Source organism: Neopsephotus bourkii, unplaced genomic scaffold, assembly GCF_033783945.1.
Source record: "Neopsephotus bourkii isolate Nb327-2 ecotype Australia unplaced genomic scaffold, CSIRO-AGI_Nbou_v1 NB_1780, whole genome shotgun sequence".
Classification (NCBI taxonomy): Eukaryota; Metazoa; Chordata; class Aves; order Psittaciformes; family Psittacidae; genus Neopsephotus; species Neopsephotus bourkii.
This window is the reverse complement of record NW_026902254.1, coordinates 5,052,410-5,539,996: the sequence shown is the minus strand read 5'-3', so window position 1 is coordinate 5,539,996 and position 487,587 is coordinate 5,052,410. Positions and strand designations below refer to the sequence as shown.

At 36.7% G+C, this 487,587-nt stretch overlaps 1 protein-coding gene across 7 annotated transcripts; it reads right to left on the bottom strand.

Annotated features, from left to right (window-relative positions):
* Positions 1-14,996: 14,996 nt before the first annotated feature.
* On the bottom strand, positions 14,997-281,921 carry SLIT2 (slit guidance ligand 2). Of its 7 annotated transcripts, none has more exons than XM_061379842.1 (39): positions 280,348-281,921; positions 278,569-278,640; positions 277,293-277,364; positions 259,518-259,589; positions 125,386-125,457; positions 114,064-114,135; positions 110,150-110,221; positions 107,294-107,457; positions 104,812-104,950; positions 88,664-88,735; positions 87,595-87,666; positions 86,983-87,054; positions 84,957-85,100; positions 84,668-84,831; positions 83,891-83,914; positions 80,283-80,433; positions 74,853-74,927; positions 70,564-70,707; positions 69,039-69,182; positions 67,723-67,889; positions 66,754-66,886; positions 63,725-63,793; positions 60,964-61,035; positions 60,578-60,649; positions 58,786-58,857; positions 55,632-55,795; positions 49,384-49,508; positions 49,156-49,253; positions 47,599-47,738; positions 43,593-43,619; positions 35,432-35,525; positions 33,706-33,843; positions 33,369-33,609; positions 32,638-32,768; positions 26,828-26,982; positions 21,815-22,103; positions 17,907-18,057; positions 17,478-17,566; positions 16,595-16,839 (listed from the first exon to the last, which is right to left on the bottom strand). In XM_061379842.1, exons 1-39 carry the CDS (start codon positions 280,521-280,523, stop codon positions 16,740-16,742), a joined length of 4,500 nt encoding a protein of 1,499 aa, XP_061235826.1. In that variant the 5' UTR covers positions 280,524-281,921; the 3' UTR covers positions 16,595-16,739. The 7 variants fall into 7 exon arrangements, with proteins under 7 accessions (XP_061235821.1, XP_061235823.1, XP_061235822.1 ...); XM_061379841.1 differs by having other exon boundaries at positions 16,615-16,839; positions 17,907-18,118; XM_061379837.1 differs by lacking the exon at positions 17,478-17,566 and having other exon boundaries at positions 14,997-16,839; positions 17,907-18,118.
* Between the last annotated feature and the right edge of the window lie 205,666 nt (positions 281,922-487,587).

Sequence of the window (487,587 nt, the reverse complement as noted above, 5' to 3'; positions counted from 1 at the left end):
CCATGAGGCAAGTGGCCAGGGTATCATTTATAAGCTTTGAGTTTTGAAAGGTAATTAAGTTCACAAGAGACCTATGTATTAAAAAAACCCCTACTATGAGCTTGCCACCTCACCAAAAAATCATTTTAAAAGTATTGCGTGTTCTGTCTAACTGAAAGAATTTCATTGAACACTGGGTCAGATCAAAGATTAAGAGATCAGTGTCCTGTAGTTAAGTGTCCCATCTGAGACAGCCAAAGAGGGTGCCTACAGAAGCCTATGTGAACCATAGCAACTGTACATTACATTTCCCTTGAGTACTCTCCTAGCTTTCAGCCATTTGCCATTCAGGAACATCCAGAGCCAAGGATGACTGCTGCATATTCAGTAGTCTTCAATGGGTTTCTCTCATCTGGATTTCTCCTGTTGAACCTCAGGAGACTATTAGTATTCACAGTAGCCAGCGACGAGGTGTCTCATGGCTCACATTCACCGTTTCATGTTGGTTGTGAATTTGATACCTGCTAGCTTTAAGTCATATCAAACAGTGCTTCTGCTCAGGTTTTTTCAAGGTTAAAGCAAGGATAGGAAAAGTTTATGTCATTCCACAGGTTGTTTTTTGGCTAGTTAATGAAAAATATGTGTCACTTCCCAGATTCTCAGTACCCTGTCTTTGTTCCTAAAGTCCCAAACTTCTTTAGGATTTAACTTTTCTAGGCTGCAAAATTACAGTTTGTTTAATTATAACAGTTTTTCTATTCAGTAATGTGAAGGAGTTCAGTCTGTAGTGGGCCAGAGTGTGCTTTGTAACTGTCAGATGGCTCACACTGTATATAGAAATATTTACAACACACAGAAAACCTCAAGGTGTTATCTCCTGTTATACTCATTCTTTTGCTATTTATTTTGCTTATTTGCTTCTTTTGCTCATCTGGAAATAGATAGAATTTTTGGACAGGCCGCTCCAGTCTGTTCCCTGTTCCAGCCCAACTCTCACATGCTTTTATCAGTCACTGTAGGTGTAAGTTTCTATCCCTAAAACTGAAAACGGAACCATTTTCATTACCAGCCCAATCTAGGAAGTGCAGTGTTCCACTGAAAATATTGGTAAAATATATTCTTGAGAGCAATGCAGTATTATTCCATCCTGTTTGTCCATTCACTTTATTTAGCATACTAAGAATGCACTTCTAAAATGATTCTGTAAGTTATAGTATGGTATTCAGTCTTGCAAACTGTTAACAGTTCTAAAGATGACTCAGTAAATAATAGTTGTATTATTCATGTGGAAAGTGAAGCAATCAGTGAGGGATGAACAGTGGTAAATACACAGGTGTCCTCGCACAGTCACAAAAGGACTGTATCTGTTAGGGCAGATATTGTGTGCATTCCACAAAGTAGTGAAGAAAGGCAGTGTGTGTGGGAGGTTAGGTCACCGGTTGGAGGTTTTTTGGTTGGTTGATAGGTTTTGTTTATTCTGACTAGCTACATTCTTGTTTGTGTAAGTATTTTAATGCTTTGTGATTTTTGCTGAGTATTAGTTACCTATCAAGGGCAAGAAGTGCCACACTGTGGGGCGTGAAGGCAATAAGATTTGCATGAAAAAGAGTTCAGAAATGAGCTCTGAGGCCTTAGTGCTTGACAAGCCCTGGGGGAACCTTGAAGGACAGTGAAGGTAAACAAGCAAGCCTTGGGAGGATGGGCTGGGATGTAGTTGTGGCAGGAACCTCAGTTGAAGGCCAGAGGATGTGGGGATTGTGAGAGGGTCTGCAATTGTGATAGGGTCTGGACTGAACTATTTACCTGGAGAGTTTCACAGTGGCCAATGAGATTGAACATTGTATGTATGTGCAGGTTGGGAAAGTACCGAACAAGGGGATAAAAAGGGCTTGGTGGTAATGAAACGAGGATTTGAGTCCCTGCATCAACTTGAGTCTGTGTCGTGAAATGCCACACCACATGAGTGGTTTTTCAGCATGTGTATTATTTCTTTGACTCAAATAATAGTAATATTATTTACACTGTCCTTCTCCACCAAAGTGCAAATTTGCACTTGGTTTTATGATATAGCTTTGAATAGTGACAGTGGTAGTTAGGAATTTATTCAATGATTTATTCTTAAATTGAAGAGGCGATATTTAAACCTGCTCTTTGATTTCCATTGTTGACCTTATCTATTACTTCCAACAACATTTTGCATCCTAGCCATGAATATTGTGTTTCATAGGGTCCATGTATGAGTAGTGTAGTTTATTAGTAGTCTAGTAGTGTATTTCACTATTGGACACTGGACCATGTCAAAAGGAAAAACAAAGATTAATCCACTGCTTTGACAAGCTCCAGGTATTTTATTCTTTAGCTGAATCTCATAGTTAGATACAAACTTATCTAGGTATTCTAGTTTGATGGGTGTGTTTTTAAAATCTGCTTATATAACTTCCTTCAGTTTTACAGGTTCAAATACAATTTTCCAAATGCTGTTCTCTCACCACTAATCAGAGCAAATCCTGAGAGCTGGGTCTTGAGCATCAGCTGTGCCAGGGATCTTGTGCAACTAGGCATAGAGCAAGTACAAATGCAGTACTGCTTCCAGAGCTAGCATGGGCTCAGAAGCAGTGTGTGCCTATGCCATGCAGAGCAGGGGCTGTGGTGTTAATAAGACCTGTGGACTCGTGCCAGCAGCTACCCAACACTGAACCCCTGGACCTGAAAGGATAGCAAGAAAACTGCATGGCACCTTACAGTCAGCAAGAAGCCGTAAGAGTTCATTAGCTCTCATCAAGGTCTGACTGGGCTTATTAACTGCAGCTCAGCACTGCATTTCTCCAGTTCCTGGTGTGGTGGCTGTAGGTACCAGAAGTCTTCTTTGCAATCTGAAAGATCCATAGTTATTTTAATAAGAGAGAATTCTTACATTCACAAGACCCTGAGATATTTCAGACTTAAAATTACACTGTGTAGTGATCAGGGTTTCCCAAATTAGTTCCAGCTGAGCTGGTATGTCTACACAGCAAAACCTGGCTCCTTTCAGAGCTTTCTGCTAATCCCTACAGCAGTGTATATGCATTTCTCTGACCCTGCCCCAGCACAATTCACCCCTCCTCTCAGTTGTGCTCAGTTTATGAAATTTGTGAAATTCTGCACAATGCGCTATTTCCCCAGCTGCTTGGTTGCTGTATTAAGAACAAAAATAAGTGATAGGAAGATAATATTATTGCTAACTAAACTGTGAGCAGTTCACCAAGCTGCAGTCCAAGGTTCAACTGCACGTGCATTTTAACGGTATAGGTGGCCACATGAAAAATAGAAGCACCAAAAAGATTTGTCACTGACAAATCCTCAGTGACAATCTGTTGATAACAATACATTGGAAACACATTAGGTCCATGAAAGATTTATAAAATCAAAATAGGAAGCAGCAGTTCCAGTGGGTCTCTTTGAAGTGCTGTTAAGCACTGCAGCAGAACCATTTGGAGAATGGAATGAAGCTTAGAAAAGGATTGCGAAAAGTGCTTGAACTGGAAGCACGGCTATAAAATTTTACATGGGGACAAAAGTGTTCATTGCTAGAGCAAAACAAAAAGAGAACTTTAGTTTATAAAAGAAAAGGTTCAAGATAGCATTAACCTCAAACTTTGGATATACCTTGCAAGTACAAAGTAATTTACAAACATAAGACTGAACTTGGTCAGGCTGAAAAATGGCATGTGACCATTTGTACTAAAGTGATTGTTTCTGCACAATAGGATACAATAAAACTGTTTCTGCCAGGCCCAGTTCAGTGCTGTTATGTGCCCTCAAGACACCACTTATACTCAGTAGAGTGAATTTGTGCATTGGAAGTTATTATATTCTTAACTCACAACAATTCCTTGCCTTTTGTCCTTGCAAAACTATAAAATGACTAATTCAAGACTCCTCCTCAGAAAGTATAACAGTATTGTTCCTCCTCATCCCAAAGATGTGCTGCTGGGTTGGAATTGTTTTTTCCAGACCTTTGTGAAGTAAAAATCTTTGAGGTAATGAAAGATCTTTTATCAAAACAAAAGAGGAGTCTTTAGTGAGTTACTCTTTAGCTCCATTGTAAATGTAGTGGTCCATTCCAGCTCAGTCAACTTCTCCATCAGTTTACAAAGAAATTTCCAATAGGGCAAATTTCAGATTCTGCCAAAACTCCGTTTGTTTGTTTATTTTTCTTAATTTGATTTGCCAGGGGTTTGTGTTTGACTTGTTGCCATGAATAAAACAATTCCTCTTTTGACAATGGGCTCTCCGGGAATGGTGTGGGAAAGCTAATCCCATTACACAGCTCAGAAATTCCCACTCAGTGGTGACCCAGGAAAGGCAGTTTATCAGGCCCTCAGCAGAGCTGTCAGCTGGTCAGCTCAAGTCGGCTATTCTTTGTGAAGTGAGGCAGGCCAGCAGGAGCAGTAGTAGGGTTTTGTTTGTTTGTTTTAAGTAAATAGAACAACAGGGAACTTTTACATTCTTGACCTGAAAGTCATGTTCGGGTAAACAGAAGATATTAACGGTGAAGCACACTACGGTGTCAGATGTGTTAATTAATTTATGATCCACAGAGGAGTCTTCCTAAAATGCTGTGTCCTGTGACATTTTCTATGACTGTCTATCTCTGCAATAGCTCAGACTATTCAAGTCATTTGCTAGATGCCTCTAGTAGAATAGCTTTCCTTCAAGGAAAATTGTTTTCAGACTCAAAAGATCCCTTCATATTTTTGCTGTAAGTGATGGGAATCTTGTGATAGCTTTTGTTACATGTTTAAGGTCTCCTGATGATACTGAAGGCAGATAAATACCTAAGGAAAGATTTCTCTTTGCTAAGGTGGAAACCATGGCAGGACTGTCTGAGGAAGGGGCCTTAATTCACAGTAATAAGGTGAGAATTTGCTGGTGAGGGGCAAGAGTATCTAGAGAAGCATTAGAAAATACATGGAAAAACATGTTACAGTACCTTGGTTTTGATGAGAACAGGATTAATGCAAAACAGGATAAATGTTTTGTGGGGTTTTTTTTTGTTTGGTTGGTTTTCGTGGGTTTTTTTGTTGTTGTTGGTTTTTGGTTTTGTTTCTGTTTCTGATTTTTTCTTTTAATATAACTCTGTGTTTGACTTGTGAAGCCATTGATGTGTGAAGGGACACTGTGTCTGACTTGTAAGCACCTGCAGTACTGTTTTCCAGAAGCCCAAGTGCTGGAGACTGAGTTGTTGGTAGAATTGAGAGCCAGACTGAGTCTTAACTCCAGTATTAGTAGTGTTGTGCCTTACCTGACTGTCGTTGTTAAGTAAAGCAAAATATTACCCGGTCATGGCTGCAAAATACCACACTGGATCAGGACTCAGAAAAATTTGGGTTCAGGTCATATGCAACTTGCGGAAATCCTGCTGTGGGCAGTTCTTGCCTTCATTTGCCTAATAATCCCAGTATTTCTCTTTTACCTCTGTGTAAGTATAATGCTGATATTCAGAAGATGTAAACCAAAATGTGCTAATGAGAGTCTTGAATAGCTTAGAGATGATGGCCTAATCAGAAAGTATTAGTGTTTTAAAGTGCCATTTAGAGAATGGCCTTATTAAATTCTTCTTTAAGAGCCAATGCATTAATAATTCTTTTATTTCCTTTATTGCAAGCAGTTATATTACTTTACAGCAGCTTCCATTTCCTAATACATTTCTCAAAATGAGCCAAGCTTGTACGCTACGAGGTATTGTCAGTTCCCAGTGCCAGCAAAGAGGGCTGAGGAAGCACAGTGATTCCACAGGCCAAGGACTCTATAAGGAATATCCTTCAGCTATAGTTTGGCATTTGTTTGCTTTCACAGTTTTTTAACCAAGAACATTGCATCCTGTGATTCTGAGTTTGTGAGCTTGGTTTTTTCTCTTCAGGGCAAGTATAGGCAACAGTCAATTTTGTGTGCTCAATATTTAGACAGTATAGCATAAAAAGCTAACAAAAAAAAAAAATAGAGCACCAGGGTGTGCCACCTATTACTTGCTAAAGGAAGTAAGGATGCTGAACTAGATAAATATGATCTGTGTTTTAGTTTTGCAATTTTTTTTTAATTGCCTGTTACTTCATTGCCCAAGGTCAGTCTTGTCAGACAAGTGGACCAACAGTTCTCTAGAGTAACATAAAACCATTAAGTTGCTCTTTGATCTTGCACCTTCTTTAGAACCTTTTAATCAATTAACCATGAACCTACTCAGCTCGTCTTATTTCCTGTGCATAAAACTACTTTGGTTGAGCTGACACGTTACTACATTATAGATCAAAGATTGAAGGAAACTTCACATCCAACCAGGATAATTATGTGGATTTTTTCTGAATACGCTATATACATTTTCATGCCTCAGATGGAGGAAAACAGCATTTTGATCTAGATTGAATTAAAGGATTCATGTGTATTTTAAAGGGTGGCTAAATAGGTTTGTGCATGACTGACCTTACACAAGGTGTGGATAGATTTCCTGCTAGGCTGCTAAGCCTTAAACTGTCCATCTGTCCTTTGAGAGTACCCACTGCTGACAATAATAGGAAACATGACATGTTGCAACATAAACACTGATCTCTTGTTTAGGATGCCTTTAAATAAGATAATTTAAATATTGAACATATTGTGATGTGCTACAGATTGAAATCCTTTTAACCCAGGAATTAAATCTTAGTAGTGAGAAGATTTGTGGTTTCAGGCTTGTAGGGGTGCACTTCTGCAATCTTACTTGTATGCATGAAAGGCTTTTTTCCAAGAATCAGAGCTACCTTCAGTGTTGTGTTCTTAAAGACCTGTGATTGTTGATACTATTATTTTCCACTTAGATGGGAATTAAGATGTCTCAATATATATATACCCCATTCCTTCTGTCCAAATACTAGAATACACAAACAGCTTCAATAGCTATATATTTGAGCTTCTCCCTTAAGTGGGACAGAGTATCACCCACAGCAGTCCAATGCAGCAAAGCATATGCTCACTCGGATGTTGCTCAAGGCATATTTTGCACAGCTGGTTCTTGTGGGATTGGTTTGTTCTCATTCTCCTTGCTGATGCCAAAAGCAGACATGGCCTGGCCCAGATAAGTGTCATCTGGTGCCTGTGCATAGGTTGCAGGTAGAAATACCATGAACTAGCATGATTTCTGAAGAAAACCTGCCTCTATTGATTTCTTTAAACAAGTAAAGAAGCATTTTTTTAAAGAATCCACTTTGTCAAATTAATCATGTAGGATATTCGTCACAGATACCCCTTATTCTTTTAAGACATGTATCTAGATTCACTATACTTAAAAGTAGATAGGAAATGGGAACCCTTAGAGCTGCTATAACTCACATTATTTTAACACTAAATTTAAGGCACTACCTCTTTGCAAATCTGTATTGATTTTTCAGAATGTTACACTTCCTTTAGCTGAACAGCTTCCTGCTGTGGTTTGTCATCTTCCTTTTAAGCTGAATTAAAATAGAATGAACAAGTATGTGGATGGCATGAATAAAGTGCTCTTTGATAGATATACTTCTTGTCTTCTGAACCAATAAGAGTACATTCAGCTTTTGATATTAAGGAAGAAATATTTTCCCTAATCTCCCTGTGCACAAATTCCTCATCTAAGTCTAACTAGAAATTTCCAAGAAAAGGCGAGGGTATTTGTGAAACATTTACCACTGCAATGTCTTTTTTCAGGCTGGATTTAGTATTCAGTAGAGCACCTTCCTTGGGATTTGAAAAGACACAAAAATCTGAAAGAAGTCAGTAGGAGATTACAATTGATTTTGAGTCTAAAGGAGGCCAAACTTTAGATTGCTGTTTGTTTTCTTTCTACCTCAAGCTGTAAATCATCTCAGGTTCATCAAACTGTTTGTAAATCTAATCCAAGCTGGACCAAGTTACAGACTGGACCAAAATGTGGGTTTATAGTAATGCCTGAAAACAGGAAAGACTTTAGATCAGAAAGGAAAAACTATCCAGTTTCATTACATGTGGCTTCAAGTTTCATTACAAAAGGTTTTACATGGCTTTGATCCCTTAATTTAGCTAAAAAAAAAAAGAAAGAAAAAGAAGTGACCTCCATGTGCACACAGCTATTTTAGTGTGTGCATATGACCAAAATAGATATGCTGTACCCCAACGAAATACAGTGTGTTTCACACAGACATGCTGCATTTAAATGCATAGAGTGCAAAGTCAAGGTAGATCAGGTCAGACTTCCTTACTACCTCGAATTCTTAAGCATACCTGCTGTTGTTCAGAGCTGCTCAGGGAAACCAAGAAGCATAAATAAGATAAATAAGATTACATCTTGAAAAATGAAAAAAAAAAAAAAAGTATGTCGTTTCTACCCCTATATATGTATGTATATACAAACACACTAAAGAAAAGATTTTACAAGAAGAATCTGTTTTCCATAATGATTTCTTATGGAGCCACAATTAAGTGAGTCTTTAAAAGTGAGTATTAAAGAAATTACTTCACTAGAAACAGTTTTACTACAACAGTACTCACTTCATTTTATTTTTTTGGTTAAAGACCTCCTGTCTTTCATTTTTGATTGCTGTTACTGAAGAGGAGTTGCCAATTTTCTTTGCTGCTCTGAAGTTTGGAGAGCAGCACTGAAAAGCGAGCTACTTTCCCACAAGTCCTCAGCACCTCTTTCATGGGGAAGAGAGGCAGAGCCAAGTGAAAGGGGCACAAAGGCTTTTCTAAAGTAATACAAACAATGGCTACTTTAGCCAACATGCTGGAGGATGGACCACAGTTCAAACCCCAAGTTTGGTGTACTGGAACCACTAACCCCTTTTTGTAACAGATAGATGTTGTAGTGGCTCCAGGCCAGCTAAACTGGGTTTGCAGCTGCTTTGCCCCACTGAAGCAACATGAAGCATCTTAAGCCTACACTGAATCTGGCCCTAGATGTCTTAAATCTAATATTTTCTTCTCTTTGGTCCAATATAGTTGTTTTCCTGCATTTTACAAGCCTTTTCATTACCATTTGAAATTCAAATGGATTGCGGTCACTTTTTGCTAAAAGGTGTTACTCCCAAATGCTTCTTTCATGTCAGCATGAAGTAACAGTAGGATGACTTGTGTGGATGGTCACTACTTTCTGGGCTGTGTCCTTTCTACAACACTTTGAAAACATATGGCTGTATTTGTTACCCACAAGCAATTGCAGCAGTTAATTCCCTTGTGTGTTCACTGCCCAGCATTTTGATATAGCCAGAGTTGGTTCCTTTCTTGCATTCTAATTTCCCAGGCACTCATACATTACCTGTACATTTACTCGTACATTACTCGTACATTAAGTACAATCAAGTATTTGATTGATTATTCTTTGTTCACATAGTAAAAAAAAAAACCCAAAACAACAAAAAAAAAAACAACAAGACCAAACTGGGGCATAGTATTCGTTTGTAGCTTTTGAATGTGATTGCTGAGCAGATTTTCAGTTAGCACTAAGACTCTTTATCCTTTCTTTCAATTAATGTGAAGTTATGCACGCTTTTCAGAATTAAAATGAAGAGCCCCCATTCTCCATGTCAGAATGGGAGTTTTATTACTTCAGCATTTTGTCTGCTACAATTTCTGGTGATTGGTACAAGCACTTTGCTGTAACAGTTTAATAAATAATAGCAGATTTCTAAATGCTCAAATATGAATTATCTGGAGAGCATTCTTTCCATCACCAGCATGATGTTTTGCTTCCACTAGCTGCCTCTGGTTATCTTAGTGACTGCACATACAGGAAGGTGATTGCTGTGACTTGCTGCAAAGGGAAGGAAGAAGTGTCTCGTCTGGGAGAGCAGTGAGAATGACAGGCACAGTGCAGTCCAGAGCTGGGTGGGTGGGAAGTGGCGGAAGTGAGTGGTGTCTGGAGTGCCTGGAGCTGGAAGGAAGGGCTGGATGCCAAAGACTGGTCTGTGATTTGTGATAATGAATGATGAACACTGTTCTGATCAAGTGGGACTTAACAAACCTTTTGCTTCTAATTTTTAAGCTGCTTTGCAAAGTTTCTCTTAGATTTTATTTTGATTTTTATAATTTAAGGTAATAGTAAACCTTTTTCTCCAGTGCCACAGAGTCTATGCAGTGCCACATGGTCTCACTGTGGATATTTAGACAAAGAAACATGCCCAAACCTCCCTCTCCACAAAAGTTGGACTAGAATTAGGTAATTTTTCTTCCTTCTCTAGTCCTGGACACTCTGCATTAATTACTTGTAAGGGTGCACTTGGAGGCCGCTTAAGAGCTTTGTTCAATAATTGTATAGCAGTTTGTTCAGCAAAAAAGGAAGGTAAAAACTAATGAACAATAATTTTTGATTTCTCTGAGAATTTAGAAATAACTTTTTTAAACCATGGCATAGATCTGTGTGTCTTCTGTTGTCAGTTTAATTTTTTGTTGACATTGACTCACGTGCTTACCTTTCCTCTATGGAATCATCATAAAACTGCATAAAAATGAGTGAACCGATAAGGAATGACATCCAATAAGAAAAAAAAAAGGGGGGGGGGAAAGAAAAGAAAAAAGTAAAAACAAAGGAGAGACAACAGGCAAACTCCAAGGTCTTTAAACTTGCCATTTCAAAGCAGCAAGCAACTTCTAAAGCACAGGTCAGCTTGTTCCCTCTTATTGCTGTTACCATAGCAGAAACACAGAAATGTGATTAAATAAATAAAGCTAATCAGAAACAAAAAAACAAATTTGCAGTAAAACCAGCTCAAGTTAACCTATTCTCAGAGGACTTTGAAAGAAAACGTACTTCTAAAGATGTGCTGTGATAGATTTTAGGCACAGCTGCAGGGAAAAAAAAAGGTATCCTTTCCCTCTCTTCAGAAGGATTAAATCTGGCCTAGAAATACAACAAAGTGGACAAAGTTTCTAACAGTAACAACAGATTGAAGCCCAGAATGTTAAAAGCTATGAGAAAGAAGAAAAATATTCTGGAAAAAGGCTACTGGATCTTTTTAAGGAACTTTTATGACAGAGTAAGCAATCCAGGCACATTAATTCTACCTTTACTTGTCTCTTGTGATATGGAAAATATCCTAACAGGAATTAAAAAAAAAAATAAATCTAGCAGACAAGACCAGATAACAATTCCCCTTGTTTGAGTCTATAAGTCCATAAAATATGTAAGTTTATATCAGTCTAGGTTTATATCTATCTGTGGATGTCAGATTGTTCCACAGGAGGTAACGTAACATTTTCCAAATTACAAGGGACATGGAAATGTCTGATCTGTGTAGCTGGATGTGTAACCCATCTCTTCTTCTTTAAAGCAGGTCTTCTGCTTCCTCTACAAACGTTAATGAATACCTAAAAAAGGAACAAATAACAAGTCTTAGTTTCCTGTATGTAGTATAGGGCATGGATTAAGATTACTAAGGCTCAATGTTTAGAACTAAAACTGGAATGAAATAAAAGGATAGAGTTGTAAAGACCAGAAAGCATTACTAAGATCAACATTTTGAAATGAAAACATGGATCTGGGAGGCAGTTTTAAAGTCTGTTCCCATGGCTAAGTAAAATTCCTACAGCATGGGTGTCATGCTGTAGAGCTGGAGCATATTTGCTGGGACTTTGGATAGCCAGAAGTCTTGCTGTTCAGTGAGATTACTGTTTTTTATCAGCTTGACAAATGACATGCAGCACTGACAGAATACTTCTCCTTTGCTGGCCATCACCCCTACGGGCACTGGCCAGAACAGCAGCAGCAGGAACTTACCCTCCAACCCTGATTTAATCACATGGAGCCCAGGAGACTAGTGAATAGAGCTGTTAACTCTCTGTTCGGTTTGCTTTTTCCATCTGTGTTTTATTAAACCGAGAACAAGATTTATTCACTTTTTTAACATCAGGAGCTGTTGGTGTCCAAGTTGATGGCTGATGTTAAGGTATACATACACATTTTAACCTGGCTGAGGGCCAGAGAGGCCTACAATTTCCAGCTTAGAGAATTTATTTGCAAAAGAACACAAAATCCCTCTACTCTACCTCTACTCTCTCATCTGAAAGGATGAGCGCAATTCCCGGTTCTCCCAGGAACACAGTACATAAAGAACACCGTAAAACAGTAGGCTGTCCAGGATGAGCCAGGGTCTGCAGGCACACAGGCAAACACATCAGTTTTACTTTTATCTCAACATCCCCTCCATAGTCACAACTACCAACAATTTTCTGATTTACACTCCAGGAATCTTAAATAGATTGGAGATACCACCTCAGTGTATAGGTACTTTTTCTAAAAGCCAAGAATCCTGAATGGCTCAGCTGGGGAATTGTGCTTTATGGAAATTATGTGGCAGGCTCTCCGGTGCAAGGTGGGAGAGCTGAATCTCAGATACTTGCATACCTAACAAGCTACCACAAGAATAAAGCTCGCTTCTAAAAGAAAAGTATAATTAAAAGATAGGATTTTGAATTGCATTGAAAAGATAAACTTTTCTTCAAACAGTACGGTTGACTCGAGATAGAGAGATCAAGTGTACAATTTTTGCACTTTTTAATTTTTTTGTTTCTTACAAATACATAAGTTTCAAGCAATAACAGATAAGGCTTCTGAAATAGAGCTTCAATGCAAACAGCCTCCAACACTCTTGATGCTCTTCCAAAACTTCTGGGCATTTTCTTCTTAACAGCAAGCTCCTTTCCAAAACATACCGTTCTCCCCCTCATCTCTTAATCATCACTCATCTCATCAAAATTAACATAGCGACATCCACTTTATTGCCATGCTACTGTCCCTGCAAGTGCACGATGGATTATTAGGTTTGCCAGATTTGTTGTCATCTACAAAACCTCTACATTCTGTTTTTTCCAGGCAAATGCCTTCATAACGTCATCTGAGTATCGTATTGACTGTGGCACCTACACAGAGCATCATCATATTGCAATGATTCTTGTAATACCAAGACTTTCATGGTATCCCCATATGGCAATAAAAAGTATTTGGAACACAAGACAAAACTGTTATTACAGTAAAGCTTAGGAAAAAAAAAGTCTTTCTCAAAGCTTATTCAAAGTCAAGCTCACCATTGTTTTGCTTAAAACACTGTTTCTATCACTCACATATCCATTTCCTCCAGAAACTTTAATAAAGGCTACAGAATCTCGTTTCATGTCTGATAGTTCCTGTTCTTAATTAACTTTCAATGTTAACAAAGCAGCAATGACTTTTGTTACTGTTACCATTCAAGAATGATCTTTTTTCCATGGTCTGTCACATTTTTATCATCTATGAGATGACAGTAGCAGCTGTTCATAAGCCAGTACAAATTAAGCAATATTCATGTGCTTTCCCTTTTATAGCTTTTAAGAATACTGGCAGAAAATGATGAAATCTGCAAGTTTTGGTTTTCTTGGTTTCTATTGAAAAAAGGATTTGAATTGTATGCAGTATTAACTTGAAGAGAGGAACTTGTTCACTGTACTGAATCATGTAATAGAATCATAGGATGGTTTGGGTTGGAAGGGACCTTAAAGATCATCTGGTTCCAATCCCCCTGCCAGGAGCAGGGACATCTTCCACTAGACCAGATTAATGAAAGCCCTATCCAGCCTGGCCTTGAACACTTCCAGGAATGGGAATTTCACTTCAGACTCAATGCTGTTTATGCATTTTATTCAATACATTAAAAGCGGGCTGCATGACAGATTCCTATAGCAGATAGGAGACCCTAGGCGAGAAACCTAATCCCTGAGGACTGTGTTAAAAGCTGCATAATTTATGTTTTTGAACAAAAACCCATGAGTCTGGAGTGTTCTGCACTGAACTAAATTCTCCACTGTGTTAGCTATGCCTAAAGATGCAGTTCCCCATTTCCCTGTTGGGGAATACAGGTACAAGGCCGCCGATTATAGCAGTATTACAAGAAACTTGATTTAGTCATAAAGAAGGTGTCAGGATGACCCATCAGACTGAGAAAGTTATCTCTAGTCATGCACAGCGGCATATCTTGCTGATGCTTAAGGATTTCAGTGATGAGAATACACGGCTGTTCAGGTTTCTAAGGTGAGCTGAATCACTGTTTGATGTGGGTGCCTTATCCAGAGGTGCCCCTCCACAGGGGTTCTTCCAAAGTTTTTTGGTTGGTTGGGGTTTTTTTATTATGTTTTGTGTCCCCCCCACACCCCTTTTTTAAAAAAATAGTTGTTTTTATTCTGTTAAATTCCTAATTTTTTTCCTTTGGTTCTGCTTAAAGACCACAAAAAGCCCCTGGCTTGATAGCCTCAGGGTCACCAGTAGCTGCCAGCTTTGCTTGAACATCAGTGCAAAGTTCCTCTTTCTCTGTCAGTATAAGGACAGAAAGCAGTTCAACTCCAGATACTTGGTACAGGTATTTTGATCATACACAGAAAAATAATACTGTTTCTCCAAGAATGTTATGTAAGTACTGTTAAACAAAAATGTTTTTTCCTCAATGTTACTCCTATTTACAGAATATTATTTAGAAATCATAGAAACTGCAAAGAAGGCCTCAAACCAAAGGCTGTTTCATTGTGTATTTAGACAAATTCTAATGTGGACTAAGTAAAATAAATAGAGACTTACATATAAAAATTATATTACAAAAGAGAAAACTGATTAAGTATCATCCCATCCAGTTGCTTAAATTTCAAATACTTAGTCCAAGATTAGTGAAAATGAATCCCTCTGAAGAATCAAATTACTTGCTAAGACAACTGTCGTGCTGCCATTTGTATAACCATTAAAGTATTAGGATAGACTCAATTTGCCTTTTCATGCAGTGTACTTTATTTATGTCTTTCGTTAATTTTTGTATGAGTTCAGCTGTGTTCATAATGAACCAACATTTTCAGATGTCGGTGCCTGTAGGTGTGATAATCCCAAGTTAATTCCTTTTCAGATTTTAAGCAAAGAATACACTGGATCTGGTTGTGTTTTATTCTGTTTTTTACCAATTGTTCTTTGCAACTACAGATGTTTACTTAAAGACTGTTAGACAATTTAAACTTCTCAGAAGAATACAAATAAAAGCTGTTAGTGAAGTAAATATCTGTTTAATTTACAAACATCAGTAGCATTACTGATATCAGTCCAAATAAGACAAAGCACACTGCATTACACATGTACATCTAAATTTTTTGTAAAAAAAATAATAAAATAAAATTGAAAAACATCTGCATTTTTACAGGGTACCCTGGGTTTTACTGAAAGAAGAACACAACCCACTACTGATTACCAACTCTACATTGTAATTTAGCAGCAACATGTTAACATGGGGAACATTAGGGCAGTAAAGTAGTTTTATTATTTGGGGAAAGTCACAGTTCTTGATAGCACAGCCTTGTTTTCTTTTTTATAAAAAAGGTAAAGAGCTCCATGGGAATATTAATTTTAAAAGATCTACCCTCTTATGTAATTTTCTACACACCATCTTATTTTCTGTAAGTACTGTATATCGGGAAAGTTAACTTCTCTACAATTGCCACCTAGTGTAAAGGTATTTTCTGTCATACATTACAGGTTCTTGGAAGGTGTCCTGAATATCTGATGTATGTGAAAACTGCAGATTGTCATCACTTTCAGTTTCAGTGACACCAAATGGTCAGATTCTAAGGGAAAGAAAAAGGAAAGGAGAGGAAAAAAACAGACTGAAAACATTTACCCCAAGACGACATGCTACGTTAGTTCTATTGCAAAAAATCCTGATTTTTAAGTCCTTTTTTAAAAAAAACCTTACAAAAATACTGGGACAAATATAAATTAATATATATTAAAGCATTGAAAAACAGTAAAAGGGATGGCCTAAAACGGTTAAGTACAATGTACTTTGATACAATAAATATTTCTCAATGAAACCGAATACTGTATAGAGTTTTTTAGAACTCATAGAAACAGAAATCCATATTATTACTAATTTATCCATCAATAATCTATTTTTATCATCCTCCAAACACTTATATTACAAAATATTAATACTGGAAAAGGGCAGATAAACACTTTCTTTGTTTCTTTTGCTAACATGCTGACATAAAAGTATACATCATCAGGAGATTTCAGGATTATAGTATATTCTCACATCTCCTGTTTCCCATTCATTAAATGGGACCCCACCTTCTCAAAATGCTTAAGAATTCCGAAAGATAAAATGTATTTCATACAATTGTTATTTCTGTATAATCTGATTCTTTTCACTCATAACGCTTCCTCATCCATTCATAAGTGATTATGGTCTGTCAAGACAATAAAATATACCGATATGAAAGTGAAAAGACAAGCCTCACGTTCTGGTCAGTATTTCATCTCTGAGCTGTTAAGCTGAAAGTCACATGTGTATAGTGTCAGTGTATCTTCAGCATGTTATAAAGAAGAATCCATATTAAAAGCAGCTAAAGTTTCCCATCTCTGCTGCAATGTTAACAGGTTTTTTTTTTTTCTTCAAAGCTCCTCTTGGTTATGAGAAGTCTCAGTTCAAGCACTTCAATCTTTTCAAATGAAGAAAAAGTCTTTATTCTCATAATAAAAATAAGTCTGTTCTGTATTTTACAATATATTTCAAATATTTCCACTATGAAGCATTAATTAGTCCAACACGGTCAATAAGTATACAACATTTTCAAAAGACAAGTGTGACAGCGACACTTAGGAGGGACAATTTGTACAGCCACACTTCACCACTTTTTCAACCTCATCCACAAATGATGACCCGTCAGTGCATTCAAAAGAGTATTTCCGTCTCTTGCTCCTTAGTGGTCCACAGCACTGCCCGGTTGAACATCCTCCTTTACATTCTAGTCTCGATACCTTCTTGGTCGTCTGGCACGCAGCATACCCTTGCTGCTTTTGGTAGTAATCTCGGATTCGTTCCCCTCGACAAGAGATTTCTGTAGAAACAACATTTAAAATAAGAGATATACTTTTGAGACACAGATCAAAGAATGGTTAATATTGCTAAGGAAGATGCTGTTTCTAATTGCAGTTGGGATTGATATTTTAAAGTTTGACTCAGCCTGTATATTGGAAACTGGAAACATAATTCTATTAATGCTGAGTTGTATTCCCTATACCTCCTATTTTTAGTAAAGCTTATGTGTATGTAAACCGTAAATACAAAGCTATTACAATGGCAAGAAAATTAGAAGCTTAAATATTTTCCTTTCTTATAGAAATAAACATCTTCTGTTCCTACACGGCTTGCAGCTGGTTCTGTTTACCATAGAGAAATGTTTCAGAGAGCATGCAATTTAATTTATTAGACCTGGAGTTTAATATTATTCAAACTCTTATTTAATACAAGTTACATTCCACTAACTTCATAAATTACTGAGGTATAAAACCAGCTAAAAATGAGACATCTGTTAGAAGTTCTACAACCATATTCTTCTGTTCTACTCACATCTATGTACACTACAAAATAAATGCCATCTGGGGTAAGGGAAAGAGAGGGAGAGGGAGAGCTTTGATAGACAAAGGAAAAAGAAAAAGGTAGGGGAAAAAGTCATCCTGTTTTCATCCATCTCACCTGCATAATTCGCTGTGATAAATCAGTTGAAGCTGAGAGGTCAAAAGTAGAGTTTGTGATAAAACTAGGAGCAGAATCATTGGATTTGGCTTCTCAGTTGCAGAAGGCAGAGAAACAATAAATACAGAAAGATACAGCAGGTAAAAGGTAATACTTAAATATAGTAAAAATGTGTTTCTGAATAAAGGCAAAAAAGAGAAATGTTTTCACAGCAAAACATTTGATGAAAAAAATCCTCAAAATGTAAACAAATTCATGGGAAAAGTTTAATTTTTCTCTGAGACAAATTCTTATGGTAAAAAAAAAAGCAACAAATGTGTATATTGTGGGAAAAAAAAGTTGGTAATGTTTTTGGCTGCTCATGTTTTAATAAAAAAAAATGTCTAAGGTCAAAACAACAGTGTTGTTATATGTTTGGGTTTTTTTTACCTTTATCACAGCTGTCCCCCGTGTATCCGCTGCTGCATTCGCAATATGGTTTCCCAAGTCCTGAAAGCCTGCATTTGCCATGTTTACACCTGATGGATTGGCAGGGGTTAAACAGCATTTCTTCTTCATCACAGAGGACTCCCCCATGTCCCTGCAGGCATTTACAACTGTATGAAAATGCATTGATCGGCAAGCAGGTACCATGCACACATCTACAGGGGAAACAAGCCCAAGAGAATAAAAATAAATTATTCATCAAAGTTCAGGCTAAGCAACATTAACTACAAATAGTTTGGACTGTACTCAGAAGAAATTGCTTTTGTTTCTAATGGACTTTTTCAGTGAGATGCAGTGAAGTGGTTTATAATTTTTATGCAGGTTTACATAAAAGAAGCTGCAGAACAATCTCACCAGAAAACATCCACTGTAGATGTGTTATGGAAGGCTTTTACAGGCCTGTTATTAAACCCAATACATCCTCTCTATGTAAATTTTTAGCATGCTTTTGAGTAGAACACAGCAAAATCAAGCCCAAATATAATCCAGAATTAAGTAGAGAAACAGGATACTCACCTGAAATTCTGATTCTTGTATAATTAGAAAAAAAACACCTATATTGTCACTCATGAAGAATTGGGCTCCCAGCACAAATTCAGATCAGGGACTTCCTACCTGAAACTCTTCCGACCCAAGCAATGGCATTTTCAAACCTGAAGATGTGCTCCCCTTTCAAATACCAGCCTGCTCTGCCAACTGCCATTACGGTGGTCATATAATGTATGTTCTTGCTTCCTTTGAGAGAGGGGTGGTGTTTTTCAAAAGGAGGATGTTTAATTACCTGTTCCTAGGTGTAAGATGAAGATGAGGAATTCATGTTCTGAAATCACCACCAATTACTTCATTCATTTGGTGGCACAGGGTCAATAGCTTTCTTCCTAAATTAGTATTTTCTTTAACTGTTGTCTAGATACACAAATTGTCTATCTACATACTGTTTCCTAGGGACACCACAAGGAAGATTCCTCTGTAGGAAGGAATGCAATCCTAACATTCAGTGTTAAAAGTTACCCTCTCTAATGTTTCTCCTCTCTAATATTTCTCCTCTCTAACGTTTTTCCTCTCTGTACTGTAAGATTTATGAGCCCACAACCTCCTTAATAGGTTTTGACAACCACCTAAATAAATATTTAAATAAATGAAAAGCTTTAGATAAAAAAAACTCCCATTCCATCTAAAATAAAATAATTTGAACTTGAAGATGGAAAAAAAATCATAAAATAATGCATTTTGTACTAACACTTCTGTTATGAACAATATCTCATTTTGACATTTTTTAGATAACATAGTTCTAGAAACACTTTGCTTTATACTCTACCTCAGTAGAGTAGGAAATTTGTTAAAATTGAAATTAGCAACAGTTTTTAACTCACAAAATTGAATCAACTGTTTAAAGTGGTTTCATTTAACAAACAGCTACAAATTCCACTCATCAATTAATTCTACATTACAATTCTCCACCTGCAAGCATAATTCTGTGTAAGTACTTTAGAAATGGTGTGACTCGGAGGAAAAAGAGCATAGGAAGTCAGTCTGATCACAGAATATTTGAAAGGCACAACACCTAGCCTCCACTCACATACCCAGTTTTGCATTACAAACTGCAAATACGGAATTTAACTAATACCTTAGAGCACCTCCAACTTCTCTCTTACGCAAAAGTCTCTACTTTTGAAGTAACTATGTTCCCTAAAAATTTCCAAATTGTTCTTGTGGTTGAAGTCTGATATTCCAAAACTGTTAGATTAAGCAACTCAAAATTGGAGGCTCAGACAGTATCACAGGGCAGACAGCTTTTGTTTAGCTTTCATTATGTTCAGCATTTGATCTGTTTACCATTTAAAAAACAACTACTCTGAGGACATCTGATCTATGAAGTTACTCAGTGACATTGATACCATGCCATATTCTATATAGACTAGTTTAGGTATCAAAGCAATCTGTGTCAGGATCTTTGGTACAGTTTTGCTTGACTTAGAAGATGATTAAATCTTAGCTAATGCCAACTCTCATACTTTTGCTTCCACCTGTTCTTTGAAGCCCTAAACTTCATCTTCAGACTGCACTGAAAGGAATGTCAAGCTAAGTGCAAAGTCATAGGCACAGTTTCATCTTACCTGATTTTAGGTACCAATGTCAGGCACTCAAGTGAAATGTATAATTGCCATGAGCTCCCCATAGAGTCATGGAGAGAAACGAGCTTATCCAGAGTGTGATTAGACCACTTGAGGTCTAATTTACTCTTTAGAAATGTGTTTATTCCTTTACTGACTAGAGAGCAAACTGTGGTCACTATGTTCCTAAGTCAAGCACCTAGATTTAGGTAAAATAAATCTAAGCCTTAAACCTTTTCATGGTTTGCAGGGATCTCTAAAAGATCCCCTACATTTTCAAAACAGAGATCACAGTGACAATTCTGTTTCTCGAATAAAGTATAAATATTATACTGTATTAGACAGAAAAAATGCATCTATTCAACAGACAGGATTTAGAGATGAATCAAGAAATACAGAATCAAAATCTCCCTTTGTGTTTTTAAACCTGCTGTGATTTCCTTTCTTTATCTCGTAAGTTACTGTGAAAAAAGACAGGGCAAAAAAAAGACCCATAAACAGTAAAATGCTATCAATGATATACCTCAAAAATTCACTGCTGTAGCTTTGCAAAGGTTCAAAATTTAGTAGTGATGAGAGTCCCCAACCAATATAAATGTTGTCAACTGCATTGTAAAGCATGCTAACTCGTGTATATAGCTTTAAAGAGTCAGAATCTCCACACACCTTGTTTGAAAAGATCACTTAAATATAATTTCATATGGAAATTGAAAATAATCTTATTGGAATTTCTTAGCAAGCTCAGGACACTGGTCCTGAAAAGTTATATAGGCTAGAAGTCATATAGGCCAGAGCACTGAAAAAGCAGCAGCCAAAAAATCCAAGTGGGCTTACTTTACAAAGAAACAAAAAAATACCCAACCCCAAAACGAAACAATTGGTCGCCAAACTGCAGTCAGAGCAGTGGAAACTGCAAGCAGAATGACATCTTGTGGCCCATGACCAATAAATCTTGGAGAACTTTGAACTTCTGAAGTTTCTGATCATCTTGTGCTGGGAGACCATGAGCCAGAAAATTGAATCTGTCTCTATATAGTGAATTTAAAAGATGAATATGTATAGATATCAATACTCTCATACACACATAAATACATATAGCTCTCTCTCACTCTACACATATATATACATGACCCTCTCTATAAACATACATAAAATGTCCAACCTAAAATGTTTTAGTCAAATTAGCAAAAGAATTAGCACACACAGACTTAAACAGAAATTAACCATAAAGATGAAAATCTGTCTTCCTGCTAAAACCTGGGGTACGATGAAAACATAAAAATATTATATATATATTGCATCAAGTTTTTAAGCAGATTAGATAGTAATAATTACAATAATAATAATAATAATAATTTTTCCCTCACTATATACAATTACAAATAAGCAAATATGTATTTTTTTCATTTGCAACTTCTAAATTATTTTTGTAACAAGTGTACCAACACTTACATCAGTGTAACTCGTTACAGAGGAAGCACATACAGAAGTATGTAACAGCACTTCCCAAGCTTTAGCCAGAACTTCATGAGATGTATGTATCTGCTCCCCTAAATGGGGGACTTCTCATTAAGTTTATGGAAAAAATAGACTATAACCTGACACTGTTTTCAATTTTACATGCCCACGATATTTTTTTTGTTGCTGAAGTAAGTGTGAATATCTGTGAATAAAATACATACAACAGGAGACACGTATGCATATTATACTATTATTCTGTCTTGAGGAAGGACATACTTATTTCCAAGACATGGGTCATTAGTTTGTTGATCACAGAGGGGTCCAGTCCATCCTCCTTCGCACTCACAGGAAAAGCCTGACTGGCTGGTAGCATGGCATGTTCCATGCACACAGACTTTCTTGTGACAAGGCTCACAGCCTGGCAGAATTCCCAGTTGCAGTGGCACATTTCTGAAGTCCTGGAGTTCACTATTGATATACAGATTACGGATGCAACCATGGAAGCTGGTGCCATTTTGTCCTGGAGACTGGCGTAAAGCTGCTATGTTATTTTTCACAGGCATGCCTAGGAAATTAATAATCACAAATAATCAGTATAAACTTTGATGCAATTTTCTGAACCATTTTCGCTATTTTAAAAACATTCTTAAAGAAGCATTTTTTCCTAATTAATTATTCCTAAGATATTCAGCCTGCAATCATGAGCAATGTTCTAGTATTTGGAAATTTTCCTGATTGTCAAGCATGAATGTAAACCAACTCCAAATACGTGAGTCTCTAGGTCCAACTGAAGAGATGTAGATAGGACTTCATACAGGAAGTTCACAAATGTGTGAAGGTTCAGATAGATGTCATTTTTGACCTAGTGCAATTAAGTCCAAGATAGTACATAGTTTCTGAATCTCGGAAAAACAAAAGTTGTTGAAATTTAGCACCTGATACATGATTTTTTGTAAGCTGCTAAAATACTTAAATCCAGAAGAATTTAGTTGGACCAGCTCATCAATTTGGAGCTGGCATACACATTCAAATGTGAAATTTTGCTAGTGAAAATTCTTGCAAAGGAAAGCTCAACAGGATGAGGTTCTATTTTAAAAATATTTTTATTTAGTTTGTCTCAAAACACAGATTAATAAAAAAGCCACTCACAGTCTGCCATTAAAGTTTAAAAGAAAGGTAATCAATAATAGCAATAACCTGACATCAAAAGACTTATGTGCAGATATTTCTAGATAGTGCAGATGGCCCTGATGTTGAGCATTTTCAGAATAATTCCTCTGGTTTAGTCCCTAATTGTTAGAGGTGTAAATAGAGCAGTAGGCATATGTGATACAGTTATCTTATTATGAACAGTTAACCATTTAAGACTAATTCAGAACTAACATTACTATTAAACATTGTTTCCTCGCAAAAATTGTTTCTTCTAGTCCTTGCTTTTTTTTTAAACTTTTTGCCAACATATTGGCCTGTTTTAGTTAGTCCTTAAGATATTAGATTCAAATGAATACACAAATGCCTAAATGCCTTCTGAGATTAGTAAGTAAACAAAATAAAAGTGTACTGAGAATTAGAAAAGGATCTGTTTACCTGAAAATATATATGCCTATTAGCTGCACTGGTTTATTCCTATGCAAAATTAACAATCTTTATTCTGGTACTTAGGTAACCACAGAAAGAGTCAATGTTCTGCTAGTTGCTCCTGAACTGTGTAAACTGATACTTCTAATGGTCTTATGCAGTTACTTTGAACAGTTAAGAGTCATGCAGAAGTGCTATGTAACCTAATGAAGTAGACCTGCCTTTCATTCAGAGGTTATTGCAATTTCATTTGTTCTAAGCTTCAGTGATTATGGAAATGAACAATGTTGCATCCATGCTGCTGAAGAGCCTAATCTTCTTTGATCTTACCAGTTAAGTAAAACAGGCTTGGGACTGCTGTATTAAAAAACTCAGACTGCAAACAACCCACTAGTTATCATTTCCTCAAAACTATTCACCATATTCTCATAATCCAGGGACAAGACACTAAAAATGAAAGCCATGTAAAACAAAGTAATGCAGTGTTAAACTAGATGTTATTCTTGTGTCAGGAAACTTGGATATGATTTCTGGGAACCATATAAACACATATGACACCAGATAATATGAGGCATATAAGATGTGACTAAGAGAGTTTTTTTGCCAATCTCCAATATGGAAAACATTTGGAAACACAATGCAAGCATATATACTTTTTGCTTCTTCTAGCAAGTTACCGAGTGTTAGAAGGCCAAAGTGTGTGCAAAAGCTGTTCATATTCTTTAGCAATATTTCTTAGATAATTTTTATATAAAGGGTGTTTATTAGTTACGAAAGAATAGCCATAGTGCAGATAAATATTTCAACTTTAGTTTTGGAAAGGTAAGAAAGTAGTATGTGCCCCATTTAAGCTTTTGGTCACTGAATCTGACTACAAGCAAATTACCAGATCACTGCACAGAGGCATATGGTAAGACCTCTGTTAAAGAACAGTAATACAATAAAACTGTCAAAATGAGTATCTTATTCTAGAATTTCCACTAACAGAGCAGGCACAAATGAAAAGCAGCCGATGCTCTACCTTTATCAGAAATAGGGACTTCCATGAAACAAGGTGTCACTCTCAATGGGTAAAATATGCTCTAATTTCTTATGGAAGAACGTGAATTATCAGTGAAGTCTAACCTCTTTGAAGAGTTTTTGAGAAGAAACAGACTTTTTACAAAGAGCCCCAGGCTTTCAATATGATTTACTGAAATCTGTTATACAAAGACTGAAAAATATCTAGCACGTGCATTCTGGAGACACAAGACAGCCATAAAGTTGGAAACAGGTTAAAAAAAAAAAAAAAAAAAAATTGAAAAAGATTAAAAAAGGTGAAAAAATTGATTAGCTCATTTTCTGTAAATATAAATTCCAAACTGACTCAAATACTGTGAACCAAGCAAGATTTTGTTAAAAAAAAAAAAAAAAAAAAAAAAAAGGAGGGAGTGCATGGGGAGAGAGAAAATGAAAGAAAATGAAAGAATAAGAATGAAAGAGCATGAGAGAGAGTACACCAAACAAGGGCTTGCTGTCAAGTCTGAATTTCATCCTGCCAGCTGAGGTGATGCTCACCAGAAATGCAATTTAGCAGGAAGGTGATAAGAGTAAGTGTAAGCCACATGATGATAGAGGTGTCAAACTAAGATTTTGGCAAAGACAAAATTACTGCATAAAATCATAGTGAGAATTTGAGTTCTTCACTGATGGAAATGTGTGATCAAATTATCTAAAAATTCTAGATACACTTGGATAAAAATTGAATGAAGCTCAAAAAGATAGGTAATAAAATATACAGGAGTGTAAATTAAATGTCTCAAGAATTTTAAAGATAAATAGATAAACATAGGTAAAGAACATGAAAGTTTCAGAGCTCAGCACCAACCTACTGTGTTTCTTGCTTTATTTTATATTAATTTGCTCCTAATAACAGATTTCATTCTGTTTTGCACCAACATTTTCTGACAGGAGAAACAATTGGCTGCTTGGATCCTGAATGTGAACAATAGGAACACAGGACCTCTCTAATGAATATGTACTAGATTGAAAAAGATTCCTGCTCTTAGGAATCAAATCACTGAAGGAAAACATTTCCAAAAGTTATTTATTATGATACTTCATTAAGATAATGCAGATTAGTATGATTCTCCTAATGGAGACAGAGATATGCAAGGTGAAGCAGCAGAGGAGTACCATGTCACAGATCAAGTAACTTTTAGTACTGTACAGAATAAATGTTTATAGTTGGGAGTCTTAGCCTTATTTCATCAAAAGGTGCCCATAACAGACAGATCATTCTGCATTAAGTTCAATTTTCAAGAAGTAGTATAATTTGCCTTAGCTGTCATCAAATAACAAACTGATGTTGACAATACAAATAAGCAAGCATACAGTGTTTTATTAGAAACTAGGACAATCTCTCCTTCCAAAGATGTGGCATATGTATAGAACAGAAGGATACACATGAAAAAATGCAGATGTGCTTCCACAAGGCAATCGTCCTTTAAAGATTCATGATATGAAGCAATTTTAAAGGCAGCTCAAACATTTCATAGTTTTAATTCTTTACTGCTATAGGGATTGATGAATAATCTCTCTCTTGTACTTGTTCTCATGTTAGATGGAAGGAAGCAATGACAAAATCTGAAAAGATTTTATAAAAAAGCTGGTGTTTCAACAGAAGAATGGGGATGTTCAGTGATAAAAGAAAAAAGAAATTTACTGCTCATCACTTGTAACTGTTGGATTTATTATACTAGTTTTACAGGAGAAACAGACTATTCTTTATTAGTATCAAAGCAACTTCCTGTTTTTCTTTTCCATTAGAGATAAATCTTAGCAACTATCCAGAGCTTTTGTGTATATTTAGAAAGGATAAATAGCACTTTTTCTAAAGAAAATAGGCATCTCATGTATGTACTACTGGTAGCGTATTTTTTTGCAAGGAGGCATGATGCAAGTCTAAAAACTTGTTCTCAGACACAAAACAGTTCTTAAAATTTAAACAAGAGGAAAAAGAAAGTAGGTATTCTTTTTCCACAGAAAGAACAGTTCAGAAGGGGACTCCTTACATGCCTCTTTAAGAGTGTAAAGTTAAACTAAATAGAAGATGAAAACTGGCAGATCAGCAGTATTTAGAAACCATGCTGAATCTCTCATCACAAAGAACTTCATCTTGCTTTCAAGGTCAGTAAGAAGGCAGAAAGTGGTGGCTGGATTCTTTTACCTAGGTTATATCTCCACAATCACTGAAACAGACAATTCTTTCTTCTCAAAACCAAAAAAACCCAACAACATATGCTGCCACATACTGTAAGGCAACTGTTCAGGTGGTTCCTTTCTTACCATAATTCCTATCAGTCCTAAGCAATAAGATCTCCTGACATAAATTATAATTCATGGCTTTATACCTTGCTATCATTTCCTGCAGATAGCTGTACAGTGAAATAGAAATGTAAAATATAACCAAAACTACCATTCTGCACTTTCTGAATAGGCATTACTGAACCTTCAGGTAACTAAACAACATTACACATACTTCTTCAGTATAGTAAAAAGCTACATAACAGTAGCAGCTTGAGGACATACTAATTGTTAAAACTACTGAGATTAACTGCTGAAATTTCATCTTAAAGTGTTATCTCAATGAATGAGTCTCTTACCATGTGTTTATTAATGCATGTTACCAGAGTGAATTAGTGCTAGTAAGGAGCAGTAAGAGCCTCTTACCTCCTACATACAGCGGAGAATCAAAATTCAGAGTGGATTGCTTGGACAAATTGGTAATTATCTTGGGGCTTCCTCCATCAATAGATAAAGACAGAATCTGATCCATAGCTAGCAGCTCCACAATGTGGAAATTGCCATCATTAATTGTTTCCACACTGCAAAATAAACATTAATTTTTAACAGTTGATGGTCTGGTCAGAAGAGTTTTTGATCTTCTTCCCCTTTGAGTTAATACAGCTTCAGAACAGAACTTCTCCAGGAGTGCAGTCTTCTGAAAACCAGATTTTAAGTAAGGACATGCATGTATGCTTAAGAGCTAATACAAGTAGCCCTTCAATAACACTCTATTAATATGTCTTGTAAATTAATAGCTCTTTTTCATTCAAAGTTATTCCTGATCTCATCAAATAATGAACCTTCCAACCCAAACAATTCTATGATTCAAATGCTATTTCAAGATCTTATTTGCATACATACGTATGTGTTTATGTATACTACATGTTGCATAGTATTGGGTTTGCATATTTTGCAGTTAGGAAGGCCTGAGTTCACACCAGTGTTATAGAAACCTACTATTTTAGGGAATATGAAACTGTATCTAACCTTAGTTACAAACAAAATCCCATCATTAGTCCAGACAGCTCCACTGATGCTAGAAACAAAGTAGTTTATTAGGTGTGATTATTTCTGTATGTTCAGCTTCTGGCTAGTACAGTGAATAGCATATGCTATTTCCTTTTGTTTACTAACAAGATATGAAACCACTAGTTAGAGAATGTCTGAAGGGTGTCACACAGAAAAGGGTTGTTTCAAGCCTGGTGCTGATGTGTAAGGACAAGGCTACACACATTACTAAGGACAAGGAATCGCTGCCAACGTTTACCAGTTTAAATATCTACGTAGCAAATGTTTTAAGTGTAGGGTAACTACTTTGCATTTGAATACAGTTTAAGTACATCAGAGAAGGAAGAATATTATTATTCAAGTTTGCGACTGAATATATCTTTGTTCTTCCTTTGCTTCTAGCCCATACTCTCTCCCCAAACACTGGAGAATTAAGAGCTGAATGTATGACTGCATGGAATTCATGACAATAAGCTGTACTCCAGAGACCAGACATTATAACCATTCCCATGAGAGCCTTTATTTGCTTCAGGGCACCACCAAGTTAGTGAGCTTAAGCCTTTGAAAAAAGTTATTTAAATGAACCAATTGTATGATAGCCTGAGATGGACTGAACAGTCAGTCATACAGTCAGTTAGCTCTTCTCATTAGGAAAGCAGTATAGCTCAAAGGGATTAGCTTCATAAATCTCAAGGCAAAAATCAAGCAAATTACCTTATAACATCCTTAGCAACGTTTTAATTAACCTAACTGCTTTTGTCCTGGAACAGATCAGAAGCACTCACAAGGTTGTTTACAACAGTGACACATTAAATAGCTTCTTAGCTATTTATTAACAACTTTATGCGGACAGGCTCAGCTCAATATGGATAAAAGACTTGGATGGCAGTATGCATGCTTTACATAAACTTGGCTTTCTGTGAAAGTGCAAACACACCACAGAGCAGACACTGGCAGAATAAACACTTTCTGGGGGTGGGCATGAGGGGGACTGCCAGGTTCCATGGGGAGAAGGAAAAGGTCAGGGTTCATTATTCCTAAAAATTAAGGTCTACTCCAGATATTAAAGAGTTGGCTTTTTTCTTTCTGTGATAAAGCAACAAGAAAAGCGACAGGATTAATTTCTTTTACACATTTGAATGAAACAGGAAAAAAGTTGTGCTAAGAAACCAAAATGTGTATGACTTCTTGACTGAAGCAAGCAAGAAACCCTAATATAATGCTCTTATTCCAAGGAAATTTATGTTATTTAACAACTTACTAGCCTCTCACAGAATAATATTTAAAGGGATGAGAGCAATACAGAACATGCATTTTCACAGCAAGAGGTCATTTCTGGGATGTGTAAAACATAATGTGTGAAGGGAATGTGTCTTTAAGAGTGATTATTAAAAGCTTCTAGTTTAAACCCTTTTACTGGTAAAAATTTACTGTGGAAAGAGGAGCCCTCCTAAGTAAGGGTGGTTTGTATTACAGGGGAAATAAGCACAAAGCATATCTGTGTAATATTTCCTGCCAATGCTCTTATATTACTTCTAGCCCATTTCCCATTGGAGAAATGACAGCTGAATGAATAGATCCTAATGAAAAGCTGTAAGAAGAACTGATTTAAAGCTGGAACTCTTTAGAAGAATAATGATTTTGGAAGAAATATCCCCATATTTCCAATAAATATATGATGAAAACTGGTTTACAGAATGAAAAGGTGGGTTTTGTTTTTTTGGTGGGTTTTTTTTTCCCTGCTTTTTTTTTTTTTTTTGTGTGTGTGTGTAACGAACATTTAACATTTCAAAATGCATGTCCAGACAGAACAAAACCCAAGTGGATCAACTTTTTCCAAATAACCATATCCAATGAGTTAATTTTCTTTACTGGTCTTGGCAATGCCACCATCTCATCTTATTAGATTGACTGATGAGTGCTTCTAGGATGATGGCTCTTTCTATAGTCAATTCCCATTAGTAAAGCAGTTCTCATTCTTTACACAGCTAGACTACTATGATTGTTGATTGCCCATATTTACCATGATTAAATCAACTGTTTGCAGCTTTGTTTTGTTGCTACTGCTAGCACCTCCCTAGGCTTTACAGCTCCCATTTGACTCCCTTTCAACATACCATTTATTGATGGTCATTTATATTCTAAAACTTTTATTTGAAACTCTGTATTGGCTCTTTTATTTTGTTTTGACCTCTGTTCCAGGCATCTCATAATCGTTCAGTAGAGTAGAACTTGTCTTACTCTTTTTCTATACTATCCATGAATCTTCACATCCTTAATGAAACCTGTCAACCCCTTGTTAAACTTACCAGTTGTTTAATATCCTTTCTGTCCTTCTCACTGTAAGCAACTTCCCATCTTAGTTTGCAAACTATCTACCCTGCTATCAGATCAATCTTAGTTAAAATGTTTTTTTGTCTTCTTCATGTCTCTCTGATAAAAAATATACTAACTTGCTTGCTTTTATAATTCATAATTTATTTGTACTGGATATGGCTGGGATCTTCATAATAGCTGGTATGGTGCTATGTTTTAGATTTGTGACCAAAACATCGCTGATAATGCACTAACATTTTAGCTGTTGTTGAATAATGATTGCACAGTGTCAAAGCCTTCTCTGTTTTTCACTCTGCGCGCCCTCCCCCAGTGAATAGATTAGGGGTGCACATGAGGTTAGAAGGGGACACAACCAGGCAGATGACCTGAACGTTCAGAAGAAGTAAAAGTTAGGCCTACAGAGAAAAAAGAGAAAGATGTAGGACAGGGCAAGAAATAGTTAAAACAAAGCAAGAATCAGGGTAAAAGTAGCAGATTGTAAGGAAAATGGGACTGGAAACTGAGTCAAGGTGGAGACTGAGAAGGATGAAATAGAGAAAAGTGAACTGGTAGGTTCATATAGATTATGTCTGTCAGCAGTTTTTGAGCAAAGATGATCAGATCTACCTGCCTTAAAAAAAAACAAAACACAAAAATGAAGGGAGGGAAGGGAGGAAAGAAAACATGGTGTTAGACTGAAAGAAGAACAGGAAACATGACAGGAGAGAGCTTTAATAGGTATCAAAGGTACAGAGAGACAGCATGTAACGAGTGGATGAAAAGAAAGTAAAGAGCTTGAAAAGGGCAGGAAATGACACGAAGATCCTAGGAAGGTAAAACTGTAAAAACTGGAAACAGGAATGGCTGGAAACAAGTTTGAAAAAATAGAAATAGGTTGGAGAGGGTGAAGGAATTAAGAGTATGTGTAAAAGATCATGTGTTATAACATACTCTTTTCTGGAACCTGAAATAGAAATAAAATAAAATCTAATTTGTAGAGTGATCATTAGATGCACAAGCATACATACAAATGTGGAAATATATACATGGCTTCCAACAGATGTATTTCTCTTAAGGCGAAAAGACTTCATTACAGTTATGTCAGTAACATTACATGCCAATTATCAAATATCTCAAAACTCAATAAATGCTTACTTGAAAAAAAAAGTGAGGTTAATAATACTAAGACTAGTAATATTACAAGCGTGTATCTGCTTCACTAAACAACTGTGTCACCCTGTAACACTTCACTACACTTCACATCACATTTCTTCACAGAATGACAATGCATTCTCTACTTGTCATATAATTCAAAGGAGCTGATCAGCTATGTAGGGGAGATGGTTTTAGTTGATCCATAACAGTAACCTAATCAAGACTGTTTGCTAATTGATTATGTGGTTATTAATCCCTTTTACATTTATGGTTTTTAATTTTACCTGTGTTAAGCACTGTTTCCCAATCTTCTTCTAGAAAACTAAAATGGACAAGTATGAGTTACCAGTTTTTATTATATTCCTGTAATACTGGAGAAAGCATTAAACTGATGAGAAGGAAATATGTTTTGAATGGGAATAAGTATTCTTGATAGATAAAACAAATGGGAGTTAAAAAACCTTGAAATTACATATGATCCTGATTGCCGTTCCTTCTTATTCTCAAACACCTGTATCTATCAAAATAAAGATCAACAAAAATAATTAAACCCCTTACAAAACATTTCCACATGTTAAACCATTCCACAGAACTGTAAAAAATGTTGTGAAATACATGTTGCATCAGAAAATAAATGCAAGCTTAAGATGCTTATTGTAAAAATCTATGATTTCACTAAACATCTTTATACTATATTTTATAGGCATGATTTTTCTTCTGTGGAATGCTTTTAATAATCTACTAAAACCACAGTTCCCTTGGTGCTATTACCTAGCAAAGTTTAGCATTGTTTCCCTGTTTAAGCTTTTGATTTTATACTGCCATTTCAGTACAATCATTTCTAAAAATCATATATTTTCAATCGAATATCCCTAATAGAATGCAGAACAATGTTAACTGCTACAACCTCCAGCAAGTAAACATACACTAGACATAATTTTACAACACAAATGGTGCAAATACAGCAAAAAGATTCCAGAAAAACTCATTTAACACTTCCCGTTTACTTCTGAGTGTATTTGTAACAACAATGAGCAATCAAGGCCAAGAAGTGATGCCTGTTGTCTTTTTGCTCACTCCTGCAACGTCTGTCTGCAAATTCTTGAGAAATTACATAAAACCTCCCCAGAAATTCAGGTGGCAATTTTTCAGAGAACTAGAGAAATTTGACTTAAACTTGGAAAATTAGCTCCAGAAGCGGATGTGGATTCTGTCTCAATGATTTTGGAAGCAAAAACCATTTCTTTTTCAAGGATAGTGCTTTTTTTCAGAATTGAGTTTTTAGCTTTCCCTTCACTTGCCAAGGAAAAGTCCAACATTATATGATTGTCTAAAACAGAGAAAAAGAGAAACTTCCAGTTAATTTCTACTTGTGAAGTAAAGTTCTGAACTTTACCCTGCACATTAGGAAATTATTTGACACTAACATCCTCAAAAAAACTTCACTTTCACACGTGAGCTTTACATAAATGTACAAATATTCTGCTGAAAGCTAACTTTTACTCTGTGCTGATGAATCAAATAATGTATTATCTTCTGACATATCTGCCTTATTTTCCAAGCCAAATCATGTATTTTGGCAGCAGGTTTTAAATGTCTGACAATACATCCATTTGCATATATTTCTTTTAACCATATATTCAAAAATATGACTTCGATATAAGGAATTAATGCATGTTTGGTTTCAGTTAGAAATTTGTTTCATCTGGGTTCACCTGTAAATAGCAGAGACTGGGTAAGATCCTGTGTCATAACTGACCCTCACTCTACCCCGGTACAGCTCTACTGCTATATGATCCTTATCGCCTTTGTAGAGCAGGATCCCACTGTCTTCATCTGTGGCGATCTAGTAAAAAGAAAGAATCACTGAGAAAGAAGGAAAAATAAACAGCAAATAAAACTGCTGTATTGAGTGAATCAGAATTTACTGCCATAGTCTATTACTCCACAATAAAATTCTTCCTGGAAAGTCAACCTGACAAAATTTGTTTTCTTCTATCACTAAGCATATCTACTTCAATATGAATAGTTATTTCAGTGATTTTTATCTCAAACTGTTAAAAGCTCTTCAAATGAATGAATAACAATTTTGACTAATCTTCCACACCATTTAAAGTAATTTACATTCTTTTCCAGACAGTGATAGGACAAGGGGTAATGAGTTTAGACTTAAACAGGGAAAGCTCAGGTTAGATATAAGGAAGAAGTTCTCTACTGTGAGGGTGGTGAGGCACTGGAATGGGTTGCCCAAAGAAGTGATAAATGCTCCATCTTTGGCAGTGTTCAAGGCCAGGTTGGACAGAGCCTTGGGTGACGTGGTCTAGTGTGAGGGGTCCCTGCCCATGGCAGGGGGATTGGAAGTAGATGATCTTAAGATCCTTTCTAACCCTAAGCATTCTGTGATTCTTTGATTCTAGATTACAGTCTACATCACAAGCAATATTACCTGTAGAGTGATATTCGTTTGGGGACGTATCTTTGCTGACGGGATTTGCAAATAGGATTCTTTGTTGATGAAGTTTATACTGATCAGCTTTTCACACTTCTCACCCTGGTAGCCTGATAAACACTGACAGATTGGTTCACTCTCTTTTATGATACACTGGGCTCCATTTTGACATTCATAATTATCACAAGGGCTGGTGCGAGGTAGAACCATTGGTGGTGAAAACTCACAAAACAAGCCACTAAATGGAAACAAAAAATTAGTATTGCCAAAAAAAAAAAAAAAAAAGCAACTGACAGAAGGCATACATGTTTGTACTGCCTTAAGACTGTCTCACCTGTATCCTTCTGGGCAAATACATGTATATCCATTAACTGCATCAGTGCACTGTGCTCCATTTTTACATTTGTTGTCCTGGCAATCATCAAAGTCAATATCACAATGCTCACCTACATATCCAGGTGTGCAATCACATCTGTGAAACAGGAAAGCAAGTGGGATAGCACAGTGCTTATGGCAAAGTCAAAGAACTACTGAACTGTTTAAAACTCAAGAAAAAAAAAGCATTATTGTGACTTTGTGTGTAAAGACTATGTAGCTTAATCATTACTGTATCAGGAATCCACACATGTGTTTGCTAGTTACAGATGCTTACTCATCTACAATTATAGTTAAGATATATGTGTTTCAAATCTAGAGAGTCCTCATTACTAATTTGGCAGTTGTTCTTGGAATTTATGAGTAATTCAGAATGTTACAGGATGCTGTAAGTGGCTTTGAACACTAAAAATAATCGATATGCTTAGTTGTTGAAGCAGAGACAAATAATCCTAAACTCGTATTATACTGATAGATATTTTCTTTGTCAACTGAACAGCTACACATTGCCCAATGCTCCATTATACAGTCTAGAGTTTATGCATAATTCGTTTCCCCTGAAGTTCCATTTTTTTTTAAATTAAGATGTACGTAATTGATTTAATTAGATCCTGTGATTCCTCCTTGGTGGTGCTTCTTTTGGTATCTAAAATTTTCTTAAAGTGGAAAAATTAATTGTAAATAGCTGTGTAACTTTATTTAAAATAGTTCAATCAAATATGCTTTAATTTTTATTCAACAATATATACAACTAAGAAGAGTGAAAAAGAATATAAAGCATGCTATTAAAAAGCCAAGTGAGCTACATTCTTTAAGTTACTACAGGTACTGTTTCTGATTTAAAATCTCAGAAAGTAACATGGAGGATTAATGAGCTAGACAGTAAAGTATAAGATGCCATACCAGGTTTACAGAAGTGGTATGCAGAAAATAAACACACAACAATTGAAATCCCATAAGTTTTCTATTTTCTAATTGAAAATGATCAACTTTATTTCATATTTATTTGCATATTTAATGTATGTGATTTTTTTTGCTGTATTTTATATAAAATGTCATTTCATAAATAGCAGGAATGATACTAAATAATCTGATTTTAGCACAAAAGCATACTGTGCACAAACCAGGTACTTTTGACAATTGAAAGCTGCAGGTTTCCTGTATTTATTAACCTAAAGCCTATTAAAAACACTTTAAATTGTGCATGTTAATTAATTATGATAAGGATATGGTCTAATTAAAGATTAGTTTTCCTGGGGATGAACTTCTATAATTTTTACCTTCCAGCTTGCCTTCCTAATGTTTTTCACAATTACTTCTCAGAAAGCAGTATAATTATTCCACTTCAATTAAATGCAATTATTTTCCTACTGTCCAAGCACTAAAAGGGTTTTGTACAGGCTGTCATACAGACTAACAGCTCTATTCTGCATTCCTATTTAAAATCTGACTGGAATTAGTGGAGTTGGGACTGTTAAGGATAACAAAATTCTGTGAAACAGATTTAAGATAATAATGTAGTCCTGCATGAAAGTAATGCTCTATTCTGCTGTAATGCTTAGTAATAACTGAAATCAGTATTTTGAGACTAAAACTTACTTCCACTAAAAGAAAACGAGAAGTTAAGCAGGATAAAAAAGCAGCAATTTAGATTCAGCTGGACTGTGACAATATTTTAGACTTACTTGTATCCTTTGGGTGTCAAAATACACTTTGAGTCATGCTGGCAAGGATTGAGGTTTTGAGCACAGAAATCTAATTTCTCCTCACAGAGTTCACCTGGAATATAATGTATGCTTTCAATTCAGGGAAAGTATCAGTTGTTCTGATATTTTAAAAATAACTGCTAAAAGTTTTTTTTTGTTAACACTGAAATAGCATACTTCATGATATAGTAATAAACAATACCTTTATAATAAATATTAATAAATATTAATACATAATAACAATAAATACTACTCTTTCTCATAACTCCTTTATAAAAATAAAATAGTTCAGTATCAATCAGCAATATGCCAAGCCATCGGTGTGATTTTCTCTTACTTATTGATATGTACATTACACAGAGAAATATCCAGGTTTAAACTATAAGTAATTTATTACCCCCAAAACCCTGTTAATATCACTGCACGTCAATACAATTCCTATTATCTCCAAATGAAAACTTGATTTCTACTTTTTCTTAAATATGATTCTGGGTTTGTTTTGCATTTGTTAATGTCCTACAATTAAAATCTGTTGTGTCAGAAGGAAAAAAAAAAGAATCTATGTCAAATGTCTACCCTTCCCTGCGGGGGACTCTGATTTCCAATACTGGTGTATAATCTAGGAAATATTTTATTTTATGATTAAAATATGATTTTATTGGCAACTTTGTGACAAGGAAATACAGGTGTATGAACAGGTCAACAATGTCTTGTTCCTTGACTAACTAATCACAAGATTCCATGAATCACTGGTTGTATCACAAAATGCATCACTGGTTTACAAGATACTTATTCCAACATGCATATGAAGAATGTATATATAATCAACAGGTATAAAACCTATGTCTGCTGAATTCAGGGACTCACAGGTCTATCAGGCTCTAAAACTATAGACAGAGAAGGTTTGCCCCTTGTCATGCGTCAAGTAATAAAACATGAGCTAGTCAGCAAAGAGAAGTAGAACTGTAAACCAAAATGAGGAAGAAAAAAGCAGAAGATAGCAGCATATGAGCAGACACTTTCACGGCTCAGGTTAAACTTCCCTTTAAAGCCGCACAATATTTGGCATCCTTCAGTTTTACTTATCTGAGTGTGGTATTGTCCTGCAGTATAGTTAGTTCAAGAATCAGTATCTGCTGGAGGGCAGCCTGAGCTTAAAATAGCATATGATGGCTTTACCACTTTTCTTCTTAACACAGTACTGAGGGTGAGGGCAGCACCACCATGAATATGGTATGAGGAAAGGACAGCCCATTTAGGGACACGATTTGGGTAGAATCAGGAACGGGTAGAATCAGGAACAGGTAGAATGGGAAAAGGAAGAAAGTTATAGGATAATAGTATTGGAATAGAGATTTTGGAGAGAGTATATACCTTCCAGAATACATACACATGTGAGTGTATGTGTATCAGTTCATCAGTTACTAATGTCATTAAGCAATAAGGTTTCTAACATTTTACACTTCTCTTTGCCAAGTACCTAGCACCACATAGAAGCTTCTTGCTTACACAGGCTTCTCTGGAATTATGGAAGCACACATCATAACAAACTGAAAGCAACAGATTTAACAGATCCTCCAGAGACGTTTGTCCTTTCCATGGCACGTTTGCCTGCACTGTAGTGTTTAAAACTGCATATCATGATTATGAATACTGACTACCCAAGTCTTAAGACATTATTTCCAGAACTTATCTCTTAGGGTATGTAGACTTTATTTCAAATGATGGACAACTAAGCAAAAACTTAAAAAAGCTGAAGAACATTAAAGCAAAGACAGAGAAAAAGCAAAACTGAACCAGAACAAAGATGGTTATGCTGGATAAACTGCATCTGAAACATGCATGCTAAATGTGGTAAGACAGGGGACCTCTACATGGGATAGCACATTCCTAATTTGCAAGTAGTGCATTTTCCCTACAAAAACAAATAAAACTTTAACACAAGAAAATGGCCTTCAAGCACAGGTTACTTAACAATCCTCTGGAAAGCTGTCAATAACGTAATTTAGTCAATACATGTAGGAAACTGAATCAAGATCAAATGCAGGCCACTGATGATGACTAATACAAAGGATTTTAATTCTATCCTCAAAGCTTCTTCAAACTCCCAATGGACTTATTAGTCTGGAAATGTGCAATTGTTATGACTAGGTCACTGCACAAAGAATCCTGAAATACCGGGGATTCTTTGCATCCCACTACATGTCAAATAAGAACCAAATAAGAACCTTCTCTTTTCAAAGGGTTTTGTTCAAACAAATACAAATATAAGAGGTAGTAATTCTTCACATAGCATTTAGTCAATTTGCAGAACTTGTTGTAATAGCTGAAATCCATTTAAAGGCCAGCAGTGTTAAAGAGTGAGACATAAATATGAGAACAGAAAGTTCAGATTTTCAGAAACATGGAGTGGAATAATAAAAACATCACTTTCAAGCCTAGTTTGTGCACATTCCTATGGCTTAGAAATATATGCGTATGTCTGCATGCATGTGTATATATGCACACATATACACATCTCCATACAAATATCTTACGGCATATATTCTGTACTAAATTACATGCAGAACTACAAAATTTATGACACTCCAATTACAAATAATAAAAATGTCTGTTCAGTACTTCTGAGACTTAGGCAAAAACACCTCTAAATATTCCCCAAATTGCTGATTCAAACAGTATATCAGAGACTTTCTGAAAGTGACCTACTGAATTTGCCTTACAAGCTGTGCTGGAGGTTTGCTGTATCTAGATAGATTCACAGTAGAAGTTCAGTGGAATCCCCCAAAATATGTAGAAAAAGGCAAATTAGGACTGGCTTAACAGGAGCAAGCAATTTTATTGATGCTGCCAATTTTACTGAACTGGCATTGATTTTGTTTCTGGATAGTAATCATGCCATGACTGACATTAATATTGGCTCAGACCTCTGAAATCTCTTGTGTGGCAAACAGTTTTACTGAGTAGTGTCTAAGCCTGTCCATTTTATTATTATTTTTTTTTTTTATTTATTGCCCTCCTCTCATCCAGGTACTTCTGAAATACATGATTTCTTAAAGTCATAGGTAGGTGGCCCTAATAAACTGAAAGCTGAATCACCTCATGGAAAGCTATGGGGTGCTTGAAAGTCTGAATTCCCAAGTCATACCTGTGAATCCTGCACAGAGACTGAGAGCTAAATTGGAAATTTAAGTTGGAAACAGGTTTATACGTTTGAAAAAATGAAGAAAAGCTTCCCCTTGCATTTGCAAATTGTATGAATCATACAGAATCATATCACTGGAGGGAGCTTTTCATTAAACAGGGTGTTAGCAACTATCCTAGTGAATCAAGGAAAGAACATAGTAAACATGGCAGTCCATACAATAAAATAATTCTGTAAATTCCCCTATGAACAAGAAAGTTAGTTTTAGGTTAAGTACAGACTTTCATTATAAAAAGTAGTATTCATGACAGACTTGAACACAAGATTGGCAAAAAAATGCCAAGGAAAATTCAAGATGGAATTTAAAATATGTACATAAGATACTGAATTTCTGAATGAAAATATAAATACTAGAAGAACAAACCAAAATAACTCAAATAGAAGGTCTCCATTTACACTATTAAAATATTTATATTCTGAATAAAGTGTTTCCATAACCCAAATATAACTGCTTGTGAAAAAGTAATAGAAAACCTAAGTAAAAATTTGTGACATGGTGTCTGAACAACCGAAGAATAGCTTCTTGGTAAAGCAACATCTCTTAGCATCCTGAATAACCAATGTGTTATTCAGAATTTAACTGAGACAGGGTGAAGGGGAGAAAGTAATTTTGTTGAAATGAAAAGACAGTGATCAAAGTGAAACACTCCTTGAAAGAAATATCAAATTTATGACTTAGGCTTGTTGGTTTTACTGGAAGGAAATCTTAGAAAGTCCCCTGATTTGGGAAGCGTAATACAATGTTTTAAAAACATACTTCAAAATAATGAAAACAGATTGTGAAACAAATGGCTCAATTCAAGGAAGCTTGACACCAATGTGTGTGTACATTCTTTTATTCATCTAATAATACTGTAACTGAGGCTTCTATAAGAGTTGGGCTAAGAAACTATGGTTTTGAAAGATGGAAACATTTCTGTAGTTAGGCAAATAAGCAACAGATTAGTTTGTTTAAAAATAAGCAGTGGATAAAGTGTCAAAAAACCTATGAAAAGCTTCCAAAGTTTAACTAGAAACAGGAATAACTTTTTTCATAAGGTATCTTGCTTAATTAATCTGAGGAGGCTGTATTATGGATTCTGGTAAAGAGTAGCACTGCAACCAGTGGAACTCTGCATGGTGGGCACAGCGCAAGGTCAAGACTGGAATATTTTCTGAGATTTTGCAGCTATATATAGAGGATGATGCAGACTCAAACAGCCAGACACTATTAAATACTGATGATGAGTTGTGCATATTCCTTGGCAGAGTAACCCAAGTTTTAAGTATTCTAGATTCACAGGTCAGTCTGCATTTCCTCTTATGTTAATTCTCTCTGTAAATAATATAATAACATAAATGTAATTCTAATGCTATAAATACTGGAACATGGTGGTAATATGTCCCCTTCTTTTCTCAAGGCTGAACAGATCTTGAACTCTGGATTTTACAATATATAAAGACATGGAGTACAACAAATAATGAGGAACAACGCAATGAGATAAAAAAAAAAAGATTTACATTGCTGTTATTTTGAATAATTGGGCAATAAATTCAAAATACAGTCAAATAAAGCAATGCCAGCCACTGTATTTCTGAATCAAGAGGAGAGCTCTAACACAAATGGTTGCGGGCATCTGAATATAAAAACACACTGCTAATTACAGGGAAGCTTACTGAAGAAACAAGCTTAAAATCACTAGTGCATTCACAAAGCTGGGTGTGATATTAGAATAAAAACTAGAAACAAAATGTGAAAGAAAGAATGGTCAATTTTAATTATCAAAATCATGTCTTAGCTAGAAGATCTACGAGCTGTTCCAAAACTAAAATAACAAATATATATTACAGATTTACTGGTAATTGCTACAATAACAGGATTTTAGATGTATATATATATATCTACATACATACATTCATTCATTCATTCCAGCTTCTGATCTTGATTGCAAAATACTGTGAGGCAGCTTCTGCAGTATTTATGTTCCATCAGTTAGGTATTATTATCTGCATCTTTGACTGGAAGTCTCTGCTTAATTACTTTTGATTCAAAGAGCCAGTAAGAGTGTAGGAGTGGTTGGAAAATGTCAGTGACATTTAACAAACTATATACAGAAAAGTGCTGAACTTTTATGAAGTCTTGAGTTTGATGAACATTAGACAACATTAACAATTGAAAGTCTTAAGTTCATTCAGAAAAGACAAAAAAATCCAGAATGCAGTTTATAACCAGAATTTGAACATTTTGTTGGAATTTTAAAGTAAAATTCTAGATTTGATTCATTGCTGGACTGTTCCTTTCACTATTGCTTATGTCTGTTCATCCATTCCCCATGCTTGTGGATCTCAGTGTAAGGCCAAGTTTATTTAGTTTAATATTTCTAGTTTGGCAGCAACAAAGAAATAGCAACATTAAGACAAGTAAGCTTTTAGACAATTATGGAAAACGAACAATGGATCGTAGACCAGAATCAGAAATGGCAATGATCAATGAGTCGCAGGTATTCAGCTTTCAAGGATATAATGTATAACTCTCCCTTTATGAAAATGCAGTGAAATTACCTTAATACTCAAAACTTTTAATATAAAATAGTCATTTGAAATATATTAAGCTAGGTGTTTTACAATGAGTGATGAAAAGCAAGAGTAGCAAAGGTATCTTTGTAATCTAAGAAGCTGTCACACTTCAGTGCAGTTCTTGTAAGAATGAGGATTATGTTCCTAATTTAATAAAATAATTAAACTTTTAATCAAGTTTATAATGACATGATTTGCATTTGATTACTTGCATGCTTAAATTTTAGGCAGGTAGTTATTTGATTGCCAAGTGAATTGAAAGTAGTAACTCATTTTAGGAGCAAGAAGACCATATAATTAAGTTTTGAACATGGAAAAATATCTCTCTCTCTGTATCTATCATCTATCTATCTATCTATCTATCTATCTATCTATCTATCTATCTATCTATCATCTATCTATCATCTAATATCTATCTATCTATGTATCACCTATCTATCTACCTACCTACCTGCCTACTTACCTACCTACCAACCTATCTACCTATCTACCTACCTACCTACCTATCAATGTCTAAGGCTTGCCTAAACTCAGTAATTACTTAAAATTATCTCCTCGCCTTTTATTTTCCTACTACTGTCACAATTCAAAAGATGTCTGGCATGATAAAACTGACTGATCCTCAAAGCAACTTACAGATCATCAATAGCTTTTATGTTCAGCTGCCAAGATATTACAAGTATGTGTCACATACACATCTGCTTAATTTTGTTGCTGAACTTATTTCACATTCCCTGGATGTCTGACATTTTTCTTTGTGAGGATTCTGTTCCTGATATAATCAGTAATTTTAATATGTTATAATTCACACATGTAATACATTTACAGTTACTATAATTCTTTTTAGAATCATTACCTTTCTACCTTTACTCACATTTAAAGACATTTAAACATCAGCAAGACTAATTATATACAGGTAACAGTTGCTTCAACTTGAAATGGAGACTTGAGTCTCTTCATAACAGCATCTTCCCTTTACATTCCATTTGAAAAGCTGTTTTTCATGAGCACAGAATTTTTTTCTTTTGATTTCCTAAGCTTTTGTAATTTGCGCTACTGAAGATCAGTGACAAGAAAAAAAAATTATCCATGAATTACAGACGTTGAACTAGTTATTTTAATCTGCTTTTTTTGTTTGTTTTGTTTTTATTAAAAACTAGAATAACTAGGAACTCAACTTTTCTATTTATTTGTACTGAGCTTGCAGTTTTCCTAATTTTTCTAGGGAAAAGTACTCTTTTATAAAATCAACCAGTTTCATACTAGGATAGTAACAGAACAATGTAGAAAAAATAACTTAGGAAGTGACAAGGCAAAAGAAAACAAGAGGCCGTCTATAAGTAATAATAAAATGCAAATATGCTAGCATGCCTAAATGGAATACGGCTTAAGCATGGAACACCTGTGGTTGGAATAATTTTCTGGAAATGTCTTGTTTTCTCCATCATTTACAGAAATAATGTAGGCTCCCAGTTTAAGTTGGAAGAATTATTCATCAGATGTCTAAATTAATCAACATAGATGGTATAATTGCTGCCTTGCACAACCTGTTATTTCATGGATAAGGAATATATTTTTATTACTAGTGAAATATTGCTTTATAGACTGCACAATATATTTATGAATTTAAATTAAAGGCAAATACACGACAGGATGATTCATTTGCTTTTAAAACTACGTATGTAATTTCATAAACATATCATCGCTATGTTAGCTCTCAGAGTGTATAGATGATCAGATTGTATGGAAGATGGTTTATCTCTTTTAGTGAGATAGGTGTTAGGCAGAAACCTAGATCAGCAACACCCAAAATTAGTGTCATATATCTCTTCACTACTACTTTTCTTGTACCACAGCCTCAGCTTAATGTAGTCATTTCAGTTTCTTCAGCTTTATACAGCAAAAAAAGGCCACAGAAATGATGAGCAAGGAGATTGCCATTTTATACTCCAACATATTTTCTAGTACCATAAACTAAGATATTAAAGCAAAACAGTGCTATAAAATAGAAAATACATTCAAATGGAACCAATTTATCTCTTTAAGGTAATGAGAATAAAGATTTTAAAAGATCACCAGGAGAACTTTTTTGATAGTCCTATCAGTGACTGCACACACTTTTAGTACATCTGAAAAAAAAAGACAACAAAAGTAGTATTACAGTTCTCCTGCACAGCAATCTGTATCTTCAATGACCTTCTTTTGACATGTATTCACAGTAAGAGCCAAGTGCCTAATTTGAGGATTTGCAGTGAGCTTTCTAAATTACATCTATATATGATTTATTTGATCATTTGTAAGAACTGAAATCCATGCACCTTTAAGGAAAGGAAAGTGAGAAACCAAAGTAAGTGAAAATAGGCTTAAAAGACAACTGACCTTTTTCCACTTCATTCAGATTAGCAGCTTGCAGTGACAAAGACAGAAGAGACAAGAGACTTTTTACATTGTAATACAACAGCATAGCACATTAAGCTAATGCACAACTATAGCAGCAGAGAGGTTGATATAGCAAAATGAAGCAAGCTTCAGAGTCTCACCTACAGCAGAGCAAAACAAACAGAAAAGGTAAGAAGTACATGCCACTGGTGGCATAAGAGAGGTTTTACTTCTGGATCAGTTAGATATATGATCTAATGACTGATGGAAATGGACAAGAGAAATGATAATCTGAATCTATAGAATGTACATAAAATGACCTTAAGTTTACTAGACTGAGATTAAAATAAAGGAGATGACAACGTTAAGAGAATAGCAAAGTTAAAGAGTGCAGGACATAGTGAGTTATTTTTATTTCTCAAGGTTTCATCAGACACCCTGAGTGTCTGCTGATTCCATTTGCTTACTGTTGTTTCACAGTTGCAGTCTGCGATCTTAAGAAAGCTCACAATATATAGTGCAAATATAATTTCTTTGTCTTTCCACCTGTAACTGTGGAGAGAATTCTAAAATTTAAATGAGGCAGAGAAACATGGATTAATTCTCAATTATTAAGCACCATCATAATAAGCTTTTTAAATCGCTTGCTTTTAAACTAACACTGCATACCTGAGAAGTGTCAATTTTCAAGGGATTGTTAGAGAAGTAAAAAAGCGATTGTTTTTACACTGTAGCATTCTTTATAGCATTTTTCATAGGTTTTTGTATGTATTTTCAGAGCTAATTTGAGATTCTAACAAGCTCTCCACCTGAAAAATAAAGTTTTCAAGGAGAATGATACCAGCAGGTTTCAGCTGACTTCTTCCTTATACTGTGCTATGAAATGTAAAACATATTTGCAGATAACCGTCCACCCAGAAAAATATTCTGGGCTAGTGCACTTCCACATTCAGTACATATAAGCTGTGACATCTCAAACACAGACAATACAAAGTATTTCCAACAGAATTAAGAGATAATAGGATGAGCCTGCGGTGGTATTTTCATGGTATGTACATTGTCCCAGTATGCAGCATCTTACAGCTCATTGACTTTCTGAGCTAGAGATAAGTATCTCTGAATTTAAAAAATCTTTTTACCTGCTGAATATAGCTTGCTTTCCTGATTGTTAACCAACTTTTGCCCAGCTAGTACATGAATTCTTTTAGTGAAAAAAACCTTTCGTAAAAAAAAACTCATTAGCAATATGCATATCTGATTTTAACCTGTTAGAACAAACACCAAAATCCAGACATTTACAATGTTCCTGATGAAATTCACTGTATCCATACTGAACAGGGATTCTGTTATTTATCTTTCAAATCAGGCTATAAGCCAGAGGAAGAAAACTAAAAAAATCCTATAAAAAATTTGGTACCTCATGCACAGTTGAGGCAACTGTAAGGTTAATTTATATTCTGAACACTACCATTTCTAGGTACCAATGTGTTCAAACTACTGTCAATCAAATTCTTAACACTGAAAGTTATTTAATTATTATGTAAGATCAAGGATGATGGACATGAAGACCCCTTGACTAGCTTAATGATTTATATTTTCTGCTTATAATAAATCTCAAAAATTACTCAGGATATCACATGTTGTGTCATATGCTTTGTCAGACAGTATACTGTAGAACTCTGTATTGTATCCTGTGGAATGAAAAAAATGAACTTTTGCTACAATTTTTGCCCAACTTGTCTGCAAAATGAATTGGGCCTCTTGGTGTTGTATGTTTAAAAAAACACCTGTCTTTGTTTTGGCAAGGTGCTGAAAAAGGTTTGATAAGGTGATGTAAATTCTCAACATTTTTAAAAAAGCAGCACAGCTAAACTTCCTGATTACAAGTAGATTGATTTATTTTATAGCTGGTGAGAAGATTCTTACCTACTCACATGACCTACTGACTTCTGTAGTAAGTATGAGTAGGCATTGCACTTGTAAAAGCAAATCTTTCTTTCCAAAAGAACTACAGTTAACCCACTTGTCATGTAAACTCACAGTATTTTCCTTTTAGAATTATGCACAATTATTAATCAAGTTAAAAAAATACATATCCTTGTGTTTTGACTAAAGAAGTACAACTGCAATACAAATGTCAAAAATGTTACTAGTGCTTATTCTCCTTTTTGCTCCAACCATGGGGATGTATGGAGAAATGCTAAAATTGCTGTTCCAATTGTGATTATAAAACTTACATTTCGATTACAATATTACAGAAATGCAACAGGCACACTTAATCAAAGTTTTAGGCTAGCACATGTAAAAAAGCCTTTATATCCACTCCATGGATATTTAATACAAAACAGTCTTTCCCACGGCATACTGTGAATATAGCAAGCCATCGACTTCACTGCATTGACATGCACTCACAACAATGTCAAAAATGAAGAAATGAACACAGGTAAAAATACCTGCAAAGCTGCAGAGGAAGAATGCTCCTGAAAATCAATTGTTTGCTACCTAACAGATATATGAAACCTTTTAGCATGAAGCCACTGAACAAGAATACCAGACTGAGGTGACTTTGATTTGCATTCTTCCACCCTACCTAGTGAATAACTCATCCCATTTTTAAAGGAGATGGTGATTGATCCCAGGGGAGGTGAAGCTTGACTCACATGTACCTGAAATAGCTGTTGTCAGAGAAATAGCAAACACCCGTCTCATTGATGATGTTACCTGTCATTTTCTAAAGCTTGAATTGTCAATTGCTCTTAGGTATTAAGGTATCAAGCAAACCAGTATTTTGTGTGAGTAGATTATGTCTGTTCTTCCAGATGTGGATCATCCAGTTATTATTATTACATACCTTATTCTGGTTACTTATACTTTTAACCTCTATTGCTATACATATTATAGCTCATTCTGTATGGAGAAATTTCTACCAAATGTTTACCTATCGTATGTGCTGGATGAATACATGTTAGATTATGAAGTTGTATTTCTTATACTTGTGTTCTATCATTTTCACTCTCTATGGGTTTCCAAGATTTAAATATTGACTTTACGTCTGAATGCCCTAAAACATTTGAGCAATCCAATAGGTTGTAGAAATAATGATGGAAAAACCTTGGATTAAACAGGAGTTAGCTGTGTTTTCAATAAATGAAATTAATTAAGAAGTTTACCTCTCCTCACAGCCTTCCAGAGCTCAGATCTGATTGACTGATCAAAATATATAGGATGGCTGAGCAGAATTAATTTCCAAGTGCTGACATATTTTACATTTCCTTTTTCATGCATTTCAAGTCATGGTTTTATGAATTTAAGCTCTGTGTTCTCCTAGTGGTCAACTAGCTGTCAGAAAATAGATCTGTCTAGTTAGAAAAACTATAAAACAGATCAATGTAAACAATAGATCCTACTTATTCTCCAGTGTTAATGCCCTAACTATCCTCCATTCCCACAAAGGTGATGACGGCAAGCAAGAGACCCTCTGCCTCAAAAATAGGAAAATGCTTTGGCTTGTCTGTCAACTGACAGAAACAAATAATTAGACATTCAGTAATGAGTTGTTTTTTTGTGTTAGGCTTCTCTCTGTGATAGAAGAGAAAGATTCACACTCTGCATTAATGTTTCTAACGGAGGACAGGACAACACCCAGGGGTGTCAAATTCAGTTCCCTACTGTTACAGACACATCCTTTTCTGTATACAAGGTAAAAGTAGAATATTTTTCACATTTCTACACCTACAGAGGTTCTTTACTGGGATGTCTGGGTTAGGTAAACAGTAGGGAGGGACACACATAGAATCAAAATTCTATAATTTCAAAAGTAACAAAGGAATTAGTGAGTGGCCATTCAATCTACTTTTGACTATAACCCATATAGGAGAAAAATATGAATGTAAACCTGGCTTTTAGTCAAGTATAGAGTAACTACTAATTCATCTACAAACTGAAAAAAATATTATTGTTCTGCTAGGAATTCTTGAATCACTTGTACTTTCTCTTATACTCCTACCTGTATATTCCGGTGGACAAAGGCAAGTATAGTTATTAATTCCATCCACACAAGTAGAATTATTTTCACAGTCATTGTCTTCACAGTCATCAACATTTATTTCACAGTTTTCACCTTCGAATCCATCTGCACAAGTGCACCTGTAATACAAAAACAAAACTAACCACATTGACATTTTAGCTGGGAAGACCAGGCAAGAAGTTTTGTAATTAATAGGTACAGTAATTCATAACCATTATGCCATAAAGGAACACAGCCGATATAATATAAAAAAACCCACATAGTAAATACTACCAAAATAAATTTCATATTTTAAATTACAGAAAATAGGCTTCCAAATTTATGCCTTGATCTTTAGCTTAAGGAGATTCTTAAACCACTGAACAGTCCTTTTGAAAAGCATGCTACCTTTATATTATAAGGTTAGATTTTATTTCTTACAGAAAGTGATCCTTTTGCTTTTTTTGAACACATGGAAAAGATTATGGAATCAGGGATTAGTATGTAATAGTAGTATTCCAACATCATTCGGTTAAATGCACCAATCTAAAAGTTGGTTTAATGTCCTTTGCACAATATGTGAATGAATATATATTAAAAAAAGCCTGTATGAAACTTCAAAGCATTATTTTTTGTTTTTAAATATGTCTATACAAAAAATACTTCAAAATAGACAGCAGATGTAAAAGATCTTTGAAACATAACTATACATATATTTTCACATAAAATGCAATATCTATAATTTCTGCATCTTTCATTATAAGATTGCTTTGATATTCAAAATAAAGTGTTTAAACAAACAAATGGAAAAGGTCAAATTCTGAGACATGACTACGTCAATTTAAATTCTATAGGCATAGTATTAAGATGTATACACTTAAGTTTTAACAGAAAACTATTTAATCTTTGGGCAGAATTTGGATTAAAAATAAGATTAATGACATAATGAATTGCAGGATAATGAATTGCATCTTTTTGAAGTGTCATTTCTAACAAGCTTGAGGTGTAGATTATTAAATGACTAATAATTTCACATCAGAATGCAAAAGAACTTTATTTCATAATTCATAAAGTACATCTGGAGTAATTGTACTGTGTGATTAAATAACTCAAGATTAAAAATGCTCACAGCATGTTTATGTGCTGGCATAGTGAGTTTCAGATGAATCATTAATTTTCTGTTTCACTGGGATTTACATTTTATCATTTACATGCTGTCTGTTGAAGTAGTACACACAACAACAGATGAATTGTGAGTTTTTTTTCAGCAGGGATCTAGCTAGCTATTAATTAGCATAATGGAGTCAATACTGTGTTGTCTTGACCTGATATGCCTCCACTAATTGCAATCATTTGTTATTGGTTTTAACAGTTTCAGAGCTTTAGAAGCTTTCCAAGGACAGCAACATGTTCTGAAAACTTCAGAAACACTAAAAATCTGCCTTTGTGGTACACACACTCGCAAACACAGAGAACCCAAATATTAATACAAAAATTATTTCAGCACATAAAACTCCATAGTTTTACATCCCTTTATTACAATTAAAAGCAACCTACCAGAAACCATCTTTTTCTCCTTCTTTCAAATGACAAGTTCCACCGTGGTGGCATGGGTTACTAATGCAAGCATGAATGGGAGTATCACAGTCTTGACCCTATGAAGGGAACAACGGTTATAATTTAAGAACATACAGACACTCCTGGAAGGGAGCCAAATAAACCTCAAGGGTTGTTAAGAAGCAGCTTACATTTCAGGAAGCTTTTTCCTCTTCATTCAGTACCTACCTTGAAACCATATGGGCAAGTACATCTATAGAAGTCAACTGGATCATTGTTGCAGGTTCCATCATTTTTACATGGATTTGATAAACAGGGGTTACACTTAGCAAGAATATTAACATCCACAGGCCCTTAAAAATACAAATTCAATAGTCAGAAACAACGATTTATATTTGATAGGATATACTTGCCATTTTGCTTTAAATTTAAAATGAAATTTATGTTTTAGACTTTGTGGTGTTTCCATACGGATAAAATGCTGGACTGTCCTTAATACTTTTGAGATGACCAACTAAATTTGAAGGGGATTCTTAGTTTAATTATCACTTTAATTATCACTTCAAGAAAAAAATAAAGCTTATCCAATCCACTGAAATCTGTACAGTACTCTTCCATGATGACTACCTTTCCTTTATATTAAGAAAATGATGAATACAATTGCAGCTTTAACCTCTTTAGGGGGTAAAAGTTAAAAATTGCCTGTGAGAAAAAGAACTATCACAGTTTGTAGTCCTTCCCTAACGGTGTTACTGAAAAGACTATTTTAAATGTACTTTAAATTTACATTTTATTTGCAGGGTCAGAAATAGCAAAATGAACTGGTAAAATTACTTGTAAATTGGTTGAAGATCTGTGAACTGTAAATTGCATTGTTCAAGCTATGTCACCATAAATAGCTCTGTATTGTGCCTTGCCCCCTTATAGAGTCAGGCACAGTCCTGTCCATTAGTTCATTAGCTGAGCCCACAAAAAATGCAGACTATACCATGAACCTATGTGCAAAGGAAGGCTGCAATCCATGCTTGCAGTGTTTTTATACTAGTTGCAGTGTTTTTATACTAGTTTTTTATACTAGTTGCTTGCAATGTTTTTATACTAGTGATTATAATGACAGAGCTCAGAAATTAACATTGAAAAAATCTTAGGAAGCCAGACTTAGAGCTTTGGCCTACATAAATCTTATCCTCATATATAAGTATTTTTTTAGATACTTAATTATCTTTCTGTTGTTTTGTAATTTTAATGCAGCTGTTTTATGGTGAATTTTCAAGTTAAGCACTATCAAATTTTATTTTTTTTGTCAATCAACCAAAGAAATCACTGCTTATTTGTTAAAAATTAGAAATCACCTGAGTATAAATAATGTTTCTTTTTCATATACTTTGCGATAGATAAAAGTTTGATAACTCTAAGAGAAAGTAGATGACTTGGCCAAAAGCCTATTAAGAGAATGATCATACATTCTCTGTTATCTCCAGGTCTATTGCCTGATGACATTGCTGCCTCCAGCTTGATTTCAGATCTCACCTATGAAAAAAACTTCAGCTATCCACAAGTGATTTGTACATTTCAAGGAATAATCAGTGATTTCTTCTAACTAGACACAGAGTCAAAGCTCCTGAGACCTACTGGTAGAATTGCACGATTGCTCCATAACAGGCTTTACTCAAAATGAGACAGACTGCAAAGTTTTTTGAGCTAACTTGCACTTTTATTGAGATATAGGTCTTTGGGGGGGGTTTAAATTTGGATATATTTACTTTCTTTTCTTATTTTTCTTTGCAAAAATAATCACAGATAAATCATTGTAAAGGAATGGGCATGGAAGGAAAACATGATTATATGAATTCAGCAAGGGTTGTTAAACAAGGGAGGTTGACATTTTATTTATTTGGCTATTTATTTATTTATTTTTGAATCTGCAGTTGCTGGTACCCTTCTGTGTCACAGCTTGCAGCAAATCCAGAGGGTTGAACATGGTAATCTGTGATAAGATGCTTACTGCCAAAGCCACAATCTGTAGGGATCATTGACTATTCTTGTCTCCTTTACCTTATTTTGTAAGAGAAATCTATACCTGATTAAAATTTCTGATAGACCAGCAAACAGCAGACGTAAAAGAGTTGAAACATACACCATAGAATTAAAATCTAGAAAGTCCTCCCTATGTAGTCTACAGTACTGCTCATTATTTCTAGAATACATTAAGAGGCTCTATGAAAAAAATAAAGTGCAAGAGGCACATATTTAAAAAACAAAAAATGGAAGCACTGCTCTGTAGCATGAAGTCTATGCTTCCTTGCCTCAACTATTCTGAGCATCCTATCCTCTTTTCTACTTCTCATACAATAAAAAGCTAAATATTTGGCATGAATTAAAAATCATTCAGCAACTAATGTTATTTTCTGAAACAGATTAGCAATCTTAATTTCACTTCCAAAACAGAGCCAGAAAATGGGTACCTAAGTCTCAATAAGATCATATATACCATTGTATCTGAATTTGTGCTGTGTTTATTTCAAACTATTATTTATGTATTATCCAATAAAATATTTATTTTGGTTTATTATTCTTCTGTTGCAAGATCAAAAAATTGAAATCCTTCAGGTATTTTTACTGAAGGCTAATGGACAGCCAGTTCTGGTACTTATTTTCATTTGCACTATACAGTTCCTTTTCTCTTTAAAAGTGTTAAAGTCTTGTATATGAAAAGGATTTGGTTCATAACCTATTATTTAGTTTTTCATATTGTAGACATTGTTGAATAAGCCCTGGCTGGAAAAAAAATCCTTAAAAAAAAAAAAAAAGCAGCATTCTTTAGCAAACACTGAAAAGCTAACTGTATTTTTTTGACACAGATACACGCATGTATCTAACATTTTCGAAGAAAAACATGACACAAACTTTTTTTCTACAGAAAACTTGCAAGAAAATCTTTCAGCTCTGACATTTTATTTCTCCTATTCTCTCCTGTATTTGGCCTCAAAATCAGTATCTACACTGATTCACTTACACTAAAACTGCTAATGAAGTCACAAATTTTATTACAATACAGTAGAAACAATCATTTCAGTCAGACAATTTTCAGAACTTGAACCCAGGCTTTTAAAATAAGAATACTGTTCACACGATATGTTAAATGATATATCATGAAGACTCAGCTGTAAATTCATCAAAGGGGAAAACACATAGTAAACATGCTTGTCTTAGGAACGAGGATTGCTTGAGGTACACAAAAGGAAGGTCAGAAGGTCTGCTCTTAATCAGATCACCCATTCCAGGTCTACTTATAACCTTACCTGGTATGAGAAAACCACAAGGCCCTGGAATCTCTATAGGCAGGGCATGGATGATAAAGAGGTAAAAGATTGAGAATCTGTTAGAGGCCACATAAAAGAGGAAAAAAACCCCACCCATAAATGTAGAAAAACAACCGAAAGAGGAAAATATTAATGGATGATTCCTGAAGTAAAAAGAACTCATAAAATTAGTAAGGTACATTGATTTTATGGAGCTTTAGGACTGAGAAGAGACTTTATTTTAAAATGCTTATTTTCACTGGGAACTATTAATTATGTAAATAAAATTCAAGCACCCATTTCAATTCCAACTGAATCAAGAGATACTGATTAAGAGGGAATGACTCACTACTCTCTTCATGTAAATATATACACAATAGTTGACCATCAACAGATATTCTAAAGAGTTGTCTCCCACCTAGCCTAAAATTTTGGTCCTAATAGGAATATAGCACCTTCCTAATTTCTATTCAACAGTTCATTTTTAAGCAAAAGATAAAATTACTTCTCTTTGAGAAATAGACACATAATATCTTACAGGACCATCATGTCCTTGAAAAGCTACTGATTTGTAATCTGTAATTATGAGCATCTTCACAGGACAGTAGCAGGAAAATTACTTTCTCTCAAAGGTATCCATTATCACAGTATCACAGTATCACAGTATGTCAGAGATTGGAAGGGACCTCAAAAGATCATCTAGTCCAATCCCCCTGCCGGAGCAGGAACACCTAGATAAGGTTACACAGGAACGTGTCCAGGCGGGTTTTGAATGTCTCCAGAGAAGGAGATTCCACAACCTCCCTGGGCAGCCTGTTCCAGTGTTCCGTCACCCTCACTGAGAAGAAGTTTCTTCTCAAGTTTAAGTGGAACCTCTTGTGTTCCAGTTTGTAACCATTTCCCCTTGTCCTATCATTGTTTGCCACTGAGAAGAGCCTGGCTCCATCCTCGTGACACTCCCCCTTTATATATTTATATACACTAATAAGGTCACCCCTCAATCTCCTCTTCTCCAAACTATAGAGACCCAGCTCCCTCAGTCTTTCCTCATAAGGGAGATGCTCCACTCCCTTAATCATCTTAGTTGCCCTGCGCTGGACTCTCTCCAGCAGGTCCCTGTCCTTCTTAAACTGAGGGGCCCAGAACTGGACACAGTATTCCAGATGAGGTCTCACCAGGGCTGAGTAGAGGGGAAGGAGGACCTCTCTCGACCTACTAACCACCCCCCTTCTAATACACCCCAGGATGCCATTGGCCTTCTTGGCCACAAGGGCACAGTGTCGGCTCATGGTCACCCTGTCGTCCACCAGGACCCCCAGGTCCCTCTCCCCTACACTGCTCTCTAACAGGTCGTTCCCTGATATCCGTTATACCAGATATCCATGCCTGGAAGTCAAACAAATACAGTTCTGACCCTGCAAAATAATATAAATGATATTTTCTGATGGGCAAGAGGGAGTAAGATATACTTTCTAGCAAGTAAACACCACATGTTCATGCAAACATTCTTTCACTGATATCCCAACAACAGTGTGCAATTAGAGTGTATCTGCAGTAACCTTCAGTGGATGCTTGCAGCCAAAAAGAACAGATTGTCCAGCAAATGTCCTGTCTAAAACCAGACTAAGAGACTTTGCAACAGATATAAGGGGGAAATTCTTTCCTGTTAGGGTGGTGAGGCACTGGAATAGGTTGCCCAGGGAAGTTGTGAATGCTCCAGCCCTGGCAGTGCTCAAGACCAGGTTGGACAAAGCCTTGGGTGATATGGTTTAGTGTGAGATGTCCCTGCCCATGGCAGGAGGGTTGGAACTTGGTGATCTTAAGGTCCTTTCCAACCCTAACTATTCTATGATTCTATAAAAGAGATGAGTGTCATATGCAATGAACACTAGCATGACCTCAGAGATATACTTTTGAAAAACTGCAAAAAGGACTTGGAGGGAGACACAATTCATTGGCATCACAAGCAGTGAAATGGTTTCCAGTGGTTTTTGTTTAGAAAAATGCTTTTTAACAGAAAGCCAAAGGAGAGAAATAGGATGAACATGCAGTAAAGAACAACTTCAGATGAGACAAACTCCAACAAAGTCCCAATGGCTTTTTAAAGAAAGAAGTTACTAAGGGATTAAGCTCACCTTTGAAGATACATTAACAGATGTATAAGTTAAAATAGCTTGAAGAGTACTAAGACTGTGAGAATAAATTACTTCTACAAGACTTAAGATCATATTCAGCTGATGCCTCAGAAATCACTATGAGCTTAGTAATGACAACTATTAGCACACAATAAATTCTGTTTATTTAGTATTTGCTCACTTAGTTTTTGTTTTGTTAGTTTTTTTTTTCAATTGGGAATTTCAGTGTTTCTAAATCAGGACCATGAAAAATGAAACTACAGCAGAAATTTTCTGTGTTTTCAAAATATTTAAGAAGGGAGAAATGGATGCAATAGAAGATTAAACAATAAAACAAAACAAGTTCTTTCTCCATGTGAGCAAAAAAGGTACTTTTCTAAGTAAGGTTCAGAAAGAGAAAGTAGGAATTCACAGACAATACTGTAAGTTGTGATATAAATGCCAGCATCATTGGTACAGACATGGAGATAAATAGTCTTTGTCCAAATCCTGAGAAACTTCTCAAACATTTTAGACTGAGACCTCTATAGTGGTATCATGTCCTTTTACCTAAAGGTTTTTTTTGGGTGTCTTTTACACTTTTTTCTGAAATACCAGAGGAAGCACTACGGACATATTGGTACAATTAATTGCAGACTGAAAGGATTATGGAGGTATTTACAGTTTTTACTGTGAACAGACTGAAGGAAAAGGACTTTCTTTGGCTAAGGGAAGTATAGATGTTTAAACTGTAGTTCATGACTGAGACAGTACCAAGTACCTGTGTACATTTGTGTACTGAGAAATACTGTACTGCCAATCCAAAGACTCTTTTACTCCACTTATTTAAAAAGAAATAGGCATTGAAGTCTTCAAAATAAGTAGAGTTCCTGAATGGAACCAATGGCTACATCCCTAAATATGAGGAAGAATTATGACAACGGTGAGTGAAAACGCTATAATAAGCGCATTTACAGCACACAGGACTCTTTTATTTTACAGCTCAACTATTTGTAAAAATTAAAAATATACACTTCAAAGAGAAACAGTACAACAGTACCTTGGCAAGTGAATTTTTTAGAAGGAGTTGTGAGAAGAAGTTTATCTGCCATATCTGCGGGACCAGCGCAACGTGCAATACCAGGCTCTTTGTATTCTGATTTTACCCAGTCAGATAGCCACTGCATGTTACAGTCACAATAAAGAGGATTTGCTCCAATGGCCCTGTGGAAAACAGACAAATAAAAAGGTAATAAAGTTTTAAATGGTTGCTTTTAAAAAGAGAAGCCAGAAAACTGGTTGCAAAAAATCCTTTCAAACCACAAGTCTGCCCTCCATCCATGAAATGGATCATAAGAGCATGAAGTGTCCAGATTTGCGTTCTAAATCAAGAAGTGATAGTTTTAGCAGTAAACGTGGTCCACAAACCTAGCTATTCTTAGCTGCATTATGTGTGAAATTTGGATAGCTAACACTAACTAGCTCTGTTTCACTTGGTATTTACTGGCCAAGATCTGCATAAGCAGAATGAAACTGATACTGGGAAATTAAGTTAGCAAGAATAAAGTATTTCTTCCAAAGCAGCCAAGGCAACCCCACAGAGTTCCATCCTGATATTTTTCCTTTTGAGTTTATGGCTCCCAGGCTGGTGCAAACCATCTGTTTCTAGGCTTCCAAATTTGATTTAATTATTTCCTCTTTGGAGCTCTCCCACTGAAATCACAGCTATGTGCAGAATTCTGTAAGAGGTTTCTGCTGCGTAAGTAAATAAAACTCCATTATCTTAGCTTTGTGGTAGTTACATAAGAATTGCTTCATTATGAATGCAAATCAATTTATTTAAATAAATACATTTTTTTTAATTAAAAATAATTTAGCTAGAGATTTTGAGCATTGTGTAAAGGCTTTTTAAATGCTTATTTTCTCTGCTGGAAACTATAATCTTAAAACTGACTATGACGTGTAAATTTGGAGGATAAAAGCATTGTGCTGTTTATAAAGTTGTATTCATATTGCTTTTAAGAAATACAGTAATAATGTAACATTCAACAGATAATCTTGACAAATGCACAAATTGTCAAATGGCAGTATTGGAACATTCTCCTTCTCCAGATGTTTCAGTACTTTTATTTAGATTTTTCCATGACTTTGGATCAATCGGTCTTCCAGTGATAGAAGAAAATCCTTGGCAGACAAAGGCACTAGAAACTACCACTACTGAAACACTGTCTTTTGCCACCTCTCTCAATTAGTGCTACCTACTTCCACCTGAACTCAAAAAGACCATATATACTTGTTCAGTAAGACTTAAGTCAGAGCAGTAACAAAAATCAGAGCTAGTGACAGGGAACTTCCCATGCAAGGAGAAACACCACGAGTTTGCCAACTCTATATATGCAAGAGTGAATGTCAGCCTGAACAGATAACACAATTGGTCTGCTAAAATCAAAATGTTAGCAAGGATAACTGGTAGACTTTCTGGGGGAAAAAGCCCAGCAACAATAACAAAATCTATCCAATTTCTACTGATATTTGATGCAGATAAGCTAGTTTAACAATGACATTTGAATAAATTATCAATGCCTTAAAGTTTAATCAGTATCATTAAGTTTCTGAGAAATGGTAAATTAAATGTAAATGTCCAATACTGAACTAGAAACAGATAATTAAGTTTTTAACAACTGCAGCTGTTCAGAAACATAAACCCCAGCTATATATAAAGGCGGTAGTCAACTACTCAGTTGCAAGCAAGGATTTAATAACTATTCATAAACACGAGGTCTACAGATAGGTAACATTTACTAATCTAAGTTTCCCATTGAAAATTAAAATCAGGACAAGCATTGCCTAAAATTGCGTTCTGAAAGCAGGTGTCCATGTATTTATTGTCAATTTAACAGACACCAACACAGAACCATAGAATAATTTAGGGCACTCTGGAGGTCATCTAATCTCACCCTCTGTGCAAAGCAGGGCTCACTTCAAAGTTGCCCAGGGCTCTGTCTAGCTGAGCTCTGAAAATCACCAGGCACAGAGATTCTTCCTCTCCTTTGGGCAACATGTTCCAAAGCTGAACCACCTTCACAGTGAATAATTTTTCTTTATGTTCAGTCAAATTTCCCTTTTTGCTGCTTGTGACTGCTGACTCCTATTCTTCCCTGTGTACATATGAGAAAAATCTGTCTCCATCATTGCTGTAATCCACCTAGTGCCTTAAAGACTATTAGGTCTGTCCTAGGTTTAGCAGTAGCAGCCATTTTTCTTCTTGGTAGCTGGTGCAGTGCTGTGTTTTGACTTTCGGCCTGGGATCAGAGCTGATAACCCCGATGTTTTGGTTTGGCCAAGGACTTTGTGAGCCTCATGCTCTGCCAGGGAGGAGGGGAAGCCGGGAGGAAGCAGAGACAGGATACCTGACCCAAACTGACCAAAGAGGTATTCCATACCACAGCACGTCATGCCCAGGATGTAACTGGGGGAGTTACCCAGAAAGGTTAAGTGGACTGCAGGGTTGGAGGAGGTATCGGTCGGTGCTTGGTCGGGCTGGGGGGGTGAGTTATTGGTCTCCTGATGATGGGGTGTTGTATTCTCTTCCCTTGTTATTTCCTTTATCATTACTATTATTGGTGGTAGCAGTAGTGATTTGTGTTATACCTTAGTTACTAAACTGTTCTTATCTCAACCCGTGGGAGTTGCATTCTTTCTGATTCTCCTCTCCATCTCTCCAGAAGTAGGGGGAGGGCAAGAAGTGGGGGGGAGTGAACAAGCTGTCTGGTTGAGGTTAAACCACGACAAGGTCCCTCCTTGGCATCTCGCCACAGATCATCTCATCCTGCCACCTTCCACCCTTGGTTGCCCCTGACCTGGATTTGCTGATTCATACACATTTGGTTTGTACTTGAAAAACTGAACACATATTCCAGACGTGGCTGTAGGAGAGCCAAGCAGAAGGGAGTGACCGCTATGTTCAACCACCTGGCTTTCTTTCTAATTCAGCCCGAAGAGTCTTTAGCTTTCACTGCCATAAGGGCCCATAGCAGACATGTTCAGTTTGCTGCCCACCAGGAGGCCCAGGATTTTCCTGCTGAGCTGCTACCTTTCTGGCAAGTCCCAAGGCTGTACTAATGCATTAGCTTGTTCCAGGGCAGTGCTTTGCATTTTGTCTTTGTTCAAGTACATGAAATTTGCTAAAAATAACAAAAAATACGAATACTCACAGGTGTGATAATGCTGAAAGATCATTAAAAGCTCCTTCAGGAACAACAGAAATATCATTGCCATGTAAAGACCTTAAAAAGAAAATAAACAGAATAATATATATGCATAAAAACCCAGTCAGTTAAGATTTGAAATTTTCATCTGTGAACAGTTTTCAACTTTTTACTTTTTTTTCTTCCAATTCCTTAGTGTTTCCATCTGGTTCTGCATGGCTGTTTTTTTTTTTTTTTTAAGTTCTGACAGCCTACACATCATTTAATTTCTTCATCATGTATTTTAACAAGAAATGTTAATAATATGATTATTTTAAAATGGAAAGAATAAAGGTGAGTAAAAGTAGGTACACTTCTGCAAAGTACAGACTGGATTTAGGGATAGCAGACAAGTTATATTTCTGACTTTTTCTGCATTTCCTGAAATCCCATTAATCATGTTCATACTTTTTAAAAATCTTTGATGGATTCATGGGAAATACAGGCATTGACTGTTCATTAATGAAAATATTAAGGTTATTGCCCTAATTTGATAGTAAAATTAAAGAACTAAAGACCTTATTAAGCATCAATACTGGGAATAGTGTTCTCCCTCCTGTAGCAAACCTGCAAAGAATATCTTTCCTTTTCTATAAATTCATTCACTCGTGAGACCTCACTTGGAGTATTGTGTACAGTTCTGGTGTCCTCAACATAAAAAGGACATAGAACTGCTGGAACAAGTCCAGAGGATGGCAACGAGAATGATCAGGGGGCTGGAGCACCTCCCATGTAAAGATAGGTTGAGAAAGTTGGGGCTGTTTAGCCTGGAGAAGAGAAGGCTGCGTGGAGACACCATAGCAGCCTTCCAGTATCTGAAGGGGGCCTATGAGGATGCTGGGGAGGGACACTTCATTAGGGACTGTAGTGACTGGACAAGTGGTAACGGGTTAAAACTTAAACAGGGAAGTTTAGATTGGATATAAGGAAGAAATTCTTTACTGTGAGGGTGGTGAGGCACAGGAATGGGTTGCCCAAGGAAGCTGTGAATGCTCCATCCCTGGTGGTGTTCAAGGCCAGGTTGGACAGAGGATTGGGTGGCATGGTTTAGTGTGAGGAGTCCCAGCCCATGGCAGGGCAGTTGGAGCTAGATGAACTTAAGGTCCTTTCCAACCCTAACTATTCTGTGATTCTATGTATATCTTAACACATGTAGAATTATGGTTTTTGAAATTATTCATATTTATATAAAATAATTGAAGTTATGTGAGCACACTTAAATATTGTCATGCTTAAGACATTTAATCCACATAGGCTATTAAATGGTTATAAACTACTCAAATAGAGGCAAAAATTACATGTTCTGCTGGGGGCTTTTGACAAAGAATTTTTGCAGTTTTTTTTTCTTAATGACAAATTGAAGCTGTAAACTAGAGTGATTGTTCTGTATTTTCTTTTGTCCCTATCTGTGCCCTTACAACCCTGTTTTTCTTAGAGGTAAACCAAAAAGTTTTCTTGGAACCAAAACTTAATACTATTGATTTTTGATAATTCATCATGATGTAATGATTTTGGAAATACTTCCATATTAAATGGAACAAGAAAGAAAGAAATTTGCTGTTGGAATAAAATGAATCAAAATTCAACTGCAAACCCCCCTCATATATTGTGAATGTATGCATACGGCATTTCTGTTAGACTTTAATGCTTATAACAATGGAGAACAGAACACAAAAAAGAAATACAGGCAAGATTTAAAAGCAGAAAAGTACAAAGTGTAAGTCTGGAAAAATAGCAGTGGTTAAAAAATAATACTTACAACAATCTAAGTGATTTCAATCCATCAAAAGTCCGTGCAGGGATACACCTCAGGCGGTTGTAACTAAGAATTCTGGAAATATATAAAATACAGTCAGCAAGTATATATCAGACATTCAGTAAACAATGCAGAGAGTGATGAAAACCAGCTTTTGCACGCTAGTTAGGAAGCAAGTTATTTTACAGGCTCCAAAACAAGCAGGTTTTAATACCAACTAAATGCCCTTTCTTTCCAAGACAAAAATAACCCAACAAAACAACCCAAAACAAAAAAAACAAACCAACCAACCAAAAAACAAACAATCAAAATAAACAAACAAACAAAACCAACAAAACCCAATACACTGTAATGGTTCCAAAGAGTCACTGTTACATGTTTAAACTTACAGGGTGAGCAGCTGAGTCATGTTGCTGAAGCTCTGATTAGAAAGAGTGCTGATTCTGTTGTTACTTAAATCTCTATAATAATAAATGCAGAAATTCAGACCTTAAAATGACTACCTCAGTCCTGAAAAACTGTATGTTAAACTGACAGACACATTATTGTTATTAGTAGAAGCAGTATCATTGCTATCAATATTTAAAGCAGCACATATTTTTATTTTACATGCCTAGTGAGTGTTTAGCTTGATCAATGAAAAGCTTTTTCATTTCAACACAGATGAAAAAGTAGCACAGTGCATTCTTGTACAACAGCAATGTCCATCATGCTACTTAGTTAATAATGCAATCCTACATCAACCCAAGTATAGAAATGAAAGTGATGTCTTAAAGTAGAAATCATTCTAGTTGTGTCCCTAATGACACCTAAGTAAATATCACTTAATGTTGTACTCAACACTGATATGATGAAGACATCAAAGCCCAGAGCTATTATTATAAAGAGAACTATCTAAGATTTATAGAAAAAGCCTTAACATCTTTCTTGGTTTTCAATATTCTAATGAATAAAATCTTAAGCATAAGTATGATGGAAGCTGGAGTGGTATGTTGGTAGCTTAAAAGAAGCTTTGAAGAAGCTGTATTAAATGTGGATACTGCTTGTTCTTTATTCTCACATTGTGCTTTAATTTTCTTTTTATGTCTACCATTTCACTATTGTTTACTGTATTCTATGGTGCAATATAGCATTAGTTTCTGAGGAGACTGATATTTTAACTTCAGAGTACTGTTAAATAGTTATGCAAGATACATACTTCTCTTAAAATTTTACGAAAGAGTGTAAGACAACTGACTTATAATAATAAACATACTGGGCAAGTATAACAAAGCAATCTATTCAAATGAGAAAGAAAAAGTTAGAAATAAACAAATTCCTTTGTTAATCTGAAACTCTGGAGATTTTCATGTAATCTCTTGTTTGGCCACAGAAGAACTAAGCATATGCATAGTATTGTGGTTGGAAAACCAGCTGAGGAATATTCCCAACTTTGTTAACAGCAGTTTGAGGATATATTCAGAAGAGACTACAATAATGTGCCCCACAGGTCTGATAAATTGAGCCTGTTAATGCTGGGTCTTATTTGGGGGTTTTACTGTTCTTTTTTTTTTTTTTTTAATTTACTATTTACCTATAATATATTGTATTACATTTGTCTGCTAATTTTTTTTGTATATTTTCTGATTAGGAGATAAAGTCAGCTGATTTCTGGCTGTCACAAATACACCATGAGTACCTAATTTCTGTGATGGAAGCCTTGTCACTATGCTTCATCTTTAGACATATATCTAGTTTCCACTGATACTGATACTGCACACAATCCACTCAACACATTTGCTTCTTTTACTGAGGTTCCAAAGTTCGTATTTTCTATGTGCTGCAAGTTATAACTTCCCAAAACAATCCATCAAGACTTCTTCAAGATTCTACACTATACATTTGAGAATATTGCAAAGTTTTTTCCCCAATGTTATTTGCAAAACATAAAAGTTTTGGAAACTTGTTTTTTCTAAATTTGTGACCGTGACTTTTGTCTAGCATTAGGTAAATAAAGGAAATCAAGATCTTGGTTTTGAATGCCAAACCATTTTCAATTTTTGCAGCAAAGCTCTAAACCGAGTCAAAAAGAAATTTAAGGGATTCTGTTACTCCCGTCCACTTTCTATTCTGATTATAATGAAACCACAAACTGCTTCCAGAATGTTACACAGTTCAACCTCAGGTGGTATAAATTTTTATAGTCCTAACAAAACCCATGGAATTACAGCCGCTTACATCTACATTCTTCCTGTTTCTCTTGCTGTACTCTTACAAGGTACATAAATAAATAAATTTTAGAGTAGCTAGTGATTTGCCTCAAATCACAGAGTGAGTCGGCAACAGAGTTGGGAATAAGGCATTCTAGACAAGCTTTCTTCTTCAGTCATTAAGCCATGTAGTGTGGGAGAAACAGAAGGCGTTACGTTTAAGTGTTAGAAGAGCTGTCTGTGCTATTCCTATGTGAAGCACACCACTGAGCAAAGCATATCACAGAGTATTTCTTTTGTAAAAGAAATTATTCTAGTGCCTTTATGGAGCTGGGTACAAAATGTTGTATTACCCTTACACCTTACCCTAATTACCCTAACTCACTAAGGTAAAAGATCTTACCTATCTTTTCAGGTTAACTATAATTTCTGGTTATTTACTTTGTGATGTAATCACTGTAATGAAATACTCCTATTTATAAATCTGGAGAGGGACTTTTCATCAGGGACTGCAGCAATAGGACAAGGGGTAATGGGTTCAAACCTAAACAGTTCAGGTTAGATAGAACGAAGTTCTTTACTGTGAGGGTGGTGAGGCATTGGAACAGCTTACCCAAAGAAGTGGTGAATGCCCCATCACTGGCAGTGCTCAAGGCCACACTGGACAGAGCCTTGGGCAACACTGTCTGGGGTGAGGTGTCCTTGCCCATGGCAGAGGGGCTGGAACTAGATGATCTCAAGGTCCTTTCTAACCCTAACTATTCTATGGTTCTATGACCAAGTGCATTTTAAATAAGATGTGGTAAGTAGAATAAAATAGTCTCCGTTATAAATTGTGGTTAGGTACAATATTTGCTGGAATACTTTTTTTTTTTTTTCATTATAACTAAAACCAGGTATAATGAAGTAGGATATTTTGTTTTTTCATTTCACTAGAGACCATTACTCTAAAACTACTTACATGAGTGTTAAGTGCTTATAGTAAGAAAGCTCTTTTGGAACAAGGGTAAACTGATTTCCATCCAAATAACTAAAATAGAAAAATAAAACAGAAACCATAAGTTTTTCATTAAAGCAGAAGCATCTTCATGCACTAATCTTATAATCCAACAGCAAAATCAATAACAAATAAATGCATACTATTTCTGTTTTATAATAAACCTTTCTTAAAAATGTTGGGGTTTAGACACAAGTGAGGACCTGTAGCCTTAACTCCAAATGCTGTTGTATCAGATATTATTAATATTATGAAGTAGCAGTAATACCAGCCAACTCTTACACAGTACTTTCTATTATTTCATAAAGACTGCAAAATGAGGCTGTTTCACACCTCCTCTACAGGTGAAAAGTAAATCTGATTTCTACAAGTGTGGATTTTGAGCTACTGCAAATAGGAACAGACCCTGACATTGTAGAGGTAGTCCTTTAGAGTAGAAACAGCAAGGACTGGTCCCAGCTCTAACACCAAATTAATTTGTCATGCCTGCAGTTCAGGTCACCTTCCCTAATTTCTCCCTGTCTGTTTCATGATATGTCAGGCATAACATACTAAAAACCTGGTCCTATGGAGTATGTTAGGGACTAAAGACAGTAATCAATTACCCTTTATTAGAAATGTTAGATACTTTTTTTTTTTTTCCTCTTAGGTTTACAGCTCCTGTATTCCATTGCTTGCTGTTCTTCCATGATCATAATTCTCAGTAACAGGCTTGTTCATCCTTAGAGACACCAAACTGTATTGACACCCGAGTTACAGGGAAAGGAAGTCATCAAGCCTTGCCTGAAAAGCTTTCAGTGTGCAGCTAGCTATTGCAAAGTGCAAGTGGAGGGGCTCTTCCTGTAACCAGGGCAAGTAGATTAGAGATGATAAGTAGTGAATTCACCTGATTCTCTGAAACAGACTGCATCTGAAGCAGAAAGTGGCAGGAGGATTAAAAGTCCCTAGTTTCAAAACTGGGGCAAATGATTTGATGGCAGTATTGTGGTGGCATTACTTGTGTCTCCTGGAAACCACATAAAAACTACACCCTTATTATTCCTATGCAAAGAAGGTATTATAGCCATCCAAATACTTGGAGCACATGAGTTAAGAACAGCCTTTTTCAGAGACATTCTTACATTAGTTATGATTTTAATGTCTCTAAGTATGCTGCAGCATCTTTAGAAACTTTTGTCCTTATATCTACATGTAATAAAAAAGCTTTTTCTTTTTTTTTTTTTTTTCTTCCTTGGATCTTGCCTTCTGTAGGACTGTTTGTTAAAACCAGACGTGTCTCAACAAGTTTTATGCTTACACTATGTTAATGGCATTACATAATTGGTGGTGAAGAGAGCATGGGCTCGTATACTTCATTGCTAAAAAAGAAACAAACAACATTTTAACTTCTTGAAAATGAGTTTATATTCTGAAAAAATTCTTCCATTGACAGATAAATTAGGATATATTGCTTTAGCATCATTAGAATTAAAGTACTACAAGCATCCACTTGTCTGATAAAAATTCCTCCTTGTTCAAATGAAGCAACTATTAAGATATTTTATAAAACACATGAAGAGTACATCTTGGAGGGGTTATGCATCCTAATGAACAAGAAGAATCAATCAGTATGCAACTGCTAACAGGAACCACCTCCATTATCCTTTTGAAAAATATGCTAAATTGCATGCTTAGACACTAATCAAAGCATACAAAACTGTACACAAGTGAGTTTTCAGTCACAGTCAGGGTTCCACTTGCAATTCCAAAAGTATCTCTCCTTAGATATTTAATTTTATATTGCACTGATGCCCTTAAACTTCTTAGACCAGACCATATTTAATTAAGTCATCTTCTATTAAAAAAAACACAAACAACCCCCCCCAAAAAAAACACCCAAAACCACCACCAAAACTTAAGGAAGTAAGTTATAGGTTTATATATAGCTGTGTGCTAATTTGAGTTCTTAATCATTTCTCTTCATTAATGACTGAAGCTTTTTGGATATTATTAAGCACCAAATGAATGGTGGAAGTTTCAGAATCTTCTATACGATCCCAAAGAGTGAAAGAATAAAACAGTTTTAGTGACTTAAGATACACAGCTATGTCTTCTGAAAAAGCACAACATTAATCAGTCCTTACAAAGCACCAGGAATTTAATATTGAATATTTGCCATATGTAAAACAAACTCAACTTTTTTTGTCAATAATTTCTATTTTTTTTCAATCTCATGACCTATCTGATCAAGATTAAAAACAGATTCATAACCCAACTTTTAGGTTTATTTTCCCCTTCATAATGCATAAAAATCAACTAATCTAGTCTTATTCAGTTATTGTCCTCAAACAATACATGAGGTAGCAAGCTCTTTTTTGTATCAATGTTGCTGTCTGTCTGCATATTCATATAATTAATCTCTTCATAAAATTTAATCCTAACCATTTTTCTTATATAAAAATGTATAAAGAGATTAATAAAATATCCCAGATTGTATAAGACTGCCTATATGAAAAAACTTTCTATTAAAACCAGTCTTTTTGAAATATCACAAAAGTGTGTTATTAAAATATGCAAACACATAAATAGATTGTTTTCTTCTTTCTTTTTCATGTAATTGAACTTTTTTTGTTTCTTCCTAAATAACGACCATAGGTCAGTCAGATTCACTGTACCCATGACAACATGATGTCCATGTTCAAATATATGGCAGTTCAGTGCTGGGGATATAACTTCTGAGAGTGATTACAATTTTACACACATATATTTTTAAAGCTTTTCAGTAACAGATATTTACTAGAGTGTTTTAGGACTTACAGAGCATTGCTAATTCAAACTTATTCTCAAATTTCTCAAAATACTGTGCAAATCTTTATGTGTATAAAGTGGTATATAAATAAATATCAACTGATCCACTGAATCCAGTTCTTCATTTTTTTTCTCCCCTCATCTTGAGCCTGATAATAAAAATCCAATATTGATTTTCATAAAAGGGAAAAAAGCATGCCACTTACAGTTCAGTTACATCTTTGGGGATGCCTTTAGGCAAAGCTTTTAAGCCTTTGTTGCTGCAGCGAACTACTGTGTCTAGACAAGTACATTCTGCAGGACAGCGGGACAGTGGGGAGCAGCTATTGTCATCATTTCCTGGTTAATAAAAACAAACAGATATTAAGCTTGCTATAAAAATGGTGCTTCAGTATTAGCAATAATATCCCCCCCCCGGAATTCATATAAGCAGACATGATATTTCCACACTGTGATAGCTCTAGGTAGGGAAAACATTAAATTATCTCTGTAATCCATTGCTCCAAGAATTTACATTTCAAGTGATGCTTATTTAGGATAATGCTGTTTTACTAGGTAAAATGCTATTATAGGGAAAAAAATCATTAAATGAAGAACAAAACACAAAAAGAAAGATAAAGCAAAGTATTTGTTAATTTTCAAAATTAACAAATTATTAAAAATAGGCACTATCTTTAAAGAAAAGTTACAGCCTTGAAAAGTGACAAACTAATAAAGAATTAAATGGAAGCATGCATGAGAAAGATGCATGGTAGTAGCCTTTTTTCATTTTTATTTTTAATTAAGCATTGAGGATGTCACAAACTAAGCTAAATGGCATGTTATTTGATCAAGTAACCTGAAAGAGCATTTGACTGGAGCATCAGCATTTACAAATATTCTCATCTGAACTATATATGTGATCCATGTATTTAATTTTTATATTATCCCTAAATTATGATTTACAGTACTGAAGATAAGCAAGAAACACTTTTGAAAGCATATATACAATAGCCGTGTTTTTGCTGATTATCTAAAAAAACAGGTGGAGGATTTTTAAACTGATGTAGAATGAAGTGCAGATGAAGTAATTTAAAGCATAATTAATGCTTTAAATAACTATGGATCTGTGGGAATCATGCAGCTATACATATGAAAGATGAAATAACAAAAAGCTCAAATACTAATTTTCTTACCGTCATCACATGTAAAATCCTGAATTGCTACATCCTGGATGGGAATCTCTTTAAGGAAGTAGGGTTTTTGGCAGCGAGGGTTCCCTGTCACAATGCGTTTCTTCCTTAGCCAGTCTCCAAGCCATGCAAGATGGCAGTTGCAGTTGAAGGGATTCGCCAAGAGGTTTCTAAGAACCACAGGAAAGTTTACTTTAGATGACACCATTTTTTTTCATCCTCAGTATTTAATTTCTATTTTCAAAAACCTAAGCTTAAATACTGTTCTTCAAACAATACTGTGTATAAGCCATAGGTGAAAGCTGTAATTTAGGCTCTGTGTGGTGAATCTTGATATAACTCGTTTAGAAATAATTTAAAACTGTCAAAGACCTGACTTGTTGTAAAGCTACTCTGTACTGATAATGCAATAATTTCATATAGAGATGAAAGCTGATTACTTTACATTATTAGTTTCAACCTGACAACAGCTATTCCATTAATTTGTCACCTCAAGATTTCCATCTTTTATTTGCTCTAGAGAATAAGTTTCCTATCTGAAGTGACAGCTAAGTTGATTACATGCCAGTTATAAAAATGCATTTACTTCTAGAATTCTCAGTACTTTTGGCATCTCCCTATTTCAGCACAAACCTATTGACAATTCTGTTATTTATAAACATGTCATCCTTAATATGCACAAAGTAGTCACTTGGTGCCAAGTGTCACTTTTTATGTAAAAAAAGGATTAAGTACTTTCCTGAATGTTGCTACCTACAAAAAGCATTTCTTCAGTAAACTGAGTGGCAGCTTTGCTCACCGTTTTCCTTTCCTGTAAATTACATCATATTTAAGTAAAAAAAGGATGCTTCTTTCTATAGAAAATTAGACTGAAGCTTCATTATAAAACATGTATGAATTGAAATCTTCTGTAGGCCAAGGAAGCTTAAGATAATAATTTGATGTCACACGGCAGAAAGACAGACACATGGTGGTTCAACCAGCTCTGATTGTGCAATGCTTAAACAAAAGGTGGCTTTCTCCCCTGGTTCAGATCAGTGGGCTTCTGTTGAAGGAGGAGTTGAGCAGTACACTTTTCCTGCCTTCTCAGGCACTTCTGAAAATAAGCCTAGTGCTGCATTCAGGGGTACCATGAAAACATGCTCTTAAGTGTCCAAGATAGTTCAGGAAATAAACTTTCTCAAAAATACTTCTTTGAACTCTTTCTTCCCTTAACTTTACCTCATGCTGTGAAAGTATATAGCAAACGTTAACTTAAATGTTCTCAGAGAGTCAGAGGCTTAAGTTCAGGTAAGGTAAAACTCAAACATGTGACTCACAATGTAGAGAGAGAATGTAGTGTATCGAAGGAGCCAGGTGCCACGGTGGTGATCTGGTTGTCATAAAGCGAGAGCAGGCGGACTGAGCTCAGGCCCGTGAAGCTGTCATTTCCCACACAGCTCACACGGTTGCTCCTCAGCATTCTGATAAAGGAAAGATCAACATTTCTCATCTTAGCCTGAGCAAGAGCTGCAACTGAAGTGGTGGCCCAAGCAAGGGCCAAGAGGAATGACTCCGAAGGGATTACTGCTGGTGGAGAAGCCACAAGTGCAGTGACTCCTGTGCTGCCTGTCACCTCACTTGAGGGGACTGAATGCAGTGTGCTTGAAGGAGCCAGAAAAACAGAAAGAAAGGTGGGTAGGCTTCACAGAAACAAGGGGTGCTTCCCCTAAGCATCTGTGTTTTTTTCTTTCAATCAGTAATAGTTTATTAATTGAAAAAAAATTGAAATTCCCCAAATTGGAGTTACACAGCAACCCCCTCTTTATGCTTCCAAGCCTATTGGAACCAGCTGGACTCCTCCTAAGATGCTTTCAACCTGATTTTTCTTAGGATGAATTCTACAAGCCACTTCTACTACATTCTCAAGTGTTTCAATTAAATGAAATCAGGGTACCCTGACTCTTCTTCCTCATGACTCTAGGATCTACTAAAAAATTAAGAATACTGAATAAGAAACCGCTATCCTAAAATCTTTCATATTTTTGTAAAACTTGTAAGCTTGGAAGTTTGCTGTTCTCCTATCTGACCATCAATAAATGAATATTTTCCACCATGTCTTTGTCTCAGAAGAAGTGCTTCTAACAATTTTACAGCTTTAAATGCAAAGTTAGAAATGATAGACCTGATTTATTAAAAATACAGCTGAAGCCTCCAAGACCATTTAATCTCATCTTGGGTCTGCTGATCAGGATAGGCTCTCTGAGTAAGGCCAAGAAGTTGTAGATTGTATAAACATATCTTTTTGAGTGGAAAGAGCTAAACTGCTTTCATGGAAAGAATAAAATGAGCTCAAGCTATAGTGCTTTTACTCCTCTCTCCACAGTTGAAATGAAATTAAAATTACTTAGGAAAGAATAATTTCCTCTATTTCAATATCCACCAGAGTAATTTTTTCCTCTAGCAAAATCCCCAGGAATGGTTAGACTGAACTGAATCAGACTCTACTACATAAAATGTGCAATTCCTGTGCAAATTTCTGTTACTTTGAAGCAGATGATTATTTTCAATTTCTGCATTTGGATGTTTACCCATTCTCAACCACTTCATCATTTTAAAGGACTTCACTTCTGTAGTCAAGCAACCACAACAAAAGATTTCAGCTATTTTATATCCATAATTAATAACTAAAGAATTAATATAATGTAAGACAACCTCTTGTTAAATAGCAACAAAAAACTAAGATATTAATTAATAATCTATAAGTATTCCTCAAAATTATTTTTTTTAGGAAAGATAAAATATTACTTTTGAAAAATACCTGGCAGAAAGGAAGAATAAAACCACCCAAATTGTTACACTCACAGCGTTTTGAGACTTTCCAGTCCTTTGAACATTTTGTGTCGAACACCTTCCAAGCGGTTACTAGTGAGCAATAGTTCATTAACACCAGAGGCTCCGTCAAATGCTCCTTCTTCGATATCTGTAATCTTGTTATTGCTAAGGTTTCTATTACACATTAACAGAAACAGAGAAAAATATGTTTTCTTTTTTGAGTATTCTAAATTAACTGTTAAATGCTGCAGACTGCATAGATTTTAAGATACCAAGTTATTATGTAAAAGCAACAAATTCATTGTTCAAATTCAAACTGACAACAAATGCAAAATTCAATGCCCTGCTACTAAAGTAGTAAAGATTTTTAAAGCAATCTTTGGAAGATGTTTTTAAATAATGGCAATTACCCAGTCCATGCTACCACCACACAAGAACACCTTTTCATAGATTTGAATCTTGTCAGTGACTATATTATTTTTGTGTCTCCAGTCCTTGTAGCATTATTTGACAAATTAACAACAAAATGATACTATATGAACACCAGCACAACTATGTTTTGGTAGACACAAATATAAGAAAACAGTATAAACAGCAACATATGTAAATGAAATGTGTGAATGTAAACAGTACATGAAATGTTAATAATTTATGACATTAGTTAAAAATGAGGGTTTATGTGCAACTTAGGCCATTTATCTGCAATCCACATGCAAAGCAGATCGAAATGTGGGAAAATGACCTAAAATACTGCCAAAATATTTAGTGCTTATGGTTTTTAGTTGAAATATGGAAATTACATCCCAAATGGGTGGTATCTGTGCTATACATACAAAAGCATACATAGTCAACAACACGCATTTACTTAAAGATTTTTCATCTTATTCTTGCCTCCTTTTGGCTTAGTTGTTTCATGTAACTATACATGTTATAGAAGTACAAATATACAAGCTAAACAGTCATTCTTTAGAAGCTCTTAAAAATTCTCTGAGCCAATGTAAAATGAAGTGAAGCTAAAAACCTTTTATTTCATGGAGATAATGGCATTGGGAAGAACGAATATTTGATGCAATTTCTAGAACAGCATCTTTATTGTTCAAATCAAGAGAGCTACTATTTCTTAGAACAAAAATTTATATACTTGCCAGAATCAGCTGGTGCCATTATCTAAGACACAGAAAATAACATTTTGTGGCTTAATCTTGTGTGCTGACTACTCATCTCTAGCCTAGCTATAATTTGATGTACACCTTGCCTGTGATGATGGACACAATCACAGAGAATCATAGAATTATTTAGGTTGGAAAGGACCTTTGAGATCATCAGGTTCAACATAACCTAGCACTGCCAAGTCTACCAGTAAGCCATGTCCCTAAGTGCTGCATGTTCATGTCTTTTAACCACCTATAGGGATGGTGACTCCACCACTTTTTTGGGCAGCCTGTTCCAGTGCTTGACAACCCTTTTGGTGAAGAAAATCTTCCTAATATCCAATTTAAACTTCCCTGAAGTGACTTGAGGCCATTTCTTCTTGTCCTATCACTTGGTACTTTGGGAGACGAGACTGATCCCCACCTCACTGCAACCTCCTTTCAGGTAATTGTAGAGAGGGATATGGTTTCCTCTATGGGGCTAAACAACCCCAGTTCACTCAGTCACTCCTCATAAGGCTTGTGCTCTAGGCCCTTGACCATCTTCTTGTCCTTCTCTGGGCATGCTCTGGTACCTCAGTGTCTGTCTTGTAGTGAGGAGCCCAGAACTGAACGCAGGATTTGAGGTGCAGCCTCACCAGTGCTGAGTACAGGGGGATGATCACCACCACGGTCCTGCTGGCTACACTATTGCTGACACAGGCTACAATGTCATTGGTCTTCTTGGATGCCTGGGCACAAGCTGCCTCATGGTCATTCAGCGCCATCAATCAGCACCCCAAGGTCATTTTCCATGAGCAGCTTTCTAGCCACTCTTCCCCAAGCCTGGAGCCTTGCATGGGGTTGTTGTGGCCCAAGTGCAGGAGCCAGCACTTTTCCTTGTGGAACCTCATACAGTGGTCCTCGGCCCATTGATCCAGCCTGTCCAGATCCCACTGTAGAACCTTCCAACCCTCAAGCAGATCAACATTCCTGCCCAACTTGGTGTCATCAGCAAACTTACTGACTGTGCACTTGATCGTCTCATCCAGATCCCTGATAAAAATTTAAACAGACGCGTCTCCAATACCTAGTCCTGGGGAACACCCCTTGTGACTAGCTGGCAACTGGGTTTAACTCCATTCACTACCACTTTTTTGGGCCTGGCCATCTGTCCAGTTTTTTACCCAGCAAAGAGTATGCCTGTCCAAGCCAAAAGCAGCCAGTTTCTCCAGGAGAATGCTGTGGGAAACAGTGTCATTTAGTTTCACTGTGAAGATGTTCAGTCTCCTCTAAGGTGCTGCACAAGACTGGAAGCAAGAAACTCAATTATTTCTCATGTCAGCTGGTTTATCCGTGTCAAGCCCTTAGTCTCCTAAAATCTTATTTGTTCCTGGTGTAACATGAATACTACTTCACCCACTTCACAGGGATATTTTAAGGATTAATGTTGCATAACTAATCAATGATGCAGTCCATACATGTGCTTTATTACTGATGAACCATCAAATCAATTAAACATTTAGGCCCCAATTTTTCAGTGACATCTGTGCAGAAAGACCTTTGCACCTATTTGAACCTCCAGAAGAAATATGAGCTCCACAGAAATACAGAATTTACTCATATTGGTTTCCCTGTAACATCAGTACCTCAGTGCTTTCCAGTCACACTTAACCAGTCACTGTATTATTTTCTGAATTGAATAATGTTGCAATGAATGATAACTATATGAAGTTACAAAGCAGTATTATTCAAAATGTTAATTTTTCATTAACATTTTATCAAATCTTTCCTTCTCAATTATGCAGATTTCAAAGCTCTTGGAGTTCTGGCAGACAGCTACACTGAGACTTTACAATTTTCTTCCTTTTCTTTCTCTTGACATGAACACCTCCTCAGCCAAAAAGCAACTAGCTTTAGATGACATTAAATGTTTACTAAGCTACCTTTACAGCCTGAAAATATGTAATTACTGATAGTATACTCTCTTTTCCTCATTTTTCTTATAAACGAAGATCTGCTATATCTGTGTGCATGTGTAAAATGGCACATCATGTATTTTATTTATTTCAAAGGTATTCTGCAGCTGTAAAAAGTGCTAATATGAGATCATTGAGGAATAAAGAAAGTAGATACTACTGTATAGCACCAGAACACTCCTGTGCCAGACATTCCTACTTTCTTAAGTACTTAAACCCAATCGTAAGTGCCAAGATGAACTCAGGTAGACAGGACAAAAGCAAAGTTGATTTTTTTTATTATTATTTGTCGGTTTTGTTTAGTTTTTTTTTTTTTTTTATATATTTGTCTACAAACTAAAAAAATCAGTAACAGATAACTGTGATCATGACAGCTGCCAGCAAGGATGCAAGAAAGGCTAACAATATTTTAAGTAATACTATTGCTCCTCTTGAGATTTTGGTCACTAGTGTCATAGACTGATTTTTTTACAAATAGTAGCAACTTGGTGTCTACAAAACACTGCATCATTCATTAATCTGAACTATTTTTACTTGCATTTATCTTCACTTACTATTTATGCTTGGATTTAATCCTTCGAAGATTGAGCACAGAGTCACTAAGTCTAAATAATCTACCTTCAAATATGTCTTTTACATAAGCAAAAGAAAAGCTTTTCATAGATTTATTTTTAGTAACAGCTACAAGTGGTGAGATTATAAACTCCTCTTACAACGTGAACTGTGAACATGGACTTACATGGATGAGCTATCAAACCATTTTTTTCTCAGTCATTTAATTTTGATATTCCCCTCATCTAATGACAGTTTAATGAAGCACAGAATCAAAGGCATGTCTTGAATGTGCTGAAACAGGCAAAATTGTCTGGTAAGGGAGTTGTACAAGAAGCTACAAAAGATTACTGGACCCTTCTTTGAGCAGCTTATACTGTAAGCTCCCTGCTGTGGCTGCATAACAGACCGGCTGTCCAGACACTGCAGTGAAGGTGCCAAAGCTATACACCACAAGAAGTTTTTGCTAGCAATGCCTAGTGCCATAGAGAAGAGCTGCCAACTCTGAGCTACCTCAGTGATTAATTTAAACACATTCTTGATTTTTTTAATTAGAATATACTGAAACTTTTTTAGATAAGAACTAGGGAAGGTGGAGAAACACAGCAAGGAGCTAACATGTTTTGTGACTAGACAAAGTCACTGCAATTACACTTACATTTTACGCAGCTGAGGAAGTTTCTTAAAGATTCCAGTAGCTTCCAGGACTGAAAATTCATTGTTATTTAGCCTCCTATAAGAAATGACATCAATTTCAGAAAAAAATATTTAGGCATTGGTACAGAATGTTAGACTCTAAGTGAACTTTTCAGACTGGTTTAAATGTATAGCCGGTGTTTAACTGGTAGCTGAAGAACAATTCTGTACCTAATGTTATTTCTAATTCTGATAATTCTTGTAAATGAAGATTCTCCTGAGTTAAACTTAGGCATACATAAGACATAAAGAATAAAAGCCAGATCACAAAATAACATACAACTAAAACTGCAGAGAAATATAAGGAGATGTTTTTAATTTTTCTTTTAAGGGAAGAAAAACAAAAATGTAACTAAGGAAGGTTTCAATTCCATGGCAACTTACAAATAAAAATCTTTAAGAAGTACATATAAACCACTGAAGATTAGTTTACTGTTCTTTAAAGGATATCAGGTGGGGTCTGCCAGACATCTGGATGTGCTCACAGAACACTATTTACAAGAATAAATAATTACCTTATGCTCAACAGTTCTTTTGAGTAGGGTCTGAAACACCAAAAATTTTAAAACGCTTATCTGACCACGGTTTATCTTCAGACAACTACACCTAACCCACATATATTGTGTAAGGAGCCATTAAATGCTGATTTGTAGCAGTAAAAGAAGGTATGCAATGAGCAACAAATACTAGCTGGATACTGATCTTTCCTGCCGACGTATCAAAGCTTTTCCAGCATAGGATACATTTAGCAGCTGCTAGGTTAGGGGACCATCTGTATTTCACAAAATATCTGCACTGACCCAGTATTCCTTGCTTCCTCTCTTGAATGAAAAATGGAAATTGAGTCTTAGATTCTTTATATGTTTTAATGGACCCATCTTATTAAGGAAGAGAGTCTGTCCAGCTTTTACTTCAAAATCTTAAATAGGAAGGAAAAGACATGCCTGAGAACATTACTATGAAATTCAGCATAATTCTAAACCCAGAATACTTTTCAGAATTGCCTTATTGCAAGACAATATTAAAAAAAAAGCCATAGAAAATTAAAGAAAGCTAATCATTCATCCTTCCTTCCTGCTCATTCTCAATGATAGCCAGAAGGGAAATTAAGGTTGTAAATCTGAAGGTATGTCTGTACAATAATTTAAGCACAGAACGAAGCAGAGAAGACAGGAAGAGTTTTTTGGCTCTACGTGGAACATTTGTATACCAGATATATAAGTGCAAGGGACATGAATTTCAAAAGATACTACCAACTCTAAAAATCCACTGAATGACTTAATGTGATTTTTAGTGGGACAATACTGGATGAATTTTTACAGTCAATTAAAAAGTTATTTCATCATTACAAACAGTCTTTTTTTTCCCCTGTCCATCAACAACAGAAGTACCACACATTCTGTAAATGCTGACATTTCCAAATACTTTCCAACTCCAGTATCATCTGAGAGAATTTGTTTGTGAAAACATTAATTGATTCTAATAATACTCCCTTGCTGTGCTCTATTGCAATCCATTCCAACCCCACTGAAAAAAAAGAAAGCAATTTGATCCTTTCCTCTTTGCAATAACCTTTTACATATTAAAAATAATTAACTTTGTCTCTCCCTCAAGTTTCTTTCACACAAAGGCATTTAATCTTTTCAGTTTTTCCTCGGAAGTCTTCTTTTCTAGATGATTCTTGCTCTTGAATTGTTTATCAAATGATTCATTCATTGTTGGGCAACCTGACCTAGATCAAGATGTCCCTGCTTATTGCAGGGGGGGTGGACTAGATGACCTTCAAAGGTCCCTTACAACCCAATCTATTCTATGATTCTTTGCTTCTAGGAGATTGCTGGCTTTAGATCTGAAACCGTTAAATACTTCTTAAAGATTCCAGTAGCTTCCAGGACTGAAAATTCATTGTTATTTTGTCTCCTATAAGAAACGACATCAATTTCAGAAAAAAATATTTAGGCATTGGTACAGAATGTTAAACTCTAAGTGAACTTTTCAGACTGGTTTAAATGTATAGCCGGTGTTTAACTGGTAGCTGAAGAACAATTCTGTACCTAGAATCTTAAACTGTTAAATACTTTTGCAAGAAGTTTTTGTTCTATTATCATGGTAAGTGATACTACACACAGTGGCATCAAAATTACTACAGATGACTGGAAAATTAATAGATGTGGTGGTATCTTCCTTCTGGATCTTAATATTATTGCTTGAGCCCAGTGCTCTTTACAGTAATGACAGTTGTTACCTGTCAACCACTTGACCAGGAAAATGATATTTAAGTACTTGTAACTGGTTTATTCAAAGAAAAATACTGAAATGTCATTCTGTTATGAAACAGATGATTTGATGATGATGTTTAGCTGTTCTGTTTCTGTTTTCTTTGATGCTTTTCCCTGTTTTATTAACACAACAGGCAAGATATTTGCATGTTTTGGTACAATAGCTAAACCTTCTTGGATAGCTATGTACTGCATTTATATTCATGCTTTCGAAAAGTGTCACCTTAGGATATGATATATCAGCTGCTGTAAAATAATTACAAAAACTGAACATTGATGACTGAAACTGTTTTTATTTAGTGTTCTTTCTAGGGACCCTGGTTTGAGTGGTTTATCAAATGACTTTTCCTATATATTAGATTGCTACCTATATATTAGAAAATGATTTTATTTTCTGGGGTGCATTTACAGGCTTGTTCTTTATCTCAAGTACTTTAATGGCAGATGAGACAGATCTTTTCCTAGTTTTCTGGAAGACTGTGAGCAAGTAACAAAATATAAACAGAACAGCACTTTGCACATTTATATATTGTTTTCCTTTTACAATTAAGTTTCTATCTTGAACTGTATTATTCTTTTCAGATTTTTTTTTTTAATAACTACTCTGCACAATCAACACTCTTTTTCCTCAATTTTGATCCTCATTTCCAAGCTGTCTCAGCTCCAAAACCACCCTACAGAAAATAATCTAGCCACCTTCATCACTGTTATGGAAGTGTCAATGTCATTTGACTCTAACAAGGATCTTCATCTCAAATTTGGTGGGTAAAAGAAAAGAAAGGCTACCTAGCTGCTCTTCTCCTATGTGCATGCAGATGTTACGAACTGGAAATCACAGAGCGGCCCTACAACTAGAATGGGAAGTCCCAAGAAGAGCATCAAAGACCAGAAATAACAGAAAGAAAGAAGAGAAAGACTTGCATCATTGAGGCAAATACTAAAAGAGTGTATTTAGCTAGAGCAATCGGATTTTTACAGGAAGTAAAAAAAAAGGCAGAAATAATTCCTTTACCCCCTCTAGAATACTTGTGAGGCTGTTGAATTTTTTATTACATTAAAAGACTCAAAGAACGATCTGTACAGCTTATTAAGAAGTTGGTTGAATAGTGAATATATTACAGTATAAGACCATCTTACTTGATAAAGTGCTGGACAGAAAAGAGTTCTTTGAGGGCAAAAAATATGAAAGAAGCAATGATGGAAACTGAAGAGTGGCAGATTCCATATGGAAGTAGAAGTCCCCATTTTAAAAGGTTTTAATAGAAGTGAAAGGAGATGATTAAATTCTATAACACTTTTAGGGAAATGAGGTTTTAATCCATTGACACCTTCAAACATGAGTGCATGTTTTCTGAATGAAGTGCTGTAACCAAATATGAATTTTGCTTTAGTCAAACACAATTTGTTGAATGAAATTTGACATTTTAGATACACAGCAGATGAGTTTTGATCATTTGTTTTTTTCTGAATTTAATATGTATGATTCATAATGATAGAAAGAAAACACTTGACAATTTATCTTCCACATGTAAATATGAAAATCAATTAAAATATTAAATTAAGATTATTATTTCTTAGTGCAGAGAGAATTAAACATGAATCGTGTTAAAATTCAAGACAATGCATGCTTGTCACTTCGACAACTCCATTTCTCATCTCTTGGAGCAGTAACTATATTTTTATAATCATTACTTTATGATCTCCTACACTTTAACTTGTAACTTGTTTCATCTTCAACTTGTTTTAAGTCTTCAATTTAAGTAATTTTATCTCAAAATATTATAGCATAAAGTAAAATGTATTTATCCACTGAAATCTATCTCCTTTTACACAAAACTGTGTATCATTTTTTTCTTCTCTGGCACTACTTTATGAACAATAAATCAACAGCATGAACAGCATGGCCAAAAGCTGAGTTTTGTTTTTCCCACATATGCCACATTTTCAATTGAAATTGCCAGGCTTGTAAAGGTGCTTCCAGATGTAATTAGAATTAACCATTCAGATCTGTAATTAGAACACCACTAAATTAAACTCATTTTCCTGGCTCAGAGACAGGCAAAAATCTCCATTTCTCTTTACCCATATTTCAGTTTCAAATTTCTTTTCCTGTCCAAATATTCAAAATCCTTAGCTACAGTCTCATTATTTCATACCTGCAATGCTGTACTGTTGCTTTGATGCCAGCTGCAGACTGATTCCTTCCAAGAGATACTGTTGCTCATTTCACCCTGTGTGTCACAACTTGATCACAGTACTCCTGTCTTCACGTATCTGTCCCTGCTTTACTATGTCAAATCAAAGTCCTTCTCTTTTGTCCCTAAACACTCTGCCTTGTTCTTTAAAATGAACCTTCTAGGAAAAACAGCTATTTCCTCCTGCCTTTGTTCTGTCAATGATGGACACTTTCATCTGCCTTTCTGACGATCCTTCAAGTGTCTCTGTATTCCCTTTCATACTATGCTTTGCATGTGGGAAAACCTTGTAAAGCTGTCTTAATTTTACCTTTCAATCCCTCCTTGAAGACCCCATCAGTTGTAATGCCTACAAATCATTCCCATATGGCACTTATTAAGCAAGTAATAATCTGTGACTTCTTTTCTGCTCATATCTGCTCATTACATTACTATCTCATCTTCTTAACCCAACTCTGTCTTGTTTGTCTGCTTTATCTTCCTCTGGTCTCCTGCCTGACATACATAATGTGTCCCCTGCATAAGAAGAACCATTTTTGTTTTATTAAACACCTAGGTAGTACTTTTTAAGACAGACCTCTGGTTACTGGCTGTCCTACTTGCTCTTGTAGTTAAAATATAAAGCAAAATAAACCCCATTACCTTTGAAAAAAAATCCAAGTGGGTAGCTCATGTACTGAAGAACTAGAAATATAGAACAGTTGCCTTATTTTTTCATCACAAGTTTTTAAGGCTATGTGGAATTCAAATGATGTAGAAATAATTTTTATTAATATCTGGTCCTCTCAAGTGCCTTACAGAGGGGCATATACACATACATTTTGTTTTGCTCAAAAAAGTAAAGCTGTGATTTTGTATTTGAATATTTTAGTTAGTTTTTCCATAAACAAATAGTGATTTAATAAGGGTTCAACTTACAACTCTGCAGTGTACTGGGGGATATGATCAGGAATTTTGTTCAGTTTCTGATTGGAGCAGTCCACTGTGGTCCCTTCACAGCGACATTTCTCAGGGCAAGCCAAATCTGCAAAGCAGTCTCCGCTTAATTTGGATCTGTAATCTTCAGTGCCTGTGGAAGAGTCAAGTCAAAATAAAGATACTGGGTCAATAAAATAGAAGATTTGCTTCTTGTGAGAAGGCTGAAAAGATGCCTGCAGTGCAGATAACAGGTGGGCAACTTGGGAAATGTATGATAAACTTTGTGATACTGAACAGACAAAAGGGCTTCAAGAGAGGGTTAAATATAGGGGCTCAAGATATGCTGGAAAAAGAAACTGTGACCAACTTCACATAACAGGATAACATTAACTTGAGCTTTTCACAGCTGTACTTTCTGCTGATTACGTTGTCAGCCAATCTAGCCTTGTTTATAACTAATCACACAAATGCCACTGATTCTTTTAGAATTTATTTTCGTTCTCTGTATGAAGAATAAATAGATCCTGAATGCCACCTTTTCTCTTTCTCTTGTTAAAAATTTGTATTGTTGACTGGACTTTTTTTTTTTTTTTTTTCATAGTCCTGATACTCCACATCATCTCAAACACATAAGATTGAAAACCCTATTTTCAGCTTTAATTTAAAAAATGTGTGATCCTGACTTAAGCCTCAGCAGCTTGCCATGCTGTAGAAAGCTGCGTGACGTTCCATGGTGCTTGACAGAACCATGTTTTACTCATACCTCACAACCACATGGTTAGATCAAGCACAACAGAAAATCTCGCTACATTATCAAAACTGCATCCATTAGGCCAAGGGTAAGAGCAAGGGAAAAGAGGAAGGAGCAGGTAGGTATAAGTTACAGAAGCATTTGAAGTTTAATACTTGCTTACATGACATGGCATTCTTATTACTGAATGTCCAGTGCCACGGTAACAGTATTACTGTCACAGATTAAAACAAAAGTACAAAAAAAAAAAATTAAGGAAAGAACCACATTTAAAGTTTCCTCTACCATTTCCCAGAGTCAGTCAAAGAAAACATCCTAAACATATTGGAAGATTCAGGAGAAAACATCCATTAAGGAACTGAGGGTGGGTGACAAAGAAAACAGAAGCTGAAAGGACCTGTGGGTTCTTCTTGGACAAAGATGAAAAGACTGAGACTAGTAGAAGGTGCATCAGGGCTGGGAGGTACACTGTGATTTATCTCAGACACTGAATTTTACTTACAGCCAAAATGGTGAACTCCTGAAAAAGTAAAGATAGCCAAGAAGGAAAGAAAGACAGAGTAATCCCAATTAAGACAAAAACATGAACTAAGCTCTCATGTTCTCTACTCAACTTCACTTTGATTAGAAGATGTTGCTAGGGAGTACCATCTTCAGCAGAGAGGGAGAATAATTCATTTTAAGTGGCATAAAAAAATGAAGAAAAGATTGGGGTTAATTACAGGTTTCATATAGGATGACAATGCCTCCTATGCATTATTCTTCACTATTTTAAATTAATTCTTTGAAAGCTGCTCCCTTGAACACATACACAAGCTATGCCACTTAAAACCTGAATAAACCAAAGAAATGTAGGCGAAACAGATTTCTCAGGGGAAGAAAAAACCCCAACAACAGTCATCACATGTTATGTTATCTAGCATTTAAATGTCTAAGCACATATAACAATGTGGAATATTTCTAACAGCTAGCAGACAGATTATTATTTCAAATTAATGATTTAAGGCTTGTATAATCTTCTAAATGACTATAATAAAATTCTACCAAGACTTGCTAGTGTCTGCAGAGCAAGATCTCCCAATGACATATTTAAAACAAATAGTAAAGAAATTGAATTTTTAGAGAAATGCCAACATTTTAACAGTATTTAATGAAGTGTAAAGAAGTAATTTTTAGCACTTTTAAATACCCCAAAAGCAAGCCTATGAATATATTTTATTTTCTTCCTGTGTCCAGAAAAAAATCACTTTTAGAAGCTAAACAACTAAAATATTAGGGGACAAGGTCTTCAACAACTAGAATAATTTTATGCAGCATCTTCCTGAAACCCAATAGAGAGAGAAAGCACAGCAATTGTAGTTCAAGAAGCAAGTCTGTAGCACTTTTTTTTTTCACCCAGGAATAGCATTTTTGAAAGGGTACGTAAACAAACCCAAACTGCATGTGTGGTCACATTATAAACAGGCTGTGAAGACATTTGCTGGCAAGAAAACTCTTCTAACTCAAGAGACAAAAGTTGTGCTGGCAAGGTTGAGTAGTAGTCACTCTGTGGCAGGAATACAGCTGTTTTACTCATTAAGGGATTGAGTGGTGCTACAGGTTTGAGAAATTGAATCCCCCTCTGGTTTATGCTGCTTTAAAACACATTTTTGCGGCTGCCAATGCTGGCAAATTGCTGCCTTATTTTGTATTTCATTTTGTCTTTTCTTCATATTCAAACCAGCTTTATTAGTAAAAGGGCATGAAAGAATTCCAGCATTGCTTCAAATTTAAGTGATACATCACACATCATTAGGAGAAGAGCTGTTAAAACATACTGGCTTAAAAGACAAGAAAGACTGCAGAATGACAGTATACCTGTAGTAGTTGAAAGAACAAGTGCACTGGTGTCATAATCAGTTATTGCAGATATCTTTCTAGATATTAAACAATGGTAGAAAACCCTGCTTGCAAATTACATAGTGCAATTCGTCAATAGATTCATTAGTCACTTTTTTATTTTGCCAAGTAATCATTATAATCATTATGTTAGCAACATAATGCAAGTGCATCATTGTTTTTTGTTTTTTTTTTTTAATTAAGAAATCAGTGCACACACCTGACAAGCAAGGTAAAGCAAAGAAACAAACATATTTCAAAGAGCTAGGGCCAACATCTGTAAACTTTTTGTGAAAGTATCATAGACTCACTGTAGCTTAAAGCAGTGTGTAAACTGCTGTTTCACCCCAACTCTAAAGTCATATTTTCTTTAATGACAAGCATTTCTGATTCATTGTGTGCGTGTGACCACAGAATGCCTGTAATGAAGAATATCAGCTTTCTTTTCCAAGCATGCCTCTGTGATTTTGTAAACGTAAGGAGGGTGAGCAAGCAGTAGTTGCAGCCAGTGTACAGCATGAAAGCAAGGCAAGAAAATGTTAATATGTAAAACATTGATTTTTTTAAAGTTGTACTAGCTCTTTGATGGTAGTATTTTTTCCTGCATTTAAAAGCAGCTCAGGAGCTACATTTTAAAAACAGGAGTGGTAGAGAGGCAAGGTACAAGGTAAGTAAAGGTGTCAACTGAAATATGAACTAGCAGGTGCAACCTTTTAAATAGTTTAAGTATAGGCATAATTTTGGCAGGTTGTACGAAATTTGTGAGACAAAAAAAGGTAAACAGAACTGCATGCTAAACTCATATTCAGAAAACAGAACTATTAGTAATCTACAAAGGAAAAACTAAGTCTAGCTACAGGTATTGAGTAAAGTTAATAAACATGCATCAGTTTCTTAAAAGCTATAACAAACTTTGCTTTTTTGAGGAAAGGGAGAGAATATCTGCAGTTAGTCAATCTTACTGCAGAGTCAAACCTACCTGGAATGAAATACTGTTCTTTAGCTAAATAAAGAGAAAAAAAAAAAAAATAGAAGATGCACCTGAATGTCAGCAAGCAAAGAATGAGTTTTATTAGATTAAGTATGGGCTACAGTTAACTACAGATAATTAAGTGAAAAAATGTGTATTCACAATGAGAGCTGATAAACAACAAAGTATGAATAGTCATAAATATATCCGGAACATGGGTAACAAACAGTTCTCAGCTGGTGTTTGCACTCAAGACAGAATAAATTGCAGAATGTGAAATGCACCTGGAACAGCTGGATACCATATGACAAAAGTTAGGATTTAAAGAAATGTAAGTAGGAAATGGAATAAGATTAGAAAAAGAAAACAGTAAATTTCAGTATGAGGTAAGCTCCCTGTATCAAATGAATATGTCATGTTTCCATATTTAGCTAGAAATTTTTAGATCTTTCACATACTCCAGAGCCTTGTGGAAATTCTTCCAAAATGATTTATGTTGGTGATACTTGTAGTGAATAACTTTAGCATTTCATTCTGAAGTATATACTGTGTTTCTTTTGTTAGATTTAATGCTACTCAGAAATAATGCCAAATGTATTAACTATAGTAATGTTCCATGATCCAGTAGTCTATGACTTCCATGATTTCCCCCCTTCAGTCAAAGAACTAAAAAAGATTCTGCAATGTTTAATAATTCCGTAGAGAGCCAGCTGCCTTCATTAGAACTTCTATAACCACTGTTTTTTGCCAATCAAAGAAAAACAGCAGCCGAACTAAGAAAATTACCTGAGCAGCGGAATTTCTTGCTTTTGATCTGGCCGATCCTTTTGTTTGCCAGACGGCGGGGGCTGGTGCAACGGGCACCACTGGTCTCAATGGGGTTTGTATGAAGATAATCCGCCAGCCACTTCAGATGGCAGTCACAGATAAATGGGTTCTGAGCCAAATGCCTTTCATGAAGAAAAAAAATTATAATTTCACAAATTACTTCCCTTTGGACTCAGCATTCCCAATAGTTTTAGTACATTGTAGATGAAGTCATACTAAAAACAAACATAAACAAGAGCATACATACAAGGTCTGAATTGCACGTAGGGGTGAGAAGGTGCCTTTTGCAATCGTCTGAAGCTTGTTATCATACAGAGAAAGAAGATTCAGGTTGTGAAGATCTTGAAAAGCATCAACTCGAAGGCAGTTGATCTTGTTGGCATTCAATAATCTGTTTAATGGAAGACAATTTTAAAATTGAAAGAATTCACTCAGAGTCGCTGCAGCTTCAGCATTTGTCAGGTATTTTTTTTGCTCACTTGTAACCAGAACAAGAGGTATAATACCAAATATTAATTGACAGTGACATAAGGCATTTCAATTAAATGAAATATCTTATTTAGGTGATCTAAAATGATTCCTAAATATTTCCACCTTGGAATTGAAAAGTGTGGGGCTAGTCAGCTAAAATCAGATCACTTGTGAGTGCTAGTAGAATGTGTGTGTGGTATTTGCCTGTGAAAAAAAAAAGGAAGAGAAAAAGAAAAAAAAAAGGAAAAAAAAAGAAACTAGCTTAAAAAAATCAAGTATCTGCAAGGAAAACTACTTCCTTTTGCCAAATAAATAAACAAACAAACAAACAAACAAACAAAAAGAACTGAACACTGGGTTCATTAGCTGGAAGAGATATGCAATGGCACTTTTAATTATATGTTTCTAATCAGCATGCTGCCGCATTAACAGAGTTGTAGTAAATGGCATGGCATATATCCAAATCTGTCTTGGATCCTTTTTCTTCTCCATCTTCAAAGGGAACCTTTTCTTCCCTGTACCTCCCAGACTTCTAAAGCTAAAAAAAATAAGGCAATTTAAACCAACTCCTTCATGTTTTTGAAGAGAAAAAAAATTAAAATATCATTCAACTAGATGCATTTTTATAACCATTTTTTTTATCCAATTTCCATCCAGAAATGGAATAGAATGGTGGATTTGAAGACCAATGCTTTGATAAAAAGTTTCAGCACACAAACAGAAATTAACTTTATTGTCTATGCAAAGTATATCAAGCTATGGACATTCTTTAAATACAGAAGTTCAGAGATGGATCTTCTTTTTTTTACAACGTCTGAAGTATGGTTTTATAGCTAAAATCTAAAAGGAAAACAGGAATGTGTACACCCCACCTCTACACTAGTTTTTTGCCTACAATAAATAAATATAAACCTCTAGGTGGTGCTAGAACTTGCATTTACTCTGCATTACTGATCCATCATCTTCATTGAGTTGTTAGTAATGGACATTTTGATGATCATTACACAATAAAGTCTGAACATTAAATACTTTTAATCAAGTGAGTAGAAGTTTTAAATTCTTTAAGAAGCTTTAAACCAACAAGTCAATTATTCTGAAACAATTTAATCCAAAACCACCACCTTTATGGCCTATTTCACAAATTTCTTTTATGCAGCACATTTAGAGTACAGCCTCTTCTGATGAACACTGACAATATTTGATAAATGTATCACTATGTGATTTTTCTTTATTACCAGTATTAAATCTAAATAGAAATTGTTTGTAAGATTACACATGGAAATTTCCAAAGTGTTAAATTAAACAGCAGCTGGAGTTTGAATTGTACAGAGATGAGTGTCAGAAAACATTAAAAGTCATCAATGAAACTATGCTGCAACTCTGTACTTCCATGGGTACAACCAGAAGTACAATTAGATAACATTTCTACTATGTCTTTTCTCTGTATATAACACAAATATTCCTTCTGTGGTTCTCACAACACTTAATAAATACAAATTTTTGTAAACAAGGCAAGACAATATAATATCTTATGTATTTTAGCCTCATAAATCCCACACAATAATAGTTTCATTTTGTCATTTTACACAGAGACATGAATGGAGATATGATCAAATTTGTGGATGAATCGCAAGCTGGCCTACAACAGTCTTGACTCCTTTGGCTTTAACATAATTTGTTTTTATTACACTCTGATCTTACAGATGGGATTTCCTGCCAGTTCTTCTCCAGGCATAACTCTCTCATCATGTTTACCCTTCTGAATTATCCTAAAATAGAATAAATATTTTAAAAATACTCACAGCAGTTGCAGAGAAAAGAGTCCTTCAAAGAGGCCCTTTGGAAGTTCTGTAATTTTATTCCCATAGAGGACACTGTAAAAGGAAATAATCACACATACAAAGCCACTATTATGAAAGGTATATACTGTATGATTTTGACTTTTAAAATAAAGAAAATTCTATGTTACTGAAGGGAATTTAATATCAATAATTTAATACTTGTAAGATCCTTGTGGTCCTGTGAAGCAGCAGGATTACGCATTTTCCCAAAAGGTGTGTTGCCCAAAGAGCTCTTACCAGAATCAGCACCTCACTGTTTACAGCTTTAACAAAGGACCTTGGTAAGTGGATTTGGTGTTAGCAAGAATGGCTAACTGGGGAATAAAAGAAGTGTTTGACTTTATTCAATTTTTTACCACAATCACATTTGTAAAAAAAAAAACCATACATTTTTAGTGTCCAGCTGTGATACTGCATTCAATTATCACTCCATCATTCTGAAATTATTTTTGCAGTTTTCAGAATTAATCAAATTTATATCTAAATTCTGCAAGGATATGAAAATTCAAGACAATTGCACTATAAGAATATGAGAAATTTGCTTTTGTTTTTATAGGTCAAACATATACGTACAGTGAATTGAGTGAACGTAAGCCCTGGAAAGCATCTGGAGCTGCTTCAGAGATCTGGTTATTGCTCAGGTCACTGAAATAAAGGAAATTTGATCCAATTAATCCAAGCTATTCTCAACATAGCAAATGTTCAAATAACATGTAATTAGAATTGGACACGGAAGGGAGAGAGAAATTAAAATATTTACATGAGACACTGACAAAGAATTTTAATATAAAACCACTAAAATTGCCGGTACACTGAAACAAATTGCATGGTAAATAATAGACCTTTCAAACGCTTGGGGGGAAAAAAAAAATTAAAAAATTGCTTAAGTACACTTTAGAAAGAATAGTTTGTTACCACAACAGAGCTCTAAAAACTCAAAGATATTCTGAAATAATACTGGCTTATCCCCATTAATTTGTTTGTTTATAGAATGTTATGCAGAATCATATATCAAATAAATTCAATACTTGGTAAAAAAAATATTCACTTGACAAATATGCTATACAGTCTTATGGTCACAGTCAAACTTTCTTAAATGTTCACACATTGACTGCAGTTCCTCTGTATGACCTCAACTTGTCTTTTATTTTTATATGCAGATATATATATCCTGTACGAAGATAGGCTCAGAAAGTTGGGGCTGTTGAGCCTGGAGAAGAGAAGGCTGTGTGGAGACCTCATCACAGCCTTACAGTATCTGAAGGGGAGCTATAAGGATGCTGGGGAGGGACTCTTCATTAGGGACTGTAGTGACAGGACAAGGGATAACGGGTTAAAACTTAAACAGAAGTTTAGATTAGATATTAGGAAGAAGTTCTTTCCTGTTAGGGTGGTGAGGCACTGGAATGGGTTGCCCAAGGAAGCTGTGAATGTTCCATCCCATGCCAGGTTGGACAGAGCCTTGGGTGATATGGTTTAGTGTGAGGTGTCCCTGGCCATGGCAGGGGGGTTGGAACTAGATGATCTTAAGTTCCTTTCCAACCCTAAATATTCTATGATTCTATATATATATATGTGTATGTGTGTGTATGTATATATATATGAAAAGTAAAAAAAAAAATCTAAATTATTTGGTACGTACATTCTTCGAAGCTTTTTGTACGGTGAGAAAGCTCCAGGAGGTATGACCTTGATTGAATTTTGTTCTAATCGTCTGAAAAGAATAGCAACAACATAAAAAATACAAAATGCAAGCCAAACAGTAATATAAAGACATAACAAACTAGAAGGGACAGACTTTAACAAAAGTGATTGCTTTTGCTTTCTTTTTCAGTATAATTTTACCTTGAGAAACAAGGTAATTTCATTTTAGTTTTCATAACAAAAAAAGAATGTTTTGTCTGTAAAATCAAACTTTGTACTCTTTAGAGTGTAATGCTGTAAATTAAAACCCAATCTTTGTATCTAAAGAAAACTTATTTCGAAATCATTAAAAGTTTTTGTAAAATTTAAGCTAGATCTGTCATTTAAAAATTCAAACTTGAGTTGGTGTTAATTGACTCCCAATGTATTATTCACATAAAGCAAGTTTTATTTAGAAAAGTCTAAAGACTTCTGTGAGTTAATCATTGAAATATGAAAACCATAGAAAAGGGGAGAGGAACGTTCCTAAAGAACAAATAACATATGTTGCTACCTGCAGTAAGGCAAAAGCCATATTTTTCAACATGCACACATGATTTCTTTAGATATGGTATGTAACACATTTTCTTTAAGACATAATACTAAGATTGAACAGGCACACTTCTAACTTATTTAAACAAGTATTTTAATTTTAAATTGTAGTTTATGTTACTGGCCATATTTGCTTTGTATGTATAGTAACTGTGACTGAAACTTGCCATACATCAAAGTGTGAATTTCCTGATGAAAACAGTTTTCTAAGAATTTTTTGAACTTCCACAGTTTTGCATATGGGAGATCTATGCTGACACAGACCTATGGCCCACTGCCAACAAGTCAAGACAGATTCAGCAATGAGCACGTTTAAAATAGAAGCTACTTCTTCACACACCATAGTATTTCATGGCTATGGCAGTGTAAAAATTCTATTATGTAGACATAAGGAATGAAAATGTACTAAAAAAGACAGTATTATTCAAACTACTTAACATGCATCTACAAAGGTTTCTCTTTCCGTCTTTCATGGACAGGCACCAACCCTATGATCTGCATACATAAAGACAACACCAAAAATCTATTTCATATCAGGAATCCACGTTCTGTAGACTTTAGTGCACTGTTTCAAATTACATCAACATTGACCCCAAGTTAAAAGTTAAAAAAGCTTTTTAAATTTAAATGTGGGAATATTAGCCTGTATGTTCCCTTTCAGCCTTGTCTTATTAACTCTCTTCTGCTTCACTTCTGCTCTGATAAAGAGACATATAAGTCTCTGGGTATGCAGTGTAACTAATAAGCTCCTATACTCACTTTGAGTAAGCCTTTCCAAGAAGGTATTCTTAAGACAATTGTTTATAAAGCTTCTCCAGATATCATGGTCTGATCTGAAGAAAGAATTTTTGCTGCCTTTGTGAAGTTTTGTTCAGATGGAGATACTTACACATTTAATACTCAAAATCTCTTAAGCCTAGCCATGCTTCACCTTAGCAGAATTTATTCATGGATGGCTTATAAAAAAGCCAAGAAAAAATCCAAAAGCCTCAAAATATCTTTCTGACACACAGAAAATCTCACTTCATCAGAGCTGTTTTAGACAAGGTTCATGTTTTAAAAATGTCCTTAACCAGGAAAATGTTGCCACCTTGCTACATTTTTCAGGTACGTTATAACACTGCAGGAAATCCCATGGCGCAAGACTGTTAACTTTTTCCATAAACACAATATTGTTTCATATGCTTTCTTCACCTTGGCTGAGCCTTTTGGACCCATGAAACACATTTTTCATCAGACCAGAAGTACCGACTAGGCTACAAAGGAACAAGGTAAATCTTCTCCAGTACTCTTGAGGAGATGCTGAAGGTGAACATCTGAATAAGTAAAATCTTACTTAAGTTAAATGTCAACATCAACTTAGACCAAACTGAAGTATTCTGTTCTTACACTACATTCTTAGCTTAGTTTCCCCACAAAATAAAAATTATGCATGCTTATCATCTAGGTAGTTTTCTACTTGGCTGAGTAGGTCAAAGAGAGGTAAAACCTTCAACTAAAATGTTTCTAAAAATTCCCTTATTTTATCAATGGGAAGGAGTTGAGAAACCAAATTAACCCAGCCATGAAGGGAATCCATCCATTCCTATTACACACTCTATTTGGCAGGTACCAACTGCCTAACCGCGAGGGACAGCCTGACCAGACATTTATCAGATGTGTAGCTTTGAAAACCAGCCAAAGAATGTCTTGCACAGGGAAACACATAGGGCATATGCAGGGGACTGGCAATGGGAGGAGGTTTAAAAAGAACAGGGAAGGATTAGGCCATATTGAAGGACATGAATTGCTGGAGAGAGAGAGAGACACTGAGGAAACATGACTCTGGGTATTATGGAAAAGACAGATATTGCAAAGAGATGTTGCAGTGGCAACACTCCCTTGTGAAGCTGACACAAGACTCATTTATAAATGCTGCTTATTAGCCTATGATGTAGAGATATGTAACCTAGTGCTAGAGGCTCACCTATGTTTAAACACATAATGTTCTTAACTAGACATGTAACTTTAGAAAGACAAGGCCTAGAGTTAAATAAAGACACAAAAGTATTTTCCAGTTTATTCTTTTAATATAAGATGTATAAGTTCTATAAACTGAACTACCTTACAGGATACATGTATGCTATTTTTTATTAAAAGATGGAACAGCTGATTTCAGTTACTGCTGTCCAATTTGCCTACAAATTACATGGGTCCAAAACCTGAAGAAGTCCTACTAAACTGTATTTCTGAAAGCTAATTTTCTAGTAGTTCCAATGGAGCAAGCTAAAATTCATTGGTGGATATGTAAAATGAACTCCCTGTCAACTTTACCTAACATTTCCTTTCAGTGAGAAATTTATAGTCTAATAGACAGACTGTGCAGTGGTGGGATAAAATTATAAGCTCTTCTGGATAAAGGATTTGTTATAGTAGGATCATCTAAGTATGTATTTTCTTAAGTTAGGCCAAGATGTTAGCAATAAAACATATCACATTTTACAAAATTAGATTAGCATAAGAAAAGAAAAATAAGATTATATAAATGCAGAAGAATAATCTTTTATACCCCACTTTGTCTGTAAAGAAAGCAAAACAAATTCAAATTTTTAAGCATTGTTACCCTCTAATCTTTGGCTTTATCTTTCTAAAATCAGCTGAATTTCAGAGTGCAAATTTGTATCCACCATTCCAGAGAAAATCTAATTAGATATATTCCAGGGTAACAGAGCACAGACAGACTAATATCCAAAGGAAATTTTCATTGTCATGATAAACCCCATAGTAATTAAAAATCCTTTATATTAATCCTCATATTAAATGAAGCATTTTTAATTCTGTAATAGGACGGGTTGTATCTGGTACAGAAAACATCAGCTATTAAGTTCTCAAAAATGACATGGCCAGAAGTACCACTATATCACAGAAGAACAAAAAGCTAGTATCAGTATCCTTCCATGGAACTTGTATTAAATTTTATGCACAACATCTCTTTTCAAAGTTATCCCAGAAGCCACTCTTTCTTATAAATGATCATCTATGTATCATAAACAGTGCCTTAGTGGTTTCTTTTTCAAAAGCCACAGTCAATTTCAGTAGCATATTTGATAAGATAATGGGGGAAGATAGTTCAGTACACATTTCATCAAAGCTTGCACTGCCTCATGTATAAGAAGTACTGTGCCCATCACCACACAAACACTAATTAATGCTCTTAGTATTAAGTCTCCTGCTTCACTTCAAAGAAGTCCTGCATCAATACATAAGTGTTTCACCATCTTTTAACACTGCCAAACTCTTTAAAACCTTTTTTGAGGACTATTATCTAATCTCTCCTATCTAGGAAATGTACTGTGAACATTTCTTTTTCTAACTCTTCTCCCCCTGCTTATCACTGCAGACACCATAATGTACAACCACTTACTATTCTGAGAAACAAAGGTGCTTCTGCAGTTGTGACTTCCAACCTAGTCAAAATAAATCAAAGTAGCTCCCCAGCCAGTAGACAGATTCTTCCCACCCGGTCCCCTGAGAGGCCTGTGACATGTAAATCACTTGACACTTTGCAAGAGGATGCTGTTCTCTACTATAAGCCTGGAGCACGCCATTACCGATTACTACTTCCGCACTTACAGAGACAGACAACATGTTTATTTATACTGACACTTTGAAACTAGCTTATTTTTCTACTATAAAAAGTCATTTCTGTGAAAGACTTCTGCACCAGGAAAGAGACAGACTGGGAATGAAGAACACCCTGTTCTCTACAGAATCCTTTTATTTTAAATCATGCAGATGGAGTACAATATACTAAGCCTGCTCAGCAGAGAAAGGTAAAAATACTGTACAGAGATGTGCTGCACATAGGTGTTAGCTAAGAGGTTAGTTATATAGCTAAAGAAAAAAAAGCATTTAGTAATAATAAATTAAAATCCCATCCTTAAGAAAACACTAATTTTAAATCAGACATATACTTTATAATGGAACAATCAGAACATAACATCTTAATTAAGTAAATTTGGTCACTATGATAGTGGCTTTAGAACTTAATTAATTATTTAATTCCAGCACCTACTCACTTACAAAAAGTCTGCAAGAAGCTTGTCAAGAAATCCCACAAGAATTTTTACTACAGAGAAGAAAGTGTAAGCTATGCAATGAGTCTGATGTATTGCACAGATGCTGATTATACATGGTAATAAAATTGACAGCTCTTTGCATTTTCCCCATCTGCTTTTAAAGTAAATGGCAAAAACAGCTGTCAGAAAACAGAAAATAGATTTCAGTGATGGGATTCAGTGCAGCTCCTGAATCTGAAGAACTGCAATACACAGCCAACCCATCTCTCATCATATGCAACATCTGCCAGGTTTAACGGGTTTTAAAATAAGGAAAAAGTAATGATCTCCCTTTGCTACAGGAATCCTTGAGGCTATTAAACAAAGTACCTTGTTTTTTTTCTTTTCCAACAACTGCATCTCCAGAGTCCTTATATCCACTAAATGTCATTTCTAACTTTAGCAGCAAAAGAATTTTGTTGAAATCTGTGCTATCATCTATGTCTAACAAAACAAAAGATATATCTTGAATGACTATATTGCTTGAACTTTAGAATTTCAGTCTCTGATTCTGTGTATTAATAAATCTGGTTGACAGTTATCTAAATATTTGCATATAAAGAATCACTGACAATGTTGCCTTAAAGCTTGCCAAACTGTTAACACCCATTCTAATTGTTCTATCAAATTTTTTCTCAGGGGATTGATTATAAATGACAGACGACTCCTTAGTCTGCATTACATCAAAAAAGTAACAAGAATTGTCAGTCTAAAGCTATTAAGCAATTCATTGCATTTATTCAAAAGCAAGTCCCAAACCTGCATTTATTTCATTTTACATCTCAGATGAAAAGACAAAGGGCCATCTCATACTCTGAACCCTACAGCACCATTAATGATGATAGGCTTTATATTCCTTAATTATGACAGATTCAGACTGTAGGCAAAATGCACCACTTCTTAAAGAATTATTTGCTCAGTACTTTGGCATCTGGCAGAGCGTGGCTCCAGTGCAATTAGCCTGAGTCACCTGAAGTCAAGTTAAAACCTCTCTAATTAGCCTATTTTTTTATGAGAGTTGCTATACTATAAAATACTTGAGCTGTTTAAAGTAACTGCATAAAGTTCACAGAAAAGGGATGTAATCCTAGTACACTCTTGGCTCATCACAAGCAGTGACTTGTCAACCTGTTCTCATTGAGCAGAAACATCAGCCTGAGAATCCCACCATTGTGCAAGACCAGCATTGTGGCAGGAGACCTTACTACCTTTTAAATAGTACATGGACTTACACCATAAATTTGCTACAAAAATCTAAATGAAGCTTTTTAGCTGAGAATACTTTTCACAAATGGTTGCTGGTTACTGGACCATGTATTTAACAACATGAAAACAATGAAGAAATCATTCTATTGAGGGTGAAACACAAAATAGTGAAAAGTCAGTATCCCTAATTTCTTTTACAGTAACTTCACTGTTATTGCTGAGGAAAAGTTATCAGTAGTGAACAGTCAGTTGTGAAAATAAAATCTGAGAGTAACAACACCTTTGGAGTGTGGCACAGCTGCCAGAGATCTATGAAGGTTTTTCTGGAAGAACTAGATGGGCCTTCTCAAGCTTCATTTCACGCTGTATAAAACATTCATTTACTTCATGCTTGCAATATTTTCTCTCCCTTGGCAGACTCAGAGAGATCCTCCAAAGTGCCTCCTCTTCAATATCCACCAAAAGTTCCACAACCCCACCTTGAGGTGGAATGGTGTTCATTCTGGCTAGTAACTACCAGTGTCTCTGGAAACCAGCACAGGTTTCACAAGTTCTTTGTCCAGTTGTTGTGTTCTGTGTCTCTACATACTCTTGATTGTTGAAATTATTCTCTTTCCTCTGAATTTAATTAATTTTTAAGATAGGACACAAGGGTAGGAAGAAAGCCAAAGATGCGTGTGAACAATGGCAATATAGAGCACATGCCAGGAAAGAACACGTTAAATGTTCTACTTACAAAAATGTCTGGCAACTAAAATGTGTTAAAAAAAAACAACAAAAAACAAACAAGCAAGCATAAATGCACATGATTTACCTGAAGATATTTGAGTAAGAGCATGACATAACATTTCTCTCCTGTGTGTTAAGCAGAAAGGATTACCTATCAAATTAGCAAAACCATGTACTTTTGAGGCAGTAATGTGGAACATATTTTAAGTTTTGCCTTAGAAATATTAAAGTAGGAATCCCAAAGATAAGTTAAATGTAATTCAGTGAAATCTGCATTGGCAAAATTGAATATATTAAGGCAAAAAGGCAATACCCCAGTAGATTCCCTTGTTTCATATTTATACATTGCCTCATGGATAATGAATTTTTCATTATTCACATGTAATTATTGTGTGAAATTCTATGCATATATCATATGAAAATGTTAAGATTTTAGCAATTTTTTACATTTTTTATAAAGCAAACAAGCTATTTTGTTTTATATTGCTATGGACACAAATACTGTTTTTTTAAGGATATAATGACCTTCCACCAATCAAAGTATATAGAGAAAACTGCATTCACATCACTGATGCCACAGATGAACTACCTAAACTGAGTGTGCCTTGTGGCAGGGAGTGGCAAGTCATAATACCTTTCTCGCAAAACAATGAATAGATTTGTTTTCATGCAAAGATTTTCAAAGTTAATGTCCCTATTTGTATTAACAGACTAAACATGGATGGCCTTTAAAATTAGGTACTATACAATGTGGAAAAGTTCAGTCACAGAGTATATTGACAGTAAAATTTTAGTTTCACGTCAGCTATTTTGTACCAGATATTTCCATTGCATTAGGAACATTTTTTGGTACTCCTCCAAATGTGAAGCTATAATCCTTCTGAATAAACTTCTAGGAAAAAGACAAGTGTATAAAATACTACATTATAACTAATAACAATGCATCTAAAAATCGTGTACTCTTATTTAATACAAGCTTCTGGACATAAAGATGCAGCAACTTTTGAGCAAAACAGAAGCAAAAGCTCTATATTTCACTGAAAAATCAACTGCCTCTCTAGTCCACTGGTAAGAAGTTTGAATATCGAGTCCAATGCATAAGGCAGGATTGGTCTTTAAAACCTTTGGGAAAAAAAGAGGATAAAAGAAGATTTGAAAAAAAGTACACATGAAGTACAGTTGAAGCATATATGAGAAAAGTTAATTTAAAAAACATGGCAGCTAATGAAGTTACTCAGAAGTTCATTAGAAGTTACTTCGAAAGTTAGATTAAGAGCTGAGAAAACATTAGGTAGAACATGTGAATTTGTCCACGGGGCATTTAGCAAATAGCAATATCTCCACAAAGTTCTTATCTTTTAATGTACTCTATTTCAATCCAGTAATTTCCGAAAATTCAAAAATCTGGCACATTTTTCTGTCTTCCTACTGACCAAAGTATGCATCAGTATTCATGAACAACCAAATATGAGATTAATTATTTTTCTTATCCAGAAGTATTTCTACTTGACACCTGCATACACTGGCAGTACTGCATGCATTTGTTATGTCAGGAATTAAGAAAAAAAATTGATAAATCAGAAAAGTTTCAAAAAGAGCCATAAGAATAATTAAATGGCTGTGAAAAATTTTATTGTGAAACCAAACAAGCTCTCTGTTTAAGGTATCATCAGAAGGTTAACATATGTTTTCTGGAAAAAGACAGATATGGTTATAAAGGATTCTTGCAGACTACTGAGGACAATACAGAGTGATACAAGGCTAATGGCTATGTGTATATGTATGTATGTATGTATATATATATATATATAAACCAGACTGGCAAAACCTTTCCAGAACTTCACTACTTCACTGGATATGCAAGATTTTGATCTGACAGCTTAACTATTTAAGAAGTAAATTATATTTATGTACTGACATTATGTGCAAATCATGAAAAGACCAATGTTTTAGTTTAAACTAGAGAGCAGAAACAAATGCAGACACTGGAAAACAATCATTAATTTAATGTCTTGCAACTTGCTGCAACCTCCTCTCAGCGTTCAGACCCACTCCTTTCAACCTGCAAAGATGCAGGGTTTGCTCTCATTTCTGTCAGGCTACTGTAGATAGCCAAATCACACTTTGAACTGCTAAATATAGAGAAAGCTGCCTTATCTCTGATGTTTCAGAGTTTTCATTATATGTGAGTCTTTGAACTGCCTTCAATAAATTATCGTGGTTTAAGCCCAGCCAGTAACTCAGAAACACACAGCCACTCACTCATTCCCCTTCTTTCCCCCTGTCTCCAGGAGGGATGGGAAGAACTGAAAGAATGCAAACCCTGTAAGTTGAGATAAGAACAGTCCAATAAGTAAAATATAATATAAAACTACTACTAATAATAATGACAAGGGAAATAACAAGGGGAGAGAACATAAAACTAAAAGGGGAAAAGGAAAAGAAAACAATAAACACAAGTGATGCACAATACAACCGCTCACTATACAACTGATGGTGTCGGGGTGACTCCACCCAGTTTATATACTGGGCATTATGTGCTGTGGTATGGAATACCCCTTTGACTAGTTTGGGTCAGGTGTCCTGTCTCTGCTTCCTCTTGGCTTCTTCTGTCCCTCCTCACTGGCAGAGCACGAGAGACTGTAAAATTCTTGATCAAATTAAGTGCTACTTAGCAACAGCTAAAACATTGGTGTGTTATCAGCATTGTTCTCAGGCTAAAGCCTAAACACATAAATGTGCTTAAACCCTTCCCAAGTGACTTCTCTGTAACGGGTCATCCTTAGGGTCATCTTTGCATCTCAATGTAAGAGTCTCTTTGTCTAATAGCTAATTATTTAAGGCTATACTTCACACTTTTAGCTAACGGTGAATTTAAAAAAAAAACGGAAATAGTGAAACTGTACACATGCCAAACTTAGCTTGGGAAAGATAAATACATGGAGCTTCCAGTTCTCAAATAAAAATCCTCAATAACGCAAAGCACTTCCCCAGCATCTGCAGTGTGATCAGGTCACTTGTCACTCTATCTTGGTGAAGTCCATCTGTCAAGTTCAGTTCTGTCACATCTCATTTCCTTTACACTCTTTTGCTTCTTCTTTTTCCCCTTCCTCTCCTTATCCTTTCTCACCCATCTTCTCCCCACCGCTTCTCCTTTAATATAATTTGACTGTTACTGTGTGAAGCAATCTCAGGAGTGTTTAATCCTGCTTAATATCACAAGGCTAACAAAGATGTAGTTGAGTGCTTGACATAATATGGAATCATTAATCAAAAGACTTATGAAAACAAGTATAAGGGGGAATAAGATGGAGGAATATGAAAATATGAAGAAAACCAGTAAAAATCAGGAAGGTAAGATGAGACAAGACTGATGGGACAACTTAAGAAGCTCATGTGAAATGTAAATAAAGTTACCATGTAACAACTGTACAGCTTCAGTTTTAGCATTCAAATATTAGAAAGCTCCATTCACAAGAAAGAACAACTTTATCTTCAAGGAAACAGTAATTAGAAAGTCAGTTGCTTACTTAACAATGGCTACCTTCCAGTCACCTTCCCTTCCAGCAAACCTTCCTCTTCCCCAAAATACCATTGTAGTGACTACTACCTTTCTAAAAAAGAAACAAATTTAATTAAGTGCTTCCTTTGATTAATTAAATTGTTTTAATATAAACAAAATTAAGGAAAAAGATCAATTTAATTCTATGCTTTTCTGCTTAAAAATAATCATTTATACAAAGCTGTGGCCATCAGAGCAGGTAATTCTTCCCTTCACTACAAACAATTATCGCAATTGTATTTACTTTCTTTTATTCATAATACTACAGTAAGGAAAAAGGCTTTAGAACCACTTAGACTTGTAGTCCAAGCCACAGAAGAGAAAATCGGAAGAATATAGGAGCAGCATTTTTATAAGGTAGTCTTGCTCATTAATGGCTTTTTAGCCTCTTCTTTCAAAAGAAGAACCTGTCACTTACACCATTCTGAGAAGGTACCAGTACAATTAATAGAACTGTTGCTGGATCACTATTTGATGGTTTCTGATTCTCTGATAGAACATGTACCAAAAAGACCCCATTTGAAGGGAACCAGAGTTATTTCTGCTGATTATTCAAAGAATTTTCAAGCAGAGGGTCAATTTTAAAATGCAACCAAGTGAAAAGAGATTAATGGTGCTGCAAAACTAAAATGTGGAAGGAATGACAGCATAGAGGCTGATAAATGCTATTGCCACTGAAAAGGCTATATTTTCTAAAATCAATTAAAATAATAGTTTTGAACCTTAAGAATTACCTTTAATGCCTTTAATATATGAGCTGTATGACAAAGGTGGAAAGGCCTAGGTGCATTAGACCGCTGGAGTTAGATAAGCTCAATAGACCGAACATGCCCATGAAAGAGCATCCCATAAACATTTCTGGAAAATGGGACAGGTTAAGCAACAAATATAAATCAACTTAAATGTTGTTGTTTCTAATGAATGAATAATGAACCATGCCTGGCTTAAGTCAAGACAAAAATGCAAAAGTAAAGCACAGTAAGTAATAAAACTATGAAGACTATCAATAAACAATATTTATGGGCAATGTATTTTGCCTCACAATATTTGCAACACAGACATTAAAATAATAGGTTTAATTTTAGGGAATTTTTTAAAGTTTAAAATTACACAAATGCTTCCTGCCTGTCACTTATGGCATGAAATGTTCCCATTTGACCCAGTGGCAAAGGTGCACCTGTGCACCTTTTTAATTCTGTGCTTTCTGCAGAATGAGTAGGTGCAGTAAAATTGGGTAGGCTTCGTGCTCCACCAATTATTTTGTTTTTTTCAAATATATACGGAATATTAAGTACTTTTTTCTCAAATAGTATTACATTGATTGAGCAGACCCTGGAAAGAAAAGTTTAGGTATTCTTACTTAGCTGTGTGCAAGTTTATTTACATAATAAAGAGAAGAATTAATTTTGCTGAAAGTGTGTAACTGGTACAGATAGAATTGTATTAAGTCAATAAAGATTAAGAATTGCATTTACTGAGATGCTGAATACTTAATTTTGCTCTGAGCTGTATGACACCAGAAGGAGAAAAAAGAAGACACCACAGGAGTTGTTCTCCTTCCATTTTCACTGGCAGCTACTTGGAGATAAGCAGTTCTGTTACTGAAGGCGTCTTCTCAAGAGGCACTTGGCAGACAATGCATTACCTGCTAATTGACTTCATGTAACGGGAATCTCAAGTTTTAGCCAACTGACTTTTCCACCAATCACCAATTGAGAAGTCAGCAGCATGACAAAACTGTCCCAGCAACAGTCTAACAGTCACTTGTACATCCAATGCAATGGAACAAAACAGCATTTTGGCAACTTGTTCTGCCTCCTCCAGCTCCTATTACATCACTTCAACTTCCAGTGTAAAATCGTGTTTCTCAATGGTTAGGGGCTACCACACCAAATTCAGAAACAAGGGGGGCTGCAGTTCAGTGCAAGCATATGGTTTCCTTGCCAGCTTTGCTACAGAAGCAGTAGCCATCAGCAGAGAAGACAGCTTCTACTGTCTTAAAATGTCATCCCAAAACAGCTGTGCAGCAGAACTATCACAGCAAGGCAAAGTCACAGCAACAGTATTAGACTCTAAACAGAAAGATTTTTCTGTTCTCCAAAGCTCTAACTCAGAGCTTTAACATGCAAAATTTTACTCAATTGAAACTGTCAGTGTTTAATACTTCAGAAATTCAAAATTACATTAAAAGGTTTTTTTATCACATTATTTAGATGCAAATTAATTTATCAGCCCCTGGGGGTAAAGAAAAGCGTAAAATTGTCAACATACACTTTAAACCTACTTATATACACCAGAAGGACAGAGAACAACATGATTAATACCACTTAGATTTTATGCATCATTGTCCCAGATGGACTGACAATGTAATGAATACAAAGTATTTTCATGTAGAAACAGATCAGACAACATTTTATTTAAAGGAAGTTTGTGTTGAGCAAAAATAAATCAATGCTTCGTAGGGTACCAAGGAGTTGACCAAGTAGGTTAGGCTTTCCTTTGAGAGAAGTATGGAAGAAATTGATGGAGAACATGGCAAAACATCACAAAACCATGAGCATGCATTGAAGGTAAACTTCAGAAGAACCTCAAGAAAAAAAAAGTATTATGCACCTTCAAAAACTAAATATGGATTATATTCTTATTAGGAGTAACCTGCTCTTGCTAAGAGTAACCTGTGAAATAAGAGGCTGAAATGGATGAAAGAATGAAATGTAACAAAATAAGTTATCAAATTTTAATCAACTCCATAATGGAGGGCTGACAATAAAGTTTCATGTCAGCCTCATGGGAAAAGGTTATTCACATGAGATACAACAGAGAAAAGACAAAAGGCAGAAAAGGCACCAGAGGTGTTTGTGGATCATGAAGTTTTTTGAAGCTTAACATGACATGCTGGTAGTACTCAGCACTGGATTCTACAAATGCAGGTTATAAACAGGTGACAATATCATAGGGCAAAGAAACTAGTCCAGAGAAAGGGGATTTGAAAGTATGAATTTATCAAATGTTCCTGTCATTAAGTATAATGATAATGTTCAGTTTTTTCATTACACTGGCATTCACTTATACGTATCTGTTCATTATAAACCAAAAAATGTTTAGCTTTCTATTGCTCTATCCACTATTACACCAGCTGTTGAATAAATGTAAGTTCACATGTCTTACGGCATCAATGATGCTATTTAACTGCAAAATACTATTTAGCCTGAACTTCCAAACTAGATACAATACACAGTGAGATAACAGATAGTTTACACTATACAACTATATATACATTAAAGCACAGTGTTCATACTCATTTATATCAGCAAATACATACATATTTATCTATATTAATGATTATGCATCTCAGAATGCAAAATGGCCTCACTGTGGGATTTGAAGGCTAGCAGGAAGCATTGAGCCTCACTTTGCAATCTGTTAAATTTCTTAGCCAAATGCTGGAGGCCTTGTTATGTTTTTACTATATTTTTCTCTCCAGGCCAGTAAAATGCTGAAGGTCATACCAGTCCACGCTTAAAACTCAGCAGCATTTATTACATAGAAAGTATAGCAAACAAATTAGCAGAAAGCACATTCCTATTCTCTAAATTCCCATTTGCTTTTTATTTTAAGCACATTTCTTTTGACAGTGGATTTAGACTTGCAACTTCCACATTGTATTGTTTCTTTGGGAGTGATGACCCTTAAAATACAGACTCAGGAGCACCCTTGCAATCCCTACTACCAAATTTCTTAAGGAAGTACAGATGTTAACATCACGTACCCACCTTAAATTATATAGGTCTAAAAGTCATGCAGAATTCAGTCTTCTAGTGTCTGTAATCACCATTCAGTGGTTAGCAGTAGAAATATAGTGGGAAATGTTGGAAACATACTCTCTACTTCTTTCCTGCAATATTTTTCTTTCCTTTTTATGCACACATGTACGTGCAAGTAAAAAAGCCAGTATACAACTCAATGAAAATAGTCTGTGCAGCCTTCTAAGACACTGTGCAGGGATTTCCTGAAGTAGTCATTTTATTTGCAAGCAGAAGGATTTTTCTGAGGGGGGTGAAAGGTAGAAGTGTTTGTATTATATAGCAGAATGACTGAATTGGGTCAGATAAGGGCAGCCACCTCAGCCTTAACAGCAGTAATAATGAAGATGAGAGATGTGATTATTATTCACATAAAACCATAGTAGTTCCAATTCTGTGAAGTTCAAAACACAGGTAAAAAATCAACAAACCATATGATTGTCTACAAATTCTTAAACTGTACTTTATTTCTTAAAATCTTATTGTGGACACTTATTCTTGAACCTTCAAGAAGATCTTACTTACAAAAGGATGTATATTCTGGAAATCCCTTTCACTTCAAGTATCTGTTTCCCTCACTTCCCCTATCTGAAGTTCTTAGTATCATCTTAGATCATCAAGGTGTTCACAAGCTTTTTATTCTGAATACTCTCTCCAACTCATTTACTTCTAGACAAATCTTCCTTACCAGGTTGTTAGCATAGCTACTTTCTACTATTTCCCTAAAGAGAACTGCTTCCCTTCCAAAACACAGCTTCCACCAACCCCAGTGTAAAAAAATGCTCATGCTGATGAGCCCCTACCCACCTCTTCAGCAAGCTCACCTTCTACTTGCATTTCTCCCCTTCAAAGAAGACAATGCAAAAGTAACTTTCCTTCTGTGTCCTCAGAACCTCTCATCCACATTGCTCTTGAAGCCTGCAGGCCTATAGCACCTTTGCTATAACCTATGCTAAGGACACTGCTGTACTTTTTGTAAACTTTTTTGCTTTATATGACAACTCACACAACCTTATTAGCATGCATGCTCTTCTATACACAAGTATATGGTATCAACATGATGACTATACTACAGATCTCATTCAACCACCTTAGTTTTGCCTTCCCAGATTACCCTCTGTGGATACTGTTTTAGCAGAATACTAATGATTATAGGTTGTTCATCTTTCATGCAAAAATATGCTTCTCTAATAGCGAGTCTGACAAATAATGTGACTGAAAGAAAGTGTCAAAGTGTCATTGTTTAACCCCAGCCAGCAACTCAACTCCATGCAGCTGCTCACTCACAACCCCAACAATGGGATGGAGGATGGAATCAGAAAGATAAAGTGAGAAAATTCATGGGTTGAGATAGACAATTTAACAGGTAAAGCAAAAGCTGTGCACACAAGCAAAGCAACACAAGGAACTTGTTCACCACTTCTCATAGGCAGGCAGGTTTTCATCCATCTCCACGAAAGCAGGGCTCTGTCACACATAATGATTACTTGGGAACAAACATGACATCACTCCCAACATCCCCTCCTTCCTTCTTCTTCCCCCAGCTTTAAATGCTGAGCATGACATCATATGGTATAGGATTTCACTTGAGTTAGCTGGGGTCAGCTGTCCTACCTGTGTCACCTCACAACTCCTTGTGCACCCCAAGCCTACTTGCTGGTGGGATGGTGTTAGGAGCAGAAAAGGCATTGACACGGTGTAAGCACTGCTCAGCAGGAACTATAACATCCCTGTATTATCAACACTGTTTTCAGCACAAATCCCAAGCATAGGCCCATACCAGCTACTGCGAAAAAACTTAACTCTAACCCAGCCAAAACCAGCACAGTGAGCAACCCTGAAGGCAAGGAGATTTATAGCCTGCAGTGAAAAATACGCTCACTTGCGGAAAAGCAAGCATTCCCTAACCCTTTTTAAACCAAATCAGAATGCAGTTTTGACTGTGGATTATGAGTAGTACATACAAAACTAACTCATAAGAGAACATAAAGGTCTTAAATATTTTCATATACCTGCATATTCCTTTGATATCTGAATTTGGATGTGTATTGCAAAATTTTTACCTTACAGAATGCATTAATTTATATAGATAACAAAAAGGGATACATAGAAAAACCTGATTTCTGCAAGTTCATCCAAAAAAAGTCAGATTACGCACATTTCAGTAATGGTTTCTGGAAGGTTTGTGGGAATCTCAGTAAGGCCTTTCCCACGACAGTCCACAATGTTGTTACTACAGGTGCATGCAGCAGGGCAATGCAAGACACTGCAGGATGGAGCCATGAAGGACTGGTGACCTGCAAAGCAAAAGAATTTCTCTTAAAATTGCATAATACTGTCAGTATTTCAGTTTACCTCAATAGTAAAACATCACATTTTATACTTCTTCGAAAAAATTAAGTCAGAACTTCTAGAACAAACATTGTAGCATATCAATATTTTTGAATTGCATTAATTTAAATACCCATTTGATAGCAACATGCTGATACAATACTGAGAGATAAAACACAAAGACTCAACTACCGGGCTTTCATCACATCATTACTTCTTTTACAACTTCCATTCAAAATCATCTTGTTAAAGGCTAACTATGATCCATTTGTCATGTATTTTTTATTTATTCTGTGTTTTTAAAACTAATTAATGATTTATTTAGTTTTTAAAATTTCATGTACTATTAAAAATGCATGCCAACAGAAATGAATGAACTTTGCTACAAAAAAAACGTTTAAAAAATGTTAGTTATGTTTTATTTAGCAAATACTTATTTGAGTATAGTTCTTGAGTTACATATCACTCACAATTTTGGAGTTAAGACATTTTCATTCATTGACACAAAATTAAACAAAAGCTTTGACTTCCCAGTTCATACTGTGTGTTGGCTCAGCAGATTTCTTCCTCCCACAATTTACCATTCTTACTAACTCAGGTGGCTAAATCCACACAACTTCCCCCCCCCCCCCCCCAAGTTCTTGTGCTATATGTCAAACTCAGCATTTATAATAGCATTCAAATATAATAATTTCATACTTGTGAAGGTTTTAGAAAGTAAACAAATTACTATCTCTTCTTGAAAGTAAATAGATTCCACATTTTATAATATATTAATGCACCCATTCTTGTATTGATTTAATGATACAGAGTCCTTATTTTGAAATGATACAGAAAGGCACAAAGGGACGAAAAAGGCATGAAACCCTCTTTTTCTTTTTTTATTAAGGTAAAACAGCTAGAGATTGTTTTGAAATTCTGAGGGGAAAAAAACCCTTTGTGACTATGTAACCACAACTGAATCTAAGATCTTTCTCATTGTATTTAATGTCACATATAAATATAGCAAGGGTACATTGATAATGTAAGTTGCAGCCACTGCTGTTCCTACTTACAACTTCAAATAGCAACTTCTCAAGTTTTAAATTACTGAAAAGTTTAGTCTTTTAAGGCCAGGCTAGATGGGGCTTTGAGCAACCTGGTCTAGTGGAAAGTGTCCCTGCCTATGGCAGGGGGGTTGGAACTAGATGATCTTTAAGGTCCCTTCCAACTCAAACTGATTCTATGAGATTGTAGGTTACAGTATAATAATTTGATTTCACATTTATGTATGTGCTACAAAATACAAACAGCTGCCAAAATTAATGACACATACTACTTTTTTTATACTAACAGGCAGGAAACATTTCACCTGCCTTTATTAAACAAAAATCCACAGAGAAAACATGGTTACCCCCTTCCTAAAAATCAGCATTATAGTGAACAAGTTATAAAACTGTTCTTGACACTTAGGCTCCGCACTTACAAGTAAAAGACATGAAGTGATCCTGTTAGGAGCCCTTTTAAGTGTACATAAAGGCAGAATTAACGGTAAGAATAGTGTTAGCATTTGTCATGTGATGATGGCAGTGCCTTACACTGTCAGGGGTTGTTTAAAGACAAAACATTGTGCTCTCTGTAAAACTATTTTAAAAACATAGATCTGTGCAAATTTTTGAATATTTGGCAATAGGCTTCTGGGAGTCTGCAGAAAATCAACTAGAAGAAACAACCTGTTGAATCACTGACAAGCCATATTCCAGCTATTTTCTAATATTTTTGAGAAAACTTGAAACAGTAGACAGAGTTTACAGAAAATTTTTCAATCTGAATCTAAAAATATTTGTATAAGAAAGAAAAACTTGCCTTCTTCCTCATCTAGAAGATATGAACAAAGGAAAAAAATTGAATAGAGAAAATGTGATTAGTAATGAACTGTTAGTCATTTCATTATCTCATCTCAGAAAATAACCTGATGCACTAAAGCATACCAATAACATTCAGAAAGTAACTTGGGGATTCAGAATATCATTCAAACTGCAGAAAATAGCAAGAAGAAGATGCAACAACTTGTAAAGTTGAAAAAGAATAATTCCTTATTACTAAAGGCCTTATGTTCTCAGCCAGTGAACCTTTTATTTCATATTCTTCGTCTCTCCCCCATGATTATACTTCTAGGAAGCTATGTAATCTGTTTGAATGCAGCATTTACACTAAATTTCTAAGGCCAGAAGTACACCTACACAAGATACAAATGGTGATAAAACTGGTTAGCTTATTTTTCAATAAACATTAATGCTTGGATTACTATGCACATCTGTTTCCCTTACCACTGCAGACAAACTCCCGTTTTTGGACCTCAGCTACATTGTGTCCCCGGAGGTGGGACGGTCCCATGCACTGGGTGTAGAGGCCAACCCGTGGCCTCTGCCGCAGCCAGTCGGACAGCCAGGCGAGGTGGCAATCACAGTAGAGGTTGTTGGAATGAAGACGACTGCACGGAAGAAAACATGGAAATACATTTAAATTAGAGAGAACAAACAGAAAAACAACCAACTTGCCCAGCCCCACCCTTCAGCAAGCAACTATACCAAAGTATTGATAAAAGTTGCCATGATGAAGCAATTTTTCATGTCTCTCATTGAGCATTAAATGATAATAAATAAAACTAACAAATAAAACAAAATTACTTTTTATTTGTGGTCTAATTAATTGCAAGAAAAAAGAAGGCTACCTAATAAAGACATCTATCTGCAGTTTCTTTTCTCTTGTCTAAAAGAAAGAAGTAAATACACAAGAGCTTGAAAAGTGCTGTGGGACTGTAGTCCAAATAATGAATAACACAAAAATGTCTCAAGTAAATTGCCCTATAGTGATAATATACTGTCAGAAAAAATAGTTAATAAAAGATTTGGTTTCCAATTAGATAGATCTGTAAGTCTGGCCATTATAGTTCTCTATAGAAACAGCCTACAAAATCCCTTTAACAGGTCATTTTCTGCTGAACAAGACAGAGTAATAACTCAATATAAACTACCTTCTTTCACATCCCTTTCTGATTTCCTCTCTTTTTGTTTAATTACAGAAAAGGGGATTAGCTGCTTTTGGCTCCTAGCGACCTATGTTCTAAGCAATGCCTGAAATTAAAAGACCAAATGGCAGCAAGCAATGAAATTAAGTAAGTCGCCTCTCTGTTGGCAGGGTCCAATGCAAGACCATGGCTCCTTGCCAAGTTGCAAAAAGCACTTTGCCATTGATAAAATATCAGAGAAATGTATTCACTGAATTAGGCAAATTACTTTTCCCTGGCTCTTACATTTTCTCAAACTACAGAAAAGTATGTCCACAGCTATAAATCAAATCCTTACTCAGAATCATCTGTAACTGAGTAATGACATTTTGGTCCTCTTTAGCTGATGTACTCAATCCTAACTATATAACTGGAAAGCAAGTGCCAGAAAACCAGAATTTAGACAAGGGGGTGTGATTAATCCATTAAAAAATTAAACCTCTAAAGCAACATGAAATGTGTAACCAACGTAAAAAGATTATTTTAATAACTCACCCCCCCCAAACTAGAAAATTAAAGAAATTGAAGGCAATGTATTTTCCTGTACCAACTCTTGGGTGGGTGCTTTGTAAATATAGCTCACAATATAGCACACTCATTCAGTACAATCTGTGGCCAGCTGTAGGCAAGAACACCATTGCAAATTAGAACTAATGCTGCTGAAATCAATACCATTATACAAGTATATTCTGACTGCAAATAGGATGCTGCAGCTATAATCTAGGACTCTGTAAGTCCATTTTCTTTTGTTTCCAAAATAAATTTTCAAAATATGAACTATCCCACCAAAAAAGGGTAAATGTTGCTAATTTGATTCACTGTGCTTTGTAGTTCAGAATAGAAACTATTTGAACGTTTGAAAGAGGTACAGACATTCATGTTTTCAACTCCCAAACCTGAAAGAATAGAATTAAATTCTATTATCAAACTATAACTGAGGCCAGCAAAAGCCCACGGTGAGCAGTATTTAAGTACTCTTGTATTTATCCAAGCAAGAATAGTTACAATTCTGTTACAAAATCAACAGAAATGTTCACCTGCATGAAGTTTCTTCAGTTACAAAAGGTATGTTATCTTGAACGAATAGCCCTACTGATTTCAAAACAGTTTTGCAGCCCAACATGTGTGAAAGGAAAGGGACAAGCTCTTTGTAAAAGGAGTTCTTTAATAGCAAGAGCTTCTCTTGAACTCTGCTAGAAACATCCCATTCGTTTTTGATTCCAGCTTCAGTGGAAAATCTGTTTGAAAGAGAGTCTCAGGACTAAACCTTGGTATATTCTGGTTTTGACACTCAAGATAATATACATTTTTTTTTAGTTCAGTATAAACATACAAAAGAAATAACTGCAAACTGTCACTTGCATATCCACTCTTTTCAGTGTGATTTGTTTTAGAGTCCTGAAGTCTTCAGTGAAAGTCATAACCTCTAAAAATGGGGACCTTATTGTAAATGCTGACACAACTTTAATTATAATAGCACTACCGGTTGATGCTATAATTTTATGTTACAAAGACTGCTTAGTTTAATTAGGTCTGCTAGCAGTACAGTAATAAAAGCATAAAGATTTCCCATTTATCACATCTGACAGACAATCAAAGATTCTTCCATGTTCCTAAATGAAATGTGACCCATTCAATAGCTCAAAGTAAAACAAATCTTTGACTTTCAAAAAACATCAATTTCTTTCTCTATACAGCTGTAGCATATAAAAGCAAATCCCACTGCCCTCATGTTTGTTCTTAGAAGGTGAGCTTTTCTGTGACTGAATATAGCACTAAGGAAAACCCAGCTGGGAAAAGGCCATGAAACCATTTTCATAGATTTACTCATCCTACAACCTAAAAAAAAGGAGATGGAAAAGGATAAAACTACTTCTTTATCTGCTGAGCCTCGAGTATCAGCCTTGCAGTCAGTTGTTAGCTTTACCTTTCAGAATTAGCTGCCATATATGCACACACAGACTTCATGCTCACCATCTTTATGATTCTCTGATATTTTTTTGAGATTATACTTTCTATGCCTGTATATGTATTTATAGACCACTGACAAAACTTGATAAGAGGTAAAAACAATAGAGTGATAAAAATACCAGCCAGTTTCAGTGGGGCTACTTACAATGTTCTGAGTTTGGGCATATGGTTGAAACTTGCCACGGATAGTCGAGTAATGTTGTTATTGTTGAGAGTTCTGAAAGTCAAGAAGAAGCACGTTACAGTTATGTCACGTTTACTACACTTTTAAAAAAGACATAGCAAATGAAGATCATGGTGAACTGTTCTTAGGGATGAATATCAGGAAAAAACTCATGTTTTCAGATATACTTTTCCTCCCTGTTCAATCTCTAGTAAAACACTACGGTTTGATCATTCCATTAATAATATTAAGTAATTTGAGCTCCCAGTAACCTATGATTCACTCAAACAGAGCTTCCACCAGTGTTGAGAGCATTTATGACATTTAAACAAAGCTTGTCATCATAATGTAAAAAATAGAGTTCTTGGAGAAACTGCCTTGATTCTAGGACTCTGGCTTCTCTTTCTATTTTTTCAAAACCTGTATTTCTTTGACAGAAGACAAAGTGAAAGCCTGCATTTTCAAGAATTTTAGGAAAAAGATTAACTCTGGGCTGCAATTAGGTTTTACATGGAACAGAGTTGCTATAGATAATCCAGTGTTGGATCAAAGAGGGGTTTCTGCTATACAGTGAAAGGAATTGGGGATTTCAATACTTTAGCAAACTAATAATTTGAATTTTAGGCAAGGTGCCTGAACTGGAGACAAAAACTAGGAACAAATCTTAGCCAATCGCTAGCTAGCACAGACCGATCACACTTGGTAAGTATAAAATGTAAAGATAATGAAACTTTAGGAATGATACTGTAGTTAAATACTCTATTTATGCTGCAAATAAAATGCACACACGCTTGACTCCGGAACAAGGAAACAAACAATTTACTGTTTTGACTTAGAGGTTACTCATTTGAACAGAATGGAGAATGTGCTCTGGGATTTCAAACACATAACTATGGCACTAATAATTCCCACTGACCATACCTTTTTTCCCCTTTTGAAACAAGAACTGTTTTACTTTTTTCTTTTTTTTTATTTATTTCTTAAAAAAAATACCCCAAAACCTACAAAGTGTAATTTCTGTTCAATTTGAGTAAATTTTTAAGTACACAGAAAGGTAAATTCACAGCACCCCGAACAGGATCAGGCTATACACCTCCACATTAATCAAGCAATTAATTACTGGTGCAATGTGCTGTGTTTTACCTTTGTGTCCTACTCATTCTCCCTTATGTGCTCTCAGGGCTTTATAAACAAAGAGGAGAATAACTAAAAAAGGAAAAAAAAAAAAAAGGTGAATTATACCCTTTTTCAAAACATAATAAAAGTGAAACAAAAACCAGCCAAGTGGGTATACCCACAAAGTGTGTCTTAATGAACAAACAACTATGAGAAAATCTTGGCAGGATTTTCTTACAGTTTCTTGATAATTTTCTTACAATGTCCAAATGGTAAGTGACAGCTCCCATAGTTCTTCCTGCATAACTTCTGCAAATGTTTTAAAATTGTATCCTTTCAATGAAGGGAATGGAAATCAGTATGCATTTCCAAAGCAGTTAGCTGTTCAAAGAAGGTATATCTACAAATGTTTTAATTTTCAATTTCAGATGTTTGTTGTTTGCCTTGCTACACTGCATACACAAACTATGAATATATATTTGCAAGTGTACAGAAAACTATTAGAAGTAGACAAAAGGAATACATAAGGAATTAAATAATTTTCATAACCATATCTAATGATGAAAACACTTGATTTCATTACAGAGATGCAATTTTTAAAAGTTGGCTCAATATTTCTACTACACGTTACACATGTAGGTAATAGAGTGGGGTGCCGGAAAGAAATTTTATTTCTTAGATACATAATTGCTTTTTGATATTGACAGTACTACATATTTTCCCATAGTCTGTTTCCCCACAAAGCTGATTTTCTCTTAACAACTAAAAGAAAGAGGAAAAGGAAAAATGATCGCAGAAACTCACAGGAAGGGTTATACCTGTAATTGCTTTCTTCTTTCAGAACTGTCCAGATTTCAGGTTGATTTTGTATCTTTAACACTAACAGAACTAAGATTCTGCAATTATTTAACCGATATATAAGACCTTTTTACTTTGCTAAACAACTCAAACTGTCACTACACAGGTTTACAACCTACATAAAAGCTTTATCCTGTGCTTGTATTTTGAAATAATATACATATTCTGTGCTTAGATAGAATAATTAAATGAAAACAAAAGATGTGATCGCATTTCCTACTCAGTGCATATACAGTATGGTCTGATTTACATACCTTTTATACTTTAAACCAAATGGGAAACAAAACTGAATTAGACACAAAATCTTCAATACTGTTCAAAATATCTATGTATTTTTTAAATAATATTTATTGCATAATTCAATATGGTGTACATTTAGTTGTATAGCTGAACAATGCTGATGTTCTATGCATATTTATTCATACAATTCTAACTACCTACTTTTTCAGTACCCTATTATTTTAACAGGTTTTTCCCTTTTTTGCATCCAATGAAACAGATGTGAAAATTTTACCACTGACTTCAACTGGCTAGGATGACCATTTTAGAACACTAAAAACCATTAAAATATGGTGTTTTTTAAATATATATTTAACACTTTCATTTGTAAAGACTTTTATTAAAATTCATAATAACCAGATTAAACCATCACTGGAAAAGTTATTCTGTCACATACATGAGTTCCAAAGATAAAATCTCACAGAACATCAGGTTTACTGACAGAAAACCAACACTTCACCAACTTCACTATTTGATGTAATATTAAATCATCACTAAATTTTACATGGCTTCATACCAGAAAGCTAAGAACAGCCTTGTTATTCTATGATATAAAAAAAAAAAAAGAGAAAAAAAAACCAAAGACATCAAATTTAGCTGCCAGATGCATTCACTCATAAGTAAGACCAACTATTGCTTAATAATAAAAACTTTTAGCACCAGCAGCTCACATATTCAATAATTTCATGGACATACAGACACTATCTACTGCCAGAGAACCTCCTTTAACTCAGAATCTTAAAAAAAACCAAACCAAACCACAAAAACATATACAAGAACCCTTCCCCCCTTCAAGTTGTGATTTACCAACTGTGATTCAAACATGAAGTAACCCAGTGATACACAAGGTCTTTCACTTCTCTTAATGTAGAAAGCCCAGAAAAAATGTGACTGACACTGCAAGTATTTCAGGAATGTGGCCGGTGCCTCAGTTCTCAAAGAATCTGCTCATTACAATAACTATTTTCAGGTCTGGGGTCACTGATGATAATTTTGCTACCTTTAACCTCACTGATGGCTACTTTGAGACGGTGAGGAAAAGTATGCAAAAGAGTATTGTAGTACTAACCTTCAGTGACATAAACATTGTATTTTTCTATACATCTAAACATTTATACACATTTAAAGCATTAAAAAAGCAGTTAATGTGGACACGCAAAACAACACATAACACTGTTTGACAGAAAACTATCTATTTGAAAACATCCAGATTGTCAAATATGAAGCATATTGTTCCTTCAACAGAGTCTGAAAGATCAAATAGGTGTCATAGTATACAACAAAGGCAATCGTGAAAAAGCTCATCAATTCAACAGTGTTGGATAATTTACAAATTTAATTGGATTCATTAATACTGCCGCCCATTTTAAAAGGAAATATATTATTTTCTCACAGTATCTGCCATCTGCTTTTTAATTTTGTTTGGTTTTAACTGTGTTTAATGGTGGTCTTACAGAGTAAAGAAGCATCTCTACCTCTTCACATTTTTTTACTATTTTATAGAACATTGCAGTGGATTATTTTAAGACATCTTTTCACTAGACCATCCTGACATCAGGCTGCAGCTCATAGATAAGCTTTTACATTAGTAATCCCCAGATACTGAGCTCTTGCTACAAGTAAGATATACAACGAATACTTACAGCACTTCCAGGTCACGCAGAGCCCTGAATGCCCCATCTTCAATACAGCTGATCTGGTTGTAATCCAGTTGCCTGTTAAATAGATTAGGAAGGTATTTGTAAGGGAGATGAGCGTTGGCAGTATTCAGTGCACAGAAAGCCTCCTGAAGTGCCAGCAGAGCTAGGCCACACTCGCTGAAACGCACTCGCAAATACGATCGTACGCTTGAGACTGTCACACAGCATGCTGGCCTGGATGCTGCCACAGAAATCCCTTTTTGTTCTGAACTGTCTGCGCAAAACAGCCGTGCTGGGAAAGCTCCAGTAAATAATAATTGCACCTTATATTAAATGCCAAAGGAATGCAATTTCATTACATCAAGAAAAGCTATCCATTAGAAGCTCTCAGCGTCATCTTGCTGAAACAATTTCATTAAGGTAAAGGATGGTAAATCACTTAATGTCACACACATCCCCTTGGTGACCTAACAGAATCCATTTATCAGAGCAGCCCAGCTGCATGTTAATTCAGCCTGCCGCGGCAGGGACCTGCGAGAGACATCAGTTTTAGGGTTCTGCGTGTGTGTGTGTGCGCCAGGACCAGGTGGGAGGTGCAGGGGGGTTTGGATGGGAATTTAGGAGAATTACCTTCTAGAATATTTTCTATATTGAGAAATAACAGTGTCCAAGGTGTCATCATAATTGATTACTTATATCCTACAATTCCGCCCCAAATGAAACTAGTGTTTCTGCCATAAACTTCTGTATGTGTTTTTCTACATACTTTTTGTTCTCTGTCATTATACGCAGGTAGGATGTTGTAATGAAGCACTTGAATTCTGGATATAAAACTCAGCAATCCATCCCATACATTATTAATCTTTAAGTATCAAGTTATGAAAAATTTACATTAATTTCTCTGAAGAATATTATTACCTTTTCAATTCAAAACATTAATACAGTACATATTATCCAATTTAAAAAGTCTGCTGTAATTAACTACTATGCAAATATAAAATCCAAGTTTCTCTGCTGCTAAAAGCTTTTTGCTTTTACTGTCACACATCTTACACATTTCAGGGCATGACTTGGAAAGCAAAGATGATACAACCTCACTTTAAACAAGCAGAAGATCTTCTCCAAGTCTGTAACTTGTCTGTCAGAAAAATATACGAGTAAATGTATATGAACAATATTAAGAAAATGAACAAAATACAAATGAACTCTTTCCTTCGGTCTTCAATTATATATTAGCTAGCAGTGCTAATGAGGCTTTTACTAAGGCAGTTTATGCGAGTCTTCTGAATCTATGATAACATTTTACTTTAGTAATAAATCATCACACCCACTGTCAAATGCAATATACCACCTTCTATAAAGTTGTAGTTTCACCCATATTTCTCATCTGAATTAATACTACACAGGAATAAAATATTGTCCTAATTGTAACAGTGTCTGTGTTTCTGTGTACTGAAAGCTAAATGCAAACTATCATTTCCTGGATATGATCTTTAATCATTTTGGTGCAATGTTATGGCACAAGTGTTTCAGTGTTGGAATATAATATAATAATATAAGCCTACAGTCTCAGGCTCCTTCAATTTTTACTAATGAATTTCATTTAACAATTAAGTTAATAGCTTTTTTATTTTAAAGAGGTAAAATATATAGATAGTACAATTCTCTAACCTCTTGAACAATTTATCAAACTTATTTAAATTAGTACAATGGCATGAAATGCTAGCTTTGACACAATACAAAGAGAAATTGTTTCCAGACAAATTGGAGATATCTTCTAATGCCATCAAATTTGCCTAATGCAGTCTGCAGGTTAATCTGTAAAAGGGTGAGCTGTATGTTTGCCCATATCTTATTATCCTTAGCTGTCAATGTATAAATCAGTGCTGACACAGCTTCCTCTAAATCATCTATATTATATACACAAAGGAAAATCTTTTAACAGTAGAGAAAGCACTTGAGCAAATTTTGTCCTACACAAACTGAAAGGCAGATCTTTTCCACTAGACTGGCAGCAGTTGTAGTGCACTTAAAAACTTTTGGACTTCTTCCTTCAGTGACCTTCCAGGACCGCTACCTTAGTGAAGGGTGAGTTGCTTTCATTTAAATCTTCTTACCAGAGAAATTACTTTATTTGCACTGAACTAATTAATTTGTTTCATTTTGGGAGAAGGGAAATTTGCAGGTGGAACAGGATAAGTATTTCCTAATTTTATAAATTGTTATCTTTGAAAGATACCACTGTCTTTATGTTTTAGATGATCTTCCATCGATTATGACCATAATATAAAACCATTACACGCATGCCATGAAGAACAACTGGCATGTTCTTCATTTTGAAGCTATGAAAGGTACACAACTTTGAAGACCATATGCATGGCTGAATAGCAATTTATGGTATTTATGTAAAGATATCCACTGCATATATAAAAAAGTTAGACAATATTTCAAAAAGAGTGTATCATTAGCTTATGATCACCCTCTAATGCTGAAGCAGACTGAAATTTTTGGAGCAGATAGCAAGTTCCTGACAGCAAGTTGTGTGAGTGCTATGACTTACGGCATAAGCAAGAATACTAGACAAAAAAAAAGCATATACTACTATAACTTTATTTTTTATAATTTGTGTTTTGCATAAATTCATGACTTTCAAAACCACATATAAAATTTTACAATAATATAATGAAACTTTTCCCACCACTAAATCATTGAGCATATCAATAATCCTAACTCAATTTTAGAAAGCTTTTTTTCCCCCTAAGAATTCTTTTCTTCTTTTCAAAGTACTAAAACACCCTGAGAACAGAAGCTGACCAGCAATGGACTAGCAACTCTGGCGCATGCTCGTCATTCCCCTCTCCAGGTCTCTCTTCATCACCTTCCCTCCTGCCCCATCTCTGTCTTGGGTCTTTTCTGTGTGGGGTCCCTCCATCTTTTGGAAAAGTCACTGTTCTTTCCTGGCCCTCCCTTTCACAAAGCGGCTGATTACCTTCAGCAGTGACATTCCCATGAATCTCATAAAATACCAAGCAACAGCTGCAACATTCAGAATCTTTCCATTGCTTCAGAGAATTAGTTAGGTTTTGCACCCGTATCTGCAACATTACCTGGGTATTTCATATACTGACTAATCTACAGCTATTTCAAATATTAACATTTCTGTGAGTTCAGCCATAAGAACTAGTAAGAACTAAATAAAAAGCATTAAACTAACAGAAAAGTCTGCTTTAAAATGTTTATGTATTTATTGGTGATACACTGTAGAAACATGTTGCTAACTTCTATTTTCTTCCCTTTTAGCATATGTTGTCTACCAGATAATGATAAATAAATATTTAAAAATAAACCTTGTTATCCCACAAGAAGAGTATTTAGTGGCTAACAAAAGATGTTGCGTACATTTGAAAACTACTACCTCATACAGAAAAAAACCTGCTATCTGACTCTGACAAAGAAACTTTTACTCATTCCTACAGGCTGTGTTAAAAGTTGGGACTATTTCAGTCAATCTGTCTGTTTCACTCTCCTGCTCTTCATGGCTTGAGGACACTTTGTGGTCCCATGCAAGAGAGTTACCGTGCAGCTTTACACCTTCTCCATTGTTCAGATATTCTTGTGTAGCAACTTAATGCTAAACATTGTTTAAGAAGACATCAGAAAGAGTCAGAAGCCTTTCTAGATCCCTATGGTAACTTCCTCCCCAGTAAAACATTTAGAAAATATTTCTAGTTTTACACTGTATACTCTTTCTAGTTTTACACTGTACACTGGATTTCATATCATTACAATTTTTTCCATTGGAAAAGAAAAAAGGTTCACAATATTTATCACTACATTACAATTTTTGGAAACTCGCTTTTATCTTGTATTTTTCACAACAGAACTGAGTTATGTTTCCTATTTCTCAGTTTCAAGAGGAATCAGTAATTTCAGAAGCATTAGAAGAGAAAGGTGTATCAAAATCACATAATTTACTTTAAGTTTCTATTGAACTTCAGAGAACTGCTTGGTTTCCATGACTATTACTATTTAGTGCGATTAGGCTTTCATTTGGAACTCAAGTGCTTTTTCTATACTTGCTGTTTATTTTGCCAGTATAGCTCATCCTGTTCTTCACTAAATTTTCCTTGCAAAAGATTTTGAATAATATTTTTTTTTCTAATATATATAGTACAGCAAATTATTAACCTCCTTTTATCCCAAAATTAAAAAACAAGACTTGCAAATCTTCTAAGTAAGGCGCACTTGCTAATTAAACCACAAGAAAAAAGAGAACATATGTATGGTGCAATTGCTTCACATTCTCAAAATCATCTAGCACACTACTTGGCTAAACCCACAAGGGTCTTCCAGTGGCAGAATACAAAAACAAAAAAAAAAAAAAAAGGTCAAAATAAAGCAGAGGAATGCCATGAAAAGGAGGATGAACACAGAAAGAACAATCTGTAAGTTATAAAATGCAAAGATACTATCACATCAGTATGACTTCCCAGAAATAATGCAATTTAGCAATGAGATGCCAAACAGTATCAAGTCCAAGAAGCAAATACATTCCTGTTTCAGTATGGAAGCCATATTAAGCCCAAAAATCACAGAATCATAGAATAGTTAGGGTTGGAAAGGACCTTAAGATCATCAAGTTCCAACCTCCCTGTATTGGACAGGATACCTCACACTAAACCATGGCACCCAAGCCTCTCTCCAACCTGGCCTTGAACACTGCCAGGGATGGAACATTCACAGCTTCCCTGGGAAACCCATTCCAGTGCCTCACCACCTTTACAGTAAAGAACTTCCTCCTTACATCCAATCTAAACTTCCCCTGTTTAAGTTTTAACCCATTACCCCTTGTCCTATCACTACAGTCCCTAATGAAGAGTCCCTGCCCAGCATCCTTATAGGCCCCCTTCATGTACTGAAAGGCTGTGATGAGATCTCCAAGCAGCCTTTTCTTCTCCAGGCTGAACAGCCCCAACTTTCTCACCCTGTCTTCATATGTTGTGTTAGAGTAGTTTATTTAAATATTAATTAGAAAATCTTTTTCTGTAGAACCATTTCTACCTTGTTACTCTGCATACCAACCAACCTCTCTGCAAATTGCTATGATATCATTATGTCTCCCTGTTTAGTGAAACAAAGGCAGTCTCGCTTTCCAAAATAATGTAGATACAAAAGGGCCTGAAGGCTCCTGAGAATCCAACTAGCTCTTCTATGAAACTTCAACAGTGAAGAGAAAGATAAAAAATTTTTCTTCTTTTCTTTAAAATTCAAATCCTCAAAAGTTCTTTGCATTATTCTCAGTACTTGACATCTTAGTTCAAAAAAATACTGTATCTCAATTTGCTTTGTAATAATACAGGAAGAATCTACAGGGAAGTGCACAAACCACAGTGATATTTGGTACTCTTCTTAGTAAAAGCATAGGACATATTTGTCATGAGGTTTAATTCACATACCATGTAAAATTTTGCATGAGAGTTGGCACTTGACTTAGCAGATGGAACCACATCAAATTCAGCTGCCTACGACTTATTCACCTGAAATTTATTGTCATTCAAATAAACACCTATTTCAGATTTTTTAGACCTAATCTACTTTAGACTTCTCCTCACTGGTTTAAATGCCAAAAAAAAAGACTTGCAAGGAAGCTCTCAATTCATATTCAGATTTCTGATTTGAAACTCATCTTCAAAGCCAAATACTCTTCTTAATTTAAAAACATAAATTACTTTAACATTTCAAGCAATTTGGTTCATAAAAAGCAAAGTGTTTTCAGCAGGCCAAATTTTAGGAAAGTAACCTTCAATTAATATAACAGCTTTAAAAATAGTATTGAAATGCTATTTATCTAAATAGTTAAAAATAACTTTTTTTCCCCCAAAGGCAACAAGGTCACTGACATATTTGTCAACAAATTTTGTGCATGATCTGAGAAGAAATCAGCAGCTAGAACATCTTCGGCAGATCTCTTTTTTGACTGCTAATAAAATCGAACTTACAAAAAAAAAAAAAAAAAGGCCAATCATTACCAACAAAGATTAATACAAAATACCCTTTAGTGAGATCTCCAGTTATGAATCTTTCTCAATCAACCTAAAAGAAGCATCAGGGTAACAAAAAGTAATATTAACCAAGGTGTTGAACAAGGGTTAGTGTAATGGAAACTCAGATTGGGTGCTGGTGTCTGTCTCTCTTTGCTAATTCTCCATTTTCCTAGCCAATTTAATCCATGAAGCTACTACACTGCCTTGTAGCCTTTATCCTTGGGGTGATAGCTACAGTGTCCAGTGTCCTGACATGAACACAAAGGCATCAAAGAGGAGAGTAAATGAAACTAAGGCTAGACTATTGACAAAAGAAACAGGGAAAAACATGCTTGTGGGAGATATGATTAAAATGTTCTTTAGTATTTTTGGTATCATTTGACAGTTGTATATATTTAGTATCACAATTCGGCCATGTTGGTGTATTCCTTTCCATCCTCTTCCAAATATGGATTACACAGTGGAAGAGGAAGTTGTAATCTTAGAAAACTTTGTGTACTTCAAGTGGAAATGTAATATAATTTTATCAAAATCATCAGACCACGGAACAAAATCTACCTATCAAAACCTGAGCACAGCACTCTTATATTTTCAGTGGTGCTTCATATTTGTTTGCTATTTAAACCCAGTTATTTTTCCTCCTAGTAACCAGATTAAAAAAAAAAAAAAACACAACAGGTTCAAATTTATAATCTGGGCACCTAAAGCATATTCTTACTTTCTTAAATACAAATAAAATTCCTTATGTTGCAAAGATTTAAAACACCTTTCACATCCAGTGAGCACTTCTTTCACCAGGGAGGGCTACAAAATCATCATTAACATGTATATTAAAAACCCTGTGTTTAATTTCCAATTCATATGATAATTCCCATTTATTTTAAAAAAAAAAAGTGGGTGCCACTCTGTCCTCTGAAGAACCTAACTTCCTGGTGCATATTTTTCTCCCTGAAAAAGTAGCAAATTAAGAGCAACTTTCAGCATTTTTTTTCCAGAATTTGTACCCTAATTTCTGTCAAGTCCCATATCAGCTGCTACACTAAAAGTGGATTATTCTTCAAGTCACTGTCCTTGAAAAGGAAAATCAAAACTCCGAGACAGAGCCACTAGTTTTTTTTTTTTCTTACATTTAAACTGCCAAAATATCAGATACTGGGCATCCCGTTTAGGTTAGGGTTAGTTGTTCTGCCTACAACTGATTAAAGGGAGTGCATCTACTAAGCCAGACTCTTCTCAGCTAAAAGATGAAAAGCAAGAAATTAACTGGAAAATAGGAAATTCCAATTATATATGAAGTAGGTTTGTGAGGCTGGATTTTTTTTTCTTTTTTTTTTTTTTTGCCTTTTTTTATATTCTTTTTACTATAAGGGTGTGGCAGGTTGCCCAGGGGGTCAATTTTCATAATGCCTTGTCCATTTTGCTTTTATCTTCTACAGAACGTATACTGTGGATGTTATTAGGAAGATGTTCAGAAAGAAAATATCATGGCCACATTTTCTGAAAACTAAACAGATTCTTCTGAGAAATGTCAAGAGGACACTAGAACTAACATATCAGCAGGAAATCAAAAGTTCATAGTGGTATCATTAGCCTTAAAGGAAACAATTTTCTTCACATAATGCAAGTTACCATCTAATTCCCATTGCTCTGCAAAGACTAGAAGAACGTACAATAAAATATTTTCTAAAATATTCCAACTCCTGATTCAAATGGAGAAATATTTAGGGGGAGTGAGAGAGAGAATGGTGAATCTCCATTCAGTAACATAAAATATGTAAGCAGGTGAAGGTCTGTGAGATTTAATTTCTTTTGAATTACCTTACTAGAGCTACTCTATGGTATGGTTATCAGTCATTGCATTTAAAAAAAGAGTTTCCGCAATTTACATTGAAATTGATGTAATTAATGTTGTTACAAAAAGCAAACCTTGCATTTACAGCATGTTCTAAAATAGGCTTCTTTAGACTTTGTACATACACCCATCTCTTCTGTAACTTTGGTTAACATCTTTAACATTATGCTCAATACTGGGCAGTTATAGAAAAAATGCCAAAATTAGGTCATAGAATCATAGAATAGTTTGCCGATGGCACCAAACTGGTTTGCCAATGACACCAAGCTGTGCGGTTCGGTTGATACGCTGGAGGGAAGAAATGCCACCCAGAGGGACCTAGACATGCTTGTGAGGTGGGCTGATGCCAACCTTATGAAATTTAACCATGACAAGTGCAAGGTCCTACACCTGGGTCGGAGCAATCCCAGGCACAGCTACAGGTTGGGCAAAGAAGAGATTCAGAGCAGCTCTGCGGAGAAGGACTTGGGGGTGCTGGTTGATGAGAAAATGAACATGAGCCAGCTTCAGTGTGCGCTCGCATCCCAGAAAGCCAACCGTATCCTGGGCCGCATCAAAAGGAGAGTGACCAGCAGGTCAAAGGAGGTAATCCTGCCCCTCTACTCTGCTCTCATGAGACCTCACTTGGAGTATTGTGTGCAGTTCTGGTGTCCTCAACATAAAAAGGACATGGAACTGTTGGAACAAGTCCAGAGAAGGACCACGAGGATGATCAGGCGAGTGAAGCACCTCCCCTGTGAAGATAGGCTGAGAAAGTTGGTGATCTTCAGCCTGGAGAAGAGAAGGCTGCATGGAGACCTCATAGCAGCCTTCCAGTGTCTGAAGGGGGCCTACAGGGATGCTGGGGAGGGACTCTTTATTAGGGACTGTAGAGACAGGGCAAGGGGTAACGGGTTAAAACTTAAACTGGGGAAGTTTAGATTGGACATAAGGAGGAAATTCTTTACTGTTAGGGTGGTGAGGCACTGGAATGGGTTGCCCAGGAAAGTTATGAATGCTCCATCCCTGGCAGCGTTCAAGGCCAGGTTGGACGAAGCCTTGGGTGATATGGTTTAGTGTGAGGTGTCCCTGCCCATGGCAGGGGGGTTGGAACTTGATGATCTTAAGGTCCTTTCCAACCCTAAGTATTCCATGATTTTATGATTCTATAATGGTTTGGACTGGAATGGACCTTGATGATCATCTAGTTCCAGCCCCCCTGCCATGTGCAGAGACACCCTCTACTAGGCCAGCTTGCTCAAAGCCCCATCCAACATGGCCTTGAACACTGCCAGGGTTCAGGCATCCACAGTTTCTCTGCAGAATATGGACCAGTGCCTCGCCACCCACTAATAGTGAAGAATTTTTTCCTAAGATCTAATCTAAATCTCACCTTTTTCAGCTTAAAGTTCTGTTTATGGGTATTCTCTGAAAGTATATACAAATATTTCGTTCCTGGACCTTAGCTTTATTATCCAATAGATGCTAAATTCCTTTATCAAATCATTAAGGTGGGAAAAGACCTTTAAAACCATTACATTTACAACCATAAACCTAGCACTGCCGAGTCCGTCACTAAACCATGTTCTGAAGTGCCTGCCACATCTACACCCCTTTTAAATACTTCCAGGGATAGTAACTCAACCACTTCCCTGGGCAGCCTGTTCCAGTACTTGACAACCCCATTTGGTAAAGAATTTTTTCCTGAAATCCAGTCTAAATCTCCTCTGGCACAACTTGAAGCTGTTTCCTCTCATCCTATTATTTGTTACTTAGGAAAGAGAATGATACTTGTTATAACCTCCTTTCAGGTGGTTCACTTCATATTTTCCTTTGCAAAGCAATGCTTTCTATACCTATCACTTATCGACTGCCTCCTTAATTTTCTTGAACAATGAAATAAAAATAGTAAAATTCTTGACATCATCCTTCTCTAAGTAATGTCCAAGGCTAAATGGAAGGCTAGGGTTCAGATCACCTTCTTGCCAAAGCTGGAAAGTCACAACAGCCTGATCTAGTAACATAAATGCTGTACTAGAATCCACTCAACTCACCGCGCGAATCAGTGTGATACTGACATCTATACCTCACAATAATATAAGATGCTCTTCCTTATTAGAACATAGGTAGCATTTACAGGACAGGGAAATGTATTTCTTACATTCTCAATTGTCGTGGGATTGTAACGATTTGAGATCAGGGGGTTTCCAAGTTTTTTCCCCGTTTTTATCTCTGGGACAACCAAGAAGGAGATACATGTAGTACTTCTATCACAATAAACTATATGCTACATATATGATTCGGACTTGTAGCAATGCTATTGCCTTTATAATTATGTTTTTTAATTATATCCTCAAAGTCTTTAAAGGGTGGATCTACTGTTTAATGCAAGTTTCAGACATAATTCAGGATCCTTACCTTGAAAAAACAAGAGATACATATTACCTTAGCTAAAGATTAGCATCCTAATTCAGTTTTTGAATGGAACTATCTCAAAATATATTAGTACACTTATTACATTCTAAGCCACTGCCCTCCCACTAGAATATTCTCAATGACACTGCTATTTTTAGTACAAAGTTCCTTTCTGTAGCTGTATCAATTTTTAAATGCAGAAGATCATGGAAAAAGTTTTAGGTTCTCCTTGTAGCCAAGCTTCTTTTAGGCCATGAATAATGATGGAACCAGTTCTGAATAGAAACTCGTAAAACATCAATTAAACAAAGCAACAAAGCTACTTTGAGAAGCACTTGCATGTTTTTGAACTTAATTTTTCCACTGAGCTGTGATAGGATTTCACTTGGAGGAAGAACCCAATCACAGGTACTGTTGAACAAAACCCCCAGATTTCTAAATATCTTATCATGTAAGCCAAAATCTTGGGAATTCATCTTTGAAAACTTTTCTCCTAACTGATTTGTGTTGAATTCAAACCTGCCCGTGAACTTAAGGGTCACTATCTCCAGGAAAGTATCTGTCTTTTAGGAAAGACTTATTTACCACAGAAGAGAACTGTGTAAGAAAAGTAGCCAACAAGTACAAAAATAAATGCTAAAAAACTAGATAATAACATAATTTTTCTTCCTTTCCTTTATACAAGCAAACATAAGGGAAACTTAGAACCAAAGCAAAATTATTTTTTCCACATGAAACCAAATATTTAAAATAACCTGATCAAATATTAAACTCAGGTTACCATAAACAAATAGTTATAATGCCTGGCTGTATTCAACTCCAATTCAGTGTTTTAGATTTCATGTAGGAAATGTTAGGATGCTTAAGATACATTAAAGTATTTTGCCAAAAGAAATGGTCAGTATTGGTTTTATGCAGGGATTCCTTAAACAGCTGTAAAAGTGCTACGGAAAAAGGTATCTGATACTATAAAACAATACTGTATTGACAAAGCATTATCATCAGAATATACACAAGAAGGAGGAAAATACTTACAGATTTTTTATGTCTACAGCTCCTCGGAATGCCTTCCTTGGTATTGCTTGAATCTGATTTTCACTGAGATCACTAAGGAAAAAAAGTATTAAAATAAACTAAAAATCTGCCATATATATTAATTTTCTTGTAAAACAAAAAGAACATATAAGAAAATAATATCTGCAATTACAGTTTAGCAAATGCTTCCAATGAAGCTTATTTTATTACCTCAACTGATTTGCAATTGATGAAAAACAGCAGCAATAATAGTCCAATTATTTTATAAAACAACAAATAGATATGGCAAACTAAAAGCAGAAGCATTACATAATTTAACAGTGAAGGTCAAACTGATTTAAATTCTGACTGATTTCATTTTTCAACCCATTTGAAACCCATGACATCAAAAGTTTGATTGTATGCTCAGTTTCATGCAAGGAAGACTGAAAACCAGCAAAAAGAACAAGTAGGAAGCTGTTGAGAAAAAGCTATCAAGCTGTGCAATGTCTGAGACCAATATATTTCTGAATCTTTTTTCAGAGTGGGAAGCACCATATATTTTAAAAGAAGGTATTAAAAACCATCCTGCAGCAAATATCTAATGCTCCTCCCCAAAATCCCTGCATGAACAGCTGTACCACAGTATCTGAAACTAACATCTTTTCCAAAAGAGGAATGTTGTTAAACTTCTTATTCAGTAATATTTTTTGCTATCAGCGTAAGAAAACAGGAGATGTGGTTTCGAGGTTTCACTTCTGACAATTTCTTACCCTGGACAAACATATCTACCACACAAACGGTTCCCATTGCCTGAAGGCCTTCAAAGGGGCCTATCTACCTTTCTGTCTTAAAGTTATGGAATGAGACCTTCTTTTGGAACCCTCTAGAGATGCATCTATGTATGGACAATAAGGGGAACAAAAGACATTATATGAAGAGGCTCACTTGAGCATCTGAATAAAATTTAGAAAAAATCAGATGCCTACAGGCTGTCTCTATACTAGGATTTTCAGCCTGTTTGTTAAGCAGTTTTGCCATGGGTAACTGGATTTCATCTTTCTAAAACCAAATCAGGAGCTTCACTCTGAAAGCACATCAAATACAATCTAACATTCTAACAGCAGAAGTAAAGTTTTGCAATGCCTTGCTTTTTAGAGACATCTTTAGAAGACCTTTTTGGAGACAGCTTTTATGAGAAACATTGCAAAATAGTGCATAGAAATAAGAGACATAGCTCATATGAAGTGAATAAGCAAGAATAATTTAGTTGTTTAGACATGAACAGTCATGCTTTTGACATATTCTTTCCCTAAAGAGCATGAGCTCATATTTCCAGTTATTAGCAATCACTCCTGAAAATCTTTCAGATTTATGAACTTAAAAAAAGCGAGGACTTCCTAAAACCACAGGCTGCCCAACTTTAACAGAATTTATATCCGTATAATTATTTTGAAAATAATTCTACATACATTGACAGCAACTTTATTTTATCCAATTAGTTGTTAATTTATGGAAAATCACATTCTATTTCGTAAATTTTTCATAGTTCATGTATATAACTGCACTGCATTATCTTGCAAAATATATTTAAAAGTGAACCCAATTTTACCATTATTAACCGTGTGTGAAAAAAGAGAATCTGTGAACTATGATTTAATTTTCAAGTCACCTAAGTAATCCTGAAATGGGGTATGACTGCACAGCCCTGACAATAAATTCAGTGGCAAAGAATGAAAAAGCGGCCTTCAGCATTTGTTACGGTAGCATGATTTAACAGCCTACTTCCTTTAAAAGAAATTCCATTGTAAGTATAAACAGGAAATATCTATATTTATACTTCTGTTTAACTGATTAATATATTTTAACTATAAAAAATTGTGCATAAAGCGGTTAGGTTAGCAGTAGTGATTTGTATCATGATCAATGAATAGTTTATAATACAGATATATGTATATAACTATATAAAACACTTCCATACTAATACATACATACTGCAAGAGGTAATGGGTAATGGTGCATTATGTTTTTTATGACAGTTACTGGAGTATCATCATTCACCATTTTTTTATAATTAAAAAAGTGGAAGATGAACAAGAGTGAGATACTGTAAATTGTTTTTATAACTCTAATTAAAAATATCAGTGGTCAGAATCTCTCTTTCCTTGACTAAATGCAAATCTTAGCACAAATGCAAGGACTTACAAATAACAGCTATTGAGCAAGGTTCCACTGAGGTTGTATGTGTGTGGATGTATGTCTGTGTGTATGCACATATAAAAGACAGTAGACTGACTAATTGCATGCTACATTTACTGCTGGGTCTACAGTCAGCACCACTTCCATGCAGCACAAGCTCATATACTCTGAAGTAGTGTTCACTGCTAATTTTAGCACATTTGAAATGTAAACTACTTGACTGTAAAAGTTCCTAAAGTTGCTGTGCAAGGCACTGTTTAATACATCCCTCTAAACGCTGAACCTCTAAAGGCAGAGCCCTAAGCTAGGTTAGCAAATGTCATTCCCCAAGAGAAAGTTTTGCATCTGCTGGTTTGCAAAACTTACTCGGATCTGTTTATGTAACAAAAATGTAAGTTATTAACTCATTTCTTCACTGCAAAATTCTACCTCTCTCAAAAATATGATTTTCAACACACAATTTATGCCTACTTATAATATCAGGAAAAGGTTTCAGCAATTATTTATTGATTCCTTCAAGTTTTCATCTGCCCAGTAAAAAAAGGTTTCCTTATAAAAACCTGTGGGGCTTAAATAAATATTCACATTTTTCTTGCACAAATTACACCTACATTTCACACTGCAGATCTAGGACTCAGTGAGAATTGCTGTGTGGTCTTTTTTTATGACGTTTTAACTCATTCTACTGCAATTCTTAGATTGTTCACAAAAAAGAAAGTCACAAGCAGCACCGGGTGCACTGTGACCTTCTGGGGAAATGGGGCACAAATCTGTTTCTTAGACAAACCCAGGCAATTTTACAAGCCATTATGTTACATTGATTTGACTTTGGAGCTTATATTCTGCAGTGAAGAAATCTCCTTTTCAGCCTGCTGGTAGTTGTTTTCCTGCGCTGATAACTATGGGAACTTCATCTTCCATTTCAAAAAGAGATAGCATTTGAATACTTTACGATGGTACTTGGTACAACTAAAATGAAAGAGGCATTATAAGTATTTCAATAAAATTTAAGCCCTAAACCCCAGAACATCCTACTTTTACATGAACTAACATATATTTTTGAAAAAAAAGTCATGAACCTGCTTCACATATGAAGCCAGCAATCTGACCAAGATACTTTCATTGGAACAAACTATTCTCTATTATTACATCCCAATATGCTGCATCACAGTCCAGCACACCTCTGGAACAGCAAAATTGATTAAAAAATGTTTTGTATGCAATTAAAGTGAAAAAGCCAAGGCTATCCTATAGATTTTGTAGTTGGTTGGCTGGGGTTTGGTTGGTTGGTTTTTGGGTTTTGGTGTTTTTTTGGTTTTGTTTGTCTGTTTGTATTAATAAAGCACAGTGGTTTAGTAAAAAGTTTTGATGAATTGATCTTTATGAAAATTCTAGTTGTCCTATAGGCCTCTTTCAACTAAATTGTTCTTGACTCTACTATATCATTCATTCCTAGAAAGGTATATTTCAAATTCTTCGTTCTGAAATACCTTAGACATGACTGTTCAAAAAATTTCCTTTGCCAACTTTGTGGGCTTCATTTTGTTCACTGGCCAGCAGAGCACCTTCAACCACACGGTCTCCAATGCATCTCCCCATTCATACATTACCAAACCAGCGCTCTGGACCTGAACTACCACATGTAACTTCACCATCTGTTAGTGTGAAATGTCCTCAAACAGAGCTCTAGGGCTCATCTAATCAAGGCAAAAGGTGGCATAGTAATATTTGGGTTAAATAGTGGATTTGCACACAAAAAGCCATCTAGGCAACTTAGGCTAGCAGCAGCTGTAAAAGGCTCTTTTCAGAGAAGGAAGGGAAGAGCACCTGTGCTGCTGTAGATGTGACTGTACCATCCGGTTTACAGTGGTTCGTTTCAGATTTATTTAAGCCATATGTATGTCAAGCAATCTTCTGAGTTGTAATACTCTGGCTGCAACCCCATTTTCTCAAAAGCAAAAGAAGAAAACCAAATCCATATGTCAAACAAAGCTGAATCCCACTTTAAATGAAGATACAGTAAGAAAAATGTACAAAGACTTCTTATTTTTTGCTCAACTATAGTGTTTCTTTTAAAAGCCTTCATACTAGCTTTTCTCTCCACAGAAGATGAGGTATTTCTAGCTCAGAGACTATGTTGTACCTAAATAACTTTTTTTTAATTAACACAGTCCATCAAGTATTCAAACTCAGCAATAAAACCAGAGGGATACTATAACCTCTCTAAGATCTGTGATCAAGTAAATCCTGAAATCATTGTGATAACATAGCATAGAATTTCTTTTTAAACAAACTGCGTCAAAGCGATTTACATGCAACGTATCTTGATAATTACATATGCTTCAGCTTTTAAAACAATTTCCAAAGTTTAATAACTTAATTCCAATGACAGTAGACAGTAGGATTTGTCTAATTTGAAATTATTCCTGAAATAATGTAATTTCTGTGTTTCATAAACCAATGAAAGAGGGGAAAAAAAAAAGCAACAACCCCCCCCAAATAAATCTAACCTTTCCCACCACCCTCCACCCTCTACCACTTTACATCAGCTTCATTTTATGTATATTCAATTATTCTTTTTTATTCTTAATTACATTAGTAACTATAATGCATTATGCTTTATGGAAGTAGGGGAAAGGCCTCGTCAAAGCCTTGCTTGAATCCTTCGTAAGAACAGGATGTAAACAGTACATTTCTATTTATCTTATTTACTAGTTAGCAGATAGAAGTATATCAGGAAAAAACCCTCTAACCTAGAATCCTGCTAATATCTGAAATTCATACCAATAGGATAGAATAACCTATTCCCACAGAAAACCTCAAAAACCTAGATATGCTGTTGCTTTTTTATCTGAGGATAAAGCCCTCAGATAACCTGATATTAATAAGCCTGATAAAGTGTTTCAGCTCTTAAAAAATGCAGACAGTACTGCATTGCAGCTATTTTATTACTCACCGTATATAGTTCCCAGTTGAATATCCCATTTACCCTAAAAGGAGTGCTAAATTTTTAATTATATAAATTGAAACACCACACATAATATCCATATCATAAGCTGTTAAGGCTGTATCACAGTTTTGTGTGGCTAAACCCATTGTTCATTCTGAAACAATAAATCTTTTGAAGATGGCAAACCTGCTTGTAAATTTAATTACTTGTAATTTTATTTTCCTCTATGGTTTAACCTCCCCCTGTGTCTGACCAGTTGTATCATAAATCTATACTGCCATTCTCTACTTTGCAAAATACTGAGTACTGGGAATGAGTAATGTGTCCTGATTTTTAAAGGAAAAGGCAGAAATACTGAGTCAAACTCACTATTGAGTACTTATCAGTTTATTTACACCAGTTCATAAAAATAGCTCAGAAGGTGCCTATTCCACGATCAGCATCTTTAATAACCATTTAAATATATCTGACATGAATAAAGTAAGCCTTTCTTAGTATGTCTCTCTTACTGCAAAACAACAGTTTTAACACTACCTAACTATATATATTCTGCATGAAATCCCTGATGCCCATACAAGGTGTCAAGGTACCACAGATAATGAGACTACAGGGCATTCAAAAAAATAAACAGAGACTCTTCTCAAATTATTTGACTGAAAAAAAAAAAAACACATTCACTTGGACATGAGGATTTTCACTTGGAACTCAAAGGTGCTGAAAAACCCATACACATATTTTAGAATAGGATAAGATAGTTCAGTTGGAAAGAACCTACAATGATTATCCAATCAAATCAGTGACCTTGGTGGAACAAGTAACAGCTTATTTTTATGAACATACATATCGATTAGATATTTATCCCTAAATGATGCAACTAAATAAACAATTCATTTATGAATATTAAACGGTCCTCTCCTTTTTAGATGTTTTCACTATGATTTGCTTGTTCATCACTACTATTCAGGGTTCCTACAACATATCTGCACACCTTAAAAAGTACAGAAATTTAGATGGCAGTGAGAATCACAGAAGCACTGAATGATTCATAGAAACCATAGAAGACAGACACTACTTGCTCACGAGGGAGCTGTGAGAGTCTATGAAAAGTGCTCCAGCACAGACTACTCACTGGATTCTAGACTTCATTAAGATGTCTATGAGGTCTTGCATGGCCTGAGACACCTGTCCAGCCACAGTCACCTTAATGAGGCATGCCATCTAAAACTTCAAGCCTATTCCAGAACAAGACCCAGGTTTGCAAAAGCTATTATTTATTCCCCTGGCTTTGATGTTACAGAACAGTATGGAATAACAGGATGATGTTACAGAAAATTAAGTACTCTGCCTCACTGGTAGGCGCTGAAAACACCAGCCTTAAAACCTGAGCTCCTGGAAGGTGAAAACATGCTCCAACATGACAGCGTAAGAGAAGTGAGCCAAAGCCTCAGGTTTCAACTGTGTCTTGATATGTCTTAAGATGGAAAGAGATTATTTCATGCTATCATTAATGCTGGCAGCTGCTTCTGTTTGAAAAAGCCATAGTAGCAATGGGCTTTCCAATACAAAGAAGACAGGCTGAAATGTCAGAAAGGTTTGGGCTTTTTTCTGTTTTGCTGAATCTCTGATTTGGATTTCACTCCTAAAATGATGTTTTTCCACTTTCTAAGTTTGAATAATAAATACATATTTCTACTTTGTATTAGATGGTTTGCACTACCATGGAAAATTTTTGATCTGATTTTTTTTTACTGCTCATGAACATTTATCATCACCCAACCATTCTCTGAAATTGCTAAGTTTCAGTATGATGAGGAATTTAATCTAAGACCTTTTCTGAATGTTACATTGGCACACTTTGGCAACCGCTATTTTTATTGTATTAGAACAAGGTATGTAAGCATGAAAACTGTTTTCAGAAGTACGTACCAAGAAACAAAACAAAGTACAAAGCCTTCAAGAATACAGATGCTACTGAACAATTACATTACGGTGTAAATCCAGGGACAGTATGCTGGAGAGACAGTTCCACTAAAATTAATAGCTCAGGTGAATGGACACTATTGAAGCATTTTGAATTCCATCATTACAGAAATATATTATAGCATGAGCTTACTAAACAAACATAAATGTTTTAATATATGTAACACAACAGGCGTTTATTCCATGTTCAGCAAATATATTAATATATAGAAATGAGTAAGTACTTTTACCATCAGTCAAATGAGGCTTATCCAGCTAATTGTTACAATACTGACATATGTTTCGGTTTACAGGATTACCATATAACAAGGTACAGTACTGTATTACTTATTTATGAAGATAATCTTATACCCAAATGGCTTCTCAGGTCCTTTTAGCACAGCACAGCATTTTGGCAGGTCTGTGGATCAACTATGATGGAATAAGAAAATGTTTAAAATAATAAATAAATTAACAATTCGATTTAAACTCTGAAAAGTTTCAGTTCTGATAAACAAAAATACCCCCCCCCCAAAAAAATTTAAACAAAACCAACCCTGACAACCCAAGCTGAAGACTTCTCCTGTACCATTATTCTCTATTAAATAAATTAGATTCTTATTAATTTCAGGATTAGTTTTTGTTGTGGTGGGTTTTATTTTTTTCCTGTTCTTCAGTAAAACATCCAATGCATCTATTCCTCTTGATAATACAGATACAAAAGGAGTCAAATACTACCAGCAGTAGTCAATGTCTCTGAGCATACATTTATCTTCTTCTGAAGATCAAAAATATGACTTATAAATTCTAGCATTAGTTCTGTAAATCAATATTGCCAGTTATATCCTGATTCTACCAGCTACCCATAAAAGGAATAAAAATTTATGTCTGAGAAAGGCACTATTAACCTACTTTTACAGATGGAGAAACCAAAGTAGTATGCACCAGTACCATGCTGAGGAACACAAGCAGATGACAGAAATTTAGATCACAGAACTGCAGGTTCTCCCTGCACCACTAATTTTCACTTCCTCTGTTGACTCTCGCGAGATTAAAGTACTGTACACAGTAGACACATAACCTATTCTCATGCTAAAGCAAGGTCACTCCCTATGCCAAGGTGTGCTACATAGCCCAAGGGAATATTTAGTCATTCACAACATAGGGCAATCACTAGAATATGTACAGAATTGTGTGAGTCACAACAATTCCTATGGTAAGAAATGAACCTTCCTCTTCTCTAAGAATATTCAGACTGAATTTCCGTGCTCACTTTCATCCCTCAGTTTTTAAATTATACCACTTTTAATGAAACCACTGAAGATATTTTCATTCTTAATGCTTCATGTTTGTAAAATGCTATCCATTTACAAATCTGTATTTGAAACAAAATTTGCTTATTATACCTTTTGGTATATTACTATTTGTATTATTTCAGCAGCACATATTTTTATCCGTTTTATCAATTCATTTATTAAAGCAGAGGTGGAGATCATTCCTACATACAGCATAAAACATAAACAGCAAAAGAGAAAAAACTACCACACTACATAACAGAAGTACTGGTAGCCTGGCAATCTTCAGAGTATCTTCAACTTTAACATTTCATATGTGACATCAAAAATTTAAATGGTGACAATTAATCTCTTTTTGCTACAGAAACAGCCTGACTCCTCACATCCGTTATAATATGATGTTGACTTGTTTATAATTTTGGGTATCAGTAATTGGTAACTTCTGCAGAATGGCAATAGCATACACTGCAAGCTCTAGGCCTTCTTACTTTTTAAAATTATTACATTTTGGGTTTGGAATAAGTCAAAATATCCAGTCTCAGTCTTGGCATAAAAGTTAATCTATGGGCTGCAAAATCAATTCTACTCTACAATGTCTCCAAAAGTGCACTTAAATCAATTTGCGTACTCTGGTACCTTTTGGAAATAATTGCTTAAGATGACTCACCACTTATTCTTTATTGTGCTAGAGTGTCATAGTGTAGCAAATGCTAATTCTGAAATAAAATAGGAGTATTAGGACCACACATGTATTTTAGTGGAGTCTCAGAAATCATTTTTGAAAGGAAAGCACCCTTTGTTAGTCTGTTCCACTAAATTAATATATAATTCTCTTTTGCTTAGGACTACCCAAAAAAAAAAAAGAAAAGAAATAGTTATACATTGTAGCTCCTAAAGAGGAAAGGACCACCCACAATTTCAAAGAGAGAGAATTGCAATACTACTTCAAATTTGGCTTCAATGTAATCCTCTTGTTAGAAGAAGATCCTTGAAAGAAAAACTTGAAGCTCTTAAGATCACCCCACTCTCCCCACAAAGAAAAACTCACTAAGTCCTTATCCCTAACGTGTCTCAAACTGGTCAAGATGAAGAAGGTATTGAAGGACATTTACTGACTGCTGCTTGTTATTCATTTCTAATAGCAGTACTGTTCCCCTAACAATGCCTGAAGATGTCAGCACAGCTGTGAAGTGCATGGGTGTCATTGACCTACAACCCAACTTGGAGTTTGCAGAGTGGGAGATGACTTTTGACCATACGTATATCTTGCATTTAATGTTTAAAAAATCATAATGTAGTCCAGCCAATAACTTGTAAAACATATACTGGTTGTGTTCATGCATTCTGCCTTCCTTTTTATTTAACCATGTTGGTCTTGAAGGCAAAATAGAAAATAGCTTTAACCTTTATGTGTTATTATTTCATACAAGGCCACAAAAGAACATTTTTTTGTAAGAGTGAAAATTCTGCTATTTTAATTCCATCAGTTTCTGGATAGGCTATGTGGTGATTAATTTTTAATCAATTATTACACTTGACAGACTTGAAAATGCACTACAACTTAAGAACTTAGGAAGGATAAAGCAAGATGCTGCCAGGTAACTTTCACTTCTTCTGGTACGTTACACACTCAACATATGCATGGCTGAAACATCCATTTGGCTTGGTTGGGGGATCCGCTCACATTAAGAATAGATGAGATGACATACTTACTTAATTTTCCAAAAGACCCCTTCAACACTACCTGAAAAATCTATCAATACTTTTCTCTCTAACAAAACTTCACTTTTAGCAGGAGTTTGAACTATCAACATAAGTTTAATATTTAATATTGTTTCACCTGCTTTGGCATTGAAACCATAAGCACTTTTAGCAACTGACTGAAAGGTTGTCTGGTATGTTGTCTAGTTTTACTGCACAGTCTATAACCCTGTATATTTTCTTCTGAAATATCACTGATCAAACCGTGGCAATTTCTCTCTTTGTTCGAAACAGAGTACAGCGAGTTCCTGATCCAGCCCCATTATGCATACCTGCTGTTCCAATGCAGGAAAGTAATAATTACACCCCTGGTAGCAGACATTTATCATCAAGTACAGCTCAAAACTGTTAGTCCAATAATAAGCCAAGTACTCCAAGTGTTTCCTAACAGTAAAAATAAGCTTGAACAGTTTGTCAAGGGACAGGCAAAATTTGGAGAGTAAACTAGAAATGATCTTGCAGATCATTAAAGCTGAATGGCACTGTGCTCAGTTGTCCTTCACTTGAGTCGAATGATGCGATTTGGGGATCGTCTCTTGAGACAGGCTGATTGCTTAACAAGGCAGATTTATTGTACAGTCTTAGCTTTATACAATATGTGCTCAGTATGTATGTGAAGCACTGATGCTTCAGGCTTTGAGGTTCTTGCCTCTCAGTGCCAAAAAGTACGCTAAGAATGGCAAAAGAAACCAAAGTAGATTATAAAAGGATTACCATGGATGGTTAAAAAAAATGACAACAGCTAAGCTACCATCATAATTACTGCTTATCAATATGACCAATATTATATCATTGTTTTCCTTGGCTTCACCCATCTGCTTATACCCATCTGTCATTTCTTGTGCAGCAATATTTTTCACAGAATCACTTTGTTTTGTTTTATGGGGTACTGGTTGGTTGGGTGTTTTTTACTCTGTTTGCAGAGTGCCTCATACCATTGTCTTTCTGGCCCAAAGAACTATGACTTTAAGCTGTTGCATGAGTAAACTAATAATGGAAAGGATGATAAAAACATGTATTCATATTGTACTCCACTGATAATAAGGTACAAAACAGTAAAACCAGGCTGAATTATTTAAATAATTGGATAGTTTCTCAGACCAGATTTTTTGTTTATTCTATTTATTGGGTGTTGTTTATGTGCTGGTTAATGAAAATCAATCTAAAGCTCTTAGGAGAAGAAGGAAAAGAAACTTCAGGGCAAATACTGATATGAATATTCAAGTCTTCTAGAAGTAGAACTTTCCACTGACAATAATTAAATGACTTTAATAGTCTAGCTGAGCATCACAGAAATCCCGGGTCTCGAGATTCTGTTTGAGGGCTCCAAGCTTCCTTTTCTTCTTCAGCCTGACTTCCCTTTATGTGGCTGTTCCAGCTACTTCCCCCAAATTGCTTTCATCACAACCTCTCTCTTCTCCGTGCCATGAAAACAACCAGAATTCCAAGAAGCAGTTTCCTATTCGAAAGGAGCTGAGAATACAGAAGAGGCAATACAATTGGTCTGTACAAGAAGAACAGTGTACCCTAGCTGAGCACAGGGGCTATTTAGAACAGGAAACCCTTGCAAAAATTGTAAAAAGGCACATAAGCAACTAAAGGGAAACTGGTTAATTACAAAATGAGCTGATCACAATTAATTTCTTCACCAAAAGCAAAATAAAAAGAACAACCTAGGATAAAGAACTGGGTCAAAGTGCTCCAAGTGTAAGACTGTGCAAAACTCCATTGCACATTACAACTTTGGCTGGATGCTATTGCCACAATAGCAGTACATATATTACATTTAAATGCTCTAGGAAAATTCATCTATAAAATAACCCATGCAAAGCTGAATTTAGTATTATTTAAAGAAAAGCTTAAATTGTATTTCTACTTTTACACATCTATCCTTTTTTTCCTCTCAAAGTTACAAAAAAAGTTCAGCTGCTTGCACTGGTGATAATTTTCATTCAGACACGTTTTTGAGGTCCAAGTCCACAAAGCTCAGATTTTCTGTTCCAGGACTGTACTTTTCCACTGACACCATCAAAAAGTGGCTGCTCTTAACTGCACTTTAAAAACTCATCTCCACTCCTCCCTTCAGACTTTTTCCTCTATCTGTAGTTTTTCAAGTCTTTTCTCCAGATTGCTTCCATGCAAAATTCTTTCCCTTCAACCATTTTCCAGACTCTTCTAAGTAGCTGGTGGAGCTTTTGTACAAGTAAATGTCCACAAAACCCTACTGAGAAGCCCTAGTAATTAGGAAAAAAGTGATTATGTGTGGTGGAGGGGGGTGAGGGGTCTTTTTGTTGGATGAGACTTTTTTTTTTAATTTGGAGTGCAGGTATGTGCTTTGTTTTGCAATTTGGGGCCACAAAGACAGTGGGATGGGGTGGATATCAGTTAAGTAATTTCAATCAAATGAGAGCAGCATACCTAGGGTGAGTAAGGGTGACACTGATGTCTCCATTCACAAGCTATTTTACACTTGTGATGAGTAAACAGAGGACAAAGAGGTCAAGGTAACCTCTTGAGTTACTGAGACTGAGGACAGTTATGGTAATGAGAAGAAAGAGCTATCAAATTTATTAAAAGAAACAAACAAACAAACAACAAGCTTTCCTATTGCTTGAGGACTAATTCTGAAATGTACCACAAACATTTAATGATGATTGCATTTTGGTTAAAGAGTAAATGGAAAAAACCAACAAACAAAACATTGGTATTTAAGAAATAAGCCTAAATATCACTTGACATTGCACTCACATGAAAAAATAGTCATTAAAGGGAACAACAACATCTCAGCATTACAGAGCTAGGCTTTCTGCTAAAGCAGTCTGTGTAAGTCCATTCATACTTGTAAGGATTTCTGTAAGAGTTTCACCAGCACAAAAATCCTAGGACAATGTATCTTGGAAGGGAAAGCTCATGAATCTGTACTCACTCTTTTAGCTGAGTAAGAACAGATCACCTCTGAGAACAGGACCAGCTCAGAGCTCTGAGGTGATTGAATTTAAACAATATTTACACAGAGAGCTGAGAAGGTGTGAGGATTTGCTTCTCCACAGGCTCTATTGCACTTGCTATCTGTTGCCATATGGCTAATTCTTTCTCATGCTTATTCTTCTGTTGCAGTTCATATTACAGTATACTGTTTTACAGACCTTCAGCTTCCAACATCTGTAGCAAAGGTCCCAGAAATTGATTTAAAGGCTGAAATACAAGCATATCCAATCCTGCTTCTACACAAGGCTATATATCTTTGTTGGAAGACTGACACAAGGTCCCCATATGCATTGGTGATAACACAAGTTTGCCAGACACAGACGTACTTATAGCTGCAGAGAGATGCAATCTAATAATGGATAAGAATAACCCAATCACACAAACATTTGTATTTGTAAACCCTACAGACAACACAGGCAAAGACTGCATTTCATTGCCACATTTCTTCAAGGATATAAAGATATTCCTAAAGTATGACAAGCATATGATGAAACTTAATGGTATATGAGATGGAGACTACTTTCTGAAGCACAACCTGAGAGTTGGAAGTTTTAAAACTTAATTGCTCTTCTGGCAAACTCAAAGAAAATGAAATTCAATTAGGTACTGGAACTTTTTCATTAGAAGGCTCTGGCAAAATAAAGTTAATAGATGGAAAGCTTTCTGCAATTAAAAGTGACAGGTGCATTGCTTTCTCTAAGCTTTTAAATCACATCCGTCAAAAAGTCTACTAAAATGAATTTTTAAGCTCAATCTACTCCACTTTTATGAATCAAAATATTGTAGAAGTATTGAAGATACATCACTTAAGAAAGTCACTGCTTTATGGCAGTAAAAAAATGAAATTTCTATAGAGTCTATAGAGTCTAACATCTAACATATTTAGGGCAATGTGTTAAATCACAGAGTAAATCTGTATCCCATTCCCATTCACTTCATGTATCATCATAATTTCCTGCTTTAATTTTAAACAGTGCATGAGAAATACACAACGTGATTCCTCTAATTTAAAAACCAAGATGTCTACAGTAAATTCAGGTCAGTTACAACTTTGAATTATCTATTCTACATGTGCTTGGTGACTTGGAGGAGAGATGGACATGGCTATGTAGTTTCTCTATACACCTACTATTTATTAGTATTTAGGCCTCCTTTGAAGAAACTTTTTCAAGACAGAAATCCAAAACTCCTTAATAATAATTTCTAGAATTTTTTTGGTTTAGTTTTAACAGTATTTTGTTGGGTTTTTTTTCAGGTAATCAATAACCCTAATTTTAATAGATTGGGAATGAAATATATTTAAGGGAATGCTCCTCATCCCCACCAATTTTGAAAACAAAAGCAGTACTCATCAAAGCTCTTAAGTATCAGCTAACTGAAAATCTATTATGCTCTTGTAAAATGGATTGTGACAATATGAAGTGTGTAAAAGTGATGATACAGAACGTTCAGAGATGAAGGAAGGGAAATTACACTAACTCAGCTCAACATAGCTCTTATTAAACCACAAACATACAAATAACCTTATCGCAATTCAGGACGATACTGAAGCATGTGCAAATTAAAGCATGAGTGGTGGCCCTCAGGGGTTGATGTTTGGACCAGCTCTGTTCAACAACTTTCTTGGCAACATGGACAGTGGGATTGAGTGCACCATCAGCAAGTTTGCTGATGACACCAAGCTGTGTGGTGTGGTTGACATGCTGGAGGGAAGGAATGCCATCCAGAGAGACCTTGACAGGCCAAATTCATGGTCCTGCACCTTTGGCAATCCCAAGCACAAACACAGGCTGGGTAAAAACTGGATTGAGAGCAGCCCTAAGGAGAAGAACTTGGGGGTATTCAGAGCTGGGCTTATTCATTCTGGAGATGGCTCCAGGGAAATTTTAGAGCAGCTTCCAGTACCTAAATGAGGCCTACAGGAAAGCTGGAAAGGGACTTCTTACAAGGGTATGTAGTGACAGGACAAGGGGAAATGGCTTTCAGTTGAAAGAAGGTAGATTTACATTAGACATATGTAAGGAAGTTCTTCACTATGAGGGTTGTGAGACACTGACACAGGTTGTCCAGAGAAGTTGTGGATGCCCCGTCCCTGAAAATGCTCAAGGCCAAGTAGGATGCGGCTTTGAGCAACTTGGTTTAGTGGAAGGTGTCCCTGCCCTTGGCAGGAGGTTGGAAATAGGTTACTTTTTAACATCCCCTCCAAACCAAACCATTCTATTGTTCTATGATTCCATGATTTTGTGTCAGGTCTGCATTCCTGCAGAATAACATATGCACTGTATTACCAAGGACAGCATGGTAGGTGGTAGGTCTTCTGGGAAGAATCAGAAATAGTTAAAATATACTCTGGAAGAGCTACAGTAAATGTAGATAAGGATTTATCTCTGACTTTCCACCGAGCATGTTGGAAGTTGGACTGCAGTGGTACTAAATGCTTCAGATATGCAAACTAAAAATATACTAAATACACTAAAGGAACCAAGGAGTCATATGACTCCTACAGATGTTTGCTCCAAACAGGGATAAAAAAAATTCAAATATTTTCCCTCAGTGTCAATTTTAAATAGACCTTGGGTGAGAATGAAATGTCTGCAACCTGTGAAAATGAAAAGATCAAATTCAGCATTCAGAAGGGATAGAGAAAATCTAATTAAGCCCCGGATCTGCAGAATAATATTTTTTTTCCCGTTTCTTCTTCCACATCTCCTTTGCCCCCTGTTAACCATCTTCCCCAAGTAAGCCAAATTTTCCTCACTGATATCACATATTACACAAGTATATGATGGGAAAATATGTCCGCAAATATTCTGATGAATGCTATTAATTAAGCAGTTTAACCAAACATAAGCAATCATATAAAAAGATAGATTTGAATAGAGATATCAGATAGCCCTATTCGAAATAGAACCTAAAATCCTGGTACCCCACGGAAAAGGACTTACCAGGTTCAAAGCCAGCATTCAAAACAACATTGACATACAAAATAAACCCTAATTTTGTGTGTCAGTCATATTGATTTTATTCAGGTGTTCAGTCTATGCTTAAAAATAAATGCTCTGATGAACTTTAAGGTATGCATTTTAGTCTCCTGAATTTCTGTTTCAAATTTTGTTTTTGTTTAACCTAGCTGAAATGTCATTATAGATACATATTATTTATAATATTGATTAACAACTCTTTTCACATGGAACAGGAAGAGTTTTATAGACTTCTGTGTGCCTGTAGAGGTTTTGTTTTGTTGTTTAATTAGGGCCACACTTCACTTCCAGTGGGAAATTACCTTCCACATAGTTAAACATATGCATGGTGCAATGCTTGACCTGAAGAACCAGCAAATATTTTGTAGTGTCTGTTTTCCACAGTACTTTCAATATTTATGATTCCCTTTCCCATACATAGAATAATAAGCAGAGATTCCCAGCTGAGGCAGAGTATACATCCTAGCTTGCAGCTGAACAGGGAGTTGAAGAAAAAAACATTTCAATAACAAAGGGAAACTGTCAGATATTTTTTTTTAATAAAATCAGGATAAAACTATGGGGTAAATGTGCTTAATGATGAAAATCACAACAGCTGCAATTACAGTATAAGGATTTCAGGTAGGTACATGTCTAATAGCGAACAGCTTTTTCTTGTTTACATTTATGAGCAGATAAAGATTATCATCATAAACCCCTATGCTGAAATAAAAGTCAGCCTAATCTTAAAATTAGGAATCTAATCTCCATCAGAAATAAGATACAGGTATTTAAAATGAATGGGAGGTCAATTTGCTACAGGCAACATGATGTTCTGTACTGTACGTAACACATACTCCTGCACTGCAGCTCAAGTATTTAAAACTTACAAGCTAGCACATAAAGCAACAGATTGCAAGAAGAGTTTCATGAAAAGAAACAGAAAATGTCAGCAACCATCTTTGATTTCAAGTTGAATTTTGGTCATAACAAGTCCTTGGTATTTTGGCTTTGCTTTCCTAACTAGTTCCCATATGGATTAACCTCTTCTCACCTCTGGTTGTATATACACTGCAAGATGGAGCTGCCGGACAGTTCATTAGAGCAGATCCTGCTGCTTCTTCTGCAAAGAGGAGGCACCTCTAAGTTACCGTACACAGGCAGGCCCAGTTCGACATGTCTCCTAACAACTTCTGGCAGCTTTGATCAGGCTGGTGGTTCATGCAAGTTTCACAGGCCAAAAAAATAAAAGAAAGGGGGGGAGGGGGGAGCAGTAACTTTGAAGTATTTCCTGCTGCTGCTTTGGAAACCAAGTACCATCACTTAGTAATTCAAGCACCATATGGTATCACTGAAGGGGGACAGTGGGATATGGGTTTAGGGGCTTTTTCTGTGTGGCACATTTTAAAACGGAAAAGATATATTTAAATGGAATATTTCAACCCACTGCTAGAAAGTTTATGCTTTAAATAACTCTGCTAGATAGAAGTTAAAACATAATATTAAAGTAGATGATCGTAAGATCCTTTCCAACCTTAACTATTCTATGATTCTATGCTTCCTGATTCAATACTTCAGTTGCCCGTCTCTTTCTGACCATCTGATCCAGCCCAAGCTTTACGAGAAGCTTTGCAGCCTCAGGTTTGTTAAGTGCTTGAGGCTGCGTGCTTCAATTTTCCAGCACTGCTCTATGTGGAATGGTGGCAAAGAATGTGAAACTGCATTTAAGCACTTGAAATGGACCCCTTGGTGTCCAGCACTTCCCACTGTTCGGCTCAGTCTCATTTCTTGACACCTTTGGTGGTCAAGCCAGAAAAGTCAACAGTCTGCAGTAATGAATGAATACTCCAGGACCCTTTCATAATGGTACACTGATTGAGGTCCTGTTTGAGAGGCCTTACCTCATTTCCCACACATTTTCTGACCCATTTTGTCTGCCTTTTCTCAGAGTGGTTTTGCCTGTTACACTGTGGGCTAAGCAGTAAACTAATTATCTTGTTCAAATCCCTTTGCAACACCTCTAATCCTATTAGTTATAAGAATGTGTGAATACTGATTGCACAACTTTAAAAAGGGAGAAATAGAAAAAAAGAGGCAGAGACAGAGGGAAAAAGCCAAAAGGCAGGATCTAGATGGATCTGCTAGCCACTTCAGAAGGATCTGCTAGCCACTTCAGCCTTTTGAGACTTGTCAGCACACTCAAGACTCCCATCTATCACAAGATGGGACACTAAACACAACAATTTGTAAGATCCTTATTTCCATTTTTTTGTCTGCCTCATCTGCCCTAGAGCTGCCACTATTATCCAAGGCAGTTCTGAGCCCTTGCTCACAGCAGAGCTTGCTGACCCTTGACTCCAGTTAATAGTTAATATTTTCTCTCTTTCCTTTTTCATAATGAACATTTTAATGAAGGGGATGACAATATTACAATGTGTCAAAGAAGCCATATGAAGTACAGGAAATGAATGAATGTTAGTGTAGGCATCTATAGGCCCTACGAGTCCTATTTCTTTCCTTCAAAGAAGCTTCACAAGTCTTATTAAAGAGCCCTCTCGCCCTCTCCCTCAGCTGAAGATACTGGAGCAGTTGCCTCCTGCTGTCCACTACCGAGTGAACTTTAATCACTTTTCCTATTTTGTTCACACTGGGGAAGGAGCCAGGCTTCAGTGAAAAGCCTGCAGTCACAGTCAATGTTAAAGAGCATGAAATTTATCTGACTTCCATAAAAGATGAGCTCTGCCCTTCCATTCCTGCTTTTGCTAAGCTGGCTGCTCCGGGGACAGCCATTCTCTCGGCCAAAAACAAATATTTGCTTTTAGTGTGGACGGATGCTGCTGCCTAGGAGCGCCTTTCCCCTTGCTTTTTAAAATGTAAACTTGGTTGTTTCCACCCACAAAGAAGACTTGTGGTCTTGGGAAAGAAATTTAACTTTATCATTTAGACATGCTGTTTTGCAAATGAAGGTTTTAAAAAATGCAAACAGTTCCTGTTTTACATGAGTAATAAGCTCTGGCTAATTGGTTACCATAGAAGCAAATTCACCAGAATTCTCAGAGAGCAAGAGAAAGGTTTACCTTTTTTCCTCCCTCCTTCCCTGCAGAAATGTCTTTTTCAGTGAAAACCTCTTAGGATAAAATACAAAGTTTATTTTCTCACATACTGTACTTAGTGGTTTGAGACACCATTTACCTGATTAAGATTAAAATAAACTTTATTATTGCATGCATTCCATTATTAGTTTTAAAAATATTAACATTTGGGATTGGCTCTAGACTCTCTGGAAATCTTGTTTCCATTATTTGTACAAAGCTTGCTTACCTTACAATGGTAAATCAATGACACATTTCTGTAGAAGCTGGAAGGATAAGTCTTACAATGTGTATCTTTTTTAAGAGTCAATGCATTATAAATAAGCATTTTCAAACCAACTGACTGTGTAACTTTAGAAATGTGTGGTTTAGAAGTGATGCCACTTCCGTGTCATTTCATTATTTACATATTTCAAATACAGTAGAGAAGTGAAATCCAAAGCATCCAAAACCAACTCCGGAAGCAATTTATCCCCCAAATACTTGTGTATCAAAAAACTGAAAAGCAATAACAAAATGGGCTTGATAATAAGAAGATTGTGTTAAAAATGAATGAAAAGTGGTCCTGATCCACTGCCCATCCGCTCTGCATGCTGTAACCCCATCTAATCCCCAATTGATACTGACAACTGCAATGACAAGGGCTAAATTGGAGCCCTAAGTGGGAGTAATGATAGACTGCCACTTCAGTATGTCAGCAATTTCCAGATTAAAATTAATACCTCACAAATGCTTTTCTGTAAAGCAGAGACTTATCAGAGGAAGATAACTGATTCTTTAATAGTAATGCCTCCCAAAAATGTGCCACAGAAGCAGGGATCAGCACCCAGTGCCCAGCAGAGTTTAGCTGTCCATCAGCAAGAGCAAGATGAGCAGGGGAAAACTGTTCCTGCTGTACTTTTAGTTGTGACCACCTAGGGGCACTCAGCGTCCTAGAAATGTATCACAGATCTCAGATTTTGATCAAGCACCAAATTCTGGTGTAAAGCACAAAACATATTCTCTGTCAAGCACCCTGCCTTATATTCTACTTGAACTACAATGATGAGTATTGTTTATTGATACTTTATTACTGGCAGATAACCAACCAGCCAGCATTGTTCCTTCTAAATGTTTCTAAAGATCTTTTTTCTGATAAAGGCGTTAATATGCCACAAAGGTTTTCAACCAATAGACAAAAATATACAGAACATATCTTTTGAGAAAGTGATTTCACATTTAATTCTGGACCTCTTCCAAACTGCAAAGCAACTACAAACTGCATGGAAACCTATCTGGAGGGAATTCTCTTAATTATCATTCACTACAGCTTTGAAAAGAACACAGCAAAATATGGAAATGAATATAAAACTGAGAAAGCAGCACAAGGTCAAGAGAATTGCGTTTTTATTTCTTCACATACATTTTTCCCTTTCTACTTCATGTTTTATATACACAAAATATAAACACAAACAGATCTTTATTCCTATGTTTTGGGATTCTCTGAATTCTTTTTTAAAAAATTACTTGTTATAATTAGCCTTCCAAATTTTCCTCAAAAAAAAAACTTTAAATATGTTCATTGAAAAAAACAGCAAAACCAAGTTTTAGATTAAAGCAAATGGTTCATTTAGGCTAAACTGCAGCAGCCTACTGGCCAATCCTATCTGATAGTTTTATAGCATGAAAATTCTGACTTTCTGCCACATTTTTTTCTGTTCAAACAGGGTTCACTTAACAAGCAGAATGCAGACCTGCTGCTTTCCCTTGTGGCCAACTTCACTTGTTCAAAGTCTTTGAGAATCTTGGAGTACAGCAATAGCTCTTAAAGGAACTTTGGCCTGCAGCTGTTATTAACTAGCTTTGGACGTATGGATCTCCGTTGACAAGCACCTCATGTAGAGAGGTTAAAAAATTGCTACCATATGCTTTCAGCTTTTTTAACCTACAATGTAAAGGCTAAAAAAAAAAAAAGTGAACCCCCCCCTTTCACTTCTTTAAAACTACAAATCAATTTACACATAAACCAACACTTCTATCTTAGACTGCCTTACAGATATGAAACATGTATTTCATTTTTACAGTGGTGCTGTAGTGTTCCAAAGGCAGGAGTTGATTTCAATGAAAGGAACAACATAGGTATAAATATCTCAACAGGCTTTATTACTGGACACAAATTAAAAACCACTATACTCTTAAAACCAGCATTAAATTACAATAAAAATCTTGTACCATGCAAATGTTTCTGTTGCACAGAAAAGCATTCTCTCCTTAATGAAAGCTAAAGCTAGCACTGCTAATTACACCTTTCCTTTGGCCTTTTGTGCATATACATTATGTTAGTTTTCAATTATGTGTTCTAGTTCAGACCTGAAGGAAGACTTGCATGCCTCTTCCTGAGCCTTTTTTCCAGATAAATCAGCTGGTTTACTTACAGGTATTCTCTCTCTGCATAAGTACAGCCTTATCGTGCAAGTAGTACTTCCCAGAGAACCTTACTCAATCAGCAAGTACTTGTACCAGTTCCTGTACTGTGCATGTCAGTAAAATTAGTTAAAAATTAAAATTTTTAACCTTTTTGAAGTGAGGAAAAAAAAAAAGAAACAACCAAAAAACCCCCAAACAAAATCAAAACAACACCAACCAGCCAAACCAAAAAAAAAACAAAACCCTAGAAAAACCAAACAAACAAAACAAGCCAACAAACTCCACCTAAACCCAACAGTTATTTGCTGAACTCTTTTATTTCTCTGTTCTATAGATTCCCATGCCACTCTCTAAAAATACCTTAACAGTGTACAGTGAAGAGTTCAGCAAGCCTCAGTTCAGCATACATCAGAGCTGAGTTCAGAGATTTCAGATTCTACAGCTACCTTACAGATTTCTTTCACTATTGGAGAATAAACACTGAATATCAATAGAATTTTGGTTTTTAAGTTGAAGTTATCAGTGGGTTAAAATGCCTATCTGGACTGGTAGATGAAAAAAATATTACCATGTAATCTATCACTTTATGCAAGACAGTTTCCCCATTCACTTTGTAGCCAAATACTCTAAGCTGTAATCAACAATAAACCAGAAATATGTTTACAGATCCAAGCTACTATTCTAGAGGATGACAAGAAATGCCCAGGAGACAATTTCTCTACTCATAATGAGCTTTACCCTTTCTGTACTTAAATCCAGGCCACTTTTCCAAAAATCCAGGGATATTCCACATGTCAGATATGTTATTCCTTAGAGAACTTGATTTGCATTAGGAATCCTGTTAGAATTAGAATACTACTAGAGTTGCCAAGAGTTATATACAAAAAAATGAGCACAAATATGGCATGTTTGTCCAACCCAAGCAAACTGCAGCTCTAGAAGAAATGCAGCCACTAAAGGCCACTGAAGTTTATTTTGAGTACTTACAGAATCCCATTATTAAGTTGCCTGAGTACTATATCTATTTAAGTTTTATGAAAAAATAACTATTAACATCCATCCTGCAAAGTACATGAATACAGTATAATAATTTTATTTTAAGATGGTGAAAAAAGGGATCAGTGCCAAGGGACTAGTAGTGGGAGTCATGTCATGTGTCTTTACCAAGCTGAAAACCAGAAAGCTAGGCTTAAACTAGATGTCTACAGAAAAGTGAAGGCCCCTTTAGTAGAAAGGTAGCTTTGTCTCTATGTCTGTATTTGAAAATACAAGAAGTTTTGAAAGTGATAGTAGACTCAGCACTTCAATTTCAAGAAGGTCAAGGTAGAAATCCACACAGACTGACCCTAGCCCACAGCCTAGCCAAGGTCAAGAAAAAGGCCCTTGCTGGTCATGTGATGAACTGATGTCTCCCAAATGCCAGGATAGTTCCCTAAGTATTTGGACATTAGGATACGGCACACTCTAACGATGCTGGTTTATCCATTTCTTAGTGGAAACAAACCAGCAATCTGCACTCCTCTAACCAAACTACAGATGTCTCCTGAACTCTACGAACTGCTCTAAAATATGACAGGACAGCCTGTATTAGAAACCCCTGAGCCCTCAAAGCTAGATGCCTTGTCAACTACTACACAGTCTTACTCCCTTCCTCTAAGACATTTAATTGAGAAATTTTAAATTACAACCAACTCGATGTATCTTTACGTTAAATACAAACAACATGACATACCCATTTCCCAAAAGGTGGACAGGATTATTCTGTAGCATCTGATAACGTTTTACCACTCAGACCTGCTCTTTAGTCACCAATACAGCGAAATTTTTCATTTAAATAGCTGGATCAACGGTTACTGCTTGAACTTCCAAATCTGCTTATCACTTTGGGCTCATTAACATTCTTTTTCTAAAAGTGAATTCTAACCATACAATAATATAATAAGAAAGACTTAGAAAATACAATGCTATTGAGTATCCATATCAACATTTACCTGAAATTGGCCAAAAAGGACTTTTCGATAAAGAGAACCTGTTATAGAATCATAGAATCATAGAATAGTTAGGATTGGAAAGGACCTTAAGATCATCAAGTTCCAACCCCCCTGCCATGGGCAGCATTTGTCAAATCATGGAAACATTTCCATTTGATGAAAAATTGCACTAAGATATGGAGGTGAAGTGGTGTATTTGGTTACTTTTGTATGCTTGTTTAGTTGTGAGGCTTTTACCACACAGACACCCCTGAAGGGAAGGATCCCCATTTTCCACTAACTGCTCAAAGACAGAATGCAGGGGGTTCATGGAAGTGTTCCATCCCTATGAACCCAACATTCCCTTACAGCCTCAGCCAAGGGAGCTCTGGGATGCCTCACTTGAGCCCTCCCTGCCTGTAGCTACCCCAACCACTCTGGCATAGCACAGGAAAGATATGAGGAGTGCAGCAGCTGCAAATTTTTTAGTTTAGAAAAATGTTCACGATTTTCAAGAGTAACTTAAAAACCTTTACCTTATGTTTTCTGTTTGAGGAAAAAACCCAACAAATTCTTTCAAAAGTACAAGATACAAGAAGATTCATGAGGGTAAATGTAGGAAAGTGAACTTTCACTTGCTGGTACTTTCACAATATCCGCTACATAATACTCTCTAACAACCTCTTCCTCTTATTTTGATTCTAGATATCATCAGGAGATTTAAAAATTAAAAACATATAATCAAGAAAGAAAAAAATAATTTTAAATTAAAATACTAAAAGTATCTCAAATGTGTAGGCTACTAACATTAAATAAAGAGGTACTTTTCATATATTTCAATAAATCTCATGTCATTTTCCAGGAGCAGTAACAATCAACTACAGCAACCAATTGATTCGTCTACCCTCCTATACTGATGAATGCAGGCTACATTATCAGTAAAACCAGGATGGATATTCTGATTGGCATTTCTCCCCATGTACTATGAAGATTTAGCCAGTAGTACATGGTGTAAGTTATTTCTCTTTACTTTCCTTAAAACACTTAATTGGCACTGGAAGTTTACTGCTTTTGGAATAGGGGCCTTTGTTTTAACAAAAGTAAAAAATAAAAAAAATATTTTTATACTGTCTATGATTCTCTACATGACACTAATGAGTGAGTCACAATTATTCCAGTCTAAAAAGTTGTCATTATTACAGTAAGTCCTTCGCAATTTCTTCATTAGAAGCAACCAAAGGCTTTTAATTAAGCTTGGTAAAAGTAGGCCACGACTCTTTACCTAAAATACAAATCATTTTGTCCCTGGTAATAAGAGTGGGAGAGCCACAGAAAGGCAAAACAACATCTTGACTATTTTCATATTTTTATATTTCACTAAACATAGGTTTTAACTCTATAACGGAAGTTTCAATGACAAAAGTATTCTACTTCTTAAACATACTTGCAGGCATGAAACAGCATTTAATAATTTCACTGTATACCAAATATAAGATGTAATAAGCAAATAGTTGGCTTCTTTGGAAGGACAGACCTTTCTATTGTAATTTGAAATACGACACATTTCATATATATGATGATAAAATGTATATCTGATTAGTAATAGAGCTTAATATAGGAAAAACTTGTGATTTAGGAAAAACACCTGTTTTATCTGAACTTAATAAAGACACCATGGGCTAGATAGAGCTCTGTTTTCATCAGTTAAAGCCACAATAAGTTGAAATTCAGCTACTATAATTTTAATAAATTTAATTGCCCCATTCCATTACTTTAAAACATGGTATTATTTATGAAAGCAAACATGTTATATATATGAAGTTATTTTGGCTGTATTACCCTCAATCTGTTTCAGGGGCCCAATTCACTAACTCCTGGAAAGCATCAGAGACTTCATGAATAAAGAGTTAATGAACAAAATCTTCTCAGACCAAAAGTACTGTCGATATTATAACAATTTGTTTAAACTTCTAGATTTCCATTCATGCTTTGAAGTGCTAGTACCATTTCTAAGGAACATATGGAAAAGTACTTTAATTCTTTAATACATGCATGATTTAACACCAGTATAAATTTGCTACCATAAACAGTTCTTGAAAATATGAGAAAATTCAGTTCTTTAAAGAGCCGTCATTCTTTAATGGATTATTCTCTGTTGTTTCCCGGATGCAGATTTAAATCGGGCCAAATCTTACAGCAGGATACCTCCATCACTGGAGGATCCTAATTCCATCTCATGCAGCTAACCACCATGCAGGCTTAGCCTATTTATCCAAATGTCAATAGCATTGGACAGTGCCACACAACTAAGCAAAGACTGAAAAACCTGCTATTCAACAATCATGTCTTCATGGTCACTTGCACAAGTATTATGTTACATGTCACAGATATTATAACAATCTTGCAAATACACTTTATGGGTAACCACCAGCTTTTTAGAGTAAATGCAGCCTAATTTCCTGTTTCAACAAGCAATAGGAAGTTATTTCACAGAGAGGCGATGAGAAAAGATCATCAAGAAAATTTACAAAGGTTTTTTTCCAGTAATTATTGTTTTCCTATGTATAATTCTTTTGTTGTTTATTACATATTAGCAATCAACTTTTCAGGGATCCTGGCATGAAAGTCCTTTGGAGATTTCAGCAGTAATGCAAGGTGTAATTATGTCTTACAATGTATCTGCACAATGTTAAACTAATTGCCCTCACATTTGAAATTTGGTATCAGAGGCCACGTGATGGCTAAAACTGAGCTGTGCCCTGTGACCAGAGCTCTATCCCAAGAGGTTGGTAACAGTGTGCAAACATCTTATTCATTGAGACTTGCTTTCATAGCTCCATACTGAAGCATGCTGACTATGAGAGAGAAGGAAAAAGCAAGCAACAACCATTCATGTTAATACCTTCAACAACTATCAGGGATATTCTGCTTCAAAATAAAAGAAGTTTAATTTTTATATGTATATCCACAGAGTTATTTCTAGAGAAAAAGAACAGAATTTTTAGACAATTCATCATTCCAAAGTCATCACAGAAATACAAATGACAAGCATGCACAAAGAGAAAAAATGAAATTCCAAATTCTGACTATCCTTTAACATGTTCCTTCGACAGCCATAAGTTTTGATGGGATACCAACAGCAAAACACTAAAAATAATTTCTGCTGGATTCTGATAAGTGGTCTGTCGTGCATCTGAAAAGCAAAGCAATCATGAGCTTTGAAATGAGAGCAAAGTTGTGTCATACACGCCATGAGGGCACGTGTAACTTCTACAAATACAGCAAAACAAGAAAGGAAAATACACCAAGGAGAATTTCAGACCACTTCTTAACAATTTTTGCCTGTGGCAGATTTGATATATTGCATTACTGAATCACAAGATGCTTCTCACTTAAATCACGTGTTTTACTTTCCACAATAGAAAAAAGATTTTATCTATTTATAATTTTGACTTTGGAAATCTGTGGAAAAAATTACACAACTTGAAACAAATGGAAAGCTAAATCATAAACTGTAAATTAGTATTTCTTATTTCTGTATTTAGCATATCTCTTTCCAGCAAAGATAATAAAAAGTCACAAACATTCCTTTAGATTAACTTAATTGTAATGTTTTCACATGAAGGGACTTAGAAACAAGCTACAATCATTACCGAAGTTTCTGATACACCTTTATCTGTCTCCTCCCTTACAATCCTGTAAGTTTCCCACATACATCAACTGACAAGTATTTCTGCTAAAACCTTTTCAACTTAAAATTTAGTCCAGACCAGAACAGCAGCAGCCAGCCTAGTAAGCACTGACCTAAAGAATTCAATCTGTAGTAAGTTCAGTTTAAAATGTTAAACATTAGGGGAAAAAAAAACACCTTCAAAGTTAGGTTTGATGTTTGATAGATTCCAGCAACAGCATGTAAGCATTTATAGAGAAGAAAATTTTTTGAAATTTTAAATTAAAGTACTTTCCAAACTTTAATATCAAACTCTTTAAACATTTGCAATCTAGCAATTTATAGAATGCTTCAGCAACTGATCTCTCAGCTGAATCCTTATTTATTTAAAGTTAGTTTAATTAATATTGCAATGATGTATGATTAAAAAACTCCATGAAAATATATTCTAGATAATTGTGATATGTTTCTCTACATCACAGATTTAGGAAATATTAAAATACACTCTGTAACTCTAATTTATTTTAAAGATCACTGTAACACCAAGAAACATTGGAGGTTTTGAAGTTGTAGTTCAGGGTAGAAGAAATTCCATTCAAGAATTTAATTCTTGAGCCTCTGAAATATAACATGGTAAGAGTCTCAAGAGAATTTTTTATCATATAATTTTCTCCTTGATTTCTAGACATGAGGTACTATTTTACTGAACAATAACTTAAAACACAAACAACCAACCCAAACCTCTACTGCCTGTAAAGCCTCGTTACTTATGTAGGATGCTTATTTGGTTGAATTAGTATCATGTCTTGTGGCAGTATATAGATATGCTTAATATTGACTGAACTCTTTTCCTTATTTCATAAAAACTGGCTCACATAGAGAAAATACAAATCTAGACTGCAGATACTTATTTCAAAGCAACATGAGATAGTCCACCAGCTCTAACAATTAAGACAACACAGAAGAAATCAGAAGTGAACATTTTTTTTTCAAAGTTTTCAGCGTTTTGGTAACTTGTGTAAAGTCTCAAACATGGGAGATCCCCTCCCTCTCAAACACCAGCTATAAAAAGGGCTGGGGAAAAAATCCTGGAAGTAAAATCAGACAAATCAAGTGAACTCTCTTTTTGGCATGTGTTGTTAATGAAATCCTGTGTCTACAATGCAAAATTTAGCAGCACATCTGTCCCCCAACCTTCAGATTTAGTAGTTCTACTGGTTAAAGTGTCTTCTACCTGGGAAATGACCTTGAACAGAAAAACATCTGCACTGCCAGCCACCACATAACTCCTGAAAGCACTGTGTATCTAAATCGGAATCATATGGGCTCTCAGTGTTGAACTGCAACCAAGCCATGCCTGAATCTGGCACCCTTAAATGGTAAAGAGATTAGACAATTATTGACCTGCATGGAAAGTCTGAGAAAAACATTGAACAATGCATAATTACATGTCAACACACAACCATAGTTAAACTGCCTACACATGCAGTCAGCAGTGACCTTACACGTCTTATTTGTATCAACTATAGAGACCTGTCCAAACCTGAGCTCTTACAAGATGCTGATATATTACTAGTAACCTGCAGAAGTTACTCAAAGCACCAAGACATGAGATGACTGCCATTGTCCCAATAAACCTTTGGGAAACAATCCAAGCCCAGTATTTTTATGAGGACGCAATCAAAGCAATTCATCAAAATGCCATTTCAGCGGGCCTTTAGGACTCTATTGACATTTTCTCCAGGAGCCCAAACATTACTAGTATAGTAATTAGTAGTATATTACCAAGTATACCTCATTTCAATGTTTTCCTATTGAAGCCTAGATTACATCTCCTGGAAGAGCCTGACTGAAAGTAAATTCAAATTTCCTGTATTTGTTTAAAGGAGCCTAAAAGGGAAGCATTGGGGAAAAAAAAAACCCTCACAAACAAAACATGTCTAAGGGAGAAAGGCATAGACTTATCCTGGAAGGGCTGCTGAGAGTCTGCTGTGGACCACAAAACGCAGAGAGGAAGGAGTCTTTGAGCAGGGCTGTGTTTTTTAAGCTCCCAGGGAACTTCTCAGTCAAGAGATGAAAAATGCCAGGAATATGGACACTAGGTCCTCAGAAGTAACAGCTCTTTGGAGGTTGCTTACAAGCCCTCAGCACTCTCTTCAAAAGCTTGAAGATCTTAAAAGTGAAGAAAGTCTCACAAAATTCACGTTGTTTCCTAAAACAAGCCACAATTTCAAATTTCACCATGCTGTTGAGGTTTCCCTCCTCCCTTTCCCACGGGTGAATGAGGAGGAAAGGAAAATGGGGAAAAGCATATAAGTCCCCTTGCAAAACTTTCCATGGAAATCATTTCAGTGTAGTTGTCAGAATGGCTCTCCGAGCTGTCAGAATGCCTCCTCATATATCAAAGTGGGAATGAAAGGAGGTAGCAAGGAAATCTGTAACAAATTCCTACTGAGTCAAACTATAAATTTCCATACTAAATGACACATTTTTAGTATTATTTTCCCTATTACAAAGAATTGTCCCTATCCCTAAAAATAACTTAAAGACTTTTAAAGTCTTTTCCTGGCCATTATTAACAGCCTTCACAGTTATTCTCCAAAAATAATAACACACATGGATTTATTTTACTATGTAAAAGCAAAGTTTTTAATTCAGGAAGAGAATATTCATCAGATCCTACTTGAACTTAAATAAAATTAAGAACTTTCATGCCAGTGCAGAATGGAAATGAGTGTTAATTTCCCTATGGAAAATACTTAACATACATAAAATAGTTAATGGAAACAGAACTGCGCTAATGTATTTTACATTATGAATACACATACATATGTTGTTACCTCACATTTACATTGTGCCCCTTATCTGATAATCCTCAAATGTGTTTAAAACATTAATGATTGTATCCTCACAGAAGTTCTACTGTGTTGGAAGTGTTTTCCTGTTGGTTTTATTTCCCTCATGTGAACTCTCTGTGAACACATTGCTGTGTTGTATCTGTCTGGACAGTGCATATCAACACCACAGAGAAACAAACCATCATTGGCAAATTCACAATAAATAATATGTTACCCTGGAACACTGAAATTGTGCACTGAGTATGCATCCAGAAATTATTTATATGCCACAGTAATTATAAAACCATACCATATTCTTTTTTGTATCTATTTCTAACAATTTATAACACTAAACCAAAGTTGTTTCAGCCATGTTACACAATGCACAAAAACCGCCATATAAAATAATATGGCTACTATTTCAGAGAATTTACTGGTGAATTTAAAGCAAAGAGTGGGAAAGAAAAGGAAGAGAAAATATAATGTGATTATGAAGCTGCAGATTAGCAGTATCTATAATTAAAACTGTTAAGTCACTGGCAAGTTCTCTTCTGCCCCTCTTACAAAGATCAGTTATGTGTGAAAGCCATTTAACCTGTCCCGAATGGCTGACTAACAAAGGGGACCTTGAAGAGGGTAATACAGACCACTCTTTTTGACAAAAAACTACATGCTTTGGGATTCCATAAATTGTTTAAGTATATAAAGCCTATTTAGCATTATATAGACTGAAGAAGGGTTTTAAATATTAAAAGCATGAGAGTTTCCCTGCATATAAATAAGGCTTTTTTATAAATTATTATTACATTTAAAATTTACATTATTCCTCATAGGATAGCTATATAGGTAGAAGACACTAGAAAAGTTTAAATTGATGAACACAAAATAATACTTCTAGAAGCCTTCATCCTTCACTTCCGAAGTCAGAGTGTTCATCATCTGAATCCAGATGCCCAAAACTAGAAGGCTGAGATTCTTTGGATTATAATAGGTTTGTACTACCACAGTTACCGTGAGTACTGCTTCAAAGCAATAGTGCCTTCCAAGAACGGGAAATAGTATTATGCCAAGTATTCAAAGTGAGCATTTCCTTGCCAATCCCTAGAAGCTACAGTGGAATTATTTCTCTGGTTCAGCAAACTTACATGGGTTATGCACATATGTGAATTAACTGGAGTAGTGCTCATGATGTTAGTTTTGCAAATGGGCACATGAGCATTTATGAGAAATAAGGAATAACTATCTCATTAGTTAACAATTATATAAACAAATTCTAAAGAGAAAATTCTTAGTACTTTCTAATGCCTGGGTTATCTATCGTCTTTCTGCTTCCATATCAATTACTGCAATGAATGAAAGAAACCTGCACTTTTGGTTTTAAACCTCACTGTATCAATTCCACTAGTACGTATTTTGACAGATTTTAGCCAGCTTATGTTCTTTTCACTATAAGCTTCCTCAGTTTCTAAGACACAGACTGAGGCATTTCGCTTCTCAAACCATCATCATTCCACAAGATTCCAAAGAGCCTTCCTTGCTGAGGCACTGAAGGCATAATAAGTGGGAGCTAATGTAGGGAACAGCATTGCTGTAAGCTCAACAGGAGGAAACACTTGGCTTAAATTGACCAAGTGGTCACTTGTTGACCACAGAAGTAGATCAACTACATCACTTAATCATATACATTACTTAATAATAATGCAGATGCATTAGTAGGTTTATATTCAGCATGCCACAGCAAACGTATACACTTGATATAGTTTTAAGATATCGTGCTCCAAAACCCCATGAGAACACACTTGAAAATTAACAATATTTTTTTGCTTTTTATTTCAAGTCTGCTCAAATTGTGATTAAAAATTATTAAATTAAATTAATATTTCCTTGATAATTCAGTATTCAGCACTAAGTACATTTGTTCCAATTTACTTCAAACCTTGCTCTTGGATTCAGGTATTACATAATAAACAATACATGTAATCAATAAATCTGCTTACCTATAAACACAGTTGCATAGAGGGGGATTAGTAAAGCCTCTGCAACTGCGCACAAATTGAATTTCATAGGAATAAAGGAAAACTGTCTATAAAATATTTTGTGGAAGAAGGGTTAAAGAATACTCCCAAAGAGTTAAAACACAGGCTCTAAAGTCAGGGTTTTGTTGTTTTTTTTTTTTTTTTTTTGTATACAGAGAATACTTTGACAACATTTGTAAGTTATTTAATTCACAAAACTTTGTACTTTAAGCAACTAAGTTGCTTTAGTATTTGAAGCTTCAGTAGTGTGGTGAAAAGTGGGCAAGCAATACATACATAATGCTTTCTTCATTATACAGCTTGTCAATGTTGAAGATTTACAAACCAAAGTTATAACTTTGAATCTGCATATTCTGATGATACTGAAAAATACTGCTTTAAAAAGGAACAACACAGACAAGGATGTGACTGTATGGGTTTCTGGCAATCATCTACAGAAAGAGAAGTGTTTTGGAAATACTAATGGCCTAAGTGCCTTGGAAGACGCACACAGAAAATAGTTCTGACATAACATGAATGTATTTCACCCTAGAATTTGTTAATTTAGATTAGTTTGAGCAAGGAGAAGTCCTCACTTGGTACTGAAATGTTAGATGAATTAACATGCACTCTCCACTGCTGTTTATTATTTTAGCTTATAAAACACGGAGTAATTTGGACAGGAAAAGCTGTTCAGGTGTCTCTGGCCCAACTCACTGCTCTAATCAGATCAGGTAGATCAGGACCACACCAGCTGGGTTTTGAAGACTTCCAAGGAAAGTGATCCTACAGTCAGTCTACAGACCTGGTCCATCCTTCATCGTGAATTTTAATCCACTAACATAGAATGAAAATTGCATATATTGAACATCTCTATTACCTCTTGTTCTATTGCTGTGCACCTCTGAGAGGAGCATGGCTCCACCTCCTCTGCATCATCTGATCAGTCTGCATTGTCTGTTGATGCAGACAGCAATAAGATCTGCCTTCACCTGCTCCTGTCTAGGCTAAGTAGACCCACTTCCCTCTGCATCATGTGCTCCAGCTCCCAGCCACTGCAGTGTGATCTTTTTGTAGACAGGAGCCCAAAACTGTACACATTTTTTTTATTATTTGAGAATACACATTTGAAAAGAATGCTGACTGAATTACAGCTTTAAAACATACCCTACAAAGAAGACAGCATTAGTAAACTACAAAATTACTGTGTCATTTTTCAGACTGCATTATAATTCAGTATTTCAAAGATTCAAAATTAATCTAAAAGTACTGATTAGAATTTCTGAATAAATTCTTATAGATGTACATAAAGTATCATCATCATGGCTTGACTTCGCGAACGAAGATTTGGGAAGGGCTTTTACCCATGCTTACTACAAGCGCGCTGATGACTAAGAAGGCCAATGTGGGATAGGCAAATCCGGCTACAAAAAGCACAGCAGAAGGTCTCCTTGGGTGGAACAGGTGGGACGCGATTCTTCCTGCTTTGTCTTTTCTCCTCGAGACTAGTTCTTCGTGAGCACTCAAAGGAGTCAATGGCATTATGTATGGTGTGCCTCCAAGTCTCCCAATTGGAGGCCAAGGTGGACCACTGATGGTAGTCAATATGGCCAAGGCTAAGGTATTGTTTGAGGGAGTCCTTATATCTCTTCTTTGGGGCACCTCTCTTGCGGCTACCGGTGGCAAGTTCACCATAAAACACGATCTTGGGGAGGCGGTGATCCTTCATTCTAGAGACGTGCCCTGCCCAGCGCAGCTGCAATTTCAGCAATATGGCCTCGATGCTGGTGACCCCTGCCTGTTCGAGGACAGTGACATTAGACACATAGTCAGTCCAATGGATGTTTAGAATTGTACGGAGGCAGCGCTGATGAAAGCGTTCCAGGAGTCACAGGTGATGACGGTAGATGACCCATGATTCAGACCCATATAAAAGAGTAGACAATACAATGGCTCTGTAGACACTGACCTTTGTACTTTTCTTTAGGTGTTTATTACACCAGACTCTTTTATGGAGTTTTCCAAAGGCTCTATATGCCTTTGCTATTCTGTTGTCTATCTCTTTGTCGATCGTGGCATCCGAGGAAATGATGCTTCCCAGATAGCTGAACTGCTGAACTGTCTTAAGGTCTGACTCGCCGATGGTAATATGGGGATGGTGATGATCTTCTTGGGGTGCAGGTTGGTAGAGGACTACTGTCTTATTCAAGCTGACTTCCAGCCCAAAAACCTCAGCCGCCTCCACAAAGCAATATGTTAAACGCTGCAGAGCTGCTTCTGTGTGGGCAACAAGGGCGGCGTCATCAGCAAAGAGCAGGTCACGGACAAGATGGTTTAGTGTCTTAGTGTGGGCCTTCAGTCGCCTTAGATTGAATAGGCTACCATCGGTACGATATTGAATATAAATGCCGTCTTGTTTGTTGAGGTCTGCTGTAGCCCTTTGGAGCATCATGCTGAAGAAGATTGTGAATAAGGTCGGTGTGAGAACGCAACCTTGTTTCACACCATTGGTTACTGGGAAAGGCTCAGAGAGTGCATCGCCATACCTGACTTGGCCTTGCTGATCCTCATGTAACAGAATAATCATTTTGAGGAACTTGGGGGGACAACCTAATCGTTCTAAGATCAGCCATAAGCCTTTCCTGCTCACAGTGTCAAAAGCTTTGGTGAGGTCAACGAAAGTTACGTATAACCCCTTATTCTGTTCTCTACACTTTTCTTGCAATTGTCTGAGAACAAATACCATGTCTGTGGTACTTCTATTAGCCCTGAAACAGTTCCAAACAATGCCATGGATGGTAACATGCCAACAAAATTTCACAAAAAAAAACAAATCCTAATTATGCCTCTTTTATGCACCAGATAAGTAAGACATTAAGACTACCATTCCACAAGATATTATGAATGCCATACAGAATCTCTATGGAGATCACTTCAAAGGCCGGTTTCCTGCACCATAAAATCAAGTTTAAATTATATTCTGCATTGGCCTTTTCTATTGGTACTGTTACCTGGAACAACCAAATTCCATTACAGATCTATGAGCAATTGTCTTCCATTATTTATGAAAGCGAAAAAAACATGCTGTTTAAACAGATTTTCATTTTTCTTTTGATTTTACAATATTAACGCTGATAGACGTTAAATGTTAGCTGAAAAGGACTGATAGAGCATTTCTATGCACTTTTATCTCACCTGGCAACTGACATTGGACATGATCTTTAAACCTGATACATATAAAACTGCATTTGATGCAACTTGTTATTTTGTCTATGAACAAAAATTGCAGAATCAGGTCTATTTTTAATGTATCTGTTTGTTTCTTTTTTTTTTTTTTCAATTCTTTCTATAAACAGTTACATGACTGTGATGAATTGACTTTTAAGTGAGTACTGAAAACAACACAGCTCAGCTGTCTCTTCCTTGAAAGTCAGCTTACATATTACCAGAAAATAAATTACAACTTGTTTAATTACAAATTACTATAATCTCATTAAAAGAAGAACAAAGTAATGTCCAAGCCTCATTATTTGTATATTTAGGGATTTATCTTTAGACTGTTTCCTGCAACTATTTCTCATCACTGCTCAATTTAAATGGAAGCAAATTTTCAGAACCCCATATGGTCATGAAACAAGATGAAAAACCTGAAAGAACCGGTGGTAATAGCAAGGCCTTTCAGTACATTTCCACTTTTGTTTAGGGTTCCCCTGAAGAAAATCAAGATTGATCTCTCATAACATTACAGAAATCTATGCCGGGAATTACTGAGATTTTTTCGATGCAACCATTATCATTGTTTGTTGCTGGCGAAAGGAACAAGAACACTCGTCTTGGGCTCCTGAACCCTGAACCAGTCACCCCAAGGCCTAGAAGTCCTTCTTGAGTTCCCTTAGGTTTCCTGAAGACATTTGCTCATCGCTCACCTGGAAGGCGGATAAAGGATAGTAGTCACAGGGACGTACCAGATGGATAAGTTTTTTGGTGATGCCCTTTACCCTGGTGCCAAGGAGGCAGAAGACCTCCCTGTGGGTCAGGTCAGGCCAACATATGGGACCCTCTGTTCCCCTTAGGGAGGAACTGAGTTTTAGTTTCAGTCACAGAAATAAATTGTTTTCAGCAATACTTGCATGACTGGATTTGCGTAGGTATAACAGGGCATGACTTGCCAAACTTCTATTACAAGGAAGGACAAGAAAAGAAGACTTACATGTCTTTTGAAACCTAATTCAAATTTTCTAATCCCTATGTTTTTGGAAACTGATCTAAAAAATAAAAACACAAGTACAAAATACTTCTCCTTTCACTCCCTCATTTTCCTTTAAAACCTTTAAAACTAACAGTGGAGATTGCTTTTCCAGTCACTAAGCAGTTTGGATCAAATCATGTTGACTACTTCTTCCTTTTTTTTTCCCCCAGAATAAAGTTACTATTTTGTAGAACAATATTTGCTAGTGCACTCAGCTTAGTAAATCCTAATATATAAATATTTCTTTTACAAAGATGTTTTTTTTCAGTCTTTCCAGTGACTGCTTTCAGTGCATATTTTAAGATTTGCAAAAAAATTATTTTTTGAAATCTAATAAGCTTCTGATGTTTGTATTCCCCTAGCCCATTCCTTGAAATGCCAATTTCCAGCTACTAGATCCACATTTCCCTATTCTCACACTCTCAGGTTTAGTAGTATGCAGATCTAAAAAGTGATTTTAAGTTGCTGTAGATCATCTAACAAATTTTATGTTCAAATCAATCTGTCAGTGGGCAACACTGATTTGATTTGTGGAATACAGCCTCTAAGTATTCTCTCAATTATAAAGCAATTAATTTTTACACCGGTGGGCTAATGTTCAGCCAGCATTTGTGGTAATCTCATTTGGTGTCATTTTAAGGACTTCCCACTCAAGATGTAACTGCCTCCTTAATATATTCTTCTATGTTCTCTCAAATGTTTGTAGCTCTCATTCTATCCAGTGTCATTCTCAGGGTTAATTTTTTCAGTCTACTAATACAATTGTCTGTGACATCTTACTGATACTTCCCTTTACCCTCTACTATGAACTGCTACTGTACTCACACGTTCCAAAACCCACATGAACTTTCCAGAATCTTCCTCCCAATCAGTTCCCCATCTCCAGTTGCAGGTTAAATTAATATCTTCACTGCTAATGTATGTTTCAGGAAAGAAGTAAGCAGTAAGCAATCCTTTGAAAATCTGCACGAATAACGGGAATGGTATTTTCATCCATTTTTGTACATCATATTTGAAAAATCATGGCAGTCAGGTGAAGTTCCCAATGACTGGAAAAAGGGAAATATAACCCCATTTTCAGGAAGGGGAAAATGGATGACCCAGGGAATTATAGACCAGTCAGACTCACCTCTGTGCCTGGTAAAATCTTGCAGCAGATTCTCCTGGAAGGCAAGCTAAAGGCACATGAAAAACAACAAGGTGCTTGGTGACAGCCAGCTTGGCTTCACTAAGGGGAAATCCTGCCTGACCAATTTGATGGCCTTCTATGATGGGGTTACAGAACTGATGGACAGGTGAAGAGCAGTAGACGTCATCTACCTGGATGCGTGCAAAGCATTTGACACTGTCCCACATCCTTGTCTCTGAATTGGAGAGACATCAATGTGATGGATGGACCACTTGGTGGATAAAGAACTGGCTGGATGGTCGCATGCAAAGAGTTGTGGTCAATGGCTCAATGTCCAGCTGGAGACCAGCAACAAGTGGTGCCCCTCAGGGACCGGTGTTGGGACCATTGTTGTTCAACATCTTCGTCGCTGACATGGACTGTGGGATTGAGTGCGCCCTCAGCAAGTTTGCCGATGACACCAAGCTGTGTGGTTCGGTTGATATGCTGGAGGGAAGGAATGCCATTCAGAGGGACCTTGACACGCTTGTGAGGTGGGCTGATGCCAACCTCATGAAGTTTAACCATGACAAGTGCAAGGTCCTACACCTGGGTAGGAGCAATCCCAGGCACAGCTACAGGCTGGGTAGAGAAAAGATTCAGAGCAGCCCTGCAGAGAAGGACTTGGGGGTGCTGGTCGATGAGAAAATGAACATGAGCCAGCTTCAGTGTGCACTCACGTCCCCAAAAGCCAACCGCATCCTGGGTTGCATCAAAAGGAGTGTGACCAGCAGGTCGAAGGAGGTGATCCTGCCCCTCTACTCTGCTCTCGTGACACCTCACTTGGAGTATTGTGTGCAGTTCTAGTGTCCTCAACATAAAAAGGACATGGAACTGTTGGAACAAGTCCAGAGAAGGGACACAAGGATGATCAGGGGACTGGAGCACCTCCCATATGAAGACAGGCTGAAAAAGTTGGGGCTGTTCAGCCTGAAGAAGGCTGTGTTAAGACCTCATAGCAGCCTTCCAGTATCTGAAAGGGGGCTATGGGGATGCTGGGTATGGACTCTTCATTAAGGACTGTAATGACAGGACAATGGGTAACAGGTTAGAACTTAAACAGGGCAAGTTTAGATTGGATGTAAGGAAGAAATTCTTTACTGTTAGGGTAGTGAGGCACTGGAATAGGTTGCCCAGGGTGGTTGTGAATGCTCCGTCCCTGGCAGTGTTCAAGGCCAGGTTGGACGAAGCCTTGGGTGTCATGGTTTAGTGTGAGGTGTCCTGCCCATGGCAGGGGGGTTAGAACTAGATGACCTTAAGGTCCTTTCCAACCCTAACTCTTCTATGATTCTATATTTGTCCGAATAACTGAAGAAATTTCTAAAATTTATTGGTTATGTTCCTCTTTCCTGCAGATGCAATGGTCTGTATGATGATGGTCTTCTGAAATCGCAGTACTATCAGTTACGGAAGTAGATGCATATAGATATTGAATTATCAAAATTAGAATAGAATACAAATAAGTTCACTTTTTTCACTTGAGTTAATTAGATTTCTTATTTACAAGAAAGCACCATGTTCTATTACCTTGAAAAGAACGTTACTTGGGTAAATTATCAGACAACAGATCTGCAAAAGGGTTGTAAATAATTTCTCTAAAAATAATATTGGATATGTTTACTTTGGATACAACTAAAAGATTAAATGGACACTTAACTAGTAGTCTCTGAAGAGTTACACAAATGTTAAAATTTCTTTCAATTCCTGTGGGAAGCAAGAAAATAAGTACTGTTATTTCTACTTTATGGCTAAAGAAACACAGACAGAAGGTAAGTAACTTGCCCATAGTAGTGCTGTGAATCAACATCCGTGCCAGGACTAAAATTTATGAGTTCATTTTTCCTACCAAGAATGCTAAGACACACACCACTGTTTAAAATATATACCATTCAATATTTATTACTACAAAAATATGCCGTGTGCACCTGGAATTGGATTAGTACAAAATATGAGTTAATAGTTTATAGTCCTTTGCCGTTAGGTGAGTTGGTAAATGGTATGACTACTGAATTGCAGCTTTACAATTACGCATTTTAGGCCAATTTAGTATTCTGCTAATCTTTTGCCTTGCCTTAAAGCCCCTCCCCCCTTTCTTGAATGAGGTCCAGTGACAATCACTGACATTTGAAAATTGCTGCACTGGGTGGTCTTGATTCCTAATGTAGCTATACACGTATCATATATTTCAAATGTAGCCCTAAGGTAGCTCACTTCTGCTAAACATATAGCAATATTCCTATGTATAAAAAAATGTTGTTATTTTTTCACCTGGATCCAGTAGTATCTGGAGGCCACAACTGTAAAGAAGGCAGAACTGCCTAGCAGCACTTAACAAATGTGCAGCAAGAAAGGGATTCAGGTAGATGAGAGAAAAAGTGTAAAGATGAAGCAAGAAGAAAGAAAATTGAAGCTGTTTGTGCCAGAATTCTCAATGATGGGAATTAAACCCTACTTTTTATTGCTTCTTCCATTGCTTAATAGACATCTTTGCCTCTCTACTGGCACATATGCTTCTCCTCAAGATAGCCCAGGTACCAAATTGTCCTTTCAGCCTAGGATAACTCTCTGTAGGGTAACATGCAAAATTTCAAATTCAGTTATCTTTGTCAAAGCTGCGTCTGGTCAACTCTCTAGTGCTGGCCCGAAGTGTATGTGTAGCTTAATACATACAACAAAAATTAGTCACCAAGAAGGACTTTATCAACAAGTGAAAAATTGAAAATCCAGGTACAGATGCAGAGAAGCCAACAAAATTCTATCAGTACAGAAACAGGTAGCATGGATTACTATGTCTAATATTAAATACACTTCACTGCGTTATGCTTGTAATACTTCCCTCAAATGTATTCTTAAAACAAAATAATTTCCACCCCAGAATTATTTCACATGGCAACTGGCACTTAATGGTGTATGAAAATGTAGTTTGGAGTTTAAATTAAATCTTGTTAAAATTCTTAGCTAAGTGATTTACCCAATCAGCTTGAAACATCAGTTAATCAATGAAGTAGTGATAGCACTGCTCTGTAAGTTCAAAACAACCCTCTGAAAGTACAGAAAATACAAGACAGAACAACCTGTGGGAACTGCCTATTTCAGTGTAAAAGATGCATATATCTGTGGGAACTTGATCTTGCTAGAGGGGATACTGCACGTGACGTGATAAATTCCTGCAGATCAACTAAAGAGGGTCTTCTCAGTACTGAATATCTGTGAAAGGGACAGAAGGAAAATTATTGTTGTTTAAGGGATGCTGAAGAGACAGCGAAGAAACGTGTACAGTTCAAGCCAAAACTTGCCAGAAAATCACAACAAAATACGTCTCAAAAGAACGCACATGTCAAGTCACAATTTAAATTTACAATTTAAAAATACTTGAGCAGTTTTGCCTGTCCATGCTACTTTGTGTGAACTCAGGAATACTTCTTGCTTAAGCGGTATGCCTTCTTACACACCACAAACACCAAGTAACGACAGCATTAGTATCTATTTGTACTTACAACACAATTTAAACCAACAGCTGCTGCTAATTTAGTAAAACAGACTTAAGCTCCTTTTGCCTTCATACTTTTCTCCTCCACATCTAAACTGATTCTTTGTCAACCCTGCCAAAAAACAATAGAAATCAACTTAATATAAATAAATAAATAAATATGTAAGAATAAGTACTCTAAGAAACTGTTTTCTCATCATCTTTACGTCAATGATGCTATTTAGATTCTTTGGTTTCATTTGTTTATGAAAGGTTAACCAGAATGTCTATACACTAAGCATCTAAGTGCTAATATAAAAAAATAACATATCTTTGGAATTTGGTATATGAGGTTTGACTAAATACTTATAATGTTCATAGAAGTGAATAAAAATTAGCAGATCATTACACCCAAATGGGTCAAAGATGTCCACTCAATTTAACAATAAAATCACATTAAAGAAGCACCTATACAAAACACAGATTACAAAGATTGCCTGCTCTGGTGTGCGGCTGCTTCTGTGGGTCCAAAGTCTGCTAAGCTCCCGTGATAACACCTCAAGAAAACAAAAAGTTGTCACACTACAGAAGGACTCCATCTAAATGGAGACAACAGGACTGATTTTAGTTATTTGACCAGTCTTCAAAAGACTTCACAACCCTCATGAGCAGTGCAAGTTCACAACACAGTTGTTTTATTACATATAAACTAATCACAATGTTTCTAGCCTTCTTTGTCCAGTGAGGCAGAAGGGAAGGCTCAAAGAAATAAAACCAAACAAGACAGGTGGAAGAGGGGAGGAAACTCTGAATTGAAAAGTAACCTGTAATTAATATGAGAAGGACAATTATTTTGGAATTCCCCTGGCTTGAAAGATTTTTTTCTCTCTTGTATCAAATACAGGAAGAAATAATTATAGGAACTTTGCTATCTCTGCATACAGATGACTTGCTTCAGAATCACAAAACTGCAGCATTAGGATATGAGTTACTATTAATGCTCTCTATACAAATATTTTAAGATTTCTTGAGACAGAAAGCTGTAAAGGACAGAGCTCAGTAATGACAAGCTACATTGTACAAGTAGCTATGTAATGAAATACTGCATTGCAAATGAGTTGGTGTGGAAAGCAGAATTACATTAAAAAGACTGTAAGAAAGGAAATTGCCATTTTAATGCATTTTATACACATTATAAATGATCCTTTCAAATTTGACTTCTCTTTTTTTAAACCAGCAATGTACCAACCCTCAGCAATACTATTATAAAAACAGAAAAAGAAAACATTGAACATCTGAAACAAAAAAGAGTCAGCAACTTTTACAATTACTGATATTGACCTTATAGGAACAAAAAATACCTGCCACAGAAGGCAATACAATACCCCATGAACATGAACAATTACTGCATTGCACAGCATCTTTTGAATACAGTTCTTCACCTCGTTATAAAGCACTTCAAATTTAATTGCTTCATATTTTACATTAGTTTTTCTGTCATAAGATAAAACACTATTTGGCAAGCCGCCTGCTTTGATCAAAGTATCTGATTAAAGACAAAAGGAAAATGAAAATTGAATATGAAATTATTTGGCAACAAAATCTCCTGTGTGCATATGCATACTGGATTTCTTAATAGCATTATTTACACTAATGTCTGTTCTCATACAATAGCAAGTATTTGCCTTCACTTTTCCTTTGCAATTTTTTAAGTACCTCTTGTCCTGGCGCCTGAAAATTACTGGCATAAATTAAAGCACAATTACATCAGAATTTCAATTGTAGATTTCTTCAGAGACAGGGAAAACAAAAAGCAACACCATCAGCAGCAAAAAGAGACAGTTTGGAAAATTCCATCACATATGCAAACAACATTAATAATTCTCAAAACTCCCTATGTAGAGGCTTCTTGTATCTTAGTATATGTTTATTTTGCACCTTTATAAACCATCCATGCAGACTGTACCATGTAGACAGAACTAATTTTCAAAAAGGAAAATGTCTCTATGGCTCAATCGGTATTGTGGAAGTGACGTACAAGATTTTAATTAGAAACAGTGCAGTACTGCTTGCCAGATTCTCAGTCTCATTTAAGATTTTCCAGCACACACAAAGAGATGTATTAGGAATACAACTACTTGGGACAGAAACACAGCCAACATAATGCTAGCATTCACAATGGCTTCCCTAACTTTCACTAAGACCAGCCACACTTCTTAGTATACACCATCAAGGATAAGTAAATATGTTTTAAAGACATCATTTCTCACTCACCCACAGACTGAGCCTAAGGATGTGCAGATCTCAAAGGGGTATTTTGGATTGCTCATCTATTTGCCTGGAAACTGTGATTTTTGTTTTATTTGGCAGCACATAGCCTAGAGATAATGAGGTTTTTGATGAAACTGATAAATAGCTTCAACCAGGCAAAAAGTCTTGATCCGTATGTTAAAAATTGTACTAATATATATGTTTATATATATATATACATTTAGATATATGTCTATACACACACAGACACACACATACATTCTCCTCTGCAAAAAAAGTCTAGATTACCAACCTCCCTAAAATGAAAAAAGGAAACTCTCTGATATAAATGCATTCTCAGCCTAGGACAGACCTGCTCAATAAGTTTCTAGATGTGTTTGCTCAACTTTTCTGAATAAAAATCTTAGAAGGCATTCAATGAGCTCACCAAACAGGAGAACTGCTCAGTTTTGAAGCTGTATGAGAAGGGAATGATAACTAGGTATCAACTTGTAAGAGTGAAACTGTCTGCTAATATTTACAAAACTAAAGTAAAATTCCTCCTACAAGAGATCCACTAGTCTTAATAAGATTAGTAAGATTGCACTTACCAGTAAAATTTTTGACATGCATAATTTTGACAATGCCTATTCCTCAAACAGAAGCCAAAGAAATGCCATATTTTATGTAATTTCCATTTAAATCTAATGAAAATGATATCAGATTTTTTGTAAGAATGTGATTGGCAGTCCACATATAATTCTGTGTAATTCAGGCATGGAAGATGTTTCACTGTGTTGAAAGATCACCTTTCCTTTTAGAATTAAACTTGGCTAGGGATATTAAGGATAACAGGAAGGGATTCTACAGGTACATAGCAAATAACAAATAGACTAGGGAGAATGCAGGCAACCTCAGGAAGCTCTCGTGTGAACTAGCTACACAGGATTTGGAGAAGGATGAGGTACTGAGTGACTTTTTTACCTCAGTCTTCACTGGCAAAGGCTCTGACCGCACCACCCAAGTCTCGGAAGGCAGATGCAGGGACTGTGAGAATGAAGACCTTGGGCCCACTGTAGGGGAGGAATTGGTTCAAGACCAACTTAAAATCTGAAGGTGCACAAGTCCATGGGTCCTGATGAAATCCATCTGTGGGTCCTGAAGGAGCTGGCGAACGAAGTTGCTAAGCCACTGGCCATCATATTTGAAAAATCATGGCAGTCAGGTGAAGTTCCCGACGACTGGAAAGAGGGAAATATAACCCCCATTTTCAAGAAGGGGAAAATGGATGACCCGGGGAATTATAGACCAGTCAGTCTCACCTCTGTGCCTGGCAAAATCTTGCAGCAGATTCTCCTGGAAGGCATGCTAAGGCACATGAAAAACAGCAAGGTGCTTGGTGACAGCCAGCATGGATTCACTAAGGGGAAATCCTGCCTGACCAATTTGGTGGCCTTTTATGATGGGGCTACAGAACTGATGGACAGGTGAAGAGCAGTTAATGTCAGCTGCCTGGACTTGTGCAAAGCGTTCGACACTGTCCCACACAACATCCTTGTCTCTAAACTGAAGAGACATCAATGTGATGGATTGACCACTTGGTGGATAAAGAACTGGCTGGATGGTCGCATGCAAAGAGTTGTGGTCAATGGCTCAATGTCCGGCTGGAGACCAGTAACGAGTGGTGCCCCTCAGGGACCGGTGTTGGGACCATTGTTGTTCAACATCTTCGTCGCTGACATGGACTGTGGGATTGAGTGTGCTCTCAGCAAGTTTACCGATGACACCAAGCTGTGTGGTTTGGTTGATACGCTTGAGGGAAGGAATGCCATCCAGAGGGACCTTGACACACTTGTGAGGTGGGCTGATGCCAACCTCATGAAGTTTAACCATGCCAAGTGCAAGGTCCTACACCTGGGTAGGAGCAATCCCAGGCGCAGCGACAGGCTGGGCAGAGAAGAGATTCAGAGCAGCCCTGCAGAGAAGGACTTGAGGGTGTTGGTCGATGAGAAAATGAACATGAGCCGGCTTCAGTGTGCGCTCACAGCCCCAAAAGCCAACCGCATCCTGGGCTGCATCAAAAGAAGGTTGAAGGAGGTGATCCTGCCCCTCTACTCTGCTCTCGTGAGACATAACTTGGAATATTGTGTGCAGTTCTGGTGTCCTCAACATAAAAATGACATGGAACTGGTGGAACAAGTCCAGAGGAGGGCCACAAGGATGATCAGGGGACTGGAGCACCTCCCATATGAAGATCACTGAGAAAGTTGGGGCTGTTCAGCTGGTGAAGAGAAGGCTGCATGGAGACCTCATAGCAGCCTTCCAGTATCTGAATGGGGCCTATAGGGATGCTGGGGAGGGACTCTTCATTAGGGACTCTAGTGATAGGAGAAAAGTAACAGGTTAAAATTTAAACAGGGGAAGTTTAGATTGGATACAAGGAGGAAATTCTTTCCTGTTAGGGTGGTGAGGCACTGGAATGGGTTGCCCAGGGCGGTTGTGAATGCTCCATCCCTGGTGGTGTTCAAGGCCACGTTGGACGAGGACTTGGGTGATATGGTTTAGTGCGAGTTGTCCCTGCCCTTGGCAGGGGGGTTGGAACTTGATGATCCTTTCCAACTCTAACTATTCTATGATTCTATGAAATTCAGGCACAGGAGCAAACAAATTAAGATGGCTGCTAATGTCTTTCTACTGATGGAGGTAGAATCTGCCGTCTTCCATGACAGCAAAGCCTTCCCTGAACGAGCTGCAGGGAACAGCTTGCTATCCATAGTAGTCTCAGTCCCATGACCTCTAAAAAATCAACACAGAAGTCACAATCATACCACATCATAGATTATTTTTACTTCATAAGCATAGGAGTAAGAACTTCTGTCAAATAGAACATAAAATATGATTCCTCCCTGTTAATTTCATTTTATGATGAATATATATGTATATGTTATGTATATCATGGACACAGTCTCTCTAATGCCATCTGTTCTTGGCCTTCAGCTTCCTACAGTAAATCTACAGCTATTACTATTTCAAGGTAATTACTTCAAAATGCTAAATTTCACAACTAAGACTACAGATATGCTAAGGAAACTGCCTTCACACCAAGTTAGCTTTCTGTAAGACTATTTTTCCTATGCTTTTTTCTTTGGAACTTGGTACCCTGAAAAGGCTTGTCATCATGAAACTTTCAAAAAGGAGAATTTATGAACCTGTTTCCTTAGAAAAACCTAGGAATTTTTCTTTTTAGTGAACAGCTACAAAATTCTTTTTCACCTGTACACAAAAGTGAACTTGAAAAGACTGGGGAAAAGTAAGCCTAAGTGCAAAGATGAAAATTTAAACAGATTTGGTTTTGGCATATATTAACAGAATACAGCTCAGGGCCAGGAGAAGTACGAGATCTGCAAATGCGTGTGTTCTGTTCATAAAAACCAGGCAACCTTTTTAACATAGTCACATCCCTGGTTTATGATGTCAGAGCACAGAAAACTCTAAGGGCCGTATCTTTTCTCAGATAAGTACAAAATGCTTTAAGCAATTAATGTTAATTAATGTAACTAATTAAAAGTCTAGACAAGCCAGACCTCTCACCCAGGCGTGTTTTTCCCAAACAGTTAATACCTGCAGGACTTCAGTCTTGCTGATGGTCTAGTAACACTTGACAAGTCATTCTGAATACAGCACTTAGAGCTTGCTGAAGCTTTGTGTTAACTTTGCACCTGCGCAGGGCCCCCAGCCTCCAGGAGGCCATGTGGATCAAGTGCTCCTGTAGCCGGAGTTAGTCATCTGTATCAGAATCACAGCAGACTCCCTCATAACAAAGTCTCCTTTTTGTTGTTAATTAAGACAGTACCAAAAAAATAAAGTTACTTATTCAGTCATGAGGGCTGAATGCTCCCAGCAGGTAGTCTTTCCACAATCCAATTTCCCTGATGGGACTCAAAAAGGAAATGAAACAACAAATTGTACTCCTGATGATCTAAGCAGAAGCTGCACTTCCACAGGGAGTCCTGCTAGGTCAATTAGTTCATCATGCTAACAGAATAGCAATCCAGAAACCAGTGTCCCACCAACAAAGGTTTGAAAAAGTGAAGTTCAATGCCCAGTTGTAAGGCAGACTCCATTAGATATTATTGTTACGTTCAGCAAAAGAACATTTACTGAGTATAAAAATAGGGCAGCGGTACTGAAAAGTCAGGGGGATATTCCCGTACTGCTAGATTCATTCATGTGAATGCAGCAGAAGCAGTCCACCTTTGTAAGATCTCTAATGAACGCTCCTTGTACAAAAGAGGTTCATCAAAATGTTTCCTTCTTAAAATAGTTATTGAAGAGGTAGGTACCTTTAAGCAAGCATTTCTCTGAAAAACCAAAGTGCAGCACTGCACCTGTTGTTTTCCTCTTTTGCGGCATTTTGATATTCTGAAACCTTAGTATTATTTCATGTTCTGTGCTTATTGAATAGTATTATTTTACAAATATGTAGCAAAAATCATTAACAGGACTTTTTTCTTAAAATACCATCCAATAATACTGTGATGTAACAGAGCATTTAACTTTCATTTTTAAAGCAGCACTTGAAGAAATTATGTACACTGGTGCTAAGTTTTGTTCCTTTATATTTTGAGTAGAATTTGATACTTCAAAGCTAATCTCAAAAATTACAAGTACCAGTTTTGATGCAAGAAAAATGTATTTTTTTTAGAAAATATGGTCTAAAACTGTTTAAACTCCAAGAGTTCACCAATAGTTCTGTGTATGCCCCCCCAAATATTCAAGCACCCATTCTGTTTTGCTAACCTACAGAATGTGAATTACAGAACTCCTTTTTACCAATCTCACAATGGGACTCTGGGACTAACAATTCTTTTGAGTTTGGGAACAGAAAGAACTATAAATTCCAGGCAGCCATACTCTTTCCATCTATGTATATTGATGCAAGAGATGTTTTATACAATCTGGTCAAACATGAGGTGGTAGTTAAAGTAGCAGATTGTTGTCAATCCTGTTATGTTTATAAATACCTACTGCATTTCACCCTGCAAAGCCACCTTAGATATTCCAAAGTTTTGAAAAAATAACAACAAAAAAAAACGTCTTTACACTTTTTTCGTACACACTGGGCACAGTTGCAAATAAGGAAGTTGCGTAAAGTGGATTATTCGGTTCTAGTTTGCTTTATTGGTATCAGCTACTGCAATATTAGACCTTGATGCTTTATTTACAGAACTCCCCACTGACAAAAGATAGCGCTGCATAATGAGTACACAAACACATTTCAAGAGCACATCTTGAAAGCTGTTTTTTGTAAAACGCCTTCTGGCTGCAATATTTGAATGTACTGTATGCTGACAGTCAGTAGGGACAATAACACAGATGTGCTTTGTTTGGCTCCTAATGGATTCAATCCCAAAGAGCAATAAAGAGAGAGAGTGAAGAAAATTTAAGCTTTTCCTTTTTATGAAACTCTGATCTTGCACACTCTCTCTGGCCATGTAGGTTGAAATAAGACAGAACAATAATACAGTCTATTTATGTGAGAATGATGCATTTTTGTTTCCTTTGAAAGAATGATTAAAGCTTTGAGTTCTATTCACAGAAAACAATCCTTAGATTACTATATTTAATTTTAAGGCCTTAAAAATAGGTTTAATTTAATTTTAATTTGAAAGCATGCACTGAAATGTTTAAATGAAGACCCTTTTTGTTGCCTGCCTAGAAATAACACTTTGTTTATCAGTCCTGTGGAGGTTTTAGAATACATTTTATTTAATTAGCTTATTATAATTTTAAAAGCCATTGTTTACTCGCAGCATCTTCAAGCAATTTGAGCACTTCTAAATGGCAAATATATGTGACTGTTTAAACAAAGTCACAGAAGATGACGCATCTTAAACATATCACTAGTGGTTACAGTATTAATGGTAATGCTGCTGCCGGTAAGATCACCACGTAGAAGATACCAAAGCAGCACCTTTGGACATGTTTGTCTCATTTTACTCCAGAAATCTGCAGAATTGCTCAACTGTACAGCAGTTCGGATACAAAACTGTACCTTGAAAATAAGATAACCAAACGAGAGCAACTACTAATGATCATATTCCATGAAAATCTGGTCTCTGTGAAGACATTTGTCTTGCTTACCTTTCAAAGGGGAAACAATGCTGACTTCAATCCCTTTGTAGGACGCTCTGGCAGGAGGACTGGTGTGGCAGAGCACACAAGATGATGAGCGGAAGGTAAACCTGAGCTAGACGACAAGGTTAGCTCCTAAACTTAAATGCTATACAATTTTTTTATGTTCCTAGGTGCTACGATCTGCTGTCAACTGTAAGATACTGTGTCAGGTGGGACTGAGAATGCAAGCCTGGAGTGCTTCATGCAGATCAACAGAGAGTATGTAAATATTATATAAACATCATAATCATGGCTCTAAAGTGCCTTCCAGATGCCAGCAAGGAAGCAGAAATAATACACAGAAATTTGTGTGAAATATTTTGCTAACAGCAGGTTGTGCTGATAACTCATAACAGGTGATGGCTTAGTTTACACATGTAAATATCAATAACTGATCGGATGGAAAGTGAAGTAGTAACCTCAGGTCAATTACACTCATTCGAATAGAAACAGTTATCTTCATATCATAGAATCTTAGAATGTTTAGGGTTGGAACAGACCTTGACGCTTATCTGCTTTCAAACCCCTGCCATGAGCAGGAATACCTTCCATGAGACCATGTTGCTCAAAGCCCCATCCAACTTGGCCTTGAATACTTCCAGGGATGGGGCATCCACAACTTCTCGGGTAACTTGTTCCAATATCTCACCAAACTCACAGTGAAGAGCTTCTTCCTAGTACCTCATCTAAATCTACCCTCTTTCAGCTGTACTGCTTTTGTAAGTAGTCCCCCTCCAGATTTCACGTAGGCCCCCTTTAGGCACTGGAAGCTGCTCTAACATCTCTGCAGAGCCTTCTCTGCTTCAGGCTGAACAACCCCAACTCTCTCAGCCTATCTTCATAAAGGAGGTGCTCCAACTAAAACCCTTCAGTACACGAAACCAGTTCTCTTCAATACTTATTCTCTTGAATTTTCTTACAAGACAGAGGAGAAGAGATTCCAGAAACTATAAAATGGCTGCTGTCCTTATTGTAAGAATATGGAAGTGTCCTTTACAACTGATGATACCTACATATGACAGCTGCCAGGGCACTAATTATTGCCCTATAGTCTTCACATTTGTATGCCTATTAACAATTATTAGCTCACCGGACTTCAGACAAACGCTTTTTACTATTTACAATAGATTCCACACTCAAAAGCTTGATCTGAGAACCACTCAAACAATGGTTTGAAAACATCTGTCATGCATTTCAGACCATCATTCAATTGTATTTGGCATCATTTTAAATGACAATCGAACCATGAAAGTGGATAGTTGCTCTAAATAACGAGATAATCATGGGATGTTGGCTACTTAATTAGAAAATACTTTAAATTCTAGATTCTCTGCTGACCATAATTTCACCTGATTGTGGACTTTAAATTCAGTCTAACACACAGATAAACTGTATATAAGAGAATACAAACTTGATGGATGCCCCTATCAATAGACTTCTCTGGAAGAATGTTCTTGTCAAAACATCCTGTCTGATGGACTCATCAGATCAGCTGACAATGAAAACAACATTAATACAAGAGAGTTCTGTAAACTCTGTGTAATGCAGGCAGTGATATTACTTTGACCTGGACATAAAAGAAACTCTTCTGAAAATATACTATTTCTGATTTCAACATTTTTAAATACTGTGTTGAAAAAACATAAAAGAGAAAAGTAAGTTAAATAAGATCTAAAAAGCAGGCTCTATGACAATACTTCACATGTCCAAACTGCATATTCAGCAATTGTTTTAAAGGTTACTTGAACATTAACATTATGAAAAATTAAAAAGAAAATCCTGTACTTAAAATCTGAAAATAGATAACCCATAGAAAGGTACATTTTTAACAGCAAACAATAAATAGAAATTGGAAACTAAGTTAAAAACAGCTTTTGACAAAGTCTTTACATGAATAAAGCTCTTCTTTTAATAAAATTTTCTAACATCCCTTTTGAAAAAACATGCTTTAGGTACTTAAGAACACTCTGAGATTTTGTGTTCCTTGCCTAAAATGTTGAGTAGAATTGCCTTGTATAAATAACCAGGAGTGGACATAACAAAAAAATGCAACCGATTTCTTCAAAGAAACGTAAGCATTATGCCAAAGCATATTATTGATCATGTTTATTAATTTTGAGGCTAGTGTGACTTCACTTGGTGGTCTCAGCTCTTCTCTCTTTTCCTGTCTGCTACATGTCCATATCACACAGTTTTCCTATTGTTCTCTCAAGTAATTTCATGCATCAAGGATATTCTGGTGCTTTTTGGATGAGTCAGTATGTTATATCGATTTACTTTAAAAAAGGACTGAAACATTGACATAAACGACAGCTTGGAATATAGACAATTTCATAATGTAATATAGAAAATATCTGCTTTTGTTACATTATTATCATGCTAGCTACTTTTGCAAAACAAAATTCAAACAAAGGACAAGAATCAGAATTTATTATTATTAATCTCTGTATTTATATTGGTATTTACAATCTGGAGCCAAAAGTACCTCCACAAAATTAGCTGTGTCAGAGTAGAAGCAGAAAAGCATAAAAAAAAAAGAAAAAAAAAAAAAAAAAAGTAAAACCTCAATATCATCTACACTTCCTGCAGCTATAAATGGAGCAGAATGACTACTAATGTCCTTTTTATGATTTCAATACAGATAATCTGGGCCACTGGGTATGCCACAGGCAAATTTCACAGTTCTTCCTCATGCACGTCTCAAACTGGAATTTGCAGTCTGTGCATAGTCAGTGATAGAAACATATAGCCATGTAATTTGGTCCCTTGCAGTCTTCAGTTTGCTTTACCATATGGAATTGGTAAGAACTCCCTTCTCCTTGGTTTTCATATACACACTTCTATTTTCCTTTTCCCTATAATACAATCAGAATACTATTAAGAGAATACAAAAGATTACTACCTTTCAGAGGCACCCACAGTGCCTTTCAGGAAAGGAACCAATGCATTTATCCAAAACTTTTTACAAGTTATTTTTAAAGATGCAAAAGAAAAAGGAAAGAAATCTAATACTAAGTTTTTAACATTGATTTTACCTTAAAAGAGCAAAATGCTAAGCACTAATACTAAGTAGTGTTTTAATGCAGAAGTGTCAAAATACTTTTAGAATTCAGAAGTTTGTGGGTGAAGAATTGCTGAACAGAACACTACGCTAGTTCTTTTATTCTATGCATAAGTATCCCCTGCAGCACCATAGCAACTTTTTGATGTATTTTTCAAAAGGTTTTCAACTCAACCTACCAGGTGGTTTTAGGAACTCAAATTCATGTGCTGAAGCTGTGTGCCAGCAGTTATCAAAGAACTCATGGCATGCATCCTAATATTCTTACTGTGTGATCAGCCTGTTTCTATATTCGTGTGCATATGTTTGTGTATTTCCATATTCGTTGTTCAAGTCTTGTAACACTGCAAATGAAATGGTGTAGCATTTTCCTATACTTATGTACATAGCAGTATCTCACCACAAGAAGCTTTTTTGAGGAAAAACATTAACTGAATTCAACAGAATTGAAAAGCAGGCTTTTCAGTTTCTCCTGCTCTAGTAATTATGCTTTTTCCAAAAGAGATGTAAACTTTGGTTTAGCTCTAAACTGACCAGTTTATGCAGTCAAATAGAATAATTGCCTTGGGTTTCTACTTCCACACCGTGGGAGCTTTGACTAAGTTAATATTTATTTATTTCAGGTGTGTGGTATATTGAGAAAAGTGCCCGCAGACATGAGTAATTGTATACAGAAATTCCACGAGATTCCCCAGCTCTGTCTGGACTTTCTTTCCAACAAGAAATGTAAAAAGGAGAGAGAAAAAATCCTAAACTGCTTTTCCTCCAGCATGGGAAGTGGCTGGAAGATTACTTCTGTTCTCTAATTTTAGGTAGTCTGTTCTTAACAGGAAAAAAAAAAAAAAAGAAAAAAAAGCTACTTTATTTCTCTGTACTTGAAGCAGTCTTTGTAGCAAATGGCAACTCAGTGCCCCACCTTTAAAAGAATAGCTGCTATTGCTCATTTTAATCAGGTGGCCATTACATACAACCACAGAATGGCAGCAGGACAGCCAAAGCAGAGCCCCTTGTGAGATGATGCGCTGGGAAGTAAGGAAAAAAGGGGCTAACCTGTCCTTACTGGGAATCTCCAAATAGATATTTTAACCAAACTCAAAACTGTATGTACTTATCATCAATTTTTATATTTACTCTAAAACATGTTACAACACTCATTAAGAAAGAACGTTACTGTTAACTAAGGCTTAAGTGTATCCTTATTTAAATCACTAAAAGAAAAACATCAAGTAGTCCCATATTTTATGTTTGATTTCATGTAGTTATTTGAGCTTCCAATAAATATATTTGCAGACATTAAAACATTAAAGGAAACATTGGGCTCTGTGCTCTATGACTGGCTCAAGAAAGTAATTATTACAACATACTTAGTAGTTACAGTCAACAAGTAAATCTCATACAACAAATACCTAACTGTCTGAAACTTCAGTCTGAACAGGAATGGGCATATGGGAGAGTTCTATAATACCACATCAAGGGCAGAGCAGGTTCTAAGGCTTCTTGCTGATCAGTCACCACAATGCAAGAAACTGAAAAACATGGTACAGACTAGAGCAGCAACTAGACCAGGCAGTTTTCTGGAAAGTCTTTCTCCAGCAAAAGTAAACTCAACTTCTTGAATTTCTTAGAAAATAGCTCTCAGTGAAGCTATACTATAATAACTGCGTTTGCATTTGAAATTTTAGCTGCTGAAAACTATAGTTAAGCGTCTGGGATGAAAATTTACTGCAGCACCCATATGTTGCTATATGTCAACTGTGTCTTTGCAGTTTCGTCAGTTGATATAAAAATCCTTCATTTTAATTTATTCAAGTTGCTTAGTTCAAATACCAGCTCAGCTAAAGCTGGACAACTAAATAATGCTTCTTCACTTCCAAAGTTGCATAAATTTGAGATGCTAGAGGACAGCACTTACTGGCTCTAACAGCTGACAGGACAGAGTATCCTGTATCCAAATGGCTATGATAAAACCTCTTTAAAAAAAAAAAAAAAAATTACTTTTATTTGTTGAGTTAAATTTTCTGCTAAAAATGCAGTTTTTACAGGGTAGCTTTCTGCCTTTTAATACAAACAAAATGTAACCAAATGTATTGCATCCAGGTGTATCTATTACTTAATGTGTGGTAATGCATCACCTTTTGCAAAATGTGTAAAACTGCAAAGATTAAATTTAATACTACATTTCATATCAACACATTGGAACTATTGCTATGAAGCAGTTCCAAGGAAGACAGGCAAACCCCACACACTAGAGAATAAAGCCTCCACCTATAACTGCAAAATCATGCTCAATTCCATTCACCTGTCAACCACGCATTCTGTTGCTTTGGGCAATTGTCCATGAGTTCTGCATCTTGCCAAAATTCACTGCCTCCAATTAATTACAAAGACTTCGTGAAAACTGGCTGAAGGCTCATGCAGGTATACATGTCTGACATCAGGGAATCTTCACTTATAGCTCAGAACAAAATCCACTTTCCACTAACAACATTTTTTTTTTGCCTGCAGTCAAGTCCAAAGAGCTGCAAAGACAGAAGGCAGTTTGGATGCCATACTTACTGTAAGAGTGATTATTTTTGATAGATAATGATTTCAGGCAACTAGATAAAAAAAACAACTACTATTAAGCCTCCTCCTAGTGCTCTTATCTGTGTGCAGTCATTGTGGTTTACAAAGCAGCACGGAACAGGAAAATGGAAAAATCTAATGCAAATCATGACTAACAGGATTCTTAAGAAATTGGTCTTATGGTTAATAGAAAGTACTGTGCAGGCTTATAAGGAAGTGCAGGCAGATATAAAAAACTGAAGTTGCGTTCAAGACTGTTCAGACACTTAAGTATCTTAATGTATAAAAGTACATCAGTCTTGCAAAAAAGCTGAAGTAGGATCAAGTCAGAAATTGTAGTTACGAAATAGAATTTATAACAGGACAGAAGAAGGATGATTTTCTTAACTTTTAGCAACCTGCCCACCTTACAGCTCCCCCTATGTTTACCACCAACCCTGATAAGCACTTCCTCAAGGAATCCTTCAGTTCAGATATTACCATACACTGTACAACATACGCTCTGAAACCAGCCCACAAAGATTTAAAAAAATAACACAAAAGGCAGAACACATGTACATACTTTAGACACATGTTGTAAAGTTAGAGGTGGAAAATTATGTATCCCACTTTCCCTTTTGTGCTAATATATCAACTGAAGGCATATAATTATGCAACATTAATTAACATATAATTCAGAGCCATTTAGAAGTAGCTCAGGATCATCTTTCAAATGTCTACTATTCTTTATCTTGCTCTTTAGGCAAACTGAGGAATGAAACATGCACATTAAAAATTCTTAGTATAAAAAGCAGGTTGTTGAAAAACAATCTTTCAATATTTGTGCTTCATTATTACGCCACAAATGACTGTAGAAATACACATATATTTACAATAACAATAGGAGTATGCAAAATAACACTGACAGAACTATATTAGCCTCTATTCATGGAGTTCAAAAGGCCGTAAAATCCGTTTCAGTCTTATTTATTCAGCAGAATATAATTAGAAAAAAAAAAAGAGTAATATTTATCTGAGCTCACTGCACTGGATGAATTTCACAGCTATAGAGTTTTTTTTATGTATCAGTCTTGAAACCCTATTCTTATCTGAGTCATTGGAAATACATGTAGATATATTCCATCTATGTATACAGCTGTGCGTATGGATATCCACTATCAGTGTCAGTTCAGCTATTAACATCAGTAATGCAAAACTGCAGAAAAAGACATGCATACACAAAAATAGTTTATCTGCATGTTTACAGAATGCTAATAAAGACAGTAATTGTTACAGTGGAACATAATTATTTGCAGCTTTTGTTTAATAGCAAACAGAGAACAAAGTTTCATGCTGTGCTTAATCCAGTCTCACTGTGGTCTGCTCCTCTGCAATGTCCTCCCATGTACACACAGCCATGTCCCCTGCATCAGGTCTAGCAAATATGAGGTCAGTCCCATCAGACTGCTGACCCAGAGAAACACTCATGTTTTCTTTTGGATTGTCTGCAGACCCAGCTCCGTGCGTGTCACGTTCAGTGTGTGCTCCACCAGCAGCACAGCCACAGGCTAAAAAACCGAGAGGAACAGCACCTTTTTGAACCAAAATGCCTTTATTTTGGATCTATCACCATGGGAAATTACATCCCTGGCAAAACTGAACTGAGCAGCAGACCAAATCTGGCCACAGGAGATGTGGCAGCAAATCAGATGAGCACAGGACCAACTACAATGATGCGTTAATGCACACTGTGCTCATAATGTTATCCACTGAAATGGTACTCATAAAAATATACATTTAAACAATGTCATTCACTGTGCTTCAGGACCACACAGACTTACAACCTTTCCTTTCTGAAATCAAGTAAACCACATTATTCAGGTAATACTAGCAGACCTAATTCTCCTGTGAGTTCACAACCTGATCCAAGATTAGGATCAGCTTTTACCCAGCTTATGCCTTACTGCCAGAACCTCTAACAAGCCTTAATTTCTTTGCATTAGTACCTACAATCTATGTTGTAAACTGCTAGCATCAGTAAACTAGAGCAAAATACCACATTATCTTCGACCCCTGAGTGTCTGGATTTAAGTCAGTATACTCATGGGAAAGGCTTTATGGAATAATCAATAAAGGAGTAAAAGACAGCCCAGCATCTCTTCCAGAGGAGAAAACAGAGGGCACACAGCAATTCAGAAACCATGCCAATAACAAGAAAGGAAAAACTAAAGCGAAAAAAAGAAACCCAAAACACATCCTTTCAACAATGCTCCCAGCAGAGCAAAAGACAAATCCACAAAGTTTAATTTTCAGTATCCAGCTGAGTTGCAGTAACAAGCTCTAAGTGCTCAGAGCTCCCCATCAGCTAGCTACAGAACAAACATAGCTGTTCAAAATAATCTAAAATAGACCAAGCAAATAGCAACCAAGTATCCAGTGAGCTGCAATGCAATCAGCTACCAGCCTGTTCTGATGAAGGAATAACCAGCATGTCCTATTCCCAAGCTAGACAGGTTGGCCCCTAAGAGCAGAATGTTTTTTCCCTCCCTCTTAAATTGCACAGAATTCTTAAGCTTTCTCTCTTGCACATCATCTTACCCTTAACAGAGCTGCTCCCAGCTCTGTGATGTATACCCCTGCCCATGCCCAAGACACTAAAAAAGTGCACACAAGAACACAATTCCATCACCACTAACATCTTACCTCTCAAAAATAGAAAGGTCATGAAGCTACTCAGGTAATGTACACACAAAACAAATCTGTGAAATGACACAAGAGCTTATGAAACTATGCTGATTACAAAGATATGCAAGGATGGTAATACCCATGACAGACTTCTAAATATAGAGAGGATCACACTGCAGTGAAATAACTAAGTTAAAAAATGTTAGACTTGATAACACATACCCATAGCAAGCTTAGTCTGTTTTGCACTTGCAGACTTCAAAAAGGGAAAGCCATGATGAGCTGTCAGAACATAGGCACAGGAGTGCTGCATCAGAGGCCTTGTCCTTACTCCAATAAAACCATGACACAGCAACTGCAATTTTAATTTGCTCAGGGTGGGATCCCAGTAGAAATTCCTGCCACCATTGACCCAAATCACAACTCAGCTGCTTTGCTTGAAGTGAAAAGCTGGTGTCCACTAATCCCACAAGCCCTCATCTACACAGTAATGACTTTTTAGGAACATTTCCTAAGTAAATATATCTCCTGTTCAAGCTGTTCTCCTTCAGAAGTCTTTTAAAAGATCAAGAAACTTTCTGTATACATACAGTGATAATCTTCCTATGTTTTTTTTTAAAAAACATTAGTCTTACCTATTGAAAATATCCTGCAGGATTTAAACATACATCATAAATTACTCAAGGAGAACCCAATTTCAAAAATAAGCACAATAACAAGACAAGGCAGTCCACGTAAACTTTAAAATAATGTCTCCAGATTTAAACTTTCAGTGCATGCAACACCTACATAAGATGGATCACTTAGAAAAGAAAAAAAACCCCACAATACTTACTTCTCTGATTTTGGCCAGATGTTTAGACAACTATTACCAATTTTTGTCTTTTAAAGACCTAAACTCCTGAGGACGTACAATGGCAATAGCCAGTACTCAAATGTAATCATCACTCAAGTAAGGATTTAACAAACTGTGTTTCAATGATTTGAGGTCCCAGTACAATGAACAAACAAAATGAAATTATTAACGGAGTTTTTCACAGTTATTTGTTAATTAATCATTGTATTCAGAGACGAAAACTAGTGCCACAGGACATTACCAGAATACTATATCTGATCCATATGCATAGCTTTTTTTAATAGATTTATTGTGGCAGTGTTACCTTTTCAAATCCTGATCATGTTTCATATCACTGCACATCAATGCACAACCACAATTGTCCTGTTCTTTGTACATACTAAAGGACATAGATAAAGTCTATGGTATTTTTTAATATTACAAATTGTAGAAGGAAAAACCCTACTGTGATCACTGAACCATGTCATGATCCTTCCTAGGAAATCTCTGCAGAGATAAAGATAACACAAACTAACCTTTAGAAATCAGATGAGGGACACAGCTATCATAACAATGGTAGCTAAGATCAAATGCTCAGTCTACAGGGAATAAGAATATAGCATACTCTACAAGTAACTTTTATTTATTTATTGAATCCAAGTGGAAATGGTCTTTTCAAGCCTCCACTTAAAAGCTGAAGCAGAAAATAAAAACGGTACATATGGCTAATGGCTTTACTCGCCTTTGCATTTTTTAATTTTTTTGAAATGTGAATCAAAAAATCTAAGATCTCCATCCAAATTAAGAGATCACTGCTATACTAACACACAACAGGTTGTGCCAGTGTCAACAGCAACTGTCCTGGGTTCAGCAGTAGCAGTCATTTTTCTCCTTCTTGGTAGCTGGTGCAGTGCTGTGTTTTGACTTTCGGGCTGGGAGCAGAGCTGATAACAATGATGTTTTGGTTTGGCCAAGGAGTTTGTGAGCCTCATGCTCTGCCAGGGAGGAGGTGAAGCTGAGAGAAAGCAGACAGGACAGCTGACCCAAACTGACCAAAGATGTATTCCATACCACAGCACGTCATGCCCTGGATGTAACTGGAAGGGCTAGGAGACTGCGGAGTTGGAGGACGTATCAGTCGGTGTTTGGTCGGGCTGGGGGGAGGGGGGGTGGGGGGGGCGAGTTATCGGTCACCTGGTGATGGGGTGTTGTATTCTCCTCCCTTGTTATTTCCTTTATCATTATTACCATTGGTGGTAGCAGTAGTGATTTGTGTTATACCTTAGTTACTAAACTGTTCTTATCTCAACCCGTGGGAGTTGCATTCTTTTTGATTCTCCTCTCCGTCCCTCCAGGAGTAGGGGGAAGGCAAGGGGGGGGGGGGGGGGGGGTGGAAAAGCTGTCTGGCTGGGGTTAAACCACGACAGCAACTTGGACGAAATTTGTACTTAAAATTTTTATGTTGGAGACTAGCAGCTTGCAGCAGAAGCATAGGTTTCTTCCTTCTACATACTTTTAGAGACCTGAACACACATCACCATGTGCAGAAGCTTTGGATGACTGCTTTTTTAAGCAAAAAGTGAAATCAAAGAAGCAGTCAGTTGATTTCTGATTTCCAGAGTGTTTTCTCCACAAGCCAATACCCTGAAAATCCAAGATCCCCAGAGGGAACATATAAAAGCTGGCAGTCTGAGACTTTTTAATATGAAATGCCCAGGGATGATGTATTAATCAACCATATAAATGTGTTTGCAGTACACTTATAGATAGACAGAATGAGCATATCAGTAAACATAAAATGTTGCATCTATACTACTTGACTCTGAGCTGTGTTGTATATGCGTGCCATGAATGCAGGCAAGGATGTGACATGAGAAATAACTTACTTGGCATAAAATGACCAAGAAAAAAAATTTATCTTATTATAAATATTCAAAAGCATTCAATAATTACAATCTTTTTGTAATTATTAGAATTGGTCAAAATTTCTGTAAATTAGAAATGTTCCACTCTGTCTTAGTGATGATTGTATTGACCATCTCTAATGCAAATCCAAAAGCTACACAAAATCCTGGTTTAGTACCTTAATCTTTTGCCTTCATTAATACAGAAATTTAGCTTATAGTGGTGAAATATTTTTTATACATGTACATCAGCATATTTATAGGTGTCTAAATATAAGCAGCTTGAGGGTTTTTTCCCATAGTACTAACAAATTCCTCTGTAAGCAGCAAGAATTCAGTGCCTAAAAGAAAAATAATTACAAGATATCCAAATTTGGGGTTGGAAATCAATTTCATCTTGGAAAGTCACATTATTCTCTTTAGAAGTATGTATCTGAATAAGATTCATTATCTGAAATGCTTACTGTCTGCAATTTTCTCCTAGTGAAGGATATAGATCGACCATGAGTGAAACCTGAGCTGCCTATTATGTGCCTGGGACTCCTACTGGCTGACTCATGAATGACTATACCTAAAGGAACCCTCCTTTAGAGACCAAAAGGAATTGGTTTCTTGAAGAAAAAAAATTATCGTTATCATAGAGCAGAGGTGTTAGTACAGGTTTTAAGAACCTTTGGAAAGGAGAAGTGTATCTGTTTATACAGCACATGTGAATGCCTCCAGGAGAACAGATAGAAACCCATCTCAAATTATATACATGCAAGGTCTTTTGATCAAGCATTTCTATTTTCTTTCTGTCTTCTTTCCTGAAATTATGATGTCATGGGTTTGAAAATTGTCATCAAAGAGTGGATTATGTCAAAGTGGAGCAATACTGTAAAGAAAAAAATACGAAAGCTTTTTCTTATTCCTCTGTAAGATCTCCTTTTCACATTTATAAGGGAGCTAACAGTGCTCCACAGCATTCATTTATACATAAACAATGTATGTAAGATCTAGGTAGATGAGCAGAGAAGAGCTAAAACAAAGCATGAAGCAGGAAAAGAAAAAGACTAATTGTATCTCATGTTACTGTGATGCTGAAGAGGCCTCATGGCTATCCGAGCCATTCTGCACATTATTAAATTTGAGGATGTTTCGTCAATACAGTTTACTGATAACATAAAGGCAGTAGATGCTTGGTGAAAGGACTTGTATTACATTTTAAACAATTTAACTGATGCTACTATAGGAGTATTGCAAATAATTTCTCACTGATGAAAATGTGTTGGCTTTTTTTTCCTCAGGTCAGGCAAGAAGCTTAAGTCCTATAGGAAGACTTCATCTCATAGGCTTTGCTGGATCTATGTCAGTTCATACAACCTTGTGATCTGGTGTTTGAAAAAACCTGTAGTGAAAGAGTTTTCAGATGCAAAATTACTTTTAACCCCAAATTATATTTTGGGTAGTGCTTATCTCTTTTGCCAAACTTTTCATCACATTGTTATAATGTTTTGTAAGGCTGCCAGATCCACACAGAGAGAAAGATCAGACAACCCTCAAACAATTAAGCATTCTTTGAAATACCATTAAATTAACTTAAAGTGCCTTTGAGATAACTGTATGACAAAGATCTGCAAACTATTAGCAGGATAGTTTCAAGTATCAGACTCTTTCTAATACTCCTGTTCACTCTTCATCAGAATGAAAGAAGTTATTAGTTTAAGTGCCTTTGCTAAAAAAAAACCTAAAAAAAAGTCTTCCATGTTCTATGATCCTGAAACACAGCTTCAGATTATAAAGCCAAAAGGAACACTCTTCTCACCTTTCACTGTTTTCCATCACCATCTTAAGGATTTACTTGCAAACTGTACAATCCTAAAGTGAAATTCCACTTACAAATCTGATTTTAAGAGTAACTGCGTTTATCCTTTCAAAAATTAGCTTGCTTGCTTGCGGTAACTTCATAGCGTTTCATGACACATTCAAAGCAACAGAGTTCCTCAGCAACGTTCTAAAAAACTTAGATGTAAGCAATCTATACTTGCAGATTAAAAACTGGTATCTTTGCAGCTGTAGCTAACCACCAACCTCAGTTATCAATTAAATGTTGTGGTCACCACTGATTTTTTGGTGTTTAATGATCAAGGTAAGACATTCTCAGTTGGGGCTGGGTAAGTAGTAACACCATTGACCGCTATCTAATATGACCTACAACTATTTAAAATGCAGATTCTTACACTTTTAAGATTATTTGCTTCTGAACTGTGACTTGCAAATATGCAGTGTTATCTTAGATTTAGAAGGCCACTTGTCTCTTTTGCTGACTCTTTTCTGTGCCTCTCAGAATTATGAGCATTAAGTTTTTCCAGGACAAAGGAGCTAGGACATGAGGAAAGCAGTCATCTGTTTCTCCCGTAACCAGTCTTAAAAAGCAGAAGCAGCTAAGTCTCTCACAGGAAAAGCTCACAGCCCCATTACAGTGTTAAGAAGTGCAAAAGGCTGAAATGAATGTGTCTAGCCTATGTAAACTCTTTATCAACAGCATCTACCTACTCACTCTTGGGGAGGTTAATTACAAGTAGGTGAAGATGTAACAAAAAGTCAGTCATCACTCCCAAACCTTCCTCTCTCCCTAGAACTGGGGAGACAAGTTAACAGTTAACAGGTATGAATCCCTTAACAAAAATGTTTTTTAAAGCATCAGTAAGAAAAATTAACATACAATAGCCATGGAATGAAACAGAAACAGCATCAGGGTTAAAGAAAAGTGGATTTTGTTGGCACAATACATACAGCACAGAACTAAGAGGTGATTAAGTAAATTAATCACTTATGCAACCAAGTGGAACTTTTACTGTGGAGCAATAAAAACACCTCATATAAAGGCAAAGGCATTCGGGATATCCAGTAATTCAAAAGACTGTTAATCTTCAAACTTGATAGTTAGAATGAACCTTCCCTCTTTAAACCCTAAGGGTTAGATATAGCTCATATGAACTGCTGAAATGAGAAAATGCAAGGCATGTACTAAATATCCCAGAGGCAGCAGTACTTAGTTCTTTAACAGGCATTCAGACTAGCTCTTTATACCTGAATGCTCCAGTGAGCCCTTTGTGTGTGCTATACTAGATGGTATTTTCATCATGACATCAACAGCTATATATCATCACTCTTTCTCTCTTCCTAGGTGGACTCTGATTTTCTGCACTCAATACACGTTAATCTGTAAAGCTCCCTTTTCTACGGTGGTTTTCCTTCTCTTCAGAAAGCAAAATAAGGAAGTATTAAGAGTGTGTATTTTTTATATATTGCAAAGAGAAAATTTTAAAACAAAAAGAAATCAAGTTTTTACAGAAACTGAAAAAAACTGAAGATTTTCAGGTCAAATTAGAAAAACATTTAAGTTCAATAGGATATTTAGTTATGCAAACAAGGCAGCAGCAAAGCTTTTTCACTGAGCTTTCAGTGTATGTAACATGGACTTCTACAGGGTAACTGACTTATGCTTCTTTTATAGTTGGAGAGCAACTGAAAATCCTAGGATGCAAATGAGCAAAACAATTTCAGATTTTCTCAGTATCAAGCAAGTTATACCCATTATTCATTTATACCTTGGATCCATTTTTCTCCCAGCAGATTTTAAGAAAGCTGAGATGAATAGTTCTAATTCAGATGTCTTCACTGCAGATAACAACTCTGCTTCTTAGGCTTCATGGGAGCTTGCCTTTCCAATCCAGCAACTAAATTCAGTTGAATAGTATGAAGACACTTGGTTATGGAACTTTTCTTTCAATATAACTTTGACATCTATGGGTCTTAGTGCACCCATACTCCAAGACTACTAACTTTATGAGCTCCCAGATCTGTTTTTATCAACCAGCATCCCCAAAGTCCTTCTCTTCAGGGCTGCTCTCAATCCATTTTCTGGTCAACCTGTACTTGTGCTTGGGATTACCCCAGTCCAGGTGTACGACCTTGCACTTGGCCTTGTTGAAATTCGTGAGGTTTGCACAGGCCCATCTCTTAAGCCTGTCTTAAAAGCATCCCTTCCCTCCAACTTGACCACACCACACAGCCTGGTGTCATTGGCAAACGTGCTGAGGGTGTAATCAATCCCACTGTCCATGTTACTGTCAAAGATGTTAAACAGCACCGGTCCCAGTACAAAACTCTGAGGACAACCACACGCCACCAGTGGAGCCATCGACCAAAACTCTCTGAGTGCAACCATTCAACCAATTCCTTATTCACCTAGTGGTCCAATCATGAAATCCATTTCAACATACCAAAAGTGATTTCTTCCCAATTTGTGATTTTTTTTCACAAATGGCTAATCACAACATCCAGTGATACTGAGGCCAAGAACCATTCCTTCAGCAGTCTGCTCATCATTAGTCATGGGCAGAAAATGGTGTCATGAACAGAAATGAGTAAAATCCACCAAGTGGCTGAAGCTGGTACCTCAACAATTTCTATTAGCTAAACTGCAGCAGCCACAATGTCCCACATCTATCTAATGCAAAGACAAATCAAAATGGGACGTATAAGTAAGATGAAGACACATTTTACCAAGGCCTGTAGTGACAGGACAAGGGGTAAGAGTTTTAAAATGAAAAAGAGTAGATTTAGATTAGGTATTAGAAAGACATTTTTTCATGATGAGGGTAGTGAGACACTGGCACAGGGTGCCCAGTGAAGTTGTAGATGCCCCATCCCTAGAAGTGCTCAAGGCCAAGTTGCATGGGGCTTTGAGCAACGTGGTGTAGTGAAAGACATCCCCACCCATGTCAGGGTGATTGAGCTACATAATCTTTAAAGGTCCCTTCTAAACCAAAACATTCTGTGAATCTACAGTATTACAAATTCTGTGATCCTCCAAGGAATGACAACTGTAGGACAGAAGAAAAACAAAAATTGCAAAAAAAAAAAAAAAAGAAAAGCCCATAAGCTTTTGGTGTTTGTGTTTTTTTTTTTTTTTTAATTCAAAGCCCATAAGGTTTTCATTTAAAAATACTTTTCAGAAGTATTATTTTAAACTAAAACCAGCTTTATTTAAAATAATATTTGAGTGATTTTGAAGGGTAACTCAGATTTTCAGTGAATTACCCATCAGCTAAGCCGATGCCAATTTCAGGAAAGCTGTCATACCCTTGATGCACTTAAAATTTCTGTCTCCCCTGTGATGAACAATCTTCTCTTTTTAAGCACAGTAATAACAAAGCTTCACAAATTATGTAATTCCTAACTTTAGGAAAATATGAAAATACTCTCTTTCAAGTCACCATTATTTCTCGTTTTTCCTGTCTTTAACTCTTCCTCCCCTTACTGCCTCATGTTCGTGACAGAATAGTACTACCCGAGTCCTTGAGCTTCTTTCCCTCATTTGAATACTATGCCCTGAAATGATGACTTGAAAATGATTCTTCCTTTTTATTTCTTCAAGAGAAAGTTTTCTGACTACTAAAACTTTTTTTCATCAATTTTTATTTACACACCCTTAAGTTTTCAATAATAATATAGAATCTATAGATTCTTATATAAGTCATTTAAGCTTCCTGGAAGCAAATCAAGTTCTTCCTTTTCATAAGTTTATAGTAGACTGACGTTTTTATGGAGGCTTAAGGAGAAAAGAAAGTTGTTTCTTCACTGGGTTGGGAAGGAAAACCTTGCAACACATGGCATAGAATTCCAAGGAAAGCCTTCTCCTGCACCCACTTTCAGCTCTAATGCCCATGACATAGCAGGAATTCTCGAAGTGTTTTCTGCACAGCCCAACAACATTTGCAAACAGCCAACTATTTCTTCCCCAGATATACCCCCATATCTTCAGCAACTCAAATCCCAATGTCAGATTGTGGATGGGGGATTCCAAACCACCTCCCCAAGCAATACTCTGCTTCCAGGTCTAGCCACTTTGTCAAGTTACAGAGTCTGAGAACTTCACAGTACACCCTTGGCAAAATAAGAGCAGAAGACTGCAGGTCACTAAAATAACATACTTCGATATAATTTTTAAACCACCCTGAATCTTTTGTATACCACTTAACAAGTTTCTTCCTGAAACATCACTGGCTTCCACCATAAACCAGCCATTTTTGAGGGCTTTCTTTGCCACCTAGTTGGAATTACAGTTTGCTATTGCATTTATTTAATTTTTATTAACTCACAGCAGCTTTCCCAAATAACTCTGATAGGAATACTTGCATGCTGCATTACAAACTTACAGAAACTAAACAGGGCCCAGTGGAAAACAGGTGGCTCCAATTTTACTCATCACTCTGGGACACAACTAAAGCTCAAGAGAAATACAAAACAAAATTAAGAAAAGCAGATACAAATTCTTCCAAGTTCATTTTCTTTGCTAGCGTAAATTCTCAAATCTAATTGACCCCAATTCTTTCCTTATTTTCTTTGTGCGCACTGGCAGAGTACATATATTTTCCATTTTTTTCTTAACCTACAGAGTATGCTATACATTATGCAAGTGTTTTACATTATAAAAAAATTACCACACATATTGGATTCTGTTTTATGGTATCATGGTTGTTTAGTCTGTACAGCTAATAGTTCTCTAATATTTCTTTCTCACTCCATAAAGAACTTAATCCTAAAGATTTCCTTTTATTTTTAAGCAAAATTTTTCATACTCATATAAGACATCTCAGCAACAGCTATCCACAGCGTTTCACTTCATTTCAGTGCTCCTAATATCCATTTTCTCATTTTTTTCATTCATATGCAGTTAAAGAAATTTTTTCCAACAAGTCTGCACTGCTTGCACTAATCCTTTTCAGAAAGCTTCCTTACCATACCAAAGCAGACAATAAAAACAGGAGTATGAGATTAAAAAATTCAAATAGGCTCCAGTAGCTAGAGCCTAAATCAAAGAGCAAAATCCATGGCTTGATTTTTATTCACTGTTATTTGGATTCTATCTTAACATAGATTCTGGGGGGGGGGGCCCCCCCCCTTACATCTTTCAATTGCTGAGAATCTTGCTTCCCACTGTTTCAGACAATGGAGGCTTTAGAGAGCAGAAACAGTTTCAAGGGGTGGTGCACGTTTAACTACTACTTCCCAGCCCTAAAAGCACACACTGGTTTTTCTCTTCACTGGGACAAAAGGACAAGGAGGCTAATTGAAAACCCTTATCTTGGCCCATTTCAATTGCTTCATTTCAGCTAAGTACAAAATATAGTTTAACACAGGAATCACCTCATAAAGTCCTGGTCTCTGAATACTGTTATACTTAATAACAATTCTTTGATCTGGCCTTCAAAATCTATTACTCCAATTAAAAATGAACCTTGTAATTTGGCACACAATGAATCTATAACTACAGCTGTATTTTAAAAACAAAGCTTTAACGTAACTTCATAACTATACAGATTTATTACTGCCTTCATTTAAACTCCTCTCAGAACAATTAGGAAACTCTAGGTTTGGATGCAGACTCATTTTTCTTGCACAGAGACTTCAAATTCATAATGAATAACCTATAGTTTAAAAGATTTAATTTCTGAAGTGAAATCTATACATTATTCTATTTGCTTTTTTGACTATAGCTTAATATTTTCATATGCTATTTTCCCCACACACTATTCATATTAATCCTATCCTATCTGCAAGGTAGCAATACAATGAGGTGAGGTTCAGGTTAGAGACAGGCAAGCAGTTCTCTACTGTGAGGGTGGTGAGGCACTGGAACAGGTTGCCCAAAGAAGTGGTAAACACTCCATCCATGGCAATGATCAAGGCCAGGTTGTACAGAGCCTTCCGCAGTGTGGTCTAGTGTGAGGGGTTCCCTCTGGCAGGGGGGTTGGAACTAGACGATCTTAAAGTCCTTTCCAACCCAAACCATTCTATGATTCTATGAGTCTGTGATGTGAGACGTATCCATTTTGAATTCAAGCTAGTAATGCGGGTCAAGTTCACTAGTAAATTCAAAAGCCAATAAAAACAGAGGTAGACTCTCCTTCCCTTGCCAGCATTAAGTATTTCCAAGGATATGTGTGTCTGGGAAGAAAAAAAAAAATTGCACTAACTGAAGTTGCCTATTTTCAGTGTTTTAATATTCCAGCTCTTCCTTCGTAACTGACAAAAAGGTTTGTTTTTTTTTTTATTTCAGTGATAGTGATTTCAGTTCCATTTACAGTTTTGAGCAGATACTTCTCCTCTACATTAAAAAAAAAAAAAGTTTTTTTCTTAATTGTTTTTCTTCTCAATTATTGCTGTCTTTATTCTTGCCAGATTTTAGAATGTGTTTTTGTTGATTTTGTTCTGTGTGATACCTTGGCATGCTCAGGTAATCCTACTGGAATTAATGGAATAAGACCTTGTGCAACATTAGTGCAAGAGGACATTTGCTGAAATGTTAAACTTACTGATGGACCTCTCTGTGCTCAGGGTAATGATCCTCATGCTTGTTCCAGTCTTTGCTGAAGTTAAGGACTGTAATCTGCTTGTGTCTACTTGTACTTCTTCAACTGAGGAGCATTACATACCTATCCCTGCTGGACTCTGAGCTTGCCTGTGGATGCCACGAAGCATATACTATGTGAAAATTGCACAAGTGTTAACAAAGTGTGATTGAAGCCTCCTTGCACATTGTTAAATCTTTCCTACGAAGTCTTGATGAGAAACAAAACTGGCTTGTATAAATACATACAGTACTGCTCAAAGTTTGGATTTGACAATAAAAGTAAATTCATCTAGGGACTATATGTCATTTAAGACCTAATGCCAGAGAACTAAAGAACCTTTATGACAGGAAATCCTTCAGGAAACTCAGGAACACACATATATATGATCCTATATTACGCATTACCATGAGAATTATAGAAGCATTTTTTTAAATAAAAGACCTAAGGTGTATGAGATCATAGCTGAAAATAATCAGCCAATGCCAAAATATTTTCAGGGTAATGACTAAGGTACGACTGAAAATGATCACCTTAAAATACTGTTTTCTCTTGCAAACAGGACTTCATTCCTATGCCACACAGGGGGGCAAAAAGAGATACTCTTTTTACATTTGCATTTTTACACAGATGTGCTGCTTTTATTCTTATGTGTTTACGCATATGCATCCAAAGCATGTTCAAAGTATGAGTTTGAACATTCGAAACTAGAGTTTCCTTTTGGGGAAGTCACCACAAGTGACTCAAGTCCCAACACAAAACAGTACTTCTCCCAGCAGTCATGGGGTCAAGCAATATTCCTTCTTCTTACATATACTGTCATTCTTTCTGAGTCTCAGACTTCCTTTATTGTGTTCTCCTATACTCATAAATGACCTTGTCAGCTTTCCTCCTGTGTGATTCCATTCTCAGGTGTACTTTGGTATCAGTGCACCAATCTGCCTCTCTTGTAGATGCCCAAGGAATGTTTTTCTCACCTGGGACACCACTAAATTCTGGGGTGAAGTCCTTGACACTGAATGCATTAGTCTGAGCTGCTTATGTGATCAATTTTTTCCGCACAGTCTTTTAGCAATTAACAATAATAAAGATAGATTCTGAACCCTGACAATTAGTTCAAGAATGAAAACATATACAATGATTTGGGTTGATTAAAAGTCTGGCATCTTCTTTCCCCTTTCTTGTATTTATTGTACCCTCTTCCCCTGCTTGTCTCTAAGAGTGAATATTCTCTTGAGCAAAGAAACGGTATGTATGCATCTAAGATACAATGTTTCAAGTGAAGATACTTTTTATAGGAAATACTACATTTGCTGGGCCCATACAAACCTCCAAATATAACTAGTTTCCTGTACTGTATTTGTTCTGAAAGGTAGTTTGTTGGGCAAACAATGTACATAAGTGTACAACTCATGTCTTCTCACAGACTACTTTTCAGGGAAGAAAAAAAGCAAACTAAAAAACAAAACAAGCACTAAGACAGTGTAAGTGCAAAAAATTTAAACTATATTCTTATATATAGTTTTCCAAAGACTTTGAAATAAAACGGTATCACAACAAATATTTGCAAAAACAAATTTCATTTTAACAGAAGTGGATTTAACAAGAATGGTTTTTTGAGAAAAAAAGACAAAACTTTTGCAAACAATCTGTATCACCTGAAGTATCCGCTGCAAGACATTTAATTTCTATTTCTGATTTTCCGTAAGTATCTCTCAACCCCCTCAAATTTAGAGGCATATTTACCTGTGTTTTGAGATCATGAATTCTTCAGTTTCCTTGTTGAATCACAATCTTCTGCATCAAGTATTTCCCTAGTTTCATGTCTTCTGTTACAGCATTATCTCCCTTGACTATATGAACAATACATATACATTATCCACACTGCTCCTTCATGATCTTTCAAAATTCTTTGTCCGTTCTCCACCAAATTTTCTATTTTCAAGGCAACTAATGGTCCAACCTCTGTAACTTTGTTGAACAACTAACCCTATTGGACGGACAGGATTGTACTACAGTCTTTGTACTATACTATAGTCACTACACTTGTCTGCACAGCCTCCAAAGCAGCAATAGAAGTACAGCAAATGGAACTTCCATGAACTGCCTGCAGCTCATACTTCCCAATCCCAGTAAGCCCTGCTGTGTCTGAATTTCTCATGTAGTATCCATTTCTCCCCTCTAAAGTAAGCCCCAGATTCCCCCATTTAGACCAACTTTTGCACAATGGTTTATGGGTCCTAGAACTACTGTTTTACATTTTCTGTATTAAACTGCATTTAACAGCTGTGGGTTCATGCAGCTAAAGTAAGTGATTCCTTCTGAGTTTGCTCATGATGTTACAATTTTCTTGTATTCAAAGCATTATCCAACTAATGCAGAAAAAAAAATAGAAGCAAATTTAGATACTGGAGTAAATATGGTTACATTCTATAAATATACAAAACAAACACAAATAAATAGGTACCTCTTAGGACTCAAACAGGCACCACTTAAGCAGAAAGAGGTCTCAAGTTTTATGATGTCGTAGCTGCTCTTTCTAGCTGAGCACAATCTACTCTATTCACAATGTTGTCCACTTTACTATATTGATAAGTTATTTTCACAGTGCCTAAAAGGACAGTTAAAGGACTTCAGTAAGGATTTTATAAGTATAGTTTTATTTATAGCAAAGTATTTAGCTAAATACTAAGCTGCTACTACAGTTACAGACTAATGACACTAAAATCTGTTCTCAAAGTTAGCAGAATTAAAAAAAAAAAAAAAAAAAAAGGAGGGGTGGAGGAGAAGAAAAACCCAAGAATGGCATTTCACTCATATGCGTTAACAGAAATTGCTGGTTATCCCAGTTAACCTGGAGCTATGCTCCAGGCAGTCTCCTAGACAGTAGATTAACAAAATCACTTTGGGATCCTTACTGACAAAAAAGATGTTCTTATAAGACAGTCTTTTGATTTGAGAAGTTAGAAGTATTTGATAAAACAGCTGTGAATCTCATTATGTAGCGACTGAATCTGCTTACAGACCCCCATTTCTTATAAATTCCAAGAATGAGGAACTGCAGAATAAATTTCCAACTTGCTAGCAGTGGAAGAGGTAGCTGTACTGTGTTTCTTTTTTAATTCTAACATTAAAAAAAAAATCTTTTTCTATTTTGTAGATATTGACTTGCATATGAACAGACTTCACATGTGACCATGTAAACTCAGTAGCTTACGTAAGCAAGAAACCCCAAGTCACAACCATTGTTTTATTAGGGATGATAGAAAGAAAAAAGCACATCCTAAGTCTAGTTATCATTTTTATTTCACTCAGTACTTATAACCAAGTTGGGAAGTCTCAATGTCACTATGCTCTCTCTTCTTTAACATTGTAGAGAAGTCTTACTGTCTCAGTTCAACTTACTATCTTATGTTTACAACTGGGTTTAATTTATTATGGAGAAAAGATACAGTTCCTGTGCTCCTATGAAGTAATTAAAAAATTTAGGTGCAGGTGAAGAGCACAATACATATAATTTCTCCTTTCATTTCAATCCTCCAGTTGTTATGCACTTGTCTTTTTATAATTTCAGAACTTGATGCACAGCACCATACAGTGTTCTTAAAATATTAAATTAGTGATGCATAACAAATACATATTTGCCAATTAGATCTGTAAAGGTTTAGCTTTAAGAGGAAGGAGATGGCTGGATCTCAGGAAGAAAAGAAAGGCAAAGGGCAAATACATCCCAAAGAAACTGAAATGTCCTGGGGTCTGTGCCAGTACAGAATTATTCCTGAAACCTCATGGAGCCAAGTCAGCAGTGACAACCTGATACCCAGCACAACATATTTTTATAATGCAATACTTAAATCATTAACTTCAAGCAGTTTCAGAGAGAGTACTAAAACCCATCAGAATAGAAACCAGATTAAATTATCATGTAGGAGTAGCAATCTTATTTTTTCCACAGATCTTTAGGTCATGTTATTTGGAGAGCAGCAACAGCAACATTCAATTCCTCAGTGAGAAAATACAATACCATCCAAAGTTTCACCTAATAATATTACAACAGACTGTTTGTATTCTTTGTATTAAGGGGTTATTTACTACTAAGGCTATCTACTACTAAGAAGCCAGACATGCTCAGATGGTGTTCCTCAGCATTTATCCCATATATAAAAACATGCTTATAAAGCAATTGAAAAGATTTAGTGTACTAGTTGCTGAAAAGAGTCATTGGTTTAACATACGAAACAGAGCAAGTGTGATTATTTAGATCACTTATTTTAAAAGGTGGGTCAAATTAAATATTATAAATAAGCATGGCATTTTATTTGTCCTGTTGAACAGCTTGCTCAAGATAATAATGACTGATTTGCTCTGAAGTGTTGTATCAAATACAATTGATTTCTGCTATGTGAGAAAAGGAATCAGTATGGTAAAAGAAAGTGCATGTTAGGGAAAGCCTAGGTATATTGAGCATCGGGGCCAAACTGTATTTGTTTAGTGTTAATTTCATTCCATATAAGACAAACCACCATAGTGCAACTTAAAGTACCATTGAGATATACACTGAGATACACCATTAGTATCCTTAAAGCTATACCACTGACAAAACTATTTTCCTCAATGGTATGCATCATCCTCATGGCTTGACTTTGCGAATGAAGATTTGGGAAGGGCTTTACCCACTCTTACTACAAGCGTGCTGATGAGTAAAATGGCCAATGTGAGATAGGCAAATCCGGCTTCAAAAAAGCACAGCAGAAGGTCTCCTTGGGTGGTATAGGCGGGGCGCAATTCTTTCTACATTGCCTTTTCTCCTCGAGACTAGTTCTGCGTTGAGTTTTCAAAGGAGTCAACGGCATTATGTATGGTGTGTCCCAAGTCTCCCGACTGGAGGCCAAGGTGGACCACTGGTGGTAGTCAATATGGCCAAGGCTAAGGTACTGTTTCAGGGAGTCCTTATATCTCTTCTTTGGGGCACCTCTCTTGCGGCTACAGGTGGCAAGTTCACCATAAAACACAATCTTAGGGAGGCAGTGATCCTTCATCCTAGAGACGTGCCCTGCCCAGCGCAGCTGCAGTTTCAGCGATATGGCCTCAATACTGGTGACCCCTGCCTGTTCAAGGACAGTAACATTTGGCACATAGTCAGTCCAATGGACGTTTAGAATTGTATGGAGGCAGCACTGATGAAAGCGTTTGAGGAGTCCCAGGTGATGGTGGTAGATGACCCATGATTCAGACCCATATACAGGGGCAGACAGTACAACAGTTTATAGACACTGATCTTTGTACTTTTCTTCATGCGTTTATTGCACCAGATGTAAAGTGGAACCTACTAGCTAGGCTTTTTCCTTACTCCACGATTTTTTAAATCATCAGCTAACTGCCTTTGTGGGCCCCAATGACGTTACCTCCTGGCTGGTGTGGTGTTTGTTTTTTAGCTAGGTAGTCGTGCACGCTACAGTATGCAGCTACACTGCTGCATTTAAGAGGTCACTGGTTTAGCATCAAAAAGGTCACAAAAAGCAACCACATTGACTGTGATCCTCCTCTGAATCCCTCAGCACTTGACTGGTATGACTTGGGAGGTGAAGGAAAGTGACTGGAAGGTTTTACTTAGTAGAGGGTTTCCAAGCAACCTTGCACAGTTGAGCAGCCTCAAGCAATGGGAACAATGACTATCTTTGGCAAGGATCCATTAAAGCAAAGCCTGCAGCAACACCATTGTATTCCCACCACCAAAGGCTATAAATACAGGCTATGTTAAATAGGATAAAAAATACAAGAAAAACAAACCCGGGGAATGGGGTGAAGAGAGAGCTGTGCAGACTGACAAATTTTGAGGATCGTTTGAACTCCAGTTTTTGCGGAATATAGTAACAGCATTAAAAAGCATTGCTTAACACAAAACTTTGTACTGCAGAATTTCTAATACACTTCCATTTTGGTCAAAGCACAGCCTGACATACAGCAAAGATAACAAGGTGTTGAGAAATTACCAGTCTGACAATGCATTATCAGCTCAATCTGTTAAAGCTATAATTTTGATCCTGGGCCATTTTACGGTAAGTCAGGCTTCGAGAGGATTTCTCAAAATCTAAGAAATCCAACCCACACATCTGAGTAAATAGGTGGTAGTTCTGAAGAGATGAAACTTGGATCCCAAAGTTAGGTCAAAGAATTAAGAATATTGGGATATTATTATTATTATTATTATTATTATTATTATTATTATTATTTCTTACAGCCATGTTTTTAATGAAACTGCTAAAAAGCATTTCCTTTTAAACACTGCATTTAAAATCCTTGTGATAAGTGGGGCAACCTGATCTGAAATCCTACCATTTTCTACCATCAGCATTTATGAGCAGTTTGCATAAGCCTTAAAACTTGTCTTTTTCTTTTTTAAAAAGAAGCCTGATATTTTAATTTTAAATGTTTGTAAAGGATATTCAGGATGTAGGAAAATAATTTAGAAGATTTCATTAAATAATATGACTAGACTTCCTTTGAACTCTCACAGCTTCTATGTAACTGTTTCTTTTCAGAAAACATACAGCCATAATTAAGGATTGTTTGAGCTTTGCAGAAACACAGAATCTTGTAATACCAAACAAGTAATTGAAAATTCACAATATGTTCAGTACTACCATTAGCTTCGTATTTGGCATTACACAGTTTATTTCCTACTATGTCAATGGAATCATATTTGCAAGAATGAATCACAAAGTATATTTCCTGTTTCCAGCAGATATTTTTGGGATAAAATACCTTTAAGTATCTAAATAATAGCACTAAAATACCTTGGAAAAAAACAAAAGGAAGAGGAAAGGTAAAAAAAAAAAAGGTGTTGGAAAAGGTGGAGATAGTAAAACTAAAAATATCACCGATTCTCCATTGGAAATGAAATACTGGATTCTCTGTCACGCTCTGATAGACTTAGAAAAAGCATAAGGGAACAAAAGGAACAAATTACTCAGTTGCTGTGCAATAAAAATAATCTAGATCAGTAAGGCCAATTTACAAACTGTGGCTGAAGTATTGTTCTTGTTCAAGGAGAGGTGTTGAACAGTACAATTTAATAGTCACTCAGCCAAAACAAATGAATTAAGACATGTGCAATGCTGAATAATTACACCTGTTGCCATACAACTTTTTGAAAGCTGAAAATACTGTTGCTTTTTTTTTTGGGGGGGGGAAATTAACCCCCATTTCCTGAGTTTAACCAAATCAATAATTTATCTAATATTTATCTTAGCTGTGAGGACCATACAGAGCAACAAAAAGCATAATTTCCAATGAGTTTCCCATTATGGAAATAAGTTCTTCTTGCATAACATGTAAGATAGTGATTTTTTTGCATTATTCAAAATAAAATTACAATATATCTTTCTTTACTTTTCTATTTTCCTATTACAGCAGATGGTGATGATGCATAGTCAGATTTAAGAGTTTCATTCAGATCAGTTTCTGTATTTTCTACCATCATTTAACCATTTAGATTGTTTGCAAACTCTCTTTAATATATAGAAAAGACATTTGTATCAAGCTGTGCTCATTCAAGCACACACAGAAAAGCTTTACACAAACTGTTTTTATTGTACAATCAGTCGTTAAACTGTTATATTTGAAAACTTAACTTGCATAAGTTTGTACATATAGTGAATCTTTAATCTAAACTTAGGGTATAGGACTTTTTTTAGTGTCTTTCATCAGTGCAAATAGTTATTGCACAGTTGGATTTTGTTGGGGGGGAGGGTCCCCCTTTGAGCTCTTGCCATCTAATCAGCCCAGAACCCAGATTAGGACTGTCATGTTGTATCAGGAGTTTAGAGTGAGTGCTCACTAGAGTGCCTTTAATCCTCCAAGGTTTACTCAAATGTCACAACCATCTGGAGGAAGAGGAGACTACTTGCTGGGCTGCAGTCTCCTTGCAAATAATTTGTTGTTGAAAAAAAAAAAAAAAAAAGCCCCCCATACCCCCCAAAAACCAATAGAAGCAAAATGTTAAATATTTTCTCCCCTCCCCCTCAAACACTCCCACACAGCTCCTTTTGACACTATGAACAAAATCAGGAAAAACTTCATAGCTTCATTCTGACAACTAAAAGTTATTATATATGCATGAGGCCATTTTTATCACAGGCCCAGAAGATAAAGCAATATAATGAGAATACTTCAATGAAAAGTCATCTTACATGTTTGTAATTATTTTTACAATATGTAAACATCTTGTTTGGGCTAAAGACCCATTATATTGTATTCTTTGTCAAACACTCCAAAGTTACATTCCATGTTTGGAAAAAATTATAGACTCTCTACTCCAGACTTTTTATTCCTTTGTAACTCAGAGATACCGCAAAAAAATCACTGTGACAAAATTAAAATGACATAAATATATATTAAGTAGCAGGGATCTCATATTGTCTTAATCAAATTACAATAATGTAATGGCAGCTTTACCACAGCTTTTACTAGAAAGTACAAAATTGGCAAAGAATAAAAATATACGGCATTACAGCTTTACTCAGAGCTTTTACTTCAGAGCGGGGGGGGGTGCGTTTGTACTCCCCGTACAAGCTCTTACTGTCTATAAAAAAGAAATCTGGATCTAGTTTTCCTTTCCCTTTTAGAAGATATATTCCTAATCCTTCCATGCAACTTAAGGAAAACCACTTCCTTAACTGGCATGGACAAGACTGGGAACCCAGCTGCATCCCATTCTTTAAATAACTGCATCTGCAGCTGTACTTACTTTCTATGCACCACTTAGAAGTGCCTACCTGTTCCATTTTAAAAATTAAGGAAAATAAAGAAAGCAATAGGTACTGTAGGCACTTCTGCTCCACTTGTCAAAAATGTCTGGCATTCCTGTCATTGCTTCCTGCTTTTTCTCTGCACAATATTTCATGGTTCAAAAGTTAAGGGAGTGTGAAAACTTGTAACAGAAGTGGGGAGCTTCCCATGACCATTATCAGAACTAGAACTTTTTTCCAGTTAACAAGTCACTGTCCTAATTTTGCCTGATAAGCTACTTAAAACCTTAAACAAATGAACAAACAAAAAATTCAGAACTGCTTTATTGCTTACGAAGTGTATGTCAACAGCATCTTTGACCATTCAATTTCTGTAAGCTTAATTTCATGTTTCCTAATTTACCCGCCATGGTATTGTTTTAACTCTAGCATTGATTATCTCAGCATTAGCGCTAATTACACGATGCCACTGGAGTATTTGTATTTGCAATAGCGTGCCCTTATTTCCTATCAATGTCTATATTTAGCAAAATTTCAGCCAAATTTTATACCTATTTGCAATAGTTCATTTAGCCATCTAAACCTGTATTCTCTTAATGGAATCCTTGATCTCCAGTATTTATATTCAGAAGCTTGAAAGTACTGCAGTTGAAGTTGAAGGAAAAATAACTCACATTTCAGAAAGAATGACAACTAAGACTTGCCAATTCTGTACCTGGGGAGTAATACATGCTAGGTCATACAAATAATTTCAAAATCTAAAGCTCTACAAATGCATAAAATGTATTTTCTGCTACTTGTTTGTAAAAGAGAAAAGTTTTCGTTATGATGACTCTCCTGCTACTGTGCTTCTTGCACCTGCATGTGATACGATTTGGCAGAGAGTACTTAAGTAATGAGAGCTAACTGATACTGGCTCATCTTTGCTCCCAAACAAATTTACTTTCCAAAACTAAGTAATTGATCATTGTTTTCAGGATTCAGTAAAGATATTAGATCTTATCAGCAAGCTTTTAAACAGTCTTAAAACACAGAAATGGTCTCAGCTTATCATTCCTGGGAATAATTTATTTGAAGAATAATATTTTTTTCCAATTTTGCACATTTGTAAAGCTATGATCTTAAGGAACAATAACTAAAACTCATTCTAATAAAATCACACTAATAAAATCACACACTCTCTTTAAACTTTCATCTAGAAAAGTTGGTGTCTATTTATAGAAAAGGTAAAAAATGTCATCAAAGAAGAAATATGCATTAAATAACCCTTAATCCACTGAAAAAGTTAAAGCAATATCAAAAAAACTCCACTACATTCTGAGCAGGAAATGGACAGGTTCAGCACAGAAAGAGTGAAATGAGCTAGAGCACTCTCTTTTCAGATCTGTGAACTGACACTAAGTACCAGTAACTATGACACACCGTGTCTATTAAGCACCAAAAGTTGAAAAGAAATTGGTAGAGAACAAGCGAACAAAAATCTCATACGGATATCATTTCTATATGCCTGTGCTGTGCTACCAACAACTGGGAAGCCATGCAACAAATAAAAGCAGATGTTATGTACTTTCAATTTCTACAAAAATTAAAAGATACAAGCGATAGCCCAACACAATGACAGGTATTAGTGTCATGTTCTCAAAAAGGCAGTAATGAATAGGATTCATAAACTCCTTGAGTAGATATGTCAACACAAAGTTCACCATGTTTTCTCCAAAGCACATTGACATCCATATCACTATTAAGATGTGCTATAACCCAAACAGTATCGACAGAAACAACATCAAAACAGATTTTGGCTGTAGGGCACTTTGCTTATATAATACAAATATTGATTGCAAGGATCTCAGTTTACGCGAAGTCAGTATCCGCTTTGTGATGCCTTACCAGAACAAGGTAAGGCTTTGGACTACCTCTGCATGGCACAGTGCAGGTGACTGCGAAGCCTCATCTCCCAGGTCTTTAGCCACTCAGTCATACACTGAACCCACAGATAGGTTATTAGAAAACAAATATCCCAGCTTACACTATGCTACATCAGTACTATAAGTACTGATGCTTCAGTACCAACTCAGATGTTTGGCAGAAGGGTCAAGCTGAAGGATAAGGATATTTTTTTCGCTCATTAAAAAGCAAACTACAAGCAACAAATATAATGGTTATTTTTCACAGGAAAGATGACTACTATATTCTGCCTTACAGTAAATTTAAAATTTCAAGGTAGAGATGGGGCAGATGAAACACAGACTGACCTTGTCTGTAAAAGTCTGAAAGCACCACTGCTGGACCACTACTAATACAATGCAGTGAGATTAAAAGAGTATACTTTTCATATGAAAATTTTCTCCATATGAAAATAACCAGTGACTTAATGAAGGGATGCTTTAGAGGATGAAGTATCACATTTCATGTTTAGGGTCTACACTAATAAAGGTTCTTTCTACATGCTACACTCATAAAGAATGTGCATTCCCCAGAAATGTACTAACAGCAGTAGAGAGGATCACTGCTCACAGCCTTCATGAGCTGAAAGACAACACAGTCAAATTTAGGGAAAAAAAAACCATGTACTGAATCATAAAGAAACACTTGCTGGGTGCAAAAAGAGGGAACTCAGTCTGAATTACTCAATACAATTTAGGAAGGTTTATAGTATTTCCTTGAATAGTCAACTGGGAGGCATACACTGTTCCTATCGTACTTTATGCTAATATAATTAAACTTCTGAAATAAATTCCAGGGGCTGCATTTACCTGCATATCCTGGGTAAACCAACATCTTTCTACTATGAAATTCCCTATTTTTTCAATTTCAACAGATGTTTTTGAATTACTTACTTGCTTAATTTCTTGAGAATAAACCATAAATATATGATTAAGCTATTACTGCTTCACACAATGAAAGCAGATGATAAAAGCACAGAACAGCGCACAAACATCTTAATATTTAAGATAATTAATGCATAATGAACTGTAGTAAAAAAAAACCAACCAACCAACTTCCTGTCAGAAATGTTAAAACATTTTGCCAATGCATCCTATTGGCTTTGAAAAAGAACTAATCCCAGATGTTTATCCTTTGATAATGCACATGAGTCTTAAATGCAATATTTTCATATGAACCATATAATTAGAACTTTTTATAAATCCCTTTAAAAGATGTAGATCATCAATCAGGTTCACATCATTACAGCATTAATATTTTTAAGTTTGCTCAGTCACCAGGTTCATCCTGCAATCAATTTGCTTCTTCATGTGTACAGTTAAACACTCAATCATTCAGTGTTCCTTCCAGCTGTCTGACCTTATATAAATAGAAGGCATTTAAAAAACAAACAAAAAAAAAACCACAAAACCAAAAAAAATACCAATGTGAAGATATTTCTAAAGATGTCAAAGCATTAAAATGCTTACAAAAAGAGGCTGGTTTATTTAAAAATAACCTGGACACCAAGCAAAGATATTCAAGGCTCCTTCCTTGGCCACTGAAGATGTCACTTGGGGGCTTTCTGGAGAAAAGACACATTCTTTCCTGAGTTTTCCCCAGAACAAGTCATCTGCTTGCCACTAACTGTTAGCCTGTATTATCAGTCAGCTCTGTAAGTTTTCCTTATTCATACAACTTTTTAGTGTAATCTATTTACTTTCATGTTTTTCATTTATCAAAGCTTTCAAACATAGGGAAGAAAAATCTTATGGTCTAGGAGAGACAGTGTGGTGGGTTGACCCTGGCTGGACTCCAAATGCCCACCAAAGCTGTTCTATCACACTCCTCCTCAACTGTACAGGGGAGAGAAAATATAACGAAAAGCTCATAGGTCAATGTAAGGCCAGAGAGAGTTCATTCAGAAATTACCATTGCAGACACAACAGACTCAACTTAGGGAAATTAGTTTAATTTATTACCAGTCAAATCCGAGTAGAATAATGAGAAATAAAACCGAAACTTAACCTTCCCCCCCTCCGTTCTTCCCAGGTTCACCTTTACTCCCAATGTCTCTATCTACCCCACCACAGCAGTGCAGGGGGGTGGGGAACAGGGACTGTGGTCAGTTCATCACATGTTTTGTCTACCACTCCTTTCTCATCTGGGGGAGGACTCACATTCTCCCCCTTCTTCAGCATAGAGTTCCTCCCGTGCATCCCCCACAAACCTCCGTACATGGGTCTTTCCCATGGGCTGCATTTCTTCAAGAACTGCTTCAGCATGGGTCCCCTACAGTCATGAGTCCTGCCAGGAGCCTGCTCCAGCATGGGCTTCCCATGGGGTCGTAGCCTCCTTTGGGTATCCCTCTGCTCTGGTGTGCTGTCCTCCCCAAGGTTTAGGTGGATATCTGATCCACCTTGGACCTCCATGTGCTGCAGGGGAACAATCTGCTTCACCATAGTTTTCTCCATGGGCACCTCCTCCTCCTCTTCCTTCTTCACTGACCTTGTCTGCAGAGTCGCTCCTCTCACTTCTCTCCTTGGTTACTGTTCCCCTGCTTAACTATGTTATCCCAGCTGCTCTACAACCATCACTGATAGGCTAAGCTGTGGCCAGCAGTGTGTCTGCCTTGGAGCCGGATGCCATTGGCCCTATCAGACATACGGAAAGGTTCTAGCAGCTTCTCACAGAAGCTGCCCCTGTAGCTCCCCCACTACCAAAACCTTGCAATGCAAACCAAATACTGACAGATAAAATCGCCATCTGACAAATAATTCCAGATACTTATCTATCATCATTTGATGAGACCATCAGCAATTACTTCTGACACACAATGGCACTCGAACACAAGAAGAGGTGTTTTATCCTATGATATTTGAGCCTGTGGTAAGTTTGTGAATTGAGGGATATATATAAAACTCTTTTCTTCTAAATGCAATTTGGCTTACTGAATTCACATCTCTGTGTGAAAAGCTTCTTTTGTAATCTAGAGTGCATTTCATCTTTGTATAAATTTATTCTTTTTTCTAATAAAATAGTCAGAACTTTCACAGAACAGAAAAACATTCTTCAACGTAAATATCCTTTCTCATAGATTCCAGAAAGGAAAATACAAAAATGAGCAAAGAAAATAGTTTTAACTGCATGAGAAGAAAGAAACTTTGTTTCTTTAGGTTTGTTAAACAAGAAGTGAATCCTGATTCTTTTAAATTACTCCTACTGACTTAAATTGGTGGGTATGAGCTTTTTCTTGATCTTAAGCATTACTTTATTGTAACAAGAAGAGTAAGTAATGGATTCACTGATGTTACCTCCTTCTGGAATCACTTCACAGGTGCTAAATTCCTTGTACATTTTGATTTCAGGAAACAGAAACTGACAGCATAGTGCAAACCAGCCAAAGGACACATTATGCTAGGCTAAAATTAAGACAGCCCAGATGGGTAAACACTATCAACACAAAAGAATACAACAGGTACTCATAAATCATGCAATAGAAACCAAATATTAGTTGGAAAATGGAGACAGAACAGAATACTGACACAGTTGGTTTTGATTAAAATGGAGAAAAGCCTGAAAATTCTGCGTGTTTGACACAGAGGCATAATTTCAGAAATCTATGTGACATCAATTGTTATGAACCAGAGTATCAGATTCCACTAGGAACTTCCGCTTTATTTTTAGAACATTATAACACAAAGAGGGCCAAATTTTTGCAACATCAACAAACATTTATTTTATGGCATCATGGCAGAACGAAACAATATGCCTTCCCTAAATATAATTACTAACCCTGTCAAGTTAATACAATCAGTAATGTTACGGTAGATTAAACTTTTACCTGGAAGAAAACAGCTTATTTGATCCAGTTGCTATTCTACTGAAGTTAATTCCTGTCTAAATAAAGAATGACAAATACTGAGACCACTTCTTATGTTCCAGACTCATGCAAAGAAGTACATTAAAATACAAAGAAATCCAAACAAGAGAAGGTAATAACCAACTGGACAAAAGTGCACAATGTTAAATCTGAAAATGAGTAACGAATTTTAACTGTTAGTGTATTGATGGGGGCAGGGGTGAGTTAAAGACTTAGAAGTAGGAAAAGAGATGCAAAATCATGAACCAGAGATATTTATTAGCAAATTTTGAAAGTGTTGCTTTACGAGTAAAACTATAAATATGGTAATAAGATTTATTTAAAAAATAATGTTATTTGTAGAAAGGTTGTAAGAAGGGTTAAAGATGGATCTGACCTTAGCCTTTAATTTATATCTCTATAAATATATATCTATATAAACTTTTATTTAAATGATAGGATGACAGATTATAGAATAGTTTGGGTTGGAAGGGACCTTAAAGATCATCTAGTTCCAATTCCCCTGCCAGGGTAGGGAAACCTTTCACTAGACCAGGTTGCTCAAGGCACAGTCCAACCTGGCCTTGAAGACTTCCAGGGATGGGGCAACCACTTCTTCAAGCAAGCTGTTCCAGTGTCTCACCACTCTCACAGTGAAGGATTTTTTCCTAATACCTAATCTAAATCTACTTCTCTTTCACCCGAAAGCCATTTCCCCTTGTCCTGACACTACATGCCCTTGTGGAAAGTCCCTCTACAGCTTTTTTGTAGACCTTCTTTAGCTAGAGGAAAGCTGTTCTAACACCTCCCCAGAGCCTTCTCTTCTCCAGGTTGAACAAGCCTAACTATCCCAGCCTGTCTTTACAGAACTGCCCCAGCCCTCATTTGTATTTTGCAAACCATACTGATAGTGTGCGCTTACTTTATGTCTACTTTTCTACAGGAGTTAGTATCAAAGTATGACAGTTCTGAGACCAGTAATGCTAGAACCTGCCATGTGAGTACAAAGGGCTGACAGAGAAAATTTTCACTGAGTGCATTTTTTTTAAAATTATCTATGAAATACAGCATTGAAATCTGCCGATGTAAAAGAAATCAAAACACAGCAGTATTAAGTTATAAAAGTCAACAGTTTCCATGAGAAGCAGAGAGAATAAGTTGGATGGTAGCCTTTTGGAAGGTATCCATAAGACATTTAAATCAGTATTTGGAAAATGGAAACTTCTGAAAGCAATCAGTCAAGAACATTCAGAATTAGTAGAAGAGGCACAGATGCTAAAATCAGCTGTCGGCATCCCAGGTACACCACCAAATCACTACATGCAATTGTTCAAGATTTATTGTTTATTTGTTAGTTTTATACATTTATGACTTCAATGCATCTTAAAGGCACAGAAATGCTTTGTAAAGTGGAATGCATTGTAACCACGAACCCCAAAAATGATTACCCCACGCAATTGCCAAGGAGCTCATCTTGTAGAAATAGTTCTGCTATCCTCTGCCTTGGGCTACTAGGCAGCCATGCCAGAAGCTGATGAATGTTGGAAAGCACAAATGTGTGATCAATACAAGAAAAGAGGCTTTTTGATTAGCTGAACAAGCTAATAATTTTGCGCATTTTCCACCCCATCTTTTCCAACCAATAGCACGTGATGATGTGGAACATCAGAGTAGACACCAGCAGTCAGACAGAATGAAAGCCCCATTCCCTGGTTGTGTTATTGATTTTAAACTGAGAGCATTTTGACATACCTGTCACAGCCAAGACTTGTAAAAACAAATCTGAGGCAATAATATAGTCCACCTGTAGCACTGGAAGCATATTTCACCTAAGCAAATCTAAAGTTTCTTGGATTGTTGTAATAGCCAGTGTGAGCATTAGCCTTAATTGGTTATTAAAGCCTAACATGCTTTAAGTGACAGACAGGAAAATACAACTTTTTAGGGACTGTTTCAAATTCTAGTAATTCTAATAATAAGTAATGTTTTATATAATAGCTTTTTCCATCTTGCACAGATGAGACCACTGGTACAAACCAGGTCTGCTCCTAAGTTCCCCCAAAGATCATGCAGGCTTTTTTGCCCTCAACGTAAACACAGTGAGAGGTTAGGTTAGGTAAAATTATTTCCTGAATAAATTTACTTAAAGCTAGATCCAAGACGATAACCAGGAACACAGAATATTGGAATAGGAAATACTTCCTCCATACAAGAAAAGAAGAATTAACACAGAGAGAGAAAAAAGATTAGTTGACCAATAGGTATTGCAGAAGAAAAGATGATTTAAAAAAATAATAATCAGTGAAACAGAATAAAAAAAAATTAAAATAATTGTGGAGTTGAGGATTCAGAGCCATGACCCTAATCTGTACTGCTGGAAAAGAAAAAAAAAAAAAAGAAGTGCAAAACCAAACATACCAGCCACCTAAAAACTGTGATCATAAAGTAAAAACAAGGAAAGTACAGGAAATTAATTAAGGATATTTTCTATTAACAATAACCGCATTCCACAAACTCAGCCATTGAGATTATATCAGTTGCAGGAGCCTAAAATCAGGCCCCTGTAAAATTATGCAATTAAAATGCAATGATCTCTAACAAGCCAAACATCTACAGAATCACATTGAGCTGGTTGGACGTTTTTGCTTATTTATTTTTTCTTAACCTAAATACTCACTACATCGAGATTCTGATTACTATTAGCTCAAGAAATGGTCTTAAATGTGCTTTATTTTGACAAACATCAGACTAACTTGACCAATCTGCTTCAAGTCAATGACTTTTCTTCAAACTGCAATAAAGAGCACCTTCAACAGATGCTGCTGTCACCACTAGTTCACAAAACATGTCAAAAGATGAAGCATTCAGAAGGAAAGAGATCAAAACCTCAGAACACAGCCATGTTCCAAGCTGTATGTCCAAAGAAAGACTAAAATGATAGCTATAGCAAAACAAATAAACCTTAGAAAGCATCTTCTGGAGAGCAAGGAACACAAACTGAGAAGAAACACCTTCTAAACTAGTGGATCAATACTGTCCAGGTGTCTTAAAAAACTACAAATTCCCACCTCCAAAGAACTTTCTCCTTGAAGAGAAGATAGTCCTTCTGCTTTCAAAAATGTGTGTTTTATTGTTTTGTGCTTTACTGTTTCCCCTCCCTACACCCTTAAGTTTCATTGTGTCAGCAGAGCTACATTATTTAAGTTCAAATAAATTGTTTTCAGCTTGAAAATCCAACAACACAGTTGACTATCAGGGTAGTAAACGGTGAAGAACATGAGTACTTCTGACCAGCATGAATAAGCAGCATGACACTGAACAAATCAACATGTCTCTCTGGGCTCTTACTTCCCATATTATATATGCATGCGCTTGAGATCATGGACTGCCTCGCTGTATGGCTGCCAAGTGCTCAGAAAAGTGGGTTTCTCTGGAAACAAAAAACACAAACCACTGGCATCTCTAGCATAATACAAATAATATAGAAATGAGTTGTGCTTAGAAAAGGAAGAAAAAACTGGGTTGCATTCTTGCAATGCGAGGCAGAGATTCCCAGTATCTCCAGATAAATTACATCTGACAAAGCAGTACTCATGCAAATACAAGTCACCAACACACATCTCTTCTGGTATGCCATTAAGGCACAAACATTTTTGGGTGGTGTCCAAATCATCCAGCTATTACAGTTATGGTGGTGTCACAGCTGAATTTCTTTCTTTGGGAAGTCTTCTGTCTAGCACCAGAAGTCACTAGTTTTGCAGTTTCACTTCCACTTTTTGAGACAGTAGAGTCTAAAAATGAAAATTATACACAGTCTAGCAATTCGTAGATGAAACTTTCCTGCATTTCACATAAATACACAATAACTTCCTAGCCACCTGACTTATATTATCAAAAGAACATCACATTGTTCATAAAATTAATTATCAAGGCTTTGTATTTAGCACTTTTTTTGCATCATATTTATGTTTACTAGCAAATGTAGACCAGAGAATTGGATCAGAGGAATAAAGCACACTAAATAGGTTATTGTCATATGTCTATACTTTCTAATAAACAGTCACAATGCAGCTTCAGTGTTTTTTAAGATTTGTAAACAATCAAAGTGTTCTAGATAAATAATGGTTCTTTTTCAGGCCCACATATATAATTACCCCTGTAAATGAACTCTCACCCATGGCAAATACAGGAATTCATGCACATTTAAGAGATTTGCTCTTCTTGCAATGAAACATCTTTGGTAGACAGAGTTAAATTTCTTTTTAAAAATATTAATATGGAAGTCCGCTTTGGCAAGCCTTTGATGCTTATGCCTCCCTCTTCGTTGTGTATCAGGTACATATGCCACCCATCTGATAAGGCTTTTCATCATTCATGTGCCCAGAAAATCTGTTTGACAGTTCTGACATGAAAATAATTAATAGGGAAAAGCTAAGAGAAACTCTAGCAACATTGCTATTCTGTAGTTTATTAGTATTTATTTTCTGTTTAAGAAAAATAATAACACACATGACATTGAATTTATTATAATATTTTACTTCTTCGTGAATACTTAATTCTCTTCTTTGTGTTCATCCATGGAATAATAAGTGTTGATACGGTCATTTATTGCACTGCATGTTGCTGTTATATTAGATCACTGCTTCATCAGCTGCACTGATTCTTTGTCTAAAATTAGCTGGTTTGGTTTGGACAGAGATTAGAGAAGTGATCAAAAACTGTTCCTGTTGGATGAAAAATGAATACCAAGTAATTTGGGGCTAGTCCAAAATTTTTCAATTTCCAATAAACAAGAAGCTTTGAGTAGGCACATGACATTACTGGAAACAATCACACTGATCCAGAAAAAAGGGTAGTAACTAATATAATGTTTTAAAGTATAAATCAGTGACATGCCATATTCGTCAGTGGAGTTCACGCCATGTGAAGGAGATGCTCTATCACACTATCATAAAAAAAGATACTTTTAAGTTTACTAGAAGTTTGCTGTGATAATTGTAATTCAGAAAACATGAACTGATGATCATTCTTCCAAATGGGCTTCCGCTTTACAGGTATGGGAAGTTCATTGTATTAGTTTTTTTATTATAATCATCATGTTTTCAATGTATTCATATCGCTAACACACAGTATTTTAGCCCAGGAAATACAAATAAAAGAATATTTTTAAGTTGTCCAGTATATACATTTAAAAAAGAAAAAAAATTAAAAACAAGTGCACAAAAACCCCAAGACTTTTCAGTATATTGACACTTCCATCAATTAAGCTAAGAACGACCCTATGCTTTACCAAAAATCAACAACCTCTCCCATGTCTTCCATGCCACTCACCTATCCCAAGATAAAGAATGGCAAGTGAAAAAAAAACCCACAGCAACTTGCCAGCTTTTGACAAAAACCCTATAGTACTGAATAAGCTATGTAGGCTATTTATTTTTTTAAACTAATGAAATCTTACCAGGTCCATTTGTTATTTAACTTTGTATGAAGATGGTGGACATACTATACAATACCAGCAACACATCAGCACTCCCAACCAAGCTAAATTCTTATCAATAAATGGCATGCTACGATGGACATCTATTTTAAACTGCTGCAGTTCTCTGTCCTTTCCACTGGAATATTTATCACTATGGCATGTGAAGAAAAAAAAATAATCTGTACTCAGTGAACAGAGTAGCACCAAAGCACCACAGAATACATAGAATTTACATTTACAGAATCTTAATGTGAAATGTGAAAAGAAGCAAAGTGATAGCAGATAGGATCTTATGGTAGCTAAGCAGACTGAAGCAACAACAGGAAGAGGAGAAAGATTAAAAAACTGGAGAGAATAAAAGTAGTTTAAGAGGAAAATAAATGAGAAAGTTCTAAAATCTAAGGCTGAAACATCAGCCTTTTACTTGTCATTATTATTCCCATTCCCTCAAATAGGTTCAACATCATCACATAGATTCACAATCTTTTAAACTCTATCTATTCTTCAAGGTGACAGTATTCTGCATGCTTCAAGAAGGAAATCTTAAATGAGCAGATCATCCTCATGTGCCAGTAGTTGAGCCAGCAGGAAAAACAACCAGCCTGGCTTCCAGAGAGCTTTGGCTGGAACTTGGGGGAAAAAGAAGGTTCATGACCTTTAGAAAAAGCTACAGGCAACTCAGGACTACAAGGATGATGTGTGGTTTTGCAGGAAGAAAATTAGGAGGGCCAAATCCCAAGCAGAGCTTAATCTGCTTGACTAACCTGATCTTTTTCTATTACAAGGTGACTCATCTAGTGGATGAGGGAAAGGCTGTGAATGTTGCCTACTAAGACTTTAGTAAAAGTTTTGACACAGTTTTCCACAGCATTTTCCTGGAGAGACTGGCTGCTCATAGCTTGTACAGATGTAGTGTTCGCACAGTAAAAAAAACTGGCTGGACAGCCAAGCCCAAAAAGTTGGTGGTGAAAGGAATTAAATCTAGTTAGCAACCAGTCACAAGTGGTGTTCCCCATGGCTCAGTGCTGGGGCCACTTCTGTTTAATACCTTTATTAAGGATCTGGATGAGGGGAACAAATTCACCCTCAGTAAGTCTGCAGATGACACCAAGCTGGGCAGGAATGTTGACCTGCTCGAGAGTAGAAAGGTTCTACAGAGGAATCTCGACAGGCTGGATTAATGGGCCAAGGCCAGCTGTATGAAGTTCAACAAGGCTCAGTGCCACATCCTGCAACTTAGTCCCAGGAACCCCATGCAGCAGTACAGGCTTGGGGAAGAGTGGCTGGAAAGCTGCTGGGCTGTGGAAGAGTGGCTAATGGTGTTGGCTGAGAGCTGGCTAACATCATGCAGTGTGTGCCCGGGCAGCCAAGGCCAACAGCACCCTGGACTGTGTGAGAGAAGGGATCATTTCCCCTGTCCTCAGCACTGGAGAGGCCGCACCTTGAACACTGTGCTGAGTTTTGGGTCCCCCACTACAAGACAGACATTGAGGTGCTGGCGCAGGTCCAGGGAAGGGCAATGGAGCCGATGAAGGGTCTTGAGCACAAATCCTGTGAAGCATGGCTGAGGGAACTGAGGTTGCTTAGTCTGGAGGACAGGGAGGAGAGACCTCACTGCTCCCTACAGCTACCTGAAAGGAGGCTGTAGCAAAATGGGTGTCAGTCTCTTCTGCTGAGTAACAAGCAATAGGACAAGAGGAAATAGCATCATGCTGCACCAGGGGAGATTTAGAAGGGATATTAGGAAAAATTTCTTCATCAAAAGAGTTGTCAAGCACTGGAACAGGGAAGCACCCCACAAGGGAAGTGGAGGAGTTGCCACCCCTGGAAGTATTTGAAAGACATGTAGATGTGGCTTTTAGGGACATGGTTTAGGGGTGGACTTGGCAGTCCTGGATTAATGTTTGGACTAAATGATCTTAAAGGTCCTTTCCAACCTAAATGATTATACAATCCTATTCCTCTGCTGCTTGTTCCTAGTGCTGTGTTCAGAAAAAAAGAAAGGGCACTGCAGATCAGCAGTCACTTCCAACCAGTCTATGGACCTCTGTACCATGAACGTAGGAACAGTTCACAATAAGCATGTGAAGTTCCCAGCTGGACAAATACTAGGCATGTTGAAACCATATGTTCTGTAGCAAAGATCTTTGCTAATGTTTCTAATAACGTAATTCTTCTTAAGTGGTAGCTAAAAGGGTCTCCTGTTTTCTCTAAAAACTTTCATATTCTTCCTAATACCTTCAAAATTTATTCTTTCCTATACAGACAATATGTATTCACGTAATTAAAACTGATAATCTGAAATCATTATTCTAGTGGCATCCTGCTGTAAGACAAAAGTTATAATACAATACAAAAAAGTGTGGAAATAAAGAATTTGGAAGGAACTCAGGAACAACCCAATGTATCTTACATTCTAGAAAATCCCTTTTTCCCTAACTTCTGTTCTAAGCTCAGCTCTACTGACATACGTCCACCTTCAGTAGTCTTGAGTGGGCACTCCTCATAAACAGTTTATCTCACCTATCAGCTGCATTTGCTCTTTTATTTACTCAAATATACTTTCCTCAATATATATGTTTCCTACTTGCTCTTCTGATCAAAGTACCAGCCTTTCCTCAAGCTTTCATGTTTGAGGAAAGATTCTATGTTCACTGAGGAAGATTCTCTTTTCTAAACTAATTATTTCCAATTTGTTTCATTGACTGCTTTTACTAAACCTCCAACTCATTTCCACCAGACCACGCTCTTAATTTGTCTGATCTTTCTACAAATGGTAGACTGAAACTGGCTACAACACTTACACCCTCAATATCAGCTTGACCAGTATAGCCTGCTGTGTCTATTCTATGTCTGAAATGCACATACTGTACATTATAGTCTTAAAATGTAATTAATAGAAAAGACATTGAATAACATCCTGGTTGAATACTAAACAAATATCCAGGAACACACTAACAAACTGGATGCTGCTGCAGCATAGACTAATGTGAATATTATTTCTTAGTTTATTTGATACTTCCCTCTTAAAACAGTGTTTTCAATGAATGCATTTCTTAATAATATTTACAAATGGGGGAAAGATTCTACTGATAGTTTCAGTTTAATGAGATCATTTTGCACGTAATTGATGCCTCCTGAAGAATTTTAGGCAGCAGGAAAAAATAAAGTCTCTATCAAGCAGTGCAGCAATTTTATGGTTCTCTGACTCCCATTAAATCTCACTCTTAATGCTTTGAGACTAATTTCACAAAGACAAGCATTTTCTTTCTTATTTTACTGCTCCTGTACTTGGATTCAACTCTAGACTTAGGATATCCTGCATCTAGATGCCAGCTTCAGCATGTTCTAAAGCAGCCAGGATTACCCATTTCTCTTAAAACATCCAATAATTTTTGACATTATACAACCCCAGTTCATAATTTTCCGATAATCAGATTTTGTCAAAAGGTAATCCTTTGTGTGGGATGACAACTAAGCAAAGTAATCTGTCTAGTCAGTAACTAGCAAATCATAGAAGGCTGAATCCATGTAGCTAAGCTCATAAAGTTTAAAATATTTCTATTATTAGCTCTGGATAACTGCTCTTAAGAATTACAAGATAGAATGGAAATTAAAGAAAAAGCAGAAAGGTACCACACTCATTTGTAGTCTCCCTTACACAGAGTTTGCAATTACATACAAAATGAGAAACAATTCATAACTTTTCACCCCTTGACTATAATTTTCAGAAACATTCCTATCATCTCCGTCCTTCACCAAAGGTAGTTACAGCTTGTGAGACTTCAGACTCAAAAAAATCTTTACCCAGAATTCATACAGACTTCAGACACAGGATGGATCATCAAGAGACAAAACATGCACAAAACCCACATGTAGGGGCACAGTAACATCAGAAATATCATATTCACACAGATCCACAAATTCCATGTTTCAATCTTTCACATATTGAAGCTGTTCTGGACCAGTGCCACCAAGATCTGAAGTTCTGCAGTACTTCAACTACCGACAAGGATTCCATAACCTATGTCCTTTTCAGGTCGCACTGCAAAGCAGGCTTGGCACCTTTATCTAAACTGGCATTCAAATTAAACCTTCTTTCAGAAACAAGCTTTTAATGAAAAAGCATCAAAAATGAGTCAAATTGTAAGATTCAAACAACTCAGAGCTGACCATCAACGTTAATTACCATACTTGACTAACAGCATAAAATTCATACAACTAATCAGATGATGTGCACTTTGACTGTTTTATTCTTATTAGAACTAACAACTTTTAAAGAATAAATATAAATAAATCTATTTAATGGAGCTTAACACTGTAAGGATTCTTTCATTTCCACAATCAGAATGCTTCAGTTTCACCCAAGTGTGGAAAATACACTGTCTTAGAAAGAACTGACTTTGGAGTGGGGGGCAGAATCCTTCATTAAATCCTATTTGGCTTCCATTACGTTGATTCTTAAATTCATTTCTGTTTTCTATAACTGAAAGGAGTAAATCAGCTCACTTCATATAAATATAGCTGTGGGAGGACAAAAAATTTTTTGGTCACCTAAGTAGTAATCTTCAACTGGTGAACACTCCTGTATGAAGGAACAGTTTAAGAGACCTCCACCTCCTTCTTTCTGTCTTCAGCTGTTCCATTCACATAGGCTGTAAAATAAAGCCTACTAGTTAACTCTATGTCAGCCTCCTTGACCATTTGATTACCCCATAATAACTGTCTTTTTCGGTACAGTCTAGAAGGAAAGTTTAAAAAAATAAAAAGGAGCAACTTTATTTCTAGCATATCATGTGTATCTTCTCAATTATGTCACTGTTTTCAGGTACTGTAAGACTGCATCACAAGAGATACCCAAAATACTCCAAGGGGAGACAATAAAGCAAGACAAACTTTGATATATCCTTGCAGTAGCACTACTGGGACCCAGAGTAGTAATTCTAATTGCTGAGACAAAATCCAGTCATCCACGTTCTTTTCATAATAAAGGTCATGTGCACTGTGGTCAAGCCAGCATTTGAGAATGCTGATCAGCCAAATAAACACGAACAGAGGTGGGGAGGGAGAACAGTCAAAAACTAAGAATTAAAAAAAAAAAAAAAAAAGAAGAGAAATGGCATTTAAAAAAAAAAAAAATCACAGTGTTCGGCATCAAGAATTCTTTTCATCTGCTACTAGGATGTAACAGGACCAACTAAAAGGAAAAAGAATGGCTTAAGTTTTTTTTCTATTTTTATAAAATAAATTCTTTTCAAATAGCTTGACAAATAAAAACATGACTGAATACTTCTTGAATATCCTTTTGCAGCAGGTATTTCTATCAAGTTTAAAGAAAAAAAAAGTATTGAGAAAAATGCACTACTGACCTCATTAAATAGCAAACAAAAGCAAGACAGAAGAGTCTTCAAGTAGCATTTAATTGCAAAGGACCTTTCAAAGAATTTTTCATATTTTCCCAAAGAAATCCCAGCAAAGTTGTATTTCAGGATCAACTTCACAATTAACTGTTTTATACTGAATACAGTACCAATCAAGTTCAACATGAGTTCTGCAATTCATTGTGACTAGACTAAGGAATGTAAATGACGCTAAGTGTCCTTCAAATCTTATGTTAAGCTTGAGCACCAAATTCCTTTGTAGTTCTTCTAGGGTATTACCATTAGTATAGAAGGGTTAATAGAAAAGGCTGATGATTGTTTAAAAATTCACAGTACTAAAGTGGATTACATTGCATCTACTGAGGGGATCAACAATGTAAGCCTACACTAAGCCATTATTGGAGAAACAAAGCTTGCATTTTAAGCCTTTGGAAACAAGCATAAAATAGACAAAAGAAAAAATTCGTCTGATGTAAGAACAAGGCAAACACTACATGCTTTTCATAGAGACTCACATTTTCAGAGCTATACAGAATAGATGAAAATGGACAATTAGCCTCCCCAAAAAGCTCATCATGAACTTCTGACAAGATCAGGAAACTTGGAGAAAAGGACAAAACAGATAACTGTAAGTGATCAAATGGTATAAAGGAAGTCTTGTCTTCTCTTTTATTCTAGACATAACCAATATAATTAGCTTGAATTTAGGAACAAAGACTGGAAGAATCAAACATGCTTGTAAAAAGCTGGGGTTTTACATCCTCGGTGAAGTGCTTGATGTTCAAAGGCACCAAACACTGCAAATTTTTAAAGTCAGTGGAATGTGAAGTTTCTCAACACACATCCATTTATCTGGCCGGTTAGAACTCAAACCTTATCAATTCAAGTTTGAAAATATTAACAGAATTCTTTGGGACTGCTTCAATACTTCCTCTATGCTCCCTGAATCCAGCACTAAAATGTTTTGCACAAAATTAAAAAGCACCAAATGAAAAAAAAGAAAATAAAAAAAAGAACAACTCCCAGGCTGAACATGCACTGTGATTTGGAATGCTCTCTCTTCCCAAACACTCCCCTATGGATGAAGATGCTTATTTCTATTTCGAGTTGCAAATATAAGGGTTCAAGTTTTCTCACAAGATACTTGGCACAGTGGAAAATTCTGATGTGGTGAAAGTAAATTAATATAATGCATTCAATTTAGTACCAACTTACTGCACATTCTAGCTAAATTACAGAAAAAATCCTAACCTTCTTCAGAAATCCTTTTCTTCAGCAGTGAAGATTATTTTATATTAATAGCAGAAACCAGTTTATTTTAAGCACCATGCTAAGCTTCTACAAGATGCAACTAGACAGGGAAACATCATTCAACTTTTCTATAATTCAGGCTTCCAAATGAAACTTGATTTTGTTTTAATTCAGTCTTGATGAATTGAAATTGGATCAGCTACTGAAAAGTCGTGCAAGTCTAACAGTTAACATTAATCATAGCTGAAGCAGACTACCACAGACAGGTTCTGTTTTTCTGAAGTGTTTTTAAGCTGTTAACAGGAACAGGCTTTCAGACATTTGTCTTCTCTCTTTACTTTAAAAAGAGCATCATTATTTCTATGGCTGCACAAGTAATGAAGCTCACAATGGAACAGTAATTTCCTTAGAACAAAAAAACTTATTTCAATGAATTTTGTTAGTGTGCTGGGTTTGGCTGGCATAGAGTTAATTTCTTCATAGTAGCTGGTATGGAGCTATGCTTTGGATTTGTGCTAGAAATCATGTTGATAATCCAGGAATGTTTTACTTACTGCTCAGCAGTGCTTACCCAGAGTCAACAGGATTTCTGCTCCTCACGCTATCCCACCAGCAAGTAGGCTGGGGGTGGACAAGAAGCTGGGAGGGGAGAGACCCAATACATCTGACCCCAACTTACCTAAGGGATATCTCAGAGCATATGGCATCATGCTCAGCATAGAAAGCTGGGGGAAGAAGGACAAAAGGGGACTTTGAGAGTGATGGTGCTTGTCTTCCCAAATAACCATAACACATAATGCAGCTCTGCTTTCCTGGAGATGGCTGAACATCTACCTAGCTATGGGAAGTGGTGAATGAATTTCTTGTGCTGCTTTGCTTGCATGCATGACTTTTGCTTTACTGCTTCTTACCTCAATCCACGAGTTTTCTCACTTTTACTCGTCTGATTCTCTCCCCCACCTCACCACAGGGGGAGTGAGCAAGCAGCTGTGTGTGGCTGGGATTAAACCGGGACAGTTTTTAGAGGCTGGTTTTGGGAGATCAGCCCGAGTACTGAGAACTCAAAGCAGTTTTGCAAGTCAGGTAATTAAACAGGGGTTGAAGATCTTTATACCAACTCTGACTCCCAAATTTTTTAAATTAGAATGACTTTAGTATCTCCTTCAAAATTTCGCATCTCAGACTTTCAATCCTCTGAAGAATGGATAGGAGAAAGCAGAACAAGTTACCGCCTTCAACACAGTCCCCCAAACTCATATATTCTAGCAAATCAAAATAGATACATGTTTCTAAAGGTTTTTCCTCCGCCCATCTCTGATAAGGTGGTATGGCCTCATTTTCTCAGTCCAGAAGCTGGTCTTTGACTTGGTATTTTCACAATATAGAACAAGGTTTCCCTTTTCCTTCCTGAATTTTTTTGTAATTTTGTTATAGGAGGGGAAGGGATACAACTCATTTCTACGCCTACCTTTGTGTCATTAAGGATGTTCAAGTATTTTCTTACAATATGTTAACTCTTCTCTAATTTTTAAAACACATTTATCAGGACAGCCAACAAAACAGTTCCACAGAAAGTTCTGATGCTTCACATACAATCAAATCTCCTTAAAATTGTGTTGTGTGACAAATAAATTATGTTTGGCTACCCTACTGCCTACTGATGAAATAAACATTGACTTTAGGAATAATTACTTAAAATTGAAAAGTTAGAATATTAACTCTTGGATTTAGCTTCATCTCCTTGCCTAAAATTTCATGGCTCAAAACAGTGTTTCTGATAGCATTTCAAGTACAACTTAAGCAAAATGGAAGCCATTAAAAAAAAAAAAAAATTTTTAAGAGAAAAAACGTCGTTTCTTAAAAGCCAGTTTTTGATAAAAAATGAATAAATTGTCCACAATATATTCTTTCCCCTTTATTCTTGCTAGGTTTTCTAACAAGCTGATCAGAATAGAGCAAACTTGTTGTCGTAGCCAAAAGCATTTTTTCTGACATGTAATCAGTTCTTTGCCCTGTGGACCACTTTGGCGTCTTACGTGGAATACACACATAACTGAGCCAAGATATGTTACTGGCACTGACCTAATAACCCTCATTTTTTTTGATTACAGACGCGCTGTCTGTTGTGGAGCTACATAATCAGGTTTTGCAGGCAAGCAGCTCAGAAGAGTAACAAGGAAACAAAAATGTGCCCTTGTGGCCAAGAAGGCAAATGGCATCCTGGGGTGCATTAGAAAGGGTGTGGTTAGTAGGTCAAGAGAGGTTCTCCTCCTCCTCTATTCTGCATTGGTTAGGACGCATCTGGAATATTGTGTCCAGTTCTGGGCCCCTCAGTTCAAGAAGGACAGGGAACTGCTTGAAAGAGTCCAGCGCAGAGCCACAAAGATGATTAAGGGAGTGGAACACCTCCCTTATGAGGAGAGGCTGAAGGAGCTGGGTCTCTTCAGCTTGGAGAAGAGGAGACTGAGGGGTGACCTCATCAGTGTTTACAAATATGTAACGGGTGGGTGTCAGGATAATGGAGCTAGGCTTTTTTTCAGTGATACCCAGTGATAGGACAAGGAGCAATGGGTGTAAACTGGAGCATAGAAGGTTCCACGTTAACATCAAGAAGAACTTCTTTACTGTGAGAGTGACAGAGCACTAGAACAGGTTGCCCAGGGGGGTTGTGGAGTCTCCCACATCGGAGATATTCATGGCCCACGTGGACAAGTTCCTGCGTGATGTACTCTAGGTTACCCTGCTCTTGCAGGGGGGTTGGACCAGATGGTCTCTTGAGGTCCCTTCCAACCCTTGGGATTCTTTGATTCTGTATAAGGTGTCTATATTTCAGTAAGTAGGAGCTGAGAAGCAGAAATGCAACATTGCTCTAAATACCACCTAAACTTCATTTTCAACTACATTTTTTAGATATAATCAAACAATAAAGAAAAGAAATAATGCAATTCTTCTATATTTTTTCAGAGTTTATATATTGATAAACAACAGTTACCACAACAAAAACAATTTTTCACAGGTAACTCATGAGGCTTACAAACTGACACTCAGAAATCTTCAGCCATCACTGGGCTTTTACTGCAATATCCCTATGAACAGAACGAACTAGGACTGATGGTCAGAAAGAACTAAATGCACTGGACAGTTCTGGTGTCCTCAACATAAAAAGGACATGGAACTGTTGGAGCAAGCCCACAGGAGGTCCCCAAGCATAATAAGGTGGCTGAAGCACCTCCCTGACGAAGACAGGCTGAAAAAGCTGGGGTTGTTCAGCCTGGAGAAGAAAATGTTGTGTGAAGACCTCATAGCAGCCTTCCAATATCTTAAGGATGCCAGAGACAAGGATGCCAGAGAGGGACTCTTCATCAAGGATGGCAGCAGTAGGACAAGGAGGAATAGGTTTAAACAGGGGAAGTTCAGGTTAGATATAAAGAAGTTGTTCTCTGCTGTGAGGGTGGTGAGGCACTGGCACAGGCTGCCCAAGGATGTGGTAAATGCTCCATTCCTAGCAGTGTTCAAGGCCAGGCTGGACAAAGCGTTGAGTGACATGGTATTGTGTGAGTCGTCCCTGCCCATGGCAGGGGGATTGGAACTAGATGATCTTAAAATCTTTTCCAGACCTAAACATTCTATGATTCTATGATTCAGTTATGCCTTTCAAGATACTTGAAGAGTCCTGTTCTTTTGTATTTAAGCAGTGTATTAACCTTCTTAACATAACAAGGAAAAGGGCTAAAATATATGAACCATACAAAAAATACATGTAGTTACCTTTTTACTAACTCTTCACATCCTTGCCTCAATTCTATTGTATTCACTAATCTTACTTACTTGTTAACATAGAAAAAAAAAATAAATCAAGTTATCTAAAAAGCGAATTCTGTATTAGAGCAATTTTCACTCATCTAACTTTAGAACACAATTATAAGATGCGTTTTTTTCCCTCCAAATGTTCCAATCATCCTTTTAAAATATTTCTACAATACTTGTGTGAATAACTAAAGTGGGATGCAGCGGTAGTACAGATCTCAGCAGAATCATTAATAGTTTTCAAGGGAAAGAAGAACGGATAAAACTAAAACATTTTCAACAACAGCAAGAGGAAGCAAAACTAAACTTTTATTCATGTTAGCATTTAGGGCAGCATGACCTCATTTAGTATGCTGATCTCTGAAAGAGGTGAGGGAGAGTACACTGAACTTGCATACTAGAAAGGGACACAGGAAAAATGCCTCTATTTGAAATATACATAACAGTCTGTTATTTTAGATATCTATCAAGTACCTGATAATAATTCTTTGAACTAGAGAAAATTCTATCCACTGAACTGGCAATAGTGTAAAAAGGAACCTACTGGGCTTTGTTAAATGCTCAGCACTTATTCCTGACAAGAGGAGAAAGAGCAACAAGCTCCTCCATAGTCATTGGCACAGAGAAATATAAGAAGCTCTACATGACAAAACTGTATTTGAAATGAAAAACTGAATTGTGAAGAGAACAATACAGGCATAAATCAATCAAGACAAATCCTCACAGTACTGATATATGCCTTGGCATAAGCCACCAAACTAGTTCAATAAAGATATTGAATGGAAACATCTACCGCATGACTCTTCCAGGTATCCATGAGCACAGTGACAAGTTGATAGTAGAAAGAATACGATGGAAATAACCACATTATTAGAAGCCTAATAAGTTGGCCCTTTTGATGCCAACTGGCACCTGACCATGAATATAAGATAGAACATATACTGTCCTCTTGGACTAAGGGGAATCAGGAAGCCATCACCAAGTTACCAAAGCCTATCTCTTCTACTCTAAGCTCCAAATTTTGTTAAATGAAGACTCTAGTCCCACCCTGGCTCGCATGCCCCGGCCAAAAATCTAAAGAAAACATTCATAAAGTACAGGCTTCCCTTACTGTCCCACCTCAAACTCAGACTACACACATATGAGATTAGGATTTTGGTTATTAGTGATCTCGTGTGCCAAAATAATGATTTGTATGCACCATAGCAAATGGTGCAATAAGCAAGTAATTAAGAAAATAGAGTCAATGCTAGTACATTTAATCACTGATAAGGAACTCAGCAAGGTCTGTGGTAAATTTGAGTTATTTATATCAAAATGCAGTTTAAAGCATAGGAAAATTCGACAGTAAAGGTATAAAGTTTTATCAAAGCTCAAGTAGCAGTTCAAAGTGTCAAAAGAACAAAAAAATTGTCATGCAGTAATAATAAATCATATTATAGTATGTTAATAGTAGGAAATAATTAGTAAAAAGTAAATAGTAATAATAGTAATAATTGAGTCATGCAGTTCCATACCAAGAAATTGAAAAATAAGAGAAAAATTTCTGAATGGATTTCATCATCCTCAGTTTAGATTTATGAAAGGCTACAGTATTTCAAACTGAGTGATACATCAATCAATAAATACAAAATTCATGAAATTCATTAATAGAGATATACTGTTGCTGCAGGGGAGAAAGCAGGTTCCCTGAGCATGGTGTAGCTATTAGTTTTACTGAATTATTACAAAACAAATATTAATAGCTAAGCAAATGAAATTAGGGCAAATCTCAGTGTATGTCAGTCATGCACTGTGACTTCCAGTACGTAAGCAGTTTCTTTAAAATCTGTGTAAGCAAAGTATCTGGGGATTAAGCTGGTGAAGCTCATGCTGCCCAAGGAGGCTGTGGATGGCCAGCTGTGAAGGCCCTCAGCACCTGTCTGGACAAAGCCCCAAGCAGCCCACTCAAAATTTAGTGTTTGCTCTGCTTCAGGCCAAAGGCCCACCTGATTTATCCTGTAAGTTCTGTGATTGCTTTACCACTTGTGGGCAGGATTCACACAAGAGTTAATGTCCTGGTTCCATCTGGGATAGAGTTAATTTTCTTCCTAGTAGCTAGCACAGTGCTGTGGTTTGGATTTAAAGTGAGAACCATGTTGATAACACACTGACATTTTTGCTGTTGCTAAGTAGCACTTGCCCTGATCAAGAACTTTTCAGTCTCTCATGCTCTGCAAGTGAGGAAGGACACAAGAAGCCATGAGAGAGCAAAGACAGGGCACCTGCCCCAAACTGGTCAAAGGGATACTCTATACCACAGCACACCATGTCCAGTGTATAAACTGGGGTGAGTTACCCACAAGGGACTGATTGCTGCTTGGGGATGGGATGGGCACTGGTTAGTGAGGGGTAAGCAAGTGTATTGTGCATCACTTGTTGTTTTTTTTTTAAGGGGACTGGGTTTATTCCTTTCTTTCTCTCCATTTCCCATTATTTTATATTTTACTTTTATTTCAGTTAAACTGTTATCTCAACCCACCAGTTTTTTAATTTTTTTTCAGTTCTCTTCCCCATCCCTCTGGGAGTGAGCAAGCAACAGCATGGTATTTAGTTCCTATCTGGGCTTAAACTACAATACTTAATAAACCTGAACTTGCTTGTTTTGGTTTGATTTTATATTCAGCCATGAGCCTCATAAATTACTTGGAGCTTTTTTTGAAGAGCAGTAAAATGTATAATACAGATTATGCACAAGCAGGTTAAAAGGAAGAAAAATTATATGATTACACCAGAATGAATTTCAACTTGCTTCACTATAATGCTATCTATATTCTAATTACGCTGCTCGCTTCCTTCCTAAATAGGCATAGTATCAAAACAAAAATATATTTCCTTTCATTCTATAATAAACATCTTCCACTAAAGTAAAAAAAAAAAAAAGTATTAGTCCTGAAATATGGTTCTTGCCTGAATAACTGATGGCACTCAGAGCACTTCACAGTGATGATGAAGAAATAGTTACACTTCTTGCTACTCTGCCTTCATAAAGCAAACCTTTATTATAAATATACTTTATAGTGGCATTGTGTAAGCCACAAATGAAATGTGGTTTAGCTTCATAAAAATGTAAGCATTTAAATAAAATAGATGAGGAGTTAATTACAAAACAAGATTGCTTACCATGCAATATAAAAAAAGATTAGTAAATTGTTGCTCTATAAATGAATATGCATAAATTCACACACGTTTTTCTAAGTGATTTTTATTTTGATATTCATGCAATATGACCAATTCAATAAAATGTTGAAATTGTTCCATCTTCAAAATATATTGATTTAAAACATTACATAAAATGAATAGCTTAACACTTTAAGGTTTCCTCTTTGTTTACACTGAAACTCCTCCAATTCGAAACCTTTCTAATTAAGTACCTACTATTTAATATTAAAGAATCTCACCTTCAAATGAAGGAATCTCTAAAAAAAAATATCTGATAGCGTTTAAAAGACCAAACCACTTTCAATTATTAGTGGTTTTAGAGCACTCCTTAGATGTTTTTAATCAAAATGCTTATGTCTCAGACTGAAAATGTTAACTTTTTCATAGGAATACAGTAGAAATAACTACTTTTTTCTTTTCTCTCATCCTTTATTTTTTCCTTTTATTGTTTTTGAGCTGCTTCACCTCTGAGCTTGGAGTACATTTTCATAACCTTCCCACTTCTCATTTGTGTTTTCTCTTCAGTTTTATGCTCTATTGACTGAACAACTGACTTACGGAAATATAACTAGGTCACTAGTACTCCCTAAGAATTTTGGTCACATGTTAACTGACTGATGTTGCTATGCTTCCTGTAACACAGTGAACACTGTGTGTGAATACACACATGCATATGCATACAACTGTGAAGCCATTATTTTGACTACAGTACTGATTTTAGTCATGCAATGAACACTACAATTATCTTTTAAGTTCTCAACCTAGTAAGAAAAACTATCTGACTCTTCCAAGTAACTATGCACTACGACTGAGTCAATACATTACCTGGCTGCTGGCCACACAGGTCGAGAGAAAGATTCTTATCCCAGAATTACAATAATCACTACACATCTGTTGATCTTCCAATTCCTCTTCATATGCACACAGTGCACAGGTTTGCAATCAGTGCAAGGTCCTGCACTTCAATTAGGGCAACCCCCAGTATCCATACAAGCTGTGGGATTAAGAGACTGAAAGCTGCCTGTGGAGGAGGACTTGTGGGTACTGGTGGATGAAAACCTGGACATGAGCTGGCAACGTACACTTGCAGTCCAGAAAGACAACTGTATCCTGGGCTTCTTCAAAAGCAGCAGGACCAGCAGGTCAAGGGAGGGGATTCTCCCCCTTACCACCACTCTTGTGAGCCTCCACTTGGAGTACTGTGCTCAGCTCTGGTGTCCTCAGTAAAAAAATGACAGGAACCTGTTGGAGCAGACTGAGAGGAGGGCCACAGAGATGATCAGAGGGATGGAGCACCTCACATATGAAAATCAGTCTGCCCAGAGAGGTCTTAGATGTACCATTCCTGGAAGCATGCAAGGCTGGGTTGGACAGGGCTTTGAGCAACCTGGTTTAGTTCAAGATGTCCTTGCTCATGACCCTACAAACAGTCAAAAGGAGATTTCTGCATTATAACTCCACGGGAATTACACCTGATAAGCTGAATTTGTCAATTACAGAGAAAGGCATCCTTCCGCTGCTAATGTCCAGACAGATCTTCAATATTTAGGACTGTACAACTAAACCACTATAAGTAACCTTAATCACAGGAATAGTCTGTTGGAAAAAAAAAAAAAAAGGAGAGAAAAATGAATCACATAATACTTACTTAGATAGTATTTGCACCCCCTCCCCATTTTTTAAGGAGCTTCAACAGTCTTGATTTGACACACAACACTACATGGCACACAGATACATCTCCATTTGCAAGTTTCAATGCTAAAATGATAACACATCCACAGGTGTGTTCAGACACACAGGAATAATACACACCCATATAAAATCGTAGAAAAAAGTAAAATTTCAGAATTAGAATGACAGACTGGGACAATTTCTTTTTCCATTCCCTTAAACCTTTAACAATTCATATTACTCTTCAGGTATGTCCTTATTTGTACTGTGCTCTTGACAACACCACAAAAGTGAGGATTTTCAATCAAAATAATTCGAAGGCAGCACTTTAAAAAGAATTTGAATTAAAAAAGCAAAAAACATGCAAGTTTCTGCAGAGAGAGGTATTGAAACTCTAGCATGTAACAAAGCAGAAGGCTAGAAGCCAGACCAGACATATAACCTGCTCTCTGGAAACTTCTAGGCTGGTATCATTCATCTTGCCCACCCTGAAATAGATCCAGATTAAAGATTCACCTGGCAAAGAAGCAGTCAACATTTACTGAGATCTACAAATATTCATGTACTTGCACAACTTCCTATTAATTGAAGAATTCAAATTCTGAGTGAATTTAGGCTGAGAAAACAAAACGAGTACTCAGACCAAACACACTTATCTTTGACTAGAGCCACAGTTTTTTTTTTTCATATGGTTGTCTCACGTGATACTGGATTTCAAGCTCAGCTTTTCCACCTCCTGTATTTCTATGCTTAAACCACTGATTTTACCCCAGAATACTCCGGGTGTTGCACTGGGTGTTTTTCAGGCGATCTCTTGCAGAAGACAAATTTCCTCTTTTAATCTTATGCTACAGAGAATTAAACATTATCAGACAAAATAACAGCATTCAATCAACATATTTCAGTTTGTTCATACTGAGAAAAAAAGAAAGGCAGGTGGGCTATTTTCAAAGGGTGACTTTGCAGAGCATTTCAAATGTAGACAAGCATATTATTTAAGCCAAGTTACCACAACTCCACAAGAAAACTTAATTGACATATACATCACATCTCTGCTGGCATAAGGATATCCAAATAGTACCAGAATGTATGCTTACATTATTTATGTATCATCTAATATCCAGAAGGACGTATTGGAAAGCATAATAGTTTAACCCAGAAAGCTGAATAACTAAATTAATTCTGAATTTTCAGATGTGGCACTAACCACCATCTATTTACCCTTAGAAAACCTTGCTTTCAGTGGTACCATTCCAGAGAATCAGAATTATGACAAGCTGCCATTTGTCAAGTCCCGCTAAGAGATGTATTCTTTTTCCAGGCATGAACCTACTGTGAGTGCTTGTTAACCATGGCAACTCTGGTGGTCTAAACAGGCAACATGTCAACTGGCTTGATTACTTAAACTGGATGTTTATTAACGAACACTTCCACTAATAAAAAAAGCAGACAAACTAAAATCCATGCATCTGTGTACAGTCTAAAACAGTTTTCCCTCTGCTGGAACCTGAAGTGCCAGAAGCTGCACTTTCAATACCTGTAATCAGAGACACTCCGAATTTCATTTAAGAATACAAAAAGAGATCAACTCAGCCTTTGAAAGCTACAAAAATCTTTCATTGAGAACATGTATTTCATGATGTTATACAGATGGAAGCTGAGAATCAGGAGCGCATGCAGTTCTTGATCAGAAGCTTAAGTCTTTACACTTTGGACAAGCCCTTTTTACCTACTTTACAATAAAAGTAAAATGAACCTCAGGGTAATTTATTGCTGTTACCTACATCAATGACATGGATGCTGTGAGGCTAATGTTGCTTCTATGCTTGAAAATCCCAGGATGAAAGGCACTGCATAAATCCAAAGCAATAGTAGCATAATTAACTGTTGAGTGTAAAAGGTACCTTGAGCTTTGAAAAACTATCTTTTCCTTTGAAACGTGTGAATATCAACCCATTCCTGGACTAACTGGCTCTGCACAGTTATCCCACACCACCATAAAAATTCCAGATGTGATACAGTACTTATTTTCAGAAACAGTATCCTTCATAAAGAGATGGTATTTCCAATTTTGGGAGGAAAAATTACATTGATACAACATTGAACAGGACTGCTTGCATTAACAGAATTATTACATATGGAGGTGGACACGCATGAACCAACTCTCTCACATAAGCCGAAGGAACTGCAATTTAAACACAAAACTTAATGGAGAGCTACACCAAGAGACCAGGTGGTGCTGAGTTAGGATGGGAGCTGCTGACAACTTTTTAAATAGCTCCAGATTAGCCTACCTGTGAAATGCACAAGTGTCCAGATTGATTCCTGTTTTTCTGATGTCTATTTTCAGTGATGTTACTTTAAAAGCTATAAAATGTTGTGAGGGGGAAGGAGGGACATAAACTTTATGCTCTTTCTGTAAATACTTGGAGAAAAAAAAAAAATCATACAATTTCATAGAAAACCTTGGATACTTGTTATTTCTAATACATGGAGAAAAAAAAAAAACAAACAAAAAAAAACCAACAACAAAACACCCAAGAACAAACCCAGCAAAACCCCAAACCCAACAACTTCTCAATTTCTAAAAAATACTCCAAGACAATTTTGCTGGTGGTTCTATTTCTAACACTGCATTACAGATATTACATCTTGGCTCAATTGTAACAAATTTCTCCTCATAAAATTCAAGATGGCCTTCTTCCAAAACTAGCCTGAAAAAAAAAAAAAAAAAGAAAGCTCTTAATAAATCTAGCACCTGAAAGCTCTCTGTCAAATACCAGGATTTTATTAGTAGCATAAAAACAGACTGAACTGTTATTATAAATAAGTTCTATATGTTTTCTTTGAGAAATGTTCTTGTTAAAAATGGGGAAAAATACTTATTCAACAAGTCTAGCTCTAAATTATTAGATAATGATTTTTCTTTTTACATATATTCTTCCAAGAGCTGATGAATGTATTATAACATTTTAATAAGTCAAGAACTCGATAGGTAACAATGCCATTCCATCTCAATAAAAGAACATTAGTATAATGGGAATGTGGGTATTTTAAAGCTATAAAGATAGCATTGCCTTTCAGGTCACTCATTTAAAGCTTCTAACATGACAAACTGCAAAAGCTCCTTTAACGTCAGTAATTAAAATAATGAAGATTCCTAGGTATAAAAGAATGCCAACTGCTGGGCTTGAAAGAATATGTTAATTAATAAGAAACATCAAGAGCTAAATCCACAAAATTAGTTCCAGGTACTAATTTCAGATTGTCAGTCACTGATATCCTCAAATCTCCTGCTCAACTGCAACCTAACCCTTTACGCAACTAAGATTTCTATGATAGGGACATTTAAGTACAAGACCACCTAAGTGCTAACATTCAGACACTTGCACCCCTACCAATACATGATAACATGAAGGAGCTCCACCCCAGACAACCAGTTTTGTGAAAAAGCGTAAGATTGTTCTGTTTCAAGGAAGAAATCAGTATCCGCACTGTTTGGAGAGACCATGCAGTTGTTCGCATATCAGATGTTCTACATCCCAGGACATTGCCCTAACAACCACACTGCTTCTGAGCTAAATTTAAGCCCTCTTGTACAAACCACTTGACTCTGCAAGAGCAACCAAATGCTCAGGAGAAGTAATGAAGAAAAGGAGAGGGGAGTTACCAGTAGTATGGCAATGTCAGAAAGCAGCATTAAGATCATGCTGTAGCCACAGCTACATTTTTGGTCTAAAGTGGAACATTTTCAAAAGCAAGCATTAAGGGAACTTAATTTCAAACTGTCAGGTATGTGACTAGAACCATGTCCTGGCATAAACAGCATGTCTCCAAGATTTGAGGGCATCTGGAAACAGAATTTTAGTGGGAATGTCCAATTTGTTTAGTGAGTAAATCTAAGAAGTCGTTTCTCCTGTTAAGACAAGCATTGTTTAGTTTTCTCTTGTTTCTTGTGAGAAAGGGCTGGCTATCCCAACATCAAGAAAAGTACACCAGTAAGAAAAAAAAGGAGAGTCACCAAACTGGTTTTGAGGAAGAAGGCTTCAGCCATGCTGCTGCCCTCACCATTTCCATTGATTCCTCACTACTGATTTTCCTAAATCACTCCCTACCACCCTGCAAACTCCTAAGAAGCATAAAGACCTGAGCATCAGCTGAAGACTTGTAAGAAATTAAATCCATAAATACATGGGATTACAAGAAAAAATTAGGCATGTAAGTACAAGCTGAAAACCTAAATTATTATCAGTTGGCACTTAAACTTCGTAGGCACCGCACTATCTGCGGTACATCATGCAAAGACACTCCTGCTTTTATTCATACTCAAATTCATCCTAGCCTCAAAAACAGATGAGGAGCATGGACTCAGCCTGGTAGATCACACACTGAAACATTGTGTTACATTCTTTGACTCCATTTGGTTTTGATTCTTTAAGTAGTGAAACACTTCAAAAATCCCACATTTTGACTGAGATGGAGAGCCTCCAAGAAATTAAGTAATATTTAGTCTCCTTCATTTAATAAAGACCTGAATATATTCTACAAAAATGCTGCACTGTACTATATAATCAGTGACCTTTTCTTTTGTCATTTTAGACTATAAACACATGATCCTAGATTATTGTATTCTATTTCAGTTCTGCTACACCATCTCTATTCACTCCATATCACAGGTAACCACAAATTCTCCCTTGCCCCTGCATTTCAGAAAAGTAGATTTATAATCCCACAATATACTTACAGTATACTGTAAGTATGTTCTAACAATAGCCAACTACTTGACTGAAACACAAACAATCCCTCCCATCACAAACAAGGTGCCAGGGAGATTACTTTATCTTTGCAGGTATTCTGCAGACAAAAAGCAAAGATAAGATCATAACCCAAAATAATTAATAGGAATTGCAAACAGGATAATTTCATACTAGTACAGAAGATACCAGAATCACAATGCAATAAAAACACCATCAGTAAAATTTGAAGGAATGCTGTGGTTGCTGTAAACAAGACGTGGGCTTCAAGTAACGAGACAGGTATGATCACTTCAGACAAGGAAACCAATCAGAAAACAGAAATAAATTTTAAAAGTACTACAGAAAGAAAATGAAACAAAACTTGCAAGAAAACAAGAAATTAAGGGGATAACACCGAGTTCTGTCCTCTTCCGGAAACAGTCGTACATGGTAATCCATAAATAATCTGAAACAGATAACCAGTGATATGAAATACATCACAGTTCAAAACCACGTGGTCAAGAACATAACACATTTGCATCTCATAATTAAATACACCAAAGGATGGAAATAGAATGATCTAGACATAAATGAAATGGGGGGTTTGTATTGGGTATTGTCCCCTGTCCACATCATCCCCCCCATTACAGAAACTGTCAGATCCTTGAATCAACTGAAAAGAGCCTGAAAACTATCAAAAAATTTCAAGTATCACAAACTACATTATTTGGAAATGAGATTTTTAAAATAGTAAGCCAGTAGATATGAAAACAACTGAACACGTTTTTTTTTATGGTTCTAACGCCAATTTAAATGATCTGTTTTCTTCAGCCACAATTAAACGTCAAATGCATAGCAGAAAAATATAAACTAAACTCTAGTAGAAAAATTCTAAGGCTTTTTTCTAATAATAAAACCTTTCTTCGTACTTTGACCCTCTTTTTTTGCTATTAAAGTATTTCAGAAAGATGCATTTCTGCACTATTCTGAATAAAATGCCATCTTTTTTGTTAACCGTTTTTCCTCTATCAAAAGCAGGAGCTTGATGAATGGGTTGAAAGGCTACCTAACTTCAGCACTGCTGCTGGAACACTACGTTTAGCTTTGTCAATAGCCATTCTATAGCTTTTCATAACTATATTCAATGAAAGAAATGTTCCACCTACTAAACCAACCACCACTTCAGGAAAGTTCATGTACTCAACAACAGAATTAAAATATGACAGATCAGAGCACTTAATATAATGATGCTGTAAGTTACATACAGACCAAAAAATAGTCCACTGAGGGGAAAAAGGTTGGTCAAGACCCCTTAACAGCTAAAGAAGTAAATTTGTATTCTCCTGTAACAGCATTAACAAGAGCTATAGGAATGAAGTCATAGTAGGATAAATAATTTAATTTCCTATAACCTAGTTTGTGGCTTAGCAAGATGAAACTAAAAAGAAAGAAAAAATGATTTATCACCTGAAAGATTTCATCTGTGAATTCAGCCAGATTTTATAAAAAAGAATTCTGTGTTAAATATGATTAAATATCATTTCATATTAAACATGGTATTATCAATAATAATTCACTATAGTTTTCTTACAATTACAGAAGAATATGTTGAAAAGAGCTCTCCTAATGTTTATCTGGGGAAAGCATCACTCAGCCTCATAATCATCATATAGCTAAGACATGCACTACTAGGTACTCATCAACCCATTCTTTAAAATATCCAACGAAGTCTATTTTTCAAGATTCCTGGGAACTTTTGACTAACTCGGGCACTAGAAAGCATTTTCCTAGTTTTCAACCTAAATTCATCACTCAGAATGGAAGTTGGAGAGAAATTAAATAAGCCACCAAACAGCTAGTTGCTAGTAGCTTCGTAGCACCCTTCTCTTAATAGCCAGTTTTCTCCCCTCTAGGCTAAGCAAACCCAACTATTGTAAGATGTTCCTCACAAGCTATTTTTTCTAAACTTAATAGTATCTGTTTTTTGCCTTTTGGGGGGACTTACCTTTCTACCATCTTAAAACAGTTCCCCAGTGTAGACACAGACGAACATCAAACAGTAGAGAACGCAACACATCCAGTGTCATGTACAGAAAGAACCTTTTGTAGGTCATAGACACCATATGCCTTTTTTGCAATTGAGCTATGATTCACAATTTATCCTGTGACCAAGCAAACCATTCGCAAGTTGTATTTTGCCATGCTGTCTATGCTTTCTGCATTTCAGTTCTCCTTCTCAACACTAGTCTTCACCATATGAGTTGATTTCAGATCATCTACCTGATACACCATAAATATCGTGAACCCCACTTTCAACCAGGGAGCTTGCATCACCCACCCACTGCCCACATGGCCTCATCTTTGTATGTCACAGAGGTAGACTAACTTCATTGTCCAGCTGATTAAAGCATAAGTGGGTCTAGACTGCACTTGAGACTCCTTCTCAGCCTAACAACAAACGGTTGACAAGCGCTCCCAAGAGAGAAGTTTCAACTAGGAGGATAGCTAATAATGATTTATCTAATATTATTTCCTTGTATCATTTATGAGAATGCATGGAAAACAGAACAAATAACAAATGGTGCATAGGCCATGTCCATTGCTCTACATTTATCGAGAAAGCCAGTTTTCCTGTCCCATTCCCACTCAACGCACCTTAAAAGTTAGGCATAAACTACTGATGCCAATGACTGTACATCTTTTCACTGGAGTACTGATGTAAATAAATATACATCTTTTCACTGGACTGCAATGTGGCTTTACACTGTTAAGATAAACATGTGAAAAACATTCTGCTGCATTTACTGGAGAAAAAAACTTAGCAGAAACGTATGATGCCAGCATCCTCATACCTCATCCCAACTGCACTGCTGGGCTTCAAGCAGAAATGCTTGTGTACATACAAACATTAACAGACTAGAGCTACAAACCTCACTTAAAGTATGAGTTCTACAATTTATTTTAAAATTATCACCATCATTTACATGGATGGGTGCAAAGATAGCTTGATCAAAGTGATGCATTGTAGGGTACAGCCCATTTGTCTCCTGGTACATCTCCTTAAATCCATTTAAGGAGTCAGAAAACAGCTTTTATGACATGACCCCTTCCAGCCTTGCCCTTTTCACCTGGATCTGTGGCAACAGATGACTCTCAGTGACAGATTTCATAAATGAATATAGAAAATAGTTTAAGTAAGCAAATTCAAAGCACAGGCTGGCAGAAGATACCAGTAGCAAGTCAGGGAACAGGGGTGATGAAATCTAAAAGGTCTGCAGAGATTTTTTTGTTGCCAGGAAACCCCTAGACTTCTAGAAAAGTGGCAGGTATACTAGCCTCTGGAACAAGCACAAGGAAATGGGGAACCCTGAAGTCAGAAGGAAATGCAATGACTTTTTTTTACCCCCACCCTTACCTGAACATTAAGAGACAGCATTATTTTACATTAATGCATGAAATTAACAGGAATGGTGAAACAGTGAGACAATTTTATTATTTTTAGAACAGAACATCAATTACTACCTATTAGACCTTTCAAACAGGCAAAAATATAGACTACAGAAACAGCACTGAATGAGGAACAAAGTTCCGAAGAATACTTTTTAGGTGACAAATTGTGGAATAATAATATTCCATAAAGTAAAACAAATCAAGCAAATTATTTCACTCAGAAAACTGAGTGTAGTGTCAATGTATCAGGCAACCTGATTCTGCTACCTTAACTGAAACAGTTTCCGAAATGAAGTTTCATCTGGTTTGTGAATTCTGAATTCATGTACCGATTAAATGTCCAACTGAACCAATGCAATCAGAATCAAATAGCATCAAGAATTACTAGTATTTTCAGCATTATTCTGAAGTGCAAGAAATTACCCATACTAATTCTGCACTCACAACCTTTTTTTTTTTTTAATGTTGTTAAGTTTCTTTATTGCAGGTTAGAGATAACTGGGTGCTTGGCCTAAAAGTTTTAGAAAATTCATTCCTATATTATACATTTTATGGTAGATACATTAACACCCATAAAGCCGGAAAAAGTTACACAAAAATGCTTCTGGAGATCTTTTATTTTGGAAATTTCTTAGTAAAGGATCTTTAGATTTTGGAAAAGAAATACTAACTTTTGTAAGTCACATTATTAGAGCAAGCATAGTAATTTCACCATTAAAGTACTTAGGTCAAGTTATAAAAGATTCAAATAAACAATGCTTGAATAAAAAAAAAATCTCCTACTATCCTCTCCCAAAGTAGAAAATACTTATGATACCAAGAATCTTGCCAAAGCATTAAAAAATACACCCAGAACTGAAGTGCCACATGCAACTTAGTAGATTTTCAATTTAGTAATTTCTAGATGCAGTATTATTTGTCTTTTATATATCTTGTACAAAGTCCCTTACCCTTATCCTATTACCTCATTTATTCATATACTTTTCTTTCTTGCTATTCACAACTAATAAAATCTTGTTTTTAATGAAGTAGTAACAGGGGTTCAAGAACAGTCTAAACCAAGACCTCAACATGTATAAAAGGCAATATAAATGAAAATGCTAGTTTCCTCCAAAAGGAACCTTCAGGAAGAGAGCTAGTATTTCTCTTCATCTCGCTCTAGAAAGGTTATCTCCAAAAACAAAAGAGCTAGTAAAAACTTATTGCGGCAGAGAAGTTTCTGAATATAGGAGAGTTTGCTTTTCTCTGCTTAGCTGACAGAATCATCCTTGCTTCTTCAGGAGTGGAGAAGTCCTGAATGCTAGTGTGCTTCTCCATCAAATTCTATTTGGGTCCCTCATCCTGACATTTCAGCCATTTTGATATTGCTCAGCAGTTTCCTAAGAGGCAGCAAAATGAGCCTGACCCAATTCTGTAGGTGTTGCTACTACTTGGCAAAGAACTCAGGGAAGGTATGAGGTCCAATGGAAGGAAGTAGTATATACTGTATAAATAAATTTTTCATTACATTCCAAAAAACATTTTCCCTCTAACTCAGCCATAAAATTTGGCACTTATAAATTATGCATGATAACTGGAGTTCCCCAGTCTATGCTGGCTCATTTAACACAACCACAAAAGCTATGATTTTAGGGAAAAGTCCACTATCCTGGCAGAAAACTCTTAAGTTATATGTTAAAGATACAACAGGACACAGACAATTTATGAAGTGAAAATATTCACTATATTTAACAGAGAGGTGTTCAAGGGTAAAAACCTAACTCTATTGCTTTATGGAAAAAAAGAAAACCAAAAAAAAAAAAAAAAAGCCAACAGATCCACCAAACAATAGCATCACAACTACAATACCTCTTACAATAATCTTAACATAGTTCCACACATTTGGCCATTGCTCATTCAGTTCAGATTCAGTAGAAAATTTGGCTAACTGGATGCTCCGGGCAACATGGAAAAGAATTTCAAATTCATATTTGAAATGAGAGTGAAGTCTAAGAACAGATAAGGAGCCTGGTTCACAACAAAAGATCCTGTTAGCACAATAACATTATCAGCCCCTTAACCCAAGATGTGAATGATGAAATAGATGTGCGTCTATTGGATCTACATGTGACACCTCAAGATTAAGTTGCAATGTTGCTCCAAAATTTACACTACCTGAGTTCTGGCTCCCTAGAAGAAATACAGGTATTAAAGCTGCAAAGCCTTCAAAATATGATAGTTATCTTTCCTTGCTCAAGTGTCAATAATCATCTTCAGCAGCAAAAACCACATATTTGTTGCAATGATGCTTGGATCCTGCAATTCACTGATCTTTTCTTCATGTTACCAAGTAAAGATCCTCAAGGGTGAACCAATGAAGCTATCAGTATTTCCAGACAGGTTTTTTACCTTTCTCTTGTGTTTGGCAGAAAAGGGAGGCAGGGAAAAAGAGAAGGTGAGAGGAAGGTTACGCTGTGCCTGGCTTTGTTAGGGAACCTTAAGAGCTACATAGACTTGGTAGCTGTTTTCTAGGTGGGTCTTTTTTTTTGAAGAGTAGCTACAATTATTACAGTAAACAAGGATTTTGTCATTTAACAATTTTTCACATTACAAGAATAAGAAAATGAAATTATCAGAAAAAAATATGGGAAACCACAATGTCTGAACTTCCTCTTGCCCAACACTGCTTTTATTAATCCAGGTATATGTCACTATTAAGTTATATCATACTAAGGCTTTATAGGAGTGCAACATAACAGTGAAGCTTTCTAAGGAAAGGAAGAAGACAGCAATGTTACATTTAGTTTCCTAATTAACAATAATGTCAGGATACATTGGCAGCAAGTTTAATGAAAATTGGATTTCAGCTCCTTCCTGAGGCTTATGCAGTATCTGCAGCATTGCACCACAGCATGGGATATCAGAACACAGTGCAAGTGTTTACCCTGTCAATCACTTGTCAATCTAACCAGCTTTCTACAAATATCCCTTGTATTTGGAGCAGTTTCACAGACCTCAGTAATTAAATTTTTTTAAACACAATGACAGACACATTTAGCAAATCTACTAAATTAAAGCCACTACCACGTGCAAGGAACAAAAAGTAATGTCATGGTTACCTTTCTGCAATTAGGAAAGTTTACATGCAAAAATCTCCTATAGTTATTTAAAATACATGTCTATTTTTCAGGTATTATTACCACTTGTTTAAAAAAATGCATTAATAAGCATAAGTGTGTGTGCTTGTCTTCAAAGTCAGCAGGTGATTTTTGTTTTTCTCTTTCACAGCATGCTTCCCACATTAAGAAAATATTTTCTTTTACACAAAGCATCTTGGAATCATTTAGATTACAGAAAGCTAGACTAACCAGATTTTCCATTAAGAATGCAGAAGAGAATGCAGGGGAGAAAGTCTTCTCCAGAAAAGACAGAAACCTAGACATCACACTATCTGCCAGCTGAGCTTACACTGAACATCACCAAGTAAGGTCACAACAAGGTTCAGGACAGTGATGAGAAATGCTATGCTGAAGAAATCAAGACAAAAAGCTTTTGCTGCATCCAAGAATTTGATGAAGTTGATAACTGAAGAGTGGAAGAAGCATGACTAACCATGATATCCCCTGAGCTGTGACAAGTTATACAGGAAGAATGAGTGTCATAAGGAATTATTGCTGGTATCATATCTATTAAATGATCCTCTCTTTCTTTGCACACAATTTCCTCTTTCATTGATCCATGACATTTAAAAAGTGGATTTGACTACCATGAAGCTTCTCCTAACTGCCTAGGAAACTTAACCTGGAACACTATCAAAATACAGTTTTGATAGCAGTTCACAGAGTCTATATTGGTGAAGAAATAGAAATTTATGTACTGAAATATTCTCTATCCTGTGACTCAGGTTTGGTAAGTTTGCATTTCCTGCAGAAACAAAACCCCCTGCAACTCTAACAGCTAGTGAAACAAAATACCTGTCCACAAAACCAGGAGAAGTTACAGCATCTTTCTCCAAATATAAACCTGATGCTGACTTTGTAAGACGCATCATAATTCAGACAGGCACAGTGAATTCTTCATCTCTGGAATGTTTTGCAAATATTTTATATCTAAACAATATTCCTGGTACTTAGAAACTGTATTTTCAAGTCACCAAACACAACAAAGTGAGTTTCATAGTTCGCCAAATTTCTTGGCTCACACTGCAGGCTGCTGTCTGGTGGTACAGTCTGACGCTTCCTTCTTACATTCATCTCCCCATTTAACACTGAAAAATGTATGGAAACAGCAAACAACAACTTATGTAATGAGAGCAATCTGAGGACAAAGAACAACAAGCACCCTCAACCAGGATCCCATGTATGTACAATGGGACAGTTCTGTGATAGGAAAGAAAGCAATCTGTAAGGATCAGAAGGATTCTGAATTTCAAAAAGTAAGCTTATTACCACCAGACTGTCACTCACATCAGAGACAACGTCCAAATACTAGGACCTATTGATCAACTCATCAATGCAATTAATTGTAGGCCATAAAAAAATCTTCAGGGCTAGAGCTGGAACTGATGGAAGTAGAAAAGTGGGGAAAGATTGATTTCCTCACCATTACGAAAAATGCACATCTTTCGTCTACAGACACATCACAATTTTTCAAGATTCACATGCAATTTACAGTACTGTTTCCTACATTTTTCATGCTTCTATTGGCACCAGATTTCATTAAGATGCTGGCAGTGCCACCTGCAGCACCAAGAGCATCTCCTCTGTCAACAGCTTGATCTCAGATGAGTCATACAGCTTCGTCTAGCAAGCAAGGAGAAAAGCCTCTTAAGCCTGTGTAAATAAGTCAACTCAGCGAGCTGCATTAAACACTATGCAAGAAGCAGTCAGGTGAAGAAAATAGAAACATTGTCTCTGACACAGTTTAAAGTTCAGAATTTCAATGTCAGAATTTCAAACTCTCAAATTCTAAAATCTGCCACTGACCGGATCCCACTGCAACATCTTTTACTGCATCATCATTCAAAAAAACCTAAAGATATCTCATTCCACCCAAGCAGTACAGCTCTCCCTGGTCTTTGGCAGAGAAACCTGAAGAACCTGATAGAAAATAATCTGCCAGCCATCAGTGCTGATACTCACCACAGGTATCAATACCATATGGTAGACATCTACCGCAAGATATGAACCTATTTAGCAGAGAAGCTAAGCAGTACATTTAGAAAAAACTAATATATCAAGCTTATATGGGAATGGTTTATATTCAAAAGCAGCAGACAGGGTTGTATCAAAAATAGGAACAGCAGAGAAGTACAGACCTTTGTATACTGGTAGTATTTTTCCCACTCTACAAATCTGCTTTCTGAGTCAAGTTTTCAGGCCAGTCTGGCTTGAACACTACTTGTGGATATGAGAAATTACTTTGGAATTATATACAGATATTCACTGAAAGAGAAATAGGTTGCAATTATAGGTTAAGTTAATGCAGCGCTAGGAAGCTCATGGAAGACTAGAAAGGAACCAGCTCAGCACCCACAAGGGGGAGTCTGCACTTGAGAATAAATCTGAACTGCTGCACTTCATTAGACAGTTTATGGTTATCGGACAGCCCACCACTCCGCAATTCAGTACAGAAAATTTTCAGCAAGCTTTAGGCTTTAATCAGGGCTATTGTCTGCAAAAAAAAGAGAGTCTCAGGAGGCAAAGAGCAGGAAGGAAGTTGAATGAAATTAAGAAATTGGGATATGACCTTTACAAAGGGAATACATATAAATCTATCTAAATACACTGATTTTTTTTTTTTTTTTATTAAGGAAGAACCAGCCCAGGGAAACAGGAATGGAATACACATACTCAGAAGATACGTTTCCTATTTATCTTGGTTCCTATACTATGACTATTTTCACTTCTAATCTGCCTGGAAATGACTAAATATTTGTTAGTATTTCCACTTCGGAACTATTTATCTTCATAGCCATGGTAATACATTCACATAAAGGCATCAGTGCTGCCAAATTCCTTCGTTATAATTTGGACCATGGTGTAGAGGCTGGGGTGTTGGCACTTGCATCTCACTGGACCTGTAACAGCAGACACCCATCATCATCAAGTCATTATCACATTTTCCCTTCATGCCTGTGTTTATTTTAAGAAATTCCCATGTGTTCAAACACTACCTAGGCTTATTTCATAGTACCAATCCTATATTAAACTTCAGCACAAATAGGTATTTCCTTACTTTCCCCTTTATGATTCATACCTTCTGGAGCAGTTTCCTTAGATCCACATCTCCAAACATTAAAGAACAAAACAAAAACCATAAATCAGACTAAAAATCTTATTTATTATACAGGCTTTAAACACTCCAAAAGAGCTTACCATGTTCCTTTTCAAAACTACACTTAATTCACACCACATTTCCTTTTTTTAAAAAAAGTCTCATATTTGGAAAGTTTTACGTAAACTTTCCTCTCTAAACATTACACAATCTCAAAAGCACTGCTGATAAAACTACACCCAGCAGGATATTATAATTAAGGATAAAGCAAAACAAAGCATCAATTAAAATGTGATTTCTGGTTATATAATATTTTCCTCTGGGAGGTACTGAAACCACATTCAGAACATCCTTTCAACCTTCTTTTGGACCACCCAAATTAAACTGAAATATTTTCTAAGTTTGTGTTGGGTTGTTTTGTTGTATGGTTTTGTTTGTTTTTTTTTTTTTAATTACTGGTCATAGCTTTATGTGTATGCTCTTTCTTCTATCTGCATGCACCAAAAATAGACCCAGGGTTTTGATTATCTTGATTTAGAAGGGCACAGATTCCTAGGTGATCTGGGCAAATTCATTAACCATGGCATACCAAAATGATGAGCAGCAACACTTGAGCAGTAGGGATACATTAATTATCTTCTGTAACTTCTTTTGGGCGTACCAAAAGTACTCTCAATTTTCGTATGAATATTTGCCAAATTCACTTAGAACCTATACTATTATTGCATAGGATGAGATGCTTACCACTATAAAGAGTTTTCTGCTACATTCACATTAAGCAAACCAACTGGAAAGTCATCTTGAGTTCAGAAGCCAAAATAAAATACAATAGACAAATGCAGTCATACAGCCATAATTAAGAAATGCAAGCAAAGTGAACAAAGACAGATTAATAACAGCAGAGTTTCTTACAAAACAATCCCACCCACAGTTAGATCATTGAAAAAAGAGGCACTAACTATAGTTGCAGGAATCTAGCTTAATGCCAATTTCAACAAAGTCAAATACCTTTGCATTCCTAAGGAACCATAAACCAGAACATATAGCATCACATTCTTATTCTCCTTATGAAGACATTAAGCTCCAAATGTATACCTATAATTCATCAAACAATTCAGCATTCAATGGAACAGACAATATTTTTCTTAGCTACTTAAACTCAGAGAAATCTTCAAGACAGGCAGCATTATTGCATTTGCTCTTTGACTGCTTCTCAAAGACTGGGGTTTCTTCTGCGTTTGGGGGGGGAGGGTGTTCTTTTGTTTTAATATGTTAAAATCTTAAAGATCAATAAATAAAGGCCCAAAGATTTACCAATGCTAATACATTTGCATACCCATACATGACACACTAAGGCCCTGCTGCAGGCATGAAAGGCAGAGTTATGAACACTAATTCAATTCCAGGGAATGCACAAAACCAGTGGTTTTTGCAATAGTGCTTTACTTCAGGAAAAAATTTTGAATTCTTCTACACAACAGCAGCATAACCATATAGAAACATGGAATATTTAGGGTTGGAAAGGACCTTAAGATAATCTAGTTCCAATCCCTCCGCCATGGGCAGGGACACCTCACACTAAACCATAAAGCTCTGTCCAACCTGCCCTTGAACACCACCAGGAATGGAGCACTCACAAATTCCCTCGACAACCCATTCCAGTGCCTCACCACCCTTACAGGAAAAAACTTGAAGACTCCCTCCCCATCGCCCTTATAAGCCCCCTTCAGGTACTGGAAGGCTGCTATGAGGTCTTCACACAGCCTTCTCTTCTCCAGGCTCAACAGCCCCAACTTTCTCAGCCTATCTACATGGGAGATGTTCCAGTCCCCTGATCATCCTCGTGGCCCTCCTCACGACTTCTTCCAACTGTTCCATGTCCTTTTTATGTTGAGGACACCAGAACTGCACACAATACTCCAAGTGAGGTCTCACAACAGCAGAGTAGAGGGGCAAGATCACCTCCTTCCACCTGCTGGTCACGCTCCTTTCAGTGCAGCCCAGGATGTGGTTGGCCTCCTGGGCTGTGAGCGCACACTGAAGCTGGCTTACATTCATTTTCTCATCGACCAACAGCCCCAAGTCCTTCTTCACAGGGCTGCTCTGAAACTCTTCTCTGCCCAACCTGTAGCTGTGCCTGGGACTGCTCCAACCCACGTGTAGGATCTTGCACTTGTCATGGTTAAACTTCATGAGTTTGGCATCAGCCCACCTCACAAGCGTGTCAAGGTCCCTCTGGATGGCATTCCTTCCCTCCAGTGTATCAACTGAGCCACACAGCTTGGTGTCATCGGCAAACTTGCTGAGGGCGCACTCAATCCCACTGTCCATGTCACTGACAAAGACATTGAACAAGACCGGTCCCAACAGCGATCCCTGAGGGACACCACTCATTACTGGTCTCCAACTGGACACCGAGCCATTGACCACAACTCTTTTCATGCAGCCATCCAGCCAGTTCTTTATCCACTGAGTGGTCCATCTATCAAATTAATATCTCTCCATCAAATTGATGTCTCTCCACATGGTAAGGTTTTTTCCCCAATAAAAAATGCTTTCTACTTTCACTAAAATATGCAACATTCTTTTTAACTTAATCGAAGGTTTTTTTAGAGTAAGAATGTGAAATAATACACTGATAACACTTCAACACTTTTTTGGCAGCACTGAAAAGCTCTTTAGGCTGAACCCTACCTTACTATCATGGTGATCTTCAGCTCCTTGTAGGACAAATGATACTTCCTGGACTAAAAGACAAATCAGCAGACACTTAATAGAGTATTTGCCATTTCCAAGTGTGTGTTAGCTTTTTCATATTTCAGAATTTTCTCCCTTTTACCAACTCACTGTCTAGGGTTTATCTAGGTATGAGAACTACTGCTTGTCAGCAGTGACTGCTGCTTCTGACTTCATTTCACCATCCCGGTCAAATACAGTAGATGAAATACAAGACTGCAAGGTGTCATACTGCAAAACAGAATTAAGCTATTCTTCCCACTTGGCACCTCTATGGATAAAGTCATTATGAAGTCAGCTTGTTATAGAACAGTTAGGAAACCAGCAGTGAAGAAAACTAATGGAAAAAAAAAAAGCTTTGATTTTCTGCCACCGCAGTGAAAAACCCAACATCCACTGTTACTTCTAAATGTTAGATTTTGTGAATTTACAACTCCAGAGACTGTCAAGTTCCATTTCTCTAATAAGAATTCATATTCTGGAAGCACTACTAGTATTTTAACTAGACTACTGAATATATGTTAAAAGATCATTCTTAGGTCACCCATCTGAAAGATGCAGTAATCTTTTCTCAACCAATCAACCCCCTAATTCAATTACTTTTCTCCTAGTTTTGGTCTTTGTTCCCTCCATGTATGTGCACATACAATACTGCCATTCTTTTGATAACTACATACCTCTTACATAACTAAGCTAACTCCACACTCATTTTAAAGACTTCCCTATAACTGCAATCCAGTTCAGTTTTTGTTCATTTGACTGAGGAAAAAAACACAACAGATTTTGCAACCTGATTAGAAGAACAGACAATGACTCAGTTTAGCCAAAATTCTAGTGAAATGTTTTTATGTTGCAACAAAATGAACGAAACGCACTTGAAGTGGACATCCCACATTAGCTAGAAAAGCAAACCACCTTGACATTACTTTCGCAAAACTTCTATGTAGTTAAAAATATTTTTGTTTCCATCTCCTGCAGCGTTTTTGATTCACATGCACAAACCTGCACCTTACGCCACGCTGCACTGTACATTTACAGCTATTATCATTAAGTGTCTTACAGTTGTTTTCCCCCCATTGATCACAACCTTGAATTTGCTGTAAGGATTTTGCATTTGCTACATTCTCCAATCCATAGGACGAAATTCTGGCATACTTTATATTTTATTTAAATCGATTGGTATTAGTTCCTCTAACATAACTTAGTGGTGTGCTGTTCACACACTTTACATCAGTAATTAACAGGCTACAAAACAATATAATTAACAGGCCACAAAACAGTGGACCCAATAATAAATACTTCATCTCAGTGCCTTATCTAAAACTTTGACACAACTGGCCACATCCCAGCAGTTTTGTATGCAAGATTCCAAAGTAAAGGTGACAGTACACTGCATATCACAAAATTCATTCAGCTTAATCTGGCATGCTAGCTGAACAAGTTTAATTAACAGCTATCTTTATTTCAGATCTTAAAATAGCTGTAAAATTCTCTATTTCCTAATCCAAGCAGTCTTCTAACATGATCAGTTATGAATATGACCTGCTTTGGCAGTTAGCCCCCCAAATCTGAAAATGTATGAGTATCCTTACTGGTGAGCCAAAGGAAGAGGAACACTATGGTTATTATTCCTATTAAAATTTGACATCTACCAAACATACATACAGAACTAAAATTTAGCTGTAAGACAACATCTCTGTACTGTGTCAAATGCGAATTTTTGGCTTATGCATCTGACATGAATGCTGTACTGGAGATCAAGTAGCAAAGCCCTCCTCTATGGATTTGGTAGGCTCTCCACTTTGTAAGAGGTTTGGGGTTTTTTTTGTTTCCATAGAATCATAGAATAGCTAGGGTTGGAAAGGAACTTAAGATAATCTAGTTTCAATCCCTGTTTGTTTGGGTTGGTTGGTTGGTTGGGTTTTGTTTGATTTCCTTCATTTTAAAAATATCACTGACCTAAAAAATAAGGTTTGAGTGTTTTCTTTCGTTCTTGTTTTGTAGGGTCATAAGGCATGAGAGGAACATTGCTATAACAAGATACAGTATAGGAGAGTTACACAAAAGTATTTGCTCTATTGAATTTACAGGTACATTACTAAAATCAAGGCTGCAAGTCAGTCTCTCACCTTTTACAAAAATTGTAAAAATTATAAGAAAAAAAACAAGAATATGACAGAACCAATTAATCATGGTCCAGATTTAGCACTAATACAGTAGTAAAGACCAGACAGGAATTATCTCCAGTCTCAGAAATCATAACTGCTTTCCTGCAGCATATGTTTGAGTGTCTTCAGTTTACATAAATAATTTTTTTTTCCCCACTTTAATATGTATATTTATACTCTCTTCTCTCTATTTAGCTTTCCATATCTTTACACTCTGAAAAGCTGCTACCACAAATGCCCCTTCATTACATTAGCTGTTATCCTATCTTTGCAACCTTTCCCTGTGGGTCTTATCAAACTTGAGATGCAAACTAAAGTTGCAAGGTCAACTATCTCAATACCTCCCAGCTACCCACCACTCCTACAAGAATCTACAGAAGAGGAAAAAAAAAGTTGATGTTTCTTCTATCTCCCCTGTATTGAAATACTAAAAGCACTGAAGAGCCACCATCAAATCTCTCCTCATACATGCTACTTTATAATGTATAAGCAGCCCTTCCTTACAATTGCATGCATTACACATTCACAGTAAAAGCAAAATTGTCATTGAACTGTCTGGACAGAAGGGGAAATGAAAAGAAAGGGGCAAGGATTTTTTCTGTTGTACATATTACTCTGCAAATCCTCAAGGAGTCCTTAACCAGAAGATTTACCCCCTCATTTCAACTCCTTGTTTCTTTCCCCTGAAGATTAAGTGCCATGGAAAGAAGCCTTCAGAGCATGGTCCTTTAGACACCCTTGAGCCAGGGAGGGCCTGCACCTGGGCTTGGCTGTAAAGATGAAAAGAGTGCAGCAAGTCCCAGCTTTATTCCCCATGAGATGGGTCTGAAGAGCCATTAGCAAAGCAGGCCCTTCAAGTGTCTGAGGGAGAGAATAAACTCTGCTTGGTATTCATAAGCAGCCTTTCCCAGATAAAACTGCCAGCCCCAACTCTGGTATCTTTACAACAGCTATAAGGATCAGGACAACAGTATGAGCTGTTCATCGTTGCAGCCCTTGCTTCAGCTCTCCTCTGAGATCAAATATTGCACTATATTAGCACTTTTCCTTATGATAATGAGTGCCTTTAATTGGTACTTAGATAATTGCTGTGACCTGCTCACCAGGAGGCTGAGTCCCACACAGTTCAACACAGTTTCAGCTGAAGTCTTATCGGTCCACAGGAGGAAAGCTCAGCCTGCCTCTTCCTGCATGCACTACTCACTCACTCACCAGTTCAGCAAACCTCAAGTCCGCACCAGGACTGCAAAGTGAAGAGAGTAATCTAAGTGTGATACAGGGTAAGACTTTCTTATCTATCCTAAACATATTCTAAGCACTCCTTTATCTGACATGTCACTTCAGGAACTGGACAAAGAAATGTTTTCCAGTGTTTTTAATTGAAAAACATACTCAAATGGTGATATACTGCTTTGACTGTAAATGGTCAAATATTTCAGACAAAAGTAAACACAAGCACCTCTGACAAGTCTCCATCTGAATATTAAATTTCAACTGAAATATATTCAGAGAAGTTCAAAAACCACTAAGATCCCACTGGCAGATAGAACTCTCACTGCAGCTGTAATATTTCATCAAGTGTTGGATGGTTTATGTCATTTGTGTGGACAAAAGGAACATTTACTGTATCAGCAGATTCCTAAGTTTTCCAGCTCTGTTATTGACATGTGTAAGTGATACGATCATAGAACCATACAATAGTTAGGGTTGGAAAGGACCTTAAGACCATCTAGTTCCAACCCCTCTGCTATGGGCAGGGACACCGCACGCTAAATCATGTCACCCCAGGCTCTGTCCAACCTGGCCTTGAACACTGCCAGGGAGGAAGCATTCACAGCTTCCATGAGCAACCCATTTCAGTGCCTTGCCACCCTCACAGTAAAGAACTTCCTCCTCATATCCAATCTAAACTTCCCCTGTTTACATTTTAGCCTCTTACCCCTTGTCCTATCACTACAGTCCCTAATGAACAGTCCATCCCCAGCATCCCTATAGCCCTCCAGATAGTAGAAGGCTGCTATGAGGTCTCCATGCAGCCTTCTCTTCTTCAGGCTGAACAGCCCCAACTTTCTCAGCCAAAAACTATACAAAAAATGTGTGGGTTATCAATAATTGTGTTAAGATGCACTGGGTTTTTTATTATTAATCTACTAAAATGTTGTAAAGTTGGGGGTTATATCCCTAAGTAGAGACATGAAAAACATACCCCTACAAAAGTACAAAAAAACCCCTCAAACAATCTCTAAACCTAGCTGTAATTTCAGGTTTTACTACAGTGTGTTTATAAAAACACATCAGTTGAAGAGCAGCTGCTCTTTAACAAAGAGCATTTCATCTTGCTTTAGCTCTAGGATGCAAAAAACATGCTTTGCAAAGCAACATTATGGCAAAAAGCATTTGTAGATCAACATTACAAAAAAAAGCATTATGAAAGACCAAGAGCAAATTAAAGCTTTTACACAGCCTTGACTTTCTTTGATATAACGGAACATATGAAAGTAGATCTGTACAGGCTAAAGTGGATATGCATTTTTGTAGTAATGTTGTTTCCCTTGCCAATTTCCTATTCCTTTTGAAGAATTCAGACAGTAGCTACTACAACCAGTGCATGATGTTGACTGTTTCAAGCCTCTTTTCTTATAAAAGCTTTTATTCTTATGAAGAATATGTAGACAAATCTGGCAGCATGACAATTTTTTTTTTTTTTGCTACAGTAAAATTTTTGTGAATATGTTCTATATATCTATTAGTAACTTTCTAGGAAAAAAGTATACTCTTTGTAAGAATGTACACTTTGGGAAATATTTTTTAAAATATGTGTTGTTTGAATGCTGTGTAACTTTACAGAAGCTTTAAAAGAAATTCAATGCATTTAAAATGCTATATAAATCAACAGGCAGGATGAAGGGTCAACAGAGGTTAAACTGTCTGTCCTTCTTGACTACGTTCATAAATGTCTTTTCTAGCTGTACTTATAGAAACAACTGCAGTGTAACTTGGATATTAAAACCTCCAAGGAAACCAACAATAAATGCTGCTAAGAATTTCACAAGGGTGGGTGTTTTTTTTTCCTTAGGTGTTAATTAAATGATCATTTAACACTGAAATGTAAACACAACATTTTCATCTACTGACAGCATAGCCTATAATAAATCCAGGGTAATAAACGTCCTGGTGTTAATACTCTAAACCAAGTTCCCACAACACACTAAGATGCCTTGTCGTGTCTAAGGTTAAGCATCTAGACACAAAACAAAGATTGTGCCTACTCGACTTCCAGTTCAATTTTCCCATCGCCCAGTGACCTAGGTAACACTCTGAGCAATAAAGAATAAATTTAATTTCTCCAGCATTTTGTGAGGATTAAGAACAATTGTTGGCCTGAAATGACTTTTTATCCTTGGATTCTTTCTCTTCCAGAGCATTCCCCCAGTTCTAAAAGAAAATTCTGATGGTTTAAGACACAGAACAAACAGAACTTTAAATTAGGCTTTTTTCAATCAATTGGAACTGTTGGAGGGGAAGCAATCAAGCTTTCTTTGGACTTTTCTCAGCTATTCAGTTACTTTAGGCTTTAATCTTGCACTCGCAGAAGAAACCTACGATCATAGGGACAAGCCTCTATACTTTCACATTTTCTCTTGGGCTGATTTATTCCTCTTTTCTGTTGTTTTTTTTTTTTTTTTTTTTTAATCTAGATGACATGGCTGCACTTAAATGTCCACTCTGTGCAAGCCGAGACTTACAGATGTCCTCTTTATAATGTTTCACACCATGTTGCTGCACCACATAATAATGGCATTTCCTCCGACATGCCTTTTTACTTTTCATTACTTCCTTCACTGAGATTCAGTTTCCCACTTAACTCTTGCCTAAAAGGTTTCTTATGTCACAATTCACCAAAGCTTTCAAGGTTAACCCTCCACGAACAATCCAAGGACTGATACAGACTGGACATGAATATAGTTACAGGTGACTCAAAAGAGCTAATGAAATTTTTGTATTAAAAGGAATTACCTTAATTCTCTGCTTTGACCACTTACCACCAAAAATATGGAAGGCAATTATTAATGCTTGAGGCCAAATAGATGAAGGTAATAATGCCATAATAGCTAAAGCCAATCTCTGTCACTCTGAATGCCACCAGTTTATTTTAAAGGTTGAGTAATTAATATAATTAATGTTTTTATGAATACTGAAATGGCATTTCAATATCAACAGCTAACAGCATAAAAAAAAACCCACAGATATTTATGTAGGTCCAGAAGAATTGCCTTCAGCCATTTTTCTGTCTGCTTGGTGTTAAACATGATTTTTAAATGAATGTTAACAGTGACTAGAAGCAGTTTTGGGTGTTTGTTCTAATGAAAAATCAATAGTTATAAGTACCCCTACAGATGCCTTTCTCTGAAATTATTTTATCAGTTGGTATTGCAGATTACATAAAGATCTAGTCATTTTCTTAGTAGCAGAATTAGCTTACAGCCCTACAAAGTTCACCCAATTTGCGATCTTACCCCATAGCAAAGGAAACATTGCTTAAAGAAAAAAAATATTATTAAAGATATAAAAGCAAATTTAACTGATATTTAAAGACAATTCCCAACAATCTTAAAAATACAAGCATCCATCATAACAGCCTTCTCACAGGAAAGAAGTTTGTTTCCAAAGTTAAAAATCCCATGCTATTACATTTAACCTGATTTCTGTATATTTGGTGCACCATTTTTTTTCCTGCACAGTATGACAGGAGGTGCTGTGAAAATACACAAGAAATCATAGTTCAGGAAAAGCCTACAGATTAAAAGATTCTAAAACAAAGGAAAAGAAGATTAGAGTAGTGACATTTAAGTTGTATAATTGCACAGAGTGGCCATAGGGTTTTTTCTTACAACATTTTAAAAGTTCATTCGGGTTCCACCAATGCTTCCATCCAGCTAAATCCAAGGCCAAATGTTTGTGGCTGCTAGGACATAACTACTGCAAGTTTTACACCAAATGCATATATGTAATTCTTGTTCCTGTGCGCAAAAAAAAATAAATCACCTGCTGTATTGTACTAATTTTTACAACACTTTGAAAAGCTTTAAAAAGTCACCTTGCCATCTCTAACCCTACATAAATAGGGCTTATGTCTGAAGCAAAGCTACAGTGGTATTTGTTTTGCTCACTACATTGTAAAGGATTAATGAGTTTTTAATTTAGAAACATTACAGCAGAGAATTAGAACTGAAGGTAGAAGCAAATGGCACTAGGACAAGAGGAAGAAAAGCACATGCAAGCCAAATTCCATATAATTCACATATCTGCAGATTAAAAATAAGCAGGTGACAGAACCAACTATCACTATTTAGTGTCTTACGAAAGTTTCTTAGATCTTCCATGCCAGAAATCATTTCCAGAGAAGAGATATTACAGACCTAACAGAGGCAACATATTTTGAGTTACTTCAGTTTCTTCCTAACATTAATGTGCCTTAACAAGCCTATTTTTAATACCTATTATTTTATTTTTAGGTAGTCCTGTCTATCCATAGATTGTAATTATAGCAAAAAAAAAATTCACAACTATAACTGCCAGTGGGCTTGCAGCATGTGGTACCAAATTCACTCTGGAAACATTCCAGACTGGGGCAATAAGAGCTTGTGTTAGTACCAATGCACCACTGTAGCAAAGCTATGATAATGGTACTTCCACGCTGCAAAGAAGAGTAGCAATTACTTGTATATTAAATTAGAGTTTTCTTTTTAAATGCTGGCTTACGACAAAGCCAAAACTCTATACTTATACATATACCATATGCAGTATTTCCTCATTAAATAATAATTTTGAAAGACAGTTATCTTCTAAGAGCTATAGTCACTGTTCTGTTATTATACAAAATAATACTAGTAATAAGAGACTAGCTAGAATTAAAATTGGCATGTTCTTACCAACTTTATTGTTTAGATAAAACAATTTAAACTTTCTTGTATTTGAACTAAACCACTGTGGTAAAAAACACACCAGAAGTTAAACCACTAGCAGGATGGACACACTCTATGTTGTTTCTATTTACCTCTAAAAGAATAAGAGTCAAACCATATATTAAAAAAAATAATAATTTTGCCTTATATACAGGCTGCTAGAATGCCTCAGAACAAATAAAATAACTGAAACAAACGACTAAAAAAACCTCAACACATTTTCCTGGGAAGGGTATAGCAACAAGGTGGCTTCATAATTCATGTTTCAATAAATCTTTAATTGCTGCACATCCAGTACACTTCTGCAGTAAGGTAGAGCGCACCATAGTGTTACTGCAGCACATCCAGTAGTGGAAAAATGCCCATTACACTTATCAAGTGGTAGTTCCTTTAACAATATACTTGCAAAAGGAAAGAGATTCATCAATATTGTCTTTTGAAAGGCTCATTGGTTTTAACATCGAGAGACACCTGTCTGCAGTTGGAGTAAGATTTCAGAGACTTCGGGATAATGGGCATTTTTCTAATGAGCTATTTTGCTATTCAGTTGTTAAAACAGATTCAGACAGAAGATAAATATCTTTTCTACGTAACTATGACTATAGTCTCACCTGCCACAATAACTGTTAAAAGGGATATGACAAACTATAAATTAAAGTAGCTGCATTTAAGGCTTAACAGTAAGGAAACCAACAGTTTAAAATTGGCTGGTTTAACATGTTACATACACCACCTTTTTACCTCTTTTTTTTTTCCCAGTTACATTCCCATCCTTTTTTTTTTTTTTCTTCTAGGCAAAGGTAAAAAACAAAACAACACTCAGCAACTGATGCAAACCACAGGTTCTCCTGCAGCAGCTCAAAAAACAGACCCAAGAGCTACCTGGAGAACTTTCTTCCTCTTCGTGTCAGCTGCCCCAGCCTTCCCCACACCAGGGCTGGCGGCCAGGATGAGTGATGGTGTCGGTCTGACCAGACAACCGTAACCCTGGCAACTGCAACCTGCAATTCCTGCCTAACCATTGTGGGATTTATTGTGGTAGGGGCCAAAGAGGCCAAGAGTAAAATGAAGCAGAGAACTATGGTGTCTGACACATCTAGTACCACACACTTTAATCATAGCTGGCAGAAATTAATTCAGGAGGAATTTTTGCAAGGGCCCCCCATACAGCATGTGTTTTTTGTTGTTGCTATTGCTGCTGTTCTGGCCTAAGAGAGTAGTTTTTTTAAGGTTTTTTTGACCTTCAGTATTTTTTCTTTTAGTTATTAGATGATAGGAATTTTATTGAAATGACTAATAGACATCTCAAAACTGAGTGTTCAGTAATCTGACAACATTAAGATCTTTTTTCCTTTAAGAGGAGAAAAATCTTATTCACAGCATGCATCTTCTCAAGTACATGCATTAGAAGGAAAACATAATATAGGACCAAATCCCCTAGAAAGACTGTATTTTCAAAGCCAGCATTGCCTAACTTTCACAGCAAATAATGTTTACTAAGGAAACTTAGACTTGTAGTAAGCACAAGAAACGTAAATCAAAAGAGATGAGCTTTGTGCATGGAATTCAATCTCTGCATGCTACTGGTTAATAAAGGTACCTTTTAAAACTGAATTTTCAAACAGCTTTGGGTCCAGCACTTGATATCCTACAACAAATAGCAATCAATGAACTGTGATTTAACCAGCAAATATAAGCAGCCAAAACCTATTTGCCTCAGACAAGCACTCACTAGGCTTCAGGAGCTCTCTATACTAAGGTGCCATTGCTGATGCTAGACAAGTTAGTGTGCATGGGCTACAGATCACTGAAAACAACATATCCCCTTCTCGCAGAAGGAGGGATTGTTGAACAATGACTCTCATTACCCCTGGGCATTTACAACAGCACTTTTATTTTAACAGTATTGTATAAAAATAAATGTTTATGTACACTGTGCTTTGATACCTTGCTTGAAATTAACTTATAGTGCTATTAACATTGTTTTTAGCATTAACTACTTCCTACTGAAATATTTATGTCAAAACACCTTTGCAGGTAACTCTTGATGGGACAATCAGTTAAAATTATCCATTTTAACTAGTTCTAAGAGATTTCTTGGAAGCCTGCTAAGTGGGAAAGAAAGTAATGTGAAAAATAATTTATTTAATTACCTTTGAAACTTAAGTGTCTTTCGGCACAGAAAATAATGCACTGTCTCTTTTAAACTCTCAACCTATCGCTTTCCTTTACTTACACTTCCCATCTGTCAACAAGTGCTTGAAATTTTATTACACTGTCCTGTAGTTTATGCAGAGTTGGTATTATTTTACAGACTTCTGTTAATGGACTGGATAAATGGTAATGCTATTTAAACTAGTCTCCTGCTCCAGCAAACACAGCTGCAACTGTACTACTATTTCTAGGCAAACATCTTGACCTGAACACGCAGTGCTCTCTCAACCCGTCCAAAGAGAAATTGGAGCAGACAGCAAAGGGAAAGCATAGCCGGCCGCTGGCGGCAACCAACTGTGTCTAATCATAATTCATATACAGTGTACCCTCTTTCTTTTATATTACATTTAGGCTACACAACAAGCATATGTGCTTCTTCACCTGGCATCTCATTTATAGTCAAGGGTCAAATGGTAATTATTATTCACAGAAGCTCAATAGTATGTAGAAAACTCGCAGTTCCCATTGTTTGGTTAGCTGTTAAATGCCAAAAATAAATACTAAAACCAAAGCATACTATACTTTCATTGATCATGTTTAGAGAAGTTTAATTCTCTAAATACATGTAAGAACTTGCAATGATACATGTAAAAAAACAAATAATTTTATATACTTCATAGCCACCACGCTCCACAATTGAAAACTGACTGAGAACAGTTAACCAGCATCAATCCCTTTGTTGGCCTGACATTTTTTTAATTACAAATTCAGCATTAAGCAATTTTCAGTAGCACTCATTTTCTTTTAAACATGAATACATTATAGCCAGACATTCACTTTCATGGTCTGATCAACAATAACCCTTAGGCAGAGGAAATTTAATACTATGAAGCCAGTGATCTCTTGCTTTCCACCAAACACACTGTGAGCAGTTGTGTGCTTTATGTCAAAGGACATTAGGCATTTAAGACTAGCATCTATCAAATATACAATTCTGAATTAAATATATTCAAGTATGATTTTGCCTGAAGTGTGTATCCATTTTTTTGTCTGCAAATTGCATCTCATTTCTATTTTATATGAATTTAGATAACAAGCATTACACTATAGATGGAATAATAAAATGAACATAAATCCCTTTAATTTTCCTTCCTGATAGAAGTAATATCTTTATCATGCCTGATGGAAATAAGACAGACTCAATTGTTAATATATAAACCCACATATATTATAATACTATAGCACAGTAAAACATTTTTGTCAGAACAAAAGGCTTCAGGAGTTTTCTGGCCTAGTAATTTAACAACTCACTACATCTACAGGGAAGTTCTGGAAACAAAACATATATCCAAAGTAAACAAAAACACATACAACTAAATGTTGACACTAATAGAGTCATTTTCAGTTTACAACTTAATATTACTATAAGGGGGGAAAAAAAGAACTATTATTTCACAATATTAAAACAGAAATAATCTCCTAAAATATACAAGCTTCATTATATCATTTGTTGTCAAGAATATTTCCATATACTAAAGTGGAAACAAGTCAGAGGAACCCCACCTTCACTTATTTTTTTCCCCAAGCACACCAGAGGTGAAACTCAACAAAGTCAGCAATTTCAACAGCAAAAGTCCTACCTGAAGTCTAAAGAAATATATCAATATATATCTACTCAAACTAGGGCTGCATCTGTACAAGCTTTTCAAAGCCTACTTAAACATACTGTGTTATATCCCTCCCCTACCACCTTTAAGGTAACTTAAAGGTACCTTAGAATTTATTTTCTTACAGTAACTAATCATATACAACAAAAATCAATTCATTTTGTTCAACAGAAGTAAGTGGATTCTTAGAAGGGCCAATGGGTCAAAACATTAATTTCAAAATACTGCCAAGAGTGCAATATTATCAAACCAAATAACACAACCAAAGCAAATGCTCATTACCATATTTGATATAGTTTTTGTTTAAGTTAAAATATATGGTTTTTTTCCTTCCCAGAGGTGAAGTTACTACCTTTGTTGTCTTTGTGAGGGAACACAGGAGAGACTTCTCCACAGACCTGCCATTTGCCAACACAGTGATTTTTCTGGTCAAGTGCATACAGCCACGAAAACAAAACTTCAGAAAACCAAACTACTTATAAAGCGTGGTATCTCTGCAACAGAGTCTCCAGAGGCTCTCTTTTTTATCTTTCAAAACAGAAACAACAACAAAAAATACAAACCAGGAGAAAAGCCAAAGTGTTCTTTCAGCAAAACTTCATTACACAAGTGGGAATGGATGAAACAATATTTTGTCTCAAGCAACTACTGGTATCTAACCTAGATTAAAAAAAATAATAATCTTGAAATCTTGCAAAGCACTCAAAGATAACACTCAGCTTAAACACCACAACAATGTTCCTAGACGCATTTTAGCCCTGTCTGAGGCAAAAGTCAAAAAAACTAATGCAAGACAACAGACCAATTACAAATTTTCCAGAAAACTTGTTATTGCATCAAGCCTACTTACAGTCTGTATAACTTCGGCGTCCCCAGAAAGAGCAGTTCAGAAAGCAACTGAAGGTTATTTCTGTTTAGGCGCCTTTAGAAAGAGAAAGAAAAAGTTGTGTTACATTAAGGAGCCACAGCAATGCAATACAACCACTTTGAGCAGGCATCCAGTGCTGTAACAAGCTGATTTTAAAGACCAGAAAGGCTATGCAATGCTGGTCCATTAGCGGAGACATGGTCCACCAATAAATTTACCACGGACTAATTACATTTTCTGCTTTCCCCAACAGACCATATTACCTATTTTATGAAAGATTTTTGAATCTCTGTAGTGTGACTTAATCACTAAGTCAGGAATCTGTCATGCAACAACCAGAAAACTAAAAATAGAGATCAGCAGTGTAACTTCAATTCTCCAGCAACTCTGAGTTCCTCTTAGTATAATATAGCTGATAGATATTTTGTGACCATGAAAAGGTTTAAGGGAACATGTATCAAATGTACACACTAAGTTAAGTAATGAGGTCATGCATCTATAGATCCATATAACACATTATTTATTTATTATTCTATGATTCACATTATTTAAATGTGTTATATTTATTTTATTAAAAAAAAAAGTGAAAAACGCTGTTACAGAAACCCTGATCAAATAAAAGTCAGAAAAAAAAAAAAAGACATCCCAGCTTGTATTTGGCATTACAGGGTTGTTTTTTGTTTCCATGGTGCTTTTTTTCCTATAGCTATAAAGATACATGAAAGGGAAGTTAAATTACAAAAATCAAACAATCAGTTGTGCACAAGACAGCACAAAACAAAAACTACCACTAGGATCTGGAAGGTACTCCATCTCTCTGTGAATTTTCTCACTAAGCATGCTGACCAAGGCCAAAAATGCCTAGTTTGAGGTGTTCAGAGTTCAAAGCCTACTGCATTAGAGCCAGAAGCAACACAACCACCACTAGCCAAGACAAATATATCTATCCCATATTCATGATTCTTTAAATATACAATGCACATTATTCCCTCTAATGTGTATAAGTGACAGCCCTGGAACATGCACTGATACCTGTAAGAATTTAAGTTCAAAACAGGTTTTTGGTGAGTTTTAAGCAATGCACCAGATATGCCATCTTCCATTTAAGTAAACCTACATACCGAAAAAGTTTTGTCCTATCAACCTCATCACAAATCCCAGTTTGTAATACACGGTGTTTCTCAATACAATAATTCATGGCATTCCTGGACACCAGACTGCATGGTATTATCTGATATTTATTTATCCTTACAGTGGGTACATTACATATGTCAACAGACTGTTGCCAAAACGTTCCACAAAGTGAAATAGAGATCATTAACTGCAGTTTTGCAAAACTAAGTTTTAGAATTTCATAAAGATTCAGAATTTCTCGTTTGCTTGTCTTCAGGCTGAATTTAAACTACTAAAGCCTCTTTAGCCTCACAGGGCTCATTTATAAGCCCTGCTCCATCTAAAGGTCTTTCCAATGCAAGTTTTCCCATAAATTCCCATGCAGATACACACACACTCAAAACCCAGTTTTAAGTAGCTGCATGGTATAGTTCACCTAATTATTGCTCCCTTAAAGTTTAACGCAACTACTGATGAGGGTGATATAAACTGAAAAATATTCTTTACATACCCAAGGTTTGCTCCTGTATTTCAAAATATAAGCAAGCAATTAGCTTTTTGAGATCTAGGTATCTGTAATTCTCCATTTTTAGGTTCCTTTTTGTTAGTCAAGGACCGGAAATCCTAATTTCATGTGGAAGAAATTTAAATCATGCATTTACAAGATAAAGACAATTTAGAGTGAAAGAAATCCTGAAAAGGAAGCACTACAGTACTGGGATAAGATGGCTGAAGATACAACTTAAGGCATAGAAAAATAGGCTTAATCAAAGCAAAAGAAAAAAATAAAATAAATAAATCTGTACTGTGATCTTGGAAGTCAGATTTCCAAATCAGTGGAAGTGAAATTTTCAATATAAAAGAAAGAGCTATGAAGAAATTAATGACTAGTGAAAGACTTGATTTGAACATTGCTTAAAAGAAAACCTTATTGACATAAATAAGTGATACATTTTAGTGTTTGTGGGTTGACTGCATTTTCAAATCAGATCATTTAAAAACAGACATTTTTCTAACTTGTAGTAAATTTATGCATAAAAGTATATACTAGGACCACAAAAAATGTAGTAGGAAGAAAAGTGTTTCAAAGTTATTTTTTTGTGATCAGAAAAGAATAATGCGAAAATAGAGTTCTTAGACACCAAACCTGGACAAATGGTTAAATAAAAAAGATATAAAGCTTATTCATCCCTTCTCTTTGCTAAATAGTTAAGACTTAAACCTGAAAGTCCACTGTTACGATCGAAAAATACATGGGAACACATTAGGGGTAAAGACTTTGGGAAGTTAGTCTCTAATCAGAAGCTATTAGGGCCAAAAAGTTCTGTTGATATTTAAGGACTGTATCAAGTTCAGATACTAGAAAACAATGGCTAGCTGTAACTGAAGGGGCAAAGAAAGTATACGTCTTTCTGCAAAAGTTCCATATAATTAAAAAAAAATAAAAATAAAAAAAGGCACTGTAGTACAGAGTATTAACTGATTCTTCAGGAAGGCTGCCTTTCACTAAATCATAGAATGGTTTCAGTTGGAAGGGACCTTAAAAGATCATCTAGTTCAAACCCCACAGCTGTGGGCAGGGACACCTTCCACTACTCCAGCTTGCTCTAAGCCCCTTTCAACCTGGCCTTGAACACTGCCAAGGATGGGGCAGTCACAGCTTCTCAGGATAACCTCTTCCAGTGTCTCACGACACTCACAGTAAGCAAATTCTTCCTAATATTTTAATCTAACCTCTTCCAGTTTAAAACCATTCCCCCTTTTCCTACCCCTATGTGCCCTTGTAGAACGTCCTTCTCCAGATTTCTTGTAGGCCCCTTTATGTACTGAGTACTGTTATAAGGCCTCCTCAGAGTCTTCTCTTTTCCAGGCTGAACAAGCCCAACACTCTCAGCCTGTCTTATGAGAGTTGCTCCAGTCCTCTGACCATCTTCGTGACCTCATATGGACCCACTCCAACAGATCCATGTCTTTTCTGTACTAACAACTGCAGAGCTGAACGCAATAGTCCAGGTGGGGTCTCCTGAGAGCAGAAGCAGGGAAGCATATGCTTGGACTTGCTGGCCACACTCTTTTCAATGCAATGTATTTTCAAAATGTAACAAGAGTCTTACAAGGACAGAATTAAGATCACTTTACGATAATTCACAAGCGGAATATTCGTGTTAGTACATAACTTCCTATACAAGCAGTTAATACCTCAGATCAGGAGTTGCTGTTATTACCTGCAGTTCTCATGGCCCACACAACTGAGCATGCTGTTAACATACTGATGCATGTGCTGCTGTACAGACTTTAAAAATCTAAGTTAAGTACAATAAATCAAATCCATGGATTAAAGTAACAATAAACATCACTACCCTCTTGACTCAACAGTTTCTACCAAGTGTACTCGGAACTTAGAAATGGTGTTTCAATGTACGTTTTTACTTTGCCCTTCACAAAATGAAAGCATTTGTTATTTGAGTGAATTGAGGAAACATACAAGTTAAATAAATTACTGATCTTTAATGAATGTTGTATTTGTAGCTTCTACTTCGAATGATTCCATCCCACTTTAAGTTTTTTTTAGAGCAAAGCTTTTCTACCAAAAAATCTGACCATTACTTATTGCCTGTGCCCAAGAATATCAAACATTGCCAGTTTTCATGAAGGAAATTATGGGAAATATTTCCTTTATCATACTTCAGAAAGAGGCTTCAGCTATTCTTTACACCTAACAAGTTATAACAGATGTTTTCAAAGGGGTCAACTTGCTGTCCTTAAGTTTTCTGCAAGATTTTATGAACAGAACTTCACTGAAATTAATTTTTCAAGATTATAATAGATAGTTCTGTTTAAAAAAATACTATGAATTCACACACAAGTGAAGGAATTAAAAAGGACACAGGGTTTATCTGGAATACACAGACTAATAAATATCCAAACACACAACAACTTCCAGTTCAACAGTCATTAAGAGTTCTTAATCTTTGAGACAGAATCACACTAGGAGTTCAGAAAACACATTCCTATTTTAAAACAATTCACCAGCATGCACGGTTCTCCAATAATTCCACTTTTTCAGGTGACCTCATGCTTAATTCTGCCTGAAAGCAATACCTATCCAGAGGACACAGACATAATGGAGCGAGTGAGAAAAGCATGATCCCCTTTCTCCCCAGAGCTGAAACCAGAGGTAAGCACAGATGGATTCATAACTACATGCTGCAAAGAACCACAGTTACTGCAGTGTAAAAACAACCAGAAACACTCCACATTTTCTTTCAGTGTGTGCTGGCAGAGACCTCATCGCAGCTACCTAGCAGGCAGCATCTCCCCCAGAACACCCTAAGAAGAGAAATTTTGGTTTCATCAACTGAATTGCTCTCCAGACCCGACATGAAGTTCAAGGTGAAGCACTGAGGAACAGTGATGAGCAATTCCATACTGCTACCATTCAGTTTCCAGACTGAGCTAGAAAAATTCATATTCCTCAAGCAATGGCAGATTGCTCAGAAGAGATGAGGTGTTAGTGGTGCAAGCAACAAAAAAGTGCACTGGACAATCTCTTAACACTCCAATACCTTGAAGTACAAAGTCCCTTGGTTACACGCAGAAACATCATATCACTCTTTCAGTTTAAGAAAGCTGAGGCACAGGTGCAAGTATACATAGCTTTCTTCTGTTCCCAAATGAATCTTTAGGAAAAACACTGGGCAAATTGACATACTGGCACAGGTAAATTTTTGAGCTCTTCATGATGAATTTAAGCAAATTCCACACACTACCAAAAGTACACAAAGCATTTAAAGTACTTCAGCTTAAAGCTCCCAGAGCTCACTCTTCTAAACACAGTAAAGACTAGAAAAGCATCTTCAAAGTGAAGTGATAGAAGTAGTATACAGAATGATCATTTAAGAACGAGGAAGGAATCTTGACAGATGACAGGTGAAATTACTGTTAAAAGAAAGCCTGATACCAACAGGCAGATAAAAAGGAGGTGCATGCAAGCAACAGGTTACATTGTGAAGCAGGCAACAGTAAAGTAAGCAAAAAAATTGGCTTAATTTGATTTACTGGTTCTGAAGAGGCTAGATTTGCACAAATAGGCAAATATCTTAGTTTTACTTGTCAACTACAAGCAACCAGAGGATATGTAGTGGATGACAGAGTCAGAGGTAAACTACAGCAAGATCCCATTACTCTCCCAGTAACACATATCTTAACCCACTGAAGCCTGGCCACGTCATCAATACATTCTGACATCTCTCCCAAGTCGTCATGCCACAATCACTGTGACCCAGCATCACTCATGCATGTGGCGGGGGGGGTCAGAATCTTAATTATACTGTCTGCAGTATAATCATCTGTTGCTGTAATTCACAAACAGGTATGTATTTATTTCTCAGACTTGGTTACAACCTTCACTGCAACTTGCTTCTGATTCCACTGTAATCTACAACATACAGCCAGAGCAGCTGTCTGGGACTGCACAGCCTCAGTAAATAGTTCCAGTACTTGACTGTCCTCATGGTGAAGAAGTTTTGCCCTTCTAAGTGTCCTAACCTTCCATTTCAAGTTATGCTTCTCTCACTACAGCAATGAGCCTAGACTGAGCTTTTTGATAACCACATCATAGGTGCTGAAAGGGTGATATTTTATCCTTCACAAGTCATCTTCTAGTGGGTTTTAGTTCAAGTAGATGTAATTCTAGACCCCTAACTTCTCAAGTTAAGAGCTGTTCCAAGGAAATTATAAATCTTTAATTAGAAACAGCCTATCCCACTGGGTGATAAAGACTAAGAGCCTTTCAAAACTCTAAATACAAGGCAGAGATGCATTTCGTTCTAACACCATTGCTTCAGGAAGGAGGATAGAAGGCTTCCAAACTCACGCAAAGTTAATGATACCTTAAGTCATTATTTTTCATTCCTCCTTTGAAGTTAGCTGAAAGTAGTGTAAATACCCTATCTGCACATACAAACACAGCACTGCATAGCTTAGAAATCTTACTCTTCAAAGGAGCACACCCACACCCACTGTTTGTCAGCAGAAGACATTACTATCACACCCATTTGAAAATACCATATAACATCTTTTCACTGAAGCTCATTTGCAAACTATGCCTAAATATTAAAAGCACACATTTTAATTATATTTCAATTTTAAATTAAAGGACATGCCAGTGAATGACCTGGCCATGCCATCAATCCATTCTGACATCTCTCCCAAGTTGTCATGCCACAATCACTGTCATCTAGCATTACTCATTCATGGGGGGCGGAAGGAGGAAAAAGAAAATCATGTGTTCATGCAAGAGAAAAAGAAAATTGTAACAGTGCTCATACAACAGTACATCTACTCACAAGGACAGAGCCTACCAGACTCCTCAAGTAGTTCCAACAGGTTACAAGGATACACATTACCTGGAAAGGTCTAACACCAGTTCAGGCTTTATGAGCTCAGGATATACAGAATCAACCTATAAAATTACCCAAGTGTCTTAAAAAAGAAAGCTAGCACACAGCACCTGAATCATCTCTATGAACTGGTTTAACCATGAAAACATAAAAACCTGACCTTAGATATATAGGGTCAGAATAATAGATATCAGAATAAGAGATGCCTATTTCCTCACCAGAGGACTTTACACAGAGCTTGACTTACACTTATGTCTGCAAAGAAGGCAAGCCTTATCGCTCTTCTGTATAAAAATGTGCTGCTGTTTCTGCCAGAGGCAAAGAACATCTGCGCATCCATGTCCAAAGCTACAGTCTACTGAACCTCAACACTTTTGGCAAATGCTGCCTGCGAATGTGATTTGCATGAACACATCATCAAGTAAGAAGGCCTAGGAATTAAGAGCTAAGCGAAAGATCATGCCAGTTTTTCCATTAAGAATTCTCTGCAAAGACCTTCTTGTCCCTAGTCAAGCTATTCATAATCTCATTAAATCTAGCAATATCAAGTTAACTGACCACATGAATAAGAACTGGAATCTGAGAAGTCAGAGCTGATCTTGCAGCATTTGGATGCCCAAGTCAAAACTATCTCCAGCTCAAGAACCACTTAACTGAGGCTCCATTTTCCAGGCAAAATAGTGACTAACAAAGATATCTAAGTTTCAATATTACATGAAATACCAAATTAGATGTTTTAATAAAAGAAAAAAAAAAGTTCTGCAAGGAAGAAGAACATAGATACTACTACAATACTAAAAACTCAATTTCTTACTTGGGTAGGAAGTGACGGAAGTTACTTTGCAAACTTTACTACTACACAGTACTAATGTACATAACTTAAACCCTAACATATTTTGTCCTTCATTTTCTTCTCATATGGCACTGATGTCAAGTCCAGAATTACCACATTCCTCCCCTACCCCAATCAATTCTCCATACATTATGCAGAACAGTACTTTGCACAGAAAATCAGGAGTCTATACTCACTTTGCTTCTTTTTCCAACTAGAACAAAGCTCTTTGTGTAGTTGGGGTTTTGCTTTTTTTTGTTTTTACTACAAAAAAGAGAAAAACATATGGCTATTTTCTGGAAGTTCCTGTATTCCCTGTTGTTTCAAGAGAAAAAATAAAGTAATCTATAAATAGCTGGTTATTACTTATTAATTTTGCCTATGGCACTAAAAGCGTGGAAAGAAAGGCAAAACCCAGGAAACTAGAGGCTGGGCAACCTCACCTCAATGCCTGGGAATGTGATAGAGGAAACAGAAGCTATTTCTAGGCACAGAAAGGACGAGATGATGACTGGGAGTAGTCAGCATGGATTTGCAACTGGGAAGATAATGCCTGACCAGCCTGCTAGCTTCCTACATAAGTAACTTGGCAGATGAAAGGAAGGCAGTGGATGTTATTTATCTTGACTTCTGTAAAGCTTCTGACACCGTCTCTCATAACAGTTGTCCTCATAGGTAGACTGAGTAAGTAAAGGCTACAAAAGCAGATAGTGAGGTGGACTGAAAAACTGTCTGAAGTACCAAGTTCAAAGGGCTGTGATCAGTGGCACAAAGTCCAGGTGAAGAACAGTCACTAGTGATACAACCCAGGGGTTAGTATCAGAGCCAGTACTATTCAACATCTTCATCCCCAGCCTGGAAGATGGGACAGAGTACACCCTCACCACATATGCAAAAGATACAAACCTAGAAGGAATGAGTGATGCGACAGGTATGCATGCTGCCATTCAGAGAAACCTGGTCAAAAAAGAACCTCATGAAGGTCAAAAGGAAAACGCAAAGTCCTGCACCTAAGGAGGAACAACCCGATACACCAGCATACACTGAAGAACAAGCTGAAAATCAGAGAAAGGTCTGTGGTTCTGGTGAACAAGATTAAACTGGAGCCAGCAATACGCCCTTGACACAAAGGCCAACAGTATCCTGGGCTGTATTAGGAAGGGCACTGCCAGGAGGTCAAGGTAGGTGATCCTTCCCCTCTACTCAGCACTGGTGAGACATGTAGGGAGCTGTGCCCAGTTCTGGACTTCCCACTACAAGAGAGACATGGACATACTAGACAAGTCCAGAAAAGGGCCATGAAGATGATTAAGCAGATAGAAACACCTGCCACAGAGGGAGAGTTTGAGAGCTGGGACTGTTCAGCCTGAGGAAGGGAAGGCTCAGAGGAATCTCAATGTGTATAAATATATCATGTGTATAAGTGATGCATCTAGTTCACAAGTAAGGAAAACTGGGCCACATAGTCTCAGACTTGAACACTGAAAGGACAAGAAGCAACAGGCACAAATCAAAATACAGGAAATTACATTTAAACATGAAAGTGTTTGACCGTGAGGGTTGTCAAACACTGGAATAGGTTGCCCAGAAAGGCTTTTGATTCTTCATCACTGGAGACATTCAAAACCCATCTGGAAATAGCCCTTAGCCATCTTCTCTCATCGACTGTGCATTAATCAGTGGCATGGGACTATCTACAGAGGCTACTATCTACAGAGGCTACTTCAAACCTCCACAATCCTGTGAGACTAATCCATTGGATTTTATTCTATAAAGTGTACCACAAAGAAGGAAACATAAGTTACAAAACCTCCGTAAAGAAAGAGGATCACATACCAGACGAAGCAAAGCTGATGTCTGACAATACCTGGAATTACTTCCAAAGTAAAAAAAAAAAAAAAAAAAAAAAACAACACAACAAACAAACAAACAACAAATGAACTAAACAGGCAAAGAAGGAGGGGAGGGGAAGTTGATCCATTAAATAGAATTTATCTAGAGTTTGGACAGATTTCTTTTCAAAAGGCAAGAGCCTGCAGATAGTCCAGATAGGCTTGTAACTGTCTTTCTGGCACTGAATTACCACAGTAAGTCTTCATTTCAGTATTTTTCTGTAGCACCTGTACAGACATCCTGCCAAACTGAAATCAGAAAGACTGGTATGTCTTACAGAAAACTTAAGGGAAACTTTGCCACATTATATTCGACTATCAGTCCAGACCATTATTAAAGACAAGACAGCAGAATGCACTACATACTATGAAGGAAAGCATTTCTTCTGATGACGTTTCAAACACTTTTCATAATAAGTGAGGTAATACAAGAGTATGAGTCACTGAAGTGGCAGCCATGCAGCCAGATCCCTCATACATTTTGGAGTTTAACCGTAAAATTCCAGATAGAACTGTGGCTTCTGCAGTCAAAATAAGGAGTGCCTTAAAAATTCTTTCAAATATGTTATATTAAAATGTAATGACAGCTCAGTTTTCACCTGTGACCATCTAACATTAAACCTGTTTTGTTGGGTTTTTCTTAATTTTGCACTGGCTCTGCAACAGATAAATATGACTTTTACAGAGTAAAACTAAAATGCAGCTTTAGTTGTAAGCTTTAACATCAGTGCTCTACAGCATCAGTTTAAAATAGTTTCTGAACACAAACGCTATTTGAAATAAAAACATTACAACAGTTCTATAGAATCAGACTTGGTTTCAATGTTTTGCAACAGTGCAAATTACCCATTTCAGAGGAAGCAAGAAAGAGGAGCATCCAGCAAACAGTCTCACAAAGGATGAGCACAAAACAGATGTGGGAAAAATAAACAGCCTTCCTGCCCTGGAATTTGTAAAAAGGTCTGCAAAGAGCAAACAGGACTTCTCACTGCCGTTTGACTTCTAGACCTGTAAAGGGAGTCCCATGAGAAAAAGACACTCAGATGAACGAAATATACTAAAAATAATAGCAGACATGTACAAGGCTTTTAAAAGAACACTGTTCATTGTTTCATCAAACATTTCATAGTTTTCTTCAAAGTGTAGCTATAATCTGATTTTAAAAATTCTGTAGAACACCACATCTTTTTAAATAGCATCTTCAAAGACCGCCTTTTCCTGTTTCTGATTTAACAGACACTTTCAGAGAAGTTATTGGAAGTTGCTTTGACAGAAGTCTGCTAATACAGAATAATTACTGTAGTTTGTTTTGGTGGGTTTTTTTTTAATTTAAACTATAAATACAGGTGTCCCTGTACAATTCATGTAAGATGGTCTTGCATTCCTCCAGTAAGTGATTAGCACTGCAGGCTCTGTGGTTTCCTTCTCGCTCTAAGAAGAGGAATGTGCTATGCATTGCCCTTAAACTACGTAGGATTAGTGAAGAGAAGGATTTTTCACGTCCGTGATTAACAAGGAATAACGGTTCCCCCCCTTCAGGGCTGTTCAAAAACTGTATTCTCTACCTCATTATTCTTCCACTACCTATCACACATGCATGACGGTATTAACCCTTCAAATGCTCATACATTCAGACAGAAGTCAGACAGGTGATTAGGTATCAATGTTTTCTGGAGAAGAAAAATCAAAACGTCAAGCAGTCTTAAAAAAAAGCAAGCACATGCAACATGCCTCAGGTGTTTGGCAGTCCAAACTATCCTTCCCGATTACAGTAGTCAGAAACTGTTCAGAATGTACCTCAACTGAAAAATAACTCTTGGGCTTCAGTAACAAACTTGCATACCAAAACAAAGACCAGGACTCAGTGAGAAAAGAAACTGGAGACCAACTTCTAGCTAAAGAGGTAAGATTTCATTTTAACAGTTCAGTACAACCTTCATATTATATAATATGAGGTCTTACTACTAAAAGAGCTGTTTTCATTGAGTACATATAGTCAAGCACAACTAGATGAAATTCTGTCCATTTACTGGCTATTCTTTTGGCTATGATTGTGATACAAATGATTCCTGGAACAGTAGTAGTGACTCCACTGCTAATCTAGCAGTTTTTTCACCAGGGTCCTAAAATTAAACAATAAACTTTAAACTTCACACTCAAGCATATGTAAACTGGGGGGGGAGAAGGAGGGAACAACCAAAACCCCAAGTTTTGCTTCAGCTAGAACTCCATCATAGACAACATTTGGCTTTTTTTTTTTTCAGAAGTCCCTGCTCCTGAACCTTGATCATGTAACTCCATAGAAGTGAAATCTGTGGGGGTTCAATATTTCTTTTTTTCAACTGAAGTATCAGAAATTCAACATCAGAAAGAAAATTTCAGACCAAAACTAATTATTCTGGGATAAAATTATTGATTCAGCTCACATTTAAAAACTCATAGAAAATCCTGCTATTCCTCTTTTTAAAGGTACTATTTTCCTATTTGGAAGTTATGTTATGGATAGAGGTAGTTAATTGGAGTAAAACTGCAATCTCATGCCACACATCAATACACAACAAACAGTTAACAAATAGATTTATTTTAATCTCTGGAAAGCATGTTTTATCCTAGATGGGACATTTTATTTCTTAGTCTATCCTGCTATGCATGTCTTTGTAAGGTGAGAATCTCTGTAAAACACTGTACACTCAGAGACAGTGGATTTGGTTTTACCATTTCAAAGCAAGCTTAGTGATTTAACGTATTTATCAGACAGGTTGTAACCAAACAGATGACTTCGACCATGCAGTATGTGACATGCAGCTAAAACCCACTTTATTATACTGAACCCCATTTAATATCATTGACAAGACTGACTTTTATGTATTGAAATTATAATTAAGTTCTTGCTGCAGAAGCTGCAAGCATAGCAGTTTTGCAAGCAGATTTATAACCAGAAGAAATCTAAGTAGTACCTCCATTTTCTTATCAAGTTAAAAAAAAAAAAACACAACACCAAAAATAAAAACAACAACAAAACCAAACCTTCCCTTGAAACTATGTAATTGAAATATACATTTCCATCTGTGCAGGCACATCTATAAGTTTTAAACTGTTCATCAGCAGCACAAGCAAAAAGTTTAATAATTTTCAGTACTCAAACACCTGTAAGTACACTCATAAGTAAACATACTCTTCATCTTAAACTCTGATAACTCTTTATAATGTATTTGTGGAGATAGAGCCCCAATAAACAGCAAGTACTGATAATCCCTCTGTTTTTAGAGCTGTGTTGTAGAAGTGTAAATAAAATTAAAAAAAAAGCATGAACTGTAACAAAACATTTAATTCTTGACATACTTCTTTATCCATCAATTAATAATACATTGTAAGAAACATGAAAATACAACAGAGATAGCTTTCAGTTTAAAATCTATTTCAAGTACCAACTCGATGTTCAACCCTTACGGTCGCCTTCTCTTGAACACGGGATTTCAGTTTACACACCACGTACCTCAAGGAGGGAGCTAGCTCTTAGGAAAGGGGGGGGGGGGGGGGGTGGGTGGTGTAAATATTTAGGTCAAACACTAACTCAGAGGTTGTTCTAGAGCCTGACAGAATAACATTTTACTTCCACACTAGTTTTCAACAGAAATGGTTTTCATGGTATTTGGGTTTTGGTTTGGGGTTTTTGTTTCTTTATGAGGTTTGGGGTTTTTTTTAGGTCTGTACAGATAACTCTTGATAACTATCATGATAATAAACAGACATCTCAGAAATAAACTCTTTTAATGCAAATATTGGAAGTGATGGGCTTAGCCTGGAAACTTATTAGGCCACACAAGTAATCTTTCTCACAAGAGTAATCAGTGGGACTACTCATGCAAACCAAGTTATTCACATGGTAAATGTCTACAGAATCAGACTCCAAATTAGCATTTTCGGGGCATACTGCTACCTCAATGGATTATTCACAAATACAGGAAGAAAAACGCGGGTAGTTTTCAAATGATCCCTATAAACTCTTCCTATTTTGATAGCTTTAGGACGTTTAGCATAGTCTTAGCATGACAGCTGACATGTCAACTAGGCTAGAAAAATTACTAGGAAAAACTATGATTAAAAACATTCCTATCAGACAAAAAAAAAATCTTAAATTGAAAGGTAACTGCACTGCTGTGTAAACAAGTGAGTAGTATACTTATCCCAAAACCTGACTACATTGTATTTCTGGAGTACAAAGGATTGTAAGGAAATTTTAGACTTAAGTAGCTTATAATAGAACTGGTTCAACAGCCTACAGCAGCTGTCTTCAAATTTTGTACGTCCCTTCAGATGACAATAGGTTGTAAAAACGCTGAGATACTTCACTGGGAATACTTGCTGCAACACCACAGAAGGTGCTGGTCTCAGGTATAACAACTTTTAAACATATAAAGTTGTCTAACAGCAGTGTTAGTTTTCAGAAAGTTGAGATTTTCAGTTTATCTTCCTCTTGTTTTAAGAGGCTATTTCAAACCATTATAAACATCACACTCAAGATGACAACCTTATAAAGAAAAAAGAATCTTTCAATTTCACATTCTCATAAGGAATCATTTCAAAAGGTTTTGTCTCCCATAATAAGCAGTGGTTTCCAGAATTCTAAAATGTTGAGCAAATTCTCCATATCTTGACCTCTTATGGCATTCCTGTCATGAAACATACAGAAACCCTCCAGTGATATATGAATGTTGTCTACATAAGAGAGGCTCAGAAAATGTAATAGGCCAAATCCTAATCCTTTCTTTATGGGACCTGCCATGTACTGAAGGGCCATATACTCTTTAAAGGCCTACCCATAGAAGCATTGGCTCATGGACAAGGTCATAATTATTCCAAGAGTTTTTGACACTGCTTCAGGATGTACACAAAGGCTGATTGAAAAAAAGTAGGCTGTATGTACGTACTGAAGTTCCAAGAATGTTGTTTCAGCATACAGAGCATTTATACAACACCGACCACGTGACTCAGCTATTCCAGATACAGGCTGTGAAGAAAGTTATATTCATGGCAGGCTTCCTAGCTCAGGCAGTGTTGCACCAAATTGGTTTGGACTGGAGCTAGTACCCTTTAAAATCTGAGCCTTCACACAAGATTATATCCAAGTGAACACTGAAATATACACCCATTTGACTGAAGACTTTCCAGAGAAGTGTCCAACTTAAAGTCCTATAGCAAAATCACCTTCAGCTTCACCAGTGTCTCTCCAGCAACTGAACTTTCCATAAACCCCAAACTTATCTGCTTAAGTTGTTACTTTTAATCTTGTTTATGCTCCCAGTTCTTATGTAGCAAGCACTACTACACAATCTTTTACTGCTAACTGAATATTTTTACTTTACAATTACAGCAAGGCTGCTGTAGCAACAACCACTTGTTACAGCAGTATTTATTGTGGTTTTGGTTTCCACTGCGCTTCTACAATTACACTGGTGTGACACAAATACCAGTTATGCAGCATGTTACATCTAAATAGCTTTGTCCTGTTACATATACCTGGTGTAGCAGAGATTTGTTGTTCCTTTACTGAGCTATAGGAAAAACACTACTGTCTACTTGAGATATACAGAGATTTCATCAAATGATGTCTTATAGTTGCCTGCTGAAGAGAAGGTTGAGAGTTTCTTGAGATTAATTTTGCAAAATGCCACAGGTCTTCACTTGCTTTAAAATGGGTTGAGGATACACAGAGTTCTGAATGATCGGGTCTACAAATAAGTATTTATGATAAGTATTTATGATAACTGATCCAACCAAATAGTTCCTTGGAAATTAGAGTAACTGATCTAAAAAGAAATAAATTCCGGTTCAGAAACAAAAAAATCCAAAAGCACCACTTACCTAAAGAGATTAATTATTTTTCCCCCAAAGGGAAACTACTGTGAAAGTCTGTTCTTCATATTAAAGAGTACTGAACTACAGAAAGCATGTTTTGAAACTGAGCCTGTACACACTAGCATAAGCTAATCCATCATAAGAAATATTACATGTAAACAATCTTGTAAACTAAATCAAGTTCATTTAAGCTGCAGTAAGGTGCACTTACACCTTCCACTGGTATGTTAAGAGGACTGCATCAGGTATTTCATAGTTGTTTGGCACATTGCATTTACAGCAGAAATGTGACATCTACACTTAGACTTTTAAAAAACCAAAAAGCTTTAAAGTGCTCACTGCTTAATGTATAAAAGAAAATACTTGAAGAAAGTATCCACAAGTTTCCCAAGAAATCATTTCTAATTCAGAATCCCAAGGAGATGAATTGGCTGTCAGATAACAATGTGCCCTCATCAGATGGACTTGGCAGTTGTAAACAGGAGGAATTTTCTCAGCTTTTGCTCACAAATATGAAATATTTGTTCTCTGCCAACAGCTGGGGCAGTTTAAAGACACCCTGCATATATATTCAAATTACAAGTCACCCACACACCTAACAATGACTGAAACTTCAAGAAACTCTAACAAGAACTGGAACAGATGCAAAATAATTCAAAAAACAAAACAATCTTACTTTGTCACTCTAAATGACTAAAACGTTTCAAATGTCATAGTTTGCCTGCTGAAGAGTGAACAAAAATAACCCACAAAAGTAGACACAATTATCAGAATTTCTCTTCAGAACTAGTGTCTTATGTAACTGGAAAATATCTATTGTTTTCCAAAGACTTTATGAATTTATCAAGAGAAAAAAAAATTAAAAAGAAAACAATGGAAAATGTGAACACAGACAAGTTTTAACTACCAACGTTCTTTTTTTTGTAGTATTGCAATTCTGTACTTCAGAAATGTTATATTAAATGCCTTGAAATTATGATACAACTTATTAACAATTTAAAAAAAAAATTTAAATTACATAGCAGGATCTTGCTTCTAGATAATCAAGAAATAAAGTTGACTACACACTGGTTTAAAACTTGGCAAGTATTTGGTGTCCCAGTGTCAAGCCACATTCACAATGAAGGCAAGGATCTTTTAAAATTTATTAATGTTTCATATATGTGTACTTCTGCAATATGAACTACACTGCTGGGTTTTTTTAAGCTATAAACCTAATTTAAGAATGTGTGCATATTATTCCAATACATCTCTCAGCAAGAGAAGATATACTAAATCTCTATTCTTTGTACAAAATTTAAAAACACATTGTAAAAAAGCATTGCATTAAATACTTTGATACAACTTTGAAAAAAATCTGACTATGCATTTCTAAGAGCCATCGATTTCATTGAAATTTATTCAGAAAAGACTGCACTATATAACAACACTTTCAATTTTTAGGTCAAAAAGTTACTTTGGTTTCTTTGAAAATATGAGGTAATTAACTCAAGTACATGATATATCAACTACTTTAGAAATACCATAATTACACTGGTGGTTATTAAAGTCTCTTGAACAGCTTTGTCTATATGAGCAAACCATAATGGTTTGTGGGGGTTTGTTTTAAACACACAGCAGCTGTGGATACAGAGCACAGCTATAAAGACAGACTGAATGTCTAAGGCAATGCTGCTTTTAAAAAAAGTAGAAATACTTTTATGAAGTTAAAGCAACAGCAAATGAAAAGCTAAACAAGATCTCAGATGCATGCTTAAAGAAAAGGTGATATAATGAAAAGGCAGCAAATAAGATGTCTAATGATGAAGACATTACTTCAAAGTTCTATACAAATATACATGAATACACGGCATTCTTCGACTTTACTAGATCCAGAATGCAACTATATCCAACAAACAGCATTTTGCCTTTAATAAGTCAGATGTCCCAAGTCATACATTTTTTAAAACATTTTCATTTTAGGAAATGCAACAAACTAAGACACATACTGAAAATTAAGCAACTATTATAAAAAGATAAAACCTTTTGGGAATTACTAATTTTCTCCATCCAACCATGCAGGTGTTTGCACTTCAACTTCACCAGACAAGATCCTTTCATTGCCACTCCATTCTCTCTCCCCACAGAACTCAATCTTTTTTCTTTTTTCTTTTTAAGTCCAAACCCAATTAATTTTTGAGAACTAGCACTTTTCATTTTTCTAAGCCTTTGTAAATGCTCTAATCATATAAAAACTGAAGCAGAACTAAAAAACTGCTTTCACGCTATGTAACAAGACAATACTTTATGACTAGCAGTTATTTCCAATAAGACATATAAAACATCGAATATCTCCAAGACTAACATTTAACAGTGTACTTCAGGTAACAGGCGTTTTTTAATTGTATTCATGTTTGAAAAAGTCCTTGTTTATTCAGGGGAAGAGATTTCATAGTACCCAAGCTATTTCCTACAAGGTAATTGCAGTTTACAGATTGCTTCAGATCTGGCCTGCTCATGAAAGCTCCCACCGATCAAGTCCCATACATACTGCTTGAGAGTTTCTTATGTCTCAATTTTTTTAATAACTTAAAAAAAATATCAGAGGCCTGAATACACACGACTGATTTGATTAAAAACAACAAAAAAATCTCTTACGTTTAGAATTCAAAATACTTACAGCCTCTCCAGCTCTTTTAAATCCTGGAATGCTCCTCTCTCAATAGTACTAATCTTGTTCTCCATAAGCTGACTGAAATACAGAATTTTTTATATGTAAATTCTAATAGCTCCAAGACAACTTGTTGCATTAACAGTAGTCATTTAAAGACAATCACATATTCATTAAAACTGCACAACAGTTATTGGAATGACACGTGCTTTAACCTTCCAGACTCATCATCAGCATTTTGCATGGGCTCGTATATCCGAAAGGGGAAAAATAATCCTCAGTAAAAGAAGTAGGAATAGATACTACATTTGCTCATTTACTTAATAATTCAAAGTTTAAAAGTCAGACATATACATATATGCTGCGTGTGCACACAGACACACATCACTGCTCCTGGGCAAGTTACAAGACTCTAGGTGAACAGCTTGAAGGCAATACTAGTCTCACATGAGAATGACAAAACAAAAAGACTGAACTGTGGTGTTGGGAGAGACACCAGTGAGAGACTGCACAGAGATTGTAACTGTAACAGTACTTGTGTTTTGTAAATACATTTAAAATTGCTACAACATTTTCTGCTCCAGACAGAAATGGAAAAGGATTTTATATGACTACTTGTTCAAATTAATAGCATTAACAAATTAACTACATAAACTATGCGGTATTTGATTTTTCTCTCCCACCCAGAAAAAAAAACACCCCCAAAAGCAAAACCCCACAGAATTTTAAAAGATTCATAACATTTGAAATAAAAGTGTCGACAAAAGCACCGAAACAAATAATTCCTTCCAAGAATTCACTGTTAAACTGGCTCCTTTTGGACCAGAAACTGTAGAAAAGCAATAATCATCACCTGTGACTTGCTTTTAAATTCAGTAGAGGAAGAACTTACTTTCTTTATGAATTTCCTTATACTTTAGGTTGAGAGTACCCATTTTCAGTGTGAACTATGTTTTTTAACCTTAAAGTCACTCCAACAGTTATTCAACCAATTTTAGCAAAGCTACATGCCAAATTAAGTCCTTGAGTTCTCTTGTAAGCTTAATCAGAGATCACAAAAATTTAAACAAATGATATTTCAGGCAATTGCTAACTTAAACATATCAGTGTACAACCCAGGGAATGGGGGAGGATTCAGAGATGAAGGAAGGGTGTTAAATTCAGATGCAGTAGCTAAAAAGTATTAACCTATCCAGCTGATAAACTGAAAGATAACCAGCTCAATGGTTGTATAACAAACTATCATCAGCCCTAGAAGTTATCAGTAATAGAAGAGAAAACTTACAGAACTCGAAGGTGCCTTAGACCAGCAAAGTCGGTCTTGGTGATTCTTGTGAGGTTATTTCCATTAAGATCCCTAAGAAAAATAATTTATAAGCAGCAAAATTAATCATTCAAAAGTTACTTTTAAATTGTTTTGTTTTATGGGCACAGCCTTTTGAGCAATTAGGAGATGTAAATGAACCAAACCAACCATTCCTACAACTAACACTGTTTGAGATCCTCATTTCCAATTGACTGAATAAAGGTTTATCTTGAAGGCAGTAGTTTTAAACTCTGTAATGAGGCCTTTACAAAGTCAGGTCTGCCTGCCATTATAAATCTCATATATATCCTTAATAATATAGAAGAGTCAAAACCTGTCTGAACATGGTTATAACTGCACTTAGAAAACCACTAAAGCTACTATATATATACATGCTACAGTATTTGTTTGTTACAAAATCTAACAGACTGAAATCAAGACAATTTTCAGCATTCTTAAACAACTTTTAGATTTCATAGCATAGCTACAAAAGCAGAACAGATCTTAACTTCCTATAGCAAACATTAGCTTCCAAGCAAGCATGAGACTGGAGAATAAGTGATGGGAGACATGATTTTATGAAAAGTAAACTCTTCACTTGCTGCACAGGAAGCTATACTGACTGCAGAATGAAAGCGCATTCAGAATCGACAGAAAACTATTTCGGCCCTAGCATTTCAGTTCATACTTCAGTAATACTCTACCTTATGGAGTACATGCCCCTTTTTCCTCAAAATTTTGGGGTCAAGCTGTGTACATCGCTCAGTATCAATCACTACAAATAAAACCAGACTTCGCATTTCCAGAGGTAAGCCATTAGGAAGTGGCTCTACACATGGAAACTGTTCTAACAATTACAGCTCATTCCCAAAGTCGTTGGGGGGGGAGGGGAGGGAATAAATAAGTATCCTTTTTCATAAACCAACATTCAAATGACTTATTAGAGATAACTCTTTCAACCCATCAGACACTTTTAAAAGGCAACCCGATATGACAAAAGTAAGCGTCCAGACTCTTGCTTACTCTCAAGAGTAGACAACCCCCTAGCCGAAGGGTACACGAACCGTCTCAGGATGGGGGGAGGTCTCACAGCTAAGGAAAAACTTGGTGCTATCTAAGTGGGAAGAGGCTAAGCCACGCCAGCGTGCCCTCGCCGTAAGACAGATGCGGGCAAAGCCTCGCCGAGCTCCAGCTTCAGTCCGGTGCAGCGGGCGGCAGCGCGCCCCGCCAGCCTCCCCACGCGGTAACCCCGCGGCCCTCGAGCTGGAGTGAGCGCTGCGCGCCGGCGAAGCGCCTCAGCTCACCCAGGGGCCTGCCTACGCCCGCGGAGCTCCGCGGCCCGGCTCTTCCCCACTGCCTCAGGGGAAGAAATTTGCAATAGCGAAGTTTGCCGGGAAATGGGCGCCGGCGGGGGCTGACGCCGCTCCGCCGCTGCCGCCCCGGGGCGCCCCCCGAGCGGCCGCTGTGCCCGCCCAGCAGCTCCCGCTCCCCGCTCCTCACCGTGGCTTCTCGGAAGGAAAGGCAGTAGCTGGGAGCAGCGTCCACCTCTCCCGCGACACCGCGCATCGCCGTGAAACGGGGAGCGCTAACAGCAGAGGAAGGAAACGGACACGCCACACACCCCCTTCCCCAAAAGGGCGTCGGGATCCCAAACCAGGCCGGCTCCAAGGGGCCATGTATGCCCCACCAGCCAGCGGGAGCCCTGACGGGAGCCAGAGAACGAGGGGCTCTCGCCGCCGCCCCAGCAGGGTTACTTACAGCCTCTCGGTGTTGCGGGGGATGTTCCTCGGGACCCCGCGCAGCGCCAGCCCATGACAGTCCACGGTGCTCCCCGAGCAGGAGCACTGCGCCGGGCACGGCTGCGGCACCACCTCGCCCGCCATCGCCAGCAGCAGCCCCAGGGACAGGGTGAGCTTCCCCCAGCCGCACATCATCACCGCCCGCAACCGCCCGGCCGGGGCCCACCGGCCTCGGCCCCGGGGAGGCGCAGGGCGCGCCGCCCTCCTCCTCGCCGCAGGGAACACTCGGGCAACTTTCAGGGTGCAGAGAAAGCGAAGTCCCTTCTATCCAAAGCCAAGCCAAGCCAAGCAAAACAACCCCGGCAAAGTGAGGTGGGTGGCACGGAGCAGTGGCTGAAGGCAACTTCGCTGGGAGGGGGGCTGGGCCCGGGCCCTCCCGCTCTAGCCCGTCGGGAGAGGCGGCACTTGGGTCTCGTCTTCGCACGCTCCCAGCGGAGGCGAAGCGGCGGAGTTGGGCTAGCTCCTTATTTTCGTCCTCGCGCTTTTCAAAGCCGTGACTCTCCTCTGAGCTCCCGGCTAAAGGCCGCGGAGCGCCGTGCGCCCGAGCGGCGTGGTTCCTGCGCTGCCCGCGCAGCGCAGCAGTCGCTCCCACGCGCGTCCCCCGTCGCGGGCCGCTCACAGCCCCACGGGGGGCGGCGGCGGGACTGACACCGTGCACACACCGCCCTGTCAGAGGCGCCTCAGCAAATCATACCCCTCTCGCAGGCATTCATCAAACTGTCTCACGAAGAAGGAGGGAGGGGAAAAAAAAAAAGTCAAACACACGAGATTATGTTGGGCTTGGCTTTCCACCCCCCGCGCCCCCTCCTGCTGTAAGCTCCCAAGCCAAGTTTAGCAGGAAAGGGCTGGTCCTAGAGCACGATAATAATAAGCAGTCGAGAAGTGATTCGTTGCCCTGCTGGAAGAGAGTTCATCCACGACCTCCTTCTCCTCAGTGACAGATCACAGCTATAGATCCTCCTGTGATCCCGGGGGCACGGCGAAACAGGCCGAAGAACAGATGATGTGCGGCGAGAGCGCGGGGAGTGAAGGGGGCGTTAATCTGCTCCGCGTGGTCTCCCGGATACCGTGGCTTTGCTGCGGCAAAGGCACCTGATCGGAAAGGTAAGAACTGCTCAGTCCTTCCAGGTGAGGCCAGTTCGGCAGCTCCTAAGCTTGCTGCAGGAATGGGAGCAACTTTCCCCTTCACCCGGAGCCCGCTGGGGCGCAGCGCCCCGGGAAAGGTTTGCGTCCCTTCCCCTGGTCCCACCGGTGCACCTGAGCTGTCGGTGCTGGTGCCGAACAGTCCGGCCCGGCCCTCGGCTCCCTGGCGGCGGCGCTCCTCCGGCGCAGAGGGAAACAGCAGAGAGGGCGCGGGGATGCGGGAGAACGGAGGCGACACGCCAGCTCCTTCCCTCGCACCCCAAGTCTCTCCGAATGAACAATAGAATGGCACCGCCGTACGCAGGCCGGCTCTCCTCCCCGCTGAAAGGTGCCTGCTGCTGCCCGCGGAAAGTGCTCCCCGAGCGCGGTCTCCCGCAGAACTGCCCCCGGTACACAGCCGAGCGCTCTCTGCCGCCCGACCCAGCGCGGCGCCCCTCGTCCCGCTCCCACGGAGCCAGGAGCGCCCCACGCGCCGCCCTATATAGGGCCAGCGGGGCCGCGCCTCCCCGGCCCCGCCCGCAGCGCCCCGCTCCGCGCTCACTGGCTGCGCCGCCGCCCGCCCCGGCCGGCCCGGCCCGGCCACCGCGGGGGGCGGGGGGCTGAGCCGCGGCGCCAACAATGAATGAAAGTTGGGGGAGCGGCGGGGAGGCCGGTCCGTGTGTGTGCCCCCACCCCGGGAGTTGTTGCGCGGACTTTCCCACGCAGCCCTGGCCTGCGGGTGTCAAGCGCCCGGGAAGGAGAACGGAGAGGAGGGGCCGCGGCGGTGGTTGTGTGGGTTTTGCCGGGGGGTTTGAAAGGGGACGCTGAAACGTCGCCTGCTGCACTTGTAAATACCTCTGGCGTCCCACCGAGGGTCTGGTCTGGTTTGTGCCGCAGCCGCTACAGAGGGAGAAAGACGGTTTTCTTGGCGTTTTCTTCGGTTGCAGTCTTAGTGTGAAACACACCAGAATCTTTAACAAATTATTTTCGAAAATAAGATGTACAAGTGTTATTCCATACGTTAGGGTATGTAAAGTAGCAACACTGCTGTGCTCGTTTAGAAAACACCTTCCATTTACCAAAAAAAAAAAAAAAAAGTATTCTAAATACAACGTTCCTGATAAAATTTCCCAAAGTGTTGTTTACTGTCAGTGTATCTTTAACATTTTTTGGAAAATATTGAGTGCGTCAGCCTCTTAACTAAATTTTCCTTCCTTATGCATTTGCTTCCATGCAATTTATAATACTGAGACCCCAGTGATAGGTGAAAGTGATTTGTCTTTCATGTACGTCAACCCCCAGCAGGGATGACTAAGGCTTCATCAAGGTGTAGTTTGGAAATTCTCATGGGAGTCCATAGTTTCTTCCATATGGCTGGGTCCAACTGAGTCTCTTCATCCCTGGGGTCTCTGCTGCACAATCCCCAAAAGAGGCTTACGGTCTCTTTTTGCCTGTTACCAAGAGGACAAATACTGTTTTCAGAAATGCTATTCTAGATCTGAGCTAATCTGCTGAAGTGGAAGCCAGCAGTTACTCCTGACTTCTCTTACCCTACAATGTGAGCCAAACTGAAAATTGCTAAAAATGTACATATCTACAGAAAACTTATTTTTTGATCCATGTGTTGGACAACATCCAGTAAACATGATTGTTGCACTGTTTTCAGATGCTGGAAATGGCATCTTTGGTCTTGCAGAGACTCAGATATATTCCAGTTTTTTAGACTGATGCAGGAAGAATTCAGTGACTGTAAGGGGAATACATGAGCTTCCTTGTATAAATGACTTTCACTCTTTTCTCCTGTTACTGGTTTAGGTCTTTACAAAGCATTTCAAAAGGATTTTGCAAGTTTCTAGCAAGCAACATGATAGAAAAAGGAAAAAAAAAAGAACTTAATCTAACATACTGCTTTCATGCCTCTACTGACATTCTTTATCTTACAGCTCCAGGCAGACAAACCTAGAAAATACAAATGTTAACCATTGAGTATATTTTGATATTTGTTTGAAGTAGCAGCAATATGCCTAGTGCTGCAGAAGACAAAGAGAAGAACTAATGAATTTTCTTAATATAGCAATTCTCAGGAAATCTGAATCAGTTCTGAAAGTGTTAAATGTTGCTAAACTGCTCTGTGCAGATCTGATTCAAAATCCAAACCTGTCTTAATTTTGTATACTTTGTTTTCAAAGGGAAGTATAGTAAGTACAAGCAAGATCAATTTTTATTTCTGTTGGGGGGGTTCATTGATTTTTAACATGCCCACCTTTGAATCATACCTTTCATTCATTCGAATTGATTTTCCTGAGTTTCTTGCCTGCCAGCACATTGAAACTCTCTTTTTGTGATTTAAACTGTTCAATGGGAGAGCTCCCAATGCCTGAAATTGTCTGAATGAGGCCTTCTGTCAGATACAGTATAGCATCATTTCTGGAGTGTGAACCTTGCCCTGCAGAGTGCCCTGTGGCTGCCTCAGTTGCCTGCAGAAGTGATTCTAAGCCACTTCCAAAGTTATGAGGGAAAATATTCCCATAGAGGAAGAAGCTGGGGAAAATTATAACAAGACGATGTTGAAAAAAGGAATTAGAAACATTCATCAGTGGAAAAACAAAAGTTACAGCTGTTTCAGAAAATACTGAAAACAGGTAGAACTTTACTGTTCTCCAGATTTCATTGCACAACATTCCACCCTTTAGAGGGAAATCTAAAAGAATGCTCAAAAAGCTACGATCAGAACTGTTATAAGGAGATCAAAGTCGTTAATAATAAGTAACATCTTCAGAACGAGATCCAGAGCATCAAAACAGAAAAACCTGCTACTTACAGCTGAGGTTGGTAACAGTGACTATGGCTGACTACAAAGCTCAAAGCTATGTCAATACGTCAGCATCACTATAGATTTATAAGGATTTATTGAAAGATGCTGAATGAAATGACTCATCAATTTGTAAACAACTGAAGGTCAATAAGGTGATACAAAAATGTCCAATAGGGGTATATCAAGAAAAAACAGTGTAAGCTAATCTAGTTTCTTTCTTTGACAACTTCTGTGTAAGGGGAAAGTATGGTAGATGCTGATATTAGCAGATCATTTGCTACCACGCACATTTAAACTCTGATAAGCAATCTACTTGAATGTAGTCAGAATCTAATTTCTGGAATGTGGACACTTTATTAATTAAAAACCACCAAACCCTATATTCAGAATATGATGGATAGTCAGTCAGGGAGTGACTAGACTCTTTTAAAAAGCTGTTAAGACTATTATGCCACTGAATGGTTCCATTAGTGATTGAAAATTAAGTATAACTATCAACAGATGATACCAGAATGGAAAGTGATGTAAGGAGTTTGCGAGGCAGAACAACAACTGAAAATTATTTTTATAAACCAGAGAAAACACATGGAATTAGAGAAGCTTGAGGATGACATGAGCGTAGCATTGCATTCAGCAAAGAAATTTAAATCTGTAAATGCAAATTGACTAGCTGGTCAGAAGCACTCCAGAGAAGGATATGGAGATGAAAATGTATCACGTGAAGTTTATGATAAAGGTGATTCCATTACAAACAAGCAAACGTCATTCTGATGAGGTATATATTGCATGAGAGAGGGAAACATTCTTAAATGCCTACCAATTCCTAAAGCTTCATAAAAGCTTTTGCCAGCTTTTATTGTAGGATAAAGTGCTCTATTCTGGAAACCATTCCTAAAATATGCTGTAAATACGAGAGACTCCATGGGACAAAGCTAAGAATGTAAGTTTTAACAAACATGAGCTATGAAAAAAAGTTTTTTAAAAGTGGATTTACCTGGTTTAAAAACAAACAAACAATCAGATAAACCCACCCCCCCGAAAAAACAATCTAGAAAAAGGAAAGACATTATAATACTTCCCAAATAAAAATGTTTTTGTAAGCAGCACAGTGGTCAGTTAATATTCACAACCACTAAAGGGCTTCATTTTTGGGAAGGAAGGCTTATGAATCAGAAAAGCTGGTAGTAAAGGCTGTGAAACACAAAAAAACAATGTTGGTCTTTGTTTCATCTCTCCCCCTGCATCCCCAAAGCCAAATTTTAATGGAAATTTTAAAACAGATTAAACACATACTAGATAGGATCTATCAAGATGTAGTACCTACAGGGTCTGAGTATGGTTAGTTATTAGCTAACTGGCCTTTCAGGTTCTTTTTAGCTATGATTTTCCATGAGCATGAAATAGGTATGTAGCAGTAATACTCATTGTCAAAGAGAACATCTGGCTGTGCATTAGTTGCTTATGATTTATTGTTGTAACTACCATTATCGATGGGCTGTGGCCAGTGGTATGAGGTTCAACAAGGCAAAGTGCTGGGTCCTGCATTTGGGTCACAAAAACCCCATGCAGTACTACAGGCTTGGGGCACAGTGGCTGGAAAGCTGCTTGGAGGAAAAGGACCTGGGAGTGCCAATTGATGGAAGCGAACATGAGGCAGCTTGTGCCCAGGCAGCCAAGAAGGCTAACAACATCCTGGCCTGTACTAGAAGTGTAGCCAGCAGGGCCAGGGCAGTGATCATCCCCCTGTACATAGCACTGGTGAGGCTGCATCTTGAATCCTGTGTTCAGTCCTGGGCTCCTTACTACAAGACAGGCATTGAGGTGTTAGAGCATGTCCAGAGAAGGGCAACAAAGCTGGTGAAAGGTCTGGAGCACAAGTCTTATGAGGAATGGCGGAGGGAACTGAGTTTTGTTCCATGATCACTGCAAAGAAATCATGAGGACAACATGGGCAACAAACTGACATCACATGTATGATAAAAGAGTGATGGGGAAATAAAAAGATGGGGAAAGAAAAAGTATGCTGAAGAAAAGTAGACACATAGTGAGAACAAAAAAGCATGAACATAAGAATGGGGAAAACATATATTGCATTGCTGAATAAGTGTACAAAGCAAAAAGAAAAAAAGACTTTAAGAATCTATCAAAACATAGGCTCAAAGGGATAAGTGAAACCCACTGAAACTGTTCTTAAATAGTATTTAAATAGTATTCTGCTTTTAATCCGTCTGAACATTTACTGCTTGTGACAGTCTCACTGGATGAATCTGAGCATGTATTTCTGAGCTTTAACTGTTGTGATATTGCACAGTGGACTACAGCCTAAACAGCAACTTGGAATTGTATACCCACACAGTATTTTAGCTCAAAGAAAATTTTATTAGTTACCAGCTGTGTTCTCCAGTTGTTAGCTAGCCAAGTTTCTAACAGGTCTGAAATGCCTCAAAATTAAGTGCAAGATTAAAGCAAACTAGCTGGCAAGAGTGGGTACAGGTCCTGTGTTTGTACAACTTCTCCGAGAGAGCTAGGGATCAAACTTCCTGACTTCTTTGAAACAACACCCATAATAAACATTACAACTGGTAGTAAATATTTCAGAAGTGTATCCTTAATCTAAAGCTGAGTGACCTGAGGTTTACCCAATATCAAAGGGACACTATCAGATTTTTAGGGTCATGGATTTCACACATATAAAACCCCTAGGCTCCTGCAGAGCCATCTAGAGTCTCACAATGCTTTACCATGAAGTTTGACTGGAAATTCATTTGAAAAATATTCTGGTGTTTAGGACCAAAAATGAAAACCTTGAATTACTCCTTTATATTTCTGGTGGAATAGAGTGGATTTAATCCAGTTTCTCAAATAAGTAGAACTTCAAATACTCTGTGCAGATCTGTTGTATAGAAAAATTCATGTTAAAATTTAGCTTTTATGAAAAATACTATACCTCATGTCTAGAAGAAACTGAGGAGGGAGGAAATGGAAGTGTCAGAGCTGGGTAAACAGAATCATATCACATGACCCTGATTGTGCACACTACTTTATTCCAGTTCCATTTGCTTCACTTATGCTTCAATTTCATATGGTGACATGAGTTTATTTCAAGATAGCTAGAATAAATATTGTTTATGCTTCCTAGTAAATAAGGAGCTATATGAAAGCCTTTCCAACCAGCAATAGTCATGTGACATTATGTACATTGATAAGTCTACCTAATATGTATTAAGATGAATTTCCAAAGAATAAACAAATGGGATCCTGGCAGTTAAAGGGAGAATGCAAAAAGTGCTTCAGCAGGGAAAACCAACAGAAGATAAACTGGTCTAACACTGCTATCTTTTCCCCAAGTTCTCACACAAAAGATAAATCATTTCATTTCATTATTTACTCAAACCCAGATTTGAATGTTTTATAGTCAGTATTTATTATGGTGTATCTTCACATACCAGTAAAAGTCTCATAATTTGTGCTAACAAAGTCTTTAACCCTTCCAAGTGACCTCTCAGTTGCTATCAAATGTAGAAAATCCAATAGCTGTTGTACATTCGATACTCCTATGACACAGATTAATGAACACACTATATTACTTATCTTGCATGGATGGCACAAGGGACCTCATCCACCTCATGCAGTTTAATAACCTTGTAATTTCAACCAAAAAAAAAAAAAAAAAAAAAAGAAAGAAAGCACTTCTGTAATAATTCTGTGTGTGCAAATTCTAGGAATTCATGGCAATTTAGTGTAAAAGGGATTATTCAGATTACTGACATTTTGCACAGGACAGAACACTGAAGCTAGTATTTCTGCATGAAGGCTGATTACTTTTGCTAAGCTAATCATACCTTTGCAGGGTGGAGGATCTAGTCTCTTACCATCAAAAGCAACCAGGGAAACTTAATCTTTAAACAATCTGGTTTTGCCTTCACTCTGGCTATTTGCAAACAGAAACCTAATTTTCACAGCAAACTTAGTCATGCTACTTTATACTCATTAGTTTCAGTGTTAATGTCTAGCCTTAAATTGTTAAATTGTTATTTTCCTTCCCTGGGGATTACACCCTGATGTAGTTATAAACAGAGAACATATCCTTTCTCTCAACTTTCATTGTATCAGGCTCCCTCTGTTGTAACTGAATCTGGGGATAAAATGGCATTCCTTCTTGAGATTAACTGTTACTTATTTCATCAATGCAACTCACAACTTTCTTTCACTGTCATCTAGCAGCAGAGGTAGAACACTTAGTCTTGGCCCAAGGGAATCAGCTACAACCATGGTTTGTTTTGTTTTTAACTCTTTTCATAATGATCTTTCCAAGTTTCTCTTAGATTTTTGTAGAAGCATATTTGTCCCAGTGTAATTGTAAAGGATTTCTCCAGGTTCACCTTGTGGTTGTTACTATAACTTATGGCTGGTACTCTTAAAGAAAAAAGTCATGCACAAGCATGGGCAATCTTCTTCTCACTTCCCTTTGCCTCTCTGTGAGGGAAAATGGAGCCAGTTCACTGTTGGCCAAAAGCAGAGCTGCAGTGCTTTCAGTGCTTTCTGTCCTTTCCCTGAAGACACTATTCAACCTCCCAAAAAGGGAAAAAATCCATTTTGAAATCTTCCAGTACTTATTTCAGTTGAAATAAATCTACACACTAGTCTTGCCATAACCTACCATCACTGGGCATATCTGCATTTATTTGGGGTTTGTAGAGTATATATTTTTTGAGAAAAAAGCAGAAACTTGGGTTTGGGGAGAGGTTTTTTTGGAGAAGGGGAGGAGAAACTGCTTGTAAAATGTCCAAGTTGATAAGGATACTTTGAGTGCTGAGATCTCAAAATTGTCTGGCAATTTTCCTGGAAGAAAAATTGTTGTAGTCTGCTTTTGTCTAAGCATACAAAAATATTCTAGCACATATTATTTTTATTATGCATGTGTTCTTTACTTTTGTTTGTTTATCACTACATAGAATGGGATAATGTATTTCAATTGTATCTGATTAGGATTTAAACTATATCACTCCTAGAGAGAACATTGCTGAATCTTTGTTTCTCAGTTATTGCTTAAAAATGAGTATGTGAGAGCGTATTTTTTCCCAAAAGGAAGTGGTTTCTGCATGTAGATAACTTAAAAGACATTTTCTAGAGAAATAATATTTAGCTCTAAAAGCTGGTAGGTATTTTCAGCTGGGTATATTTTATTCATAAACAAATTTTGACTCATTTGAAGAATGGTGGTTTAATCAAAACATGAAATATATTCCTCCTAGTCATGCTGCTGACTCTGTGTTTCCACCAAAATATTTTTGCCTCTCACCTCCCATTGTTTTTGTGTACCTGTGGCACTTTGCTCTGTTGTCTGAAATCACAACACCCAAGTAATAGGGAAGACTTTCTTGTAGAAGCAGTTGCACTAGGAAAGTGTTTTAGAAAGGTGAAGATTCACTAAACAAAGCAAGAAGATGGCCTGCAAATATTTGTTTCAAAACAAGTAACATTAAGGACGCATGCTCTTTAACATTTCCATCTTGGATTACTGAATAGTTTATATTCAAGAGGAATGAAGCAGACTCAAATGTCCTGCAAAGCACAGCAAGATGCTCAAGAAGGAGAACTGCCAGTCCAGCTTTTAACTCCTGTGAAAATTGTGTGAGTATAATGTAAAGGATCAAGGTCTTTTTTTAATCTATGGTTTCCCCTCCATTATACTCGCTCAATAGAAGTGAAAACACTAGAAAACAAAGACCACAGGGGAAAAGAAATATATACCTTCATTTTCCAATAGAAAGGGTAGAAATTGTGATTTGTATTTCTGAATGATGGAATCTTTAACTACCCAAGTCTCTAACAGCATATGTTAAGGGTATGGACTGCAAGTATCTCTGCAGACCTTTAGCATAATACATAATGAAAGCTATTTAGTCTGTCTATATTTCATATCAACATTTTTCTACAGCTGTAGCAAGAATCATTAAGCTAATTCTAAGAAAGAAGAGTAGTGTGAAGATGAAAAGAGGCAAGAAGATTTTTTCAGACAAACAGTTCTCACTGAGAAATGCAGTTTCTGATCACTAAATGGCATTCAGGAATTCCAGATGATTTTATAAACTGTGTTGACTGAAAGAAAAGTGGTACTTTAGTTGCAAATTTTAACAAACTCAGACATAAATATTTTGATTTTTCATTCAAAATGTTGATTTGCTTCCTGTTTTGATTTTTTTGTTTGTTTGATTTAGGTTTCTCGCTTAATTTATTGATTTTATTTATTTATTTATTTATTTATTTATTTCCCGGCTTTTGTTTTGTTTTTTTTTTTTTTGGGTAGGGGGTTGGGTTTGTTTTTTTTTTTTGTTTTTTTTTTTTTGGTGGGTTTCCTTTTCTTTGGATTTTTTTTTTTTTTTTACAAAAGAGAATCATAAAACAAAATCCTCACACTGATCCAAGTTTTCATTTGAAATATCTTCTCCAGCTTTGGTATCATCACTGAACTTAAAATTATTAGTCATATAAATCTGGTCTCTGAGGCATCTGTAAGCAGAACCTTTGGACTATACCTGGGATAAGTAAGTAAAGAAGGAAGTTTTTACTGTATTAATGGTGTGAGCTTGTTACAGTTCCCTAGGGTGGAAATAAAAAATTGGTAAACATCTTAAGCATTACAAGAAAGATTGTGACTGGGAATTGTGTGATTATAGTATAGTTTTCCACTACTATTGGAAAGAACCAGATATTCCTGAATATTATAGGCAGCAGATTTCACTGTTAAACTATTCCTGAACCATCAAGCTATGATTCCACGGGTTTAGATCAGTTTGCTACTTTATGAAATATTTCTAAAAAAAATCATCGTAGAATATAACACCAGCTTGAATGATTGATACTTTTAAACATACATCAAAAGAAATAAAACCAACTACATAAGATCATTTGATATCTTCTGGAAACTTGATCACGAACCCAGTTTGTCTGAGACCTCTGATTCCTTAAAGAGAAGATTGAAATTGCTTTAAGTGAACAGCTTTATTTTTATCTGTATTCGAAGGATGTAAGAATGGACAAGGACAGTGGTTTCAGACCCAAGTTTATGAATAAGCACCTGAAAAAATATGACATAAAAACAAAGATGTCTGACTTTAATATGTTTTATAATTCTCAACTAAAAGCAAAATATTTATTCAATAAAAGAACAGAGAAAACACTGGGATTCCACTGAGAGTGAGATGAAACTGTGAGTATATTCTAGATGCAATTTGGGATAAAAAAATGAAGATTATTTAATCCACTTGAAATTGCAACTATTTACAACTTTTAGGTAAGAATGGAGGCTTTAAACAGACTTTCTTCAAAGTAAGTTTTTCAAAGACTTAGATACTTCTATAGCTCTAAACATAGGAATACTTTAATTGAAATTTTCAAAGATTCTGTCTTTTTTGGCTAGAAATATAGACAAATCTAATTCCTCTCATGTTAGATTAGAGATCATGGAGTAATTTCACTCATCATCTGAAATACTCCAGTGTCTTGATAACATGGGTACTATCACCAGAATTCAGTTATGCAAAACAATGTGTCTCATCTGAAACATATCGCTTCCACCAGCCCAGTGGGCCACATACTGCGGCAGAATATTAATTCAATTCTGATTAAGAGGCTCCTCTTCTGACTCTCCTGCTAACATGCACAGAATCATAAATATTCTGCAATTGTCTTTTCAACAAATATGAACATAACTTCATGTAGAGTAAAAAAGAGGGGTTTAACAACTTCGAAAAAAATGCTTCAGGTTTCTCTTGGTAAGTGCATAGAGATTATACAATCGAAAGCAAGTACAGCTTAACAATACAGCCTGTTTGAAAAGAAATTCACGTTGTCCAGGACATCAGTACAGCATACTTCTTTGCCACATCACAGAAATGTCTAGCTCTCTATTGACACAGTGTTGAGGAATGAAAAAAACTCACACCTACATTTGAAACAAGAAGAATGTTGCATGAAATAAAAGACATATTTTGCTGTGTATAAACAGCAAATTAAACACTGCAAAGTATTTGTTCCCCTACTACCATTTTGTACCGTTTCTGTGAATGCTGACTTCCCCAGAATCACTATTTAAATATCTACAAAACAAATAATTCCTTCGATCTGGACTCACCTTGTTAGAAATTATTTTCAAACTGCTAAGAGTCATGGATTATTTCACCCTCAAAACACCATTTTACAACTTCTCTCAATGTCATTTTGCAGCCTCAGCCATGCTAAATAATTTCCCCAAGCTTATAAATGCTGGATTTATATGGCAGTCTTCACCTTGATCCTCCTCCCAGTACGGTAACTGCTCCTCTTGCAAGGCCCTGCTGTGTTGTTGTGGTTTCTCTATCCTACTGTGGGGTTTATGTATTTAAACATGCTGGTTTCATGTATTATTAACGTCTCTCATTGGGGCAATATTATTGTACAGGAGTGTTGATTTAAAGAGAAGCCTTTCTGAACACACAAATTTACTGTTGGTAGCCAGCAGAAGGCAGAACAAAATATTTGACACTTTGTAGTCAATTTGAATGCAATACTCTGACATTCTATCTAGTCCAAAAAAACCTCAGTGGGACCCATGAATTATAGATGATCAGTACAGAGTTTAACAGCTGGGAAAACCAAAAACATGCTTACAATCAGTAGTATTGGAATTATCACGTTTTTTGTTTTTTTTCTTTTTTCTTTTGTTCAAAGCATAGGCAAAACCTCTAGTGCCTTTGTTACTTCTTGTGATAATGAAAGCAAAGACAGGGCTTCACTTTCAGCATACGAAATAAGTGGTATTTAGTTGATAAACAGTATTTCACTTTTTCCATATTGTTCATTGTGCAGTCTCAGCCTCCATGTTGTTTGTGTATGTATACAAGTCATATCTGAAAACAAAACGGTTAATTTCATCCTGAGTTTTTACACATTGCTTGTTCCTTTAGCATCTGATGTATTTCATAAATATTTACAACAACTTTATGAAAAGCTGTTATTTAATCACCATTCTATATGCACAAAGATATTATGGTCTGAAGTTTTCACTAAATCTTAGGTGCCTAACTTGGGATGATTTGAAGCTTCAGTTGTTAGCATTACACAACTTCTGCTCCATGTTATCCATACTTGGTTGTAGTCCCACAGAAGACATCAGTCCCTCTTTCCATTTAGAGATTTAGAATCTCAGTGAACAAGGTTTGCAGCAATCCAGTGCTGTCTGAGGGATAAAAATCAGTTTTTCAATGATTTATCATGTGTGATTCCCATCCAGATTTAGACAGAAGACTATCTATATTCTTGGCATGCCTCTGACAAGGACAACTCCCACCAATGCTGAAATTCAAGATGACTCTTCAAATCATGGATGACAAAGTTTTTCAAAAGAGATCAATCCTTGCTACCCCCTCCACAAAAAACAAAACAAGCCCAAAACAACTGGGGGGGGGGGGGAGGGGAGGGGGGGGGAGGGGGAGGGGGAAGGAAGGAAAGAAAAAGCTATAACCCAAAATCCTGAACCACTTTGAAAGTGCTCCTAAAAGTGAAGTGTGAAATAGTCCCATAGAGTTTCTCTTTGGTGGCTGGAGTCTGCTGAACTCTATAGGCAATGTAAAGCAGACCGTGTAATGATGGATGGTACCACTAGCACTGCCTGTAATATAAAAAATATAGTCAGTTTTTATTTCCCCTTATAAAGGCAGCAACTTACAACACGCTATTCATCAATTAAGTATGGTACCCATCTAAATCTCACTCCTATGGAGAAGTTACTTACCTCATTGTCTTTCCAGATGCTCCTGACAGAGGACTGTGGATATTGCTGAGAGGGCAAAAGAGCATTAAATTGCTGAACAGGAGTAATTAGACTTAAGGTGGAAAAGGATATGTAGTGTAAAATAGATCATCGCTTTTGCTTATAAATGTAAATTATCAGTTCTCCCTGTAGCTTCAAAAACAATGACATTAAATCCTCAACTATCATGACCAATAAGCAAGGTGTGATGTTAGAAGGACAGAACAACAGAAATAAGAACAAAATGTTGGAAGAAGATAAGGAAGAGAAACCAAAGAGGTGGCTGGAAGAGGTCATAGGCAATTCGTTTTGGAATCAAGCTTTCCAGCAGAAAAAAAAAAAACAAAACCAAAACATAGGAACTGATTGCTCAGCTGAGGAACTGACTAGCATGGTGGAGGAAAATAGCCGAGACAAGTATTAGGTGGCTGTAGGAGGCTCACTGAGCAGGCTGCTCTCCTCCATTAGCTGTCTTTTGGTCTGTTCCAGTTACACTTCATACTGCCTATTTCAAAAAACCCAAACTCGGCAAACAATCTAAGCAAGTGTTTAAATTTGTTTCCTTTCTTCATCTATTAAACATTACACAACATTGAATAAATATTATGCAACATACTTCTATTTCTCTTACTTAAATGCAGTTCTAATCTCCTTGGCTTAACAGGAGGGTTTTAACAGAGAAAGACGTAAACTCATGGTAGAGTCAATTCTTAGCCTCACTGAAGCCAGCAGTGAAACCCTTGTCTTTCATAGGAGCAAGATTTCATCAATGTACTTAACTTAATTTCTGGCTTTTGTTCATGTGTATTTGAGACATTTCACAAGTATAGAACTCTCATATAAAATTATTCTGCAGCAGTAAATTTTCACACTCTTTTAAATGGAAACTTTATAAGAAACTACATTATGCCATAAAATAAAATGAAACTAAATGAAAAATTATGTATAAAAAGAAATACTAAAACACGGAAAATTGCTAAAACATTTTAATAATTTCAAAACCTTATGAAGGCCACAGCATAATTTTCAGCCAAAATATTTCTAGAACTAGCAGCCCACAAGAACCCTGGAACACCCATGTGGAAACATGTTTTTAATTTTGGAGTAAATACTTTTTCATCACACACAGAAGTCTTTTCCCAAAATAGGGAGGAAGTTTTTGTTGTGCAATTAAAAATGAATTTTACATAGCTAAAATTGTACATCTGAAAAGCATAGCATAGAAAGATTTACTTTCAGAAAGTAAAGTCTTTAAAGTGAGGCCTTGGAAAACTTTTAATGTAGGTGCTTCAGTTTTCTAACTACCATTTGTCTGACCATTGTATGGCTGGGCACCTGGAGGTGTGAACTGACCATGGATCTTCTGATTCCAGGATTACAAAATCAAGGCAACAAAATGTGGAGACTTACCAGTGTTCTATGTCACCAGGCGTGTCACTGAGAGTAAAGCCTCAGAGCATGACAAACAAGATCACCTTCAAACTACAAAGTTATCTTTAAGAAAACAGTTATTTTAACTGAATGTTATAAGCTATTCCTAACCAATGCTCTCCTGCTGCAGCTGTAGCAAACATTGGTATCAGCATTCAGCACTTTGTGCATATTCTATCTGAGGAGGACAAATTAGATGTCTTAAAGACAAAACTTAGTTTCCAGAAATGAAATTCAGCATCAGAACAAGAAATGTCGGTAATAGTCTCTTCTCATATTTTTAGCTTCAAAAACATAAAAGAACAGCACCTATTTCACACTTTCTTCCTGTCATTAGTCTTCTGTACTCTGATATCATGGGTATGAAAAGGCATCTTTCTGTCTTTTCATGGCCCTGAAAACTGGCATTTTCTATCCATGCAACAAGTAAAGTAAAGCAATCAATACTATAAATTTTATCCCCAAGCAGCAATATCAATTGCTAAATCTTATTTTCATCTTTCAGATGATCTGATTTCTATACCATGACTTTCCTAGGGGCAAAATGATGCATTTCTTATTTTATATGTTTTCTCTGCATATGTGGGGTGCTATGTTGGTTTATATGATAAGAATGTTTGGTCACAAGTTTCCCAGCTACATGCTGGAAAAGTCTCAGAGAAAGTTAACAATAATGATTAAGAATACGAAAAAATGTGCACAAAGAATGGTTAAAAAGATTGCCTACATAGAAAATAGTACATAAAAGGCTACAATAAATCAGAAAAAATAATAAGTACTGTGAAGAAAGGTATACTGGGAACTTCTTTTCCAGTGTAAGAAAATAGCATATTCAACTAAAGTGAAAGTTGACAGATTAAAAATCAATGAGAAGTATTTTTGTGTAGTTATTCACCAGCACTATTAGTCACAGAAAGTTCAAGGAACGTGCAAAATTGAAAACACATCACATATTTACATACGTATTTCAAAATTGTCCAGAATAAAACTTAACATCATAATTTTGGAAGATATTTCAAATTACTGGCCTAACATCTTCAGCTGTAGATCACACTTACTTCTTACAGGCTCACATTTACCTTCAGCTGAATTTTGCTGAATGTTTTTGTCAGTAAACAAAACAGAGCAGTGATGGAGACAAAATAGTGGTCTAAATTCTCTCAGTCTAATCTAGCACAGCTTTTTCTTTTTATGCCTACTGTTGTCAATAGTTGAGGTGTCAGAATGGTAAGTTATGTGACAGAAAGCTGAAGGAGCGCAGAGGCACCATGGCAGGGTTGGGGGAACCCTAATAACCTAATCAGAGAAGCAAGCCCTAGCCCCACCAGGGCTGTCCCAGGAGGGGGTGACAGCCATTAGGATGAGTCAGTGGAAAGGGTCTCCAGAGCACTTTTGGACTGAGGGGAGGTTACTGCCTATGGGACTCATTATAGGATGCAGGAAACGGCATTTGAGGATTCATAGAACCATAGAATGGCCTGGGTTGGAAAGGACCTTAAGATCATCCCGTTCCAACCCCCTGCCAAGTACAGGGACACCTCACACTAGGCCAGGTTGCTCATGGCCCTGTCCAACCTTATATGTCTTCCTTATATCTAACCTAAATCTCCCCTATATCGTAGCAAACAATCCGCAATGGGATGTTTAGGGGAGAGATCAAAGGTGGAAAAAGGGAGTTGGGCACAGGCTGTTGTGGCAGCCTTGCCTCTGCTGAGCTGTGGGATTCGATGAGTGCTAGCAGGTTCAGCAGTAGATTTCACAAAGGCAGTAGAAAATCCAAAAGAGAAATAGTTTTCTCCCACAGTGTTTTGTACAAACACTGCCTAACAAAAAAACATGTTGGTAATCATAATGATTGCATTCTACTTTTACCATCATTTCTGGCTACTGTAACTTCATATTCCTATGCTGAATTATCATTTGGATGTTATTACCTTTTATAGCATCTTCAGTTTCATAATGCTTTACTAGCATGAAAAATACTGAAATTGATTCTGAAAAGAAATTTGTATTTACCTTTTAATGTTGCTTTTATTTATGATCACTGTACCTGCCTCTGACATGCTGAATCTCTTCATAGCATAAATTAGCAATATAATTTTAAGAACCGAAAGCTGCTCTGAAGCTTTTCAGAGGAGATCACATTTACTTTACAGTTGCTTGTTAATTGCTTTAGTGCCTAAGGATGTACAACATATGTCCTGCAAAGAGACACCCATATGGTTGTACACTGTATGTCCTGGCACTCTGCTGTCACAGATAGAAAACAGACTTCTGTTTGAAATGCGTGGCCCATTACATGATTGAAGGTGTGACATGTAAAGGATTATAACTGACAACATTGAAGCCCTACACCTGTCACAGTGCTGTGTTAGAAGGGTATGTACACTGTTTTGCTGAGAAGATTGTCTTCAGTGACAAAACGAAAGATATTTTATCATTTTGTGCAGGGGAGATTTTCATTCTCGACTGTTGGATTTATTCATGTCAGTGTAACCCAGCTGTAGCTCAGTTTTGATTCAAAGTTTATAAAGAAGTTAGTAGAGGAAAAAGTTAAGGACATTAACTGGACACATGAAACCAGATTTTCAAAGGCAATAAAGTTTTTAAAACAGAAGAGAGGTGACTCAGGATATATTTTTAAAGTATCTGCATTTTTTGAGGCCTAAACAGTTTAGTCAAGCTTTTAACCTTTCAAGTTTTCTGGTATTATGGACATATTTGAATATTCGAAAAAATACAAGAATATGTAGAGTCCTCAGAAATTCAGGAGTCATTGTGGACAACTGTCTTAGACTAAGGGAAACCTATTCCAACGAGATAATTGAACTCTATCACCTGCACTGTATTCAAGGTTGTCTTTTCTTAGCTTTAGCTTTCTCAATGAAATACTTAGGTAAGAAACTAGTCTAAAGACAAGATTAGTCTAACTTAATTTAAAGTATAGTACTACTAGAGCTTGAGCTTAGAGTCATCTAGGCTTTCATTGCACTACAGCAGAAATAAGCATCCATAGAACATGCCTTAGAGATCTCTCTTAAGGCAGAAGGAATCACCTGTGGAGATGCTGAGCTCTTTTCACTGACTGACTTGATAGAGGATTTCTCTCATCTAAATTTAGACAGCCAATTTACAAGCCTGGTGTTTCTAAATGGTTAACAAGAAGTGAAAGGCATCTCTTCAGAGTGAGTCATCCTATCTGAAACCTGAGTCATGCTTCAGTGGTGCTTTTCTCTCTTCATTGACTACAGAGGAAGTGTAGGAGTACTCCTACGCTGGAGTCATGTCTTATCTCAGGTGTTTCATTTATATGCTCAGGTTATGTAAGATTAGTTAAGGTTTATGTGACATTTGACAGCAACCTGAGTACTTCGGTGGAGTACTTCTTTCTCCTCCAGGTTACATACAATATCTTCCACACTGCAATCCTTTCTGAAGTTTTGTTGTTTGGTTTTTTTTTTTAATCTCAAAGAGAATAAGAGTGTATGACAATTAATTTCTCCTGCTTTATTTTCCACATTGGTGTAAATTTTCTAAGGTAGCTTATAACTGTAACAAATTAATCCTGCTACTTTCCATTTGAATTGGTCTGGTAGCTAAAAATCCGAAACAATGTAAAAATTTCTCAGGGTGCAACAGGGAAGGAAGCCATTTCCAAATTCTCCCATTGATCCAGAAAATCTGATTATTTTGGTTTTCTATTGTCCTTGTGGTTAAAGTAATTTGCTAATTGAAGAGCTGGAGCACAGTTGAATTAAAAAAGGTTTCTTGTGAAAAGTTGTTCTAAAACACTGTGCAGAAAATTTAATTACTCAAAAATGCTTTCATCTTCAGGTTCCAGAATTTTAAAGATAACAGGTCTGATAAAATTCAGAGAACTGTATCAGAACAAAGCCAAGTAAGAGGCATTTAAGATAGCAATGAGCTAAACTATTAACTAATTTTTTCTTAAGGTCCTTTGCAATTGTCTAACATGAATATTTATTAGAACAAACTAACTCTTCAGCTTTATTCAGATGCTCAAAGTCAAAATGCATTTCTTTCTTTAAAAATATGCTCATATCTAATTATAGGTTGCGTAAATGTTTTAATAGCCACATGTAGAATAATGCCATGGTCATTATGCTATATATGTCTAAGAATTCTTCCTCTTTCAGACCTACAACAGACAAAGATTATTTCCTCACTCTATTGTTTTTACACAACAGCTCTCTCTTCATTTCCTCTGTTACATATAAAAGCATCACTTGTACTTTCAGGAAGCCTCATTTGTTTCCAGGTGCAGTCATTTACTGATGTAATACCTTTCCCTAAAGGACTTTTTTTTTTTTTTTTTTTTTTTTACACTTCATTTAATTATGAAGCCCTTTCCAGATGATGTCACTAAAATAAATTATTTAAAAGAATTCAGAGGAACTGGTACCAAGATCATCCTCTTGTAAATACTCAGAGGAAGCAACTCATACGAGCAGATTATTCCATCACTGCATTGCAGAATTCTTGCACCTCACTCTGAGCCATATGGTAATACCTACTGCTAGACATAATGTTTCTAGGAATCTCAACTAACTCAATAAGGATGCTAGAAGCACATGGGGTTCAATGTTTGTTGGTTCAACACTTGGCTGGCGTAAAGCATACTATCCTTATATCTTTCCTGTTGGGCAACCTGTTGTCTCCAAAGAATCTTGGGCAGTGAGCTTAAATGATTGGGAGCCCCTTCTTTTTATCCCAAAGGTCTCCTGCACAAGGAGTTGGAAGAAAAGAGAAGGTGTTCCACCCATATTTTTTTCCTTGAGAATTATTTTACTTATAAGTATTTCCTGTGAAATGCAACTTAATCATGTTTACAAAACTTTTGACCCTTGTAATGATCCCAATTTTAAAACCTCAGAATTCAGCATTTATGATTATTTCTGTTTAAATAGAAAACCAGATTTTCAGTTCATCCGCTCTGAAAGCCCACTCTCCTGGCACTATCACAGACTAACATTTTTGGCAAGGTATATCATAAAAAGCAGAGTAGCATTTCACAACTGCTGGCTCCAAAGAAAGCCAACAGGAAACAAAACAATCTTTAGTCCTTCAATATACATTTTTTAAGAACTGAACTGAAGAACAGCAAGACACTTATATGACGAAGTTCATACATGGAGTGATATGAGATCTATTTCCACTTATTATCTAATTATATGTATTCAGATTGGCTAAATTTTACCTTGAATGCCACTAACAGGTGGCCAGTTTACTTGAGAAGAAATGTAGTGTTATTTAGTTCAGGTCAGAGATTTAGTTTCAAAGCTGGTCTTGGGTAATTTTCAGGAGAGAGATTCTTCATAAATGTGACTTCAGTGCAAGAGAAACATATGATGAGGCAAAAGATCCCCTTTCTTCAGATAAAGTTGTTCTGACCAATATAAAGCAAATGCATACACATATAAACATATACATATAAACATATATTTAGGCAGGTCACATTCAACTCATTTAGTGACAAAAATCAGTACAGATATTTGTCACCCATAATATTTTCCATTCATTTTAATGCCTCTTTAGGTTTTATTTATCCACCCTAATATGGTTTAGATGATTTATAATTTATTCTTATTTTTCTATATTTTATCTGGTTTAGTTATACTATTTCAGGTGTTATTACAGTCTACTACTTTACTCAGAAAAGGGATCTAAAATTGTGTATGGTGCTTGTAGAAATTTACATTAACTTATAAAGGAAAAAAGTTTGTTGTCCATGGAGCATATTAAAATCATGTAAGTTTGCATCAATAGTCTGTGATTTGCTTTTACACATAATGACACTCCTTACTGTAATTTTGAGCTCTACTATTCTATAGAGCTGGAAGCTCTACACACTATTTTATTTTAGAGCACATTACACATAAAAAAATGTCAAGGGATGTAATCAGCTGCAACAACAAAATCTTACATAATTGAGAAAGGATTTTTACTAAAAGGCTACCTTTTTGAAATCAGATTTATTGTATTTAAAATTGGCATGTATATTCGAAGAAAAGCTGTTTGGAATGGTTTATTTAAAAATCTAGATTGATTTTTTAAATTATTAACAAGGTATTGTTTTGATAGGAGAAAAAGCAATAACAATTGTATACCGCAAGACATGAAGTTGAGGATGACGTATTTGTGATTTTGAACAAGTTTCAGTTTACAGACATACCTACATGTGACTTTAGTAAAGTAGGCCAATATGAGCCAATGGAACTATTTCTCTACCTTTAAATTATGTAGATGGTTAATTTCTGCACACAGGCTCCTAGGAATGAAAAATGTTTTGGTTGTGAAATAGAGGTAGATCCTTGTTTTATTTATGTCTTGAGACAGAGCATTAAGTCATTCATGACAACCTACATAATGCTTTGGTGAAAATGCTCTAAAGCCTGCTAATATTTACTGTATTGCTGCAATGGACATCTTATTTTAGTTTATTGTTTCAGAACTCTTTCAATAAAGATTATGTATTGTATTTAATTCCTTTCATTTTCAACCGTCTTTCTTGTGGAGCCCAGGATGCTGTTAGCCTTCTTTGGCACAAGGACACATTGCTGGCTCATGATCAACATCTTATTCTCCAGAACCCCTCACATCCTTTTCTGCAAAGCTGCTTTTGGCCGGTTGGTCCCTAGCACGTAATGGTGCAGAACTGCTGGATTGCTTTGTGCTCTGTCGTGTTGCTGCTCCAACAGATCTCAGGGTGTTTAAAGGCTCCCATGAGCACCAGGGCCTGTGAATACGAAGCTTCTTCCAGTTGTCTAAAGAAAACTTCACCTATTTCTTCCTAGTCAAGCAATTGGTAGCAGACACCCTCCCCTCACACTGTTCTGCTACCTAATCCTGATCACCCTTCCCCAGGTAGAGTTCCATGCATCCCTGCTGATCATGAGGGATGAATCTGGCTATGGCAGCGAATGTGAGCTATCCTGCCATTTCTCTTATCCAAATAAGATCATACCCCTGCAATTGCACACAGACCTCCGATTCCTCCTGTTCATTTCCAATGCTATGTCCATTACTGTACAGACACTACAGAGGGCCTCACCCATTCTAATTCCCTGGGGAAAGGGAAAGCATATTACCCATCATGCTGTCTTGTCTGCATTTCAGTATTTGTGTGCAACACTTTGGATGACCCACTTACCAGTGCTGTTTTCTAGATTACCAGGTCTCTCTTGTCCACCCTTGCACCCTTTGCTTGCCAATCTTGTCCACCATTCGCTTACTCAACTGGGCATCATCATCTCTCTCTCCTTCTACTCCTAATTTAAAGCTCTCCTCACCATGTAGGCCAGTCTATCGGCAAAGATGCTTTCATCTCACTTGGAGAGATCCCTTCACTTGCTTGCTCCTTGATCCCCAGAGGCATGAAAACTAAATCCCTGTCACATTGATGTGAGTTGCAAAACAAGAGTTACTGACCCACTGGATTGATCCACTCGTACTCAAGCCATTCCCTTTCATTGACAGGAATGAGGGGAAGACCACCTGGGCCGTCTTATCCTTGGCTGTCACTACCACAATTGTGCAGTCACACTTGATATGCTGCAGGTCTTTCCTAGCAATATGATGGTGGCCAAGTGGAAGAACTGCAAGACGTAGCAGGGGACTAGAGCAACCTTGACAGGCTGTCTATCACATCTAGATATGAGCAAGCAGCAAACCTCCTTAGATAATGGGTCATCTCCACTCCCTCCTCTCCCTCCAGCAATGAGTCTCCCAGTGCAATCCCTCCCCCCCCACCCAGTTCCTCCTGGCACTGCTGTGTGGCTCAGGCACAGCTGGCTTGGAGACTTTGTGGGACACAACTCCCAGCCCCTGCTCTGCTATCAGGACACTGAGCTTTTCTGTAGTTGCATATCTGCAAGTGGAACAGGAGTCCCAGAGAAATCCAGTCAATCAAACAAAGAGACTAATTAAAAATAACCAGCCACCAGCATCCTCCCACATAAACTTATAGGCTAGAACTCACACTAGAAGAAATAAGCACAACTGCTGTTATCTCAGCTCTGTCAGAGTGGTGTTGTGCTCTAATACCACTCCTATAAGACTGTATTAATTTAATTATTTGAAGACTGAAGCAATATGTGGGAGATTGCATATGTGAGACCATAAATGAAAATTCGGTTCTCAGTAACAAGTAGCATCTCTTCCCATGACACATAATTTTAAACAGATCTGCAATTCTATCACCATTACATATCTTTTGCCCCTTGCAAGCCATAAGATTGTGAATAGTAAGGGAAAAAAATAGATAATATCAAAATTATTTAAAATCAGAAATCATTTTTATCCAAACACAATGCATAAACATTGTATTGAGTACAGTTTTATTTTGACACTATTTACCATTCGCCCTAGACTTCCTTCTAAAGGCAGTTTACTGTTCCTTAGAGGACCTTGAAATTACAACACCTTGAGATGCATTGGTAGCTAGCTATTTTTTGATCTACAGTCCTAATTTTATTTTGTATGCTAAAAGCACATAATCTCAGGTATAACAAGTAAGGTGTTTGGTTTTTTTCTTCTTTTAGTTTCTCACAGGCATAAACATTAGAAGAACTGAAAAAGCTGGAAGTATCTTCACAAGAACTACTTTTCAATTAAACATAAAATCACATACCTACATTATAATGCTGTTGTACACTCAAGAAGGAAGTCATGTCCCCCAGATGTAAACATTCCTTCAAAAGTAGATGACATATTCTATCAGTTTTATTGAAACTACATCGGTTTTCTCTGCAGTGCAAATAAAAGACACATTAATTTTTCAGGAATTCTTATTTTCAAAGCTTAACTAAACTAGGGGAACATCAAGTCTGTCTGCTAATCTCACTTCACACTGCATATGAAAACAAAGGTTTCTACTACACGGACACATAGAACAAGAATCAGTATTAATTCATTGTCATTCTTTATGGTTGAATTTTTTCCTTGGAGATGAATATTATTACTACAACAGGCAGAAGTGAAAGATCTTTGAGAAACAACAGGAGACTTTCTTATTGTGATTACCAGACAAACACAAAATTAGAACATTTCACTGTATTTGTACAACTTTATGCCCATAACAGTCTAAAAAATTATAGTTTTGACTGTACAGTTTCATCTGCTTTTATACAGTTTTAGTTCTTGGAGTCTTCATCGCAAATTTGAACTTATTACCCAATAAATAAATAAATAAATAAAAAATTGCCATACAGTAAACAGGTGCCAGGTAAAGGAAAGGGAATCCTGGTTAGGCAAGCTGATGGTATGCCATCCACAGAACATAATACTTCTGTCACAATGGGAAAATTTCCCAAGATAGTAAAAGAATGTTTGCTCCTGCAAACCTCTGAAGACTTGAAATAAATAAAAAAAAAAACCTCATAATTGAAAAGATAAAGTAGTATGGAAACAAAAATATTTTTAATGTTTTCCTGACATCAACGGGCTAACTCACTAATCACACAGAAAAACATTTTATATTTCACTACATCTAAGAACCATACTGCCATACGGTAGGTTAAGTACTCCCTTCCCTAATCTTACAAAAAATTTACGGATAAATCACTGCACAAAATGTGGAAAATTACTTGTGGTCTAGGTAACAGTAGTTTGCCTAAAACAAATGTGAACCATGTTGCGTTGAAAGAACCTGTGTAAAAACTGGCAATCTGAGGGGATTGTGCTGCTTCTGTAGTATATATAAATAATGTATTTATAAATATGATACAGATGAAGCAACCAAAATCTATATCTATGTAAATTGTTGGTCTAAGTTAAGTCTTTAAAAAGTTTGTATAAAACAATCAGGCAAATGTACTGAAACATGTTATATTGTGAACTTGCAGCAAAGGCCTTTAATGGATAACATGACCAATTATGCAGAAGTAGAGCTAGTAAATATTAATTCCCATCTAAAAATCCCCAAAACAGTATATAATGACTTACATAACATACTACTCGAATTCAAACCCCTCGAACAAAGGCTGATACAACACATTACTTGAAGAAGTCTAACGTTAATCCAGAATTTTATTTTTAGGAATAGACCACAGCACAAATTCAGACATACGTTGAAATGTTATTTTACTTTGAAAAGAGATTTTAAGAAATAATTTTATAATTCCCAATATGTACATATATTGTTCAAACTTTCGTTTAAGACCTTTTTAGGGCAACAGAGCCAGTATACTAGAAAATGGATAAACAGCTTAATAGGGTAATTGTTAAGCCCATCAAGATACACATGAGCATCTGCACTGAAGGAGGTCTTGTCTAAGTGTCAACGTCTTCACAGGTAATAGTGATGCATGAAAAGCAATTAATCCAGTCTGGCTTTTCCAGCCTGCCTTGTTTTTTCTCAAGGTACCAATTAGGAGAATTTCTTGTCTTTCATGAAAATTTAAGTTATGTTACAAGGAAGCAGCAAGTTCAAATAAATACTAAACCATACATTACAATTTTTAAGTTTATGATATACCTGTAAGTTCTCCCAGAAAAGTGCCCTCAGACCAAATGGCCAACCATTCTTTTCAAATACATTGTTTAAGTTTAAACAGAACAGGGTAACAGTGAATAACAGAGAAGCTGAAGCTGTTCTTCCCAAGGCTGTCTGAGGCTTAAAGATAGCAGACACAATTAAATACGTTGCTTAAGTCAAGGAGTGAGGAAAGCTTGTACAAAGAGGTTGTGATGGTAGCGGAAATTACTTTCCAGCTGTAAAAGAAGACAATATAGTATCTTTGGCAGTAAAGTGCCTTTGACTAGGTAAGACATAAACTAATGAAAATAATGAAACCAAAATCAAAACCAACCAACCAACCAACGCCCTCTCCCTCCCTCCCTCCCTTCCCAAATCCACAGACTAATAATCACAAGCCTACAACAAATATAATTGAAGTCTTCAAAGGCAAATCACTAATAATGTTATGAAATTACTTGGCATCTAGTTACTGGCTGGAGTTAAACCATGATATAAATATGATGCCTATGTCAATTAAAATAATATGAACACGGACTGTCAGCAGAGTACTTTAGTATTGATACTGGGCCCCATTTTTTTCCAACATTTACATCAGTTACTTTGATGATCATCCAGAATGCATCCTATGAATTATTTTCATTTAAGGTACATGTTAACTATGACAGTCATCAGAGCCTCAGTCCAGAGTTACCATGAAAATTCTGAGGTCTGCACCTGTGGAAACCTCCTGATGTTGGAACATAGTTTTAAGGTCCTGTGTCTAGTCCAGAACAACTCACACACCTGTGTATGTTTGAGAAGTGACTGGCTGAAAAGGAGGTCACTGAAAAGGGTCTGGAGGAGCTTCCAGGTTGAGTATTGTAAGGCAAAGATATTCTGTCATTGCAGGTGAAGCAATCACATACTGGGGTATGTTAAGAGGTACATGACCAGCAAGTTGAGCAAATTTATGGCTAAAGGGAGAGATTGCAGACGACGGGCTTGCTTACAAGAAGTATAACTTAATGGCTGCCACTTAAAGGGCTGTTACGAATTGGAGGAAGTCAAGCTTCTTATATTAACATGTAACAAAGTTGAAATATAATAATAGGTCAAAATCACTTACTAAACCTTGGAAATTAAGATCAGATATTAGGAAAATATTTTCTGTTGAGGGTAGTACAACACCAGAAAAGCAATTCTTGATGAAAATGGGAAAGGGTTACCAAATAAATACTTGAAACTAATCTTTCCTTCAAGCTATCCTTTAATGTTTTGTGATATCTCTTAAATATATTTAACCCTTATGGCAAGAGCTTTCTCCTAGACAGATATTTCAAAGTTTACTTTGAAACTGACAACATAGTGCTTCCTATCCTGGAGCTGCTTAACTGGAAGACTTAGATCCATTTTACTTATGAAGGAGTTTTAAGTCATTTTCTGATGAGAATTTTTTTTTTTTTTCATCACAGCCCTGATTTTCAGAATAGTGGAAATTTACTTGCCTTTAGTAAAACTAGGTTCTGACCTCGTGCTTAGGGTTGCTCACAAGTATACATCCCCCCTTGTCTGACACAGCTGTGCAGGGATTCAAAGCAAGCAGTGCTTTCAAAAGAGGATACCTAAACCTCTGTTTTATAAAAAATATACAAAATGTACAACAAACTGTAAAGATAGGCTTAGAATGAGAATAGCTTGCACAATAAACTTAGAATAGAGAGAATTTTGAGTAAGACAAAATGGAAAGAAAAAGTATTCACACCTAAGTCTCCCTTTTACTTACTGTGACCTTTACAGAAGATATACTACCATTCCAGAAGCACTTTCATTGGTTTTTAAGTTATAAAAAATTCCAGAATCCTCTCTAGGCTCCTAGAAAAAAAGTTTTTATATTCAGATTATAAGTGTATAATTCTCAGTCTTCTATTTTGCCAGCTGGGATGACACCAAGCTTTGGAAATTTCCTTACCCAAAGTAATTTTCTTTGCTTGTTTGCTCTCAGCAGAGGACTAGTACCCCTCTTGCTTTCAGGGCATTGAATACTCCAGAGTGTTACAAAGTACAATATTCAAAAAATTCAATAGACAACTTTTCTCTCTGTTTCCCAGGTTCACTCTTCAAACATAACAGACTTTACAAGCAGAAGGAGTATCATCCGCCACAATAACTGAAAAGTTAAATCAGATCTGGTAAAAATACAAAAGATGCTAAATATAAATGATGCAAAGAATCTTGCTTATTATACAGAAGTACTCATACAAATGATCATATCTAGACCTCTGCAGGTACATACATGCACAAGTCAGTATGGATAGTTTACCTGGATGACAGATTAATTGCTTCATGTATACAGAAATTGCTACAAAAGGATTAACTCTGTGCAAAACCATGCCATCTCCGCTGAGGTTTATTACTTCAAGTACACCACTGTGCAAACAGTCAGAGCCATCTCACATACTCTTCACTGGATGCTGAGTTTGGGATTGAGGTCAAACACACTGAAGTGTTGCCATTAATTCCTCAAATTGCTGTCCCAGCTGAGTTTAATACCTGATAATAAAAAAGGAAACTCTTCCCCATCTGTCTCTGATATCAACTATGCAGCAGAGACTAACAGCTGAAGGGCAGTTAGGAACAGATGCCATTTTCTCACTATTAAAATTCATGATAAAAGCAAGCCAACTCAATGCAGCGAGGTCTGGCTTTAAGTCCAGTGAGTGATCCAAGATTATAGCTTGATTCCAAATAGGTTAAAATATAATATATTCTGAATCAGTCATAATGTACAATATAGTGTACATCGTGTATGGATTTAAGGAGGCAGCTATACTTTGATGGATCTAGTAGTGATTCAGAGATAATATGTTGACTACATAAAATGAGGAACTGGGTAGGAGGTAAATAAATTTGGAATGTAATGAACATGCATGTTGCATCACCTTTCCTTCTCTCACTCGTATCAAAGCTATAATCTGATTACAAGTAGTTCCAGTGACTGAATTTACTTTGTTAAGGAAATGACTAGATTTCCTGTGTTATAAGCTATATCTAACATCTTTATCTTTTGCATGAGAAAATTAAGAATTCTTCAGCATATTGTGGTAGTATTTGTTATTCTCCTGGATATATCTGTTTCAGTGTTGGAGATCATAGCCTTAAGCCACCTCTGTCATCTTGATAAATATTACCAATTGGAGTGCTACTGTAAAATATCAGTTTTATTATCATTTGATGATACTATTAGGCAAAAACTTCTGGAGAATATCTTATTTTGTAATTTTCCTTCCTAAGTATTAGCTTTTCCTTCAAGAGAAATAATGAAAACTGAAAGTCTACCAGACTGCTTAGCAGCTTACCAAGAAGCAGGAGAAAATATAATTTACGAATATGACTTTGACAGAGACCATAGTATTTTGCAAGATGACAGTAGAAAAATAGAGCCTTTAGGTCTGTGAAATTTGAGTTATGGTGGACTATGGTGGTACTCTATCAATAAAGGCAATTTAGCCCCACATATTAATATTTAAGCTCTTAAACAAATCACTTGACTTTTCAATATCTTTCAGAGGACAGTAGGAGGTATGGAGACCTGGCTCCTTTCTAGATCAGGCCAGGCACTGTCACCAAGTTAGGTCTTACAAATTTAACCTGATTCACTCAGAGAGAGAAGTTCTAGCTATGTATTACACCTGTAGAGAGCCATGTTCTCTTGTGATTTCACTTGATTTGCATGGGGGTAATTAAGTGTGGTTTTATTAAAAAGCAGACTCTTGCCATTGATCTAATCTCATTATAATGTTAATATTTAATTCACACAGACTCTTTATCTCCTGTTTCACTGGTTTTTCTGCATTACTTTCAGTATTTCTAATTAAGAATTAACAGATCAAAAATTACTTCTATAAAGAAAGAAGAAAATGGATATTAAATACTTTTTTTCCCCCAAGGTTGCCAATTCACATCTAACTCATACAAAATGAAACATTCCAATTTTAACCTAGTTCTAACACTAGCAGTGTCCTCTGAGTCTGTTTTATTGATTCTGTTAGTTTGTTGACCAAAAATAAATACATAACTCTCAAGCACCAAATGCACAGGATTGGGCCAAGTTTGTTTTCCTTTGCTGTCATTTTCTGTTTAGAAGTCAACCCTTCTGTCATCTTGAAAACTAAAAAACAAAGTGAACGAATTCATAGCTCTTCTCAGTTAGCCTGGACAGCTCCTGAATTTTCTGGTGAATATAATAAATTTTCAGTTTTTCTATTCAGATCTATAATAGTAGATATTATCTGACCTATCTATAATCTGTGTGATAATCTGATCTATCTATTATCTATATATTATTTATGAATGGACCCTAGGCCCACTGTAGAAAAAGATCGGGTTCGAGACCATATTAAGAACCTGAACGTGCACAAGTCAAAGGGACCTTATGAAATCCATCCGCGGGTCCTGAAGGAGCTGGAGAATGAAGTTGCTAAGCCACTGTCCATCATATTTGAAAAATCATGACATGAGGCTGGAAAGCACCTCTGTAGATCGTCTTGCTCACAATGACCTTGCACAAGGAGGGTCACCTAGAGCAGGTTGCCTAGTACCTCAATATCATTCTGTCTCAACAATGTTCTGACTGAGTGACTGAAATCAAACTGGACTTTAAAGAAGGTAAGATCCAGAAAGGCTTGGTGTCTGCTTTGAGCTATCTCCAAGGCCAACTCTGTCAGTCTGTCTGTGCTCATGCTTACAGATTACACCTAAAAGCATCTGAAATCTTGGGCAAACTCCTATACTCACCTGTAGTCACTAGCATTGTCCTTGTAGACATCCTGGGTCTGGGTTCAATGAAGATTGTCAACCAGCATTGTCTGCTGCCACTATTAAGATCCTCTTCAGAAAGTCACCAAAAGTCTAATGGAAAAACCAAACCAAATCAAAATTAAGAAAAAGAATAAACCAAAACCAACCAAACAACCAAAAAACCCAACTAAACAAACAACAAGAATCTTGAATGTGGATTTCCCCGGTTCTGGAAAGCTGGTGAATGAAGTTGCTAAGCTGCTGGCCATCATATTTGAAAAATCATGACAGTCAGGTGAAGTTCCCGACGACTGGAAAAAGGGAAATATAACCCCCATTTTCAAGCAGGGGAAAATGGATGACCCAGGGAATTACAGACCAGTCAGTCTCACCTCTGTGCCTGGCAAAATCTTGGAGCAGATTCTCCTGGAAGGCATGCTAAGGCACATGAAAACCAACAAGGTGCTTGGTGACAGCCAGCATGGCTTCACTAAGGGGAAATCCTGCCTGACCAATTTGGTGGCCTTCTATGATGGGGCTGTGGAACTGATGGACAGGGGTAGAATAGTTGATGTCATCTACCTGGACTTGTGCAAAACATTTGACACTGTCCTGCATGACATCCTTTTCTCTAAATTGGAGAGACACCATTTGATAGATGGACCACTTGGTGGATAAAGAACTGGCTCAATGGCTGCACACAAAGAGTTGTGGTCAATAGCTCAATGTCCAGCTGGAGACCAGTAACGAGTGGTGTCCCACAGGGATCGGTGTTGGGACCAGTCTTGTTCAACATCTTTGTCATGACATGGACAGTGGTATTGAGTGTACCCTCAGCAAGTTTGCCAATGAAACCAAGCTGTGTGGTTCGGTTGGTACACCGGAGGGAAGGAATGCCATCCAGAGGGACCTTGACATGCTTGTGAGGTGGGCTGATGCCAACCTTATGAAGTTTAACCATGCCAAGTGCAAGGTCCTACACCTGGGTCGGAGCAATCCCAGGCTCAGCTATAGGCTGGGCAGAGAAGAGATTCAGAGCAGCCCTGCAGAGAAGGACTCAGGGGTGCTGGTGGGTGAAAAATTTAACATGAGCCAGCAGTGTGTGCTCACGTACCAGAAAGCCAACCATATCCTGGGCTGCATCGAAAGGGGCGTGACCAGCAGGTCAAAGGAGGTGATCCTGCCCCTCTACTCTGCTCTTGTGAGACCTCACCTGGAGTATTGTGTGCAGTTCTGGTGTCCTCAACATAAAAAGGACATGGAACTGCTGGAACAAGTCCAGAGGAGGGCCACGAGGATGATCAGGGACTGGAGCACCTCCTGTATGAAAATAGGCTGAGACGGTTGGGGCTGTTGAGCCTGGAGAAGAGAAGGCTGTGTGGAGACCTCATAGCAGCCTTCCAATATCTGAAGGGGGCTTATAAGGGTTCTGTGGAGGGAGTCTTCATTATGCATTATGGACTGCAGTGATGGGATAAGGGGTAACGGCTTAAAACTTAAACAGGAGAAGTTTAGACTGGATATAAGGAAGAAATTCTTTACTGTAAGGGTGCTGGAAGCACTGGAATAGGTTTGCCAAAGTAGTTGTGAATGTTCCATCTGTGACAGTGTTCAGTTCCAGGTTGGACAGCGTCTTGGGTGACATGGTTTAGTGTGAGTTGTCCCTGCCCACAGCAGCGGGGTTTGGAACTAGATGATCTTAAGGTCCTTTCCAATCCTAAGTATTCTATGAATCTGTGTGGTTCTTAAAATATCGCACAAAACATCAGCAATATTGTTGGTATAAATAAAGCAAGAAAGAGAAGAGAAAAATATGAGACAGACATAGCAACAAAATCAAGAACTAATCAGAGCACAATTGCAACAGTGCACTAATAGATTATGGAAGAATGAATGTTAATGATCTCTTATACATCATTACAATTGGTTTTATAGAGTACTTCTCATTGAATAGGTTATTAATGTATTCAGGACAAATGTCCCAAATATAATTTCTCTCAAAATATAGATATATCCAAAGGAGGAATGGTTAGATATAGAATTTTGTGGCTGGATTGCTTTGCTGTCTTGAGCCAAAATGATAAAATAGTACTTGAGAGACTGCAGTTCCTTGGCTGCCCTGGCTTAGAATAGGGAAATGTTTCCTCTGGAATCATGAAGGCAAAAGTAATTTTCAGTCATTTCTACTCCTAATCCTCAAGTTCTGCATCCAGGAGAGACTGATATGACTCAGAGATGGTAAAATAACCCTGAAGCCTCCAAGCTCATGGGATGGCTATTCAAGTCTGCACAGAGCTAGAGTGCTCACACACAGAATGCCACGTAGGAAAAACCCCAATTCAGAAATACCTTAGTACTTTTATTCTTTGTGTGACCTCTCTTCTCACACTGCTATTCATAGATACCTTCTTTTCTTGTAGTGATCTCAGTTATAAATTTTTATTTTTCTTTTTAGTGCCTTCAACTTAACAGGAGAAAGAAAGATGGTCTGGAGTGCAAGTCATCTTCACTCATTCACACCTTATGTAGCTTTTGTTGTTTGTTTTTAAAGCCACTGGCTCAGTTCTTCTGTTAATGCTCTTTCATCAAATATTTAGAGGAACAATCTGTAAATAGATATAAAGTTTCACTGACGCATTACTGTCAACATAAGGTCACTTTAGTAATGAATAACATAATCAGATAATCAGTTCCTGATTATCACTGAGGTTGAAGTACTGCAAACATTTCTTTGTTTTGTATGCTGTATGCAATTACTAACTGACATTTCTTTATTTGCGTGTATTTTTGTGATAGCTTCTAGAAATAAGAGAACTGATGAGAAAGGTACACTCTTACTTATTTCATGGTCTTCCTAAAATTGTTTAGGCCACTTGAATCACAAGAAAGGATCCTTGTTGTATTTTAACTGGCTCTTTAAAGCTTAAGCAAATTAAGTAGTTATTAAACAGCATTTCTATATTTTTTTTCAGAGCATGATTTCACAATAGCTGGTAAAAAAACAACAACAAACAAACCCTAAGAGTCAAAAACCAAAACAAAACAGAAAGTTAGAATGAGTACAGAGGTAAAAAATTGCCTACCCATTTCTATTTATCCCAAAGCAATTTTTTTAAATACCAACCCTCTGTTCCTAAACCTAAACCTAAATTGGGATGCAAGAAATCACACATCATTTTACAAAATTAAGTGCAACATACCATAATTTTGGAAACTAAAATAAAGCTCTTTTGCCTCCTCTTGCTGGAAGCTTGTTTCCCCTCTGTCAGTTTCCATATATAATGGTCTACATCACATCCCTGTTCCATCAGAGCATCATACATATACCAATGCCATCATGTTTTACTTATCCACATATATCTTAGACTTATTCATGTCTTATAGTTACCCATATCTGAATTCCCTAGATTCCTGCCCTTTTACCTGGATCTCTATTCCTTGTTTTGACAACTTCCTCTCACTGTTTTTGCCTAGAAATAAATAATTCAAGGACTGAAGATCTGTAACGTGTTTAGAACAATGAATTGCAATAGCAGGTATAATCCTGTTAAACAACTGGACATTTGCAATTAACAATTGATTAGCTGATAATTATGCGGGTAAGTGAAACAGATGGCTGTGCTAATCATGTGCAAGAGCTGCATAGGTTTCTCTTCTTTTCCATTTCTGTATACACCACAATTGACTAGGTTCCTGCCCCAACCCCCCATAGTCTAGAACGTCCCCTGCAGCTTTAAAATTGATTAGTTTACAAAATGCACCATGCTACTTCAAGACAAAAAAGAGAAATGATACCAAGCCTCACCTCACCTCACTTTATCACACTGTACAGGTAGTAAAACTGAGTGTGAAAAGATGTATGTAGATATTTTGATAATATTCTGCCCTACAACTTTAAAAGACTTAGGTAGCTGCTTCATCTCAGATCAATGAGAATTGCATGTGTCCTTATGAAAGATTAAATTATGTATGTAGATACTCTAGTGTTTGTCCCTGTTTCTGCTAAAGTCAGTGAAGAAACTCCTGCCAAGTACTGGGGAAGCAGTCTCAAGCCCTTAATATACTCCATCATCATAATTGTTATTCGTGGTTCTGTATTGATTAACCTGTCCCTTATGAAGAAAGGGGAAAAATAAAAAAAAAAAAAAGAAAAAAAAAAAGGAAGAGAACAAAGCATGGAAATAATTGTTTTAAATGGAAAGTTGCTGATTCTAGATTCTGAGATGTGCCTGTATTGTTGCCAATAGCTTAGGCTAAGTAATTGGAACAAAGTAAAAATTACAGCCTGTATATTTTATTATTTTATGAACACATGGTCAGTTTAATTGCATCTGAACCTTACAGACACAACACTTGAAAAAATGGGTATCTGACCAGTGTTGCCACTACATTAGCATTATTCAAATAGTTGTTATTCTATGACACTGTTTTAATGTTTGCCTTTGGAACAATGTTACTCTGCTGGGTGACTGAGTCTTTCAAAGAAACCTTTTCCCACTGAGACAAGCCAGTAATTTTATTACGTTGTATGATAGGTCAGATTGGCTTCATTAGTTCTTTTCTAATGTGCAACTAGCAAGGGAGGCAGGTGATGAATCCTTTTGAAGAATAATGGAAGAAGGAAATAACTATGTTAGATTACTACTACAGGTCTTCCTTTTTTCAAATTATTTCTTTTAATAAAGAGTCCTAGTCCTGAGTGTGAAACAGCAGCATGCAACATCTACTTTTCTTTTTCACAGAATCACAGAATCACAGAATCCCAAGGGTTGGAAGGGACCTCGAGAGATCATCTGGTCCAACCCCCCTGCAAGAGCAGGGTAACCTAGAGTACATCACACAGGAACTTGTCCAGGCGGGCCTTGAATATCTCCAATGTGGGAGACTCCACAACCCCCCTGGGCAACCTGCTCCAGTGCTCTGTCACTCTCACAGTAAAGAAGTTCTTCCTGATGTTAACGTGGAACCTTCTATGCTCCAGTTTACACCCATTGCTCCTTGTCCTATCACTGGATACCACTGAAAAAAGCCTAGCTCCATCATCATGACACCCACCCGTTACATATTTGTAAACACTGATGAGGTCACCCCTCAGTCTCCTCCAAGCTGAAGAGACCCAGCTCCTTCAGCCTCTCCTCATAAGGGAGGTGTTCCACTCCCTTAATCATCTTTGTGGCTCTGCGCTGGACTCTTTCAAGCAGTTCCCTGTCCTTCCTGAACTGAGGGGCCCAGAACTGGACGCAATATTCCAGATGATTTTTAAATCAGCTTTATAAAAATAAGTAAAAGAAAAATAAAAAAAAACAATAAAGCTTAAGCTCCTTGTATCTATTTAATGACCTATAGCTCAAATACCTGTTGAAACTATTATGCTGAAGACTTCTTTCCAGTAAGATTTCCTTCCATACTTGCAAAACTAAGTTTTAGATTTGAATTTCATCAGCATCTTGAAAACCTCAATTTTGAATGGAAGTGGTTACATAACTATTTTTCAAGTAATGTAATAGGAGATGTCTCTATGGAATGAAAACAACAACAGAACAATAGCACAGAAACTACTTCAATAGCACCTATTATTTAAATGTTAAAATATAGAAGAATCTCTCCATTAAGATATTTGCCAAAAGTTGACTTTTTTCCAATAAATACTAGTTTTTCACGTGCTTCTTAAAATTTCTTTACTAATAATGTTTATATCTGTGATTTTCATGCTTTAAAGGAGAAAAATCTTGAGTACCTTAACTAGGAAGCCTGTATTCTAATATTTTCTTGCTTAGGCTATATCCTCAGGTAAGTGACCTGCACCTCTACACATGTCCTCTTCAAATAAATATAAACTTTCTTCTTAAATTCCATTTGCTGACAGATCAGATATTGGGAAGCCAGTTGAAATTCATGGACCTGTGCAAGTTTATGCCAGCTGAGCAACTAACCCTAATTCCCTGTTCCTCAGTTTATATGAAAATAAAAGGCTTCTTTTCACACACCAGTTAAGTCTGCTAAGTGACAACAGTGTATTTGTCTAGCACTTCGTTTACAAAACCCAAGTGCTTAAAATTGAGGAAATGAAATGTTAAGGATATCATAAATCTTTGTGTTCACAAGGAGTCTGAACCAACTCTTACTGAAATCCACATGCGTCTTTCCACTTATTTCAGTCACAGCTGGACTGGTTCCATAATAAACAAGTATTTGTCATATGTATTGCTAGATATGTCACTAAGGGATTCTGATCTACGCATATGAATGGCCTAACAGCGTAGAAGCAGTAGCAAGAGTGTTTTGTTCAGGCATTTGGTGCATATGCAAACTCTGCGGAGAGCTCAAGCAAAACTGATGTAGTCAAAAAGCACTATTTCCCAGGTGTGGGTATCAGCTACCTTTTTCTTCTCTGATTTATAGATTTCTAGTCTTGCAACACTAACTCAGATCAAAGAATCTGAAATAGAAGGGGAAAAGGCTGGCACTTGTTTCTTCTCACTTACCTAGAGTCCTTGTTATCAAAGGTAAGTATGGTCTATCGCTTTTCACTACCTGGGCAATATGTATAATTCAGTACTCTTCAATGAAATAAGGCTCTTTCTAAAACATCTGAATAAGTACACAACTACATAGCAAAGAATTGTAGTATAGTATGCACAAAAGTAGTTAACCTTTCTCATTTATTAAGTACTCAATTCATGTATTAAACCCACAGAATCATAGCATTCTTGTAACAGCTTTATGTACAGCATCCTTATTCAAAATTAGCAACAATGAAGCATATGTACTCACTACACAGCCTGCTAGTACACACTAACTTTGAATATCTTACAGTAACTATCCCCAAACATTTTAAATGTTAGCAGAAGCCTTTCATCCTTATTCATTCTATTGCATGGCAAGATCTCATTAACAGCACAAGATAAAAAAGTTTTGAAGGGTTCTGAGCTTATCTCTTCTGAGGGTGAATAATTACTTCACATTTATTTTTTCTTAAGGGCTGTTTTTTAAGATGTCATAAACCTTTCTAAATTCAAATAATAAAGATGTGATTAAAACAGAGTACAAATAAGCAAGCAGGACTCCATTTTATAGTTAAAAGTTTGTTCTGTACACATAGACTGAATTGCCAGTGGCACAAAGCTGTAGAAGGAAAAGTAATGAGAGAAGCACCTATAGAAACATTGTTAAAATGCAGCTGGTCCAAACCTGTGGACCTGTCAAAAAGTATATCAAAGAAATTGCAAACTGCAAGGAAAAACTTAGGAGGAGAGTGGAGAATCTTTTCTATAAGAAAGGAAAAAAGTAAAGGAGCTGAAGTTTATTTAAGAGAAGTTTGTAAGGTGGGCTGATAGCAATATACAAATATTTAATTAATATTGTTTTGGTTAGGGTGTCCTTTGTAAAAAAATGCATAAAAATTCCCATGCCTAATAGTTTAAAATAGACAACTTTAGACTAGAAAAAAAACCCTGTATTTTTTATAGCACTGAGAGTAATTAGGAATTGGAACATCTTATGTGTGTGCATCTCTGCCACACATTTTCAAGAGCAGATTGAAGCTTTTCCTTTTCAAAAGCATACATTTAAAACATCAATTAATCAAATAAAAAAGTCTTACAGCTCTTGTCAAGCAATCAAAAATGATGTCAGACTGAATGCGAGCAAAGTCTTTTTTTCAAGTCTTGGAATCTGTGGCAAAATTTGAACCCTGATTTACCTTTGTACATATCCTCCTCTACTTATCTCTTTCCAAATGACAAAATTTAGAGACATTTAAATTAACTATTCTTTTTTTTTTGTCTGAATAGTTTGGAAATTATTTTCACTAATATCCAAGTGTTGTTTTCAGGTAAGACACTATAGAAATTCCTAATTAAAAGATAAAAATAAAAAAAAGAAGCAAACCAACCACCAAAAAATCCCAGAAAGCAACTGAAAAAAATCCCCAAAAAGTATTATATTGGAAAAAAAAAAAAAAATATTTACAAAGAATGAAACAAGAGCAAGGTACAGAAACAATAATACAAATGGATAAAATGAACAAAATGGCTGGGATTATGGCAAGCCAATGAGACTGATATGAAACTACAAATTGAATGTTTTGATTATGCTTTCAGGAAGTGAAAAGAGGAGGAACGTTAAAAGAAATTATCAGAACTGAAGTGAGAGGGGGAAGGATTAAAAGAACAAATGGAGGGTTGGGAAAGGCATAAGAAACTGAGAAAACAAGAGGGAGAAGGCAGCTTCTGATGCTAACAGAGTGCTAGTCACCAGTGGAAACAGAGATTAGGAAAAATGTTCAAGTGGCTGGGAAAAAATCCAAAAGATGTATTCTACCAATGAGATTAAGAAATTACAGGTGCTTCTTGCTTTTCTCTGTATGGAGGCAGGACATTGAGCTACTGGCCACAGTTACTAAGAAATAGCTAATAGTTTCCATGACAAAAAGTTTCACAATCGCACTTTTGTAATGTTATCTTTGGTTCATTTTGAAAATTTAATGCTGCTTCAGTTTTCTTTCAGCAAAATTTTCTTCTACCTGGTTGCCTCTTACGCATTATATTTTAAAACCATATGAGAATATTTCAGTTTAAGTATTAATCAGTGCTTGAGTAAGCCTTTCTGTTAATTTCATAGTGGCGCTGAACACAATGTCTGCCTGTAAAATCCAAGGCCTGTTACTTCTTATTTCCTCTGGCTTTTTATCACTAAGCCTCTCCTCCAACAATTCTATCCAAGTACATGCATCTGCTAGTAAACATCTCTTCCAGTCATCTCCAACATTAGACTTTATACAAATTTGTTTTCTAATTAACTTTGGTTGCTTGTTTTATATGCAAGAGCTGATTATTCCTACTTAAAATATTCAGTTGAGCCTAAATATATCACTGTAAGTGTATAACCTGTAATGGAGCTCATCTCCTTTACAGTGTCATCCGAGCTTTTGATGTGGCTTCTTAGTTATGGCAACAAATTAATTCCTAATTAATTTATTGCTGTTTGATTTGGGGCATTAGAAGACATCTTCATAACGAATAGTAGCTATAACCTTACCTTTTATTATTTTTTCAAGAAAGCATTAATACATTTTTGTGATGTAACTATACACCCTTTTCAGTTTTATCATGCTTTTAAGGCATGTGAATTGTTTTATTCCACTTTTTCCATAGAAAAAGTAAAAAACAAAACCTGCACTTTCCTGTTATCATTGCTGATAGCTGAAAAATCTGCATATATGTGAAAAATACATCAATGATTAAGATCAAATCATTCGTGTATTGATCATAAGACACTCTCAACTATTAGTGTAATTAAATTAAATGACGACTGTATATTTAAAAACAGTGCTCACGAAAAGCAAGTGATCATGCCTCTGGTATTGAGCTTGATACCAAAGTATATCCTAAGGGCACACTGTTATCAGCCAGTATAGAATATTCTTCATATGTAAATAGGTGAAGTTATGCTATAGCCCCTGAAAACTAATGAAAATTCACCAAAAGATAACTGATGTAGCTAAAAAAATATTGGGGAAAAAAAGTTAGGAGTGTATTTACTATCATTTTGAGAGTCTCCGGGGTTGATATGAGCTCAGTATGAATTCAAGGGCTGAATATTTTAGGTCATCATGGCTTGACTTCGCGAACAAAGATTTGGGAAGGGCTTTACCAACGCTTACTACAAGCGCGCTGATGACTAAGAAGGCCAATGTGGGATAGGCAAATCCGGCTACAAAAAGCACAGCAGAAGGTCTCCCTTGGGTGGAACAGGTGGGGCGCGATTCTTCCTGCGTTGTCTTTTCTCCTCCAGACTAGTTCTTCGTGAACTCTCAAAGGAGTCAGCGGCATTATGTATGGTGTGCCTCCAAGTCTCCCAATTGGAGGCCAAGGTGGACCACTGATGGTAGTCAATATGGCCAAGGCTAAGGTATTGTTTCAGGGAGTCCTTATATCTCTTCTTTGGGGCACCTCTCTTGCGGCTACAGGTGGCAAGTTCACCATAAAACACGATCTTGGGGAGGCGGTGATCCTTCATTCTAGAGACGTGCCCTGCCCAGCGCAGCTGCAATTTCAGTAATATGGCCTCGATGCTGGTGACCCCTGCCTGTTCAAGGACAGTGACATTAGACACATAGTCAGTCCAACGGACGTTCAGAATTGTACAGAGGCAGCGCTGATGAAAGCGTTCCAGGAGTCACAGGTGATGACGGTAGATGACCCAAGATTCAGACCCATATAAAAGAGTAGACAATACAATGGCTCTGTAGATACTGACCTTTGTACTTTTCTTCAGGTGTTTATTACACCAGACTCTTTTATGGAGTTTTCCAAAGGCTCTATATGCCTTTGCTATTCTGTTGTCTATCTCTTTGTCCATCGTGGCATCTGAGGAAATGATGATTCCCAGATAGCTGAACTGCTGAACTGTCTTAAGGTCTGACTCGCCGATGGTAATATGGGGATGGCGATAATCTTCTTGCGGTGCAGGTTGGTAGAGGACTACTGTCTTCTTCAAGCTGACTTCCAGCCCAAAAACCTGATCCGCCTCCACAAAGCAAGATGTTAAACGCTGCAGAGCTGCTTCTGTGTGGGCAACAAGGGCGGCATCATCAGCAAAGAGCAGGTCACGGACAAGATGGTTTAGTGTCTTAGTGTGGGCCTTCAGTCGCCTTAGATTGAATAGGCTACCATCGGTACGATATCGAATATACTTGCAATCTTGTTCGTCGAGGTCTGCTGTAGCCCTTTGGAGCATCATGCTGAAGAAGATTGTGAATAAGGTCGGTGCGAGAACGCAACCTTGTTTCACACCACTGGTTATTGGGAAAGGCTCAGAGAGTGCATCACCATACCTGACTTGGCCTTGCTGATCCTCATGTAACAGAATAATCATTTTGAGGAACTTGGGGGGACAACCTAATCGTTCTAAGATCAGCCACAAGCCTTTCCTGCTCACAGTGTCAAAAGCTTTGGTGAGGTCAACGAAAGTTACGTATAACCCCTTATTCTGTTCTCTACACTTTTCTTGCAATTGTCTGAGAACAAATATCATGTCTGTGGTACTTCTATTAGCCCTGAAACCACACTGACTTTCAGGTAGAAGTTCTTCTGCGATAGCAGGTACTAGTCTGTTCAATAGTATTCTTGCAAGAATTTTACCAGCAATGGAGAGCAGAGTTATACCACAGTAGCTTGAGCAGTCTGACTTGACACCTTTTTTCTTATACAGAGTGATGATGATTGCATTACGAAAGTCTGACGGTATTTTGCCTTGTTCCCAACAGCACACAACTAGCTCATGAAATTTAGCATGAAGTGCTTGGCCTCCATGCTTCCATATTTCAGGTGGGACTCCGTCAACCCCAGCTGCCTTGCCAGTTTTCACCTGCTGTATGGCCTTAAGAGTCTCTCCCATTGTAGGGGCTAAATCCAATTCGTTTTTCACCGGATGTTGCAGAATGTGCTGGATTCCTTCGCCTTGGACTACACGATTAGCACTAAAGAGGGTTTGAAAATGTTCAGACCAACGATTCAGGATGGAGATTTTATCTGTAAGAAGCGTTTGGCCATCTGCACCAAGTAAGGGGCTTTGAACCTGGAATGTGGCTCCATACACTGCCTTCAGAGCCTCATAGAATCCTCTGTTGTCACCCAAATCTGCACATAGTTGAGTCTTTTCTGCTAGGTTGAGCCACCACTTGTTCTGGATGTCTCTAAGTTTCTGTTGGAGTTTGCTACATGCAAGATGAAAGGCTGGTTTTCTTACATGGCAGAGTGGCTGAGCTTGATGAGCAGATCTCTTTTTTGTCAGCAATTCCTGGACCTCCTGGTTGCTATCGCCAAACCAGTCTTTGTTTTTCTTTGAGGAGAACCCAATGGATTCTACGGAGGACTGCAGGATGCTGTTTTTGATATGTTGCCAAAGTGATTCAGGAGAAGAATCTATACGTTGGTCTTCAAGCCTAATTTGAAGGTTAGCCTGAAAGCTGTCCCTCACTGCAGCTATTTGAAGATTATCAACATTGAGCCTCCTCCTCGGAATGCCGCCCCTCTTAGGTTTGGGCTTGAAGTGGAAATTAAGTTTGCAACGCACAAGGCGGTGGTCTGTTTGGCATTCTGCACTAGGCATCACTCTGGTCTGGCAGACACCACGAATATTTCTCTGGCGCACTAAAACACAATCAATAAGGTGCCAAAGTTTAGATCGAGGATGCATCCAGGTTGTCTTCCAGCTGTCTTTCTGCTGGAAGATAGTGTTGGTGATGGTAAGCTGTTGCTCTGCACAGAACTCTAGTAAGAGATGACCGTTATCATTGCAGCTGCCAACACCGTGCTTGCCTAGTACTCCTTTCCAGGCTTCAAAGTTCTTTCCTACTCGGGTGTTGAAGTCACCAAGGATTATGATCTTACCTTCTATAGGAACTTTCTGAGTGAGGTGATGCAGGTCGGAGTAGAATTTTTCTTTTTCTGCAGGGTCAGCTTGCAGAGTTGTAGCATATATGATGAAAAGAACAACGTGTTGCTTATTGTGTAGTGGAAGACGTAAGGAGATAATACGATCGGAATGACCTATCAGCAAATTTTCAAGCTTAGAGATGATGGAGTTTTTAATCATGAAGCCGACTCCAGAAAGATGACTTTCAGTTTTGGGTTTGCCTGACCAGTAAAGTGTTCTTTGAGGCTACCTTCCTCATGAAGGCGAACTTCACTGAGAGCAGCGATATCGATGTTAAGACGTGAAAATTCATGGGCAATTAGAGCAGAACGGCGCTCAGGACGCCCAGTGCTCACTGTATCAAGCATGATTCTGATGTTCCAACATGCGAGTGTCAATCTGGACACACCGTTGGAGGCAGGTGTATGCCTTTGTCTCTTTGTTTTTAATTGACCGCAATAGAAGATGCCCGTTGGCCGCGGCTAGCCAACCAGGTGGAGGGGGAGATGAGCTTTGGTTAGGCCACCTTTTCTAGGTCTCTCTCCATATGGAGCAAGCAGTGCTGTCCTTGAAAAAGGCTGCTTGGTCATTCAGGATGCTGCCGAACAAGACTGTCATCTCCTGGGTCGAACTTGAGCGACCAATGTCCTGAACCGCCTGTATGCAGGGCTGGGTCTGCGACTTCCAGTGCACCTTATCACCTGCCGTTTCGTCCCTCACCTGTTGCTACAGGGCTTTGCAAGTGTGGGTAAACCCTTCGGGCCTGTGCAGTGGATTTATTTTAGGTGAGGCACGGCGTGCGCAGAACTGGCCTCACCCTTTACACCTGAGGTTTATCTGCCAGGGCCTAGTGAGCTTGGACGGTGACAACAAAGTCCTCAGGTCGTAGGTTTAATTAGAGTATCCTTCTCTTAGATGGATGGCCTTACAGGGCTACACAAGCTCCATCTGCCCGGGTTTGAAGTTGGAGTTGTCCTTCTCCTACGATGGTTGCCCGAAGGCTAGTGAGCCCATCCTGCCCATGGACACACTTTGTCTGACCCTTCATTTGAGAGCTGACTGGCATGGGAGACCCTACTGGAAGCATAAGCCACCACCAGCATAACTCCCAACTTCACAAGGGCACGCAAGCTCTTTCCCCACGACAAGGGGGTGTCCGTGAAAGAGATATTTTAGGTAACATCAACAGAAATACATAAGAAAATTCAATCTGCTTTTTGAACAGGAAATATTAATGCATTTAAAATATTTAAAGAAATTAGTATAATAAATGCATTAGGAACATTGTCTGCAGGGCAGGACTGGGGTAGTTGAGATTCCAATGTGCCAGGAGAGTAAACAGAAAAAGGAAGTCATAAAGTCCTTCTTTCCACTCTACGTTCATAAAGTATGTAATTTCGCAGTAGCCTGTAGGTAGACAAACATAAGCTCTATAGCTGAGCTAACAAACACTCCCCACTCTCAAAGTCATTTATATGCAACTATTGGAGCTATTACTTGGTACTTTTCAAGAAACAGTATGCCCAAATCCCTCTGTTTAGTTATTCCTCTGTCAGCAACATCTAAACTGTCAGGACAGCATAATATAAATTTGAGCTGTTCTGAATTAATACTTTCTAGCTGTCTTGAGCAACAAAGATTAATTAGTGCTTGGTGCTTTATATCTGAAACACCTGAAGTGCTCCATCTGATTTCAGAAGAATTTGTCTTGGACTGCAGGGAAGGTGCTGTAAGACCACTCTTGGCACCTCTTTTCCACTGTTGCCCTATCCACATAATAAATAGGGTGATGTGCAATAGTATCATTCTTCCAGGCCATCAGGAAAGAGACCCAGGCTGATTTTGGCTGGGAAGCAAAGAAACCCACTTCTCTCACTACTTCCTGCACAAGCTTCATACCCTGGCAGCCTCTTAAGAAACTGTAATATACTATATACTAGTACTATACTATACTGTACTATACTATATACTATACAATATACTAATTCTTGCCTTGCAGTCCCCTACATGGTGACACTTTATCACCACACCTCAGTGGAATGCCCTGTGCTACGCAGTCAAGGGGTTATATCCCTCACAATAGCCAGGTCCCAATTTACCACTCCAATGTCAAGTGGAGAATCTCCTAGAAGAGTAAGCATAGCCACATCTGCCATTGTCTTATCCCTTATCTAATAACATGCTTAGCTGTTGGGATCCTTGCTCCAAAACCACAGAAAGTTCCAAAAGTTGTCAGATGATGAAAAAACCCAATTTGAAACAGGGTGGCCTGGAAAGAAGAAAGATGCAATTTAGAGAGTTTCTCAGTTAGCAGGTGAACTGGCCTAAGACTTATATTGCAAACATAGTTCAAAGCAATCTCAGTCATGCTAAGTTGGTAAGGTGATTGCAGTCTCACAGAAACACTGAATCACAGACTGGTTGAGGCTGGAAAGCACCTCTGTAGGTCGTCTTGCTCACAATGACCTTGCACAAGGAGGGTCACCTAGAGCAGGTTGCCTAGTACCTCAATATCATTCTGTCTCAACAATGTTCTGACTGAGTGACTGAAATCAAACTGGACTTTAAAGAAGGTAAGATCCAGAAAGGCTTGGTGTCTGCTTTGAGCTATCTCCAAGGCCAACTCTGGCAGTCTGTCTGTGCTCATGCTTACAGATTACACCTAAAAGCATCTGAAATCTTGGGCAAACTCCTATACTCACCTGTAGTCACTAGCATTGTCCTTGTAGACATCCTGGGTCTGGGTTCAATGAAGATTGTCAACCAGCATCGTCTGCTGCCAGTATTAAGATCCTTTTCAGAAAGTCACCAAAAGTCTAATGGAAAAACCAAACCAAACCAAAATTAAGAAAAAAATAACCCAAAACCAACCAAACAACCAAAAAACCCAACTAAACAAACAACAGGAATCTTGAATGTGGATTTCCCTGGTTCTGGAAAGCTGGTGAATGAAGTTGCTAAGCTGCTGGCCATCATATTTGAAAAATCATGACAGTCAGGTGAAGTTCCCGACGACTGGAAAAAGGGAAATATAACCCCCATTTTCAAGCAGGGGAAAATGGATGACCCAGGGAATTACAGACCAGTCAGTCTCACCTCTGTGCCTGGCAAAATCTTGGAGCAGATTCTCCTGGAAGGCATGCTAAGGCACATGAAAACCAACAAGGTGCTTGGTGACAGCCAGCATGGCTTCACTAAGGGGAAATCCTGCCTGACCAATTTGGTGGCCTTCTATGATGGGGCTGTGGAACTGATGGACAGGGGTAGAGTATATAAATAAGAGTGATGGTATGTTGAAAATGTGGGATCTGAGCACATGAATGGTATGGAATAAGGGGTGGGTACTGTCCTGGGTTCACCAGTAGCAGTCATTTTTCTCCTTCTTAGTAGCTGGTGCTGTGCTGTGTTTTTTACTTTCAGCCTGGGAACAGCGCTGATAACACCTATGTTTTTCATTGCTGCTTAGTAATGTTTAGTCTGACCAAGGACTTTCTGAATCTCATGTTCTGCAGAGAGGAGAGGAAGCCAGGAGGAAGCAGAGACAGGAAACCTGACCCAAAGTAGCCAAAGAGGTATTCCATATCACAGCATGTCATGCCCACTATGTAAACTGGGAGCAGATACCTGGAAGGGCTAGATCACTGCTCGATCAGGCAGGGTATTGGTCGGTGGGTGGTAAGCAGTTGTCTTCTCTTCCCTTTTTATTTCCCTTATCGTCATTATCATTGCTGGTAGAAGTAGTGGTTTGTGTTATACCTTAGTTACTGGGCTGTTCTTATCTTAACCCAGGGGAGTTCCATTCTTTCGATTGTCCTCCCCATCCCTCTGGGAGCCAGGGGAGGAAGGAGGGGGAGTGAGCAAACAGCTGCATCGTTTCTGAGTGACAGGCTGGGCTTAAACCACGACAGTTCTTTTTGATGCCCAATGTGGGGCTCAAGCTCACGACCCTGAGATTAAGAGTCCCATGCTCCTCAGTCCTGCTCCCCTCAGCCCTGGGCCCGCTCCCCTGAGCCCCACTCCCCTGGGCCTGCCATGGCCTCACACTCACTGTGTGGTGGGTTAGCTTTGGCAAACAGCCACTCGCTCTTCCTTTTAAGCTGGGAGGGGCAGAAAATACAGTGAGAAACATCATGGGTTGAGATAAAGACAGGGAGACTGCTTACCAGCTACTACTGTGGGCAAAAGAGACTCAGCTTTGGGAAAAATAAGTGAATATATTGCCACTTAAAGTAGATGTGGGTAATGAGAAATGAAGACAAGCATTGAACCAGAAACTTTTCTCCTCTCTCTTTCAGACTCAGCCTCATTCCAGGTTTCTCTATGTGTCTGTGAGTAGTGCCGAGAGAATGAGAACCTATAGTCACCATATATCAGTTCCTCTCTATGGTCCCTTCTTCCTCACGCTTTTAACTTGCTTAGTTTGTCTTCGCCATGGGCTGCAGTTCTTTCAGGAAACATCCAGCTGCTCACGTGTGGGGTCCTCTATGGGCCACAATTTGTATATATCTATTCTGGAGTGGTCCCCTCCATGAGCTGCAGGAAAACATCTGCTCCACTGCTGGGAGTGCTTCCTTCCCTCCTCTCATCTTGGGGGTTCGTGCTGTTGTTTCTCACTCTTTATTCCCTCCTCCAATCTCCACCTGGTTTGTTTTGTTGTGGGGTTTTTTTTGCCCTTTCTTAAATATTTTGCATGTAATGGGTACATTGCAGGAGCTGGCTGTGGTCAGTTTGGGGAAGCACCTGGTCTCTCCTCGCAGAGTCCACCCCTGCAACCCTTTCACTGCTGGCACCTCATCATAGACCCCCCCTTCAGACTGCTGTGGAGGACACCAGGGGAGAGTGTACCTGTAGATCAGGAATGCACCACTGGATTGACAGAGGTAAATGATTAGGTAAAGGAATGTTTGAGGATGATAATTTATATTAATTAAGATTTTTAAATAATATATAATATTTTAAGTCAGTATAGTAATATTAACAATTACCTCTCCCTGCAGGGGAGCCCAGCTGTTCCTCACAAAACACCCTTTCCTCACTGGAGGAGGCCCTTACGCAGGGTCATGAGTAGAGTGTGGTGCAGACAAACCTCACACAGTGCCAGTGGTTAAAGACTGTATCAGGTGAAAATTAATGTGAAATTTATGAGCTAGCTGTCTTCACAAAGAAACCTCGTTTCTGCTGAGCAACAAACACAACTGAAGGGCTCCAATGGTGCTCTGAGGTTTTGAAGTGGGGATGCAGCTGAGGTAGTTCAGCTTGAGACACTTCACAGGGACAACTTCTGAGGGAGCAGGTAGACACAGCTCAAGTGCTGGGTATTGCCACGTGGAAATCAAAAGCATTTTCTGGCTGATTTCAGTGGGAAAGGAGAAAATCCTTAGTTAATACTAAAGACTTTATTAAAAAAGAAAGTGTTCACCATGAATCAGTACAGAGAAGATTAAAAGAAAAATTCTCCAATTATGAATAAAAATCTTTTTTTGATACTACAATAAGATAAGACTTTGGAGAGAAAAAAAAACACCATTTAAATAAAAGCTTTTAAAATTATGAATAAAGGATAATAAGTATAACCTAAAAATAAAAAACAAAAGGCAGAAAAAAAAGGACGGATTTAAAAGTAGTACTCTAATTTAAAACTACATTTGTATAATTGTTAAAATTTTTACCCAGTTTCTCAGTCGAAAACCTACATTAGACACATCTGTATAAAACATTTTTCGGTTTAATCAGTTTAGAATGATCACATTATTTTTCTAGTTCAATGCAAGTTTAAGTAATACAATAAAAGCTCTCTAAATGTACTAATTCATCAGAGTTATATTTGTTAACTAGCTGTTACTAGTTACATTACTTTGGCTTTTTGATTCTTTATATTGAATATGCCAACTGGAATAACAACATTTTGTAGTTTCAGATCAGAGCATACCTTTTTTTTTAGTTGAGAATGGCTTTTTTTCCAAAACCCTAAAATGGATACAAAGTAGAGGCAATAGAGATTTATACCATGCACAGTGTCTAGGGAGGAGTATTGAAAAAATGAAAAAATAAGTGATTTTTAATTTTCAGTAACTGAAGGTAAGCAAATAAATTTATAATAGTAGTCTCTTTATAATTAAATATCTTAGCTGGCATGCTTAATCACTGGTGGAATGTTTTAAGAACATTATAATTCCTTCCCTCTCCAGTTTTCCACTGAAGTGATGTGAATTCTTAGATAAATGTGGAGGGTGCATCTAGAATCAAACTTACAGTGATATGTACATAGAGAATGAGAAAGAGAGAAAGTGCACATGACACAAAATAGTATAATATATACATGTAATTAGTGTGCCACAGATATCAAGGAGTTGTTTTTAAGCTGAACTGGCTGCACCTTAAGGACCCACTATTTTAGAAAGTAACTAACCTAAAATAAACTTAATTTCAAAGAGGTGTAAATCTCTTTTCCACAGGTTTCCTGTTTCATCTTTTGATGTCTGTTTGAGTTTCAGGAGAGACAGGAATACAGTACTGAGTGTGTTAAACAGTGTTAAGTAGAGAACAGAGTAAATGTTTTCAGTATGTTCAGACTCAGGGCTTATCTGAATCAACTAAGATTACTAAAGACATTAAAATATACAGTAAGAAGAGCATTGTCAGTTATTCTTAAAAGGCACATTGGTAAAGCCTTCAGTCTTAATAAATGGTTAGTCTTCTGCACACTTCTGAAAGCTATTGTCTTATTTTCCATGGTACTGAAGTCAGATGAAATGGAACTATTCTTCTGACCATTGTAATTGACTAATTCTGTATTTTTATTTATTCCCCGAATCTTCAGATTACTCTGCTTCTTCCCCAGACTAACATGTGCACACCAAAGCGTACATGTTTGTGCACTTGCTGACCTTTTTTTGGTATTTAACTTTGGGGTAAGGACTGGTGAGAGCACAAGGAGTCATTATTATTACTGAACACTGTTTGTCTTATCCAAGGTATTTCTTCAGTTAATGCATATTAAAGTAAAAGCTTTCAGTAGATATCACTGTTCTATTAAATTCAATAGTTCCATTATAATCAGTAAAACATCAGTGGTTTAGAGATGCTGAGAATTACTGAAGCTGGGATAAAAAAAAATAGAAAACTTACGAAAGTTCAGGAAAAAGCAACAAAACATGATTTTGCTCTTTATATTGAGTTAGTGTATCTGAGTCTCTGTTGTCAGCACTATTTCTTCCTTCAGTCCCACTGTAGCTCTACATTTAATTAAACATATGGTTCTGAAGTCTTCATTCCAGTTTCAAGTTTTGCGTAAAAAAAGAGTATTTTTTCAGATGCCTACAATAAATGAATATATTAAATTCTTAAATTGTGTTTTTTTCAGGAAACCTTCCCCCTAAATATCCTGACTGTGTTAGTGTCAGGGTTCTCTGAAGTTCTACTGAAGTCAATAAAGCAAAACTCACCCTACTCCACACTGAGTGGTTGTCTCTATGTAGTGGTTGTCTCAACAGGGAAGATGACTTCCGATAGAAGATCACTGCCATTTCTTCCTGTATTTAGTTTTCCTGTAGTCACCTTCTCTGCTATTACCTTCCATCTCTGTTTAGCACATAGGGATAGCTTTAACTTACTCTATCTGTATTGGGATTTTAAAATATATAAATGTAACCAAAGCAACATCTAAGCTAAAAAATGTTATTTTTTGCAGTTTGTGAAGTTTTATGCAGTAGCAAGAGTATTACATCCAAACTGTCACAGACAGCAGATTTTCTGTTGGTTTGAAAATGATGAGGCTAACCTAGAAAAGATGAGTCTTAGGGCATTTGAAATCCTTTGCATAATGGGAAATTATGAAAGAAGGAATTCTAGCTCAGCTTCCTGAAACGTCTCAGGCCCAGCAGTGGCCACTTTCTGTGATACTGCATTTTGTAGCTTTGCATTCTGGTAGACTACTTTTAAGACCCTTGGTCCTGGTTCTGTTCTCATTTGTATTTGTGTAAGCCAAGAGCAATCTGAAGTTATCCCAGCTTTACAGCATTTTCAAAGAGAGAAGAGATAAGCTGTATATATCACTTACCAGAGATCTTAAAAGCAGAGAGATTGTTTGGTGCTATGAAGATGTTGTGATAGCTATTATGTGTACCAATCTCAAGCTATTTTAAGTTGACTAATTAAAGTTGAATACTAAAGAAATTCTCTATGCCCTCCTAATCTGCAATAATATCAGGATGTGCTTTATCAACTCACTGGGGTCTGTTTGTGAACAGTATATGCATGCTCCTAACTACTTTGGAGCCAGAGCTAAGCCTGAGTGGTCTCAGTGTACTAGGAGGATAACAGAGCTACACCACGTGCTTTTTGGGTGAGCTGATTCAGATTCCTCTATTATGAAAAGGTCTATTTTTATATAAATACAAGAAGAAACATAGTCCGTCAAAATATCTGTTCTATCCCTATGGTATTTATTTCTCGTTACTGTTCCAGCTCTGTAGAGGTATCTGGGAATTTCACATTCTTACATATAATTTGTTAATTCTCTAAGTGTAAAACTTGAAAAAGTCTGCTACTGCATTTTCTGTCTAGCTTCCACTCACATCTGAAATAGCAGGCTTGCTTTTAAGAACCTAAAAACTTGACAAGTCTGGTATCAGACTTAATGTAAAGGGCTCTGAAATGTAGCATTTTAGGAGTGGAACACATTCATATTACTTTGCTAGCCTGCCAAAGGCATGAGTTTGTCTGGGTTTTGTTTGGAATCTGCAAAGTCTCATAGGAAGCAATTGGAGAAGACTCTGCTGGAGGACACCCACATTCAGAAAATGTATGCTGCTCTGAGATAAGTTCTCTGTTTCCCTATTCTTGCCCTTTAAAGCTTGTGCGTAAATGCGGCATACATTGTCATTCAGGGCTGCCTCAGCTCAACCAGAAATTCTATGACTGACATTTATGCAAAATGTTGATAGACAAATTCTTTAGCTATTTATCAACACCACGCAGTCCCCACAGGCATCACTCAGCAGCCATATCCTGTCATGCAAGCATTCCTATTTCCTTTCAAATCATTCATCTGTATATGGGAGCTACTTAAACAAATAAACTTACCTAGATATGAAAACACTTGCCACATTCATAAAGAAAAAAAAAAAAGAAGGAATACTTAGTTTATTAAAAGGCTTTCATTTGGATATATGAGAAACAACATGCAGTATGTGAAGAACTGGAGAGATAAGATTAGCTCCCTCGCATATACATCTCTTTACTTATACAGGGCACTGTTAAAACTTCATAATGTTAGAATGTATTAATCCAGGAAGATACAGCTTTATTTGTGTGTGAGACTTAAGACATAAGAAAAGTGCCTAATGGCTTGTGTTGCCTATTTGCTTTTAAGAAAAATCTTTTGTAATAAAACAATTATGGTTTTGAAGCGAAAGTTCTGTCTGCCCTTTATGTATTTGTTAGGAGAAAAACTCCGTTCTTCCTGTGAAGCAATTAAAGACCAAGTTTTTACAGGAGCAGAATTTATCTTTTTTTTTTTTTCTTCCCCCCCCCCCCCCGGAGTGAAGTTTTCAGATTTTAGATTAATTTTTAATTCTTACACTATTTAAGACTGAGCAGCTTTGCATTGTGTGTCCCACTTATTTACTAAAATACAAAAGTATATATTTTATGCAATGTTTTTTAGCACCATGAATTGACACTTTCATTTGGAAAATATTCATCTCATAGCTACATGCTGAAACCAAACAAGAAACCCCCAAAACTAACAAAACAAAAAACAAAAAACAAAAAACAAAAAACAAACAAAAAAAAAAACCAACAAAAAAAAACCAAACAAAAAAAAAAACAAACAAAAAAACCAAAAAAAACAAATCCCCAAACCCGCAAATCCCCAAAAGCAACAACAAAGCTTTCCTGATTTCCTGCTGGCAAGCTGGACTTCTACTTGTCCCACTACTCCTCAAGAGAAGATTTTAATGTTCTGGATGATTGCTTTGTTCATTTATTTTTTGCTAGATGATTTAGTTCAGGGTAAATAAGACATTCCTTCACCATCTACTTTTAAGACTCAAAAAAAAAAAGGCTAAAAACTGCTGACTTCAGTCTGAATCAGATACACATATACAGGGGCAGAATTTATCACAGATAGCTACACTGAGGGCCCCTTTTTGAGCTTTGAATTGTTAGAACAGGAATAGGAAGTAGCTTTTAAAGAAGGTCTCTGTGTTTTTAAAAGCAAATGTGAGGGAATATCAGGTCATTTACAGGGGGCATGTTGCAAGACCTGCCTTATGTCAGCTCAGCTTAAGCAGGCAGTAGATGCTTGTCTGCTCCTCTAATGCAGTTGGATTGGAAAGTCTGGGGCAATAGCTGTGATTTATCATTTCAAACGTCCCAAAGACCCTATGTGACTACCGTCAGCTACACAGCTATCTTGCCTCTAATAATCGTCCCTGCTATCAGCTTTTTAGTGGAGGGCATTTCTGACCATTATGGTCAGATGCCTGAAGTACAGAAATAGAGACTTGAGAGAATTCTGGAGAATTGTGAGCAGGAAATCTAATTCTTTTGACCCTGGGGTAGAAAAGGGAAGAACCTGCCTGAAGAAACCAATTTATTCAAAATTAGTCATTTTAACAGAAATTGCTAAAATTTTGAAAAAGGAGTAATAAAATACAAATAATACTTAAAGAATATATTCAGTAAATTAATCATGAACTTAACATGGAGATACACACCTTAAAATCCAAAATAAGTCTTAGTGTTCTATAAAATTCAGATGGTCAGCCTATTAAGAGAACACAAGCTTCAGAGTCCTAACGAAAGAGGCATCTAATGATATCTGCAGATGGGAACATCTTCAAGCAAATGCTATCTGTGCCAGCAAAACAGTTTCAGAACAGAAATATTGTTCTATCTTTTTGTCATTAAAATGAAAATACACTACTACAAATACATTGGGAATTGTACCAGTTGATTGCTTAATGGTTAAAACTGGGTGCAGCTAGTGTCAGTTCCTTGTGATTAAGGAAGATCTAATAGGGGCAAAGGGTTTACCACTTCTATGCCCTTTTTCATATCAAAATTTCTTTTGTTTCTGTATCCCTGATATCTTCTTCTGGCTTGCCTTGTGATAAAAGTCTGAAGTTGGAAAGTTTATACTTAGAAAGCCTATTAGAGGTCTGTATAATTTTTGCCATCTTATGAATTAGAAGAGGTGCTGTAAATCACTAATAGTTTTTATCCCTCTTCTCTCATCATCGTTCCATCAGTTATGACATATACATCTTGGATAAAGGTATCTGACTTAAAACAGGGAATTCAGTCCACTAATATAGCTGAACAGTATTTTCATTGCTTTGCCACATGCAACATGTTTTACTTAGGAAGCTACCAGTTGATGTGGTTACTCAACAATTTTATGGGATATTTATCCTCAGCTGGGTAAAGGAAAGCTAAGATGCCCAAATTAGCCTGCATCTTCATAATGGCTAGCCACTTAATGTCCACATCTTTCCAGACCAATAGTGCTGTTACTTGCTCTGTGAAAATTGCATAGGCAAAGATATGTATTTTAGGGGGAAAAGGACAGATACACTGGAAATCAGGGCTCACTAATCCTGCTATTGAGGATACAACAAATACACAAATAAACATATATAGTCTTTATGCTGGTACTAGGGCAACAAATTCAAACTGGGACACTGGTGCTTTATAATTTCTTATTAATCTTAAAGGTAATGTGTTTGTGTAAATTTATTAACAGAAAAACCTAGTGAGTCAGTTATTTTAATTTGATCATCAAAGAAAGAAACCCTGAAGCAGAGAAATACAATGTACAAGATATATATAGGTATGAACTGGCATGGTTCATGTATATGTATTGTATTACAAAATATAAAAAGGAAGTCCCCTAAGAAATTAGAAAACACACCAATTCATATTAATCTTGATTTTATTTTTTACTTTTTTCTGGTAATCTGTAGACACAATGATTTTTGAAGCCTGGCTTCAAGTTTTCAATTTTTGTGCTGTCAATACTCAAATATTTACTACAATATTATGATAGGTTTCCACAATAAACTAGCTTGTTTTCACTTTTATTTTTTAGCAAAATTGCTATCTCTCATAGTGGATGGAACTTTTGGCTCCCCTGATGTTTTAATTCTATCATCACAGGCAGGTGCAGTGCAGTGTTACTCCTTATTCCTGGTTCTAGGATCTCAACTTTAAGATAAAACTGACAACAAATCTACAAACATAGTGACTCTCTGTGTCTGATGAATTGGGTCCTCCTCCAAGAAGAGCCATTGCTGCTATGCTGCATTTAGGAAAATGTGATTTAGAAGGTAAATTTCCCAACAACAAGTTAATTCTTGCGAGCTCTGCCTTCAACACATAAAGGCACCCAAGGCCGTGCCAGTCTCATAACAGAACATTCACATAGAAATATGAAAATTTTCCAGGAAAACCTGCTTGACCATGTGTTTACAGTCATAAGCTACACTCTTCAGATTCCTAGAACTCAGTAAATGGGATTTTTTTACATCAGAAAGTATATACTTCTGTTTTATTTATATTTTTTTTACCTAAACTCTTCCCACAGTTCAGATAAAATCAAGTTTAATAATTATAACTGTATATACTTGTACCACTGGAATAGATCTGATTCTTTCACATGTAAGAAATACATGATTCATTCAATTCTCATCAGTTCATTAGAGACCATATGAATTTTACCCAGAGGGCAACAAATGATATGTTAATAAATACAATTATCATAATTTTGTTAGATTGACTTTCACAATGGGAAAACACCTTACTAAAAATACAAGATTTTAAAAAAGAAATATAAAGGTAGTCTGCTATAATGAGGCTATAAAATATGTATATGCTTTTAAAGAACCATCCATTGCCCCTGTGCAGACATGCAGTGTACTTTTTATTTCAGGAAGTTAGTGATGCGTACATATGTCAGAGAAGCATGTTGTGCCATCTTCTCATTTCAGTCCACAAGAGACAAAATGAATTCAACATTAAGTGAAGAAACAGACATATTCACAGAGAGTGGATTTTTTATCTGGATGGTCCTGCAGAGCACAGCAACTCTCTTTGCAGCTCACAGCTCAGTCATCTTACAGGTAGCAGTAATTCCCAAAGCAAGTTTACTCACAGATGTAATGTAGTGCAAGTAATGTAGAGCATTCTTCAGGGTGATATTGAATAACTACTGCAAGTGGAAGCTAGCTATTTGTTAGCACAGCTGTCTAAACCCCAGTCATTCACTCTGGGGGATGGGACAGGTGGAGCCTTAAGGCAATCACAGTTCCCATTGTCAGCCTCTGTCACGTCCTCTGCCTGTATAGTGTACATTTTCTTGATGCATGAAATTCTGGTTTTGGGACAGAATGAATGATGGAAGGAAGAAAGTTGTTTCTAACGTAGTATTTTCCTCATCTTCAGTCGAGACTGTGTACCCATGAAATGACCTGAGTTGCTTGACATTCATTGCACAGTTTCCTGTTCAGCTAAAGAGCTTTTTATCTACAGCCCCATTAGGGAAAAAAAATTTGGTGGTAAACTTTGGTGGGAAGGTGTGTACAAAAGAAATGGTCAGAACTGGTGCAAGGATAATTTTAGTAAAATTTATTGGGTTTACGTTTTCTTTTAATTTGTGTTTTTATTTAAAAACAAGACACAAAATCTTAGAATCATGTCATTCAGAAAGAGATATGAGTACATATCAGTATATCTTGTGCATCTGTGTGAAATATGTATATCCCTCTTGCAAATCATGAAGAGGTTAAACTCATGTCCCCATTACTCAGTGCAAATTTCTAAATCATCAGAGGTTTAGTTAAAGGTCTCCCTGTATCTGAAAATGCTTCATAAGGAAAGCAACAGGCCTTTAAAAAATGTTCTGGCTTTGACAAACTGCTATTTCCAATTAAAATTTAAAAATTAAAATATAACACTGGAAAATTTCCAGGTAGCTTGAGACAGAAATTGAAAAAAGGTAAATTCTGAGTAAATTCTTCAGGTGTTTGCTTGGTTTTGTTTTTTTTTCCTTTTTTCTTTTTTTTTTTTCGTCTTTCATTGTCTTTCTTTATATGATATATTTTTAATTCTTATTTATTAAAAATTAAGGATATTACCCTGTGAACTAAATTTGGCTGAGAAGCACTGGATTCTGCATTACCTCAAGTCTTCTTTCCATGACAGAAGCTTATTTTGTAAACATATTATAATCAAAATAAAAGATGAGCCCTGTAATATTTTTTTGAGCAAGAATCAGGTACTTATAAAAAACAGGAACTTGGACTGTAATCCAAATAGTTCTTTCTGAGTGTAATATAAATGGAAATATTGTAAATTTATTTTGCTAAGTTTTTTAAGCTTCTTACTTTAAAAAAAGAGAACAGGTTGCACACAAACTTCTGATTTTAGAAGAACTTGAGGCCAGTGTGTTATATATTTATTTTTTACAAAGATGGCTGAATTTCACAGTTCTCAGCTTGACCGTATAACCTTATAAGAATTATCCATTACATGTCATTGCCATTCACTTGATAACAAAGCCATGGTAAACGTTATAATCGCCATTAATATTGATTATAATGAAAAAAACCTGCTTTATTCTCTGCTTGTTGTGCTAGCTGTTATATTATCATGTTCGTAATCTTGAGGCTTATTTTATAGTCTGACTCTGGAGATTCTAAGGCCATGTAAAATAACACAGGAAAAGCTAAAGCAAAGCAGTATAAAAATGGTGGATACCAACTCAAGTCCCTTGTCATAGTGAGGTTGTCCATCACATAACCAAGGATAATTTGTTGAGATCCCAGAAAAGGCTATGGAAGTAAGTTCTGTAAGACCCCAATGTTTCATTCATTGACACCAAAAAAGGAGTACTGATTTGGACTTCCATCTCTCCAAACCTCCATATCTTGGGACAATATATTTTCACATCTCATTTCTTCTCTGATGAGACAGAAGGAAAAGAAAGAATAGCATTTGACAGATAACATTTTAATTCGTGCTGCTGGAAAACCTTCTTATACCATATTCATAAGCATACTTTAGCAACACAGAAAAAATAAGTCAACAAAAAAAACAATGAAAAAACAAAGGTATAAATTTGACAGCAATAATGTAGTTCTGGAAAGCAGACTCCAAGGTAAATCACTACTGCAGTTTCCAAGCCTCTTCAATGAATGGCCACAGTGCTTGATTTTACTGATGAAAGAGCCAAACAAAACCATGCTTTTTATTGAGTCAAAGAGGGAGAATTATAAGCATTTGCTCATGCTCCACAACATTTAAGTATTAATAAGCTTGTCATGATCATGTTGCCTGCAAATATTTCTCGTCTGTTAAATTAGTCAGTGTGCTATAATTCACAGGTGAATAGTGTCTGTACAGCTTAACTGCTGCATTACTGTACTATTCACCTCTATGGATTTTCTCTGCTTCATCTGCTCTGTGAATTTAAATTTCCTTATTCCTTGGAACATGTTTTCTAACCGTCTAAATTCCCAATAGCTTCAAGCAGTTTTCTTTTAAAAAAATAATCAGCCTGACACAGAGCCTCACATCTCCTTGGTGCCCCATTAGATACAGATGTGGGACAGTGGGAGGTTTTTTGTGTCATTTTAAAGTCCCATACCAGTTGCATGTGCTGGGTTTGAAAATGAATCTTAATTCAGCCAGATAGAGGAGACTCCAGAAACCAGCTGCCAGTCTGATCAGGTTTTAAAATTTTGAATTTAAGCAGAGAAAGAAAGCAGCTATTTTAAAATCATTTAAAGAATTTTTATGTGCCCTTTATGCCCTGTATAATTAGGATTCATTTTAACAATTATGATACTGGGATTTACAGGCAGGACTGTTATTCTCATCTTTCTTTTAGCATTTTAAAAACATTTTAAAACATTATAGAATGTCATCTTTCTAGAATATAGTTGGTGTATATGGATCACAAATAGGCTGTTCCTATGCAATATGCCATATGTCATTGAAGGCCAGGCAATATGGAAGGTGCCCTTGCCCATGGCAGTGCGGTTGGAACTAGGTGATCTTTAGGGTCCTTTTCAACCCAAAACATTATATGATCCTAGATATGTTATGAACGCAACAAGCATAGATAGGAAGAAAAAAAAATTGCCGTAGATATTTACTTATATATGCATTAGCTATGCCTTTTGTCTTCAAAGATTTTCTTCATTTATATTGTATTGCTTGTTAGTATGCTAAAAAAAGTTACTGGAATCATTAATGTGAATTGTAATGAAAAAGGTAACTGGCCTTCTAATATTTCTTTCCCTTTTCTCCAAGTATTGTACTGAGGTTGACTAGAGAAATCTGTTTCTATGCAATCCAATCTTTATCTATCACCAATAGGACAGTTTTCAGGATTTTAAATAGTATGTATATTGGACAAAATTTCTTTATAAAATGAAACTTAGTACCACTATCCACAGAATCACAGAGTACCACTGTTCCCTTATCTATGCTACACTATAGAAAACAGTAAAAAGCCCACAACACCCTGTGATATTTAAAGTCACCATAGATAAATGCAGGAAATCCTACAACTAGAATGGATAAGATTGCAGCTCTCTAGCAGAAAATTCTTGAGGCATCAAACTAGAGGTGTCATAATATTTTATTTCATAGAAAATGATAAAAGACTTCTGGGGAAGAAGAGAGTTGAAACACTGTCCAGCGCCCCTCCAATTTAGGCATTTTTTTAGTAGTTTAGGTACAGTATTGCAGCAAGTCCCAAGGATCATGCTGTTAAATTTTCCTGCTGAAAAATGTTCATAATTTATCTCCACTTGCTGTGGATTTTAGAGTTGGGCACATTCTAAACCAGAGCACTAAGGTACATTTAAAAGATTCAATAAATATTTAAGATAATGCTTGAAGAGATTTGACTAACTGCCGTAGAGCTCAAAAAAAATCTAAGACTATCAAGAATATAGTTTTCTTACGTACTTATTAGCATTAGTATGTGGCTGGTATATCTAGAGGATCTATCCCTGGTAGAACGGGATGCTGGTCTGCAAGATTAAGGAAATTTTAAACCTTTTACAGACAAAGAGACACAGCTGGTGGAACTCTTCCTAGCATGCTATTGGGATAATAGATAAATATTTGAACAAGATTAATGCTCCATTTTCCTCTTTCTTGAAGTGAGGAGCTCAGTAAGGTCAGGAAATTCTTCTTCCTTCACTCAGATTCAGGCCTTACTCCACTGATTTCATCATAGTCCTAGAATAACTAAAATTATCCTCTAGAGGGCATGTAGTACAGCCTCCAACCCAGAGCAGGATCTACATAGATTAGATTGTTTAAGGCCTGAACAAGGTCAAGCCCAGTCAAGCTTTGCATACCTTCAGAGTTTCCACAACCTCTATGGACAACCTTTCCCAAAGTTTGATTACCCTCATAATGAAAAAGTATGTCCTTATATTCAACAAGAATTGCCATCTTGCAACTTGTGACTGCTGTCTAATGTCCTATTACTATGCATCTCTATCCCTCTATTAGGAAGCTGAAGTTCTCCCAGCCTCTCCTTGTACGTGGTGTGGCAGTGTCTTCAGCCCTCTGGGGGCACTCGTTTGCACTGATTGAAGTATGGCATGGTCTAGCTAGTACTGGGGGCCCAGAACTGGACACTGGATTCCAGGTGCTCTCTCAAAAGTGCCATATGGAGAGGAAGGACCATTCCCCTCTGCATACTGGCTTCAGTCTTGCCAATACAGTCCAGTATGCTGCTGGATGTTTTCACTAAGAAAGGAAAATGCTGACTTTCAAGTGGTTAAACCTCAGGATATCAGGTTAACATATAGCAATATACTCTATACTCAATATTCTTAGGCAATGTGTATATACTTTGTCAATAACTGAGTGGTGTAACACAACACTTTTTTGCTCCATAAGTGTGTGTAGTATCTAAATGGCCCATCTGATTTCCCACCCCCTGCTCTTAATGTACAAAGCTATTTGGGCTTGTGCTGTATCCCTGCTTTGTGCCTTTGAGTAGGGCATGGATTTAAGGCACCCCAAAATAAAGATTTACCTTCTTCCTAATTTTAAGTAAAACAGAACCACTCTTAATTGCTTTCAGGTCTGCAGGAGTCTTTCCATTGGCTTGGGATCAAGATCTACAGATTTAATAGGCATTTACCACAGATCCCCAGGCACAATCTCATATTAGGCTGTTACTAAATCAAACTGTTATTCTTTGTTTATACAAAGCTTTGGAAGAAACATGGATGAAAAAAAATGAATGCTTCATTTTCTTAAAAAAACCCAGAAGAGTTATCAACTGCTTTTCTACTTGCCTTAGGCTTTCAAAATATGATGTCCCTTTTATAGTCTTAAGAAAGCAAAACAGATGAAAGATTAGAAGTATCTCTAGGCATAAGCTTTAATGAAGTACTGATAACTTGAAATGTTTTAGCAAAGGTATGATAGAAGGAATGATTTTCTAATGTTTTTCATATGTAAAATGATCTTCAAAAACTATTAACATTAGCTAAAAGTTACTCTATTTTGTTTTCTCTCTTTTACAGCATTTTTTAGGTAATATCAAATAAGGAAAATTCTAAGGAGCTTTTAAAATTCTACTGTAAGATGCCACATTTACATAACTGGATTAAAATTTCACCAATAAAACCCAAATCAATAATTATACAGCTCCATAATTACACAGTTCCAAAATGTTTCCATCTTGTTTTCATGAATGGTAAACAGCAAAGTCATTCTCAGACACATAATCAAAACAGAAGGCCAATTTCTATTCACTTATATCTCTGATGTAATACTCTGTCCTCTAGGCTTACTTTTTAAGAGTGCAACTGACCTTAATGCCATGTTTAACAGCAATGAAAAGGGACAAGAATCAGAATGAGTCACCAAGTTGCCACATTTCAAAGCCTCTCACAGGTTATCAAAAAGTTCCAGAATGAAGAATTTTTTTTAGATTAATTAACCTACCTACCAGCCTGACAATGACAGAGTAAGGCAAAGCTACCATTAATAAAGATCTATCAGATTACCTAATGTTAAACAGAATTTGAAGTTGTGTTTAACTTCAGCTTAACCCCGCTGAAAATGTTGGCACATTGCAGTAAAAGCCTGCATAGAAATAAATAGAAATAAACGCATTAATTTGTTGATAGCACAGTTTGACTTACGCATGGAAGAATCAGAGCTATACACTCTAAGGAGGCTGACTCATTCAGGTCAGTGGGGAATAGTCACACATTTCTGGGAAGGCAGTCATTAATCACTATATCATCATAGGGCCATAGTCATGGAGTACAAGAAATTCATATAAACTTTGATTGTGAGATCTATCCTTGAGTAGGATATGAATATAAGGCACGCCAAAAGAAAGATCTCCCTTCTCTCTTGAAACACTACTTGTGCAGGAAGGAGTAGAATTTGCTGTAGACTGCACACTAGAGAAATAGGAAAGGGAAATAGATTATAATGGGACTGAAGCTTTTGAGAAACTTTCTAAGAAGAGATGAATGCTTCAAAAGGTACCTAAAATGGTCAGCTCACTGAAAGAGAATGGGTCACAGACCAAGACAGCCTTCTTAGGTCTAGACCTAACTGTAAACACTTGAAATATATGTTAAGTCTTTTAGACTGGAGTGAAGGTTTTCTTGTCTATTTGTGTCTGAAAGTCTGGCTAGTCTTTAGATACTCTCTTAAAATCTCTCTTACATGAGCCAGTCTCTTTTTCAAGACATCATGAAAGTACATATTTTTAATCAATTAATACAATTTAATTAAAGTTTGCTGGCTTTAAAGTTTGTATTTCTTGTCAGCTAAACAGTAGCACAACTGAAGTGCCAGTGTGCTTGTGACATGGTTGCTTTTTATGTGGAAAATTTATCTATATGGGTATTTTCTGGAAACTAACCATCCAAAAACACTAGGCATCTGCAAAAGTGTCTTGCAGTTTTGAAAGCACATGGAAAAGCACATGCTTAATTCTTTTCATGATTGGCACAGGTTTTGATATCTGGAAATCCTGTTTCAACTCTTATGGGTTTTGAAACAATATCTCCTACAACTTCAGAAAATATCACCAGGTTAGAGTTTACGTTGCCTGTAGATGCTGTTTTGCTGTGTGCTAGGAAAAAAAAAAAAAAGAAAAGCATTGAAAATATAGTGAGAGATTCACTGGATAATGGATGGACAAGAAGTTTCTAGTCTATAAAAAGGGAAAGCAGTGGGATCCAGATCCTGTTCAAGGTCTGTGTATGAATTTCATGTAGAGTAGTCCTGTAAATATTGTAGAAGCGATTTTTACTGTATGAATCAGAGCAAAAACTGTTCTTTCCTTTTCTTGTGCTATTCAAAGTACCCACACCATCAGACTAGACTAATGCTTTCTCTGACCCTGAATCCTCAGCTTCTCATTTATATGGCATGTCACAATTTTAACACATAGCATGAAGCTCCCCAAAGCAATCTATAGCCAAGTACATGCATATTGCTGTGTTGGATCCACCCCTAAGGATTACCTAATTTTTTTAACACTCAGTTTCTGACTTAAACTTTCCCAGTGCAAAGATGGAATTGTAGGCATCTATGTGGCTCAAAGTGAGAGAAGCAAGGAGAATAAACAAAAGGCAATAAGCAAATAAGCAAGAAGCCAAAGAGCAAAAGGTAATTTCTGGACTTCTAGAGAGAAAATACCTAATCTACTGAGGGTTAATATATGTTCACCTGTGAGGACTGGTATTAAATAGTTTGCTCAAGTTCAAACTTTATTTGGACAGAGAAGGGAATTTTGAGCTCAAAAATCTTTCATGCTGTCCTAATACTTAATCCAACTTCCTCCAATGATCAAGAATACATGGATTAACATACACTGAAGCAACCATACACATGAATTTGCATATGCTTTTAAGTCTGTCAGAATGTACATTATGTGAATAAACCATATCAGCTTTGATTTGGATTCTACATATAATTTGTTAAACATCCTTTTAGAAGGTCAAGTATTATTTACTTTTAAAGTTGTTTCATTCAAGCATCATCTTAGCCTATACAATTTATTCTCAAAATATATTAAATTTATTATTGGTGTGATAAGTTGTTGTGGTACTGTTGTGACTTTAAAGATGTCTCACTTTTTAAAAAATGTACATATTACCTTAAAAATGCAACTTAAAAATATATCTAGAGTAAAATTATAGAATAGCAAGATAACAGAATCAAGGAAGAGAATATCCAGAAAAGACTTAAAATAATTAATAAAGGATGTTAAAATAATTTGTTTTTCAAAACCTGCTCTCTATAACTTTGAATATACAAAAATGTGCAACTGTTTCATTACAGTAATAAATGCTCAAAGTTCATGTATCACACAGGTCTGTAAGGTTTAAAAACAAGCTATAAAATGATGGGCTGAAAGTGGGTTTTTGAATTTCTTATTTTTGGATGATCTATATCTGCATCACTGTAACTTGAAGAGGTGCTTAGATTGGCAGATTATAATTTTAAAATATTTGTGATAACATATTTTTGAAATCTAAGTGCCTCTTGAAATTCTAACATGGACGTCACATACAGTCTTTTAAGTATTAAGCTACTATTTTCCAGTGATCTGTGATGTCTGAGATGCACTGCTGTATTGGTATCCTTTACATATCATAAATCATATACTATCCATTCTATGTTCAAGTTAGTAGAAGGTAACCTTTGTCACATTTTTTCTCCCTCTTTCCAACTGAGGAAGAGAGTAATAAAATGACTTTGGTGGGCACCTGGTGTCCAGTCAAGGTCAGCCCACTGCAGTGTATATGTCACTGTTGCTGGTCTGAGGGTAAGTAAAAAGTTTATAGTTTAAAATCTATGTGCTCACATGCACACCACACACATAAACTTCTAATTCTTGAGACACAGATCAGTAAAATATTGTTCTGCTTCAGAATAAGTATGATTCACTGTATCATCACCAGAAGGAGAAGAGACATGAACACTATCAACATACAGGAAATAAAGAGGATTCCTGATGCTCATGGGTAAAATAATGGAAGCAATGTTTTACAAAGGACAAAGCAAATCATGCATATTCTTGTTTGCTTATTTGTCAAGGGAGCAGTAATAGCAGAAGCATCAATTTCTAATCACAGATATCTCCATCATCACTTATCCAGTAACTTTCACAGTGTTCAAATGTGCAACCCCCCATTTCAAATCCAAATGACAAAATCTCTTATCTGCAATTAAGGTCTTGCGCAGCACAATGTTCTGTGAATGATGATCAGAAAAGTAACAGGGAAGGTAAGATTATCTTATTCAGTGCTTTGTGATATAGAAAACTAAGCCACCAGGTCTTTGCAGGTTTGTAGTTATTGTGCTTTAGTCCTCAACAACGCAAACTGTCATCCCTCCATCATTTACACTGAAGATGGGAGCTTCAATACTTAAAAGTCATTGTGGATCTGGACAGTAGCAGCATCTCATGCAGTTAACCAAATTTAGAATCACTTCAAGAAACAGAGACTGTACAGTTGGATACAGAATAGTAAAGCCTTACACAGAAGAGAAATATGGAATCTGTCATGTGTTTACTTAGATGAATAATAGATGTTTTTATTAGGGTGAAAGTTTACACAATCTATTTCCAAGGATAAGATAAAATGTGCCAATAAAATTATAGGCAGTACCTGGGTAATCAGTGATATTATAGACGGTTTTAGAGATATGCAGACTTTTTCCTGGGTCTGAGAGTCTCAAAGTCCAGGAAAGAGCACAAATAATTCTTTTGAGATTGTCCTGTTAGGAAAGAGAAATGCTATCTTTTTTTAGGCAGGTAGTTTTTTTTTTATTTATTGCCTCTATCTTCCTCTCCCCCCTCCCAAAACACAATATCTCCATCCTAAAAGCAGAAGAGAAATAGTGCCTTCCTCCTCAACCTCCACCAATTTTCCTGACGTTGTAATTAAAGAACTGACAGGGAAAGTGCAGTACTTGCTATGAAATGAAATTGTTACACTAAAGAGAGTCCTAGACAGCTCAGTGATAAGATAATTTAGATGGCAAGGGAAGGCAGCTAATGTATATGTGGGTATAGATGACAAAGATTGGAGATTCGAGCTTTTGAAAACGTGGTTCAGACATCTCCTCTTGAGACTGTGAAGAAGAAGGTGCAGAGCTGTACTTTAAGCTTTCCTGCCAGTCATAGGTAGAAACTGAGAACTATTCAACAGGAGCTGCATCTGAATGAGAAAGTGAGAGACAGAAGGAAACTGATAGAAGGTAAGCGTTGTTAAATCAGGACTGTGTAATAAGGGAAAAAATAACCAGTAGAAAGAAAAACATGGTGGTTTCCTAAAGAAAAGGAGACAAAGCATTTTGAAATATTGTTCCTTTTAAGATTCAAGAAGGGATAATGAGAACAGAGTAACTGAACTTCAGGTACAAAGTGAACATTTTTTCTTCTTTTTCTTCTCTTTTTTTCTTCTCTTTTTTTTTTTTTTTCCAAGCAAAACATGATGAATTAGATAGATATTACTTTTGGCTTAGTTTGAAGAGAGACCTGAAATATAAAGTAGATGAAGCCCATTAAAAAGAATGATTCAGGAGGACTGGAGGATATGGTATAATATATATAAAAGGGGAATATTAGAAGAAAGGAATGACATTTGCAAATTTTCTGCCAACATAAACTGTTCAGAATGAAGTGAAAGATAGAAATGCCAAGAAAATAATTACAGAAAACTTTTGAAACATTTGTAGGTCTGAATGACAATCTAAACCAGGCAATATAAGCATGACAATGACCATAATAAAGGTTCTTCATTACTCTGACATTCTAAAATAAGAAAACCGTGAAGTGTTCATACAAGGAGCTAATTTGAGTCAGTACTGCTTGAACAGCCAGAGAGACTCACAGCCTTATTTGTTTACTTCAAAGAAAAGAGCTATGTAGATGTTATTAACATGTGAATGGTCAATAGTGATGAAAAATTATACTTAAGAAACCCTAAAAGCTTATTGAAGAAAACTAAATATTTGAAGTATTTGTAAAATGCTTAAAGGATTAGAATTTGAAAATGCACAGAAGTGAATGATGTGGTTAAAAGAAGAAAGCTGTCAAGAAGTATCATCAACACTTTAAACCAAGCCTAAACAAAATTTGAGAGCTTTTTTTTTTTTTTTAATTTTATTCAGTATTTTAGTTTTACGTCTTTGAATGAGCAGAATACTGGACCACCAGCTGTAGAATCAGATTAAAGTCTTAATGGGTATCTTTGTTACATTACAACCAAAGTAAGGTCACACACATCTTGTAAGGAAGCTTATTCATGAGAAATTTTTTATCTATACTTTTGGAATACTGCATTTGAATAAGGTTCAAAACCAATTCTGAAAATCTTTTAGATCATGCACAAAATTTGTATACAGATTCCTTGAAATTTATATTGATGAAAAATGTTTACAAAAATCAGAGTTGAATCATGGTGTGCTTATCAAAAGTAGCTAAATCTCAGTTCTGTATATATATGATAGACCAGTAAGTGTGAATGAATATAAGCTGTAAAAATGAAGGCAGTGTCTGCAGAAAATTCATAAAGAGCTACTGGAGAACTGAAAGATTACTAACAAACTTGCATGCAGATAATGTTAATCTAATATCCACTCACTAATAAACAATGAAATATTGTAGAAAAAATCTGTGAGTAAAGCATAAGTGAATTTCTACCAAATCATTTTTTTATTTCTTAATGGAAAAATGCTCAAAAAGAGAATCGTAGTTTGTTTCTTATGTCTGGTATCTATCACTTGATAATGGTTTCAATGTCAAATTTACTGAAGTAAATTTCAAAGTCCAATCAGTGCCTAACATCGTTGCTTTCTCACCCATCTTTCTTTTCTTATCTTTTTGTAATTTTAACTCGCCATTGTATTTCTTCTCATTTGACTGCTGAAATTCGTTGTACTTACTTGTTTAGAGTCTCTGCATTATTATTTTGTTAATGTAGTGCAATAAGCCTGAAATATTCACTCATTATAGTTGATGGCATCAACTCAGATTACTCTACCTAGCAACCGTTACCAAGAAAGTCAACATCTCAAGCTATATAATCTGTGTTAATGTTGTTAAATGTTTGGGGTTTTTTTGTTGTTTTTTTTTTAAAGCCTCATCTGACCTTCCTTGTTCAGTGGGAATGTTTTTTCCATATAGTTATTTATGATCTCTTAGCAGTAAAAAGAAACGTTATTTCAATAAGTGGAAGATTGAACAGCTCTCATGCTCTCAAGCAATTCTGAACAGCAGTCAAAAGAGAGCAAAAGCATGTTTCGTTGCTAGGATGGCTTGTTTATTATCTCAGAGAATAATAGGAGAAACTAATTTGTAAAGTGTTTACCATGTTTACAAGGAAAGGCAGATAGACATCTGACAGGTACAGTTCTGCACCTATTAGATAACACCCATAGAGAAGATAGAAGAGAAAGAAGAACTTGATCAATGAAAAAATTTCCTTTATTCCTGTCATTTAAAGTACCCCTGAAAGATGTTGGACCAACAGTAATAATAGCATGCAGAAGAGAGCAGTGACGAAGATTTCTGACACTAGCCTATCGGAGCACTTAACTGGCCTCTGAAACTGATAGTTAACAGTTCCCTGTTAAGGCTTGTCAGCTGCAAGTTCCTTCCATAGATCCAACCAGTTGTGCTAGCAGTTTTGAGACATTGTCCAATCAGTCAAATTTTTTTTTTTTTCCTTCAGTTTTGTGTCTAAAGCTCTTCTAATTCCTGTGCCTGCCCAGGTTAAGCCCTGTCTAGTCTTTTTAAGAGGTGTTTTATAACTCATGCTGCTCATATAGGAAAGTAAGCTTTGTTATGGTTCCCATCACCTAAAGCATAGTTTTGTCCACAGACATCAGTGTGTGGACTTAGCCCAATTAATTAATTCAAAATAAAAAACTGAGTTTCTCTAAACCTTGGCTTGATTACAGTTAGGCACCTTATATAATACTTTATTATACTTACTAACCTTGTGATGGTGATCTTGAGCTACAGTCTTATTCATGAATAGCAGCTCACACACACACCACTCATCTGTCAATCCATGTAATACCTTAAAAATGTTGGTACTTATTAATTGTTCTGTGCAATTATTGTATTCTACAATAAGCAGTGGCAATATGTTTAAAAATTGTTTTATGATGCTCTTAATTTTTTTACCAGTGAATAAAGATCTTTGCAGAATGAAGTAAAATATAGTGTACTGTAAGCAATTTTCTGTCAAGAAATATGGAAATACATATTTGGATTCACCAACAACTTTCAAAGTCATGCACAAAAATCATTGGATGCTTCCACACACATGCCCTATAAAGTTGCCAGAGCACTACTCTGTTGTGCTGAAGCACTGGGACCTAAACTCTCTTTACACTTGATTGAGAGCAAAGAGTTGAACTTGGCTCTTCCACATGTCAAGAGAGTATGATAACTCTTGGCTTACAGGATACTCTGGAATGAGTGAATATCAATCTCATTTTGAAGAGGTTCTACTTCATGTAACTAAATATTAAGTCAGAAAAAGAATAAAAATGATATTGCATAGAGTAATCATTCAGAGTACTCAACTGGATAGAAAGACAGCTGGATTCCAGGCTACTTCAGTGAGTGGTGTCTGCTACCCATTGCTTTGCTTTTACTCCAATTTTTATTTACAGCATATGAAATCTCCAAGGACTGAATCATCTTGCCTCTTCAAAAACTTTTACTTAATATTCTGAAAAGACCTACTTTGACATTCCTGCAATATTCCCCCATATTTTGCTTTGTTAAAAAATGTGAAAATCATGTTTGAAATTGTTGTGACTGTTTCAGAAATGTAAATTTAAGCAATGAATGGATGCTCCAATGTGTTACCTTTTTGGCTATTTTTTCCTGTCAAAGTTTATTGAAGAATTGAGATACAAATCAGACTACAGATGTTTGCAATTAACTTGGTAGAAGTTTTTGTTATTGTTATTATTTTTTAGTTTTCATTCTTAAACACCTTAGACAGGGACTGTTTGTTTAGCACAGGAAATCTATGTAGTTTGCTTTGACAGGAGAGAAAAATTAAACCCATAGTTGTCTCGGCTTTCTAACACTTAAAAACTATTTGTTCCATTTTAATTAATGCAGACTAAGTTCAGGCCACAGGGTTTAAACTTGCCTATTTTAATTTGCTAGAAGACTGAAAAATGGCCTAAACCTGGGCTGGAAATAAACTTCCTTCCTCTCCCTTTCCCAGTTTATTAAGAATTTAATAAAATATCACAGTGGAATTTTAAAATTTTATGGACCAGATTAATCAAAATAATTCTTCCTGCCCTGGAACTCCCTCACAGTTAACTCGGATTTGTTTGCTCAGTGAAGTTGCACTTGACTGGTCTGAATATCACTTCCAATTATTTTGGGATATAATAAGATTATTTAAATTTATGTGGCTCTCAAGTGTGCCAACTTCTCTAAGGCTTTATATGTCTTTTGGTGCATCTTTTGGCAGCTAAAATGTTAAATGTGGTAAAGAGTCCCAGAGTTGATTAGGGACTGATGTGGCATTTGTACAATTTATTTTGAAACGTATATTCATTTAAAAGTGGTTCAAAATCTCTATTTTGACTGTGTATGATATAGCAGGTTTTTTTAAGTGTAAAGACAAGTGACTATGGCAATGAATTTGTCTTTCTGGAGTAATTTTCCTGAAGATTGGAAAAATGTACAGGAGCAGCTCTAAAGAGATTAAGGAACTTCTGTGGCTGCAGTAGTGCTGGAATAAAAGCAGTCAATAATCAACTTTGTTGCCTCTCAGAGTTCCCTTTGGCAGTGGTAATTTCCTAATGTTAACGCATGAGAGAAAGTAGGGGTGGTCTTCCTTAACCATTAAATGGTATTTCAATTTGAGTATTTTGTTTTTTTACGTTTCATCAACATTCCATCACTTTCTCTACTTTAAGTATGGTTATCTGAATCAAACATCTTTTTATGAAAAAAACCCAAACAAAAAACACAAAAGTGTGTTTAATGCTAGCTGTCAGTAATGTGATCATTGTGTAGTTACAGAAACTTTTAGTCCTTTCCTTGTTCCAAGTAAACTCCCAGCAAGATTTGCAGAAACTGCTTGCACAGCTGAAGGATGCAGGATCCCAAAACAAACACAAGCATTCTGTAACACTTCAAATCTGTAAACACAGGGTTTCTGCAGACTTCAAAACCAGTGCCTGATTACAAGTGCACTGAAGTCAGAGACTTCACTTTAGAAATCTTTAATTCCTCTTATATTTCCTAGGTCATTTTGGCAGTCTTTACTGGTGTTAAAATATAGGCTCTCATCTCTTAAGCAGTGATAATTGTAAATGGTCATACTGTAGTAACTCTTCACTACATCTGATACAAAGAAATAGAAGTAAAAATAGAAGTATTCAATAACTTTTCTTTGAATTAAAGTAGGGCACTCTTCAAAGTTAGATTTATGGATCTAGTTTTGAGAGTTATTTGAATATGTCTCTCTCTAGGAAGCTCAACCTTGCTCTTCTGCTGTCATCAATATTTCTGACCATACTGCTCTTCCGTCCAGAATTTTTACTCTGTTGTAGCTGAGGAGTAACTTTAGCATTTACAAACCTGTGTGCACTGTTACAGAAAGAAACGAGGATTAATATATTTATCTTGGTATATCATTTCTAGTATCCTTATATAATTTAATGTTGTTTTATCCTCGAATGAGATGATTTGTGTTAATATGAAAACCATTTAAAGCAGTATGTGGCTCAGAAAAGTAATATTTCTCAAGAAATTATTTCATTTAGAAGGTAAAACAAAGGTTTCTCTTCTGCATATCTCCCATTCATCTATGTCACCTTCTACATGCTAATTTCCCTTACCAAAAGCTGCTCTACAATTGATTTGACATTTTAGACAACTGTCTTCACAAGAACAAAAAGAGATAACTGATAAGTAGCAATGAAAACTAGGACTGCACCTCAGTTTGGTCAGACTCCTTAAAATCTTATTTCTCACTTCTGGGACACGAGAATTTATAATGACTAATTTTATTATCATTAAAATCAGTGGTATCTTCTTTGTCAACCCTCAGGGGAACAAGATCCCTATGGAGAACTAAAAAACAGAAAAGAGAATTTAGCTTACCTGATCAACCTAAAACAAAAATATCCAGGACAATCCTAAAGCTTATTGGAAATTTTTAGGCAAGGAGAGGTGAATTATACTTTTTTTCCCTCTATTACATTATGTGAATCCTGTTTTTCTTGCATAATATGGAGATCTGAAACTAAAGTTAAACATTTAAAAAAGAAATATACTAATTTTAAATGGTCATAGTTTTTACATGAATGGATGAGATCATGGTAATCTAATTCAATAGTTTAATAGGCTAATGCAGTGTTATATGCTGAAAAATTATTACTGAAATCTGATCTTCACTGAAACACGAACAGCACAGAGAGAGTCCTTGGAAAAATGACAAAAGATTTGCTAATTTTCATGATACTTTGCAAATGTTACGGCTGCAGCTGGACCCATTTGTTCAGATCTATATGCAGAAAGAGACAAGCCTCACCCACCCCAACTCCTTTTCTGACAGACACTTTAGGAAAAATATCTTCCTCAAATGTGCTTAGACTTTTTCTACAAGCTTATGTATGCACAAGAATACACAACTACTGATGAGAAAATGAAGGAAGAGTAAGCATAAAGGAGAGAAAACAAAAACAAATCAAAGGATTGAGTAAACAAAAGGAAAGAAACACAACTATAGATCTTAATTTTCTGTGTTGTTTTTCTCCTCTGCAGAAGTCAATGCTGTTATTAAACTACTGACTAATTTTGTTGCAAGTATGTTAGCTTTCAAATGATCTTAGTCTTCTGTTATATCATGTTATTTGGCGGAATTACTATGATACACAGGATGACAGAATTACAGACTTGTTTGTAAAAAAGACTTGTAAAGTATTGAGCATTATGCTGGGCAGTGATGACTGGGTGCTTCACTTTCGAAACTAGATAATATTTTTAAGCACTTTAAAAGCAAAATTATAAAGAAAAAATGTCAACTAAAATTTCAGAACTGTAATGTTTAGGTTTTCTGCTTTTTCATTCCAAGATGAAGACATTTAGATATCTGACTTTTAATATGCTTTTAAGGTGAGCTACTTTTAAGGTAAGTAGGATATGAATATAAAAAAAAAATAATTGAAAATCAAGATCTTAAGCATCAAAGATTATTAATTATTTGGAAAGCAAAGAGGCAAAACTAGTATATACTGAAAAATATAATATTTGCAAACATTGAAACTCACAGTTTTTTTTTATATCCAATAACAGCAATAGTTTGAATAAGAAAAAATTAGTTCACTAATAAAATTCAGATAAATTAGATGTGTTATTTAGGAAAAAAATCAACATTTTATGATAAAAGTATGAATGCTCTCTAAAGAAACTTCATGTCCCTGTGCCTTCAATACAGTTGGAAAGGATAAGAGACTAGAGGAGAGGAGGGGGAAGAGGGAGGGGAGAGGGAGAGAGAAGGGGAGGGGAGTGGAGGCAAGTGGAGGGGAGGGGAGGGGGAGGAGGAAAGATAGGAAGGAAGGGAGAGGAGAGGAGAGGAGAGGAGAGGAGAGGAGAGGAGAGGAGAGGAGAGGAGAGGAGAGGAGAGGAGAGGAGAGGAGAGGAGAGGAGAGGAGAGGAGAGGAGAGGAGAGGAGAGGAGAGGGAGAGAGGAAGGGAGGGGGAGAGGGAGAGAGGAAGGGAGGGAAGGGGAGGAGAGGAGAGGCAAGGAGAGGAGAGGAGATGGAAGGGAAAATTTCCAGACATTAAAAGCCAGTGCACGATTTGGTGATCCTGTAAGTCAGTCCCTGGAAACTTGCAGCACAGGTGATGAAAGGGTAAATCTAGGTCCTAGGATACTTTATCAGCCACAGGAATGCACACACTCTATGGGAACAAGTTATCAGACAATAACAGTCAAAAACAGGGATAAGGGAAAGAAGTATTCTCTAAAATTACACAAGTGGACACTGGTTACAATGACATTGGAACTGATTTTTAAAAATGATTGTAAAATATATGAAAAAATTGTTGTCACCTCAATGTTGCTAAAGAGCTATCAAGTAAAAACAAACTTTAACCATTTAAAAGCTCTAGGGATAGAAGAAATATTTATTCCAAACATAGTCTCTATAGATAGATAGACTACCTACTTTTCAGTTTGAATTTAAATGGTATAGAACTGCAGATAGCTCACCATCTTTCTTTTTTTTTTTTTTTTTGGAATATCTTCCCAAGAGAAGTGGTAGAAATTCCATCTGTAGTATCATCCAAAACTACAAGATCAAATACTATATAACTGGCCTTTAACTGTCTGAATGACTAAAATTAGGGTATAACTTTGCAGAGAAAAATTTAAAAAATTTTTTGGAACACATTGCTTTTCTTTGAAAAACAATTTCTAAAATCCCTGAGACACTATTGGAAAGCTTTCATTGCAATTTTAATGTAAAAACAGTAATGCAATAGATTCACTCTGTAAGAATGTAGGACAGATCACGATCTGCCCTCAGCAGCTTTTCTTTCACACACCTCCTTTTTGCTCTGCCTCTCCACTTTCTTCAAAGAGGAAAGATCTGCTTCTCACAGCTTCAGGTATTTTGGATTTTTTCCTTATTCATCCTCATGTTTGGTTTGCAGTAGAACTGACTGATTAGAACTTGGTAAAATTATACACTGTGAATTTGCTTTTCAACTTGATGCAGGGAAATGCAAACTAAAATGTTGTGCTGTGGTTTTTCACAGCATTATTTTTTTTTTTTTTTGGAAGCGTATTACTGTAAGTAAGAGAAAATATTAAAGGTATTCATTATTATGAGGCCTTTTTTCCTGTGAAACAAATGGCATTTCCCCACAGTCACCATAAAGCAACATCTAAAATACTACACATATTTCTTAATTCTTGAACAGGAAATGATAATTTTGTCTCATTTGCTAACTATCAGGATTATGGATATAGAAAGATAAACTGCTCCACTGACACATTTTTATTACTCATTTAAGCTTCAGAGAGATATAATATCAGTAATGTAAATTTTAGTATCAGAATGGAATGAAATAATGCTTCTGTCCGTTATTTTTCCCCATCTCTTCTGTTTTCTCTCTCATTTTTGCCGGAAAAATATACCCAGGATATCACTACCTGAACAGTTAATCAATTTTTTAGACTAATGATTTTCATGTCCTTTTGTTAGAGGTTTCCCCTCCTTCTTCTTGAGCAGCTGCTGTTTCCTCTGAACCATAGCAACCAGTCAAGCAAGCAGAATAAGTAGCTCCCTCAGAAAGCAACAACAGCTCTGCTTCATACATGATCAAATGAAGAGTGCTTCATAGTGGCAATTCCAATCCTCCATTACTAGGCTTATAAATATTATTTATCATGGATGCAGAGTATCATCAAAAGGACAGTGATATTAATGACCCCACCAACACTTCTCTAGGGTCTACAGGCAGATCAAGTTGAAAATTTTTTTCAGTGGTATTCCATGTAGTTTGGATCCTAATGCCATAAGAGTAATTATATTTGTGCTAGGAAGAGGACAGCTTGTAGCAGCAAAGAGCTTTTGAAAAGGCCATATGGCTGGAAAAGAGTAGCCTAGCAGGACTCCTCTTCTTTGAGACTTGGTATTATAGCAGCCTAGCAGAAATAAGAGCACTAGGAAGTGATTATTAATAGCTCACATGACGTAGCAGAAATAGATATTTCCATACTTTCTCTACAGTCTGTTGAAGCTTACCTGTCCTACCTGGAGAACACATTGTTTTAGTTTCACACTTTCCAGCAGAGACAAGCTAAGAAGTACCAGTGAGTTTCAAATATTCCTACCTTGTAAGGGCATGTTGATCCCTCAACATAATAGAAAATTCTTAAGAAAGTTTTTGGAAGAAAAGGAGATAAAGATAAATCTTCTCTGCTTTCTTACTATTCTTCCAGTGTACCACTTCCTAAGCAAGTCTTTTAAGAGCACAAGTCTTTAAAAAGTGCAAGAATAGTAAAGAGCATTACAAATTCAGCATCAAAAGTGAAGTAAAACAAGAGTCATGGTTTACATATGCATATAGAATGGTAAAATATAATTCTGATTTTCTTTCAATGGATACCATCACTTCTTTTTGTTATTGCTAAAATGATTAATGATACTTAAAAAAGAGTGGTAGACATTTCCAAGATTTGAATGAAATTGAGTAACTACATCATCAGAACAAGTATTGCTGTTTTGTATTTTTGTCTAAACTTTGATTTAAAGTTTGTAAGAATAGCCATGTAGTTAATTTACAATGTCAACTGGATGTAAATGAATGTCACTCTTTCAGGGAAAGGCTTGTATGCTTTATTATCTAACTTGCATTTGCAGAATAGGAAAATAACAAAAATCATATTTGTTTTAAAAGACGTTTTCAAGAAAATCCATCTTTAAAATTTCAAATACCACCTGATTTGAGTAAGAGACAGCTCATTATTAAAGCATACAATAAAATAATCCTCACCTGAAAACCCATTATTATATCTGATGGACATCAAGTGAATGTATCAAATTAACAAAAGTTCTGCAAATTTTCTCTGGTCAAATAAATTGCTGCCTTTATACTGGGAACTTTTGGCAACACTTCATTGAAGGAGCATTAATAGTTCATCAAACTCAAGATTAAGGGTTTCAACAGTTCACAAGAATGAATTTGTACATCTATATTTTCTAAGCTTCGAACACACACTGAATAAAATAAATTTTATTTTCTTTAAACATTACATTTTAGATGCACTGACATAATCTGTCATTTTCAGTGTAAGAAATGAATTTAATTCTGAAATTAAAGATATATATATTTATTTTGTACAATTAAGTTTTAATTTATATATATATTCTTTATATATGTGTGTGTGTGTTTATAAAAAAGCTATAAGGTAACCATTATGGTAAAAAAAATAAAGTTCTTATATTAAGAATGATTCTTCTGCAGTTAAATTTCACTAAAGTGACCCTCCTGTCTGGCTAGCTTTGCACAGTCTGAGGTTTTCAAAGCACTGTGCAAAGAATAACTAATTATGACAATTGCCAGTGAGGTGTAGCTTTGCTCTTCAGTCAGCTGTTTGTGAAGATGTTGTTCCATTTTCTGAAGAAAAGAAAGAAGGTAGTATCCCTGGTTACTGCATCTGAGAAAGATACTGTCATTCACTGAACAGTATTGTTATAGAAGTTTCAGCCAAGTACAGACATACCTTCAAGGGTATAGTGAAACTGCATGACCTTTCAATTAATATATAAGAGGGTAGTCGGAATGTGAGATAATAAGAATAAACAGAACACTCCAGTATTTTATTCAAATATAAAACATTCTTTGCATTTACCTTAATTTTCATACAAAAAGCAATTGTAACTCTCCAGTTTTCCTCCACTGATGTTTGTGTCTCAAGTTTAATTAAGCTTTATGAATTCATGTAAATTTCGAAGACTTAGCAAAGGCTTAGATATGCTTGCCTGGCAAGAACACAGCTATTTTCAGACTAGAGCTGGTTTTAATTGGATGGTGGAAAAAACAGTTTATTGCAATAAGTGAACCAAATTCATGGTAGAAGCTACTAAAATATTTACAGCATAAAGAAGAAATAAGTGATCTGGCAAGATGCTATAGCACTTGATGTAGATGTAAGTCTTAATATTAGGAAAAAAAAAAAGGAAGTAAAAAAAGAATTGACTAACCCTTAGAATAGCTCTCAGACCATCTATATTGTGCTGCCTTTACTCAGTAAACTACACATACCACCATGATGATATCACTCCAAGGGTCTCGATTAGCCTACCCTTTTTCATAATCTTTCACACCTTTCACTGTGGTCAACAATCTTGTGAAGGATGAAGTGGATGCTAATATTTGTACAGCACTTAATATAATTGAGTCCTGACCTGGTTAAGCACAACAGTTACATAAACATATATAAAAAAAGAATTGCTGCAGGGGTCAATGTGCATTGGTGCCTAGATCTGAGGTTTTGTTGGCCCTCTGGGCACAGGAAATATTGGACATATTATGACACACTGAGTGTGGTCTGTCAATAAATTAATATTTAACAATCAAGAGAGATTAGGAACTGAATGTTGTTTTTTGAAAAACACTCCAAAATTCCAAACTAAGCTGATTCCCTGAAAACAATAAAGAAAGCCTAACAGAAACCAATTAACTTGAAGGGTTAAATATACATTTGCAGAAGTACTATACTTAAGGTTTGAAAAATACAGGTTTAGGAAGAGGAGTGACCTAATATAGAAATGTTAAACATAGAGTCTGAAAGAACACATCACTGTTGAATGGCAAAGGTGTAGGAAGGGATATTTTTTTCTCTATAGATATAGAATGTAACTAGTAGACAGAGAGCCAAGTCTTGTTTTTTTCTTGGAAAAAGCCAATAAAATGTAGGTTAACAAACAAGTAAAGGTTAAAGAAATGTGTAGGTATCTCTTAAGAAAGTTTTTGTTCTTTCCTAAAATAGTCTGTTTTAAGGAGGTGTGCAGCTCTTTGGGTGTTTCAAATAAGTTTTTCTTTAACTTTGCATCACCACTGTAGAAACACATGTAGAAATACATGAATTCACAGAAAAACAGCCTCCTCTGCCTCACTCAAAAGACTTCAACAGTTTTTTTCTATCTGCCAGTAAGCCATATTTTAAAAAAGGGTTAACCTGGCAAGCACAGGGAGAGGCTGAGAGGTACAAGTCAAATTGTACAGGCACAAACATCTCAAATATGGTGCCTCGGATGATCATATTTTTCTTTTTGTAATCATAAAAGCATCTTTCCATCTCCTCAGCACTGCAAGTAATACATTCATCAGTATACCAGTGCCTGCATTTCCTTTTTCTGTTCAAGAAATTAATCTTCTAGCTGTTGTTTTGACCTTTTGTTTATATATGTTTATAAAACTAAGATTGAGGGAATACAAAATCAAAATGATTTATTAAAAGTGATATAAAACTGCTGAATGCCTTGTTGTTGCTTTTCGAGTCTTTTAGTATTTGTAGTTGTCAATTTTTATTAGAACAATGAAACTTTGTGTATTGTGTTATCTGGACCTTTGCGGAATGCCAGGCTCATCTCACTTTTGCCAGTGTTTAATGTAGAACATGTAGGCTATTATAATAACCTTTCTGCTAATTCTGTTCTGATTTTAAAGATGGGTTTCTCTCATTTGAGACTGTAGTACACTGCTGACAGAAAACTGTCTTTGGTTTGTAAATAAAAGCTGATGGTACTAACCCCACTTTCAATAAATACAACTCATTTCATCAGAGAAGTAATGGTCCATATTTGTGTGACTTTGAAGACTGCTTATTCTATATCTATTTTGATCATAAAGATTGAAATATTCTTCCCTTCTCTCCCAGTTCTCTCCTCATTCTTTGATCCCAAATAGATCACAACACTTTCTGCAGTGTGTCTCGGGTTTAACTGTATCCTCTTCAGTTTGTCCAGTCAAAACCCACTTTTGTGCTGCACAAGACCCACTCTTGCCTGGAAAACACAGGAACATTATTATCTAACAGGCTTGTGCAAAAGTGCATTGTGTTCAGCCTTCGTTGTATCAGCTAACATGGTAGACCAGGTTTCTGATTATGTCTGTATCAGCAACATCCACCTGATGAAGAGCTCCCCTAATACCACCAGCTCAGGGCATGCTCAGGGCATGCTCAGAGAGCTGGGAAGTCACTATGAAGAGGGCAATCTCTGGGGTTTCATCTTTCCCTGCTTCCAGCACCCCACCTTGAGAAACTGTGCTGGCAAGCAAAATACAGGAGACACAAGGGACTGCAAAATGTGCCTGGGAGGCTGCAGAAACTTTGCCTGACTGCAGTATGGTAGGATTCAGAAGTGATATGTCCTAAGTTTGATCTTACTGCAACTTCTGTGAAATGCCAGGAAGTGAAGCTTTCAGGTTCTTGTCCTACATTAAAGTTAGGTGGAAAGGGAGGCAAGTAATAAATAAATTTTCTGATTTTAAAAACCATCAATCCCACTACTAGGGAACATTTCAGGGTCAGTAAAACATTTAGTTATAGGTTGGTTTGTCTGGGTTATTTTTTAATCTGAATATCCACAAACCCAATTTACTTCAATAGACTTTGTCCAGCTGAAGTGAGAAAAATAATCAGGTACTTCTCTCAAGGACAGTAGTGTTTCTAGTACACCACTCTGAACAGAACTGGTATTAATAAGGTAAAAATATCAAAGAAGAAACAAAGCAGCATTTTTAAGGAAAGGTGCTATCCTAGAGATCCTGAGAAGCAGCCTTTAGTGCTGGGCTGTATTTGATTTCAAATTGAAGAGGAAGATGAAACTGTAAGAAATACTGCAAGTGTGTGTACAGCATGGGAAACAAGCATGAGGATCTAGATCCCTACAATGACAGAAGTGTGACGTTGAATTGTTAGAGGAAGAGCTCACATGGTTGGAGTGCTGAAATGCATGGGAAGCTCAAAGATGTGTTCCAAGGATAATTTTTGCTTTCTGAATCAATAACTTGTTTTTCATAGATATTAATATCCATAAAGAGTGAGAGGTAAAGGTTCAGAGAACATGCATAGCACCTCACCTTAGCTTCAGCCTTAAGAAACATCAATCAGCTAAGTGGTCTGATCCAGACGGAAAAGGTGTTCTAAGGACCACATGGTGTCAGGTGTATTAGAAGGATCAGCTGTCATTATCCTGAGTCCAACGCTTTACATCCCTACCTAAAGGACAAGTTCTAACAAACAAAAATTTGCTGAGAGAACACTTTGTAAAAACTGTAAAAGTCTGTGAAAAAATTGACCCTAAGTTCCTTTTGTAACAGCTTTTGCACTGCTGAGGTAATTGTTCTGTATACTCTATGGAAAAGTTTAAGGAAAGCTGGAACACTGAAAAAGAGAAGTTTAAATTCCTCATTTCCATGTAGGAGTTCTTACAGTGGAAGGAGTTTGGAGAGATGGCAAATCCTGCAGTGTAGGTTAAACTACTACTCATTCACACTAAGGTCCCAGTCCTTCTTTTCATCTGGTTTTCCGCTCTTGTTCAGTCATGTTAAACTCTATGTACCTCTTGCAAAGACAAATTAAGAGGAGATTTGGAACAAAGGGGGATAACTGCGCTACTTGACAGCTGAATTTTCTGCACTGAAATCTATGACTAAAGGCACCCAACCCTATCCATTCTTTGTCTTGGCTTCTCAGGAGGAAGGTAATCATCTGGAAAAAGGATGGGGAAATTGTGCTTGTAGTGGAATCTTCTTTTTCTAAAAGAGGACTGCAGGGGGCTACTTTGAGACACATATAGGAATCTCACCTTTAGTAAACAATCATATCTATATAAAATCTCCCTGTGAAAGTGGTGCAGGTATAAAAATCCCTAGAACAATAAATCTTGTTCTTTCTGATGGAGATAAATTCTAAGGTCATCAACTATAAGGATCAGATGAGTCTCACATGAATGCTTTGGCCCAGAGCTGCACTGGTAATAAACAGGAGTTTTATTACATTTCTAAGTGCTCCATGACATGTGTTAAATTACTGTAGGTTTCACAAACTGCAGCTCAGAAGTGCTGTACAATTGGATAGTTCAAAGTTGTTCCCATTTCAACACAATACCTGTTTCTCTTGCAAAAGAAAAAATGCCCTGTGTTTGTTTCTTTTACACACTGTCTGGTCAGACCTCTTCAACTTTTACATGATTATGGTAAAGGAACTTAAGAATTGTTAATGTCATTACAAAATAAAATACATGTATTTTTAAACTGTAGTGGATCCCTTCATTTTATATCAGCTTGTCTATCATTGATCTAAGTTTGCAACTAAAATGCAGGACACAGAAGCCCTTCTCAGCTTGTGACAACTAGATACATACCAGCTTTCTATCAGTCAGGATGATGACATGCACCCACCTCTTGGTCATTCTGGCTAGGCTAAATCAAATTTTAGTGTACCAGGCAGCACATCTAAGTCTACAATACACCCCTGTCTTAAATGAGCATTCAGTTCAACAAAGTCAACAACATTCCAATATACTTACTTTTTTCATTTTTAATTTAGATTAAACTTTTCATAAAATCTAAGCCTATATTTCTATATAAGTCTATATTTCACAGGGTCTCATTATCTGGGGTATGTTTCACAGTTTAGTGAATTGATTCATGTATTTGAATCAATGTTGGGTCAGAATGTTAACTCCATTTCTGTGTTTGGACATGTCTACTCCATTGGAAATATCAAGACTGAAAAAATTATGGTGATTCATTGTGAAATAGAGCTTCTACATTTCAATCAAGACTCTAAAGAAAAAGACTAACAATAACAAAGTATTGTGGACAAATTCAGTGCAAAACTGAAGAAAATGAGTTGTGGCATTTTTGTTTTATCATTACAGGCAAAGGTAGGAACATATTCGTGTGCTTTCAGTGACACACGTATGTCTGAGTTTACTCAGCAGAGCTGATTGCCTAGTCTTCATCTTATGCTTCCATTTTGTTCAGCACTTGAAATAAAATATAAAATAATAAAATCCTGCATTTTTTTATGTTTAAAATCAGACATCTGAAGGTTAAAACAGCAATATTAAAGGGTGAATAGTTTGCAGGTTGATAGTGTATCAGCAATGAGAGAAGAAACTGAAAATGCAGAACTGTTGCCACTCAGTATCATTCCCTACAACTGAAATACTGAGAAATCTTAAAAAATATTTCTCTTTCTTCATTTATTCATGGCAGCAATCTACCTCCACACCTCTGTAGAATGAATCCCAAATCATAATCTAACCTTGAGGTAGGTGGTGCCTTATTCTGGCTAAGCTGTTTTTTGTGAAAGAGATATGAATATGGACTTCAGTAGTTTCATCTTTTAAGAATTTTTAAAACAAATGCAGAGGAAACAACCTCTATAATTTTTATTCAGAATATAACTAAAAAATTAAATATTAACAGTTCAGGTAAATTAGAATAAAAAAGCCTTAACAATTTTTTTGTGAAGTAACTCTATTCTAAAATGTACATTTTTATATGTAATGCTTGTTTAAAAGAAAAAAATCTTGTAAAGTTACTGAAGAATAACTAAGGAGAATTCAAAGTAAAATAGTGAAATAACTGTCTTTACCAGCTGTTCTGATCCCTTTTTTTTTTTTTTTTTTGTTCCTTGGAAGCAAGCTTTTAGGCTTAGCTGGCATCATAGTAGATCAGTTAATATGGTGTTATTTATAACTGAAAATCTGCAATGTTATTTTTCATTTCATTCTGACAGTATTGCAGAAATGATTTGGGGCTTATTTTTAGCTATCAGTAGAGAATTTTTTTAGGTGAAAAATATAAAATACTATAGTGTAATTTATCTTTTACACTACATTAACATCTTATTTTTTTGATTTTTACCCTTGTTTAGTCATTTCTTCTATATGAGCTAAACTATTAGTTAGAATTAGATGAAATTGATTACCATGTTTGCATTTGTTATGTTTCTTTCAGAACAGAAAAGCAGGAAAATTTTATGTGGTAACCATTCCATGGTCTTCAGTGTAGCATCTAAGTTTTTCTTTAAAGTTAGGGATTAACTTACAAATCGGCCATAGTTTTTTCCCAAAAATCACAATAACTGCAAGGATGCTTCTGTGATAGTGTCTGTGGGCAAATTTATGTTTCTTTCCATCCAGCCATCTCTCCCATATATTGGCCATTTGACAGGTGGTTTAGCTTCCACAGCGGTCTTCCCTTGTAGCCATATTTTGGTCATGGCCCATATTTTTTCAGCTATTTGTTTCCCTTAAAGAATTCAATATATCTTTACATTTACTTTATGAAATAGCTATTATGCCTACCAACTTCAAAGAGATTAAACCAACTATTAGCACAGGGGGGGCTCCATAACTACAGAATTACGTTTCATTAGCCTTATCCATCAAAACATGATTGTCAGCATCATGAGGAATTTAAGACACTTGCATATCAAGTTCTAAGGTCATGCAAATAGCTTTTACTCCTGGAGCTTGTCAAGTGCACCCAGCTGGAACACCCGAAGGGTGAGGGACAATGCTAAGTCTATTATACACTGGAAAGAAATATCTGCTGTTGTGTGGAGAAGGAGCATAGATTTGAAACAGTGAACACATATTTTTGTCAAGAAGGAGAAGCAAGTTGCAAAGTTCAGTCATGCTGGATTTTTACAGAAGGGAAAAGTGTTCCTCTCCTATAGGCCAAGCAGCCTGTAGGAGGCATTTTGTTATTTGCAATTAAATTCAGCAATTTTTTTCCTATGTGATGGTCAAAAATCTCTCGTATCACATATACTCTATGACAGTTTTGTAAGACTGAAGCAGATTAATCTATTTACTTAGGATCATTTATTTTGATAAGAAAATTATAATTTAAGTCACACAATTATTCTTACAGCTTTTTATAGTTAGTGATGTTTTTAAAAAATTAAAATTTAAATTTTAATTAAAATTTAAAAAATTAAAAAATTCACCTGTAACTACATTCAAAGAATATTGATAAGATATCAAGCAACAAATGGAAATATTTAAAGGTAGGCCATTAAATTGGTCTCTTGCATCCTTTCATGTGTAATTTTAACTCATAAACAACCTCCACAGGTACATAAAAGTATTGACTGTGAATTGAACCAAACCAGAATTGCACTCCTTTTACTAAAGAAGCTCAGGAAGAGGCATTGCTATATAATTTTTGTCCAATTATGCATGCATTTTTGTGCCTTCCAAAGAAGTAAGAGTATTTCTAGCAGCCTATGATGGGCAAACAGCTTATGATTAGTAGATATTATTCATTAGACCTTCAAGGTAGATAGAGTCCATATTTGTAGTATAATTTTGATAGGAGTCTGGTATTTGATACGAACACTTTTCTATTGGACACAATACTGAAATGACTGATAGGTGCTTGTTTATAATCCTTACTGTACCAGCATAGTAATTTTTAATCTATTCTACACAGTCAATATTCTGCAACAGGAGACACTTTTATAACGCCACAGATAAAATACTAAGAATGTCTGTAGAAATTGCTGTGAAAGATCAATGTCCAGTTCCTAGGTATTTCAAATACTGACAATTCTATCATAACTCTTAGAGTCAGAAATTCACATAGAAATTAAAATAGATAAATAAATAAAGAAATATTTAATTAACAAAAGCTGTTACTCCAAAGTGTATTGTTCAGTTTAGTACTGCGTCTGCGTTTACTGGTAGTGTGATAAATTTCTGGTTTTCTTCATCCTGATTGTTAGAAGTGTTTTATTTTTTAAAGGAAACCTGATGGACAGCCTCTTCCATATCATTTTGAAGAGTTATACTATTATGATATGATGACTAGAGTTTTACCCTCATTTTCTTTTAGTAAGTGCTCAAAGTTAAATTAGAAACTAGAGGTATCTTTTTATGAATATTCCATCATCCCATCAAGAGGACTTTTTCAGGATCATGCACCTTTCGTTCTACTAAGCAATGTATTTTTAAGGGTACTAAATATCACTCTGAAGATCTAATTTTCACAACTTTTATACATAGTTTGAGCTCTTAAGGCCCTGTAAGGCACTGTAGTCTTGAAATAGTTAAAGACATCTGCACAAGTAAATAAGAATTGTTCCCAGTGGAAACAATCCTCTATTTGTATAACAGTTGATGATTCTACTGAACATAGTTCAGAGACAAAACCTAGAATTAACTTTTTCTCCACTCAGGATCAAAGATTTTAGTTCCAAATATCAATCCATGATTTTCAGGGTTATTTTTCAGAGAGGCTATGTCATTGCTTAATAAAAAAACCACCCAAACATTCAAATCAGGACACTCTGGCATACTACCTCAAATGAAATAAATTCAAGCACTGTTATACGAAAACCTGGAATGATAAATTTGCATGATCCCCTGTTAACAATCTGAGGAATAATATATTTAATAATATATTTATTAAATATTAGTAATAAACCAGTCTTTGATGGTTTGTATAATCTGATCTCTTTGATTTGGAATACTGTAAGGTTTCATGTTAAGTCTTGTTTCTGAAATTGAACGAAATTTTTCTAAAATGCATGCCAGAGTCTCTTTCCATAGGATGGTTTTGAGTGCGTTTTCTGAAGAAAAATGGTAATTATGCTATATTTACTGTCTTAACTGTTTATGATGTTACTGGTGGGTGGGTGTGAGGGGAAGAGGTCCCTGTGATAACACCTGTATTTTTTAGTATGTTCAGCTTGTTGCAGTAGAATCATAGAATCATAGAATAGTTAGGGTTGGAAAGGACCTTAAGATCATCAAGTCCCAACCCCCCTGCCATGGGCAGGGACACCTCGCTCTAAACCGTATTGCCCAAGGCCTCGTCCAACCTAGCCTTGAACACTGCCAGGGATGAAGCATTCACAGCCTCCTTGGACAACCCATTCCAGTGCCTCACTACCCTAACAGGAAAGAATTTCCTCCTTATATCCAATCTAAACTTCCCCTGTTTAAGATTTAACCCATTACCCCTTGTCCTATCACTACAGTTCCTAATGAAGAGTGCCTCCCCATCATCCTTATATGCCCCCTTCAGATACTGGAAGGCTGCTATGAGGTCTAATAGTAGCAAGACATTTCCCTGTTATAAAAGGAGGTTAAAGTTATAGTCTGCCTGTCAACATTAAATATCGGTACCTCTCAGCAGCTGAATTTGTTAAGGAAGTTGGTACCTCTCTAGGTTTTTCATGTGGGCATATTCTGTGCCATGATACACTGCTTATCCCCAAGCATAGCTGTGTAAACAGAGGCTTTGACAAGGATTTGCTTCTCTGACTGGGAGAAGACTGAATTCGATAGTTATTTTGTGGTACATACTGCAGAACCTATTATTGCTGAACACAGAGCAAAAGCTGAATATGATACCTGTGTTTCTGCAGTGGTCCAGAGTTTTGTTGGGGTGATTGGATAAATACCCTTGCTAGATTATTGTAAATTGCTAGCCAAAACAAACCTTCATCTTCCCAAATAAAAAAAATAGCAGGTAAATGTCCTATCAGCTGGTGTTTCTCTTCATTCCCCGGTCACAGTATCAGGACCCTTTTATGCCAGCTTTACCTAGTGCAGGCAAAACACTAGGGAGTCCAGATACTCTCTGTTCCAGGCTGGAGGCAGAAGAGCAGCCGTTCATTAGGACTGCAGACTTCTGCTCTGACCCTCTACTCCCATGAGGCTCTGCTCCACTATGTGCCTCTCCTCTTTTTCACCGAATCTTGAGTTTTCTCGTTTCATTGAACTTCAATGAACCTTTCATGTTCCTTTGACTAAATGATCCCCAATTATATGACCCCTTTCTGTTAGGTCCCAGGATAAGTAAAAAAAAAAAAAAAAAAATAGATCCATGCTCTTCTTAAAAACTACACTGTTATCATTGGTGAATTAAGTATACTATTTTATGTATTTATGCTGCTTCTGTTAATTAAAATGGCAGCATATCTTTTCCTAGGAAATCTACAATCTGTGCATTTTTTTCCCCTAAATTTGAAGTTAAATTAAATTGAACGCAGAAAATAGATGAACAGCTGTCTATGGTAATAGGGTTTTAAGTGTTTTACTAGACACATCAACAGTTTTTGGTACACAGATAGGGAAATGGGACATATGGCAACAGTGAAGAGCAATTATGACATTTTTTTGAACATGCTAATAACACGTGTAATCACCGTCACTTTAAAGCTTCTTTATTTGAAGCTCTTTAAGTTGCTTTTCCTACAATTACATACTAGCAACCATGGTATTAACATGTGAAGTGTGACTTCTGTGCATCTTAAATGTCCATCAGAAGCAATGCTTTAAAAATATAAATTACCTCAGGGTTGAAAGTATATTTTGCAATGTCTCTGTCTAGCTGTCAAAATCTTTATTGCTACACATAAAAAAAAATGGAATTATATTTGCAAGACCATGGCACTTATGAAGCCTTTGTAGTGTGTTCATCCAATTTTGTTCATCAAATATTAATTTTATCATCAGTTCTTGCCTCATATTCTGTCAATGCTATTCCCTTAAAGCTAACCTTGTTAGACCTTCAGTCTTCCTATATATTTTATATTTCTGTACATCTTGACTAGAAATATGGCAGGGGAGTATTACGTATGTTTCAGATTCATGTGTACTTGCCAGTATTCTCACAAGACTGACTGTGCATTTTTTCTTGTGATTATCTCTGTAATGATTCTTCTTTGTTGCTGCCAGCTAAAGACTTGATCAAAGTTCAGAAAAGACACGTGAGTGATGGGCTGAGTTGCCTGCACGTGAATTGTGACTGTTCTTGACTGGCAAAACTAGACTGATTTTAAGCAGAAAACAATCCTGTCCTTGACAGTATGACACATAGTGACTACATTACCATATTAGCCAAGCTGATTAATTTAAAAGATAACGTACAACATTCTGATTAGGATCCCCCTTTAAAAGCCATTTTGTTTGTTGTGATCACAAGAAGAAGAAAAAAGAAATTATTGTTTTTTTACAGAAAATATAAATATATACATGTATCTCTTTAGAGATAGTTCCACTATTAAATAAGTTGATGTTATCTCAATGATAATCTAAAATAATGATCAATTGCAGCAGTGATAAATACCAATTACAATTGGTTGGATGCACCTTAGGCAGAGGTCCCTGCAAACAGATGGACTTCTTGCTGTTTTGTACACTGATTTAAAGAGCTGACAATTTAAATACACAAGACAGACAAGAGATATTCTTTTCACTTACAAATATTTTCAGTATCCTGAACCTTCATGTAGATTAATGAATTGGTGCCTGTATGTCAAAGAAGCTTTATTTATTTTATATCAACCAGTGATCTGGGCCCATGTAGAAGTATCTTATTTGGTTGGACTTTTAAGATGACCAGGTTGTTTGCTAAATATTACCAAACACTCAAAGAAATTCTTTTGCCAGAAAGCTGTAAGATGTCTTTTTTTTTTTTTTTTTTTTTTTGTACTGTGCACCTATAAGGGAATATTCTAGTTTTTCGGGGTATCAGTTCTCTTGCTACTGTATAGTTACACATCTCTCCTTCAACAGAACACTTTAGAAAGGAAAACTTCATATAAAGCTAGGGAGGGGAAATGGTTCTTTTCATTCAGGAATGTTTTGGGAAAAGGTAAATTAGGGAAAGAAAAGTAGGGGTTTCCTATCTATTAATATAGCTTCTCTATTAAGAGTTTAAAAAACAACAAAAACCACATCAGAAATAAGATCTGGTCTGAAGGAAGACTGTAGCATTATCAAAAATACAAATGAAAGACCATTGCTGGTGCCTTTACATACATCTGGTGCCTTTACATACATCTATTGCCTTTAAAAATTTTGATTTTTTTTTTTAAATCAGCTTTTTGCAAAATATTTGGAAATAGAAGTAAGCAAAAGTAACTCAATCTATCACAGTTGTCATAGAAAAAAAAATAATTAAATTCTTATAGTGCAATGCATTAGCATTTATAAGTTTGCACTACTGATTTGACCAGAATAAGAGGAGACAGTCAGTTATGTTCCCTGGGCAGAAAAAGAAGGTAAAGAGCTCACATTTTTTTAAGTATCAGAAAAGGGTAATTGGATGCCTTGGTCTGAGTCCAGTCAGTAAGTCAGAACCACGTAGCCCCTTTCTCACTCCCCTCCAATACCTCACCCCCCACTCCTGGAGGGACGGGGAGGAGAATCGAAAGAATGTAACTCCCATGGGTTGAGATAAGAACAGCCCAGTAACTAAGGTATAACACAAATCACTACTGCTACCACCAATAATAATGACAAGGGAAATAACAAGGGAAGATAATAAAACTGCTTACCACCCGCTGACAGATACCCAGGCTAACCCGACCAGTGGTCTAGCCCTTCCGGGTAACTGCCCCTAGTTTATATAGTGGGCATGACGTGCTGTGGTATGGAATACCTCTTTGGTTAGTTTGGGTCAGGTGTCCTCTCTCTGCTTCCTCCTGGCTTCCGCTCCTCCCTGGCAGAGCACGAGGCTCAGAAAATCCTTGGTCAGAGTAAACATTACTGAGCAGCAATGAAAAACATCGGTGTTATCAACGCTGTTCCCAGGCTGAAAGTCAAAACACAGCACAGCACCGGCTACTAAGAAGGAGAAAAATGACTGCTACTGCTGAACCCAGGACATTGGAGAAAAGTATTGAAAAAAAGTGTAAATAATTTATTATTTAACTGAATCCTTTGGGATATAGTATATTTGTCTTTATTTTTAAAAAAGCAGGCTGACCAAGACTACGTTTATCTATATAAGTCTATATATAGAATTCATTTGTGAAAAATCACAGTCATTATGGTTTCCTATAACTGGAAAAAAATGGGTTTTTTTTACACCCTTATTTAAGGAAGGTAAGAAGAAAACCCACAAAAAGGTGTATGTCAGATTAAAGTGTTTATAGCACCAATTAAAAAAAATAATCCATTGAGTATGGAAAAGGAATTTGATAGGTTTCTAAAAGAGAATATTGATCGTATTCAGTGACAGTAGGAGAAGCCTGAATTCAATACCTCAGAAAGTTGTCATTCCCTAATAGGCAACGTAAAAATTCTTAGCTAATAAGTAAGCCCATAGCTGATTTTGTTATTTTCATTCTGGGTGTACAAATACAGAAGCTATTCTTAACATTGCTTCTGGAAAACATATATAAATCCAGTGCTCTGTACTTTTCCCTGTGTATCTATGTTATTTGTAAACCTAAGTCAACATTTCTGCTGTTTGGAGAAAGTAGTAAGTAAGTAAACAAATGAGTCACAGTATCAAAACTTTTATCCAGCTATGAAAATGACATTAGCTGAGCAACTACAGGAATAGAAAATAAAGCTTTTTTTTTTCCCAAACATTATTCTATATACATTGTTGAAAATATTTTTCCTGAATTTCTAGGCCACGTGGTTGGATTTTATCTTTGCTCCCTCTAAATTTCCTACTCCAAATGACTATATCTATAATCTTAAATCATTCAGAGTAGCTATCACTTATGGCATAGAGATCTGTATCTTCATTAATCATTAATAAATGTGGTAATTTGAAATTGAAATGTGTTCATGTGGCTTCCTTACATTATAGGTGTTGTATGCATCACAGATAGAGAAGGTGAGAATCTATTCTAGGAAGACAGAAAAAAAACCGAACTCCATAAAATTGTAGGGCTAGAATTTATAAAACTATGGTGTGTAACATTTGAATACTCGGTGAAAAGCTTTAAATGTTTTTGCTGGGGGAACACTGGACTATTGGCAGCTGAATGAAAAACTTGGCCATTTTTAATGAGAGGTTTGAACAATAGTAGCTAATGAAATTGCTGATACAAAAAGCAGGCAGATTCTGTTAGGGGCTAAAACCTGTAATCAGCTGCACATCTTAATGACTCAGTTAACCAAGAAAGCAGAGTACTTTGGAGATTGTAAGAATCCTGAGACACAACCTGTTCAAGCTAATAATGCCTGCAGAACTTTCTCTTTTTTATGTATAGCATGAAGAAAAACGAAGCTATTACCTTATAGTATTTGATTGCAGAGTAATGAAGTCAAGTCCATGAGAGTTTAGAGCATTGTACAGGCAAAAATATTAAAATCTGGTTTAAATATATCAATTAAAAAATAGTTGTTGGTGATTGAGACTCATGTGACCCTAAAACAAGTATGAAACTATGACTTTTGACTAAATATATCAGAGCTGCAACAAGGACACAAAGCCTCTGTTTGAGAAACATCATAATTTTACCAGAAAGCTTAAGGCAGAAAACACTAGCTGTATAGCTGAATTCTAGCCATGGTTTCATAATGTATACAGTTCAAGGGTAAAATTGTAAAAACATATATATAATATATATTATATAAAATATACAACTGTCTGCAGAATGAAACTACTTCCCCTTGGGAACAATACTGAAGATTTGTAGGTTCATCAGTTTGCAAATAACAATGTAGGGCCCCCTGAGAATACTACAGTCATCTAAACACTGGTGGGGCTGTTAGCTAAATCAAGAGTTAGACCTTATATATCTCCATCTTGTTAATAAAACAGTATTTGAAATCCAGTTATTTCAGCTTGGTTTCCTCACATTCACTAATGTATGCAAAGCAAATATACATTTTTACAAGGGTATTTTATGCACCACTTTCCATTCACTGGGAATATGTATGACTGGTGATAGATCAAATTCCTACACTCCATCTACTAAAAGCCATAAGCAATCCTAACTGCAGAGAATATTTCCCATAATTACATGTCATAAATCTTATCTTTCTAATAATTGCTTCTGTCTTCCTTAGGAAACTTTTTTGGGTTCAGAGATCAAGGATAATTGAAAATTACCGCCTGGTGCTATCAGGTATTCCTGAATCTATTTCTGATGCTTCCTTTAGGAAAGCATAATGATCAGATAATAGTAAGTACACTAAAACATGCTCTTTTGAAAAAAAAATAAATAGGGTATTTTCATATTAATGTCATGACTCTATGGCCAGTGATGATCCACAGGCTGTTATCTACTTCCTAAACAATTTTTTCTAACTCTTGGACCCACAAACATATCCCACCACTACTCAGTGCTTTTTTGGTTTTTGTTTTTTGTTTTTTTTTTTTTTGTTTTTTTTTTTTTTTACAGAAACCCTCTCTTTTCCAAAATTATAGAATCATAGAATAGTTAGGGTTGGAAAGGAGCTTAGGATCATCTAGTTCCAGGCCCCCTGCCATGGGCAGGGACACCTCACACTAAACCATGTCACCCAAGGCTCTTTCGAACCTGGCCTTGAACACTGCCAGGCATGGAGCATTCACAACTTCCCTGGGCACCCTGTTCCAGTGCCTCCCCACCCTCACAGTAAAGAATTTCTTTCTTATATCTAACCTAAACTTTCCCTGTTTAAGTTTTAACCTGTTACCCCTTGTCCTATCACTACAGTCCCTAATGAAGAGTCCCTCCCCAGCATCCTTATAGACCCCCTTCAGATACTGGAATGCTTAAGCTAAGAAAAGTAACCAACTCTCAAAATTTGGTCTTGCAGTTCCTCATAAGCTTTTATTGACTCAAAACCAGAGCATCATTTCAAAGTAGCTATTCACTACTTGATTGGAAGGAATAGTTTAGCTATCCCTATTGCTTTTGGGTGACCGTACTCATGGCATACCCAAACGTCTTTATGGGCAGATCTAGAGAGTGACCTCCTACCCCTGTTTTGGGTTTCTTTGTGTTGAGAAACAGATGACTTGATCCATTCTACAGGCAAAGATTGAGCTGGTTAGTAAGGGGCTTGAGCAGCTATGGACTTTTGGTTTAAGTCCCAGAATGCTGGTACAGATACAGGTATGATGTACAGACAAATTTTACTCCATCACTAAAAGCAGTGAGTATGATACTTCATATCTAGCTGTAACTTTTATCTCAACCTTTTAATTTGTGAAATGTCTCAAATACAAAGCTCCAGGTGTGAATGACCTCTCTTCCGTGCTTGTCTATAGAAGTAAAAAATGACAGTGCTGAAGGAAAGCAGCTTGCCTTACCACGTGGAGTTTGATCTCACCATGGATAATATAGAAAAATGGCTCGTAGGAGCACTGTGGGAAGACTTAACACTGAGACAAGTATTCTGAACTGAGGTTTGATGACGGATTCAAAATTAAAGTATGTACAGCAGGGAATTGCTATGTTATCTGGATCATAGATATTCATATGCTCATTGAGAACATGGTACCAGTAAAATCCAGGAATATCTCGTTTCCTGCAATCTGTTTTTCCTCAGCCATCTAAGCTTTTGCTTTCAATGAAGAGTGACAACAGTACTCACTGTAGGACATTCACTGTATTGAGGGAGGATTTCTTCAGGACTGTGAACAGAAGTCACACACACCAGGCTGCCATTGTTTTATGTATTGTCTTCAATAACATTATCACATATGCTAGCAGATGGACACTCTTCAGAATGAATGAGTTTGCTATTTCTTTATTCATCAAATTAGTACTTACTGTTTGCCAGAATCTTTGCTATTTCTTCAGATTTGCTCAGAAGTTGATCAGTAGGTTGTCTGACACTATAATTTTGTGCATGAGGAATGAGATATTTTCCAGGCATTCTAATGCACATATAAGGAAAAATTCTGGATGAAATTTAGTTTTAGTCTGTATATGACGAAGGGCTTGCATATGGCGTTCTGACTTCAGAGTCTGTTGGGACAATTTGTTTTCCATTTTTACTGTAAGTTACCGAACTTTCCTAGGTTTTTGCATTCTGCATACAGAACTGTCTTTTCAGATTTTTTGTATGTTTTGTGTTGCTAGGTCTTTCCTACATAAAAAAAAACCCAAAACAACAACAACAACAACAAAAAAAAAACCACAAAACCCAACCAAAAAAAAAAAAACACCCAACAAACCAACCAAACCACAACCAAAACCAAACCAAACCAACCAATCAACCAAACAAAAAACAACCAAAAAAAAGAAAACCGCCACAAAAAAAACCCACCCGACCAAAACAGGTAATTGCATACTGATAGCTGCCCAGGAATACAACTGCTGATCTTGTAAGCACATGGACCAACAAGCACAACATAGCACCTGTTTCTGCATCTCCAGTTCAAAGTCCTGATAATTAATTCTGAAGCTGAACATAATCCTATGATCCCAGAATCTCAGAGACTGGTTCTTTCTGTTGACACACTATGACTGTCAGAATTGAAAGCAATTCTTTAACTAAGTTCCTGTTGCTGCACAGGAAACACATATAAATGTAGCCTAAATATATCTTGCACATGCAAACAAGGACATTAATATTTTCTTTTTTTCAGACCATATTTTATTCAAACTAACATACAAAATTCTTTATGTAGTTTTTTATTTGTTTGGAAAATGTGTTTTCCCTTTTTATTTTTTGAGAATTATCTGCAGTCAAAATCTCATTTTGTATCAAAGTTCTTAAAAATAATGCATGATAAATGAATATACTTTAGATAAATTTTATCAGGTGATGACACTGGTTTCGGTAGACATAATTCCCTAGACTTTTTTCTAGACTATCCTTTTAAAACTAAATTATGTCCCTAAACACAGTGTCAGAGGAACCATTAAGAGTTTGCAGTTCTGCATCTGACTATTTTGTCATCCTACCTCTTTGAATTGAAAATTTGAATTTTGTGAATTTTATCACTATTCATAAAAAGAGCAAAACAGTAAAATGTAGACAGTTGCAGTAATTGATAATAACTATAATAAATAAGATTTCCCACTTGAAAAGTATGATAAAAATATTTAAGAAATTTTTTCTAAAACCCTAACTAATTTGCAACAGACCTTCCCATAATGTTTTCATATCCCTCATTTTCACAGGTTATATGGGCAAAAGATAACTTAAAGAAAAAAGAAAACCCACTTCATGTTTTTAATTTCCAGTTTTGTGATATATGTATAAAATATCCTTGGAAAAACTTCCAGTCTGTTCTACTTTTCCTATCTCACTTCATTTAAGTTCAGTTTCTTGAATTATATAAAAAATATGTCAACTTGTCCTTCATGCTAAGTGTTCTGATCAGCATAAATGTATTTATGGGCCATAAACTTCTTTAGTGGAGTATATTATTCAAGCAGTAATACAGAAGAAAATAATTTTTTTTTAATTCCTCATTTTTATTCACTTTTCAGCTTTTGAGTGTTTGTTGAGGGAAAATCACTCACTCTTACAGCTTTATCAATTTTTCTATATTGTTTTGGGTAGTACATTAATGTAGGAAATAACTTCAAAATTCTGAGTAATCTCTTCTCAAATTATTCATATACCTAAAATTCAGCAGTATAAAAGGTTTCAGGCTTCAAATGTAACAATCTAAGGATATCAACTCTGCAAATAGTAAGAGAGTTTACTTTCAAATTCCCTTCAAGAGGAATTGGGGTTTGGTGAGAGGAGTGTGCAGCATAGTTGCACACTCCTCTATGAGACCAGGAACGCTACCATCAGTTTCACTGAACATTTAAATGCTACAAACATCACCTTCTCAGGTGCATGTAACAATTAGGAAAACAGTAAAGTAAGGTTTAAAAGAACTAAGGACACCTTATAAAACTGAGTAATCCTAGGAATTTCTTTCTGTTAGGTTTTTAATTTATTATTATTTGCTACAGATCTTGCAGTGCTTTGCTAAGAAATTTGCTAAGGAAACCAGAGGTCTTTTACTTCAAAGCAAAATAACAAGTTTTGGTAGGAGCAATCCCAGGCACAGGTACAGGTTTGGCAGAGAAGAGATTCAGAGAAGCCCTGTGAAGAAGGACTTGGGGGTGTTGGTTGGTGAGAAAATGATCTGGCTTCAATGTGCGCTCACAGCCCAGAAAGCCAACCGCATCCTGGGCTACATCAAAAGGAGCATGACCAGCAGGTTGAAGGAGGTGATCCCCTCTACTCTGCTCTTGTGAGACCTCACTTGGAGTATTGTGTACAGTTCTGGTGTCCTCAACATAAAAAGGACATGGAACTGGTGGAACAAGTCTAAGGGAGGGCTACAAGAATGATCAGGGGACTGGAGCAGTTCCTGTATGAAGATAGGCTGAGACAGTTGGGGCTGTTGAGCCTGGAGAAGAGAAGGCTGCGTGGAGACCTCATAGCAGCCTTCCAGTATCTGAAGGAGGCCTACAGGGATGCTGGGGAGGGACTCTTCTTTAGGGACTGTAGTGATAGGACAAGGGGTAACAGGTTAAAACTTAAACAGGGAAAGTTTAGGTTAGATATAGGGAAGAAGTTCTTCACTGTGAGGGTGGGGAGGCACTGGAATGGGGTGCCCAGGGAAGTTGTGAATGCTTCATCCCTGGCAGTGTTCAAGGCCAGGTTCGAAAGAGCCTTGGGTGACATGGTTTAGTGTGAGGTGTCCCTGCCCATGGCAGGGGGCCTGGAACTAGATGATCCTAAGGTCCTTTCCAACCCTAACTATTCTGTGATTCTATGATTCTAAGTTTGTCATTTTGCTACTTTGTCACTGATATAATTAATATACAGCTATCTATCTTTTTATTCAAAGAAACAGAAATCTACATATGTCTCTGTGTGAATGTATGATTTTTTGTAGAGGCATATACTATGTGGATGCAAAGAGCCACTTAACTTTCAATTAAGTAAAGGGCATCATAACTGGCCTGGTGTTTAGAGACTTTCTAATTCACATGGTCTCCTAGAAAACACAGTGGAAGCACATTAAGTTTGCAAAGCTTTTTCCTTTGGTTTTCTTCCCTCCCTCTTTTGTCAAGAGGTGCATTTATTTATTTATCACTTTAATTAACTAGGTTCTAATCTGAAGAAAGAACTGCCTCTAGAAAACATTAATCCAGCTGAAACACATTCCCATGGTCAAAATCTAAATATATATTTACCTCTTATAACTGAGCTACAGAATCCAACGTGTGAGCTTTGTTATGGGTCTCATTAGAAAGACTTGTTTCATTTTAGGATGATATTCCAAATAAGAAATGTTATGAGGAGACTAATTTTCCTGACAGTGAACTGACAGATTCAAAAACTTGAAGGATATTTTTCCTTTCAGCAAACAGAAAAGATAATTTTAAGATAAAACTGTAATAATGATATACATTTAAAAAAATTCCATTTAAGTGTGAGAGGCAAAGAAAACTTTGTCACACTTGAAATATGATGAACCTTTTCTCTTATGTATTTCCATTTTGCACTCCAAGAGTCAATATGATACATCTCTGCAGCAACGAGAAAATGCTAACTTACCATATATTTTTGATTCAAGATCCATAATAAGTATAGATGTAAGGTATATTTGCTTTTTCTTGTCAGTTAAGTATCCTCTTCCCTAAAAAGCTAATTCAGGTTTACCAAGAAACTCTAATTTTGGTTAGGCTGGGCTAACATTAGCATACCAGTAAATACCATGTGAACTGTACTTGCATGTTTTTTCTTAGCCTTCAGAATTTACTACTATGGTTTCTATTATTTCCAGATGACAGCACATGGTGCTGAAAAGTATGGGAAAATATGGTTAAATTAATGGGCTTCCTGCAAGCTAAATCATTCTGAGTCATTGAATGTGGCTTCTGCATTATCACATTGCTGCTTAAAAGCAAAAAGACAAATTACAGTGCTGGAATTTCCTTAAACAGATTATCTAAACTGATTCCTGCAGAGGTGGAGAAATGTCATATATTCTTATGCTTGATGTACATGCTTTCTCCAGAAGATCTTTATATCTGTGACAAAGTCACAGGCACTGAATTTATATTCCCACTGGTTATGTTACCATTATCACTACACGTGTATACAGTTTCTATCTAGACTGAATGGTGCTGTTCAGCTTTCTTCATTTAAAAGAGCTCAGATGTTCTTCAATAGATTAAAGAACTCAAAATCAGAGTACCTTTGGAAATACAGGTTTATTTTCTTCACACAGGAAATTAAGACTGGCTGTTATTAATTTTCAGCTATCCAAGGAATGCAAGCAAAAGACATATTGGGACTTGTTAATTATTAGATGTTATAAGTATACCCACACTAAATGCTAGCCTGTAGCCTATGAAAAAAAGTCTTTAAAACCCATTTTTAATTATTTCAATGATTTTTGAGTCATATATTTCTCCCAATTTTGATAGATTAGTAGGACTTTTATACTTGGTATGCAAATCTGTTCTTGAAAAGAAATGCAAACATATCCCTATTATTTTTGTCTTCCCATGTTACTGAAGATTTTGAAAGCTACTGGCGTTGTAATATCTTTAAAAGGTGTTTTGAAGATTATGGAGATGATACCAAGTAAAATGAATGCTGAGTCTACGGGAACCTTCTACCTGGACTGATTGAGAAAGCTCTGCATTTGCTCTAGATTTCCTTTCTCTTTCATTACTATACTTTTCTGTCTTCAATTTTTTTTTTATGAACCTATGTAACCATGTGAACTTACTTAGCCAGGTTATTGTATCTGGTGCTTGTAGGTAGGTTATAGAATCCCAAGTGTAAAGCCAAATTACAATAACGTAGTGCAGGCATCATCTGCTGAAACCTATTGGCACTAGGTGTAGGCTGTCTTCTGATCAGCACTCTCCCTGTGCATATGGTTTATACAGAAGGAACGAAGCATACTTGAGAGCTGGCAGGAAGGAACTGTTGTCAATACTACTGTGAGAAAGTGGAGCATATGGTGATCCTGTCATGCATTCCTGCATCTTGGCTGGATTGTCACATAGGAAAGCAGTATGCATTTGCCTCTTAGCTGCTGAAGGTGGCTGCAGTAGCTTCTGGGTAGACAAAATCATAAAATTAGAGGGAAGTAATACCAAGACATCATTCAGCCCATTGGTTTGTCCAAGGTGGAACTATATAAGTTAGTTATGACAGACATTTGTCAAGACTGAAGACACTGTCAATGAAACTGCGAAGATACATTAGTTCTCAGAAAAATTCAATGCTTTACTCTTTGTACCTATCTTTACATTAAATCCTTTTCTACTTACAACAAACACAGAATACAACAACTTTGCTATTTCCTACAGCAAGCTTCCATAGACTTGAAAAAAATTGCAAATATTTATCTACTGTTAATGTCTAGCTGATATTTCCCACTTGCATTAATATGTTGCACTTATCATCTTGTTTTTCTTTCATATGTCACCTCCAATTTTTTTTTTAATTGTTTTGAGTTCTAGGTATCCTCTAGGTGTCCTCAGCTATACTGGCAGTCTTCCAACCCATGTACTGTCTATGCATTTCAGAAAACTGTAACACATAAATAAATGAGAACACTGACTTGGGACAGACCCCAGCAGAATTTCACTAATTACATGCCTTTGTTTTGACACAGGACTCATTATAACTATTTTCATAACTCAATAGAACTAACTTTGTATCTTTCTTCTTATATTTTCATTGAGGCCATGCCTTGCTTTTGAACATTATACCAGCATTTCTAAAAACTTGCTGCAGTTAAGCTATATATGAGCTGTTTCTCCTCTACCCATGTAGTTTGCAATCCTGTGGGGGGAAAGAAATTAAATTAATTTGGCATTATTTCTTGTTGATAACATACCAGCTGTTGCTATTTTTTTTTTCTATTTCTTTCTAACTTTTAAAACCAATTTGAGTAGCTCTTCCACAATTTTTCTAGATGTTGATAATAAGCTGGTTAATCTGTTATTTTGGGGGCTTCTCCTTTTCCAGTTCCCATTTCCTCAAACTGTACTTTTGCTTGTCTCATTCTTTCTAGTTTCTCAGATAACAACTAATTATCCTGTGATTTCATCAGCCAGCTTTTTAATTACACTGCAGTGAAAACCAGCTGTTTCAACTGTCTAACATTTAGATATTGTTTGACCTGTTCTTTCCTTATTAGAGAAGGAGGTTGTACCCTCTGTGACTTATTTAATTACAATAGCCCTAAGACAGTTTCAGTAACAACTTGCAAAAAATGTATTGAACTCCTCACTTTTCTTGGGTCAGTCTGTAACAGCCCCCCACCACAATAAGAAGTCAACTAACTCTTTCTTGTTAATGGAAGGGTTTCTTGTTATAATTTAGCTTCCCAGTTAAAGACTTTTGGTTTTGTGTTGCATCTTCTTAATCTCTTCCTGTGAGCTCATTCTACTTTTTATATTTGACCTTAGCAACCAGACCTAGTTTCCACTTTCTTTTTATCTTTGTAATTCACAAAAAGCCCATGATTTCATCAAGCTCATCTCTAACTGCAACTTTAATCTTTCCTCTATAATAGTATATTTTGTACTCATGACCTTAATATTGTTTCTTTATGAAACTGACAGTTCACTTGATTTTTTTTTTTTTTTCTCCTAGGACTCCCTTTTTACTGGTTCTATGAATTTACTGAAGCCTACTTTCTAAAAATGCCTTGTTTTTGTTTTGTTATAGTTCCTCATTCTTTTCCTAAGAATCATGAACTCCATTATTTCACTCTCACACAAGATATTTTTTATTTACATGTTCTTAACTATTTCCAGCATTTTGAGGCACTTTCTCTTCATAGATATTTTTAATTTTTATGTTTAAAAGTTGTTACTGATAGATATGAGTTAACTGAAAGCCACTACCTTTGTTGTTTTTTGTTTCCACAGACTTCAAGGCTATTAAAATTCACATATATTTAAGTCCAGTGTTTTGGATTACTTTTGTTGTTGCTCATAAAACCGCTCACTTTTGTCTCTTGTTATTTATAGTGGATGGGTTCCATTATAACAGTACAGTATTTTTACCTTTGCCATCACCCATGATGTTTTCTGCACTTACGGTACAACATGGTACAAGAAAATGCATATTGCTATGTCACTACCCTTTCCTTTTTCCCTCTTCATCTTAGCAGGACAAGTTCCTCCTTTTTGTATTACTATTCTAGTTTTCTTAGCAAACCAGATATCTATTATTCCTAAATCCTCAGGCTCCATTTCCTTTTGCTTTGCCTGCCTACTCATGGCAGACTTTAACTGCCAAGTTATGGCCATGGGTGGTTTAAGAGACAGAAGAAACAGTAGAAAATGAAGGTTTCTATATTCTCCTCATATTTCATCTCTCCTGTCCTGCTGCTAACTGGCCCAGGCACAAGGCACAAAAACCTAGCTGCTGTAATGTCATTTCCCTTTCACCAGGAGTTTTGTACTTCATATGAGTAGTCTCTTTTAGTAGCTTTCTGATACATATTTCCCAGTTCTCACCTGCTTATAGTGTGTTAACCTGCTCCTCATCAATCTGTATATTGCCTAGCCTTCCACTCACATAATTCACTGATGTGAGTCAAGCTGCTGACTTTGCCAGTGACCTTGCATTGTTGAATGTGTACTTTAATTATGTCTAATGTTGTGGTCTTTCTGGAGGAGTATTGATCATAACCTTAAACAAACTGTCATATTTAAGTTAGCTGATTATGTTTCATTTTGGTCCTTTTGTCATATACATACTGTGATACTGTGATCTGTCACTGGCTCCAGGCTAGTTGCATCTTGTGATGTGAACCCCCTCTTTATTCTAGCCTAGTAGTACATATAGTCCTTGTAAATATATTTTTCTCTCCTTTTCCCAGATCTTATTCTCACTGTTGGTACTGCGTTTTTCCAGTCGGCCACTTCCACTGATCCTTAGTTTTGTAGGGAATTACACAAACAGACAAAAACAAACAAACTCAAACAGCAATCTGATGCTTGGTATATTCAACGTATTGCATTACATTCCTTGTCAAAACACTTTCACTTACCTGTCTCTTGGCCATCATAAAATAAAACTGGTTTATTAAATGAAATAAATGTATAGATGAATCAGGCACAATCCTGTCTCCAGCAAATGCGTAAAGGCAAATTTATATACGAAAGTGACATTATACTCCTGTGAACTTACCAGCTTGCACTAGAATCAAGAAGTTCTGTAAAAAAAAAAAAACCAAAAAATTACAATACTGTTATACAAGAAGTCCTGTAAAAAAAAAATAAAAAAATATTACAATGCTATTATACCTTTATGTCCTTATTTAAAATTAAACCAAGGAATTTAAATGTATTGGGCTGTACTGAGAGTGGTTTTTAGTAAGATAGCCGTAAAATGTTCCATTCCTTATGTTTTGGTTTTTTTTTTTCACCATTTGTTATAGATTTTCTGAGCATATCTTTCTTGGTAATATCCTCTTCCCTTTTTTTCCAGTGGTTTAGAGTGGACAGACTTTCCTCAGCCCACAGACACTTCCGCAGAAATGATATGGAACTCCTGTCTATCCCAGAGACTGAATTACTAGAGGATTTATTCTGGGCAGAGAAAACCTTTGCTACTTCCCGACTGAGAAAAATCAAAGCAAGGGAGTTAAGAAGTGCTATAAACTCCCTTTCTCTTCAAATTCCTCATTGGTAGATTGTACTGAAACTTGAGACACTGCACATACATACATATGTGCAATGGTAGAGAAACTGTAACCTCACAGCCTGAGCTCTTAGAAGATCCAGACTGAGTGCATACAAATCTGAGTGTGTACTTTGAAGTCTTATATGGTAGCACTGTAGATCTGGCTAAGATATGAAGGAAGGAAGAACACAAGGGAAGATTTAACACAGAAAGTACCTTTGAGCACCTTGAATGTGTTATCATTAACGACACTTGTGTCTGTGTCTGAGAGTTTTGAACAGATTTGTTTGTTGGACTTGTGCCAGACTGAATTCTTATCGTTACAAAATCTACAATAGGGCTTTATACTGGAGGACAGAGGGAGGGTATGGTAAGGGAAACAGAAGAGAAATGTATTCTAACTACTCTGGTTTTAGCTATTCAGAAATACTTTTTAAGTATTGCCTTTTGCATCTGCTTGATTTGCCATGAACTGGATGCTTAGATGAAGGAGGTGATGGCACTAGAGGATACCCATATTCCACATGAAAACTGTGAGCAACCAACCACTCGGTTGCACCTAGCTTTGAGGAGAGACTCCATCATGGACCCCACAAGCTTTTATGATTAAAGCTTTGAGAAAAAATATTCTTCTTTGTTTCTTTACTTGATTAATCTCTATATGGCAAACATACCTAATCAGACAGATTCTGCTTAGCTCCAAGGAAAACCGTTACTATTCCAATTATTCATGAGATCAAATCACCCCAAGCTTTGTGTGCTAAGAGAATAATAGACGATCTAGTGGAATTGCACATCTGATTGTCTGAGCATGTATATTGCTTTTTAGCAAAATTTTGAATACTCTCAGACACATCAGCCACTCTGATTTATATGTTTAATGGGTCTGTCTCTACGAAATCCCCTCAGTGATCAATCATATCCCTAATTAATAACATAATGAAATAATATGTGTAATTGAGGTGGAATTGTCATACAGTTTTGTTTGGTAACAGAACTGTACAATTCATTGCCTTTTTAAGTTTGAACTTCTTCAATAATATATATAGTTTACTTCTATTAAGAAATTGCTAATGAATTCTACTTTAAAATACACTTTTAAGGCTTTTCAGAATATATTGTCAATGAAGGAGACTATATAAATGTATTGCTTTTAATTCTTTTTCATCATCAGGGTAAAAACCTATACTCAGATTCACTGCAGCTGGAGTAAACTTAGACATATGTCTGCTACTGTAAGTCATGGAAGTCTTTCACTGCTGATTTATATTGAGATCATAGGCAAGTGACAAATGCTAATGATTTACATGTGGTCTTTACTTCTACAGTTTAAACAAATAAAATCTGTTGGGAAATTTATTTGGTTATTCATTTCATAATGAGATCCAGTAGCATATAGTGCCAATGGAACATTTGGAAGGACCCAGAAATAAGTGTGCCTATACTGTATTGTATAATTCTGTTTCAGAACTGATTGAATACTGGTTAACTAAACACTAACCCTTCAAAACGAGACTAGACCATTTTAGTCTAAAATGTAGAAAATGGGACAGGTGGTAAAAATGTCTAGCTTGTTTCCTAAACATGATTTTGCAAGCAAATATTTAAAAAGTAAAAAGCCTTGTTTCTTTTTGCAAGCCTAGTATAATGGGTGTAGTAAGTCCCACTATTGCCCACTTCTAGTCATCAGTTGGGTGCTAATAATACAGATAGCAGTAGCCCAGAGAACATTAAGAAAGACTACAAAGCCCTGGGAGAGGCGGTTAGGGGCTCTGGAGCTCAGATTGTCTTTTCGTCAATTCTTCAGGATAAAGAGGAGGACCTTAAAAAGGCCAGGCACATTTGCCAGGTTAATAAATGATTAGAATGGTGGTGTCATAATCAGGGGGTTGCGTATTTAGAACATGGGACTCAATTTGGGAGGCCAGGTCTACTGAAGGCTAGTGGATGACCTTTTTGCAGGCGGCTTGCCAGGCTGGTCAAGAAAGCCTTAAAATAGATGTGCTGGGGGAGGAGAGCTTCATTCCATCCCAATACACCCAGTCAGTTACAAGCACCTATAATAAATGCTCGGAGTGATGTAGAGATATTTCAGTTGCTCCAGCCAATGAGACAGCTTCATTTGTAGCTCAGCTCATCTGCCTGTAGTATGGGGACTAAACAAGGGGAATTAGAGGTGTGGGCACATCTATGGGGATATATCACTAGTATCACAGAAACATGGTGGGATGGCTCCTAAGACTGAAGTATCGGAATGGAAGGTTACAGGCTCTTTAGAAAAGACAGGCCTGGTAGGCGGGGAGGGGTAGTTGCCCTTTATGTTAGGGATAGGCTGGAAAGAACAGAACTGTGTCTGGGGACAGGTGAGCAGTCAACAGAGAGTTTGTGGGTCAAGGTCAAAGGGAGAACAACGATGTGAGACATTATTGTGGGGATCTGTTACAGACAGCCTAATCAAGAGGAATCTGCGGATGAAGCACTCTATAGACAGATAGGAAAAGCCTCATGCTCGCAGGCTCTTGTCCTAATGGGTGAGTTCAACCATTCTGATATCTGTTGAAGGGACAGTAAGGCCCAGCACAAGCAATCCAGGAGGTTCCTCAACTATGTGAAAACAATTTCCTCCTGCAAGTAATAAAGAAGATGACCAGGAGAGGTGCCATGCTTGACCTCGTGTTCATCAACAAAGAAGGGCTGGTTGGAAATGTGACGCTCCAGGACAGCCTTGGTTGTAGCTATCATGAGATGGTCGAGTTCAAGATTCTTAGGACAGTGAGAGAATTGTGCAGCAACCTGACTGACCTGGACTTCAAGAGAGGAGACTTTGGCCTCTTCAGGAACCTGCTTAGTAAGGTTCCATGGGATATAGCCCTAGAGGGCAGGGAGGGGCCAAGACTGTTGGTTGATATTCAAGGATCACTAGCTACAAGCTCAGGAGTGTTGCATCTCAACTAGAAGGTAGTGCAGCAGGAGGGCCAGGAGACCTCCTTGGATGGATAAGGAGCTGCTGAAGAAAGTCTGAGGGGAAAAAGAGGCTTACAAAAGGTGGAAGCAAGGATAGGCGGCCTGGGAAGAATACAGGGATGTTGTCTGGAGAACTGCCCACCCTGGATTTGGAGAAGGCTGAGGTTCTCAATGACTTCTTTGCCTCAGTCTTCACTGGCAAATGCTCTGACCACACCACCCAAGTCTTGGAAGGCAGATGCAGGGGCTGTGAGAGTGAAGACCTTGGGCCCACTGCAGGAGAGGATCTGATTAGAGACTATCTTAAGAACCTGAATGTGCACAAGTCCATGGGACCTAATGAAATCCATCTGCGGGTCCTGAAGGAGCTGGCAAATTAAGTTGATAAGCCGCTGGCCATCATAATTGAAAAATCATGGCAGTCAGGTGAAGTTCCCAGTAAGTGGAAAAAGGGAAATATAACCCCCGTTTTCAGGAAGGGGAAAATGGATGACCCGGGGAATTACAGACCAGTCAGTCTCACCTCTGTGCTTGGTAAAATCTTGGAGCAGATTCCCATGGAAGGCATGCTAAGGCACATGAAAATCAACAAGGTGCTTGGTGATAGCCAGCATGGCTTCACTAAGGGGAAATCCTTCCTGACCAATTTGGTGGCCTTCTATGATGGGGCTACGGAACTGATGGACAGGGGCAGAGCAGTTGATGTCATCTACCTGGACCTGTGTAAAGCGTTCGACACTGTCCCGCATTACATCATTGTCTCTAAATTGGAGAGACCTCAATTGGATAGATGGACCACTTGGTGGATAAAGAACTAGCTGGATAGCGGCACACAAAGAGTTGTGGTCAATGGCTCAATGTCCAGTTGGAGATCAGTAACGAGTCATGTCCCACAAAGATCAGTGTTGGGACTGGTCTTGTTCAACATCTTTGTCTGTGACGTGGACAGTGGGATTGAGTGCCCCCTCAGCAAGTTTGCTGATGACACAAAGCTGTGTGGTTCGATTGATATGCTGGAGGGAAGGAATGCCATCCAGAGGGACCTTGACATGCTCATGAAGTTTAACCATGCCAAGTGCAAGGTCCTACCCCTGGGTCGGAGCAATCCCAGACACAGCTACAGGTTGGGCAGAAAAGGGATTCAGAGCAGCCCTGCGGAGGCCTTGCGGGTGTTGGTTGGTGAGAAAATGAACATGAGCCGGCAGTGTGCACTTGCATCCCAGAAAGCCAACTGTATCCTGGCCTGCATCAAAAGGAGTGTGACCAGCAGGTCAAAGGAGGTGATCCTGCCCCTCTACTCTGCTCTTGTGAGACCTCACTTGGAGTACTGTGTGCAGTTCTGGTGTCCTCAACATAAAAGGGACATGGAACTGTTGGAACAAGTCCGGAGGAGGGCCATGAGAATGGTCAAGGGACTGGAGCACTTCCTGTATGAAGATAGGCTGAGAAAGTTGGGGCTGTTCAGCCTGGAGAAGGCTGCGTGGAGACCTCATAGCAGCCTTCCAGTATCTGAAGGGGGCATATAGGGATGCTGTGGAGGGATTCTTCATTAGGGACTATAGTGGTAGGACAAGGGGTAACGGGTTAAAACTTAAACAGGGGAAGTTTAGATTAGATATAAGGAAGAAGTTCTTTACTGTGAGGGTGGGGAGGCACTGGAATGGATTGCCAAGGAAGCTGTGAATGCTCCATCCTTGGCAGTGTTCAAGGCCGGGTTCGAAAGAGCCTTGGGTGACATGGTTTAGTGTGAGTTGTCCCTGCTCATGGCATGGGGTTTGGAACTAGATGAACCTAAGGTTCTTTCCAACCTTAACTGTTGATTCTATAGTAAATCTCATGCAACTAATCAGGGATTCAGAGAGATTTCTGCCTCATGTCCGTTTGTTAGCTCTACTGAACATTCCAGGTTTAATGCCATAAACTTATCTCTGATTATCCATGAATTTATTTATTCCATAGGGCAGCTTTTAGAGCTCATAACTGTTGGTAATTCCAAGGAGTCCTCCCCCACAAACTAGCATGCAGGGAAGGTAGCAGAAAAATGTTTCTGGGAACGTTGTCGACTGCCCCTCTACCTGAAAAAAAACCTTAAGACAACATTGATTAGAAGTATCCTCTAGATAAATGTTTCTGAGTTTGTAATGATTCACAAGCCTGCTCTGTAGAACAGCATGAAAGGATGGTCATTCAAGTCTTCACAGGAATTTTCAAGATTAGTAACAAAGCAAGTTAGAAGATAAGTTGATACCAAGAAGTAAACTATATGTTATAATGGTTTGGACACAAAATTATAAACACCACCTACACAGTCTTCACAGGACATCCAAGAAATTATTTATTTTTTTTCCTTGTACCAGTAGCTATAATTTTCTTTCTTCCTCCTGAGTTTTGAGATCTGCTCCATCTCTTGTCAAGGGCTGTGTTACAATCTGCAGGAATAAAACTAGGTAAATCAACATATGGAAATAGTTTAGTTAACATGTTTTCAACAACAAAAAAGCACCATCTGTGTTACTAAGACCTACTTACATGCTAAAAAAAATGGATCTACTTGCTAGCTTCCCTTAGTTCAATATATTAGTCTTACGGACTGAATTTAATTATTGTTTCTGTAAAACAACATAATACAGCTTACAAAGATGACAGCACCCCTATCTGTAGTACTGCTCCATGAGAAACTCCTCACTTCTGGCACATACCAAATATGCAGTATCCCTTTTTTTACACGAGACTTCTGTTTAAAAACCCACACCTGTGAGTGCTTAACTTCCATGAAATTAATTTCCTTTTTTTCCTTTAAGGTTAAGACAGCCTACTAATAGGCAAGGTATCATTACAAAATTTATAGTAAGAAATTTATACCTCTAATGAATGAAGGGTAACATGATCTGGCCTTCAATCATATGTTCTCCATGAAATGGTTGTTGATGTATCATTCTTAAAGTGAAGAAAAAGACAAGATTATTATCTTCTTGAAACAAGGTGACAAACACCTATTACTAGCTTCTTTAATAATTTTTAAAAGAAAATTAATAATTCATTTTAGTAACTAATTTTTTTGTATATTTTTTGAAAAGTTTTAAGTTTTTTAGGAGGGTTAAAATCTCCATTTTTATTTCTGTAGAAATGATCATTAGACTGTCTAAGTTGTAAAGCAAGATATTCAAAGGTCAAACCAGGTGTGTAAAAATCATAAAATTGTCTTAACATATATATCAAAGGTTACTTTTATTTTTCTCTTGATTTTGGAGACTTTAGATGCAATTAGCTGATTGCAACCAAAACATAAAGTTTTGATGCATTTTTTTTAAAGTTACAAGCTGTGAGTCTTATGACATCACAATACTCCAAAAATTGCAATTTAAAAATTGAAGTATTGTAATTTTTATTTTTAAAGTAAATTGTTAACATTAAGTACTACAAAATGATAAAATCTTCAGTTGAGAACACTACTTATTAAAAAGATGCTTATACCTTTTTCGTAAGTACCTGTAAATTATTCCCTTCTTCTGAACACTGTGATAGTTTCAGATTGTTTTAGTTTGAATTCATCTGGAATAGAAATCACTAGCCTAGTTTCTGTCTTGAAATCTAGGTAGCAGCCTTACATCTGCACACAGACAAAAAGATTTCTTTTTACTTTCTTTTCTTTGTGCTCCCTGTGATCTATTCACCCTATAAGTAAGAATGACATTTTTTATCTAATCTAAACCAAATTTCTTTGGCTTGCCATTTTTCACCAGTGAGAACATGGTAATACACTGGAAGAATGAACAGCAAAAACCAATAGCAAAATTCTTGCACTTGATAATATCTTATTTTCAAGGCTTTTGAGGAAACTGACACAAAAACCAACAACGTTGCACTAATTACTCTAAGTAGCCTAAGAGACTACATCAAGCCCAGAGAGTGAAAAATTTCCATTATGTCATTCAAGTTACATGTTGCATGAGAACTTAACATTGCAAATAATAAAAGTTTTTTGTTCTTTAAGCTGGAAATATATAGTGTTAACTGAACTTTGTGAATCACAGCATTAACATTTCTGGTAAAGGCCAGAGACTGCTTCCATCTGACCTTGTGTTGATTAGTGTATACTGACAGAAGAGAGCTCGAGGGAAACTTCTCTGAGCCCCAGGGACGATGCTTCTATAAAATGGATAGAAAATTTTCTTTTCAAGCAGCATGAACTTAAATAGTCTGACAGAAAGTGTCAAAAGCAAGATCCCTTTGTCTCTCTCATAAAAGAAAATGCTTTCTACAAATTGTTGATTTAATTTTGTACCAAAGCTCATTCCAAACACTTTGACAGTACAGCCACTAGAGATAGCTCCACTACAGAGAGTCTGGGAACACAGCCTCTGGCATTAGTGTACCAGTTCCAGAAGAAGATTCTTATTTACCAGTATCATCTTAACTCCATTTAAGGTGGCAACTAATTCTGGTGCTGCTAATTGTTGGGAATTTTTTACCTTTTGCATCAAATGCATGGCCTGTTACATGTTACTGAAGCATGCTGACTGAGGCATAAGAAATGCAGAATGAGTGAAGTAATCAAAGAAAAAAAAAAAAGTCAGGCACCTATAGGAACATATCACCCAGAACTACACAAGACTGCTTTGATCTGTGGCCTTGACAATAGTTGTGCCAGCCTATCATTCCTTACCTGCAGGGTGGCCTGTGGGGTTGCCACTAAGATGTCTGTAGTGGCAGGTCTAGAAGGAGAATACTGTGTTGTGAAATGTGGATATGAAACACCAAAAGTCAAACTCTGACTCTCTCAGAAGTCCTGGAAGTACAGTCTTTAAGTCCTAACATTGTTTTGTCACTTGTTTTTATGCAGCTTCAAAAAAGTAGCATCACAGTAGGTTTCTCCTAATAGGAAAGAAGGATGAACAGACACAGACAAGAGGCTTCCAAGCCCTAAAGCTAGATTTTATTAACTAAAATAATAAAAAATGCTGAAGAATACTAAAGCAGAATACAAAAAACTTCTTAAACAGCAAGAAACTCAAGCCTTCTGATTCAAATATATGAAATAAAAATCACTCTGAATAGTCCTATGTCTCGTCCGTTATACCTATGGAAGAAAATCACTTTTTGCCTAGTCTAGCTTTCCAGCAAATGCCTGTGGCTTTCTAAAGACATGAATCTTAAACAGTCCACTCAGGGTGTTTGAGAATGTGTCCTTTTTTCTCCCTGCACTGAGGTTTAGCTGTGGTTCTATTGCATGCAACTCTACTACCAATGAACTCTAAACCATGTCTTTTCATACATCCTGCTTAGTAAATTTGTCTTGCCCATTCTCAAATTCAGAATCTTTCAGGTTCTAAGGCAGAAGCAATATAACTTCCTTCTTTCTAGAATGGTTGACCTGAACCAAAGTGCAGCAGTCCAGATTACATATTCAGCTTTTCTTATTGCTGCTTGTCAATCCTTCTTTTACAAAACATAATAATCTGTTGCTATATAGCAAACAATCTGCTAAAGAAATAATTCTTTTGTCTGATATGACCACTAATTTTGGCTTACTGTCATCCTGGTTTGGAGTGGTAGCATTAGAAAATAATGTGAAATGGTGGTCTTTTGTTTCTTTCAGAGGGCTACTTGATTCCAGGTGCAAGAGTTGCATATCTTAGAATCAGAGAATCACAGAATGATTTGGGTTGGAAGACATCTTAAAAATCATCTAGTTCCAACCCCCCTGCCATGAGCAGGAGCACCTTCTACTTGCTTTTGTCTTCATGGCCAGGCTGTCAACAGAGCCTTTGAATAGATGACTCTTCTGTGAAACTTGCAAGTTAATGACTATGGAAGAAGAAATCTAATAAAAGCTCCAAAATGTGGTCTAGTAACTATACAGAGTTCTTTGCCTTAGGATGACCATCTTCTGACCTCAGCTTCACAACTCAGTTAACATAAAGTCAATTCAGAATTTAAAGCTATAATATTGCCAGTATGAATATCTATCTCATGCATTTTTGTTTCTAACAATAAACATGTAGTAGAAAGATCCATTAAAATAATTTCAGATAGAAGTAAAATTAATTAGAAAATTAGCCTCAACAGAACATTTACTAGGTTTCTGCAATCTCATCAAGTCTATTTATGCAAAAAATATATGTATGTATGTGTATTTATTATATATATCCCACTACTGCATTGAATATAATAAATATCACAAGCTTTAAGGTATTGAGAGAACATTTCTATGATTAAGCTGCTGAAGCATACACACATACCTCCCTAAATATTTCATGACACAATATTCCTAAAATATTCCATATTCAACTTTTTGACAAGTTTCTGCCTTAGTATCTATGTTTTGTTGAAAATTCACAGGTTTTTGTGGTTTTTCTCAGGGAAAGTAGCTGAATCAGCTAAAAATAATTTTGTTTGCTAAAATCAAAACATGAATTCACATATTTGGATAATAATATATAATATTAAATGAAAATTCCTTATATATTTCTTCTTTGGTATCACACATTTATTTTAGTAGTTACAATTAAGACAAATCATAACTATATGCCATCAACACTTTATTGTAATCCTTTCTTTGAAAAAATAACTTCATATATTTCATTGCAAACAGTATTATATTGTGTTTGTTTTGTTGTTTTGTGGTTTTTTTAATTTCTAATCAACAAATCTTGTTAATGAAATGTTAAACCCTGAAAATATTTCTCTAGCATCCCCATTTTTGTTATGCACAAGGAATCCAAAGCTGTAGCTGAAAAAATCCTTACCTTATATACAAAAAATAATTCTAATAGATGGAAAGGATTTTAGGATTCTTTAGGTTATGGAGGAGGTTATGGAGACATTCCTCAAAATTTCCATTTCCATACAAGCCTGTCAAAATGCAGTATAATTCTGAAGCTATTTTGGCACCAAAAGCAAAGAGAAGAAAACTGTTTTTCTCAGTCTTCAGACCAAATAGTAATACACCTATAGCATATTATCCTATATTATGCATTCTAAGGAGCCTTTGATACTTTGATATATTTCTAAGACCATTGCATTGCTCTCTGACAATATATTATTCTTCATTCAATAGTCCTGCAATGATTAGCTAGCAAACATGTCTTTATTTCTATTATTTGCAGCCTCAGTGGCCACACTAAAAATTTGTCCATCTGTCTAGTCTGAAATACTATCTCAGATAATGATTGGTGAGGGATACTTGGAGAAACAGGTTAAGAACAATGCAAATGCCTTGTTGCAATGGAAATGTACAGTGTTTCTTTTAGCATGCATTCTGTCAGTGTGTGGCTAGCACTTTTGTGTTTACTAAGTAGACTCTTAACCACGTATTTCTGTAATCTCTTTTGTATCCTTTTTTTTCTTCTGGTATCCCTAAAAACCTGTAGCGATAAGATACATTTAATTATGCTTTGTGAGAATAGTCCTTCCTTTCACTATAAAAATCCTGGTCTCGTGGTATTCCTGTGTTGCCATTTCTTTCTTTTTCTCCCTCTCCATGCTAGTGTTAAGGCGTATCTAGGCTGATGACACTGACTAGCTCATGGAATACACAATGAAGTTGGGCATGCTGATATGAATTGGCATGTGAGCTGCTGACAAATGAGGGCTGCCCTGAAAGACAGAGGATCTGATGGCTTGTAGGCAAGGAGCCGTAGCATCACTGTGCTCCTGAAGGTCATGATCTTATGAAATGGAGGCATAAAGAATAACAAAGAAATTTGTGCTCTTAGTTGGAAACTGTTCTTTAACAAAGGAGTTTGTACTATTAGTAGGAAAGTGGAAAAAATGAGAAGATTGCCTTGATTTTGCAATAGATTAGGGCATGCACAGTTGAAGTTGAATGCATTATGTGAGGCCTTGCTTTCTGAATGAATCTAGAAGACCCTCCACATGGGAATAAAAAAGGAGCAGTGCAGTCATTAGCTAATACCATGCTAGGGAAGATGTAGTATCTTACACATGCTTATAACATAGAATAATTTTGAGCTGGGTGAGCTCTCTGCCTTAAAGATAACCAGCAAGGCTGGATATTCTGACAAGGAATGATATGAAGCTGGACCCAAATTTATTCCAGCCTCTGTCTATGGAATGGGTGAAGTAATTCAAATAATAGTGTGACTGGAGGGAAAAAAGTCTCCTAAAAACTAAATAGCAGTTTAGTATAGAAAGAGTTACTTGGCATGGAAAATAACATCATTTTTTTTCCAGCCTGCTCTGCACTATGGCAACAATAGAGACCTAAATTGAACTTTTTCAATCCCATTCTCTAAGGTTTATCACAATTACATTCAATTATTTTCCTTGTCAAGTTTAAAAATAATTTTTCCAGTATAATTACTTTCTCAGGATAAAATAAAATTTTAGGAAAAAGAAACCAAAGGAGTCCTGCCCTGTCCCTATGCTGAATATTGTATTCCAAAAGTACTTAATGAAAATAAATATAAGGTTTGGCAGTGCTCTGATTAAAGCCAATGAATGATTTTCATGTGTTTAGATATATGATTAGATTATCATCAGGAATGATGACATGCCTATGTGAAGCTTTTAAAATAATAAATTCTACAAAATACTTCATGATTAGTGAAAAGACCATTACCTGAATTAAATAACAGTGATTATGAAGGAGTAGTTTTCACATTGCTTTGGGAGCCAACATATTTTTGATTCTAATGATTCTGTAATGAGGTTTTTCCTCTTCCCTTGCCTTGCCTTGCCTTGCATTCCCTTCCCTTGCCTTGAATTTCCTTCCCTCACCTCCCCTCCCAAGGCAGTATTACAACTTTAAAAATCTAGACCTAGATATGTGAAGGAACAGGAGTAAAATCACAACCTGAATGCAGAAATCCTAAGATTGAGTGGAAATGGAGAGCAAAAAAGGGGTGCAAATTTCCTTCTTATGGCTGAATTGTTCAGGTGCATCAGCTGGGAAAATATACAACCATCCTATATTTAGAAACTGGAGAGATATTTACTTTCCTCCTCCTGTTTCTGAGAGGAAAATCTACCATCTTTGTGGTAGTCAGAATGAGGCTGTAAATCCTCAGCTGCCAGGAACTTCTTCTTGCACCATGACTAGCTATGTAACACTGAATATGCATTCCTCATGAAAATGTGCCTGGCATTAATTTTTTTCTGACCATCTTGTAATTTACATTTCGCTCTGCTCTAGTTGGTGACTTATGAGTACTGCTATGAAATGCCACTAAAATATTATTATCATTCAGTTAAATTAATTTGTTTCTAGCCAACAGTTTCATGTAAGCTGATGGCACAGTATTTTGCTATAGTGGACATTGTAGTCCTGAGACATTCTTTGCATGGAATGGAAAAGAAAGCATTCATTGAATCAACATTTAGATTTGTGTTCTTTTTATGTTATCAAACATTCTGAGATTGGTGTGTAATGCACAATTAGTTTACAACCATTTTTACTCCAGGTACTTAAGATATGTTTCTCTGTCTTCATTACAAGTAAATACATAAATGTATTTTCTTAATTTTTTTTTTAATCATTTTTTATCGGATTCTTTCACATCTATCTTGGATGCTCCCTGAAGTGGCATTGAACTCAGATCTAAGCTTCTCTGTCTAAATAAATTGACAGCAAGAGTTTGGAAAACAGAACTATTGTACAGACCAATTTATCAATATATTTTAATCAATTTTTAGTTTTCTTATATCAAACATGCAAGCTTAGTGATTTGCTAGTGATCAAATTCAGTTCACTGTCTTACACGTAGATCATGGGAGTGGATAGTGTCAAAGACAGCACACTGACTTTGGACTGACAGAGAACTTTAATTTGGTCTAAACATTATTATCTTCCAGAAAATACATACCAGTCCACTTCTCTGACAAGTTTTATTATTAGAATATTTGGTTGTTGCTTTATTTTAGCTCCTGGGAGAGAGGGGACAAGGACTGCTTGAACTTGAAATAAAACAGAATATATACTTGTGAAACTTACACTTTCCAAAGCAATGAGATATATAAATATTTGTTATGTTAATCTACCAAATTACTTTTATTATTTGACCCATATGGCTCTGTGAATACCAGTGCATATAATTTGATCATATATCCCAGTGTTACAAAAAATGCAGCCTTAGAACTAAACACATTTTTCTCTTGTGTCAAAGGTGAATCATTTCCTTATGTCTAAGATATCAGGATATGAAGGAAGATTACTTTCACAGACAAACAAGAGACAGCTGCCCTTGATAATATAAGATTTATTCTTAATATTCTTTTCAAAGGATTCATTTCTGTTCAAATTTTCATAATGAAACAGGACTTTTCAAAAGTGTGTACGAATAAGTAAGGCAAGGCAAGACAAAGCAAGGCAAGGCAGTGATGTCCTCTTTTGGCTCTCCCTTTCGGTGACCTGAAATTCACTCAATCACAAAGCGAATTCAGATACAGCCAAATCTAAAACAGAGTTTAGAAAGGTGAAATCAACTTTCTCAGTTTATGGCCAGAGTCTTTTCCTGTTGGGTAAGTGCTAAATGCATACTTATGCACAAATTCTACTTTCTAAGAGATTGATTGGAGTGTGTTGACTGATAGTGAGTCTGCAGAAACTTTGGCCAAGTTTACACAAGAAATCTGTGTCAGGTTTATTTATACAGACATATTTCCACTCCAATGTGTTAAATATAGCAGAAATACATGTTTTCTAAGTCACAGGAAATAAAATAAAAGATTTACATCTTTTGTCGTGTTATTCAATGATATTTGAACAAGCTCCAGGTATAAAGATGTCTGTCCTTACATCTCAACACTGTGATAAGAAGGATCTGGATTGTTTATGTCTCCTATACAGCTGAATGGTTTATGTCTCCTATAAGCTTTTATATGAGAATAACAAATGATTAAGAAGTTGCAATATTCCTCTAATAGAAACTGAGATATTGATAGATGCCTGTGTATTAATTATTTGCTAGCTATATATATACAATCCTGTATATACAATCCTATATATACAATCCCATATACTTATACAATCCTGTTAAATGAATATTGTCTTCTGTTTATCAATTTTTGCTGTTAATCTGAGAACTGTACACTGTCTCTGGCTGTACAATATCTATGTTATCACCAAGAGCTTGCCACTGTTCCCTGTGGAGCTCACAAATGGAAATGTGACTCTAGTGATATTCATCTTAGTGAAGTTCTAAACTTTGTTTTGTATACTGTATACTTTCTTTTATGAAAGACATTCATTACCTTTTTATTGCCTGAAAGAAGTCACTTAGTCAAGTTTCTTAATATTCCACTCAATAGTTAAGATTTCTAAATGAGTATGTGTGTTCTAATATCCTTATAGTTATTAACAGTTTCTTTCCTTGATACTACAATGGACCAACTGCCTGCCTTGTTAACATTCTTGTTATCTGACTGCTTACATAATCATCACTATAATGCTAATAGTACATTTCAGACATACGTTTGATTCATAAATATACTTGAACATTAAAACAAACCCAACATTGACCATGTCCATCATTTTTTTGTAAGGATATTTAAGAACTTTTTCTCTTCAAGTAGCCTGCAATGGGATGAGAGACAATGTAGACACAAGTGAAGATAGCTGTTTGAAAGGTAAGAAAAAATAGCTAGAAAAAAAAGGGCAGTTTGCATATACGTGAGAGTGAAGTCCCACAAGAGCCTGTGCTAGATTTGTGCTCTTCAACATCTGGAAAAGTGAATGAACAATGAGGAAAAAACATTTGTCAGCAGCATCAAGTTACCAGAGCAATAAATTGAGATAACATCAAAAAACTGCAGAAGAATCACAAAATTTTGAATGAGTCATAACATTGAATAAAAAAATGACGAACAAATGTAAATGTTAAGTGACAGGAGAAAGATCTCAATTATACATACACAGTAATAGGCTCAGAACTGATTGTTATAATTTAGGAATTGAATCTTGGATTTACAATAGTTTTAAGAAAAATTAACACAATGAAAAATACGGATTGCAATGTAAAATCAGTAATAACAAAAATGTCAGAAAAAAACCCAGAACAGGAAACATTGTATTTTCACTAAGTACATGCTTAGAGTACATGCACATCTCCCAGACTACGTACGGTTTTCATCTTACATTTCAAAAATGTAGCTGTGAAAATTGAAAAAAATCTGGACAAGGAAAATAGGAAGAGTAAGAAGGAATAGCTGGGTGGACTTGTGCTTTATTTAGGTTACCTGGGTATCCTATTTTAGAATGAAAAAAAAAAAAAAAGACCAATGGAGAATTTAATAGATGCATAAAAACTAGAGTGCCATTGAGAAAATGCATAGGGAAGGACCACTCCTTGTGACCTACACTGCAAGAGCTAGGGAGGCATTTAATGGAACCAGTAAAGAGATGATAAATGCAAATAGAAATAAAGAAGAGATACCTTTTCATACTAACTTCAGTGCCTGAGATGACACTTATTAGGAAGTTTGTATGGATTCAAAAAGTGACCTAAAATTTTATAAAAGAAAAATTCTTTGGCATTCACCTTGGGTCTACAATACACTCGGAAAAAACTGAGAACTTGCTGTTCTTTTGCACCCTATGCATTCTTTAGCAGTCACCTGCTACCAACCTGCTTTTGGCTTTGTGTGACATGCAAATATTGCAATAAGTTGCACAAATATTTATAGGATATATAGGTAAACTATCATCCCATTTTAAAAATAAAGCATGAAACTGACCATATTTTGCCAAGGTTGTCCAGGCTAAAGCTAGAGGACTGGAGAAAAGGATTATTTGATGTCCATCTGCACATTGACTGTTAGACATCATCAGTGTATTTACCCATGATACTACCCTCCATAGGTTCTTAGATGCACTTCTGCCTCTAACTTTTGAGGTTTAATATTGAGTCGTTTATGTTTTGCCTGCGGACATATCTGCTCTGCAGACAGTAGCATAGCTTGAAGGTACAATAAACAGTTTAACTAAAGCAGCAAAGAACTCAGTGTGGGCTAATTTATTCTCATGTGTGTTGGGCATCTGGTTTTGTAGTCCATGTTGCCTCAGCAAGCCTGCTTTTGGTATCTCAGCTAGCTAATTTGAAGATGATTTGGCAGTATACCTGCATCACAGTCAGCAGCACAGATGTAATGTGTGTCTACTTTTACACAAATCTATCCAAACCCCAGAAGGATCAGTTTTCACTTCACTGGTTTACACATCTTGAACATCTATTTGCACTAAAAAGGAATTCAACTGGGACTGTAGTTTTTAACTGCAGTCATGGCTATGCTTACAGTTTGGTCCTTGTGAGCCATAAACCTGTATTTTGGAATCCAAACCAATGGAGCTTTAGCCTGTGTTTTCACAAAACACTCAGAGCTGATGAAGTTAGATTAATTTGAATTTAATCTTATCATATTTTCCATAATATCTCTTAGATTTTCCTGTGAAAGCAAGGAAAGAATTAGAAGACAGAAGAAAATGACAACCTGCAACTTGTCTTCATTTTATGAAGTACTTGAAAGGACTAAGTCTACTGTGAGGAAGTTGAAGTAACACAACTAGCAGCAGGAGGGAGCTTGAGGGCAAAAGATCCAGTGACTGTTTTGACTACAGATTTCCCTGTATCCTCTGTATTGCCCACCTCTGTTGGCCATATAATTTAGGAAAATGAGGTTTTTATACAGTAAATATTGTCGGTTTATAGTCCAACTCCACTGAATTTTCAAGCTCACCTTGGAAAGACAGAAAGCCAGTCTGTCCCTCCATCATTTTAAAGTAGATTTTTCCTATATGGGTTGTCTGATCTCACAACATGTAACATTAGTTCTGTGGCTGAGTAAAGGATTCTATGCAGTGCATTCTGTGCCTCCTAAGTATGACCATATTCATAACTCAATTTGTTTTTTATCGTTTTCCATTGTATGGACCAGTGAAAAGTAACTAAGAATTATTTTTTCCACTCTTATGTTTTATTCTCCCATCCTATCTCATTTGTAAGACTTTCCCACACCATACTGACAAAAATCACATGAAAGACATGGTTAAAGAATTCAGCCTGGTTTAGTAGCAAAGCAAGTTTCTGAGGTTTGGGGTTTGGTTTATTTTGTGTTTGTTTTGTTGTTTTTTTTTTGTTTGTTTGGTTTGTTGGCTTGGTTTTCTTTTTTTCCTTATAAATACATTTAGATGATAAATTATTGAGTAAGAGACATGATGAAAAAGGAATTCAAGATGGTAATTCTTTTGTTAAGACTTTTCCTCCAGCAGATGTCCATTAATGAGAGGGTGGTAGAAAGTATCTGGCTTATTAAGTTTTTTACTTAAATTCACTGCCAGTACCAGAATTGTAGGTTTATTGCTCTCACACTTTTTTTTACACAATCTAGATTGAAATTGATATTTTGTTAAGTACTCATTTTGAGGAATTTCTGATAATTAATATGATTGTCATCAGTTTCATTGTGATATATTCTGATTTATTGTCATTATTTCTAATTATATTCTATTTGATTATAGAATAGACACACACAACATTTTATCAAAGTTAATAATTTCTTTCACTCTGCAGTGATTATAGATGTAAAGTATTTATTGTTTATTATCATGCTCCGCATCAATATATTGCTAAGCTTTCCTGTGCCTATTATTTCTGTGCTGTAGGTTGTCTCACTACCTCCAGAAAAACAGTTGTTCATTTTTAGTGATGATGTTGGAAATTGTCCTTTTTAAACTTCTTTAAATTATATTTTAATGTCAAATAAACAATTTAGAAAATGGAATTGGTCTACTATATGATATAAATAACATTCTAGTCTGGGATGAATGTTGACTGAAGAACCTTGTCATGACTTTGAATATTTTGTTCTTTGACAGATTTAATGAATCAATTTACCTGTAACTGGAAATAGCTTATGCTTCTCTTTATATTCTTATACATTTACCTGACCAATAGGTCCACGGTGAAGGGGGCTTGAATAATTGTAAATGACTGCTGATCATACAAAACACAGAAGAGCAACTTTTAGCTTCAGTGTAGAACTTTGGTGATTTTTCACATAACATTTCAATGCTATCTTCTCAGAGGCAAAGAAACCACATGGATAGAGTAAATGGCATTCTAGAGACAGTGGAAGGACAGGGACTGAAATCGTCAGTGTTGATCTGCTCCAGAAAACTCAAACAGAAAACACCGGTTTTATCACAGTTTCAGCTCCATACTCACAAATTACTTCTTTAATAAATGCTAGAATAGATATAAATGCAGTTATAATATATATAAATTTTCATTTCTGCGGATGCCATAGAGTAAAATTTAATTAATTTGAAATGTTATTCTTTTTCTTAAAAATATTTCAGATGAACAAAAAGTGGAAATAGATGTTACTCTTGTATGCAAAATAGAATGAGGTTTTGGAGATGTGTTCTATGATGATGGTTTACTACATTATAACTTCTTACACTGCATTCTTTATTAAATCTTTCAGCCTCGGGAATTTTATGCAGAAAAATCTGACACCCAACAGTCTCCTTATTTTACTCCAGTTGTGAAAAGAAAACAGATACTAGCAAAGGAATCTATTGGGTTTGCTTTTTTCCCATAAAGTCTATGACTGCAGCAGAATGTTGTTTGTATATCATAGGAAAATTTAACAGCTCAGCCATATAGTAACACAACATTTTCAAAGGAAGACATTTCAACCCTTCACTTCCAGTTTGACTAAAATAAAGCAATTTAGTCTAGGTTGCAGAAAGAAATGGATCACAGCCATAATATCAGATCCAAACAAATATCATTTAGGACACATGTGGATCTTCATTTGGAATTTAAGTCTGACCCAAAGTTTTGAGTTACCTTTAGGCAACCAGTCTCACTCAAGTCATTGTAAAAGAGTTATTCCTTTGTTAAACTGGCAATCATCTGGCTTAGAAACAGGTCTATATGCAGACTAGGACACAGCCTTGTTGTATGTACCTTACAAACATTTACTTTATCTGTCTATGCAGTTTTGTTTGACTACAATGAGTCTGTTTCTTTCTTGGTTTGATTACTGTCTGTTTTTCAGTTATTGCAGTTTCAGGCTGCCTTAACAGTAAATTTATTTTAAAAAGAGGAAAAAAACCCCAGCTGCCCCCCAGAAATCCCCATCCATCCATAAGGTCTGTGCTACAATATTCTTCTTTGAACCTACTTAGAGATTTAATTTTTTTTTTAAGAAAGTCACCCTAATTATTTTTCAAATAATAAAAATATAACCCGTTAAAGCAGAAAGGGTGTTTTGGATGAGGGATTTGGTATCCAGAAGATGTTAGCTTTGAATTATCCATGGGAAGTTTGATTCACTGAATAATTCAGTGGCCACACTGTGAAATGGCATTAAAAAATCAGCAACTCCTTCTACTATTATTCTGGCAAGTTTCTTACAGATAACTTCCAGTGTTTGAGGAGACTGCATGAATACTTGTTTTTCTCTAAAACCAAAGATGTATGAATTCATGCTTTTCTAAGTGCATTTATTAGAAATATATTTTAATTTTCATTGTAGCACATACCTAAAAATTACTCTCAGAGAAAAAATTCTTCAAATTATATCTATTGTTTTTATGTGAAAATAAAGTGAACATTTTGCTTTCTGCTTGGCATTAATATTTTTTTCACAACGTGTTTCAAAATATTTTAATGAATATATTTGTTTACAAATACTGATATATACATTTGTTTATATTTGATGAAGACCTGATGTCTTCTCATATCTTCTTCAAATTGCTCATAACATTCTTTCTATTTCAAACATTAGAAGTTGACGTCAATGGTTTTAGTTTAAATTATCACAGTCTGAACCTTCATCTAGAAACATTTTTTTATTATAGGGAACTTACTGAGGGAAACTAACCCAAGCTTGACAAATTTTCTTACTGGGACCTCTTGATTCTGAAGAATCTGCAGAATCAAAGTAAGATTCAAGTCCAAAATTTCTTTTTTCCTCCCTTATCAAACTCTGAAGTTGCAGTTCTTAGAGGTGGGCATGTCTCCGTACAGTGAAGAGCTTAGAATCAAAGAAATGGCCACATGATGAAATTTATGGTTTGGTGTAGTTTGGATTTGTTTTTTTTTGTGGGATTTTCTTGTTTGTTTTTGTTTTGTTTGTTTCTTTTTGCTTTTTTTCTTTAACAAAACATACATGAATTACTTTGAAGAACTGAAAATTGTAACTCAGAAAAATTTTATATGTTCTGCTATGTTCTGTCAGAACAGATGATATGTGGCTGTAGCTACTGTATTGGGACAGGTTTAGTATAACTTAAGGCAAACTAAGAAATACCTTGTTATCTATTTGACAACAAGATTAGTGGTTACCTGGTCAGAAATATCTATCTCAGCAGGTACTGAAATAAACTTTAGGAAATTTAGCTTTAGGTGATGCAGTAGTAGGTGTTGGATACTGAAGCTGCATTACTTCAAAAATTTTAACCTGGCTAGAAAACTGCATGGTTACAATTCTGGTCCTTAATGACTTGGACATTTTACTTGGTAATTCTGTCAAGAATAAAGGTGGACAACCAAGAAGGCCCTCTTAGTGAAATGTTCACTTGAACCTTCCTTGTTCCCTGAGTTTAAACAGGAATAGTCCATCGCCTTGGTATTTTGCTCCTTTTGGAGATGTTCCAAATGTTAATTTTTATTTTACAGATGAGCGTCTGTGTTTAGAGGCTCGTGAATCATAGAAAGCATGGCAGCCTTCCTACAGATGCCTGTTTGCAATCTATATAAATCTGGAATCCCAGATAAGAGAGTCGGTCCATGTGAGGTGACTGTGGGTTAGGTTCAGTGACATTTTGCTCAGTTATAAACTACAAGACATAGTTCAGCTTAACTACACATGGAAATCTTTCCCTCTTTTGCAGAAAGTCCTGGAGGTAGAAAGACTTGGAAAAGGTCTTTTAGGATCTTCACATATAATCGACTACATAGAAGACAGCAGTCATGGGATAGGCTTTGGGTGATTCATGGTTTTAGAGTACCTATGAAAAATCCATAAAAGAACAAACCACACTGATAGTTTCAGCAAACAATAAAGAAATATAAGAAAAGCTGTGGGTCCTCCTAGGAAAGTTTTATCCCTATTGCTCACTGAATGAATGCTGGCAATCTGGTCTTTTTGCAATTCTAAATATATTGAATTTTTACTTTCCTTGCCTGTTTCTTCAGTCAAGAAAGGAACATCAAGCCCTCATAGGAAACCTTGCAGCAACCATCTGAGGACTTAGAATCATAAAATCATAGAATAGTTAGGGTTGGAAAGGACCTTAAGATCATCAAGTTCCAACCCCATGGGTAGGGACACCTCACTCTAAACCATGTCACCCAAGGCTCTGTCCAACCTGGAACTGAACACTGCCAGGGATGGAGCATTCACAACTTTCTTGGGCAACCCATTCCAGTGCCTCACTACCCTAACAAGAAAGAATTTCCTCCTTATATCCAATCTAAACTTCCCCTGTTTAAGTTTTAACCCATTACCCCTTGTCCTATCACTACAGTCCCTAATGAAGAGTCCCTCCCCAGCATCTCTATAGGCCCCCTTCAGATACTGGAAGGCTGCTATGAGGTCTCCACACAGCCTTCTCTTCTCCAGGCTGAACAGCCCTAACTTTCTCAGCCTATCTTCATATGGGAGGTGTTCCAGTCCCTTGATCATTCTTGTGGCCGTCCTCTGGACTTGTTCCAACAAATCGATGTCCTTTTTATGTTGAGAACACCAGAACTGTACACAATACTCCAAGTGAGGTCTCACAAGAGCAGAGTAGAAGGGCAGGATCACCTCCTTCGACCTGCTGGTAAGCTCCTTTTGATGCAGGCCAGGATACAGTTGGCTTTCTGGGCTGCAAGCGCACACTGAAGCTGGCTCATGTTCATTTTCTCATCGACCAGCACCCCCAAGTCCTTCTCTGCAGGGCTGCTCTGAATCTCTTCTCTGCCCAGCCTGTAGCTGTGCCTGGGATTGCTCCGACCCAGGTGTAGGACCTTGCACTTGTCATGGTTAAACTTCATGAGGTTAGCATCAGCCCACCTCACAAGCGTGTCAAGGTCCCTCTGGATGGCATTCCTTCCCTCCAGAGTATCAGCTGAGCCAAACAGCTTGGTGTATTCGGCAAACTTGCTGAGGGAGCACTCAATCCCACTGTCCATGTCAGCAATGAAGATGTTAAGCAAGACCGGTCCCAACACTGATCCCTGAGGGACACCACTCGCTACTGGTCTCCAGCTGGACATTGAGCCATTGACCACAACTCTTTGTGTGCCGCTATCCAGCTAGTTCTTTTTCCACCGAGTGGTCCATTCATCAAATTGATGTCTCCCCAATTTAGAGACAAGAGTGTTGTGTGGGACAGTGTCGAACGCTTTACACAAGTCCAGGTAGATGGCATCAACTGCTCTGCCGCTGTCCATCAGTTCTGTAGCCCCATCATAAAAGGCCACCAAATTGGTCAGGCAGGATTTCCCCTTGGTGAAGCCATGCTGGCTGTCACCAAGCACCTTGTTGTTTTTCATGTGCCTTAGCTTGCCTTCCAGGAGAATATCCTCCAAGATTTTGCCAGGCACAGAGGTGAGACTGGCTGGTCTGTAATTCCCCTGGTTCTGAAGGTTTCGTTCATTATCCAATTCATTTATTTGGTGCAGTGCTCTCTGCAAGTCTAGCACAAACTCATTGGACAGTGTCACTCAAGAGTGTATTGGGTTATGAACTGTAATGTCACATTGAGTTATGTCAGATGTGACACAACGTGACCCTAAAAAATATGATGAATAGTGATGAGCAGGAAAGGACATTTCAAAAACCTCTTTCAAAGTAAATGTTTTTGTATTATTATTTTTAAAACTGATCTTGAAAAGAGTACATTTTCGAAAATAAAATTTAAAAAGAGGATAAGGATTTCCCCCTCAGTGTATTTTTTAACAATCAGATATACATCACTGGTGGAAAAACAAGTATTTCCCATCACGGAACATATTCCATTCACAAGAAGAAGAACTTCTTCTATGACTATATACGTCCAGCTGCACTTTCTTCTAGAGAAAACCAGCTTCTCTTCAGTCTGATATGTAGGTTTCGTTTTTTTACAAATCTGAGGAGATTATGCTAGATATACATCATATGCTCTCTCTGGCTGAGACTGTTTTCTATATATACATGTATGCTTTTTCTTAAGTTCCTTTCTTCAAATTGATGGCTCCCTAGTGGGCTTTTTAACACTTATGTGGTGTTTATCATCTTTACAAAATCTTTTAAATATGTGTGATTGTTCTTGCCTTCATGAGGTGAGAGTGAACTGAAGGGACAACAGATCTGTCAATGGTGTTTAAGGTTAGTTTTACAGGTCTCAATTTTTGATTATGCAGTGAAACTTCCTACATGTTAACATCTGATATAAATCCCATGACACGTTTCAGGGTCAAGCTATTAGATGATATAAATGCTGTATATGGAATCAATGGCTCTGAGAGAGGTATTGCTATTTGCTGTATGGTTGTTGCTCATAATGCCAAAGACTGAAAGGTGATTTATGGTGGTATAAACATGTTAAACTGTAGTTATTATTATAAAAATTACCTTTCTGCAGTTCCTATAAATGATTACATTCCTGAAACAGGAGTTACAGTTATAACCTTTCTGCTCTAGACTTTTCTCTGTTTATAACACTATAGTAGTAGACAGGGTGGATCTAATGTGAGCCTTCTGCTTCATCCCAAGTTGTGGAAAACATGGGAAAGAAAAAAAAAACGAGGAGGGATGTATGTGCTCTGCAGAATCAATGTTAAGGAAAACAAGGGTCTGCCATGGGGAATAGGTGGCTTGTATAAAACTATAAAAGGTATTGTGTTACCAGAATACCCCCCTGCTCTTGCTTCCTCAAGGATTTTTTAACCTCCATATAATACAAATCCCCCAACTTTATAACTTTGTTTATTCATTGGAAAGTATGTTCCATTTCCTATACAGTTTGTCTCTGCTTCAGATACATCTATTTTATTCAGGAAAGGAAACTCTTATAGGAAGTTTTAATTACCTTGGTAAGAAATCTATGGCTTAAGATGTTTAACATTTTTTGGAAGTCTGAAGCTTTTTTCTTGGTTTACTTAAACATTTATGTTGGTCTTTGCTAGCAATAGCTGATGAAAGATAAACCAAAGATCAGTGCAGTGTGCAAAAGTGTTCTTGATTCCTTCATAATCAAGCATAATAAGTTAGCAATGTGTAACAGAAAAAAAGAGAAAAGCTGCTTTCCTGCTATCAAATTATTCATATTCCATTCAGAACTAGAAATGCTGTATTTTATTTCCGTGAGTTTTGGATCCTGTAAAAAAAAAAAATAAATCTTAGGGTCATATAACTTTACAGGGAGGGAACGACTGTGTTTTCAGAGACTATACCTTTTAGCACCAAGGCAGAACATTTCTTCAAAGCTTAGCTGTCAGTGTCCTAAAACTTTTTACCATACAGTATATATGCTGTGGGTATATTTTCCTCCTGGAAGGGACGTCAGCCAATCTCTGCATAACTTGATTGACATCTGTAGTGATATTGGCATTGCTCCTTCTTGTTCTGTGCTTAAAAAACATGAGTTTTGGGAAGTAAATGTGTATTTGTGCTTTGGGTTTAAATATCCTCAAAGGAATTCGCACTATTTGAATCTGAAATAATTTGTCAAATTAGCACATGACTGACATTGCATGAAATGCATTCTGACATTCTGCAATGTGGAGTACAACAGAGTCATTGAATTGATTTACTACTGCTAGGTGAGGCATGAAAAGGTTTGAACAGCATTGCTTGAGTGTGAAGTTGCTAACCCAGTGGTAGAACATGAAGGAATTGTTCCAGCATTTTTTTATGAGAGAAAGGGGATTTAATTGGCATATTTCTCTTGCTATAACACAGTTTACAAAGTATTGCTTTCACATGTACATCTCAAGATTCAAAACCATACGAAAAATATGAAGGCTGTTTTTAATCTACTGTTTACTTTTTGAGAGTACAAATAGAGTACTGGTTTAGCTTACTCAGAAAAATAAATTGGATGCCTTTTGTGTTAGTGTTTGCATGAACAAATCTGGTGCTTGCACTAACAGATCCAGTACTCAGCTGCATGGTTTGATCTGACTGTCATGGGCAATATATAGAATGCTTTTTTTTTTTTTTTTGTGAAGAATACATGTGACTTGTGTCCTTTCATGTTCTTTTTTTTTTTTTTTTTTTTAAATCTGGTTATCTACTGAGATTAAAAAAGTTTCTTTTTTCTGAAAAAAGTAATCAAGCCACTTTCCATTTAAACTGTAAGGCAATACGATAAAATATTATATACAAACATTTTATTGGCCAAAGGGAATGAACACATTAAAATACCCAGGCTCAGTACAACACAAAGAACAAGAGAGTTGGCAATGAGCATTAATGCTTCCCAAAGTGGACAGAATGAAACTGTGGATCTTTTGGCTTCAGGGAGATAAGCTGTTACACCTCCAGAGGATGCATGAAAGTTCTGTTGCTTCTTTCTGGTCTAATTTTAGATACTACATTCTGAATAAGAAATGCCATCTTGTTTTGTAAAGGTATATCTCAACCACGTGGCAGAGTGGCTAAAATTCTGGCGAAATCAAAGCAAAAAATCCCCTCAATAAAAGCTGTGATACTGTATCCAGTAGTGATACTGGCAGTCTCCTGGAAATAGTGCAGCTGAGTCTCTCCTGCTTGTCTAAAGGAATTCCCTCCAGACTAGTACACCCTGTAGATACCAAAATATGCAGTCAGGTTTACAACTTCCACATACTCTAGTTTATGATCCATCCATCAGATGACAAAAAACCATTGCTGTAGCTTTGTGAAGGAGTTTACGATCATTTGGACCCATAATACTGAATAGGAAAGCTGCTGCACTTTACTAAACATGGTTCTCCATCAAAGTGAATGATGCCTAGATGTACATAAGCAACAAAATCAAGTCCATAAGGGTGAGTTCCAGTTAAATAAGATTGCCAGTTTAGCTAGCTTTTGCTGGTTTAAATTAAAGAAGCCCGATGAGTGAAACACACAAATTAAAAGTCACATCCGTAATGTATTAAAAAATTAAAGCTAGATTAAACTAAAGAACAGGACCCTGCAGCAACCACCATTCCAAATGCCCTAGTGTGGAACTACAAAATTAGCCATCCTTTTTGGGTTCATCTCCCACCAGCCCTTTCAAAGCTCAAACTTCACATGACCCATTTCAAGCTCAAATGAAGCAGTCTGATTGTCATAAAGCCAATGACCTCAAGAATTAGTCTTCCTAAAATTAGTCTTCCTAAAAATCTGGAATCAAGCGTGTGTATTGTACACTTAAATCTGTCCTTCAGTGATATTGAACAGCGAACTCTTGAAATTCATGCTGTTGAAATCGAGAGCAACTGTTTATCTTGCAGGTAACCAGCATATATATGCTCTGGAGGCAAGCATCTGGTAATGTTTGCAAAATCACTAATTTGTTATAAATTTTATACAAAAATCTCCCTTTGAGTGAATGTGTTAGCTTTTAGACTGTAATGAGCAACATTTGAAGAGACAGGTTGAAAACATTTTATTCACGCTGATGAATAGTTACCGATATAAGCAGCTGCATGAGAAATCAAAATAGATGTCTAAATGCGTAAAATAGCTTGTGATGCCTCTGCACACATTATTAGCTAATAACTATTCTGAAATTGTTCTATAACCCTCATTTTCAAAGCAAGTCTGTAAGACTGGATGTCATCTTTTCCATTTTTAAAATCAACTTTTTGTGTGTGTTTGTTTGACAAGTACTAGATTACATCATTGATGAATAAATGTTTAATTTAGAGGTCCTCCTTAGTGTTGTAATCTTTTTGGTCCATTTGGTCCTGAAAGTTTCATGTATGTACTCCAGATACTCACACAGGTCCCTTGTGAATGTAAAAACAGAAACACATTGAAACTGGATGCTCTTTAAAGAACTAAATATGCAGCTAACACAGAAAAAAATTCACATTTGATTGAATTGTGAAAGGCACTGTGCTGAAACTTTAATGTGTTTATCATGCATCTTCCAAAATAAATTGTCCTACTTTAATACCGGTTTCTTAAAATATACATTAGGAGTTTTACTGATTAAACGGACACTGTCAGCTAGGTAGCTATGCAGTTTGGTAACTCATTTTTTGTGGATTCAGTTGCACTTTGCTATTTATTGGAGAGGTTTTCTCACTACAGTTACCACATGAAAAACCCAACCAGGTTAATTACCCTTTTAATACTACTTCAGGCTACTGTGATGAAAATTGTTGCATATATAGGTCAAGTATATAATCTGAGTTGTATTACCATCCTGAAGAGTTTGCAAGTAATAGTCATAGAGCCATCCAAGCGAGTGGATGGCACTACTTTTTCCTCAAATATGTAGCTGTGGCTTTCTTTGCTAGTCAGAGTTAACTGAGCCAACATTGTTCATTACTTATGAAAGCCATCAGAAATGATCAGAAAATGGTTGTTCACTTTTACAGAGAGCAGGGTACATTCAGGCTGTGGACTAACAGACAAATTAGACCCACATGTCCTTCAGACATGGTGATTTGGGGTACTTACCACACACTGTTCCATTTCAGGCCTTTAACTGTGACTCCCATGCTGCATGGTACAGTTCTTCACAAAATTAAAGAATCAGATAGGTAAGTATTTAGCTTGTCATAATTGGGAGCAACAGTAAAAATCTCTGATATTAGTGTAATTTCTATCAATCATATTTAATAAATAAAACTGGGCGAATTTAGAATAATAGAATCATAGAATAGTTAGGGTTAGAAAGGACCTTAAGATCATCAAGTTCCAACCCCCCTGCCATGGGCAGGGACACCTTGCTCTAAACCATATTACCCAAGGCCTTGTCCGACCTAGCCTTGAACACTGCCAGGGATGAAGCATTCACAACCTCCCTGGACAACCTATTCCAGTGCCTCACCACCCTAACAGGAAAGAATTTCCTCCTTATATCCAATCTAAACTTCGCCTGTTTAAGTTTTAACCCATTACCCCTTGTCCTGTCACTACAGTTCCTAATGAAGAGTGCCTCCCCAGCATCTTTATATGCCCCCTTCAGATACTGGAAAGGTCCTATGAGGTCTAAATTTCCTAGATGGTAGGAAAGATTTTGAGTAAATGAATAGTTTACTATTATTTTACAAGTAGAATTCATCAGAGAAAAATCATTAATACTTTAAAATACTACTTTGTTGGCTTTCTCATTCTTACATTTTTTTCCCCTTAGACTGTTTACTTAATATGAAAGTTCCTTACCAGTCATTGTTCTTTGCCAGCATCTCTCAGAGTGAAGATTACTTGGAATACAAAATACATGAGCTGAGGTCAGTAAAAGAAGTGGATTTGGCCCCTTCATTTCTTCCTCTTTAGCCAAAACTACTCCAAGGAAGAATAATCAGCTTTTAGTGCTTCTTTTGCCAATGACGTCTTCGAAGTAAGTCTTCAGGAACACCAACTATTTGTGCAAGCTGTGAAAATTCTGAAGAATAAAAAAGGTGTTGTTTCCCTCCCTTCTCCCACATGGAAAGTAGGATAAGACAAGGGCCTGCTTTGAAAGAGGGAAGTTACAGAGTAGTTGACCATGCTATTTGTAGAATGACTGATGCTATTATTGAATGCACACTCAGGGAAAAAAATGCAGATAGTGAATGAGCTACTCAGTGTGAGCTGGGCACACAGACTATACTGAATGAGGGGGTCATTAAGAGAAGCCAACATGGTTTTACCAAGGGGAAGTCATGTCTGACCAACCTTATAGCATTCTATGAGGAAGTAACTAGGTGGATGCATGATGGTAGAGCGGTAGATGTGGTTTTCCTTGATTTCAGTAAGGCATTTGATACTGTCTCCCACAGCATCCTCATAGATAAGCTAAGGAAGCGTGGGCTTGATGATCAGGTACTGAGGTGGATCAAGAGCTGGTTGAAGGGAAGAAGGCAGAGAGTTGTGGTCAATGGTGCAGAATCTAGCTGGAGGTCTGTGACTAGTGGAGTACCTCAGGGGTTGATGCTGGGACCAATGCTGTTTAATATTTTCATCAACGACCTGGATAAGGGAACTGAGTGTACCCTCAGCAAGTTTGCTGATGATACTAAACTGGGAGGAGTGCCTGACACACCAGAAGGCTGTGCTGCCATTCAGCAAGACCTGGACAGGCTGGAGAGTTGGGCGGGGAGAAACTTGATGAAATTCAACAAGGGCAAGTGTAGAGTCTTGCATCTGGGGAAGAACAACCCCACGTACCAGTACAGGTTGGGGGTTGACCTGCTGGAAAGTCATGAAGGGGAAAGGGACCTGGGGGTCCTGGTGGATAGGAGGATGACCATGAGCCAGCAATGTGCCTTTGTGGCCAAGAAGGTCAATGGAATCCTAGGGTGCATTAGAAAGGGTGTGGTTAGTAGGTCAAGAGAGGTTCTCCTCCCCCTCTACTCTGCCTTGGTGAGGCTGCATCTGGAATACTGTGTCCAGTTCTGGGCCCCTCAGTTCAAGAAGGACAGGGAATTGCTTGAAAGAGTCCAGCGCAGAGCCACAAAGATGATTAAGGGAGTGAAACATCTCCCTTATGAGGAGAGGCTGAGGGAGCTGGGTCTCTTTAGCTTGGAGGAGACTGAGGGGTGACCTCATCAATGTTTACAAATATGTAAAGGGTGAGTGTCAGGATGATGGAGCTAGGTTTTTTTCAGTGATGTCCAGTGTTAGGACAAGGGGCAATGGGTGTAAACTGGAGCATAGGGGGTTCCATGTGAACATCAGGAAAAACTTCTTTACTGTGAGAGTGACAGAGCACTGGAACAGGTTGCTCAGGGGGGTTGTGGAGTTTCCTACATTGGAGATATTCAAGGCCCGCCTGGACAAGTTCCTGTGTGAAGTACTCTAGGTTACCCTGCTCTTGCAGGGGGGTTGGACTAGATGATCTTTTGAAGTCCCTTCCAACCCTTGGGATTATGTGATTCTGTGATAAGGAGAAAAAATCTGAGGTGTCATGGTGCTAGAGGAAAATGAGAAAGTTCAGTTTGACCTGTGGAGCAGTTCATGAGAAGAAATACTGTTAAAATTGCACAGAACAGTTTTAAAACGTGTTACCTAAATTTCCTATGTAATCACCTTATTGATCGATATAGGGTAGCATCAATACTGAAAAAAAAGCTGTCTCTATTTTTTGGGTATATTTATGTAGTTTAGAGAGCAATAAATCCTCAGAATGTGAATTAAATCACTGATCCTTTTGTGGCACAGTCATAATCCATAGTGTAATAAAATGGCAAAACTTGCCTATATTAAAAGAGATCTTGAGTCTTGAAGAACTGATCATTCCCCTTCAGCATTTTCTCAACAAAATATAGAATATATTATTCAGTAGCGCCTAGAGGATTGCATACCTAATGCCCATCAACTCCACTTAACTATTTCAAACTCTAATTCAGTTATGAAACACAATTTCAGTCATATTTTAATGCTAATTTTTTAAGTATGATCCACCAAAAAATGTATAAAAACTACCATGAGCGTATTCCAGTCCATAGATAGATGCTCTTTCAGAGATAAGTCAGTGGCTCAGGCAACTTTATCTCCACTATACATTTTAGTGTGAAGGAAAGCAGATTGACAGGAAAAGCTGTGCTTCACACAAAGACCATAATGGGATGGCTATCGCTCCTTTCAAACACTGCATCTTGTGCTGTGCCTTTGCCTTCCCAGGACTATGTTTCCACAGACTAGTTTTGTCTGGGGCTCTGTGAGCTGTGGTTTGACTCACTACAGGAAGACCACTTGCTCTTCTTTCCTTCCCTCTTCCCCAGGCTGTGTCCTGGATGCATATTCTTAGCTGTGCACCACTGTTCCCTTGCACCAGTGCTGCTGTCTGTATAGCTGTGAAGGGAAGCAGCCTAGCATCTGATTGCAAATTAAAATGCTCTAGTAAGAAGACATGGGGGGGAATAGTAATGGGGAGGGAATAAGCATCATGGTACAGACTGGGAGAGAGGGAGGGTTTGCTCAAGATAGTGAGGCTATTGAAATCCATTTCATGGTCTGTGGTTATCATGGGCAGTGCTCCCAAAAGCAAAGTCATTAAGGAAAGACTGGATGGACATAACCATCTGTTGAAAGGAAAAGAGATATCTCTGCAGCACAGGACAGAGTAAATGCTCCCTTTCAATAATTTACAGGTCAGGGCTAGACCAATGACATGTTTCATTCTATCTGTGATTTTGTGACAGATGTTCTTTTCCTCTGTTAATATTTTTATTTCACCCTTCCCCCCCCACACCCCAAAATTTGAATTGAATTTTGACTATTTCAGTTGTACAAAGTTACTGCTTGCTTCCTCAAGGGACTTAAGCTGTCTAATTTAGCTTTCCAGAATGGTATAAATAGGGAAATTATTTCTGAGATTTCATTGCAGTAAAATCTAGTTAAGAAATCGAAAAAAATCCCCAAACCCAAACCTGGACAACATCATTACTTTTAGACTTTGAGTTATTTAAGAAAGGAAAACAAGAGGACACAAGGGACCACAGGCCTGTAAATTTCATTGTCATACTGAGAAAGCTGAGTGATTAATACACTGGTAGCTGTCAGTCTGTAAACAATTGGAAGAGTATATTTTGATCAGTTCTAGGCACCGTGGATTTATGAAAAATGAACACAATATATAAATAGCCCTCTCCTAACCAGATCTGTCTTAAAGAATGGAATAAGCATGTCTTCTTGAAGAACTGAACATCTGGTAACAGCATAGGTTGTAAGTTCAAATTTGTGTCCATTTTAACAAGTAGGATCTATATTTGAAGGTGATAAAATGGTTATAGTTCATCTCAAATGACTACTGGATTTGGGAAATCTATCAACATGTTGAATTACCTGAAAAGTTCATGTATGTCACATGCCCAGAAGGCAGGGATTTGTTGACAGGAAAACAAAAAGGGTCAGATCATTTTACCTTTATTTAAATTTCAATCAGGTTAAATTTTCAATGTTTATTGGGGCAAATTCCCACCATTTACTATGTTTTTTTCCTAGGGTCACATTGTTAATTGTGATAACATTCACTGATATATTATAAAAAAACCTGAAGACATATAAATGTATAGTAAATATAAAATACTATAAATATAAAATGTCAGTGTAGGCCTGTCCACTTCAGGGGACTTTGGCAGGAATTCATAATGCAGTGAGCGAGCCTGAAGGGATCTCTTCCAATCCAAAAGGTTCTGTAAACCTTAAGAAAGACCTCGGGTTTCAGTGCAAGACCCACTGTAATGGCAATTATCCTGTTTGCTAGAGGAAAACCAGTTCAACATTAAGTGTTTGTCATCATTTAAATGGAAAGCTGAGGTTTGTTTAGATGCTTTAGAACAAGCTGTAGAAGTTGCCATGCTCACACAAATATTTACCTTTGTTTAGTGATAAGCCCATAGCTGAGAAGCTTATGGGTTTTTATACTTGGATGTGGCAGTCTTGTAATTATTTAACAAGGCACACTGAAGATAAGGTTATCATGATATAAGTGCCTGTAATCCCTCTGGGGTGTAATTGCCTCATGATAACCTCATGTCTCCTGCTAATATGAAAAATGTTTGTTTTCAGTGGGAGCATATATTTTGTGATGGAACAGCATTAAACTGCCAGATCGAAATGCTAAACAGCAGTTGGAATGAGCAGAAGGGTTCAGATGGATTAACTCAGCCCTCATAGATGGCTCACCAGACGAACTGAAATAATCCAAAGCCATAATGAGTCAGGTTTGAAGTCTGGAAGTATCTGAACAAAAATAGCTCTTAGCCCAGAAACATACTTTAGGTTTCTTAGACTGTCCTAGTGAAGCTTGAGATTCGTAAGAGGAAATATTTTTCAAAAGACATAGACTTTGTTGAAGTAACATCTGTGTCTTTTCTTTGAAATTCAGTGTTTCGATTAGTAGATTGCCCATTCAGTAATACAGCATTTTGTATTGCATTGTAAATCTTGAGATAAGCATTAATAAAACGCACATGCTTCACAAATAGGCCTTGGAAGGCATCTGTTATATTTTTCACTGAAAGGGATTTTCAGAACACCAAAGTACATTAACTTGAAATGTACCACCTGAAAGTGAATTGAGTCTGTTTTGAAGTCTTCAAGATATAGAAGTATTTTTTCCTTCAAAATTGGAGATGTGTGTGGCAAGAGTCATCCTCAGAGAGGCAGAGAAGTAATGTTCCTGATGAATACAAGTTCAGGTCAGGGACTCTACCTTCCTTTTGCTTCAGGCATCAGCTGACATACATTTGCACCTCTGAGCAGTTGCTCAGAGATGACTGTATGATAGCCATGCACATTTTGTGTCCCATTTTTCTTTAACAGGAAGTCCTTTGGCCTGCTTCTACAAGCTGCTATGTACAATCTCATAACAAAGTCAATGTGAGGTCCAGCAGACAGACCATGCAGCTTCAGAGGCTAGAGGGACTGCACAGGGAAACCTTTCCCATCATACGAAAGGTGTTATAAACGGGAGGTCAGCATGAAAGGCTTATGTTTAGGTTTCCACACTTTTTTATAAGCTCTGGCTAGCTCAGTGCCTGAAGATGGAAAATATTTGGAAGTAAACCAAAAATTTCAAAACTAACCTTATATTTCCTCTGGATTTTTGGCATCAGTGGCTCTTTTGGCCGTGTCTGAGTGGAATAAGCTGTGTCTTTGAGTTTAGTACATTATTCAGTAATATGTTACACTTCTGTATTTTTTGTGCCTGGGAATTTCACCTCATCCATCTTTCACAATGTTCTTCAGAGACTTTTAAAAATCCCTGAGCCAGCTTTATGCAATAAACAGAAGACAGGGCCAAACCCTAGATTCTGGTTTAAAACCTAAATTGTTGTTCGGCTTAAATTTGATGTTGTTCTGAGTTTAAATGAAACACAGAATCAAAACACTCAACATCTAAGAAAATTTAATCTGAATCTGATTTGTTGGCTGAGAATATAAATCCAGGCCATTCAAAATTATTCACAAATATTAAAGTCAATAGCAGTAGAATAAGTGGGAAAATATGGCATATGTTAAAAGATTTAAAAGAACATCTCCATTAAAGCTATATCTCATTTAAATGTTTGAAACATTTAAGGACGCATTTCATTTAAAATCTTGTTTCAACCATTTTTTTGCTTTGGTCATTAGTTAAAAGCTATACAAATATCTCATATGTGTATCTGAACTCCACTCTGTTCCTTCTTTACAATTGAAGAATGTAAATAGTCTAGTTATTTGCTGTCCCTCTATAAGAACTAGACAGCTTCTGTTTGCACAGAAATGTTTGGGTTAGGAAAATATATGGGAGATAATTGTTTTCTTATTATATAGTAAGCAATGAATTTTTATATTATTGATACGTTTATTTAGTTGTTATATTTACATTATATATATATTTATATTCTATTATGAAAAAATCTAATAATGGTTTATTATAGGTATCTCAATTTTTCATATATATATATATTAGTTACATGATTTTAAGTCAAAACATTAATGCTCCATGTTAGCTTATAGCTTTAGTTTTTCTATTGAAGTATGGCACACTCAGATTTGTAGAGAGGTTTCAGAAGGGCATGAGTCCTTTAATTAATCACTAATTAACTGTTTCTCAGAGTGGGGCTGTAACATTTAGGCAGTTTCCCTAGAGTACAAGTGTTCCTTTGGAGCCCTCTCCTGGAAACTGTATTTGTGAATTATATCTTGGGCAGCAATTCATGAGTTCTTCTTCCTTTGGAACTTGTTTTAAGAAAATGATTTGAAACATTTCAGCTGTGTGAATAGCAGAATAAATGGCTTTTCTTCCTTTCAAGTTGTCTTATTTTCTTATATATTTCTGATTACAACTCGACACCTAGTGATAAATTCATGATTGTTAATGGTGTTGATTAGATATTTCCTTTTCTTGATGCTTGGCCCACTTCTTTCAAGCTTCCTGATCTGCCTGCCGAGACTGAAATAATGCCAATTTTGCTAGATGTTTAACTTGATCCATTTCATCTCTGATATCCTGAGTTTCAATGAACTCAATACAACAGCTCAGTTTAACATTTTCATATAGTTTTTTTAGTATTTGTTTTCCTGTGTTTCATCTTGTAACTGATCAGGTAATGTATTACCATTTTACCTTAGGCTTAAGATTCATTCTGTATACACAAGATTTATTATTGGTATCAATTTACTCCATGTTTTTGATGCATGCTCCCTGGCTGCATATTTTCCCACACATGAAAACAACAGTGATTTTGAAAGACAGATATACTGAAACTTTAACATAAAAGGAAAGAAAAAAAAAGAAATGCTATGTACTGTGATTTATCTTTCTAAACTAAACCAGGAAAACCACCAAAATTCACTGAACATTTAGATATCAAATTAGCAATTCTTTGGGTTTACAGAATGAGAAGATTCATGAGTTCATTTAGAGAGGTTATAATTAATCCTGTCATCTTGTTCTGTGTCACTGCCATGCACAGTGTAGTCTGTGGTGTCTGCACCTCTCAAGTCTTGGTGATTTGTATTACGTCTTTGCATTTACTTCCAGACTCACAGAAAGCACAGGAGGGTTAATCATTTTGTCCATTTTCCTACTTTCTTCAGGTCAAAACTGAGCAGAAAAGTAACTCACATCAGGAAAATATGAACTGATTAGCTTTCCATCTGTGGCATGCCTTGACTGCCAATGGATTTTTAATTATATTAAAATGATGTACTTTGTACTTTGATATGAGAAGTGAAATAGGAAGCTAGTTTCTAATAATTGCTTTAAAATGTGCTTTGGAGGAAATATGGAGATATTAGCATTACCAGTAATATAATCTGAATGAGCTTAATGGGAGATGTAATGAGAAGTTAGGGCAGGAGGGAGCAGGCAGAAAGGTTGAAAAAGTCACTGTATGCTGGCTGAGGTATCATTTCCCAAATGATAGTTCGGTCTGCCCCTATTGTACCTAAATATCAAATGAATGCTTCAGCAGTGAGTCTGCTGTACCACTGATTTACTCATCGCCATTGCCCTTGCTGGTACCTATAGCCATATCCTCGATATGGGTTTACAGACAATATCCACAGTGTGATTACATTAATATCTAAAGCAATATTCATGTTTCCTTGTTTGTTCTATCTTCAGGAGCGTTCTTTGCTTGTAGGTTTACTGTTTGAACTACACTGTGATGTACAGCACATAGAGCATGTGACATTGTTCTAAACAGCCACAGTCACCACAAATATACAGCTTAAGTAGCATTTTTGACAGAATATGCCACGGAAAGGAAAAGGAACAGCTATTTGCTGATCTCTGGGATTCAATCCTCCAGCCTCAGGACAAATACTTTACATTTCAGAGCCTCAGGATGTTGCCTTGGCTGCTCCTTCAGCAGTGTTCTTTACAGCATTTTAACTTTTTTTAGATTTTAATTTTCACTTGATATAATTTTGTGGGGGAAAAAAAAAGAAAAGAAAAAGAAAACCTGTGTATTTTTTTCTTCCTGTTCCCTTGTTTTGATCTTAACTATAAACAAAGTACTGCATTTAGACAGAATTATTTTAGCTGTTTAAATAACACCGATCAAGATACAGTTGTATGGCTGATTTGGAGAACCCAAAAGGGATGTAGATGTAATTATAAAAGAACAACATGAATCAAAATTAGGCTCAGACATCAGGAGAAGAATTGTGTCTGATTATATGAAACAAAACTAATTTGCTAAAGAATTGTCAGTTACAAGACTTGTGCTGTTTGCACGGGAGATTTTTTGTGTATGTATATGTAGGACTATGTTCATGGAAGTATCCTGTGTTACATGAACTCAAATAGTTTATCAGTTACAAGAGAATCTGTGTGGGAGAAACTGCTGTAAACATTCAAACCTTGTGAGACAAAGGGCAAGTCACACATAAGATGTGAAGCTGCAGGAGACTTGGCTTTGCTGCTCAGAGAAATATTTACAATTGTTATAAATTGTTCACAAACTTGATTACTGTTTATAGCTGTATTTTTTACAGGTAATTATGAATTGTCAGTTTTCTGAAAGCCAGATTTCATTGATTTTACTCAAAACCAGTTTTAAGACAAAAGCAATGCTCTGAAATGGAGTTTAGGAAATAGCTGCATTAAAAATAAAAATCTCACAACTAAAACATTTTTAGTATTTAATAACTTTAGTACCACTTCAATTCTTATTACTTTGGATAAACAAAATGTATCTCCAAGAACCTACTTTGTTTTGATTTATAAATAGTATTCATTAAGTTCCAATCTCCAAATTTTCTGCAAAATCTATCTAACTTTCAGAGTTATCGACATCTTTAAAGCAGGTTTGTTTTTGTTAACCTAACACATAAAACCCCTGACTTTTTCAGAAAACTTTCTGTAATTTTGATGGCCTCTACAATTTCTGGCATAAAGAATAAAGACTTTGTAATTGAAATAATTAATTGACACAAAACCATGACGCAAATAGCAAGTAGCTTCAAATGTCAAGAGAAAACTTCAACACACCGTAGCTGTCCCAAGTTTTCTGATCATTTTCTAAAACTGGATAGTAAACATTGCAGAACATAGACAGGTTTGTAGTGTTATTAGTTTTCTGAATCCCTATAGTCCTGACTGGCCTCTAGCCAAGCTGAAGCCCCAATTAGGCAAGCACAGCATTCCATTCATACTTAAAATTTGTAAAACTTACAGTGGATATGTTGAAACTCAACAGAAATAGTGTGGCTTATTTTTATTATACCCTGACCTCTTGTTTGCCACCTTCTATTGCTGTCACTTAGTGCCTTTATGGGTAAGTGACTTAATGATACTTTATCTGCAGACAGTTCTCTTGTGTTTTATTTTATTTTTACTAACATAAACCTTTCTGTAACTGTGGCTTTCTGTTTTAGTGAACACAGTCCTACAGATCTGATTATATGACTGCATAATGCTGAAAAATTTTGAGAAAGAAGACTAAGTATAAAGAGACCATGAAGGTTGCATTTTATTGTATGAACATGGTGAACCCCATGTTAGTTCAATTCCCTATTTTATTACTCACACTAGTATCTATGTCATCACTGACATCAGCATTAAATGTGATCTGGGTACTTCCAGAGAGATTAGCAAAGAACCTTAAAAATATAATTGCATGTTGTAAAAAAAAAAAAAAAAAAAGAAGAAAAAAGAAAAATTTTGTGTATTTTCAGCAAAAGAGAGTCAAAAATATATGTTGCGAGAAAATAAATCGGAATATTGTTTTTTCCTTAGTTTAGGATTTTCTTCAAAGGATGTTTCTCAGACCTCCATCAGGCACTCCAGAAAGGCATGGGTACCCTGAAGGGCCCATGCCCTATCTGCTAACTTCTTGCAGATATTCTGGATACCCTAGGGTGTAAAAATGGCACGAGATGGCTGCATTTAGGCAACTGAATCTGACCCTTGATGAAGTCTATTAACATGATTTGATCTTGCATCAACATTCCCAAAACAAATTTATCTGAACAAATGCCAGGAAAGTGGCAACATGAAGCAGGAAGCCAAAAATGCAAAAAAGAAACTCTCACACTGTCAACTCATAGCAGTCAATGGATGGAAAGGTAGGACTACGTATAAAGAATCTTTTGCAGAAAGATAGCGAAAGGATACAATTAAAATATGCTTTTCAAATGTTGGTCTCCATTTGAGAGTGTTTATATTTTCAATCTATGCAGAAATTCTCTATGGAGTTAGCAAGCTGATACCTTCTGAAAGAAGCATTAGTCAAAAGAAGCCTTTCTCAATTATCACGTTACTGATGAAACAGTTTACTCAAAGAAAAGTCTAGAAAACAGAGATGAAAGATTCTCAGAAAACAGCCTAAACCACAAAGCCATGGAAACAATACAAGAATTGCATAGTACCTTAGAGAAAAAAAAAAAGAAAATATATACAGTCAACAAAAAATTTCCTTGGTGAAGCAAATGCAAATATATTGCAGGCAAAATAAACTGAAATTTAATTCAGTGTTTAACCCTTTTGAAAATTACCTATAGGAAACTTACTTTAAAATTATATTTAAAAATGGCATTTTTCTAACATGTTCTTTATTTAGCCTAAGTTGCTTTATATTTTAAGGTAAATCTATTACTAACTTAAGCTGACTCAAAGTTCAGTTTTCAGGAAATAAATTATCTGTTGAAAAAATTACATTAACTCAGATGCAGTTGAGTTAGCATTTCTGTTTGAAATAAAAAAAAAATAATACTACTATTTTAGAAGGACAGGGACCATTTTTCAACCATTATAGAATGTGAACATTTTTTCCAACTCATTAACAAGTCTTGGGAGACTAGATGAATATTTGTAAATAAGTCTTTCAGCAGAAATTAATGAGTTCACTGTTGTGTATCTTTTTATACATTTCCTCACCAAATTAATTACATTTGTTCATAATATTTTTCTCTGGGGAAACTTATACCAAACACCAAAGTGATTTAGACTATGTTTAGGCAATAAATGTTTTACAATTTTAAAAATGTCATATTTTAATGTCCTTGCTAATAAAGGTGTGACAGTCTTTTGAGAGGTTGATGAAGTTTTAAAATCTCAAACCGGATTAAATATTCTGTAATCTGTATTTATAAACTTACCATTGGCACCTGAAAGTACAGGTGAGATTTTTGAAAAGGAATATCAGACAGAAATATTTCTAGGTAATGACAACATACTCATCTTTTGTCATAGGTTACCGTGTAAGAAGTGGGGCAAAGTAAATAGATATCCACCTGATTAAATAAACTTGTAACTATAGTAAAATTGGTAAGAAAGCCAGAGTAAGTACTCCAGAGGTCTCACGCTTTTCATTACTAAGTGAAATTAGTTCTTTTTATATGTGTGTATAGCTAGAAATGCACCTACATTGTATGTTTATGTGAGAGAGTGCAAGTGTGTTTTTGCGACTGTAGGATGATAGCTGTAAAGCATACATGCAAACTGAACACCGAAAAAAAAGTGTAAGATCACAGAATTGCTATAAGAAGTATTAACCTAAGAAAGAGCTGCTGTAGAGAATGAAGACATAAAAGATGTTCACAAGAGTGTGATTTTTACCCTAATGCACTATAAGCCACCAGCTCTTAATTCCTGTTCTGAGGTGTTGAGAGAAGAGCCTTATTCCTGAAGTACCAGGCTGCTGAAAGGCCATAAACCCGTTCTGTGCCTAATGATGGAAAAGCATGAAAGTTTTTGGGAGGGAATCAGCAGCACATTTTGTATTGTGAAATATAATGAAAGTAAACTGTGAATAATTTATTTATTGATGCTGTATGTCCATCTTTCCCATCCGACTACTGTGCCTTGGGCAAACTACTAAAAAGAGATAAAATAAGGGGCATTGCTTCCCCTCACCCCCAAACTGACAATATCTAAATGTATTTCATAACCAGGAAACTATATTATAGAAAGAGCAAGGAATTGTTTGTCAGAAATGGTGAGTGACCACATCCCAGATGAAGTCACTGGAATCTCTGGACACTCACCTTTCAGGAACTGTAAGTTACCCATGGCTACTGAAGTCAGCGCCCAGGCCAAGAATAGAAAACTCTTTTCCTGTGTTCTAGGTCTATGTTTTAACCACAAGTCTCCCTTGTGCTTATCTTCCAAACCGCTACTGTAGTGATTTCTGGTTATGATGTCTTAAATTACAGAGCAAGCCAGAACTGGACCATTTCAGTTTTGCTAAATGGTTTTTATATAGATTGGCAGACTGGCTAGACAATTCATGTCTCCTTTAGAAGGAACCTGCTTTTTACAGAGTTCCTGTGGCTGCTACATTTAAGGTTGATAATTGACCCGAAGGACACTTACTTTAAACAAAAATACATGTTATGATCAATCATGTTTTATTGTGGCTATTTCACTTGTTTATATAGCAAGAGGGTTATTTCAGGTTAAAAATTAGCCTAAAAAGTATTTCAACAAATTCATAGATTATGACTAGGAAAATAATGCTGCCATAGCTAAAACAATAGCTTGCAATAAACACAGCTAAGATTCAAATAGAGACAAATGAGTTTAAAATATGTAAAGTGGTGGCAGATTATTACCGCCTTAGTAACATTATTCAAAAAATATTGTTGGTTTTGTATGCAACCCACTGTACATCTCTCTGTGAATGTGCCACCCAGCTACTTTTGAGAATATTCATGACTGCTGCTAGACTGTATAAAGTCACTGTCACTGAACTACACTGGTGAACAAAGAAGGCTGACATTCTCACATGCAGCTCTGCAAATCACATCATATTTGACACAGACTTCAGTTGATGTGATCATTCATACTTTGAGTCCAACACAGTATTTAACTCTTTGCTTGTCTGATCGGATGTTTGCAATTATTGCACCTTTGGTAGATTTTAAAAATGTTTACCTAGCCTTAAACAGTATAAAAGAAACAATTTGAGATCTCATACACAGCAAGGAGTAATATTTTCTTTTGATATTAGAGTGACAATACAGCCTAATATCATGACATTATATGACTGACACTGTGATGCATTTTAAAATGCATTCTAATAATGCAGGGTCCAATAAGAACCTTCTCCTATGATCATTTTAACTAGAGTTTCTTTTAGGCAGACCTCAGTCCTTGTGCTGAGCAAGTCCATGCTTGGTTGGGCAAAGAGGCACAGAAAGTCCCCCAGTATAGAAACAAAGGCTCATAGAGCACTGAGTGCAGAGGGGACAGGGAAATGTGTGACTGAAGCCACTCTGCTAGTGGGCACCCTGCACATCCTCACTGATGTAAATTAAGTCCTTTTAGAGGACATTAGCGTTCCACTAAGATGCTGCTCTTAATTCTCAACATTCTTTTTGGGCTTGTTTGTTTTGCTCAGTTTTAATTAATGTTCAACAACATCTTCAAATGCAGGCTTGGGATTAATTATAGTTTGAAAAAAACCTCTTTTTTGAATAGCTTTTCGGGCAGCATTTAGGTCCAGCATGATCACTGTAGCTCTATTTAAATGGGATCACTATGGAGGAAACATATGTCTCACTTGAAATTCGACTTTGAATTTTCATTTGATTTTGCCTCAGTTCCAGACACTAAAACAGTCTCTCCCCCACCCAGGGAACCCAATTCTGACCTAGAATACAGGTATCTGAGATGCAGTGAGTTATTTTTCACCATGTCACAGGTTTGAGGAACTAGAGTTGTCTTGCAAGGTCTTGTTATCTGTGTCTGAAAGTTAACTCTAGAATTACCAGTAGGGCAATTGAGGGATATCTCCCATCTTTGAAACTCATAAAGGGCTTATCAAAACATATCATATGTATGTTTCTATTAGCCTATGGTAAACTCACAGTTTCTAGTCATCCTTGTGAAAATGAAACAAATGGTCTGAAGGAAGCATTAGAATTAATGTCTTGTTATGCAAATGTTCTTAAAAATTATTGGTTAACACTAAAATTTCTTGCAAAGGTGTCGTGGTTTAAGCCGAGCTGGTAATTCAGAACCACGCAGCCGCATGCTCACTCCCCTCTTTCTTCCTCCCCGGGCTCCCAAACGGATGGGGAGGAGAATGGAAATAATGTAATTCCCACGGGTTGAGATAAGAACAGCCCAGTAACTAAGGTATAGTCATAGTCTTGACTAAAATGCAGAATAAGCCTGTATCTTAGTTTCTGTCCATCTCTCCAGAAAACATTTTCTTACATTATTACTGACTAGAGTACCACAGTCAGTTGCAAAAAAAAATTGAATTGCTAGAGACAGATTTTAAATCAGTATTCTGTTATTCTTCAGAACATCAACAGAGACATAGTACAATACGGCTTTAATTTGTAAAGTATTTCAGAGATGATTACATTATTGTTTTCAAAAATGTTTTTTCTTTAGCATATAGAAAAAAAGAGCTAAACTATTACCTAACAGACAATAGGAAAAGTTGCTAATATAATTTATTCTTGAGAAATACTGATCCAGGAAACATTTAATGGCAAAAGACCCAGCCTTCAGCTATGTAAGTTGTTCATTGAAGTCTTGGGATCTCATTGTGCCCTATTAATCAGATGCCCTACCTTGTTTTCCAACTCGGTAGTGCTATTTTTTCAAACAAAGAGCAAAGAAGAAAAGCTTTATTATATAGCTGCATTTAAAGACTATTTGAAAAACATCCATGTTACAGTAGGAAATTTCAGACAGGGACATGACATTTAACTGTTAAGCTTTTAGCTGAGGCAGCTGGAGTTGCTTCCAGTTATCCAAAGGCTCCTTGAAAGAGATAGGCATCTCCAGAGGGCAATTCAATTGACTTAGTTTCTGTCTGTACAGTTCCACTGTTATTCTAGTGTTTTTAAATATTACATGATATTTATGTCTGTTTACATATATTATCCAAATTGTTCTCTGTAGAGTAAGATACCAAGCTCTCCTCCTTGTGAATTAGTCCAAAGACTCAATCTGGGAAAAACAGAATGCACATTGATGACTTTTCAGAGTTTTCAGAGGAAATGAGCTATGATACATTTTTTTTTAATTATTAAACAAATATTATTGAGAGTGAAAGCATTAAAATAAAATAGAAGAACTTTTAGACTGGAAGTAATATAAAGGGGATTTGTTAACAGTGAAGCTTAAGAAAAATGGAAGAAATGAAAAATCATCTGTTGTACAGAAAACAAATAGATCTTATTGGCACAAGCAAATGAAGAAATCTGTGTCCTTGTCCTTTTATTTTCTTTCTTGTTGTAGTAAGGAAAAACACCAGACTAAGAGATATGCATCTCATATATGGCAGTAAGACTGTAATATATTTCTTTTCCTTTTCCACTTCTTTATAATTCAAATCTAAATTCTAGATGAAAAAAAGTCTGATGAAAAAAGAGTTGTATTCACATTTTGTAAACTAGTGATAAAAAAAGTCAGACTTTCTCCTTCTAGTAAAGTAACTATCTTGGGCATTCTGTCCTTCCTGTTCAATTTTGACAATATTCTGGAAATAATTAGGAGGTCTTGAAACTCTTTGGATGCAAGGTGAAAATCCCTGGGACACCATCCTCCCAGTAATCAGTGTAAGTAAATTACAGGGCTCAGTAGGTGGTTTATGGTTAAAGATTCCCATAAAACAGCCTGCATCTTCTTGCTTCAGAAACAGTCAGGTTTTGGGTTTATTTTTGTGCATGTTGTTGAATTTTACCTTCCAAACCATATGAAGACAACTGGAATAACGGAAAATTGCTTGTATTTTGTTTTATTACAGCAGATTTTGCTATTCAATTAATTTGTAGTGTGCAGACAGAATTGCCTCTTTCTGAATTATGGTCTCATAGTACCAACACACACAAACCCCAGTCACACTGTTTATTAAGGTAAGGGGGACAAGTCAGTCACACATAAAAGTAGGTTAATAGTAACCCCATACAAAAAAAAAATCTTCAAAATAAAATAAAATAAAATAACAGATAAAATACCTCAGTTGATTTAACAAAACAGTTTTTCTGTTGAACTGTGGAGAGTGAACAATGGGTGTCTGTTGTTATTTGCATTACAAAGCATCATGAACAGGAGTCGTGGATTCATTGAGAATAAAGTGTCATTAGTGAGACATTTGTAGGGTGCAGTGTTGACCTGAGAACCTAAGTAAAGATCCATTTTCCATGCATAAGCAACACATTAAAAGATGTGAGGCACAAAGCTTCTCAGGAACAAGTACCCTGAAGGTGTAGATACTGAGCATGAGCTGTTTACTGCTGTGTAAAATAAAGGGAAAAAAAAAACAGAAAACAAAGCCCCATTGGACTCAAACCAGGTCTTGGGCTGTTACTGTAGTTCGCAGGGGGTATCTGCAGTTTGCTAAGGCTAATCATGTTAGAGGGGCAACTGAAGCTCATAGAGAACTCACAGAAACTGAATGGTTATTATTTCCTCATGCTTGTTCCCAGCCTAACATTTGTGAGTTGGAGTGCTTGCACATTATTTTAACATGGCATTTGAGCATGATTTCATAAGAAAATGAGTCTTTGGACACCATCATGTCTGAAACTGCTGACAGATTTAAATAAAATTTGACAGACAGCTTCAAATGTATTAGTTTTCTCCGAGTTTCATGAAACCTAATTTAAATGGAGTCTTTGACTATGATTTACTTACCTGAGCATGGGCTGTACTAATATTTGAACTATCCTAGAATTTTCTGCCTAGCCCTCAGCTACCACAACAGAAGGGTCCTCTCTCTATTAGATACAAGGATATCTCAGAAAGCATTACATGCCTGTTTTTAGGCACACTCTCTAAATCTCCAACACAACTTTCCAAACTGATGCAAAACCAGCAACAAAACTTAGATATTATTAAGCACTAGAGAATCTACACAGATCAGACTCCTTAGAAATGCTCCATTTACTCAGAAAACATCCAGCTAGAATTTGCAGCTACCTAGAAAAATAACCTGTAGGAAATCCTGCTTCATGTAGGACCTTGCCAAGAAGATTAATAAATTTAAATATATTATCTGTTTTACAAAAGAGGATTATCAAATATCATGAAAGTTCCAAATTGTCTAATACATGTTGTATTCTGGAATGGATCATTCCCATGAAAAAGTTTAAATTAATTTCTTTTTGATTTATTACAACTGCTCATAAAACCACCTTTCGCTTCTCAGCTTCAGTACTTGAGAATATTTCTCTGGAGTAAGATTTATCGAAAACATCTGTGGGTTTTGTTTTCTGTTGTTTTTTTTTCCTAAGTTAGCATTATTTATAAAATAATATTATATATTATTAAGTGTAATAATGTTTATTACATTATGTTGTTGTTATTGCAAAAGTTCTCTGGAGACACCCCAGCATCAACCTGTGCTGTATCACAGGGATTTGGTACTGGTTTTATTCTGATGTCAGAGAACACTTTTGGTGTTATTACCATCTTCAAGAAAATGCAACAAAATTTTGCTGAAATGCGAGCCCTTGAAGAATCTCAGGTCAGACTTAGTAAATGAAGTTTTCTTCAAACTTGGTGATTAAATTTTCCCCATAGTATTTGCACTTCATATTGTCTATTGTGACTGATCTTATATGGTAATAAGGCAGTAAACACTTTTTTATCTTATGGAAATTTAGTGTGGTCTGTACCAGAAATGAGGAATTTGGTAGCGGTTTTCATTGTAATGATCTTTCTTGCTTTCTGGAGGCTGCTTTGGTTCTGCCTACAAGAATGGAGACATTTTCCTTGCATGTTGCAATATTCATAATTATATTTTTGATAGGAAAAGGGGAAAGAGTGGGATGTGTCCTACTTGGAATACAGCAAATGAACAGACAAAGATAGGAAGCTAAAGTAGACTGATAAAAATGTGACAGATTTGAGACTAAAAGACACTCTACTCACTCTTTAGTCCTTTGAAGTTCCTCAGATATGCAGATCACATTGGTACACTGGTGCTTGCAATTCGCATTGGGTTTTTTATCACAGCAGCAAAACAAATAGAACAAAAGGGCAGTGTGTCATGCCTTCAAACCAGATGAAGTTGGTAGATTTAATTTTAGCCTTACCAGCCTTAACAGTGTCCTCTCAATATTTATAAGGCTCATACAAGTTAGGGCAAGTTAAAGACAAAGAGATAGAGTGAAAATTTATCCATCAGGCTGAGCTGGATAAGGTCTTTTCATATAATCCATATCTTTAGGGAGAGGACAGGATCTTAGTGCAGTCATTTCCTGGAATTCTTGCAGAGTGGTAATGTTGTGACATGAAGCAAGATATATTAACGGGAACTGTGAAAGCTGGTGTCTTTCCAGCTCTCCATACTTTAATCTTCTGTCTATTAAATACCACAAATGTTATCTTGGCATGTATTACAGCCACATACCAATTTATCCTTTTCTCTCTAGTAGTACCCCCATTGAGATATACTACAATATTGCTATTTTACTTGACTATGGCATATGACAAGGTAGATCATACCCTTCAGTTGTCTGAAAATCCTATGATGAGGAAAAAAACATCAGTAATTCATTGTTAAAATATCCATGAAGAAGCAGCAGATTGGTTTGTTACACTGGATTACTCCTAGTTTAAAAGTGAACCAAAAAAAAGTACCTCAAGGATTTAGATTTGGCCTTTTTTTCCCCTTCTTCTTTGTGCACAATATTTCCTTTGTTGCTGTCAGATGATAAACATTACTGGAAAAAATCATATGTTGTACGACTTGATCTTCATGAAGCACAGATCCAGGATGAAGCAGTGAATTCCACAAGCTAAAACCCAAACCAATATGACTTTCTTGGATCACCTAATGAACAAGATTTTTTCTCAGTTGTGTATTTACAGGTCAAGATTAAGGCCAAACTGAATTGTCTGTGCCTTAGTAATTATTTTTTTTAATCAATTGGATTGTTTTTTTTCTCTAAATCCTTGTATTGAAAGAAACTTTCAGGTAATATTGATAACAAATCAGCTTCTTACTCAGCTGATATTTTAACACAGCTTGCTTGTAATGTTAAAATTAGGCATTCCTGGGATACTTTCTAAGTTCATTGTGCTTGTGAAAAGTAAGTGAGGAGGCAGTTGTACACTCGCAGAAGGAAAAGGTACTAGGTGTGCTAAGAACATTCACATGTTCTAACAATATCCATAACCAAAATGGCAGGAATCAGGTAATGCTATCAAATTATGTAGTACAATAAAATCGTTTGAGTGAGTTTTACTGGTGTTAAATGATGACTTTAGGCAAAGATTATTCACACTTGACAGTGAAGGATCCAAAACTGGTATCTAGAGACTAGAGACGATCACAAATATTCTGAGGAGTTGTGAAAAGTGTTTTTGTGTGTACATATCTATGTATATGTTCATGTTCACACACATATATACACACATTGCCTTGCTAGCTATATAGTATAGCAATTATCTTTCAATATAGCAAGATATTATTGATATGGCATTTTAATGATCTATAATGTGGCTAATAAAGCTATCATATTAAGTCCCCTAATTCTGTTGGCCTCCTAAGTGACATAAGTAATACTTTAAATATATTATTATGAATAGTGTCAAAGCTAAGATATGAATATATTGGAGCTGGAGAAAGAGGAATACTCTACATCATGCACTGCACAGCTGTGACAGTTAGGGTATTCTACTATTAAGGACATTTAGTTGGAAAAACTGCATATGTTGGCTGTGTTCTTTATTGGGTCTAGCTTAGGATAAAATATCAAGAGAAGAGATGAAGGCGTAGCAGGAATAAATGAAGACATGAAAGAAATCAGTAGAACTATATGGCTCAATGAAGATAACGAGGAGATGTAAGATTTATAAACAAAATTAAATAACAGTGATTCAATATCAGTACTGTTATCTCATTCCCTTGAAATGCCAGCACCAGCAGGGACATCTTTCATTCTAAAATTTTCACTTTTATAGAATCATAGAATCATAGAATAGTTAGGGTTGGAAAGGACCTTAAGATCATCAAGTTCCAACACCCCTGCCATGGGCAGGGACACCTCGCTCTAAACCATATCACCCAAGGCCTCTTCCAGCCTGGCCTTGAACACTGCCAGGGATGAAGCATTCACAAACACCCTGGGCAACCTATTCCACTGCTTCACCACCCTAACAGGAAAGAATTTCTTCCTTATATCCAGTCTGAACTTGCCCTGTTTAAGTTTTAACCCTTTATCCCTTGTCCTATCACTACAGTCCCTAATGAAGAGTCCCTCCCCAGCATCCCTATAGGCCCCCTTCAGATACTGGAAGGCTGCTATGAGGTCTCCACGCAGCCTTCTCTTCTCAAGGCTCAACAGCCCCAACTTTCTCAGCCAGTCTTCATACAGGAGGTGCTCCAGTCCCCTGATCATCCTCATAGCCCTCCTCTGGACTTATTCCAACAGTTCCATGTCCTTTTTATGTTGAGGACACCAGAACTGCACACAGTACTCCAAGTGAGGTCTCACGAGAGCAGAATAAAGGGGCAGGATCACCTCCTTCGACCTGCTGGTCACACTCCTTTTGATGCAGCACAACTAATAAAAAATGTCATACTTGTATATCTTCTAGGCATTGACAATAAATGTCTGATTTCTGGATTTGTCATGTTGAGGTCCCTCTGGATGGCATTCCTTCCCTCCAGAGTATCAACTGAACCACACAACTTGGTGTCATCAGAAAACTTGCTGAGGGCGCACTCAATCCCACTGTCCATGTCATGACAAAGATGGTGAACAAAACTGGTCCCAACACCGATCCCTGAGGGACACCACTCGTTACTGGTCTCCAGTTGGATACTGAGCCATTGATCACAACTCTTTGTGTGCGGCCCTCCAGCCAGTTCTTTATCCACTGAGTGGTCCATTCATCAAACTGATGTCTCTCCAATTTAGAGACAAGGATCTCATGTGGGGCACTGTCGAACACTTTACACAAATCCAGGTAGATGACATCAACTGCTCTGCCACTGTCCGTCAGTTCTGTAGCCCCATCGTAGAAGGCCACCAAATTGGTCAGGCAGGATTTCCCCTTAGTGAAGCCATGCTGGCTGTCACCAAGCACCTTGCTGTTTTTCATGTTCCTTAGCATGCCTTCCAGGAGAATCTGCTGCAAGATTTTGCCAGGCACAGAGGTGAGACTGACAGGTCTGTAATTGCCTGGGTCATCCATTTTACCCTTCTTGAAAATGGGGGTTATATTTCCCTTTTTCCAGTTGTCGGGAGCTTCATCTGACTGCCATGATTTTTCAAATATGATGGCCAGTGGCTTAGCTACTTCATTTGACAGCTCCTTCAGGACGCACAGATGGATTTCATCAGGACCCATGGACTTGTGCATGTTCAGATTTTTAAGATGGTCTCGAACCAGACCCTCTCCTACAATGGGCCCAAGGTCTCCATTCTCACAGTCCCTGCGTCTGCCTTCGAAGAATCGGGTGGTGCTGTCAGAGCCTATGCCAGTGAAGACCAAGGCACAGAAGTCATTCAGAACCTCAGCCTTCTCCAAATCCAGGGTAGCTAGTTCTCCCAAGCGCCTTCTGAGGGGGTCTACATTCTCCCTAGTCTGTTTTTTATTTGCTATGTACCTATAGAATCCCTTCCTTTTATCCTTAATATCCCTAGCCAAGTTTAATTCTAACTGGGCCTTAGCTTTCCTAACCTGGTCCCTAGCTTCCCAGACAACATCCTTGTACTCTTTCCAGGCAGCCTGTCCTTGCTTCCACTTTCTATAAAACTCTTTTTTTATTTGAATTTTCCTCAGGAGTTCCTTATCCATCCAAGGAGGTCTCCTGGCCCTCCTGCTGCACTTCCTTCTAGTTGGGATGCAACACTCCTGAGCTTGTAGAAGGTGACCCTTGAATACCGACCAAGAGTCTTGGACCTCCCTGCCCTCTAGGGCTATATCCCATGGAACCTTACTAAGCAGGTTCCTGAAGAGGCCAAAGTCTGCTCTTTTGATGTCTAGGGCAGTGAGCTTGCTGCACACTCTTCTCACTGTCCTAAGGATCGCAAATTCAACCATCTCATGGTCGCTGCATCCAAGACTGCCCTGCAGTGCCACATTTCCAATGAGCCCTTCCCTGTTGGTGAGCACAAGGTCAAGCATGGCACCTCTCCTGTTGGCTCCTCTATTACTTGCAGAAGGAAGTTGTCATCCACACAATCGAGGAACCTCCTGGATTGCTTGTGCTGGGCCATACCGTCATTCCAACAGATGTCAGGGTGGTTGAAGTCACCAATGAGAACGAGGGCCTGTGAGCATGAGGCTTTTCCTATCTGCCTATAGGGTGCTTCATCTGCAGATTCCTCTTGATCAGGCAGTTTGTAGCAGATCCCCACAGTAATGTCTCCCATCGCTGTTTTCCCTTTAACCCTGCCCCACAAACTCTCTGTTAACTGCTCACCTGTCCCCAGACAGAGTTCCATACTCTCCAGCCTATCCCTAACATAAAGGGCAACTCCCCCTCTGCGCCTGCCAGGCCTGTCTTTTCTAAAGAGTCTGTAACCTTCCATTCCAACACGCCAGTCATAGGAGCCATCCCACCATGTTTCTGCGATGCCTATTATATCATAGACCCGTAGATGTGCACACATCTCTAATTCCTCTTGTCTGTTCCCCATGCTATGGGCATTTGTATAGAGGCATCTGAGCCGAGCTCCAAATGAAGCCGGCTCATTGGCTGGAGCAGCTGGAATATCTCTTCATTGCTCCGAGCATTTATTATAGGTGCTGGCAACTGACTGGGTGTGTTGGGATGGAATGATGCCCCCCTCCCCCAACACATCTAGTTTAAAGCCTCCTTAACCAGTCTGGCAAGCCTCCTACCAAAACTGCTCTTCCCCTTCAGACCAGCTCCACCAGCCCCCGCAAGACCTGGCCTACAAACTTGTGTCCCATGTTCAAGACACCCAAACCCCTGAGTATGACACCACTTTTTTAACCATTTATTAACCTGGCTAATCCTCCTAGCTTTTTTTAGGTCTTCCCCTGTATCCTGGAGAATAGACAAAAAGACTATCTGAGCTCCAGAGCCCCTAACCACCTCTCCCAGGGCTCTGTAGTCTTTCTTTATGTTCCCCAGGCTACTACTATCTATATCTCTAACACCCACATGTATCACCAGAAGTGGGTAATAGTCAGTGGGGCTTACTAGAGCAGGCAGCTTCTCTGCCACATCCCTGATCCGTGTCCTGGTTGGCAACACACCTCCCTTGAGACTGGGTCAGGCCAACAGAGGAGTGCTTCTGTCCTTTTCAGAGTAGAATCCCCTACTACTACGACCCAGTGCTTTTTCCTGGCAGCACCAGTAGACATCTTCTTTACTAGTGCATCAGCTGGCTGTTTCTGGCTCGAGTGCATTTCCCCATGAGCCCCCTGCAGGACAGCAAAGCGGTTCTGCGTGGGGACAACAGACTTAGGAGGAAGTCAAAGTTCCTCCTTTTTTGTTGCTTTTTTTTGGTCACCAATTCCCAGCTTCGTGGGTTAATGGCCTCCTTTCCTTCATGAGCTAGAGGGGAAGCTTGAGGACTCTGCACAGTTTGGACCAGGAGCAAGCATTCCTGTTTTCTCTCAGCTACCCTGCCATCTTGTAGCCTATTAATAGCTTCCTGCAGCTCAGTCACCTGCTGCACGAGAGCCTCCACCAGGGAGCACCCAGTGCAACCCTGCCCATTGTGTACCTTTCCCTCACCAGACCAGTGCAGGCACTCTCTACACCCCGAGCTCTGCACTGCAGCCTCTCCTCTCATCGGCTCTGTCTGAGTGCCTACGGTGGCCATCGCCGGGTTAGCCAGAGCAGAGCTCCCAGACCGGGCCCTGCTCATACGGCGAGGGCTCACCATCCCGCTCGCCTGCCCGCGCAAACTGCCTCGATCCGCTCTGCTCGCCGCGCTCCTGGTCTCTTTCGCTCCCTGGTGCAGGTTTTTAACCAATCAGAGCTAGCGCCGTTCCTCCTGGCTCCGCCCCCTGTGAGTCCCTGCTCGCATCAGCTGAGCTGCCGGCTCCTGGGCAGGTCCTGTCGAGGACTTGAGGCTCCCTCGGTGGCTCTTGTCGCTCTGAGTTGGGGCTCCTGGACGCTGATCTCCCTCTTGTTTTTGACACTTAATGTCAAAAGTTTAATGACACTTTCAGTCAGAAATTCATAGGAAAGCCTTGCACTTGGGTTCATAAACTTTATTTAAATTTAAGTTGGGCAACTATTTCAGTGTAAGGAACATTCTGGAGACAAATTTAATATATTTTTGCTATAGACATTCATTCCCTCAACTAGACAGGGGTAGAATCATTAGACACTACACAAAGAATAACAGTGATTATGATAACAAAATTACAAAAGTGTGTTTCAGGATCTTGATGGGGAGAAAAACAGATGCACAAATACAAATCAAATTCTTCTTGTTTAGGTCTATTTGCACTGTTTGTAAGACAATAAACATCTATTACCCTAAAATTAATAAATTAATAATTAGAAGTTAATAAGTAACATATCAGTCAAAAGGAGAGAACAAAGTAATTAAATCCACCAAGGTAAATTATTATAGTTTGCTTTCAATAGCCTGAAGGAAGCCTTTTAACTACAGGCCATTCCTTCTTTTTTCTATTACATTTGAACATTTAATAATGAGCACTTATGTCTCTGCAGCCAGCATACTAATATGGTCACTATTGTTTTTTCGAAGTTAGTAATTAAAGACAGAGATGTATTCTACAGACCAGTGATGTCTCCTTCAATTGGTGTGGCTTATTGGGCAAAGCCTGCTGACATTCTGGAGCAACCCTTCTCCCCCCAGTCCCATTAGTTACCATTCAGAGAATGGCAGCATGCCTTGGGGAAGGCAGAAGGCATGTCATTCTTGCTTGCCATGGTTATGAGCACAACAGCTGTTTACCCTGTAATTCATTTTACTGGTTCTGGCAGGGTTTTCAAGACTGAAAATGAAAATTTGCTTTTGTACGCTGTGTGTATGTAGAAATAGTGGGAGGATCCAGGGTGGCACTTGGCACAGAAAGGCCACTGGAGTCTCCAGCTGGAATAGAAATAGACTTGAGGTTTGAACTTCAAGGCTGAGTTTGAACCTGATTTTTCCCCAGTGCTGAGAGTTCAGAATGATCACTACCTTGTGAACATACAGTTAAAAGAAATAGAAAAGTTGTATTTTTTTGTTGTTCAAATTGCTATTTCCTCATTTTCTTTCTGTCTTTCTTTCTTTTGTTGAAGGTTTTCTTTTCCATCCTGTTCCTCCTCCTGCCCTATAGGGTAGCTTTAGGGAGCATTATAGAACAAAAGCTTTTCAATGAGATACAGGTGAATATAGTGAATTGTAAACTTTACCAGAAGTTTTGAATTTAGTCCAGGATATGGAATTTTTTTTGGTGACTGAAAAGATTAAGAAGAGAAAAACAGCAAAGAATTTAACAGGAGTGCAGAGCTCCTTGACCTCAGGGTGATGAACAGTTCCCAGGATTCATGGTAATATTTTTCTAAGACCAGAAGCCCACAAGAAAGTGATCACATGGAAAGATTAGAAGTCTTTTGCAGATTTTCACTCTTCTGATCAGGAAATGATTGGTGCGATGTACTGCAGTATCTTAATTTTACTACCAAGCCATAACTGTACTAGGAAAAATCTCACAGACCATCTTGTTATTCCAGTGTTGCACTTTTAATATTCTAAGTACTTTACTTTGTTAAACTAAGGACATACCTCTTGGCTCCCTTCCAAGTTATTAATACTGTGCTGTGAAAGAACAAAGTAGACACATGGAAACAAAACCTGAAATAGAGAGGCAACCTGGGAGTCATTGAGGGTGTTATCTCAGAGAAAACTCTATTCAACAAAAACCTGTTTTCTGTGTGTTTAGGTAAAGAATATGCAAACCACTGTGCTTTCAAAAATAATACATTTTTTCTTTAGACTTACTATGATGACACAACTAAGAGATTATATATTTTGGAAAAGTGTATTTTGTAATACTGAAAGCTGTGTACAACAAATATCAATTTAATTAAAGAAATGAAGGTATTGCAGTAATACTTGAAGTTCTCAAATTTTTCTTAGAGTGACAAAAGGTTTGCTATCTGAGCACTTTTGGTTTTTACCTCCCTGTATCTTTTTTACTTAGCCTCTTGGCCACATCCAGAGCAATGTTACGGCTAAGGAGGGTTATCATCCTTTTTAGGTAATAAGCTCTGAGTCAATGAAGACAATTTTTTAATAAAGATGGCTAAATGTTACTTAAATATGTATATCTTTAAATTTATATCTCATGGACAAGAACAATGTTTTCAGGGTGTGCTGGGTGCTAAACAAAATATCTTGAATTTACTTTCATATAATGTTGCATATTTGGGCCTAAGTGAGGTGCATCAGCACCTTACTTGGGTATTGATTCACCCAAGTAAATAACAGTTTTCCCATTTATTTCCATAAGCAAAGGATCTTCTTGCTGTTAAAAATTATCTTTAATTGCTATGACAGTTATTTCTTTTTTAGAAACACTTAAAATTTCTATATTTCTATTTAAATACAAATTTACCTTGGTTTAGTTTAAATCAAGGGTTTCTGTAGCACAAATATGCATTTTCAAGCTCTTTTGACTATGCTGTCAGTGTGAATTTTTTATTCTAGGAAAAGCATAATTAGAACAATAAATATCTGTATGTTTACTGTTTCACATTACAATCAACATGCTGCTGAATACTGCTGATTAAGAAACACTGGCACGTGAATCCTGTGTAAGGTTTACTAGATCTACAGAGTTTAACAGATTTACAGCCTCTGATCTGTCAATCATTCAGGAAAAAAATAATCAAAACAGCACATAGAAGCTTTACAAATCATTAATATCTGAGTTTAAGTTTCTGGTGGGTTGACCTTGGCTGGCTGCCTGATGCCCACCTAGCCACTCTGTCACTGCCCCACCTCAACAGGACAGATGGAAAAAGTAAGATGGAAAAGCATGTGGGTCAGGATAAACATGTGAAACCTAAAAAGATTGCTGCTGCTGACTCTCTAGGTTACATCATCTTACCTAGCTGGTGGAAGTCCAATGTTCCACAAGCTGTAAAATCAGGGACCTTCAACACTTGTGGTTACCAATGAGTCCATATTATGCTAAGAATATTCCAGTGAAATTATTATATAAGCTATTATGCAGTGCTAACAATTTGCTGTCCAGCTCTAAAGAGGGTACTAATTCTGTCCTACATTGACTTCATGCTCTGCTAGCTTTTACTACAAAAATGGCTCGTATTCATGCCAGACACCAGGCAAGTTGGGAATTACCTTACAAGTTAGACCAGAAGGCAGATAAGCTGTCTTTTAAAGCACAGATCTATAGCACTGATCTCATAGAATTTCAGACTCTTGACAAGCCTAAGACTTACACTTGAGCAGTCCTGAGAGCAGTGATGCATATGCTTACAAATTTAGTGATTGCTCTGTAGCTGTTAAATATTTCTGCAGAACAGTAGACGTCCAAGGCAGCTTTTCTGTGAACCCCAAATATTTTCCATTATATCTTTGTGGTTATAAACAACAAAACTTTGTTAAAAGTTTTTAAAATGTGTTTAATTGATAACAGACTTTTTTTTTTTTTGTGGGGTTTTTGTGTGGGTTGGTTGTTGTTATTGCTGGTTTTTATTGTTTAGTTTGAGGGATTTTTTGAGGCTGGTAAATTTTAAAGGAGTATATACTTTCCTTATGCTTTTTACTTGTGCTTAATAGAACACTGAAGTAACAACAAAGAAATGCAGAAAGGATAAGTAAAGTTTTTTCTGCATAGCATTACAGGAGATATTTACTTCTGTGAATGCCTCGCTAGATATAAGGATATACATTTTCTTTTTTCTCCCTCTTTTCAGCAGAGATTCTGACTTCAATGTGAAATTCAAGTAAGACATATTTCCCTATCTGCATCTAAATATTGGCAAAAGAGCTCAATAAACTTAATAGCTTCTATATCTCAAGATGATTAACCTTTTATGTATTTAAATATGTAACAATTGTGAGTGATTACAGTATTTCCAAAGTTGCTTAGACCATGAGTAAAATCATCTGTTATTCTTAGACTCTAATATTTACTTATCCCTCAGGTAACACTTGTTAAGGATATTAAAAAATGAATCTATTCTGTATAAACCAAATAAACAAAAACTGAACTGGACAATATCTCACAATACCATTTCTTCAACTGCTTGTGTTCACATTTTGCATTTCTGTTAGAAATTCTTTTGAAAATGTGCTGGGTTTAGGTTAGGGTCTTAGATGACTAGTATTAAAGACAACTCCTAATCCTTGCTCTTTAGTACCGTATTACATATAAAAGTGCCATAGTACAAATAATAAATGATGTCAATAAAGTATTATATTGATAAGTATTTTATAAAATCTCATCTTGGATAAAGAGATAATATTTTTGCTTTCACTTGCCATTTCCTTGTAGCTGGGAAACCATTCCATCATATGACACTATTTTCAATAGATGATGAACTTGAAGGACTTTGGTAGAGTTGATGAATTTTTGAGGTAAATAATACAAGAATAAAAAAGAGAGCCTACATAAATGAGCTTATCAGGCACAGGCCAGTACCCATGCAACATGTCTGGTTTAGGAAGAACCAAGAAACATTTACTTTATTTAGCATCTCACAAGAGTGGCCATGAAGCACCACCCAATATCCTATAACAGATTTAAATGTCCAGTGAAAGACTAAATACACAATTCTAATGGATCATAGGAAGACAGAATAGTTGACAGTTAGCATTAATGTCCTAAATCCCCTCAAAGGTAAAGAATTTGCTAAGAAATCTCCCATACTAATTGAGAAAGTAGACCATGCTCTACACTCCAACGAGGTTATCATCTTCCAACAGTTTCTGACTGTAACACCTGTATCCCAGTCTCTAAATCAAACCACTTGACTTAGATTTGCTATCTGAAGACTTACAATGTACACTATATTTCTTAATCCCTTTTCTTGCTTCTCCTAATCATATCAAATTCCATCTTGAAATAATTTCTGTTACTTTTATCCAACTGGAATATTTCTGTAATACTACTCTTCACATAGTTAGAAACAGTCTTCTAATTTGTTATCACAATTCATGAGTAGCTTTTTTGAGCAACTTTGTTATTTTGTAACCTGAGTAGGTCATCTGCATCTTGATGTTTGTTCTCCAAAAGTGTTTGAAATACCATCATACTCTCTTCTTAAGGTCTTTGCTTTAAAAAGTGAAGCCATGGAAGCCTGTAAATCTCTTGCCACAAACAGAGAAAATGCAGCTCTTCACTTTGTACTATTAAATTTTATTCTATTTTGCTCTAGTTAACACTGTAATTTAATTCCTCCTACACAATGATCTTGTCATTTTCTGTATTAGTGGAAGCTCCTGACTACTTTCCTCTCTGGATATCTATGTTCTCTGTTTTGTAGCACTGATATTAATCCTGGCATTTCCACTTGAACTAAGAGTATCATATGGAGCACTAATTTCTGTACCTAAATTTAAATAGATTAACTCCACTATTTGACACAATACAGCCTTCATAGAATCATGTTGCAAATGCTTTGCACTCTATTTACCACTGTATTCTAAATTATTATTTTCTTCAAAATTCATCATTTGACTTAAAATAGTATTGGGGTCAAGCTAACAGATTCGTTTCTTGGACACATTTTTCCCCCTTCCGCCTATTTATGAGGAGAGGTATTGCTCTTCTCCAGTCATAGAATATTTACAGATTAGTTAATAATAATGTAACTCTTGCAGCTTGATCTTGGCCAGCACCTACCCAGCCTCACCAAGCACCTCTCCTGCTGGCCTGGAAGCAAATAAAAGGTAGGGGAGAAGATCTGTGGGTTGAGATAAAGAAAAGACAGTTTAATAGGGGAAGCAAATAGAATATCTGTGTTATCAGCACTATTTTAGCCACAAATGGAAAACACAGCACCATACAGGCTGCTTTGAAGAAAGTTAAATCCATCCCAGCCACACAAGTTGCACAGAGGAATTCTCCAGAAGCGCAACCCGAAGAGTGGGACTTGTGTCAACAAACTTAGAAACTGAGTGCTTGAACTAATTGAATATTCTGCAGTTAACTATGCACTGATAGTGGTTTATATAAATGTATTAGTTCGTTATTCTTAAGAAAAACGTTTTCTGCCTTTTAGGTAATTCTTCAAGACATTGGAATTAAAATCCAAAGCTTACAGTCAGTAGCAAAAGTTGCACTCTTAGTCATATATTCAATGAGAAGGAACTTAATAATTATAAAGAGAAAAGTAAGTGCAAGGAAACACAACAGAGTGAGGGATAAGCAGCACCTGGAACTATTAGAATATTAAAAATGTGTTCTTTCTTTGCTCAGGCAGAAATATACTGCAGTTGTATTCATGCATTACATTTAACATTTTTTTGCTGCATTCTCAAGGCAAAGAGAGTAATCACCTATATTCAATTTGTATATTTAACATTTTCAATTTTAGGCAAGATTTTCAATTTTATACAAGATTTTCAATTTTATACAAGATATACATTCTATTATTAATGCTTTCACAGGAATGTACTGTTTCATATATAAACACCATGTATGAACAAATGCAGCCTCTTTCCTTTGTAGATATTTTTTTGAAAAACAAATAATTTACATTTTCAGTTGAGCAGTGCTGACTACAGCTTGCAAGAAGATCCCTTTAAGATCCTGGTAAGTTACAGATGCAGAATTTTGGATTTAATAGGCTTTACCTCAGCTAAAAACTTAATCTTCAACTGTTTAGCACAATAAAGTGATTAGATGTATTGCAGGGTTGTGTTGTATTGAAACACATTAATTTTACTTATTTTCTTCATATTTTTTATCAAACAGCTTTAAAAATAGTGAACACCTAATGAATTACCTGCTTAATTAAATTTCTGTCTCTAGGTTTGTGAAGGTCTAGGTTTCTTAAGGCAATTACTCATTCTGGCTTTTTTTATAACTGTTGTTTCTAAACCAAAAGTTTCTGAGATTTGTATGAGAAATATTAAATTGGAAGCGAATATGACTGTGGCAGATTGACTGAGAGTCTATTTGACAATAATGTTTCTGCAATAGATTATCATGAATAATACATACTTATTTAGCATAGTGTGAAAAGTTATGCGAATCACATTAATAAATTGCCTGCAATTTTAGTTGTTTTGACAGAAAAGATGAACTGTCTTTGCTGATACTACACAAAGGTGATATGCAGGTTACCAGCACTAAAATTTTATGGTTATTTCTAATTAAAAGATCTGGATTTTCTTTATTAAAAGTTATTGTTCATATAGAATGTTTATACAGTTTGAAACTCTATACTCTTAGCAGTATGCTAACATAATATCAGAAAACCAGTGAGCTGGACTATATGAACCTTCTGTTTCCTGGAAATCAGAATGGTAGCAGGGATGGCAAACGTAGACTTACAGTGTGGACATCTGTGGTGTTTTGATTCAAGCCAGCAGTGAAGCATGACACAGCTGCTTGCTTACTCTCCCCAGACGCAGTGGGACAGTGAAGAGAACAGGAAGAACAAAGGCATGGGTCAAGGTAAGGACAGTTTAACAAGTGCAGGAAAGAAGGGGGAAAAAAAAAAAAAAAGTGGTGTAAAGATAGTCACTCATCATTTCCCACAAGAAGACTGATGCCCAGACACTCTCCAACCAATGGCTACGTTCTGCAGAACCCTCTCCTCTCAGTTTATATTGCTGAGCATAACATTGTATGGCATGGAATATTTTAGCCAATTCAGGTCAGTCTCATGCTGAGATGAAAAATCTCTCCTGAAGAAAACTGGATTATGCATCGACACCTGCCTTTCACACACCAGGTAGACAAACAAGCTGATCATGAGCCAGCAGTGCACCCTCATGGCAAAAAAGGCCAACAGTATCCTGGAATGCATGAGGAAGAAAATTGTCAATAGGCTGAGGGAGGTGATCCTTTCCATGCAGACATTCATAATCTGTGTGGACACAGACCTGAACAGCCTGCTTTAGCTGACCCTGCTTTAATAGGAGGATTGGACTAGATGATCTCAAACGGCACCTATTAATCTGAATGATTCACTGATTCTCTAAAGTCAGATACCAACAGGAATTCCAATAGACGTGTAATTGTTGCTCAGAACACCAATAAAGACCATAGCTTTTCAAAAAGTAATATTAAAATTTAATGTTTATGTTGCTGTTATTCTTATGTCTGAGGTATATTAATCTAAAGGGTTTGGAAACTTGCTTTAGATTCAAGATATATTCTATGTGTAAATGATTTATCTGTTACAATAATCTGAAGTCTATTCCAGACACAAAAAATATAATTACTTCAAATTTTAAAAAAGGTAAGCAAGTAAGAAAAAAAAAGGTTTACATTCTTTTATCAAGGAGGAAAAGTGACTATAATAATTTGCGAAACATATAGTCAGAAAGAATTCCTGCTGCAACTAATTTAAAGCTACTGCATGCAGAAAAAGAGAAACACAGGCTGAAATCACCTTTATTCTTGCTGACATAAAGAACCAGCTATGTTAAGTGGTGCTGAAATATGCATAACCAATTACAGTGCCAAGCATTATAGCAGTGAATTTGGCATATAGAGTTATTAAATGTGATACATAATCTAACAAATTTCCAAACAAACATTCTAGAAACTATTACAAGTATGAAGAAACCCTGAGCAAATACGAAGTTTTAAATTGCATTTTAGTTGCCCACCACCATTTGAAAAAAAAGTTCTGCAGAATTTTTATGCCTGGAGCAAAAAAGGGGAATTTTGGCTGTCTTGCCAAGTGAGAGTTTAATGCTGTGAATCATTAGGGAGCATACACATTAATCTCAAAAATAATTGTTTGGTTTATAGTCACTTCAGGCTATAGTCTCAACCAGACCTCAGCTGTGGTGGGCTAGGAGAGCATACAATGCAGTATAAATACAGGTTGTTGATATATTACTGACAGAAACATATGTTAAAACATTAACTTCCAAAAAAACCACATGAAATTTTTACCAAAGGATGAATGCTGTAGCATTTCTAAAATATACTTAAAGTTAATTTAAAAAATATCTGATAAATTCATAGATGCATATTTAAAATTTTTACATCCATGCAACTTAAGAAAAGGTTATAAATATCTTAATGAGAAATAATAATTGTCACATAACCTAACAATAATTTTACCAAGATGGAAATATTCTGGAGAAGTTTAGAGTGATGAATTCATTCAACATATAACCCTTCAAATATGTGCAAGGTTATTAGTAAAGCAAAAAATAAAAGTAATGATTATTTTGTTTGTTTATTTGAGTAGGCACATTTTCTTTGCTCTTTAGAAAGACTTTGCCTCTTTTTTAAGCCATTAGGCTGAGAAGACTCTTTCACAACAGAAGGTGTTATGAAATCATGACATCAAGATTACTACGAACCCCAAAGTTGATTTCCACACTATAGGAAGAATTGTGGGTCTCTGCATAAACTGAGCAACTAATAACCAAAGGTGTGTCAAGTTTTAGCATCTTTATTAGTACAGTTTTGTAACAAGCCACTTTACCAGGCTGGGGAGTATCAAAATTATATTATTTCTAAATGAATACAGCAATTTGACAAAACCCCCAGACCTGGTAAATCTCAAAAGATAGCAGTGTCAAAGTCATAACTGGTAGAATAATTTTCAAACATAAATCCACTCCCACTCTTATTGTAACCATTGAATTCAGTGGGAGAAGGACAAGATGGCTCAATGTCCAGCTAAGAATCAGAAATGAGTGGTGTTCCTCAAGGATCAGTGTTAGGACCAGTCTTGCTCAACACCTTTGCTGGTTACATGGACAGTGGGATTGAGTGTGCCCTCAGCAAGTTTGCCGATGACACCAAGCTGTGCGGCTCAGCTGATACTCTGGAGGGAAGGAATGCCATCCAAAGGGACCTCACATGCTTGTGAGGTGGGCTGATGCCAACCTTATGAAGTTTAACCATGAAAAGTGCAAGGTCCTACACCTGGGTCAAAGCAGTCCCAGGCACAGCTACAGGCTGGGCAGAGAAGAAATTCAGAGCAGCCCTGTGGAGGACTAGTGGCTGTCAGTCAATGAAAGAATGAACATGAGCTGTCAGTGTGCGCTCGCAGCCCAGAAAGCCAACCGTATCCTGGGCTGCATCAAAAGGAGCGTGACCAGCAGGTCGAAGAAGGTGATCCTGCCCCTCTACTCTGCTCTCGTGAGACCTCACTTTGGGTATTGTATGCAGTTCTGGTGTTCTCAACTTAAAAAGGACTATTTTATGATTATTCTATGATTCTATAAGACAATAATTTTCTTATGATTAAAATTCCTCTCCATATTAAGAAAAGACTAACAACGCTTCTCTTAGTGAATTTAGTATTGGGAAAGACCTTGGGGTGTAATTGTAGCTGTTATGCAGAAAGGGTTTTTCTCCTGTATGTGTATATTTTGGCTGTGGTAAAGTATGCAATATGATTTTGGTCTTAACAAGAAATTCATAGTTGATTTTCATCAAAGGATCTTTTCAAATCTGTCAGTTCTCACTACAGAAATAGAAAGACTAGTATCAGCCAAATTACAGAATTGTACTCACCCAAAATACTCGGATGCCTTATGAATGGAAGTAAATTTTAATCTACACTGGCTTGAGCAGGAAATGTAGTGTTTTCCTTCTGAGATACATTAACAAACTACTGATTTTGTCCTCTTGGCATCACACTTCAGTAAACCTTTCTCATCTATATCAGTATACTGAAATAGTGAACAGAGGAACATAAGAATGGAAGGGAACATAGGAATATCTATCCTGGTTCCTTCACAGCTGGGGGCAATCTCGCAGTAGACAGATTTAGCCTACTGTAATATATTAATAGTCCACAAAGATTCAAACAGTAACCATTTCATGTCCTATGCCTTAAGGTGACAGAACATTTCCTAATAATCTATAGCAAAGTCAAACATATTAAGACGTATAACCACTAATAGGTACAGCTCATAAATCCACAGTTCTATCAGTATTTAATATTCTGTTGTGAGTATAAACCAATTGCTAACAAAATACAATGCATTACAAACAGATGGTATTGATTTACTCATTGTAAATTTCACCTTTGTATAGGAAAGAGTAGGCATAATATATTTTCCCTTAAGTTTAAGAAAGTGTCTTGTGGAGTGAACTGGAAGTCAAAGTTGGTATATGTTGTTAATACAACAGATGTGTTTATATCTAAAATACTTCTTTAAAACTATACTTTATTAATAACAAACATGATTGGGTTACAAAACAGTAATATCATTCACTGCAGTACCAAGAAGCTTTTTCACAGTTCTCCACTTTCTTTTTCTCCTTTTATTTTGTTTACTTGTTCTCATGCTTATAGTTTCATGGTTTTGGTTCCTGAATCTTAGCACTAAGAGAGGAAAGATATCAGGATGTTTAGATAACTCTCCTCCATCATTATCACCCTTCTAAACATATCATTCTATTGCTCTTTATTTTAACCATTTGATGTTTAATTTGCAGCGAAACTGAAGTTTTTCAAGAATTGATAGAGAGAGCTTAAAAGCAGTTGGCTAGACAAGCACAAAACAAAAATGAGATTACCAAAGTAAAATGGTTTGTTAAAATATGTAAGTTTTACTGCATGTCCTGTATTCTAGCCATTAAGAAGAGAAGGTATAGAGAGAAAGACTGGGAAGCAATATGGCCCCTGTAGAAACATGGTGTCTCTGAAGCTGGCAGTGCTTGGACACTTGCCTCTACCTTTCTCAATGAGATCTAATGATGACCTAAAGGAGACAAACAGTGGAGAAATACTCACTTCTTGAAGTAGGAATGTTTTCTGCTCATCTCAGTGAGTGTATTGTTATAAAGGGTAAGTAGAGGAGATTTGACTTTTTTTTTTTTTTCTGAGCTCTCATCCTAGCTCTTCAAAGTAAGTAGAAGTTACTTCTTCTGTTCATTCAGCACAGTGGAAAGATGTCCGTTAATGCTTAAGTATCCAGAATCCAATAATGCTGCTGTACATTTTCTGTTATTCCTGGCTGAAGTGAAGTCTCATTCAATCTTCTTTGCCAAGCCTCTCCTCTTTCTAACACTATAAGATATGCAGTGTGAGGATCTGCTGAAGAACAGGGCTTCAGAGTTCTCATTGTTCAAGAGCTGCTGGAAGTAATGTCATTCCTTTTTCTCTCATCATTACCCTGGAATGCATTTGGACCTTTTTTCAAGCAACACTTTTTACATCTAAGACTATTTATGAAGTAACAGCTCATCTTAGTCTTCTTGTAGTTTAGCCCCATTGAAGAAAAGAATTCCACAAGGCTTCTCACAACTAAAGCAGAAATACTTGCAACAATTTTTTCCTGTTACTTCAGCAGTCACATACCAATGGCAATAAGCTACCTTGTCAGATCAATGGTTTTGCAGTTTATAATGTTTTTATTGCAAATTGTTGTGCAGGGAACATGATACTTGAGCAAAGGGGGAAACACACTGTAAATAAAGTTTCCTAAAGCATAAATTCGTTGATGAATCATAAGAAAGGTATTTAAAATATCAAAGTTTCCTACTTCCTTTTCTAACTAAAGAATGGGGAGCTAAAATGACCTCAGAAGATCAAAATGAAATTAAAAATCCTCCAGGAGACTGAAGAGCTGTCTGAAATTTGATGGGTGTTTATCCAGCCTCAAAGTCAACAGATTTTTCCCACGAAGGTTACTTGGATTCAAATGTCTGAACATCTATGCTCCTGGTAACTTCAGAGGACCTGGACTAGTGTACCAGGGAGCAATGAGTACCAGGCTGCTCCATTAGGGATGGTGTGTCAGGAACCAAGGTTGACCCAGCACAGGTGGTACCTTTTCCAAGAAAACACCAGCCCATGATGGGTACAAAGGGTGCCAATAACAAGGTCCCACAGTAGATACAGCAAGGGGAGAAACTAGGCCCAGAGTCTAACCAGGAAATACAGAAGACAAGAATCACATACCAACACCCCTCCAAGATCACCAAGGCAAGGACTGATGGTCCCAGCTGGGCTGAAACAGGGCTATGGGCAGGGTGAAGGGGCCTAGGTGAGGCTTGGTGGGAACAGTCCTAGAGTCATAGGAGAATTAGGGTTGGAAAGGATTGTTAAGAACATCCAGTTCTGACCCCCCTGCCATGGGCAGGGACATCTCACACTAGACCATGTTGCCCAAAGCTCTGTCCAACCTGGCTTTGAACACTGCCAGGGTCAGCCAATAGGTGCCTTCACATCAGATACTACAGCTCTGTGAGGGTTTAAATGGGATTTTAGGACTATGATAGTGTTGATTCTGTTGAATCCTATCCCATCCCTGAGCACCTGGAGTGGTAATTATGTACTCTGTACAACTACTTTTAAATTAATTGCTTTTCAGTGATACTTTAACGTAAACCATCTTTTACGCTTGGACTTATATATAAATACATAGAATAATTAATTTGAAAGTGACTATATAAACTTTGAGAGTTTACCACAAGACTTATGTTCCTTACTAAACTTCATTGCTACAGAGCAACATTGCATTCATTTATACATGGATATGAGGTGCACATGTCACAAACTTGTATGAAAAAATTCCTCCTTCCTGTGTTCTTGTAACCTTTTATTTCTTTAGGATATGGTCTGCCAGTCCATTATCTTCTATTATTTCTAGCCACATTCTCTGTGTTAAATGTTGCTATGGGTATCACTGGTATATACTTTGTAAGTGCATATAAGCTGAAATATATGGGAGAGTAGGAGCATTCATTTACTGTTGCATGAAGCTATACTGGCTTACCTTGACTTCTTGTATCAGGGATTGCCAGGACAAAGATCAATATAATCTCTTGCTGTTGTTTCAAGAGGTGGAGAAAAAATGAGTTCAGCTTGACCTTTGTAAGACTGATGTGGTCAGAATGGTTTGGGGAAACATATGAATGACAGGCAGAATATTATTCATTTCACTGAAGGTGAATCTTCATCAGTTTAAAGAATTCAAACTTGGAATAGCTCTTCCTTTCCTACATTCAGTGAAGGCATATTGCAATACACCTAACTAGCTTTTGGAGCTTCTGATTGGAAATTATAGTCATAATTTTGCTATATTATCTATGATTTCCTTATTGCAGGATTAGAAAAACTCAACATGGAGATACAGTTTTAAAGCATTCCCAGCTTTATGCTATTCCACAATGCAGCGCCTTGAGCTTAGGTTCAGCATCCCTATATGAGCATATGAACAGACAAAGGAGTAATTTTTCTCCAGTTACCCTACTGTACAGAGCCCAAACAACCAAGCAATATCAGCTGTCTCTGAGGTTCAACATATATAGACCCTTGTGCGTTGGCTGGGATGTTGGAAGTAGAAGATTGAGTTTTCCCTTAAGTCTGAGGGGCGCAGTGAACTCTGTTTGCTGGTGGCTGGCGAAGAGTTTCTCTTAAGTGCTACTGGCTGTTTTTTATACCACTGGCTGTATGCTAAGGAACTTCAGGTCTTGTGCAGATGTATTTTCAACATTATTTATATGGAGACAAAAGTTTTATTGTAAAAATAACTAAAAAGGCTGGTCTAGTTATCTTAACAGAGATGAAGCTCTCTATATGAGAGATACTTCAGGAAGATATATGTGTATTTAGTAATTATGGGTTTCTCAGAATGGTGTCAATCACTATTTGCTGAAATCTGACATTGGTGTTTGCAGTTGACTTCCTTTTTAACTTGGCTTAATATTATGCATGTAGTACGCTGTTAAACTACTTTCCCCTTTTCTAACCCAACGTCTGGCCACAAGAATGATCAGGGGACTGGAGCACCTCCCATATGAAAACATGCTGAGAAAGTTGGGTCTGTTGAGCCTGGGGAAGAGAAGGCTCCGTGGAGACCTCATAGCAGCCTTCCAGTATCTGAAGGAGGCCTACAGGGATGCTGGGGAGGGACTCTTCATTAGGGACTGCAGTGACAGGACAAGGGGTAATGGGTTAAAACTTAAACAGGCGAAGTTTAGATTATATATAAGGAGGAAATTCTTTCCTGTTAGGGTGGTGAGGCACTGGAATAGGTTGCCCAGGGTGGTTGTGAATGCTCCATCCCTGGCAGTGTTCAAGGCTAGGTTGGATGAGGCCTTGGGTGGTATGGTTTAGAGCAAGGTGTCCCTGCCCATGGCAGGGGGGTTGGAACTTGATGATCTTAAGGTCCTTTCCAACCCTAACTATTCTATGATTCTATGATTCTATGTCTTAGTTAATTCCAGATTCTGATTGTCATAATAATGTTGTGCGATTCAAATAATTTCAAAATGACATGCACCAAAATGAATAACCACCTTTTCTCTGGAGGAAATGGAGAACAGCTGGACAGCAAAAAAATCAAGATCAGAGCCTGCCTCTAAAATAGTACAATACAAGTTTATGTTGGTACTACCTTAGGAAATTGAATGTGGACATTTAATTCCTTTCTCTAAGATAATATTTTCTCAGGCCTACACCCTTCTGTTTGGCTCTATTTGCACAAAGTAACATCAGACTCATGATAGCAAAAATGTGAAAAAAATGGAAAAAAAAATTTGAGTTTGAGGGGTGAAATGAGATAAAATCAGGAAAAATTTTGGCCTGTAATTTTAATGTCTGTATAGTGAAATTATACATTTTAAGACTCTAAGCTCACAATCTCATGAGTCATTCTATCACTTCCTGAAGATTATAATATAAATTCTGTATATTTTTGTATTTTCAGAGAATCTCCTTTGCTTAAATTTTAGATACTAAGCCTTGTCATGAAAATTAAGAAACACAAGTTCAATTAGTCAGCTCAATTACTCTATACAAATGTAAAGTGGTGCCAGATGTCAACTGCATAAGTCATTATTATTACAGATTTTGTAATACTATTTTGCTTTTCTTGTTTAATTATGTTCTTATGTGGTTTTGTTCTTTTTACTGGCAATTATTACCATGACATATTGATCCTGGGCCTACATGGAAAATAGAAGAGTGTAAGTCTCTTGGTCTCTCATTTGTCTTTCTGGGAGCAGCATTAGATTCCTTGTGGATCCCCTTGCAGAAACAATGCAATGCAATATAAGTAATGAGGACCTACCATAGTCTCCTCTCTGTTCTCCTGCTTTTCATCTTGGGGCAGAAAAAAATGTGGTCCTTCAATTCATCCTACATAAATATTTGTAGGCCTCATTGATTTCAGTGGTAATTTATCAGTAAAGCTAGTCACGTTGAGTCAATTAAAATGCAAGATTAGAAGCTACATTTCCAATCCATGCTTAAGAAAACTATTCCCAAACTGAACCAAACTTTTGCGGACATTAATATAGCTGCAAATTCCTTATGTTAAAAATTAATATATCCACTCAAATAACATGTCTAATATGAATGCATGCTTTATTTGAAAAATCAGATGACCACTGCACTTTTTACTCCTCCATGAAATACCTTTATTTTGGACTTGTCTTTGAGTGGGAATGTGCCAACTCTGGCACATCTTAGACATTTCCATGGACACATATTTTTGCATTTTATTATCTATGTTCACGGTTTGTCATAACAAAGCACTACTGGATAAAATATGATCTGTCCTCCAATGTGTCTTTCCACCTTTTTTAGTAGCCTCTCTGGATTTGCACTTTTTACCCACAGGAAAACCGGGTATTTCTTCTGAAATGAGGTCACCTCTCTAAGAAACTCTTTTTCTGTCTTTTACTTACAACAAGGTGCTCATACTAATTACTGTGAAATGCAAAATTTTCATAACCAAGCCATTAGATTCCTCTAGATTTTTTAAAGTAATGGGCTGTCGTCAAACAAATGATATGAGATAAAACAGTCACAAATTTTATAATTGAGTAATTTAAGAAATGTTCAAAATGATTTAATACCTTATATCAAGCGTCTGGCATAGTGATAAGTGAGGTATGAGATCTATCAACAGGAAGAAAAAAGATTAATTCATGAACAGTCAAATTACTGACTGTTATTTAATATCCTATTAATCAAAGATATATCCTGGCACCTTGGTAAAATCTTTCAGCTTTCTCCTCACTGTCGATTAGTTTCTACAAGTCTTTATTGAATGTGGTTTAAACAAAATTTAACATAGATGTTTCTGTGGAGCAGATCACAGAGAAATTCACATTTTTCACTATTTTAGACTTATATGGAAATCTTCAAACTTTAAAAAAAAAAAAAAACACAACCTCATGACTAAAGGGTGCTTGGTCTGTGCTCTACTTCTTAGGTGATTATCTAAAGAACTGTCTCTTCCTTCATTTCCCCTCTCATGCAGACAGTTACATGAGACATTTTTCTGTTTCTTTGAATTTATTGTCTCATTTTGTGTTGGACATCTTTTCTGGTTTTGTGTGGTATATATTTTGCCTGCTTATTAAAATGTATCAAAACCTCATTAAAACTAATGAAACCCCTCCTATTTCAGCCAGCTATGTGTCAATCCTCGTTTTTAAATCATAAATAGCTCAAGACAGCCAGATGTAGTTCTCATCTCAAGTAGCACTATATTTTGGTTTAATTCCATGTGCTCCCAAAAAAATTCTGCTATCCTTCAGCCAGCCTTATTAAGTTACATATTTTAGCAAATATTACATCCACACTGTAATTTCATTAGTTTTAACAATTTCTGTGCTATTACAGATAAATTCATTCAAATTTTTAAGTGTATACCTGTTCTACTTCATCCTATGCCTTTCACTTTATTTCTGCTTTTTTAGGCTATAACCTCTTGTAGAGATCTTTTAGGTACATACACTTATACTTTCTGCACAGGTCCATAGATAAGTACTTTGCACTTTTATTTCTTTTTTACCCCTATTTATTTATATTCTCTTATGCTTGCTCAGAACTCCTTTGTTTGTTCTTCTTTTCAATTGAATTTTGAAATCCTTATCAGGTGAGCTATGTTTCACAACTAATAAAAAATGTCATACTTGTATATCTTCTAGGCATTGACAATAAATGTCTGATTTCTGGATTTGTCATGTTGAGGTCCCTCTGGATGGCATTCCTTCCCTCCAGAGTATCAACTGAACCACACAACTTGGTGTCATCAGAAAACTTGCTGAGGGCGCACTCAATCCCACTGTCCATGTCATGACAAAGATGGTGAACAAAACTGGTCCCAACACCGATCCCTGAGGGACACCACTCGTTACTGGTCTCCAATTGGACATTGAACCATTGATCACAACTCTTTGTGTGCGGCCCTCCAGCCAGTTCTTTATCCACTGAGTGGTCCATTCATCAAATTGATGTCTCTCCAATTTAAAGACAAGGATGTCGTGTGGGCCAGTGTCGAATGCTTTGCACAAGTCCAGGTAGATGACATCAACTGCTCTACCCCGTCCATCAGTTCTGTAGCTCCATCATAGAAGGTCACTAAATTGGTCAGGCAGGATTTCCCCTTAGTGAAGCCATGCTGGCTATCACCAAGCACCTTGTTGTTTTTCATGTGCCTTAGCATGCCTTCCAGGAGAATCTGCTGCAAGATTTTGCCAGGCACAGAGGTGAGACTGACTGGTCTGTAATTCCCTGGGTCATCCATTTTCCCCTTCTTGAAAATGGGGGTTATATTTCCCTTTTTTCAGCCGTTGGGAACATTTCTAGTACTGTGAAGCTTGTGGATTCCCTTGACTGCCAGTATTGACCTGTTTTCAAAAATTAGAAGCAGAAAGATCTGGATAATATTTAGTAGAGAAATTCCTATCTATTCTGGCTTTTAATTCAGAGCTGCTTTGTTTCTTTTTTAAGCAGCCTCAGTAGAATGCCCTCTTTCTTTTTACAATTTATTCACAATAATTTCAAATACTCTTCTGTTTCTGTTTTAATTCTTTACTGTTTCATTATTTTGTTCTTAATATTTTCAGTGAACTTTTTCTTTTCCAACCCCATTTATTTTCACCTACAGTATCTTCTCCTCTCTTTTGCTTTAGGTAATGCGTGTCAGTTATGTAAAAAGTTTTAGTTATGTAAAACTGAGTTTAATATAATAACCAATTTTTTATATAATACAGTTTGATTTTAACTGGTGCTGATTTAATAATATAATCAAACAATCATGAGGTTGACATATAAAAGAATAAATAATGACACATTATTCCATGTTTTCTTTACAACATTATCTCACAATTCCCTATCCCCCACAAACATGAGTTTAAGATCAAGGTGTAAGAACAAGTCATTAAATGATCATTCTCACCTTGTACTTTTACACTGCAATGTAAGTGTCTATCTACCTTGGAAGAAGAAAGTCCTCAGCATGCTCAGAAACACCCCTTGCTTCTGCTCACGTTGCTGCCTTGTGAGCTACCTTGTGAACATGATAGGCAATGCATCCAAGTACCCATACCTCAGTCTGCTCTGAGTGGCAGCCTGGGAGTAGTGACATTGAATTCTTCACAGACACAGGTGCAACTGTGCTTTGTAGACAATACAGTCAATAGAGGCAGAGAATGGCATATGTTTTGGTTGGTTTTTTTTCCCCACACCAACAATGTCAAACTTGTTACAATTTAAATTTTAGTAATTTCAGGGTTTTTTTTGAATGAACATGGAGAAGACAGAAATTGTCTTTGAAGGTATTTGTGTGCTCTGCTGCTGGGTACTTAGGCTTACCTTTCTATTTGATGGTAAGATGTGAATATTTTTACCCAGATTGCTCTCATTTAATGTTATTTCTCAAACCCTACTTTATCAGGTCATAACACTGACAGAGTGTAAGGCTTTAGGGGAAAAAGATATACCGGACAAGTACCAATGTAGCTTAAGCTTTACATACTCTTTTCTTTCTTAGTGTTGTTATTGCTGTATTAGACATGCATTGTAGTATGTATCTCTGTAGAACTAGCAACTACGTTTACTTATTTTTCAAACACACAAATTGCAGACCTGTTTCCTACTGGTTGAATTATCATAATCTGAACTCTAGGAGATATACTAGAAATATATAAGCTAAAAAATCTGTATCCACTTTACCAGATCTGAAATACAAGCAGTTATAAATGAGTTACAGAAATCTGACAACCTAACAAAACATGCAGCGAAGCAAGCATTACTCTTTGACCAGAAAAGGAGAAAAGTGCAGTCATGTGCAAATAAGCAGAAGATAAGAAACACAGATGTTGCATTGACCTCCCACTCATTGGAACTAGGTTGCCAGTTTTGTTACTCCTCTGCAGCTGCTGGTGACGGTCAGGTGGGAAGTCAGCGTCTAACATGCATCACAGGAGGTACTGACATAAATCAGATAACATTTTTATGGAAGAAGTTCAAATATGACTTGAAAATGTAGGGAACACCACCCTACTTGTACAGGGAGATGATTTCAATTTCATTCCACAAAAGGCAAAATATGTTGGATATTTGGCAGAGAAAAACATATGCTGGCAGCATTTCATATTTCATGATAAAGAAAAATCAAAAGCATTTTTTTACCAGGTTCTGACAGTGGCTACTGAAAGACAAGTTCTCTGGTAAGCAGTTTATGAACAAACATCCTGTCTCCACTTCCACTTTCTTGTCCTCCCTATGCCCCAGCTCCCTGTAAGCAAGAGGCAAAGCAAATAAAGTGTGTAGTAGTGTTAGAAGTCTTTTAATGCAGAATGCAAGTAATGTTTTACATAGAAATACACTAGAAGATACTTCAATCTAGTAGGTTCCTCCAGTGCTGGACCCCACCAGCAATATTTGTTGTTCATTAAAGTGCTGGAGGTGGAAAATTGTAGTTAGTGCTGATGTCCAAGACTGCTTCTCAAGAGAACTAGTTTCCCCTTTCATGTCCCGAGGATTTTAAAAGTTCTCTTCTTTTGTGTCTGAAGCTAGTTCTTTCTTTTTGTGTCTTGAGCTGTCAAATGCTTTTATTTGTTTGAGATGCTCTGCAAGATTGTTGACTTAAGTAAAACAGCCTCATTCTCCTGCTTAGCCAAGGCCATCTGGTAGTTTTCACATTCTAAAGGTGGGCATTGGTACCAGAGCATAGGGAAAGAAAATTTTCAGGACTTCAATCTTACATCTTTTGATGTGGTTACTGTGACATTCAAACAGCATTATTGCTGTAAACTCCCTTTAATCTCCATAAAGACCTAACTACACATTATGAAATTATGAGGAAGGCAAGCAACATGCAAACTAAGACTTGGAGCATGATGAACAAGGGCAAGCATAAAGAAAAGGGTGGTTTTTAGACTCCAGATACTAGAAATTTGGGTAACAAGTGAGACAAACTGGAAATTGTTATTGGTGAGAAAAATGTTACGTAGACAGAATGAGTGAAGCCAGTTACGGTGACTCAGGGTTATTATACTAAAAGCATGGACTGTAAGTTTTATAGAAAAAAATAGAGCAGATACAGGACATAAAAGGTTGAATTCTTTATGACAGGTATTACCTATTGTAAAACTATTAATGCTTTGGATTATTGGATCCTGGAATAGCTGCAGATAAGCATGCTCAGGAAATATTTTCCAGAAAGGGATATCTGTAGGAGTTTGTGACTACAAGTCGAGGTAGCTATCATCTGCTTGGACTTGTGCAGAGCATTTGACACTGTCTTACATAATATCCTTGATTCTAAACTGGAAAGGAATGGATCTTATGGATGGACCACTTTGGTGGATAAGGAATAGACTGGATGGTCAAATTCAGAGTTGTGGTCAATGACTCAGGGTCAAAGTGGAGACCAGTGATGAGTGATGTTCCTCAGGGATCAGTATTGGGACTGGCACTGTTTAACATCTTTGTCAGTGACATGGGATTGAGCGCACCCTCAGCTAGTTTGCCAATAACATCAACCAGTGTGGTGTAGCCGACACACTGGAAGGAAGGGATGCCATCCAGAGCGACCTTGGCAGACTTGAGTTGGGGGCCCATGCGAACCTCATGGTTTAATAAGGCCAAGTGCAAGGTCCTACACCCAGGTCAGGACAATTCCAGGCACAGGCACAGGCTGGACAGAGAATGGATTGAGAGCAGCCTTGAGAAGGGCTTGGTGTGGTGCTTAATGAGGAACTCAACATGAGCCAACAGTGTGTGCTTGTATCCCCAAAAGCCAGCCGTATGCTGGCCTGCATCAAAGGGAACATGACCAGCAAGCAGATCAAGGAGGCAATTCTCCCCTGATGCTCTACTTTCTGAGATCCCCACCTGGAGTACTGTGCTCAGCTCAGGGCCTCCCAAAGTAAGAAGGACGAGGACCTGTTTGAGCAAGTCCATAGTAGGGCCATGAAGATGATAGGGGGCTGGAGCACCTCTTCTATGAAGACAGGCTGAGAGAGTCAAGGTTGTTCAGCCTGGAGAAGTCTTGAGAGAGAGTTTAGAGCAGTTTTCCAGTACGTAAAGAAAGCAGGAGAGGGACATTTTACAAGGACGTGTAGAGATAGGACAAGGGGTAATGGCTTTAAACTTAGATTAGATTAGATAGTAGGAAAATTAGATAGTAGGAACAATTTTTTCACTATGAGAGTGAAAAAATACTGGTACTGAAATAGGTTGCTCAGCGAAGTTGTGGAAACGGCATGAAATGCTTAAGTACACTAGCCACTTGCGTCATTTTCTCCCTGCTATATTTCCTTGACATCAGAGTAATTTGTCTTTTGCTTAATCAATGAGACAAAAAGTGGAATTCTGCAGTTTTTGAAGCAGGCACAATGAAAACACTTCATGTCTTTGATTCATTTTCTTGCTAATCCTCTTTAACTTATGTATATTAATAATAAACTTTTATTGACTTTGTATGTCTTCCCAATGGAATTCACGGGCCTAAGATGGTAAGGGAGAAAGAAAATATTTATTTTAGTTGTTTATTTAAGGTGTTGACTACTTGTTATTGGTTTGATTTAACTTAATTTAATGTATAGATTAATTTAATTATTAACTTTTTAGTTAGTGTACTGCATTGAGAGCTCTGGATAGCAGTTCTCTTTAATCAGAGACTAAAATTACTATTTAGTCATTAAAGAAGTTTTAAAACTAAATGTTCATATCATTAGTGGGTGAGGACTGCAGTAAAAGCTAGGTAAATCTAAGAGTTGAATGACAAAACATCCTCTGCCTTGTATAGTAAGAAGTTCAGAAAATATCACTGAAAAAAATACTAGAAAAAGAAAATATAAACATGAAAACATAAATAAGGAAACCCAGGAACTGTTTTGTGTACATTTAGTGGTTTTTAAATGCATTTTAGTTATTGTTTATGTACTTCTTTTAATTTGAGAAAGATTTGAGAGAGTTAATAATTTTAAGAGTGCGAAAAGTAGGGGAGACAACACAGCAAAGGCAGATTGATAATAAATACTTGCCAGTTGCTGAGTAACAGCCAGTAGTTAAATCAGACTTAAGGAAAAGTCTTTAGGAAATATCTGAAGGAGAGTATAAGAGAGTGGGATACTTTTCCATGTCTTGTCCATGTGTGAGAGCACATATGAAGTTCTGTCATGTTAAAAGCTGGATTAATTAAATATGGGAAAGAAAGACGAAAAGATACAGATCACTGTTCTAAGAAGTTGTTAATTATGTATGTAAAATTGATAAGTATATAACTATTACATATAAACATTATATAAGTAATATGTAATTAAGCTTTGAGGGACTTTAAAGGAAAAATCAAATTTGGGGAAGGGGTTGATGTGAACAAAAAAGCAAAGAAAACACTCAGACAACAATGAACTACAGGGAATTAAGGGACTCGAGAATCACTGAAGTAACTCAGAGAAGAGGGCATTATAGTCTGAGTAACAAGCATAGAGGAGAAATTGAGATTTTCTATCTTATAATTTGTACCCTAAAATTCTGAGTCAGAGGAAGCCCTATGGTTTAGAACAATGTTGTTGAAATAAGGTTCAATAATATTTATTCTAAAACAAAAATCCCCAGAAGATTTACTTTTCTCTTTAAAAATGTGTCGAGTAATAGATACACATATATGTATACATATATATATACAATCTATATATGAGAATATGTATACGTCTATATACATATATACAAGAAAACCACATCAGTCTCTATTTGTCATTTTGGAATGAAACAATTTTTAAACCAATATTTTTCTTCGGGTTTGATATAGTCATTCCAGAAATCCACCTCTTATCTTTAAATATTAGAATCATAGAATACTTAGGGTTGGAAAGGACCTCAAGATCATGAAGTTCCAACCTCCCTGCCATGGGCAGGGACACCTCACTCTAAACCATGTCACCCAAGGCCTCGTCCAGCCTGACCTTGAACATTGCCAGGGATGGAGCATTCACAACCTCCCTGGGCAAACCATTCCAGTGCCTCACCACCCTAACAGGAAAGAATTTCCTCCTTATATCCAATCTAAACTTCCCCTGTTTAAGTTTTAACCCATTACCCTTGTCCTATCACTACAGTCCCTAATGAAGAGTCCATCCCCAGCATCCCTATATGCCCCCTTCAGATAGTGGAAGGCTGCTATGAGGTCTCCACGGAGCCTTCTCCAGGCTGAACAGACCCAACTTTCTCAGCCGATCTTCCTATGGGAGGTGCTCCAGTCCCCTGATCATTCTCCTGGCCCTCCTCTGGACTTGTTCCACCAGTTCCATGTCCTTTTTATGTTGAGGTCACCAGAACTGCACACAATACTCCAAGTGAGGTGTCACGAGAGCAGAGTAGAGGGGCAGGATCACCTCCTTCGACCTGCTGGTCACACTACTTTTGATGCAGCCCAGGATGCGGCTGGCTTTCTGGGCTGCAAGCGTACACTGCTGGCTCATGTTCATTTTCTCATCGACCATCACCCCCAAGTCCTTCTCTGCAGGGCTGCTCTGAATTTCTTCTCTGCCCAGCCTGTACCTGTGTCTGGGATTGCTCCGACCCAGGTGTAGGACGTTATTGAAAATGGGAGTTATATTTCCCTTTTTCCAGTCTTCGGGAACTTCATCTGACTGCCATGATTTTTCAAATATGATGGCCAGTGGCTTAGCAACTTCATTTGCCAGCTCCTTTAGGACCCGCAGATGGGTTTCATCAGGACCCGTGGACTTGTGCACGTTCAGATTTTTAAGATGGTCTCGAACCAATTCCTCTCCTATAGTGGGCCCAAGGTCTTCATTCTCACAGTCCCTGCATCTGCCTTCCAAGACTTGGGTGGTGTGGTCAGAACCTTTGCCAGTGAAGACCGAGGTAAACAAGTCATTCAGAACCTCAGCCTTCCCAAATCCAGGGTAGCTAGTTCACCCAAGAGCTTCCTGAGGGGGCCTACGTTCTCCCTAATCTGTTTTTTATTTGCTATGTACCTACAGAATCCCTTCCTTTTATCCTTAATATCCCTAGCCAAGTTTAATTTGCTTCCACTTTCTATAAAACTCTTTTTTCGTTTGAATTTTTCTCAGCAGCTCCTTATCCGTCCAAGGAGGTCTCCTGTCCCTCCTGCTGCACTTCCTTCTAGTTGGGATGTAACGCTCCTGAGCTTGTAGCAGGTGATCCTTGAAGGCCGACTAAGAGTCTTGAACCTCCCTGCCCTCTAGGGCTATATCCCATGGAACCTTACTAAGCAGGTTCCTGAAGAGGCCAAAGTCTGCTCTCTTGAAGTCCAGGGCACTGATCTTGCTGCATGCTCTTCTCACTGTCCTAAGGATCTCAAATCCGACCATCTCATGGTCGCTACATCCAAGGCTGCCCTGCAGTGCCACATTTCCAACGAGCCCTTCCCTGTTGGTGAGCACAAGGTCAAGCATGGCACCTCTCCTGTCGGCTCCTCTATTACTTGCAGAAGGAAGTTGTCTTCCACACAATCGAGGAACCTCCTGGATTGCTTGTGCTGGGCCATACCATCATTCCAACAGATGTCAGGGTGGCTGAAGTCACCCATGAGAACGAGGGCCTGTGAGCATAAGGCTTTTCTTATCTGCCTATAGGGTGCTTCATCTGCAAATTCCTCTTGATCAGGATGTCTGTAATAGATCCCCATTCATTTGGTATCTTCTATTACTGATAATCTTTTCTGATGCAAACCAGTTTTAGTCTATCTACAATATTTTTCTTGTCAGAAAAGTAATTTTATGAATTTTCTAACTATTTGCATTCTCATTTCTACTCTACATTTTGTTCACATTTCCAGTGCTCTGTGCTTTAAGGTGTACCTTAAAATGTTTTCCGTATATATATAGCTATTTGTAGATATAAAAACATATATCTTTCAACTGCTTATTCCAAACTGTTGACTAAAAATTCACTACCCCCAACAGATATGGCAATACTACTATGACATTCTCAAGTCACAGCTAGCCCTAGGTATTGTTCTACGGTATATATACAGTTCAGAAGAGTCAGTCTCTGTCCTGTAAAGCTGTAACATACTGGAACCCAAAAAAAACAACTCTTGGTACAACAAACCAACAAGCACACAGAAAAATACAGCACATATAGCACTGTAACTGTAGCTTATGTTCCAGTTCTTTCCAGTCTACATTTATATTATTGTAGTACTACAAGTGCAACAATCTAGACAAACACATAACTTTGTGGTGTCAGCAGTTTTTCAAAATAAAATAAACTCAAAATAGAATACTATGAAAAGAATGTTATTCCTTTCATAAAAGAAATATTATTCCATTGAGACTGAAAACCTTCTTACTACTTTTTGGCATTTATTATAGGCTGAGATTAATTTTGCCGAAATGATGTTGCACCTTTTCAATGATTATAAAGGGATTTGAGGGTTCAAAGTTCAGATTAAATACTTATACTATGGGTATCTGTAGTTTGGTAAGGTAAATATATCTGCCACTGATTCAAAAGAAGTAACATTAGGCCATATTTCTGTGGTGAGTTATTTTCTCCATAATTTTCGATAGAGATATTTAGCTTAAAATTCAGGATTTGACAGTAAGTGACTCTTTGCACCCTAAGAAAAACCTTTCAGTTCACCTGTTTTAATCAACAGGTTGGAAAGAACAGAGATATTGTAATAGCTGGTTAAACAGTAAGAATAAATTTCAAAAGTTAAAAATAAAAAAAACGGGTCATTGACAAGCTAGTTCTAAAATACTTTGCTTTTCTCCTTCATGATCCTCTTACAGTAGTTATAACATTTTATATTATTATCTTAACTGCTATTTCAGCATGGAAATATTCCAATATGTCTCTCACAAACACTAAAAGAGAACTTAATTATCTATTGGCAACTAAATGAAATAACTTTCATTAGCTTTCACTATATGGTTTTATCTGACAAAAACCTGTCTTGTATTGACTAAGAAGGACCTTTCAGGTAAATGAATGAAGGACAATTTCTTTGTTTCTAAGTGTTCCAAATGAAATGGAAATATTAATATTCAATGATACTCTCCTTTAAATCTTTTCTCAATTGTTATTAACCTATCAACTGTAGATAAGAAGTAGGGAAAAGTTTACCAGAAGCAAACATTTAAAAAAAAATGAAATTTTCTATATTCCTAAAACATTCCAGGAATAAGCCAGAGTTTGAATGAAAAGAAGTTTGAACAGAAGGAATGGTTCTGTTGCTACTGCATAATTCTGAAAGTCTTCCAACAGAAGCATCAGTTTCAGGTTGAAACATCTTTTGGTCCACATCTTTTCTTCCTCTTTTCTTAGCTTAGTCCTCAAGACTGAAGGTCTGTCGAGAGGGTGATTTTCCCCCAAAAAATTCTAACCTTCTTTATCAGTGCCTTTCATCATCATCTCCTTAGGAGGGCTACCAGGGGGCCATCAAAGGCAGTATCAAAGAAAGCTCCTGGAGTTCTTTGTAGCTGGAAAGAAATTATTGAACCTGGAGTCAGATATCTCTAACAATGCTTTGTGTAGTGATGAAGAGAAATCTGGAACCTCTTTTTAAAGTCCCCTTGTTAATATCTTCAGGCCGTGTGGATAAACGCCAAATGGAACTTTCACCTATAGTCATTATCTTCGATGTGTGTTTGTGCACCTTCTGCTGGAGAAATCCTGGGTGTTTGTACCTAGCACTTTTTGAGTAGCAACTACGAAAAGCCACATGTATAAATAAATATTTTTGTTCTCTCTGTGCATAAAGACAAGGCTCCAATTGAAAAGCAACTTAAAAAATAGCCTTTCCTTTGTTCCATTACAGTAATTTGTTTGATACACAAGGAGAAGACAGACAGGAATGGGAGTTACCCATGTGAAATGTTTATATCTGTGGTCTGGCATATATGTTTTTGTTATATTTGTGATGTATTTTGTTAGGCAACTATGCAGGATCTCCTTGAGAAAAACTTTCATTCACATGTTGACTTTTCTCAGTACATGAAATGAACTGCAACATGCGTGCTGTTCTAAACTGATAGAAATCCAAAAACCACATTAATCCTTTCCTTTAAAAACGTACTTTTGTAAATTTCTATAAAGGAAGAAATGAAGGGGAAAAAAAGAAATCTTTACAAAAGATTGAGAAAAGACTTTTTTCTTTATAATAGGGTATGTACTCAATGTTTAAAGAATTAAGAATGTTCAAATGTATTGGACTGTATATCATTGTTCCCAGAAATACTTACATAAATTACAAAAATTTTAGACTGCATCCATTTCAGCTTGTGTTTGTATGTCATATGATATATGAAGGAGGCATAATTAACATGTATTTTCATGAAATGATACAGTAAAGCCCTTACAAAGAATTATTGAAATATTTTAGAAGTCATATAACCACCAAGCAAGAGAATGCCATGTGAAATGAGTGCCCAAAATGCCAAGTTTTTAATGTAAGTGTATAAATGATAAGCAATTCACATGCTCAAAGTTATACCTATGAGGACTCGGCACTTGCAGAACTGTGTATACAGAGAACAGCCAGTTTGGATTCATAGCCTGAGATATATCTTAACTAAAAATAAGGATATGTGATGTCTGTGTAGGGACAATTAACAAATAGAAAAATAAAATAAGCTTGTACTTTTCTAACACCTTCAGTCTCAGAACTAGTGTCAAGCCAAGAACTAAGAAAATGGATATATAAGAAATCAGAATCAGTCAATCAGATTGATCATAAATCAGTCAATATCCTGAGATCACCTTTTCTATAAAGAATGAAAAAGGAAATTCAAGACTACATTTCTAGAGCAGAATGACTTTGACAGGGCCCAGCTCCTGAGTCATGCTCATGTTTCTTAATCTTGGCAGTAGAATAAAGTCCTAAGCAGAAGAACATTTTAAAGTCCAAATACATGACACTTCAGAGTTCTTATCACTTCTCTTTTTATGTCTATATGTTTTACAGTGCTTGCAGATGGTGGTAATTTAATACCACGATGGTATTCTGTCTAGCCTGTTTTCTTTCAGTGACCTTATGTTTACTATAAGAAAGCACCAACAAAGTATCTGATTTCTCCTTGGAAAAATAGTAACTATTTAAAGCAAAAAGATTTTATCCAACAGAATCATAATTCTTAACTATCCCCATGCTTTAGCAAATATGCTCATTTGTTCTGGGGGAGTGTTTTAGTAGGAGACAGAGCCAGCTTGGCTTTGCTGCAAAGGATGCATTTAAAATAAAAGAAAAAAATAAAGCAATAGTAAGAACCACAGGTTTTATGTTTTAAGTGGATAAAGTTCTAGTTGGAAACGAGTTGATTACATATTTCAAATCATGACCTCACATTCAACCAGCCCTTCCTCACATGCACCATAAAAACATCCCGCTGTGGTTCCTGGCATCTATGAAAGGTTGGTTCAAAGTTGAAAACTAAGCATATTTTCCAAGAGCTTGGACAGAGAAAAATGGAAATAGGATCTCAGATTCCTTTTACCCATCCTGGAGCTGAAGTCCACAGACTAAAATGAACCAACTGAAATGTAGGCAATTTTAGTAACATAGTAAGTTTTTCTGGGACATCTCTAGAGTACTTTATTGTTGATGGGAGTGGAATCTTTTAGAAAATATTTTCCAGGCATTTTCTTAAATGAAAAGAAACCACAGTCTCACATTTAACATAAAATGGTTTTGTAAATGAGACACATTGAACGTCCACCTATGCATTCAAGCACAGTAGTTGTGATGAGAAATTAATACTGTAGCTTATTAAGGGAGATATTAATACTGTAACTTGTTAAGGAAGAAATTTGACAGAGAGGGTTGTATAACTGTGCAGAGACCCAGCCATATAGCAGCAAGGCTGTATGTATATCAGATATTGCATAGGTGTCTCTGGAATTCAGTAGATACTTATATTGCTCAGAACTTTAGTAGGTGCAAGTTTTATCAGTGGCATTATATCATACTATATTAGCTGTGATTATTTCCCATGTTTAAATTGGTAATGAATTTTGAGAATGTTGGTTGTTTTTTTTTTTTTTGGTCTATATGCAGATTTATAAAAATATGCCTATAAAATAATATTGTTTCTTTGAAGCTTTAGTATGTTTTTTTTTTAGGAAGGTCTGTCTATTTCTCCTTAATCTTTCTTCATTGTTGTTGGCTAAAATTGTTCTTGGAGTTTCTGTGTCTTCAGCATCATGAAGCTGAAGATATACTTAATGACTCTAGTTAGTGTAGAATAAAGCATTGAACTGAGGAGACATCTGCCCTAAAGCCGTTGAAATTCTCATGGCCTTCATTCCAATGGTCTAGGAAAGCAAAGCTAGGTAATCCCAGAGTGGCTACTTCATTTTCTCCACAGTATAGAGTGATTATTATGGCTTGTTTAAAGCTGTTACTCAGATGCTTCCCTGGAAAGGCATGTTTTCTCTGCACATCAGAGATTCTAGCTACACTGACAGAGGCAGACTCAAGATTTGTCTCATTAACACAGTCACGCATTATTCAGTAAAAAAACTTTAGGCTTATTTAAAAAACTGCCTTACCTCAAGTGCAGCCGTTGTCCAAGAGGATTAGTATCTCATTGAAGGACACTTAAACTACCTGGCTAGATGGGGAAGAAGTATGAACAAAGTGTTTTATTATCTAGCCACTTGTGGACAACTGGAGTTTAGGTATTCTCATGCCTGAGCTACAGCATGTTTATGGCAGTGACAGGGACAGGGAGCTCCGGAAGTTCCCAGTGTAGGCATAGGATAATATATCTTGATGGTTACATAGCTAAATGCTGCAGAAATCTAAAACCGCTGCTTGCTGTACCACAGTCATGAGTTCCATAAATGATAAAATCATACTTTTTGTAATTTTTCCTGAAAGGTGAAAACAGTAAGCACACTTTTTTTTTTTTTTTTTTTTTATTGTGGAAGAAAAAAACCTGTGACTTCCATTTTTCTATTTTTGATTTATCTTTCTCTCCACACTTTCAAATCAACACCATCATTCTTACAAGAAGAAAAATACAATGTGCAGATAAGAGAGTAAGGCCCTCATAATTCACTTGTAGCCTTTTCTCTGATATTTATTGGGTTTTCTATCGGAAGTTAAGATAAGAACCACATTCCATATCTTGCTCTTTGCATGATACACTACAAGATCTATTCTGACAAAAGCAGGGATCGTGTAGTTTCACAGAGGAGCTAAAAAGTGTTAAGAAATGTGTTCAGATGACTTTTATAAATTTCCTGAGCATTTTCTTCTGCCGAACTATCTTTCAGACTGCTGCTTTCAGTGGTCATTCCAGCGCTATTTATGTTTATTTTAGAAGTTTTCATAACCTTGGTATTACTGATTTTTCCAAAATTCACCTACACCCACATTCTACTTCTTGTGAAATAACCCTCACATACCTGGCCTTTTGGAAACATCCTGTGTGGGATCTGGAGAGTAACTGATTTTCATAGTCTCTAGTTTCAGCTCATTTGATTATAGTTATTTTGATTCCATGGATTTTGGCAGGTCTGTAAATTAAAAAAAAAACAAGGTCCTGGGAAATCCAATGCATTTTAGCATTAGATAGAGATGAGTTTGAAACAAATTACTGGGTCAAACTGCTTTGAACAAATTCAGATCTGATTTTTAACTCTGTCATAAAAACAATTACCCCCAGATTCAATTCTAAAGAATGTTCAGATTCAGAAGTATGGGGTATGAAGTACCTTTTTTACATTCTTCATTTATCTTCCTCAGCATGAATTGCACTGTAGGTATGAAGGGCGGATGGACAAATGTAAGACCACGGTAATTATAATTTATGGTATATAGGATCTAAATCAAATGAAGAAACCTTTATTATAAGAGAAAACAAAACCTTACAGCTCATCATGTATGGCTGTATAATTATATTGTGTCTTAATTTTCTATCAAATTGTGTATTAATGATCCACGTTGCCTATAAAACTGATTCATGACATTATATATATATGAATCAGAATTGAGTATCAGTCTACTAATTTTGGTTCTTTGATTACATCTTTATTGAACAAATTCAAATACAATGTAAGAGAGACTGTGGTTCAGACACTAGCATTCCCCACAGTTGTTCTGTGGTACCAAGTGGTAATCCCACTGGTTTTACATTCCCTCAACAGATTACGTGACACAGGAAAGACATAAGATCCTCAGTGTAAATTATATTTGATTAATTCAATTTGAATACTGTGCTGTCATGCAGAAATGTATGCATACAACACATAGAAACATTTCCTTATTATACTTCTCTTAAATTTTATTAGTTGTATTTTCAGATGAGCATACTAACAAAACGTTCTCTTTATTCTTCTTAGTATTATGCACTAGGTTTGATCACTTTGTATAAGAGTCAAAGACAGAAAATCTGACCTTTTGCTTATGGTACCAGAATGAGAAATTTGTGTGCCAGAACCTGTTGAAATGCACTTTTATATTTGGTAAATTTAAAACTTTAAAATCATTAATATTAACCACCTAATATAAAATTAATCTTTCCTCCATTATTGTACATGATATAAAATCTAATAACAGGCTTATGACATTTAGCTGGCAATTTATCTAAACAAAACAATCTACCTATTTCCTTCACTGTAAAGTTTCATTTTGTCTGTATAGATACAAACGAAATAAAATCTGCCCAATTGCAAATAATAATTAAAAAAAAAAAAAAAAGCTATTTCACCAATTAGCTCCCAGTAGAGACCTTGAGACTGGAAAAGACTGATGTTTCTCTGGGGTAGGAAGCTTCCAGGGAAGCCTATGCTACAGCCTTACAGTTTTCTGAAATCACTGCATCTTGTCAGCTTCCAACAAAGAGTCCTCCTGTGGCTAGGTAAATACCATTTGGAAGAATTCCACTGACCACATGAGAGTTAGATCAAAAACCATTCAGTTTTCAGAAAGACTAAACAAGAGAATAACATCTTCATCCTGCTGACCTCATGAGTCTTACATATATCACATCACTGCTCCTGTTATCATCACAAATAAAGTTGAGAAACCACTGGAAAAAAGTCTGTAAAAATTAAATAATGTTGCAAAGAGTCCTTGTAAAATTTTTTTTTTAGGCAGAATTCTTATTTGCTCCTCATTTCAGCACCATTATTCTCAAAGATTCCTGAACATAAGTATTAACACAGCAAGTATTTTGATGTAACTAAGAGAGATCTAATGGTTGTGCTTTCTGCTCAGAATCAAACTGTGGCTCTGAGACAACTTTCCTTCCAAGAGATGCTGGTAGAAACCTAGAGGGTTTTCATCATACATGAAATTAACAAATTAATATGCAGTGTCCTATAACTGCACAGGTGACTCCTGATGGACATTTTAACAATCTGTCTCATATTCTATGGTTTGGTTAAAATAAAGATATGCAGGCTTTTCTCAGTATAATCCAGTGGCAAAACTCAAAATGGAAGCTGCAATGATCAGTACAAAGAAAATGAACTTCATAAGGCAGAACAATGTGAAACAAGAAACATCTAAAATAAGGGACAAATGTTTCCAGTGAAATAAATGCTATGGGTTTATTGCTTTTTATTTTTTAAATAAGCATTCTTAAATATTTTTTTTAGAATGAGAAATTACATCAACATTTGATCCAATAACTTCTAACCTTAATAAAAGCTGCATGTTGCAAAGAATTCCCACCAGAAAGCTGTGAGCCTATGGTATCTGGAACACACACACAGAGGTCATGTTTGGCTCAGAACATAACACATTTGACTCCCACAAGCAATATTTTTACTTTCAATATGATTAAGCTGTTCAAATTTTGTTAATAGATCTGAACTAGAAATGTACATTTTAAGTAAGAAATGTCTGTATCAGTTAAAAGTTTAAAATGTCTCATGATTTCTAGCAGAGTTTTGGGAAGCTGGGACATTTATATTTTCCTGTGTACTGGACACATAAGGTCATGCAATTATTTCCTGTGACTTACTTAGGCAACAGTCCAGCTGGTTAAATAGATGTGGTTCCTCTCAACAACCTATCCCTCAGAACCATCAAGAAGAGAAAATACACCTCATTTTCAAACTAATATCTCACAAAGAAATGTCCTGTCATTATTAACTTAAAAGGATAATTTCTTTGAATTTGGGGAGGAAAGAATGAAGAAAAAGAATATGTACTCTTACAATTACACTTAATCTGTATAAAAGGTTTGGTTTAGATGTAAAAGAAAAAATGGGAAAACAGTGATGATACTTATCTGTGTCCAGAGAGTATTAACTTGGAAATTCTGGGCATACTTTCCTGAAAGTTACCTTACTCCCACTGAACTGAAAACCTTCAGTCTTTACAGCCCAGGGCCAGTGATTTCTACCATCCCCAGAAGGAAGATAAGCTCTGAGCCACCCAGCTGTGACCTTTCCATGCCATAAGATCTATATCTCCAGCTGTTTGAAACGCAAACAGGGCAATTCGGTTACTTAAACAGGGACATCTAGTGCCATTCCAGCCGGCACATCCAGCACGGCTTCTACCCAGGACTTGAGCTCTGCACCAGCAGGTGCACGCTAGATGGGATACACTGGGTATCTCAGATGCCACGAATGACAAAAACCATTTGAAAAGCTGGCTTTTTTTCACCCCTGCCGTTCTGTCTTGCTGCAGTATAAATGCTTGCTGATCTCCAACTTCCAGGAAGCCAACTCTTTCATACATTAGGTTAATATAAAGCTGAACCATGTCACTAGTCACAACTGCCCAGGAAAATTACAAGCCTGTTCACATCAATGTTTGGGTTGTTTTATGTGTGTTTACACATTTTTGTATAAATCAACTAAAAAAGTTTTCCAGCATATATATCACACCAGTTAAAAACAAGATATTGGCTTTTCATTCATATTAACACATCACATTAAAATATTACTAGATTTTTTGAACATCCTTACTCCTGGAATGAAATAAGAGCTACTTTACTGATGATAAATATATGAAAATATATTCCATTAAAATATATTGCAATTAAAAATACACACAGTAAAGGATTGTATTAAACTGTCCTCCTCCCTACTTCCACTTAAAGAATAAACAGAATGAAAAGACACTGCAATACAATTAACCCTACCTCTGGAAATTAGCTAGCAAGACAGATCCTTTCTCAGAGAAAACTCATTTGTGCAAGGTTTTTTCTAAGGGAGGGAGCACAACTCCTCTGATAGCTCTTCTTTACAACCATTTTTCTGTAAGTTTTTATCTCATACTATTCAGGAAATCAAGTTTTGTTTGCAATAAGACTTGTTGACATTTCTATGGTAAGAAAGCAAGCCCTGCTATCAGCACTGAATTTTGGTCATGCTTTTGAGTGTTTGAGTTGCTTAGGATGGCCATTTTTTTCTCTTCTCTTCTCTTCTCTTCTCTTCTCTTCTCTTCTCTTCTCTTCTCTTCTCTTCTCTTCTCTTCTCTTCTCTTCTCTTCTCTTCTCTTCTCTTCTCTTCTCTTCTCTTCTCTTCTCTTCTCTTCTCTTCTCTTCTCTTTTCTTTCTCTTCTCTTCTCTCTTCTTTCTCTTCTCTTCTCTTTTCTTCTCTTGTCTTCTCTTTCTCTTTTCTTTTCTTCTTTCTCTTTTCTTCTTTCCTTTCCTTTCCTTCCCTTTTCCTTTTTTTTTTCCTTTTTTTCCCCTTTTTCTTTTCCTTTTCCTTTTCATTTTCCTTTTTCCTTTTTTTTTTTCCTTTTTCCTTTTTCTTTTCTTTTCCATTGTTCCTCTTCAGCTACAGGCTTGGCCAAAGTTTTATACCTTTAAGATAATTGAAAGAGTCAAAATAAATTAATTTTCCATGCATTTGGGCATTATTACCACGACTTCTTCAGGCAAATTGTCAGCGACTACCTCAAAGTTGCACCCAGTCAAGCTTGGGCAATATCGATTTTTTGTCAAGACCTGCAGTTTTTCTACCTACATTCCCACAGGTCTTCCAATTCCTTTTATAGCACTGTTTCCCTGAACAACCAAGACATCAGATAATTAATGCTGCTGTTCTGCATCTGGAACAGGTTATTCCAAAGTGTCGGTCATAGACTTTTTTTTTTTTTTTTTTCCAGTGGTGATCTTCTGCTTCCAAATACAGGAATAAAATGTAGAAGTTTGTTACTGAGCAGTAACTGCAGGCAGCTCAAATTTCGTATGACAAGTGCTATGCAAGGTAGACCATTTTCATGATATATCTTGTTCAAGTATGCAGATCCACTTAGAATGGCTTCATTCTGAGTAATATTCCTATCATAGTTTGCATCTCAAAGCTTTCACAATTCTTTTCAGGTGCAAGGTAGAAATGACAATTCCATATCATATTGCATTTTCTTTCTGAAAAATACCTTTTCTTTCTTTCTGTAAAAAGTACCAGCATAGTCATTCTTTATTGTGTCTAATTGTGTTTGAGTGAGTGTATTATTCTGAAGTGCTAAGTGAAAGGTTACTAAGGAAGAAAAAGATATTTTTTTTATTTATTTTTGGCAGTGCCTAGATAATTGCTTTAGTACTAGCTAACTATCTGTAAAGATAAGACAAATTGGCATTAAATTACTAATTTGATGCCATGGTTACTTCTACTTAGGTTGTTCTAATGAACAAACTTGTTGATTTTCTTTTATCCTGTTCCTACTCTGCTACCACTGTAACTACAGACTTCGGAGGAGGTAAGAGTTGGGGTTTTGATGGGGGATTTTTTCTAGTTTTAATTCTTGAATTTAGATACATTTCATGGCTCATAGAACTTGTCAACATTACAGAGATTACATCAATAATTGTTTACCAACTATGTAAATGGCTGAAAATATATTGGCCATAGGGAGCAAAACCATATTTAAAAGTAGTGATCACTAACTATAAGCTAAGGTCAGAGTAATTTATTTTGATTTTTCAGTAGCCTTTTGCAAAATCCTATTCAGTATTACTCCTCTGGCATAAAACTGAATAATGAAGAGGAGAATCAAGTTGACAGACTAAGACTACATTATTAATTTTCAGCATGGAAAATGGTCAACAATGGGAAATCGCATGCTCAAACTATCATGGTGTTTGTTATACTGAGCAATCAGGGCAAGATGGCAAAAAGCATAATAGGAAATATTTTGAAACTATATGAGCCTTAAGGAAAACTGCATGATTTCTGAGTATTTTGGCGATGGTCCAGTAAAGCTCTTAGCACTTTCTTAATTTTAAGACCCTAAGTAGTCTCATTGCAAAGTATCCTTGACAGGAAATATTTTTTTGTATGCTTCTTAGATGTTGTGAAAAATCAAGATTTTTTTCTTTATAAAATCTTGATTGCATTTTTTTTGTTAAAATATGATTAGCTGTGCTATTTATTCAGATAGTTATTTTTACTTCTTTGAATTTCCCGCTTTAAAAACATAATTGAGCTAAACACTTCCTCAAAAGTTCACAGCATCAGAAGTTATAGGAATGAATTCTATCAAATCCCTTATTTTGGGAAGGAAAGAATGATGACTGATGACATTGTCAACAAAAACCTCAGTTTGAAACTGTCTTCCACATTAAATGATTGTGGAAAAAGCATATGTCGTTCAAACAATATCATCGTTCATCTGGCCAGCTCTGCAGCACTGTTGGTCTGTCACACGCCTTATTCCAGTCTCATTTACAGAAGCATAACTCTGTTGATGTCTGTGCAAACAGCACCATTGGCGTTACTAAGGAGGTTATTTGTAACTCAAGACAGCAAAAAGACAAAGAGCACAAAGAAGAGTTTAACACTACATGAGATATCTATTATTACCTTATGAATAATCCTGCTTCTAAAGGATAACCTTTTTAATTTGAAATCCATTATTACATGCATATATACAGACTCAGTAGAAGGGTCTCACCTTCTCAAGTACTGCTCAGTCCACATGGTAATACAAATCTATTCAAAAAGTCATCATAGGATTTCATATACCATATATCCTGCCACAAAAAATGTGTCATTGATTTGTAATTGTCTACAGTCAGTTGTTTTTGATTATTTTCTACTTGTAGCCCATTTATCTACAGTGCAAAAACCTGAAGTGAAGCAAAGGCAAGCATATGTAGCTTAACCTACACAGCTTCATGAAAAAGTTTTTCCTACCGCAGCTCTGTATGAGACAGCCTTAGATGAGCCAGAGTAGTTCTTAAGAGTTTCTGCCTTTAGTATTGCTGAGCATGCTGTGAAGGTACAACAAAGGGTGCTGTCTGCCCTTTGTTTGTAGCATCCACTGAAGTTATTGACATTTGGCCACTCATTGCCATGGAGTTCTTTCTGTATATCAAAACAGACTACATATTCGCATAGCCAAATTTGAACTGTAGTAAGTATAGTGATGGTGTTACACTCTTGGTTTCCTAACAAGGAAAAGTGTGTGTTTGCAAGTACAAATGTTTTAACAGAATACATGTCTTAGTACACTTCAGTGCTATGATAGTACATGGAATAAATGGGTACTGAGCTCAGAAAACTTGGAGGCTGGGTTTTGTGTATGTAGGAGAGTGGAATGAAAAAAAACCCTTGCTTTTCAGGAGAACCAGATATGTTCCTTTTAAGTTTCATTTATTGTTAGACTGAGGGTCCATTTTTTTATTTATTCTATTTTGAAAGACATTAACTTGGAATTATCAGTCAATGTTAAGATTTTACAAAAATACTGAGGAACTTTATGCATTCCCATTTTCCAGTAAAATTGTTTTCAGAACTCATACTTCAGTGTTAAATGGCATAATTTTTCACATATTTCTCTACTGTGAAATAGGATCTGAGATAGCTATAAATTTCTACTGCCACAGATTCATTTCTTGCATGAGATCCTTTGAGTGCTACAGCTTTCTTATAACACTAAGAACTTTACATTTCAGTTGAGGCCAATTATTTTCATCAAGTAATCAGGTACATTGCCATATAGTACATATTGTGTGTCTGCTGATAAGACCTTATGAATTACAGTTCTTTAGATCTCTCTTTCTGCCCTGGCTTTCTGCCTCAACATTCGTAGCATAGTGTTACATTGTAGGTTATGATCATCCTACTACCTGCAGCAATTTACTTAACAAAACTCTTTTGTATTTGCATGTGTCTCAATTGTGTATGTTAACTAGTAGGTTTTGAGGTAATTATAAAAAGGTATGAAATAAAATGAAATCTTATTTAGCACCAATTAAATGCATGTAAGGAAGAATGACAGCTAGATGTATGAAAGAGGACTTCAATATGATTCTTCCTTGCTAGCACTTTTTCATTTGCACTCAATTGCCTGATCCATGATTACGATCCAATTATAATAGGCCTTCATGAGTTCATGTATAAAATCTGTTACTGTATTTCATTGTATACAGCTGCCTTTTTATTATATAAAACATACAAAGCCTTTTCTTCTCCTCACCTTACCCCACCAGCGAGTAGGCTGGAGGTGCAGAAGAAGCTGGGAGAGGAGACACCTGGGACAGCTGACCCCAGCTGACCAAAGGGATGTCCCAAACTCTATGATGTCATGCATACCATATACAGCTGGAGGAAGAAGAAGGAAAGGTGGGATGTTTAGCATGATGATGTTCATGTTCCTAAGTAACCGTTATGCATGATGGAGCCCTGATGGCTGAACCTGCTGATGGGAAATGGTGAATGTGTATCATTTGCTTTGGTGTATGGCTTTTGCTTTACCTGTTAAACTGTCTTTATCTCAACTCACAAGTCTTCTCACTTTTACCCTTCTGATTCTCTCCCCCGTCTCAATGGGGGCAGGGGGGTGAGCAAGGAGCTGTGCGGTACTTAGTCACCAGACCAGTTATACCATGACATCACTGTATCCCAAATAGAATCATAGAATCATAGAATACTTAGGGTTGGAAAGGACCTTAAGATCATCTACTTCCAACCCCCCTGCCATGGGCAGGGACACCTCACTCTAAACCATGTCACCCAAGGCTCTGTCCAACCTGGCCTTGAACACTGCGACAGATGGAGCATTCACAGCTTCTTTGGGCAACCCATTCCAGTGCCTCACCACCCTAACAGTAAAGAATTTCTTCCTTATGTCCAGTCTAAACTTCCCCTGTTTAAGTTTGAACCTGTTACCCCTTCTTCTGTCACTACAGTCCCTAATGAAGAGTCCATCCCCAGCATCCCTATAGCCTACCTTCAGATACTGGAAGGCTGCTATGAGATCTGCACACAGCCTTCTCTTCTCCAGGACGAACAACCCCAACTTTTTCAGCCTACCTTCATACAGGAGGTGCTCCAGCCCCCTGATCATCCTCGTGGCCCTCCTCTGGACTTGTTCCAGCAGTTCCATGCCCTTTTTATTTTGAGGACACCAGAACTGTACATGAATCTCCCAGTGAGGTCTCACGAGAGCAGAGTAGAGGGGCAGAATCACCTCCTTTGACCTGCTGGTCACATCTCCCAGGATACGGTTGGCTTTCTGGGCTGTGAGTGCACACTGAAGCTGGCTCATGTTCATTTTCTCATCGACCAGCACCCCCAAGTCCTTCTTCACAGGGCTGCTCTGAATCTCTTCTCTGCCCAGCCTGTAGCTGTGCCTGGGATTTCACCGACCCAGGTGTAGGACCTTGCACTTGTTATGGTTAAACTTCACAAGGTTGGCATCAGCCCACCTCACAAGCATGTGAGGTCTCTTTGGATGGCATTCCTTCCCTCCAGAGTATCAGCTGAGCCACACAACTCAGTGTCATCGGCAAACTTCCTGAGGACACACTCAATCCCACTGTCCATGTCAGTGACAAAGATGTTGTACAAGACCGGTCCCAACACCGATCCCTGAGGGACACCACTAGTTACTGGTCTCCAGCTGGACATTGAGCCATTGACCACAACTCTTTGTGTGTGGCCATCCAGCCAGTCCTTTATCCACCAAGTGGTCCATTCATCAAATTGATGTCTCTCCAATTTAGAGACAAGGATGTCGTGTAGGGCAGTGTCGAACGCTTTACACAAGTCCAGGTAGATGACACTAACTGCTTTACCATTGTCCATCAGTTCCACAGCCCCATCATAGAAGGCCACCAAATTGGTCAGGCAGGATTTCCCCTTGGTGAAGCCATGCTGGCTGTCACCAAGCACCTTGTTGATTTTCATGGGCCTTAGCATGCCTTCCAGGAGAATCTCCTCCAAGATTTTCCAGGCACAGAGGTGAGACTGACAGGTCTGTAATTCCCTGGGTCATCCATTTTCCCCTTCTTGAAAATGGGGGTTATATTTCCCTTTTTCCAGTTGTCGGGATCTTCACCTGACTGCCATGATTTTTCAAATATGATGGTCAGCAGCTTAACAGCTTCATTTGACAGCTCCTTCAGGACCCGTGGATGGATTTCATCAGGTCCCATGGACTTGTGTATGTTCCAGTTCTTAAGATGGTCTCGAACCAGATCCTCTCCTACAGTGGGCTTACGGTCATCATTCTCACATTCCCTGTGTCTGCATTTCAAGACTTGGGTGGTGTGTCAACACACAATATGGTAGATACCTTTTAACTTTTTGTTGGTGTAATGCATTTAAATTGTTGGTTAATGTTGATGTGAATGGAATTTTATCATAGATCCCATCAACAATTAATCCTTTTCCATAACTGTATGACACCTGAGAAAGACCATATGACAGTAATCAGAATAGCATTACAGTTATTATGAAAGTGTATTTTATGTTTGCCATTTCTTCTTCTTCTTTCAGTTCTTTTTATATGACTGGAATTAATTTTATGTGATTTCTTGGACTCAAGACTGCCATGAGAATCTTGAATCAAAACTGCAAGGCTTAGATGTTTGTGTTAACAAGTAATCCGACAGGCAGAAATACATGAAACCTATTCGCAAATTCTGGTTGCTGCTCTTGGTGAGATAGTATATATATATGATCAAAAACCCTGCTATTTTTTTTCGTAACATTCTCCTTCTCTCCTCTTTTTGTTTATATGATTAATGTTAATACTTCTATTACATTAATATGGAATAATAGCTGTTTAGCAGTGTGAACGGCCTCAGGCTAACTAACCAAAAATGGGTTTTTGCTCAAAATTGTAAAGTAATTTCTGTGCTATTTTCTATCCATAACACAGAAACAACTCATGAAATAGTAGGAACTTGCAATATATTTTAATGATTTTTCTTGGTCACCTGAAACTTTCTTTAATGTTATTAGAATAAGCTTAGCAAAATTTTTATGCAGAATGATGGCTCTTCTAACCAAGAGATGATTTATATGTGTCAAACAAAAAATGCAAGCACACAGACAAACAAACACACAAACAGACACAATAAGAAAGAAAACTAAAAAATAAAGTGATTAATCTATTACATATAGAACATCTGGTTTGGGTTTAGTTTCTCTGAAGTGGTAAGGCTTATTTTGTGTCAAATGACAATTTGAACACTGAGCAAGTTTGACTGCAAAACCAATCAGATAGTAGCTAAATGAGAATAGTATTTGTCTTGGGCAGGATGATTACAATTAATAACCAACTGATTAGAAAATAAGGTATCAAAATGTTCGGTTTGAGGTTTTATCTAAGGGGTTTTAAGGGTTACCTGACATCTCTGGGACAAAGAACTGATTCATATTGTTACTGATTTAAGTATTAAAGTAATAAAATAAAATAAAAAAAAAGAGTAAAAAACCAATCTGTGTCTTGGAAAATATAATACTTTAGAGATTATTTTCTCTGCTTACATTATGAAGATAAAGCAGTCTCACAACCTGCCTCTGCTTTCCTGACTCCTGGCCAGATTTTCAGTGTTATCTCGCTGCCTAATATTTCAGACTAACACTAAGACTCATTGTTTTCTTTTCTAGATACATTCTTGTTGAAAATAAAGCGTTCAAGGAGTCAGTCCTCATGAAATTATTTCCTTAAGAAGCTAAGGCTTTCCCAAATAGAAGGGGTGCAATGGTAGTTATGAGACATCTGTACAAAGCAAGTGCATTTGAATACATTAATCTGGTTATGCTGATTACTCTAGAAGCCTAGGAAACTCTAATATCAACTATCTCTATTTCTCTTACAGTAATATAATCACCGTATAAGAAGGAATTTCTAAGCTTGAGACAATGACATTTTCCTTTGAACTCAAAATCTAAATGTCTGTTCTTCCTCCACTTGCAGAACAAATATAGTAAGACTGCCTAATGGGGAGAGGAATCTGGTTCTTCTAATGGTCTTCCATAGGATACTTGGTGATAATAGTTATAACAGACATAGCAGCCAAGGTGCTGTAATGTTAAATGATCTTTAGATCTGTTTGCTCGCACTCAGTTCCTAGCCAGTGTTCACAACCCTCATAATTGAAGTTTGGTATGAGGTAAGTAGTTATAGCATGATATTCTTAGGCTTAGCCATTAAGAGTTATTTAATAAAGAAAATTCTTTGGGTGTTTTCAGATAAAAAAGCCAAACCAAAAAACACCCACTTTTTTTGTTGTTGTTGTTGTTGCTTTCAGTTAAAACTAGAAGCTGTTTGTAAAGTTAAAGGTCCTACATGATATATTTACATCTTAGTGTGGACAAATGTGTCAAATAAATTCATACACTTAAGAACATGTTTCAGTGTTTTCTCAGTTAAAGAACAACATTAAAAAGGTAATTATTGTGCATCAGGGTGATCTGGACAGGCTGGATAAATTGGCTGTGGCCAATTGTATGAGGTTCCACAATGCAAAGTGCAGGGTCCAGCACATGGGTCACAACAACCCCCTGCAATGCTACAGGCTTGGGGAAGAGTGGCTGGAAAGCTGCTCAGAGGAAAAGGACTTGGGGGTGCTGATTGACGGAGCTGAACATGAGTCAGCTTGTGCCCAGCAGCCAAGAAGGCCAACAACATCCTGGTCTGTATCAGCAACAGCGTAGCCAGCAGGACCAGGGCAGTCACCCTGGTCTCAGCACTGGTGCTGCCACATCTCAAATACTGTGTTAAGTTCTGGGCCCTTCACTACAAGAGACATTCAGGTGCTGGAGCAGGTCCAGAGAAGGGCAGCGAGGCTGGTGAAGGATCTGGAGCACAAGTTTTATGAGGAATGGCTGAAGGAACTGTGGTTGTTTAGTCTGGAGAAGAGAAGGCTCAAGGGGGGGACTTTATTGCTCGCTACAACTACCTGGATGAGGTTGTAGTGAGCTGGGGGTTGGTCTCTTCTCCCAGGTAACAAGTAGTAAAAGAAGAGGTAACGGACTCAAGCTGTGTCAGCGGAGGTTTAGACTGGATATTAGGAAAAAAATATCCAAAAAGAGGGTGGTCAGACATTGGAACAGGCTTCCCAGGGAAGTGGTGAAATCACCATCCCTGGAACTGTTCAAAAAGCATGTAGATGAGGCCCTTAGTGACATGGTTTAGTGGTGGTCTTTGCAGTCCTGGGGTAATCATTAGACTTTATTATCTTAAAGGTCTTTTCCCACTTAGTCGATTCTACGATTCTGATTCAACCGCCTAATTTAAATTATTATCTGTGTGACTTAATTAGCTGATGCCAGCAATGTAGCTCCAATAAGTTTACGGAATTGATTTGCTAAGTAGTTTTAATTAGCACATATGAAAATCACTATGCAAAAAAAAAAAAAACCCAAACAAAAAAAAAACACCAAAAAACCCCCAGACCTTCAAGTAAAGTGCTCTAAATCTGTTAATCAATGCTGATCAATAAAATACATAATATTTGCAACTACTGCTTTCTTTGTCAGGAAAAGTGAATAGCTCATTAAGGACATAAATCAGTATGGATCTCTCCCCGCAACACTACGATGTGCACCTTTAACAGAAAATATTAAAATAAAATCTTTACTGTCAGTGAAAGTACATACTTGTTGTGGTTTATATGATTACTGTCTTTCTCTTTGTATTTGCTTTGCTGTTACTTGAAAGATATCAATAATTTGCAATACATTTTGAACAAGTTTATCCATCACATATTTTTTTAGTTTCTGTCTGGTGTAATGTTATCACAAAGCATACCGTTTGTAAATAAATATTTTCCTTTCAAAGACCTATTTTTAGCAGCCAATTGCCTTGATTTTTACTGTAATGGATTTTACTACAACCCTACAGTTTAAGTAAATTGGATTTTAATTGTAACAGATACAAAATCTTAAGAAAAAAGAAATAAAATATATGCTGCCACTGTAATGCAAACCTCTCAGTCACTCAGACAGATTTACTGAGTACCACTGAGACATATCTCCTAGCACTCTTGCATCACTGCAAGAGCTCAGAAAACAACAAATTAAAAGGCAACAGGCCCCTAGTATTTTCTTCAGCCTTTAACTGGACAATCTTTGCTTGCTAAAAGGAGATAATCCAAGAAAGTAGGAGAATAATGATCTGGTAGATACTTGTTCTTTCGCAGACATTGCAATGAGGAATGGGAAGACATTGAAAGTCTGCCAGTTTCTGTGAGAGAGTATGCTATCCCCTGAATTACAGACCAAACCAGATCAAATGAATGTCAGTCTTTCCGAGAACATGTGTACTCTGATGCTCATCCAAGTCAGGGTAGGGTCTGTGGCCCATAAAGACATGTCTGAACTGTTGACTTCTTGTATCAAATACTCAGACTTTATGAGACACTTATTTGATGTTGCTGTCTATACTGCTACTGATACTCAAGCATTTTTAAAACTAACTTATGTTTGTCTTCAAGCTACAACCAGGTATCTCAACTGCAGCAGAAGCAGAGAGGCAGCTGAAGAATGGAACATCTGGGAAAATTAAGTGCAGAGGCAACGATTTCTAATCAATCTTAGGGCATGTCTACACCGGCAGACTGTCATGATGGAGAGATGATACTGAAAATAACAAAGGTGCTAGAATGAAAATAGTAATAGCATGTGAGAATATCTATATTGATGCTGACTGTGAGCAATGTAACATTTAATTCATGCTTTTAATATAATTCTAACCATATTTTCTGTGGATGATAAATCAGGAAAAAATACTCTGGTGAGAAGAGTTTCAATAGCTACAACAAGCCAATATCTGAGGAGAAAAAAACCTCCTGGGAAAAGAAGAATCTGAACATAGGAGAAATTTGGGCCAAAGAAAGCTGGGTTGTGGTACCATAAAAACACACCAAGCTCTCTACAGTGGAAGAAGACTAACAATATTTTGCAAAACAGGCTTTAGGGGGAAACAGGATGAAAAATAAATAGGTAGGAAGGAGAAAGGGGAGTATCATACATCTTTTCACCAATTACAATAGTTTCCTCCTCCCCTTCACTGTTTTTGTGCTGTTTCGGTCACTCTTGTCCACAGAGCAATAATGTAATGTAATGACAGCTTCTTCTGGAGTCTTTATCTGGATCCCTCCAGCAAAACTTTTCATTGGAGGGCTGCCCTTTTGCAATTTCAAATGGTTTTTATTACTTTTGGTTTTACAGTTTAAAGCGGCTTAAATGTCTCAAAAAAAAGTTCATGAATTTGGATGATTCAGTTGCATCCTGTAGGCTGAGAGGGCATTGTTTCTGAAGTATTATGCCTCTCAAGCTCTGGAAGTTTAGTGATATTACTAGTAAAATCAGGTGTTTTGTGAAGCCCGGGTAATCAGCATGGGGCACTGGGAACTTTTAGAAATGTTTCTAAACTCTTGATAAATCTTCCTGGATCAGCACAAGCTCTGGGCAGAGATTAAAATAGGAAATTTTCCAAAGAATTTCCATCATACATGGAGCAAATAATTTTATTTTGAATAATCATGAAAACAGCTAGGAGGCTGGCATATTGAGGTTTTGAGGGTTTTTTTAACTTTGAATGAGTAAATAACTAAATACATTTATTTTATAAAAAATATAGCAACTCATCTATTTTGTCCTCCAAGTCTTCATTAACTTCTAATGAAATCACTAACCCCTTGTTGATCATCTTCATGAGAAAATAGGACAAAATTTCTCTGGCCAGACAGTCCTATGAGATGTTAAGTGGCCTAAAAGTGTCAGGAGAAGTTTCTAAACAGTCACAAGTCATATGATTATTTAAAAAGACTTTCATGCTTCCTGTCCAAACAAACTTGCCAAGATCAACTGGAGAACAAATTCTGTCCTCTAAGCCACAAATTCCAATTCAAACCAGAGCTATGGGGTGGTACACATGTATGTGAGACCATTTGTATATGCTAAGTAGCTTTAAAACACCGACTGCAGAGTTCTAGGGATATAGTTTAGCCTTACCCACATGAATCATAGAATGGTTAGGATTGGAAAAGACCTTAAGATCACCTAGTTCCAACCCCCCTGCCATGGACAGGGTGCCTCACACTAGACCATGTCACCCAAGCCTCTGTTCAACCTGGCCTTGAACACTGGCAGGGATGAAGCATTTACCACTTCTTTAGGCAATGGGTTTCCTCTGTATGAACTGACACAAAAGTGTCATGAAAGTTAGGTTAGGACCTAAAAAGCTTAAAGTTTAATCTTTGTTTAACATACTCTTCTCTAGATGTACAACTTTATTTATGTTTCTAAGTGACTACAGATGGGCAAAACATTTGTACCATTCAGGGATTTAAGTGCTTGAAACTGTGAATCCAGAAGGAGAAATTATACTTCAGAGATGTCACTGAAGTAATCTTGAGATAAACTTTTCAAAGAAGGAGCACACCAAAAAGGAATTGTAAGTGATGATTTAGAATTCAGTTTCTTCTATCTTATACCTTTTCTTAGGTTCCTTCAACTAAGTTTCTCTGCATGATTAGCTGTTTGGGGTTTTTTTACTGTAAGACTTTGCTCTCTTTCTGAGTTTATTGCAGCCCACAACTTCCAGTTAAAAACTGTGTGATTGTCACTCATTCTGCTGGAGATGTAAAAAAAAAAATCAATTATTTTACTACTTTAGCCACTTTTGAGAGCTTCTGTTGAATAACATTCTTTAACTCAGCTAAGGAAAATATCTAAAGAAAATATTTTTCTGAAAACTGAGCTAGGTTTGATTTTGTGACTGTTTTTACACCTTGTGTAAGTAGATGCTGTCTAGAATATGACTGAAGTGGCATTTTGAGCATTCCTCTCATTTGCCTTTGCTTCCCTCAACATGTTCTCTGAAACACTGAAAACATGTTGGGACTGTTAGCAAATTGGTTTTTTTATGAATGAATGAATTCTGCTATGGTCTAGCAATACTTAAATGCTGCATCTTCAGGGAATAAATCCACCTCTGCTATGGTTTTATAACCTTCAGTCAAGCTGAACTTAATGAGCTGGCTAGTTTTTCTATGCACCAGAGGGAAAAAAATACCAGCCTAGAGATTGTTCATAGGAAAGGTTTTAATGTATCAAGACATTGTATTTTATATTTTAATCTATCTTGTTGACATGTAAACACTGTTGTCATCCGTATTTTTATCATGTGATATACTGGATTATGGTGCATGGCTCCAAAACCTTGAGTGACGCGCACCTGTGAAATCATGGTGGCTTAATAGAGCACCAGGCTCCTTAGAGCTAAGTACACTGCCTTACAGCAATAGGATGTTTGTCCATCCACCACAGAGGAGCCATAAGCAAATCTCAGATGCCTCATCTTCACAAGGATTACTAGATTACCAGAGAACTGCCCAAATGATGAAGAGCACAGCTACAGCTCTCACAACATGAGAACCTTTCAGCTTTCTATCATAGCTTCTTACTCTCACTTGGAACATTTCCTCTGACACTACTGGCAAAGCCTGCTGATGAAAGCACATCCAAATCTCGTATAAGCTACAGTCAGAGCGTGGAATGACCCTGCCAGGCACATTGCTCCAGCTGGCTGCTCTGTACACATGAATGCTACTGTCATTATCAGACTGTTTAGAAAATTAGTCAGAGTAGTTGTGCTTGCAACAGGAGGAGCAACTGAACCTTGCTTCCAGCTCTTTCAGAAACGCAGCAAAAAGCTTGACACATGCACCACATCTACTGTGTCAGAGAGACCCAGTGTTGCTCCCTGTGAAAAGACACCTGCAAAGAAAGCAGCAATAGCAAACTAGAACTTAGTGAGAGAGTTCTGGAAGAGAACAGAGTGTGAGAAGTATCTATTTCTTCCAAAGGAAGGGTGGACACACACAGATATTTCACTCAAAGGTTATCACAGCTACACAGTTCTTATGTTCTCAGAATTCTCAAATTTAATATTTTTCAGTCTGATAACCTCAGGGGCTAAACACACAGAGGACAGTGACAATTACTCTGCTGGTAGCGATTCTGGCATTGCAATTCCTTTGTCCAAAGAACCTATTCTATTTGTCAATTCTCCAGTTCTTTTTGTGTGCATGATCAGACCACTTTCAAGCAAGTGATCTCTCCCCTGTCCCCTTCCCAGTTTTTCTGTCCTGGGGCCTTATTATCAACCTGCCATGTTGGGAAAAAAGAATAGTGGAGAGGGAGGTACAGGTATTCAGTCACACCTTACAGGATTGCTCTTTCAGAAAGAAGAGAAAGGTTTCTTTGCCCCTGAAAAAGAACCTCAAAGAAATTTCTTGAAACATTTATCAATGATCAGATGATCATAAAGAACATTTCCAGAGCTACTTTGTGAGCAAGTATAGGAAGATGGCTGAGATGACTCAAGAGCTTGGTACTGGAAAAGAAGATAGAAAGGGGAAAAGTCAGGGCCAGTATTCCTTGAGAAGTGTTTGATGGACTGCTGGACATACATGCTCAATAGTAATTTGAAAGTTAATCTGGAAAGTTGAGGAAGCTTATATATTTTCTGAGATTTCTGTTGGCTAGTGTCAGAGGCTTTTGGCACTTCAGTAGACCTAATTTGTTGCAGACATTCCTCTTGATATTGTTTATCTGCCATTGACAAAGATGGTAGAAGCCTGACTTCATTTCAGAAGAGCACTGATAGAGTATTCCAGACCAATAAATGAGATGCTGTCCATTCTATCAAACATACTGTTTTGCCTCTACAGGGAAAGCAAGCATAGATCCTACTGGACTACCCTTTCTTGATGACTCTGAATGCTTTTTCCAGAAATAAAGCAGTAGGTAGCTGATGTTTGCCTCCTGATTTGATCCTCTGAGGAAGGAACATATTTTGTCCATCATAATCAAGATGCAAGACAGATAATTCCCCACCATCCTTGCTGAGTGATTTTGGGACATGGAAAAGGCACCTGAGACCTGGGTTGAATGGTAAGGAGAGGTCAACGAGAGCACAGTGTACATGTGTGTACTGTGGCTGTGGACTTTTCTGGAAGAATGAACTGCCCTATTGTTCCCTACGTGTTGTCTATCTTCAGAGACACCTGAAGAGTAGTGGGAGAAGCTGATGATCAAAAAGGCTGAGTTTGGTCTCACTCATTCTGTTAATTTTGAGAATGTGTCCACTGGCCTTTCCTGCGTCACAGCCTGGGTTCTCTGTCTGACCAGGAATGGTGTTGTTGAATCAGAAGGGCCTATGAATCCCCCAAAGAGTGGGAGCACCATGTGCTGCCAAAGTGGCTGACGGTCTGATGGAATCCCAGATGCAAGCTGGGATATGCAATCATACTTCTTCCTATATCCTGGATTGCACACTAGATATTATGTGCAATAACTGACACTTTTTGAACAACTAAAAGGTGTACCCATCTTAGGAAAGTTTCTCAAATGGTGAGGATCTTGGTCCTTTTCCAAATGCGAACAAATCTCAAATCTGGCAATTTGGCCATTATTAATTACAAGAGTATGTAAGGCAGGACAGGCACTTAAGGTGATGCTAGTCAGTGATGGACAATACTATTGATAAGGATAATGTTGTTTAGCAGCTAAATGCAATTTAATTTTGACAGGTAGTCAGGTATAGTGTCAATTATACTTGTTTCAAAATGTCAAACATAAGTAAAGAAAACCCAGACAGAACAGTTATCATTGTTAAATGCTGTGTGACATTTTAAGGAAAGACATTGCCTTTTTAAATTTCAGCAGCATTAAAGTACTGAACAGCTCCCCAGTCACAAAGTATGATGGTTTCTGAATATTCTTAGTGGTTTTGAACTGTGGAGGTGTTTACCTGCATAGCTAGAGCATATCATAAAAAGTATTCTTCCAGTTAGTTGCTAAATGCATTATTTTGGAAGTACAATCTGAAAGTGAACTCTAGAAGCAATCACCATCTGTATTTTCCCTTTACTTACACAGAAAAAAACAATCTTTTCCTTGCTGCAATTAAAATCATTCATTTTACATGGTAGTAATGGATCCTTCTTGCACTTGCTTTTTAATTTTCTCCTCTGCAAGCTACTGCGTTTCTTAGAACAGAATCTACTGAAAAGCAAAATATCAATTCACTTTATATGAAACTGCTGTTTATGAAAGTGATGCGAAAGTAACCTGCTTCCCATTTGCAAGCACTTTGACACAAAGCAGACAAACACAACACATAGCTGATAATTCATCCAAAGCTACAGACTCAGCTGGCAATAGCTGTTGCCAAGACTGTGCTGTGCTCTGCAGAAGACTGCCTCTTCCTGTAGAGAGTTCACCAAAGTGGGTGAGGGAAGAATGAGATGATTATCTCTGGGGGGTTTTATTTAGTAATGAAATGGGTCCTTGGCTTGTTGTGACATATCAGCTGAAAGCTGCAAAGAAGGTGTGATGAAATGAACAATTTTCTTCCTATTAAGATAAATGCTTTGTTTCTGAGGAGCATATAATGACCAAAGTACATTACCACACAGGGAAGATTTT

Excerpts from the sequence above, each read along its gene's own strand:
- SLIT2 (XM_061379837.1), bottom strand. The coding sequence starts at position 280,523 with ATGATGTGCGGCTGGGGGAAGCTCACCCTGTCCCTGGGGCTGCTGCTG. Across the intron at positions 107,458-110,149 it reads ATGCCCAAACTCAGAACATT|TCGTCTTCATTCCAACAACC; the intron begins GTAAGTAGCCCC and ends TCTTCCGTGCAG. Across the intron at positions 74,928-80,282 it reads CCCCAGTACACTGCAGAGTT|GAGGCTAAATAACAATGAAT; the intron begins GTAAGTTGAACC and ends CATTTCTTATAG.